General features: G+C 39.0%; 4 protein-coding genes, 1 long non-coding RNA gene and 1 other non-coding gene across 20 annotated transcripts; 2 read left to right on the top strand and 4 right to left on the bottom strand.

The window, feature by feature from the left end:
* Window positions 1–36,428: 36,428 nt before the first annotated feature.
* Window positions 36,429–40,153, bottom strand: LOC123576824. 2 transcript variants are annotated; one of them, XM_045438213.1, is made up of 3 exons: window positions 38,956–40,153; window positions 38,050–38,727; window positions 36,429–37,592 (listed from the first exon to the last, which is right to left on the bottom strand). In XM_045438213.1, the coding sequence occupies exons 1-2, from the start codon at window positions 39,832–39,834 to the stop codon at window positions 38,341–38,343; spliced, it is 1,266 nt and encodes a 421-aa protein (XP_045294169.1). In that variant the 5' UTR covers window positions 39,835–40,153; the 3' UTR covers window positions 36,429–37,592; window positions 38,050–38,340. The 2 variants fall into 2 exon arrangements, with proteins under 2 accessions (XP_045294169.1, XP_045294170.1); XM_045438214.1 differs by having other exon boundaries at window positions 38,050–38,743; window positions 38,974–40,153.
* Window positions 40,154–41,734: 1,581 nt separating this feature from the next.
* LOC123576826 lies at window positions 41,735–86,590 on the top strand. Its single transcript, XR_006701601.1, has 2 exons — window positions 41,735–41,932; window positions 86,495–86,590. It is a non-coding gene; the product is annotated as an uncharacterized LOC123576826 (long non-coding RNA).
* On the bottom strand, window positions 76,236–133,331 carry MARCHF5 (membrane associated ring-CH-type finger 5). The gene is made up of 6 exons (XM_045438216.1): window positions 133,196–133,331; window positions 113,589–113,791; window positions 89,313–89,443; window positions 80,448–80,631; window positions 80,150–80,316; window positions 76,236–79,166 (listed from the first exon to the last, which is right to left on the bottom strand). The coding sequence occupies exons 1-6, from the start codon at window positions 133,228–133,230 to the stop codon at window positions 79,050–79,052; spliced, it is 837 nt and encodes a 278-aa protein (XP_045294172.1). The 5' UTR covers window positions 133,231–133,331; the 3' UTR covers window positions 76,236–79,049.
* A 119-nt stretch (window positions 133,332–133,450) lies between these two features.
* CPEB3 (cytoplasmic polyadenylation element binding protein 3) lies at window positions 133,451–329,609 on the top strand. 13 transcript variants are annotated; one of them, XM_045438207.1, is made up of 13 exons: window positions 133,534–133,798; window positions 134,437–134,522; window positions 167,089–167,202; window positions 167,428–168,440; window positions 204,029–204,188; window positions 213,958–214,014; window positions 231,850–231,873; window positions 245,234–245,401; window positions 247,524–247,613; window positions 274,448–274,566; window positions 289,222–289,336; window positions 299,078–299,259; window positions 323,788–327,675. In XM_045438207.1, exons 4-13 carry the CDS (start codon window positions 167,439–167,441, stop codon window positions 324,013–324,015), a joined length of 2,145 nt encoding a protein of 714 aa, XP_045294163.1. In that variant the 5' UTR covers window positions 133,534–133,798; window positions 134,437–134,522; window positions 167,089–167,202; window positions 167,428–167,438; the 3' UTR covers window positions 324,016–327,675. The 13 variants fall into 13 exon arrangements, with proteins under 13 accessions (XP_045294165.1, XP_045294163.1, XP_045294164.1 ...); XM_045438208.1 differs by lacking the exon at window positions 167,089–167,202; XM_045438204.1 differs by lacking the exon at window positions 134,437–134,522 and having other exon boundaries at window positions 133,586–133,798.
* On the bottom strand, window positions 149,874–149,980 carry LOC123577632. The gene has a single exon (XR_006701975.1). It is a non-coding gene; the product is annotated as a U6 spliceosomal RNA (small nuclear RNA).
* Window positions 329,610–353,094: 23,485 nt separating the features above from the next.
* BTAF1 (B-TFIID TATA-box binding protein associated factor 1) lies at window positions 353,095–473,418 on the bottom strand. 2 transcript variants are annotated; one of them, XM_045438197.1, is made up of 38 exons: window positions 473,092–473,418; window positions 459,631–459,754; window positions 453,446–453,560; window positions 450,372–450,518; window positions 442,274–442,437; window positions 439,654–439,790; window positions 436,132–436,261; window positions 435,807–435,875; window positions 434,616–434,705; window positions 433,873–433,968; window positions 433,600–433,776; window positions 432,391–432,531; window positions 431,256–431,380; window positions 428,642–428,762; window positions 409,419–409,523; window positions 407,881–408,030; window positions 407,428–407,570; window positions 406,983–407,157; window positions 405,320–405,523; window positions 395,082–395,508; window positions 393,717–393,907; window positions 392,285–392,438; window positions 392,097–392,206; window positions 389,900–390,101; window positions 388,755–388,903; window positions 381,118–381,270; window positions 380,768–380,889; window positions 380,493–380,660; window positions 370,683–370,760; window positions 370,425–370,554; window positions 368,172–368,313; window positions 367,953–368,083; window positions 365,907–366,032; window positions 364,170–364,322; window positions 358,629–358,840; window positions 357,017–357,176; window positions 356,468–356,638; window positions 353,095–354,654 (listed from the first exon to the last, which is right to left on the bottom strand). In XM_045438197.1, the coding sequence occupies exons 1-38, from the start codon at window positions 473,103–473,105 to the stop codon at window positions 354,511–354,513; spliced, it is 5,550 nt and encodes a 1,849-aa protein (XP_045294153.1). In that variant the 5' UTR covers window positions 473,106–473,418; the 3' UTR covers window positions 353,095–354,510. The 2 variants fall into 2 exon arrangements, with proteins under 2 accessions (XP_045294153.1, XP_045294154.1); XM_045438198.1 differs by lacking the exon at window positions 459,631–459,754 and having other exon boundaries at window positions 473,092–473,407.
* Between the last annotated feature and the right edge of the window lie 506 nt (window positions 473,419–473,924).

The following is a 473,924-nucleotide window of genomic DNA, read 5'->3' as shown; positions in this document are numbered from 1 at the left end:
GACTATGAGTGACCATTCACAACACTAAAAATCATTCTTGAGATACCATATGCACATGGATTATTTGTTTTAAAAAGTTACAACTCATCTTTGAAATTTTAATAGGAAATAGAGATTTTAAAATCTAGTCTAAGATAAAATATGTGGGAGTTTCAAGACATACATACCATTGATTGAGGAAGATTCAGTAGACCAGAGGTTGGAAACTGGCCTGTCACCTGTTTTGTCAATGAAGTTTTGTGAACCACAGTCATGCCCGTGATTTACACTGATATTTATTTGCATTACATTATGCCCATTTATTTATGATGACTTTCAGGTTATGATGGCAGAGCCTAGCAGTTGTGACAGAAACCCTATGGTCTGCAAAGCCTAGATACCACGTGGCTTTTTACAGAAAAAGTTAGCCAGCCCCTGCGATAGACCAGCCATCATAGAGATGCCAGTTGCTAAGTGCCGTGTATACACGAGGTGCCAAATGTGTGTGTTCATCATCAGGTGGTCTTTCCTGCCACTTCCTGGTGTATTCTTCTGGATTAAATGAGGTAGCACCACAGCGTCAGGCACACAGGTATGTTTATTGAGCTTTATTGTTTATTGAGTTTACTATTCTCAGGTGTGGCACACTTATTTTTAAAGGCAAATTATGACAAAGTGAGAGGAATGACCTAAAAGTATAATATTTTAAAAGGAAATTTCGATTAAATGTTAGCAGTGCTAACAACATCTGTTAATTCAAAACATCACTATCTGTGGAAAATGTTTTGGGAAGCACTGCCCTAGGTCCTTGCTACTCAAAGTATGGGCATCACCTGGGAATGTGCTAAAAATGTAAGGATCTTAGGCCCTACCCCAGAATACTTTTATTAACAATAATTAATAACTATTAGTCTGCATTTTAAAAAGAAGCCCAGGGGATGGGGTGCCTGGGTGGCTCAGTCTGCTGAGCGTCCGACTTTCAGCTCAGGTCATGATCTCACCATTTGTGGGTTCGGGCCCCGCGTCAGGCTCTGTGCTGACAGCTCAGAGCCTGAAGCGTGTTTCGGATTCTGTGTCTCCCTCACTCTCTGCCCCTCCCCCGCTTGCACTCTGTGACTCTCTCTCTTGAAAATAAATAAAAACATTAAAAAAAAATTTTTAAAACGAACAAGAAACCCAGGTGAGTCATCTGTACAATGAAGTTGGAGGAGAACTACCAGGTTTGTGTCATCCATGAAAACTCTCCTACTGAGGCGAAAAACACAAGGAAGACTTAATTTTCATAAAACTATTTTTTTAATATCCTATTTTGTTTTTTTTAGCTTTTTTATTGAATTGCGTAAAAATGGTATATAGCTCAATGAATTATCACAAAGTGAACACACCTAGGTAATGACAACGCAGGGCAAGAAATATATCATCCTTTCTTTCCCCTTTGCAGTCACTCTCTCTCTCTATTACTAGAGTAGCAACCATTTTTGTCTTCTTATGGCCTAGATTAGTTTTGCCTGATTTGGGCTTAATATAAACAAAAAAAATTTTAAACACGCGTCTGATTTTGTACAATATTGCATTGGTCACATTTACACATCTATTGTGTGTAGCCATAGTTTTTCCACTTTTATTGTTATATAGTATTCCATCGTATGACTATATCATAATTTACTTACCCATTCTACTGAAGGACATTTAGGTTTCCAGTTTAGGGTTACTTATAAATAACAGTGCTATAAACATTTTTTTTGAGAGAGAGAGAGAGAAATTGCACGCACATGCGAGCAAGCCAGCAGGGGAGGGGCAGAGAGAGAGGGGGAGAAAGAGAATCCCAAGCAGTCCATGCCCATCGTGGAGGCTGACCAGGGCTCATCCTGTGAGATCATGATCGGAGCTGAAATCACGAGTCGGACACTTAACAGACTGAGCCACCCAGGAGCCCCTGCTATAAACACTCTTCAACATGTCTTTGGGTACACGGGGGTGCATTTCTGTGGGTGTCTCTAGGAGTGAAATTGCTACGTTGTGTACGCATATTCGACTTTAAGAGACGCTGCCAAACCATTTTCCAAAGTGGTTGCACCAATTTACACTCTTACCAGCCGGGTGGGAGAGTTGCAGCTCTTTGCCATCGCTTGGTATCGTCAGTCTTTCCAATTTGGGCCATTGTGTTGGGTGTGGAAGGTGTGCCCACTGCAGCTTGAGTTTTTATTTCTTTGAATATTAATGAGGTTGAGTCTTTTCATATGTTTACTATTTCAAGAATCCCTTTTGTGAAGTCTCTTGCCAATTTATTATCACGTTGTCAGTCTTTTTCTTAGTGAGTTACAGGAGTTGTATATATTCTGGTTATGAGCTCTTTTGTCTGTTAGATGCCTTGCAAGTATTATTTCTTACCTGTGGCTTCCCTTTCACTCTTTTCATAGTATTTCTATTTCTAATTGTTTTCAGTCAGAGTCAGAACCACCAGTCAACCACTGCCAGGAGCAAACTTGATCTTTTTTTGTTTTTAGGTTTATTTATTTATTTTTAGTAATCTCTACACCCAATGTAGGGCTTGAACTCATGACCCCGAGATCAAGAGTCGCATGCTCTTCCAAATCAGCCAGCCAGATGGCCCAGAACTTGATCTTTTTAATAACTGAATTTTTTATCAGTAATGCATGTAGCATGATGAAGGCTGAGCTGCTATCCATGGGAATTAGTTTGAGAAGCTTTTTAAAAAGATAGCAAGCTGAAAAGGAAGATGATTCTGGTAATGTAAGATTTAAGCAAAAAGATGAAAGGAGGGGCGCCTGGGTGGCTTGATTTCAGCTTGGGTCATGATCTTGTAGTTTGTGAGTTCAAGCCCCAAGTCGGGCTCCACACTAACAGTGTGGATGGAGCTTGCTTGCGATTCTCTCTTTCTCTCCTTCTCTCTCTGCCCCTCCGTCATCCCAATCTCTCTCTCTCTCTGTCTCAAAAATAAGTAAACATTAAAAAAAAAAATGAAAGGAAAAGCAGGGTCTGAGGGGGCAACTACGATATTCTAGGACCTTGTGTTCTTAGGGGAGTATTATCACTCACGGGAAGAAAAAAATGCTCATTTAAATTTTTATTTTATTTTATTTTATTTTAGAGAGAGAGGGAGAGAAAGCCAGCAAGTGTGAATGGGGGAGAGGGGCAAAGGGAGAGAGAAGAGAGAATCTCCACACTGAGTTTGGAGCCTGACATGGGGGCTTGATCCCACAACCCTGGGATCATGACCTGAGCTGAAATCAAGAGTCGGACCTCAACCAACTGAGCCACCCAGGTGCCCAAGAAAAAAAAAATACTCATTTTAACAAGTTCTTGAGAGAATTAAATGAGAAAATATGTAATAAAGTTTTCAGCAAATACCTAACATCAAAATCAGATTGAAACTACCAGGGACCAATCTGATTTTGTGTGTGTGCACGTGTGTCTTTTCTCAGCACATTCAGCCTCTTACACAGAGTAACACAGGAAGTAATTTAGACTTCTTATATTCTTGGCAACACTTGCCACTTTCCCCTCTGGAAGGTGGGAAAAGGTCTCTGGAAGAGTACAGAATAGATTACCTGAATAGATTACTCTTTTTCCTTTATGGAAATTTTATAGGAGGAATGTCCAGTATTTACCAATTTACAGCTTCTCTTCCTCCGTGGTTCTTAACTTCAGTTGCACATTAAAAGTACCTACATATCTTTTTTTTTTTTTTTTTTTTTTTTAGATTTTTTAGGCAATCTTTATACTCAACATGGGGCTTGAACTCATGACCCCAAGATCAAGAGTCACATGCTCTACCAACTGAGCCAACCAGACACCCCACCTACCTATCTTTAAGAAATACTGAAGGGGCACCTGGGTCCGACTCTTGATTTCAGCTCAGGTCATGATCCCAGGGTCATGGGCTCAAGCCCCATGACAGGCTCTGCGCTGAGCATGGAGCCTGCTTGAGATTTTCTCTTTCTTTCTCTCTTTCTCCCTCTCCTTCTGCCCTTCTCCCCCACTCACACTACTTAGCTCTCTCTCTCTAAAATTTAAAAAAAAAAAAAAAAATTCTGAAGCCTGGTCCTTTCCCAGACTGGACTGAATTGGTCTGGGGAGGAGCCTGGTATCCTGATTGTTTATAAGCCCCACTGGTGATCCTGAAGTGCAGCAGGCTTGAGAACCATGGCTGACGTTGCAAAGATGGGTTTGTCCGCCAGATGGAGACAAAGCACTTTTCTGTGCAAAAGGCTCCACACATATAAAACCCATTCTCTGACTTTACATCTGTACCAGCTCCAATTTATGTAATGTACCAAGCAGGGCAAACATGTGGGAAGATAGGTAAAATTATCCATGGTACCGTTGCTTGCCAACCAAAGATATTCTTGCCACCACTGGGGAAAATTCCAGGAACCAATTTAAAAAATAACATGTGGCTAAAAATATATTCTATTCCCCCAATTACCTGAGCTAGCATCTAGAAATATTTTCTATCCTTTCTGAGTTCATTTTAATAAAATAGACCATATGAGCCGACACCAAGACTGAAAATAAAAAAGGATAGGAATACAATAATAGAGTGGAAATTTTTGAAATATGACCACCCCCAAAATTACACGAATAGAAATTGACATCCGTATGAGTAAATTAGCTTAAGGTATGCTCACAGGATTTTAAGAAATATGTAGATATAATAATGTAACTTACATTTATTCCTAAGTCTGAAATACTTGATTGGCAAGTCTTGGCTTTCATTTCTCCCATTTCTAAGCTCTATCATAGAAGCTTGAAAAGCTACAGGCTGGATTGCTGTCCTCTTGTAGCTGCAGATGGTCAGTGAGATGTAGGTAAAAACCAATGAGGAGGGCTTCCCTTCCAGAATAAAACGACAAAGACATAATCCAAGAAATTTCTTTTCTCCCTTATTCCTCCTTGTTCCTGCCCCCATCTTCTTGGGGATACAAAACTTGTAGGTGAAACAATTATCACTGTCCGTGAGATGACAAGTATGAAGACAAAGCCAAGATAACTACAGAAGACAGGCAGGAGGAGCCTGGATCCTTCCTTGATGAACATTATCTGAGCCAAAATGCATAATTGAATGTATTACCTGACTATAGAGTAAATGTTTTCAACAGAGTGATGCTAGGAAGTCTAGGAAATCCCCCCACCCCACTTGGCATAGCCTGAGATTTCTTCAGGGTACCACAAGGTCAAAGCACACAGAACCCTGCTGTGACTGAACACACAATCAACAGAATAGAAGAAATAAACCAAAGAGTAATAGGCAACAGGTGTTTATATCAACATAGGCCTAAGTTGGTCTTAAGGATAGATGACTAACAACAGTATCTAGTTGGGAAAAGAACTGGGAAGGAGTAAGATTTCTACATTTGATTGAGCAGAATGACATTTTGCTATTTGATGGCCAGGATATTCAGGACAATTATTCTTCGGCCCAGAACGGGAGGATTTCATGGAGGAGAATTTCACAGAATTCAGGGGCTGTTTAGAGAACCCTCAGGCAAAATAGGGGGAAAGACATTATAGGCATATAATGTTGCCTTGGGAAGGTCATTAAGGCACAGGTGGGCCCTCCCTGGGGCACAACCTTGAAATGTGTCCCTGAGCTGTGTCATATGCCAGCTCTGTGAGCAGCCCAGGGGGCAGTGACAGTGTACGTCTAGAAGACAAAGGTATTGACTAGGAAGGAGGAGGAAGTAAATCCCTTTAAATGTGTAACAGTCATGAGGGTTGGTCCCTGAGGCTCTTCTCACTTTCATACTTTATTACTTGCTAGAAACTCACATCTTTATATCCAAACCTATTCTGACCCCAAGATTCAAACTCATTTCCTGCTGCCTCTGATTATCCACACCAGGATCATTTCAGACTGGCCGTGTCCAGAAGGGAACTCATTCAATTGGTGTCTTTTTTCCTGTGTGCTCCCATTCTCATTATATATATATATAGATAGATACTATCTATCTCTATTTACCACTATTTAATTACTACTTACTGTGTGCTGACTCTGTGCCACCCCCAGAGCCAGTGCTGGTGATGCCAGGGCCTGCAGACCTCACGTGGTTCTGCCCCTACATTTTCAGTCCAAGAGGTAGGCTGCTACTGAACAAGTAATCACACAATATCGACATATTTCAATCTGTGATGACAAAGGAAGGCACACAGGATGCAGTCTGAGATTAGGGGAACTTTATGTCTCTTTCGGCAAAAATTTCACTCACCTGGTCACCCAAGCTAGAAAACCAGGCTTCATTCTTACCCTTCCCTCTTACCATTCATACACAACCAACCACATCTCTCCTATTTGATCTTGTAAATATTTCTCAAACCCCAAACCTCTTTCCCTTCCTGATTACCCTCGGCAAGACTGTCTCTGTCTTCTGTATGGACCATGCACTGCTGATGCCAGACTTTGTACACTTTTCCCCTTGCCCTGCACTCTACCCCCATTCCTTCCCAGACTGCTCCAGACAGCGTTATCCAAAACCTACATCTGACCGTGCTGCGTTTCTGCCTAAAGCTTTTCTAGAGGTTTCCCATTTTATGTCAAAAATCAACCTACTTTTTAAAAATTAACAGATTTTATTTTGGGGGGAGTAGTTTTAGGTTCATAGAAAAATTGGGCAGGAAGTACAGATTCCAGAATATTCCATTCTCCCCCATCCCACCCCCAACGTGATTTAGTTTATTATTAACTTCTCACATTAGTGTGGATATTTGTTATAACTGATGAATCAGTATTGATTCATTATTATTAATTAAAGTCCAGAGTTAACATTAAGGCTCACTCGTTTGTGTTGGATATCCTTTGTACAAAGAGTTTTTGTACAAACACGTGTCCATCATTACAGAACCAAACAGAATAGTTTCACTACCCTAAAAATCCCGTGTTCTACCTATTCATCTACCCTCCCCCAGAACCTCTCTCAACCACTGATCATTTTCTATCTCTAAAGTTGTGCCTTTTCCAGAGTGTCATAGCTAGGATAATACAGTATGTAGTCTTCAGAATGGCTTCTTTCACCTAACAATATACATTTACGTTTCTTCCGAGTCTTTTTTTGGCTCAATTTCTTTTTGGTTCATTTCTTTTTATTGCTGAATAATACTCCATTATTGGATGTACCACAGTTTATCCATTCACCTGTTAAAGGACATCTTGGCTGCTTCTAACTTTGGGAAATTATGAGTAAGACTGCTGTAAACATGCATGTGCAGCTCTTTGTGTGGAATGAGTTTTCATCTGGGGAACTACCAAAGAGCATGACTGTAGAATCATACAGTAAAACTATGTTTAGCTTTGTAAGCAACTATCGATCTAGCTTCCAAAGTGGCCATCCTCTTTCACTCTTCCCACCAGCAATAATAGAGCTCTTGTGGCTCTATTTTCAGGCCAGCATTTGGTGTTCTCAGTGTTTGGATTTTAGCCATCCTAATAGATGTATAGCAGTATCTCATTGTTTTAGTTTGCAGTTTTCTGATGACATTTGATGTTGAGCATATTTTGATCTGCTATTTGCCTTTTTTGGTAAGGTATCTGCTCAAATGTTTTGTCCACTTTCTTTTCTATTTTTAATGTTTATTTTTGAGAGAGGGGACAGAGTGCAAGCCGGGGAGAAGCAGAGAGAGAGGGGGACACAGAATCTGAAGCAGGCTCCAGGCTCTGAGCTGTCAGCACAGAGCCCGATGCAGGGCTAGAACCCATGAACTGTGAGATCATGACCTGAGCCGAAGTCTGACGCTCAACCGACTGAGCCACCCAAGTGCCCCGAGGATTGCTTGTTTTCTTATTACTGAGTTTCAAGAGTAGTTTGTACATTTTGGTTATAAATCCTTTACCAGATATGTGTTTGGCCAGATATTATTACCGGATATTTTCTCCCTGCCTGTAGGTTGTCATTTCATTCTCTTAAGGGTGTCTTTCACAGAACAGACAGTTTTCATTTTAATGCAGTCCAACTTATCAATTTTTTCTTTCATGAATCTTGTTTTGGGTTTTGTATGTAAAAAACTTATTGGGGTGTCTGTGAGTTCAAACCCCGCATTGGGCTCTGTGCTGACAGCTCAGAGCCTGGAGCCTGCTTCAGATTCTGTGTCTCCCTCTCTCTCTGACCCTCCCCCACTCATGCTCTGTCTCTCTGTCAAAAATAAATAAAACATTCAAAAAAAATTAAAAATGAAATAAAATAAAATAAAATATAAAAAACTTATTGCCAGCCAAGGTCACCTCAATTTTCTCTTATACTATCATCCAGAAATTTCTACATTTTACAGTATGATGTATGGTTCATTTTTTTTTTTTTAATTTTTTTTTTCAACGTTTATTTTTGGGACAGAGAGAGACAGAGCATGAACGGGGGAGGGACAGAGAGAGAGGGAGACACAGAATCGGAAACAGGCTCCAGGCTCTGAGCCATCAGCCCAGAGCCCGACGCGGGGCTCAAACTCACGGACCGCGAGATCGTGACCTGGCTGAAGTCGGACGCTTAACCGACTGCGCCACCCAGGCGCCCCAGTATGGTTCATTTTCAAATTTACTTATTTTTTAGTAATCTCACCAACATTGGGCTCAAACTCATTACTCTGAGATTAAGAGCCGCATGCTTTTTCGGCTGAGCCAGCCAGGTACCCAGTATGGTTCATTTTTAGCTAAATTTTGTCAAAAGTGTAAGGTTTGTGTTTAGATTCAGATTTTTTGGCATGTGAATGTTCAGTTGTTCCAGCACCATTTGTTGAAAAGACTATCCTTCTCCATAGTATTGCCTTTGCCCCTCTGTCAAATACAAGTTGACTGTATTGATGTGGCTCTGTTTCTGGGCTCTGTATTCTGCTGCATTAATCTATTTGTCTATTCTTTCACCAATACCACACTGTCTTGATTAATGTAGCTTTGTAACCTCTTGAAATCAGTAGTATCAATCTTCCAACTTTATTCTTTAATATTGTTGGGGGACACCTTAGTGGCTCAGTTGGTTAAGCGCCTGACTTTGGCTCAGGTCATGATCTCAGAGTTCGTGGGTTTGAGCCTCATGTCAGGCTCTGTGTTGACAGCTCAGGGCCTGGAGCCTGCTTCAGATTCTGTGTCTTTCTCTCTGCTCCTTCTCTGCTCTCTCTCTCTCGCTCAAAAATAAATAAAATGTTAAAAAAAATTAAAAAAAATTTTTTTTGGTTATTCTGGATCTTTTACCTTTTTGTATAATCTTTAGAATCAGTTTGTTGTTATTCACAAAGTAACTTGCTAGGATTTTGGGTTTTGTTTTGTTTTTTTAAATTTTTTATAATGTTTTTATTTATTTTTGCGACAGAGAGAGACGGAGCATGAGCAGGGGAGGGGCAGAGAGAGAGGGAGACACAGAATCTGAAGCAGGCTCCAGGCTCTGAGCTGTCAGCACAGAGCCCGATGCGGGGCTCGAACCCACAGACTGTGAGATCATGACCTGAGCCTAAGTCGGACGCTTAACCGACTGAGCCACCCAGGCGCCCCAACTTGGTAGGATTTTGATTGGGATTGTGATGGATCTATAGATGAAATTGAGAAGAAGTGATATCTTAACAATATAAGTCTTCTTACATGAATATGGACTATCTTTCTGCTTATTTAGAACTTCTTTGATTTCTTTCATCAAAATGTACAGAACACTTCACCCAACAATAGCAGAATATACATTCATCTTAAGTACTAATAGAATGTTCTTCAGAATAGATCATATGTTAGTTCACAGATCAAATACCAATAGATTTTAAAAGACTGACATCATACAGAGTATCTTTTCTGATCACAAGGGAATGAAACTGAAAATCACTAACAGAAGAAGAAAGTGGAAAACTCTCAAAGGTTGAGGAAGAAATCACACTGGGAAATTAGGAAATATTATGAGACAAATGAAAATACAATATACCAAAAATTATGGGATACAGCACAACAATGCTAAGGGAGAAAATGATAGCTATAAATACATATATTAACAAAGAAGAAAGACTCAAATCAATCACCTAACTATACACCTTAAACAATTAGAAAAAGAAGAGCAAATTAAGCCCAAAGATAACAGAAGGAAGGAAATAATAAAGATAAGAGAGGAGATAAATAAAATGAGAATAGAAAAACCATGGGGCAGGGGGGAAGAGAAAGAAATGGAGAAAATTAACAAATCCAAAATTTGGTCCTTTAAAAAGATCAACAAAATTTGTGGGCATAGAGTTGTTCATAACATTCCTCTGTTATCCTTTTAATGTCTGTGGGGTCAGTAGCAATAGCCTCTTTTTCCTTTCTATTAGTAATTTGTGTCCTCTCTCTCTTTTTCTTGGAAAGGAGCCAGTAGCTTGGCTAGGTTTATTGATTTTACTGATCTTTTCAAAGAACCAGCTTTTGGTTTTCTTAATTTTCTCTATTAATTTCCTGTCTTCAATTTCATTGATTTCTGCTCCAATTTTTTTTTTTCTGCTTCAATTTTTAAAAATTTATTTTCTTCCATTTACTTTGGATTTAATTTGCACTTCTTTTCTAGTTTATTAAGGTGGGACTTAGATGATAGATTTTAGATCTTTCTTCCTTTCTAATATATGCATTCAGTGCTATAAATGTCCCTCTAAGCACTGCTTTTGCTGCATCCCACAGATGTTAGTAAGTTGTATTTTAATTTTCATTGAGTTCAAAAAATTTTTTAAATTTCTTTTAAGACTTCTTTGACCCATGTGTTATTTAGAAGTGTGTTGTTTAACCTTCTACTATTTAGGGATTTTCCAACTATCTTTCTGTTATTAGTTTCCAGTTTAATTCCATTGTGTTCTGAGAGCATGCTTTGTTTGATTTCTATTCTTTCAAATTTGTTAACATGTGTTTTATGCTCAAGAATATGGTCTATGTTGGTGACTGTTCCACATGAGCTTGAGAAAAATGTTATTCTTGCCCTGGGTGAAGTAGTCTATAAATGTCAATAGACCCCATTGACTGATGGTGTTGTTCAGTTCCTTCAACTATAGGCTTACTGCTTTTCTGCTTGCTGGATCTGTCCATTTCTGATAGAGGGGTGATGGAGTCTCCAAATTTAACAGTGGATTGGTTTATTTCTCCTTGCATCCCTACCAAATCTTGGCTCAGCTATTTTGATGCTCTATTGTTAGGTTTAACCACAGTAAAGGTTGTTATGTCTTCGTGGTGAATTGACTCCCTTTTCATTATGCAATGCCTCTCTTTATCCCTGGTAATTTTCCTTGCACGGTCTCGGTCCCGGAAGCCCTGCACTTGGCCACTGCAGAGTCTGGCCTCGGAAGGTTCTTCATCCCTTTTCAAAGGAATGGATTGTCCTTCTTTGAGGTTGTTTCAGATGACCTGCTGTCATCCACAGAGGAACAGCCAGGAACCAGTCATGAAATGTCAAGAATCAGTGTCAGAATTCCAGGCCTTAATCGCATCCACATCCATTCCCAGAGGGGTCTTTCCCCTTGGCTTACACTCTCCACGTTCTGCAACCACCGCTTGCAGTTCGGCCCAGAGTCTTTTTACCTTCAGTGGGCAACTTGCAAATGAATTTTTCGTTGTGCAAGGTGTCTCCTGGCGCTTCGACGCCTTCTGCAACTCCGCCAAACTCCGCGGCCCCGAGTTCCCAGTCCGAGAGCTGAAGCTGCCGCCAAGAGGACATCTTCATCTGGGCGTGAGGCGGGCGGGCAGGCAGGAGGGCGGCGGGACCGGGCCTCGCGCCCCTAGCGGCGGTTAAGGATATTGATACGTTATGAAACCGCCATTGAGAAAGACAGTCACCCTGTGGATGTCCACCAGAAACCATTCAATTATCGCAGATGGACTGGATCTTATTTTGGGTACCTACCTGGCAATCTGTTTAACATTGGAGAAAGAGGTTGAATTTTTTTAATATACTCTTTACCAAAAAAATGAGAATAACTAATTTCTAGCAATGAGGCTGCAAGTCCAGATTTGTGGGTGGCATTTTGACGTGATTTACTGAGGCACTGAGGTTTTAAGGTGCTGGGACGTGGGCTTAGACTTTGGAGCCAGACAGATTGGTTCGAATTCTGGTCAGACATTTATTATTTGTGCTACCTTAATGCCAATTTCTTTATCTTTAAAGGATGGCTCAATTATGTCTATGCAAAGGGCAGATCGATCTTGGTGAATAGTGGACTATTATCAAATTAATCAAATGGCCACCCCAATTTAGCTGCTGCTTCAGATGTCTTTTCACTGTTGAAGCAAACTGACACGTTATTTGGTGCCTGGTAATATCTAAGTTGGAAATAATTTACCTCCTGAATGTTTGCTTATATATAAAAATAATACATGTCATTGTAAAGAATTCAAAACATATAAATATAATCAGAAAGAAGAAAGTAAAGGTAGCCTGAAAACTACATCCTAAATTACTCACCAGTATTCGGGGAGCCTAGTGGACAAGAGGGCCAGGGGGGTCTCACTGTCTGGTGTGCAGATGCTCACTTGTTGCTGTTTTCAGCTCAGCTTGCTGACTGCATGGAAAGCCTTGGGCCCTGAAGTCCAGAGTTTCATTTGTTTGATGAACATCTCCAGAGAGTAAACCTCCAATCTTCTGCCAGTGGGAAGTGAATATAGGCCTCTAACCACTCTGTATTCATACTTCCAGGGACTCCCCTGATTTTTTACCCACCTGTTCTCTCCCACCACCTCCACCCTACCCCCACCCCATCCAGGGTCCCTGGTGCCTCCAGTTCCGAGCTTGAGAGGGGCCGGCCGCTGCTGTCTTGGGCTTTGGTTTCCTCATGTTTGCTAAAAAGTCACTACTCCTACCTCTTGCTTCCAAAATGTTATTGCTGTTGTCTCCTTGCCACTTCTATTTACCCTTGTGGTTTGACCTTTTAATCTAAGTTATAGGCGGGAGTAGAGGTAAATGTTCATGTCCATTTTTTGATGATTAGAGAGAAGTGTTTCAAAATTCGTACGTTTTACTTCATTATTTAAGTGTAATCCAGTGCCCTAGATCCCTTAGAGCAGAGTAACCATTTTACTGTGTGTGTGTATTGAGGATAAGAAGGCATCAGTGCTAGGCTTGGATGCTTAGCGGAATCTTAATTTTATACTATTACTTAATGGCAGCTTTAATCTTCCTTACTCCTTTCCCCTCATATTTTATACATAGTTAAGTTTTGAAATCTATTCTTTCACATATTGACATAAAATCTATGTCAAAGTTTTTTTTCTTTCCAGAAACAAATAGAACCTGCTTTGCCTCGAATGTAAAATTTTTTCAACATACAGTAAGACCTCTTTGTTAAACATGTTTTTGTCCTACTTACATTAAGAAAAACTAAACCTTAGGGCTCAGTCAGTTAAGTGTCAGACTAACCAGCTCTTGGTTTTGGCTCAGGTCATGATCTCATGGTTCGTGAGTTCAAGCCCCACATCAGGCTCCATATTGGTGGCACAGGGCCTGCTTGGGATTCCCTCTCTCTCCTTTTCTCTGCCCCTCCCCTGCTTGCTCTTTGATCTCTCTCAAAAGAAAAAAAGAAAAACTAAACCTTAAAAGCTAAGAAAAAAATTGTAAAGAAAATAAAATTTATCAAAGCTCTCACAGATGGAGAGTTATAAAAATAAATCTATAATCATTTCCATTTTTATTCCCCATTTCCTTCTGATAGAATGTAAAAGTGCTTATGTCCATTTATGTCTGTAATCCAAACAAATAGAACCAACCAATGTTAAGTGCCAATTTAATTCAAATATAGTTGTTTGTTTATTCCAGATTCTCTTAGGTACAAATAATAGAAATGTCCCTCAAACTAACTGGTATTAAAAAGTAATTTGTGGGGAGCCTGGGTGGCTCAGTTGGTTGAGCTTCCAATTTTGGCTCAGGTCATGATCTTACCACGGCTTGTGAGTTCAAGCCTCGCGTCAGGATCTGTGCTGACAGCTCAGAGCCTGGAGCCTCTTCAGATTCTGTGTCTTTCTCTCTCTCTCTCTCTCTCTCTCTCTCTCTCTCAGCCCACCCCCACTCACACTCTGTCTCTCTCTGTCTCTCAAAAATAAATAAACATTAAATTTTTTTTTTTTTTAAAAAGGTAATTTGCTGGAATACCTGGGAATTCCAAGGGTTTACTCAGCTCTAGTAAGAGCTGGGTCAAGGGGGATGTCAAATGATATTGTCAGGATTTGAGTGTTTATTCTATCACAAATATTGTTTTATAAAATTTTTATATGCTGTTGACAATATTCAAACAAATATCTAAACAAGTGTTTTCATTTAAGGTGGTTCCCTCAGGAGAGTAATTTTTCTCTTGGATTTTCCTTCTGGTAGTGTGCATTAGAGCCACAGAAGGAAATCAGTCTGGTAATCTCCTAATCATAGGACATTTGCTGGGCCCCATCTGATACACTTTTTCTTATGGACAATTGTGTGTATATTGTTTTAAGGCTGCTTAGCATCCGCGGGCCCTTGTATGTTTGGTATTTCCCCAACCTTATTAGCAATAGTGGGATGCAGAGGGTGCCTCCCCCGATGGGAGAGGAAAATGACAGACGCTTTCTTCCCTAGGTTCCCTTGCAGCTACAGCATGGTCAGGTGACTTGCACTGACTTGGAAGCAGGAGCCAGGGACTCAAAGAGGTAGGGACCAGGAGCCTCCACTTGGACTGGGTTCCTAGGGCAGTCGTGGCCGCGGGGCCGGGGTGGGATGCAGGGTACAGTGCGGGAGGGGTGGGTGGTGCGAGCTGTAGAGTCTTTGCCTCGCTGGTGGTGGTAGGGATGTCCACACCTGATGAGTTGTGCCATGCGGTAGTGGGCATTGATCCGGTGTTTCGTAGAATCTGACTCTCCATGCACACGGGCGATTTGGTGATCCGCTCAGTATCATGGTCATAAACCCCTTTCCTGCCGAAATCAATCTGAGTTGGTTTCTGTTGCTTACAGCTGAGACCATGAACCGACGGGCCTCCTCTTCCTCTGTGATGTGTCTCCTTTAGCTCTATACTTCACAGTCTGCATCTTAGATGACTTCTTTTGGCCTCTGCTACTTGGCCCGTCTGACATTAGCTGGAAGAGGGGGTCTGGGAGAAGAGATAGGAGAGGATGGAAGGCCATACTGGGCCTGGGAGGCAGACAGCCCTGCAGGAGGCCCCTGGGAAATCAAGCCCCGAGGGCTAATTCAGCAGGTACAAGCTGCCAGTCACAGGGCCATGTTCCTCTTCACCTTTGCTTCCATGACCCTGGTCCAGTCCACCATCTCCACTCACCTGCATCATGGCAATATTTCCTGGTACTTCCCCACTTCTGCCCTGGTCCCCTAAACACTTTAGCAGACACAGGGATCCCACTGAAACATCAGTCAGCTTGTGTCAATTCTCTGTGAAAACTCTAGTGTCTCCCGATTCCTCTCAGATTAAAAGTCTTACAGAGTCCCTTCCCCCACCCAAATATTCTTTTACTTTCTGTTCGATCCTCAGGAGAAACTAAGTGCGGGAGGGATGCTGGGTGGGGTGGGCCCTGGCTGGGGTGCCCCAGGAGCCTGGCCATGCCCTCCTGGACCTGTTGGAGCATCGGGAAGTTCCACAGCGCAGGAGTAGGCAGGGCGGGGAAGGGGAGCCCTAGATCTGAGCCTTATTTCTCAAGGACAGAAACAGCCGAGAAATAACTTGAGGGATGCAGCAGCCACCAGCCGGCGGCCATAACCATCCATTCCGACACCAGGAGCGAGGCTAGCAGACCGGGGGCCTCGGTGGCCGCTGGCCAATGGCCTCCGAGCGCACAGTGGAGCCTTCCCTTTGCACTGGGAGGCCCCCCACTGTCCCGGCTGCTGGAGTCGCCGCCACACGCAGGGAGGGTGGCGACGGGGCCGCCCAGCTGGGCTCCCGCAGCCTCGTGAGCTCTCACTGGCGCCGTGTCTGTCCCCCGGAAGGGTCGGCTGCCCTGCGCACAAGGCGGCGGAGACGACGCGGCGGAAGAGCAGTGCCCCCAGGCTGCGGTGTGGCCGTCCCCTCCCGTCCCGGCAGCCGCCTCCCGAAGCGGCTCGGGAGCCCCGCGGAGCTGTCACTTCAGTCACCTCCATCCTGCACCTGCAGCGCTGGGAGCGCCGCGCGGTCGCCGGCGGGTCTTTCCCTCGGTGTCACCGGCTCCGCGGCCGCGCTGGGAGCGAGGTGTCTTCCCTCTGTCTTTGCTTTCAGGTTCTTTTAGGTTCCAACCGGCCACCCTTGGACAAAGGTTCCTCCTAGAGATTTGAACTGAAACTTCCCGAAGACGCCCCCGTGGCCCCCTGCGGGCAGCAGCCCTCACGGGGAGAGGCCAGGGTCTCACTTAGGGCAGAGGCTCTGGGTCTAGCACCTGCCGGACTGCCCAGCATGGGGCCTTCCCTATGGACACCGGGTCTCCACCATCCCTGCGACAGTGTGGGTAGAGGGGAGGCCACTGGGACCTGCTGGGGGGCCGTGCTGGACGGTGGTTCCTCGCGGGGGACTCGGCAAGGGCGCAGCCCAGAGGCCTGCCTGGGCCTTGGGTTCCTGCAGGGGCCCTGCGGGACGGCGGCGGTGGCGGAAGCGGAAAGCCTCCGCCCGGGACCCTGGCTGGCTTAGGTTGTCTTGGACGTCCTGCATGGAGGCCTGGCCCAGGCCGCTCTCTCCCAAAGTGAGGAATTCCTGCCCTGATTCCTGCTGGTGGAGAGGTTGGTGACAGGGCAGGGGGGACAGGGTGGTCTTCCCCTCAGGCGGGTTGGCAGAGACCCCTGTGCGTCCCTCGGAGGTAGGGACAGGAGCCGCTGTTGGTTAGATCAGCTGAAGGCTCAGGCTTCAGGGCGGGAGGTCGCCCTCGGGTCTCTCACCCCCCGGGAGCAGGTAGGTGGCCATGGCCTCATTGCACTTCTGGCCTGTGAGTGAGTCCCGGGTCTCTCCTTCCGGGGGGTAACCCAAGGGCACCCCGAATTCAACTGGCCCAGGTCCTTGTAGTCACAGAGGGGCTCCACCTGGGCCTTCAGGCCCTCAGATTCATGACCCACAGTAACCCACGGAGTCTTCCTAGTATCCCCCACCTGCCCCTCTTACCGGGTGGGAAAGAGCAACTTCTCCAGCAGATTTCCACCTTCCACGGGCTAGAATGGAAGGTTCTCTGTTCTGCTCAGCACCGGCTGGCATAGCTCCTTGGAGCTCTGTCCCTCAAGAGGCAGGAATGTGTTGACTCGTGTGTGTTGAAGGACTCCCTGGACGAGCGGGGGGCGGCACACGGGGGGCTGCCACAGAAGGCATCCGGCTTGTTGGAAAAGGTGAGCTTGTTGCTGAAGCCGGAGTTGGCAGTCGCCATACTCATACCAGCATCTAAGGGCAGGTTTTCTGCCTTTAAGTCTCTATGGACAGCGCCTGTCATACTTAGTGACAGGCACGGACCCCTGGTGACAGTCTGCGCAGAGGACGCTATGTGATGGAATCTGCCTTCAGCCTCTTCTCTCTCCTACTGCCGCGGGCCACCCGGTGCTCGAACACCTCTCCTCCACCAGTGCCCCTCCTCACAAGGCCGGCAGTTTCCGCAGCCCAGGTCACTTTAAGTGTTTCGCCGTGTGGAGGTGATCTGCCCTTCACGAGTCCTGCTTTGCGGGGTAGTCTCTGGAGGCTGGCGGAGTTCTGTGGGGTCTCAGCAGTGATCTTCAGGGCCATCATTTTCCCGGTCAGGACGTGCTGGGCCAGCCTCACCACAGCCCCGTCACCCTGGCCAATGGCTTGAGGACACTGTTGTCTGAGTCTCTCCTCGGCAGAGGTGACTGAGAGGCCCCGCAGCATGTTGGGCTTAAGGCTGCACTTGGAGTCAAGGTGTCGTAAGGTCGGCTCACATTTGGGAAAAGCTGGTGAGAAGGTTGGTCCAGATCACCTCAAAAGAAAACCAGTTCAAAGTTCTCCTGAGGAACTGATCTTGGTAATGGAGTCAACATACGATGACAGGCAAAAATAAAGAAAAGAAAATATCAACAAACTAAAAAAAAAGATGAGTAAAAAGAATTTGAAAATGATAACAGTAAAAAGAAAAGGAAAAAAAGAATGGGGCAGGGGGGAGGAGCCCCCAACAACCAAAATAGACCAAAATGCCAAGGAGAAAAGAAGCTAACTTTGGTCAAAGTCCTTGACGTCACTGAAAAAACAGCTTCCTGAGCTGGTAGCAATAACCGAGGCCCAATTAGGGATTTATTTCGTTATTGGAATTCCAAAAACAATAGCTCCATATGAGATCATAGGAAGAAACAGACCTGTCAACAAGGTTGGGTGGGGATCATCCACGGTGACCTCACTTTTTGGTCCCAAGTGAGACCTTTGACTCATTTATTTATTTATTTATTTATTTATTTATTTTAACATTTATTTTTGAGACAGAGAGAGACAGAGCATGAATGGGGGAGGGTCAGAGAGAGAGGGAGACACAGAATCTGAAAGAGGCTCCAGGCTCTGAGCGGTCAGCACAGAGCCAGACATGGGGCTCGAACTCATGGACCACGAGATCATGACCTGAGCCGAAGTTGGACGCTTAACCGACTGAGCCACCCAGGCGCCCCGACCTTTGACTCTTTTAAAATTATTGAGGACCCCAAAGAGCTTTGTTTATACGGGTTATGGCTATTGATATTTATTTATTTATTTATTTATTATTATTTTTTAATGTTTATTTATTTTTGAGACAGAGAGAGACAGAGCATGAATGGGGGAGGGGCAGAGAGAGAGGGAGACACAGAATCGGAAGCAGGCTCCAGGCTCTGAGCCATCAGCCCAGAGCCTGATGCAGGGCTCGAACTCACGAACCGTGAGATCGTGACCTGAGCTGAAGTCCGACGCTCAACCACTGAGCCACCCAGGCGCCCCAACCTTTGACTCTTTTAAAATTATTGAGGACCCCAAAGAGTTTTGTTTATAGGGGTTATGGCTATTGATATTTATCTTACTAGAAATTAAAACCTGTAGGATGTTCTGTGCCTTTTTATTTCTAGATTGAAAAGCTACTAATTTTGGCTTTTAAAGAGCTTACAGTGTCTACATTTAAAATATTCAATCCCTTTTTCTTTAAATGATTTCAAAATGGTACCACAACTTAACTGGTGTCATGATCCTGTATAAAAATGTTCTGTTGGATAAGATACAATAAGGTATCTGTAATGCTGAGGGGAAGATAGCTGTCATCATGTATTTCTTTTATAGTTTTGCCCCATTTCTTGGGAGTAGATTCTCACCCAGGAGCTGGAAAACTCACCATGTCAGTTTCAGTCTTTAACCTTAGAGGTTGCAGCTGTGAGCTGAGAAAGCACATCTTCTACTCTTTCTTTTCCAGGCAACAATACCCATACTCTGTATTGCTTTTACTCAGCATGGGATGGGGGATACGAGCATCTGCATGGTGAACATGTCATTGCTTGCCTTTGAGAAGGGAACTAAGATGCGTGATTTTTTAAAAAAATGTTTTATTGTAGCGTAAGATACAGAAAAGTGCACACATCATCAGTGTGACACTTGGTAGGTGTTCACAAATTGAACACATGTACTTAACTAGCATCCAGATCAGGAAATAGGACATTATCAGCTCTTCTGCAATCTTCCATCCTCCTTTCCAATGACTTTCACAGTGGTAACCAACAATCTGTCCTCTACTGGCACAGATTAGTTTTGTTTTTGAACTTTACATAAATGGAGTCACAGGATTTTTTGTGTCTGCTTCCTTTGCTCACTATTTTTGTGAGATTCATCTGTATGGATTACTTTGTTATTTTAAATGCTGTATAGTATACTACCCATTGTTTTTGCTCTTACTGAGCCTTTGGGTAGTTCTCAGTTTGGGGATGTTAAGAATAGTGCTGTTCTGAACATTCTTGTTCCAGTCTTTGGTGAACATTTACATGGTTTTCTGTTGGATATATACCTAGAAATGGAATTGATTGCTTAAAAGGTATGCATGTTTTGAGTTTTAGTAGACACTGTGCCAACTTACTCAACCACCAGCAATATATGAGAGTTCTTACCTCTCTAATAACTAGTATTGTTTGTCTTCTAATTTTAACCTTTCTATGGGTGTGTGATAGCGTAGCATTGTGGTTTTAATTTGCATTTCCCCGATGATTAAGGAAGTAGAAATCCTTTCATATGCTTATTGACCATTTCCTTTTCTGCAAAGTGCTTGTTCAAGGCTTCTGCCCATTTTTCTATTGGGTTGCCTGCATTTTTCTTATTGGTTTATAAGTATTCTTATATAGTTTAGGCATAGATTCTTTGTTGGATATGGCCTTGTAAGTAGTTCCCTTCCTCCCCATTCATCCCTGTTACTCTCTGATGCCATCTCCTGCTATATTACCCATTGATCATCCTTTTCCAGCCATTGGCTTCTCATTCCTTGGGAACTTGCCCTGCCCCAGGCACACTCCCACCTCAGCTTTACACTAGTTCCCATCTCTGCCTGGAATATTCTTTCCCAGAGATTCACATAGGTCTCTTCCCCATCTTCTTCAAGTCTTTGCTCCACTGTCCCTTTCTTGTTGAAGCCTTCCCTGATCTACCTATTAGGTCTCACAATACTCTTCATACATCTATCTGCCACCCTTATCCATCACTTAAAAAAAAAAACAAAAAAACTTTGTACCAACAAAATTTTCAAACATATATAAAATTAGAATAGTATAAAGACCTTTCCTCATGTATCTATTATCCAGATCAACAATTAGCATCATTTTGCAATCTTATTTCATCCATAACTATTTCAGTCTATATCTTTAACAGATAAGTACTTTTTTGAGGGAACACAATCATCACACCATTATCAAATCTAACAAAATTAATAGTATCATATAATGTTAAGCTACATTCAAATTTCCCAGTTGTCTCAGAAAGGTTATGATTGATATGTTTGAATAAATGTCTGCTCAGTCGGTTAAGCGGCTGACTTCGGCTCAGGTCATGATCTTGTGGTCTGTGAGTTCGAGCCCTGCGTCAGGCTCTGTGCTGACAGCTCAGAGCCTGGAGCCTGTTTCAGATTCTGTGTCTCCCTGTCTCTGACCCTCCCCCATTCATGTTCTCTCTCTGTCTCAAAAATAAATAAACGTTAAAAAAATTTTTTGAATAAAGGTCCAAAGTACACACATGGCTTTAAATTGCTTCCATGGCAATATCACCATCCAAAATGCCATATATTTTACATATTTTTTGCTTATTGCCTATCTCTCCCAAATGAACACCAACTCCAAGTGAGGAGGATTCGGGTTTTGTTCTTTGCTAATTCTTCAGCACCTAGTGGTCTTGAATAAATGTTTGTAGAATGAATGAACACAGTTGGCAACATGGACCTAACAGCCTAAAGAGTATGCGTGTTAATCTGTTGCTTTCCAGCTCTAAAACTTTGGACAACTTCGTGAGCTTCAATTTTCTTATCTGTAAAATGGGCCTAATGCTGACTCTGCAGAACTATTATGGCAATTAGACAAAGTATGTGTACAGTGCCTGGCATCCAGTATACTCTGTTATGTTCATTGTAACTGCCTTTTTAAGGCATAAGCAGATGAAAGTTGTGTATAAAGAGTTCAAGGAATTAGGCCTTGCCCAAAGAGGTCTGGCTTTTGTCCCTGGTTCCTGGGAGGTAACCTTTAAACCCTTAGAATTTCCCAAGTGTCTGTTATTCATGGTAGGCCCCTTAGCTCATCCCTGATAGTTTATGCTAAGGTGACTCATGGTAGGCTGCTTAGGCCATATGATATGAACTTGACCTCCAGGGAGTGGAGCAGGGCTAGAGACTGAGCTCGAATCTCATGGGCAATTAGTCACTCATATAAGGCCCCAATAAAACCTATAGACACTGAAGCTTGGGTGAGCTTCTCTGGTTGAACACAGTATCAATGTTAACACCAGGAGGGTAATGCATTCTGAGGACAATGGAAGCTTCAGACTCTATGTGTCTCTTCTTTTGGATAATTTTGATCTGTTTCCTTTCCCTGAAATAAACTAACTACGAGTATAATAGCTTTCAATGAGTTCTGTGATTTCTTCTAGCAAATTGTTCAACCTGAGGGTGTTTTTGGAAACCTGAACTTGTAGTTGGTGTCAAGGCAAGCAGGACACCTAGGTTCTAGTCCAGGCCCACTAACTGGCTGTGTGAACTAGGACAAACCATTTGGCCCCAATGGCCTCAATTTGCTCAAATGTTAAATGAGGAGGATAAACCAAATGATCTCTTGGTTCCTTGTTAAATGAGGTTCTTTTCTTCTCAGTGAGTATATGTCTCCATCTCTCACATGCAAACACACACACACACACACACACACACACACACACACCCACACACACCCCTGTGTGCAGAAGCTAGTCACTGTTGGGTGAAGGCAATAAAAGTCCCTCTTCCTGGAGCAGTTGAGTTGAGCTGACCTGATGAATTAATGAATTGACTCTTTCCTGTTCCTGGAGAGAGTCAGCTGTGTTTGCTTCCTGGGTTGACAAATGTATGCAGATGCTGGGACCACAGGGCCATTGTGACTAATGAAGTGCACTCTGCTTTCTTCACATGCCTCCTGAGGCCCTGCACAGAGATTTGCATCACACCAACCCTCCTGACCCCACCTCCTCATCTATCTCATCTTTTCCCTCCTAGTCTCCCGCTCATCTTCCACATCTCACTTAATGCCTTGAGGGAAGAGGGGCACCTAGGGTTTCCCTGGGAACCCCAGCTACTCCAGAGCCAGGCTTTAAGTCTTGCATATTATAACACCTGCTACCAATCCTTGAGTACTTGCTATTAGCCAGGCAGAGCCTTTTCATAATTCACGCATTTCATCTTCTTAGCCCTGAGGGAGAGAGATTATTATCCTCATTTTACAGATGAGGAACCTGAGGCCAAAGTGGTTCAACAAGTAGCCCAAACACACTCAAAGAAGTAAATGTGAATTCAAATCTGGTGGATCCCAAAGTCTTATTCATTCTGTTGTTCTTTGGGCCTCTTTGACAGTGGGGTGGCAGACTTGAAATTGGGGCTGGTATGGTATGGGAGGTTGATTCCCGTCCCAATTTTTTCACCTCTCTGTATCCACATCTTTGGTAGTATCCTTCCATAATGGCTTCACAAGTTGCTTCAGCCAACAGATGGTGGCAGAAATGCCAGGTATAAGCCTAGGTCTCCAGAGCCCTTACATAATTATGTTCTCTCTTTCTTGGGTCTCTCTTACCACCTACCAGAGAATAATGGAGCACATGAGGGGCAGCCCAGTCATCTCAGGCTTGTGGGCCATCTAAACCAGCCTGCAGACCTGCCTAAACGCAGGAGAAAACTCAACCACAATCAGCAGATCTCACAGCTGATAACAGTCGCAGAAATGATCCCAGTCAAGACCATAAGTACCACCCAATGACCTGTAGACTTACTTGTGGGCAATCATAAATTCTTATTGTTTAAAGCCATTGGGTTTGGGGTGATTGGTTATGTTGCAATAACTAACTGAAATATGAAGAAAGCCTAGTTACAAAATTCAATTTTTTTAGAGCAGATAGAACTTCTAAAGTTCTTAGTTCCTCTGATTTCTTCTCTGGGCCCTTAACATTCCCCTTCCCTGTGTTTCTTTATACCATGTCTCCTCCAACTCAAAAGTAACCCAGCCCCCAGCTGGCCATTGAGATGAATGTTCCAGTCTTTCTGTACCCTACTTGTTAGCCTGCATGTCCTTCCTGCTCCACAGTAGGTCACCCTCCTTTCAGAAGCCCATGGTATTTCCTTCTTTTTAAGGCTGAATAATAGTCCGCTGTATGTATATGCCACATTTTCTTTATTCATCTACCGATGGCCTCTATAACTTGGCTATTGTGAACAGTGCTGCAGTGAATGTGGGAGCACAGATACCTCTCTGAGACTTTACACACAGATGAACCTGTGGACATTATGCTACCTGAAATAAGCCAGTCACAGGACAAATCCTGAATGATTCCACTTACATGAGGTACCTAAAACAGTCAAAATGATGGAAACAGAGAGTACAATGGTGGTTACCAGAGGCTGGGGGGAGGGGAGAATGAGAAGTTGTCATGCAACTGGTATAAAATTTCACTTATGCTGGGGCACCTGGGTGGCTCAGTAGGTTAAGCATCCAACTTCAGCTCAGGTCACGATCTCGCTGTCCATGAGTTCAAGCCCCGCATCTGGCTCTGGGCTGATGGCTCAGAGCCTGGAGCCTGCTTCCGATTCTGTGTCTCCCTCTCTCTCTGCCCCTCCCCCGTTCATGCTCTGTCTCTCTCTGTCTCAAAAATAAATAAACGTTAAAAAAAATTTTTTTAATTTCACTTATGCAAGATGAATTAGTTCTAGAGATATACCATACAGCATAGTGCCTGTAGTCACCAATACTGTGTTATCGACTTAAGAACGTGTTAAGAGGGGCGTCTGGGTGGCTCAGTCGGTTGGGTGTCTGACTTAGGCTTGGGTCATGATCTCGCAGTTCATGAGTTCTAGCCCTGCGTCCAGCTCTGTGCTGATAGGTCAGAGCCTGGAGCCTGCTTTGAATTCTGTCTCTCTCTCTCAAAATAAACATTAAAACAGTTTTTTAATTAAAAAAAAATGTGCTAAGAAGGTAGATCTCCTCTTAATTGTCCTCGTCACAAAAACAAAACAGAATAAAACAAAAGGACACGAAGTGATTGTGTGTCTTATTACTTTGATTATGGTGATGGTTTTGTGGATGTGTGCCTATGCCCAAACTCATCAAACTGTATACATTAAATATGTGCAGTTTTTTATATGCCAAATATGCCTCAAGGGAGCTATTTATTTAAAAAAAATTTTTTTTTCAGCGTTTATTTATTTTTGGGACAGAGAGAGACAGAGCATGAATGGGGGAGGGGCAGAGAGAGAGGGAGACACAGAATCGGAAACAGGCTCCAGGCTCTGAGCCATTAGCCCAGAGCCTGACGCGGGGCTCGAACTCACGGACCGCGAGATCGTGACCTGGCTGAAGTCGGACACTTAACCGACTGCGCCACCCAGGCGCCCCTCAAGGGAGCTATTTTTAAAAAAAGAGAGAGATTGGGGTGCCTGGTGGCTCAGTCGGTTAAGCATCTGACTTCAGGTCATGATCTCACGGTTTGTGGGTTCGAGGCCCGCATCAGTATCTGTGCTGACAGCTCGGAACCTGGAGCCTGCTTCAGATTCTATGTCTCCCTCGCTCTCTGCCCCTTCCTGGCTTGCACTCTCTCTCTCTCAAAAATAAACATTAAAGGGGCGCCTGGGTGGCGCAGTCGGTTAAGCGTCCGACTTCAGCCAGGTCACGATCTCGCAGTCCGTGAGTTCGAGCCCCGCGTCAGGCTCTGGGCTGATGGCTCAGAGCCTGGAGCCTGTTTCTGATTCTGTGTCTCCCTCTCTCTCTGCCCCTCCCCCGTTCATGCTCTGTCTCTCTCTGTCCCAAAAATAAATAAACGTTGAAAAAAAAATAAATAAATAAACATTAAAAAAAAAAAAAGGAAGCAACAGCCCAAGAAACAGGTGAAGCCAGTTCTGTCAGCACGACCCTATGCTGTGGGCTTTCAATAAATTGGCCTATTGGTTCATAGGAAACTGGTGAAGCTGTTTCTCTTCCTCTCATCTTTAGCGTTGGGGAGGCAAGGGTGGCTGCTGGAGAGGATACCAGAGTTCGAGGAGCAGAAGCCTAGGAAACAAGGGAAGCACCGTCTCCTTCTCGGCCTTCAAGCCTGGGCTTCGGTTCCGCATCCTGCCTCTGGAGGCCCTGCTGGAAGTAAGTGCTGCTCTCAGGGCCCTGAAAGTAGCTGGTGGCCTAGGCCTCTGGATCAAATCCCACTTCCTCCCTGTACTTGTAATCCCTCTCATTCTTTCTGGGTCAAGGAACTCCCATTGCCTCAGATGTACCCTGACCACAGGTTCCAGAACTGCCAAACTGTCTTCTTCAGAGACCTTTGAGCTGAAGCAGGAAGTGACATCACATTTCAATAGGAGCCCTCTGTTTGTTGGTCTGCAAGGGAGGGAGGGCAAAGCAGGGAGGAGACCACTTAGGAGGTGGAAGATAATGGCGCCTTAGATTTGCCTTGGGCCAGGAAGGGGCCAGCAGTGCAGGGAGGTGTGGCTGGATGGTGGATATGTTTTGGGAGTAGAGCCAGCAGGATTTGCTGATGGATTAGCCCTGGGGAGTAACAGAAGGCTTCAAGATCTGGGGACTGAGCTGACTGGAAAGGTGGAGGTTAACAGAGGTGGAGGAACGGGAAGAGCAGGTTGGGAAGGGTTGGTGGGGAGATAAGGAGCTCCCACAGTTGGCCTGGGAATCCAGAAACCAAAGCCCTGATACCAGTTCTGCCAGGCACGTGTCACAGCGCTTACTAATCACTTCTATGGACTAGGCCCTCTTATGGGCACTGGAAACACATCCTTCTGTTCTTGTTGCTGCGGCCCCAGAGGGCAGATTCAGTCCTTGCTTTTCAGATGAGAGGAAGTGGGCTCAAAGAGGTTAAGTGATCTGCTCCCTGGGGGGCACACAGCAGAAGAGCCAGGGCTCACACCCAGTGCTTCTGACTCCAAAGCCCCTGCTCCTGAGCAGGTGCAAAACCGCCTCCTGAGTCCTACGTTCATGTGACTTGCTGGATCTAATTAAGGGGTCAGTGGGGTAGATCGCCATGTCCTGACTCTGTAAATGTGCCTGGTGTGGACCTACGCCTCCCCGTCTGAATGAGGACATTTAGTGCTGACACTCAGTGCTCCGGCTTTGGGAAATAGCTGTGGTGAAAAGCAGGACAAGGAAAATGCCAAGATGACCCACATTCTCGGCTTGAGAATATTGTGATGTATTATGAATGGGTCCTTCTGAAGTCTGGTTTGAACACCTAGTTAAATAATTCATTCTCTGATATGAGGCATTTTGAATGATAGGCTCTAATGGAATAACATTATTTCTTATGAATTGGAACATTCCATTAAATATGATATTACATTCTTTTCTGCCATCTCTAGCTTTCTCCTTGGGTGGGGCTGGGGGGGCGGGGAGAAACAATCCTAGGTTTCTCTGGAAAGCAGAGGTTCCCAAGCCCCTCACAGGGGTTTTTTGGTCATTAATTAGCCAATCTTACTGGGAACAGGAGGAGAAACAGAATCTTGTTGCAGGATTTTCACTCCTATATTGAGACCCGACCGTCCGTAGGGAACATGTGTTCAAGATTCTGGTCTCTGGGCTGGGACAGACCTCTGTGTGAATCCTGGATCAATGGCTTACTAGCTAGGGAACCTGTTACAGGGACCTTGAGAAAACAGTTCCCTTGTGAATTATTTAAAAGTGCATTGTTTACTTTCCAAATCTTTGTGGAATGCCTACATTTTCTGCTGCTTTTGCTTTATAACTCCATTCCATTGTGGCCGACAAACATACTTCCTGTGATTTCAATTCTTCCGTATTTACTGCGACTTGCCTTCTTTATCCTGTTGCTGTTATCCTGCAGGATGCTCTCACTGTGCTTGAGAAGAGTGTATATTCGGCTGTCACTGGGGATTCTGTAATTGTCCGATCAGGTTGGAATGTGTTGTATGCGTATCCTCACTGATGTCCTTTCCGGTTGTTCTCTCTCTCATTTCAATTGTCAGCTTTTGTTTCCCCACATGTTGTGAGTCTTTATTATTAGCTGTGTATACAATTATAATCATTTTATCTTCTTGATGTAGTGACCCTTTTATTAGGATGACACGTCCCTCTCTGTTTCTAGTATTATTTCTTAAAGTTCATTTTGTTTGGTATTAATATCGCCATTCCAGCTCTCTTTTGGATGCTGTTTGCCTGGTGTATCTTTTCCCATCCTTTTTACTTTTAAATTATTTTTTAATTTATTTTTTTATTTTGAGAGAGAGAGAGCACACACACGTGTGAGCAGGGGAGAGACAAAGAGAGAGGGAGAGATAGAATCCCAAGCAGGGTCTGCATCAGTGCAGAACCTGACAGGAAGTTTGATCTCACAAACTGTGAGGTCATGACCTGAGCCAAAATTGACCTGATGCTTAATTGACTGAGCCACCCAGGCACCCCTCAAATTATTTATGTCTTTAAAACAACAGTGTGTTTCTTCTATGGAGCATGTGGTTGATTTTGCTTTTTTTTTTTTTTTTTTTTAACGTTTATTTATTTTTGAGAGAGAGAGAGCGTGTGAGTGGCATGGGGTGGGGGGCGGGAGTGGTGTGCAGCAGCAGCAGAGAGAGGGAAACACAGAATCTGAAGCAGGCTCCAGGCTCTGAGCTGTCAGCTCAGAGTCCGATGTGGGGCTCGAAATCCATGGACCCTGAGATCATGACCTGGGCCAAAGTTGGATGCTTAACCGACTGAGCCACCCAGGTGCCCCAGATCTTGCTTTTTTAATCCAATCTGAGAATTCGTGTCTTTTTTTTTTCTTCAGTTTATTTATTTATTATTTGAGAGAGAGAGAGAGAGCATGTGCAAGTGGAGGAGGGGCAGAGAGAGACAGGGAGAGAGAGAATCCCAAGCAGGCTCCACACTGGGAGCCTGATGTGGAACTCAGTCTCATGAACCATGAGATCATAACCCAAGCCAAAATCAAGAGTCAGATACTCCACCAACCAACTGAGCCACCCAGACACCCAGAGAATTCCTGTCTTTTGATTGGGGTATTTAGTCTATTCATATTTAATGTAATTATTAATACAGTTGAATTTTTATTTATTTTTTTAAATTTTTTTTTTTTAACGTTTATTTACTTTTGAGACAGAGCATGAACGGGGGAGGGTCAGAGAGAGAGGGAGACACAGAATCTGAAACAGGCTCCAGGCTCTGAGCGGTCAGCACAGAGCCCGATGCGGGGCTCGAACTCACGGACCGTGAGATCGTGACCTGAGCAGAAGTCGGCCGCCTAACCGACTGAGCCACCCAGGTGCCCCAATACAGTTGAATTTTTAATCAGCCACTTTACTATTTGGTTTTTTTTTTGTATGTATGTATATGACTCAGAACATGCGGGGAAACAAAAGCTGACAATTGAAATGAGATATTTTATGTATTATGTATTTATTTTGTATATATTGCTCATTTTCTGACTTTTGTATTAAACGAATATTTTTAGTGTATCGTTTTAATTCTTTTGTTGGCTCTTTCTGTTGATTTTTATTTTTACTTTTTTAAATGATTATTTATTTTTGGCAGGGGTGGGGAACACAAGTAGGGGAGGGGCAGAGAGAGAGGGAGAGACAGAATCTGAAGCAGGCTCCAGTCTCTGTGCTGACAGCTCAGAGCCTGATGCGGGGCTCCAACTCACAAACCATGAGAACATGACCTGAGCCAAAGTCGGATACTTAACCAACTGAGCCACACAGGCTCCCTTAAAATATATTTCTTTGGGTTATTTTCTCAGTGGTTGCTCTAGCACAGTTGTTCCCAACTAGGGGCGGTTTTCTCTTCCAACCTGGACATCTGGAAATATCTAGAGACATTTTTTTTTTTTTTTTGCTACAGCTGGGGGATAGGGGTATGCCGCTAGCAGGAAGAGGTAAGGAATGCTGCTAAATATCCTGCAATACAAAGGACAGCCTATCACCACAAAGAATTATCTGGGCCAAAATGTCAATAATGCCAACAGTTACAATACACATCTTAATGTATCACATCTGCTTACAATTAATACTGACTTAATTCTGGTAAAATAGAAATTTTATTCCTGTAAAGCTCCATTTCCTCCCCCTGCTTTGTGTTATTATTGTCATTAAAAAAAATTTTTTTTTAACATTTATTTTTGAGAGACAGAGAGAGGCAGGGGAGGGGCAGAGAGAGAGAGGGAGACACAGAATTTGAAGCAGGCTCTAGGCTCCGAGCTGTCAGCACAGAGCCTGAAGCGGGGCCCAAATTCACAAACCACGAGATCATGACCTGAGCCGAAGTCGGACGCTCAACTGATTGAGCCACCCAGGCGCCCCTTGTTACTGTCATTTTTAATACATCTATATATGTTATGAATCCAACAATACAGTATTTTTGTTTTTATTTTATTTATGCATTTTCAAAAATATTTATTTTTGAGAGAGAGAGTGAAAGGGAGCGAGAGAGAGAGCATGGGGGAGGGACAGAGAAGGAAGGGGGACAGAGGACGACGTGAAGCAGGCTCTGTGCTGACAGCTCAGAGCCTGATATAGGGCTTCAACTCACGAACTGTGAGATCATGACCTTGAGCCAAAGTTGGATACTTAATCAGCTGAGCCCCTAGGCACCCCTATTTATGTATTTTTAATACAGCTTGTATTTCTTGAATAATTTTGAGGTATAACTTAGGTCCCACAAAGTTTACATGCTTAAAGTGTATAAGTCAATGGTTTTATTACATAATTATATTTTATAAGAAATTAAGAGGAGAACAGAGAAGGATTTATATTGATATACTCTTTTAAATTTGTCCATATATTTAACATTTAGGGAGCTCTTCATTTCTTCCTGTGGATTCTACTTACTTACCCTGTGTGAATTCCTGTAAGCCTGAAGGATTTTTTTAGTATTTCTTTCTACTAGCAACCAATTCTCTCAGATTTTGTCTTTCTTTTGTCTTCATTTTTACAGACTAATTTTGCTGAATCCCTAATTATTTGTTGACTTCTTTTTTGTACTTTATGCCATTTCACTGCCTTTTGGCCTTGCTTCTGATGATGTCAGTCATTAATTGTATTCTGGTTCCTCTGTACATAATGAGTCTTTTTTCTCTTGTTGCTTTCAATATTTTCTCTTTGTTTTGGCTTTGAGCAATTTGCCTATGATGTTTCTAGCTATGGATTTTTTTGTGTTTATTTTGGGGCTTATTGAGATTTTCATAAAATTTGGAACGTTTTTGGCCATTATTTCTTTAAGTTTTTAAAAAAAATGTTTTTAATGTTTATTTTTGAGAGAGAAAGAGAGAGCACAAGTAAGGGAGGGGCAGAGAGAGAAGGAGACACAGAATCTGAAGCAGGCTCCAGGCTCTGAGCTGTCAGCACAGAGCCCAACGTGGGGCTCAAACCCACGACCGTGTGATCATGACCTGAGCCAAAGTCAGACGCTTAACCAACTGAGCCACCCAGAAGCCCCTCTTCAAGTAGTTTTTATGTATCTCTTTTCTCTCTCCCTGGGACTCTCATCACATATAAGCTGGTTTGTTTGATGTTTCCACAGGACTTTGAGGCTCCATTCACATTTCTTCATTCTTCCCTGCCTCCCCCCATCTTTGTTCATCAGATTGGATATTTTTATTGATCTGGTTTTGTTCAGTGATTCTTCCTCCTGCCCTCTCAAATCTGCTATTGAACCTATCTGGTGAACCAAAAGTTTCATTTTGGCTATTTTACTTCTCAACTCTAAAATTTCCATTTGTGGCTGCCTTGGTGGCTCAGTCAGTTGAGCTTCTTTCTGACTTTGACTCAGGTCATGCTCTCACAGTCTGTGAGTTCAAGCCCTGCATCAGGCTCTGTGCTGACAGCTCAGAGCCTGGAGCCTGCTTTAGATTCTGTGTTTCCCTCTCTCTCTGACCCTCCCCCATTCATGCTTTGTCTCTCTCTGTCTCAAAAATAAATAAACATTAAAAAAATAAAATTAAAATAAAATAAAATTTCCATTTGTTGGGACACCTGGTTGGTTCAGTCGGTTCAGTGTCTGACTTCAGCTCAGGTCATGATTTTGCAGTTTGTGAGTTCGAGCTCCATGTCAGGATGTGTGCTGACAGCTTAATGCCTGGAGCATGCTACAGATTTGGTGACTCCCCCTCTCTCTGCCCCTCCCTGGCTCATGCTCTGTCTCTGTCTCTCTCTTTTGTTTGTTTTTTTTTTTCAATATATGAAGTTTATTGTCAAATTGGTTTCCATACAACACCCACTGCTCATCCCAAAAGGTGCCCTCTTCAATACCCATCACCCACCCTCCCCTCCCTCCCACCCCCCCCCCCCCATCAACCCTCTGTTTGTTCTCAGTTTTTAAGAGTCTCTTATGCTTTGGCTCTCTCCCACTCTAACCTCCTTTTTTTTTTTTTTTTTCCTTCCCCTCCCCCATGGGTTTCTGTTAAGTTTCTCAGGATCCACCTAAGAGTGAGAACATATGGTATCTGTCTTTCTCTGTAGGACTTATTTCAGTTAGCATCACACTCTCCAGCTCCATCCACGTTGCTACAAAGGGCCATATTTCATTCTTTCTCATTGCCACGTAGTCTCCATTGTGTATATAAACCACAATTTCTTTATCCATTCATCCGTTGATGGACATTTAGGCTCTTTCCATAATTTGGCTATTGTTGAGAGTGCTGCTATAAACATTGGGGTACAAGTGCCCCTATGCATCAGTACTCCTGTATCCCTTGGGTAAATTCCTAGCAGTGCTATTGCTGGGTCATAGGGTAGGTCTATTTTTAATTTTTTGAGGGACCTCCACACTGTTTTCCAGAGTGGCTGCACCAATTTGCATTCCCACCAATAGTGCAAGAGGGTTCCCGTTTCTCCACATCCTCTCCAGCATCTATAGTCTCCTGATTTGTTCATTTTGGCCACTCTGACTGGCGTGAGGTGATATCTGAGTGTGGTTTTGATGTGTATTTCCCTGATGAGGAGCGACGTTGAGCATCTTTTCATGTGCCTGTTGGCCATCCAGATGTCTTCTTTAGAGAAGTGTCTATTCATGTTTTCTGCCCATTTCTTCACTGGGTTATTTGTTTTTCGGGTGTGGAATTTGGTGAGCTCTTTATAGATTATGGATACTAGCCCTTTGTCCGATATGTCATTTGCAAATATCTTTTCCCATTCTGTTGGTTGCCTTTTAGTTTGTTGGTTGTTTCCTTTGCTGTGCAGAAGCTTTTTATCTTCATAAGGTCCCAGTAGTTCATTTTTGCTTTTAATTCCCTTGCCTTTGGGGATGTGTCAAGTAAGAGATTGCTACGGCTGAGGTCAGAGAGGTCTTTTCCTGCTTTCTCCTCTAGGGTTTTGATGGTTTCCTGTCTCATATTCAGGTCCTTTATCCATTGTGAGTTTATTTTTGTGAATGGTGTGGGAAAGTGGTCTAGTTTCAACCTTCTGCATGTTGCTGTCCAGTTCTCCCAGCACCATTTGTTAAAGAGACTGTCTTTTTTCCATTGGATGTTCTTTCCTGCTTTGTCAAAGATGAGTTGGCCATACGTTTGTGGGTCTAGTTCTGGGGTTTCTATTCTATTCTATTGGTCTATGTGTCTGTTTTTGTGCCACTCTGTCTCTCAAAAGATAAATAAATGTTAAAAAAAAATTTTTTTTAATTTCCATTAGTTTTGCTTTAATCTAGTTGATATTTTTGATTGATATTCATTATTCACTGAATTATTGTCATTATATTTTCTTTTAATTCTTTAAATGGTTTCCTTTAATACTTTGAGTATATTCAAAATTGTTGCTTTGAACTCTTTATCTGCTAATATCAACATTTGGGCTTATTGAGAGTCAGTTTCTTTTTTTAATATTTATTTTTGAGAGAGACAGAGACTGCATGAGTGGGGGAGGGGCTTAGAGAGACATAGAATACCAAGCAGGCTCCATGCTGCCAGCACAGATCCTGATATGGGACTCAAACTCACAAAACTTTGAGATCATGACCTGAGCTGAAACTGAGAGTCAAATGATTAACTGACTGAGCCATCCAGATGCTCCTCTTTTTTTTTTTTTTTTTAAATGTTTATTTATTGTTGAGAGAGACAGAGAGACAGAGCATGAGCAGGGGAGGGATAGAGAGACAAGGATACACAGAATCCAAAGCAGGCTCCAGGCTCCAAGCTGTCAGCCCAGTCTGTTGCAGGGCTCAAAGTCATGAACTGCAAGATTATGACTTGAGCTGAAGTTGGACAGTTAACTGACTGAGCCACCCAGGCACCCCCAGAGTCAGTTTCTAGTGAGAGCTTTATTTGCTTTATGTGGAGCACATTTTCCTGTTTCTTTGTATGTTTTGTAAAATTTTTTTTGTTTAAAGCTAAAGAACATTTAACATAGCACCTAAAAATTCTGATTTTTTTTTCCCCGAGTTCTTCTTTTTTTCTGAGTGCATCTTTTAGTTTGTTTCTTTGTTTTATTTTGTTTTGGTTTGGCTTTAGTAACTTGCCTGGAATTAATCTGCAGAATCTGTTTTCCTTACAAACAACTGGACGTCTCTGCTCAGTTTTTAATTCTTAGTTTTAGCCTGACTTCCTAAGGAAACTCCTGTGTCTACATAGCTTAGTACTTAGCCATTGATTCAGGCAGACATTGTGTTTAAACACCTTGAACTCGGGGCGCCTGGGTGGCTCACTCAGTTGGGCGTCCGACTTCGGCCCAGGTCATGATCTCGCAGTCCGTGAGTTCGAGCCCCGCGTCGGGCTCTGTGCTGACAGTTCGGAGCCTGGAGCCTGCTTTGGATTCTGTGTCTCCCTTTCTCTCTGCCCCTCCCCTGTTCATGCTCTGTCTCTGTCTCAAAAATAAATAAAAATGTTAAAAAAAAAAAAATAAACACCTTGAACTCATAACACATTCACCCTCGAGCACTGTTGGGTCAGCATATGGGGGTGGAGAGGGCACTCAAAGTTCTGGCAGTTCTCAAATCTGCCTTGGTTTTTACATTTCCGCTCATGATTTCCTGAACATGTGTGTAGTTTCCCAGTCAACCAGAGAGATGTAAGATCTTATTTAGGCCTCTTAATGCTCTATCATTTCCAGAGTCTTCCTATGAAATTTCTGGCTGATGCAGCACTCACCACAACTGAGACGACAGCCATAGGTTAGTAAAGCTACAGATTTTCTATGCTCATTTTCTACTGAGCTTGCTACTTTCACTGTCAGTGTTACCAGGCATGGACTCCTCTCTCCCTACCAACTCCGGTTTGTCCCTGCTGGCACCCAATCTGGTTTTCAATCCCTGTCCTGCCCTGGTAAAACAACTGCACCTGCCTGGCTGGGTGGTGGGCTGAAAGTAGTCCTAGGCAAGAAGGCTGCAGCTTCCTGTTATTCTTACACAAAGTTTCAGCAGTTCTTTATGAATAAATATCTCTCAATTTGTTGTTTGCATGTGGATGGTTTCCAGAGCCTTGACACGATTTGATAATTTGATTTTGATAATTTTGTCAGTTGTTTTAAATTTATTTATTTATTTATTTTGAGAGAGAGAGAGAGAGGGAGAGAGAGAGGAGGGACAGAGAGAGAGGGAGAGAGAGAATCCCAAGTAGGTTCTGTGTGGCTTGAACTCACGAACCGTGAGGTCTTGAGCAGAAATCAAGAGTTTAACCTACTGAACCAACCAGGTGCCCCTATGTCCAGTTTTATTCTTGTGTTTTGGGAGGGAAGATTTGCCTAGTTTTTCATATTGTCATAGCTGGAAGTCTTATTTCTGTACATTTTAAAGTTTAATACCTGTGGTTAAACTGATCTTAAACAGGCTTTACTTCTGTAATGCCCCCGATTTCGAATCCGAGAGACCACCAAGGAGCCGATACCGATGCAAACACATGAGGGTTTATTTGCAAGCTCGAGCTTGGGCCCAAGTATACCCGACACAGGGGAGCAGGGACTTGGACCCCTAGGTTAAGAGGCATAGCAGTTTCATAGGGGCCAGTGGCCAATGAGATTGTAACACCCACAGAAAGTTGCATAGTCCTGTCAGTCCACACGCAGGTGGCCAATTGAATTACAATTTACCCTATAGTAACTGTTTGAAGTAGCCTATCACTCTGGTCAGAATTAGCGCGCGAGTTTGGCGGGCAAAAGGCGGGGTTTACATTCTTTGGCGGTTAGGGGTTCCGTATTGACTAGGGTGGGGGAGTGTCTTAAGCAATAAGTAGGTCATGTGGGGGTTATACATGAGATGGTGGGTGTAGTACAAAATGGAGTTAGTCTTGCTCTGCTTGTCCAGGGGCAGGGGATTTTTGTTAAATTCCTTGGGTCCCACATTCCCCCCCCTTTTCCAGAGGATCCTATGCAGGACCCAATCATGGGTTCTGGGTTTCTGTCGAGAGAGTCAGTGGTTGGTATTGTTGCCTGAGCACCACGAGTTGAACTGTATTGACTCGGTCCCTGACAAAAGCCACTAGTCTATTGATGAGGCAGGGTCCAAAGGTCAGAAGGAGGAGAAGGATGATTAGGGGGCCGGCTGTAGTGGGAGGCCTGGGTGGCTAGTGAGGCAATACCCGTCCCTGCGCCAGCCAATCCAATTCCCAGTAGGGAGGCGATGATGATAGCGGAGATGGGCTCCCTTTTATTTCGCCCATGGGTATCTGCGCCCTTCTACTGAAGTACCTGCTCATCTGAATGGTAGATGATTCTAGGGAGTAGCTGAGCCAGCACACAGAAGCCCCCAGTTCTGTTTATAACCTGACCATGAGCGCAGGGAGTTAAACCCTCGGAATAAGCCCACCAACTGTCTTGGGACGGTAGATAATACCCTGTATTATTTATGGGCTGTGTAACGTTGCACAGCGCCTTGTGGTGGCATGAAGGAGTGCCTATACAGGGTCCCTGACCTAACACGGACTGCAAGGTAAGGCCTTTACCAGGTTTTCGGCTCCACCTGCAAGCATTAGGGTCCATGGTCATGTTATATTGACCCATTATTGCTATACCCTCATAGAAGGGGGGGCGGACGTCATTGCACAGCCAGCAGGATCAGGTAAGATTGGGCTTAGTTGCGTTGAGGAATTTGTAAGCCTTGGACATCAGGGCACAAAGAGGGTGCTGAGAAGGGTTGAGGGGGAGGAGAGGGGAGAGGAGAGTCGGAACTGGGGTGCCCCCACTGGACATGTTGTGGGCAAGATTCAGAGGGGGTACTGCAGGTGTTGCCTGAGGTTGAGGAGGCATTAGCACAGTGTTGGGACCTATCCCTTGGGTCTGACCTTTTGGTTTCTCTAGCTGTCTGATCATGAATAGGACTCCATTATCATACCCGCTTTGGTGAAGCCGGAGTCTCCACAGAAGTCCTACCCCCCAATTTGTTTCTTGTTTCCCGGTCTCCGTGAAGGAAATGGTGACTGGATTACAGTAAAGGCGTTCCGAGCATGAGGGGTGCGTAGTATTCAGTTAGATTTTTATGAGGCCAGATGGGTTTTGTGACAGCCAATTGCATATCCCAGTTTGTTCGCAACCCCATGTTTTGCAGAAGCAGTCCGTCCAGCCACTGCATTTGGAGGCCTTATTATGGTCAGACTGAGAGAGGGCCGGACACACGTAAAAACAGGTATCTCGGAGGGCTGTCTCGGCCCTCTCGGTGCCACATCCCGGTATTCCTATTCTGCCTTGGTGCCAGGGGTCCTGACTGAATAGTTCACACAAGTCATAGTCAGATTAGGCCACCAGGTCCCTCTAGGGTGTAGCTCTGACAGCTGGGTTACTACCTGATTAGAGCTTGGGGTGATGATTTGCCAGGTTAGATTAAGTGGTTAGTGGGGGTGTGTACACGAGGGGGTATAGCGCAAGTAATATTAGTGGGGTAAGTGGGAATGACGCAGCCTTAGCTTTAAGGGATTGTCCTTGTTGGGCTGACTCTTCCATTCTGGAACAAAGTCCTTGAGGACGGCGTGTGGATCAGCTGGCCGGACATGGGTGTAGTGGACCCAAGGAGTTATTCTGTCGACCTTGAGAGCGGTGGGCGTAGTCAGGATCACAATGTAGGGTCCTTTCCAGCGAGGTTGGAGTGTCTGCTGTTGGTGCCTCCGCATGTACACCCAATCGCCTGGTCGATACCGATGGGGGTCAGGAGGCGGCCCGGTCTCATAGAGGGGCCTTCAGCTTAGGCCACACCTGCTCATGGGCTCTTTGTAATATTTGGAGGGAGAAAAGAAGCTGTTGGTCATTGAACTCAGCAAGCACTTCGGGTTCAAGGCAGGAATGATAGGTGGGGTATATCAAACATGATTTCTTAGGGAGTCAGTCCCATCTTATATGGTGAGTTTCTCACCCTATATAGGGCAAAGGGGAGGAGAGTGACCCAGTCCCCGCCAGTCTCCAAGGCTAATTTAGTTAAGGTCTCTTTTAATGTCCTATTCATCCTCTCTACCTGACCTGAGCTCTGGGGTCTGTAAGCACAATGTAATTTCCAACCCGCCCCCAGTATTTGTGCTACTCCCTGTGTTACCTTAGAAATGAACCCCGGTCCATTGTCGCATCTGATCCTGGCAGGAAATCCATACCTTGGCAGAATGTCCTCCAGCAGCTTTTTGGTCACAATTTGTGCTGTTTCGTGCTTGGTGGGGAATGCCTCTGTCCACCCTGAAAAGGTATCTATGAAAACTAGCAGGTACTTTTACCCATACTTTCCAAGCCTTACCTCAGTGAAATCTACTTCCCAGTATGTTCCTGGGCGGTCTCCCCTGAGTCGGGTTCCGGGGTTAGACCCATGGGTGGTGGCGTTGGTTAGCTGGCATGCGTGATAGCTTGCCACGATCTGCTCGATCTTTGCTCAAGAGTCCTTAATAATGATCTTAGCATGTCGTACGAGGTCTTCCATCTTTCTTGTTCCCATGAGTACTCCGATGCATTTTGGATAGGACTCCTCGTCCTAGTTCCTCTGGCAGGATGATGCTGGAGTCTGCGGCCCTCCACTGGCCACGCAAGCATTGGGTCATAGGCGAGCGTTTAATCGGTTGTAAGTCAGTGCCAGTATAGTTGGGGGTGTCCGGCAGGGTCGGTGCCCCCGGATCGGGTAGTGTGGTTGTTAAAACCTGGGTCACCGAAAGGGCCGCCTCCTTTGCTTTTGAGTTGGCTAGCCGGTTTCCCCTGGCTACTGGTGTGTCTGCTTTTTGGTGTCCTGGACAATGGATGATAGCTAGCGCCTTGGGCAGCCAGAGGGCCCTTAGGAGCTCAAGAATCTCTGTTTTGTTTTTATTTTTTTTTTCAACGTTTATTTATTTTTGGGACAGAGAGAGACAGAGCATGAACGGGGGAGGGGCAGAGAGAGAGGGAGACACAGAATCGGAAACAGGCTCCAGGCTCTGAGCCATTAGCCCAGAGCCTGACGCGGGGCTCGAACTCACGGACCACGAGATCGTGACCTGGCTGAAGTCGGATGCTTAACCGACTACACCACCCAGGCGCCCCTCTGTTTTGTTTTTAATAGTCTTTCCCTCTGCTGTCAGAAGCCCTCTCTCTCTGTAAAGGGCTCCGTGGATATGAGCGGTGGCAAAGGCGTACCTGCTGTCGGTGTAAATGTTTATTCGTTTATCTTCTCCCATGGTTAGTGCCTCGGCCAGGGCGATCAGTTCTGCCCGTTGAGCCGATGTTCCGGCTGCCAATGGCTCTGCCCAGATGATCTCCGTCTTTGTGGTTACGGCTGCCCCCGCGTATCTGATTCCTTCTCGGACAAAACTGCTGCCGTCCGTATACCAGGTGGCGTCCGCGTTCGGCAGTGGCCCTGATTCCATGCACCTGTGCCAAAATCTCTTAATAGTTATGCAGAGGGGGGGGTCCCAGTCTGGGTTAGGGAGTAGCGTTGCCAGATTCAGGGTTGTAGGTGGCTTGAATAAAATTCTGGTGGGGTTTAGCAGTAGGCTCTGATAATGGGTCAGATGTGCATTGCTGATCCAGCGGTCTGGGGGCTGTTTGAATACCCATTCAATAGCATGTGGGGTGGTAACATATAGCTCTTGCCCCATGGCTAGCTTGTCTGTGTCCTTGACCATAGTGGCCACCGTGGCAATAATTTTTAAGCATGGGGGCCATCCAGTGGCCACTGTGTCCAGCTTTTTAGAGAGATAAGCTATGGGTCTTTTCCAGGGACCTATGTACTGGACAAGGACCCCTTTTGCCACCCCATCTTTCTCGTCTACATACAGGTAGAAGGGCTTGGTTAGGTCAGGCGACCTGAGAGCCAAGGCAGACAGCAAGGCCTGTTTAAGGTCATTAAAGGCCTTGTTCATGGCCTCTGTCCATTCAGTATTTTGTTGGTGCCTGGTGGCCTCATAGGGGGGTCTGGCCATCTCAGCAAAACCTGGAATCCATAATCAACAGAACCCTGCCGACCCCAGGAATTCACGTACCTGACGGACGGTTTGCGGCTGTGGGATCCTTAGGACGGTTTCCTTCCGCACATCCGTCAACCATCTGTGTCCATCCTTTAATTTGTACCCTAGGTAGCTCACCTCTGCTCTGCAGATTTGGGCCTTTTTGGCTGAGGCCCGGTATCCTAGAGCTGCTATAGTCTGGAGTAAGTCCTTGGTGCCTCGCAGGCAAGTGTCCTGGTCCTCCGCCGCCAGCAGGATATCATCTACATATTGCAATAAGGTCAAATGACGGTGCTCAGAATGGAACTCACCCAAGTCTTTGTGTAAGGCCTCATCGAAGATGGTTGGTGAGTTTTTGAATCCTTTTGGTAGTCGAGTCCAGGTGAGTTGGCCATTGATGCCTTTCTTGGGGTCCGTCCATTCAAAGGCAAAAAGGTCTTGGCTCGGGTGCTAAAGGCAGGCTGAAGAAGGCATCTTTTAAATCTAATACCGTATACCAATTTTTGTCTGGAGGCAAGGTGGAGAGGAGGGTGTATGGGCTTGGGACTGTGGGGTGCACATCCATGACTCGCCGGTTGACTTCCCTTAATTCCTGGACTGGCCTGTAATCGTTAGAGTGCGGTTTTTGCACCGGCAGCAAGGGAGTGTTCCATGCCGATTGGCAGAGCCTTAATATGCCTGAGTCTAGTAGTCGCTGTATGTGGGGCGTGATTCCCGTTCACACTGCGAGAGGCATGGGTTATTGGTGGACCCTGACAGGGTCTGCCCCTGGTTTTAGTTCTATATATATAGCCGGTCGGTGTCGGGCCAGCCCAATTCCCCCAGTTTCTGCCCATGCCTGGGGAAATTCCTGTAGCCAATGGTCAAAGTCAGTCATTGGAGCTGGGGGCTTCTTGTGGAGACGATATTCGTCTTCCAAACTCAGGACAAGCACCTGAATCAGTTGCCCTTCTTTGTCTAGGATTTTTGCCCCTCCGGGGTGGAAGCAAATTTGTGCCCCCATCTTGGTGAGCAAGTCCCGACCTAACAACCAGTAGGGACATTCAGGGATGACCATGAAGGAGTGGGATACCTGGCCCATGACGAGGTCCACAGTTCTTCGGGTAGTCCATGAGTACTGTTTGGTCCCCATGGCCCCTTGCACCCATGAGGACTTGCTTGCCAATTTCCCTGGGGTTGTAATAAGACCAAATGTTGTGCCCCAGTGTCCACTAGAAATTCAACTTGTTGCCCCTCCACTCTGAGAGTTTCCCTGGGCTCGGGGAGGGGTACTGAACCCCGACTCCCCTAGTCGTCCAGGTCTTCCATCTCCAATATCTTGGCAGGGGCCTTAGATCTTTTGTTAGGGCAGTCTTTCACCCAGTGGCCCTCTTCCTTGCAATAAGCACATTGGTTTTTGTTTAGCTTAGGGCGCTCCTGTTGGGGACCAGGGCCATCTTCCTTACCTGTCCCTGAAGTCAGCTTCTTGAGGTGCCTCCGTTTTTCCTGTGGGTCATCCATTGTTGTAGCCAACAGGATCTTAGCCAGATTTCGGGTCTGCCGGTCGCTTAGTTTAGTCTGTTGCTCCTCCGGGCTTTCTCTATTATTGTAAACTCTTTCTGCTACTATTATTAAGTCCTGCAGGCTCTTCTCTCCTAGCCTCTCCACTCTTTGTAATTTCCTTTTGATGTCTGGAGCGGCCTGATTAACAAAAGCCATAATTGCAGCTTTTGTTTCTGGGGCTTCTGGGTTCATAGGGGTGTACTGCCTAAAAGCCTCTGTGATTCTAAGAAGGCTGCTGGACTCTCATCCTTACCTTGTCTTACATCATATACCTTGGCCAGATTAGCAGGCTTGCCTTGAGACCTGCCATTAGAGTCTGGCGGTAGACCCAGAGTCTCTCCTTACCTTCAGCTGAGTTGTAGTTCCAGGTAGGGTGGGATAAGGGGAAGGCAGCGTTTATGAGGTATGGGTTTTGAGTCGGCTGTCTGTCCTTTCCCAAGACAGACTTCCGAGCTTCCACCTGTATTCGTTCTCTCTCTTCGGTGGTGAAGAGAACCTGCAAGAGCTGCTGACAGTCATCCCAAGTAGGCTGGTGGGTAAAGAGAACAGTATCTAAAAGCCCAATTAAATCTTTAGGGTTATCGGAGAATTTTGCATTTTGAGTTCTCCAATTATATAAATCACTGGTGGAGAACGGCCAATATAACATTGGTTGTTCTCCAGACTCGTCGGGAGGCCCCATGGCGCGGAGGGGAAGGGCAGTGGAGTTGGCTGGCCCCATATTTGAGAGTGGGGCCGCCCGGTGGGTCCGTCCACGTGTCCCTGCTGCTGGCCCACGCACAGGAGATCCTTCATCAGGGAGGGGTGGTGCCCCTCCTGCAGCCCCTGGTGTTTCCAATGGAGGGGCGGAAGGAGGAGGGGGAGCCTGGTAGGGCAGCGGATGAATCAGGTCCGGATAAAGGGGCGTTTTGGCCTTTGTGTCAGTCTCCTTCTCGGCTTTCCGCAGGGCTAGAATCTTGGTAGGTCCTGCTTTGGGGGCTAAGAATTGTGTTAGCCAAGAAGGGGGGTTTTCAATCATGTCCTGCCAGACCACGATGTAGGGCACCTGGTCAGGGTGGCCATCCGGTTTGTCCTTGAAGATTACAGCCTTGACCTGCAAAATAATAGGTAGGTGGAAAGTTCCTTCTCGGGGCCATCCCACGTCAAAGGTTGGCCATTCTGACATGCAGTAAGTTCTGAAATTTCCCTTTTCTTATGTCTGTGCTCAAATTATGAGCCCTTTCCTTAACGTCCGAGAACTGGGAGAGCATAAGAGACAGGGGGGTGGTTTGTGTCTGCCCCATTTCAATCCACACCAAGACACAAACAGACATTAAAACAAAGGACTGGCTGTCTGTAATGGCAGCCGGCCCTCCTCACAGATGAGGACTTCGTCCTCCTGGTGGGGGCAAGGGATGTCTCCCAAGACCCCTGGTCGACGGCTCGCCAGCGCGTCCGCTTAAGCCAATGCCGACCCAAAGACAGTTTGGAATTCCTCCAGGTAGAGATACAGTATAGAGCTCTCAGAAAATATGTGCGCGAAAGGTAGAAGAAGTTGAGTGCACTCACCAGACGTGGGACCCTCCGGATGGGGCCCTGGGGGGGGTCTCTCGAATCCCGGACGAGCCCCCAAATGTAATGCCCCCAATATCGATTCCGAGAGACCACCAAGGAGCCGATACCGATGCAAACGCATGAGGGTTTATTTGCAAGCTCGAGCTTGGGCCCAAGTATACCCGACACAGCGGAGCAGGGACTTGGACCCCTAGGTTAAGAGGCATAGCAGTTTCATAGGGGCCAGTGGCCAATGAGATTGTAACACCCACAGAAAGTTGCATAGTCCTGTCAGTCCACACGCAGGTGGCCAATTGAATTACAATTTACCCTATAGTAACTGTTTGAAGTAGCCTATCACTCTGGTCAGAATTAGCGCGCGAGTTTGGCGGGCAAAAGGCAGGGTTTACATTCTTTGGTGGTTAGGGTTCCGTATTGACTAGGGTGGGGGAGTGTCTTAAGCAATAAGTAGGTCATGTGGGGGTTATACATGAGATGGTGGGTGTAGTACAAAATGGAGTTAGTCTTGCTCTGCTTGTCCAGAGGCAGGGGATTTTTGTTAAATTCCTTGAGTCCCACACTTCTGTCTCCAAGATTTTAAAGCACAAAAAGATAGACTTTTACATTTTATATTGGTCTTAGTTATCCAGATGTTGCCTAATACTAAAGGTGACATTTCACTTGGTTTTAGTGGTAAGTCATTTCCTTTAATGCAGAATTGTTATACATTTAGCAGTTTTTAAAGACTTCGTGTAGCATGAACAGAAAATAGAGAGCGACCTAAAAAGTTTCAAATAGTCATAAATAAATAAACTTTGCTTCTTGCTTTTTCCGCCCCCACCTTGGTCTGTATCTCTTCAGTTTCCATGGGAATAATTACATTGGCTTAAGTTCTTTCGAGAGATTGGGACAATGAGTAAGAAGTGAGTGTCTTTAAAAGGGCATATCTGGCTCTACTAAGCTTTGGTGAAATGAATCCAGATTTTACAAGACAAATTGGTTTTGGTAGTGTAATGATATGTAATTTTTTAAAAGTTTTTTAATGTTTATTCATTTTTTGAGAGAGAGACAGAGACAGAGAGACAGAGACAGAGTGTGAGTGGGGGAGGGGCAGAGAGAGAGGGAGACACAGAATTCGAAGCAGGCTGCAGGCTCCAAGCTGTCAGCACACAGCCGGTGGTGGGACTGGAACTAGAGAACTGTGAGATTATGACCTAAGATGAAATCAGACACCTAACTAACTGAGCCACCCAGGCGCCCCAGTTTAATGATATTTTAAAGATAATGCGTACATAATAATTTTTTAAATCTCAAACAATACCAAAAAAGAAAGAAAGAAAGAAAAGAAAAGAAAGAAAAAGGATGTTGTAAAGAGTCTTTCTTTCAACCTTGACCCTCGACTATTTTGTTCCCAGTTCCCAACCTCAGGGGCAACAAAGATTACCAATTGTTTGCATTTTCCTTAGGAAGTATACCAGGTAGATTCAAGAATGTCAGTGAGTATATTCCTTTTTTACACAAAAGGTAATATTTTTTTGAATTTTGAACATTTTTAAATTTTGAAATAATTTCAAGCTCAAAAATAAAATTGTAGGGGTGACTGGTTGGCTTAGTTGATTGAGCGTCCAACTCTTGATTTCGGCACAGGTCATGATCCCAAGGTTGTGGGTTGGGTTCTCCCTCTCTCCCTCTCTCCCTCTCTCCCTCTCTCCCTCTCTCCCTCTCTCCCTCTCTCCCTCTCTCCCTCTCTCCCTCTCTCCCCCTCTCCCCCTCTCCCCCTCTCCCCCTTCCCCCCTCTCCCCCTCTCCCCCTCCCCCCCCTCTCCCCCTCCCCCCCCCCCGATCTCTCTCTCTCTCTCTCTCTCTCTCAAATAAAAATAAATAAATAAAATTGTAGGGGTGCCTGGCTGGCTTAGTTGGTGAAGTGTAAGACTCTTGATTTCCACGTTGTGAGTTGGATCCCTACGTTGGATTTAGAGATATTTTAAAAAATAAAATAATAGATAAAAACAAAAAAATTATATAAGTAGTACAAGAATTCTTGCACATCCTTTCTACAACTTACTCATAGGTTCACATCATCTGTAACCACAAAGCAATGATCAAAACCAGGAAATTAGAATTGATACAACACTATTAGTAATCTGACTTTATTCAAGTGTTTCTGATGATCTCTTGAATTATATTATTCTGGCCCAGGATCAAATTCAGGATTATACGTTGCATTTAGTTTTCATGTGTCCTAATTTTCTCCAGTCTTGGAGAGTTTCTCAGACTTTTTTTGTCTTTCGTGACCTTGACACTTTGAAAAGCACTGTCCAGTGATTCGTAAGGTATCTTTCAATTTAAGTTTACATGTTTCCTCATGGTTGAGTTCAGGTTATACATTTTTTTAATTATTATTATTATTATTATTATTATTATTATTTTACATTTATTTATTTATTTATTTTTGAGACAGCATAAGCGGGGGATGGGCAGAGAGAGAAGGAGACACAGAATCCGAAGCAGGCTCCAGGCTCTGAGCTGTCAGCACAAAGCCCAACGTGGGGCTTGAACCCACAAACCATGAGATCATGACCTGAGCCAAAGTTGGATGCCCAACCGACTGACCTACCCAGGTGCCCCAGGTTATACATTTTTTTTAAAAGGATACCACAGAAGTTAATTTGTATCTTTCTCATTGTATCAAATCAGAATGCCAAAACATAATATTACTAATGATGTTAACTTTGAACTGTTAGATAAGTGGTATCTGCCATATTTCTCCACTGTAAAGTTACTACTTTCCCCTTTGCAAGTAGTAAGTATCTTATGGAGAAATACTTTGAGATTATGTAAATATCATACATTTACCTACAAATTTTAGCATCCATTGATAATCCTTGTTTGCAACAATTATTACTATGGTATTTGCCAAGTGGTGATTTTCTATTTCAATCATCCCTTGAACTTTTTAAAAAAAAATGTTTTATGTATTTTTGAGACAGCATGAGCAGGGGAGGGGAGAGAGGAGGACCGAGGATCTGAAGCAGACTGCACTGACAGCAGCGAGCCTGATGTGGGGCTTGAACTCAAAAACCCCAAGATCATAATGTGAGCTGAAGGTGGACGCTCGACTGACTGAGCCACCCAGGCATCCCATCCCTTGTACATTTTTAAATTGGCATTCTATTATAAGGAAAAATTTTCCCTTTTCCTGCATTTTAAAGTTTATCCAACTACTTTTTTTAAAAGTGTATTTATTTATTTTGAGAGAAAGTGAGAAAGCACACAAGCAGGGGAGGGGCAGAGAAAGGGAGAGAGAATCCCAAGCAGGCTCTGCACTAATAGCGTGGTGCCTGACATGGGATTCAAATTCACCAATCATGAGATCATGACCTGAACAGAAATAAAAAGTCTGGGGGCGCCTGGGTGGCGCAGTCGGTTAAGCGTCCGACTTCAGCCAGGTCACGATCTCACGGTCCGTGAGTTCGAGCCCCGCGTCGGGCTCTGGGCTGATGGCTCAGAGCCTGGAGCCTGTTTCCGATTCTGTGTCTCCCTCTCTCTCTCTGCCCCTCCCCCGTTCGTGCTCTGTCTCTCTCTGTCCCAAAAATAAATAAACGTTGAAAAAAAAATTTTTTTTTTAAATTAAAAAAAAAAAAAAAAAAAAAAAAAAAAAAGTCTGATGCTTAACCGACTGAGCCACCCAGGCGCCCCTATCCAACTACTTGTGTCACCAAGGACTTGTACTTATTTTACTGTGAGCAATAATCCATCACCATTATTACTCATTTCATTGCTCAAACTGTACCCAGACTTGGCCATTGGGAGCTCCTTCAAGTCATCTCCTGACTCTCATTCTTTGTTCTCTTTTAAGTCCCGATAATTTTGAATAATAATTAGGATATTGTAAATTTACACTTGACAATCTCTAAAGCAATTTCACAATTCTGTCCTCTGATCCTTGTCCGATGAGGTTTATATTACTTCGCCACAAGATAGAATTAACTGCTTGTGCCATCCAAGCCTCATCAAGGACAGGTCTGCACCCAGCTACCCGCAACCATAGTCCACTGGACCAGGGATGGGTACTTGACTTAAACAGCCGTTTCAAAGACCAGCTAATATTTTATAACTTATTACATCCTTGCCCTGATGGGCACAAAATGATCAATCAAATATCCTCTTCTAAAGTTGATTTAAGAGACTGGAAGTGTTATGGTTAGTTGTCGGGCACTCAAACTGGAAGGTGAGGGGCTCAGAGATTAAAGAATGGAGGAACACAGGGAGAAGCAGAAACCAGCCAAGAGACACACTCACACTGCCCCCAAGAGAGGCAAACAGAAAGAAAATGTTCCCATGAAGCCCTGCTTGACCTCACTTCCTGTGCTTAGCTTCTATGTGATCTTTCCATCTTCCCACTCAGTATCTGCACATACACATTTTACCTGATGTGGCTTGGGTAAACTTTGATTTCGTGTATCCAAAGATTGTGGACTAGAACAAACCCATTCTAAAGTGGAAAGCCAGGCCTTGAGGTATGAAGTACCTTGTTCTGAATTCCACAGCTGGTTGGCTACAGAACTAGAACCTGAGTCCCAGACTACTGCTCTGTTCTCAGCAAATCTCTAAAACAACTTTCAAGGGCGGTATTTTAGAACACTTCCAAAGTTCTGATTGTATTTCTCTAACCTACAAAAGAATGAAGAAACATGAAAGGCATTTGGGCCCATGTTCTGGGAATTTTCCTCTGCCAAATCTCATCATAAATGTTCTTTACCCAAAAGATAACCATGGATCATATTAATTATCAAGGTTCAGAAAGAAAAAGTTGTTTTTAAAGATTTTATAAGTTCAAAATATTTCTATGCTAGTGATTGGCAGGAGAAATGTTTTGATTTCTAGTATTGCCAAAGCTTGTCTCCCTAAGTAGGATCAAAGTCGATGGAATTTGCCCCCTGCCAACCAGCCCTGATGCTTGTGTGACAGAAATCTGGGTAGACAGGCTGCAGTGAGGTACATCTTAGAGTCCCAGGGCATGGCATGAGCCCCAATTCACCCTTCCCAACTTCCCCCACAGGATCAAGCAATATCACTAAAAAACAAAACAAAACAAAAAATAGATGCAAGCAGCAAGTCATGGTCCCAAACGGGCTCTGAACCCTTCACAATCCTCTCATTCTTACTCCATAAGAAGTAAGAAAAAAAATTCAGATTATGAAAATCTCCTCAAAGTTGGGCTGGAGTAGGCGTAATAAATCAGACCTCCTTAAACCATGGTGGCAGGATAGGGAGATTTTAAGTAGACTGTCTGTTTTGCTCAGAACCCATTTCACCAACAGCATTATTATAATAACTCCAGAGAGATTAAGCAGTTTGTCCAAGGGACCCAACTAATAAATGGGACTTCTAAAGCCTTAAACATGCTCTTAACAATTACACTGTATTTATTGTACCAGCACTAGCCAAAGCCCTACCAAAACAACCTTCCTTCATTTTAGGAAATAGGGATAAGTGATGTGATGATAGCACATTTGTTTCCAATCCTTTTCCTGTACGTACACATATTTTGTATTTTTATAGATATTATGGTACCTACGTATATGTAGCCTCCTTACTCAACACCATATCTGTGTTTTCTCATAGAAAAGCGTTTCAGACACTATTTCTTTCTTTTTTAAATTTTTAAATGTTTATTTTTGAGAGAGACAGAGTGTGAGCAGGGGAGGGGCAGGGAGAGAGGGAGACACAGAATCCAAAGCAGGCTCCAGGCTCCGAGCTGTCAGCACAAAGCCTGATGTGGGGCTTGAACTCAAAGCTGTGAGATCATGACCTCAGCTGAAGTCAGATGCCCAACCGACTGAGCCACCCAGGTGCCTTATTTGTTTGTTTTTTTTTTAAAGTTTTTTTTTAATGTTTATTTATTTATTTTGAGAGAGAGAGAGAGAGCTGCCAGCAGAGGAGGGGCAGAGAGATAGAGAGAGAGAATTCCAAACAGGTTCTGTGCTGCCAATGTAGAGCCCAACATGGGGCTCTATCCCACAAACCTCAAGATCATGACCTGAGCTGAAGTCAAGAGTCAGTCGCTCAACTGACTGAACCACCCAGGTGCCCCCAGACACTATTTCTAATGGCTGTATAATAACATCCCCCTAGAGGATGGTCCCTCTTTCTTGATTGTCAGTCTCTTTTGATGACTTAGAATATTTCTCTCTTAGCACTTGAATACTTTTTTTTACTGTTTTATTTTGAAATATATGGAAAAGTCCAATAACGCCATTGTATAGTCTAACAAACAATCAAAGGTGAGCTCACTTATAACAATTTCCCAGGCCAAGAATCAGATAATAAAGCAGCCCCCAGAATCCACTGTGTCTCCCTCTCTACTCCAAACTTTCAGCTACAACATCTTAAAAGATGGGCATAATAATGATGTTCATGATCTAATTACTTTGCACCACATTAGAGGAGCAACCTTTGTCCAAAAAGGGACAAATTGTTTTCCTGGGCTTTGCATATAGCTCAGGGGCATCTGATCCCCCAGAATTTGTTAAAAATTGCACATCCCTTGACAGTCATTCAAACACCATAGCTTTTGCCTTAACACTTTCCGCTTAGACTCACTGGCTTTCAAGTCATTTCTAATGACCATCCTCAGATGCCTAGATCCACTTGTCCTGCAGTCTGATCTTGCGTGCCTAAAAATAGCTTTTTTTTTATGTTTTACCCTGACTTTTCACATCTCTCTAGAGGTCTCTCATCTGGGCCCTTACTCCTTGTTTAATTACCTCTGTCCCAGAACCTCTGCCGGGCAATTCTACCTTCTCCCATAATACAAACATTAACCCACTTCAACATCCACTAATTGGAACTTTTTTTCCTACCCTAGCCAGGCAGGGTACTCTCAAAACCACATGGAAAAGGCACACACACTTTTGTCATGCTTCTCCACTCCTGTATGTACGTTCTACTTAGAGAAATGATGCTCTGGAATTATACCACTGGGGGTTATTGCATCCAGTCCTGAAGACCTTTTGATCTTTTAGTATTTTTTGTTATGGATCTAATACTCCTGGGAGTGTGACTATCATACACAGTCACCACCCTGCAGTACCATAGGAGGAAGCAAATTGAGCTCAGTGTGCTGCTGGAGGGGTCACACTGCCCAAGCTCCTCAGAGAGCACAAACATTGTAAATGTCAGACAAAAAGCTGCAGTGAAACCAACCATGGAAATAAAAATATCAGGGACAGAGTAAAAGTAACTATGTTTTTCAGATAGAAAATAAAAACAAAGAACATCTGTTAATACTTCGGTGACATTCAACATAGGAACTTAGGACATTTCTCCTGGTATATTGATATTGGTCCTGCCTGGTCCCCTGGGCCCACCCATGCTTTTGAGTCTTCTTTGGTCAAGTGATCTTTAGGCCATGGTTGGATGAGGTTTCATCCTTGTTTACTCATTATTTGAAAACAGTGTCCAAATTAGAGTCATTCCTCCCTGGCAACCTCTTAGCTTCTTTCCATTGTTCTCACTCTGGCCCCAGATCTTTTCCTCCATATTGCCTCTTCTCTTGCTTGGTTCAAAATTTGGAGAAGAGATTCTCAGGAGAGGATACATAAGAGTCACCAGAGTCCCAAGAAAGGTAGTCAGATTTGGTTGCAAGTGACATTAATCCGACCCAAACAGGTTTAAGCAACAAAGGTATTGTATTGGCTCTCCTATCTGAAAAGTCCAGGGGAATTTCTGACTTCAAACCCACTTGGCTCAGGGGCTCAAACAAGGTCATTTGTGCCTGGCCTCTCTCTATCTCTCAGGTCTGCCAGCCTCTGGGCTGGCTCCATTAAAATGAAGGGCCTTACCTCACACCTCCCAACTCTATCTGTGGCTCACACTGAGGCACCTCACAGTCAGTAACTGAGGTTGGGAAGTTGATATAATTTAGATGTTCTAGACCTGGGCCAGCCTTGCCCAAGCCTGAGAATGGAGAGGAATGACTCTTCTTTTCGTACATTTTACAAAGATCGGGGAATGGAAGCTAACACAAAAAAATCCAACAGATGCCTACTGCATAGGCTTAGCAATAAGCATACCCTAGGAAAGTGATTTCCAAGCTGTAATCCATGGGCCAACTATCAGATTCATCTGGGTTCTTGTTTTGGGTGTGTTTGTTGTTCCTTTGTTTTTAAGGCAGAAGCTGAGTCAGAATATCTGGGGATGGGGCAGTACCTTTATCAAGCTTCCCCCATTGACTTAGATTTGTAGCTAGGTGGTGAATTACTGCTGCAATTCATAAAGTTGCTTCAGGACCAAGGATAGCGGTCTACTTGCCCTACTCTGAACAGACCACCGTGAGTCTGTTATGCTCACCCAGGAGAGGCCTGAGGGGAAAAGGGGATAGGGTTCCAGGATAGGGGGAGAGTCTCCAAAGAAGGCCTCCTCTGTAAAAGCCACTTGCTAAGGCAATGCCAGATGAAGGGATGTAAAGCTGCTCATTCCGGAGGTCAAATCTTACTTTTACTGTTCAGAGCCTTTGTGCTACAAAGCCTGGTTCTTGCTATGTCCCTTGGCAACTGGATTCAAAGTCTTACAAAACTTTAATCTTCATCATCCCCCAATACAGCAATAAATCTATAGCTGCTCCTTTTGAAAGAGGCACCACTGAGAAAAGGAGAATGCAGCTGCTTGCTTAACAGTCTATCTTTATCCAAAAAGTTGTGTAAGAGTGGGGGAAAGGTTTTAACATTCATTAGTTTAAAAAGATCAAGGGTGGGGCACCTGGGTGGCTCAGTCGGTTGAGCATCTGACTTCAGCTCAGGTCATGATCTCGCGGTTTGTGGATTTGAGCCCTGCATCGGGTTCTGTGCCGACAGTTCAGAGCCTGGAACCTGTTTCAGATTCTGTATCTCCCTCTCTCTCTGCCCCTCCCCTGCTCACGCTCTGTCTCTCTGTCTCCAAAATAAGTAAACATTAAAAAAAATTTTTTTTAATAAAAAAAATAAAAAGATCCAGGGTGTTCTAGCAGAGGCCTCTCTCAGATCTCTCAGATGTCAGAAGCCCCTAAGAAAGCAAAGCTAGAGTAAAAAACCCTGACCTACTGCCGCCAGGAACTGTCTGTTCATAGGTCCTGAGGATGGATAGGAGGTGGCACTTTGGTGGAGACCAGCTTGTGCTGGAATTCCAGGGATGCCTTTTGTGGATCTCCTAGAGTCCATTCCTCACTCATCCTGCTCACTGTTAGAAGCACCCCAAGTTTCCTGTTGAGAAATTGCGTCTTCCCCAGGAGGAAGTTGATCAGAGATTGGATGTTTTTTACGGGCTCTGCCCAGTGCTTCCCAAATTGTGGCATGCACAGATCTGGGCAATCTGTTGAAATGTAGATCCTGATGTAGAAGTCCAGGGTGGGGACTGAGATTCTGCATTTCTAACAAGCTCTCAAGTGATGCTGAAGCTGCTGGCTTATGTATACATTCTAAAGTGCTTGGCAGTCGGGTGATTCCAGATTCTGGAAATCAAATCTGAGTTGAGTGTTGAAAAGCTTGGCAGAGCTGAGGCCAGACCTTCCTGCTCTTAGACTTGGTTCCTGCCTCTGCCCCTTGTCACCCGCAGGATCCTGCCTGCTTCTGGTCCAGGCTGTCCAGCCACCCCTCCCACCCTGCTCCCAACATCCCTGCCTAAAAATTCCCTTCCCTTCAGTCAGCCAGCTTTGGTTTCTGAAGGATGCGAAACAGAAATCGCATATGATGTGGTTTCTGAGCCTCGGTTTCCAAGCTATAAAAGTTTCCCAAGTTATAAGCTTCCCAAGCTTCCTTATAGTTTTCCACACTGTAAAAGAGGTAGAGAATCCCCAGTGAGAAGATATTCATAATACTTAAGTGACTAAGACGCAGGCTTAATCTCTATGAGGTCCTAAGTGAAGCCCCCCCCCCCCCACTCCCACCCTGCAAGGAACCCTCACAGCTCTGCCTCCTCTTCAGGCTCTGCTTAGGGCCAAGAAACACATTAGGATAAAAGAACAAAGGAAGCTATTAAAACTTTCAGTTAAGAGATTGATTTTTCTAATTGCCAGTTAATCTCTTTCCCGGTGGGCCTCAGAAGGCCTATTCACTCTTATTTAAAGCACAAATTGTTTGGATTTTCTCATGAAAATAGTTTAATTTAAAATTCTTCACCTGTGAGGGGTGCCTGGGTGGCTCAGTCGGTGGGGTGTCCGACCTTGGGTCATAATCTCCTGGGTTTGTGGGTTTGAGCCCCACGTTGGGCTCTGTGGTGACAGCTCAGAACCTGGAGCCTGCTTCAGATTCTGTGTCTCCTCCTCTCTCTGCCCCTCCCCTGCTCATGCTCAGTTTCTATCTCTCAATAATGAATAAACGTTACAAAATTTTTTTTAAAAATAAAATTCTTCACATGTGAAAAAGCACTTCCATTAACTGACATGTCAGGGAGAGGAAGTGCCTTTTTAAGTGGTAATGATATAAATTTTCTTAAATAATCACTATTTCTCAATTTACCCTGTTTTTGCTTTCTTGAAAAGTGATGATAATTACAATAGGATTATTTATTAATCTTATTGATAATAAAAATTAGGAGCCAATACTTAATGAGTACTTAGGTGTGCCAAGTAATGAGCTAGCTGTGTCATCTGTGTATCCCAGTCTCTCAGCATAGAGCCTGGCCTGGAGTTGGTCCTTAGCCAAGGATGAAAGGTGAATGAGTGCCGTATAAAATCTAGCCACAATGTAGACTCTTAGACTTGTGTTCTAATCTTGATGCAACTGTTTACTAGTTTGTTGGCCTTGGCTGAGTTACTACACCTCACTCAGCCCCGTTTCCTCACCTATAAAATGGGCATAATCATAATTATATTTAGTTCTCAGGATTTTATAAAGATTTACTAAGGTGACATAGGTGAAATGCTTACTGAAGTGCCTTGCACATGGCAATAAATGATAGGTATACAAATTGTATTTCTCCTTCAAATTTCCAGTTTTAAGATGAAGAATAAAAGACATTTCTTTCCCAACCCTTGTAAATCAATCCAGAACAAAACAAAACAAAACCAATGAGGAACAAAACCACAAAATGCATCTTTGATGAAATTGTAAATCCAACTACTCTGTATGAGTTCTGAGAACAGAAAGCAGATAATGGAGTGGTAACTAATTTAGCAGGGTAGAGGAAAGGTAAAAATACAAGAACTTGAAGAAGGGAAAACTAATGAGGGAGATTGAGAGACAACACCTCAGAAGACAGGGATGAAATAAGGTCAATTTGAGACTTTACAAAAACCATTTAGACTAACACCACCTGTAGCAACCAGGCAAATCTCCCTCCTTCACTTTCACAGGCTATTAGAGGTGTATTCTTTGGAGGAAATTAACCTGAGAAATTCAGGACTAAAGAACATTAAGCACATGGAAAGCAGCAATGAGTACAGTAGTAAGGGCTAGATGACAAATGGGAAGAGTAAAGGACAGACTGCTGTCACTGGTGAAGGAGAGCCCTAATCTTCTCCCCTACCTGCTCCTGAGAACACCAGTAGCCTGGTGTGTTCAGGCCTGACTAGACTGGAGGACTGTTTTGGAGAAACACCAAATGGCCTGAGATAAAAGATGTAGAATATTAGATTGGATTGTTGGTCCCAGTTCTTGACTCCTGTGTAAGAAAGTTCATCTCCTCGTTCATGTGGTCTCATGGAAAGTAGAGTGTACTGTCTCACTCTTCACTTTGAGTTTGGCTGTGTGAATTGCTTGGCACTGTTAGCAGACATGAAATGACCAGAGACTCGAGAGAGGCTCGCATGGTTGGTTTGCTCTCTTGGTCCCCTGCTTTACCATGAGACAAATGCATACCATGGTCTGAGGAGGATGAGAGACATGGAGAGTAGAACTGACTACAACCCGAGGCTTGGAATCAAGCCCAGCACAACCCAGCCTGCAGTTGGAAGACACAAGAAATAAATGCTTGTGTTATATGCCATTGCAATTTTGTGGTTGTTTATAAGGGAAAGAAGCTGACCAATACAGACACTGACTTATGGAAGTCCTCCCCAAAAGCTGGCTTCCTACCTTTTCACTACACAGGAAGGGGCACCAATTGACAAGCACCTCCCATCCCCACACTTCCAGTCAGCTTTTCAATGCACTAATTTTACACTTTATTTATTTATTTATTTATTTTAAAGTAAGCTCTATATCCAGTGTGGGGCTTGAACTCATGACCCCAAAATCAATAGTTGCATGCTGTATCTACGGAGCCAGAGAGTTGCCCCTAATGCATTAATTTTAAATATGAAAAGACAGCTAAGGATCACCACCCATTCAAGGAAGATAACTCAGAGGAAACAAAGCAATGCAGAGAGCAGAAAAAATCATATTTTAATAGCTATAATTAATATACTTGGGGAGATAAATAAGATATTATATCCACAAGCCAAGGGCAAAGACAGGATGTTATTGCTATACGGAAAAAAAGATAGAAATTCCAGGGAATAATAATGAAAGTTCTTAGAAACTCAAAATAGGATAATCAAAATGAAAATTGCAGTAAAAATGTTGGAAGTCAAAGCCAAGTAACCCTTTGTTTTTAATTTTTTAGAAAATGTTTATTTATTTTGAGAAGGGAGAGAGGGGCAGAGAGAGAAGGAGCAAGAATCCTGAGCAGGCTCTGCACTGTCAGTGTAGAGCCCAATGTGGGCTCAAACCCACAAAGTGTGAGATTATGACTTCAGCTGACATCAAGAATCAGATGCTTAACCAACTGACCCACCCAGGCACCCCAAAGCCAAGTAACTCTTGATAAATAGTTAGATCGGGAGAAGATAAGAAAATGAGAAGATTGATTCAGGAAATTCAATGTCTGACTAATAGGAATTGCAGAAAAAGTGATCAAACAAAGAGGAGAACATTATCAAGAAATGATTCAAGGGGTGCGGGAGGCTCAGTCAGTTAAATGACCAACTCTTGATTTCAGTTCAGGTCATGATCTTGCAGTCATGAGATCAGCCTCATGTGGGGCTCTGTGCTGGGCATGGAGCCTGCTTAAGATTCTCTCTCTCCCTCTCTCCCTCTGTCCCTCCCCTGCACAGGCTCTTGGAAGGAAGGGAGGGAGGGACAGAGGGAGGGAGGATGAGAGGGAGGGAGGGAGGAAGAATGGAAGGAAGGGAGGGAGGGAGGAAAAAGAATGGAAGGAAGGATTCAAGATTGAAAAGGCCACCAGGTGTCGATCATATGGTCACAAAACTTCAGAATACCGCAGATAAAAAGACACTTTTCTAAAAGCATCTAGAGAAAACACAGGTCATGGTCAAAGGATCAGGATTTGATGGTATTGGCCTTTTCAACATCAGCATTAGAAGCAAAACACAATGAAGTAATACCTTAAATTTCTGCAGAAAAATGATTTCTGAGCCAGAATTCATTCAATCAAGTGTAAGAGCAAAAACATTTAAAAACATACAAAGTTTAAAAAATTTTCCTTTTACTAGATGTACTCTGCTTTAAAAAAAAAAAAAAAATACAAGACATAAAGAAATGAAGATATCACCAGATCAAGGAAATAGGAATCTAGTGCCAGGGCTGCCTAAATGGAGCTTTTGTGTGAACCATAAACAACTCTCCCTTCTGTAAGGATGAGTTAGAAAAAGGGTCCCCTGTAGCCAGTTGCAACTGCTAGGATGCACAGGTTGGTAAGCTAAGGATGAACTAAATTTCTACCTCATTGCCTCCTCAGCTAGGCACAAACTGAGGTAAATTTACCAACATGGAGAGTGAAATCCCAGGATTTCAGTTGTGGCAAGCTAAGATAACAGACCTTCTAGTTTGGAGCAGGAAGACAAAAGACTCAAGGAGAAAAGTATCTAGGAAAAGAATGGAAATAATATATTTGGAAGAATGGAAAACATTACTGATAGGCATGTGGCAGGTAGTATAGAATTTGAGTAAAACTTTTAATAACTATATACAGGGTCAGGCAAAAAATAAAGTTTTTGCTTACCTCTCAAATAAAAGAGGCAATTATAAACTATAGGAAAAAATAAAGGGATAACAGAAAAACCAAGGTATGATTCAGTAAATACATTTATGTAGTCATAATAATGTGATATAACTATATATTGGGGGGATGAAGAGAAGGGGAAAAGAAAGTGTTGGCTTTTTTGAGAGAGCTAATTCCTATACACCAGAGTGAGAAGTCAATAGATATGGTTAAAAAAAAAAAAAGATAAAACAAGAAATGGCTGTAGATTATTTAGAAATATGGGGGTACCTGGGTGACTCAGTTGGTTAAGTGTCTGACTTCAGCTCAGGTCATGATCTCACAGTTCATGAGTTTGAGCCCAGCATCGGGCTCTGTGCTGACATGAAACCTGAAGCCTGCTTTGGAGTGTCTCTCTTTCTCTGCCCCTCCCCAGCTCTCGCTCTCTCTCTCTCTCTCTCTCTCTCTCAAAAATAAACATTTTTTTAAAAATTAAAGAAGAAATATGAGGGATATCTGGGTGGCTCAGTCAGTTAAGCATCTGACTCTTGATCTCTCAGCTCAGGTCATGATCTCATGGTTCATGAGATCAAGCCGGCTTGGGATTCTCTCTCCCTCTCTCTCTCCCCCTCCCCCTCTCTCCCTCTCTTTTTCTCTCTCAAGTAAATAAATAGATAAACATTAAAAAAAAAAAAGAAATATAGAGGTTGATGCCAGGAGAAGTAGCTGAAAATGTTGAGGATCTATCTTGGGGGAATGAGACTTGGAGATTTGTTTTTTTTACAGATATAACCATGTGTTACTTTGATAAAAATAAAAACTAATTTTAAAATTGATTTTCAGGAGAAAAATTGATTTCCAGGTCCAGATGTGAAATAACTGCATGTGGTAAGCTATACCTGGAAATATTTTTTATCAAAGTGAGGACCTACAGTTGTCAGGCCAAACTCTGTGCACTTGCTCTCACCAGGACTTTAGGCAAACAACATATTTTTTAAAATTATTTTTAATGTTTATTTATTTTTGAAGGACAGAGGCAGAACCTGAGCAGGGGAGGGGCAGAGAGAGAGGGAGACACAGAATCTGAAGAAAGCTCCAGGCTCTGGACTGTCAGCCTGGAGCCCGATGCGGGGCTCGAACTCACAAGCTGTGAGATCATGACCTGAGCCGAAGTCGGATGCCCAACCGACTGAGCCACCCAGGCGCCCCGGGAAAAAAACATGGCACCCCATGCTTTATGCCTTCTACTTTTTGATAGCTCAGCACTTCCTGGGACTCTAGATGACTCCTGTGGGTCACTGGGTGTCTAAATGTCCCTATTAGCAATTCCACATGTATACAATATACAATATACATGTATCACTGTTCAGAGCCTAGTCCTACTTCTTTAATTAGTTTCTGGGCCTCGAGGAAGCCCATGAAATTCACTTTGACTCATAATCTAGTTGACTACTGGATTAAAAATCACCCTACAGAGTCCTCAGAAGAATCACAAAATGTTTGTATTAGGTAAAAATGATAAATGTAGTATTATTGAGTAATGTATGAAGGAAGGAAAACTTTTTAAAAGATAAGTCAGTTTGTTAAGAACTCATTTTGAGGTTAAGATGGTAGATGTTTTTTAAAATTACAGTTAAAACCATTTGGGGGACCTAGAGGGAGTAGTTTGGAGTCGCTTTGAAAAGAAATGATCAAAGAGGGGTGATGAACTGATTAAACAGGGTTTGATCAGAAAGTTTATATTTTTGATTAATTACTATACAAAGGAGAGAGAGGACCATTAATTCACAAATAATTACACACTGGTGTGAACAACCAACCAAATTAGGGCCAGGAGCTACTGGTGAAAGAAGAGGGTATAGCAAAGTCTTCAAAGCCTCTTAGAAGTCTTTCAAATAGATAAATTAAATTAATGGCTATATTAACTAGAAGTTAGAGGTTCCTTGTAAATAGACCACAAGCTCCATGAGAGCAAAGGTCATGTCTTGTCTCATTCATTGCTGTAGCATACAGGAAAGCCACATAATTATTTGTGGAATGAACGAAATACATTATTTGCTCTAAATGCTATTTTTTTCTGGGTTAGTAATACAACTACAGGATTTTAATTGTATGTATATCAATGGATTCCTTTTTATATAGAAGTGAAGAAATAGGGTTATAATTTAACTGTCTAAATAATAAAAAAATTGGGGTTTCTTGATTATTCAGCCAAAGCAATCAAATCCTTGCCACTTACTAACCCTCTTTTGTAGCAGTCTGAGGACTGAGGTAGCACATTAGTTGTAACCTTAACAACCTTTGTTAAACATTATATCACTGTAATGATATACTACCATATACCCACCAGCATGGCTAAAATTAAAGACTGTTGATTGAGGTCAGGATAGGGTTGCCTCTGAGTGGGGGATGTATTAACTGGGAAGAGAGCTTTTTTTCTAGGGTGATAGAAATGTTCTGTATGGAGTGGATATTGGTCACACAGAGGTTATACATGTATAAAAATCCACTGAGTTGTTACCTTTAAAAGTTTGCATAATTTATTGTACATACTTATAACTCAAAAAATGGCCTCAAATTCAAAATCATAGATATGTGGTAGATTTCCCAAGGAATGATAGAACAGGCAGAGGAAGGTGAGTAGAGCATTTAATGTATTTAATTTCCATGTTCTCTGTTGCTAAATTGAGAGAATAAAAAGTGTAGAAACTAACAGAAGACAAGTACATCTGGAATTGGTTCATAAATGAGCCATCTAAGCAAAAAACAGTTGAAACTGTACTCTTCATCTCTGAAGACTTAAATACTTGTTCTCCTCTGTCCTGGAAGACCAACTAACTGAAAAAATTCCGTAAGAAGGAGGCGGTTTTCAGAATGCCCATTTATTGAGCTGCAGTGAGAATTGAAGTTCCCACATGGACAGACCTGTATACTTGTGGCCTTATAATCAGCACATTCTGGCCTAGGGATCAAGCTACAGGGAAAGACAAACAGATGATTTTATTAATTCACCATGGGTATCATCAAGGCCAGGCTGGGACATCCAAGATGTAGGTAGCATCTTCTTTAGGCTGGTCTCTGCAGGCCTCAGAGAGCTGTATGGTGCACATGTCATCAGAACAAGAAATGCTGGACAGCTCCAAGTGTATTAGCCTCAGGCTGAGGGGCCCTTCTTCACCACAGGGATGCCCTTAACAATGGAACCAGAAATACTTGAAGTCCACCCCCTAAGACACCCCACATCAATGACTAATGGCTGTCACTCTGTGTCTCAGTTATTTATTGCTGGGGGGAAAAAGTCCTCTTTTATTTTGTCAGGAATTTTGTGTGTCAGGAATTGAGGGAAGGGCCCAGCCACATGTGTTGTCTCTGATCCACATGGCATTAGCTGGGACAGGTTGGGGCAGGCAGGGCTGGAAGATTGATTTCCAGAATGGCTTCGTAACTCACATGTCTGCCACCTGTGTGCTTCTTGTTCTCTCCCATCCCGCATAGCATCTCTCCATTTAGCATCTCACCCTCTACAGATTCTCTACACAGGTTGGGATGAATTTGAGGTGTGTGTGTGTGTGTGTGTGTGTGTAATAGGAAATATTTAAGTTGGAAATTCAGTGAAGCAATTTGCAGTATGGGCTGGAGATATAAACTTGGGAATTATTATCATATTATAGGTGGCCAATCTTCTAATAGATGGTCAGGAGTTTGGATGTGTTTACTTAAATAGAGAAGCCCTAGGACTCTGCCCTGAGGCTCTTCAACACTTAGAGGCTGGAGAGATAAAGAAGATCCAACAAAGGAGACTGGAAATGAGCAGCCAATGAGGTGGGAGGAGAATCGGGAGTGTGGTACTCCAAAAGGCAAATGAAAAAAGTCTTTCAGGATGAAGCTATAACATTGTCAAATATTTCATGTAAATTAAGTAAGGTGAGGACTAGGAATTGAGCATTGGATTTAGCAATGAGGTAACTAATGACCTTGATTAGGATAGTTTTGGTGAAGTATGGGATGTGGGGTTTAGGTAAAATTGTGATTGAAGTGGGTTCAAGAAAGAAAGGGGCAAATGTCTATCAATGGATGAATGGATAAACAAAATGCAGTATATTCATACAATGGGATATTATTCAGCCATGAAAAGAAAGGAGTACTGAAACATACTATGACATGGATGAACCATGAAAACAGGCTAAGTGACAGAAGCCAGACACAAAAGGTCACATATTATAAAATTCCATTTAAATGAAATCTCAAAAATAGGCAATTCCAGATAGAAGTTAGATTAATGGTTTCCAGGGACCAGAGGAGGAGGAATTTAGAACTATTAGGTATAGGTTTTTGGGGGGTGGATAATAGAAATGTTCTGGAATTAGTGGTAGTGTTTGCAGAACTTCATGAAAATACTATATGCTTCAGTATAAACCACTGGGCTGTACACATTTAAGTGGCAAATTTTGTGTTATATAAATTGAATCTCAATTAAAAAATTCTAAGGGGCGCCTGGGTGGCTCAGTCGGTTGAGTGACCAACTTCGGCTCAGGTCATGATCTCACGGTTTGTGAGTTCGAGCCCTGCTTCGGGCTCTGTGCTGACAACTCAGAGCCTGGAGCCTGCTTCTGATTCTGTGTGTCCTTCTCTCTCTGTCCCTCCCCCCCCCCCCCTTATGCTCATGCTCTGTCTCTCTGTCTCAGAAATAAACATTAAAAAAAATTTTTTTTAGCTTTAAGTACATACTTTTTATTTTTTTTCAATATATGAAATTTATTGTCAAGTTGGTTTCCATACAACATCCAGTGCTCATTCCAAAAGGTGCCCTCCTCAAAACCCATCACCCACCCTGCCCTCCCTCCCACCCCCCATCAACCCTCAGTTTGTTCTCAGTTTTTAAGAGTCTCTTATGCTTTGGCTCTCTCCCACTCTAACCTCTTTTTTTTTTTTCCTTCCCCTCCCCCATGGGTTTCTGTTAAGTTTCTCAGGACCCACCTAAGAGTGAGAACATATGGTATTTGTCTTTCTCTGTATGACTTATTTCACTTAGCATCACACTCTCCAGTTCCATCCACGTTGCTACAAAGGGCCATATTTCATTCTTTCTCATTGCCACGTAGTACTCCATTGTGTATATAAACCACAATTTCTTTATCCATTCATCCGTTGATGGACATTTAGGCTCTTTCCATAATTTGGCTATTGTTGAGAGTCCTGCTATAAACATTGGGGTACAAGTGCCCCTATGCATCAGTACTCCTGTATCCCTTGGGTAAATTCCTAGCAGCGCTATTGCTGGGTCATAAGGTAGGTCTATTTTTAATTTTCTGAGGAACCTCCACACTGTTTTCCAGAGTGGCTGCACCAATTTGCATTCCCACCAACAGTGCAAGAGGGTTCCCGTTTCTCCACATCCTCTCCAGCATCTATAGTCTCCTGATTTGTTCATTTTGGCCACTCTGACTGGCGTGAGGTGATTTCTGAGTATGGTTTTGATTTGTATTTCCCTGATGAGGAGCGACGTTGATCTTCTCATGTGCCTGTTGATCTTCTCATGTGCCTCATCTTTTCATGTGCCTGTTGGCCATCCGGATGTCTTCTTTAGAGAAGTGTCTATTCATGTTTTCTGCCCATTTCTTCACTGGGTTATTTGTTTTTCGGGTGTGGAATTTGGTGAGCTCTTTATAGATTATGGATACTAGCCCTTTGTCCGATATGTCATTTGCAAATATGTTTTCCCATTCCGTTGGTTGCCTTTTAGTTTTGTTGGTTGTTTCCTTTGCTGTGCAGAAGCTTTTTATCTTCCTAAGGTCCCAGTAGTTCATTTTTGCTTTTAATTCCCTTGCTTTTGGGGATGTGTTGAGTAAGAGATTGCTATGGCTGAGGTCAGAGAGGTCTTTTCCTGCTTTCTCCTCTAGGGTTTTGATGGTTTCCTGTCTCACATTTAGGTCCTTTGTCCATTGTGAGTTTATTTTTGTGAATGGTGTGAGAAAGTGGTCTAGTTTCAACCTTCTGCATGTTGCTGTCCAGTTCTCCCAGCACCATTTGTTAAAGAGACTGTCTTTTTTCCATTGGATGTTCTTTCCTGCTTTGTCAAAGATTAGTTGACCATACATTTGTGGGTCTAGTTCTGGGGTTTCTATTCTATTCCCTTGGTCTATGTGTCTGTTTTTGTGCCAATACCATGCTGTCTTGATGATCACAGCTTTGTAGTAGAGGCTAAAGTCTGGGATTGTGAGGCCTCCTGCTTTGGTCTTCTTCAAAATTACTTTGGGTATTCGGGGCCTTTTGTGGTTCCATATGAATTTTAGGATTGCTTGTTCTAGTTTTGAGAAGAATGCTGGTGCGATTTTGATTGGGATTGCATTGAATGTGTAGGTAGCTTTGGGTAGTATTGACATTTTGACAATATTTATTCTTCCAATCCATGAGCGGGGAATGTCTTTCCATTTCTCTATATCTTCTTCAATTACCTTCATAAGCTTTCTATAGTTTTCAGCATACAGATCCTTTACATCTTTGGTTAGATTTATTCCTCTTATTAATTTTAAGAGAATTGGGGACACCTGGGTGGCTCAGTCGGTTAGCGTCTGACTTTGGCTCAGGTCATGATCTCACAGTTCATGGGTTTGAGCCCCGTGTTGGACTCTGTGCTGACAGCTCAGAGCCTGGAGCCTGCTTCTGATTCTGTCTCCCTCTCTCTCTGCCCCTCTCCTGCTCGTGCGCTCTCTCTCTCTCAAAAATAAACATTTAAAAAAATTAAGAAAAAAAGAATTGGAGGGTAGAATCAGGGCAAAGTTTGAGTAGCTTTGCTGTAAGAAGAGTAGAAAAATGACAGTGTCTAGAAGGGGAGTGGGTCATTTTTTTTTAAAGATGGAAATGTGTGTGTGTGTGTGTGTGTGTACAAATGTGTCCGTATGTGTTAATATTTCATTAAAAAGGGAAAATTTTCTTAGATGGCCTTGGATAGGAACACTGTTCAATATAAGAAGAGGAAAGGTAGATTAAACTATATATGGGTGAGTGTAGGTATAGTATAGAGTTATGTGTAGACATGTACTATATATGGATGAGTGTAGATGAATGTAGATATAGACGTCTGCAGTTGTGAAAGATTTGGAGGAGTTAATGGGTTTTCTTCTGACTGCTTCTAATTTCTCAGTGAAGCAGGAGGCAAGAAGAAAGATCATTAGTTGAGAATGAAGATGGTCAAGGAGGTGTTAGAGATTTTAAAGAAAGAGAAGAAAGTGTGAGGAGGTCATCTACTGGATGTGAGATGCTGAATAGACAGGCAATTATAAGATAGTCTGTTTCCTTACATCTTAACCCATACTTTTAGATAGCAAGAGTTTTGAATTGACTCACATTGTGAATTTAAATGGGCTAATACGCATAAAGGATTTTGAATACCACTTGGCACTGAGCAGGTGTTCAATAATTCTTACTATTTGTTAATATGATAGGTGAAACAGTATCTCATTATAATTTTAATTTGAATATTTACTTTTTATAAGTTTATTTACTTATTTTGAGAGAGACAGACTGTGAGTGGGGGAAGGGCAGAGAGAGAGAGGGAGAGAGGGAGAATCCCAAGCAGCCTCCACAAGATCAGTGCATAGAGCCCAATGCAGGGCTTGCACCCATGAAACCTCAGATCATGATCTGAGCCGAAATCAAGAGTTGGCCACTTAACCAACTGAGCCACCCAGATGCCCTTTAATTCGGATATTTCTTATGATTTAGTCTAAATGTATTTTTATATATTTCAATGCCATATTTTTTGTAAACTAATTACATCCTCTGACTATTTTTAAATATTGGGTTATTAGCTTTTGCTTATGGATTTAAAGAGACTTTTATATGTAAAGGAAATTAATTTTGTGGGGCGCCTGGGTGGCGCAGTCGGTTAAGCGTCCGACTTCAGCCAGGTCACGATCTCGCGGTCCGTGAGTTCGAGCCCCGCGTCGGGCTCTGGGCTGATGGCTCAGAGCCTGGAGCCTGTTTCCAATTCTGTGTCTCCCTCTCTCTCTGCCCCTCCCCCATTCATGCTTTCTCTCTCTCTGTCCCCCCCCCAAAAAAAAAATAAATAAATTTTGTATGAGTGATTTTTTTCCCTTTTTGCATTTAACTTAATGTTACTTTATGCAGTTTTTAATGTAGCTTAGAATTTTTAATCTTTTAATTTTTATTTATTTTATTTATTATTGTTTTTTTTTTTTTTTTTCATTTTAGAGACAGGGAAAGAGAGAGCAGAGGAGGGGCAGAGAGAGAGGGAGACAGAGAATCCGAAGCAGGCTCTGCACTGTCAGCACAAAGCCCCACGTGGGGCTTGAACTCACAAACCATGAGATCATGACTTGAGCCAAGATCAAGAGTCTGATACTTAACCAACTGAGACACCCAGCTGCCCCATTAATCTTTTATTTTTTAATTTATTTTTTTATTAAGTTTTAATTTTAATTCCAGTAGAGGTAACATATAATCTTTTTTTGTTTGTTTTTTGATGTTTTGTTTTGTTTTATTGAAGAATAAGTTACATACAATACTTTATTAGTTGCAGGTATACAACATAGTGATTCAATATTTATGTATATTATGAAACGGTCACCACGATAATTCTAGTTACCATTCCCTATGCTGTACATTACATCCCCATGTCTTATTTATTCTATAACTGTTCCTCTTAATCCCCTCACCTATTTCATCCATTCCTCTACCCGTCTGGCACCCATCAGTTTGATTTCTGTATCTATGACTCTGTTTCTGTTTGGTTCATTCATTTGCTCCATTTTTTGGATTCCACATAAAAGTGAAGTCATATGGTATCTGTCTTTCTCTGTCTGACTTGGTTTTGTTTGTTTGTTTTTATGTTTATTTTTGAGAGAGAGAGCACAAGTGGGGGAGGGACAGAGAGAGAGGGAGACACAGAATCTGAAACAAGCTGAGCCACTCAGGTGCCCCTGACTTATTTCACTAAGCATAAGCACTAAGTATACAGACCCTCTAGGTCTATACACGTTGTTGCAAATGGCAAGATTTCATTCGTTCTTATGCCTGAGTAATATTCCAGTGTGTGTATATGTGTGTGTGTACAACATTTTCTTTGTCTATTTATTTACGGACACTTAGGTTGCTTCCATATCTTAGCTATTGTAAATAATGCTGCAATCAAATAGGGTTGCATGTGTCTTTTCTAATTAGTGTTTTCATTTTCTTAGGATAAATACCTAAAGTGGAATTGCTAGATTATATGGTAGTTCTATTTTTAATTAAAAAAAATTTTTTTTAATGTATGAAATTTATTGTCAAATTGGTTTCCCTATTTTTAATTTTTGAGGAACCTCCATACTGTTTTCCATAGTTGCTTCACCAATATACATTCCCAACAACAGTGCCTGAGGGCTCTCTGTTATTTACATCCTCATCAACACTTGTTATTCCTTGTCTTTTTAACAATCTCCTGGTAAGAATGCAATCATTCTCACCAAATCTGGTTTTGCTGAATTGTCTGTGAATATAGCTTATTTCTAAATTTATTTTAATTTCAGTATAGTTAACATACAGTGTCATATCAGTTTCAGGTGTACAGGACAGTGATTCAACAATTCCATACATTACTCAGTGTCAAGTGTACTCTTAATCCCCTTCACCTATTTCACCCATCCCTCCACCAACCTTCTCTTTGGTAACCATCAGTTTGTTCTCCATAGCTAAGAGTCTGTTTCTTTGTTTGTCTCTTTTTTTCTTGGTTTGCTTGTTTTGTTTCTTAAATTTCACATATGAATGAAATCATATGGTATTTTTCTTTCTCTGATTGGCTTATTTCACTTAGCATTATACTCTCTAGCTCCATTCATATTGTTGAGTATGACAAGTTTTCATTCCTTTTTACAGCCGAATAATATTCTATTGTCTATATATACCACTTTATCCATTCGTCTAGCAGTGGATACGTAGGCTGCTTCCATAATTCAGCTATTGTAAATAATGCTGGTATAAACATAGGGGTGTGTTTGTCTTTTTAAATTAGCGTTTTCATATTCCTTGGGTAAATATTCAATAGTGGAATTACTGGATCATATGGTAATTCTGTTTTTAAATTTTTTGAGGAATCTCCATACTGTTTTTCACAGTGACTGTAGCACTTTGTATTCCCATCAACAGTGCATGAGTGTTCCTTTTTTCCCATGTCCTTGCCAAGACTTGTTGTCTTTTGTTTTTTATTTTATTATTTTTTAAAGTTTTTATTTAAATTCTAGTTAGCATACAGTATAATATTGGTTTCAGGTGTAGTGTTTTTTATTTTAGCCATTCTGATAGGTGTGATATCTCATTGTGGTTTTGACTTGCATTTCCCTGCTGATGAGTGATGTTGGCACTTTTTCATGTACCTGTTAGTCATCTATCTGTATGTCATCTTTGGAGTAATGTGCTCATGTCTTCTGCTGATTTTTAAACTGGGTTATTTGTTTTTTGGGGTTGAGTTGTGTAAGTTCTTCATATATTTTGGATACCAACCCTTTATCAGATATATCATTTGCAAATATCTTCTCCCATTCAGTAAGTTGTCTTTTAGTTTTGTTGATTGTTTCCTTTGCTGTGCAAAGCTTTTTACTTTGATGTAGTTCCAATATTTTATTTTTGCTTTTGTTTCCCTTGCCTCAGAATACATATCTAGAAAAAACTTGCAAAAGTAGATGTCAGAGAATTACTGCCTATGTTCTCTTCTAGGATTTGTATGGTTTTGGGTCTTATATTTAGGTCTTTAATCCATTTTGAGTTTATTTTTGGGTACGGTGTAAGAAAGTGGTCCAGTTTCATTCTTTTGAATGTAGTGTCCTATTTTCCCAACACCATTTGTTGAAGAGACTGTCTTTTTCTCATTGCATATTCTTGTCTCCTTTGTCGAAGATTAACTGACCATATAATTGTGGGTTTATTTCTGGGGTCTCTATTCTGTTCTATTGATCTATGTGTCTATTTGTGTGCCAGTATCATACTGTTTTGAACAGCTTTGTAGTATATCTTGAAATTTGGGATTGTGTATATCTAGTTTTGTCTTTTTCGAGATTGCATTGGCTATTTGGGGTCTTTTGTGGTTCCATTCAAATTTTAGGATTATTTGTTCTAGTTCTGTGAAAAATGCTGTTAGTATTTTGATAGGGATTGCATTAAATATGTAGATTGCTTTGGGTTGTATAGACATTTTAATAATATTTGTTCTTCAATTCCATGAGCATGGAATATCTTTCCATTTGTTTGTGTCATCTTCAATTTCTTATATCAGTGTATTATAGTTTTCAGATTACAGGTCTTTAACCTCCTTGGATGAGATTATTACTAGGTATTTTATTATTTTTGGTACAATTGTAAATGGAACTGTTTTCTTAATTTCTCTTTCCATGACTTAATTATTAGTGTATAGAAATGTAATGGATTTCTGAGGCACCTGGGTGGCTCAGTCGATTAAGTGTCTGACCGTTGATCTCAGCTCAGGGTCGTGATCAAGCCCCTCAGTTCAAGCCCCATGTCAGGCTCTGTGCTGGGCACGAAGCCTACTTAAAAAAAATACAATGGATTTCTGTATATTGGTTTTTTTTATCCTGTGACCTTCCTGAATCCATTTGTCAGTTCTAGTAGTTTTTTGGTGGAGTTTTTAGAGTTTTCTATCTATAGTATCATGTCATCTGCAAATTGTGAAAGTTTTACTTCTTCCTTAGCAATTTGGATGTTTATTTCTTTTTCTTGTCTGATTGTTGTGGTTAGGACTTCCAGTATTGTGTTGAATAAAAGTGTTGAGAAGACATCCTTGTCTTGTTCCTTATCTTAGGGGAAACTCTCAATTTTTCACCAGTGTGAGTATGATGTTAACTGTGGGTTTTCATATATGGCCTTTATTATGTTGAGGTATGTTCTCTCTAAACCTACTTTGTTGAGGGTTTTAATCATGAATGGTATTTCTTGTCTTTTTGATAATAGCCAGTCTCATGGGTGTGAAGTGATATTTCATTGTGATTTTGATTTCCATTTCCCTGAAGGTTGGTGATATTGAGCATCTTTCCATGTGCCTTCTGATTTCCTAAAAAAATTTTATGCTGTGATATTATTAAAAATACAACTTTGGGGATAGCTGGCAGGCTCAGTTGGTGAAGTGTACAATTCTTGATCTCAGAGTTGTGGGCTTGAGTCCCATGTTGGGTATAGAGATTACTTAAAAATCTTTTTGGGGCACCGGGGTGGCCCAGTCGGTTGAGTGTCCAACTTCAGCTCAGGTTACCATGTAGCGTTTGTGGGTTTGAGCCCCACATCAGGCTCTTTCCTTGCTGACAGCTCAGAGTCTGGAGCCTGCTGTAGATTCTGTGTCTCTCTCTCTGACCTTTCCTGCTTGCGCTTTGTCTCTCAAAAAATAAAACGTTAAAGGGGCGCCTGGGTGGCGCAGTCGGTTAAGCGTCCGACTTCAGCCAGGTCACGATCTCGCGGTCCGGGAGTTCCAGCCCCGCGTCGGGCTCTGGGCTGATGGCTCAGAGCCTGGAGCCTGTTTCCGATTCTGTGTCTCCCTCTCTCTCTGCCCCTCCCCCGTTCATGCTCTGTCTCTCTCTGTCCCAAAAATAAATAAACGTTGAAAAAAAATTTTTAAAAAAATAAAAAAATAAAAAAAAAATAAAACGTTAAAAAAATGAAATCTTAAAAAACAATTCTTGTATGTTTTCATGTAGTATGAAAAATTTTTACATTAGTATATTTTATTTAAGAACAGTTTTAGATTTACAGAAAAATTGAGCATATGGTACAAAACAGTTCTACCCCACCCACCTAGTTTCCCTTATTATTAACAGCTTGCATTAGTTTGTTACATTTGTTACAGTGAATTAAGCAATAGTGATACATTATTGTTAACTAAATCTGTAATTTACATTAAGGTTCATTCTTTGTGTTATGCAATTCTACAGATTTGGAGTAATGTATAATATCATGTAGTTACTATTAACAGTGCATATAGAATATTTTCACTGCCTTAAAATACTTGTACTTCACCTGTTTGTTATCCTTACCTGCTACCTCCTGCTACAGCCCCTGGAAACAACTGATTTTTAAATTTTGTCTCCATAGTTTTGTCTTTTCCAGAATGCTGTGTAGTTGAAATCACACAGCTTTTCCAGACTAGTTTTTTACTTCGCAATGTGCATTTAGGGTTCCTCCATGTCTTTTTTGTGGCTTTATAGCTCATTTCCCTCTCCTTGCTGGATAATAATCCACTGTATGCAGGTACCACAGATTATCCCTTCAACTCGAAGGATATCTTGGCTGTTTCCAGTGTTTGACAAATATGGATAAGCTGCTATAAACACTTGTACGCAGGTTTTTGTGTGGACATGTTTTCAATTCATGTGAGTAAATAGCCATGAGTGTGACTGTTGGATGACGTGGGAAAACGGTTGAGCTTTGTCACAAACTACCTAACCTCCAAAGTAACTATACCATTTTGCATTTCTACCAGAATAAGTGAGAGTTCCTCTTGTTTCACGTTTTTACCAGCATTTGATAACTGTCAGTGTTTTGGATTTTAACCATCCTGAAGGTGTGTAGTGATATCTCATTGTTATTTTAATTTGTAATTCCCTGATATATATATGCCATCTGTATGTTTTCTTTAGTGAGGGGTATGTTCAGATCTTTTGCCCAATTTTAATTGAGTTGTTCTCTTATCATTGAGTTATAAGAGTTATTTGTGTTTTTTTGATACAAGTCCTTTATCAGATATGAGAAAAAATATTTTCTCCCATTCGTTGTATTTTAATGGTTAAATTTTTCATGTTTAAATTTTTGTTCCATCTGGAGTTTATTTTGGTAAAGGGAATTTCCAGATGGCTACCAGTTGTTCCAAGACCATATCCTGATTAATCCGTCTTCATTTTTACTGATTTACATGCTACCTTTTTCATATACAAAATACCCATTTATATTTGGGTCATCTGTTTTAGGACTTCCGGTCTTTCCAATGTTTTATTCATTTATATGACAGAACCTAAGGTTTAAAGGTTCCCTTTTTCATGTATTTGAGCTTATGATGCTGGAATGTCAATACTACTCTCCTTTTTCAGAATTTTTCTCAAGACACTGTGTCTATGTCCCTTTCTTCCCATCTGTCAAGCTCATATTTATATTCCAGGATCCACCTTTAAGAAGCTCCACTTCCTTGCTATCTCTGTAACTCTTGTCATTACACTTTTTACTCTGTATTGGGATTTATGTTTTCCTTTCTGTCCTCTCTACTAGACTGTGAGTTCTATGAGGGTAGAGGAAATGTAACCCGGGGTAATTAACTTAAAAAACAATATCCAAAACAGGGTTACCTCAGTTGCCTCATTTGTAGTATAAGTTATGATATAAAAACAGTATATTTGGGTTGTTATGAAGATTAAATGAGTTAATACTCATATCTAGATCAGTGCCTGGCATATAGTAAGCAATAAATGTTGGATACTACAATAGTCATCAGTATTGTTAATTCTTTATTTTTAAAAATTTATATCCAAGTTAGCATATAGTGCAACAATGATTTCAGGAGTGGATTCCTTAATGCATCTTACCCATTTAGCCCATCCCCCTCCCACAACCCCTCCAGTAATCCTCTGTTCTCCATATTTGAGAGTCTCTTATGTTTTGTCCACCTCCCTGTTTTTATATTATTTTTGCTTCCCTTCCCTTGTGTTCATTTGTTCTGTGTCTTAGTGTCCTCATCTGAATGAAGTCATATGATATTTGTCTTTCTCTGATTGGCTAATTTCGCTTAACATAATACACTCTAGTTCCATCCACATACTTGCAAATGGCAAGATTTCATTCATTTTGGTTGCTGAGTAATACTTCATTGTATATATACCGCATCTTTTTATTTTATTTTATTTTTTTTAACATGTATTTGTTTTTGAGACAGAGAGAGACAGAGCATGAACGGGGGAGGGTCAGAGAGAGGGAGACACAGAATCTGAAACAGGCTCCAGGCTCTGAGCTGTCAGCACAGACCCCGACGCGGGGCTCGAACTCATGGACCGCGAGATCATGACCCGAGCCGAAGTCGGCAGCTCAACCGACTGAGCCACCCAGGCGCCCCTATACCGCATCTTTATCCCTTCATCCATCAATGGACATTTGGGCTCTTTCCATACTTTGTTTACTGTTGATAGTGCTGCTATAAACATAGGGGTGCATGTGCCCGTTTGAAACAGCATACCTGTATCTTTTGGATAGATACCTAGTAGTGCAATTGCTGGGTCATAGGGTAGTTCTATTTTTAGTTATTTGAGGAAACTCCATACTGTTTTCCAGAGTGGCTGCACCAGTTTGCATTCCCACCAACAATGCAAAAGAGATCCTCTTTCTCTGCATCCTCACCAACATCTGTCATTGCCTGAGTTGTTAATGTTAGCCATTCTGACAGGTGTAAGGTGGTATCTCATTGTGGTTTTGATCTGTATTTCCCTGATGATGAGTGATGTTGAGCATTTTTTCATGTGTCTGTGAGCCATCTGGATGTCTTCTTTGGAGAAGTATCTATTCATGTCTTTTGCCCATTTCTTCACTGGATTATCTGTTTTTTGGGTGTTGAGTTTGATAAGCTCTTTATAGATTTTGGATACCAACCAAAACATATCTGATATGTTGTTTGCAAATATCTTCTCCCATTCCATTGGTTGCCTTTTAGTTTTGCTGATTGTTTCCTTTGCTGTGCAGAAACTTTTTATTTTGATTAAGTCCCAATTGTTCATTTTTGCTTTTGTTTCCCTTGCCTCCAGAGACGTGTTGAGTAAGAAGTTGCTGCGGCCAAGGTCAAAGAGGTTTTTGCCTGTTTTCTCCTCGAGGATTTTGATGGCTTCCTGTCTTACATTTAGGTCTTTCATCCATTTTGAGTTTGTTTTTGGTGTATCGTATAAGAAAGTGATCCAGGTTCATTTTTCTGCATGTCACTCTCCAGTTTTCCCAGCACCACTTGCTGAAGAGACTCTCTTTATTCTACTGGGTATTCTTTCCTGCCTTGTCAAAGATTAGTTCGCCATACATTTGTGGGTCCATTTCTGGGTTCTCTATTCTGTTCCATTGATCTGAGTGTCTGTTTTTGTGCCATAGTATTATTAATTCTGAATTTCCTGTGCCTAGATACTAAGTTTTCAAGAAATATTGACTCAACGAATGAATGAATACATAAATACAAGAAATGAGTAGTTAAGCCTTTAGGATATGTTAATTCCCTGCTTTAATAAGTTCTATCCATTTTTATGGGCTGATAACTTTGAGTCAAAACACACTCATTGTGTACACTGCTGGACAAAACTAGTTGCAAAATGTTCTATCAAGAATTAATCTTATGGGATGCAAAATCAGTCCAATAAGCATTTATTGAATACCCAAGGAAGATCCACTTGAGGGAGACGTAAAATTACTTCTCAAAAAACAATCACATCAATCTTTAGAAAGAAGAAACTATTGTCATACAGCTCAAATATTATCTTCAAAGAGAAACAAAGTCCTATTTGATTTTCAGTACTGTCCTCAATGGCAAAATTTAATTCTTAATTACTTCAAACATAATGTAACGACAGGGGTGCCTGGGTAGCTCAGTCAGTTAAGTGCCCGACTTTGGCTCAGGTCATGATCTCACCGTTTGTGACTTTGAGCCCTGCATTGGACTCCATGTTGACAGTGCAGAGCCTGTTTGAGATTCTCTCCCTCCCTCCCTGCCCCTTCCCCTTATGTGCTTGCTCTCTCTCAAAATACATAAACTAAAAACAAAACAAAAAAACCCAATGTAGCTACATAGTTAGGAAAAAAAGTATAAAAGGTAACAGTAAAGACTCTCTCTCCACCTCAGCCTGAATCCTCTCAGTTCTCAAATCTTCTATAGACTCGTTTTCTAATGTGTCCTTCCGAAGATTTTTTTAAAGGAATAAACAAATGTTTATATAATTTTCCCATCCCATTTCCTCCTAGTGGTAATATATTATAAGCACTGTTCTACATCTTTTAAAAAAATATATACATTAGAACTATCTTCCTATCAGTAGGTAAACAGCTTTCATTCTTTTTTATAGCTCTGTAGTATTCCATTATGGATGTTCCCTAATTTATTCAACCGATTCCATACTTAAAGACATTTGATTCCATTCTCGTTATTAAATATACCATAAACAACAAATAACTTCATAGACATATTGCTGTACTTAAGTGCAAATATATCTTAAGATAAACTCCTGGAATTGGAACCACTGAGTCAATGAATACATATATTTGTAATCTTAACAGATACTAATTGCCTTCCATAACAATTTTTATACCCTAGCCAGAATATATGAAAATGGCTCATTTATCATCCTGGATGTTATGCTGTTAAATCACTTATGGACCTTTCTGTGAATCAAATATATCAGGATTGTTTCCTTGTGGTAGGGGTGGGGCAGAGTGTCAGAGATTGACTAGGAGGGGCACAAAGAGGGGCGTTGGGTACATTGCCAACTTACTGTCTCAGTTGCAAATCCACCCTTCTTTGCCCAACTTTGTGACTCTGAAACTGGATCCTGTAAACATTTTTCCTTTGGAACATTAGGCTTTTTCAACAGAAGGCACAGGAGTGACAGCACAAGGCTATTGTGTCAGGAAGACTCCTTCCTTCTAGATTCCAGCCTCCATTATGACCTTTTAAGCATTGGAGCTCAGCAGCCTGTACATGTCTAGTTGCGTCCTCCAGCCTCTCTATCCCCACCAACTCAGCTTCTCCACACCAGTTCCCACCTGCCCTCTGGCAAGTTCCTCTGTCACCCCTTGAAACAACTGTGGTAGCCGCACCCTTTTCAAAGTGTCTGAATCTCAGCCTTTTAGGAAAAGAGACATTCTCTAATTTCTGGTTCCCTTATTTTCTACCCTCCTTCAGCTTAGAAGCAGTAGCTGTTTTGCCCCTGCTACTTTTCTTTAAAGGTGTCTTCATTTACTTCGTATCAGCTAACAATTTCTTATATTACATTTTTCTTGTTCAAATAGCTGATGTGATTTCTGTCTGACTGCACCCTGGCTGATGTGTTACATGTGATCATCTTGCAAAAATTCGACTTCTACTTAAAAATTGTGCACTTTTGCAGGTCTTATTTTTGGTATACAATTATCTGAATTGGTAAATACACAGATACATACAAATACACTGATAAATGTGTATTACTGAAGGATCATGAACATATTACCTCTTAGTTCCTGTTATAGATCGTTTCTTGCTAATTTTAAGCTAGAGACAGTCCATATTTAAGCAGGGCACATTTTCTAAGGGTTCAAAGTATTCCACAGTTGTCTTAGATTATACTCTTAAAAATTAAGTATCTCAAAGTAGGCTTATTCTCCATTTTACCCCAGGACCTGAGAATGTTTGGAGCATAGAGGAATTCAACAAACACCTGGTTAAGTGTAGTATATATTGCAGACATACGGTAACCTTAACAGGCTGTTACCAGGAAGAGGCTTAAATCCACATGGGGTTGACCAGAATGACAGCCTAACCTCTGCTGCCTGTCCAAAGCTTCTACAGACATTCAGTTGCAAACCCTTTCTCTTCCCTTTGCTCAGAATCTTTGTTCCAGGAAGGCAGTTAAACAAGACATTTTATCACTCTGCCATTTCTAATGGGTGTATGGGGTGGCAGGTCAGAGGAGAGGCAACGCTGAGATCCCAGGAGACCAAAGGAAGGTTATGGGCAAACCAACCTCTACTTAAATTGGCACAGATTGTTTCTCTGTATATCAAACTGTTGTAGAATGTTACCTCACTTAATTCTAATAACCAGGGATAGGTTTTATGATCTTAAAGTAACTTGCCACACAAATATCAGAATATGTATCTGGGACTGTCTGTCGTTTCTCTTTTGCTAGTCTCTCAGATGGGGGCAATGAAATAACCTAGGAAAAAAAATCTCCATGGATGGGAAGGGCCTTTATTTGATGTACTCATTCTAGAAGATTCTAACCTTCAGAAACTTAAATTCTTAGTATCTCAGAGGAAGCAACTTTTTTAACGTATCCCCAGCCCACTTGAATACACTTTAAGATACCCTGCAGCATGAGACCACCCACAGTTCTTGTGTGGTTGCTTGTCTAATCATAGTGCAAGTGGCTGAGGGGGTATATATTTTAAAAATCAGAATGTAGTTGGAATTTGGGCTAGCTTACTTGCAAAATTAAGACAATACCTCTTCAGTTTTTAAAAATTCAGATTATTTTTACTAAAAGTCTCACTAACATCTTGGTAACTAGGATAAAAAAACCCAACTATATAGGTGCAGAATTAACATTTTTGGAGTTGTGCAACAGACAAAGTACACCTAGGGAACATAAAAATTCTTTATTTAACCTAATCCAGCCAGTATTGAGATAGTCTGCTATATTAAAAACAAGACGTTTAAAAAAATTACAGCACAGTTAGCAAGGCAGTGACTAATTAAGTCACTAAGTTTAATTTTATATTCTTCACAGTCATTTGATAATCATGTAATGAGGAACAATATTTTCGGCCACTTTGGAGATAAGTTAACTTCTGCAAAGAAGAGAATTCTACTAGTTGTCACTGAATTTTATAAAAGAGGTTTAAAACATTAAAGTTTATAGAAATAACACAGTAAAGCAATGTGAAATTAAACAGGAAAACACAAAATATATCCACCCATCCCAAAAGTCTGTAACATCCCGTTAATCTGTCCCCTAACACCATTCTTACCTCTCCTTTCCCTTTTCATAGAGCACGAACAGACTAACAATTAAGAAACAGCTACTGCTCTGTAGGGGCTATTTCGAGCCTAAAGTGCCTCTATTCCTTTAATTTCTCAGTTAATCCTAGAAATGGTCTTCTGAGATAGATTACTTGCATTTCAGAGATGAAGAAAACTGTAGCTGAGAGAAAGCCACTTGGCCAAGGTATACATCCAGTTATTAAAAGCAGAATCAGAATTGGAACCCAGGTCCATCTAACTTTAGTCAGCCCATGCTCTTCTATTGTTCATGGTGGTGCAAGCCACCTTTCTGAAGACTGGTACACAGAACTTTCTGAGCGAAGGTTTTTGGGATTTAAAAGTCTTCAATTCCAGGGCTAGAGGCCACTCTGGTCCCCAGGCACTTGCAATTCCCTCCCCATAGCTCTAGAAAACCCTCCCTGCTGCCCCCAAAGGATTAGAGTTGTTTCCTCGGCCCTCAAGAACCCTGATGCCAATAAACGCAAAAGCAGCTACTCCCCCCCCCCCCCCCCTCCATCTTCGGCATGAAAGTAGTAACTGGGGAACAGTGTGCTTGTATAATTTTATTAAAGGTTGCCTAAAAGCTGTTCTATATAACAAAATTATGCAGGAAATACCTACTATGTCTTCTTATATTGAAAATTAAAGAAAAGCCAATATATTTTATAATTACAGCAATATAATCTAAGTTATTTTTATATATACTCATAGATTTTATATTTCCCCTTTACAACTGCAGCAGTGTTCTTAATAAGGCTCACTGTCAGTCAAATATTCCCTTCCTCCCAAAATAATTACAACTCTGAATGTTCAACAGCCATTCACATAAACTTTATAAGACAGGATTAAGACATTCATACTATAGAAAGGTACCAGTCTTAAATTACTAAAGTTAACATACATTATTGCAATCTAACATAGCTCAATCTATATTTGCTACACTCCTAAAGAGAAGTGGCCATGTATCAGTAAGGGAAACGTTTATTACTGTCATGCATTATATACTGTGAACAAGAAAATAAATAGGGTTTTTGGAACTATCTTTTAAAAATTTTAGTTAATGAAAATAACTGCAAGACCATTCAGATTGAACAACATTAAAAGGGCCACTATTAAAAATGGCTTAAAATAAATAATTGCTTTTTTAAAAATGAACATAAAAACTAGTTAAACAGTAATTAAGGTGCTAGCCTCATCAACACGACAAGCAATTAAAATCTAAAAACATTAGTATTGGATTTAATAAATGGACTTAAGCCAAAAAACAATAACCTCAATATTTACTCAAGACTTCTTGTTTTCATAATGATCTTCTTGCTGACTGATATAAAAACAAAGAGCTCAAGTAAACCTCACCTTGGTTTACTCACTGCTGGTTTTCTATCTGTTGAAACTAGATGGTAAACTGCATAAAAGCAGAAACCAAATCTGTCTTGCTCACCACTGTATCCCACAGCACTTTGTACAATGCCTGGGCAAATAGGAGGTGATCAACAAATACCTGAATAACTGAATCAATGAAAGAGAAGAGTAAAATAACTTTATTGATTTTTTTTTTGCAAACCGTTCTCTGTGCTCAAACTACTATAAACTGGCAGCTCTAATTTCTAGAAATATGGATTTAAAAACTGTACTCCAGTGATTGAAGGACCTGACGACTCTCTCCCTTTCTCTCTCTTACATGCATGCACGCGCACACACACACACACACACACACACGACTACATGAGTCAAAATTACATTATGAGCTATGAGATGTCGACATTATATAAATAAAATTTAATAGTGAAAAAGTGATTTGGAAGCCCTGTGAATTTTTACCCTACACATTTTGGAGGACGTCACATGGGTTAAGAAAAACACAACAAAATTGCATTTGTTCAGATAATCATTTGAATGTTTACATACATTTTTGGTTTGTTATTTTTTATAACTAATTTACATTTCCTCATATTAACATATATTCCTGTTTAGCATGTAATCAAATTATGCCAGTGAGAAAAATCCTCATAGTACCTTCATTGAGTTGCTGATTCTAAGAAAACACTGAACATGAACATGTACAAAAGAGGCATTTGAATAAAACAGCATGTGCATTTTTAAATATTTGCACAGTTTGATCTTTACATTTCTGTCTGGAGAAAATATGAACAAAACCCAGGTCTACCATGCTAAGATAATGGTTCAGATGACTGCCATAAAAGAAGTACATACAAAACAATGAAAACAAATCACAACCTTAGGTTCCGTGATTACTGAGAGGATTTCCCCTGCCCTAAGTGCTTTATTCTATTTCTTAAAAATATGAGCAGCAGCTTATCATAAGTCTCCACTACTGTGCATTAATGATGGAATCAACAACACAACAGACTCATAAGGATGATAGGACTGCAGAACAACTAGAAGTCACAGTTTTATGCTTCTTCTTGCTCTGGATAATTTAGAATTTTGCGGTGTGCCTGACGTAAATATTGCTGTTGTTTGAAGTAAACCTTGAATGCTCCTTTTATGGCAACAAAAGCAATTCCACCCTAAAATAAAAATAAAAAGCTTTTTATAATGCAGATTTAGAGAAACATAATAACATAATTTTACTTAGATCAGAAAAGACATAGCCATTGCTGCTAATTCAGATGAACGCAAATGAGACAGTTCTCTTTTCTACTTAGGGGGTAAGACAGGCAGGATCACTATACCCAACAGAGATACCTTCCCTGTTTTTTTTTTTTTTTTTTTTTTAATATTTATTTATTTTGAGAGCAAGAGAGAAAATCAAGCAGGCTCTGTGCTGCCAGTGCAGAGCCTGATGTGGGCTTGATCCTACGAACTGTGAGATCATGACCTGAGCCGAAATCAAGAGTCGGAGACGCTCAAATGACTGACCCACTCAGGTGCCCCCTTCCCTGTTCTCCTATTGAGGTAATCTTCTCTCCACTTAGCTTGATGTCCATTCTGATATAGCAGGGAGAAGGCTTGGGCACATGTGCAGGCTGCTATCAGAGAAGGGAAGTGGGAGGAATAACAATGATAGCAAACAACACAAGGGCATATTATGTGCTAGCACTTCAAATGAACTATTTAATCCACCACATAACCTTGATGTAGCTACCAATATGATCTTCATTTTACAGGCACAGAGAAGTGAAGAAATTTGATTTAGGTTTCTCAGCAAGGCAGTATCTGTGATAGGATATGAACCAGGCAGTCTGATCCTAGAGCTGAAGCTATTCACCAAAATCTTGTTGGCAAGGATGGGTGTGATAATTCATGCCTATTCTAGGAGAGACATCACCTGCAGCATAGTTCCGGAAGGCCAGAAGTAATGCAAAGGATCTTCCCCTCTTTCTTGCTATTGGATAACAGTGGGGATCAAATAGAACCTCAAGGCACAGAAGCCACAGAATGAGTAGTTATGAAGTCCCACTGTTTTGTTTTTTTTTTTAAACACAGTTCCTTCTCTTTTGTATAGTCACTTGGAAAAAAAAAAAAAAAGGTAGTATTAAAACCATCTTACCAAGATCGTCCTTTGTAAATTAGAGTTAACACTACTGAACATCAGTTTACCAACTATTGTTGCAATAGTAGGAAAGACAAGGGCTCCACACAAAATTCGGGTAGCAGAGACGTGATCTGCTAAAGGATTAGCCTCAGCTGGAATTCGAGGAACAGGACAACCAATCCCTGTTGGGGGGAAAAAAGAAATGGAGGTATTAGTGCTAATAAATCACAATAGCTAAAATATCTTCACATGTTAAGATTCTTCCACAAGGTTAATCTGGTGTGCTCATTATAACCACAATTCAGGGCCTTACCTGGAAATATACTGTTCAAAATTTGTAGTTTGTTTGAGTATTTGCGCCATAGTCTAAGCACGTAGTCTTCCCAGCGAATCATCTTGCCTAATATCAGCATGACAGGAATAGTAGGAAGTCCAATTAAAAGGAATAAAGGATCAGCTCTTTCCATAACATCCAGACCTTCTTTATGGCCTACAACCTGTGAAACAAACAGCATTCACTAGAATCATTTCCTTATCTAATGAAAGGCTGCATGCTTGAGCTGAATTCATTTTAGAGGAAATGGTAAATTTTGAAATAAAAATATAAAAAGTTTTAAAAATAAGTCAGAAAGTTATCAGTCCTGATTTATTTATGTGTCTCTCATTCAAAGGAAAAAAAGCTCCTTCATATTATATTGGAATAAAAGCTTTAAAAAACAGTGGGGTGCCTGGGTGGCTCAGTCGGTTAAGCATCCAACATCAGCTCAAGTCATGATCTTGTGGTTTGAGGGTTTGAGCCCCATGTTGGGCTTCTTGCTGTCAATGTGGAGCCTGTTTTGGATGCTCTGCCTCCTCCCCTGCTCATACTCTCTCTCAAAAATAAATATTGAAAAAAAAAAAATGGTTGAGGGCACATGCACCCCAATGTTCATAGCAGCACTATCAACAATAGCCAAAGTATGGAAAGAGCCCAATGTCCATTGATGGATGAAGGGATAAATATGTGGTATATATATATATATATATATACTAATGGAGTATTACTCGGCAATCATAAAGAATGAAATCTTGCCATTTGCAACTATGTGGATGGAACTAAAGGGTATTGAAAGACAAGTATCATATGACTTCACTCATGAGGACTTTAAGATACAGATGAACACAAGGGAGGGAGGGAGACAAAACATAAGAGACTCTTAAATATGGAGAACAAACAGAAGGTTACTGGAGGGGCTGTGGGAGGCAGGATGGGCTAAATGGGTAAGGGGCGTTAAGGAATCTACTCCTGAAATCATTGTTGCCCTACTAATTTGGATGTAAATTAAAAAAAAAGGTTGACCCACACTGATTACATTTCAATAGAGGGAAGGGGATTTCTGGTTATTTTATTCCTCTTATTTGATATGGTTAGACTGGGCTATAATTCTAGGTCCTGTTTGTCCTCCAGCAGAGCATCTGTTTTTCTGCTCTTCCTACTAGGGTAAGCATAACCAAGGGGCAGAACCAGCCTTTAGGAGATGGCCCAAAAGCTCACTTCTCTTTGGTTCTTTCTCCATACTCAGTGATCTCTGGTATGGAGTGATTTTTCTGGCTGGCTAAATGCTTGTTCTACAGACCAAACTCTGCTAAAATTCAATTCTAAGATCTACATTTGAGTGACTGCAGTTTTTGCTACAGGTTCCAGTCATTTTTCTAATCTAGGAACCCTAGGGTATCCTAACTCTAGGGTAATGAAGCTAAAACAATCCTTTCCCTCTCATCTGGGTCTTAGGGTTATTTCTCCACTGGTTTAGATCCCAGAGGGCAAGAAGGATATGATTATTTTTTAAAAATGTTTATTTATTTTTGAGAGAGCGAGTGAGCACAAGGGAGGGACAGAGAGAGAGAGAGAGAGGGAGAGAGAGAATCCCAAGCAAGCTCTGTGCTATTAGCTCAGAGCCCAGCTCAGGGTTTGAACCTATGAACCGTGAGATCATGACCTGAGCTGAAACCAAGAGTTGGTCACTCAATTAAATGAGCCACCCAGGCACCCCAGGATATGATTCTTACTTGTGAATCTCCATATATTCCCCTCCCAGGAAAATTCTTTTTACTCCATCTTGGCCTTATACTTCTCTCATCTCCATTTTATTGGTGAGCTTCTTAGTTGTAACTGGAGAACTTCCCTGAAAATTCTCTTTCAAACGTCTCAAATGATCTTCCCTTTAGCCAAAGTCCCAATCGCTTCCAAATTAAACCTATTTCTCTGAAGGATTATTTTTGGCAGTTATGACAGAAGAGGACAATTTCAGAATCTTGGGCTTTTAGCCCACCCAGGTATCAGTGAGGACAGCTTGCTAGGAAGACACTACTATAAAAACTCCAAATAGTTTTTCTGATCACACTTGAGGAGTAAGCCATGAAGAGAGGACTGGGAAGAAACTGTCTCTTTGAAAGCGAGGAGGTAAAAGGAAGGAAGGATAGGCAAGGAGGGAAGGAAAGAAAGAAGGCAGGGAAAACTAAAAGTGCCAGGTACACTCAGGAAACAAGCTCATGAAAAAGTAAATGGGATTTTTTTTTTCAAAAACGAGATGCTCTTCATGTCAACTATCATAGCAAATTTTTTTACTACTACATAGCAAATTTTTCACTACTACAAGGACGTGTGAAATAAGGTCAAGCTGAGAATGGTAAGAACAAATTGAAATTCTAGACAACACATTCAATCCAGGTAAAAATATTTTATACGTACATGGAGAGCACCAAAATGGATGCTTTAAAATCTGAGCTAGGGATGTAGTCCAGGTTTGTACTTCATTATCTAACCACAGTGTAATATTAAAGGGCAGGAGGCCAGCCTCTTCTCAGTGGCCAAAAACCAGGTATAGGTATCTAATATTCTTCTGTGTCTCCTTGTAGAAACTTGACACCTTGTATGTGAAGGATGACTGTTCTGAGTTGCCCTAAAGTGAAAGAGTCACAATACAGTTCATCCTTGAACAACATGAGTTTTGTATATAACTGGTCCACTTATATATAACTTTTCTTGATTTGTCAGTGCCCCTAATCCCCATGTTGTTCAAGGGTACACCGTATTTCGTAAACCCTAATCCCATACTGGGGACAAATGTGGATTAGCCCAGAGACTGTGTATTTACCTATGCTTTTTGAGGAATATTTCATTTTTATGTCATTTTTTTTCTTTTTTAATATTTATCTTGGAGAGAGAGCACAAGTGGGGGAGGTTCAGAAAGAGAGGCAGACACAGAATCTGAAGCAGGCTCCAGACTCTGAGCTGTCAGCACAGAGTCGGACAAGGGGCTTGAACCCACCAGCTGTGAGACCATGACCTGAGCCGAAGTCGGAGGCTAAACCAACTGAGCCACCCAGGTGCCCCTCATTCTATTATTTTCAGTTTAATGATCACATATAAAGTTACAACTAAATGTGATTTAAATATTCTCAAAGTGCTAGCAAATAAATTCAGAAATCTGAAAAATCCCTTTTGTGGGTTATGCTATTCTTTTTAAAATTTGGGGTTTAGAAATATAAAGCAGAGTGAATATTCAGGTAGAGACTATAGTAAGGCACAGTTTATTTCTCATGGGTAGCGGTAAAAACCTTACAACCAGGTATCTCAGAGTGAGGAAACAAAAAAGGAAATAGGGCAAACTGAGCAAAAGGCCCACTGCCCAATTTCTTATACCTAAAGTCGACAGAGATGCTTTATACTCAAGCTGGGCTCACCATGCACGCATACCTGCATGCATTCATTCAACTGAATACTGACTGTGTGCCAGAAATAGGCCTAGGTGTTGCGGATAAAATGGTGAGCTAAACAGATGTCTTTTGGAGAGGAGAGAGACAAATTAAACAAGCATGCAAATATAAATGCTAAAATGGAAACAATAGTATAACTATAGTATACCCCCTGCTACTATAATCAGACTCAAGGGCAGTAAATGAGGACTGAGTAAAGCAATGGGGCTGATTTAACTTTGGTCAAAACAAACCCAGCATACCTTGTGTATCATCAGGAACATTCTGGTTTTATGCTCCAAGATTTTAAAACAGGTTATTTTTAACACTTCAATTTGGGGGTGAGATTCAGGAACTATAGAATGTCTTCTCTAAGAATTTGTTATCTGTGTATAAAATAAAGACCTAGGAATTGTAGGTTTAAAGAAAGGTTTGTTTCTCTGCTTGAGGCCTAAAAGCTAGTTCTTCATATCCAGGAGTTCACCAATGTTGAAAGGCTAAGAGTTTTAACCTGATTTTTTTTTTTTTTAATTTTAGAGAGAAAGAAGAGTGCAAGTGGGGGGAAAGGGCAGAGGAAGAGAGAGACTCTAAAAAAATTTATTTAATTAATTAATTAATTAATTTATTTATTTACAGAGAGAAAGAGACATGGGAAGGGCAGAGAGAGAGGGGGGCAGAAAGAAAGGGAGACAGAATCCCAAGCAGGCTCTGCACAGCTCAAACTCACAAACCATAAGTTCATGACCTGAGCTGAAACCAAGAGTCAGCTGCTTAACTGACTGAGCCACCCAGGTGTCTGAGAGAGAGACTCTTAAGCAGGTTCCATACTCAGTGCAGAGCCTAACAAGGGGCTCAATTCCATGGGATCATGACCTGAGCCAAAATCAAGAGTCGGATGCTCAACCGACTGAGCCACCCAGGCACCCCCTAATCTGATCTTTTAAATCACTTCCTTTTAGGACCCTACTTTTATTTTTTAAATTATTATTATTATTATTTTAAAATCTACCTTTTTTCCTAAGTTCATTCACTTATTTTGAGAGAGAGACAACAAGCATGGGGGAAGGGGCAGAGAGAGAAGGGAGAGAGAAAATTCTAAGCAGGCTCCTGCACTGTCAGTGCAGAGCCCGATGTGGGGCTCGATCCCACAAATTATGAGATCATGACCCAAGTAGAAACCAAGAGTCGGACGCTTAACTGACTGAAACACCCAAGTGCTCCTATGGCCCTACTTTTAAATGGGAGAATGAACAGTGATGAATTAAGAGGTTTTCTTAGTCAGACTTAAGGATAGTGAAGTGTAGTATATGAGTTAAGAACTGACAATGCTTATGGGGGTTATTTTTACACCAGAGGGAAAAATGGAACGAAAATGGACATGAAGGTGGTTGTTCCAGAGTAAAATGTTCCCACTGCCTGTGGAACAAAGTTTCACTTAAGGAGCCCTAGATTAGAGACAGGGGTCCTAATGCTTCTTCCTTACTGTGTGGTATTGGACACGTAAACTTGCCAAATTTGTAAGCTAGGAATAATTAATAGTATCTAGATCACACGATTGATGCAAGGTTTAAAAACATCAGTGCTGGGGTGCCTGGGTGGCGCAGTCGGTTAAGCGTCCGACTTCAGCTCAGGTCACGATCTCGCGGTCCGTGAGTTCGAGCCCCGCGTCGGGCTCTGGGCTGATGGCTCAGAGCCTGGAGCCTGTTTCCGATTCTGTGTCTCCCTCTCTCTCTGCCCCTCCCCCGTTCATGCTCTGTCTCTGTCTCAAAAAATAAATAAACGTTAAAAAAAAAAAAAAAAATTTTAAAAACATCAGTGCTGGGGCACCTGGGTGGCGCAGTCGGTTAAGCGTCCGACTTCAGCCAGGTCACGATCTCGCGGTCCGTGAGTTCGAGCCCCGCGTCAGGCTCTGGGCTGATGGCTCAGAGCCTGGAGCCTGTTTCCGATTCTGTGTCTCCCTCTCTCTGCCCCTCCCCCGTTCATGCTCTGTCTCTCTCTGTCCCAAAAATAAATAAACGTTGAAAAAAATTAAAAAAAAACAAACAAAAACAAAAACAAACAAACAAAAAAAACATCAGTGCTGGAAGGTGTTTAGCCCAGTGCTGGGGGAAAAAAGTTACCTATCACGTTGTCTTTTCAATAAAAAGATAAGCAGAAGGTCTCAAGTTCCTCACAACTAACTGGGATTGAATTTAAGACTGGCTCGTGGAGAAATAAATGGGAAAAGAATAGTGGTCTGATTCCTTAACCTAATATACTTGTACTTTAGAGTAGTCGGAGAACAAAAGGAAAAGAAAACCGTCAAGGGTTAAAAAGAAAACCCTAAATACTGCTGATGGTATAAGTGGGGCACATTCCCTAACAAATATGCTCAGAAAGGTAAAAGTCTTCCCAATACAATTAAATCATATGATACCTACCTACCTACCTACCGTCTGTAATCTACTGTAATCTCTCTCATTCAGGGCTTAAAAAATCTTTCCAAGTGCCACAGGGTATATGAAGATTATTTCTAAGTGGTAACACAAAATATATGTATCATCATAATTTTAGTCTTTTTCTTTACCATCACCATTAACCAACATGTTCATTTTTGTCTCCTTGCTTGTATCTCCTCTACAGATCCAAATTATTGCCTTCAAGAGTCAGCTCCAGACTTACTTTCTATGAAACTTCAAACGATCTTTCATTGTACTGAATTAAAATACTGTTTATGTAGTCTTCTGTACTCTTCATATTTGTTTACATAATGTTATAACTGTTCTCCAGTTGTTCACTTACGTACACCTTGTCTTAGAACTATATTCCTTGGGCCTGGGAATCATTAACAAATTTCTTTTAAGATTGAGCGACGCTTGGAGTCCCTGGGTAGCTCAGTTGGTTAAGCGTCTGACTATTGGTTTCGGCTCAGGTCATGATTGTACAGTTAGTGACTTTAAGCCCCACATTGGGCTCCATGCTGGCAGTGTGGAGCCTGCTTTGGATTCTCTCCCTCTCTCTCAAATTAAAAAAAAAAGATTGAGTGAGCCTAAAATCTTTCCTCAAAAAGAGCCATTCTATTCCTTGTAGTCAATTAGGTATTAAGAGAAATCACTCAATCTCATGGGGCCTTAGTTTCCTCACCTGCAAAAAATATACATATACATCCGTATTGTACATTCAATAATGTATATATCTGCTCTAAGTTTTTGTGTCTTCGTCAGTACTAGTGAATTACCTAAACCTCCCTGAACTAATGATGTACTCATTAATCAAAACTGGAGTTTTAATTTATTTTATTTAATTATTGCAGAGAATATAATCAAATAAACCTGCTACTACCTGACAGAACTAGTCATATAAAAAAAAACCCACGATATTTATGAAAGCCCTTTAAGTATTAGTCTCTGTGTATATGCTATAACAGGAATACCTAAGTGTAAGACAGTCTCTACTTTCAAGGAAATTACTTTTTAAAAAATATTTGAGAGAGAGAGAGCAAGACAGAGTGTGAGTGGGTGCAAGCAGGGGAGGGAAGGAGAGCAGAGAGAGAGAATCCAGTGCAGAGCCCCACGTGGGGCTTGATCCCACAAACTGTGAGATCAAGACCTGAGCCAAAATCAAGAGTCGGACACTTAACCAACTGAGCCACCCAGCACCCCTCAAGGAAATTACCTTCTAATAGGAAAAGCAAAGGGCTGAATATAGGAAAAATTAAATAACTTCAGTAATCTATATCAATATCACTTGGTCAGCACAAGATTTGCTGCCATTTAAAGAATGACAGTGGCAGGAGTTGTCTGGTTAGTTTCAGGAGGGAAAAGCAGCTGAACTAAGCCTGAAAAGAGTTCAGATTTGGAGAAGTAGAGAAGGGAATGGAGAGACAGGTATGAGGCAGGGAGGGTGGCAAAAGTCAAAGGACAGAGGTAAAAAACTAAACAGGAGCAAAAGAATAGGATACAGGGGACAGCCCAATAGGCCTCAAAGTAGAATGAAGTAAGACTATGAAGGATTTGGCATAACAAATCAGGTCAAGGAAATAGAATCTTTTTTAAGTCAGTGGTTCTTAATCTTTATCCATTACACTCATGACAAATGATGGTTTACTATTTGTAATTCATTCTAGTGACTACATCCAGATTTTGGGGGTATCCTCAACGCTTCATGAAGAAACCTTGCAATACTCTGTTTCACCATGACTAAACAACCAGAAAGACTACTTACTATGGACCTGGCATAGGCAAGTTATGTGCAATTTCTAGAATATTACATAGTGTGTAAACTATTACTGAGTTACTTATGAAACACTTACCCAATCTAACTGCTGCATTGGAAAAGTCCTACTTAAGACAGAGAAGACAGCTTGGAGTAGATGTTGAAGGGATTATTTTAGGAAGATTAATTTGGAAGGATGGACTGAGAAGAGAATGAAATTAGAGAAACCAATCAAAAGGCTCCTTTAGCCATATGGTATGATAGGGGAGTGACAACAAAGTCAGGTGTTATAAAGACTGTGGAAAGGAAGCTACGGATATAAGATATCAAAATGGAAACTGCTTGGATTTGGTCAGTGGACTGGAGATAGGGCTACGAAGCAGAAAGTTAAAGGTAATCCTAAGAATGTAGGATATAAACCGAGTAGATGGGAAAATGATAGTAGCAATCAGAGGTATAGAGAAATTATAATATTATAAAATATAAATAAATTTAGGTTTCAAATTGAGGAAAAGACTAGTTTGATTTCAGAAATCCTGAGTGTGAAATCACAAGTGGTCACATAAGGAGAAGGGTCAACTGCAACGGCAGGACTGCTTTTGAGGATAGAATAGGGCAAAAGATGTAGATCTAACTATAAAAGGCACACAGCTGATAGCTGGAAATCATTAGGGAAAAAGTATAAAGAGAGGAATCAAGGGCCTGGGACTAAATCTTGAAATTTAAGTCTAATAATCTTCACCAACAGTTATTGATTGTAGCAAAAAACAGGAAGTAACTAATTTCCAATCAACAGACTGGTTAGTAAATTGTTCTAATTCCATATGTAGAATGGTATGCAGATTTCTGCATACTTATAAAAAGATCTCCAAGATTCACTGTTTGTAAAAAAAAAAAAAAAAAAAAAAAAGGCGGGTGTAGTTCTAATATGCTTCCTTTTAGGGGGAAAAAAATGTATGTGTGTGGGAGAACAAATTTATTTTTTCTTGCACATGCACAAAGAAAGTCTAGAATATATTACATAACTAATATAAATGGCTACCTGGGGAAGTGAGGGGGAACCTGGGCAAATGGACAGGAGTAAGAAGATGACTTTTCACTATATAGTTTTTTTTTAATAAATTTTCTTATTTTTAAGGCTTGAGACTGTTATTACTTGTTCAAAATAATTTTTAAAACTCCTAACAGAAATCTAATAGATCTTCACATTAAAAGTATTATCACTGAATAGAGTAAAATACTGAACCTGCATCACTGTCACTGCTCCATAAGTCACAGCTGTCCAATAGATAGAGCCAACCATTATTCCCGCTGCAGCAAATGGACAAGCTTTTGAGATCAGTCTATCTGCAAGATCCAAGACGTAAACAACTGGACCTATAATAAAAGAAAGTAATATTTCAACACAAGACAGATATTTAAAAAATGACTTGTTCAATATTTTCCAATGATCTAAAATGTTATGAAGTTGGATGTTCTGATGCTTTAGAGGTAACTGTTATAAACGTGTGGGAACCTAGATTTGAATAAACTTAGAATTTCTCAATTGTCTTGATGAATAGCTAAGTTCTGCTTCCTAAATTCTAGGAAATAGCTTCTTCAAATTTTTATCTTTATCAGTAAATCAAATAAAGCCTCAAACGCAGCTGCTTCTTATGAAAAAAATAGTTCTCTTACTTATTTTATTCACACTGGCTACTGCAGAATGAAATGGCCATTTCAGAACAGTTCCTGCCCATAATTATATTCTCTAGTACTTGGTAAAAATATCACTTCTTTGACTTCACTCATTACTTCCTTGGTGCAGTATGTGAAGGTAACCAATGCTATTTTCTTGTAGTTATAAGAAGTCAATCTATCTTACGTTGATGTTTCAATATGCACATTTAGTTGAGTATTATTCTCTACAAACTTTTCCCCCCCAAGTTTTTATTTAAATTCTATTTAGTTAACATATAGTGTACTATTAGTTTCAGGAGAATTTAGTAATTCATCACTTACATGTAACGCCCATCTAACAAACTTCTTTTAATGATCACCATGCCAGTTTTTATGACATTCCAACAGCTGTATATGCCAATTATACTTCTATTATTAAATGCTTACTGTGAAATTTGGCTACTACCTTTCTCTGTAAGTTATTTAGAATAGCTATATTTGGAGGTATTCTAGACTGCTTTTAAGCCCAATACAATTTAGCTCCAGAATTTTTCAGAATAGCGAAAGGGTCTCAGGACTGAATTAGAACAAGGCCTAAAGAACTGAGTATCTAAGTTTAATCAAAGAAATATAAAACCTGATTTAGTAATCATATTTGTTGAATACCCTCCACATACAAACTATCACTTGAGACATTTTCTTAGAAATGTATAAGAATTATTACCTACCTTCTGAGGGCTTACAATCTATGAGGACGCTGTAGAATGTAAAAAATTATTTTTATTGTAGAAAGAAATTAACATAGCAATATGAGATAAATTAAACACGTATGAACAAGCATCGATCTATAGAGCCTTGATCAATACTTCCCCTGATCACTAGAGCCAGTAACATTACTAGTCACTGTAAGAGAGACCCCATTGTGAAGTAGAAAGAACATTGGGAGCCACATTAAAGGACCTATGATTTCAATTTAGTGTATTTACTATCTCCTCCAACAATAGTTTGCACTTAAGTCTACATGATACCAGCTGCTGTGCCCCAGGCATTACATGCATCATTATTCAATCTTATAATGTATAGTTTTATCCTTAAAATATACAAATTTGCTGGGTTAAGTTTAAAACTCCCTCAGAAGGCACAATAGAAGTCATTTTAGTGAGTCACCAAAGATCTGTCAAATGCTGGTACTAAAAGTTAAAGACCATAAAGTATATATAAAACCTCCACACTTCAACTTTCATATTCTCTACTGATAATCCTTTAATCAAAAATTGAAGCCACAAAAGAACAAGTCCAGACTCTCCACAGCACATGCAGCCACTACCAACATCACACCTATCTGATGTCAATCCCTCCACTGACATACCAGATCCCATCTCTTGCCAACTCAAAGCCACAGCTCCAGCAACTGTTTCCTACATCATTTCCTCTCTACTCTTTATTGGAATGTTTCCAATCAGACATATTGTTGTTTCTTCTATCTTAAAAAAACCCAAATAATTGTCTTGATCTTTCTTCCCCCCACTGCTTGATCTTTGCTCCCTTTACAAAATTCCTCAAAAGACTCATCTGTTTTCACTCTCCTTCAATTCTCCTCTTGAATCCACTCCACCAAAATTGCTCATAATGGTCACTAACAACCTATGAACAGCTGAATGCAAAAGGGAGGACTATTTGGCCTAACAGAAGTATCTGACATGGATATTCCCTTCTTCTTCCTCATATATGGTTCTTCATTGTACTTCTGGGACATCATCATCTTTTGGTGTTCTTTCCATCACCAGTCATTAACTTTTCAGTCTTCTTTCTTGGTTCCTCCTCCTCTTCTTGACCTCAGTGAAACCCACCCTGCCAATTTCTACCTCATGATACTATTTACTCTGCATTATTTTTCTTTTTCCCAAAGCACTTACCACCTAACATACTCTAATTTACTCATTCTGTTTCCACCTGTGAGAACAGGGGCTGGGAAACTATGGGCTAGGCCAAACCCAGCTGGCTGCTTTTGTAAATAAGGTTTTATATGGAACATGCCACATGCAAAAGCCTAAAATATTTACTGTCTGGTTTATAACAGAAAAAGTCTGCTGACTTTTGAACTAGAATATATGCTCCAAAGGGAAAAATAACACTTTTGTTTTGCTCATTGATGAATCCCAATTCCTAGGATTCTAAATATTTGAATTCTCTACTAAGGTACTTATGTAAAACTACACCATGAAAATCTTTCTGTACCAAGCCCAAGTTAACTATAGGGGTATTTTCTACTGAGTCAGAATCAAAATTGGTAAGGAAAGAAGGTATTTTGCATGCTTCCAATGTAACTCCTTCCTCCCTCTTCAACAGGGTACATCCATCAGTAGATAGGATGAAGCAATATAATTCCTAACATGGTAGTCAATCACTATCACTTTTATCTATCATGAGCATGGACAATTTAGAGACGTTTGAATTGTCTTCCTTTAAAGATTTCAGAAGGTTCAATTTTCTTCCTGAATCCACAGGTGTGAATTCTTTTTGTACAAGCAAAAACAAACAAAAAATCCACTTACTTCTGGAAATTTTCTACTCATTCCTTGGGTCACATATAAAAGATGTGCCAGATTACATGAAGACACTGGCTGTGTTTCATAGTCCTTATTTCCAGTTTTTCTGAAATAATCTTGTCTAATCTTTTGTCTTTATTTTTCCTAAAACTCTCCATGCTCTTCCAGATAGACTAGTCCAAGAATAGTTTAATAAAGATAAATGCCTAATAGTAAACATACCAACAGAACAGTAAATTGCCATGCAGGGGAGGTATTTCTTAAAGATTATCTAGGCAAGCTATTTAGTGAATAAGAACAATTACTGAATTTCTCTGGATGACAGTCCCTGAGTCACTCTTCTTACTAGGAAGCTTACCATATGCTACTATCTCATAACTTGGGATTGAAAGAGAAGTTACTAGATTCTTCTTACTGTCAGATTATAGCACAGAGAGTAGTGGGAAGTGAGGAAAGGCAAGACTAGCCATTTACAACCTCAATTCTATTGAAGAGGAAGAAGAGTAAATGCACATCACATAAGTTAAATACCTAAGGGCATAAAAAGACTTCAATATTTTAAAAGGCATTTTGAATTTTTAATGTCTCAGTGGGCTTCACCACTTACTTTTCAATGTACTGTATTTACACAATGGATGGCAATTGAAGAAGCTCTGTATAAATGTAAGTTTTGAAAACCCAATAATTTAAAGGGCACTAGGGAAGCTCGCAATTAAGAGAGAATATTGCGAATTCTTTTGTACAATAAAGAAGCTTTTGTAAAGAAAATAACTACACCCTAGTATTCTGGATAAATTCAAATTTTCACATTTCAGATATGAATGACATCAAACAGAGCTGAGACCTAATGGAGAAACTCTTAAGTCCATGTCTACTGAAAAATAAGTAATCAGTTTTATCTGGAAGACACTGCAAAAGGAGATTTGTTGCACTGGTGATTTAAATTCAAATTCATGTATGCATGGTGTTAAAGGTACATCTTGGAAGATAAGAAATTAATGACTGAAGGGCAGAAAATATTTAGGGCTCAACATCTATGGGCACTGCTCACTGTAATACCCAGAATTCCCATGGCCTTTCTCTGGGACAGAAAAGTATCCTTAAAAAAAAAAAAAAAAAAACAACCTCTGACCAATTCTTGAGAAATAATTTCTACATGTTGCCAGAATGCTATAAAGTTTCTAACACAGAACACAATTTAATGAGCAAAAATAGATGTTTCACAAGATAGCCTTGTATAAATTCCTGAGAAGATAACAGCTTTACTGAACTCCAAAGTTTCTGTTAAGTGGCCAATAGTTCATAAAAGAGATTTAATAAGACAGACTGTTTGCAAAAGGTATTCAAGTTTCCAGTTTTTTTTTGTTTGTTTTTGTTGTTTTGCTCTGCATTGAACTAGTTTTGATCTAGACCCAACTTAAATGCCAACTTGCTAAGCCAAAACAACCTCACCTTCAGCTTCAGAACCATCCAGAACTGCAGATTTTGGAGGCCACCAAGAGTCCAACAATATAGTCCTAAACTTCTCTCCTTGCTCCAAGTCTTCTTTTTGTTGTGTTCTATTTCTGGAATGTCCTGTCCCTACTTTAAGTCTATACGAAACCCAACTTCCCAATGAAAACTAATCTAACCTGACAGAGGTTGACTAATTGCTCTACCCCACCCTGTTCATGTCCCATGAGGCTTCCTTTAATACTATCCCATAAAATGCACTTACCCCTTTGCTTGTACATAATGTTAGTACTTTATGTTCTTGTTCAATGTTTGTTCAGTTGTCTCAATATCCTTATTTCTGTCCATGTCAGCATCATCATAGATTGAAAACTCCCAGGGGGCAGGGGCCAAGTCTGTTTAACTCGTTTTGTACAGTGCCTAGGATAGAACCATGTACAGATAGGTGCTTAAAAAAAATGCTTTTGATGATGATTGGCATCACTCTCAGGGACTCTGTAGGCCACAGCTATCTCAGCACATGGTACTTGGCAGTACATTAGGGCACTTTGGCCTGTTGCATAGGATATTAAAATATAATGGCATAGGACCTAGCTGCAGCACTCTGTGGCAAGTATTTGACTCAATCCATTGTTAAAAAAGGTCCTTTAATAGGGGTGCCTGGCTGGCTCAGTGAGTGGAGCGTGCAACTCTTGATCTTGGGGTTGTGGGTTCAAGTCCCACGTTGGGTGTAAAGATTACTTAAAAACAAAATCTTAAAAAAAAAAGTATATGGTCTCAAGTCAACAAATGTGGATTTTATTGAAGACAGAAGTAATACCACAACAACCATCTCAGAAGTTAAAAGTATATGGAACTCCTGATGGGACAGTAAAGAATTTTAACTCTTTCTCTAGCATTCATCACTGTTTTAAACACTAGACTTCAGAGGCCAGGTTGAAGAGCCTCAGAAAGCTTATGTAAATGTCATCTTTGATTGCTCTGCTGGTAGGGTGAGGTTTTACCAATTTTATGCAGGAATAAATATCCTACAAACTCAGGCTATCAATTATTTTGCTTAGTAACAAGAAGTTAGACATTAAATTGTAAACAGGTAAGAATATGTTGTTGGGCAATTTTTTAGACAACCAAACTAGTAATAATTGGCCCCAAATCCTCAAAACAAAACAAAACAAAACAAAACAAAACAATGCTGAGGAATAAAAGATCCAGAGTCAAAGCAGATGAGTACCATTCCTGTGTGTGTGTGTGTATACATATATACATATAGCATAATACTATATATATATATATATATATGTAGCATAATACCATGAATAGTAACTAAAGATCATAGTAATTCTTAATTACATAGTCTATGCCAAAAGAAAGCTTAAATTTATCCTCATAAGAGAATAGCCCATAGAATTCATTCGTGGGCTATAAAGTCAACTACTAAGTACCTATTAAGCACCTACTGTACACATAGCATTCTACTTTGCATTAAAATAAATGTAAATGAAATTTAAACACCAGCCTCTGCCTCCAAGGAGCCTCCAATCTAGTTAAGGACAACCAATAAATACACATTAAACAACTGAAGAATTTTAAGGAAAATTTAGTATATGTACATTAGTATGCACAGACTTTACAGATATGTGAATGAAATTTCAAGTAAACATTATAGGGGGATGAGGATTCAGAGTTTTTCAATTGATATATACATGTGTATTTTACTAATTAACAGAAGTGAATCTTAGAAGTCTATGATCTGAAAAGGGGCATTCTAAAAGACCTTCTAACTGGGGCAAAAGACTTTCTTCAACAGGTTTATATAGTTTTAAAAAGCTAGTATACCAGTAATATCAGGGTTAATTGACAGAAACCCTGACTAGGGTTCAAAGATGCTGACACCCTCATAGGAAGGAAGTTCCTGATGACAGACATGCTAAATGAAAATGAAATTTCAGGAAAATTAATCTTATAATAGATTATTTAAAGTCAATAAACTAGAACAGAATCCGCCAAGATTTTGTATCTAAACCAAATACAAAGAAAAAGTAACAATCCAGAGAAACTTAATAATATAAAGAGACAGCTGAATTAGGAAAAGATCAAGAAACATCAGAGAAAATGCAATGTGGTTTTTTTTTTTTTTTGAGAGAGAACAATGACTAAGGTATTAAATTCTTTGAATTTCAAAATAAAATGTTGAAAAAGTTCTTTAAGGTGTGATAAAAGAAGCACCACCATCAATTATCATTAGTTAATACATAAAAACGGGACTCGAACCCACGAGCTGTGAGATCATGACCTGAGCTGAAGTTGGACGCTTAACCGACCGAGCCACCCGGGCACACTGAGTAATTACTTTAAAAAAAAAAAAAAAGATTCTATAATTATGTTTTGGACCTATAATTCAGCTATCTGTATTTATATGCAGTGTGCACCCAGAAAGTCTCACTCTGTTCAAGATGCTTCTTAAAAAAAAAAAAAAAAAAAAAGAAAAAAAAGATGCTTCTTAAAACTAATCTACTTTTAAATCTTTGGTAACAAGACGGAAAGTGATTTGCATCCAGTAAATGCAAAGAAATCCTATTTTGAAGGTATCCTAGTCATTTGCCTCATAAAAGGGTATATAAATGAGAGCCAAAGAAGACCTAATGAGTACAAAGTATAACTACAAACTTTGAGAACAGGAAGTATTCAAAGACTGAATCACTATGGAATGGAATTTTTGTTTTTAAATTCATTTTGATACAAAAGCAAAGTAAAAATAAACACTTCTCTAATGGCTAAGTGTAAACATTACTAAGAAACTTATTAATATGAAGTACCTGAATTCTTAAGTCTATAGACTGGTTTTCAAGTAGTGAAATAAGCCAACTATATATTTTATGAGAGCATCTGGAAAAGTAACAGGTTGAATTCATGTGAATAATACAGGGCCACATGTGGTTATAGGAAAACCATGTCCCTATTAGAGAGTAACTGATAGCTTAGGAAATATTAGAAATTGAAATTACCATAAAATTGAAGCCTTGAAAAAATTTAAAAACACTAATGCTTATTTTATAGCACCGTTTTGCAATCTATAGCATTCTTACTTGCTTTACAATGGTTCAGCCATCTTATAAAGACATATAAATTAAAACTATGAGATTATCTTTCCTTACCTAACAGACTGGCTAAAATTTTAGTTTGTCAACACATTCTATTGGCAAAGCAGTGAGCAAACAGTACACTACGGGTGAATATATAAGTGGTATTAATACCTACAGAGAGGAATTTGGCAATATCTAGCAAAAGTATACATCCAATTCACCCTTTGACTCAGCATTCCTTTCTCAGTTCATCTTTCCATAAATATTCCAAACTAATACATGAATAAAGAATTGCAGTATCATTCTTCTGTATCACCTAAAAAAATAATAGATCTAGAGGCAATGAATGAAAAAATTACCAATCTTTGCTAAAACCAGTAGGTAGAAGCTGATAGGGAACCTAATCAGATGCATCAGGTTGATAATACCTGTATGCACCGATTATAGTTTTACCATAAAAAGGACTACACGTTTTTTTTCAGATTTATTGAGATATTTTTGGCATACAACAAACTCAAGGCATACAATGTGATGATTTGATATACATATATATTAAAAAAAAATTTAATGTTTATTTTTTGAGAGATAGTCAGAGTGTGAGTGGGGAGGGGCAGAAAGAGACACAGAGAATCCAAAGCAGACCCCAGGTTCTGAGCTGTCAGCATGGTGCCCAATGCGAGGCTCAAACCCATGGACTGTGAGATCATGGCCTGAGCCGAAGTCAGACACTTAACTGACTGAGCCACCCAGGTGCCCCTGATATACATATATATTACCAAAATAAGGTTAATACCTCAATACTTTTTTTTTATTTATTTTTGAGAGAAAGAGAGACAGAGTGAGGGGGAGGAGCAGAGAGAGAGTGAGGGAGACAAAGAATCCGAAGCAGGCTCCAGGCTCTAAGTTGTCAGCACAGAGCCCAATGGGGGGCTTGAACCCACCAACCATGAGATCATGACCTGAGCCGAAGTCAGATGCTCAACCGACTGAGCCACCCGGGCGCCACTCAGTCCTCTTAATTACCATTTTTGTGTTGGTAACATTAAGATCCACTCTCCTAACTGTAGTTAATCATAGTCACCGTACTGTGTATTAGATCCCTGGAACCTACCCATCTACTAGATGAAATTTTGTACCCTTTGGCCAACATCTCCAAATATCCCTTATCCTTAGGCAATCACCATTCTACTATTTCTATGAATTTGGCTATTTTAAATTCTACAGGTAAGTGACAACATACAGTACTTGTCTTTGTAACTTATTTCATTTAGCATAATGCCTTAAAGATTTATCCATGCTGCTGCAAAAGGCAGGATCTCCTTTTTTAAACAGCTGAATATTTCACTGTATGTATGTGTGTGTATATATCTGACTTTAAAAAAATTCTTTCATCTCGTGATAGACACTTAGGTTGTTTCCAAGTCTTGGCTACTATGAACAAAGTTGTGGTGAACATGGGGGTGCAGGTATCTCTTTGAGACCCTGATTTCATTTCCTTCAGATATCTGCTTAGAAGTAGGGTTGTTGGATCAATGGTAGTTCCATTTTTGATTTTTTGAGGAGTCCACATTGTTTTCCACAGTGGCCACACCAATTTACATTCCCACCAACAGTGCAATGCATAGGAGTTCTCTTTTCTCCATAGCATTTTTTTTTTTTTTATAATAGCCATTTTAACAGGTGTGAGCTAACATTTCATTGTGGTTCTGATTTACATTTCCCTGATGATCAGAGATGCTGAACATCTTTTCATGCATTGGTTGTATGTCATCTTTGGAAAAGTCTGTTCAAGTCTTTTGCGCATTTTAAAATCAGATTGTTATTTTGCTATTGAATTGTATGGGTTCCTTATATACTTTGGATATTAACCCCATATCAGATAGATGATTTATAAATATTTTCTCCTATTCCATAGGCAATTGCCTTTTCATTTTGCTGACTGTTTCTTTTGGAGTGCAGAATCTTTTCAGTTTGATACAGTCCCACTTGTTTATTTTTGCTTTTGTTACTTGCACTTTTGGGATCATATCCAAAAATCATTACCAAGACCAATGTCAAGGAAGCTTCCCCCTATGTTTTCTTCTAGAAGTTTTATAGTTTCACACTAAAGCCTTTACTTAAATACATTTTAATTAATTTTTATGGTGGTATTAGTAAGATGGAGTCTAATTTCATTCTTTTGCATGTGAATATCAAGTTTTCCCAACACCATTTATTAAAGAGACTATTCTTTCCCCATTGAGTATTCTTGGCTCCTTTGTCAAATATTAGTTGAACATCGTTTACTTCTGGGGTCTCAATTCTGTTCCAAGAGGCCTATGTGTCTCTCTCTATGACAGTACCATATTGTTTTGATTACCACAGCTTCATAATAAAGTTTGAAATCAGGAAATGTGGCTCTTCCTTCTTTGTTCTACTCAGGATTGCTTTGGGCATTTGGGGTCTTTTGTGGTTCCATACAAATTTTAAGATTATATTTTCTACTTCTGCAAAAAAGGTGACTGGGATTTCGGCAGGGATCTCTACTGAGATAATCATAATCATGATTTTTATCTTTCATTCTATTAATGTGGTGATTCGCACTGATTTACAGATGCCGAACCATCTCAAGGATAAATCCCATTGGGCCATGGTGTTTGATCCTTTTAATGTGCTGTTGAATTTGGTTTGCTAGCATTTTGTTGAGAATTTCTGCATCTATATTCAGCAGAATACTGGCTTGTGGTTTTCCTTTCTTGTAAGCCTTATATGGCTTTGATATCAGGGCTCATAAAATGAATTTGGGAATTTCTCTCCTTTTCAATTTTTGGAACAGTTCAAGAAGGACTGGCATTGATTCTTCCTTACATGTTTGGTAGAATTCACCAGTGAAGCGATTTGGCCCTGGGTTTTTTTGTTGGGAGGTTTATAATCTCCTTGCTGTTGACCTGTTCACATTTTCTATTTCTTCATGATTTGGTCTTGTTAGATGGTATGTTTCTAGGAATTTAACCTTTACTTCTAGGTTATCCAATTTGTTGGCTACAATTGTTCATAGAAGTCTGTCAGGATTCTTTGTATTCCCGACATGTCAGTTGTAATATGTCCTCTTTGAAAGACAACTACACATTATATGCCTCAGGTTGTGATGTAGTAAGAAGTACACAGGACTATGAAATATTCTTGCAAAAAAAAAATCGTATTTAACTTCACTGATGAGATCTAACCACCATTATAAGAAATGTAAGGGATACAGCAACATATTACCCAAGTATTCTTGGGCCATAATAACAAAATCCATAAAATGGGAAATTCTATGATGATAAATTATTTTTTTATTTAATGAAAAAATTACAAGGGAAAAGCTAAAATACTGGGGTTTACAAGTCACACTAGGCCTTAGGTCCATACAAAGCTGGAGAGCTGACTCTAAGGGTTATATGAACCATGAGTGAAAGGGTAAGCCAGAAAAATCCACATGACAACAAAGTGAGCCAACAAAGAAAACTATCTTATCTTCAAGAAGAAAAGTAGGGGTGCCCAGGTGGCTCGGTCAGTTGAGCGTCTGACTCTTGGTTTCAGCTCAGGTCATGATCTCCTGGTTCGTGGGTTTGAGTCCCGCATCAGGCTCTGTGCTGACTGTATGGAGCCTGCTTGGGACTCTGTCTCTCTCTCTGCCCTTCTCCAGCTTGCTCACTCTCTCAAAAATAAATACATTAAAAATTTTTTTTGAAAAAAGAAAAGTATGATGAGGACAGTTTCTTCTAAAAATCTGTAACCATAGTCAACTGGCATGCAGATTTCAGGTTAGAAATCTGTCTGTGCTAAGGGAGAAATCCCAAATGCAAATCCTTTCTGGAGTTCTTTCACCTTCAGGATATCCAGTCCACAAATATGAACACAAATGTGCACCTAATTCCCACACTCAAGTGAAATGAAGCATCATGAACAAGAGCCAGAAGAAAACAACAGTTTAGGTTACCAAAGACTTTAGATAATGGAATTATCAACCCAAACATAAAAAACTGTAAAATAAAATACAAAGTAACTTATAAATGAACAAAAAACATGAGACTATAAACAATCACCAGGTGCATTTAAAAAAAAAACTAGAACTTACAGAAAACAAAACCCCTTGCAGATTATGAAGAGAGAATTTAAGAACTGGGTAACAGTTAAGAAGAAATTATAATGTTGCAGCACAGAGACCAAAAGATGAAAATCCATAAAAGAAAATAGAAATGTCTAACATAACTCTAATCAGAGTTCTAGAAGAATGGGCGGAAAAAAAGCACAGGGGTGCCTGGATGGCTTCGTCAATTAAACTTCCAACTTTGGCTCAGTCATGAGCTCATGGTTCGTGGGTTCTAACCCCACACTGGGCTCTGTGCTAACAGCTCAAAGCCTGGAGCCTGCTTCAGATTCTGTGTCTCCCTCCCTCTCTCTCTCTGCCCCTCCCCTGTTCATACTGTCTCTCAAAAATAAATAAAACATTAAAAAAAAAAATTAAAAAAAAGAGGGGCACCTGGGTGGCTCAGTCCATTAAGCATCTGACTTCTGCTCAGGTCATGATCTTGCGGTTTGAGTTTGAGCCATGTGTTGGGCTCTGTGCTGACAGCTCAAAGCCTGGAGCCTGCTTCAGATTCTGGGTCTCCTCTTCTCTCTGTCCCTCCTCTGCTCATACTCTGTCTCTCTCTCAAAAAATGAATAAACATTTAAAAAAATTAAAAAAAAAAAAAAGAAAAAAGCATAAAACCTAAAATTTAGTATGGGGGGGGCACCTGGGTGGCTCAGTCAGTTAAGGGTCAAACTCTTGGTTTTGGTTCAGGTCATGATCTCATGGTCTGTGAGTTCAAATGCTGCATCAGGCTCTGTGCTGTCAGCAAGGAGGCTGCTTGGCATTCTTGTTCTTTCCCTCTCTCTCTGCCCCTCCCCTGCTTGCTCTCTCAAAATAGATAAACTTAAAAATAATTGCTACAGGGGAAAATACAGTATCAGAGGGAAAAACACTTCAATCCGGAAGATGGCCAAGAAAAGGGAGAAGGGAAAAGTAGAACAAATGGAACACACAAAATGTAACAGTAAAAACCCAACTCTATCAGTATCACAAGAAGTGTAAAAACACAGAACTGAAAATAAAAGGATAAGGAAAGATAAACAGGCAAATACAACATCATCAAAAAAAAAAGCTGATATATAGGAGGAAAAGAGTAACTTTACAGTGGAAAAACCTGACAAACACCATCTTAGCCAGATGACCAAGGTCAGTATCACCAGTGATAAGTAACGTTGACAGTATTTGTCTTTGCTATGATATGATGAAAATGGCACTTCCCCTCTGTGGTCTTGTTCCCTATAACGCATAACCTCAACAGACAATGGGAAAAACATCAAACAGATCTGAATTGGGGGACATTCTACAAAACATCTGACCATTACTTCTCAAATGTGTCAAGGTCATCAAAAACAAGGAAAAGTCTGAGAAACTGTTACAACCAAGAGAAGCCTACGGAGACATGACTAAATGTAATGTGGTATCCTGGAACAGAATGAAGATATTAGGTAAAATTAAGGAAATCTGAATAAAATATGGACTTTAAATTAATAACTATGTAGCAATATTGGCTAATTATAACGAATGTACCACAATAAGACGTTAATAATAGAGGAAACTGGATGTGGGATGTATGGGAACTCTGCTATTTTTATAATTTTTCTATAAATCAGAAACTGTCCTAAAAGTTGATTTAAAAAAAAGATGGTGTAGCTAGGTCTATTCTATATTATCATGTCTATATTATACACAAGTGTAAGACAAAAAAAAGCATTATTGTAGATAAAATAGTCATTACTTAATGATAAAGTGTTGAACTCACAAGGAAATTTTATTTCTAAACCTGAGGAGTAGGTGAACAAGTGATGGTTTATTAGTCTTTATTTCTCATATGTAGTTATGATATAATCTTTTTCAACAAAATATTTTATAATAAAAGAGAAAAAAATACCTGAGTGAACAGTCTGCTGAGCTTTGATCAATGTTAAGGCAGCAGATATAATTAGTTCTGTACATTGATAGCAGCATGCTGGCAAAGGCAATGGAAAAGCAGGCACACCAATACACTGTTGGGAAGATTAAATAGGTATAATCTCTACAAAAGCCAATTTGGTGATATCTATTAATGTTATAAATGCATGTACTCTTTGACCCAGCAATTCTACTCTAGTCATTTATTTTAGATATATTTGCATGTGTGCATAAAATTATTTCACAGTTGTTTATGACAGCACTGTTTGTAGTAGTAAAAGATTAGAAACAGCCTTTATGCCCATCAACAGGAGACTGTTTATTTACACATCTGCAATGGAATATTATATAACTGTAAAGAAAGAAAAAGCTCTTTATACACTAATATAAAGTGGCATCTTCCATATATTGCTAAGAAAAAAAATACAGAACATAATATGTAGCGTATTTGTCTAGAATATTTTGACATATAATCTAATTGTGCTCAATATCGTGTTTGCCTCTTCATATTTACTCATCTTTCTCCACCCTGCTTTGCGCACAATTCGCCAAACTGCATCTTCCAGGCAAACTTGCCCTCTAGCTTCTGATGTGTCTGAACAGTAAGTGGAATGGCGAGAAAATCAGAGGGTGGTAAAAGTGCTTCCCTCACTCTAGGCAGTTTGTATTTCTTTCTCTAAGACCATAGATCCTGTTAAACAGCTCCTGCTAAAGCTCTTGTCAAGTTCTGTTAATAGCTTCCCTTCCCTGCACTTTCAGGCCTAGGAGTGGAAATAGTTTCACACAGTTGCTGATCCTTGGGTATTTTCCTATCTCTTGTTTATTCTTTTAACTCTATCCTAATATTTATAGCTTTTCAAGGGTGGGGTGAGGTGAGGGAGAGAGAAGAAGGAAAAAAAGAGAAACACTGAGACTTCTAACAATGGTTGCCTCTGAGTAAGAAACTTACCAGCATTTTGGCTGGTGAACGTGGTAAAAAGACTTTCATTGCACACCCTACTCTTTTGAATTTGGTCCATGAGAATGTATTATCTAGAGGGAAAATATATAAAGTAAACTGAAACATTTAAAAGAGACAAAAGAAAATATTAAGAGATACTCTCGTTGGGGCATCTTTTCTTTCACACATTTGCTATCTTTTGCCGTGTCCAGCAGGGTAAATGTGGACACAAAGAAAAAAGAGAATAGATTTTTTGGTGCAAGCATCTAGCCATCATTTTGCTTCTTGGTCATGTTTCTCCTTCAATTCTAATAGCATCAAATCACTGAAAATAATAAAAATAATTTATTAGCAGTATCTCAAGTAAATTCAAATTCACACCATCCCTATTCCTTCTTACAGTACCTGAAACTACTTCTTATTCATATATGACCTGGTAGCTGACTCACACTGAGTGACAGTAACAAGAAATTCAGTAGTTTAAAATCTTGGCTCCTTCACTTACTCGCTAGAAGCCCACGGGATTCTATTAAATAAATTTGCTGAATTTGTTCTTACCTAACTGTGCAGAGCTTTTGAGAAGTTTAAATAAAAGAGCATAGGCAAAGTGACAACAAAGTGTCTGGCAAATAGTAGGAGCCTGTTAGCAAATGACAGCTATTGATATCACTATTATTATTATTATTAATAAAGTAACATTACAAAATAAATTTTATTTGGTGGGTTCTCTAGGAAAGGTTTCTCCCAGGAGTCATCCTTCATCATCTGTAGTGAATATCTTTCCCTAAGTTTTACACTTCACTTAATATTTGCTAACTACTTTTTGAGGGTGACTGTTATCTTCAACTCTATACAGAAGTTTGAATTAATGTTTACTTGAGAGTAACAATAAAGAAGAACAAAACTAGTAATAATTTAACTTGAGGAATCTAAGGGGGTGCCTGTCTGGCTCAGTTGGTAGAACATAAATAATCTCAGGGTCCTGACTTCAAGCCCCATGTTGGGCATGGAGCCTTAGGGAAAAAAAAAAAAAAAGTAATCTAAGTATATACCAATAATATATTAAGACATAAAATAGCAAAGGTGGCAACACTAACATCAGTTAAAATCAACTTTAAGACAAAAATTATTAGAAACAAAAAAGGAAATTTTATAATGGTAAAAGGGACAATCCATCAGTAAGACAGCACAATTTGGAACATATATACATCTAACAATAAAGCCTAAAATAAATAAAGCAAAACGGACAGAACTGGAGAAACAGACAATTCAACAATAGTCGGAGACTTCAATATCCCACTTTCTTTTAAAAGAAAAAAAAATTTTTTTTAATCTTCATTTTTGAGAGACAGAGTGTGAGTGGGGGAGGGGCACAGAGAGAGGGAGACACAGAATCAGAAGCAGGTTCCAGGCTCTGAACTGTCAGCACAGAGCCCGACGCGGGGCTCGAACTTATGAACTGTGAGATCATGACCTGAGCTGAAGTCAGATGCCCAACCGACTGAGCCACCCAGGAGCCCCAATATCCCACTTTCAATGAAGGATAGGTAAAAGATCAACAAGGAAATAGAGACTATTTGAAAATACTATGAACCAAACGAGATATTTACAGAACGCTATATCTAATAACAGAATACTCATTCTTTTCAAGTGTACATGGAACATTTGCCAGAATAAATCATGTCAGGGCATAAAACAAACCTTAATGTATTTAAAAGGACAGAAATCAAAGTATGGTTTTGTATCAAAATAGAATAAAATTGGAAGTCAATAGCAGAAGGACACTGGCAAGTTTATAGGTATGTGAAACTTAAAACAACACACTCCTAAATAATCAGTGAGTCAAAGAAGAAAGCTAAGCAGTCCTTAGACGGAAATTTATAGCTGTAAATGACCACATTAAAAAAGAAGAAAGATCAAGAGAACAGGAAGACTAGCTACAGACGGAGAAAAAATATTTGAAGACATAACTTGATAAAGGACTTTTGTCCACAATATACAAACACTTAAAAATCAATAGAACAGGGGCGCCTGGGTGGCGCAGTCGGTTAAGCGTCCGACTTCAGCCAGGTCACGATCTCGCGGTCCGGGAGTTCGAGCCCCGCGTCAGGCTCTGGGCTGATGGCTCAGAGCCTGGAGCCTGTTTCCAATTCTGTGTCTCCCTCTCTCTCTGCCCCTCCCCTGTTCATGCTCTGTCTCTCTCTGTCCCAAAAATAAATAAACGTTGAAAAAAAATTAAAAAAAAAATCAATAGAACAAAAGAATCTGATTTTAAAAAGATCAAAATATTTAACAGACACTTCACCAAAGATATAAGATTGTAAATAAGTACATGAATAGATGTTCTATGTATCATTAGGGAATTGCAAATTGAAACAATGAGATACCACTAAACATCTATTAGTATGGCTAACATCCTAAACATTGACAACACCAAATGCTGACAAGGATACAGAGCAACAGGAACTCATTGCTGGTAAAAATGCAAAATTTCAGTCACTGTGAAAGGCAGTTTGGGTTTCTTACAAAACTAAGCATATTCCTACCACATGATCCAGCAAACATGCTCCTTGGTATTTACCTAAATCAACTGAAAACCTGTGTCCACACAAAAACCTGTACATAGATGTCTACTGTTATTTATTTTATTTTATTTATTTATTTTTTTAAAGTTTTCTTTTTTTTTTTTTTTAATTTATTTTTATTTTTTTTATTTTTGGGACAGAGAGAGACAGAGCATGAACGGGGGAGGGGCAGAGAGAGAGGGAGACACAGAATCGGAAACAGGCTCTAGGCTCTGAGCCATCAGCCCAGAGCCTGACGCGGGGCTCGAACTCACGGACCGCGAGATCGTGACCTGGCTGAAGTCGGACACTTAACCGACTGCGCCACCCAGGCGCCCCTACTGTTATTTATTTTTGAGAGACAGAGCACAGGTGGGAAGGGCAGAGAGAGGAAGACAGAGAATCCAAAGCAGGCTCTGGGCTGTCAGCACAAAGCCTGATACAGGGCTTGAACCCACAACCATGAGATCATAACCTCAGCCGAAGTCAGACGCTTAACCGACTGAGCCACCCACGTGCCCCTACTGTAGCTTTATTTTTAAATGCAAAACCTGGAAGAAAGCAAGATGTCCTTCAGTAGATGAATGGATAAATAAACTGTGTACATTCAGACAATGGAATATAATTCAGTGCTAAAAAGAAATGAACTATCATGCCATGAAAGACACGGAGACATTTTATATATATTACTAAGTGAAAGAAGCCAATCTAAAAACGCTAATCTAAATGCATCCCGTATGATTACATTTATATGGCATTCTGAAAAAGGTAAAAATATGGAGGTAGTACAAAGATCTGTGGTTCCCAGCGGATAGGAAGGAGGGAGAGATGAATATGTGGAGCACAGAGGATTTTCAGGGGAATAAATATATTATGTATTATACTATGATGTTGGATATATGTCATCATACATTTGGAAGAATATACAACCGTCAAGCAAATCCTAATGTAAACTATGGACTTTGGGTGATAATAAAGTGTCAATAATATAATGAAGTATCACCAACTGTGACAGATGTATCACTTTGGTGAAGGATGCTGATAATGCAGAAGGCTATGCATACGAAGAGGCAAGGAATATAAGGCTATCTCTGTACCTTCCTCTCAATTTTGCTGTGAACTTAAAACTGCTCTAAAAAATTAAGTCTACTAAAAAACCAAAAACTTAAACCAATAACCTAACTTACTTTAAGAAACTAGAAGAGAGGAGCACCTGGGTGGCTCAGTTGGTTAAGCATTCGACTTTGGCTCAGGTCATGATCTCATGGTTCCTAAGTTGGAGCCCTATGTCAGGCTCTGTGCTGAAAACTCAGAGCGTGGAGCCTGCTTCAGATTCTGTGTCTCCCTCTCTCTCTCTCTGCCTCTCCCCAGCTCACACTTTGTCTCTCAAAAATAAACAAACACTGGAAAAAAAATTTAAGAAACTAGGAAAGAAAAGCTAACTAAACCCAAACCAAACAGAAATAATAAAGACTAGTGTGGAAACACATGAAATAGAAAATGGAAAAATGGAGAAAAATCAATGAAGCCAAAATTTGGGTCTTTAAAAAGATCAACAAAACTGACAAGCCTTTCACTAGACTGACCAAGAAAGAAGAAAAAGATTCAAATTACTAAAATTATGAACGAAAGTGGGGACATTGATATTAACCTTACAGAAATAAAAAGGATTATAAAAGAATACTACAATCATATGCCAACAGATGAGATAATCTAGATGAAATAAATTCCCAGAAAGACACAAACTACCGAAACCGACTCGATAAAAAAATAGAAAATCTGAACAACACTTTGTAACAAGTGAAAAGATTGAACTAGTAATCCAAAAACTTCTTATAAAGAAAAGCCCAGGACTATATATGGCTTCACTGCCACCAAACATTTGAATTAATGACCAATCATTCACAAACTCTTCCCAAAAAATGTAAGAGGAGGGATCACATCCCAACTCATTCTATGAGACCTGGATTATCCCAAAACCAAAACCAGTGAAAGCAATCACAAGAAAACCACAAACAAATATCCATTACGACTACAGACAGAAAAATCCTTAACAAAATACTAGCAAACAAAATTCAGCAATATCTAAAGTGTATTAGGGGTGCCTGGGTAGCTCAAGCAGTTAAGCATCCAACTCTTGATTTTTGCTCAGGTCATGATCTCACAGTTTGTGAGACTGAGTCTCATGTCAGAGTCTGCTTGGGATTTTCTCTTTCCCTCTCTGTCTGCCCCTCCTCCACTTGCTTTCTCTTTCTCTCAAAATAAACTAAAAATAAATAAGGAAATAAAATGTATTAAACACCACGATCAAGAGGAATTTGGGAATTTGTCCACGAAAGGAAAGTGGTTTAACATATGAAAATCAATCACTGTATTATACCATAATAATAAAGGAAAAAGAACACACAATCATCTCAACAGACTCAGAAAAAGTATTTACCCTTGCATGGTAAAACCATTCCACAAATAAGGAAAAGAAGAAACATTCTCAATTTGATGAAAGCCAGATGAAAAGCTCAGAGATAACATACGTAAGAGCAAAAGACTGTTTTTCTCCTAAGATCAAAAACAAGACAAGGATGTCTGTCCTAAACGAAGTACTGGAGGTTGCAGCCAGAGCAATTAGGCAAGAGAATAAAATAAAAGCAAACAGACTGTAAAAGAAGAAGTACAACTCTTTCTATTCACAGATGACATGATCCTGTATAAAGAAAATGCAAAGCAATCCACTTAAAAATGATCAGAACCATTAAATGAGTTCAGCATAGTTTTACGACATGAGATTAAAATACAAAAATCTATTTTGATACATCTGAATAACCAATCTGAAAATAAAATAATTCAATATATATAATATAGCATCAGAAAGAGTGAAATACTTAGGAATAAACTTTATAAAACAAAAGACCTGCACACTGAAAACTATAAAAATGTTGTTGAAAGAAAGAAAAAGAATCTAATGTGAAAGTCTCTGGTACTCTCCTGGGAATCAAGAACTGCCCTTTGAACTCTTCTGTTTGGCTAAACAAGAATACTACCTGGTCTTAAACTTCATGGATATGCTTTAATAAAAGACAAACCTTTTTTCAGCTGGTATTCCCTTCATGTTTTAAAGTAATGTTTCTTAAATTTAACATGTACATAACTTATCTGATGATGTCATAAAAATGCAGATTTTGATTCAAACTGGGGATGGGTGGGAGGAGGGGCCGACGTTCTTCATTCCTAACAGCTCTCAGATGATTCCAATATTGCTGGTTCTCAGACCACACTTCTAGCAGTTTTTAAGTAATTGCATACATGTAACCAGCCTAACTCACTAGGAGAAAGAAACCATAAGATGGGTGGCAAATCGTGAGAGGAATGAGTCTGATGGATCTTTTAAGGTTTTCATAACCAAACACAATATATTCCCTATCAGTAATTAACACACACTTGCCACCACCCCTCCATTGTGGCCACCACTGATGCAGCTAGCCAGCTAGACTGAGGCTAAATCCATGTAAAACTTATAAAACCTGTTATACAAAGATCATCTCACAGAACTTTAACGGTCACCTCTTCCTCTGCATTTTTTCTCTAGTATTCCTTTGTCTAGTCAGTGTCTCTCACGTGTTATTTGGAGACCAGTGGTATAGTCCCAGGCGATTACTCTATCAACTGGTCTACAGACAATTTGATGAAAAAGTAAAAATTTTGATCACCAAACATTTCCCAAATTTGAAAAGATAAGGACTTTAAAGAAAATTCTTTTAAGTCTTTAACTGTTATGTTTCCAGGGTCACACATACTCTACAAGGATACTTAAGAGGAGACTGTTTTGGCTAACAAAGCTTCACATCATGAGAACTGTTCACATTGGTTAAACATGTATTTTGTTATTATTATGTGTTAAATCTCAAATTTAAGAAAAAGAATCAATGCCTCAAAGGTTCACTGAAGAGCAAAGTGATAAAAATACATTTAACTCAGAATGTCATAAATGATAAATGATATACTATCAGAGTTTAAATAATGTGATCTTGGAATGGACTGTGGCCAGTGAATTAGAATTAGTTTGCACAGAAGACCTCCTTGTTCCCATTGTACTGTAACACATTATTAAACAGGGACTGAAACATTATAAAACAGGGACGAGAAGCCACTGAAGCATTCACAGAATTTTCAACCACTCCAGCCTGCGATCAAAGCCTGCATTATGAATTTTGTCACTGAAAACAAAGATAAAAACTGTAGTCAAAGGAACTTCCAACTTACTTTAACAAAAACAGGCATAAATGGTTAGTGAAACATTAATCACGAATATGCTAAAAGAAAACAATCTGCTGGCAAAATTCTATCATCAGATGACACTACTGGACATTTGTTTGGTACACAGTAAGGAAGAACAATTACTATTACAGATGTATATTCTTAAATATTTTGTTTTATGGCTGGAAGAAACCACTAGTGTTCAGAATATGAATCAACTCATGGCATATACACCATGTAAATCAAGAAATATATGCAACTTTTAACTGATTATCAGTGAAAACATGAAACAGAAGGGATTTTCTTTTAACCAAAAATTATTTTTGAACCTTGACTTGAAAAGGTATACTGGGATCAGTATGGCCAAGCAAGAGGACTAGCCATGTGTGTAACAAGAGTATGGCACCTGAAAGCCAATTCACACATGGCTTCATTTATCGACAACAGCTGGCATTTGCTAGTAAGCCGCCTATTCTTGAGTTAGTGTTAAAAACTGCATGGCTAAATGGGTAAGGGGCACTAAGGAATCTACTCCTGAAATCATTGATGCACTATATGCTAACTAATTTGGATGTAAATTAAAAAAAAATGTTACAAAAAAAATTGCATGGCAAACTATGAACATAATTCAAACTGCAGCCCTTGAGCAGGTATCTTCAGCATGTTATCTCGTCAAGAGAAAAGAATGCTAATAAAAACTATTCAAATGAAGTATACAAACTTTTTTTCACGAAAATGATAGTCAGTAAATAATTTCTATGATTATCTATGGTTTACTCAAGTGGCAGATCTCCATGGCCAACAGCAGAGTGAATAGCGTGAACTTGTCATTTGAGGGCAAAATTCTTAAGGTATATAAAGAGCAAATCATGATACAAATGCCTCAACCAAAAGAAGTCTGACCTTTCCAACATCTAGCCATTTTCTCTCCTTGTGGCAGAAAAAAATCAATGTCTTAGTATTAGGTATACCTAACAGTCATATTCAATCATCACACTAGACCTAAAAACTTTTTAGAAATGAATACAACCAAAAGGAGAAATTTACCAGTGCCACCTTCCAAATATTCAGTGTCACTGCTGAGTGCCACTCATTTGTCAACTCAGTGCCTCACCTAACACTGTATGTAGTTTTCGATGAGAATTCCTGTAATTTTTGTATCCATCCAAATATAAATATCTAAAACACCTAACAGAATCATCCTATACTTCCTATTCCCAAAAACCTATAGTTGAAAAGTGAGATTAGAATTAAAGAGTTGGAAAAAAAAGTTAAATATGAAAGCTTAACTTTGATTTTAGTGAGCTAGGTATCAGTATGGTGAAAGAATACAGCAGTAATTAATTGCTTTTCCTGATGTTTCAATTACTTTAGAATACTGCTTTAATATTATTAGTTGACTCTTAACACAGGTTTGACCTGCATGGCTCCACTTATAAGTGGATTTTTGGGGATAAATTCAGTGTACAGTACTATAAATGTATTTTCTATCATAATTTTCTTAACATTTGCTTTTCTCCAGCTTACTTTATTGTAAGAATACAGTATATAATACATATAACATATAAAACATAAGTGAATTGGCTGTTTATGCTAGCAGCAAGGCTATGAGTAGATAAGTTTTAGGGGAATCAAAAGCTGTAGGTGAATTTTTGACTGCACAGTGTTAGTACCCCTAATGACTGTGTTCAAGAGTCAACTGTATAATGGAGATGTGTGACTTACTCTTTTGTCTTTATTTAAAATCCATGGTATATTTGAAGACCCATCGTGTGGTCCACAAATTCCAAATGTTTGAGAAACACTACTTTCTCTACTACTTTCCATTTATAAGAAGCTATTATTTCTTCCTATGAATTATGCTAGGGAAATTTTGTTTACCCTTATTATTAAACTTCTCACATTAGAAAAGCACTTCATTATCTGCATTTACATTGCCTATTTTTATTTTTTTTTAAAAGAGGGTCTTGGGGCGCCTGGGTGGCTCAGTCGGTTAAGCGTCCGACTTGGGCTCAGGTCATGATTTCACGGTCCGTGAGTTCGAGCCGCGTGTCGGGCTCTGTGCTGACAGCTCAGAGCCTGGAGCCTGTTTCAGATTCTGTCTCCCTCTCTCTCTGACCCTCCCCCGTTCATGCTCTGTCTCTGTCTCAAAAATAAATAAACATTAAAAAAAATAAAATAAAAGAGGGTCTTACTTCAGTATGTATAGCCTCTAGGAAAAACAAATCTAATAATTATTTCAATTTCTCCTTGAACCCTACTCCCCTTGAAAGTCATTCTTTCCATGACCTTCCCAGAACCTGAACTGCCTTCATATACCTATTATAGCCAAGGTGATATTAAAAATGTTTAATAACTGGTATAACCTAAACACCAGAGACACCATAATCACGTGGCTGTAATGGAACGTGGTAACTAAATATCAGCCTTACTTACAGCTCCTTTAAATCATCTGCTCTACTTTTTTCAATGCTAGCCCCATTCTAAAAGATGTCTGGTTATTACTTCCCTGCCCAAGTTGCAGAAAGAAGAAAGTTGTTTTCATGAAGGATAACCACATAAATTGGAATCCAAAAATGAGATTAACACTGTCTATTAAGTCTTTAACTTCCCTTTTATTCCTTAATAGAAGAATTAAGGATAAGTATTAGAAAGAACACATTGTTGTTTTCTTTCTCATACATCAATGGTCTCCAAAGAATAAGGCTCTTCTGGTCAGCTCTTTATTATAGTTTTGTTATTTGATTTTATCCACAGAGTCAGATGTCCCAGTTTTTTACCCACTCAACCAAAATAAAAACATTTAATACACAGACAAATGGGTGGATTTGAGGATATATTAAGGATAATGTAAACTATTAGCAAAACAAAAAAATAACATTTAGAGAGGAGATAACAGAAAGGGAATAGAGAAATTTACAAAAAAGCAAAGAGATGGGTCACTTTTAAATAAACCTGAGATCATACAGTTAAAAAACAACATCACATATATCTTTGTTGTTTTTTCATGATCTGCTTACCCAACTTTGGAAAAACTATTAAGTATTCAGCATTGCATTGAGGACATGCCACTCTGGCTGTACTGTTTCCTCTTTGTTTTTCATCTACCCAACGCTGTAGACAAGCCTGGTGAACCCATTTTGTAGATCCTCTGCACCTGCATGGTCTCACCCATTCAGCTGTTCTATCATCTTCATCAGTGGCAAAACACACCCAGCAACTTCTGTAAATTAAAGAGAAATAATGACGTTATCTTTATGACCCCAGCCTCCCTTCCACCGCAGCACTCACTTAATGAGATAAGCCTACTATGTTATAATATAGAACCTCTACTTTACATTCAAATACCAAGGTGACAAAACAATCAATAGATTTCCAGTTGGAGTTTCTTCTTTTTGGTTTTTCCTTATATTCTTCTGCAGAATCTTGTTTTCTGAATTTTCCTTTTATGTAATTCCCTCCATCTTTCCAATAATTCTTCACCTTCTCTTATGAATCAGAGTGCAAAAAGACAACCCTCAAGCTGCTTTTGTTTTAGAAGACCCTAATAATTCTTTGGGTAAGCAGAGAAATATGTGAAATTCAGTGTTTTCCCCACTTCAACAACACTAAACCTCTTCAACTTGGAAAACTAAAGGATTATACAAATAATTTCACTATGGTCTCATTCAATTTTCAACGGAGGGGATTATTAAGTCTTAAAAAAATAAAGGGGGAAGAGATAAAGACATCAGGATAAACTGTTTTAGGATAGTAATATAGTAAATTTGGCCCTACGTGTTTCAAGTATGAATGACTTTCTTTTTTCTGTGGAGTTATATTTATTATATTTGAAATCTAGAAGTCTCAACTCTGAGATGTTTATATTAAAAATTCAATTGAGACGGTTAATTTTAAAACATATTCCAGGGGTGCCTGGGTGGCTTAGTAAGTTAAGCATCCAACTCTTGATTTCAGGTCAGGTCATGATCTTACAGGTCCCTGAGATTGAGCCCCACATCAGGCTCTATGCTGACAGCTTAGAGCCTCCTGGAAATTCTCTCCCCCTCTCTGCCCCTCCCCCACTCACAAGTGCTCTTTCTCTCAAAAATAAATGAAACTTTAAAAAAGTTAGAAAAAAATGTTTCCCATTTTGCTTTTCTTAGAGAGAGTGTGTGCGCATGTGTGCAAGTGGGGGTGAGGTGCAGAGGGAGAGAATCCCAAGCAGGCTCCTTGCTCAGCAGGGAGCCTGATGTAGGGTTCTATGCCACAACTCTGGAATCATGACCTGAGCCAAAAATCAAGAGAAGGCTCAACTGACTGAGCCACCCAGGTGCCACCCACCCCCCATTTTGCTTTTAAGAATACCTGAAGTCTAGGGGCACCTGGGTAGCTCAGTCACTTGGGCATCCGACTCTTGATTTCGGCTTAGGTCAAGATCTCAAGGTTTGTGAGTTCAAGCCCTGAGATGGAGCGTGCTTGGGATTCTCTCTCAAACTTAAAAAAAGAGAGAGAAAGTACCTCATGAAGTCTAATTTTTTCTTGTGGAATTAGATTGCAATTCATTATTTTTTCTCCCAATTGACACAAGTTGGCACTGATTTTCATTACGGCAAATACAGTTTAACTCCATGAGACCATTCACTTCTCCCTGCCCCCATTGAAGTGTGTACAATTAGAAACTGCTAACTGAAGCTTGTTATCTACTGTGCACTTAAAAAAACTTTTTTTTTAACATTTATTCATTTTTTTGAGAGAGAGACAGAGCGTGAATGGGGGAGGGGCAGAGAGAGAGGGAGACACAGAATCTGAAGCAGGCTCCAGGCTCCGAGCTGTCAGCACAGAGCCTGATGCGGGGCTAGAACTCACAAACCGCGAGATCATGACCTGAGCTAAAGTCGGCCGCCCAACTGACTGACCCACCCGGGAGCCCCTCTACTGTGCACTTTAAAAAATGTTTTAATGTTTATTTTTGAAAGAGAATGAGAGAGTGCATGGGCACGTGTGCACGCACAAGCAGGGGAGGGGCAGAGAGAGGAGACAGAGAATCCGAAGCAGGCTCCAGGCTCCAGAGCTGCCAGCACAGAGCCTGACATGGGGGCTCAAACCTACCAACAGTTGAGATCATGAACTGAGCTGAAGTTGGACACTTAACCAACTGAGCCACCCAGGTGTCCATCTACTTTGCATTAATTAAATAAATTGCTTCTGTCAGAACTAGCTTAACTATGCTCAATGGGAAAGACTAGTCAGGTACTGTAGATTCATGAGGTCTCCAGTCCTTGTAGAACAACATATATTTTAACTGGGTGCTCCAATTAAAAACTTCCAATTAGAACAGGTAAGAAAACTTCCTATTTTTTTTTTTTTTTTAAGTAGGCTCCATGCCCACTGTGGGGCTTGAACTCATGACCCTTAGAACAAGAGTTGCATGTTTCACTGACTGAGCCAGCCAAGCACCCCAGAACAGGGGAAAAATACTTAATTCATAGCAACATCCAAAACTGTGACTTTATTCAGCTTTCAAATTCAATCAGGTTTCATACGACCTAGGTAAAAATGGGAGGTAGGGAGTGTTTGTTTAGCACCATGACCCACCTCAGTCAAGCTGTCTCAGCTCTCATACTACCTTATGGTTATCTAAAAGTGCCCCTTCCTCCTCTCCATCTTTTAAATTTTATTGTGGGAAAATATACATAAAATTTACAACTTTTAAGAGTATAGTTCAGTAGCATGACGTACATTCTTACTGTTGTACAACCATCATCACTATCCACAGTTTGACTGGGTATAACTATATAATTTACAAAGTTTTGCATACATTTCAAATGACAAGTATAAGCAAACAGACTTGGTTAACTGAGGTGTTAGAATATATGTGCCCCACAACTGAGGAAATTTTATATTTGTTTACCTCTGGGAAATGAGATATACAGTTGTGATAACAAAACAGGCATAATACCTAGAAACGTTCTAGGTTCTTCTAAGATTTTCATTTCAACAATGAGCAGCATATGTAGCTAAGTACATCTAGACCAGCATAATTAATCAGCATTAAGGTGAATCGAATAAACCCAATTTCAGTCACCAGGAAAAAAATAAAACGTAAAAATATATCTCCTCAGAACCTTAGTACCAGGCTGAACCAAACGAAATTGCCTATGTTCATCTGTTTTAGACCTACATAAATGGCAATCTCATATTTCAATTTAATGCAATTACTTGTATAACTATATTCCCCACAAATTCTCGTCAGTGTAAGTTTATTTTTCTTAAACATTTTTTAAAGTTTATTTATTAAAAAAAATTTTTTTTAATGTTTATTTATTTTTGAGTGAGAAAGTGAGACAGAACGTGAGGGGGGAGGGCCAGAGAGGGAGACACAGAATTGGAAGCAGGCTCCACTCTGAGCTGTCAGCACAGAGCCCCACGTGGGGCTCGAACCACGAACCATGACCTGAGCTGGAGTCGGTGGACACCCAACCGATTGAGCCACCAGGTGCCCCTTATTTATTTATTTTGAGAGAGAGAGAGAGGGAGAGCGCGCGCGTGAGAGTGAGCAAGCGCACAAGCAGGGGAGGGGCAGAGAGACAGAATCCCAAGCAGGCTCCGTGCTGTCAACGCAGAGTCTGACAGGGGGCTCGGCTCGATCTTGACAACTGTCAAATCATGACCTGAGCTAAGATCAAGAGTGGGACATTTAACTGACTGAGCCACCCAGGTGCCCCTTTCCTAAAATTTTATTATGTTTTTTATTATGTTCAGTGACTACCCTTTTTCTCAATATCTACATTCTATAATTCTTGTAATTTTGCTTTATATGTCCTTTACTCCATATTCATTTATCACTCTTACTTTTGATGTACTTCAATGTTGAGGCATCAGTATATTTCACTCCTAAACACTTTTACAGTTTTACTTTTTAGAAGGTACTCAACTGACATTTAAAGCAAGCACTTTCGGATGTTTTCTAATTTCACAACTACGGTAGATAAGGTAGTTGAACGGTGATTTACAGTGGAAACTCATTAGGAGTTAAACCTAATAAGAACTGTTAACACAAATAACCTTGTTTTGTTTGATTCATAGTGATAGCATACAGTTTACAAATTTGGGTTTTGAAGCTAAGCCTCATACAGATTGAAATTATCTTACAGATGAGATATTAAAAGAAACCTTATTGATACCAATACTCTCAAAAAAGTGTGCCTGATTTTCAACATCTACCAACTTACCACATCCATTTTCTCTTTATTTCAACTGTTAGTGTTAATCTGATGATGGTCATTTGAGATCAAATAGGAAACTTCTGATAACACTAAATCACTTCATCTAAAAATTATAGTTTAGATACAGATAAATATGAAATGGAAATTTCTAACAATACTAGAGACATTGCCAGCAACATTTACTGAGTATTCACTGGGTCCATGTGGCTGCACAAATAAAATAAATGGAAGATTGTATCTATTTGGAAAATCCTATAAATTAACTGGGGTCACATCCAACAAACAGAAGATTTAATAAGGTTCCAGAAATTACCATAGGTATACCTTAAGAAGAAATTGAAGATCAATTTGGATAGATCAGAGAAGGCTTCAGGGAGGAGTGATAGTAGAAATTAGCAAAAGCAGGGACAAATGATTACAGAGATTCTTGAAACAAAGTTTCCTGGACCAGCAGTTTCAAGATCACTTGGGAACTTGCAAATTCTCTGGTTCTACCCCAGATCTACTTAATCTGAAACTCTGAAGAAGCGCCTTGAATTCTCTGAAGGTGATCCTGAGGTAAAGTTTGAGAACTGATGGTATAGAAAAATGGCAGGTAGGAAAAAAAAAAAAAAGGCAAAGAGATTGGTGAAAGCAAACCGTTATGAAGGAGACATTTACTAGATTTGCTTAAGTCAGAAATATGTGCTTTTTTCATATAAATAACAGTATAGAACTATGTATGCTGACAGTGCTCTTGCAACCCTGGTGAATTCCTAAAAACCTGCCGGACTTTCTGCAAGAAGTGTTGCAAGCACCAACTCTATGAAGTGACACAGTACAAGGAAGGCAAAGATTCTCTTTATCCAAGAAAAGCGGCGTTTATGACAGGAAGCAGAATGGCTATGGTGGGTAGCCTAAGCCGTTTTTCCGGAAAAAGGCTAAAACTACAAAGAAGACTGTGCTGAGGCTTTAATGTGTTGAGCCCAACTGCAGATCTAAGAGAATGCCGGCTATTGAGAGGCAAGCATTTTGAACTGGGAGGAGATAAAAGGGCCACATGTCACATGGTCCAGTTCTAAGCTTCATATTTTATTTTATTTAAAAAAAAATTTTTTTTTCAACGTTTATTTTTTTTTGGGACAGAGAGAGACAGAGCATAAACGGGGGAGGGGCAGAGAGAGAGGGAGACACAGAATCGGAAACAGGCTCCAGGCTCTGAGCCATCAGCCCAGAGCCTGACGCGGGGCTCGAACTCACGGACCGCGAGATCGTGACCTGGCTGAAGTCAGACGCTTAACCGGCTGCGCCACCCAGGCGCCCCTAAGCTTCATATTTTAAAATCTTGAGGTTATGTTCACTTCAAAAAAAAAAAAAAGTAACACTACAGAAAATGTTAATTTCTAAAGAATTTATTGATTTACAACCTTACTACATATAGGAGTTTATTCTATTTAATTTGGAAAGAACATCAGTCTGTGATATAAGGGCCAGATAGATGGGAATATATAACCATATAAAAATAAAAATGGTTACATGAATGTTTTTAGGCAAACAGCCTATATTATATAAGACAGAGTTACTAGTCTTCAGGGTTGGAAAAAAGGAGGGGAAGGAACAAAATATGAATGTGTATGAATCCTTTTTTTCCTCATTAAAAAAAATTTTTTTTAATATTTATTTATTTTTGAGAGACACAGAGTGTGAGCGGGGGAGGGGCAGAGAGAAAGGGAGACAGAATCCGGAACAGGTTCCAGGCTCTGAGCTATCAGCATAGAGCCGGATGCGGGGCTCGAACTCACAAACCAAGAGATCATGACCTAAGCCGAAGTCGGACGCTTAACCAACTGAGCCACCCAGGCGCCTCTTTCCTCATTTTTTAAAAACTTCTGATAGACTGACCAGGAACAACAGCTGAGAAGGTCTTATAATTATGCTTTCCTGATTCCCCTTATCCTACTCCCTTTTTGGTGAAATCTATTTCAGCTATTTATTCTCTAATTCTCTGCCTTCTTATAGTGAGAAAAAGAGGGGACTGAAAATGACAGGTTTATTCTCAAGATCTTAGAATGAGAGAGAAGAATGTACAGCACGATTTCTCCTCTTTTTAAGGAACAAACAATGTCCCACCCTTCCCTCTACCATCAGTCCTGTATGTGGTTTAGGCAGTTAGTCCTCCCCTATCCCCAGCTCCAGGAAAAGTAATCCTTAGACTGGTTTAAGGGTGTATCCTAACTCCAAATTATAGTGATTGGAGCTGGGCCCATGAAGCTGGTATTATCAGAGTGAATCTTAGAATTTTTGCTGGGAAAGCTGGTACACAGGTTTTCTCTTTTCTACAGAGCTTTAAGGCAGGAAGGTGTGAGGCTAAATGAAGGTGTAATGGTATTACTGCCAAGAGAACCACCATGTGCAGCCTAAAGAAACCAGAGGAAGCTGAAAGATGGAAACTGATGGCTTTGAGACATGGATCAAGCTGTGCTTAAAGCTAAATATACTCTTACACTGTTCACTTACATAAACCTATAGCTGTGTGTGTGGTTTTAAGTTTAACCAGTCTGGGGCAGATTTCCCAACAGGTGCAACTCAAACAATCTTGATGGTGTGAAAAATTAGATAGAAGAGATGGCCCCAGAACAATCATATGATATAAACTCCAAACAGCTTTTATACATACACACAGTATTTTTTGTCAACAGCTTTGTTCCCTACTGTTCAGAACTTGAACAGATAAGTCTTAAATACACCTAATTTCTACTGCAAGTGCTTTGAATCTTGCAAGATTTTCTATTTTTTACACTGGGCAAAATACGTTCTTGATTTTGCTACTGGATCAGGTCATTTTTTCTTTTTTTAAATTTTTTTTTTTTTAATGTTTTATTCATTTTTGAGACAGAGAGAGACAGAGCATGAACGGGGGAGGGGCAGAGAGAGAGGGAGACACAGAATTGGAAGCAGGCTCCAGGCTCTGAGCCATCAACCCAGAGCCCGACGCGGGGCTCGAACTCACGGACCGCGAGATCGTGACCTGGCTGAAGTCGGACGCTTAATCGACTGCGCCACCCAGGCGCCCCTGGATCAGGTCATTTTTTAGATAAACACAGATAAAAAAGATAAAACCCAACATTTTCAAATTAAAAATTTTTACTGATAACACCATAATATTTACATTCAGGGTCAATATAACAATTCTACTTGAATTCAAGTTATTACAATTTTAATGTTATGATTTATGGGATACATTTTGAATATCCTAAAAGGTGAGAATAACTGGCTCTTTCCCATTTCAAAGGACAAAGCCAAAAACTTTTCAAAGTCCACACCCTAGAAAGGTTGTAATTTCAGACCAAACTTTGTTTCTTTTTCTTTTTTTACTGTTATTATTTTTTTTAATTTTTGAGAGAGATAGAGCATGAACAGGGGAGGGGCAGAGAGAGAGGGAGACACAGCATCTGAATCAGGCTCCAGACTCTGAGCTGTCAGCACAGAGCCTGACGTGGGGCTCGAACCCACAAATTGTGAGATCATGACATGAACCAAAGTCGGACGCTTAACCGACTGAGCCACCCAGGCGCCCCTCTAAGTCTCTCTTTAAGTCATTCCCCACCCACCTTCAATCCTCCAATCTCTTAGAAAGTGGTATTCAATGTGATGCACAAACATCTTTTGAGAATTTACTAGAAATACAAATTCTCAGGCCACCCAAGACCAACAGAATCAGAAACTCTCGGGGAGGGACCTGATACTACATTTAAAAAAAATCATTCAAAAACATTTTAGGGGAGCCTAGGTGGCTCAGATGGTTAAGTGTCCAACTCTTGATTTCAGCTCAGGTCATGATCTCATGGTTTGTGAGTTCACCCCTCCCCCACGCTCTGTGCTGGCAGTGTGGAGTCTGCTTGGGATTTTCTTTCCACCCCCCCCAGCCCCTCCCCCACTAGAGCACTCATCCTCTATCTCCAAATAAACTTAAAAAATTTTTTTTAATTTAAAATTTTTATTGTGGTAAAATACATATAAAATGTATCATCTTAACTATTAAAAAAATTTTTTTAATGTTTATTTTTGAGAGAGACAGAAAGCAAATGGGGGAGGGGCAGAGAGCAGGAGACACAGAATCAGAAACAGGCTCTTAGGCTCTGAGCTGTCAGCACAGAGGTTGACATGGGGCTTGAGCTCAAAGGACACAAGATCATGACCTGAGCCGACGTTGGACGTTTAAGCCACCCAGGCACCCCACTATTCTTTTTTTTTTTTTTTTTTTGAGAGAGAGAGAGAGGTGGGGGGGAGATGGATAGAGGGAGAGAGGGAATCTTAAGCAGGCTCCACGCTCAGCGCAGAGCCTGACACATGGGGCTCAATTCCGTGACCGGGAGATCATGACCTGGGCCGAAATTAAGAGTTGGACACTTGACTGCCTGAGCTACCCAGGCACCCCCCACCCTCATCTTAACCATTTTCAAGTGTGCAATTTAGTGGTATTAAATACATTCTCTTGTAGCTCTTTTACCTTGTAAAACTGAAACTCTGTACCTATTAAACAACTCCCCAATCCTCCTTTCCCTAGTCCCTGACAACCACCATTATAGTGTCTTCATGGTTTTGACTATTCTAAGTACCTCAAATAAGTGGAATCATCTAGTATTTGTCTTTGGCTTATTTCACTTAGCATAATGTCCTCCAAGTTCATCCATGTTGGAACACACTGCAAAATATCCTTCCTTTTTAAGGCTGAATAATACTCCATTGTATGTATATACCACATTTTGCTTATCTGTTCATTGTTCAATAGATACTTGGGTTGCTTCCATATTTAGCTACTGTGAATAACACCGCTATGAACATGGGTGTACAAATATTTGAGACCCTGCTTTCAATTCTCTGAGGTATATGCCCAGAAGTGGCACTGTTGGATCACACAGTATTCCATTTTTAATTTTTTGAGGAACTGCTGACATTGTAACAAGCCCTACAGGTGATCACAATACCTAAAGTTTGAGAATCTCTGCTATAGTCATTCCTCTTTATTCTTTTAAACCTCAAATACTGTATTCACCATAACACAGAAATGAAATTTCATTTTACACCCAACATAAAAATTTTAAAATTATTTGGTTTTTAATTTAAACCACTTCTCAACCTTTTGGCTAAGATCAAGTGTGGTTTTTAATTTAAACAAGAAGTAAAATGCTCAAGATTTTTTTTTTTCTCCTAAGGTAAAGAGCTAGCTTTAGCTAGCTCTTGTGGGGAAAAGACATGCAACTTCAAGGTGTTCTATAACGGAGCAAAGAACTTGGGGTGTGGAGCCAGACTGTTCAAGTTCAAACCCCTGTTTACCACTTATTATAGGTGTAACAACAGAATCTCTTGTATTGTAAGGCAGGGGTTCTTAATCTGGGGTCCATGAAAATTTATCCCAGAAAATTTGGATGGGGAAAGAAATTACATCTTCATTTTTGCTAACCTCTAAATAAAATTTAATTTTCCTCCAATGATGAATGTAAGCAAACCATAATAATATTAACAGTACAGCAATTAGAAATTACAGTATATTGACCAGAAATTTTCATATTATTTTACAGCTACCTGTGCAGATCCCAAAATAACATTTACTCATTGCAAATTTGAATGTAGTTATCAGACCAACCAATACAGCTTGTATTTTAAGGTATTAAATAAAGCTCATATTACTGTATCAGATTTTTAACAGGTTGATTGGTTTCATTTATTTTCCTTGTTTGTTTGTTTATTTTTGAAAGAGAGAGAGGGCAAGTGAGGGAGGGGCAGAGAGAGAGTTGCAAGCAGGCTCCACACTGCCAGTGCAGAGCCTGACACAGGGCTTGGACTCACCAATGATAAGATCACGACCTGAGCTGAAATTAAAAGTTGGGTACTTAATGGACTGAACCACCCAGACGCCTCTCATTTCTGATACTATGTATTTTGTGTTCTTTTGTGTTCTTTCAAAACATTCTGAGCAGGAACCCAAAGGCTTAACCAGTCTGCCAAAGGAATGGTCAGCATTAAAAAGGTTTAATGTTAAGATCTCCTATTGTAAAAGATTAAACAAATGATCATGAAACTACATAAGCATTGCCTGCCATATATAAAACCACTAAATGAACACTAGTAATAATGGTACTCATAAAGACGGGAATGGTGTCTGGGGTGCTTGAGTGGCTCAGTTAGTTAAGTGTCTGACTCTTGGTTTTGGCTCAGGTCATGATCTCACCGTTCGTGTGATTGAACCCCACAGTGGGCTCTGCATTGACAGCACGGAGCCTGCTTAGAACTAACTCTCTCTCTCTCTCTCTCTCTCTCTCTCTCCCTCTCTCTCTCTCTCTCTCCCCCCACCTCTCTCTGCCCCTACCCTGCTCCAGCTTGCTCTCTCTCAAAATAAATAAACTTAAAAAAGATGACAAAGACGGTGTCAACTTTACATCTATGGCTAGATGTTATGGATGCAATTTGTTACCTAAATTAGCACATAAGGAAATTCTGCTTGGCACCCTGGTATTCAGTGGAAAAAGTCCTGGATTCCTAATCACCACCCCTCCCCCCCGCCGCCCCCACCACACACACGTTTTCAATAGGCCAATACCACTGCATAAGATATTCATTCAAATCCTCTCAATTCATTTTCTTCCACCCTTCTTTTCCTTCTACTATCTCTTTAAATGCCTCCTGCTTGCTCAGGTACACACTATTTACTTCTACACCTTCCCACCTGGCAAGTTGGGGCACATTACTTTACAAAGTAAAGGAAAATCTGGGAATTATCACAATTGGCTCAAAGGTTAAAGAACAAATCACTATTATCACAATATGAAGAAAAAAATGATGAATCTAAAGATTGTTATTCTTCAAAATAAATGTGTAGACTCAACAGTATTGGTAATATCACTAAATCTGTACCCTTTACATGCCACCCTTTACAAAAGATTATTTTATACTACATGATTTTAAAACTGTAACTTTTTTCCAGGTACAGATCCTAACAGTAAGCTTTATACACTGTTCAAGGAATACATGGCTAGTTTGTCTAAAACCTAAGATTATTCAAGATCTCCTCCTGAATCAGTTTCTGAGTACCTACTAAGTACATTCATTATTTGATGCCACAAGGACTACATTAAGTGCCAAGAAAAGATATTACAATGTGAGTAATAAGTTATATAGAAATGTGAGGATGACAGTATGACGCAGCTGAGATGGTTTCATGAAAAGGACATAACTACGGATGAGAATTTAAGCTGGATTGGGAAATGAAAAGAGTAAGGGTATTCAAACTAAGAAAAATTGCATAAACAAGACAGAAATGAGCATATGATCATGGACAATAAGAACACCAACATAGTTGGAGCGGATTTTAAGGTAAACCTAGATATCATAAACCAGTTAGGAAAGGATGGATGACAAAGATAACCTCACATCATAGGGCTCATTTGTGACTCATCCACTGTTTATATGGTTATTTTTTAAAAGTACATGGAAAAAAGGGGAGGAAACTTTACCAATAAAAGTTTCTCAATAGCATATTTATTTACTAAATAAGTAAGTATGGTTATCTAATAAAACTGTCAGTAAAGTTTATCTTTACAGACTCAAATTGCAGGTGTCTATCTTGGATTATTAGAAAGATCTGGGAAATCATAGGCTCCTGCCTTAGAGATCACTTTGATTAAAACTGGAGTGTAGCAGAATGGAATTCCAGGAGGTAGGAGAGAGAACGATGAAACAAGCTTTAAATTACTGCTGTTGTATTATATATGGTGCCTCAACAATGTATTTGCAGGACTATTTTAAGTAAAGAGAACAAGCAGTCCTTAATTCAGAACATGCTTTAGAGACCCATACTCTGGTTAATGCAAGGAAGGCCTCATTTAACAATGGAAAAAACTGCACACTGTTTTGTCTCACGATTAAAAGTTTCACACCCCATGTATTCTGGTACAGGAACTGTACCATCAAGAAGAATAAAAATCCCTTTATGTCTGTTCACATAAGTGGAATGGAAGTTAAAGTATCTGAATTCATCAAAAGATAAAACCACAATCACAACACATTACCAAAGGGTAAAAATGAAGGGAAATACACTTCAATCAAGCATATACATGCCATCCCCTTTGTCTCTGATATTCAGAAACTCTGCAAGAGTAATTATTTCCATCTTAAATAAACAAGGAAACAAAAGCCTAGAAAGGTTAAGTAATCTGCTCAATGCCTTACAGAGAGGCACGGATGCAACCTAGGCCTCAACTCCAAAACATTGGCTTTCTTCACTGTATCATGCTGCCATATGTATAGTGAATTCTGAGAAATGTTTCCACTTCTTATTTCATAGAAAATTATAGCCAGTACAAGAAATTGTTTCATTTTTTCTAAGGTACTTTTAAACAGCCATAGGAGCTTTCACCAGAGATCTAAACTCCTTCCAGTCTATTTCACTGTGCCATATAAATATTATGTCTCATCAACTGATGTTGATACAACTGATACAACAGTTGTATCATGTAAAGGACTGCTGTATGTATGTATGTATGGCATGTAAAGGACTGCTACAGAGTCTAGAGAAGAGGGGAAAAATATTTCTGAGATGGTTAGAAAAGCTTTATAAATGAGGCAGAACCTAAAATGGGTGTTGAATGATGGGTAGAACTTTGAAAGACAAGATGCTAAAAAGAACATCTTGTGTTCAGAGGACAGTGAGCAAATCAGTTTGGCCTGGGCAACAAACATGTATGTACTATTATTAGTTTTTTCTTCCTTTTTAAGTAGGCTTCATGCCCAGTGATGTCCCAATGCAGGGCTTCAATTCACGACCCTGAGATCGAGACCTAAGCTGAGATCCAGTTGGATGCTTAACCGACTGAGCCACCCAGGTGTCTGTACATACTCATTCTTAAAGAGAAGCAAAGGTTTAAAAAGGTAGTTGGTGCCAGCCATAAACTCAGTGTCTTAAACATAATAGGGAGCACAATACATATGATTATGAAGGGTCTTGAAGGCCAGGCCAAATAATTTGAACTTAAGCTTAATAAGCAATAAAATACAGGTGGTTGAGCAAATGAGTTGGTTCTTTAAATTGTGCTTCTGCTAAGATTATTCTAAGCACTGATACGTCATAAAGGATGAAAAGAAAGGCACAGATTCAATAATGTACCCAAGGTACCAGGCCTTTGTGGGTAAAGGGATAGGGAATAGTTTCCATTCTCAACGAACTTCCAGTTAAACATGCATGGTGGTGGTGGTATCAGGTGTGTGTGGAAGGCTCTAAGACATGGGACAGATGCGTTAACAAAATTACAATACAATGTGATTTTCTATAATAAATGCACAAAAGTTCTATGGAAACACAGGAAGGAGTAACTCACTCTGTCTGAAGGAGCTGTGCAATGCTTCAAGGTGATATTTGAGCTGAATTCTAAAGAAGGGTAAGAGTTAGCCAGGTGTTAAAAGGGAGGAAGTCATCTAAAACAAAAATAAGGAAATGACATATTCAGACAACAATGTAGTGGAATGCAGAACAGTATGATTAAGGTAGGTTGAGGCTGAATTACATTAGTAGATCTAAACCCCTTCACTAGATCTTGAAAGTTTACATTTTATCCCATAGGTGATGTAGACTGGCAGGTTTTGAAGCATGGAAATGATGTGATTATAATTATGCTTTGGCCAATTCTGGTATCACACTAAGTCAAACTAGAAGAGAAAAAGTAGAGCCAGAGAAAGAAGAATCTACAATATCTGATGAGTGAATCTGGAGAAAAAGAAGCAAAAAGAAAAAAAGTGGTGGACTAGAAGGATGGGGTCTAATCAAAGAACAAAAATTGGGAAGAAAAGTAAAAGCCAGGGAAATATCAGTTTAGACACATTAAGGCGCTAGTAATAACATGTATATACAAATGGGAATGTCTATTGGCCAGCTAGGAAAGAGACACTAAAATGTGGGAAAGTGGTCAGGAATAAAGATGCTCATCTGGGAGTCATTCAAACAGAGGTGAAAGTGAGATAATAAGTGGGCACACATCAGAGAAGAATGGTAAGTGTGGAGGCTTAAACCATACTTATGTGATTGAAGGGAGAAAAGGTAATATATGAGGGGAAAATAAGCAAAAGATAGAAAAATAGTACAGTATAACAGAATATAATTTCAAGAAGTTAGAGGGTGGTGGTAATCAGTTTCAACTTTATTACATATATACCGAGGGTACGAAGACCAAGTAAAAAAGGTATTAGATTTACTGATTAAGAAATTATTAGTGATCTTTAGTATACTTTTAGTAGAGCTAAGAAAGGGGAATGAAAGTCAAATTATAAGGAGAGCTAAAGAAGAGAAAATAAGGACCTAAATATCATAAACAGGGGAATAGATTAAGAAAAAAAGAATGTCAATCCAATGAATATTATATATATATTCTCTTTAATTACTGAGTATCATAGAACTCAAAACTATATTTAAAAAAGCAAATTGTAGGCTGATACATTCAAATTTTAGAAACAAAATCACGAATTATATATGGTATACCTGAAAACATTAAACAGGGGCATCTGGGTGGCTCATAGGTTAAGTGTCTGACTCTTGATTTCAGCTCAGGTCGTGATCTCATGGTTCGTGAGTTGGAGCCCCATATCAGGCTCTGCTGACAGTGTGGAGTCTGCTTGGGATTCTTGCTCTCCTCTCTCTTTGCCCCTCCCCTGCTCTCTCTCTCAAAAAATAAAATAAACTAAAAAAATTTTTTTTAAATAAAAGCATTAAACAAAGGAGCCTGGAAAAATATAAACCCATTTATGAGAGTGAAACGGGGATGGGGAGAAGATATGGGACTGATGAGAGTAGTCAAAGGAGATGTTTTCTGTAATCCTTCCACTTTTTTTTTTATGTATTTTTTTTTTTTTTAATTTTTTTTTTCAACGTTTATTTATTTTTGGGACAGAGAGAGACAGAGCATGAACGGGGGAGGGGCAGAGAGAGAGGGAGACACAGAATCGGAAACAGGCTCCAGGCTCCGAGCCATCAGCCCAGAGCCTGACGCGGGGCTCGAACTCACGGACCGCGAGATCGTGACCTGGCTGAAGTCGGACGCCCAACCGACTGCGCCACCCAGGCGCCCCTGTAATCCTTCCACTTTTAACATACAGATGAAAGCAAACGTAACTAATTGCTATGGTTTTTAATTCCAGGTATTGGGTCTGTTAATTGTCAAAATGGGATAGAGATGTGACTGAAGAGATACCAACTGACACAGAATATGAGAAATTGCTTTAATGCAAACTAAGAGATAATTATACAAATCTGAAAATAATATGGCATGTTCCTATCAGAATAGTCTACATCTTCTAAAGGGAGGTACACTTCTGGTTGATAACGCTTTTAGAGTGAGGATTCTAATTCACTTTGTAACTGCAGGAGAGGGACAGGGAACAGATTATTCTCCCCGCTTTCCCTCCCATCTGACTGTTTTGGGACACCGGCTAAGTGCCTTGCCTACTCACCAGGTGCAAGTAAGTGATGTAATACAACATCAACAAACTCCTGAGTATTACTGTGAGATGGGGTAAACATAAGTCAAGTTTTCAGAAGGATCACTCAGCAGGCCCAGGCTTCAAATACAAGATCCATTCCTGCAGTTTGTTACAATATTCTTTGTACTCTGTATACATTTAATCCTAATTTTGAGAAACATAAGAGAAATCAAGAAAACAGATGGTGACAGAGTAATGATATAAAGGGTGTGAGTTTATAAACTTTTCTATTTTTTAATGTTTATTTTTGAGAGAGAGAGAGAGAGAGAGAGACAGACAGACAGACAGACAGACAGTATCTGAAGCAGGCTCCAGGCTCTGAGCCATTAGCACAGAGCCCAATGTGGAACTCGAACTCATGAACCGCGAGATCATGACCTGAGCCGAAGTCGGATGCTTAACTGAGTCACCCCAAAGGCTCCCCAAAGGGTTTGAGTTTATAAATGCTTATAATTTCAAGGCAATGATTTGTGATCCTAAATCATTCATGATACTAGAAAACCACCCCCTTTCCACTACTCTCAAAAATTGTTTGCCCACAACAATTTATTTTTTTTAACGTTCTTTAAAATTTATTTTTGAGACAGAGAGAGAGTGGGCAGAGAATACCAAGAGGGCTCTGTGTGGACAGCAGAACCTGATGTGGGCTCCATCTCACCAGTCGTGAGATCATGATGTGAGAAGTCCGATGCTTAACCGAATGAGCCACCCAGGCACCCCTACCCACAGCAATTTAAAAGATTCAATAATAAATTTACACAGGACATGTGCTTATTGTTACCAAAATGAAAGGCAATCAAAATGTCTATATATGCTCTTTCCACCTACAAATACTGCAATAAAATTTATCAAGATAAATTGCTAAATTAAATTTATTCACAAAGGACAAAGCAGTTCAACTTCAGCTATTAATAAGTTGCCATTGGACAGCCTGGCTGATTCAGTTGGTTAAGCGTCCGACTTTGGCTCAGGTCATGATCTCACGGTTTGTGAGTTCAAGCCACGCATCAGGCTCTAGGCTGACAGCTCGGAGCCTAGAGCCTGCTTCCGATTCTGTGTCTCCTTCTCTCTCTGCCCCTCCTCTACTTGTGCTCGGTCTTTATCAAAAATAAATAAATGTAAAAAAAAAAAAGTTGCCATTAGTTAAAAAACCCTGAAAGACTAAGTAGTATAAACTGAATACACAATCCATGTTACAATGAAGCACAATCTTCATTTAATTTCACAGTTTATTGGAACAAACCTCACTAGAATTTAAGCTCCATATGAGCATTTTCGGTTATGTTCACTACCAAGGATCTAGAATGGTACCGGGTATATGTAGGCACTCAATATTTACTACATAAATTCAATAAATACAAATAATAATTCACTATCAAATACCTAACTTTTAACCTAGAGGCAAAAAAACCAACTTATGCGTTGCACCCATTTCCTTAGTCTTCTCAAGGATAAAATCTGCATCAGAAAAACATAGAGGCAGGTTTCAGAGCTAAATTCTGTCCCTCAAAAACTGCCACCCAAAAACCAATTATAAGCCCTAATAGGTTGACATATTTTAATCTGTGGGGCCTGTCAGTATTCCTCAAATGAATCAATCATCTTTGTATTCAACTTGTATGCAGGGCCAGCCCACATGAACATGACAAATATAAAGGAAAGGGGGGGGGGGATTGCCACAACTGTTGGTTATATGAGAATCTTAAGCACCTTCTGTGTGCCTAATACATAAAATAGCATTTTACTGTTTTATAAAGTGCTTACACGTGTTCTCATTTGATAAAATCCTGTGAGGTAGGATATTATTTTATAAATGAGGATGGATAGCCTCAGATTTAAGTGCAAAAATTCACATAGCTGGTAAATGGCAAAATGAAAATTTCAAGATCACTGTCTCTAAAGCCCAAACTTTTCTTCAGGAATCTCTACTCTTACCATGAAACAATCCCTTAGGGTTTACAGCAGTGGTTTTCAACCACATCAGAAACACCTGGAAAGCTTTTAAAACTACAGATGCTCAGGCCCCATCTTTCAGAAATTTGTGATCTGATTGGTCTTGAACAGAGCTAGGCATCCATCCATAGTTTAAAATGCTCTCCAGGTGATTCTAACGTGAAGCCTGGTTGCAAACTACTGAGATAATAAAAGTCTTCGTCATCTTAATCTACCTTGAGGTATGTCAAAAAGGTACAAAAGATGAAGATAAGCCAATATTATAGTCATCAGCTTCAATAAACGGAGTCAGAATTTCCAAGTTTCCGTTGAGAAGTTCTGAATGCCTTATGAGCACTCCTTGGCTTTTTACTTCTATGGAAATCTCTAAAGAGTGTATGAAAGCCAGGTCACTTTTGCACACAAAAATCTTTCTAAAAGTCACCTATGTAAGAGTGAAAGCACCAGACACTCAAAGGAAAAAAAAAACAAAACTAAGTACAACATATCCCGCACCAGAATAGGGTCTCATTTGATTGGAACTGGCAGTGGACACAGGTGGTCTTCTCTGGGCATATGTTACGCAATTTGCCAGTATGCTGAATTATAATGAAGGAAAAACCTGCTAACTTATCACACCCTGAGGCAACTGGGGAAAACGACACAAAAGTTCATGCATTTGTTCATGAAACAAATATTTACTGATGACCTACTGAGTACCAGGCTCTGTTCTAGAATTTAAAATAAATAATGAGAAAGTTTCTGCTTTCTAGGAGCTTATAAAACTACTTATATTAAAAAAGGGGTTAGTCAATACAACCTGACAACCTGACCTGAATGCTGACCTTAAACAAAGCTGAATTAATCACTGGGTCACCCCTAACTGAATAAAGTCCACAATATGATTTTTATCAATTCTGGTGTCTCAAATTCTAAGCTCCAAAGGAAATGTCTGTTCTGTCACTCTGGGAGGAGATGTACTCTTGGGTGATTTTCGTTCTGGGTGTGGCTGATCCAAACAGCGTTTAACTGGGTATAATCTCAGTTAAGGGAGGCCTTTCATTTAACGTCTTATTGGTGGAACTTTTACTCTGTACAAAGAACTGTACCACCTGCTTAACAAGGTGGCAAGTGGTCTGACAATTGTAAGCAACTGCAAATATTATGTATTAACCTGTAATATTCCCAGGAATTTAAGACCTGGCGAGGGAGAAAGGTGGATTGAGTCTCCAAAAACTCATGGAAGAACCCATGAACTAGAATTTGAACAGCAGAGGGCGGTGCAACCGACTTCGCAAAAAAGAGTTTTACTGCCTGGAGCCCCCCAGGAATGGGCCACTGGCCCCAGTAAAAGACGAAACTTTCTTAGTGAACTCAAAATGTGCTAACTGTTCAGTGTTGTACTCATGTGGCTGTTTTCCACAACCTCTATTCTGGCCGTTAAAGCTCCCTTGCGGATACTCTTGCCCTTCCAGTTTGGGGGTGGGGATGGGATGGGGGAAAGGAGGAATAAAATCAGACTATCAGCCTTCTCAAAAGAATGCTTACTTACCCTTGGTTTTTGCAAAGAGTCTTAAAATCGTAGGGGATCATTCCCCTGAAAGATAGTCTGGTTGTTGTTGCCAGTGACATCGCTGGCAAACACGTTACAACATAGTTTTGGGGGGAGGGGAGGAGAGTAAGAAACAGAAAAAGAAACTAACGCCGTGGGTTAACCCAAACCCCTCTCACTTGAAAAGGGCGTTCCAACAAAACTCGACGCCACTCCCTAAGTTTCGCTTTAAGTCTACGCATCCGAGCCGCCCGCCCTGTCCTCCCCGAGCACGGACTCCAAACTTTCTGCCCCTCACACGGCCCCCCGGCCGTGGAACTCCTCCCGGCACGCCGGGCTCCGCTGACGGAGAGCCTCGAGGCCGGGCGCGGGCAGGACCAGAGCCAGACGAGGGTCTGCGGCTCGCTTTCTCCCCCAAAGCTGCCCGTACCTGTCTAGCATCTGCTGTAGGGCTTGGTCCGGCATCTTCGGCGGAGCCGGCGCACTCGGCCCTCCCCAGTGGACCTGGTCAGGGCCGGGCCCAGGGACAATAGCACTGAGAGGCGGCGGAGTAGGCCTCAGTCCGGCGGCAGCCGCGAACCCGCTGCCCAACCTCCCGGGGTGGCTCCGCGAGCCCGGAGGCGGCGGTGCGCGTCCTGCGGGCGTCCGGAGGAGGCGGTGGAGAGCGAGGAGGAGGAGCCTGGGGCGGGGAGGCGGCAATCGCGGCCCGGGTTCCTGCCCGTCGGCCCGGGGTTCCGGTCCATGGACCGCGGGCGCCGAGTTGCTGCTGGCGGAGGAGCTACCTCTGTGAGGTAAGAGTCACCGCCTCCGTGCGCGCCGGGGTCACGACGCAAGGCGGCCCAGAGCAGCCTGGGAGATGTAGTCCTCGGACCGTCCCCGCTGGAGGCTGCACAGCCCGCCCCGACCACCGCCGCCGCGCCCGCAGCCGCCCGGCCGGCGCCCTCCCGTTTCCTTCCTCCAGGGGGAAAAATGTCCTTCGGGCCGCTTTCCAGGAAGCAGCAGGATGTGCCTCTCCACTGTCAGTAGCAACAAGGTCAGCCCTCCCTGCCTGTTCTTTTCTCAGCTCTTGCCCTCAGGTGGGACCGAGCCAGGTGAGGGGAGGGGGCTGAAGGGCCATTTCTCTTCAGGGTCCCCAGCCCTGTTCGCGGCGTCGGGGCGGGCCGTGGAGGGGGTGGGGGTGGCAGAAGTGCCTTCGGAAGCCCTCGGCGCTGGGGCCAGGCTCTGCCGCGTCTGAGCTCGTTTTGGGGAGTTACACAACCCCCGCAAGGGGACGGATGCACTGGTGCGGGAGATTATTCCCAAGGGGGCGTGGGGGCCGCCTTAACCAGATGGTTCCCACCCGAGTTTCTCACTGTGTGTTTTGGGGGAGTGGTGGGGGAGAAAAGATTATTCTCTCCGTCTCTAAGAGCCTTCTATAATGTGCTTGGTCTTTCAAGGGCTCGCCGACAGTCTCCAAATGGAACATGTTCGTGAATAAACAGCTCTTGCTTACTCAGCTGTGGGTTGTCAGGGGTGTTTGTTTCTCTCTGTGCTGCTGGTCACTGTTAACCATTTAGAGTCGCTTTGACACCTCCAAGCAGGTGGATGTGTGTGTGTGGGGGGGGGGGAGGGGGTGGGAATCGAAAGGGAAAAATCATCAGTCACTCGATGGGTTATTCTCTGACGCTCTAGGGACAGCTTTGGCGGGAGGAAAGAGCTGTTGGCTAAAACGAATGCGTCTTTTGGACGACCTGTGGCGTTCTCCAGTGCTGTGATTGGTAGGACGTCTGGTAGTTTTCCCTTGATTATGCCTAATTTCTGCCGCAAGATGTTTGATTTGTCTTGCAAGATGTTTGATTTTTCTTTAAAGTTAAAGTGTGTTTTTTACGCTCTTTTTAAATGTGGAATTTTACAATCAGCTCTTAATTCTGTTTCAAGTTTGCTTCCTGAATATATTTGAACTAGAGTGTACACTGCCAGAAAAAACAACAACAACAACAACAACAACATGTGAACAGAAGTTTATTTGGCCTCCAATTTCTGAAAGATGCTTTTATGAGAGGCTTTGGCAATTTACATGACTATTTATAATTAACGATTCACCTTTTTCTCACGAAATGTAAAACAGGCCCCCGCTAGTGGAGGGAAATAAGAATTTAACTTACTCAGGGTTTTTGGTATTTTAAATTCCTATTTATTGCTCCTCCTACTGGGTAAGCCTTCCCTTACTGTGTATTTATCTCTTAAGTAGTTATGCACCGCAAGGAGATGGATATATATATCCTGCTCAAAAAATAGAATTTAATCCTAGCATATTGATTAAGTAGGCTAGCGCAAACTCCCATCTAGTTTTATGATTTACTTTTAAAAGGAGTTCTCACCTCATTTTGGAATTTATATTTGAACCCCCACTTACAAAGTAATATGATACAGTCTGTTCATAACAAAGCTGTGTGCAGATTAACATTATCTTTTAAAAGGGTTTTATATTAGAATTTTCATGAAAAGTCTGTTTCCTGGCTGTGTCAAAAATCCTTCAAAATAGAAAAAAATATAGATGTTACTCATCTTCAAAGTGATGAGCATGTGACCTAGTAATTCCACTCTTTGTTATTTATCCAAGAGAAATAAAAACACATGTCTAGACAAAACTTGTATGCAAATTTTCATAGCAGCATTTTTCCTAATAGCCAAAAAAGTGGAAACAACCTAAATATCCATCAACTGATGAGAGGATAAATCAGATGTGGTGTATCTATGCAATAGAATGTTATTAGATGATAACAAGGAATGAAGTTCTGATTCTTGCAACATGGATGAACCTTGAAAACATAGGCTAAGTGACAGGAGCCAGTCACAAAAACCACATATTGTATGATTCCATTTATATTAAATTTTAAAAATAAAAAAATTCATAGACAAATAAAGTAGATTAGTGATTACCTAGGGCTGGCGCGGTGAGAGAGAAAAGGGGAGAGACTGCTAATGAGTACAAGGTTTCTTTTTGGGGTGAAGAAAATGTTCCAGAATTTGAATGGTGATAGTTACACAACATTGTGAATTATATCCCAGTTTAAAAAATAATATAAAACAAAATTAGATTCTAGTGATGATGGTAAGCTCTTTATACTAAAAAAATTGAATTGTACACAATATGGGTGAATTTTATGGTATGTAAGTTATATCTCAATAAAGCTGTTAAAAACGTAATTAGCTCCATATAAAATTTTCATAAGGACAACTCATGATTCTTTATTATAGAATTTTAATTTTTAAATATATTTTATTAGTATGGGTGAAAATCATGATTGATAAAACTCATGAAATAAATTAATTCCTTGTATTTGAAATGGGTGACACGTATAGCCTAAATTTCAATTTGTCAACTTTGTTTTCCTCAGCTCTTGGATTTAAAAATAAGACTCAGAATAATTGGAATTAGAATTTAGTCTCTGATCTTGAAGGAAAAAAGTCTTAATTACTTAGATCTGAGTCTCACCAGAGGGGGGAAAAAGTTGAAATATACTGCATTTTATATAGGGTTAGAGGCTTGTGGTAAATGATATTCAGGCAAGAGAGTTATGGAATCCTAGAGAATATGGAATATATTAATAATTTTGTAATGGGTTTAGAATAAGCTGAGTACAGAAGTGCTCTAAATATGTCCGGAAATTTAAAATAGTATATTACTTTAATGTTCTTCCATCACCCTTGTTTTGAACTGTCTGCCAAAAGGGGCTCTGGAGATATTACATGGAGAAATAGTATAAAATAAACAAGTGCCCTCCAAGGAGAGTTGTCATTTGCTAAATTTGGTAATAAACTGCAGGCTGAGTCCACATTGCAGGCCAAAGAGAGTTCTTCATTAATTCACTCTGCAGATGTTTACAGAGGACTTATGATGTGCCTAGGTACTCCAGTAGCCAATTAAACTACTGTTTTAAGAACATACAAACTCCCTAATGATGCTTATACTAAAAAAATAAAACAAGGTAATTACATATGAAATATTACATAATGATATGTGGCATCATATAATGAAGTACCAAATGAATAGCGTGGAAATACGAAGTGATTTAGAGGTTTAGAGGCATCTGTTAGGGGCTGGTGTATTAAAGAGAACTTTACGAAATAAGGGAAATTTAGGCTCTACCTTGTAGCAGTAGGAAGAATTGTAGGTGAATAAGTGAATTGTAGGTGTATGTAGATGAGGGGGTGGAGAAGGGTCTTGGGTCTGGATAAGGATGAAAAGATGTAGAGAGAGGAGTTAACCTCTGTTATTGTAGGTCTCTGTTGAGTGAGAGTGAAAAATACACTGTTGGCTAAGTAGGGAATAGATAAAAAGGCCTTGAATCTATTCTTTCAACAAATATTTATTGAACGTGCACTATTTATGTGACAGGCACGAATAAGATAGGCACTGGGGATACAATAATGAGCAAAAGCAAGCATATTGCTTACCTTTGTAGAGTTTATAGTGAGAGAGAGAGAATCACATAATTTTTTTAAATTTGCAAATGTACATAGTGTTATGAGAGATTATAGCTAGGGAATTGACCTAGATAGGGAGGTCAGGAAAGTGTCTCTCAGGAAGTGTCCATTATGCTGAAACCTGAGGAAGAGCAAGAGTTAACTAGAGAAGAGGAGGAGGAATGAGCAATCCAGGCCAAAGAACAGCATGTGCAAATACCCAGGGAAGGAAAGGCCTGTGATGAATGGGGGGCCCTGAAACAAAAAGGGAACTTGGGGCAGGATGAGATCAAAAAGGTGAATCAAGTGATAGAAAATGAAGAACTTTGTAGACTAATTTGAGGAATTTTGCCCTTATCCTAGAATCCTGCTGGGAGGAGTAGTTTAGACATAGGAAATCAACTCTATTCTTTAGGAATAGAGAATGGGAAGTTAACTTATGGTTCTTAAGCCTGCTGTGAGTCAGAGACTCACCCTGGAAATTCTGATGTGCCTTGTCATTGTGCCCAATTAGCTGTTTTGTTTTGTTTTGTTTTTTAACAAGTTCTGTAAGTGATTATTAGACCACTGGTATCTGAGGAAATACTGCAGTGGGTGGAGAGCCTACGTTTAAGTCTTAGCATTGCCACTCAGAAACTCAGCAACTGTGGGCAGGTTATTGAATCTCTTTAAGTCAAGTTTCCTCATCTCCAAGGGAAAGAGCTATAGCATTTACTTCATTGGATTGCTGGGAGGATTAAATGAGAAAATTCATTTAAATTGTTCAGTACGGTGCTGGGCACATGGTAAGAGCTCTATTGGTGTTAGCTCTTAATTATTACTAAAAGTTCTTGAATAAAGGTGAGAATGATTTAGGGGGATTAATTTTGAAGTAGTATGCAGGATGAATTAGAAACAAAGACAAGTTAGATCTCAGTAACTTGGCCATGGTCTGGAACTATTTTCAAAAGTTTACTTTAACACAGCTATTAGTTCTTGAAGATCCTTGGATAGGCTAAGTAGTTCTTAAGTAGATAATGTCTCTAAAGGACTTTTATGGGGGGACTTTGGTCCCCAGAGTACATCTTACTGGCTTAGAATCTATAGGATTACTTTGAATTGGCTTAATTCTGGACAGAGGCTTCACTGGCCCTTGTAGTGGACAGCCTAAGACCTATTTATCTTTATTTGCTGCTTAGAGAATAGAATCCTAACAGCTTATATCCACTCTAATGCAGTAGATATTAACAAAGAGTAACTTTACATACTATCATCATGCACTAACTTGCCTTCTTCACTTCTTCATAAATATGGTGGAAGACCCATTACTTTTCATTATCTTTGCTTAAATTCCTCTTTGGGTTATGTGTCCCTGGGATATGCAATGGTGTGTCAAAGGTAGACAAAAATCACAGATAACTTGTCACATATTCCCTCTTGTATCCCTCTTGTGTCCCTGAAGTATCAGTTTTATGAGCAAATGTACATATAATGAATTTTCTTCCTTTTCAAACAAACATGATTGTCATAGAGCAGCAGTTCTCAAAATGTGGTCCAGCAGATCCCTAGGGCTACTTGAGGTCAAGATTATTTTCATAATAATACTTAAATATTATTTGCCCTTTCACTGCATTGGCATTTACTCTGATGGCACAAGCAATGATGGATGAAACCGCTTGTGCCTTAACACCATTAAAGGCATTGGTACTAACCTGTACTAATGGTTATATATTTTTCACCACCATGCACATGCAGTAAACACAAACTAAAAGTTCACTTAAGAATGCTGTTGATTAAGCAGTAAAAAATATTTGATTAAATCGTGACCCTTACATACACACATCTTTAATATTCTGTGTGATGAAATGGGAAATGTGCACACATCTGCATCCAAATATGATAGTTGTCTCAGAGAAATACAAATGATTGAGATGCAAACTGAACTGACTGCTTATGACAGACTATTTTTACCTGAAAGACTGACAATAAAGAATTTAAACTTTTGTGCTATAAAGAATGCTGTTAAGAAAATGAAAAAAAAAAAAAAAAGAAAATGAAAAGACATCCCACAGAGTGGGGAAAAATTTTGGAAATCATGTGTCTGAAAAGGGACTTGTATCTAGAGTACATGAGATTTATTACAATTTAATAGTAGAAAGGCAAATAGCCCAATTAAAAAATGAACAAAAGATCTGGATAGACATTTCTCCAAAGATATACAAATGGCCAGTAAACACATACAGAGATATTCACCAACCATTAGAGAGATACATTACCATTAACCAACATTAACCATTAGGGAGATACAGTTCAAAAAAAGGACAAATGTTGGTGAGAATGTGAAGAAATTGGAGTTCTAGTACACTGCGGTTGAGAAGGTAAAATGGTCCAGCCACTTTGGAAAACACTCTGGCAATTCCTCAAAAGGTAAAACCTAGTTTCCATATGACCCAGCAGTTCCACCCCCAGGTATATAACCAAGAGAAGTGAAAACATGCCTACTACATAAAATCTTGTACGTGAACGTTCATGACAGCATTATTCATAATAGACAAAAAGTGGAGCAGCCCAATGCCCATCAATCGAGGAATGGATAGATGAAATGTGGTGTATCCATGCAATGGAATATTGTTCAACAATAAGAAGGAATAAAGTACTGATACATGCTACAACATGGATGAACCTTGAAAACATTACACTAAGTGAAATAGTTCCAAATAGCACATGTTCTAGGATTCCATTTCATGAAATGTTAAGAGATAGAAAATAGATTATTGGTTACCTAGGACTATGGCAGATGGGGTCTTGGGCATGGTAACATCTAAGGTGTGCAGGAGGTTCTTTCTGAGGTGATGAAGGTGTTCTAAAATTGTAGTGAGGATTGCAACTCTGAATACACGAAAAGCCACTGAATTGTGTACTTTAATTGGATGAATTACATGTGTGTGAATTATATTTCCATAAAGCTGCTATTTAAAGTAACACCAGATCAGGCCACCTGCTTGGCTCAGTTGGTAGAACATGCAACGCTTGATCTTGGGGTTGTGAATTCGAGTCCCATGTTGAGTGTAGAGATTACTTAAAAATAAAATCTTAAAAAAACATCAACAATGGCACTGGATACTAAATGTACTCTTGATCTTGGGGTTGTGAGTTCAAGTCCCATGTTGAGTGTAGAGATTGCTTAAAAATAAAATCTTAAGAAAAAAAAAAATAATGGCACTGGGTGTTATATGTAAGATGAATCACTAAATTCTACTCCTGAAATCAATATTACACAGTGTGTGAACTTACTAGAATTTAAATAAAAACTTAAAAAAGCAAAAACAAAAACAGAGTTTACTCATTTCTTACTGTTTTTTTTTAATGCTGTTTTTTAAAATGATTATTTTTGAGGGCTAGAGAGCACAAATGTGCACATAGGGGAGGGGCAGAGAGAGAGGGAGAGAGAGAATCTCAAGCAGGCTCCATGCTTTCAGGGCAGAGCCCTATGCAGAACTCGATCCTACAAACTGAGACCATGACCTAAGCTGAAATCAAGAGTTGGACCCTTAAGCAACTGAGCCACCCAGACACCCCTCCTTATTATTGGTTTTAAGAGCTCTTTATACATTCTGGACACAAGTCCTCTATGAGAGATGTGTTTTTATAAAGTTTATTCTTCCAACTCACATCTTTTTCACAGGAATATTTTTTGAAGGATAGGAATTTTTAATTTTGATGAAGAAAATTTATCATTTTTTTCTGAAATAGATCATGCTTGTAGCATCAGGATTAAGTATTTTTTAATTCAAATGTGAATATATTCTATAAAAGGGGAGTGTTCTTAGAACATTGAATTTGGTATCAAACAGATCTACTTAAATAGGAAGTAAGTAAATAGATACTCTGACCTTGAGTAAATTGTGAATGTCTGAGCTTGTTTCCTTGATATAAATCTTTGGTGTAATATCATGACTCCTCTATGGAGTTTCTGGCAGGATTATAGTAGAAAATAAATGAAAAGGAGGAAAGAGTGTTGAACAAAACTAACTAACTAAATAAATAATTAAAAAAATTATGAAATGACACCAGATAAAACCTTAAAATCCATTATTAGTTGGCTGATTTAATAACATATGACACACCCATATAACATAATAATATATAGCTGAGCTATTGGAACAAGTGAGGTATTTCTATACAGGCCATAAGGAAAAGTTGCCAAAGATTTAGTAACCATCAGTTAGGATTTTTTTGTTGTTGTTCCACAGAAATCAACTACATAATTCAGCCTTTTAGGGGACGTTTGCTAATGTGTAGAGACATTTTTGATTGTTACATAAGGGGATTTTGCTAACATCTGATGGGACCAAGGATGCTGCTAAATGTACTCTAATGCACAGAACAGCCCCTCACAACAAAGAATTGTGTAGCTCAAACTGTCAGTAGTGCTGGGGCGCCTGGCTGACTCAAGTCAGTGGAGCCTGCAACTCTTGATCTTGGTTTGTAAGTTCAAGCCCCGTGTGGGGTGTAGGGTTTACTTAAAAAATAAAATCTTAAAAAAAAAAAAAAAAAAAGTGGTGCTGAGGCTGAGATATTCTGAACTAACTTAACTGAAGGGAAATTCGTTGAAAAGATATGAGTTACTTAAGGCAAGACCAGGCTAGGAACAGTGAAGTAGGAGCTACACCAGAGAATATTGGTAGTAAAACATTCCATGTTTAAATGGGTACAGCACTGGAATGAATAAACTACAACTGTTTTTATTCTGCTCACGGTTCAGAATCTAAGGAGGGAGGATCTAATCAATGTTCCTTGCCACTTGGCTAAGGGCAGGCAGTATACCGTAAGTGAATGAAGGCAATTCCTCAAAAGGAAGTACATTCATTAGCAAATACTTATTGACCATATGTTTATGTTTCAGGTTTTATTTAGGTGCTGTGGATAGAGTAGAGCAAAAGAAATGAAAAGATCCTTGTGGAGTTTATATTATTAAGAGGCTAAATCAGGGCAAATCTTTAAGTAATAAAGAAGGTAGAATAGTTGCCAAACATCAAAACCAATAAATACTACCTGTATATTAAGTGAAAAAAGCAGGTATTATCCCACTTATTATTATTTTTTTTTATTTAGGATGTATATGTAAGATTTCTAAAAGGATATATAGGAAATTGTTTTTTGTTTTTTTAATTTTTTAATTTTTATTTTTTTCAACGTTTATTTATTTTTGGGACAGAGGGAGACAGAGCATGAATGGGGGAGGGGCAGGGAGAGAGGGAGACACAGAATCGGAAACAGGCTCCAGGCTCTGAGCCATCAGCCCAGAGCCCGACGCGGGGCTGGAACTCACGGACCGCGAGATCGTGACCTGGCTGAAGTCGGACGCTTAACCGACTGCGCCACCCAGGCGCCCCTGTTTTTTTTTAAATATTACCTCTGGATAGTGAGACTGAACATGGGGAGAAGAGTCTACTTTTCATTTTATTACCTCATAATATTTTCCTTTTCACCATGAACATGTATTTTATAGTTAAGGTTTTATTTAATTAGATTAAAAAACAACAGAAGAAATCATTGCAGGTGAAGGATGATTAAAAGCTTTTAAAAAATCACAATATTGTGGTGCTCTGCTTATTATGGAAAAGCAGAAAGGAAGAAAGAACATCTGACTGGAAAGTGTGGCCCATAATCATTTAACAAATATTTATTGAACACCTAGCTGCCTTAAATCTTTTTTGGAAAAGGTGGAGTATAAATATCAAACATCAGACATGTGTGAGGCACACTGTGAGGTGCCGTATCTGGAACAGGATTGAAATTTGAAAAAGATCTGACAACTGGCCTCACTGGTGCTTGTTGGCATCTACTTATTGACCACCAAATATGTGGCATGTGCTGGACCCTTTTTATACACATCATTTCAAATCCTAACAACAATCTTACCAGATAGGTATCTAGGTCTCCCATTTCACAGATGAGAACACTGAAAATTGGGAAGATGAAGTCATAGCAAATAATGGCATAGCTGACATTTGAATCCCAGTATATCTGACTTTACTGGAGAACAGTGTGTGAGTATGTGAATAGTTAAATAACAAGTAAAAAGGAAAGTAAAAAAGCAATCACAGGACTACCCTTGGTTAATTTTTGAAGAATTTTACAGATAAGTATTCCAGGAGCTGAGAGAAGGAAAAAGAGGTTGCTCATATTTGGAGCAGTCTGGGCAGGTTTCCTAGTTGGAGGAGTGGTTTGAATTGGGTCTTGAAGGAGTATATAAATATGTGAAGAGAAAGGCAGCGTGTCAACTTTTACTGAATGCCTGCTCGAGGCTAGAAACATCTCATCTCAGCCCCATATCCCCATTTGAGAGATGAGGAAACAGAGGCCTCACCTTACCTCCACCCCCTGCCAGGGACAGGCAATTAATAGGCATTAATTTTTGGCAATCGGATAGGTGAAAAGAGAAATTTGTTGTTACAGCCAAACACCTCTATTTTATAGCTTCTGGCTTTTAGTCTTGGGTAAGATGAGTTAATGGTAGAAGAGAAAGTATACATAATAGACTAATAGACCAGGATATACCCTTTTGGGAGAATAGATATTCAGCATAAGTAGTTTTCCTCTACTTAGGGAGTTTTAGGCCTTTATAAAGGTGTTCTATCTAATTTGAGCTTCTACAGCTGAAATCTCAACTTGGTAAGTCTTAGTAGGGTCATCCATTCAATCATTTATTCAACATTTCTTGAGCTCCAACTATGTACCAGACACTGTAGGAGATATTGGGGATACAAAGATATGAATAATACATGGTTACACTGTTTTTATTTTATTTATTTTTATTTTTATTTTTGAAAAAGAAAACAATGGGGGTGGGAGAGGTACAGAGAATAGAGGGAGGCAGAGAATCCCAAGCAGGCTCTGCGCTGGCAGTGCAGAGCTCAAGGCAGGGCTTGAACCCATGAACCTAACCATGGTTGAGCTGAAATCAAGAGGCGGATGCTCAACCAATTGAGCCACCCAGGTGCCCGTATTATACTATTCTTGTCATCAGGCTGCTTACAATTTAATGGAAGAGACATGTAGTCATATATACAATATATGGAAATGTGAATCCAGTATTTTTGAACATACTCTGAAAAACCTAGGAGTCCTCCTTGAGTCATTTTTCTCCTTTACCTCATCCTCCTACCCCTCAGTCAGTTACAAAATATGGTCCATTTATCTCCTAAATATTTCTCAAATACATTTATTTCCATTCTTTCCACTTTCATCTCAGTCCTATTGACTGTGTTCTCTTACCTTGCACTATTTAACAGCCTCAAATTGCCTCCCTGCATTCACTTTAACCCCTCTCCCCCTTCAACTGATTTGACAATTGGCCTTCTAGTCTGCTCTTTCTTCCTTTGACTCTCCAGTAGAGTGACTTTTTAAGAAATGTAGAACTGAAAAAAAAAAAAAAAAAAAAAAAAAGGACTGATCATGTTATCTGCTTAAAATCTTTCTGTGGGTTGTTTAAATCCTGGTGAGAAGGAGCCAATGGAAAGCATAAATTTAAATTTAGCAATTTTGGAGAAAAGGGGAATAATCTATCAATTGTACCTTATAGAATCTAAGCTTCATGAGGGCAGGGACAGGGACCCTATCTGTTTTGTTCAATGTATTTTCAAAATTTTTGTAAATGTTTATTTATGTTTGAAGGAGAGAGACAGAGTGTGTGTGGGGGAGGGGCAGAGAGGGAGACAGAATGTGAAGCAGGCTGCAGGCTCCAGGCTCCGAGCTGTCAGCACAGAGCCTGAAGCAGGGCTGGAACTCACAAGCCATGAGATCATGACCTGAGCCTAAGTGGGAAGCTTAACTGACTGAGCCACCCAGGCGCCCCTGTTTTGTTCAATATTATATCCCCAATGTCTGGCACAGAGCCTGGCCCATGGCATGTGTTCAGCAAATATTTATTCAAAAAAAGCAAGACACTTCTAAGGCTAGAATGAACCCTGTAATGTTTGGTTGGAATGGAGGTATCAATACAAACTTATGATTTTATAGATATAAATAGATCTACACAGAGGTATGCATACATACACTTTCTAGCTCTATCTGCTGAGAGAACCTGAAGTAATGACACCCCAGAACCAGTGAATATATCTAGTGGTATCTCCAATAAAGGGAACCCAAGCTCTTTAGAGAAATTAGCTCTTTGCTAATTCTAAACTGGCTCAGGAAAAGTACATGAGCCTGGAAAATCTGCGGTGACAGAAAGTAGGGATGTGCTCAAAAAAAGATGGGAGCATGTCAAAAAGACCTAGGAATCAACTTGAAGGGATTCTAGTGGAATAGGGGACATTTTGAGTAACAAAATACTAATACTAATGAATCATAACTCATGGAATAAAATATGAATCCATGAGTCATTACTGATAAAAATAAATGACTAAATCAGGGGAGAAGGAAAAACTCTTCCTTAGAGTAGCATTCCAGATAATGCAGAAGAGTTGATAAAGAGCACAGATTACCATTTGCAAACACCACAGAAATAATTGATACAGGCAGGAATCATTAATGGATGCTAAAATTACTGGGTGAAATTATGTTGGGAAACAGAATATTCACATAGAAAGTGTCTTCCCAAAGATATTTAAGTAAAAAGTGAATAATAGCTTTACAGTGGAGAAATCCGGCAGACCCTACTTTAACCAAGTGATCAAAGTTAACACATGGGACAAATCCACATCCTGTTCCTTCTGAAATGATGCACTGAGCAGGACACAGTATCCCTTTTGTGGCATTATTGCCAAAAATGTATAGCCTGAATTTGATCATGAGGAAACATTAGATAAATAATGATTGAGGTACATTCTACCTAATAACTGGCCGGTGCCATTCAACAGTGTCAGGGTCATGAAAGATAAAGGCTGAGGAACTATCCCATATTAAAGGAAACTAAGGAGATGTGACAAGTGAAAGCACTGTGTGATCCTGGATTGGATTCGTAGAAGGGACATTAGTGGGGTGATTGGTAAAATAAGGTATGCAAATTATGTAATGAATCAATGTTGTATCCTGATTTTGATAATTATACTGTAGCTATTTAAATTGTTAACATTTGGGGAATGTGGTTGAAAAGTATAGGGAAATTATTTTTTATAATATTTTTGCAATTCTGAAATTATCTCAAAATTAAAAGATGAAAAAGACCAAAATAAAATCCTACTTGTAATGGCTTTATATTGCCCTTGCTTACTTACCAGTTTCCCTTACTTACCTAAGCTCTAGAATGCTGGCTGGCTACTGGCTTTCTTCCCTAGTTCCTTGAGTACAATGTGCTGCCTCCTCTTCAGAGCCTAAAGGTAGGAGGAACCTTGGTATTCTTTTTGAATGGAACACACTTCTTTTGAACTCTTTAAGGCTCAGCTTGTTTACTTACACAATATATTTTTTTTAATTTTGGAGAGGGAGAGAGAGGGCATGAGCTGGGGAGAGGGGCAGAGGGAGAGAGAGAGAGAATCTTATTCAGACTCCACACTTAGCGAGGAGCCCAAGGTGGGGCTTGATGTAGTGCTCAATCCCACAACCCTGGGATCATGACCTGAGCCGAAGTCAAGAGTTGGATGATCAACCGACTAAGCTACCCCTCAGCTTGCTTACTTTAGAAAACATTTTGACCCCCTAATCCATGTCCTGACATCATATGGCTTCATAACATCTGGTACTTTTTCATGGCATTTTTATCACAGCTTCTATGAAATTATTTATCATGATATTGACGAAAGCCTACTCACTGGTAATTAATGTTTATAAGAGACGGAGGGATTGTGTCTTCTTGCCCAAAGTTATTTACCTAAAGCCTTACAGTGACTATTTGAGGAATTAATACAAGTTATGAAGTGGAACATTCCCATATCCCCTGTAACAACTTGGATGAAATTGGACACAGGAGACATTTTAGGTTTGAGGAGATGAACATGGGGACCAGAATTGGTGGCAGTGACAGGAAAGGATAGAGGAGTCTTATCACAGAAGGAGCCATATGACTTGTTAGAAGGAAGAGTAAAAACTGATGCAAATTTAATCACCAACTGCATAAAGGTACACAGTTGAAATGGCACTTGAGTCACTTTTCCAGCAGTATTTTTTAAAAGTACGTTCCTAAATACTTGAACATGAAGTCTGTTTATTTAAATTTTTTTTCTATGTTTATTGAGAGAGAGAGAGAGGGAGGGGCAGAGAGAAAGAGGGAGACACAGGCTCTGAAGCAGGCTCTGAGCTGTCAGCACAGTGCCTGAGATGGGGCTCAAGCTCACAGACCCTGAGATCCTGACCTAACCTGAAGTCAGACGCTCAACTGCTCAACCGACTGAGCCACCCAGTTGCCCCAAATTCTGTTTATTTTTAATAAAAATGTTGTGTGCCCATGGTAAAATACTATGTTACATAATAAAAGTATTTTAGTGAAAATACTAATTAGCATGCTAATTAGTATATTTGACATACTAAATTTTACTAGAGTATTTTAATTAAAATACGGTATACCCATGTTAAATTAATACTATGCACCACGACAAACATTAAACAGTACACCGACTACATGAGAATACCTGAATGTCCCTCTGTAGTGGATGTTGTGATGCTACAACCGAGATCCTCTCTTCATAGGGAAGGTGCTTATCACATAGCTGATGGGAATATTGGCTCCTGGTGATGTGAAGCTTTGCTTTGTTTTGTTCTTACTGGGCATTGCTTTAGGATGCAGGGAACTGCCTCACTCTAGGTTATGCTCCTGGGAGCCCACAGCCAGTGATAAGATGCAAAGACTTAGCTTCCTTGCCTCATTTGAGGACAAGTCTGAGGGCTGTCTCAGCTCCAGAGCTCATCACAAGATGGACTGAGTACTCAGTTGTAACCACTTTGGGGGTCAGTGTATCTCTGACTCTTCCTGCCTTCCTTATTTCATTGCACGTATATTTGTCAGTTGTGTCCTATCCTCAATAAATCATTTGCATGCAAAACTTGGTCTCAGAATCTGTCTCCAAGGAACTCAACCATTGACACTGTCTCATCTGGCTACCCCTTAAAGGTTGCCATCATTGGAACCTCTTTACGTATGTGTCTGGATCATTCCCCACCCCCGGTTTCTAAAAAAAAGTCTCGAGAAATATACAAAAAGAGTACCCAAAGTATAGGTACAGCTTGATGAATTTTCAAAATTTAGCAATATTTTTATTAGAGAAAGAACAAGGAAATGATTTTGGATAGTGTGAGAACCACTTACATTTACAACTTCCTCATGATGGGAATTTTGAGAGAGAGGGGCGTGTTGCCAAGGGAAGTTGGAAGTTTCTCAGATTTTTAAAAGAGCAGTTATCTTTTGGTTGACTGCAGTGCACTCTGAAATGAGAGGAACATTCTAAGTCTACTTTATAATACATTTAGGTGAAAAGGGGAAAATAATGAATATGAGGAATCAGAGGAGAAACTGTGAATCATTTTACTAGGAAGAGAGTGGAAAAGATGATCTTCCTGAAAGTCAAATATCTATAAATCAAAAATGTCAAAATATTGCTAAAAATTTGAGTAACTAAGATTTTCCTATGAATCAAACTTAATACTATTTATAGCTCAACCTAAGCTCTTTATACAGCTCTTTTGATTTTAAAGTAAAATTTCAAGAATCCATCCATGATTTTGTTCATCAGTGATAAACACAGCTTTCACTGAGGGTGTTAAGTTCACTTTCTATCTTTACCACCACCACCCTCTTTGCTTGCCTGGATGGTACAATAGCTGGCCTCCTAATCAACTATTTCTTGGTTTCCACTTTTTTTTTTTAACTTTAAAAAAAATTTTTGATTTATTTTTGAGATAGAGACAGACAAAGCATGAACAGGGGAGGGTCAGAGAGAGAGGGAGACAGAATCGGAAGCAGGCTCCAGGCTCTGAGCTGTCAGCACAGAGCCTGACGCAGGGCTCGAACTCACGGACCATGGGATCATGACCTGAGCCGAAGTCGGACGCTTAACCAACTGAGCCACCCAGGTGCCCCTTGGTTTCCACTCTTATCCCAAATGCAATCTGTTCTCTGCAGAGAACCACAGTGGTCTTTTTAAAAGCTTAAAGCAGATCATGTTACTGCCTTACTTAAAACTGTCCAGGGATTTCCCATCACACTTAGAAAAAAATCCAAAGTCTTAACTTAGCCTAAAAGACCCTACATGATCTGGCTCCTGCCTACCTTTCAGATCCCATCTTGTACCACTTTCCTCGTTGTTTACTTGCCCTCTAGCTACAGTAGATAGCTGTTCCTCTAAAACAGGTCAGAAAACTAAGGCTGGGGCCAAATTTTGCCAGAGGCCTATTTTTATACTGCCAGAGGACTAAGCATGATTTTTACATTTCTAAAGGATTGTAAAACAACTGTAACAACTGGAACAAAACCAGTTATATTCAGGAGAACTTCTGTGATTTACAAAGCCTAAAATATTGACCATGTGGCTCTTTGACAGAAAAAGTTTGGCAATCTCTGCTCTAGTCTTATTCCTCCTCCATCAGGATCTGTTCATTAGCTGTTCCCTTTCCATCCTATGCCACCAGTCTTTGCCTGGATGGGTCCTTTTAAATTCAGGAGCAAGTTCAACTCATGGAGACCTTTAATGAGAGAATCAGATTCTCTCAATCACATCACCTTTTTCTTTTTTTTTTTTTTTTTTAATATGGAACGCTTCGCGAATTTGTGTGTCATCCTTGCGCAGGGGCTATGCTAATCTTCTCTGTATCGTTCCATTTTTAGTATATGTGCTGCCAAAGTGAGCACACGTCACCTTTTTTCTTTATAGCACTTACATTCTGTTACTTTCTTATTTATTTTTATTTTCCAACAACCATTCTTTCCTTCCCCTATACAGGAAGATCTTTTCTTGTATACAACTTTTGAGCCTTCTTGATCTTGTATTTAGATGGAAGAGAGCAATTGTGAATGCTGGGAGCTTACTACATAATAGGTGCTCAATAAATGTGTTGAATGGATGAATTTGCAAATTATTTCTGTAAGTGAAATTTAGGGCTTTTTTTTTTTCCTTCGTCCTCTCTTTTGTAGGGAGTACCTACAGTGCAAACAGCAACTAAGAGCCACTTTATTTTATTTATTTTTAATTTTTTTAAATTAATTTATTTTTTTAATGTTTTATTTATTTTTGAGACAGGAAGAGACAGAGCATGAGCCGGGGAGAGTCAGAGAGAGGGAGACACAGAATCTGAAACAAGAGCCACTTTAAAATGGAGAGGCAGGGGCACCTGGCTGGCTAAGTGGGAAGAACATGCAACTCTTTGATCTTGGGTCATGAGTTTGAGCCCCACACCCCATGTTGGGTGTAGAGATTACTTAAATAAATAAATAAACTTAATAAAAGGAGAGACAAAACAATGTCTTTCCCTTAAGAGATTAACTCTTTTCCTCCTCTGCTCTCCCTAGGAGAGGCCATTGCTGGAAGGGTGTGGGATGTTTCAAAGGGATGTCTCAAGGACTTATTTAAAAAAGAAAAAGGGTGCCTAGGTGTCTCAGTCGGTTAAGCATCCAACTCTTGATTTCAGCTTAGGTCATGATCTCATGGTTTGTGGGATTGAACCCCACATTGGGTTTTGTGCTGACAGCACGGAGCCTGCTTGGGATTCTCCCTCTCTCTCGGTCCCTCCCCTGCTCTCACTCTTTGGGTCCCTCCCCCACTCTCACTCTTTCTATAAATAAATAAATAAATAAATAAATAAATAAATAAAGTAGAACTTTTCTTCCTTTCATCTGTTTCTTTTAAGAGAGGAATTTTTCAGAATAACAAGACTAATTGAGGTCTCATTCTCTAAGATACTCTCAGGCTTTTGGGTGAAGATGGGTTTAACATTAAAGGAGATGGTTTAACAGTAAGCTGAGCCAGGCCTGGGCTCAAAAGAAAAGCCAAGAATGCTCTAATAGGGCTTGTTCTAGGTGATCATATGGAGGAGAAGGATAACTCCAGGTGCTGGATTCTTCAGGAGTTTCTTTAAGATTGTCTGATCACATGTTTTCAGTTTTGGTTTGGAAAATACACAGTCACTAAAGGAAGAAGCAATGGGAGGCAGAAGCCTGATTGTAAAGAAGAAAAGGTGGGCACTATAAGTGCTCTGGGTGTGGCAAGAGGTAAGGGATAAGAGTTAAACCTTAGAGTTTGAGTTTTAGAATCAAAATAGACCTGGGCTTATTCACTGACTGGATATGTCACCTTGGGAAAATTATTTAGCATTTCTAAGCCCTGGTTTCCTTATCTGAAAAATGAGTATAATGATAGCTTCTGTCTTTTTAGAGTTATTATGAGGATTAACTGATAAGGCATATAAAATGCTTAGCTAGATGCCTACATAGACTAAGTGATCAGTTAGTATGAACATCGTCATCATTGTCATCACCAAATGATGAAGAAATTCTCTCAATCCACTAATTTTGAAACTAATAAAGAATAAAATCTGTATCCTGTAGCAATTTAAGGATATGTCTCACTGTACTCAGCTTCCATGGTAGAGAACACAGGATATAGAAAGAGGTGGGCTATGAAATGTCTGGATAACAAGATCAGTGTTGCTACAAGAAGCATGGGCTTAACATAGGTCATTTGACTTTCCATATTAAGTGGAAAGGAGACAAATCTGTACTTGAATGTAGATATTCCAGATAAACCTGTCTGCCTGTCAGTATTAGCTTTGGATTTCATACATTGACCTTTACTACTTTACAGTTTATTAAAAATGCCCTCATACACACTAATATAATTCTGACTTAGGTAGGGCAGCCATTGTTATTATCCCTATTTAATTCTAGAGGAAACAAAGACTAAGAAATTGAGAACATAAGTTTTAGAATCAGATTGTGCGGTTTGAATCCTGGCTTCTTCATTTCCCAATGGTATAACCTAGGGTAAGTTACTTGGACTTCTCAGAGTCTCAGTATCTTCGCCTGTGAAATGGGGATAATGAAGGTACATAACCTCTTAGGGTTGTGTGCAGTTTCTCATCATGTAAACAAAGTACATGGCAAGGCAAATAGATGTGCCTAATATTTGTTTTTGTTATCTCCCAGGGCCAGGCACCTAACAAGTGGTAATTCTGGTATCTAAATTTAGATAATTGGATTTCATATCCAATGTCCTTTCCATACACGACCTCCCATAATATTAATAATGTTGATTCCCTGCCACTGTGATGATGTACAATCCATTAACATTAGGGCAGATGGTCCAATTTGTTTTTTCAGAAGTGATGGGAGATCCATCTATTGTATCCCTCTTGGTACAGTTGGCATACTTATCTGATTCTCAGTTTCCTCAGTGAGAGAACAGTTATGGCCTTAGGACAGAGCTACACCAAAAAGCTCTAGATTTTGGTTCAGCTGTTTGCAGCAAAGTGCTGAAGATACTAGTCTGACCACATGAGAAGTCAGAGAGCCTGTATTAACTGAACCAAAGGGAGACTTGTAGTGTAGTTGAAAAAGCATGCACCTAGTGAGTTGGAAGACTTGAATTCTAATCTTAGATCCACTACTTATTAACTATATCTTGAAACGTCTTTGAGCCTGAGTTTCCACATCTCGGTTTTGTATTTTTTCTAGCTTTATTTAGGTGTAACGGACATCTACATGTTTAAAGTGGGGATTCCAACAGTCATCCTTGGGGCTGTCACCTGGTCATACAGTCCCTTTATGGAAATTAGGAAAAGGTGCCTCTTCTTCCAAGCAGATGCAGCTTTACATTAAGGTTCATGAGCTGAGTGAGCAGAACATATACTAGATTTCATTCTCCACTAGCCTTCTGGTGCATTGCACAATGAGGGACCTCTGCTGTCTCTCCACTGCACAGAGCCGTTAACATCAAGTGAGATAATAAAGGTGAGGAAGCTTGGTAAAGTGTAATCCCGTCTGTCAATGTAAGGCAAATACTACTTGGTTTCAAATATTAGGACCCAAGGGTTACCTGGGTAGATATACTGAGCATTGCCCTTCCCTTTGTTTCGATGATCCCTCTGATCACTAACTTGTACAGCACCTATAAATTACTGGCTTTTAAAGCAGAGATTATGGCAAAGAAAGGCTTTCTACATCATTTTCAGGCCTAGACCAGTCTTGCTCTCGAGATCCCTGAAGACTAAAATCAGGTTTTTTTGATGATTCATTCTCTTGAAGACAGGCTGTTTTTAGAACACCCTAGAGTGGGACTGGGTCTTGCCCATGGGTGGAATTTGGAATCCTTTGGTTAGAGCTTATCTCTGGTTTTCAGGCAAAGGTCATTGTATAAAAGGCTTGTATCAATGGGAGAAAGAAAAGTTGCTGAGCCACAATTTGCCCTCTTTTCACAGCTTTGAAGCCCAAGCTGTGTTCTGGGCTCTGTGGATCAAATAGGACAAGAGGATCTGCTTTTATGAGTCACTAACAAAGAGACAGCTTTAGAGTCAGACAAACCTGAAATTAGGTACTAGATCTGACATTTACTAGTTTTACAACCTTGGGCAGGTAAATCACCCTACTAAGTTTCCATTTGTCATCTGGAATTAGGGATAGTAACAGTATTTATCTCATGGGTTTTTTATGTGGATTAAATGAACTAATACGTGGAATGCACTTAGCATTTTGTCTAACACACAGTATGTGTTCCATAAATGTTAGCTTTTATTACCGAGCTCCCTGCAAAATACCAGACTTTGCCATGCCTTCCCCCAAGAAGCCTAGGGTTCAAGTTGGGGATTAATATAATTATACCAGAGAAGATAAATAGAAATACAAAGCAACAAATGTGTGATACGGATAGGAACTGATGTTAGGAACTGGTGTTTGAACGAGGCTGTGAAAAAAGGTGAGATTAAGATAAGTAGAAAGGATGAGGAGGGCATTCCATATGGGATCGGTAACGACAGCAAGCTTCAGGACCCTGAGTAGACCAACTTGCCTGGAGAAGTGGGGATAATGCTATCTGGGAACATAGGTTGGGATTAGAAGAAGAGAATCCTAAATATAGGGTAAGTGTTTGACTCTTGTTCTATAGATAATGATGAGTGACATGACGAACCTTGTGCATGAAAATGTCTAGCAGGTGTTTGGAAAGCTCTTGGGAAAGTGCTCAGAGCCAAAGCTAAAACTTTGGGGATAGAAGCTGAAACTATGGAAGCCAGCTCCTTGAGAGGTGCCTGTTGATTACAATTTAATGAGGGTGGCTTTTGAAAAGCACTTAAAGTGAAATGGTGAACCTGTCAGATTTGAAGACAACTAAAACATTAATGGGGGTAGGGTTTGCTTCTCTGAAGTCTTCTGAAAGAACATGTGGCCTGTCAGAATAATTTTTTTAAATGGAAATTTAAAATATAAAATATAGTTATTATAGGGAGAGAAAAATGACCTGTATAAAACTTAACCATATTTCCTGAAATATTTTCAGAGGGTTCTTATGACTGAGTAACCATGACAAGAGTAGGAAAATGAATAAGCTCTAGTTGACTAGAGGGAGGGGTGCTGTATCAAATCAGTTTATAAAGGGAGATGACATTGTGGTGAGGGACTCAATTTGCAGTTCAGTAAAATCTAAAAATAGTGTGGGATACTTTTTTTTCTTTTAATATAGTTGACACACAATGCTACATTAGTTTCAGGTGTACAACATAGTGATTGGACAAGTTTATACATGGCGCTGTGCTCACCACAAGTGTAGCCACCATCTGTCACCATGCAGGCTACTACGGTACTATTAACCATATTCTTTATGCTGTGCCTTTTATTCTTTATTCCTGTGACTTTTACTTTATGCCTTTATTCATTCCATAACTGGAAGCTTGTACCTCCTACTCCTCTTCACCCATTTTGTGGGGCACATCTCTTAAGAGTACAAATTTATTATTCCATAAGTTCACAAATTTTTTTTTAAGATTTTATTTTTAAGTAATCTCTACACCCAACACAGGGCTTGAGCTTACAACCCCAAGATCAAGAGTCATATGCTTTACTGACTGAGACAGTCAGGTGCCCCAAGTTCACAAATTTTTGATGCATAAAACTTTTTATATAAAAATACGTAGGCCACTGTGCATTATTTAGACCTAAGATGAATACAGATACATAATATATATATGAATATTAAAATTTTTTTAATGTTTATTCATTTTTGGGAGAGTGACAGAGCGCAACTGGGGAAGGGGCAGAGAGGGGGAGACACAGAATCTGAAGCAGGCTCCAGGCTCTGAGCTGTCAGCACAGAGCCCAACGCAGGGTTCGAACCCATGAACCATGAAATCATGATCTGAGCCAAAGTCAGATGCTCAACCAACTGAGCCACCCAGGCACTCCTTTAAATTGAGGTATAACTGACATAGAACATTATATTAGTTTCAGGTGTACAGAATAATCAGTATTTGTACATGTTGCAAAATGATCATGATAATAAGTTAACATCCATTACCACACATCATTATAATTTTTTTTCTTATGATGGAAACTTAAAAAGATTTTTTTAATGTTTATTTATTATTGAGAGACAGAGCATGAGCATGGGAGGGACAGAGAGAAGGGGAGACAGAATATAAAGCAGGCTCCAGGCTCTGAGCTGTCAGCACAGAGCCTGATGTGGGGCTTGAACTCACAAACTGCAAGATCACGACCTGAGCCAAAGTCGGACGCTCAACCGACTGAGCCACTCAGGTGCCCCCATCTTATGATGAAAACTTTTAAGGTCTACTCTCTTAGCAACTTTCAAATATGCAATGTAGTAGTATTAACTATAGTCACCATGTTGTACATTACATCCTTAGGACTCATTTTATAACTGGAAATTTGTACTTTTTTGTCCACCTTCATGAATATTCAGTTTTAAAATAAAATTAATTACAATTGAAGTCTAGAAACGTAGGAAATATAGATGAAGGCTGTTGATGTTTCTTTTTCTTTAATGGAATACATGTGCATACACATTGGCATGACATTTGAAATGGAATCTCCAGCTAATAATCATAGGCTCTAAGTATACAGACTTATATGTAATATTTCCTTATCACATGAAGGTATGATGACGAATGACAAAATATTGAATATACTGGGATGCTGAAAGAGACTTAATTTTATTTGTCATATCAAAAGAATAGAAACTTCCACATTAGGTTATTATCAGAACAGTAACTATATTCTTTGTTATATACACTAATCATGCACTGTTTTCATATTAGAACTTAACTTCTGTAGGAACCATAAACTTCAACCTTTTAAAAATAATTTGTTAATATATATCAAAAGCCTTAATGTTCTGCCTTTCAAACAAGTAATTTTTTCTTTAGAAATATGGCTTAATGTAACGATTTGAAAAATAGTGAAAATGTGTAAGCAAACTAAATGTCCTGTAATAGGAGAAAGAGTAAATTAATTCCACCAAATTTTAGTATGGAGTATCTTCATTAAATGTTATAATGTCATCAAACCTAGTGTTTTTGAAATACTTTTAATGGCAAGAGAATTTCTCTTCACCTAATGTTAAATAAGTGCTTTCAGCCTCTGTAAATTGAGCTAAAAGAACTTTGTTCTTTGATTTGGTTAACAAACTTTTATCTAATAAACTTTTATTTTATCTCTAAGTTTTAGGCCCAGTGCCTGGCTTACAAAGATGAATAGAGTCCTGATCTTGAATTTTTTCTAGGAAGGATAGATGTACAAATAAATAATTATACTAAAGCATGAAGAATATTTTAATAGAGGTATGTTTGTATTATGGAGGGATATAAAGGAGAGAATGGGCAATTCTCACATGGCAAGGGAAAGCCTCAAAGAGGTTTGAACTGGGTTCTTTTGGGTGAGTAAGAGTTGATTATCAAGAGGTAGAAAGGTATTTCAGGCAGAAGGACTATGTGCAGAGGCATTATGGTAGAAGAGCTTGGTCCGTGCAGGGACCTGTAGTAGTTAGGTATGGCTGGGAAGAAGAGTAGAAGAGTTACGTTTGTATTTTATCCTCTTGGCAGGGGGGAAGTAAAGAATTTTAAGAAGGGGCATACCATAATAAAATTGTATTTGAGTGATTACTTGGGCTTTAGTGTGGAGGCCACATTTGAAAGGGTACTAGATGAGAGACATCAGGGTAATACTGCCATAGTTCAGATGTAGTGTTAAACTGGCTGTGAATGAAGAGGAGGGGATGTCAGGCAGAAATTTAGGAGGCCAAAGTAATAGGTTTTAGTGACCAGTTGGACTTGTCCCTCAGTGAGTGAGAAGAGAAAAGACAAAACCATGTCCAAATTACTACCTTCAGTGACTAGATGGTTCGTGGTCCCATTAAGTAGGAGAAAGATAAGTAAACCAGGAATAAAGGCAAAGGCGCGTGTGAGAAGAGGTGCTGCAGGATCCTGAGATAGAGAAGTTGTTAAATAGTTGTTTGGAGCTTAGCAAAAAGATTTGATCTGAAAACCTGGATAGCAGTGAACTCCTGTTTCCCAGTTCATGAATATAACATTGTCAGGGAGAGTGTAGAATTAGGAGAACCCTGAGGGAAGATCTATCTAGTATCCAAGAGACAGAAGAAACTTAAGAACCGAAGAACCAGGAAAGCAGTGTCTTCAAAGAAAACAGAACAGTCTGGAGTTAGTTTGCTACTGCTGTGTAACAAATTACCTCAAGCTTAATGTCTTAACACAAACTTATTTATGACTTACGGTTCTAGGGATCAGAAATCTGATGCAGCATGACTGGGTCCTCTGTTTAGGTTGTCAAATCTGCTTTCAAGCTCATTCTTGTTGGCAGAATTACAGTTACAGGACTAAGGTTCCTGTTGTCCTTCTGGCCTGGAATCTTGAAAGGCCATCTTAGAATTCGGCTTATAAGTGTTTTATGAAGGGTAAATGCCAAATAAAATAAGAATTGAGCAGTGTCAATTGGTCATTGGTAAGTTTAGTAAGATCAGTAGCACGAGCACTTTTTAGCAGGATGGTAGGGGCAGAAGCCACATGCAGTTAAGTTTGGGAATCAACTGGAAATGAAAGCATAGCTGGGATATAGGGGCTTCTTTCAAACACCCTGTCGTGAATGGGATGGAGAATGTTGGGAATAATAAACTAATGAACTTGGTCTCAAGGAAACTAGAAGGAATAACCTCTAGACTACAGGTGGAGTGATTAATTGTGGACCTGTAGGGGAACTCAGCTTCCTCTGAAATAGAAGGAAAGGAAGTATGGAGGGGACTACAGATAAGTTTGTGAAGGCGGTGGGGGGAGGGTCTTGGTGCTAAACAGCTGAGAAATTGAGGGCATGACTGTCTAATGGCCTCAGTTTTCTCTTACAAGATAAATAAAAAAAAGCAGGTGAAGTTCTGGAATTGCTACTTTGTAGCTAGGAGGCCTTTCATAAAATTGTTGATGAATGCATGAACCAAAAGCTAATGGAGAGGCAAGAAACAAAGAGCTCCAGGTGCTCTCCAGATTGCCCACCAAACCACATCTGGCTCACCAGGCTCCCTTTTTGCTCCCTTTTCTCTTGTTATGTTCTCAAACTTAGTCTGAGCTAGAATTGCTTAATAGATCCTCACTCAGAGGATGTGGATTTCCTGCTTATAAATTGCCTTGGGCTTTAACAATCTTAAAATCTTTCTAGGTTACCTAGAGGATATCTAATTTACCATAGTTGACCAAAATTACTTTTCCCTCCTTAGGTTGCGAGGTATTTGAAGTCAAGGGACTTTGGATTTTTTCATCTTTGCATGTAGCACCTGTAGGGACAGTCCTGGCATGTAGGGAGTCCCCCATTTATTTCTCTAGCTCCATGACCTAGACTTAAGGCTCCCCTTTTTATTTGGCCATATTGTGCTATTTTTTTCTCTTTAACTTAGAGAAGATAGTCAAACTTTACAAGTATATATGTAAATTTTAGAAATTTAATGGAAATATAACAAAAATACAGAAAAGTGCATATATTATAAATGTCCGGTTTTCTGAATTTTCAAAATAAATATACCTGTGTAACAGCATCCAGTTCAAGAAAACAGTATATCACCAGCATCTCTGCAGTCCTTTTTATGTCTTCTACCAATCATTATTTCTCTGCAGAGGTAACTACTATGGTGACTTCTAATCCATAAATTAGTTTTTAAAATTCTTTTTATTTATTTATTAAAAAAATTTTTTTAACGTTTATTTATTTTTGAGAGAGAGTGCTGGTGCAAGTTGGGGAGGGGCAGAGAGAGACTGAGACTCAGAATCTGAAGCAGGCTCCAGGCTCTGAGGTGTCAGCACAGAGCCTGATGTGATGTGGGGCTGGAACTCATATGAGTCATGACATCATGACCTGAACCAAAGTCAGACACTCAACCAACTGAGCCACCCAGGTGCCCCCATAAATTAGTTTTTTTTTTGAACTTTATATAAATCAAATCATATGGTATGTACTTTGCCCTGTTAGGCTTCTTTCACTCAGCATTGTATGCATGCAGTTCATCTGTGTTCTATGGAATTAGAGTCTATTCATTATCTTTGCCTTATGATATTCCATTATATGAGTCTATCACAAATTCACTTATCCATTTGATTGTGGATGGATATTTGGGTTGTCTCCAGGTATGGATTATTTCTGATTGATGCTGCTTTGAACATGTCTTTTGGTGAACATATGTTTGCATTTCTGATGGCTATATATCCAGAGGCAGAATTGCTAGGTTTTAAGGTATGTGAATGTTTGCTTTAGTAGATCCTGCTAAATAGTTTTGCAATGTGGTTGTATAGCTATACTAAATTATACTTCTGCCAGCAGTGTTTGAGTTGCTCCCACATCTGTGCTAAGGTATGGCATTATCTGCCTTTTCCAATTTTAGCATTTCTGGTTTTATTTTGTATTTCTTTGATGATTAGTGAGGTAATCATGTACTTTTTTCATATACTTTCTTTGAACATTTGAATGTCTTTTGTTGAAGTCGCTTGTCTTTTTCTTTGAGATGTTTACTATTAATTTGTAAGGGTCCTTTATATATTCTAAGTCTTTTGTTGAAAAATATACATATTGCATATATTTCTCTCCTTCCAAGAGTTTTCACTCTAATTCTGTCCTTGGTAAACAGATGTTCTTAATTTAATTTGTTTAGTTTATTAAATTTTTCCTTTATGGTTATTGGTTTTGTGACCTGTTAAAATTGTTGCCTACTCCAACCTCATGAAAATATTCTCCTATGTTCTTTTAAAGGCTTTATTGTTTACCTTTTACGTTTAGGCCTACAATCCATCTGGAAATGATTTTTGTGTATGGTGTGGCAAGGGTGAAGGTCTTTTTTTTTTTTTTTTTCCATATGGATATTCAGTTGACTCCAATATCCTTTATTGAAAAAAAACATCCTTTCAAACTGCAGTGTTACTGTTTTCATAAATCTGGTGACCATACATATGTGGATCTGTTTCTGGACTTTTTATTTTATTCTGTGTGTCTTTTGCTTATCCTTGTGCCAATAACCGTAGCCTAATTACTATAGCTTTATAATAAGTCTTGATATCTAGTAGTGTAAGTCCTCTAGGTATATTATTTTTGCCATCTAGATTGTTTTGGCATTCTTGGCCCTTTGCACATAAATGTAGCTTTAATCCAACAAATATTTTTTAAAAATTTTAATGTTTTTATTTATTTTTGAGAGAGAGACCGAGAGTGAGCAGGGGAGGGGCAGACACACACACACACACACACACACACACACACACACACACACAGAATCCGAAGCAGGCTCCAGACTTTGAGCTGTCAGCGGGGCTGACAGAGCCTGATGTGGGGCTTGAATTCATGAACTGCAAGATCATGACTTGAGCCAAAGTTGGAATCTTAACGGAATGAACCACCCAGTCATCCCAATCTAACAAATATTTACTGAATATCTATTTACTATGTGCTAGGCACAGTGATAGATGTTGGGAATATAGCTGTTAATAGGATAAGCCTGGTTCTTTTGTTATAGTTGGGAAAGCCACTCACAGAGTGAGATGAAAAAATGGCCTAGGGGGGTGCCTGGCTGGCTCAGTTGGTTGAGTGTCCGACTTCGGCTCAGGTCATGATCTCGCAGTTCCTGAGTTTGAGCCCCGCATCGGGCTCTGTGCTGACAGCTCAGAGCCTGGAGCCTGCTTCAGATTCTGTGTCTCCCTCTCTCTCTGCCCCTCCCCTGCTCGCACTCTGTCTCTCTCAAAAATAAATAAAAAATTTTAAATATTAAAAAAAAAGCTGGCCTAGGGTAGGGGCGCCTGGGTGACTCCATTGGTTAAGCTTCCTACTTTGGCTCAGGTCATCATTACACGGTTCATGGGTTCGAGCCCTGGGTTGAGCTCAGTGCTGACAGCTCAGAGCCTGGAGCCTGTTTCATATTCTGTGTCTCCCTCTCTCTCTCTCTCTCTCTCTCTCTCTCTCTCTCTGCCCCTCACCAACTGGCACTCTGTCTCTAAACATTAAAATAATTTAAAAAGAAAAAAAATGGCCTAGACCCTGAGAAACTCAGTATTTAAAGTCAGTTAGCAAAGAAGATTGAGAGCTAGTGAGAGAGAGCACCGATATGCTAGAGGGCACATAACCGTACATGTGAGAAAACCAAGGACGGCATGAAGGAAGCAAAGGGAAGGTATATCCAGTAATTATGGTCAGTTATGTCAGTGTTACTGCAAGATCAAGCAAGATAAAGACTGACAAAACATCCACTGGATTTAGCTCTGAGTACTATTGAGAACTTAATGAAGCAGTTTCTGTGGAGAGGTGAGGTGTGTGTCTTTATTAGACTGTAAACTTTTAGATGGGAACAAAGTTTCCTGTTCAATTAGAGCTGAATGAATGTTATTTCATGATGATAATCAAATGATCTGCATACTCCTCATGATGAAAAAGTAATTGCTGTTCTAAATGGAGAATAATACTTACTCAAATCTTGGTTGTTTTAGATAAGCAAAAACTATATTTCATCCATCCATCCATCCATCCATCCATCCATCCGTTCATTTATTTATTCATCCATTCATTCTGCAAACGTCTTTGGAGCAACCACCAATTACCCAGGACTCACATGTACTACATTGAGTACAGATGTGAGTAGTGTAGGAATGGAAGAAAGCTTAGAAAGATGTATTTGATCCATGTATATCTCAATGAGTTAACTCTGCAATCTCTATTTTGACAGCCTTCCATGACCATTCAAAGCGATAAATGGTTAAGCACTGTGATCTGAAGACAAAATTTTAGACAGTGCTTTCTTTCTGGTTAAATAAAACACAGGATTTCAGTAGGGAAGGTCTTTTTTCTTGTTGGGGCTCCTTCTATAATTTATTATTTGTTTAGTATTTATTTACACCTTGGCATTTTTGTTTGAGTCATTTTCTTTTTAGATTTGAATGCTTATTTTAGGAAAGGAAGAGCAGGAATTACTTCATTTTCAAATATAATACAATTACATTAAGTGTGGGCAGTGCTAATTACTGATTGCCATTTATCGAGGGTCAGGGGCCAAAGTTTATTTTTCTTTATTGTGTGAATTATTATTAGACCTTCACTTGTGGTCAGGTGGATTAATAAATGCCCAAGTAAACCACTTTCAAGCACACCTGAATAACTTAAGAATTTCTACCAATAGGGGCGCCTGAGTGGCTCAGTTGGTTAAGCATCCAACTTCGGCTCAGGTCATAATCTCATGGTTTGTGGGTTTGAGTCCACCATCGGGCTCTGCTCTGGCAGTGTGGAGCCTGCTTGGAATTCTCTTTGTCTCTCTCTCTCTCTCTCTCTCTCTCTCTCTCTCTCTGCCCCTCCCCCACTTGCACTCTCTCTAAATAAATAAACTTGAAAAAAATAATTACTACCTATAAAATCTTGACATTAATAATTTTAAAGTCTATTTTTTTTTTTAAATAAGTCTTCATAACGATTTTATGAGAGAACTTTCTTTTACTTAATTGAAGTACTTGAAAACATAGAAGTTTGGTAGGTTAGGGAAGTCTTCAGGAATAAGATTAACCTTGAGTGATCCTGACAGACTCTGGAATGCAAATGATAAGTACAGCATGTTGGCAGAAGTAAGGCTTTCTTTAGGAGAGTAGAGGAATAGAAAAAATGGGGAATATAAAATAAGTTCACGGTAGGAATAAGAAGGCCATTTAGTTCTTTTAAAAAGACTTTTCACAGGTTGATTCACAATAATTTTTTTCCTCTTAAATTGTTTTGTTTTTTTCCTTAGAAATAACTAGAAACAAAGACCACTAATGCTACAAATTGGTAGTCTCTGGTAATACTATAATTCTAATTGGTGAAGAAAGGAAATAGAGAATTAAGACAGTTTGAAATGATGCTTAATATTTTTAGTTCCAAGTTCAATCAGTATAGTCATCAACTGACATTTACTCTGAACCCCTTGGGTGAATGGCATTGAACCAAATCCCAAAGAAATAATATCTTCTGCCTACGTGAGCAAACTGGTAGTTGAACTATTGCTCTCAGAAGCTATGGATAATAGGAGTTGATGTTAATATGCTGTGAGATTCCAGCCTTGGAGTCATAAGGCTAAGATAGAAAAAATATACCCCCCCCCAAAAAATCTTGATTTGAAAAACAGAAACTGTATTTACTTTTTGTTTTGAATAAAGAAGTCACTGCCCTATGCAATGAAACACTAAATTTCAAATTATTTTTTAAAATTTCACCAAATATTGTTTTAGCTTAAAAGAGTTGAATTTTATTTGATTGATCATTGTATGAATAATGCAAAGTAAACTTTCATTTTGACAAGTAAAATAACGAGGTGAGTTGATTCAGAGCATGTCAAGTAGAACCGTAAGTGATTTATGCCTTCATTGAAAACTCAAATACAAAGAAATCTTGGTGGATGTCAAAAATTTGTGACTGAAACCTATTTTTACCTGATCTCCATGGTTAATATCACATTGATAAAGGTATTTTTCATTCTATAATATTAAAATGTTTCTTTTTAAGGATGGTCAGATTTTAAGCATTTATCTTTTCCTAGTAGTCTCCCCTTCCCTTGCCCCCTCCATCCCAATCTCTTTTCTTCGGATAGGGTTCCTATTGCTGGCTACCCAGTCATCACCATGCTAATACCATTTAAGGTAGCTCTGATGGGTTCATTTATTTTGAGTCCTTCAATTCAGTTTCTCTTTTAACCTGGCTTCCTAAATCAAGTTGACAAACCAATTTATTTTTCTCCCTTTTCATTTCAACAATTTGTGATTCAGGTTGGTAGGAAAATATAACGTAATCCGAGCACAACCTCTTCCCCTTGGAATCAGTATTTTCGAGGCTTCCTCCTTTCCTTGGCGGAACGTGCTTAAGTCAGGCAGAGTACCTAGTGAAGGACTTCAGCCCCCACAGTTCCCTGTGCGCGCATGCCCTCTCCTCTTACAGTTGTCAAAGTGCTTTTGCCAGAGCGGTCACATAATCAACCTGAAAGAAGAAAATAAATACTGTACACTTTTTAATTTTATCGATCCTTAAAAACTGGACACTCAAAGGTAACTGCTACTAAGAATTTGTTACTTGAGATTGGGTGATTGCATGTGAAGGAAGATCTATTGTGTGTGTGGTGGGGGGAGGGGAAGGAGGTATCTATTTCTCGGACTTTGCTGTAAATAAGAAAAAAGAAAAAAAGAAACACACCCAAACAAACTATACGAGCAGTTGCCGAGAAACACTGTATGTTAACTTTGTAAATGTTATCTTAATCTATTGCTTTCCTTTTGTTTAAAAGCGTCTTATTTATTAAAGATGGGTCTTGACCTTGACAGAATGAATTTATGCAGAAAGTGAAATTTATATCTTTAAGGAGTGCTGCGACGAGAAATGGGTGTTCCTGGTATGTGGTATGATAAAAAAATTTTTAATTCAATAAATATATTAATTGTATATTATAAAATATTCTGAGTCCAGCTTACTTTTTTAGCTTTTTTGCTATATAGTACAGCATTAATTTTTCTATCAAGAGCATGTAGTTTAAACTGAAGGCATTACAGAAAGCATCAATACAAGCATCAGAAAAGCTGAATATTAAAATTGTAATCAAATGCATATTTCAGCCATGATGATATGGCTATTGTAAAGACGATTCTAGCCCACTGGAAGCAACTCAGACCCCAGATTATAATGGTTTACTGCAGCACTGCTTAAACCAAGTCTGAAAATGTCTTTCTATGTCCATTTTCTTTGCTAGCGGTAGAACTTTGTGCTGTTGTGAATCCAAGCTTTGCTTGCCTCTTTGTGTGATATTTTACAATACAGATCAAAGCCATTGTTTTAGACCAAGGGACCTGAGAAACATAAAATCAATCTTAGGTAGGTTTTATTGGTAGTAGCTGACAATTTGTGAGGTATATTGGGCTGGGTTTTTATGGGGGGGGGGGGGGTTGAAGGGGAGGAAAGAGTAGAGAGTAAGGTGGCTATGAAGCATTTCGTTCAGCCCACTATTTTTTGTCTGTGTATGAAACTTTAAAATGAATGAGTAACCATTTTAAAGATAGTTTTTTAATAAAATAGAACTTTTAATTCCATTTCTTGATGTGAATATTTTGCTTAATGGCTAACAGTGGTGGCATCTCCATTTTCCAATACATTTATTTTATAACATTTATCATGAGGATGTCCAAAGGCAGAGCTTCTGTGTATATCTGAATGTCCTTTCACAAGTGTTCTGAGAAAGATGCTTCCCAAGTATCTGAGTTAATTAAGTAACTGCATTATATATATATATATACATATATATATATTAATAACTTTGTTGCAATTATACTGAATCATCATCTAAAAATAATTGTATGTTTGGTCATTTGCTTCTTTAACATCTCAAAATATTTGTTTTCAGAGTCTCAGCACTTAATATTCATATATTTAAAACACTTAATATGTTCTAAAGGACAAACTCAGTGATAACTATGTGTATGGAAATCTCCTGATTTTGAGTGATTACTATTTTCATCCTTGAATGGGAAAACAGGCTGTATGGCAGAGGTGAATATAGCCCTTCTATGAGAGATGGAAAATACCATACACTCCTTATATGGCTAAATGAAGCAGTGATGGCAATGCACTATAATTACAACGTATGAGAATTTGGGACTTTGTACTATGCTATTTTTAACGCTTTTGCTAGCATAATTCAGGGTCTTCAAACCATAATCTTTCATTGCTAATACCAGTGATAAGAGAATGGATTCTAAATTTGCCAAAGTCTTGTGACCAAGGCAGCATCAGGAGGATTCAAAAATGAAAATCTGGCAACCTCATAAGTATCTTGACTTTCTACTTAAATCTCAGGGGGATTTTTTTTAAAGCTCCGCCCCTACCCCAGCTCACTGTCAGTCTGTCTCTATCTCTCTCTCTCTGACCTCAAACCCAACCAGAACATTTCTCCACTCTGCACAGAAATTCTCAGGCTCCTGTTGAGACCTGAACCACTGAGAAGCCAAGAAATTTCTTGTGTGACAGAATTGGAGACAAGAAGATTGGAGAATAAGCAGAAAAACTCCAATCTTTGGAGTAACACGAAGCAAACACGAACGTTTCAGTAGATTTTTTTTTTTTTTTACCTCTTTTAAAACGGTGGTTTTTTATGTCTCCTAACAAAATGGAGTAGCTGCAGCTACTGGGAGGCCAGAGAATGATTGTGCAGCTGAATCCTCCTCCTAACAAATGCCAAGGATTTCCTCCCTCGCGGTTCGCTGCTGCTAAATCAAACAATTATCAACGCAAGAAGGCAGTTTGCTAATCAAGAGGGATAAGACTGCTGTTTCTTTAAAGTGCGAGCAGGGAAGGGGGAAGAAAGGGTCGTGTGCGGTGTCTTTTTAACCTTGCTGAAGGACGCAGCAGTATTTATTGACGTATGCAAATAACTGGGGGAGGGTGGTGCTTGGGAAAAAACAGGAACCAGAATCAGTTTCTCATTGCAGGGTGAACGCTCTGAGTTCCGGTGAAGGGAAAAGAGACGTGGCGAAATTGCTGTCTTTCTGTCTTATAAGCACATCTCTCACTAATACAGAAAAGGAACCAAGACATCAGAAAGGGTGAAGACGCTCTCACAGTATTTTTAGAGACCTTGCACGAGCCCCCCCCCCCCCGCCCCCATTCCCAGCCCGACCTGTTCTTCTAAATGGGAGATTATGGATTTGCATTGCAATTGGCTAGTAGCGGTGGCACTGGATTTTCGCAAGTAAAACACCCGCCCGCTTTAGCGAGGGGCATTAACGATCACATTAACAATAACGCGTCTCTCTTTTTTCCCGTTTCAGCTGCGCAAACCATGCAGGATGATTTACTGATGGACAAAAGCAAAACCCAGCCCCAGCCCCAGCAGCAGCGGCAGCAGCAGCAGCAGCAGCCCCAGCCCGAACCCAGCGCAGCCGAAGCCCCGTCCACGCCCCTCTCCTCAGAGACCCCCAAGCCGGAGGACAGTAGCGCAGTGCCGGCCCTCAGTCCCGCCGCGGCCCCGCCGGCCCCCAACGGTCCTGACAAGATGCAGATGGAATCGCCGCTCCTGCCGGGCTTGAGTTTCCACCAGCCCCCTCAGCAGCCGCCGCCGCCGCAGGAGCCCGCGGCGCCGGGCGCGTCGCTGTCGCCGTCCTTCGGCAGCACCTGGTCCACGGGCACCACGAACGCGGTGGAGGACAGCTTCTTCCAGGGGATCACCCCAGTCAACGGGACCATGCTCTTCCAGAACTTCCCGCACCACGTCAACCCAGTCTTCGGAGGCACTTTCTCTCCGCAGATCGGCCTGGCGCAGACCCAGCACCACCAGCAGCCGCCGCCGCCGGCGCCGCAGCCCGCGCAACCCGCGCAGCCCCCGCAGGCACAACCCCCGCAGCAGCGCCGCTCGCCCGCCAGCCCCAGCCAGGCGCCCTACACGCAGAGGAGTGCTGCCGCGGCATACGGCCACCAGCCCATCATGACCAGCAAGCCGTCCTCGTCCTCGGCTGCAGTAGCCGCCGCGGCCGCAGCCGCCGCTTCGTCCGCCTCGTCCAGCTGGAACACGCACCAGAGTGTGAACGCCGCCTGGAGCGCGCCATCCAACCCGTGGGGCGGCCTGCCGGCTGGCCGGGACCCTCGCCGGGCGGTCGGCGTGGGCGTGGGCGTGGGTGTCGGGGTGCCCTCACCGCTCAACCCCATCTCGCCGCTCAAAAAGCCCTTCTCCAGCAATGTGATCGCGCCGCCCAAGTTCCCCCGCGCGGCCCCGCTCACCTCCAAGTCCTGGATGGAGGATAACGCTTTCCGGACGGATAATGGTAACAATCTGTTGCCATTTCAGGTAATGCTCCATTGCACCTGCACACACCTTCTACCCCGCTTCTTTGCCCCTTCTTCCCTGCCATTTAATCGTCCACTGATTTTTGTTCTTTAAAAAAAGGCATCGATGTCCAGCTCCCTTCTCCCCTTCCAAAGCCTCCATTTCACCGGGGCTGTTCTAGTTCCGGGGACAAGGGTGGGGGAACATTGTGACTGCTTGAGGAATCCTATTTAAGCGCCCTGTTAAGATAGAAAAGGGCCTTTTTCTTTTGGTTTATTTTTTCCTTCACCGTGCGTGTGCCTCTTATTTTGACCTTATTTTACAAGTAAAGGTGCAAGGTGCTGGCATGGTCCCAGGATGAGTAGACTGAGATTCCTGTCATTTTAAGTAGCTACACATTTCAGGTTATGCAACCTGGGTTCAGAGTGCCGCCTGAAAGCCATCCACTCCTAAACTACCCTGGGCCTACTCTTAAAGAGGTTAACAGCCCTTGAGTGGTGCTATTTCAGACAGTTGCATATGCTCAATTAAACTAATGTGAACACATGTGTTTATGTCTCGCTAAGGTGCTGGCATCATTAATAGCAATCAGCATATTGCCCCTGCCGGGAAAATTATGAGTGTGAGATTCCAACAAACTCGTGAACTCCTCCAGGGACCCAGTTGGGGAGAATGGAAATTCTAGGGGTAACTCTTCCGATGTTACCTAGAAGAAAGACTTAGACATTGTTTTTCTAGAGCGAAGAGACAATAGGACGCGACCTTCAGAGCCATATTGCAATGGAGTCTATTTGCTAGCTAGCACTGAAATATTTAAAGCTGCAGTGTCCTTCAGTTGGGTTATTTAAGAAGACAATGCAGATCAATTACACCATTTGAAACTGGGCAGAGTGAAAGTCTTGCAACTTTAATGAAAAATGAGCCTTGTGTCTTGGTGTTAAATACCAGTGAAAAACCCAGGAAATGCCCCAGACAAAAAGGTTGAATGGAGTGTCCTTATTCTGTTCTTGTTTTCTAACCCAGCCCACGACCACATCAGTTAGTTGGCAGTGTCCTGAACATCTTGAGTTGGAAAAGGGGTGGTGAGGGTGAGTGTTCACTGGGAGCTTTTGTTCTCAGGCAAACATTTATCCTTCACTTACAAATTGATTTGGCTATAAGCTTCTAGGCTCAGTTAAAGAAAAGAAGAAAGGAAGGAGAGAGGAGGGCTTTGGACAAGACCCAATTTAGGTGGTCAAGGAAATGAAACAAATCCTTTGAGCATTGCTGAAAAATGGCAGAACCGACATTTGACAGAGGTAGAAAGCATCAGGTGCAATTGGAGCCTTCATTTTGTTCTTTACGTTTCAGATGTGATGTTTGGGGTGGCTCCCATCCATGAAGGAGGAGATAGGGTTATTGAGAAGCACATGATTCTCTAGGCCAGAGCAAGGATTTTTAACCTTGACAGTTTAAGGGGGTTCATGAAAGTTGTGTGTATGAGAGTTTTTCATGAGAGAGGATCTTGACAAATTTTCACCGGGGTCCTTTAGGCATGGAGGATTTTGATATTAAGGTGTATTTCTTTCCATTGTTCTAAAGTTTGTTTTAATAAAATGAAGAGACACTGCGAGATGGGATTAGTTTGGTAAAGAAAAGGAGGAATCTGCTTTCTGGAATTTCTCTATGTGCTTATTTTTGCGGTGAGGGGATAGAACAGGGAGGCTGCATTTGGTAGGAGAGCCCTTTTTCTAACAGTTCCTCTGTCACTCCCTATCCAAGTCCAGTCTTAGAAGTTAACCTGAAATATGATAGGAACGTTTAGGGGTGAGAGCTGATGGTGTAGACATCATTTATCTTTTTCTAAGAGTTGAGTATGAATACAACTAGCTTTTGATAATTGTCTCTGGAAATGAGGACTGGGGAGAGATTAAATCCATAAAATTTCCCTCAAACTCATGACACTACTCATGACAAGTAGTGTATGGATTGCCAGTCGTTTACAGGCTATGCTAATGAGAGCCAGACAGACTGGTTTGACTTTGGTTTGTCTTTTCATCCGTAGTGGTGCTGTTGAGTAGGCAAAGACGGCCAAAAGATTTGACTTTATGTCTCACTTCTTTGTCTTACTTAAAATGGAGCTTCAGTATTTTGAAGCAATAGTAGAACCAAATTAGGAGTAACCTGGTTGTTCTTTGGTTTTGGGTTGGAATATTACAAGACTTGAGTTAAGTATATCACATATGTTTAAAAAACTAAAAACACCTTGAGTTTTGTGTTTAGAATTTTATATGTCTGTGCATTTATTTAAATCATTTTCCTGTGAAAGGGAGAAAATATCTTTTTTTTTTTTAAATTTTTTTTCAGTGTTTATTTTTGAGAGACAGAGAGTGAGTAGGGAAGGGGCAGAGAGAGAGGGAGACACATAATTCAAAGCAGGCTCCAGGCTCTGAGCTGTCAGCACAGAACCTGATGGGGCTTGAACCCATGAACCGTGAGATCATGACCTGGGCCAAAGTCGAATGCCCAGCCGACTGAGCCACCCAGGCGCCCCAAGGGAGAAAATATCTTAAGTAGTCCTAGAGACTTTATTTTACAGACTCTCAGCTAAAAGGGGCTTGCAACAGTGATCTACTGTAATGTATCTTAATATGTATTTTTGAAATCCATATCCCCTCAGTGCTGCTTCACCCTCTTTTGCCAACCAACACAATCGATTTTTTTTTTTTTTTTTTCCCGGAGCTTTCTTCTGTGGTTTATATTATAAAAGCAATAACTGTATTTGAATGTGGTTTTCCAAACTAGATGTTCCTTACCCCCTTCCCTCAATTCTAACAAAGTCGATTGGTTTCCCTGAGTTGGGGTGGCTTCTTCCTTTGGGTTTACTTGTATCTAAAAGCCATTTCATTTCTGTAAATAAGGAAACTGAGGTCCTGAGCGGTATAGTGACATAGCTCTAGTCTAAAGGTTTGGCTAATTTTGTTGATGTGTGTCCTTAACTTCCCTGTAGCATTAGTGCTGTCAGGTAGAATTAATTTTAAGTCAGGTTCGCTTTGGGCTCCATTTAAAGGGACTTAGTTATGGAACTATCTAGTGAGGCTCTCTGTCTGGCTGATGCCTCTTGGCATCATGTACTTTCCACTAACTGGCTTAGAAACAGTGAGGCACTCCACTGGGGAAATTCTAAATATGCATCATTCTGTATTTATATGAGACAGAGAAGCTTGGGTCTGTAAAAGGACTAAAGCAGAGATGTTTTCTATATGTAGTGAATGTGGATTTTTGTCCAGAGAAGTTTAGAAGGGACTTTTAAGAATACCTATTCTACCATTCTGTTTATTTTCCAGAGGAGGAAATTGAAATCCCAGTATGTGAAATTCCTTGCCCAAGTTTGGGTGGGTAGTTTGTGTCAGAAGTAGGCTTTGGAGGCAGATTGCCTAGGTTTCAAAATCTTAACCCTGCCAGTCACTTGCCTTGTAATCTTGAGCAAATTATGCAGACATTTTGACCCTCAATACCTTTATCTATAAAATGGGAATAATAATTCCTTGCTTCATATGAGTTCAAAAGAGCAACTGCATTAGCACAGTGCTTGGCTCATAGTAAAGTATCACGTAAATGTTGGGCTACAGCTACTGTTATTGTAACAGTGACCAGGAGTTCTGCATGATCTTTTCATAGTATGGATTACTGATTTCTCATACAGAGCAATCTGAATAACTGTAAACTTCTATACAACATCGTTTGGTCTTTTTTTCTGTCTGAAGGTACCCTCTGGTTACTGTAACAATATGGTGACCCACCATTTACTTACAGGCCAGGCCCTGTGCTAAACAGTTTCTCATTAGAACTCCTTAGAGGTTCAGGACTGTTATAATCCTCATTATACTTGACAGAGAAATTGAGAGTTAGTACATTTACTTCATTTGCTCACAGTCACACAGCCAATAACTCTCAGAGGTGGGATTTGAACCCAGGCAGTCTGCCTCCAGAGCCAGTCTCCACTCTTAATATCTTGGGTATGATAGCTCCAGGACATCAGTTAACAGTGCAGTGTAGAGGCAGGAGACTGGGCTGAATCTGTACTTGACCTTATGATATACCCTAGAAATAGTGCTTTTAAAAAATTTGTATTGATGGAAATGGAGGAAGAAAAATATGGTGTCATATATTTACTACCACTTTTTTGCAACAGTAGTCAGTATTTCCCTCTATTATTTATTTACTTAATTTATGTATTTTTGAATATTGTATTTTTTGGGGGAAAATTTCAAATCATATTTTGTTTTCTTTCTGCATCTCTGTTTTTATTCCTCTCCTCTTCCCTCCAAATTGAAAGACTTTTTGTTTTTTGACGTAAGTCTAACTAAATATAGTGTTAATTTTGCTAGTGGGTTATCTATAACAGAAGAAAAATTCCTTATGTGAATTAATGGGAATATAGATTATTTTTAAAAATAAATATGCTTATTTATAATTCTTAGGAAACATTAATATTTTTCAAGTCTATGCTCCTTTTTATTTCACAAGCCATCTTTTTAGGAAGTAATATAAATTGTCTAGTTTATGCTTGCTTTTGACTAAGGTTAGTATGACCTAGATTTAAAACTGGAGACTCTTCGGTTGATGGTTTCTTAAATACTGCTTTAATGCAAAACCACTTAAGGTCCACCCAACCCCACAAACTGTTTCAGAGCCTATTATGGCATGGTTACTGTGAATGCCAACAAAGCTACATTATCTGTATTCTATTTAAAAGACAGGTTGGTTAGGAAATATTAGGTTTTCTATGCTACTGAAAACATTAATCTGATAATATAAACAGTATACTTCAAAATTGCTTTTCAGTGTTGAAAAGTAGTTAGCTTTAAACTTTTTATGACCTTGCAGTGAGTTGATACAAAAGTATGCCTTCAGAAATGTAATGTTTTTAGATACTCTATAAGATACAATTTTCTGCTTAAATAGCTTTCTCCATTGGTTGGCCTATTTTGCTTTTTTCAAGGGCTATATAAGGTGTAATGCTTGTCCATTTGGAACTTGTCATTGCTCAGGTGGGTTTTGTAGTGTTTTGATCTGCAAGTGTCAGAAGATTATGGCTTTGTTTTTTACAATATGAAAAGTTTGATTAAGTCGTGTGGATTTTATTGAGGAGAGAAATGGAGAGGAGCATAGAGTAGTGGACAACCCATGAAGCTTGGAATGAGAAAGACACTGGTTGAAGCCACAGCTCTGTCATTGGTGACTGGGTCACATTATTTAGCCAATGATTCTTTTTACCAGTCAGCAAAAATGGAGAGAGAGCACCCATCTTCTGGGTTTGCTTTCAGAGAATGTGTACAAAGTTTTCAGAAAATTAGATACTGGTATGGCTCTTAGATGTCTGCCTAACTACCTCTAATTATAGTCAGTTAGAGTTTAATAGAGGAAATATTGTTGATAATCAGTAGTCCAGAGTTAAACAGTAGTTGATGGCATCTGGAAATGGAGAAGGGCTGGAAAGATGTGTCTGGCAGGGATGGAAGAGCAGTGAAAAGCTCTTTGTATATTATGGTGACTGCCTGACCTAGAAAGGCAGTAACTACCTGCTTTTTGTAACTACCTGCTTTTTGTAACTACCTGCTTCTGCTTATGGCTGACTCACCAATGCAAGCATAAGACTTTTTCTCACTCTGTGAACATTTTAATTGGGGTTGGGAGAAATGCCTATACTTGTAATTTCCCAACTGCCAGCAATGTTGATTTTGGTAGTTTTGGAGCAATAAAGGCTCCAATTTGAAGCTCCTTATTACCGCTTTCCCGAAGACCTTGCCTGGCTCTCTGTAGGAGTCCATGTGATTGTCAGAGATAGAATTCAGTATACAGCCCCAAGTTTGGATCTTGGGAGTTGGGGAATATAACCACCACTGCAAAGGGGCTTTCCTGGAGAGATCATCATGCTTGCTGTAGTAGCCAGCCTAACAAGGGATTTCCTACAGCTGGTCCGTATTCCTTGTAAATGGCTTGTTCTGTGGGGGTTCTGTTATGTTTTGGTTCTATTACATTTAGTTTTCATATCCTTTAGTGTTCTTTACAGATGCTGAGCATGTAAATTTCTTAATATGAAACCATTTTACTTTTGCATTTTGACTTAATGTGAAATAGAAAGGTACTACTGAATGAAAATAATACAATAAATTAGTATCTTGGAATCCAGCCTACTTTTCTTTCCCCAGAAGCTTTCCCCAGAAGCTTTAGTATATAATTCTCAGAAATAATAAATACATAAAATGAATCCTTATTGGGATACTTCAGAGGAGAAAAACAGAAATGGGCACCAAACAGCCTTTATATCATTTTTAGGTGATCATAGAATTAATACACATGGAGGGAAGGAAACATTGTGTACTGATTTTGTATGCATAAAACTGTTATACAGCCAAATATCTTCATTTGTTAGGCATTCAAACTTATTTCAAAGTCAAGATCAAGTACAAGAGGAAAAAAAAAAATTCCCTTTCTTTAGTAACTCAGTGCAACTAACTAAATGGTCAGTGCCATCAAAGGACCAGTGTCTGGAAGTTCACAAGCACCTGACAGTAGCTACTGATTAAATGAATGAATAAACATTTATTGTTATTACTTTCTAATTTTTAAAAAATGTTTATTTTTGAGAGAGAGAGCGTGAGCAGGGGGGAGGAACAAAGAGAGGGAGACACGGAATCAGAAGCAGGCTCCAGGCTCTGAGCTGTCAGCACAGAACCTGATGCAGGGCTTGAACCCACAAATCTTGAGATCATGACCTGAGCTGAAGATGGACACTTAACCGACTGAGCCACCCAGGTGCCCCTGTTACTATTATTTTTAATGTTTATTTTTGAGAGAGAGAGAGAGACAGAGTGCAAGCACGGGAGGGGCAGAGAGAGACAGAGACAGAATCTGAAGCAGACTCCAAGCTCTGAGCTGTCAGCACAGAACCCAACATGGGGCTCGAACTCACAAGCCATAAGATCATACCTAAGCTGAAGTCAGACTCTTAAACGACGGAGCCACCCAGGCCCCCCAAATGAATGAATAAACATTTAAACACGAGGTGCTATAGTTTTGTTTTTCTACAATATAGTATACTTAACATTTTTGAGACAGATTTGCCCTTATACCATTTCTCTACAAGGTGGTAGGATATGTCCATAGGATATGGAAATAGGTTAATGTATACAATGTCACAAAGGACATTTTCAATTTATAAAAATAGAAAATATCATTTGTGTTCCCAGGTTTAAGGACATCCAATAGTTTCTGGGATATGACTCTCTTTGTAGGTTTGGTATGTCAAAAAGCAAGCAGAGTTCTTGTTTTGACATAAAAGGTTTTGGGAGCCAATGCATGGGAACACTAGCTTGCATCTTACAAGTTAAATTTTTCTTTACCTCCTCACTGTTAATCAACTCATTCTTCTAGAGTTAATTTATCCTGTCATGGTCATCTGTTTTTTTCCTTCTCAAATTGTTATTAATACTACAACTGACCAGAATGAGGGTCAGAATAATTTTGACAATAGCACTTAGACATATTAAGAAGAGAATTCTTTGGTCTAAGAGGTTGACACAGTAGGTTGCAGCAGGCCCATTCAGTCATTCATTCATTTGAGGAATGTGAGATTGGAAAGCAGAGAGGTAAAGGGCCAAAGACTATCTTTTTTTTTTTTTTTAATTTTTTAAACGTTTATTTATTTTTGAGAGAGAGAAAGAGAGAGATGGGGGAGGGGCAAAGAGAGAGGGAGACACAGAATCTGAAGCAGGCTGCAGGCTCTGAGCTGTCAGCACAGACCCTGACGCGGGGCTCAGACACATGAACTGTGAGACTGTGACCTGAGCCGAAGTCAGATGCTTAACCCACTAAGCCACCCAGGCGCCCCAAAAGACTGTCTATCTTAAATACATGGTAGCGTTTGGTAACTGATTAGGGCTTAAAATACTTCAGAGGAAACATTTTCATGATCTGACAGTTTAACCCCCTACTCAAAGTCCAGGAGACCTAGTTCTTAGGTTTCAGATACACAGCAATTAAAAAGGACAAGAAGTAAATGTGCCCAGCACCTCTCTTTTGCAATCTGCTGTGGAAAATTTCCCGTCCTCTTTTGGACTAGAGAAATATAACTGAGATATGCAGTGGATTAAAAATAGTGAAGACCAGTAATGTTTATGAGATTGGGGGAAAGGCTGAGATACAGTTTTTGGATATGAATCTGTTTTTATGTGTTTGCATTTGGTTTTGTGGATAGACTAGTCACCTCTTGGCCACATTGTTATTGAAAGCAATTGTGATCAATAGAATCCTGAGTTCAGATAAGTAGTTAAGAAGGATAGCATAGGTCGTATTTTTGTTAACTACAAATCTATTACAGAACTCTTAGATCAAAGGGATGAGATTTACCTTGTTGAGTTTCTTTTGGGATCTTCACTCACAGTCATAATCCATGTACTCCAGCTTTTTGGTATTGTATTATATATATTATATATATACATGTATATATTATATACATGTTTAGGGTTTTTTTGAGAGAGAGAGAAAGAGAGAGCTTGCACACGTGTACAGGAAGGGGTAGAGAGAGAGGGAGAAAGAGAATAATCTTAAACTGGCTCCATGCCCAGCTCTGAGCATGAGTTCATGACCTGAACTGAAATTAGGAGTTAGATGCTTAACCTGCTGAGCCACCCAGGTGCCCCTTGGGTGTCGTATTGTTTTTGGTGTCTCCTTCTCCAAGTAGATACAGCTTAAAAATACAGGGGACCCTGAATGCCAAGTACTGGCCTCACCCTTTTCATGGAAATTATCTTATTTAATCCTTTACTTAATCCTTACACATTTTTGTGAATTAGAAATTATCATCCCACTTGAAACTCAGAGATTACCTGACTAGTAAGGTGATGGAGCAGGAGTGGAAACTTAGGTCTTTTGACTCCATCCATGTCCAGTTCTTCCATTCTATCCCTGCTTGCCTCTTATCTTGTCACTTACCATCTTTCAATATGCCTTTGATGTTGCACTCTTTCCCCAGCTCTTCCCTGATACTCCTCATCCCACGTTGCCTTTATAACACTTGTCACTCTCCAAAATGAGCTGGTTTATTTTGTTTTGTCTCTCCATACTAGAGTGTATCCTCCCACAAGGGCAAGGACCTTTCCACTGCAGTGTCCACAGGGGTTGTGACAGCCTGGGATATTTTAGGCACATGGTAAATATTTGTTGAATGTGTTAATGATTTACATTTTGAAATGATTGATTAGGCATTTATTGGTCATTTGCATGTAGCTGCATGTAGCTAGCAATGTAAAAGTAATTTTACTTTATAAACATTAAACTAGCCTCTATCAGAGATAAGGCACTAGGGATTAAAGCTGAACCAAATCCTGTCAGACAGCTCCCGGACAAACATGAATTAAAATATAGAAGGTAGGGATGCCTGGGTGGCTTAGTTGGTTGAGTGTCTTACTCTTGATTTTGGCTCGGGTCATGATCCTGAGGTTGTGAGATTGAGCCCTCAATCAGGCTCTGCCGAGTGTGGAGCCTGCTTAAGATTCTCTCACTCTAGCCCTCTGCCCACCCACCCTGCTCGCTCACTCTCTCTTTCTCTAAAATGAAATGTGTGTGTGTATGTGTGTGTGTGTGTATATATATATGTGTGTGTGTGTGTGTGTGTGTATATACACAATATACATACGTATGCAGGTGTATATGTATATATATATATATATGTATATATATATATATACACGTACAGGTGTGTATATATATATATATATACACACACACATATGTATATTTGCATGGATGAGTTTATAACTGTGTGATATACACAACAAAGAGAGTCTATACTTGAATCAGAGGAGGGAATGATTAAACTTTTGTGTCTGTGTGTGTTTGTGTGTTGAGAAGGCTCCAGGAAAGTCTTCACAGTTTAAAATATTTTCAGTTTTTCTGATTTTGAAAGTAATCCATGTTCACTATTAAAACTGGAGGGAAAAAAATTGCTCATAATCCTATTATGATAAGTAATAGATAAGTACTTCTGTTTTAGTATATTTCTGCCAGTTATCTCTTTTATGTATATGTAAAATGTATTTATGTGGTTGAGATGATTCTGTGTTAACAATTTATAGCCATATTTTTTAGCTTTTCATATCATTAAATTTATAAACATTTTTTATTACTGCATAATATTCTAACACAGCAACACAGCAATCCATTAAAATTTAACAAGTCACTTTTTAAAAATGTTAATTTATTTATTTTGAAAGAGAGAGAGTGTGCATGTGCACACATGTGAGCAAGGGAGGGGCAGAGAGAGAGGGAGAGAGAGAGAAACCCAAGTAGGCTCTGTGCTGTCAGCGCAGAGCCCAACTTGGGGCTCAGTCTCACAAATGTAAGATCAAGACCTGAGCCAAAATCTATGGTTGGACGTTTAACCAGCTGAGGCACCCAGGCACCCCAGTAAATCATTTTTATTTTTGGAGGATTTAGGTTGTTTTCAGTTTTTAACTATTAAACATAATGCCGTTATGAACATTTGGGGGCATTTTAAAGCTTTATTTAGAGCTGAATGGTCAGGGTTCCATAGGCACACCTAGGGGATAGAGTAGGGGTTGCAGCAAAGAAGATTTGCTTTAAGCAGAGGGAACAGCAGGTATACAGGAAAGAACAACACAGTATGCTGTGAGAGCAGATGGTGCAGGGCAGGGATGAGGCGAGTGAGAAACGAGGTTAGAGAAGCAGGTAGGGGCCAGATCACAAGGACATTCCAGCATTCATTACCTTCAACTTTGTCCGGTAGGGGGACATTCAAGGATTTTTAAACTGAGAAAGATAGCCATTTTAAGGCTGTTAGGTTGGTGAGTGAAGTGATCACATTTTTGTTTCAGAAAGATTATTCTGGGCTATAGATTGTCAGGGACCAAACACAGGGTAGCCAGTTAAAATGTAAGGATCTAAAGTGATTGAGAGGAAAAGACAGACTTGAGAAATAAAATTAGGAGGCCAACTGGAAGCACTGGTGATTGCTTGGATATGAGGAAGAGAGAAGGAGGAGTTTAGAATGACTCCCAGGTTTTAGTTCAGGCAGCTGGAGAAAATGATCTAGAGGTGAAAATGCTCAATAGTGGCAGATTAGAATTTTCATGACTCATAAGCCAGGTGGGTTTAGAGTGGAGGAACTTCAGAAGGGAAAGCTATGTGTTGGGAATATTTGAGCAAGTGATTTGACATCTCTTATCCACCCATGCTTTTGTGTGACTCTCAATGTGTGGGAAGGAAAACCTTATTAAGATAGATTACTTCATGGACTGCTTATTAGAACACTAAATCTGAGAGAAGAAATAACTACCATTCTAAGTCAAGTGCTTTTACTGATTCTAGCCTGATTTTTTGTTGTTGTTGTACCCTGAGAATTAGAGTATATGTTAGCTGATTAGTCGTCATGTTTATGCGTTACAGCCTGACATTGCAAAGAACTACAAGGAATTGCTAACCAGTCAATCAAAGGGGAGGATCACAGGCAATAAGAGAAATGAAACCTGGAATCTGTTATTTTTATGTTGAATAAACTCTCTTGAGATGTAGTGGATATTATTAGACAGTCTGAAATATAATTAATAAGGTCTTAACAAAGTTGATATTAGACCATTTGGTATTTAGTTGGCTGTACTAATATGGGTGTAAACATGATAAAATATTTAGAAGCTTAGGATGCATAGAGCCACAAGGAGATGTCCCTTTGTGGGAGGGTAGAGGGTGGAGGGGAAAGGAAATGGGGCCAGGGTATAGGAACCACCAGAACTGTAACTTGTTTATTTCTTTGTATTTCTAGGGAGAAAAGTGGGCTGTACCATTCATTAAATTTCCAAAGGGACCCATAACTCAAAAATAGTTAAGAATCATAGATTTAGAGTAAAAGCACTGCTACGTGGAACCCAATAAACCTTTATAAAGTTTGAAGCCTTTGATGTCTCATAAAATTTTTCTCCCTTTTCATATATTCACAGAGAAATTCTGCCTAACTTTAAGAACTTTCTAAATAAAAGGGTCCCAAATCCTCTTTTATCTAGCTTTCTCTAGAGCATTCAAAATACTTTTCATCATAAAAATAGTTTTTGGGGGGCACCCGGGTGGCTCACTTGGTTGGGCGTGGGCATCTGGCTCTTGGTTGCAGCTCAGGTCATGATCTCAGGGTTGTGAGATGGAGCTCCACATAGGGCTCTGCACTGAGTGTGGAGCCTGCTGAGGATTTTGTCTCTCTTGGGACGCCTGGATGGCTTTGTTGGACGTTAAGCGTCCAACTTCCGCTCAGGTCATGATCTCACGGTTTGTGAGTCTGAGCCCCGCATCGGGCTCTCCACTCTCAGCACAGAGCCTGTTTGGGATCCTCTGTCTATCTTTCTCTCTACTCCTCCCCTGCTCACATCTTCTGTCTCTCTCTCTCAAAAAATACTAAAAAAAAACAAAAAGATTTTCTTTCTCTCCCTCTGTCCCTTTTCTCCACTTGCTTGTGCTCATGTGCACACACACTCTCAAAAAAAAAAAATAATAATTTTTTGGCATTCATTTCATTGGTTTACATAAATTAAATCACAGAATTACAGTAATACAAACATTAAAAATGGAGACTCTCTCCCTCTCTCTCTGCCCCTCCCTCTCTCTCTCTCTCAAAATAAGTAAATAAACTTAAAAAAAAAAAAAAAAGGCTTAGGGACAAACCCACCACCTCTAGGTAAGCTTGCAGCTCATCTGATAGGACAGAAATTTCTGGGCTAATCTGTGACAGGTATTGAGTATACTGTGGATATTTTTTATAGGGAAGATGTAACTCATGGGTTAATCTGGAAAATCATTTAAACAAAGCTTCCACTATAGTAGATGCGTGTGTATTTTAATAAATGGCTAGCAAGTTTTAATTCAAGAGAGGGACGTTGTTTCATTTTGGTATAGGAGGTACAATTTAGAAATACTGGCTTTCAGAAATTGCTTGTATACAGATGACCTCCTCTCCTCAGAGGAATATTTGCACTCTCCCATTCACTTCTTTGTCATTGCTATGACCTCAGAAGGCCCATTCCTATTACTGTAACTTAATGAAGAAAGTAGAGCTAGGGGAGGGGATAGAAGTTGAGGGCTTGTGTGGTAGAGGGACCATTGGCCTTGGTCTCAATGATAGACCTGCAGCTCATTGAAGAGAAGTGTATCAGACCTTGAGGTTTCACATAGAAATAGGGTGGCTGCTGATCCAGGGTTTGTTGTTTAGCTTTGTAACCAATTAACTGCTTATAAGCTAGTGTGGAAACCTATCCATCATCTATTTCCTGGTTCCTATTGGTACAGAGCATTTTCCTTTTTTTTTTTTTTTTTTAAATTTTTTTTTTTTCAACGTTTATTTATTTTTGGGACAGAGAGAGACAGAGCATGAACGGGGGAGGGGCAGAGAGAGAGGGAGACACAGAATCGGAAACAGGCTCCAGGCTCTGAGCCATCAGCCCAGAGCCCGACGCGGGGCTCGAACTCACTGGACCGCGAGATCGTGACCTGGCTGAAGTCGGACGCTTAACCGACTGCGCCACCCAGGCATTTTTAACAGAGCATTTTGGAATACAATTTAAGATGTGTGATATCAAGTCCTGGTAAGCGCAATTGACCAAACTTTTGCCAGTTCTCAACTTTTTCCAGCATCGTGTTCTGCATATACCTAAACTAAAAGACCCTGTTCTGTTTGTTTGGGGGAGGTAATTGCTGTTTTTTGATTGGTATCTTAAGTTAAAGCTTTGCCAGGCTCCTCATTGTCATCGTGCTCATTCAAAGGGTAAAAATTATCTGGAGAAAGAAAAAGACTTTATTACTTAAATCTACGTAATGGCAGTATCAAAATACTGAAACTGGTTAAAAAATAGTTGCTCCTTAAGCTACAAAAACACAATCTAAATACTTTGAACCATTTTACAATGCTGATGAAACATTATTTTGCAATGTTTGTGAGATTAAACTTTGTATTGATTTTAAGCAGAATGAAGACAGATGAATTGTGTTAATGCTTCAGGCTACTGCAAAGTAAAACTTTGATGAATGGAAATTTTTAAATTCCACTTCAAAGGCATTATGAATTTAGCATTTTAGAAGATTTGAGCCTGGGTGGGGAGATAGATTTTATCATAATTTGCCCTTGAATTCCTTAACATTCCAAAGACATGAGCTCATCTGAAGGTAGCAAAATTATTTAGTTAACATTTTAGGGCTTACTGTGTACTTTCTACTTATTTGCCAATGTAGATGATCCTATTTGACCCACCAACTTTGGTATGATCTAGCATATGAAATGTTATTCCATCGTAGCTATTTTAAAGTTGGTGAATCATGCAAGTATAGCACAAGATTTTCATTTTAAAATACAATGGGGTATTTGATATTCTAATTTAGGCCTAGATTCTGTTAAATGTGGAACACAGAGACTTAAGGAAAATTATAGCTTAATATCAAAAATGCAAGGCCTGAGTGAGTAGGAAAGAAAGAAAAATCTTTTGATAGTGAATATATTGCTTCACGCTGAGGGACATAATGGAGGGTTGAAGCAGACAGGGGAGTTGGAATGACACATTCTGTTAGAGGGACATAAATAATAGAGAATGTATTGAATACTGAGACGTCAAAGGACATTGAAAGACATGTAGAAGATTTCAAGGAAGAGGACAAAGCTAGGTAAAAGGATGCTTCAGCTTTTGTTACAACAATTAAATATTCAAAAAGGCAGCCATTTTATACTGTCCAGGAAGTTAAGCAATTGCTCATTTGATATTCTGGTTTGATGCAAGCAGGCCATAGGCAAGTAAGCTGACATCAGGGATTTATATTAAGAAGTTTCTTCTAGGAAATGTCATAAGCAAGTTCAAAACACAATCTTTTAATCTCCTGTGGCATGATCATAATATTTATGATGCCTGTAAGACACTTCATGTTTGTTCTAAACCATCAAAGAAAGACCGTGTGTTCAGCATAATTTGCATTGTGTATATTATTAATGATCCAGTCTGATGACTTCTTATGGTACTCAGTTACTGTAAAAAGTCAACCTATGTAGAAAAGAAATGTGTAGATTTATGTTCCATAGAGACAGCTCTATAAACCATCATGCTGTGTAAAATTCTTATATATTCTTTTGTATATTTTTTATCTCTATTATAAATCCAAAGAAATTCACATGCATCATACGTGGCAATGTTGTTAACTGGAGTTTGAATTCAGTATTTAAAAGGTACATACTGTGTTCTTGGACTAGTGTTAAGTTTAATGGATGACACAAATTATCTGAATCCTGTCCTGAGGAACTAACATACATGCAACAGAACATTATATGAAAGCAAGTAACAGATTGTGTGATGTGTCAGTTGCAGTGAACAGCCAAGGAGGGGCAAGAATTTGGCCTAGAATGGTTTAAAAAAAAAAAGTGATAAAATTAATAGAGAGGGTCCTTGTAGCTCCCATTTTGTAACATATAAAGGATTTAGCTAGAGAGAATGAGAATCCAGAGTAAGAAAAGAAAAATGAGTAAGAAGTGGGGTTATTGAGCAGAACTTCCTGACTTGAGTAGGAGACCTTTAGATCTTACTGGGAGATAAGAATGATTTGGGTTTTTTTAGGATTAAAAAAAAATACATTTTTATTTACTAGATTCTACTTGATTTTAATCGAGCGCCTTACACCGCTTGGCCACGCTACCGCTGACTTTCTATTTGATTTTAAAAAGCACTTAAGATGTCTTTGTACAGGGGTGCCTGGCTGGCTCAGTTGTTAAGTGACCGACTCTTGATTTCGGCTCAAGTCATGATCTCACAGTTTCGTGGCTTCGAGCCCCACATCGGGCTCTGCGCTGGCAAGCATGGAACCTGCTTGGAATTCTCTCTCCCCCCCGCCCCCCTGCCCTCCCCCATTTGTGCTGTCTCTGTCTCTCTCAAAATAAATAAATAAACTTAAAAAAAAAAAAAAGAGATGTCTTTGTACCTACTAGATTGCAAGAGAACATAGATTAGAAGTAGCTGAGAAAGATGACATAAAGGTAAAGTAAGAGTAAGGATTCAAAGTGGAGTCCAGAATGAGACTAGTACTGATGATGCTTATCATGACAGTGCCAGTCTTGAATGTCTGGTTGAGGAATGTGGATTCTTCTGTTGACTGTGGGAACCCTGAAGAACTAAGATCAGGGCAGTGGGACAATAAAAATAGATATTTAGAAAGACCAGGCACATTGATAGGAGGAATGTGTGTGCCTGCCACAGTACAACCTGGGGTCAGGGAGGGTGGTGAGAAGGCATGATAGTTATCTTGGATTTAGCACAAATCTAGGAGGGTATAACTATGAGAAAACTTACAAAGGAAAATATGTCACGAGTGCTGACTGACGGGTTAGAGGATGTGAAGGAGAACAAAATCATTTTGAGCTGTTATGTGTAAAACAGTATCTACTTTTAGGCTTTTTTTTTTTTTTTTTTTTTTAATCTTTCTCTTTCCTTACCTGGCTTTGCTCCAGCTAAAACTAGGTGACACTGTATTGCCCACAACGTTCCCCGTAGAGGTCTCTATCCATTAAGAGGATTGAGGAAGAAGAGAAGAAAATAGTTTTCCCCCTTCTCTCTTTTTGGGACTTCCAGAGCATCAAACTGCAGCCTTCTCTCTGAATTTTATCATTTGAATTTCAAGAAGGCAAAACTACGATTGCTTATTCTCATTCTTAAACTACTGATAAGAATATTTCCACTTCTTGACTCTCTGTCCCCACAGTAAATTGAGTGTTATGGCACTGAGGGGCTATTCAAATGAGAATGAGCAACAGGCATGCAATTAAAATTGGGGAAGTAGAACCAATAAAAGGTCAGGCTCTGGGAGTGAATGACAGCATCTTTTTATGCTGCAGTATTCCCTATAACAACTTCGGCTCCACCTCTGTAGAATTCATAAAAGGGTCATCTTATCTTTTCAGCAATTTATGTTGACTTAACTGTGGATAGAACCCTTGCAGGTAGGCTGGAGAACGGTTTGTGCTTGTAATTTTTTATTACATTAAAACATATACCCACATCTCTCTTTAATATGTGTGTATGTATACACACACATATACATGCACCCTTGCAGAGACTTGAGTTGGAGACATCTTGAATAGACTATGTAATCATGAATTAATGATGTAAAAGTCCAAATTTCTCTTTGATTTTGGAGTACTGTTTGTCATTGGTCATTCATTTTGTTTTACTTTAGAGAAAGAGAGCACGCAGGAGCCAGGGAGAGGGGCAAAGGGAGAGAGAGAGAGAGAGAGAGATGAGAGAGGAGAGAGAGAATTTTAAGGAGGTTCCATGCTCAATGTGGGGCCCAATCTCATGACCCTGGGATCATGACCTGGGCCGAAATCAAGAGTAGTATGCTCAACTGACTGAGCCACCCAGGTGCCCCTATCATTGGTTGTTCTTAATCATGTTCTGTTAAAATGAACTTAATTTGATTTAAGCATTCATTGGTGGTAGAGAGGCTTAAGAATACTGAAAAATCAAAGTAAAGCAGCCAAAGTTGCAAAATTGATTGTGGATCATCGTATTGATAAATCAAGCAAATGTGGTACTATTTAGATTCTGCCATGATGGTCTTTTTCATTAATATATGGTTCACAAGTTGGGAAAGATTTTTATTCTGATGTTGTATATTAGGTCGCCGTAGGTTTTGGAGTGTATCTAATGTCTTTATTAAAAAAAAAAATCTTTGAATTTACTGATGTGGAGAGCACTGAGAAAGTTGAAAAAGTAAATGGTGAAAATAAGTTTAGGTGGGATGGATGACTATTTGGGGGTAAGCAAAATATGTGTTACTTTACATTAACATGTGTTCAATGGTGAAAAGTTGAAAATTAAGTCATATATATGATTTTCTGTTTAGTGATTTGGGGATAAATTCAGTTTTTCATAAATAAGGCCTACTTAAGTAGTTGTAATTCTGGAGTTTAAATGTGACCACTGATAGGAATCAAAATGGCAGGGTGTAATTCACTCAACTGGGAAGAGTTGGTGGATTTCAGCTAATTGGCCACATTATAATCTGCTCTAGACTAGGGAGTTTACCTTGGCTATTGGATTTAAAATGGTGTTCCACTAAGTCCTGAGACTAAAAAGTAGTAGAGATGACCACATTTGCTTTGTGTCTCCTCTAAAACCCCACCCCTTTTACTCTACAGAGCCAGTCAGGAGTTGGGTACCAAATCATGAAAATAATAAGAGTTCTACAGCATCTGAAAATTTAGATCATGGTCCTAGCCCATTTATAAGACTCAGAAACAGCAGTGAAACTGATATACCTGTTTCTAACTTAAATGTTATGATCTTCTACTCTGGCATAGCAGGAACCATAGGGCCCATGTGATTTGCTTTTTCATTCTTCTGAAATAAGGTAGATTGTTACAAGTGTGTATTTTAATTTAGGTAATTTAAATCATTTAGAACAACTTACATACACTGTTGACCCTTGAACAATATGAGGGTTAAAGGCCCTGACCCCCTGCACAATCAAAAACCTACATACAACTTTTTTTTTTTTAATGTTTTTATTTATTTTTGGGACAGAGAGAGACGGAGCATGAGCAGAGAAGGGGCAGAGAGAGAGGGAGACACAGAATCTGAAGCAGGCTCCAGGCTCTGAGCTGTCAGCACAGAGCCCAACGCGGGGCTCAAACTCACACACTGCGAGAACATGACCTGAGCCGAAGTCGGACGCTCAACTGACTGAGCCACCCAGGCGCCCCTACATACAACTTTTTTAAAAAATTTATTTTTAACTAGTTTCTACACTCAACATGGGGCTAAAACTCACAACCCCAAGATCAAGAGTCGGCATGCTCTATCAACTGAGCCAGCCAGGTGCCCCACCCACATAAAACTTTTGACTCCCTTAAAGCTTAACTAATAGCCTACTGTTGACCAAAAGCCTTACTGATGACAAACAATTGGTTTAACACATATTTTCCATGTTATATGTTTTCTTATTTTTATTTTTCCTGTTATATGTTTTATATAACTGTATTCTTACAATAAAGCAAGCTATAGAAAAACAAATGTTATTAAGAAAATCATAAGGAAAGAAAATACATTTACAGTACTATACTATATTTATTGAAAAAAATATAAGTGGACCCATGCAGTTCAAGCCTGTGCTGTTCAAGGGTCAGTCATAATTACTTTTTTCTGACGGTTCCTGTTCATTACGCATCCTCAATATAACTTACTTCATTTTACAAGGCTTGTTTATTAACTTTGCCAAAGCCCTATGCAAAGACCACCAGGAAACCTGTTGATCATACAAAGCTGGCATTCCTAAACTTGCTGAATATTCAGGCTCTACGTTGACAGAAGCTCAGGAAGGTCTTAGAAGGGGGGAAGGGGAATTAGGGTACTTAAATAGAGGCTAAGGTTAGTAATTGGGTGCTTTGAGGGCAGAAATTACTAAACAAAGTTTGGGCAGGGATTATTGGTTACATAGTAAACTGGATTAGTTGCTGGGCTAGTCAGTGGTCTTAACTTTGGAATATAAGAATTCAAAGCTGAGTTTCTGTTAAATATGTAGCCCAATAAAAATAGACCACAAGGCACATATGATAATTTTAAAGTTTCTAGTAGCACAGTTAAGAAGTAAAAAGAAATAGGTGAAATTAATTTTAATAATATATTGTATTTAACCCACTTTATCCAGAATATCATTTCAACATGTGATCAATATAAAAATTATTAGTAAGATATTTTGCTTTATTTTTTCCATACTAAGTCTTCAAAATCCAGTGTGTATTTGATACCTACAACATATCTCAATTTGTTCTAGCAATATTTTAGTTGCTTAATAGCCACATGTAGGTAGTAGCTGCTATATTGGACACTGAAGATATATAGACCTGTTTTAGAACAAATGGGTCTGAATGAGCTGGTACTTAAAGCCATTTGATCTTAGATAATGTTCTGTGTCATGATTTGGCACAGTTTATCTGTACAGGAAGTCATAGTATAGTTTTATAATTTGTAGTTTCTGTTTCATTTTGCACTTTTATGCATAAATCTGAGGTCTTCCATTAGCATGCCATTATTAATAAAACATGTTACACAAAGAGATACAATATGAATTTACAAGGAACATGTAAGAGTTTTCTTGTACACTCGATAGATTGTCTATTAGATTAAGTATTTGCTTCCAGTAGGCAGAATATTTCAACACATTTTTTAAAGCTATTGAGGTTTTCGAGCAACAAATATTGTTCAGAAATGGGTAGATATATATATTGTACTGCTGCTGTTTCTGTTGATTTTATGTGGTGCTTTCTTTACAGTTGAGAAAAACATTTTAAATATGTTCTCATTTTTATCACTAAAGATATTCCTAATTATTATCTTTGAGTTTTATGTTTACATGCTATTTTCTTTTTTAATTGTATTTTAGAGAGAGAGAGTGTGAGTGGAGGAGAGGGGGTGGGGCAGAGAGAGAGAGAGAGAGAGAGAGAGAGAGAGAGAGAATCGCAAGCAGGATCCATGCTCAGTGTGGAGCCTGATGCAAGGCTCAATCCCAAAAGCCCGGGGATCATGACCTGAGCCGAAATCAAGAGTCAGACACTCAACTGACTGAGCCTATGTTTACATTTTAAATAAGATTGTTTTTATTTTTATTTATTTATTTATTTTTAATGTTTATAAATGAGATTGTTTTTATTTTTTTTTAATTTTTTTTTTTAACTTTATTTATTTTTGAGACAGAGAGAGACAGAGCATGAACGGGGGAGGGGCAGAGAGGGAGGGAGACACAGAATCGGAAGCAGGCTCCAGGCTCTGAGCCATCAGCCCAGAGCCCGATGCAGGGCTCAAACTCACGGACCTCGAGATCGTGACCTGAGCTGAAGTCGGACGCTTAACCGACTGAGCCACTCAGGCACCCCAATGAGATTGTTTTTAAATAGGATAGATGAGTTGTCAACAAAATCATGAAATTTTTCAAGTGAAAAGCATTTTAAAAAGTACTGTATATCTACTGAAGCTTTGTTCATACCTTCAGTTTTTCAAGTGACTACAGATTGTTCAGTAATTTAAGTATTATTCCTTAAAGATGTGCGTGTGTGTGTGTGTGTGTGTGTGTGTGTGTCTATGTCTGTGTCTGTGTGTGATATTTTCCTTCCTTTCTTTTGGTCTTCAACAACTTTCCTATCTTATATTATTTCAAAATAATCAATGCGGATTTTTCATATGCCTTCTGTCTATTCAGTTCCACTTAGTTGGATGTAATTTATTTGCCGCTTGCTTTCCATAGTTTTCAGCCTTTAAATTATGCCTGACTTTTACCTCAGTTCATCATTATTTCATGAAGACAGAATTGAAGTTCATTGTGGACTTGCATACCGTGGTATATGACCATCTTCACTTTCCTATATGATGATGGAGAAAAATGGTATTCATTTGCTTATTTTATTTATTTCACACTTATTTGGTGCTTGCTGTATGCTATGTAGTGTACTAAATGCTTCACAGATATTGTAGTAACATCCATGTGAGGTAGGTATTACTGTTATCCGCGGTTTTATTGTTATTATTACTCACTTATGAGGATACTGATCCACAGGGAGGTTGAATAACTTGTCCAATTCTACTGAAATTTAAGTGCCTATGATGTGCTGTGATTTACTATTTACCTAACTGCTGAGCACCAGAGCATTAGAATTCTGGCTGTCACTGGTCATCCCAGTGAAGAGACTATCTTGTATATACGGTTGTGCAAATAGTGAGTTCTGTCTGTGCTTTGCTTTTTATATTTTCATAGCTTTTCTCTCCTTTTTCCTTCCTCAAATCATGCCTTGAAATTCCTCTTCATTTTTGCTTTTAGAATATTGTATATACTCTATAGTTTCGTTGAGTGAGGGTAATCATAACACTCCCTGTCAGCTTGCTTATTTTTTCCTCTGCTTCTAGAAGGCACAATATATTCCAGGGATGATAGAGTTCATGGAAAGAGTACTGTCTGTGTATTTATACTATAAAGTATTTATGTTTACATATAAAATTTTCTACATTGGTATCTCACTTCTTAGGTAGTAAATATTTCCACAACATTTTGGGAATAAAAAAATTTTGTAAATTGAATCAGTTTCAGAACTTCCAAATAGCTATACCTTAAAAGGAGATCCTAGTTTAATTGCTTTTCAAAGGCAAATTATTTCTTTATGTTTTTCACTGAACTATTTCCCCAAAATAAGGTTTGACACACAAGTTTAAGTAAAACATTAGGGTTTTTTTAAGTTCTTTAGTAGGTCTGGAATTCAGCTTAATGAATAAGAAGCCATAATATAAGAAGGTACGTTTCTTTTTCACTCTTTCTCCTGCCACACGCATCAGGATGAATAGAAAAATAATGGTTAGATAATAACAGAAATGAGAATTATTAATTAGGAATGATTCTCAACCTAGAAGCAGAAGAACACAATGATTTTAAGGCTTTGAATTGCCTGGGTTTAACTCCTGTCTCAGATACTTTCTATATGATATCTTTGTGCCTTAGTTTTCTCGTTTGTAAAATGGAATGACAATATTATTTACCTCCATAGGCTTTTGAGGAGGAAATGAGATAAAACATGTAAAGTGCTTGAAACAGTACCATATAGCCAATATTGATCAGTTCTGCTATTATTTAATTCCAAGAGTCTTTGACAGCCCTGTTGTTGGTTTAATAGAGGAAGGTTCTGGGATATGTTGGAGTGGTATAGGTCATGCTAAATAAGGCTCAAAAGAACACCTTAATGAGGTTCATATGAGCAAGAATGTGTGTGAAAATTCTTTATGAGATGTAAAGTAGTCTATAAATAAAAGGTAATAGGAAGAAATTAGATTATTTATAACCTTAGTATGCTGGAGAGTGAATGTTTGCAGATCTAGCTCAATAATGATAATATTCCCCTCTAGACCCCCAGAGTTGAATACCAGGAAAAAGGTTTAAGGCCACACACACCCAAAAGTCTTTAAAATAAAGTTGGGGGGCACCTGGGTCTCTTAGTGGGTTAAGCATCTGACTTTGGCTCGGATCATGATCTTGCACTTCGTGTGTTTGAGCCCCGCATTGTCTGTGCTGACAGCTCGGAGTCTGGAGCCAGCTTCAGATTCTGTGTCTTCCTCTCTCTTTGCCCTTCTCTCACTCACACTCTGTCTCTCTCTTTCTTAAAAATAAATAAATGTTAAAAACTTAAAAAAAGATAAAGTTGGACTCTGTGGTGGTGGAATATTATTCTGAAATTGTGCTTATTCACATGTAAGTTAACCTGATACTGTCCTGTAGAAAGGTTTTATTTAGTAAACGACATCCTTAATGTCCATGTATTTACAAACAAATGTTACCTATTTGTAGCCTGTATATAACCTGTATATCTTCTGGAGAATTTCTTCTTGGGTCCTTCCAAATTCCTTGAGAAGTTGGGCTCAGATGTCTGTGCAAGTCACTGTGCCTCTCCTTTTCAATCTCTCCATCATTTGTGCTCCCATAATTCCAAGCACATAGCTCTGTCATTGCATTTACCTCATTATATGGTAATTATTTGTAAACTAGACAGCTGGCTTCTTGTGGACAGAGACTATGCCTCTCTTAATTTTTTAATCTTTAATGCTTGGCACATTAAAGTTCCCAATAAATCTATGTGGAATAAGTGAAGAAAGTGTAAAAACAGCCCTCAACACCCACAGCAAAATTTTGTTAGCATTAACATTTGAAAGTAATAAAGAAAGCTGTTCTTCTAAAAAACATTCTGTGTTGTGGACATTTTGGAAATTCTGACTGAACTTCCCTTAATCTAAATTGTTGCATTTTATGTTAAGATCTCTAAAGTACCTTAAAGTAGCATTACTAGAATTATACAGACTTTATTTTAAAGTGAATTTTTTTAATCTTCTAAATACCAAACATTTTAATAAATGTAGATGCTTTTCATTTAGATGCTTTAGTATGTTCATCTTAAATGTGATAACATTTAAATTGAAGATTAGGTTAAGGATTTATAAATGTTCTTTTCTTCCTGGAATGCTTACATAACAAATAATTCGTGTGTAGTCTTCTTCAAGGGCACCTGATTTGTATGAAGGACTGAATTTAATAATTAGTTTCCTCATCTGTAAAATAGAGATTGTAATATCTACCTTTTAGCACAGTTGTAAAGATTAATTTTTAAAATAATTTTTTAAACTTTATTTATTTTGAGAGAGATAGGGAGACAGAATACCAAGCAGGCTCCATGCACTGTCAGCACAGAGCCCAATGTGGGGCTCGAACCCATGAATCTTGAGATCATGACCTGAGCCGAAACCAAGAGTTGGACACTTAACCGACTGAGCCACCCAGGTGCCCCAAATAGAGTAATCTAAGTAAAGTACTCAGCACAGGTTTTGGCACATATTAATCATCCATTATATGGTAGCTATGACAAATTATACGAGGCCTGTTATGAAAAGCAGTATACACATCCGTTTCTCCCTCCCTAGAGGCACATTGGTGGAGGCAGATTGATATTTTTAGAAACCAGCATTATCTTCTATCAGAGACGGGTTGGGCATAAAGGAGGCTAAGGGCGTAAGCCTGCTCAAATTCAGAAATAATGAAGCTTTAAAAATGGTTAAGGCAGTTTGGGCTTTTGACCATACTATCCTATTATATTTGGTTACTTAATCTGTTTTTATTACTGTTCCTATCTGGAATCAGAATTGTACAGTAAACTTGAGATGTAGGCTTTTGTTTGTTTTCCCTTCTTCCATTAGAAGAAAAGGGTTCGAAAATGAGAAAAACTAATGTGCTTCTCCCCTTCTGGTCCCAGTTCATCAACTTGGAGTGAATTTTTTTGGTATTTACCAAGTTCCCTGCTTAAAAATAAACACACATGTACATTGGTGATCTCTCCAGTTGTGGAAGGGGAGTGACAGTGAAGAAGTCCATCACTCTTAATCTGTGTGTGCACTGGGCATGGCATCACCTTGGTTTCTGAAAGGGGGAAGAACCTTAGCTGCTAGATCAAATTGGCACAGTTGTTCCTTTATTGCTTTCATTGCCATAGGACTGTTTGCATAAAAGCAGCTGTGTTTTGCTGCTCAGGTTTTAAATACAGGGACCATAGAAGATAACAGGGACCACAGCAGAAGTTTCACATCGTGGCCCCTGTCAGATGCCAGTGAATCTGTAAATTTCTGCTGTGTAACTCCCCATTTATCCACTCAAGTCAAACAGCAATTGAAATGAACAGCAGCAGGGTGGGCAGACTTTGGTATTTGTGGATTCAAATCAAAGGACCTTTGAAATGAATGGGAGCAGGGCCTCCTTTGGTGTTTATAAATGTAGGTATCTTTTATGGCCTAATAATAGTTCTAGGTAGATACTGGAGCATATCCTTCTTAAAATGTGCCCTGGTTACAAATGGGATGAGCTGGGTCTCTGAAGACACAGCACATCATTCTAAGACTGGAATCTCTGAAATATAAAAAATTCAGAAACAGTGGGAGACATGAGAAGATGCTGTTTGTGGGTAATGTCATTAACTGCTTGTAGGTCTCTGCAGGAGCTTTAAAGACATCCTTAGAAGTGTAAATGACACACATTGTAACAATGGACGGCATTAGTTATTTGGCAATAGTTGCCTTTTGAGCTTTACTACTGTCTGGTTTAGGTTTTATTGCCTGAGTCCTGTTGTGGCTCCTGAATGGAACAGCTACAGTCAAAACTTTGCCTTCCTCCATTCATAGCTGAGGAAGGTTGTTATATCTTATGACCTATACCTAAAATAGATGATTTTCAGGTGGTATCATCATTCTTATTAAAGCATAGAAAAACTTTAAAAAAAAAAAGGTATTAAGATATAATTAACATACTATAAAGTTCATTGACCTTTTAAATTTTTATTTAAATAACATGGTTTTTAGTATATTTACAAAAATTATAAGTCACTAATCACTCTCTAATTCTAAAATGTTTTCATTGCCCCCAAAAGGGAAACCCCATAACCAATAGCAGTCAATTCCCTCGACTACCCCAGCCCTAGTCAATGACCACTCCACTTTCTGTCTCTATGGCTAATGTGCTTATTGTGGATATTTCATATAATTGGAAATTATTCAACATGTGATCCTTTGTGACTGGCTTCTTTCCCTTATAGTGTTTTCAAGTCTTATCCTTGTTACAGCACATATCAATACTTTGTTTCTTTTTATTGCTGAATAATATTTCATTATGTGGATGTAGCAAAATTTGTTTATCAGTTTACCAGTTGATGGGCATTTGGGTAGTTTCCAGTTTAGGGACATTATGAATAAAGTTACTTTATAAAGTTGTTATATGGAATGCTACTTGGCAATGAGAAAGAATGAAATATGGCCTTTTGTAGCAATGTGGATGGAACTGGAGAGTGTTATGCTAAGTGAAATAAGTCATACAGAGAAAGACAGATACCATATGTTTTCATCCGGAGAAACTTAACAGAAGACCATGGGGGAGGAGAAGGGAGAAAAACAAGTTAGGGAGAGAGCCAAACCATAAGAGACTCTTAAAAACTGAGAATAAACTGAGGGTTGATGGGGGGTGGGAAGGAGGGAAAAGTGGGTTATGGGCATTGAGGAGAGCACCTGTTGGGATGAGCACTGGGTGTTGTATGAAAACCAGTTTGACAATAAATTTCATATTAAAAAAAATAAAGTTGTTATAAACATTTATATACAGTTTTTGTATGGACATGTGTTTTTATTTATCTTGGGTACATACTTAGGAGTAGGGTTGCTAGGTTGTATGATTTAGGGTAAGTAACTACTAAATTATTTTTCTCAAGTGGCTGTACCATTTTGCATTCCCACCAGTAATTTATGAGGGTTCTGGTGTTATGTGTCCTAGTCAACATTTGGAATTGTCAGGGGTGTTCTTGGCTTTTTAGCCATTCTAATAGGTGTGCAGTTCTTTGTTAGTTTTAAGTGAAAAAAAATCATGTAATTTGAAACCTTCAGAAGGATGATTTAAGTGCAAAACAAGCATTTACTGTATGCCTGTGATGTGCCCTCTGCAAGGTGATGGGAATGTAAGATATGTCTCTGCTCCCATAGAATTTACAATTTGTTGATAGGCATGTAAAGAAGTAATAACAATACAGAGTTAGTGCTAATTACCTGGAGTTAAAGTATTGGGGCAGAGAAGGAGAATCTCAACTATACCGTGGAAAGGTTTTGACATTTATGATTAGTAAAAAGAAAACAATATGAGGAGCTACATGCACTTAAAAAAATTTTTTTTTTCATGTTTATTTATTCTGAGAGAGAGACAGAGCACGATCAGGGGAGGGGCAGAGAGAGAGGGAGACAGGAAGTCCCAAGCAGGGATCTGCCCTACCAGCTCAGAGCCTGATGTGGGGCTTGCACTCACCAACTGTGAGATCATGACCTGAGCTGAAACCAAGAGTCTGATTCTTAACTGACTGAGTCACCCAAGTGCCCCAAGGAGCTACGTGTACTTTTGCCTAATGTTCTAAGGTAGGTTTTGGTTGCAAAAGTCAAACTCCCCCTACATTATCATGCCTTATAAACTAATGCCTAATAAACTGCTTGGGATGATATTCTGCTGACTCACAACCTAGTGATTTGGGGTAATACCAGCTAGTCATATATACACAATAATCAAGGAAAGGGGCAACTTTAACTTTTGTAGTTCCTTGAAGCCTGCTCTTTTGACCATTATATTTATTTCTCTCCCTTTCTGTATCCTCCCTAGGTCTGCCTTTCTGCCTTTTACCCAACACACTGCTAACCTGTACATCTGCTCCTATTTTTTTTAAGTGCGTATATACATAGCTCTGAACTGTTTACCATAGTCAGAGGTCATAGCAGTAGGCATTTGTACTTTTTGTCCAGTTTACCTCTTCACCATTTGTCCAGCTAGATCTGGCCTTCATATGTAAGTTATTTCAAGCGAATAAGGTGATCCCAAAGTCATGTTTTCCAGTGTCTGATAAACTGGGCTGCTTATCTGAATGTATGTGGCACACCAGTGAGAAGAGCTTTGAAGGAAGATTGGGAATGGCAGGGAGCTGGAAGAGGCTAGGTGAAAATTGCTGATTGTGCTTCAGGTTGTCATGCTCCTCTGGTTGTTGAGTGGAACTATCCTCTTGCTTTTTTTAACTTGCCCCCCCCCCCTTTTTTTTTTTTAAAGAACCTTGGTTAGTTCTTGGTTAGTTTGCTGTTAACAACAAGGAAAAATATAACCTAATGGAAAAAGGTTAAACTGGAGTTAGTCAACCTCAAGAAGAAAAAGATGAGGAAGTCATAATTTCTTTGTATACCCTAATTGTATCCCAGGCTATATTGAGGGGTCTGGAGAATTCTTATGTGGAAGACTGGATTTAACAATAATCTTAAAGAATATTAAAATTCATAGCAGGCGCTGATCAGTTATTTCTCTTCTGAGGATAAAGAAGGAGAAGGCTCAGCTTTGTAAGGACTTTAGGTTAGATACAAGGAGCATTGTTTACTTGCTATTGAGTGACAAGAAGAATCTATAGTCATGCTTTCCAGAGGGCTATTATTTTGTCTGTGGGGACTGAAAGACTTGGTACTCACTGAGTATGGGATAAAAATCTGCATTTGAAAAGTTACTGTTTTTCCCTTTCCCTCATATGAGTGACAGGTTTTCCTTTATTTGGGAAAGGTTTTAATCTTAGAGCAAATGTATGTCAAGCTGCTCAATAGTAAAAGTTCAATTTGATATAGGAACCTCATGTTTTTGATAGGTTCTGACAAATAATGGCAGTAATTAGTTTAGAAATACAAATTTCTAGACTTCTATTTTGTGAAACATAGAAGTTTTATATTACTGTTCATCTAATTGTTTGCTGCCCCTATCTAGTATTCATTATTAAATATCCTGTCTATTCTTTATGATACTCTTAAGCAGATTCTATGCTTGAAATAACTGCATGTTGAACTTTTGGACGTATTGGCTCTTTGGTTTTTACTCAGGATTTATAAGTTCCATAGATTCTTATGTTTCATTGTTAGTATCTTTCCTAGAAACTGGAGGTCAGAAGACCATTTTGCCAAAGTAGACCAAGCATGGAAGGGATGCGCTTAAAGGACCAGAACAGAAAATTTGAGAAAACTGAGCATTTACTTTGTAGGAAGGATGTGTATATGGTTGGGTTGGTGAGAGACAGAGACAAGAATATATATATCCCGTATATATATAAAAGAGGCCTACCTCAGAAGCACAATACTGGTCCAAGAAAGCAATTGTAGAACAGTAGGCATACTTCTATGTTTAGGGGAAGAAATAACATAAAACATTTTTCTATGGATGTGTGTGTGTGTGTGTGTGTGTGTGTGTGAATATATTTTTAAACATCTCAAAGAATACATGCCAAATGTACATAGTCATCTGAAGAGTGCAAGAAGGCAGGATTGGAGACTAGCTTTTAATGTAATGGTCTTTTGTTTCTGTGTGTTCAGGAAGAATGTGTTTATGTGTTAGTTATGTGATTAAATACTCATTTAAAATAGGTAAAACATATTAATTACCATTAAACAGTGTTTATAGTGTAGATAGGGACCTGAGGTAGTTTCAAATAATATAAATTCATTAGAAAATAAGAGCAGTAGGATGGAAATTCAGAAATAGCTAATTTTGTGGGTTAATTCCTTATGTGTTGAATGTATTTAACTTTGAAATGTTTTATCCATACATATATTGAAACCATATGATAAATGTAAAAGCCTTCCTTCAGGAATGCCTCCTCTTGTTTTTCTATATTATTGCATGACCCCATTTATTCTTTCCTAGCCCATTCAAACATCTAACCACCTTTTGCTTTTTGATCCTGTCTGTGTCCCTTTTTTTGCTAGCCAAGTCCCCATTGTTCATGGAACACAAAGCAACTGATCAGTGGAGAAACATTGGAATATTACTGGCCTGGACTTGAAAGTCATAGACCTGGGTTCATCTCCTGATTTCTGTCCAGCTTTGTGACTTTGAGCAGTTATATAACCTTTGTGAACTTAGCTCTCTCCTCTGTGAGACGGAGATAATGCTGGCCCTATAGGGTTGTGCTGAAGATTAAGATCATGGCTCTAAAGCAGTTGGCCCAGTTCCTGGCACATAGTAGGCATAATGATTAATTTTGTCATTTGGTTCCCAGAGCTGCTTTTTTTCTCAGATGTTCTTGGGTCCTTGCAGCCTTCTACCTTGTATCTCTAGGAGAGGATATGTCTGGGGGATAAGCGAGAAAGGGTAGAAAAGGGTCCTAGATTTTTCTCTCAAGAAAAAGGCAGGTGAGTGGGATAGGACTGATAGAGGTGGGCCTGTGGCTCTGCTGGAGTGTAGATCAAGCTACTTCTTGAATTTAACTGTCCTTTGAACAAGAGTTAATTGACTAAGGGCAGATGAGGATTATATTAGGTTGCCTATGTAGCAGGGTGGTAGTCAAAGAGGCCTCTCTCTGATTGTGTTAGGATTAGGTTGAGGGGGGTATTTGTGAAAAGGATTAAAGGTTGAGGGAGTAGGAGGAAGTCAGGGAGGCAGTAGAGTGAGAGTCCTTAAGAGCACAGTCTAGATTTGAGTGGATTGGAACCTTGGCTCTGTTGCTTACTGCTCTGGGCCAGTTACTTAATCTCACCAAGATTTAATTGCTTAATTTACAAAAGGGAGGTAAAAGTTACCTACCTCATAGAGTTATGAGAGATTGCATGTAGCATGCTTAGGATAGTGGCAGGCACATATTAAGTACTTGATAGATTTACTAATATTAAGTCAAGTTGAGGGAAGAATAAAAGCAGGGCTAGTGAACTGTACAATGGGAGTGTGCTACCTCCGTGTACAACTAACTGATAACATTTGCCATTGGTTATCTTCAAAGAAAAGGAGTCAATAATGGGATGCGTCATTTATAAATGTAATGTTCTAATACTTCACGGTGTGTTTGCTTATTAAAAACAAATGAAAAAAAGATATTTTCCTTATTTTCCCTCTATAGGGAAACAAAGCTTATTAAAAATATTTTAAAGGTTAGTTGTCACTTGTAACTCTTGTTGAATGATAAATTATGGTCTAGTTTTCTCTATGTATGATTTCTGTTTGAATTTTGCTGCAAATGTTATAGCTTTTCTATCCTTTTTGTTCTGTTTCTTGTAGGCTTCCTGGTTAATCAGTTGTTTTTAGTAATGTTTACTTATAAAACAAAGAGGATGAATAGAATGCTGCAAATATAAATCAATGAGGCATAGATAAATAAATTTTAATGAGAAAATAAGTCTCAGCACTGAAGTTTGTTCACTTCAGTGAACAAAGCCTGTGCAAATTCTGTCCTGCATTTTGCATATCATGTTTTCATGTGTTGAGCACTAGAGAGCCTCTTGGTTTTTAAATATATGTCCCAGTACTCTAAGGTGGCATCCTAGAAGTCTCTTTGTGTTCTCCCTAATATTCCAGTAGCCACCACTATACAGATGCCTTGTTGTACATTGTCATTAGGTACTAAAAAAAAAAAAAAAAAAAACCCAAAGGGAAAAATCATCATTATTTTATAGATGAAGATAACCAAGGCTTAGAAACTTGTTCAGAATGACATGGCAGCCCATGGCAGAGCCAGAATTAGAAAATCTGATGTCTGATTTCAGACCACCAATTGCTGTCCTAACCCACAATCCATTGGAAGACTGCAAAGTGGACAGGCTTGTTTATTTCCTGCTGCTATCCTTCCAGTCCCTCCCTCACTTTACTGTCCCATTTTACCGATCAGATGCAGGTGAAAGGGTGTACCTTAAAGAATCATCCAGTCCAGTGGCTCTCAAATATAGCCAGTGAAAAGAGTCTCCTAGGACATTTATTTCTTTTCAAATTGTGATTAAGTTGGTTTTAGCCGGAGCCCAGGAACCTGCATTTTAACCCTTCTACATGTGATTTTTGACAATCTGACAAGTTTGAGAACCATTTCAGAGTCATAAGTCCCCACCAAAACACCCCCCTCCAATTTTCCTGACAGATAGTCATCTAATATCCGATATTGTCTTCTGATGGGAATTCACTACCATCTTGCCAAGAAGGTCATTTCATTGGTAGTTAATGGCAATGCAGTGCTTCTATAGAGTTTTCATTTACTGTCCTGTATGGATTAGATCAAGTTCTTCGGACAGATGTAGGTATTGGCTTTGAGGTCAGATCTAGGCTGGAATCTTCTCTGAAGCTCACCTTCCTCATGTGTAAAATGTGTATGTTGTTATCTATCTTGACGGGTTATATCAAGAGTTAAATGAAGAAAATAAACTGTCCTGGCTGGAAAAATTCTTGAATGCCTTCAAACAGTCATTTTTTGTAGTACCTCCATGTTATCAGCCTTTAAAAAAAAATTTTTTTTAATGTTTATTTTATTTTTAATGTTCATTTATTTTTGAGACAGAGAGAAAGCATGAGCAGGGAAGGGACAGAGAGAGAGGGAGACACAGAATCCGAAGCAGGCTCCAGGCTCTGAGCTGTCAGCACAGAGCCTGACACGGGGCTCGAACTCACAAACTGTGAGATCATGACCTGAGCCGAAGTTGGATGCTTAACTGACTGAGCCACCCAGGCGCCCCTTTAATGTTTATTTTTGAGAGAGAGAGAGAGAGAGAGAGAGAGAGCGAGCGAGCGAGAGTGGGGGAAGGGCAGAGAGAGAGACACACACAGAATCTGAAGCAGGTTCCAGGCTGTCAGCACAGAGCCCGATGTGGGGCTCGAACTCACGAACTGTGAGATCATGACCTGAGCCAAAGTCGACCGTTTAACGGACTGAGCCACCCAGGTACCCCGCTTATCAGCTTTTTTTGAAACAGCCCCATGTCTGCAGGACTCTAGTTAGAAGTTTCAGGACCCTGAAAATATGTTAGAAGGCTCCTGGACCTCCATTCCAAGATTGTCAGTGCCAGAAATAGGTTGTCATTTTGGCTTCTCATCAGCACACTTCTTTTTTTCACCTGTGGCTTTTTCTCTGGACAAAGAATATGATACCTCTTATGGAGACAGATAAGCCTGCATTTCTGGAAATTCAGCTTTACTCCCTAAGTAATTGGAGTTTCCACTGATAACTTGAACCCAGAGGAAAACAAATGATCTGCAGGAAGACCTTAAAGGTAAAAGACAAGACCTTCTTGAATTATATAAAGAGCAAAATGGAGAGCCAAAGAAAATATTCCACGTCTCTTTCTTATCCAACAGTAGACAGTTGATGAGTGTTAAAAAGAAAAAAATGAGGTGAAGGTAGCAAGTGGGGGGGGGGGGCAGTAGCAGTAAACTAAGAAAAGTTGAGTGCTTGCCTTTCAGCAAACACAGTGTGAGAAAAATAAATATGTAAATTCAACCTAATCCTCACAGGTAAGATCCCATTTTACCAATGAGAATACTGAAGACCGTTAAGGATAACTAAGACAAGCCTCATACCTGATCAGATGGCAGGTCTAGATTCAGAACACCTAGGACTTTACAGAATGTGATTTAAAAAAAAAAAAAATTACAATACACACATGTTCTTTAAGAAATAGATTTGATTTAGTGTCTGTTGTACTGTACACATTCTCCTGTCAAAACACCTGTAATTCTCTAATTTTAATGGGTTGTGTCTCTCTTTTTCTACTAGTTACTTGCACATAGGGACTAGGTTGCAGCATTCACCTCTGAGTCACCAGGGCCTAGTACAGGACTTGGCCCTTGACTTGTGCATTAAAGGATTGTAAAAATGGGGCGCCTGGGTGGCTCAGTTGGTTGAGTGTCCGACTCTTGATTTCAGTTCAGGTCATGATCCCAGGGTCGTGGAATGGGGCCCTGTGTTGGGCTCTGCACTGAGCATGGGATATTCTCTCTCTCTCTCTCTCTCTCTCTCTCTCTCTCTCTCTCTGCCTCTCTCTCCTGCTTATGCATTCTCTCTCTAAAATACAATGAGCAAGGTGGTTCCATTTGGGGGGAAAAAAGGTTTGTAAAAATGGAATTTCTGTCTCTGGCATTTGAAAACATCTGTACCCTCCACCCCTACTCCTCATCTCTGAGTTAAAAAAAATATATATATAGTGTTATAAGAGATATTAGACATACTCTAAGTTCAGTCTTCACATTTGTATAAAGGAAGGAATTTCAGGCACAGACTGGAGAGGTAGATCATGATGTACCCCAAAGTCCCCAGTTGATAGTAGTTATTCTAGTACTCTTGCCTCCTAGTTCTCAGTTCAGGGCTTTTCTTAGCACCTGCATATATACATACCGCATTCATTTAATACCCCTCTGATTTTTCCTTTATGCTCAGTGCTGAGGAAATGCCACTTTACTTTCTGCCTCCCTAAATAGATAGATACACTGCTATGCTTTCCAGAAGCCAGAAGAAAAACAGCTTCTCAAGAGTTAACACTTAAGCTAGAAAATGGTCACTGAAGTTGAGGTTTTTACCTGACAGTCATTTATTCTGTTCATTGGAGACGATAAATGATCATGTGCATGCTGGATCAGCTGTTCAGAACCCTGAAAATAATCTGTCATTGCAATAGTTTGATTTGGTGTGGTTGTTGAAGTATGTGTTTGTTTTGCTTTTCTTAAAAGCCAGTTAAATCTATAATGTTAAGTTAGGCTATGAGTTGCACTCCCTTTTAGCTCAGACTACTAAAAAATAATTTGTACATGATGGTCTCCCATGGGCTTGATTGAAATGTGGTGGAACAATGATTTTTTCTTCAGTTAGTGTTAACTCTCTGTTTTCAAAATGTTTTTGACTCTAGTATCATGAAAACACTACCTAGAGTTAAAGTTTTTTTCAGGTGAGTGCATTTTAAAAGGTAATTTTAGTAGTACTTTGGACACATTTTAAATTTTAGAGAGTGTATCCAATGTATAGAACTTATCAGTAGTAATTATTAAAGATACCCAATAAAATTACATCAAAACTACAGCCACCTTTTGAATTTTCAGAAAAGCGATTCTGTTTGTAGACTAAAAGTTTTTAATTATGGACTTACTCTAGATAAAAAATTCTGTATTCATTTGAATAGAATGTCTATTTGACAGTGGAGGCTGAAGTGAAGGGCTGAGGGCAAAGCCAATTCACTGGGCTCTTTGTTTGGAATTTACCCTTTTAGTTCATTTGAGAGAAAGTCTGAAGTAGCGGGACATATACATTAAAGAATATGGGGAAGAAAGAATGCAATTACAGAAACTTGTGTTAAACTTACACAGTGCTGAGGAATGCCAATTCATCATTCTTAATGAAAAGAATGTGTGTTATTAGATCTGGAACTTTTATTCATGTTATTTTTTTTTTTTCAACGTTTATTTATTTTTGGGACAGAGAGAGACAGAGCATGAACGGGGGAGGGGCAGAGAGAGAGGGAGACACAGAATTGGAAGCAGGCTCCAGGCTCTGAGCCATCAGCCCAGAGCCTGACGCGGGGCTCGAACTCACGGAGCGCGAGATCGTGACCTGGCTGAAGTCGGACGCTTAACCGACTGTGCCACCCAGGCGCCCCAATTCATGTTATTAATCCATGGCAAGAAGCAAATGATGTAGTATTAATTTTATTTATTGTCTTGTTCTGTGTTTTTATTTTTAGGACCGGAGTAGGCCCTATGACACTTTTAACTTGCACTCGTTGGAGAACTCCTTAATGGATATGATAAGGACTGATCATGAGCCTCTGAAAGGTAAACACTACCCTCCCAGTGGCCCACCAATGAGTTTCGCTGATATAATGTGGAGGAATCATTTTGCAGGTTAGGAATATTCATATGTCCATTCCTTGCTTGGTGTTTTAAACAAAAATCAGCTTTTTAATAATTGTGATTTTTTTTTCCCGTTTGTTTTTGTTTGCTTCTGTAAAGCACTGTGGAATGTGTTTAAAGTTTTTTTGTTTTTTGTTTTGTTTGTTTTTTTAAGCTGGGTTCAGCTACCTACAATAATCAAGGTTGACTGCTTTAATCATAATGTCTGGCAGAAGCATGTGTTGGGTAGCATGAGACCAGAAGGCAAGTTTTCTGGACTTTGTGCATTTGGAAACCTTTAGCTGAACCTGGATAATTCATTTAAGTCAAAGTATACTGCAAGGCAATATGAAACTTAGTAAATCAGTCTCCAAAGACTACTTCAGAAAACTTCATAGGAAAGAGTTCCATTTTGTTAAAATATAATCACTTTCCTAGTGTAGCAAGTATCATGACACAGAATTAAGAGCCAGCCAGTGATTCTTTGCACAGTCTTAAGACTAAAACAGAAGGAAAATGACTTAAAGTGTGTAAATGTTTTGGGTTAAATATAAGGCAGAAAGTCCCAAGGTCAGCCATATTAGGACTTCCTATTTTTAGAGCCCCTGTAAATTCAGGTTAGCAGTTGATGTCACATTCATAATTACAGATAGTTCTTTTTATATGCTATAGGGGTTTTTAGGGGCCCTGTGATATTTTAAAATACTGTAATGGAAATTTCCTGTGGAAATATCCACTACACTTGGATTTAGAGCCAAAATATCTGAAAACTGGGAAGAGTTGGCTACAAGGATGCCCATCTTTTAAGAACCCTTATGTTCTCCGGAGCTGTGAAGAATTTGATCTCCTCTGGTTCTCTCCAGGCTTTTTTATATAGGGTGTGACTGACTATGGCCACCTGATCATCATTTCCTCAAGCCACCTCAGAAATCCATTTCATCATTTTGTTGTCATACTCATGATTTTCTGCTGCTTTCCTCAATTTCCAGTGAAAAGAAGGTAGTTAACAGGCTATGAAGAAAATAAAGCATTTTGAGAAAAGCTGTATTTTAAAAGCTATATTCTACTTCAGAAGTAGAAAAAAAAACCCTCTCATTTATTCATTGTTATATTTAGTCACTGTTACCACGTCTTTCCTCAGTTGAAAGATTAGGTATATGGTAATTTAAAGCCTGTTTCACTTAGAAGTGAGAATGGTGTTAAAAAAAACCCCTAATGATATTCACAGACTATTTTGTGTTTTTAGTGTCTTCTAAGGCTACATTTGTCTTCCTTCTCTACCATGAACGGCTATAAGCTTCTCCTAATTATTCTAAAATATTCAGCCCTTGTTCTTTATGCATACCTGTTTTATCTTGGTCTGAATTCTTCCAGCAATAAAAGATTATGAAAGGATCTTACAATATAGTCTGTAAAATAATTTTCCAGAATTTTGTGAATGTTGTTTACATCGGAGCTATCCTGCGCTGTTGAGAGCAGCACTGGCAAAGTGTAAGGAAGGTCCTTCGCTACAGGATAATGTATATTTATTCCAGTTTTGGTGGCCCCTTTAAAAAAAACTTTTTTTTTTTTTGACATTTGTTTATTTTGGAGAGAGACAGAGCATGAATGGGGGAGGAGCAGAGAGAGAGGGAGACACAGAATCCAAAGCAGGCTCCAGGCTCTGAGCTGTCAGCACAGAACCCGACGTGGGGCTCGAACTCACAAGCTGTGAGATCATGACCTGAGCTGAAGTCAGACGCCCAACCGACTGAGCCACCCAGGCGCCCCTTTTTTAATGCATATCCAGTTCCCTCTACATATATTTCTCTGCCACACTTGGATATAGGAGGTTTCATCTGTGAAAGTCTTCTGTATTGTACTTATAATATGTCCTAGTAAGTTGGAAGGCTCATAATATGTACTTTTTTATAGCTTCAATATGCTTGCAACTTTTCCGTTCATTATACCACCCACCTTGATTTCCTGTGAATGGACTGCTTCCCATGGTCAATTACTTCACCATGTCATTGTCCTCTGGTTAGCGTGTTGAGGCTTCCTGCTTCCCTTTTCCAGCTGGGAGACTTTTAGACCTAATTTATGGCACCATGTATTTGATTCTTATTACTTCTAATAACATAATTATGATGCTGGCATTTTAAAGGAAAGATTTTAAATAATTTTTGACTTTAAAAATGGAGAAAATTATAATAAAAATGTAACTGAAAAAAGTAAACATTGTGATAGTGTATCCTTATTTTTCTGCATCCATATTTTTGGATATTTTCTGTATCCATATTTTTATCTGGTCTTTATAATTTATTAATAGGCCTTCACTTTGAACACTTAGGTTGTTTCCAGCTTTTTCTCCGTAATAGGTAATGCTGCCATGAATGAGTTCTTGCACCTAGTTTTTCTTTAAGGTAAATTCATAGAGAAGATCTCTGGGTCAAAAGATGTAAACATGTAGGTGAATGGAACTTTAAGAGAAAGGTAGTAGGCTAGGGGACTTACCATATGGCTTCTCTATGAGTCTGTCCAGAAACACTTCCCTCTATTCCATCCTGTTTTTCCTCCTACCTTTAATATATTCTTCTCCCACTTGAACGTGGGAACACTTTTTTGAGGGTCTCAAAACTCAAGTTACAGAATCATATTTAGGTTTTTTTGTATGCTTGTTTTGGTTTATTTCCTGGAGCTCAGTTTTCTTCCAGGGGAAAAAAATACTTCCTTACTCATTATAGGAAATTCAGATAGTACATAAAAAGACAAAAAGGAAAGTGAAAAAATAATCTGAGACTTACTACCTAGAGATAGTAAACATTATTATTTTTATTAACATTCTTCGAGGCATTTTATATTCTCTTTGTAGGAGATTAAATTTCAACTCAGCCTTTCTGACTTTGTAGTCATTCAAACCTGGATTTGAATCCTGGCTCTGCCTCTAGTTGGCTATTGATTTAGATAAATTAGTTAGCCTCTTCAAAGCCTTAGTTTCCTCATCATTGAAATAAAGTACCTACTTCATGGAGCGGCTATGAAGGTCAGATAAAGTTCTTGACACTAGAAACTATGATTTTTTTTTGCTGGCAGTGGTAGTGGTGTGCCTACTGCCTAGCCTAGATAATGAATTAAACCTTATGTTCCTACAATATTTACTTCCTTCTAGCTAGACTGCAGCTCTATGTTAAAAGCTTTTAAATGCAAGTTGTCGAAATTTTGTATTTGTCATACACAGATAATTTGCCGTAGTAATTATTGAAGGATAAACATTCTGTCATTATCAAAAACCACCTAAAGGAGAAAGAAAAATAATTCTCTTAAGTTGTGTTGGCTTTCCAAAATTGTGTATCTAAATAATGTGAGGAAAATATAATAAAACAGGATATCACATTCATGAAAAATAAAGTACTTCATGATGTATTTAAAGTGAACCTGATGAGGAGCACCTGGGTGGCAACAGTCGGTTAAGCATCCAACTTTGGCTCAGGTCATGATCTCATGGTTCATGAGTTCCAGCCCTGCGTTGGGCTCTGTGCTGACAGCTCAGAGCCTGGAGCCTGTTTTGGATTCTGTGTCTCCCTCTCTGTCTGCCCTTCCCCACTTGTGCACTCTCTCTCTCTCTGTCTCAAAAATAAATAAACATTAAAAAAAAAAATAAAGTGAACCTGATGAACTATATTCACAGTGATATTTCATCTTAGAAATGTATGCAATAAGAAATCCCCTTATTCAACTGTTCTGTTGATTTCAGTGGGGGAAAAGGGTTAGTGGGAGAAATGATAGCATGGGAAGTTCAGGAAGTAATAAGACTTGTGTTTTAGTAAAGAGCTTTAACAGCTTTTCAGTCACATTTATACTTCTAGGTCAGCCTTGAAGATGTTTGTAGGAACATTTAAAAGGTCCCTACTTCTTCCCCCATGATAAGAATGTCAAGTAATGTAGAGGGAAAGTCAAATTGAGCTTTCTTCACAGCACCTGAGAAATATGTTTAGTAGTGTTGATCAGATCACAGCACTCTTGTTAAAATAAAAATTAGACAGTTTTTGTTTTTTTTTTTGGCTTCTGAAAGATCTCAAACAGTCCTTGGTTATAACAGAGTAACACTGTAATAATTACCTGTTGTCTCTTCCCATATTATATATGACTTTTCCTATTGTTCATTTTTTAAAAGTTTATTTTTATTTACTTGAGAGAGAGAGTGCAAGTGGGGAAGATGCAGAGAGAGAGGGAAAGAGAATCCCAAGTAGACTCCATGCTGCTGGCTCAGAGCCCAAAGCAGGGCTCAAACTCATGAAACTGTGAGATTGTGACCTGAGCTGACACCAGGAGTTGGACACTTAAGGAGGGGTGCCTGGGTGACTCAGTTGGACCTGAGCTGAAACCAGGGGTTGGGGGTAGTGCCTGATGAAACATTTCTAGTGCCTGATGAAACATTTCTATATATTTGAATTTTCTCTTTCCTCACTATTCATGGAACTGAAATTTGAAAAATGAAAAGAGCAGGTGTCAGTTGAGAAACTGATATTGAAGCGTTTGCTTTTCAAATGTATACTGAATCTGGGGGAAAAATAGCTATCTCCTGATAACAGTGCTTTAAAACATTTAAATTGACAGAAGCTTGGAAGAAAGAAATGCCACCCTTTTTGGTACTATGGAAGCATTTTTCTTTATTCATCACAATTTAAATTTAGTGTTGTACAGCCTTTCACAAAGTTGGCCCCTTTTGTGGAATGTTGAGGTTCCCTTGTTTCAGAAAAAGTGCACCTTCATTACATTTAGTTTGTTCCAGAAATATGCTGTCTCTTTACTTACTTGCATTGGTGCTCCAGTTCTATTTTTGTGCTACCTCTGGCCCATATCAGTTTGTCTTGTATAAAAGTTAGCAGCGTCCAGAAATTGTTTGGGACATAGATTCTGAGTTAGCAAGAAGTGATTGTTCTGGTTCTATTCAAGAGGAGGACAGTAAATACAAGCTGAGTGATTTTTTTTTTTTTTTTTTTTTTTTAGTACCTCCCATTAATTTACCCAGTGGTCCTTCTTATATAGCAGTGTAATCACCTGAGAGTTTTAAAAGAAAATTCTAGAAATTCTGATGTTAACTGTTTTATAGAGTAGAGCCTGAAATGAGGAAACATAGACACAAAGGAATGAATAACATGCCAAAAATTATCCACTACTGGTATGAAAAGAAACTAGGATTTGACCTCAGGTCTAAGCTCACGGCTTTTGTTTCTCAGTTCTTTGGAACATAGTTAGAATATTTTAGTGCCAAACTTTTATCATTTTTCCTTAAAAGGGCTTTAAAACACTATTTTATTGTATTCTTGCATAACATTATTGCATCTTGTGGATTCTTTTCCTGAAGGAATGTATCTTCAATTTTATAGAGTAAATCGGTGGAAAATACAACCCAGTGGAATATGCATTTTTCTTATAACCTTTTCTAGAACACAGCACTTACATTCTATTATGTAAAAGTCTCTGAAGGACTTGACTTTTTAGAGCAAATGGGGATGGTTAAAGGTACAGTAGTTGTTCCTTATCTCATAACATATTGCAGAAGTAAAGAGGTGGCTTTCATAATTAATTATGAAATTCATAAAAATTTCAATTTTTATTTGGGACATATAAAAGTATGGGTTGGTTGGACTCTGAAACTTTGAATAACAGTAGAGGTCATTTTTTATAACTAGCTTCTTAAATATGAATGTGACTTGAGCTTATGAGACTGTGGTTTTTACAGTCTAGATAAACCTGTGTAACCCTATTCTCCAGCCTCTCCCTCTATCCCCTCTTACCCCCATTTATCAGACCCTGTGCAGTGGGGAAAGTGGGACAGTCTCAGATTTCCACAGCATCATTTAACTCCGTAAAGCCAAGTATGCCTTTCAGTTTTCGAAACCTTATATTTTACACTATACTTAAAAGATAGCTGGCTGACAAGAACAATTTAAAAATAGCAGACCATGGACAGGTGACAAAATGTCACGCTGGCAGCACCAGACTGCATTAACAAAAATCACCAGATGTCACACACTTGATTCTATTTTCACAGCTGATTAAACAGCAGTATTTGTTGGATAAAAGGAAGAAAAAAATAATGGCCTCATCTGAATTTGGAATCAGTTTTTCTTTTGCTGCTATATATTTTCTCTCTTCTTCAAAATCTCATAATAACTGTAAAATTTAGGATGCAACATATATTAAGAAAAAAATAAAAAATAATTCTAATTTTAGAAAAGAACTTTTGCACATATATACCTCTTAAACTGGAAGACTAGAAGTCAAAATGTTGGCAGAGCTTGTCTTTAATTGGTGATCTTAGTTTTTGGATTTTTCTGTATTATCTAATTTTTCACTGATGAAAATATATTGGATTTTATAATCTAAACATTAATTTTTGAAGAGGTAAAAAAAGTAGCTTAAAGAAGCCATAAGTTGTTTTGCTACAAAGAATTTGCATTTAGTTGGGAAACAATTAGATTGTATTTAAATTTTTCAACGTTTATTTATTTTTGGGACAGAGAGAGACAGAGCATGAACGGGGGAGGGGCAGAGAGAGAGGGAGACACAGAATCGGAAACAGGCTCCAGGCTCTGAGCCATCAGCCCAGAGCCCGACGCAGGGCTCGAACTCAGGGACCGCGAGATCGTGACCTGGCTGAAGTCGGACGCTTAACCGACTGCGCCACCCAGGCGCCCCATAGATTGTATTTAAATAATTGGTTCTGATGGGTCTGACATGACAGAGTTTCTTATAAAATCTTTTGTGGATGATGTTGATCCAAAGATCCCCTGAAGTCAAGGAGGCCAACAGAATTAGGGAGGATGCCAGGAAAGGCAAAAAGTTTTCTGCTTTTCAGCAAATACTGATGCCTTCATGTATAAAACATCACCTACGCCTTTTTTCTTTTTCTTTTTCTTTTTCTTTTTCTTTTTCTTTCTTTCTTTCTTTCTTTCTTTCTTTCTTTCTTTCTTTCTTTCTTTCTTTCTTTCTTTCTTTCTTCTACATCTTTAGAAAGATTGAATTGGAAGTAATCAGTGTGGGCTAGAGGATAATAATTGGAAAACTACTGAGCTTCCTTTCGGTTTCATCTTTTCAAGCTGAAGAGTCCTAAGATCTCATGGAAAGGGTCCAAAAAGGACCCAACTTCTGGAGAACTACAGAAAGAAGCACCCCTCTAAGTGTGGGAACACCAGTAGTTCCAGAAACATATAAAAACTATTATTTGATGTAGTGATTATAAACCACATGCTTTTTTTTTTTTTTTTCTTTTACCATAGCATAGGAAATAAAAGAAGTTGAATGAGAATCAAGTAAATTTGGGCTTGCTTGGTTTTCTTGATAACGCTTCATTATTCTAGGGAACACCTTTAGCTTTTTAGGAACCACACCCATGTCTGAATATTCCTTGGTCAGAGATTGAACAGATTCTCTCTATATGCCATTTCCTTATGTTAGTCAGTGATTGTGAACTCTTGTTGGGTTTTCAGGCTTACTTTCCAGTGACTATTTACTGTTAAATTTGAGTATCATCTCAGAATACAATGAGTAAATCACATGTAGTTCTTATGGATATTAGTATTTGGGGGTAATGAATCCAAATCAGATTTGATTATCTAAAAATAATGGAGAGAATATTGATGCAGCTAACTGAAACCAGAATGTAAACTCTCCCTGTTGAGTCAGTCTTCTTCTCATGACGAATTTTTGTATTATAGGTTCTGATCAAGGTGGTGGTAGGAGATAGCACTTGTAGCCTCTGGGGTAGATTATAATTTTTAGACTCTAAAATGGCTTAGGAACTGGGAAAAAATAAGACACATAGAGTAGTTACATACATAGATACTATTAAATGTGTCTTTGAACAATGGGTAGTTTTTGAAACTACTAATACTTAGCTTCTAGTAAACGTGAAAAGATCTATGAAATCAATAAAAACATAAAGTAGGCAATTCTATTATTTAAAAAATGGTTGTGTACTAATAGGAAGATTTTTCTCTGGAAAACATTAAAATATATTCTAAAAACTAATTTTACTATAATATAAATGCTAACAAGAGTCTCCATAAAATTAGACATAGATGTAATATCTTCCTCCTAATAAAGTTTAAAATAATAAAAACTAAAAGTAATTTTTATTGAAAGTCCTGTAATGCTTCATAGTAAAATTAGAATAGTCCCATGTTGGATTTTTCTATTTTTAATTACTGTCTCTCTCTCATATACACATACACAGACACACACCCATCAGTAGTAGCAACGTTACGCTTACAAGAGTTTTGTTTTTTCCCTGCCTTTTAATATGAAATGACCTTTCACAAATTACTGTGACCTGAGGGCTTTTAAGAGATCAGGGTGGCCTTGTCTAGGCAAAACATTAATTTGACTGAGAATTAATGATTCTTTCTTTTTATTTGAAGCAAATGCTCTGTTTTGTCCACTGTGATTCTTCTCTTTTGGGCCAGAAGAGCTACTGATGTTTGCTTCCAGTACCCCATAACAGAGATCAACACCAAATGATGACTGACCTTTTGCAATTATATATAATAACAGTGTATTGGTTGAAAAATCAATCACCATATCATCATATCTCCATATCTCCACCTTTCTCTGACCACCCCCCCTACTGTTGACGTTTTTTTTGGATAGTAGTAATGACATAAAATGGACATTTTTCTGAGAACTTCATGACAACCCTTCACATAATTGGACATGAAGGCCTTGCAGAACCAAGTTCATGTATGTTAGCTTTACACAAAAGCATGGTTTTAGTAACGATTTTGTTAAATCGTTTAGTAACGATTTTGTATTTGGTCAAATAAACAAACTTTATACATTTTTTTTCTATATCAGACTCTCTGTTTCTTTATTCTTTTAATACATCCACCTCCTTTTCCCAAATAATTCATGAAAAACATACCAACTGTTTTACATCTTCCACTTTTAACCCTGGAGGCTATTGAGTTAAAACATCTGATTCAGACTTATCATCTTCTAGACCAGGGGTTGGCAGACTTTGTAAAGAGACAGAGAGTAAGTATTTTAGGTCTGTGGTTCAGATGGTCTCTGTTGCATATTCTTTGTTTTTTAATTTTTTTTTAATCCCTTTAAAATGTAAAAATGATTCTTAGCTCAGAGGTATAGAAAAACAGGCAGGTAGCCAGGGTGGGCAGAAGTTTGCAACCCTGTTACTGTAAGCATGAACGTCTGGAGATGAGCGTTCTACCCGAGGTCATATAACTAGTTAGTAGTAGGGGAAGCATAAGAACCCTAGATTTTTAGGCCAGTCGTTGTTCCCCACTATCCCTGTTATATAAATTTTACCATCTTTCTTCGGGTTGCCATTCTGATAATTATGTTGCATTTTTGAGCCACTGTGAAAACTTTATCTTTTTATTCCCACTAAGCTTCAAGTTTATATACTTCTTTGAATTTATTATTTTGCTGCTTGAATTTAAAGGGCAGTATGAATGGTTGTTTAAATAAAATGCTTAATCCAGTTGGCATGTTTAAATTGGAATGCAAGAAATGCTTTAAAATTTCACACTGTTATAATGGAAGCTTCTTTTTTGTTTTTATTTATTTGTTATTGAGATTTTGGCTTTAAGATTTTTTTTCATTTGTATGTTTTCTGATTTGATTTAAAAACCATTGTAACTGCTATGGCCTTTGATAGCATTGTTCTAGATTAATCTGTTATAGCTTTTTGTAATGTCCGTCTTTTACTATGTATTTGAAATGATTATATTAAGCATTCTTTTCTTTGTGCTTAAAATAAAATTATTTTATTTTTCAGGACGCATGGGAATAAATTTCCATCATCCAGGAACAGATAATATTATGGCACTTAACAGTAAGTCTTCATATGAAATGTTCTGTAAAATTAGCAGACAAGTTTACAGCATGTAATTTCCACTTTCCTAATTGTTCATTACATTTCAACCTTCCACTTAGTCCAGGATAGACTGTTATTCTATACCTGTGGTTCTCAAAGTGTGATGCCTAGACCAGCAGCATCAACATCATTTAGGAACTTAAGAAAAATGCAAAATCTCAGGCCCCACTACAGACTTGCTGCATCAGAAACTTTAAGGATGGGGCCAAGAAATCTGTGTATTCACAAATTCTATAGGTGATTCTGATTTAGGCTACAGGTTGAGAACTGCTACTCTATACCAGGGGTTGATGAACTACAGCCTTATGAGCCAACTGTGGCCCACTGCCTGGTTTTATAAATAGTTTTATTGAAACACAGCTACACTTATTCATTTATGGATTATCTATAGCTGCTTTTGTGCCATAATGACAGAGCCTAAAATGCCTGAACTATTTACTGTCTTGCTCTTTACAGAGAAGTTTGCTGGTCCCTGGTGCATACCATTGGGGTGGGGGAAGGAGGGAGGAGAGGAAGAAAGAAGGCAGGCAAAGGGAAAGAGGGAGTAGGGTAGAGAATGTGAAAGAATAGGTCAACTTATTTATACATAACTGAGAATTTTCTCATTTCGGTAGATAGCCAACAGGTGCTTCAAAACTGGAAATCAGGAGTCTCCCATTAGTGGAATTTGCATGGTATAGGTGGTCAGCTGCTTTTGCAGGTTAGAAATGGTTTGTCAGTGTAATTGTTGGGTTGAGTTCTGGAGCATCAAAATCTAACCAGAAAGTCATTGTATTAGTTAATCCTGGATGAAAGGTCTGGCTGATATTAGTTCTCCTTTCTAGTGTCTGTGGACCAAGTAGCTTTGCAAAACAGTCTCTAAATAGAAATTGTCAGTTGTCAGAAGGACCATAAAAGCCATTGAATCCCTCAAGACTTAGGTTTTTTCCCCCCTATTAAGTGAGTGACATCAGATTATTCCTTGTCATCCTCCCAGATATACAAGCTGACTGTGGATACACATAGGACACATACTGGGTAAATCTAGGGTTATATACAATATTACCCCTTTCCTTCCTAAGATTGGAGTTGCTTAGGGCAGATTTTAGGTTACCTCTAAAATATGCATTCCACATTTCTTTCAGTTCTGACACGTAGCCTCCTTCCAGGGGCCACTGCTAAGAACCACTGGCATTGCTTGATGATCAGGTCCCAATCCACTGCACGCATATTTTGTTTTAAATAGCTAGTATCCACTCTTCTGGAGGGTCTTGGGAATTGTAAAAATTCTAGAACTACCTCCCTTTCTTTTCTACTTTTTAAAAGAAAGGTCAATTTACCTTTAGATTATGGTACCTCTGTTTTTTTCCCTAGAAGTAGGTTCATTGGGGTGAGGATTAATAAACATGCTTAACTTGCTGAGCCTCAGCAATTTTGTGAAACTTTGTGAAAACACTTCAGTTAGGTGATGGGATCTAGAGTTGAATGTAAATGGAAAGAACAGCATGGTAGTGTGTCTGCCTGAAGGAATGAGTGTGTATTTTAGAAAAGACCTAATTTGCTATGGTGTGAGTCGTCTTCTGCAAGAGGAAGAGGATGTAATTTATGATTGTTCTGTGTACAAAATGAAGCTAAAAGACACTTTTCTTTTGAAAGATTTTAATTCTCTTTGATTTGATTTTCTTTAATTCACTGCTTTCAAATAAATTTTATGTTCTTTCCAGTATGTGCATGATGCTTAAATCCACCTTTTAGCCTCTTAATTTCCTCATCTGTAGGAGAAGGGGACTGAATTAGGTTCTCTCTCTTTTTTTTTTAATGTTTTTAAATTTATTTTTGACAAAGAGAGAGACCGAGCGTCAGCAGGGGAGGGGCAGAGAGAGAGACGGGAGACACAGAATCTGTGGCAGGGTCCAGGCTCTGAGCTGTCAGCACAGAGCCCGAGGCAGGGCTCGAACTCATGAACGCGCAAGATCATGACCTGAGCCAGAGTCGGCTGCTTAACCAATTGAGCCCTGAATTAGGTTCTCTTTAATGATTGTTTTCAGAATGAAGATTCAGTGAGTCTGTAATATTTTTTTGTATTTATTTTATTTATTTTTTAATTTTTTTAATGTTTATTTTTTGAGAGAAAGTGTGAGCAGGGGAGGAGGGGCAGAGAGAGAGGGAGACACAGAATCCGAAGCAGGCCCCAGGCTCTGGGCTGTCAGCGCAGAGCCAGACTCGGGGCTCGAACTCATGAACCGTGAGATCGTGACCTGAGCTGAAGTTGGATGCTTAACCAACGGAGCCACCCGGGTGCCCCTAAATTTTTTTTTTTTTAATTTTTTTTTCAACGTTTATTTTTTTGGGGACAGAGAGAGACAGAGCATGAACGGGGGAGGGGCAGAGAGAGAGGGAGACACAGAATCGGAAACAGGCTCCAGGCTCTGAGCCATCAGCCCAGAGCCTGACGCGGGGCTCGAACTCACGGACCGCGAGATCGTGACCTGGCTGAAGTCGGACGCTTAACCGACTGTGCCACCCAGGCGCCCCCTAAATTTTTTTTTTAATGTTTATTTTTTTGAGATAGAGACAGAGTATGAGCAGGGGAGGGGCAGAGAGAGAGGGAGATACAGAACTCAAAGCAGGCTCCAGGCTCTGCACTGTCAGCACAGAGCTCGATACAGTGCTTGAACTCACAAATTGTGAGATTATGACCTGAGCCGAAGTCGGATGCTTAACTGACAGAGTGACTCAGGCGCCCCATGTAATATTTTCTTAAAGTACCAAAAGGATCATTTTGCCAATACCTATATCAAATGTTGATGAGTTATGCATATTTGCAGCATTATGGCAGATATCAGAGTGCATCTGTCTTCAAACGACTCTGGGTGCTGCCCTGTAGGATCCTCAAAGTAAACCATAAAAGCAACCAGAACTCGACATCTGCATTACTGTCAGTCCTCTTTCAAAGTGGACTCCAGCTATTCGGAACAAATAAAATATCATCCTTGGTAGGTAGATACTTGTGGGACCTACAGATTTTGACAGATTTGCTGTGATAAGGCTTTTCTTCCCTTTTGTGTGGTTGAGCCTAGCTCATCTAGTGACATACATATATGACACATACACAAGCACAGCTCCATATTGTCTTTCCTTTTATGCCTACCATTTGTCAGCCCAACAGATACTGTCCTGGGACTTGTCTGTCTCCCTTCCCCTCAGCTTTCATATAGGAATAATTGAAATCGCTGAAACTTTATTGGTGCTTTTTGAAAGGGACTGGGTTGAACTGTATTTTCAGACAAAAAGGGACTGGCTAAGAAAATTAATGAGAATTGGATCAATGCTTAAATTAAAAAAAAAAAAAAAGAGATGTCAGTCAGTTGTGGTTCCTTCTTTCCTACCCTTTTTTGCTTTACAAAATCTGTGCTTCCTGATTCTGTACATAATGCTGCCATTCATTGTAAGTCAAAAAACTTCCATCCTTATTTTATTTCCTTGACTTTACCAGACACAAATTTCTTCTAAAGACATCATGTTCTAGGCTCTCCTGACTTGATGGGCATGAACAGGAGTCATGGTGAGCATTCTCACTTCTCAGTACCACTTCCCAGCTTTGAATGGGCCAGTTTCCCGTGTTGTGGTGTTCTTAGTGCATGCCTTCCAGTTATCCTTTCCTCTGAGAATTGCCACTGCTCGTGTCATCTAGAAGATAGAAAATCGGGGTGGAGGATAGGAAAGCAACTTTAGAAAACAGTGAACCTGTAGACATGTAGGGTCTGGAAGAATTAGCAAGATTTGTGTAAGCCAAAGAATCTACTGATTTTCCCTATTCAAGACCATGAATCTGGTAAGAATTAGCCGGCTAACCTTTGGGGAGGAAACTAAGGGACACATCTAAATTTTGGCTTTTCCCAAAAAATATTAGGTCCTCAAGTATTATAGATTATGGGAGGGAAGGGAAGATTGGGGGAAGAAATTCTGATCTGTCAGTAAGACCTGCCATTTGTCTGGTATTTCCAAAATAAAATTAGTTCTGAAACAACATGTCCCTTCCACTTAAACTGGTAATATATTTTTTTCTGTGTAGTAATTCTTTCATTCTCTTCACCCTAACACCAAAAACACTAGAAGTTTGCATAATGTATTTTTATTTTTCCTGCTGGAGAAGGAAGGAGGCTAGTGCAAGTGCTTCCAGCTATATATGTAGTAGTTCTATCAGCCAGATTTTTTTTTTAAACAGTAACAGTAGCTTTTGTTTTGTTTTGTTAAATTCTTAGGTATAGAGTTGAGCTTAGCAGTTGTGGGCTTGTATAGGGTTAATGTCTGACTTGATGATTTTTCTCTATTATGATGATCCTCCGAAAAGGATATTGGTGCTTTCATGATTAGTTAGGTGAGTCAAAAAGTTATGGTCAACTTAATGTTCAAAACCAGAATGCCTGGTTTTGTAATTTACTCTAAAAAATAATCATCGCCAAGAGTATCCACTTTCTTTTTTGACTGGTCAGCTCTTCTTTTTCAAAGTAGAGAATGGGCTTGGAAAACCAGTTTAGTATCAGGAGAGTTGCTTGATGAGTATGAACTTAGAAACAGGAAGAAGTGTTGCTAAAGGGTAGGATCATTCAGCTTCAAGAAGGCATCCTCTAAGCAGCTGGAAGGCGTGTAAAACCTGAGGATGGAGCAGTAAAAGAGCATAGCCAGGAAAAGTATCGTCTAGAACCAGGCAGATCTGGTTCCATTTCTTACAAGCCATTCTTCCAGCCACATTCTTAACTCCTAGGCCTCTGGTTTCTTCACCTGGAAAATGGAGGTAATGGTCACTGAAGTGGCCATTGATAACTCTTGTAAAGCTTAGCATCATGCCTGACTAGGTGATAATGCTTTGGTGAGCTGCTATTGTGATTGCTCACATCAGCTTTATTGTTGCCTTTTAAAGTTTTTTTTTTTTCTTGCATGTTCCAAAACATGAGTTTATATTATATTGGTTATATTTAGATACATGTTTTCCTGATTGGATTTAAGGCAGCAGACCTACAAGTCAAAGGACACAAAGTAAGAGCTTAGGTCTTGGAGGAGTCATGTGATAAGGATGGCAACTAGCCGAGCAGGTTTCTGAATCTAAGTCTCTCCTCGTTTAAAAACCTATTAAAGGACAGTTAGCATACTCTGACTACCTCATTGTTTTGTGAGATTTAGATGAGATTTGGTACATGTACAAATAAGGTGTTATTACTGCTGCACTTGGATAGTAGGAAGCAAAGTCTTATTCAGAGAAGATATGCCAGAGAATGATTTTGTTTTTAGACAATAGTTTTGTGATGTAACAGTGTTTCAATTTTATTTAAATTAAAAAAGCTTCCATGGCATTTGTATCTTTCAGCTTGTTAACTAGAGTCAAGCCGTGAAGATTTAAAATTTTTATATCTTAAAAAACCACAAAGACATTCACCTGCTTGAGAAACTCCGAGGTCACCAATTGTTCAACAACTTATATATAGCTGACACACCAGGAAACTTGCAGCTTTAGTTTATGCCGTCTTCCACTTTTTCCCTCTTATTAATGCCTTGAATCTGTTTTGGAAGATTTTGCTTATATTTCTGTTTGAACTCTGGGCTGCTAGAGCATTTGTTGAATTGAAAGAGGAAACGTGAAAGGGTTTCTCTATAAACTTTCAAGTTGGGCAGAGACTCCTGTGTGGTTGCAGGCTTCCTCTTCCTCCTCCCTTCTTTCTGTGCTGGGAGCCAGCTCCTTGGGGAAGGGCTCAGCTGAGAGGAAGTGGCAGAGGGCGAGCTGAACACATGACGCTTTTATGCCAAAATGGGAAGAGAGCCAGGTTTTCTAGAATTCCAAATGGAATTTTCCCAAGTTTGAAGAGCACATTGTATTCCTGTGTACCGTGAATGGATATAAGTAAATAATTTTTTAGCAGAGCAATAAAATGGTGCAGGAATTATTTTGAGATTCTCAGATTGAAAACATGGTCTCTGAGTATTTTGAACTTTCATTTTTTTTTTTTTTTTTTTTTTTTTAGTTTTTTTAATGCTTATATTTTAGAGAGAGACAGAGACAGAGAGAGCAGGGGAGGGCCAGAGAGAGAGAGAGGGAGACACAGAACGTGAAGCAGGCTCCAGGCTCTGAGCTGTCAGCATAGAGCCCGACATGGAGCTCGAACTCCTGAACCATGAGATCATGACCTAAGCCGAAGTCAGACGCTTAACCGACTGAGCCACCCAGGTGTCCCTGTATTTTGAACTTTTAGAAGACAAGATCTAATGCTGTTGGCTTCCATCTGAACAGATTCAGAAGTAAAATCATTGTACAATTGTGGCATGAATATATTATAAAAAATGGCTAATTTAAAAATGAAAAATAGTAATTATAGGGATATGCAATATTCTATAACTTTTAAGTTTATAACTTTTAAGTTATAACTTCAACTCAAGTTTCAAACTATTTTGAGTGGATGCTGTTTATGAATGTGGTAGGGGACCTAAAGGCATTGCTGTTTTGTTTTGTTTTGACCTTCTCATTTTACAGAGGGGGCAGCTGAGGTTCCAGAGACTATGTGAATTGCGTAGGGTGACGTGAGGGAGTCAGGAGCAGAACCTTTTGCCTCCAGGTTGAGGGTAATAACTTTTGCTTTAAATACTTAACTATTAAGAGTGATTGTGTTATTTTTATACTAGTTTAGCACAAATACATTCTTGTCTTTGGGAAAATTGTTTTTCTAGTATTACTTGTCACCCTAATTTTGCTCTGAATACTAAATAAAGCCTCTTTTCCTGACAAATAGAGTGATAAACCTGGTCTGCATGTCCTGACATTGAACATTGTAAGTAAGTGAAGCCTGAAATATTCTTGACTTATTAATTGGATTTTGAAAGAAGTTCCTTGTGTGTGTGAATATGTCTAAAGTGCTAGGAATTGGGTGCTTCCAACCCAGTAATAAAGATGTAGGAAACTGAAAAGTTACCTACTTTCCCCTGCAGACCTCCCTGTTTGCTTTCTCCACTTGTGTAAGGCAGTGGAACCTGGAGTTCCCATTTATAGGACTCATCACACTTATAATTGACTATTTAATGCTGGTCTTTCTCTTTAATATGTATGCTTCGAGAGAGCAGAGATTAGCTTTTATTCACAGCTGTTCACCAGCTTCAAGTACAATGCCTAACCTATTCAGTAGTTACTCAATATTGGAGACCAGCAGAGAGGGAAAGATAGCTCCAAGAAATTGTGAAAAGCATAGTGTAACAGCCTTAGAGAATATCCAGTCCACCATAGTTCCTTTATAAAAATTTGTTTTAGGGGCGCCTGGGTGGTGCAGTCGGTTAAGCGTCCGACTTCAGCCAGGTCACGATCTCGCGGTCCGTGAGTTCGAGCCCCGCGTCGGGCTCTGGGCTGATGGCTCAGAGCCTGGAGCCTGTTTCCGATTCTGTGTCTCCCTCTCTCTCTGCCCCTCCCCTGTTCATGCTCTGTCTCTCTCTGTCCCAAAAATAAATAAACGTTGGAAAAAAAAAAAATTAAAAAAAAAATTTGTTTTAATACTTCCTTTTGGAAGATGGTAATAACATATTTGGATCTAGCAATTAACAGTTTATTAAGTGCTTTCGTAGACCTCTGTGCCTTTGTAATGCATTTATGGGTTGGCAGGGCATGGTCAAAACCCACTTTCCTGAACACCAGTTTTATCCCCTGATTCTTCTCTTATCCAAACAAAACATGGGTATGTGATGGGGTAGCATATGAAATTGACATGCAGTTTTTTTTTTTTTTAACATTTATTTATTTTTGAGACAGAGAGAGAGAGAGCATGAACAGGGGAGGGTCAGAGAAAGAGGGAGACACAGAATCTGAAACAGACTCCAGGCTCTGAGCTGTCAGCACAGAGCCCGACGCGGGGCTCGAACCCACGGACCGCGAGATCATGATCTGAGCCGAAGTCGGACACTTAACCAACTGAGCCACCCAGGCGCCCCTGACATGCAGTTTTTAAGATAAACCTGGAGACTTTAAGGGGTATCCTAAGATTTCAACAAGTTTTAAGAATGCTTCATTATTTGTTTCCCTCTGCTTTGGGGGAAGTTTGGTAGAAAAGCTGAGAATCGTGTCATTCATTTCATCTTTAGCGCAGCCTTATTTAAAACATGGCAAGATCTTCCTTTTCTGAAGAAGGTAAAGGAACTTGCTGATGTCATACGGCCAACTAGTAGCCATCTATGGCTTGGACAGAGAGATTATTCCTTAATCTAATGTGACTTCTACTCTTGGATTTTTCCCAAAAAGATCACTCAGGTTTCATTTAGCTTCTTTAGTAAGAGTTAGCTAAATAATACTTTATTGATTGTGGAGAATGAATGTACTTGCAGAGGTGATCAGTTTTACTTTCAAAACATAGCCGGGGCGCCTGGGTGGCGCAGTTGGTTAAGCATCCGACTTCAGCCAGGTCACGATCTCGCAGTCCGTGGGTTCCAGCCCCGCGTCGGGCTCTGGGCTGATGGCTCAGAACCTGGAGCCTGTTTCCGATTCTGTGTCTCCCTCTCTCTCTGCCCCTCCCCCGTTCATGCTCTGTCTCTCTCTGTCCCAAAAATAAATAAATGTTGAAGAAAAAAAAAAAAAACATAGCCTCCCTTGTTAATGGAAGGAGTTTTAACTACTCTTTCACTCAGACCTTTAGTATGTGTAGGTGAGTCTCTTAAATTTGAACAACGACTTGGTATGCAGATGATCCCTAGGTAAAATTAAGGAGGTGAAACTTTGCCTTCTTTTCTTTGTTATCCTATGCACAGTATAGTGGGGATAATGCAGTGTTGGGAGGGCCAAACAGATCTGAATTTAAATCCTGGATCCATCACTTACTTGCTCTGTAACCTCGGACAAGTTACCTAATTTTTAAAATTAAAAATAATTTTTAAAAAATATTTATTCATTTTTGGGAGACAGGGAGACGGAGTGCAAGCAGGGGAGGGGCAGAGAGAGAGAGGGAGACATGAATCTGCAGCAGCTCCAGGCTTGGAGCTATCAGAACAGAGCCTGACACAGGACTCGAACCCACGAAGTGCAGGATCATGACCTGGGCCAAAGTTGGACGCCTAACCGACCGAGCCACCCACGTGCCCCTGTTTTTTTTAATTTTAAATGGAGTTTTTAATCCCTTCTTTACAAACAGTAGGGTCAAGTGTGCAATGCTCCTGTTACCAAACCTGGCAATAAATACACACTTAACAAATGCTAGCCTCTGCTTCTTCCCTCTTCTACCTCTAGTTTCTCCTTTCTTCCCCTTCGGGTTAGCAGTAATTCTTAATTCCAGTTATACAATCAAAATGGGAACAAAAATAGAAAATACCTGTGACCCAACATCAGAGACTGTAATTTAATTGATTTGGGATCAAGCTTGGCTGTGAGGTGTGGACAAGAGGTGGATGGAAAAGGCCACAATTAGAATTTACCTCTTGGGAGATCCAGTGCTATGCACTCCCTCCTATTCTTTCTTCCCTGTCAAAGCTTGGTCTGCCTTTATTGTTCTCTAAGATTTTCCCAAGTTCAGGTCAGAAGAAGAAGCTGTTTTGGGGAGGTCAGGGCAGGGGTGAGGGGAATGAGCAGCTCTCCATGTTGCGGGAGCTCTTCCCAAATTCTCAAGTCAGTTCCTTTCCATAACTTTCTTCCATGAAGGAACCCTCCTTCCCGCACGAGAAGAGCCTTATTGATAGGGAAGACACAAGGAACAGTGACCAAGGGGCTGGGCCTTTGGTTCTGCTTATGCTCCTGAGCACACTGGCACCCATTTTGTTTACTCTCTCTTCTCTCTGTATAGTTTCCTACTTTATTTGGAGTTCAAAAATGTAGAATTAGCAAGTGTTGGCTGTCCTGAACAGTGTAGAAATTGAGTATTTATATAATGTTTGAAGAGACCTCATGAGATTTTGACATAGTGGTTCAGAAAAGATGGTTTGTTGAGAATATATGCCAAATATTTGGGTGCATACCTCTATAATAGGCCTGACCTGATCTGGACACATTGATCTGTGTAAAATATACTATACTCTGGCATGTGATTAGAATTCTCAGGACTTTTCTTGATATCTTCCCCTTTTTTGGGGGGGAGGGGCAGTTATTCTATCATTTAGTATCGTTCTACTGAAATAAAAGTAAGGTGATAGTTACTCGCTGTGGAATGCTATTAGGCCACAGATGTGAAGGGCATAGACATCACCTGATGTGGGGAGATGTGCATGCACACTCTCTCCAAGTAGGGATAACAGAATAATGTAGAGATTCTTTAGGTTTGTTTCCAGAGAAATCTTGTCAGATACAACAGATTTAGATTGATTTTCTTCTGCTTTCATGAGGAGTTTAGGAAATGAATTTAGAAGTTCTGAAGTGATACTTTGATAACATACCATACACTGAGATTCCATAAGTAACCTATATGGTAAATGTACTTTGGAGACTAACCTAATACTGGGTGTGAATGGACACTGCAAGATGGTATAGAGAAGCCTTGAACTTACCTTTTGGGCAAGATGGAAAAAATAATAGTGGATGGAAATGGACAGAGGAGTTCAGGGGTTCTTACGGGGCGGAGAATAGATGTCAAGACATGGATATCTAGATTCTTACGCAGACTAGATAAGTACTTATATTATATTGATACTATGGGAAAAGTGGACTGAATTGGTGTGACTAAGATGAGGATTTGAAACGTGGTTGGGGTCAGAGGGTGAAGGGCCTTGTTTTCATGAGAAGCTTGGACAGACAAGTGTCTTCCTGGAAAATTACGTTTATTCAAGGGAGAATGTTCCAAATGATATGGATTATGAAAAACCATTTATTATGAAGAGTAATTAAATGTATTTTTGTTAGAGAAAAGGGAAAACCAAAAGATAGAGCAATGACCCTCAAATAAAACTGGGATTAGGCTGGGCTCTATTGTTAAGGAAAATAGACACACATATTAGAAGGAACTTTCTACCTTGTAAGAAGGGTCCTACCATAGAGTATAGATCTTTAGTTTTCTAATCTTGTTCTGTGGAACCCCAGCATCCAAGGAGGTACTTTAAAGGCCACTGTGGGGGAAGGATACATGACAGGTTGGGCTCTGGATCCCGGTGCTGCTCCGGGGAACAAAATATTTCATATCTGTTGGAGTTTGTTTTGGGGAGGAGAGAGAGTTCTGCTGGGAAAAAAAACAAGACTGGAAGAGGCTGAAGTGAGTCTCCTTAGTCTCATTTTAAGGTATTCTAGCTGAACTAGGTCGAACACCTTTGTTTTGGTTACAGAAGTAATTCCTGTTTTGTTTGGGAGATTGATTAAAAGTCTAGGGTTCCTATAAGATTTTTTAGGCAGTGAAGTAGAACATTGCAAAAACTCAAGTGTTGAGGATGCAGGATACAGTTACATATGTTATTAATGACCATTAGATTTTCTGACCAATCCATAAAAATGCCTATTAAAAATACTGATTTTAATTCATAAAGTAACAGCTTTAAATGTAATGACTACCAGAAAACAATAGTGCTGTGGTAGTAATAATGAAATAAAACAAAAAAATTGGGGTGGGGAGTTCCCTTTTTTATTAAACTTGGATTATGCTACTAACAGCAAATACTTTTAAAGGATGATGGGGGTGCCTGGGTGGCTCAGTTGGCTAAGCATCTGACTGTGGTCCAGGTCATGATCTCGCGGTTCGTGAGTTTGAGCCCAGCATCGAGCTCCGTGCTGACAGCTCAGAGCCTGGAGCGTGCTGCAGATTCTGTGTCTTCCTGTCTCTCTGCCCCTCACCTGCTCATGTCCTGTGTGTCTCTTTCTCTCTCAAAAATAAATATTTTTAAAAAAATTTTAAAAATAAATAAAGGATGATGAAGTTGTAGTAATTCTAAAGGGAATTGCCGAGTGCTTTCAAGGACTGAAATACTGGCTCTTCAGTCTTGATAGCTAAGATTACTTTACTAGGGCTGCATAGGCTGGATGGCTTGAACAGCAGAAATTTATTTCCTCACAGTATGGAGGCTGGAAGTCCAAGATCAAGATGTCAGCAGGGTTGGTTTCTTCTGAGGCCTGTCTCCTTGGCTGGCAGAGGGCTGGCTGCCTTCTTGCTGTGACCTTACATGGCCTTTTCTGTGTTTCTGGGCATGCCTGGTATCTCTTCTTCTTATAAGAACACCAGTCTTACTGGATTAGGGCCCTATCCTTATGACCTCATTTAACCTTAATTACCTCTTTAAAGATCCTGTCTTCAAATAAGTCACACTAGGGATTAGCACTTCAACCTATGTATTTTGAGGGTACACATTTCAGTCCATAACAACCGATGAATTGATAGATTGTGGTATTTCCATACTATGGAATGTTACTCAGCAATAAAGAGAAACAAAATATGAACACATGTAACAGCATGGATAAAGCTCAAAAACATTATTCCAAGTATAGGAAGTCAAACACATTGATTGTATTAATATGAAGTTGTAGAAAGGGCAAACAAAACAGTACACAAAGCAGATTAATGTTTGCCAAGGACCATGGTTTGGGGGATTGGGTCAACAGCAAAGGGGCACAAGGAAGTTTTTTAGGAAGATGAACTGTTCTGTAGGATAGAACTCAGTGGTGACACGACTATATATAATTATCAAAACTGGCCAAACTGTTGTTATCAAACTGTCCAAATTTACAGGGAATTAGTTTTACTGAATGTAAATAATACCTTAACTTAAACAAAGAATAAATGGTTTAGAACCAATGTGGACTGGATTCAGTCCCAACTTTGCATAGCTGAACAGCCTGGAGCCCGTCATCCTTTCTGAGCCTCCGGTTTACCCATCTGAAAACGTATATTATGATAGCTGCTCATGTTACTTTTTAGGATTGCAAATTGAATAGAAAGATTCATCTGAGAAAAATGGGTAAGAATCAAAATGAGAAGACTAGGAGGAAGAGATTTTAAAACATCCAAATACTTTATGTGAATATAATAGTTGAAAATGTATCCCATCCTTTCAAGCATCGTTTTTACATGTAAGTTCATATTGTTTATGGAAAAATTGATCTCTTTTCAATTATAATTTGCCATATCTGAGAATCATTGGGCTAAAACTGTCTTCCCTGTTGTTATAAAGACAAAGATAGAGAAGGAGCATTTATGGAAGAAACTCCATCACTCCTGCTCTTTGGGAATTAATCTAATTACAGAAGGGGGAGCATTTTTGTACTACATTTGAGATCTTAACCCATCTTAGGTGGAGTTTTTTGCATGACTAATACTTAGATGGAAGCTGAAAGGGACCATTAGATGTTTGAATAGAATTTAATTTTACATACTGAAATGGTATTCAAAACATAAGTTCATAAGGTGTTTTTAAGAAACTGATTTTATAACAAGGAAAGTAATTAACAATTTGTTCCTCAGTTGACTTTTAACAGTCTTGGCAAATATTTCCAAGCCAGTTTTTTAAATGTTGTACTAAGGTCTTTATCTTGTTCATTTGTTTTACATCAGTATAGCATCCTAGGGATTGCTTAAGTTCCTGAAATGGTGCATGCTACTTTGATACACAATAGAACAGAGATCCTTCTCTCTCTGGCCCTCTTCCCTTTGTCTCTCTATCTCATTTTTGAGCCTCTGTGGTGGAATCTGTATATGATGTTACTTTGCTTAGAGAAACTTTAAATTTGGGTGAATCTATGTAGCTGAAGAATTAGTTTAGGTTTTAAATCAGATCATAACATGCCTTTGAGGAATCACTTGTATGACTGCAGCCGTTTAAGACCCAAGTGTAGGTCAAGTCATAAGAGTAACAGGTAATTCATTTTACTTTATTGCCTCATATGCTTAATAAACCATAACATTAACATGAGAGTACCATTCGCAATGTACTAGTCATTGATCATGCAAACTTATTTTTAGAGTAACTCTGTTATATCTCATTGTAAAGTACACGTACCTTTTTATATTTATTCTGATATATTAAAATCTTTAATTTTTCAATTTTGAATTATTCAAATTTATGACTTTTTTTTTTTTTCCGTTTATTTATTTTTGGGACAGAGAGAGACAGAGCATGAACGGGGGAGGGGCAGAGAGAGAGGGAGACACAAAATCGGAAACAGGCTCCAGGCTCTGAGCCATCAGCCCAGAGCCTGACGTGGGGCTCGAACTCCCGGACCGCGAGATCGTGACCTGGCTGAAGTCGGACGCCCAACCGACTGCGCCACCCAGGCGCCCCTCAAATTTATGACTTTTTAAAAAGATATTTTTATTTTTAAGTAATCTCTACACGAAACATAGAGCCTGAACTCACAACCCTGAGATCAAGAGTTGCATGCTCTACTACAACTCTTATAGTCAGGCGCCCCCAGATTTATGACTTAAAGACTATAAAAATGTTAGCATTATGGACTTTCTGCATTAATCTTATAACCTTTTATCCCAGTGAATCAATTTAAAAATAAAATTTTTGTAATGTTTTCATTTTTATTAATAGAACTATAATATACATCCAAACAATGCACAAATCATAAATATATAACTTGATATACTATTACAAATTGAACGCACCCATATAACCAGTACCTGGATCAAGACCAAAACATTACCATCACCCCAGAACCCCCATCAGTCTGCCTTCTAGTTAATACCCTTAGCCAAGGGTAACAACTACCACAATTTCTAAAAATCAAATGTAATTTTTTGTGAGTTCTAAAAGTAATATATGTGAAACGGTGAAAAGAACTTTATCTGTAATGATGATGATGATGATTAAATAAGAATTAAAGTTCTTAGAGGCACTGCTTAGGATACATATCATGTCTTATATCTGGTATAAATCCATACTAGCATATAATGTACTATACAAATGGAATTAGTCATATTTACTCCCCCCCCCCTTTTTTTTCTATGTGGGATCATTTTGTGCAGACTCATGATAAGTTTATGTATTCAGTATTCTTGTTTAAAAATCATATTTGTTCTCAAGAGAAGGCATTACTTTTGTGTTCCCAGATTTCTCTCCTTGGTGTTCATTTCATTACATCTCCCTTAGGGAAGAGTTTGACTCTAATTAGTCTATTTGCAAGTGGCCCTCGTATGAGCAAATCTTTAATCACCCAACAGAGGTGGCATACATTCTAAAGGCCATCAAGGCATTTGTTACTCCTTCCCTTGATTACACACACAGCTAACAACATATATTTGTTGAATACCAACTTGGTATAGAGCATTCTACCAGATGCATTAGAGGATAGTAAAAGATATACAAGATAATGACCTTGGTCTCTAGGCATTTAACAGTATAGTGAGGTGGTTGCAAGTGTGGACTCTGGAGCCAGAGTGCTTAGATTCACCACTCACCACTTCCTAGCTGTAAGATTTTAGGCAAGATACTTAATTTTGTGTCCCATTTTCTTCATCTATAAGAAGAGGCTAATAAGAATTCTTATTTCATAAAGTTATGGGGTATATTAAATAACATTGATACGTGCAAAGCTTCTGAACTGTTCTGAAACATAGCAAGTACTAATTAAGTGTTAGCTGCTATAATAATAATCACCATAGGGATGATAGATAAAATTCTGAAATTAGGACCAGGGTTGTACATAATTAAATTACACAATGAATGATGAAAACAAATTGAAGCTTCTCACAAAACTGCTTTAAATTGGTTGCCTATCCCTTATGCTGTCTTGCCCCTGTATCAGTCACCAAGCTGACATGAACCAATTTACTGTCTTTTTGATAAGAAATGAAAAAAAAATCCATAAAAATCATGAAGTGTTTAAAGAAGCTTTGATTAAAACTCCCAAGTATGCTTTTGCAAGCCTTACCCATCTCCTCAGCTCAGAATGCTCCTCCTCACCCCTGAGACTGACTGGATCTATTCACTTCATGTTCTCTATTACCTGAAAATTTGGCAGTTGAAGACTTGAGTGAACAGCATTCTCCTTATCCTTTAGGGGTGTTAAGGTCTGATGAGTCATTTGTACCTTGGTATTGTAATCAGATTCTTTTTCATTTGAGCATCTGGCCAAAAATCAGATATAATGAAAGAATGGGAATTTGTTGTTTGGGAGAGAAATGAGTAATTTTGAAATACAGAATGTTTTATTTCCTCTCTAAATAGAGGTTTGTGGTGGGGGTTTTGGGCAGTATGACATCATTGGGGATGGGGGAAGGGACAAAGAAATAGGTGTACAACATCAAAGCATACTTAATCTCTTAAGCATACAAAGTCCTCTTAATCTAATAGTGCTGTCTATTAGTATTAACTCATCCCTATTATTATAAATGAAGTAGGCTTTTGGGGGGCCAAACTAGGAAACTACCACTTACTGCATGGTAGTTATGTAAGGAGATGAATTTTACATGGGGAGATATTTATGCAAATATATTTATGCGGGGAGATGAATTCCAGGTTCCCAACAATGAAAAGGATAAAAATTCCTTAATTTTTACTTTTTTTTGGAATGCGTTCCTTTTGTAAGTGATGTAAACAGTACTGCTGTGTAAATTCAGAAAAGGTTGTGTTTTTTTTAATTGAAGGTTATAGTGATGGGAGAAGTTAGGGAGAAAGTAGGGCTTGAACTGGAAAATTCTTTTTAATATTTATGTAATGGGAAAGTGAAGAGGCCAAATGTGTGTAGGCGAGGGTATGATATCTGAAGAAAAGTGGGAACTAGCGGGCCAACTGGTATTTCAACTTTCTAGCTGAAAAGTCTGAATTCTTTTTCTAGGAGAGAAATCGTTTTCTTCAGTGCTACCTTATACTGCAAATGTAACCGCAAATTATCACTGTTTCTTGTTTTGATTTGTTTTAAGCTAATATTATAACATGTTATTGACACTTTAAAAATGGATTAAATAGAGTTCTCATTTGTTTTATAGAACCTGAGTTTTCAAATTAGAAAAACTTTCTACTTTGAAAGTTATTTTAGATGACAGGATATCCTTGCAATATACATATACATATACATATACATATACATATACATATACATATACATATACATACATATATATATGAATGATACCATAGTCTAGCTCTAGTAAATGTTGTAATAATGCATTCTGTGGGCCTTGAGTTTTGAAAGGGAAGAAAATCTTCAAAGCACTTTATTTTTCAATATGCCCTGGGATGTACCCAGTACTGAATCCCTTTCTACTTTTTCAGTTCACTTCTTAGGTGAAAAAGATGTGGTTTTCCCCCCGTTTGTGATACTGTGTGGAAAGTAAATGGGGAGACCAAAGAGACTTCACTGAAATTTTCACACAGACACATCACATTCTGTAGAACCAGAGTTAATTGTGCATTAAATTTCTATATAGTTTTTAGGGGACTCTATTTATGGGGTTTATATGTAGGTGTGTCTGTGTGTGTGTGTGTGTATGCGCATGTGTGAAGAAATTCAGAGTGACCACCATACACTACAGTTTTTGATTTAGAATGAATGTTTTCCTTTAAAGTGATGTCTGATGATAATACAGCACAAATGAAGATTGATTAATCAGAAAAAAATTTAAAAGAACTCTGTCTATATCTGATACAGATAGTGGACCACAGCATAAATCCCTATAAGACTATGTAACTTAAGCACCCATTGTATCTTTGTCAGTGGCTGCCATATCCAGGTGAATTTCTCTTTAAGATTATGTTTTAACTTGTGCTTCATAAAGGTTTTTCTTTTTTTTTTTTTAATATATTATCTCTGCAGTCGAGTTGAACAGTATCTCCAGATTAATTCTGAAAATACTTAGAAAAGGTTTATGTGAATATTTTTTTATTTCTAAATTCACCATTTTGATAAAGATACCCATGGTTTTCTTCTGTGTTTACATGCAGCCAGGAGCTATGGGCGGAGACGAGGTAAATTTTTTAATGAGATCTTTTGCTTGCCAAATTGTGAGTAAATATGAGTGTGTGTGTGTTTATACCTGTGTGTGTGCAAAACAATAATTATTGTGTGGTATGATGTTCTAGCTTATTTTAGCAAAATAATTCTCATCACTTTCATTATAGTTGTTTTTTGTTGTTAGTTGGTAGTTTGTTCTTTTAATCCTAATATAGACATAGCAAAGACTATTTCTACCTGGAAATTTTTGTTATGTGATTTATTATGATCTTGAGAGAATAAAGGCCAAGCATAATTGTGTGTGTGTGTGTGTGTGTGTGTGTGTGTGTGTTTTATCCACTGTGTTCTTTTCATACTATTTAGAAAGCATAAGTTAGGTTTTAGAGGGCAATTCTTGATCTTAGTAGATTTACTGGTGAATTCTTTAGTGTTAATCCAGAAGCAGATTTACCTTGAAGGTAAAGAAGCTTAAGTTGTAGGGACCCTCACTTTCAAGGGGACTCCCTCTTTACCTTATTTTTGTGTTCTTTTTCTTGAAGCAGATCCCCAACTTGTATAGGCTCTAAGCCCCATAAACTTGCATTGTCTCCTGATCCCACCCAAACAAAATAATACTGCTTTTATTTGTATAATGCCATTACCTTTCTACAGCATTTTTCTATCTGTAATTCATTCAAATAATTTTATTACGTTGGTAGGGTAAGCCTAATGTAGTGTTTTGAAGGAGTATGAGATTTAGGGTCAAAGACCTAGTTTGTAATCACTGCTTTATTGCTTCTGTCTGGTATCTTCATCTGTAGATTATGAGGTAATAAAGCCAATCTTGTCCAACTTTAAGGGTGTTAGTGAAGTTATAGTGTAAAAAATGGGAGAGGAAAACCTATTTGTGTACACTAAAAGCATTCCACCAGTATAAGCTGCTTTGGGACTCACTTGCAGAAGCTGGGAGAGATGAAGTGATTTACTTGCTATGTGGTCTCAAGTTAAAGTCAGAGCCAGATCTGGAACCTTTGTCTTTTGGTAGCTTATTGAGTGCTGTTTACCTTTCATCAGGCTATCTCTGATGTTGTAATTGAGTTTTAAAGAGAAGTTAATAATATTACATTCATAGTATTTTATTATTGATTCCACAGTAAATATTCGTTGAGTAGATGGATATTGGCAGAACCTAATAAGTATTTGAACTACCATTGAAAACTTCTTTCATGATGGAATCGTATCATCAGTTTTGTTTTCAAATCGTGGTGAAGAAAAACATTTGTGTAGTTGATTATTTTTTAGCTGTAGAAATTACCATTTAATATTTTTAACCTTCTTGTTTATAAATTGAAAGCATAGATAATAATATTACTAGAAATCATTCTGTACTATACATATAGTTTTTCATGTTGGTAGAAAATTGATCACTCTTGAGAAGGAATAAGGAAAGGACACTTTTTAAAAAAAATTTTTTTTAACGTTTATTTATTATTGAGAGACAGAGAGACAAAGAGCGTGAGCAGGGGAGGTGTAGAGAGAGGGGGAGACACAGAATCTGAAGCAGGCTGCAGGCTCTGAGCTGTCAGCACAGAACCCGACGCGGGGCTCGAACTCACAAACTGCGAGATCATGACCTGAGCCGAAGTTGGTCGCTTAACCAACTGAGCCACCCAGGCACCCCAGGAATGGACACTTTTATACAGAAAACAGACACCATCTGGAGGGTAGACAGCAGGGACTAGCGTCTCCACTTCTTACGTACCGATCAGTTACCACATCTTGCCAGAGTTTTTCCTCTAGTGTCTCAGGCCTCATTTCTATTGTTTCTTTCTTTCTGAAACACCACTTTGTCCATGTCATGCTCCTCTTCCATTTAGGACCCCCATCATCTGGCTTCCCCCAGTTTCACCAGCCTCATTGTCTCCATTTTTTCCATCCCACCTTCCCCTGTCAGTCTCCGTACTTTCCCACAGCCTGGCCATCGTAAGTACTATCCACCCTTCCTCTCATTTCCTTATCTAAAGCCTATTCTTAGTTCATGCATTTATGCCGAATTTAAGCCTTCTCTCTCCCAGGAAGCCTTGCCCAGTGCCTTGTAGGCAGCCTTTTCCTCTGCTTCTGCTGTCTTACATTCTTCTTGTTTTTTCTGTACATTCTGATTCTTCCACTGGAGAGAAGTTCTTTGAGGACAATTGTGTCTTATGCCTAGTACTGTGACCTACATGTAATTAGCACTTATTAAATGTTTATGGATGAGGATTGTTTTTAAAGTAACACCCTACATCTATGCAGACCAGAGTAGAGCATCATATTTTTAAACAAATTATTTTACTTTTACAAATCATAGTATATTAAATACCAGACATCAAGAATATTAAGATCACTTGTAATTTCTAAGGTCCTGAAAAAATTACTCTTCTATTTTCTGGTTACCTTCCCCATATCTATTTGTAAAGTTTGACTTAATTGTTTTCACAAGCATGGTCGTATTTGCATCAAGTGTTACGCTAAACACTGCCTAGAATGACTTGGTCCCTGCTCGCCGTAAGTGTGTAGTTTGCTAGTTGTCAATGAAGAAGATAATAATGATGAGAGAGAGAGAGTGTGTGTGTGTGAAAGAGAGAGAGAATATTAAAAGACTGAATGTTGACTTTCTGTAATGAGAAAAGACCAGGTAGAGAATTTTTGTTCCATGCTTTTATCTAGTCTTTTATTTCCAAAGCTGAAAAAGAAGTCATCTTACTTAAATGTAGTGACATAGCCTTGTGAGATGGGGCAGGTGTACCACATATTTATTCTCATTTCCTAAAATATACTCATTTGGGCCACTGCTGCATAGTATAAATTTTAAAGTGGCAGATTTCCTCATACTCGTTTATTTGTGTGATCAGGGATTATATTAATTATTGATTTATTTCCTCTAAAGTTTAGACTTTCCCACAAAAGCATAAAAAGTGAACTTGCTGGAATTTAAATAAAGATTTAAGAAAACTCATTGATGTATGGCACTTTATCTATGATTAAGATTTAGCTATAACTCATTCTATGCATTACATATACATGTTGGTAAATGTTTTAGGAGTAGAAAGCAAAGGGAATTATTTGTGACAGTTTTGAGATCTCTCAGTAAGGATTAGGCCAGTGGAATCTTTCACCTCTCCTAATACACCTGGGAAAGTTTTCTGGAATAGGTAGAATTTCAGGAACTATTTGGATAATGGAAGAGGAGTGGGAAGCAAGCGTTTCCAGGTATGTGATTCAACTTAAAAAAAAAAAAAAAAAAGCTTCAAGGTGAGATTGGCATGGCCAGATCCTTGGAGCCTATGTCTCTGAGTGTATGCATTGGGGGCCAGCTGGAGAGGAAAATTTGCAGTGAAATGGTCTGTGATGCCCTAATGAATGGTTTTTGAAACAGAGGGTAAGACTCCTAGACACAGATATGTCCGGCTTTAGGAAGAGGGTTTCATGATCAAGTAACGAAAACAGGAGAGAACTTGGACATCAGCTGAAGTCTTAGATAGGAAAAAAGTCCTGGAGGGTAGACCTTGGCAAATCAAGCACTTCCAATAGTGTAGTTGAAACAGAAGTAGGGAGGCAGAATTAGATGTGTAAGAATAGGACTACTTGGCGATGAAAAAGAATGAAATCTTGCCATTTGCAACAGTGTGGATGGAACTGGAGTGTATTGTGTTAAGTGAAATAAGTCAGGCAGAGAAAGACAAATATCCTATGATTTCACTCATGTGAAATATATATATGTGGAATATAAGAAACACAACAGATGAGCATAGGGGAAGGAAAGGAAAAATAAGCTAAAAACACAGAGCGGGGCAAACCATAAGATAATCTTATACAGAGAACAAACAGGGTGGCTGGACGGGAGATGTGTGGGGTGATGGACTAAGTGGGTGATGGGCATTAAGGAAGGCACTTGTTGGAATGAGCACTAGGTGTTATATGTAAGAGATGAATCAGTGGGTTCTGCTCCTGAAACCAGTACTACACTGTATGTTAACTAACTTGAATTTAAATAAATAAGTTAAAAAAAATTTTTTTAATGTTTATTTATTTTTGAGAGAGAGACAGAGACAGAGCATGAGCAGGGGAGGGGCAGAGAGAGAGGGAGACACAGAATCTGAAGCAGGCTCCAGGCTCTGAGCTGTCAGCACAGAGCCCAACAAGGGCTTGAACTCACAAACTTTGAGATGATGACCTGATCATGACCTGATCATGACCAGTCGGACGCTTAACAGACTGAGCCACCCTGGTGCCCCTAAATAAATAAGTTTTTTTTTTTTTTAATTAATGATTGTATATAAAGTATTTAAATATCCAAGTGTATTTCCCATTATACCCATTTTTGTTTTAAAGATGTGTTTCATTAGACAGATGTTGATTTATCTTCCCATATTCCCCTATAGAATCAAAATGATTCCAAATAATTTTAATATTTTTTTCTGGAGTATTCTGGCATTCTATAAGCTTTGATATATCTCTTCCTATACACTGCAGACCCTGTTAGAAACTAGACCAACAGGTAGGGTCATACAAGATATTTGACTACACATTTCACACCTGTTTAAAATATATGTTACCTTTTTCATACGAGCTTTTAAGGTCTCTGGGAGACTTCTGTCCATAAGTAGACATGTTGACTCTGCCAGTACTCGTGATGTTTAACAGAATTTCTTGAAAAGCAACAAGGAGAATATAAAATATTCTTTTAAACAATGTAAATGATCAAATACAAAGAATCATCAGTTACTTTACTAGTAGAGTTACTATTATAAAATGTACTTCTGTGTATATTTAATCCATAAAAATCTATTGATATGATATGAAGTATTAATCTTAGGTAATAACAGAGGTTCTAAAAATCCAATGAAACAAACTTGGGTTTCCAGTTGAAGTTGGGTCTTTTTGCCAAAAGTTTGTTGAAGGGAGGAGAGATCATCTCTGTCAGTGAGACCATGATACAGACGTGGCATCCTGCTAATTCAAACATGGTTATGTGAGTTTTCTTGTCTAAAGGCATGGATGGTCCCTCAGTGAAACACGGACAGCTGAAGAAACTCCTGTTTATGGTTATAATATCTGAAACGTTACTGCTTATAGTAATAGGGAGATTTGAGCACAGGAAATGGTGAGGGGAATAAGATCACTGGTGTTTTGTTTTTGCAAGAAGTTGGTCTGGGAGGGTTTTAAACAATGACACAGGGGTTCTGAGCTGTCCACCCTAATTGCATTTGTGTGCTTGTGTGCTTACTTGGGGTTGGATGCAGTGCTAGACTCTCGATGTGTTCTGTCTCCCTACAGAATGTTCATTCTAGTAGGAGAGGGACAATAAATAAGTGAAAGAAACATTTCCATACTCGATAATTGTGAAGAGTGCTAGGCAAGAAAAATGGGAACTTCCCTCTAACCTAGGATAGTTTTCTCTGAAAAGATGTTATTTAAACTGAAACCCAAAGGATGGGAAGACAGGTATCTTTAAAGGAAAATTTCTATTGTGGAAATTTTCAAACATACACAAAAATAGAACAGTTTATTGAACTCTGTACCCATCAGTTAGCTTCAATGATTATCAACATTTTTGCTAATCTTGTTTCATATATCCTCTCTTTTTTCCCCTCTTTCTTTAGAATGTTTTAAAGGAAATTCCAGAAATTTTAAGACAGCTATTTTAAGAGGCTTGTGGCAAAGTACTGATAAATACTACAACATTGTTAAACTTTGAAAACATACTAAGTGAAAGAAGGCAATTACAAAAGATCAAATATTGTAAGATTCCACTTTTATGAAATATCCTTTCTATTAATATAGAAAGTATCAATAGTAGACTACAGTAGTCTATAGTAGTAGACTAGTATTGCCTAGGCCTGAGAGAGTTCAAGGAAAATGAGGAGTGGCTGCTAATGGGTTAATTGGATGAATTGTATGGTAGGTGAATTATATCTTAATAAAGCTTTTATTTAAAAAGTGTGTGTGGGGGTGGGGGGGGGGTGAGGCATGAAAGGGCTTTGTGTATTTGAGGAAGTAGAGACCAGAATGACTGAGCTTGGTAGGAGAGAGAGGAGGATGTATTAAGATGAAGTTGGAGGAAGGAAGGAAATATGATCTTTCTGGGCTTTAGCTCCTGGTAAGGATTTTGAACTTGGTCCAAGTACAAGAGGAAATCTATGAATGTTTTAAAGCAGGGTCAAATGATCATATTTATGTTTTTAAAAGAGCACTCTGGCTATTATTTAGAACAAAGTGAGAGAAGTGGGTTGTCTAGTTCAGAGTGAAGGTAGTAGTCTAGGCAAGAGGTGATGGCGTTTTCGGATACAGTGATGGCGGTAGAGTTGGAAAGACATGAACGAATGGAAGATATATTCTAGAGGATAGAATCAACCTCTTTTAATGGCATTAATTGAAGAATTGAATGTGGGTAGTAAATAAGAAGGAAGACTCAAAACTGATGTGCAGGTTCCAGCCTGAGCAACCAGATGAATGCAATGCCATGTATTGAAATGGGACCAGGAGAGAACAGGATCAAAGTGGATGTCAAGAGTTCATTTAAAAACATGTTAAGTTTGTGATGCCTAAGACATACCCACGTGGTAATGCCAAGTAAGATGCACTTTAATATCTGTATGTTAGGGTATTGTGGAAGATGTTTATGTAATGCAAGGAATTCTGCTCCCAGAGATTTGAAAACCATTCATCTAGTTCAAATCTCTCATTATGTAAATGAGACTCAGATGTGTGAAATGTTTTGTCCAAGATTACAAAGTAAAGCTGGAACCTGACTATCTTGACTTTAAGGCAATTTTTTTTTCCTTAGGGGAGTCGTTCTTCATAATTCTTTAAAAAAAAAAAAAAACAACTCCTGGGCACATGGGTGGCTTAGTCATTTAAGTGTCCAACTTCAGCTCAGGTCATGATCTCGTGGTTTGTGAGTTTGAGCCCCGCGTCAGGCTCTGTGCTGACAGCTCAGAGCCTGGGGCCTGCTTGGGATTCTGTGTCTCCTTCTCTCTCTGCGCCCCCCCACCCCCCCAACCTCGTGCATCACTCTCTCTCTCAAAAATAAACAAACATTAAAAAAAAAAAAACATACTCCTCAAGTGACTAATTTCTGAGCTCCTTGCAAAACTAAACAGGCTTACAATGGAAGTACTGGGCCACAAGTAGGGTGAAGCTGCTGGATTGACTACAGAGGCTTTGGTGGGAGCTGAGAGGTGAGGTTTGGGCAGCTTTGGGAACTGTCATGGTCAGTGGGCTCTTGTTTTCCCATCGTAAGTTGCAGGAAAGGGAGCCTCCTAAGTAAGCAAGAGTTCTTCTCTCAGATAAGCCTTCATGCTTAACTAGTGCTTTGTGGATTTCATATTTGGCACTTCTCTTCCAAAGCTCTTTTAGCTTTAAATTGTCTCTGTATTCAGAGATGATTTGTTCCGTTACTGAACAAAAAACTACATTCTGGTTATTAATTGAAAATAGATATCACAAAAGCAGAACCATTGGTGGAAGGAAAGCCAAATGGCCAAATTGCAGCTGTTGGGAAGTATTCTCCTGCTTCTCTTGAAATATCCAATATAAATGTTTTACATGGAAGTATCAGATTCTTTTTTTTTTTTTTTTTTAATGTTTATTCATTTTGAGAGAGAGAGACAGAGTGTGAACAGGGGAGGGGCAGAGAGAGAGGGAGAAACACAGAATCCAAAGCAGGCTCCGGGCTCCGAGCTGTCAGCGCAGAGCCCAATGCGGGGCTTGAACTCATGAACCATGAGATCATGACTTGAGCCAAAGTTGGACATTTAACCAGCTGAGCCACCCAAGTGCCCCTGGAAGTATCAGATTCTAAAGCAGATTTATATGCTAGGCACATAAAAGTATAATTTTGGGGAAGTAACATGGCTTACTTAAAATGTTTTGGTGGGGCGCCTGGGTGGCTCATTTGGTTAAGCCTCCGACTTCGGCTCAGTCATGATCTCACAGTTTGTGGGTTCAAGCCCCTCATCGTGCTCTGTGCTGACAGATCGAAGCCTGGAGCCTGCTTCGAGTTCTGTGTCTCCCTCCCTCTCTCTGCCCTTCCCCTGCTCACACTTGCCCTCTCTCTCGCTCCCTCCCCCTCTCTCTCTCTCTCTCAAAAATAAACATCAAAAATAAAAATGAAAGAAATGTTTTGGTCTTGGGCAGTGTTTTTCATTAAAGAAAAATAATGTCAGAGAGATGCTAGTTAGTGAAGTCGGGCTTCTCATAGGACATGATTTGGGTGTAGCCTCTTAAAGTTTCAGTTGCTAATAACACATATCTGGAAACTAAAATTTTATCAGTCTTCCCAGGGATGATTCGTCTTGGGGGGAATGGATTTATGCCAACCAAATGAATGCACAAATACTAATCGCATGAGGAACCCTGGACAAATCAGAATACCAATGTTTTAACTTAAGGAGATGAACGTAACAGAAATACAATTTTAGCGGCTGATTATTTGTCTACTAGCTTAAGAGTCACAGTGGTGCCTCTTCACGGTAGCAAAGTACTAAATTAATTAATAGAACAGTCCTTCAGGAACTTATAATTAGAGCATAGGGAAATAGATGGTTTTCAGGCTATGGAAACATCAAAGGAACAATTCTGTCCCACAGAGGAGTAATCCTACCAGTATGATAAAATCCTTTTAACTTCTTTTGGTCTACACTTGTGTCTTTTAAATGCTTCCTATGGACTGACGATTTGTTCCATCAGCACCGAGGCAGTAAGGTTGACTAGATACAGATTTTACATTCTGTTGCTGAGGATGTACTTTCTTTAACTTGACTGAATTTGGATGTTTCCCAAGGCTCCATATACTTGACACAATATCACTTTCAAGTGGATGCCTGCTACAGACAGTTAATCTCCATTTCACTCTTAAACTTAAGTGTAGGGATCACTGGGGAAATTTGTTAAAAGTGCAGATTTTCAAATTTGAACCCCATGCATTCAGATTAAGTAGATCTGGGGATTGGGCTCTGAGACCTATATTCTTAGTTCTTATCCACAGAGAAACATCACATACATGTGAATTCTTAGCAGTGTCATTTCCAAGGGCAACTTTATCACTAAAGTCTATGGTACTCTAAATACTACTAATAAGACAGAGGTTTGGTTTTAAAACCTTGGCAAGTTTCTTGCGTACCCATAATCAATTTTTAAAATAGTCCAAATTTTTACAATTAACTCTTGATTTTATTTTCTTTGCCAGAATATTTTGGGAAGCTGTGGTTATGTTGGCCATGCACAAAGAAAGGTGTCTTTTTTTCCAGAATGTCTTGAATATCTACTTTGTCTCCTTCTTCACTGCTCTTGTTCAAGATTTCCTCATCTCTCATCTGGACTGTCCCAGATTTCTTCAAACTCTTGTCCTATTCCCTCTTTTCTTTTCTTTTCTTTTTTTCCCATCCCCTCTTTTCTTAGGTGCAGATTACTGGTGAGGGTGATGGGGGCTATTGTAGGATGTGGGATAGAGGGAGTGACAGGGTCACAGGCATCTCAGAAAAGTCATTTTTGACAGGATGGAAGATGATTAGATGGCAGTATCAGTCTCCAGGAAGTGATTGAAGTTAAAAAAAAAAAAAAAGGTAGTATTAGAATGAAATATTAAATTTGGAAAATGGGGAAATTTCCTATTACTTTTGTAGTATAGAGTATAGAATATAACACTTGAACATATAGAAGCAATGGAAAGGGTCTTAATTTCCTAGGACATGGTTTCACCTCTTGCTATTGTCACACCTGTGTGTTGTATTCCAGCATACACTTGCAGTAGTGTGTGTTTGCACATACTGTCACCCTTTTCTGGATGCTGCCTCACTTTTAATATTTACTGAATCCCTTTTATGTGCCCTCATTAGGACAAGAAGATACAGTAAACGAGATTAAATTGGTCCCTGTCCTCATAGAGTTTACATTTTAATGGGATTGGGGAATGAGATACCAAATAAAAACCCACACGATAGTATAATAGTAATTAGGAAAAGTGTTAGGAGAAGTGCAATGAGTGGATAGAAAAGGGAACCTAACCTAATCTAAAAGGTCAGAAAGGTTCTGCCTTGAGGAAGTGACTTTTCACCTGAGATTAAGGATTAAGTGGGAATTAACTAGAAAACTGGGGAGTTGGGAAGAGAGTATTTATTTGGGCAACAGGGAAACACCTTGTCCTTAGTGCCAGAGGCAAGGAGGAATGACCAGGAAATTCAAAGGAAGTCTTATGTGATTGGACGTTGGTGAACCAGAGGGAGAGAGGCAGCAACTGTGATATAGGAGATGACAGAGGCCTAAAAATTGACACTGATGTTTTTGTACTTTATCCAACACCAGTGGAAGGTTTTAAGGATAAAGGTGAGTGCGGTTATGTGTTCAGACTAATATTTGAAAATGGTGACTTTGGCTGTTTTGTGGAGAAAGCATTGTGGGGTTCAAGATAGACATCAGTAGACTAAACAGGGTGCGTTATAGACTCATTAAACTATTAGTTCAGGGCAGAGATGATAGTGATCTGGACTCCCAGGGCATTAGGACTGAAGATGGGAGAAGTGAATGGATTGATGAATTATTTCATAGCTTGAATTGATAGGATTTAGTGAGTGAGAGATTAGGTTTGGAGTATGAAAGGGAGATGTCAAGGAGGACTCCTAGATTTCTGGATTGAATTGGATGTGGAAAATAGTCATTTCTGTTGAGATTGCAGGGAATGCTAGAGGACCTAGTTTGGAGGGAAATACCAAAGCTGTTTTGAAAGTTCTTTCTCTATGGATTCTTGTTCTTTACCTTAGAAATTCCAAAGCCCACAAGATTCTGCTCAAGGTTGTCTTCCTATGAAATCACTTTAAAGGTCTCTCCCCATCCCATCTCCTGTAGGGCAGTAAATTGTGCTCTTGGTAAATTCTTCTCTTAGTACTTAATTCTCTGTTTTATAATTATGCATTTGCCTGTCTCTCACCAGACTTCTTTGTCAAGAACTTTCAAATAACTATCTTATTTGGTGATTCTAGAATATGGATAAATATTTCTTTGGGTGTTTTCCACTGAACTATATATATTTGAATGTTTCCTTTATCTTAAGTCCATGTTGATTAAGTTATTTTACTGTGGTACTTTTCCCAACTGTTTGTATTCTAACATGGATTGTGAATGTCTGGGAAGGGCGTATGGTGTGCAGTATTTTCCAGTATTATTTATTTGTCTCCCCCCACCCCCACCCCCATCAGCCTTTGTTTTCTGAGCATTTAATGTTACTAGTGTTGAGGGTAAGAAGTAAGGATAGGAGTACTGTGTGGGAAATGCTGATTTGGGTATGTGCCTGTCACAGAGCAAGCATATAACTCTCTGAGTGTAGACTATGTGAAAAGCAAACCTAACAGTTGTGGGAGCACATCCCTGGATGTCTTTGAGAAGGTCATTTTGCCTGTAGTTCCTGCAAATCTATTTCTTTTACCCCCATTGATCAAAACAGACATCAAGGGATGAGAATTTACTGCCTATTGTTTGTTCCTGCCAGGCTAAGAAAGCTAGGTGACTGAGGTGACAAATTTTATTCTGTTTCTTTGTAGCTAATCCGGGAAGAGCTGAACAAAAAATTCTTAGGTCCTTTCATTTATTAACTCCCAACATCAAAATAGAGCCTTTCTTATACCACCTGGGTTGTTCATAAAATAAACAGAGTTATATTAGTAGCTATTTTTTTGTAAGAGAAATAAATGTCCAGTATTTCTGTAAGACTATTTATATTCTGTTTTAGAGAGTTGGCTGTAGTGACGCAGAATCTAGCTTTCAGGGAAATATAGACAGGATAGACTAAATGGGGAAGACACTGTTCTTTTTTTTGAAGAATGTATGAATTTATTTTAGAATTTTGAATTTATTCAAAAGTTCGAGAGCTCAAGAAGTTCATTTTTAGAGTGTAACCTAATGGAAAGTTTCACCAGGAACTCACTGACTCAAACAGGAAATATATTTGTTTTTAAACTTAGATTTTATTTTGTAATATTGGCTGGCATCATTGTGTTACATTTATTAACAGACTAACTGCTGGTATCTTTCTTATAGTCGTGTGAAATGGGTAGATGCCTTTTCTGTATAAACTCTACTTGGCCATAGAGTTAACAATGAAAATAATTTTTTTGAGTGATATAAAATATTGCTTAGGTTAGTAGAGTGGAGATGTCATAACCACATCTACATCTATTCCCACATCTTAATTTATGTGTTCTCATTTACGTGTTTCACCTGTTTTTTTTTTTTTTAAATATATGAAATTTATTGTCAGATTGGTTTCCATACAACACCCAGTGCTCATCCCAACAGGTGCCCTCCTCAATACCCATCACCCACCTCCCATCAGCTCTCAGTTTGTTCTCAGTTTTTAAGAGTCTCTTATGCTTTGGCTCTCTCCCACTCTAACTTCTTTTTTTTTTTTTTCCCCTCCCCTCCCCCATGAGTTCCTGTTAAGTTTCTCAGGATCCACGTAAGAGTGAACACATGTGGTATCTGTCTTTCTCTGTATGGCTTATTTCACTTAGCATCACACTCTCCAGTTCCATCCATGTTGCTACAAAGGGCCATATTTCATTCTTTCTCATTGCCACATAGTACTCCATTGTGTATATAAACCACAACTTCTTTATCCATTCATCAGTTGATGGACATTTAGGCTCTTTCCATAATTTGGCTCTTGTTGAGAGTGCTGCTATAAACATTGGGGTACAAGTGCCCCTATGCATCAGTACTCCTGTATCCCTTGGGTAAATTCTTAGCAGTGCTACTGCTGGGTCATAGGGTAGGTCTATTTTTAATTTTTTGAGGAACCTCCACACTGTTTTCCAGAGTGATTTCACCTATTGTTAATGCAAATGCTTATTCCCAAATTGGATTAGCTTGAAATGACAGGGAAAATTCGATCATGTTTAGTCCTGCACTCAGAGAAGTTATCAGCCTTTGTTGTCAGTTTAATATTCCCTCTGCTGTCAGGGCCAGTCTGAACCTTTGAACAAATAAAAATATGTGAATAAAGACTACTTTTCCATTTATTTTAAGAAATGTCTAGGGAAAAGAAAAATAACTGCTGAATATTCTTAGCAGCAGTAATATGGACTGTTTTAAAAGGTAGTGATTTTTAGCAGCAAAAACAGCTCTAATTTTTGATTCTTCTTGCTATCAATCCAATTATTTCCGTGCTATACATACCTTTACACAAAAATGGTGGTATTATCTAGACCCTGTAATCTGCAGTCGCTTATCCTATTGTAAAAGTCACAGTTCAGGATACTTCTTTTATTTTTTGTATGATTCACTCTACACTTTGGCTCCTAATAAAGCATCTGTTGTCCAAGAAAATAATTTTAACTGTGGAAACTTCCACGTTTGTTTCAGGTCGGTCTTCTCTCTTTCCCTTTGAAGATGCCTTCCTGGATGACAGTCATGGCGATCAATCCTTGTCATCTGGCTTAAGTTCTCCCACTCGCTGTCAAAATGGAGAACGAGTAGAACGTTACTCCAGAAAGGTGTTTGTTGGAGGCCTTCCTCCTGATATCGATGAAGGTATGACGCATTCATTAATGACTTTATAAAGGCCAGATTTGTTCTTCGTGTGATCTGACCTTGTCTCTCCTCTCCAAGCAGCTTTAGGACATTCATATTTTAGTGTTCAGAGGATGAAAATATATGATAGATGGGGAAGTAATAGATTGTGCACTTCAGGTCTGCTGTTCAAATGTGTGTATATATAGCAGTCTCCCAACAGTGTCTTGTTTCCTAGGCCTTCATTTGGGGATACGTTTTAAAATAATAATGAAAGTTAATATTTATGAAACTCTCCATAGGCCCATTATTGTGCTAAGCGCTTCACATTACATTATCTCATTTAATCCTTAGAGCTATCCTATAAGGCATATCCTACCAACTCCATTTTATAGATAAGGAAAGAGGCTCAGAGAGAGACAGTTTGTCCAAGGTTGTGTAGCTAATGGTGCACCTAGTGCTCAGAATTATTCTGATTCCAGTGCTTTTGCTCATATTTATCACACCATCCCATCTCATATTTTAATATATCGATTAGTAAAAAGCACCCTTTGCCTTTAAAAGAATGAAGACTAATTAGAGTTTTTCTTCATATTTTTGAGATACCGTCAATCCAAAAGTGAGTTTTCACTTATGCTTGAAGCCAGTCAGCACATAGTAGGTTGTCAGTAGATATTTGTTGAGTGGACAAATGAAATGTAATTGTGACAGAATTAGCCTAAGGGAAAAAACAACTCTAGTTCTGGTAGGTTTTGGATCTGCTATAAAAATATTATTAAAACAATTGCTTTGTCAGTATTGTTGTAGCTATGGCATTTCTCTAATTTATCATGATTTTCTTTTTCACGGTGATAAAGGAATAGTCTTTAAAAGTAATTTTATTTTAGGGGCACTCTGGGAGGCTCAGTTGGTTGGGCGTCTCAGGTCATGATCTTATGGTTTGTGGGATCCAGCCCCATGTGAGGCTCTACCACTTGTGTGCATGTGCACGTACTCTCTCTCCCTCTCTCAAAATAAATAAACTTTTAAAAAATATTTTTAAAAAGTAAAAATAATTTTATTTTAGACTTATTTCTTTAAGGTTGTACAGAGCTGGAGACTCATTTTCCTCCAAATTATTTTTATACTGGTGTTAATCTCATCTATCAATTGGATTTTTTTAAAGACAAAGTTTAGATCATGGCTGAGAGAGTGGCAACTTAAATCTGAGTGTGGGCTAAGTTATAACCTTCTGCTTTGAGTCAGAAGTCAGAAAGAAAAGGTAAATTTATTGAGCTATAACGTTGGAAACATTTTCTTCATAGGATGTGTCATAGGTAAGTATGAGAGAAATAGATCATTGGTTTTAACTTTTTATCATCAAAAAGAATTACCTACTTTTTGCCCCTATTCCTCACCAAAAGAATTGTATCTATTTCTTTTTTTTTTTTTTTTTTAAGTTTATTTATTTTGAGAGAGAGAGAGAGAGAGAATCAGTGGGAGAGAAGCTGAGAGAAGGGTACAGAACATCCGAAGCAGGCTCTGTGCTGACAGCAGAGAGCCTAATGCAGGGCTCTAACTCACGAACTGTGAGATCATGACCTGAGCTGGAGTCAGATGCTTAACCGACTAAGCCACCCAGGTGCCCCAAAGAATTGTATCTATTTCTAAAATAATCTCAGAGATTCATAACCTTAGATTACTAATAATCATAACCTAAGATTAATAATGTTAGATCTTTTAGAGTTTATTTTGCATAAGGGAAAGCACATTTTAAATATTTTGTAATCTTTTGCTTTTGCCTTTTTTCTAAATACAGAACATTCCTATTTTTAGAGTCTTTTTTTTTTTTTTTTTTTTTTTACTTGACTGAGAGGTCACCTTAGTTAATGACAGATTTTTTTTTCTTCCAAACTCTTTATATCAAATTTACTGGCAGTGAAGAGCAATGAATTATAGTTAGAAACACATTTTGCATGGTTGAAAGTGAATAACCAAATGTACCCAGCAGACAATTGTATTTCACTTAGTAGGTTTGACTTCTGTAAAAATGCTTTAGAAATAGCTCTCAAAACGTTTTTTAAATAAAAAGACATGCTTTATGCTATTCTGTTTGCAATATTTTTTTTTTCTCTTATGCTAAGATTCCTTTTTTGTTTTATAGATGAGATCACTGCCAGCTTTCGCAGGTTTGGACCTCTCGTTGTAGACTGGCCTCACAAAGCTGAAAGCAAGTCGTATTTTCCTCCTAAAGGTAATGCACTTAAAATGTCTCCACTGCCTGCCTGTTGGAGAGCTAGCATGACAGTTCAATAAAATTATGACAGCCTTTTAATTCTTGAAATAGCAGTTGGATTTTTTCCCCTAATTAAGAAAATATTTTATTGTTGATCATCTTTTTGTGTCTTACTGTTTCCACTTGGAGACTGTTCCCCCCAGGAGCACACTCATTGTTTTAGGGCATCTATTTATTATATCAACGGTGAGATTTTGTGAGTCTTGTGTGAGTGAACCTTGTGCTAAGTTTTCATTATTTGAGAGGAAAAAAATCTAGGATTTTGAGCAATGTCAGTGAGTGGAGAGGGAAAGATTATTTAGAGTCAAATATTATTTGTATCCCAGTGTCCTCTGGTTTTATAGGTCTTATAAAACCCAAACTTTGAAAACCTAGTGGCTGAAATATGACATTGTATGAAATTACCTTTATTCATGTCTGTCTTCAAAAAAAATTTTTTTTTAATGTTTATTAATTTTTGAGAGACAGAGACAGAGTGCAAGCAGGGGAGGGACAGAGAAAGAGGGAGACACAGAATCAGAAACACGCTTAAGGCTCCAGGCTATCAGCACAGAGCCTGGTGCGGGGCTCAAACTCCAAGCCCTAAGATCTTGACCTGAGCTGAAGTCAGACACTTAACCGACTGAGCCACCCAAGCACCCCTATTCATGTCTGTATTTTAAGTGACTTAGTGTGTTGAGGGGTGGAAGGTAAACTAGCAAAGAATTCTTCACGTGAACTCTTCCCTTATTTTTGGTAGGCTTTTTTGATAATTTACGAAGACCTGAAAATATATTACTTTGTTCATAGTCTGTAATTTCTGCAGAATTCAGGGAACTTTTCTAGTGATATTAGCTCTGGGTAAACTCCTAGAATTACATGGAAGAGTGTTTGGGGTTAAAAAGGAAGTTTTCTTCATCTGTAGCTATATTTCAAAGATGTGTTTCATCTCCAAAGAATTGTTTTTTTGATATGTATTATTGTGTAACATTATTCCTTCAAGAAGATGGAGTCAAAATACTTAGCTTTCCTGTGCTTTATACAGGAATGAAATTATAGCTTAACCTGGGAAAGGTCGGTGGCTTCTTCTTATGTCTGGTTTATTAGGTTTCTTTGCCACCTATATTTCTCCTTATTCTCTCAACAACCTGTGAAAATAATTACTCACTAAATATAAGGCTGTTTACTTTTAACATTTCCTTTTTAATTCTCTTCAAGAATTTTTAAAGTTAAAAAAATAAGTTTCATATTAAGCAGAAAAGATAAAAATCGCCAGCTGATTATTCTATTGAAGGAATGTATTCACCACCTTGTGGTACATGTATAGCACTGTGTATAAACACATGTTTAAAACATGTTTCTAGGGGCGCCTGGGTGGCGCAGTCGGTTAAGCGTCCGACTTCAGCCAGGTCACGATCTTGCGGTCCGTGAGTTCGAGCCCCGCGTCGGGCTCTGGGCTGATGGCTTGGAGCCTGGAGCCTGTTTCTGATTCTGTGTCTCCTTCTCTCTCTGCCCCTCCCCCGTTCATGCTCTGTCTCTCTCTGTCCCCAAAAAAATAAATAAACGTTGAAAAAAGAAAAAAAAAAACAAACATGTTTCTAAGAGTGCTAATAATTCCTTGAATCAGAGTAGTGTTATTTCAGTGAACGGATGAGTTCACCACACTGTGCCGCAGGTAATATGCTCTGTAAAGTCACATGTATTAAAAAATATTCCTAAGAGTACCAGTTGCATTTGAGCATTAAGGCAGTGTCATCTCACTGAAAGAATGTGTTCACTACACTGTGGTACATGTAGCACACTATCTAAAATTGCATGTGTGAAAGCTATTTCTAATAGTGCTAGTTGAAAAAAAATCATCATGCTGAGAAGGTATAAAAACACCTCTAGTATCAAAGGTGTCAGGTGATCTGATCATCATGAAAAATGAAGATAGGGGCGCCTGGGTGGCTCAGTCGGTTAAGCGTCCCACTTTGGCTCAGGTCGTGATCTCACAGTTCGTAAGTTCAAGCCCCACACGGGGCTCTCCACTCTTAGCATGGAACCCATTTCGGATTCTCTGTGTCCCTCTCTCTTTGCCCTTCCCCTGCTCTCTCTTTCTCTCTCCCTCAAATATAAACAAAAATGAAGATAAACCTGTATAGTCATGTCCAAAGAAAATTATCCAAATCTATATCTGACATAATCACTATATACATTTTATTAAATATCCTTCTGTTGTTTCTTTATGAACATAAACATTTATATGAAATTTTGCAATTACATAAATGGGATCACAGTGTGCATGCTGTTTAATAACCTGCATTTTCCCCTCAGCAATGTCAACATCTTTCTGTAAGAGACCTACATTATCTTACTGACTGTATTTGATTTAATCCATCCTGTTAATGGACACTTAAGTTGCTTCTAACTGTTTTGTCTCAGGGATCACACTTCAGTGAATATCCTTATGCCTTCATCTTTTTGTCCTTTATCATTACCTCTTAGGGTGAATTTCCAGAAGTGAGGTACATATTTTTTTATACAGATTGCAAAGCTGCCCTTAAGGAAAGTCATATATGGGGGTGCCTGGGTGGCTCATTTGGTTGTGTCCGAGTTTGGCTCAGGTCATGATCTCACAGCTTGTGAGTTTGAGCCCCATATTGGGCTGTGTGCTGACAGCTTAGAGCCTGGAGCCTGCTTTGGATTCTGTGTCTTCCTCTCTCTCTGCCCCTCCTCTGTTCTCACACACACACACACACACACACACACACACACACACTCTCTCTCTCTCTCTCTCTCTCTCTCTCTAAATAAGCGTTAAAAAGTTAAAAAAAAAAAAAAAGAAAAATCATATACGTTTATGTTCCCATCAATATTATCTGATTTGTAAAACTCAGTTTTATTCAATCTGAGGAAATGACTCTTTTTCAATCTTTGCCTATCTGATGGTTAAGATAACATTCCCCCCACCCCCCCCTTTTGGGCATTCTTTTCTCTTTACTGGTCTTTGAATTTGTTTTACTTTTTTTGATTGACTTCTCATTTCTGTCTGGACTTTATATTGGAGTAAGGCACAGGAAGCGATCCAGTTATATTTTTCCTGGTAGCATGCCAATCATCTCAGTAGTCATTTATTGACTAATACATTTCTTTTCTCATTGATTTGAAGCATTAGAAATAAGTGTTGATTGAAATATTATCTCTCTCTCTCTCTTTTTTTTTTTAAGTTTTTCATTTTGAGAGAGAGAGAAAGTATGAGCTGGGGAAGGGCAGAGAGAGAATCCCAAGCAGGCTCCATGCTGTCAGCTCAGAGCCCAACATGAAGCTTGAACTCCCCGACTGTGAGATCATGACCTGAGCTGAAATCAAGAGCCAGACACTTAACCAGCTGAGCTACCCAGATACTCCTTGGAAGGTTATCTCTTCTCTTTTTCAGTGGAATGCATTAAGTTTTTCTGGAATCACTCTGTCCAGTGTGATAGTCACTAGCCACATGTAGCTAATGAGGGCTTGAAATAGGACTAATTTGAATTGAGACATGCTATAAGTGTAAAATATACACTGGATTTTGAAGACTTAGTTTTATAAAAAAAAAAAAAAAGTAAAAGATCTCATTAGCAATTTTGTTTTCATGTTAGAATAAGTTTTTGATATATTGGATTAAATAAAAAATATTAAAGTGAACTTCTCCAGTTTCTTTTTACCTTTTAAATGTAGATATTAGAAATTTTTGTTTTCTATTTTAAAGTTTATTTTGAGAGAGAGAGAGAGTGTGTGTGTGTGTGAGAGAGAGAGAGAGAGAGAGAGAGAGAGTGGAGGAAGGGCTGAGAGAATGGAAGAGAGAGAATCCCAAGCAAGCTCTGTGCTAACAGCCCAACTCGGGGCTTGAACCCATGAACCGTGAGCTCATGACCTGAACTGAAATCAGGAGTCAGACGTTTAACTGATTGAGCCACCCAGGAGACCCTAGAAAAAAATTTTGTTTTTAATTAATTAATTTATTAATTACACCCAAGTTAGCATATAGTGCAACAATGATTTCATGAGTGGATTCCTTAATACCTCTTACCCATTTAGCCCATCTCCCCTCCAGCAACCCTCTGTTTGTTCTCTGTATTTAAGAGTCTCTTATGTTTTTTCTCTCTCCCTGTTTTTATGTTATTTTTGCTTCCCTTCCTTTATGTTCATCTGTTTTGTATCTTAAATTCCTTATGTGTGTGAAGTCATATGATACTATTTGTTTTTCTCTGGCTAATTTCGCTTAGCATAATACCCTCTAGTTCCATCCACGTAGTTGCAAATGGCAAGATTTCATTCTTTTTGAGTGCCAAGCAATACTCTATTGTATATATATACCACATCTTCTTTATCCATTCATCCATTGATGGACATTTGAGCTCTTTCCATACTTTAGCTTTTGTCGACAGCACTGCTACAAACATTGGGGTGCATGTGCCCCTTTGAAACAGCATCCCTGTATCCCTTGGATAAATACCTAGTAGTGCAATTACTGGGTCGTAGGGTAGTTCTATTTTTAACTTTTTGAGGAACCTCATACTATTTTCCAGAGTGGCTGCACCAGCTTGCATTCCCACCAGCAGTGCAAAAGCGATCCTCTTTCTCCGCATCCTCGGCAACATCTGTTGGTGCCTGAGTTTTTAATTTTAGTCATTCTGACTGGTGTGAGGTGATATCTCATTGTAGTTTCGATTTGTATTTCCCTGATGATGACTGATGTTGAGCATTTTTTCATGTGTCTGTGAGCCATCTGGATGTCTTCTTTGGAGAAGTGTCTATTCATGTCTTTTGTCCATTTCTTCACTGGATTGTTTGTTTTTTTGGGTGTTGAGTTTGATAAGTTCTTTATAGATTTTGGATACTAACCCTTTACCTGATATGTTGTTTGCAAATACCTTCTCCCATTCTGTTGGTTGCCTTTTAGTTTTGCTGATTGTTTCCTTTGCTGTGCAGAAGAAGCTTTTTATTTTGATGAGGTCCCAGTAGTTCATTTTTGCTTTTATTTCCCTTGCCTTTGGAGACATGTTGAGTAAGAAATTGCTGGGGCTGAGGTCAAAGAGGTTTTTGCTTGCTTTCTCCTCTAGCATTTTGATGTCTTCCTGTCTTACATTTAGGTCTTTAATCCATTTTGAGTTTCTTTTTGTGTATGGTGTAAGAAAGTGGTCCAGGTCCATTTTTCTGTATGTTGCTGTCCAGTTTTCCCAGCACCATTTGCTGAAGAGACCGTCTTTATTCCATTGGATATTCTTTCCTGCTTTGTCAAAGCCATGTGTTAGCCATATGTTTGTGGGTGCCCCTAGAAAATTTTAAATTACATATGCGACTCATATTTCTATTGGAAATCACCTCCCTAAAACAAGGATCAGTAAACTACCTGTTTTTATATGGCCTGTAAGCTAAGGATGGTTTTTATGTTTTTAAGGGTTATAAAAACACACATGCAAGAATATGTAGCAGAGACCATATGTGGCCCTCAGATCCCTTTGAAGAAAGTTTGTTGACTCCTGCTCTAAAATAGTCTAGGGAGCTACTCATTTCGCTTCTGAGACATCCAGTGACGAAGGAGGCAGCCTGTATATTTTAAAGGAAGTCTGTATAGATATTAAATTTTGCTTTTCAGTTGAGTCAAATGCTTCCCTGAAATCTTTACCTACTGGTTAATTGTGTGCCATAAAGTAAAATATAATAAGTCATTATTGTACCATTTGTCTCTTGGTACTTAAAGGACTATGAGTTTCTCTTTAAGTCTTCTCTTTTGAAAGATAAATATTTTCACTTCTCTCAGTAATACCTTAAGTCTAGTGGTTTCTGTATCACCATTTTTCTCATCTGCCTTTTTTGTATATGTGTCATGTTTACAATATCCTACTTAAATTTGTTACGGAGAATTGAAGAGAGAACATTTGGGTTGGTCTGGGCAGTACAAAGTTAAGTAGTTCTATTAATTCCATGGTTTTTGATGCTATTCCTGTATAATAGCATATTAATAAAGAACTATGGAACATTAGATCTGGTGCCTTTATTCTACACCAGAGGTTGAGTGTTGAGATAGGCTGGTGACATCTAGGGGTCTCCCAATTCCCATCTGCAAGCTTGCATCGCAGATTGCCTTTCATGTGATTAGGGGTTAGGAAGACAAATAATTATTATACTGTTGGCTCCTGTTGTATTTTGCTTTCAGCTAAAATCTGAAGGTTGACCTGTTTTGAGAGGACCTAAAGAAATTTGATGTTATTCCAAGATTGAAGTAACTTTGAGAATCCATGTCCGTTACTTTGAATGTTGGGAACATCTAGGGAGTTCACCCCTATTCTTTTTTTTTTTTTAATGTTTATTTATTTATTTTGAGAGACAGTACTAGTGGGGGTGGGACAGAGAGAATCTCAAGCAGGTTCTGCACTGTCAGAACAGAGCCTGATGTGGGGCTTGATCCCATGGACTGTGAGATCATGACCTGAGCTGAAATCAAGAGTCAGAAGTTTAACCGACTGAGCCACCCAGGTGCCCTTCACCCCAACTGTTCTGTGCCTTCTTAATAATGCCCCCTTGTGCTATTTCTCCTTTTCCTTAAATTCCTTAGGTTTTAATTCAGATCCATGCCTTTTTGTTAATGCCCTTCATGCTGAGTGTACTTTTGTTTAGGTTGCCCTAGGTTGGCCATTACATACAGTTTGTTTGGCTATACATTTTGGTTTATGTGTAAGTAGAAAGCAAAACATAAACCATCTATTGAACCCTTCAGCCTTTCTCTCAGAAAGTATATGCCTAATGAAATACATATTCATTCATCTGGCAGGTTTACCTGTAGAGATAAGGAGTAGGGTTTGTAAAACTAACCATTTCAGTGGACTGTGGAGAGCTTAAAATCCATGTAGAGAAACAGTGTCCAGGCACATCAGTTGTCGTCTTAAGTATTGTCTGGCCGACACAATAGGAGGTAATGGAGTCTGGGGCTCTCTCCAGCACACAGACCACCAAGGTATTTGATCAGCCATTTGAGGATATGCAAAGTCCTGTGGATCACTTTGTGTGTAGGCCACAGCAGATAATTCCTTGTTGTTCTCTAGAGCACCACTGAGAACATGAAAGGTGGAGGAAGGCATGGAAGTCAGAATATGTGTTTTCATATTTGGTCTCAGACCTTATAACTTGTAGTCCTGTGGGGAAAATAAGAAATTAGTCAACTAATTACAAAAATAAACACAATTATAAACTGTAATAGTTCTGTAAAGGAAAAATAAAGAGTACAGTGACTCTAAAAAGTGGGCCTCAATTTAGAGGAGGGATGTAGAGAAAGCTTCTCTGAGAAGATGACAGCTAAACAGATCTGAAAATTGAGTACTTAGTCACAAAGTTAGGGAAGCCGTTTCTCGAGTGGAAGAGTACCATATGGGAAAGACTGAGTATGAAAGGGCTTTAGTACCTTTGAATAAACGAAGTGTGGTTGGAGTGTTAAAAAAGAGAAAATGATGTAAAAGAAAGAGCCTCAAAACAGAAGGATTTATTTTTCTTCCCTAAATTGACTTCATCCCCACAGAGAGCGGACACGAAGGCATTTGTGTGGTGTTTGTCTTTGGGGCGGAGGAAGAATGGAATTGAAATATCAGTTTAAAGTACTTTCAAATAGCTATTGATAAAATGGAAGTAAAATCTTGCTTTGTGTTTTCTACATTTAGTTCTTGATGATGAAAAGAAATCCAACGCTAGTCAAATTATTGAGGAAAAGTTTTCTGGGATCATCTTTGCATACTTTTTAGGTCTGCATTAGCAAAGTTGAAATTGTGAAGTCTGGAAAGAGAGGTTCTTCCATAACTTAGGGCATGAACCAAATCCCACATTCATACAGAATTGTAATAAATGACATTTATGTTTATAATAGCTTGGCTACAGGTAATTTGAAGACACTTATTGAAAAAGAATGGCAAAAGAACAGAATAAATGCAAACAGAGGGCTTAGGTCCTGATGCACATGATTATGCAGCATTGGGAATATCAATCCATCAAATATTTGTTGCTTGTCAATCTGTGGAAGAGTCTATATTTGGCCTTATGGGGGATCTAGAGAAGATTGCAGTTTCCTGGAGGAAACATGGAAACAACGGATATGAAATATTAAGTCATGGTAAAGAGCATGGATTCTAGAACTAGATTTGTGGGACTCCTCTACATATTAGTTGTACGACCCATAGGCATGCTGTTTAACCTTTCTGTGCCTTAGTTTCGTCACTTGGTAAAAGAGGGATAATGATAGTACCTATTTCAGAAGGTCATGATGGGGATTAAAATGAGTACGTAAGTCCATGTGGAGTGACTAAAGCATTCTCTGCATACAGTAGATATTATGAATGATACTGTAATTTTTTTTAAATACAGATCAATGTATGGTTAATGACAAGTGAGCAAAAAATACTCTCTGCATGCAGAAGAGAAGCAGATTGCTGTGGGCTGTACAAGACCTTGATCTTCAAAACTAGGCAGGAAAAGAATAGGCAGGAATTGCAGGGGGCTGGAATTATGATAATTAGGATGGCAAACCTTTACTAAGGGCTTGCTATGAGCAAGGCATTGGGTTACAATTTTCTAAATTATATTTAATCTTCCCAACTGCACAAGGTAGGCACCTTAGTGTTCCCATTTTATATAGAAGAAGAAACAGATTTAGAAGAGGGCAGTTTGTCCATGGTCATGTGTTAAGTGACAACAGGTTAGCCTCAGAGCCCAGCGCTCTTAAATATTGCACTCTACTATTCTCATTTGGGAATAAGGACAGCCCAGAGGTAGGCAGCAGGCTTAATTAAGGCAGGATTATGTGGTAGCTTGACTGCCAAACCTAGGACTTAGACTGAGTAACCAGTGATGAAGAATACAGGCTCTGGAGCAAGCTGCCTGCGTTGGATTCCTGTTCGCCTACTTGCCATATATGTGTCTGGGCTGGTTATTTTCCTAATTCTCTATTTAAAAAAAAAAACCTACAAAATGGAAATAATAATAGTATCTAGTTCTGTTTTGAGGATTAAATAAGAAAATGCACGTAGAATACTTTCATATTACCCAGATATTGGAGTCTTTTTTTTTTTTTTTTTTTTTTAAGCAAGGGAGAGGTTGGGATATTTTTCTTCGGTTTTGGTGTTTAGCCAGGGTCAGAAAAACTATTTAGGAATTTCCTGTAATCTAGCTTATAAGAAGTAATAAGGACCACAAAGACCCAAGATATTAGCATGGAGGTATTACTGGATTGGTGGCAGTAAGAGACCGGTGGGAGTGATCAGGATGGTGGCAAACTTGATGTTAGGGTTGTGTTAAAATTTCTCCCACTGAATGGGGGCGTTATAGTTCTCTTGAATGTAGGGGAGTCAATTGAGAGAAAACTAGTTTGGTGTGGTGATGATTTGACTAAAGACACATAGAGTTTGGTATGTCCTCACATCTGATCTGAGAGGAAATTACTAGTGGGCAGTGAGATTGCAGTTACATAGTTTGGGGAAAGAGACTGGCACTGGGGGCACACATCTCTTGAGAGTCATCTTTTTGGAGAGGAGGGAGAAGATGAAAAACAGATACTACGTAAATGTTGTTAGGAACCAGAAGGAAGAAGAGAACACATCAGGAGAGACCTGGGTGAATGAAGTACTAGGAGTATGTCTGTGGCCATGGAGGCGAAGGAAAGAAGCTTCAAGAAAGAACATCAGCATCATTAGCTATTGCAGGGTTACTAAGAAGACCTCCATGGAATAGAAATAAGTGTGGGCCTCTTGTCAAGTACATGATCATAGGAATTTCTATTGTTATCTTAATTCTAGGTCTTAGTATACATTGTAATGAAGTAGGAAAACCAGAGCAAAGCAATCTAGTTTGTACTGAACAAGTGTTACCTTTATAAGTAAGAATAATCCTGCTTCCCCAGCAGAACCAACCGCCATTATTTTTTGTTTCCTTCCAGTCTCCCTCTATTCATACATATCCTTTTTTGTGGGCGGGGAGGGGGGGGTGTAATTTTAGCAAAGATACAGTTTTCTATCCTCCTTCTTCCCTGCCATGTTACTACATAATTTTCATATTTTTCAAGAGTCTGCCTTACCTATTGTTATACCATAATTTACTTGCTTATTGGTCATTTAGGCTATTATAAATAATGCTCCTGTTAATATGTCCTTGTATGTGGCTTTTTCTTTCATAGTGTTTTCTTTAGGATAGATTTGCCTAAGCTTAACTGGAGTTAAAGAAATGAAAATCTTAATGACTCCAGATTCCATATGCTTCCCAAAGCATATGGGATTCCATGGCTTCCCAAAGCAAATTTCCCTATGTAGTTTATACTAATTTGGACATCTGCAGCCCCACTTTTGCTTACTTCTAAGTTAGATAGATGGTACATTACAGTTGTGGACTTACCTTTTGCCTATATGTTTGGAATATAATGGACTCCTGCAGAAGCCAGAAACCACATTGGTATGAATCTTCTACTGGAAGCATTTAAACCTTTCCTCTCAGGTCTCATCTGTTGAATCTTGGTCATCATCTATGGTTCTCTCCCTTACCCACTCTGACTACACTGACTTCTTTGCTGTTCCTTGAGGCCCACTCAGGTCCCTCAGGGCTTTAGTACTTTCTTCTGTCTGAAACTGTCTTTTCCCAGATTTCTGAATGGGCTATTGACCTCTTCCCTTAGACAGACCTCTACTCAAATGTCACCTTAACAGAAGTATCTTTCCTGATTTCCTTATCTAAAATAGAAGTCTTTTTATATTCTATCTTCTATCTTCTTGCTCTCTTTCCCTCTTACCTTCATTTTATTTATTTTTGACTTCATTTTATTTTTCTTCAAAGTGCTTATCATGATCTGGAAAACTTATGTGTTTTTCTGTCTGTTTTCTGGATCAGAATGTAATTTTTATGAGAGTAAGGTGTTTTTATGTTTTGTTCACTGCTCTATGCCCAGTACCTTGCATACCTGCCTCAGTAGCTGGCCCTTAGATATTTGTTAAATGAATGAATTTTATCTTTGCAAATGATGAGTTCACTCCTAGAGTACTAGAGCAGAAGTCTATCACCTTTTAGAGCTGGGAAGTTCCCTAAAGATCATTTTAATACAATCTTCATTTTAAATGAGATTCGAAGAGGTGAGGTGTCTTTTCCTAAGAGCGCACAGCTTAGTTATCAGACAGACTTGGACCTAGCAGACCAATAATTCATGCTGTTTTATCTGGTGAATTATAAAGGAAATAGTTTTTATTTGTTTGACTAGTATGTATCATGTGTGGGAAAGGAACATTGGTTTAAACTTGGACTTTAGGGGCGCCTGGGTGGCGCAGTCGGTTAAGCGTCCGACTTCAGCCAGGTCACGATCTCGTGGTCCGTGAGTTCGAACCCCGCGTTGGGCTCTGGGCTGATGGCTCAGAGCCTGGAGCCTGTTTCCGATTCTGTGTCTCCCTCTCTCTCTGCCCCTCCCCCGTTCATGCTCTGTCTCTCTCTGTCCCAAAAATAAATAAACGTTGAAAAAAAAAATTTAAAAAAAAAATAAATAAATAAACTTGGACTTTATTAAATTCTAAGATTTAAACATAATTGATAAAGTATGCTGTTATTTACAAGACTGGATTTTATATAAAAATCAGCAACGTAAGTTGTATGACCCATGAAATAGTTTCACAGCTATTTAAAAATGAAAGTGCTGCTTGGCTTTTTCCTGAATTCTTCTGTTCTGTTGGTCACACTCACATAACGGTATTTCCAAGATCTGGTTTAGGCTGATGCTGTAGCTAGGAGCATGGGATTACATCCCGTATAGCTTAACCATGGGAGTCTGCCTCTTGGGTGATGCCACACCATTACTGCACATAGGTGCACTGCTTTGTAATTGAGTTCTTTGACTACAAAGGTCAGAGGTTCTCTTGTACTACGTCAAATTAGGGATGTGGTGAAAGCCGCAGAATAGAAGCTGTGCTAGAACCAGGTATCATGGAGGTGTCATGCTAGGGAGTCAAACAGTGGGAGCTATTATTTCTTCGTTGTTCATATTCTGCCATTATCATGACTCAGCTTTTCTCTGCATGTGTGCTCGTCTCAGGTTATACTTCCAGTGGGAAAACTGTTTTTATATTTCTAGTAGAATTCCAGAAAGAGGGAATCTGATTGGCCCAGTTCATTTTTTAACACCTAGGTGTGACATAGGCCATCCTAAAGACAGTGGCCATAGAGTCCTTGACTGCTTAATAAAGAAACAGCTTAGCTCTGCTTCTGTGAACGTGACTACTAGGAAGATAAGTTGGGCATGAAAAGATTTTATGATGATAAAGGGCTCTTCCTGGGAGAATAGCCCATGTCCAAAGATGCTGTCACTAGAGCTACAAAAAATTGTCTGCCCACCCTGAGCCTTCTCCCCTTCGTTTTATACTACTAAGCAGCTGCTCTTGATAACACTAGTAGTCTCACCTCTTGCAGTGGGACTGGGGCCAGGGAGAAGAGCTGGCATCTCCTGGGCAGTGAGTACAGCTGCAGTACCACTGTTTACAGAGACTTCTGGGACAAAGGTGAGGACAGCAGCCAGCTGCAGATGTTGGACAGGAGATTAGCCACGTGGCTCTAAAACTGTGTTCACAAGTTGGTGATGCTGGCAGTGGAGTGCAGGAGGCTGTCCCAGCCCAGCTGGGCAGCCAGTTTCAGTTCTGGCAGTCCAGGAACACAGGATTCAGGTGCACAGCAGGGTGAAGGGGAACAGTAATAGGCATCCAGATTTATGCAAGAATGACACATACCTTTCAATCTGCTGATTCCTGCCCACCTTGAATAAAGTGTGTACTTCTGAGTGGCTGTTTTTTCTGGTGATCATCATGTATTGCTTCTGCACTGGCCAGGCTGGCTTGACCTAGGGACCAGGTCATGCAGTAATGGAAGGGTATACAATACCAGCGTGGTTTGTGAACCTGGCACAAGCCAGGCCACATGGGTTTCAGATTAGCTTTTCTGCAGCCAGCTAAAGAGATACTGTTTGAAGAACAGGAAAGAAGACTCTGCTTTAAATGGACAAAAATAAATCATTGTGAAGCTGTATAGGCTGGATTCATGGCATCTATTTCTTTTTCCTTCAGTTTATCTGAATCTGGCTTTGGAAAGGAAAGTTTTCAAACTTCACATTTTTTTCCCTTGTAGTATAACTTGAATGGAAATAAGTCAGTGTTGTTTTAGGCCCGTATTCCAAGTTTTTCCACCTTCTGAGTTACATAAACTGATCCAAGTTAGGAAACGAAAGGGTTTTAGCCTGCACTTAACCTTTTGCAGTTTGTAAGCTTTTGAGTAATACTTTGCTTTTTTTCTTTTTTTAAGCAGATCCTAGCTTATAATACTCATACTCCTTAGTGAATTCCGTATTTTAATATTTAATTGATTGAATTTCATTCTCAGGAAGGATTTTCTTATAAAATGGAAATATATAAAGTGGAAACTGTACTGCAGGGCAGCAAGAGTGGGCTTTTTGTTTTGTTTTGTCCTGTTTAGACAAGGGGCAGTATCCTATTATTGCTTTTAAAATCTTAGCCCACCCTCAGTTTAAAGTGTTTTATTAAACACCTATCTCTTTTGCATTGTATTGAAGGTGAATAGTAAGAGTCTTTGATTTCAAAGCAGTTATAGTTTGAAGGACTGTATAGAAAGGAGTAGGCAGGGGAACCTGGGTGGCTCAGCCGGTAAAACATCGACTTCGGCTCAGGTCATGATCTCATGGCTCATGAGTTCGAGCCCTGCATCAGGCTCTGTGCTGACAACTCAGAGCCTAGAGCCTGCTTCAGATTCTGTATCTCCCTTTCTCTGCCCCTCCCCCGCTGTGTAAGGAGACAAAGCCTGAGCAGCCATATAAATAACAGAACCATCTTGTGCTCTGTCACAAACAGTATCTGTTGTGCCAAGTCCAGGCAGAGGTGCTATGAAAGGGGTGGGGTGCACGGGGAGATGCTTGTTGAGCTCAGAGAAGCCAAAAACATCCCTGATGAGAACTTTGTTTGGAAGAGAGTAGCTCTCAGGAACTGAAATGGAAGGCACGAAGTTGACAGGCTGAGGCTGAGTGAATGTTTTAGCAAAGGGTGTAGATTGGGACAGAACTTGTTGACAGGAATTGGATGAGCAAGTGAGACCAAGAGAGGATAGGTTAGTTGAAAAGGTTTGGAGGGGCGCCTGGGTGGCTCATTGGTTAAGCGTCAGACTTCGGCTCAGGTAATGATTTCATGGTTCCTGGGTTCAAGCTCCACGTCTGGCTCGAGATCTGTGCTGACAGCTCAGCCTGGAGCCTGCTTCAGATTCTTTGTCTCCCCTCTCTCTGCCCCTCCCCCACTCACACTCTGTCTCTCAAGAAAATGAATAAACATTAAAAAAATTAATTTAAAAAAAAAGAAGAAAAGGTTTGGAATGGGAAACTGAGAGGATCTGGTAAAAAAAATTTGAAAGCTGAGAACAAAGACTTGGGTTGTCTTTTAAAATAAAACGGAAGCTTTACTCAAGTCTTCCGTCTTGAGAAGGAGAAATGGTGGCAAAGAGAAAACCTATTGGCAGCAGCATCAGGAACTCACCAGAGGATTATTAAGGTACGCGGAGGAGGGGAAATTAGATTGTCAAAGTTCAAGCCCTCTACAAGCAGGGTTGGGCCAAAGCTTCATCTATAGGGAAGTGCCTAGACTAAAAGTTGTCTGATGCTGAATGGGGGAGAGTAACAAGCAGTGGGTCAAGAGCTGGGGGTTTGTGCACTCAGATGTGGGCCGCAGTTACTGGCTATATGACACTGAGCTAGTTATATAATCTCTGAGACTCAGTTTACTCATCTGAATGATACTCATTGGGTTATTAAATGGATTATGTGAAGTCTACATACACACCGACACAGTACTTAGGCTTAATAGGTGTTAAATAATATTAGTGTCCTTCCCCCAGATAAAAATGTAATGCTCAGTAATAATAAAACCACCTGACTAGTTTGACCAGTTTCCTCCCACATCCCCAGTCTGGTCTCTGTTTTCATGGTCAGGTGCTTGTTAGAACTGACTGTGACTAGAATTGACAGACCGGCAGACTTCACAAGGACCTCTTTATGTAGGAAATGTGAGGTTATGTAAACAGAGCAGGTTTTAAGCCCAAATGCCCCAGGTCACGGCCCTGGACTGCAGGACTTTGCTAAGAACATAGGAAGTAGATTGCCAATTTTCAACTCTCAGGTGGTTCTACCCATCAAACTTGTTTTCTTGTTCATTCCCACCTGCCCCTATCCCTGCCTGCCAAGCCAGAAATCCACGAAGAAACATTTACTAGTGCAATAGAAAACACAAAACAGGCTAGAACCAAAATGTTTGAGCTTCAGCCTTGTATAGTAAATATAGTCAAAGAAATATGTTTAGTTCTGAATCCACGGGAAATGTTCAGGAATTCAAGGACTTGGGCAGTATCTGCAGAGTCATCTCTACATCTTTTTTTTTTTTTTTTAATGTCTTTTTTTTTTTTATTGATTTCTGAGAGAGAGAGAGAGAGAGAGAGAACACGAACTAGTGGGGGAGGGGCAGAGAGAGAGGGAGACACAGAACCTGAAGCAGACTCCAGGCTCTGAGCTGTCAGCACAGAGCCTGAGTCCAACTCAGGGCTTGAACCCAGAAACTGTGAGATCATGACCTGAGCCAAAGTCGGACACTCAACAGACTGAGCCACCCAGGCGCCCTTCTACATCTTAACTTAGGCTAATTCCTTCCCTTGGAATGTCCTCCATTTTTTCAACTATGTCATACCATCGAGATCTGCTACAGAAAGACTTCCCTGATTTCTCTATCCAGGTCTTCACTGAAAGATATGTCTTCTTTCTATGAAGTCCAACTTCTACAAATACTTAAAAAAATACTTCTTAGAATCCTTAATGCATTGTTCCTAGAATAGAGTTCTCTATGTATTTATTCTTCATGACTTTCTTGTACTAGCTTATAAATTCCTTGAGAACAAAGTCTTGCTTATGTCTGCATTCCTCTGAAGTGCCTAGAGCACATAGTAAGTGTTCAGTAAATTTTGGAAATCAGATGTTTTCATCCAAGAGGGAAAATGAATAGGGAATCCAGTTCAGAGACCTACAGTGTTCTCCAGGCAGCAGGCCGGGAGTTGGTGAGGTGCTTCAGCTCTTCCCACCCAGTGCCCTCAATCCTGTACTCTAATTAATGACCTCTAGTCTCTGTTTTCCAAATGAGCCAACCCTTTGACCTTGTGTGCCTTGGCCTGCACTATCCTGAACTTGGAATGCTCTTATTTCCAGGAAGACTAATTATCCTCCAGTTCATACGTGGCCTTTGTTCTATGGCTTTCCCTGATGTTTTGACACCTCTGCTCCATTTGTCTTTCATCAGTGTTCTGTAGGACAGACACACCCCCAACATAATACATTTCATGGTGTTCCTTAGTCATTTATTTATAGGTTGGAATTTTCTAGGACAGGGTTCTTCCTTGGCTTCTTTGTCTTTGTAGCTTCCTTGCCTAGCTTCATGCCTTATACCTCATAAATACTTTTGGTTCTATTGCATTGAATCCAAAGACAAAGACGCCTGAGGCAAACCAGGTAAGTCTTCTGACCTGATTGCCAAGGTTAGTAAGAATGTTTAGAACAGACTCTGTGGCAAAAAGTGTCTGAACTCAGGCAGCTGTGGCTGGAGAGGTGCCCTTCAGGCCTGTCTAGGAAGGTCACAAGAAATCAGGGAGCCTGGATTCTGTGCAAGGAGAGATCTCTTTCTCATTCTGTGTGTGTGTGTGTGTGTGTGTGTGTGTGTGTGTGTGTGTGTGTGTGTCTGTTCAGACCATGGATCTTTCCTTCTGGGACTGATCTCACTTAATCAGAAACTGACTGTCCCTTGGTCAGCTGTTTTATGAATGTAGCAGTGGTTTGGGGCACTGCCCTACAACCTGAAATTGTTTTTCCATTGCAGTTGATACTTGAAACATATAAATCACTAAGAGCGTTAGTTGATTTTAAGAACTGTTGGGTCTTTAAAAACACCCAAACAGCTTTTTAGAGAATGGGAGACTATATTACTGTCTTCCCCAGAAAGACCTGGTGATTTTTAATTTTTTTCCTACAAATTTTTATTTTAAAAAATTTCAAGCCTACAAAAAAGCTGTAAACCGTAGGAATAATGCAACAAACACCTATATAGGCTTCCTCTAGATTCACCAGTTGTCCGCATTTTGCCACATTTGCTTTCTCTTTTTTTCTCTTTCTGTGTGTATAGTTTTCGGTTATAGACATCAAGACCTCTCACTCCTAAGTGCTTCTGCATGTGTCTCCTGTAACAAGAAATATCCAGATTGTTCTAGTAATGTCCTTTAGAGCTGTTTTTTTTATCTAATATTCAAACATTTAGTCTTAACATCCAAATACAGTCTTACATTTAGTTGTCATATCTTCCTACTGTCCTTTAATTTAGATAGTTCCCTAAGCTTTTTATCTTCTGTATCATTTGATGGGTCAGTGTCAGATGTTTTATAGAATGTCACTTAATTTGGAATTAATCTGGTTGTTTCCTCATAATGAGATTCAAGTAAAGCACTGTCAGCAGGAAGAGTATGTAGATGATGTGCTGCACTAAGAAGGACATAGTACAGGAGTACATGTTAAGTCAGTTAACATAGTGCATGTTAAATCAGTTTGCCCTGTTGTTGGTGATGTTAAGTTTGATCATTTGGTTAAGATGTTGTCTGCCAGATTCCTTCTTTTCTTTTCTTTTCTTTTCTTTTCTTTTCTTTTCTTTTCTTTTCTTTTCTTTTCTTTTCTTTTCTCTTTGAGAGAGAGAGAATGAATCTCAAGCAGGCTCTACACTCCATGCAATGCAAGCCCCAGCACAGGGCTCGATCCCATGTCCCTGGGATCATGACTTGAGCCAACATCAAGAGTTGGACACTCAACTCTCAGCCACCCAGACACTCCAGGATTCCTCCATTTTAAAAGTGCCTTTCCCTCCCTTTGCAAATACTGAATAATCTGTAAAATGATACTTTAAGAGTATGTTGAATATCTTGTATCCCTTCCCAAATTCACCCAGTGGTTTTAGAATCCACTGATGATTCTTGCTTAACTCAATTATTACTGGGACGATGATATTCATTTTGTTAAAATCTTATTTAATTTAGTGAGATCTGCTCTTTAACTCCCTCAAGTACCTTCATTCTAAATACACAACCTAAAAATACATTGAAAGCCAATAAGCATCTTTATTAAATATGACAATTTGACCTAAATAAAACTAAATCTAAACTTCTGATGATTTTGAAGTTCATCATTTCAGTTCTTCTTAATATAGTTTTGTGGGCTTTATTTAGAGCAAATATATATGCATAGACCTTATATTTTAGGACTGAAGCACAGGTGACCACTTTCTGCTACTTTCTACCATTTCTGTGAAATGATCACTGTAACAAAGGTAACAATAAATATATAATAACTAGGCCAGTCCCTATTTGCTAATAATATTGAAATTTTTGCCTCATCATTTTTAGGTGAGACAGTATAATAGATATATAATAAGAATGAGGACTCCAAAAGCTGATGTAGGTTTTAATTCCAAATTTAATCTCTAGGTTTTAATCTCTGAGGTATCCCTTAACCTCTTGGAGCTTCAGTTTCCTTGTCTGTAAAATGATAATAATAACACCTGTATTTACCTCATAGAAGAACTGTGAGGATGAAAAGAGCTGACAGATGTAAAGTGTTTATTATTAGCAAAGTGCCTGGCGCACTGTAAGCACTTAGTAACTGGTGTTTGTGGTGGTGAAGTTGGTGGTGATTGTTATGGGGATCAAGTATAAAAAATTATAACATGAAAAATTATGTATTTAAGAGCTCAGAAAGCATTGTTTTTGACAGGTAGCCAAGAACATTTTGGAGGTTGTCATACTTAGTGTGTTCTCAGGTATTAAAAGAAAAATAATCTTTTAATTAAATTTACCCTGCAAAAACCTGGCCAAATAAAATGGAATAATCCCAATTGAGTCCCCCCTCCCCCCACAACCCCATACCTGCCTGTTCCTCTTTACCCTGGAGTAGTGTGGTCAGTCCAGGCTTGTCCAAAAATCTCTCACTGTTGTACCCTTCCTCCCCCAACCTATTTGGCACCAATGGGAAAGGGAAAGCAAGCAATTTCCTGCCACCCATTCTGCCCAACCCAGAGTCATGATGCTGATAGTGCTAAGAATTCCTATTGCTTCCCTTGGAGCCCATAATTCCATCCACAGACTGGCTCTGAGTTGAGGACCTCCCATAGCTCACAACATCTCTGAAGCCCCGCCACACTCCTCAGGTATGTGGCAAACAAGACCGCCATTTCTGAAACTTGAGTTTTATGATCCTGTTATCTCTTACTGGCTCAGAGGGTAAGGGAGAACAGGAGAGCTAATACTTTTTTTGCCAAGCTTTTATATATATATATACCTTTCATACTAATAGAAGAACTTGCCAACAGTGACAGTTTGAGGAGCTTGATTTGTAGGCATAATAGGCTTTTATTTAAATTTTTTTTAATGTTTATTATGAGAGAGAAAGAGACAGAGTGTGAGTGGAGGAGGGGCAGAGCAAGAAGGAGATGCAGAACCTGAAGCAGGCTCCAGGCTCTGAGCTGTCAGTACAGAGCCTGACATGGGGCTCAAACCCACCGACCGTGAGATCATGACCTGAGCCAAAGTCAGATACTTAACCAACTGAGCCACCCGGGTGCCCCAGATAGTCTTTTATTTAAAGAATGTATTAGAATCAGCAAATAATATCACATCTGATAATTCTGTCTCCTGGTGGAGATGGCTAGTGATATATGAAAGCAAAATATTCAGTCACTTTTATCATTTGTTTATGGTAATGTTCAGCCTGTTATTCAAATAGCTTTAAAGTTTTTCTTTAGTATCTAGATTACTGCACTTTATTCACCAAACACTTGGAAATGCCCAGTGGAAACTGCATATCATTAATTTGAACTCTAATTTTTATAACGAGATTGTATGCAAAACTCAGTTTTACATATCACACAAGTAACTGAAAATGCAGAAAAAGAAAAATTGACACTTGCACAATACCTGGTTTACAAAGTACCTTTATGTGTGTTATTTCATAACCTACAACATCTCTGTAAGATAATGAGGACAAAGACTTATTTTTTTTTTCACTTTACAGAGAAAAGAGCCAAGACTCAGAAAGTTTAAGTTGATTTTCAAGTTCATGGTTCCATCATTTGCTAGGTTACTTTGAACAACTTGCTTAATCACTCTGTGCAATTTCTTTAACTGTAAAACAACTAAAAGTAATGCCTACCTTATAGGATGTGTGTGATGATGAAAGAATGCACTCAGAATAGTGCCTGGTGCATAATAGATGCTCAATAAATGCTAGCTATTATTACACACAGCTAGTAAATGTTAGGACTTAGATCTAAATCCAGACCTTCTGACTCCTAGTCCAGAACTCTTTTCATAGTACCATGTGGAATTCGACTTTTCGCAAATAATTGATTTAATTTTCATCTCACATTGACCTTGTTATTCTAGAAGGAATCTTTTTCTACTTTGTTTGCTTTGACCTTAAACTTCTGAAGATCAAAAGGGAAATATGTTTGAAGGATTCTTCATTCCTGATTTGTTTTTAATACTCTTGATTTCTGTTGTCATCTGGGTTTGGTTGACCTTGAGGTATCAGAAGGTGTTTTTAGTAGGTGAAGGTACTGTTCATGAGTGATTTGGGATGTCTCTGGTGAATTTTGTTTTGGTTAGAAAGCCCAACGTAGGAAGTAGGGTTGAAGGAAATTGTTGAACTTGAGTCACACCGCTTTGTAATGCTAAGAGAGTATTGTCATTACTGCGAGTGGCAGCTTGCTGGTGAGGGAGTAGAGATGATTTATTATAAAAGCTGACTTGCTATAAAAGTTATCCTGAAGAAGTTGGTTAAATGTTATGGGCCACTGTTTGGGAAAGGAAAAGAAGCTGTTTGTAGATATTTTTCTCAGTAATAATATTTGTGGTAGGCTTTTACTTGCAACTCCTCATTGTTTATACTCTAATGCTAATGGTGACATTTATGGCTGTGAGAGAGGCATGACTGAAGATCTGCCCACTTTTGTGGTAGCTACTCAGCTGCTATGGGGAGACACTCCCTCTCCTCTGATGCCCAAGTTGAGATCTGTGCAGGATTTGATGTGGAAGATTTCAGAGGGTGTACAGTGATGTGCCAGAAAAATGCGGTCAGCCTGGTGGCCTTCTGGTGGCAAGGAGCTGGAGAAAGCCTCAGCTCAGTGAGCATGCCCCATCCCCAGGCCTTTTTGATATGCCTGTGCATAATGTACACAGATGGGGCCCTCTCCAAGAACAAGATAGCCTGTGTGCCTCTTAGGACCTTTGTGGACCATCTGTACCAGGATTTCACATGGTGAGCCAGGAGGTTTGAGAGGACATGCTGAGACCTCCTCTTTATGATTTGCATTTTTTAACCCACTCATCTCTAATATTCACTTTGGCAAGTGGAATTAATGTTCTCACATTAAATGAAAACACTGAATTTTTAATAGATTCCTTGGGGCTTGGTGATAGTTTGATACTGTTTCCAACAGAGAAAAGATACGAAGAAATGATATTTTTTTCTAGTTTGCAGTTAGGTTTTATTTTTCTTGCCTAGCCACCTGCTGAATCCTCTGACCCATCTAGCCTGGGAGCAGAGCCCAGAAAACAGCTCTGGGTCCTATCACTTAGGCAGCCTCCCTGTTGTATCTACATACCCACTCCCATGGGCTTGGTGCTGTCCCCTGTGCGCTGGCTTCAGCCGGTTGCATTGGCCACTCTTGGTGTGCCAGGTAGTGGTTGATCTGTTTCCTTCTGTGTTTGCTTAGATGGTAGTGATTGACATTTTTGTGCTGTATTCGCTTGGATACTTTGTATAGTTTCCCAAAGAATTGGGAAAAAAGATTTTTTAAAAAGTACCCATTATTCATTATCTATTGCTACTGTCATTATGTGCTGCCCGGGACTCCCAAGAGCTTTGCTTCTAGGCCAGTTGATTAATATCTTTGTTTGATGTGTGAGAATCTTCTGAATTTGGAAGTTCTTATCCTTCTCTGCCATTTACACCTTTCTGGCACCAGAGTAGAACCATATTGGTGATGGTTTTTTTGTTTTGTTTTGTTTTGTTCTGTTTTTGTTTTTGTTTTTGTTTTTTTTGTTTGTTTTTTTTTTTTTTTTTGAGATCAGCAGCAGGGCTGGGAGTGGAGGTGACAGCTGAGAGACTTAGCAAAGCTAGAGGGGTTGCAGAGAGGCCAAATAGTTGGATACTCAAGCTTAGACTAGCTCATGATGGGCCTTTGCTCAGCTGCCATTCATGAATGCCAGCATGGCAGCAGATGCTAGAATTGGTCCCTTGAACGTCTGTTGATCTCTTTGAAGTCTTGGCTGATTCTCTCAAGTCAGAGTCCTTGCTCCTCTGGGCTACCATGGCACTTTTTGTTCCCACGTATCTCCTTCAGCTTTGTAGCAAATAGTTAATTGTCTAAATGTCTGTTTCTTCTACCACATAAGTCTCTTGACAGTAGGAACCTACTCTCTTCCATCTCACTTTTCTCATAAGCCATAGATTGTATCCTACTTGTAATAGTTGCTCAGTAAATCTTACTGAATCAAAGTGAACAAACTGGCTGTCTCTGTGGAAGTTCTGCAGCTAGTATCCATGTTTATTAGTTGTATACTCTGTCATGAGATAAGAGTGTATCCTTAGAGAAAGAAAGCATCATCATCAGAAATAACATGTAAATATACATGTAAATATAACACGTAAATAACCCTACGTTATTATTGGGCCTTTTGGGGAGGCAGCTTTTGTTGGGCTATAATTCACACACCATACAGTTCCCCCCATTGAACTTGTAAAATTCAGTGGTTTTCCTTATGTTCACAGAGTTATGCCACCATCACCACAATCAATCTTAGAAAATATTTATCATCCCCAAAAGAAACCCTGTACCTATTCCCTCTAGTCCTTTAGCCCTAGACAACCATTAATCTATTTTTTGTCTCCATAGATTTGCCTATTCTGGACATTTTATATAAATGGAATCATACGATATTTGTGCCTACCTTTTCACTTGGCATAATATTTTCAAGGTACCTCCATGTTGTAGTATGTTTCAAACCTAAAGCTTGGTGGAAGTTAGAGGGCAGGTGATGCTTGTTTTTTGACTAGTGGTTGTGGCTCAGGCCAGTGATGAGTCTGCCTGCTCTCAGGAGGACCAGATCTATAGGTATACTATGCAGATATTGTGGGTTCAGTTTCAGACCACCACAATGAAGCAAATATTTCAATAAAGTGAATGAAATGAATTTTTTAGTATCTCAGTGCATATAAAAGTTATGTTTATACTGTAGTCTGTTAAGTGTGCAATAGCATTGTGTCTAAAAATCTGCATACCTTAATTAAAAATGACTATTGCTAAAAAAAAAAAATGCTAGCCATCATCTGAGCTTTCTGTGAATTGTAATTTTTTTTTGGTGGAGAATCTTGACTCAGTGTTCATGGCTTCTGACAGACCAGGGTGGTGGTTGCTAAAGGTTGGTATGGCTTTGGAAATTTCTTAAAATAAGACAACTTTGTCACACCAAAACAAATTATTTCTCTGTGGCACACAATATTGTTTGATAGCATTTACCCACAGTAAAGCTTCTTTCAAAATTGGGGTCAGTGCTCTCAAACTCTGCCTCTGCTTTTATCAGCTGTTTATGTAATATTCTAAATCTTTTGTTATCATTTCCACAGTCTTCACAGCATTTTTGCCAGAAATAGATTCCATCTCAAGAAACCATTTTTTTTTTTGTTGTTGTTGTTGTTCACCCATGAGAAACAACTCCTCATCTGTTAAGGTTGTATCATGAGATTACAGCCATTTAGTTACATCTTCTGGCTTTACTTCTAGTTCTCTTGCTGGTTCTACCACGTCTGCAGTTACTTCCTCCACTGAAGTCCTCAGCCTCTCAAAGTCATCCACAAGGGTTGGGCTCAACTTCTTCCAAACTTCTGTCATGGTGATATTTTGACCTCTTCCCATGGATCACGAATATTCTTTTTTTTTTTTTTTTTTTTTTTTTAATTTTTTTTTTTTTTTTTCAACGTTTATTTATTTTTGGGACAGAGAGAGACAGAGCATGAACGGGGGAGGGGCAGAGAGAGAGGGAGACACAGAATCGGAAACAGGCTCCAGGCTCCGAGCCATCAGCCCAGAGCCCGACGCGGGGCTCGAACTCACGGACCGCAAGATCGTGACCTGGCTGAAGTCGGACGCTTAACCGACTGCGCCACCCAGGCGCCCCGACGAATATTCTTAATCACATCTAGAATGGTGGATCCTTTCCAGAAGGTTTTCAGTTTGCTTTGCCCAGATCCATCAGAGGAATCGCTGGTGGCTACAGCCTTATGAAATGTATTTCTTAAATAATAAGACTTGGAGCACACCTGGCTGACTCATTTGGGGACGCATGTAACTCTTGATCTTGGGGTTGAGTTTGAGCTCCACATTGGGTGTAGAGATTACTAAAAAAAAACAAAAACAAAAACAAAAATAAAAAACAAACAAAAACAAACAAAAAAGGAACAAACTTAAAAAAAAATAATAAGACTTGAAAGTTGGGGGTGCCTGGATGGCTCAGTTGGTTGAATGTCCCACTTCGGCTCAGGTCATGATCTCGAGGTTCACGAATTCGAGCCCCACATCGGGCTCTGGGCTGACTGCTCAGAGCCTGGAGCCTGCTTTGGATGTTGTGTCTCTCCCTCTCTCTGCCCCTCCCCTTTTCACACTCTGTCTCTCTCTCAAAAATAAACAAACATTAAAAAAAAAAAAAAAGACTTGTAAGTTGAAATGGCTTCTTGATCCATGGGCTGCAGAATGGACATTCTGTTAGCAGGCATGAAAACAATATTCATTTCATTTTACATCTCCATCAGCGCTCTTAGGTGACCAAGTGCATTGTCAATAGGCAGTAACATTTTGAAGGGAATCTGTTTTCCTGAGCAGTAGGTCAACAGTGGGCCTAACATTTCAATAAGCTATATTGTAAACAGATGTGCTGTGAACTAGGCTTTATTGTTCCTGTATTATAGAGCACAGGCAGAGTAGATCTAGCATGATTCTTTTTTTTTTTTTTTTTTTAATTTTTTTTTTCAACGTTTATTTATTTTGGGGGCAGAGAGAGACAGAGCATGAACGGGGGAGGGGCAGAGAGAGAGGGAGACACAGAATCGGAAACAGGCTCCAGGCTCTGAGCCAACAACCCAGAGCCTGACGCGGGGCTTGAACTCACGGACCGTGAGATCGTGACCTGGCTGAAGTCGGACGCTTAACTGACTGCGCCACCCAGGTGCCCCAGATCTAGCATGATTCTTAAGGCCTGTAGGATTTTCAGAATGGTCAGTGAGCATTGATTTCAACTTAAAGTCACCAACTGCATTAACCCCTAACAAGAGAGTGAGTCTGTCCTTTGAAGCTTTGAAGCTTGGCATTGAAGCTTTGCTATGAAAGTCCTAGATTGCATCTTCTTCCAATAGAAGACTGTTTCATCTACATTGAAAAACCTGTTTTTTAGTGTAGCCCCCTTCGTGAATTAACCTTAGCTAGGTCTTCTGGATAACTTCTGCAGCTTCTACATCAGCACTTGCTGTTTTATGTTGCACTTTTATGTTATGGAGACAGCTTCTTTCTTTAAACCTCATGAACCAACCTCTGCTAGCTTCCACCTTTTCTCCTGCAGCTTCCTCACCTCTCTCAGTCTTCATGGAATTGTAGAGAGTTAGGGCCTTGTTCTGGATGGGGCTTTGGTTGAAGGGAAAGTTGTGGCTGCTCTGATCTTCCATCCAAACCACTAGAACTTTCTTCATATCAACCATAAAGCTGTTTTGCTTTCTTATCATTCATGTGTTCACTGGAGTAGCACTTCTAATTTCCTTCAAGAACTTTTCCTTTGCACTGCAACTTGGCTAACTGGCTCAAGAGCCTAACCTGTGGCCCTCTCATCTTTCAACATGTCTTCTGCACTGTGCTGAATCATTTCTAGTTGCTGATTTAAAGAGACGTGCAACCCTTCCTTTCACTTCGAGGCAACTATAGGTTTATTAGTTGGCCTGATTTCAGGGGATTGAAACTGTGTTTGTGTCTCAGGGAACAGGGAAGCCCAAGGAAAGGGAGAGATACAGTGGAATGGCTGGTCAGTGGAGCAGTCAGAATACACACAGTATTTAAGTTCTCTGTCTTCTATGGTCCCAGTTGATGGCACCCCAAAACAATCATGATAATAAATCAAAGATCCCTGATCACAGATCACCATGACCAATATAATAATAATGATGAAAAAGTTTGAAATATTGTGAGAATTACCAAAATGTGACACAGTGACACAAAGCACATGCTTTTGGGAGAATGGCTTCCATAGACTTAATTCACTTAGGGTTGCCACAGGCCTTTAATTTGTAAAACAAACAAACAAAAAACTCAGTATCTGCAGAGCACAATAAAGTAAAGCTCAATAAAATTAGGTATGCTTGTATTTCATGGAAATTTCATAGAGGAGTTCTGAACTTGCTTCTCTGAGCAATTATAAGAATTGAGACCGCGTCAGTGAGTACCTAATCCAATGCCCGGCATATGAGGGTCTCAATGACTGTTACTTCCCTGTGTCCCATTTCAGGTTCTTGGATTCTAGTAAGAATCTGCCCAAGTGAAACAACAGATAAATTTTTATTTGGTACTTTGAGTTTAATTTACTGATTTTTCCCTCTATCCTTTTGTTTTTGTCCTCCCAAGGCTATGCCTTTCTGCTGTTCCAGGAGGAGAGCTCAGTGCAAGCGTTGATAGATGCCTGCCTGGAAGAAGACGGGAAACTGTACCTGTGTGTGTCAAGCCCCACCATCAAGGATAAGCCAGTAAGTAATAGTAGCCAGCTGTTGCTTTTCCAGAGCACATATGCATTTGGAATAGCTGAGCGCCTCCTTTTTGTAATGGGAATGCTGGTAACTAGGATTCTCTTACCCGGGGTGACCTTGCTATGCAATAGAGCTGGACTATTGTTGATGAGAAGCTAATAACAAATTACTCAGTATTTCATTTTATACCTCTGGGACTGCGTGTAAACAAATGTGTCCTTGTCTTTCCCTTTACAGCTCTTTTAAGCTAATTCCTATTCAGTAACTCTGAATTGAAGTAAACAATGCTCTAAGCGGTTTTGGCAACTGGTTTCTGTCATTTTTCAGATCAAGGACAGGAGTAATTTATTATTATTTTTTTTAAAAAAGATCATAATTGGCAATGTTTATGCCCCTCTGAATGCAAGGCATTGTGAGTGGTACCTACAACTGGCTTACCTAGAGCTTACACTCTAAAATGGATAGCTTCAAACGGGGTGGGAGAGGGAGAGGGCAAGGACAGAGAACATGAACCTCAGACCATAAACAAATGTACACTTATACAGAGTTCATGGTTAAGAGGTTGTGGTTTCTGAGCCAAAGCATGTGAGTAAGTCATTGGGTAAGAGATGAAGACTGCTTACTTTCTCCTGACAGGGGTTATCAGTGAAGAAGGGGCAAGGCTGTATTCAGAACAACAAAAAAAGAAATTGGTTGGCATGGCAGATAGAGGATTGAGGGAATTCGGAAGGGGATGAGTGTGTGTCAAGAGCTGGTGCTAGGAGTGGGAAATAGAGTAAAAATTGTGATGTGGACCAAGGGACCGAGGCAGGAATCTCTCCCGGGGCTTGCAGCGTCCCCTGTTAGACTTACACCAAATGTGGGGCTTGCTTGACAGTTAAGTTTATTCTCAGAAATGTGCATGGGGAAAGAGTTGGGGTCAGAAGTAGAAGTCTTCTAAAATTTTTTTTTTTATGTTTTATGTTTTATATTTGAGAGAGAGACAGAGAGACAGCAAGCAGGGGAGGGGCAGAGACAGATAGAATCTGAAGCAGGCTCCAGGCTCTAAGCTGTTAGCACAGAGCCCGCCCGACGCCGGGCTCAAACTCACAAACTGTGAGATCATGACCTGAGCCAAAGTCGGACGCTTAACCAACTGAGCCACCCAGGTGCCCCCAGAAGTAGAAGTCTTGACTCTAGCATTTAAATTATCTGCTTGTTCAGAATAAGTCACCTAATCCTTGCAGGATCTTAGTTTCCTCATCTATAAAATGGCAGGAATAATGGTTTCTCTCTGCGATGTTGAGCAGCTCAGATAAGAGGAAAACGAATGTGAAAGCACTTGGTACTTGTGCAGATGTAACTGGATGATGCTGTTAGAGCCGTATGGTGCTATAGTCAGGAGAGCAAGATTAGAGCTTATTACATGGTAACATCTACTGAAAAGAATGGTGGCATCTAGAGCAGGGTTTATAGTTGGCTGCAGAAGAATGGCGCTGGGACTTGTCCACCTATAAGGGGGAGACTGCAGCATGGAAAGCAGAGGAGTTACAAAGAATGGAGATATTGGGTTATAGAATAATCGATGCAGAAGAAGAAGCAAGGATTTTAGCAAGTGTGACAGTGCCACCATGTATTTCACATTCTGGGGCCATTACCAAATTTTTATAGCAGTTAGCAGACTTGGATAGAGTAGCTATGCAGTTGGGGAAAAAGAGTAGGGAACCTTTGCTAACTTTGGTCTTAATTTAAGCTGTGGAAAGGCTGTGTACACTGTGGCTGGAATAGGAGGGTGTAGTGTTTCCTCTGAACACATAATGAGAAAGCTGGAGTAACATTTCTAAATCTCTTTGGAATAGTGTGAGATTAGAAAGACCGATCCCAACTTGGCAGAGTCAGATGTCTGAAAGGTAAATGGTTAACCTCCAGAGAGCCTCTGCCACCATAAGAGAGGATTAGAAATAGATTTATGCATTAAAAAAAAAAAAAAAAAAGCAGAGTGATAGAGATCCACATGAAGATAGTTACGCCCAAAGTAGACTAAGAAGCTGTTGAATTGAGGGGAGGAGACCAGAGACGAGCAGATGAGCTTGTGTACCTTGGAAGTATCATGTCACTTGCTCTGTGGGAAAAGGAGGCTAATACGCCTTCTCAGGACATGCCTTCACCAGGACTGGACATCTCTTGAGAAGGGGATGAGCAGTGGTGGTTGCAGATGGAGGTGGTATGTTGATTGTTTTCCCTCCAAATACATTTATTACCCTGAGCATGAAGGACTTTTGAAAAATAATTAGTGTAACTATCTGTTTTGGAAATGTTTATGGGGAAACTAACTTTCACTGTTTGTGTTTCTGCAAATTTCTGCCTTATTGCAGTTTTCATTTTCTGAACTCAAGTGAAACAGTTTTTTATTGGAGCTTGGTGAATTCTGAATGGTGGCTGCTGATTACGTATTTCTTTAACCCAGGCATACTCAGAATTTCCAGCATAAACAATTTGAATAAAACTCAGGATGGGAAACAGAAAAGTCCCCAAATACCTATAATTCTAATGAACTGGATCCCATTTTGGGTTCCAGCTCTTTTGGCTCCATTTTTGAAACCTTCTCTTTGTTGGCTTTAGCTCCACATCTATCACTCCCAGCCTCATTTGGCCACACTTCCCCACCCAGGTTTCAGTACATTCCACCTCGTTTTGGATGCTCCCACAGAAAGTGAGAGCTGGGTTGAACTATTGGGAGTAAATGAGGACCCTGGCAATAACTCAAGGTAAAGTCAACCTTTGGAACTCATTCACCAAACCTTCTGAGCTATGGCTTTTTCTACTTCTTGGCTTGGCTACTTTTCAGGATCCTAGTGCCCTCATTCTGTTATTTAGTTCTCTCTGATCCTCTCTGGAGTTCTCCTTAGAAATACACAATGTTCCAGAATGACCTCACAGATTTTTCTATCCATTGACGTTCTCCCTTATTCTGTTCCCCCAGATCAAACCCCCTTTCCCTTTGTGTGGATTAGGTTAATCAGATTGTTTTCCTAATACAGAGCCTGATAGCAAGGTTCCCTCTCACCTTTCTAAGATTGTGTTTGTTTTTTAACTCAACAAATCCCAAATCAGTGGATTCCAGATAGTATTAGGAGGTATTTTTGGTCAGTGATTACCTTTCATTAAATAACTCTACTTAGACTACCCTATGTATGTATAGGTCTGATCCTTAAAGATGACAGAAGACACTATTTATAGCTTGATTAATTGACTTCTCAGTTCCAAAGAGTGGGTAGACAAATGGGCAACAGCAGGAACTATTGCAAAGCTCCTAGATGTGTGATTTTGACCTCTCCTCCAGCAAAAGGAATTCCGTAGCTCAGATGTTCCAGGCATCCCAGAGGATAGCTGTGTTCTTGTCCAGGCTTCCAGTGAAGTGGACAGACATTGTGACAGTGGTCCCTTTTGTCAAGGTGACTCCACTTTTTGAATGTATAAATAGACTGAACCTGAAGGTACAAAACAGCAAACTGATAGAGCAGGAAACCTGTTAGAGTCTAACAGAGATAGGGACTAAAAATCAGTAACCTTGAAGAAGAGGTGTGGAAGGAGATTTTTATGACTCTTACCTTCTAAAACACTTTGGCCAGAGATGTAGGATAGTAAACACCTTGAAAGGAGTATTATAGAAGTTTCCTGCTTCTTCCTCCTTACAATTTATAACATAATCACAATTTATAAATATCCTGAAATATGACAGATTGATTTTCTATACAGTTGGCCCTTGAGCAGTGGGGTAGGGGTGTTAGGGGTGCTGACACCCCACGTAGCTGAAAAATCCACATATAACCTTTGGCTCCCCATAAATATTATTAACTACCAAAATCCTATTAACCAGAAACCTTAACAATAACATATACAGCTGATTAAACCTATTGTATTATATTATAAACCATATTCTTAGAATAAAGTAAGCTAGAGAAAAGATAATGTTATTAAGAAAATCATGAGAAAAATGTAGTATACTGTATTAATCAAAAAAGTCTACATATAAGTGGACTTGCATGCTTCACACCTGTATTGTTCAAGGGTCAACTGTATATTTAAAACTGTCTTAGCAAACCGAAGTGTGCTTGTGTAAGGTCACTTGTGGAGCCTGTTGCTCAGGTAGCATGGTCATCCACTCAAAATTTGAAAAACAAAAATTGGGAAAAAAAATGTTGGGAGCAAAGAAGCTGGAAACCAGTTGGATGCTGGCTCAGTGTTTTAATTTTTATTCTGTCCAATCTGTCTATAATTCTGTCTTTCCTATTCCCCTTTATGTATCAATAGGATCTCCAGCACTTTGAATCACTCCTCTTTAGTACAAAGACAGTCCAGATCCCTTTGCCTGGGACTTAAGACTTTCCCAGTCTGATTTCAAGTTTTTTTTCCAACCTTTCTTTTTTCTGCTTTCCTTCTGAACCCCTTTTCCAGTCAACTGAAATATTTCTGCTCCCATTTCAGTTTCTGATTGCTACACTTATTTTTTTTAATTTTTTATTTTTGCTACACTGATTTTAAGACCCTTTCAAATGCCGTCTCTTTCCCGAAGCCTTCTCTGATCACTATACCACCTATAGTGACTCACACCTACTATTATAGCTATCTTCAGCCCACATTCAGCCATATTTTTAAAAAATAATGTGCTGGCCTGCCTTTATACCATGTTTGAGGGACTCCTATGGGCAAGGCATTAGAGCTGGTTACTATGAATCAGACATAAAATCCTGTGTTCAGAAAGTTAATAGTATAATGGGTAGATAAAACAAGTATATAAATAAATACACAAACCTATAGAGCCTGGCACGTAACAGGTTTTCAAATATTTCTCAAATTTAGGAAAAATATCAAATACAATGAAGATAAGATTAAGTGCTTTGGAGAGTTTATATATACCTGGAGTGATAAAAGAAAGCTTCTTGGATGAAGTGTCATTTAAACTGGGCCTTGAAAGATGAAAAGGGTTTGGAGATTGGCCAGGGGAGAGGTGGAGGTGTGGAAGTGTGGGAAATAGACATTTCAGAGAAAGGCAACAGCATAAACACAGAAAAGAGAAACTGCAGATTGAGTGGAGAACATATAGGTTGGTTAGATGGAGCACAAATGTGTGAAAGGGAGTAGAGGGGAATTAAATTGGGAAAATTAAGTAGGGGCTAAGTTACAGGGTACCTTGATTGATGGCCTCAGCCTTTGGATTTGTGGTATATTTACTTAAACTCTTCCATTCTCCACCTACCACCTCCTAAGACAATAACTATAATTTTATCTTGGCTCAGTCAAATCAGATTCACTATATCCCTCCTCAGAAACCTTCAGCATTTCTGATCTTTATTTTATTTTATATTTTGTTCCTTTTGGTCTAAATTTGTGGTTTGGGCACCTTCTATCATGGTAATTTCTCCAAAGGAGGAATTTCTTCTCTAAAATGAGAGAAATGCCTCCTATTCATAATAAATCCTTCCCCTTCTCCCCAGTCTCTGAATTTGCAATTGAGTCCAGAGTTTCTTAGTGCTTGAGTCTTTGGAAGCTATAATCCCTTTCTAGAGAGGTCTAAAAGATGCTGTAGTTCTGATCTACTGAAATGGTTTCTAGTGTGTAAAATAGCCAGTACCATCCTCCAAGGGACCATATTTAGTGTTTTCCAAAGTGTGTTATGAATTACACTTGTCCCATCAGACACTGGTCTCTTGAGAAGATCATTGACAAAAGGTTTGCTCGTAGCAATGAGAAGTGTCATTTGTTGATAACTTACTTTGTGCACTTTATATCCATTTGTTCCTTTAATTAAAGGTCCCATAGCCGAAAACATTTGGGTAAAATTGATATATTAAGGTTCTGAGAAGTCTTGCAGTAAATAAATTTGTATAATATTTTTTAAGCCACCATTTGATATACCTGTTTTGGGATTATACCTGTGAAGATTTTGGTAGAGTTAGTATTCCATGAAGTTCATTCAAAGAATAGGCTTCTTCCCAGGAAAAACTTAGGTAAGTGGAACTTTTATGTGAACGTTACTGTCAAGAGTTTTAGTGATCAGCATGCCAGTAACAACATCCTTGTCCTTGTACCATGGAGCTGCAAACACACATTTATGTAGACATTGGACGAAATTGTCTGGCTGCAGAGCACAATTGCTTGAGACTATGAACCTGGAAGTTAAAATAGCTGAAAATATGGTGCCAATTTCATTACTAAATCATTTTCTTCAGCTTTTCTAAATGCTAGTTTTATTTGCAGGTTTAAGAAGAATCTATCAGTCATTTCTTAACGCATTGAAAATGAGTAGAATGAATTTAGAAAACAGAAGTTAACCATTCACAAATCAAAATGCATTTTGACTTGTTCAGGAGACTCTCAGGAAGCATGACTGGTGGCCAGTAACCTGGAGGACAAGGAGTCTTGCAGGCAACAGGACATCATTGCATTGGAAAGAGTGTGTGTGTGTGTGTGTGTGTGTGTGTGTGTGTGTGTGCGCGCGCGTGCGCATACGTTGGGTCAGATACTTTGGGTCAGATAAACCTGGTTTTCAGTTCTGAGTTCACTCTTTTAGTCTTAGTTTCCTTATCTCTAAAGTAGGTATATACTTTATATACCTTTGGGTACACATACATACTTTGGGTCAGATAAACCTGGTTTTCAGTGCTGAGTTCACTCTTTTAGTCTTAGTTTCCTTATCTCTAAAGTAGGTATAATGTTTGTAGCATAATAGTTATAGTGAGTTCAAGTGTGACAGTGTGTTAAAATGCCTAGCATAGTTGGGAATGCAAGCTGGTACAGCCACTCTGGAAAACAGTATGGAGGTTGCTCAAAAAACTAAAAATAGAACTACCCTATGACCCGCAATTGCACTACTAGGCATTTATCCACAGGATACAGGTGTGCTGTTTCAAAGGGACACACGCACCCCAATGTTTATAGCAGCACTATCAACAATAGCCAAAGTATGGAAAGAGCCCAGATGTCCATCGATGGATGAATGGATAAACAAGATGTGGTATATATATACAATGGAGTATTACTCGGCAATCAAAAAGAATGAAATCTTGCCATTTGCATCTGCATGGATGGAACTGAAGGGTATTATGCTAAGTGAAATTAGTCAGAGAAAGACAAATATCATACGACTTCACTCATATGAGGACTTTAAGAGACAAAACAAATGAACATAAGGGAAGGGAAACAAAAATAATATAAAAACAGAGAGAGGGACAAAACATAAATACGGAGATTCATAAATACGGAGAACAAACTGAGGGTTACTGGAGGGGTTGTGGGAGGGGGATGGGCTAAATGGGTAAGGGGCAGTAAGGAATCTACTCCTGAAATCATTGGTGCACTATATGCTAACTAATTTGGATGTAAATTAAAAAAAAAAAAAAATGCCTAGCATAGTGGTGTAGTGTATGTGCTCAAAAGTGCTAGTTTCTTCTTTCCTTCAAAAGGAAATCCTCTATTATGCCTGTGTTTTCTAAGTGATGTAGGAACAGCAGCAGCAACAATGAGCACTAGGTAATTCTGATCAATGAGTAGGTCCCAGTGGGGGTGGGGTGGGGGGGACATCAGAAATTGTGCTGATTAGGCCAAGCCCTGAGGCACTCACTGATGACCAGATACACTCCATTTCCATTATCCCTGGAAGGAGGCTTTCAGTAATCTGAGAGCTATAGAAGGGCAGATTCTGGACATCTTGTGGCATCAGCATCTGCCCCTCAGGAAAACCTTTGTTAATTCACCAGAACACTGATGAGCACAGAGCACTCACTAAGGGTTGGGCACTTTGCCAGGCAATTGGGACCCACACAGAGATATGGTCTCAGCCTTTGAGGACCCTAGCTCTCCACCCTAGAGCCCAGTGGAAGGAAATAGACATGTAAATACCAAGTGAAATAAGGAGGCAAAGTATGATAAAAGTATTATGAGGAGTAGCTGTGGGGTGGGGCTCAAAGGCAAAGTGGTCAGATGTTCCTGAGGGAGTCAGGAAGGCCTTTAGAGAGAAGATATTCCCTTAAATCTTCTGGTTATAAGTATGGTTATTAATCATTGCATTTAATTGATAATGGCTTTATAAGTCCAGCATAGAGCAAAGCTGTACATCACCATTTTCAGGGCACAGTTTATGCATGGTCTGCTTTTTCTACTGGATGCTCTTATGAAACAGTATGCAGAGTGTTATATGAATTGTTCAAAAATAGCTGAAGGGCTGTAAGCCTGTGTGCATCAGGTAGGTTCTGCAGCTTACTGAAGATGGCAAGGGTTTCCTTTCAGTACCTGTACTGTTTCCTCACCCTGACGGTAGAACAGGAGCATTCTGGGAGGGCATGAGAAAATTTCCTAGGGTTACTTTTGGCACCCACTGTAGGAAGAATCCTGCCTATTTTGATGAAGCTCTCTGGGGCCTGCGATCTATTTGTATCTCAGGAATGGGAGGAATAATCTGAGTGTGAGAGTTATAGTTTTTTTGTTTGGAGGCCCAGTGGAGTTCTGACTGTAGGCCCAAGAGCAGCCCAGGGTTCAGAAGTCTTATCAAGAGCAATGAAACCATTAGCTATTAGGTTCCTTTCTGGCCACTTCCCCCAGAGGATACAAGGAGGGTATCTCCCTGTCTCCATCGGGTGGAGAGCAGCACTTGAGAATAATAGGTAGCATCTAAACTCCTGGAAATTGGCTGACCTGTTTGTTAGGGAGCTGTATGGTAAAAATTAGGTTGAAATGAGATGCCAAATATGAATGTTTTTTGAAGGATCCAAACCACAATTATTGCTGTTGTGGCTATTAGTTTTGGTAGTTAATAATAATAAAAACAACCCCTTATAACATGAAAGAGATAAAGATGCCTCACAAACCACAAACTAGTTTATTTGTGATACTGTGGGGCACTCCAGTCATTCTGTGAGGTCTGTGATGCTTAAAATAGAATTGCTGACAACTGGGGTGGGCCTGAGTTCATTACCAGCCGAGCTGTTGCAGCTGTATGTCAGCGGCCTGGAGTTCAGCTGACTCATCCTGGCTGTCAGAAGAGCGGTGATACTGCTGCTTGCTGGGGAGAGTGGTCCTGATGGTTCTGCAGTATTGCTTTTGTGGTTCATGTAGGTTGAAAGGATTGTAGGACTAGGGAGAGAAAAATGGAGGCCTTCTCCTGAAGAACTTGAGTAGAAGTTTAAAGGGTATTGAAATGAGAAAGAGGAGAGGAGGGTGAGGAGGCTAGGCCATGTGCTTTATGGGAAATTTATGGGAAAGAAAACAGCAGGAAGGGGTTGATCAGGTAGTTTCTGGAGCTGGCCAGCAGATTGCACTGTTGACTCTGAACAGTTTGGTTGCTTTGCAGAGCTGCCTTGAGATGAATAGATGAAAAGGAAGGCACTGTGCAGTAGGATGATCATGTGTTGGATGTTTGTAACCAGGAGATGACCAAACAAGACAAAATATAGAGTGAGATGTTCAAAATGAGCCCAACATACTATTATTTATTGGTAGGTAAATGTGTAAATTCTAAATACTGGTATAAACTGAGAGAATTCTAGAGCCATAGGGTGGCTTGGTCATGTCTGGAAACTTAAAGCCCTAAGGTTTATGTTAAAAACTGTTTTATTAAAGCTAAGTGTTTTCTCTTACCCTGTTATTAAAGATATAATAAAAATGCATTTTATATTGAATGTTAACTTAGGGGCTTTTGCAAATTTTCAATGGATTTGCTTTTTACACTTGATCTTAGCCAAAAGGCCGAGAAGCGATTGAATTTGCTTTTTAGAAAATGTTATAGCTCCTTGTCAGAAATGAATGACCCATACTTGACCCATACTTTATTTCTTATTTTTTTTTCCTAGCACTTGGCCTGATCTTATCCCTATTAATGACTTTTAGTTTTAAGTAGGATGAAACTTCAGTTTTTACATAGAACTATAATTATTTTATTCCTCATTGATATCAAAGTAGAGAAACATCTCTTTTGTGCAGTTCAGTCTGAAAACTTTCAGTTCTTTGAATAGCTATTCATTATTTATATTTACTGTATTCTTAACCATTTAAAGTTAACTTCTACAAGAGCAACCCTTTTAGAGCAATAGCAGGAAATAAGTGAGAAAAGGCCTTGATGAGAGTGAAGTTTCTACAGTATTTTGTTCAGTTGGTTCAACCTTGTTATGCCATATTTTGATACATACTAAAAGTAAGATATTATTGGGCAGTATTATCCAAAGTGTGTTTATTAATAGGTGTTGTGAAAAAATTGGTTCCATGAAAATAATTTAGGAAATGCTGGGTTAAAACAACATTTGATCAGATTTCTTTCCTGTAGAACCTCTTAGAGCTTTTGGTTAATGTACACCAATGGGTGCCCTGAAACTCCAAGAAGGAAGAGATAGTATATAACTTTTCCTAAGCAAGGCTTGTCTGGCAGAGCCACCTTACAGACTGACAGTTCACAGAACATACACTGGGAAACCTTGAAACGGAAAATGAGTGCGTTCAGTACTATTTTACATTTCTTGAAGAGTTACTATATGGCATAAATTGATATATTTATAGCATCACCTTTATCTTTGGTTTTTGCCTTTTCCTTAAAAAGATTTGCCTTTGGAGATAAGCAATTACACAATAAGATTATTAATTCTTAAGAAATAAAAAACGAATAATTCAGCCAAAGAGTAGTTTCACAGTCCTCACTGAGCTTCTGTAGGAATACACGCTTAAAAAAGAAACTAAGGAAAGACCAACCATTTTAGTATTTTCTCCCACTTTGAGAGCTCTGTGGTAAGTAAACCTTTCTAGTCTGAGATCACAGTCTGGGGCCCACAGGATAGATCTGGGCTGCAGTTAGTTTTTTTGTTTTGTTTTCTTTTTAAAAATTTTTTAATGTTTTATTTATTTTTGAGACAGAGAGAGACAGAGCATGAGCAGGGGATGGGCAGAGAGACAGTGAGACACAGAATCCGAAGCAGGCTCCAAAGCAGGCTCTGAGCTGTCAGCACAGAGCCCGACGCAGGGCTCAAACCCACGTACCGTGAAATCATGACCTGAGCTGAAGTCAGATGCTTAACCGACTGAGCCACCCAGGTGCCCCTGCAGTTAGTTTTGTTTAGCCTGTCCCAGTGATTTTAACATTTGAATTCATTCTCAACATTTTAAAATCTTGAAGTTTCATGTAAAAATCTGAATTTCTAGCTAAACTTGAAAAATGGAAAAGTCTTACAACACATTCACAAATGATAACTGCTTGTCTGCTTCCTTTAAAAGGAATGGTTTACTCTAGTGTGTCATTGCCTGCTTACCAACTGCTGTCCTGGGGACTGGCAAATTTATGCTTCACGTCCATCCCTACAGACATTTGGTTTTGTGTAACTCCTGCTATAAGGACATGGCATGGCTGAAGGGCTAATGGGTGGTGCCTCTTTCTAGAGTGATCTTTATAAGCAAATGTGGTCTCCAGGAAAGAGTGTTGGAATCAATGTCGGGCTCATTTAAGGGAATTTTCACCATGTCTGATAAAGCCCCTGTACTTGTCCTCAGGACATTGAGGCTCTTACTGCCCAGAGTATAGCCTATTTGACAACATACTAAAAGAGTTGTTACACACACACACACACACACACACACACACACACACAGTGATCCCTATATATGTAATGGTTGTTTTACTGAGAGAAATTTATGATGAATTAAAACAGAATTGTAATTTCATCCATTCTCAAAAATAATTATTAAAGAAACAAAGATAATCAAAAAGAAGTTCTCTTATTTATATTTCACCCCTTTGTATAAAATATTTGAGTCACCTTAAAAAGTATGGTATTCAAAAAGTAGAGAAATATCTCTAAATATAAATCAGGACCAGAAAATGTATTCGAAGGGTAAGTCAGAAAGATAAAATATGAATATCAGGCCCTGAGGGCTTAGAATTAACTTAGAAGCTGGAGAACATGCCTTGTGTGAGAGTGGGCTTATATTTCAGAGATAATCCAGGGTGAATGGAACTTCCCAGTGCAAAACAGTACCTCAGTATTACTTTTTGCTTAGTGTGTAGAATGTGCTGATGTTGAGCACTCTCAACAATAGCCAAATTATGGAAAGAGCCTAAATGTCCATCAATGGATGAATGGATAAAGAAATTGTGGTTTATATACACAATGGAGTACTACATGGCAATGAGAAAGAATGAAATATGGCCCTTTGTAGCAACGTGGATAGAACTGGAGAGTGTGATGCTAAGTGAAATAAGCCATACAGAGAAAGACAGATACCATATGTTTTCACTCTTATGTGGATCCTGAGAAACTTTACAGAAACCCATGGGAGAGGGGAAGGAAAAAAAAAAAAAAAGAAGTTAGAGTGGGAGAGAGCCAAAGCATAAGAGACTTTTAAAAACTGAGAACAAACTGAGGGTTGATGGGGGGTGGGAGGGAGGGGTGGGTGGGTGATGGGTATTGAGGAAGGCACCTTTTGGGATGAGCACTGGGTGTTGTATGGAAACCAATTTGACAATAAACTTCATATATTGGAAAAAAAAAAAAAAAGAATGTGCTGATGTTGGCCTATGTTGACATTTCTCTGATTCTGTATGGGTGGGAGCTCTGAGGAGCTGTTTTCTGGTGGCAGCTGGGAAACGCAGGTTTTGTGAATACGATTTAATCATTACTGTCCTTGAGTCTTCTTCCTGTACTTTTACCTAATTTATAATGCAAGAATAGGCTAAGGGAATGGGTTATGTGTGATGTACTGAGATGAGGGTGCGGCGGGAGAGGAGGCAGTAATGACGGCTCTCAGCAGGAAGGTTTGAGATCTTCTGCAGAGTTCTTTTCAGCAGCAGTAACGTACAGCTATTAGAGAAGGCTGCATTTTCTGTACTTCTGATTAAATGAAACCAGAACACCATGGATTCTACAAGGGAATTGTTTTCATTTGTGAAACAAAGTGACCCACAATTAAATTCAGTTATCGTAGAGTGATTGGAGTTGCCTTACCAGGTCCTGAAGCTGCCTTCAATTTATCAGTGATGAAACTGGAAGAAGAGAAGACAGTGCAGAAAAAGATATGTCTTACTTTTTTGTTATTGGTGATATTAGGATCTTTGTTTTTATAATGTAAATAAATTATGTTTTTAATTAAAAATTAATAGGTCCTCATGAAGGGATTTAAAAGGGGTGCTTTACGGTATTTGTGAATCTCCCTTTGTGGTAAATGTCAAGGGAACGGTAATTTAGTCACACAGACCAGCAAATGTTATGCGGAAAAACTAGATTTTTCTTTTTCACATGATAAAGGTGGAACAAATGCTTCAATGTTAACAGAATTGCAAACAGGTCCCTGTTTTCAGGGTCTAGGGAAGAAATGGAGATTTTACTGCTTCTGGATAACTGATGAAGGCATCAAGGTCGTAAAAAGCAAAAAGTTAGGTGGGGGTGAATTTTGTAGCTGTCATAAGGAATGTATGGACTGTTTCTAACTGAGCAGTGCCAGTTTTGGAGTTGACTCAAGGTGTTTTGAAAGCGTAATTGACAGGTTTACTACCTTTCAAATGAAAGTACTTCTAGATATATAAGTCAGGCCACATAAGAAATCATCTTATGCGTTTTTTTGCATTAAGTGTTGACAGTTAAGCAATGGGGAAGATGAAGAATTGTGTTGATACTAAGGAAATGAAAATTCAGCTGTTTAGTTTCCTATCCTAATCTTTGAGGGTAAAGAAGAGGTGTGTTCCATAAAGACAGACCCGGTTCTCTGCTTCTACAGACCTAGACCATTTCCCAGAGCACCTGGCTGGCTGAGTGGCTCCTTGATTCTCAGTCAGTGCCGACGCTCACCTTTTGGTGTGGGAGGGTTTTTTTGTTTTTTGTTTGTTTGTTTGTTTGTTTGTTTTAAGCTCTTCTTCGGTGATTGAGTTAGGGATTGAAACAAATACGTTTTAAGGTTAAGATTCTGATGAAATACTTTATTTTTTGTAGGCAGGAAGTCAGAGTACCAGTGAAGAGATATTACCAAATAGAAAGAAGTATGTTCATAAAGATTTCTTTTTCTACTCTTTGAAAAGTTACTTCAGTTTCTAAAGGCTCACCTTTATTTACCCAAACTTGTTTAAGAAAATCAGATAAATCAAAAATAGGTAACACTGTGTGCTTCAGTATTTGATACTGCCGTTAATTCCCTGCTAACTTGATGGGTTAAACCACATTTCTTCTGTTTGGGTTAAACCACATTTCTGAAGGATAAATGTTTCAAGCTTAGGGGTTGATAAGAATTTAAAAGCCAGACATATAGATAATTTTTAGAAAATATTCCTAATGTTCCTGTTCCCTTTCTTTAGGTGAGCTCTTAAAAAGCTAAGTGCTAAACCGTGACAGGTTGTAAACAGTCTATCATGTGTTAACATGGATCTGATTTAGAATGCAGAGTCTGTCTCTAAAAGACTGCCTTTTCTCAAAACCGCAGGTCCTTTCTGAAGGTTTATGTCTAGAGTGTTGAGTATAGTATCTGTAAGTAGATTCCCCAAGAGTTCTGTTGAAAGGCACTTAATGCAGATTACATAAATTAATAACTGGATTTTGTTTGGGTTATGTATGTTGTAAAATGCACAAATCAGTGGGTTTGTCTTTAGTCACCTTATTCTCATTTGGGGTTGATGGAAATGAAGTAAGGACCAAGTAAACGACTTTTTTTCAGGTGCAAATTCGACCATGGAACCTAAGTGACAGTGACTTTGTAATGGATGGTTCTCAGCCTTTGGACCCCAGAAAAACTATCTTTGTTGGGGGAGTTCCACGACCCCTTCGAGCTGGTGAGTGGAAATAGTAACACCACAACAACAAAACCACCAACAACAAAATCCCCAATATGTATGTAGTCTTCAATATTTTCTAGGTTTCCGATCGCCTATACACAGTCTCCAAAAGAAGTTTCACTGAGCTGACTGACTCTTTCAGGATTAAACATTTTCTCCCCAGATGGTTTATTTTCTTATGGTACAAGAGTGAATTTCATTAAACTGTTATTTTGACAGGATGAATTCTATTTAGTGCTGTCATATTCAACCACATATTTTTAAAATAATAACAATACATTTGTCAGTATGCGTTCTTATGCGAGTCAGCATTGTTATGTGTGACAGAAAAAGCAGTGACCCCATCAGAAATCTGTCCACCACAGCTGTGTACCCCTCAGTGACAAGCCAAACTGCTGCTCTGCTAGAAATTGTGTCCCTGGGAATCGAACTGGGAATCTTCCTAAGTGAAACAGGTTCCTATTTTTTCTTATGCACTTTGAAAAATGACTTATGTATTTGAGCGTTTTTATTATGACTTTTTAAAAGCTTCCCTGTTTTTTTCTTTTTTAAGTTCTTTTCCAATGATGAAATAATTGTGCCTGCTGAAATCAGATCATAATTGACTGGGGCATTTGAAGTGATGCTGAGCTAATGAGTTCAATATTTAAATCCAAAGACAGATCTAATCAGTTGGGGATCAGTGTTCTACCAGTAAAATATAATAAAATTATTTGTTAGAACGGAGTTTTTAAAGTGCTTAAAATAATTGAGTTTGCTTTTCAAAAAGAAGATGACAAGATAACGTTACCATTGCCATAGCAGTTGCAAAAGTGCAATGTGATCTCTGTTATTTGGAAGCAAGCAGACATAGTTCTACCTAAAAAAAAAAAGAAGACAAGAAAAAAAGAAAAAGCAGTGAGCATTAAAATCAAGTTGTGAAAAAAGAATTATAAAATGTACCTACAGCTATTTGTCTCTGACTTTGATAACTTCTTAATTCTAAATGTCAACATTTCTAACACATTTATTCAAATCTCAACTTCAGTCTGCTCCTCAAAGCTTTCTGTAGACCCATATAAAGACATATCCATAATTCCATTTTGAAAGACATTAAAACACATTAATTATGACTGTGAAGGTTGTAACTTTACAGTTTTTCAGAAAGCCAAATATCTTTAGGTCTTGTTCTCACTCTAGTGGAAAAGTGTGCCGAGGGTAAGAAAGCAAAGCGGCAGAGATGTCTCGCCTTGATCCACTGTTAGAGAATAAAGCCCAGGAAGCGCTAACTGGGATGTGAACAGCATTATGAGATGAGGGCAAATGCAGCTCTTTGTTTCTAAACTTCTTGTGCTTAAAAGAAAAAAAAAAAAAAATGTGGGTGGGGGCATGGAATATTCCTGTCTTTCTCTAACTGGTGTTATGTTTGGGAGTGGAAAGGGAGAAGAATCCCCTTTGACAGTCTTTTACTTGTATAGGTGTTCTTAAAGAATAGATATTCATTGCTAGCATTCTAGTTAATTCTTTTTTTGCAGCTAACTACAAGCACAAATTAGTTTTAATATTCTAGCCCCTCTCCTTTTGTAGATGGGGATCTGAAAAAATAAATCCTGAAAGAAAAAGTCCCACGTTTATAAAAAGAACAGAACTGGCTTTAACCTTTTATGTCTGTTTTTAAGTCACAGACACAGTAGTGTATAAGCTAAATTCCTTTTTTTATTATTCACCATTTTCATTATTATTCACAAGATGCCGCAAGTCCTAGGACTAGATAAGAATTATATTTAGTTGTTTAGTCAGAAATGGGATTTTATGTTCCCTGCCTACCTGCTGTAAGTCTTGAGGTATTCTTTCTTTTTTGAGCTAAGCTAAATTTTTTGTTGTAAAATTGGTTTTTTTGCAGGTTTGTGGATAATGTCTGCATTCACTTGATCTAATGAAAACGTTCCCCTATGTCAACACCTCCCATAAGAGTAGCTAGTTTCTAGATGGCTAAGCAATCTGTATTAGCATCTTAGAATTTTACTGTCTATCTAAGACTTTGAGATTGGAATCTATGTAATCTAAACAAAAAGAGTTAACATCTGCAGCTTTTATCCACGTGCATAGAATTGGGTTTCTTTGGAACACACTGAGCTTTGTGGACTGGTGTGTGCCTTGGAATAGAGGACTATTTTTAAAGGAATTCATTTTGACTTTGCTAGGCAGTCTTGAGTTGAATACAATGCAGTTCACTTGAACAATAAACATTTATTGAGCATCCACGTGTTACTGGCACAGAGCAAGTATGCGTCATGCCAAACTGAATGAACATCCCACTGTCGTGTTAAATAGGTCATCGTCTACAGAGAGTCAAAGATTTCAGAAAAGAAGAAAGCAAGAAATGTATTAATAGAAGTATCCAGAAGTAATTGGATACTAAATTGTGCTTTTTAACACACTGGATCTCAAATTTGGTTTTTAAGTATTTTAGGACATTTATTATTACTTCTAAGGGAGTATTGTGGTCATAGAATTCTGAAAAGTCTTAAAGCTATCTCAGGCACTATATACAAGGTGATCCTGGACTAGACATAGTTGATAGTATTCAACACGTGAGATTTTTAGGTATCCAGATTGATTTTCACCTTACCTGGGGCCAAAAATTGTCCTTTAACATGTTATAATGAATAAAATGTAATAACTACAGTTATTCCTTTGAATTTTGTGAGGCTTTTTCTCTTTGATATCTTACCATTGTAAGACAGGGACTATTATTCCTAATAAGTTATTCTAAATAAAGTCCTTATCCTACCAAACAGAAACACACAAACCCTCCTAAAGAATTAAGGCAACCTGTTTTAAGCAGTATTGCCCTGGCTGAGTATCAGTAGATCCTTCCAGTCTTTTTGATAAGCCTTCCTTTTTAAATTTCATGTTGGGAGGGGAAAAAAATCATAGGTCTAGAAAATTTAACCCTGAAAATGGGAAAATATCCATGGAAAATCTAGATGAGTTTACCCAGTTAGATTGCTTGATTGGTGGTTGCTCTAGGTTAAGTAATACACATTCCTACTCTCTTTGTCCCTCCCTTCCATCCGTCTTGTCAGTGACAGTGGCAAGCCAAGGACGGTTTGCCTTAAGTCTCTTGGTGTTTCTGAGGTCTTGTTCTCCTTCCACTCCCCACCACTTCCCACCCCCATCCTTGGAAAGGCTATAGGTAGACTCGCCATGCCGTCATGTGGCTACGGTCTGCATTTTCTTCAGAGTCAGTGCCAGGAAAGGGGTGGTCTGTCTGGTTCTCTACCTGCTTCCACCTGAAAGTACAAGAGCATGTTACCAGTCTTCATTCAAGTAATGTGAACAGCCCATCTTCCTGAATCTCAACACAGAAATAGCCCTGTTGTATATCCCTGTGGCATTAGGACCTATGAGGAAATAAGTGCCAGGCTTGGGGATTATGAATAGGCCATCAGGAAAAGGTGGAGAATGAAGCTTCTGGTCCCTGTACACACCCCCAGTGTAGAAACATGAGTTTATGACCCCAGATTCTTGGCTTAGATATCTAATATGAAGATTGCCTCGGTGATCAAGCTTTGGGACCCATCCACTTCTAACTTTAATAAGGCTTGGAACACCCTCAGACTTCCTCTCTCATTAGGGACATGTGAGCTGATCTTCCACATCATGACTTCCTTCTGGCAGTTTATCTGATCAGGTCCTGCAGAACAGATCAATCTTGAGAGATTGCTCACGTGAGTCCCTGGAGCCTGCCAATTACTCATCATCTTTGGGTCTCCTGTCTTTCCTATTGTTCTGATAATTCTTTCCTGTCTTTTTCTCCTCTACTAATATTCTGTAATGGACCCTGAATTTCCCTTCTCCATCTCCCCCCACCCCGCTCCCACCCCCACCCCACCACCTGTACTGTGAGGATGACTTTTCTGGGAGGAAAACAAAACAATACAAAAAATTTAAGGTAAATACTCAGTGACATATGACATACATTTAGCGAGCATCCTGAATTTTTCTAAGAGCACTTATTTTAGACATTCTGTACAAACATTCTGGTAGTTCACATGTATTAGGAATCACATCCTGATTTGTGATTTAGGAAATAGTATTGGAACCGTATCCTTTTTTGTTGTTATTGTTCTGTGAAGTGGTCAAGCCAGGTTTCTCAGTGGGAACAAGTCCCAAGTTCAGTATGAGTTGTCCCAGATAAACTCCAGATTTGGCACACTGACTTGATTAATTGGATTGCCTTTAGGGTTAAGGATTTTCTAATGCTAGTCGTTCTCCCCCTCAAACCCTTACCCACAGCTGGTGTCAAACATTGCCATATCATTGGCAGGTTGAATAACATTAGCGTACAGCCAAAGTAAGACTGGGAGGAACTGGTGCTTCTGGAGCAGAAACCAGGCCAAGTTAATATTAAGCAAAGATTTATGAGTAGAGAGAAAAACACCCCCTGGGCAAAACTAAACATTAGAGCACCACTCTGTGCTCAGCAGTGTGTTCAGAGCTCTCATGTATGTTTAACCGTCACGATAATGTTGTAAGTGGTGGACTTTTCATTTTAGAGATAAGGAAGCAGAGTTCAAAGGGGGGTGATTGGCCAAGGCCACAATGAGTAGAAATGCCACGATTTAAACTCAGGTCTCCAGACTTCCAAGTTTGGAGCTCTTTATACAGAAGGAAGCTGCTTTATCAAGCTGAGATCTGAGATGTTGTCTCAGTAACAGTACTAACAGTCAACTGGATACCAGTCTGATTTAATCAAGTTTGGTGCTCATTCCCTCCGACTTAGTTGGTTGTTCATACAGTTATTTGAAAATACTCTTAGTGGAAGTTTATGAGCATATTTTCACCATTTAAAATGTGTGGACTGCCTTGCTAACCAATTCGGCTATGGTAGAAAACCTAGACAGTCCAGCTTCTAGTTGAATCTTGCTTTCTTTCAGAAGTCCAGATCTCTTTGTCATCCCGAGGTGCCTTATGCCTCTTTCCTGTTTGCTTTGTACTTATTTCCACAAAGAAGAAATGTGGCTTCTAGATTCACAGTTTAGAATCTGGAAAGATGAATGTGTTGATATTTCCCTTGGGGATTCTCATTCCTGCTCTACCCCATTTGGTTCTCATAGTATCTCAGACTCAGACATTGCCTATGGCTGGCTTTGAAATCTAGTTAAATGATAGGAACAGGACCCTGGTGTGGGGTAGGATGAGGGAGTCATCATGATTTTCTCTCTGGTGAGCTAAAGTCCCTTTCAGATCTCTGTGAAGATTCAGAAGCAAATCCAAGGAACAGGGGTGCCTGGGTGGCTCAGTCAGTTAAGCGTCTTACTTCGGCTCAGGTCATGATCTCACGGTTTGTGAGTTCGAGCCCCGCATCAGGTTCTGTGCTGACAGCTCAGAGCCTGGAGCCTGCTTTGGATTCTGTCTGTCTGTCTCTCTCTCTCTCTCTGCCCCTCCCCCGCTCACACTCTGTCTGTCTCTCTCTCACAAATAAATAAACATTAAAAAAAAAAAAATCCAAGGAACCATAAGTGGGGTTTAGATTCAATTTCAGAGGCATAGTCTCCACAACCCAGAGGAATTCTTAGATTTCTGTATGCTACACACAACTGCAATATTCTTGTTTCCCTCTCCGGCTGTGACATAGTGAAGTTCATCTCAAGAGCCAATCTATAGATCAGAGTTATAGTAGTTTTGTTGTTACCATTCCTGAGATGACTTGAATTGTCAGGAGCACAAAGTGTCTCATCGAAAGTACAAAATGCCATTGGATATGGCTACCAGACCTGCTGATTCCCCACCCCTGTGGTGACCAGACAGATCCTGTGAATACTGTTTGGATAGGAAGGGAAAAATAAAAAGTCATCTGAAGATTCCTGACTTCCTCATGGACTCTGGATGCCTGCTGTCACTTCCATCTGTCTGAATTCCAACCTCCACCTCTATTCCCTGCTCTGGTAGCCTCATCTTCCTCAGGTCAAATGTTAGGAATGTGCCTGGGAGCTGCACTGTCTGCCTTCTACAGAGGATGGTTTAGAATGAGGATTCGTTGTCATGGGCTTAGTAGAGTTGGCTGCATTTTTCCAATAAGACACATCCTTGATCAAAACTACATTTCATGAGCAGGGTTGAGATCACAAGATATAGATAACCCCATGAAGGTTTTAGTTGACTTCTGCCAGATCCTGCTTTTCTTCTGTTTTTCTCTCTTCTTCCTAAGTAGTCAGAGTGGTAGTCCTCCTCATGGCTCAGCTTCACCCACATCAGAAGAAGGGAATTTATATTAACTTTCCTGTATTAACTGGTGATACTCATTTTAAAGAATCCTTTAATACCTAGTCTCTTGGGGTGTCTGGGTGGCTCAGTCAGTTAAGCCTTTGACTCTTGATTTCGGCTCAGGTCATGATCTTGCAGTCATGGGATTGAGCCCCATGCCATGCTTTGCACTAACAGTGCAGAGCCTGCTTAAGATTCTCTCTCTCCCTGTCTCTCTGTCCCTCCCTTTTCCTTGCTTGCTTGTGCACATGTGCATGTGCTTCCTCTCTCTCTCTCTCTCTCTCTCTCTCTCTCTCTCTTTCTCTCAAAATAAACATTTATAAACAAACAAATAAATAAAAGCTAGTCTCTAAACATAGTTTTAAATTTTGACGTCTGTAGGTGAATTTTATGTTCTATATAAAAAAATGTTTTAGATTAGAAATTCATAGGACTTAAGAAAGTCTTGTTCTGTGTTTCTGTTAGTCACCTGTGTAGTGGATGAATTAAATTGGTCTCTCTCTTTTTTATAATGCTGTTTTTACCAAGCATGGCTACTTTTCTCAATAATTAGAAACTCTGTTTAGTACTTAAATGACACCAATCTGGTGTTGGAACCCAGCATGAGTTTAGCCTGCAGCAAGTGTGCTTGTAGTGAAGAGTAGCTGACTGAGTAAAGGATTAAATATAAACAGCAGTTGTTTGACTGTTATTTACTTTTCTTCAAGGGTGATCACAGTATTAGACCTCCTGTAGTTAAAACAGAGATTAGGGTAGAAAGAGGGATGGGAAATCTTCAAACTCTTTCCCAAAACAACTCTTTAGTCACCTTGATTTCTTGTAGCTTCTCAACAAGTTGTCCTTCACTTGAGTGAGATTTCATTGCCTTAAACGTCTGCCAATTTTGGTGGCCAAGAAAATGACTGTATAAAAGTGTACAAGTAGAAAGGATTTATTTATAATTAGCTTTCATAAAAGAATGAGTGAGGGTTTTTGCTTTATATCAAAAGTACTTAACTGTCAGCAGTATCAGTCACGACCTAATCTTTGGCATGTGAAGATGATTTTCCAGCAGCTAGATTCACCAAGTAATAGAATGTTCGTGCTGTGGAAGCACCTTCTCTGATGTCCGAGGATCCCTAAAATTCCTTTGGAGACCACTGCGCTGTAAAAGAGCCTATGGTTATAGTAACTCTTCTCCTTAGCTGGGGCTTCAAGCTTTCAGGCAGTATACCTTCTCTCTAAATGAGTTGCTTTCATGAGTCCTTTCTAAGGGTGGAAGACAAGTGGCATTCACTTCCTTGCGGACATTCTTCTCCTGGCTGTTCACCAGCCTGAGGGAGTGCTTGCTCTCTTATTCCATTCCAGGGGAAGCTAGGTCTTTGGAAAATTAGCGTTTAATTTCCACTTCCTGAGGTTGCTTATTTTATTAAGCCCCTTGACCAATAAGGGAAATTGATTCATGACTGCAATTAATTATTTCTACCTCAGTGTCTTAGTCTCTGTTCCTGAAGTCACATTAGCCATGTGAGGAGGTCCTCAAGCCATCAGAGGTTTTTGGGCTGAAGTGTGAGGACTTACTGAACTCTGATATTCAGGGTATGTGCATGATTCTTCTTGCATTGCTTGAATGAATGTGATTCCTGGATCCTGCCCCACGACTGCAATCACAGTCTACTTGGGCTCTAATCAGCATGTTCTTTGGTTGATATGACTCAGTAATTCTGATCATAATGGGATAATTGGGATAGCTTTTGATTCTATCTTTAATAGCACTTATTCTTGGGCTTAGTGATTGTCTGCTTATTTTCTCACCTTCTGAAAATTCCAAAATCTGTTGGTTGCAGATCATTCTTCTTAAGAACAGTACTTAGAAAACAATCACCAGCATTATGGAGAGAAATCTTGAAAAAGTTCAGTAGAAAGACATCCTTTCTGTCATGGCAACATACCTTTTCTTACCAGTTCAGCGGTCTCATACTTCAGGAACCAGTAGTGCCTGGCTTTCCCTCTGTTCATAGAAGTCTGGTGGGGTTCTTAGGCTATTTGACTCTCCAGCCCTTGTAGCTGCTGCAGAGTTCCTCCTGTACCTCGGGGGTTGTGTTGCTTTCCTTCCCCCCAAACACTGATTCCTGTGGAAGTCTGTTATGTGATGTGATGGTCTTTGCGCACTGGCTATGACCCAGGCCATCATCCACCTACCCTGTCTTCTCCTTTCTAAATACTGTATGTAGGTGTTTGAGGAAAGTGGGTTCTTGGGTCGTTCCCCAGGGGTAGGGATAAGTCTTTTGGACTTAAGTCATATGAGTAGCCTGAAAGGAATGTTCATACATGGAGGAAGTGCCATCCAGTATCAAGTAAACAGTTACCTTCAGGAAATTTGGATCCAGGTAAGTAACTGCTACATGTCTCTCCTTGACATGATGAGGATAATTTTAGAATATCAGACCTTTGGAATGGTCCAATTTTCAAATGCCTTCTGTATAGGTATTTTGTAAATATACCAATATAAAGGTATATTTAGAAGAAATGTGGCAAGGAGTGCAGACCAGACCTCTGGATTCATAGCAGAGTACAGGAAGGGTATGTTTTTACTGCCTTTAAGGCAGCTTAGTGTTTCCTGATACATTGTAAGTGCTCAATAAATGTTCATTGTTGCTATTATAATTATTACTATTATTATTATTTACAATTCAGTGTGAGAGGCTAGTGTGGAGATTTCTCAATTGGGATAGAATATACTAAAAAAAATATTTTTTTAATTGTAGAGATTTACCTTAAGGTTATAAATACATTGCCTTTAATTAAAGAGAGGAGTTAATTCTTTCTATAGCTTAATCTTTTTTTTTTTTTTTTTTAACGTTTATTTATTTTTGAGACAGAGAGAGACAGAGCATAAACGGGGGAGGGGCAGAGAGAGAGGGAGACACAGAATCGGAAACAGGCTCCAGGCTCTGAGCCATCAGCCCAGAGCCCGATGCGGGGCTCGAGTCCACGGACTGTGAGATCGTGACCTGAGCTGAAGTCGGACGCCCAACTGACTGAGCCACCCAGGCGCCCCTCTATAGCTTAATCTTAATATAGCAGTGTGACTTTAGTAATTGCTTTTAGTCTTAGAGGTCAGTAAATAGGGCTGTTTAGAATTAACTTGGTAGGGCATCATTTGAAATGCTTTGCCTACCCAGGGCCCACTCCAGTGGACTAAACAGAAGGTGGAACAGGAGGATTGCTGATAGATGATTCCTTTCATACTTTTGCTGAAGTTCCGATTATGTAAATTTGTGTGTGTGTGTTGTGTGAATTCGTAATTTTTTTTTCCATTTTATTTGTAAATATGAGGATCTCCCCTGCCTGAGTTTGTTAAGACTGATGTGGACACTCTTCATGATACTTAACATGGGTTTTCCTTTTATTAATTATACTGCATGACCCTTAAACAGTTCCTCCTTCTCCTGGGCAAAAGTGCCTTCTAAACATTCATACCAAATTGTGTTTATTTTCTTGCAGTTGAATTGGCAATGATCATGGACCGTTTGTATGGTGGTGTCTGCTATGCTGGCATCGATACGGACCCAGAGCTGAAGTACCCCAAAGGTGCTGGCCGCGTGGCGTTCTCCAATCAGCAGAGTTACATTGCAGCCATCAGCGCTCGCTTTGTGCAGCTCCAACACAATGACATTGACAAACGGGTAAGCAACTGCTTAGGCTATAATTGCTAGGGGGAAGAAATGCAGTTTGTTTTCTGGGCCCCTGGGGAGAAAAGCACCTTGTGATCAAAAGTGAGCAACTCTGCCCTCCGTGGTATGAGTCCACGAGTCCCTCCCTCTAGACTGCCTGAAAAAGAGAGTACCCATGAAATTTAAGGCGTTAATGAACCTTCTGCCTCACCCATCCCCAGGGTGATGTTACGCTTATGAAAATAACCCTGCAGAATTTAGCATACCAAACTGGTACTGTTCAAAAGATGATGCCAACGGTGCGTTAACAAAGGTTGCGAGCTGGTGCTCTCAAATAAGTTTGGACTAACGTTTAATGTTAATGTTCAGGAGTGTACATAAAATTTTGAAATTCTGGTTTCTCTTAAAATTGCAAGATCACACATGATAGCAATCATTGGAACAAAATAGCTGCTACCCCTTCCAGTCCCCTCTCCAACTCCCTGTAGTCCTGCTCGTATGGTATATGCATATGCATTACCTGCCCTTTTGCACCATGGTGTTACCTGCCTGGCCATTAGGCAGGTACCTCTGATGTAACCTCTGATTTGCTACCTCTGATGTAAAGAGGGGACATACAATAGAGTTGTAGGGGGTTGGTGTGCTCAGTTGGTTTTGTGGACAGACGTAGGTTTAAATCCCTTAGATCCCAGCTCTGCCACTCTTTGGAAGTTTGGGGGAATAGAAGGTAGCAGGAGATCATCTGACACCTGTATTAATGAAGGAATAGAGCAAGTAGACTAGTTCAAGTCTTGAACACCTCCCTGTGCAATTGTACTGTGGCTGTCAACAGCTTCCAGCAAAGGATGTTCTTGGGGCATAGGTTGGACTGGAATAAATTATAGTATAAATATATCCTACTATGAAGTTCCACCTGTACTCTCTATGGTCAACTTTTGACTAATTTTGTGTAGCAAACTTAAATTTCTTGGAAGGTGGAAGTTTCAGTTGGTGATGGATTTTTAAATATTCAGCAAGTTATATTTTTATTAAGACGTTTACCTGATCAAATTAGAAAAGCCAGTGCCTAAAACAATTAGTTGCTACATTACTGGGCTCCTGAAAAGTAAGTAGTGGTGGTTTGTTTGTTTTTGTAATTAAACTAAATAAAAGAACTCTCTTTTCAGAATTTTGAAATTCTTTGAATTAATGGAGACTCCGAGGTGTGATAAAGATCCAACTCCATTCCTAGCTTTCAGGCACCCACAGCATTCTGAGCTTCCCCTTTTATAGCAGTAATCCCCCTCAGACTGTCAGCTCCACGAAGATAGGCTGTCGGTGTCTGTCTCTCTCTCTCTGCTCCATTTCCGGTGCTTACCCATTGCTTGATGTACAGCTGCGGTAGTAGGTGCTCGATAAACCTTTGTTAAATTGACAAATGGCTATACTTGGAGGATTTTCTTAAGTACTGCTGCTGGTGCCAGTGAACCTGCTTGTGCCTGTACTTTTGTGAGTCTGAAAACACCAGATTCTATTACATTTAGACTGCTATTGCACCTGTCACTGGCGACCCCAGGCAATAAACTTAACCTGAAGAGCCTTAGATTCTCATCTGTATGCTTTTCCCCCTGTGAAGCCAGAACTAGTGACTAGACAGGAGGTAGGTACTAGAAAAGATAAAGAAGCCTCCATTTCCCAGGGTGCCTGGGTGGCTCAGTTGGTTAAGTATCTGACTTCGGCTCAGGTCATGATCTTACAACTCGTGAGTCTGAGCCTTGCGTCGGCCTCTGTGCTGACAGCTCAGAGCCTGGAGCCTGCTTCGGGTTCTGTGTCTCTTCTCTCTCTCTCTCTCTCTCTCTCCCTCTCTCCCCCTCCCCCGCTCATGCCCTGTCTCTCTCTCTCTCAAAAATAATAAATATTAAAATAAAAATTAAAAGAGAAAAGAAGCCTCCATTCCCAATGCTTCTATCTTCCCTTTGCCCACAGGCTAACCTCTAACCTACTCCTTACCAGAGGGAAGTACACTTGCCCCCGGAAACATGGCAATCTCCGAGCCTCTTTTAAAATCACAGTAAATTCAAATACTGTTTGTTCTATTGACAGCCCCTTCCCCTTCTTCTGCTATACTCAGCCCTTTAGCACGTCTTCCCACAAGACATAGAACCAGGCTAAAAGAGAAGTGGCTTTGCTTTTGTGAGCATGATGATGGGCTGTGCTTATGAGAATATATCAAACTCCCGAGGACTTGAGAAAGCCATTGACTATTTTCTTCCCACTGCATTTGAGTTATCCGTACCTTCCATATCGTAAAGTAGTCCTTGATAACCATTTAGAGTAGCAGTTAATTGTAGTGGGAAGAGTGTGGAGTTTGGAGCTAGAATAGATTTCAATACTTTTAAATTTCTGCTGCACTAGTCACTGATGACCCCAAGTAAGTTACTTAGTGCCAGGAGCCTTGGGCCCTCATCTGTAACTCCCTCCTGGGGATGGTCTGAAGACTAAATGGGATTTGAGGATTGAACATCAGCCAGAGCTGTATGACATTTGGATAGATATTTAGTAACTAGCACTTGATGGTTAACAGTATTCATCTTGCTACAAATGCACTCAATACTGATGTTGTTAAAATCATGTAGCTTGAATTTTATCAGTTGCTCTTCTGAAGATGTAACGAAAAGACCACTGGTTAGTGTAAAGAGCATTGGCTGGGTTTATGTCTGGTCTCGTTCCCAGGGGGCTATGTGATTGTGGGCACATTACTTAAATGCTGAACTTTGGTGTATAAGGCAGTAGTAACAGCCCTGTGAGAAGCCCAGAAGACAGAGTGGACAGAAAGCAATATATACAATGTAACACATCATACATATGTACGGTGGGACTGCTGCTGTGGTCACAAGAATGCCACCTCCATCCACATCCTGTCAGTTCCTTCAGTGCCCCGGGATGAGAGTCATCTAAGTGAGAAAATTGCAAGTCATTCAAAGTGGCCCAGTCCCTCTTCTCTGGCTCCTGGCTCCCTCTTCACGCCCTTTGTTTGCTTTGACCAATATGGAGACCATTTTCTTTATCTTAGAGACTTAAGCCAGCTTCCGTGCTGAAATAGGTTCCTTTTTCACTGTTCTGTGAACATTCCACTCCCTTCCCCCAAATTGTTACTCTGTCCTCTTGTTTCCTTCTTACTTTGAACGTAGCCAACAATACCTTATTTTTTTTGACTCTGGCATTTTGAGCCTCTGTTAACTGCACCCTTCTTAGATGCTTTTTAAAGTTCATCCCTAGTTTTATTTTTCTTTATCTTTCTCTTAAAGCTTAAGTTTGAGCTTTTCAGAGATCTCCCATTATATATAACTACATCAGTATTTCCTTAGGTAATGCTCTTTTCATTTCTCAGTGGCTCTGTTCTTCATTGTCTGCAGAAAATTTATTAGGCACAACCTTCTTTCCTGAATAACCCCTGTAGGTTTTTGGCAATAGCTAAGGTTTTGAAATTTGCTGTCCTAAAAGTCAGGAGAATGTATCTTTCTGTGCCCATAATCCCTTTTCCTTGATATTGCAAATTCCAAAATGCTATAGCCTTATTCTCCTTCTTTCTTATATTAGCCTAGAGTTGCCTTTAAACCAAGACTTGACTATCTTAAATAGCATCAACCTTTATTACCTTTCTGGTCACAGGAACTTCATTTGCTGTCAGTATCATTATGAATGCAGTATAATGCCATCAGTGAATTAAAAAAAAAAAAACATCAACCTATAGATAACATTTTTTTAATGTTTATTTACTTATTTATTTTTTTATTTTTTAAACGTTTATTTATTTTTGAGACAGAGAGAGACAGAGCATGAACGGGGGAGGGGCAGAGAGAGAGGGAGACACAGAATCGGAAGCAGGCCCCAGGCTCTGAGCCATCAGCCCAGAGCCCAACACGGGGCTCGAACTCACGGACCGCGAGATCGTGACCTGAGCTGAAGTCGGACGCTCAACCAACTGAGCCACCCAGGCACCCCAATGTTTATTTATTTTGAGAGAGGGGGAGAACAAGCAGGGGAGGGGCAGAGAGAGGAGAGGAGAGAGAATCCCAAGCAGGCTCCATGCTGTCAGCGCAGAGCCCGACATGGGGCTCAATCTCATGAATCGTGAGATCACAACCTGAGCTGAAATCAAGAATCAGACGCTTAACCATCTGAGCCACCAAAGTGCCCCTATAGATAGCATTTTAAGGACCGCTTGCTTGCTGTTTGCAGGCTCTAACCCCTTCATTTTTGGGCCCGTGTGGAGAGTGGGAGAGGGCCGCCTGCAGAGCAGCAGTGCCAGCAACTTGGGAAGTTCTGGGACTGAGGTGTGGTCGCAGGTTGCACCTTCCCTAGGTAAACTGTGGGAGGCACACGAAGAAGAATTTGGTGTATTTCCTTTACCTCTTTTGTATCCAGCCAACTTTTCTCAAAAAAGACCTCTCTTTTGAGAATTTAACCATTTATGTATCTATTGTTGTTGTTGTTATTGCTGCACTTTGGCTAAGTTTTTGGATGGAGTGGCTCATGGGGAAAATACAACCTTTATAGATTTGATTTCTTCTCACAGTCTTAGTGACCTTTTGGCTTGCTTATCGTAAAATAAAATATGTCAGTATGCAACATCTGTGGGATCTGTCAGTCCTGTACTTTGGCACTTTTCTGCCTCTCCCGTCGTTTCACTCACCCAGAATGCCCTCACTTTTTAAGGAAGAGGTGGCGGTTTGGGGTTTTGTTTTGGTAGCAGCTTTACGTAGATATAATTCACATGCCATACAAATCACCAATTTAAATTGTACAGTTAGGTGCACCTGGGTGGCTTAGTCAGTTGAGCCTCTGACTTCAGCTCTGGTCGCACCCTTGCGGTTTGTGGGTTGGAGCCCCACTTCAGGCTCTGCGCTGGTGATGCGGAGCCTGCTTGGGATTTTCTCTCTCTCCCACTCTCTCTCTCTGCCTTTTCCCTGCTTGCGTGCTCTCTCTCTCTCTCTCTCTCTCTCTCAAAACTGAAAAAAAAGACTTTTTAAAATAAAATGTATAGTTAAATAATTTGTAGCATGTTTACATAGTTGTGCAGCCATCACCACAGTAAGATTTAGAACACAGGAAGATGTATTGAACCGAACAGCCTTCAAGCCTGCAGTACGAGGATCAATTGCACAGTAACCCCCAGTGGGGAAGGGGGCGGAGACACTGCATGTATCCTATTTATTTATTATATGGAGGGGATCCTCCTTATTTAGCCTGTACTCTGTGAAGTCACAGGAACGAGATAGCCCCGGCTGTTGAGGCAAACTTGTGACCCAGGCTGCAGCTATAATCAGAGTCCTCCAAGAATATGTGACTTACTGAGTTGGCTGGTAAATCTGCGTTTCAACAAACTTCTTGCCGTGGTATGGCTGGCAGTGGGAGGACTCAGAGAGGTGGAAGGGTCTGCTAATGGTGCTCCCTTACAGAGCTGCCAGGATCTTGACTGCAGCCTGTGCCCAGAGGTCTGAATGGGAATGCTTGGCACACGGGTGGCACTCAGTGAGTGTGTAGGATAAATCGGGATGATGTATGGGAGAACGAGGACTGGAAGCGACCGTGGAAGGCTGTCAAGGGTACTGGATGAGTCACTCTCATCTCTCACCTGGACATCTAGGGGAGCTTCCCCACTGTCTCCCCACTTTGCGTAGCCAATCTTCAGTTAATTCTTTACATCAAAACCAGAGTGATTATTTATTTGTTTACTTACTGTATTTTTTTTTTTTTTAAATAAGCTCCACATCCAACGTGGGGCTCGAACTCATGACCCTGAGATCAAGAGTCTCATGTTCTACTGACTGAGCCAACAGCCTCTTTTAAACTCGTAATGTGAATCATGTCTTCCCTTCCTTTAAACCACTTGGTTATGTTCTATTGCCATTGGGATAAAGGTCAAAATCCTTAATTCCTATTGCCTACATGACCCTTCATGCACTACATACTTCTTTTGCCTTAGCGCTCTCTTCCTTGTCTTGAGCCAGTCAAGGCCTTTTTCTCTCTTTTTTAAGGTCATTTATACATACTTTTTTTTTCTCCTTACCTAATACCCATTTTTCCTTCGGGTCTCAGCTGAATTGTAATATTTTTAGGAATCTTTTCTTCAGTGGAGCTTACATCTCTTTGTAAGCTCATTGTTTGATCATTGTCATGACACCGTCTACCATTCCTTTGTGGCCTTAAATACCTCTGTGATGAAATATTGTTTCGTTTAATGTCCTTCTATCCTATTAAACTGTACAACTCATGAGGGCAATGACTGTGTGTCTTTCATGTTAGCTACTTAATACTTGACACATAGTGGACACACATTAATTAATTGTTTTTAGATGAATGAATAAGTTGTTGAATGAATGTCACCTGAGAGGTAGCCCAGGTAGGAAGCCCTTAGACAGCAACCTTTGGCATATCCAGCTACCCACAAAAGGGCACTTTTGCATGGCTTTCTTTTCCTACTTCATTAAGAACACTCGCTTGTATAATAAATTTATATTTTGACATTAAAGCTGGACTTAACCTTAGACATGATGTGGTCCAACCCCTTTACTTTGCAACAAAGGAGAATCTGAGAGAGGTTTGGAGACTCTCAACATACCTGTCCGTTAAGGGCAGAGGTGCCTCTGCTCATGGGGGTCCCTCCCTGAACCTTGCTGCCCACCCAGGGTCTAATGTCTCTTCATGCCCATTTCTTCCATGAAGTCCTTTTTCCACAGACCTTAGACTCGGAACCCCTGAGTTAGATCACAGGTCCTTTTGTGGGTTTTATATATGTTTCAGTAGTTCATGTAACTTCCCAGGTGAACATATTTTACACAGAACAGGGCGCATCTGGAGTTCATTATCAAGATTTTCTAATATATCTGTAAGCCATTTTTAAAACATTTTTAGATGTTTATTTTACTTTTGAGACAGAGAAAGAGGGAAAGCGCACACGCGTGAGCAGGGAAGGGGCAGAGAGAGAAGGAGACACAGAATCTGAAGCAGGCTCCAGGCTCTGAGCTGTCAGCACAGAGCCTGATGCGGGGCTTGAACTCGTGGACTGTGAGATCATGACCTGAGTTGAAGTTGGACGCTTTTTAATTTAGCAAAATGAGCTGGAAAATGTTCTGTGTCTTTTTGCAGTTCTTTTGCTTTTGCTTTTCACTTTTGTGTTGTCTTCATATGATACCTTTTTCAAGTGAGCAGGAACCAGGGCAACTGCACTGGATTATAGCATTTGGTGGAGATGTTTGGCATTTTAAATGTCATCATGACCCTTACTATGGGAACATTATTATTATAAATGACACAAGGGGTGAGGAAAATCTAAATGGGCATTAAGGAGGGCACTTTTCAGAATGAGCACTGGGTGCCATATGTAGGAGATGAATTGCTGGGTTCTACTCCTACAGCCAAGATAACGCTGTATATTAACTAACTTGAATTTAAATTTTTAAAAAGGAAAAAAATAAAATACACAAATAGATACAAAAAATAAAAATAATAATTTTAAATGACACAAATATAATTTTATGCCTTAGTTTTTACTTCTAATGAAACATTGTTAGTATCTTGAAATAAATCCTTTAAAGATTAGGGGTCCCTGGGTGGCTCAGTCAGTTAAGCGTCCAACTCTTAATTTCGGCTCAGGTCGTGTTCTCACAGTTCGTGGGTTCAGGCCCCATGTCGGGCTCTTCGCTGACAGTATGGAACCTGCTTGGGATTGTCTCTTTCTCCCTCTCTCTCTGCCCCTCCCCCACTTGTGCACCTGCTCTCTCTCTTTCCTCTCTCTCTCTCAAATAAATAAACATTAAAAAAATTTAAAATTTTAAATGTAAACCTTTAAAGGTTACATTATGCATATGCTATGGATAATATTCACCAGTTATCAGCCAGTTGGTAATTTGTCCCTGTGTTGACAATATTAAAGTTACGTGATGCCCAGCACAGCAGTTCTTGATGTCTCTGCCTTGGCACACACAGGCATGTGACGCCCTCTCCCGGGTAACAGGTCCCCTGGAGCACTAATAGAGTGGGGCATTTATGGTGTACGACCATCAGCACCTTAGAGGGGTAAACCCCATGCCCAGCCCTGTCCTTGCCACTCAGAGAACCATGGCGATAGTAAAAAAGTGTTGTGGCGTGGCAATTGTAAGGTCAGAGTCTATACTCCTAGCTCCTCTCCCAGTCACCACGTGACTTTGGGCAATTTACCACCTTGTAGAAGCTTGATTTTATTGATTTTATTTTCCAGTGGTAGTAAGAACACCAGCCTGTCTTACAGTTTATCATGCAGTTAAACAGTGTCAGGTGAAAGAAGCACTTTGGAAAGTTATTTGGTGGCACTGATGTCGATTTGTATCATTACTGAGCCTGGCCTATTCAAATTGTGCGGCTGCCTAATCATACGTCCAAGGCTAATTCTTGACTCTCTCTCTCTTTTTTTATTTTTTTAGTTTTAAAGCACCTACTTAGTTCCACTAAGAATCTTTAACATAGAGACAGTGAAATAGTTGAAGTTGACACTAAAAAAAAAAAAAAAAAAATTAGCTGCCAATCTGCCAGCATGTTGGCTGGATATTAGTCAAGACACACATAGAGTCTCTTAAGTCCCTTTTATAGATGTAAACATCTAAATGCATTTTCCATGTAAAGGATTTAAGGTTTTTTTTTTCTTCAGTCCAGAAAGAGGTGGGTTTTTTTTTTTTTTTAACCAGTATCTTTTCTCTGATAATGAAAAGATTTTGAACCTGAAGTTGAGTAGAAGGTTAGGATTAAATTTTGCTTATAATCCACGAACAGTGCTTCTGTGAAAAACTGGAACAGTTTAAAGTATTTAAGTACAATAAGGGCAGAAGAGGGCACCTGTACTCATTCTGTCTGTTTTAATGGTATTTTTAGAAGTCACGCCAGATGAACACTTAAGATATGAAAGCTCTGGTAAATCCAGTTTTCCTTATAACTCAAGGCTAGGTCACTCACATATGAAATGTTTTTGTAGTGTGAAAAAATGAGATCATTAAAAAATAGGTAATCCTTCTAATATGGCCGTTTCTCTATCCTTCTATCTACTCTGTGGGGTCCTGAGAAAGTTTATAAGGATAAAATCAGTTGAATCTCCTTTAGCCTAACAAAAGCATATTTGATCGATATGAACAATTTCTTTTTAAAAATCTGATGGTCTTGGGGCGCCTGGGTGGCCCAGTTGGTTAAGCATCCGACTCCAGCTCAGGTCATGATCTCGCAGTTTGTGAGTTCAAGCCCCCCATCAGGCTCTGTGCTGACAGCTCAGAGCCTGGAGCCTGCTTTGGATTCTGTGTCTTCCTCTCTTTCTGTCCCTCCCCAACTCGTGCTCTGTCTCTCTTTCTCTCTCTCTCAAAAATAAATAAACATTAAAGAAAATTGTTTTTAAAAATCTGGTGGTCTTTCCCCAACTATTATTTACCACAACTCAGTCATTTGTCTTCTAGAAACTTGCAAGTTAGATGTTTATAACTTGAAATGCATCATACAGTAGACATAGGTTAAAGTCTGCCAACTCAACCCACAGAGGCCTTCTTACTAATAGAAAGGATACTAGGTTAGAATCAGCCAATCTGGAATTTAGTCCTCACTATACCACTTACTATATAACTTGAAGGAAGGATAAGTGTGTGTGTGTGTGTGTGTGTGTGTGTGTGTGTGTGTGTGTGTTTTCATGAAAACAATTTTAAAAACTTAAAGCACCCTGTCAGTATTTAGTGGTACTGAGAACACACTGATATACACGAAACCATGAATAATATGTGAACTCTTCTGGAAGATACTCATTAGACAATCTAACTGAAATTTCACATGATAAAATGGGTTAAATATTTCAGGCAAGACAGGGGTAACACTGGTTGGTTATCTCAGTTTTCGAAACAGAAGGAGCTCTCTGTAGGCAGGTCTGGTCTGCCTAGGAATCTGTCCCTAAAATAAGTTCCCCTAAACCACCATTCCCTATATTCTCTGTGAAACATGAGTCCCTTTTGATTTTAATATCTATTTTACAAAAAATATATATATATATTTTCCTGAGTCAAATGTGTTTGGAAATGCTTTCTAGAAGAAAGTTAAATAGGCTGGTATATTCTAGGACTTCTTAGAATCTTGTATATACCAGTCGTTGTGAAGATTCCAGGAAACAATACGTAGTTTTTCACAAATTTTTCGATCATGGAACTCTTCTAAAATGTACCATCTCTTGGGAATAACGTTCTAGGGAACCCAGTTGAGAAAACACTGTGTTTTCAGCTTCTTTTCTTCTTTGTCCTCAAATTTAGAAGTTGAATAAGTAGGGATTGTTTTTCTCTTTCTTAATCCCTTTTTCCCAAGTGTGTCCTACCCACCATATATTTTCTTTCTTATTGTGGTGAAAAAGCATGTAAGATCTCCCCTCTTACCAGTTTTTAAGTGCACAATAACAGTATTGTTAACTATAAGCACAGTGTTGTACAGTCGATCTCTAGAATTTTTTCATCTTGCCTACTGAAAGCTGATACCCTTTGAACAACCCCCTACTTTCCACTGTTCCCAGCCCCTGGCAACCACCATTCTACTTCCCGCTTTCTAGGAGTTTGACTACTTTAGATCTGTCATATAAATTGACATGTCCAGTATTTTCTTGGTAAGCATCTTTGCCATAGGTAGTTTTGCCACAAGCGTTTTCACCACATAACCAATTGGCCTTAAGGCAATTTTTCCCTAAAAGGTGAAAAAAATAACTGGTTGGCAGTTTGGGTTGACAGTTTGGTTTATTTCTCCATTGATGCAGTACTCCTATTTTTTTTATTGTATAAATCTTAGCCCTCCGAAATGTCTACACAGTGACACAGTTTTGAACTCAGATTTCCCATTGACCTTTGGAATGTCTATCAGTAAACATGTGACAGTCTGCCCAGAACTAAGAACGGTGTAGAAGGCTTTCACAAAGCAATACAAAGTTCACTTATAAATATGCATCCCATTTTTTGGAAACTTACAGCCTCTCTTAATGAAGGAAAAAATTTCAGTGAAAAAAATGTGATGCCAAATGAGATGAATCAATAAGAAAAAAAAAAAAAGTTTAATACTCTGAACAAAAGACTTGAAGTCAAGTGCTTAGGTACAATCCACAAAATAAAATCAGTTATTTATGCAGTATTGCTGTGTATTTACACTATAGGTTTGATTGTATTCAGATATTTTGTATTTCATAATAGTCATTCTTTTTTTTTTTTTTTTTTTGAGACAGAGCATGAGCAGGGGAGGGGCAGAAAGAGAGGGAGACACAGAATCCAAAGCAGACTCCAGGCTCTGAGCTGTCAGCACAAAGCCTGACACGGGGCTTGAACTCATGGACTGTGAGATCATGACCTAAGTCGAAGTTGGACACTCAACCAACTGAGCCACCCAGGCGCCCCTCACAATAGTCATTTTAATTTTGTTACCATTTTCATGTTTCATGATGTCCTTTTTAGATGGATGCTCTTTTGTTTTTTCATGATTTTATTTTTTACAAGAAAATTGCCTTGTAGCCAATTAGTTACACAACAAAAATGTTTTAACAAAAATGCTTGGGGCAAAGATGCTTATGGTGGAACTACCTAGAAACATAAATAGATTCATGCAATATTCACCCTTCTGTGATTGACTTACTTCCCTCAGCATAATGGCCTTAGGGTTCATCCATGTTGTTGCATGTGTCAGGATTTCATTCTTTTTTAAGACAGAATAATATCCCATTGTATGTGTATAGCACAATTTCTTTATCCATGTCTGTGAAAATTTAGGTTGTTGCTTCCATATCTTGGAAAAGAAGAATAAGGCTTCAGTGAACGTGGGCCTGATTTCAGTTCTTTTCAATAAATACACAGAGGTAGGATTGCTGGGCATGTATTTTCCATCTCCAGAGAGTTGGGGTGGGGACAGGGAAGAACAACTGTGTATCCGTGGTGGTAAGTGGGACACTGGGTGTTTGATGATCGCCTTTTGTAGTTACAGTTCTTCGTCTTTTTGATGACTTGAGACTATCTATTGTATCTCTCTCACGTACCAGACTCTATATAAGAACGGTGATCAGTAGTTTTGAAATCAATCCACCATTGATAAATAATGTTCCCTTGATGATTTTGTTTTAGTTTAATGCTGAGGACCAGAGACTGACTTTTGGTTAGCTAATTGGAAGCTTTCTGATACTTTTATTTAAGGAACATTGTTTGGGGTTTTTTGGGGTTTTTTTAAGTTTATTTATTTTTAAGAGAGAGAGAGAGAGAGAGAGAGAGAGAGAGCGCGAGCGAGCATGAGCTGGGGAGGCACAGAGACAGAGGGAGAAACAGAATCTGAAGCAGGCTCCAGGCTCTGAGCTGTCAGCACAGAGCCCGACGTGGGGCTCAAACTCAGTGACCGTGAGATCATGACCTGGGCCGAGGTCGGACGCTTAACCCACTGAGCCACCCAGGCGCTCCTATTTAAGGAACATTGTGAGAGCTCAGCCATAGTGCATAATATTTGCTTGGAATAGCATCCTTTTAGAATAACTATTTTTGATTTAATGAGATGTTACCCATCGCACCTTTCTTTGCAAGCACTTCAAGTACTTCACGTATTTAATCTTTTTTTCTCTCTTCCCTAGAAACATGTTGGGCCTGAATTTTAGCCACAGACTATCAAAGGATTTATATTTTTAGCCTGCATGAAGATGAATATGACCCAGTAACCATACTAACAGAAATGCTGATGACACCACACTTTGTCCTCAGCCACAGCTGGAATAGATAACGATGACTCGATAGCAAAAGAAGTACAGGTTCTGATGACCTGTTCCCAGACTATTTATGCTCCAAGCCTTAGTCTGGGACTCCTACAGCCTGGCCTTTACTTTGCTGCTCCTATTGGCCCCTGCTGGAGCTGGCTTGAAAACTTCCCAGCTGTAGCTATAGCTGTGTTTCGTTTGACCCTTTGAGAGGAAGCAACGCCCAGAAGTGAGTTCAAATATCGTCTGAACTAATCCTTCCTGGGCTTATTTCGAAGCTCTGGGAATCGCAGAGCCTTTGACTAGAAATAGTTTTTTAATGGAGTTCGGGTCATCCAAAGAAAGATACTCTTCTCTGAACAGCATGGAACCTTTTTGTCTTGTCTCTCCTTCCTAGTCTTGACCCCTGATCTCTCCTGTCCTGATCTCTCTTTTTACATCCTTTCTCTTGGAATTGGGATAATTTTTTTATTTTTATTTTTTAACATTTATTCATTTTTGAGTGACAGAACAGAGGAGTGTGAGCAGGGGAGGGGCAGAGAGAGAGGGAGACAGAATCCAAAGCAGGCTCCAGGCTCTGAGCTATCAGCGCAGAGCCCGACGCGGGGCCCAAACTCACTGACCACAAGATCATGACCTGAACCGAAGTCACACACTCAACCGACTGAGCCACCCCGGCACCCCTGGGATAATTTTTAATATGAAAACTCTTTAGAGTGATTAAATGTTGTTCTTTCCTGCTCATATTTGAGCATAGAGGCTGTTTAGGAGCATACTCATGGGAAAAAGACCATCGCCATTTTTCTAAGAAGTTATCTCAGTAGGACATTCAAGTTCTTTAACCCCAGAAGTCAGAGAATATCAGTCAACTAGCAGTTTCTTAGGGGAAACTGAGGCCTGCAAGACTGTGAAATAGCCAATTAACAGATGGAGCCAGGGCACTCTGCACTTCCGCATTTGTTCTGGGGTGGTGGTGACACCGTGGCAGTTATGCGTTTCGCAGATCTTTAATGATTTTCTTACTCTTTGTTCCCCACATGATACACTCTTCCGCCATTAGAACATGGTTTGGGGCTGATTTATATCCTCACCTCCAGCCCCATTCCCAAACAGCATAGAAGAGAACCAGGCTCGGGGGTCAGTCTATGGATTGTGTGGGAGCCTGTCAGGTGGCCCTTCTTTGTTTCATGAAGACGTCACCTTAAGGCCAGACAGAGCCCTCTTAGATCTCTGTGCACTCTGTAAACATGGCAAAGGTGGCAACATAAGCATTCTCGGAACTATGGAAAAAGCACAAGGACGATTTAAAACCTTTCTTCTCCTCACACTTGAGAATATGAAAAGTAGTAAGTCCCATCCTCTGAAAGGTAAAAAGAAAGTTCAAACCGCTTCACGTATGTTTTTGTTTAATCTACCCCAGATTGCTTCTAAAATTAATAACTGTGAATATTTGCTATATCTGGAAGGTTGTGGATGACTTTGTTGCTAAGGAAAAGCCATTTTCACATTGCTGCTTTAATTTCCTAGGCATCTGTCATCTGCTTTCTAAACAGCAGGATTCCAGCTCATAGTCAGTTGGAAAACGAAAAATTTATGTCCAAACAATCTTAGTATTGCCTGCTGGTAGAGGACCTGCTTTAGCAGCTGTAAAGACACTATGTTTAGTGGGAATGTTAATGAGGTTACTATGGTTTTTAGGCATGGATAGATGTACTCTGTGACACATGCCAAGGACATTAGGAGCACATAGTATTTAAAAGTGTTAGTACACCGAATAAAATGGTTTTTCCAGGAAGCATGTTGCTCCAGATAAGAAATGGCCTACCTCACTTCTGAGCAAGCCTTTACGTATGTCCCTGTTAAGTTTCACCTCTTTCTCCAGTTTGTCCACTGTGACTCCATTATCTAAAATCTTGCTTCTACTCGACTTCCAGCCCTCTGTAAGCGTGTCTCACCTGCCTTGGGGTGGCTGCGTATCTGACAGACTTAATTTGATTGTCCCTGTCACCACTGGACAGACTATGGCAGGGCCTTTCTTTAGCTGTTCTTAATAGGACATTTAGCACATCATTCAAACCAAGCTTAACCTTGACTTCTGTCCCCCTTCTCATTACTACAACATTTCGGGTCCAAGGAGAGGGAATTTTGGATCTGTAAATCATTTCTTTTCTCCCTAGGTATGTCCTCTCTGCCACCAAGAGCTATTTCGTCATTGCTTTATTTATATCGGGAAGTCATTTTGTTGACTGATATCAAAAAAGCTGCAGACAGAAATATTTTCTCTAGCTTGTTAGATACAAAACAATGTCAACATTGAGAACAGTGTGTTCAAGTATGGCTTTCTCTTTGCCTATATCATTCTAAATATATTATTTCCCTTATCCATCTTATAGCCACTTATCCAGGTTCCACGTCAGTCCTTCTTATCCTTATTGGTTATCACAGTTCATGAATAATTGCACGCATTCATCAGAATCCGTGGGCATGGTCATCTCCATTAGATGCGTGGAATCCAGCTATCTCCTTGTAGGAAGTTTTCATCTCCTATACCTGTAAATCCCTTTGAAGCAGAGGGTCTATTTCATGATATGACTGGTTCTGCATAGAACTGTAGTATTTGGACTTTAATAATGGAGTGTAGGGGCGCCTGGGTGGCGCAGTCGGTTAAGCGTCCGACTTCAGCCAGGTCACGATCTCGCGGTCCGTGAGTTCGAGCCCCGCGTCAGGCTCTGGGCTGATGGCTCAGAGCCTGGAGCCTGTTTCCGATTCTGTGTCTCCCTCTCTCTCTGCCCCTCCCCCGTTCATGCTCTGTCTCTCTCTGTCCCAAAAAAATAAATAAAACGTTGAAAAAAAAAATTAAAAAAAAAAATAATAATGGAGTGTAGATCAGTAATATCCCAGTAGATTAGTGTCTCCATGTGTTACAGCTTATTGATACTCCGGATGATTTAGGCGATTAATAGAGAAACACATTTTCTTTTTTTTTTTTTTTTTTTTTTAATTTTTTTTTTTCAACGTTCATTTATTTTTGGGACAGAGAGAGACAGAGCATGAACGGGGGAGGGGCAGAGAGAGGGAGACACAGAATCGGAAACAGGCTCCAGGCTCTGAGCCATCAGCCCAGAGCCCAACGCGGGGCTCGAACTCACGGACCGCGAGATCGTGACCTGGCTGAAGTCGGACGCTTAACCGACTGCGCCACCCAGGCGCCCCGAGAAACACATTTTCAATTTAGTAGCTACATATCTGTTATTGGGAAGAATAGGATTAATGTGGATAGTCAAATAAAACATCGTGTAATAGTAAATAGCATTCAGGTAAGGCGAAAGTTACAAATGGTTTGGGAGTGCCTTTAAGAAACTCTCAGATCATAAATTATATTAGGGAAGAACTACATCTTATTCTCCATTGTATTTCAGTTTTTAATATGATGGCTTACAAAAACCAGGCATTCCGTATGAGTGAATCCACTTGAGACAAAAATCACTCTTTGGCATAGGAATACCTACCAATGTCCTTCACACATCTACTTCTCTCTGTTGATCTAAATTGTTAGAGATGCTGCTTGACTTTTGCCCTTTCAGATGGTGTGGTAGCCAACATGCACATCTGTGTTTGTGAATCGTTTTGAGTCATTGTGTATGTCTTATCTTCTGGGCAAGCCTCTACTCTTTGGATCAACACCTTCATGCAGGTGCTAAAACTGGCTTTACAGTGAGATCATGACGTGAGCTGAAGTCAGATGCTTAACTGATGGAGCCACTGAGGTGCCCTGTGTTGGGCTCTGCGCTGACTGACATTTCAGAGCCCATAGCCTGCTTTGGATTCTGTCTCCCATCTCCCTCTGCCCCTCCCCCTGCCTCAAATATAAATAAACATTTAAAAATTTTTTAAGTAAATAAACATTTAAAAATTTTAAAGCTTTGATTTAAAAAAAGTTGGAAGTTGCGAATTTATAAAGGGTCATCGAAAGCATTATTAGAAGTGATTGCAGACTGACAAGTTTTAAATTTTATTTTTTAATCTTAACTTTTGAGAGACAGAGCATGAGCGGGGGAGGGGCAGAGAGAGAGGGGAGACACAGAATCCGAAGCAGGCTCCAGGCTCCAAGCTGTCAGCACAGAGCCCGACACGGGGCTCGAACCCACGAACCATGAAATCATGACCTGAGCCGAAGTCGGCTGCTCAACCGACTGAGCCATCCAGGCGCCCCCAGACTGACAAGTTTTAAAGGGGACGACAGAAAAAAGTGAAAACTGCCCCCTGCATTGATTTACCTGGCACTACTCTAAAAGACATTCATAATGCCCCATGCTTCAGATGGGGCAGAATAAATAGTACATTTTAGGAAGACTTCCATGAAAAAAAACCCTCAAAATTCAAGATGTTTGAGCACTGAAAAGGAAAAATGCTCTCTGGAAAAGTAACCTATGAGGAATCCATTATTCTCTAAGGAAGCTGATTAAATAAGGCATACTGTGTACCTCTGGCCAGGAGCCATGACTGTGGAGTTTCAGGACTTATCTGCCTAGGTATTGTGTTGACTACATCCATCAGAACTCCTTAGTTGTTAAGGAACATTGTTGCCGAGCTCAGCTGGATGCCTGAATAGACGGAACGTGCAGTTTTATTCATATTACATTTTCAGATATCAGCACAAACCTATTACTTGACCTTACATTTGTTTGTTCAGTGTTTTTACACTTGCAGTGAGTGTTTGTATCCATCATTCCACTTGATCTTAACATCCCTATATTGTGGAAATCCTTTTAAATCAACAGGTAGAGCATTAATTCAGTCTTGTTCATGGCTGCATGATATTTTATGGGGTAGATGTACCACATTTTATTCATTCTTCTATAGGTGGACACTTACTTTTTTTTCTACTTTTTTTTTTTTTTTTTTTTTACCATCATGGACAGTTCTGCAATAAATATTCTTTATATGTATCCTCTCATCTGGGGTTATATTTCCAAGCATTGGGATAATAGCATTAACAACAACCAGCAATGGAATTATTGGGCCAAAGAGTGTATATAGTTTTAATTTTAACAATTTGCTAGTTTGCTTTTTAAAAACATTGTACCGCGGCACCTGGTTGGCTCAGTTAGGCGTCGGACTCTTGATCTCAGGGTCATGAGGTTGAGCCCCACATTGTGGGGAGCCTGTTTGAGATTCTCTCTCTCTCTTGCTTTCTCTCTCTCTCTCTCTCTCTCTCTCTCTTTCTCTTTCTCTCTCTCTCTCTAAAATTAAAATTAAAATTAAATTAAACAAAATTAAAATGTACCAATTCAGGGGCACCCGGCTGGCTCAGTCACTAGAGTGTGCAACTCTTTTTTTTTTTTTTTTTAATTTTTTTTCCACGTTTTTATTTATTTTTGGGACAGAGAGAGACAGAGCATGAACGGGGGAGGGGCAGAGAGAGAGGGAGACACAGAATCGGAAACAGGCTCCAGGCTCTGAGCTATCAGCCCAGAGCCCGACGCGGGGCTCGAACTCACGGACCGCGAGATCGTGACCTGGCTGAAGTCAGACGCTTAACCGACTGCGCCACCCAGGCGCCCCTAGAGTGTGCAACTCTTGATCTCAGGGTTTTGAGTTCGAGCCCCACACTGGAAGTACAGATTACTTAAAAATAAAATGTTAAAAAAAAATTTTTTAATAAAAAAAAAATGGGCACCTGGGTGTCTCAGTTGGTTGAGCGTCTGACTTCAGCTCAGGTCATGATCTCACAGTTTGTGAGTTCAGGCCCCAGGCTGGACTCTGCTGACAGCTCAGAGCCTGGAGCCTGCTTCAGATTCTGTGTCTCCCTCTCCCACTGCCCCTCCCCTCCTCACACTGTCTCTCTCTCAAAAATAAATAAACATTAAAAAAAATTTTTTAAAGGGAGCACCTGGGTGGCTCAGTTGGTTAAGCGCCCAGCTCTTGACTTCATCTCACACCATGATTTCACTGTTGTGACATTGAGCCCCACGTCAGGCTCCAAGGTGTGGAGTCTGCTTGGGATTCTCTTCCTCCCTCTCTCTCTGCCCCTCGCACATTCCCTCTCTCTCCCTCTCTCTCTCAAAATAAATAAACATTTTTTTTAAATGTTGTGCCAATTCACATTTCTATCCACAAGTGATAAGTAGTAATCACCTCTTTTAGGTGTTTGCTGATCTGATGAGAATAAAGCCATAATTAATTTTCTTTTTCCTGACTACTAATGTGAACATTTTTTAATGTGGATTGCTGCAAATTCTTATGTGAATTACTGTCTACCCATTTCCACTGTGTTGTAGGTCTTTTTCTTACCAGTTTTTAAGAGTTCTTTGTATGGTATGAATTATAGTCTGCAGTTTTTTTCCAAATCCATCATTTGCCTATTGACTTTTTTTACGGTATCATTTGCCACTTAAACATGTTTTATTTTTACATAAAAATAAAGCTTGAAACTTCTAGGTTTCTAGTTCTTATCTACAGGGTCTGACTTACCTATAATTTGTACATATAGACCTAGTTAGTTTGGGTGTTTTTTAAGACTATTTTCTTTTTTTTACATTTTATATAGGTCTTACGTCTTTATGGTTTGGTTCATTCTGAGTAATTGATCACTTTTGTTACACTTGTGAATAGAATATTTTCTCCATTTTTATTGCTAGAATGCATTAGGCTACTAATTTTCTTATAAGTCTTCTTGACACAGAAACAATACCTTGACTAGATACAGAATTTGAGGAACATGTCTTTTTCTCTCAGACTAATAAATAGTAATCCTTGGTGTTCTGACTTCCAGCGTTACCAGTGAGAAGTCTGATGCCAGCCTGTTTTCTTTCCATCCTTAGTAGCAGAAATAACTAGCTCTTTTCACTTCAAAGCATGTTAACATTTTTCTCTTTAACTGTGTTATTTTTTTAAAAATTTATTTTAAGTTTATTTATTTATTTTGAGAGAGAAAGAGCACAAGTAGGGCAGGGGCAGAGAGAGAGGGAGAGAGAGAGAATGAATGAATCCATCCATCCATCCCAAGCAGGCTCCTCACCACCAGTGCAGAGCCTGATGTGGGGCTCGAACTCCACAGGAACTGCAAGATCATGACCTGAGCCCAAGTTGGACGCTTAAGTGACTGAGCCACCCAGGCGCCCCCTCCGTTTACCTTTAGAATTCTAAAATTTTAGCTGCAAATTTTAGCAGGATCTGCCTGGTGGTATATATTTTTTTCTCATCAGTCCAGACGGAACCTGGTGGTATTTTTGATATGCAGTTTCAGGGCTCTTGTCAGCTTATTACTTTTCCCTTTATTATTCCTTCTTCTGGAACTTTTGTTATTCGTCTGTTAGGTTCTCCTGAATCTATTCTAAAATTTTACATCTTTGCTTTTACTACTTGAAATCATTTTTTTCTCAGAGCTTTGAAATATGCCTACCACTTGACCTTCTAGGCCACTAAACTGGACCTCAGCAGTGATTATCCTGTCTTCAGTTCAGCTGATAACTTAGTCAAAAAATTATGGTTTATTTTTTTTAATATGAAATTTATTGTCAAATTGGTTGGAGAGTGTTATGCTAAGTGAAATAAGTCATACAGAGAAGGACAGATACCATGTTTTCACTCCTGTGTGGATCCTGAAAAAATTATGGGTTAGATGTTTTAACTTCTTCATCGTAAAAAAGTTTGAATACGTACGAAAGTACAGAGAATGTTTTAATGAACCCCATCATCCAGTTACAGTTGTCAACATGCAGTGTTCCTATCATCCAGTTTCAAAAGTCATTAACTTTTGGCCAATCTTGTTTCATCTACATCTCTACCCACTTTCTCATCCTCACCCCAGGTTATTTTGAAGTAGATCCCAGGTCATATAATTTCATCCTGAAATAATTCAGTTAAATAATTCAGTATGTATATTTAGGAAAGGAGTTCTTTAAAACACAAAATTGGGAGTACAAGGTTTCCTTTTGGGGTGATGACAATGTTTTGGAACTAGATGGAGGCAGTAGTTACCTAACACTGTGACTAGATTAAATGCCCATGGATTGTTCACTTGAAAATGGTTAATTTTTGATGACTTTAACCTCAGTTTAAAAAAATTAAGCTCTTAAAAAAAGGGGGGGGGAGGGGAAAACCCATATAACTACAATACCATTTTTACACCTAGGGTGTCTCCTTTATGCTAGATTTTAATCTCCGTGTGTGCTCTTTTTATATTTGTATGTATTATAAATGGCTTTCGTCTTTCTCCTCCAGCAGCTCTCTTCTGCTGAGTGTGAATGCTATTTGTTGAGACCAGTTCTCTCCCTGACCGAGGCTTATTGGGGATCACATCTGGTTGCTGGAACACGCTGAGTATAGGTATCTCTAGGGTGGTAGAAGCAAAGTGGTCCCAAGCTCATGGACTGAAGGTGGAAAAGCAGGATGCTTCCAGTTCCCTGAATGCCCTGCCTTCACCAGTAGGCCTCGAGCTTCAGGGCAGAGGGGATTTATTCCACCGGTTTGACTCCCTCTTGGCATTCAGATGTAGGGAGATCAGGCCAGATTAGATATACTCTTACAAGCTAATAGCTCCATTCCCCCAGAGGTCCACAATCTTTGTAGACCACCTTCTTCCTTCCACCTCCTTCTAGGATAGTGGGCCTGCCAGTATCGTGTCTTGCTCCAGGACTCTGTCCTCAAATTGTTTGAAGCTCAGGAGAGATGCTGACCAAGGCAGGACTATAGATAGGAAATGCCAGAGGAGCAATATGGAGTGTTAAATTCAAAGGAGGAAGGAGCTGGGGCACCTGGGTGGCTCAGTTGGCTAAACGTCTGACTTTGGCTCATGTTATGATCTCCTGGTTTGTGAGTTCGAGCCCCATGTTGGGCTCTGTGCTGACAACTCAGAGCCTGGAGCCTGCTTCAGATTCTGTGTCCACTCTCTGTCCCTCCTGCATGCTCTTTCTCTCCCTCTCTCAAAAATACATATTAAAAAAAATTTTTTTTAAAGGAAGAAGGAGTAGCTCCCTGTGGGACTGAAATAGTTAAGGAAGGCTGGGCTTGTAATTGATATTTGACAAGGTTGCCAGTACCATTCACGGGTAAAGAAAAGTCTCTTCAACAAATGGTGCTGGGGCAACAAGATGTCCACATGCAAAAGAATGAAGTTGGACCCTGGCCTCACACTAAATACAGAATTTACTAAAAATCAACCTAAATACAGAAGCTGAAACCATAAAAAGGTAAATTGAACTTCATCAAAATTAAAAACTTTTGTGCATCAAAGGACCTTGTCAAGAAAGAAAAACAGGTTACAAAATAGAAAATATTAGCAAATCATATATCTGATAAAAGTCTCGTATCTAGTACATATAAAGAACTCTTATAACTCAACAACAAAAAGAGTACAATTTAAAAATAGGCAGAGGATTGTTCACTTCAAGAAAGACAGTAGCCTTTTATAATACATACAAATATGAAAAGAGCAATTAAGGAGATTCAAGTCTAGCACAAAGAGACTTTTTGATAACATTTTTTAATAAAAAAAATTTTTTTAAGTTTATTTATTTAAAGAGACAGAGCCAGGGACGGGCAGAGAGAGGGAGAGACAGCATCCCAAGCAGGCTCCACGCTGCCAGCGTCCAGCCCAGGGCGGGACTCCAACTCACAAACCGTGAGTCTGTGACCTGAGCCAAAATCCAGAGTCAGATGCTTAACCAACTGAGACACCCAGGCGCCCTGCGGTGGAGAATTCGAATGGCTTGGGACCAGGAGAGGAACATTGTGGAAGTAGATTCATTGAAATATCAGCAGGTTCATAGTAGAATTGAGCCAGGACAGGCCTGGAGCTCTGTGGCCAGTGTAGAGGCTGTCAGTATGAGGTGGGACGGCCAGGAATAGTGTGGAGGCAGCAGGACTGAGACTCAGGTGTCATGCTTGGGGTATGCCATGCCTGTTCTGTGTGCTTTGTGTTATTTAACTCATTTAATCTTCATAGGAACCCTATCAAGTGTGCATTCTTCTCCCCCAGTGTATAGATGAGGAAACGGGCTCAGAGTGGCCTCACGTAAGAGAAACTTGCACAGCTACTACTATGGCCTAGGTCCAAACCCAGGCAGGTGAACCCAGAGCTACCACAGTTTTAATTATGATGCAGAGATCAAGGCAAGAGATTTTCAGAAGCCCCTTCACTAACTTGTCAGGTTGAGGAGGGGGAAACTGGAGGGAGGGAACTAGAGTCAGAGTGAGGACATTTCCCCCTGAGTAACCGGGAGCCGATACAGGTCTTCTCAGGTGGATCTTCCAAGGAGTGGCTGGCTGGCTGGCCGACCGGCCTGTGCACTGGAGCCCAAGGCTAGAGGAGGCCAGCAGACGACTCTCCAAAGGGGAGGAGAGCCAGGAAAAGTAGAGTGTCCAATTCTAGGTCAGCCCTCTTTGCCACCTGCCCCACGCTGTCCACCCTGCTGCCCCTCTCCCGCACCTGCCTTGTGTCCTGCTAGAAACTCCTGGCTACACCCAGAAGCATCTTGAATCGCCAGGCAGTTAGCCCCCGTCACGAAGCCATAGGTCCTTGCCTCTGTAGCCACAGCAGTGGCTCTTCCCCACAGTGGCCCGGGGGGCTATGTGGGAAGGGGCTGATCACGGACTTGCCACCTTCATGCTGATTTCTAACATTTGAGATAAAAACCTGAATGATGTCCCTTGTCTGAGATCCTAGGAAGGGGACCTGGGGAAAACTCCAGTAACTCTGTTCTCCCTTGCTTCTGGTTTCCACATACCCAGCATTGCTTCGTTTAAATTATAAAACACGCCCTAAAGGGCTGTGATGAAAAGCTGTTCTCTATTGAAGCTTCCAGTTTTGGGGGGAAATTAAGGCAATAAAGTCCAAAAAAGTGTAAAGTCTAATTATTATTGTAGCTAATATTTCACTGGCCCCCTCCGCTTTCCCCTCCAGTCTGCTGTATACGGTATTGGGATGTTAGACTTTGGGAAGCCTTGTCAGTAAAACACTGAGGCCCAGAGCCTGACTGTAGTATCACAGCTCAGCCTGCTCTGGGAGCCAGTGTGACTCTTCCCCCCCAGCCTGGCTGCCACCAAACCAGTCCCCAACTCTGTGCCCTGCCTTCGAGGGCCTATGCGCTTTGTCCCAGCTGCTGCCTCTCCCTGACCTGCTCTCTCTCGTCCCACGTGGCCAGGTGCTGCCTGGCCTTCAGGACTCAGCTCGTGTGCTTTTACATACACTACCTCTCTTATTTTTTAAAATTTATTTTTATTCTTTTTTAAATGTTTATTTTTGAGAGAGACAGAGTACGAGCAGGGGAGGGGCAGAGAGAGAGGGAGACAGAATCTGAAGCAGGCTCCAGGCTCCGAGCTGTCAGCACAGAGCCCAACGCGGGGCTCAAACCCATGAGCTGTGAGATCATGAGCTGAGCTGAAGTTGGACACTTAACTGACTGAGCCACCCAGGCACCCCTATATACTACCTCTCTTAATCCTCACCAGTACCCTGGGAGGCAGACGCTGTACCCGTTTTGCAGACACACAAATGTGTGTGTGTGTGTGTGTGTGTGTGTGTGTGTGTGTGTGTGTGTGTGTCTGGGTATAAAGTGTGCCCGCTTCACAGATACATGGATAGAGCACACAAAAGCACAGAGACAGGTTAAGAATTCGCCTGTGATCACACAAGCTGTAAATCGAGCTACTGAGTTCGGAGTACTGATTTGCACTCTGGTTCACCCCTTTGTCTGACTGACACACGTCATTAAGCTGTATCGTAAAGTCTCAAAGAAAGAAACATGAGGAAGCTTTGCTAAACAGTTTTTCCTGTCTTTCCTCTTTGGGTCCAGGTGGAAGTGAAGCCATATGTGCTGGATGATCAGATGTGTGATGAGTGCCAGGGCACGCGCTGTGGTGGGAAGTTTGCCCCGTTCTTCTGTGCCAACGTCACCTGTCTGCAGTATTACTGCGAATACTGCTGGGCGAGCATACACTCCCGCGCCGGGCGGGAGTTCCACAAACCGCTGGTGAAGGAGGGAGGCGACCGCCCTCGGCACGTCCCGTTCCGCTGGAGCTGAGCCCAGGGCAGACCCAGCCACAAGTACTGGAGTAGATAACAAGGAGGGAAAAGAGAGGGCACTGCCTCAGGGCTTACAGTGTTCTGGAAATCTGTGCATTCGTTCTCGATTTTTAAAGAAGAAATGGGTCTTTTTATTATTACTATTATTTACAGTCATATTACTGAACTCAGTGTCCAGTATAATGCAGAATTGCAGAGTGTATAACGGTACTGATTTGCACTTTGATTCACACCTTTGTCTGCTTGGTACCTTAATTTCTCACCCCTGATTTGTCACTCGTAGACTGCCATTCTCATCAGCGGCCATCAGGTTGATGTCTGTGATTTTTTTTTTTTTTTTTTTTTTTTTGCTGTTGTACGTTGTTGTTGTTGTGTTGTTGTTGTTGTTGTTGTTGTTGTTGTTCCAATTGTTTTTGAACTGGAGCATGCACTTATTTTCAGAAACTTAGAGAGTCGCCCCTAGGAGAAGACTTACCAAAGGCAATACTCGTGAGTAGGTGGCAGATGTAGCAAAAACTTCACAACAATTCAGCAATCATTAGTTGGGGTCATTTAGAGTAAGGGTAACCCTTCATGAAAATAGGCCTTTAGTTTTCTATTTTGACATGTAAGGATACCTCATAAGCTGAATCTTTATTTTTCCTTCATGTTTGATTTTGTTTTGCTGAGGATTTTGGTTAGATCTTTTAGTGTTATGTAAATTTATGCTGCAATAGCTTTTGCTGCTATTAAGATGGTATTATTAATACCATAATACTCTCTTCAGGCTAAGGTATCAATTTAAAAAAAACCCAACAACACACTTCTGTGATTTAGGGATAGAATCAGCTGCCGAAAGGAGATCAGAATAGACTACAGAAAGCTTCAACGGAAGGTCACTATTTCTGAATGCATGTTTACTTAATCAGGTTGCTGCATGCAATAAATTTTATATCCAATGTCTAGTATAAAACCTTCCCACAATGCACAAATTAAGAATCTATATAAGCTATAAAATACTGATTTTTTTAAAAGTTTTTTTTCACTCAAAGAATTGGTAATTGACTGGAGGAAGGCATGCCTCAATAAATGGAATGCTTCTGAACTAGGAAGAGCCCATAACAGAATGACCTATATTACAACCAATATAAAACCTAGGTGTAGGATATCTTAAAGCAAATTTGTGGACGGTAGATGAAGTACTTTGCGGTGCTCTGTTATATATTGTGCAATTTATTTTATATAGTAAAGTGATTATGTCTAACTGTGATCAAACTTAACTGTTTAAAGCCTCTGTGTCAGACATTAACGAACTTGACAGTTCATAACTGGTATATTATTAACTAACACATGAGCTCTTAGTTACAACCTCCTAGTGCTTGCACCATTTTACATAGCTTCAGACCTTGTCCAGAAAACCAAAGAGCTCATCTTAGCTTACAAACACTAGGAATATATACAGTATATAGAGATAAGTTGTCAGATTGACAAGCTAGGCACATTTTAAGAAAGTTGCGTGATGGCGATGCTAAAGAAATGTCTATCCACAATAAGACGGCCTGGGCAGGGCTGGTTGTCTGGGTGAGAAAGTAACTACTTAATTCCCTGGATTTATCCTGTAAAGCTTGAATAGAACTAAGGCCTGCTAGTACTACCGTGGACATTTTTTTAGCCTTCACTCTTGGGCTGCAGATAGTAATATATAAACACACACAATGATTGTGAGACTATGTAAAATCTTTTTTCTTTTTTCTTTTTTCTTTTTTTTTTTTTTTATCTTCTTCCTATGTTTTAGAGTTCTGGGGACAATCTGACTGGATATGACACTGCAGAATAGATTTAAGTCGCTGTGTTTTTATGTGCTGTGATGTCCTTGTCCTGTCTCTTAAGTTAATATGGCTTGTTTTTGTTTTGTTGTGTTTCTCCAGTGTTTAGTTGCAATTACCAGCTTTCAAGCTATAGTTTGTTTTCAAAAAGGAAAAACAAAATAGTTTTTTACTGGATTAAAAATGCTTATTAGAATTCTCCCCTTTTGAAGTTACCTCTGGGCTTTTTGGTAATAATTGCTTTTTTCCAGCCCAGCTGTGGTTTTCTGTTTGTTTGTTTTGTTGTTGTTTTTTTTTCTATGTTGGTGGTTTTTTTTCATCTGTACAAGAAATTTTGTTATGCACTACTACTTTTTGTATTCTAGACAGTTTTCAAAAGTTGGCTGAAGATTTTTTTGTTTGTTTGTTTTTAAGGAAAAAGGCATGCTTTCTGACTGACATGATCTTTTGCAATACCTCAATTTTGAAATATAGGAAAGAAAATGATATTTTCTAAGTAAGTTTATTCAGAAAAATATATATTAATTTAATTCTGCAAGAAAAATGATTTAACAGATGGTAACTTTATTTTTTTCATGCTTATTTGTGTTTTTTGAAAATGAAGAAGTTAGAGCTTTATAACTATAATATTAAAGATCATATCTAACCTACAGAAATCTACCTAATTATGTGGAAGAAGCAAAACTTTTTGAAGAAGCACCCCTCTTTCATGTACTAAAACAACACTGAGATTTAAAAAAAAAAAAAAAAAAAAGCTGGAAGCTTGTACAGCGGGAAGCTGACGGGAAGGTGAGAACCATGGTCACCAAGAATAGGTTACAAAGAATAAACTCCCTTTGGTGCTGAAAGTTTGTGGATAGATGGTGGAAACTACTTTCCCTTCATTTGTATATTTATAATCAAGCGTTGATTGTGCACGACTGACCAGGATTGTGAAAGAGTTCTTCTGTTTGTATTTTTTTAAAGAGAACTTTTTTAGTTTATTAAATTATAACATGTTCCCTTTTGTTTTGTAAATAAATGTGCCCCCCAAGTTGTTAATGTTATATTAAAAGAGAGGGTCCTTCAAAAAAAATTATTTTTTAAAACACAGAGGTGTTCTGACCTGCAACTTGACTGGGAAGCCCCTGGGTATCACAGGTCCTGTTGTGGCCTTTCCTTGACGTGACACTTGAACTAGTCGATTTTTTGAAGGCTATAACCTAACCTCGACTATTTGTTGTTATGTGCAATACTGTTTGTACTGTTTGTATAAAAAATAGAAAAAAAAAGAAAAGAAAAAAGGCATAAATCTTTATTGCAGATTTATTTTCATTGCAAACTTTAGACATTGTGATTCACTGAAATCATTTTTCTACTGTCAAATATGTACCTTTTCTTCATGCTGGTATTTTTTCAATAGTAATGTAGCCTTTGTACTGAGACAAATTTTCATTGTTATTTTTAGAAAGATTTTTTGCTAAGAAAAAAATTAAACATATTTACATATTTTTCATTTTATTTCGTATTTTCTTTAAGGAGTGCTTTCTCAATCATTAATAGAGTTGTTTCTGGGAGGGACTTTCATATCTGGTCAATGTCATAATATTATTTTGTATTTTTACTTGGAATAAATTAATTTTATGATGCTAATTCTTTAAAAGTTTATTTTTTTCATTTTCAGTTATTTTTGAAGCTAAAACCTTTGTAATATTGTTACTAAAGTGTCTAGTTTTTTGAAATGCAAAGCTTTATGTATTAACTTGCTGATGTGGTTTACAATAGTGTGACAACGATGAACATGGTTGGTTATGTAAAGTGATTGGAAAATGTAATGGATAATTGGGTAATAAAATGACAGAATGAGCAGAACATGTGAGATTTTGACAAGCCTTTTCCTTTATTCCAGTGGTTTAGTGTAAGACTAGGGATGTCACAGTACAGTTCTCTAGGGATGTCACAGTGGATTTATACAACACCAGGTGCAGTCAGATCCGGGGCCCTGATAATGGAGTCACCCCCACCGAAACACCACCAGGTTGAAAACCCGGCTAGGTCAACAGAATGATTCATTGTTTTTCCCCTCTAACTCTTCATTGTGTCCTGTGTGCGTGCGTGCATGCGTGTGTGTGAGAGAGAGAGGGAGAGATCGGCCACCAACTGCTGTCCCTGTGTGAGACGGTGCCTTCTGCCCAGGCATTTACAGTGGTGACGACTGAAGGGGGAAGGAAGCCGCAGAGAGGGCGCCACCTTCTGTGTAGTTAGACTTGGGTGGCGGGGTCTTCCCTGACCTCCCTCCCTGGCCGGTGCCGGCAGCGTGCTGAGGAGGCACACTCGGACGTCACCACTGTCTATGGCCAGTCTCAGACTTCGTCTTCCTCCACCACCCCACCTGCCCCCTGTGATGGTGCCCCTTGTTTGTCCCTTACCATGGCAACATCCGGCCATTCCAAGCATGATCTCTCTGCCCTCCCGCTTCTTTTCCGCCACCCACCTCACCTTGAAGCTGTGCTGCTGAGGCAGCGTGTCATTGTCACGGCACCTAAAATTAAAACATGCTAAAAAAGTTCTACAACTGCAAAACTGGTGTTGCGTAAACAGAACATTCAATGACTTGCTCTAGACGGATGGTGTGTTTCTACTAGTCCTTGATGGCCTCTTCGGGCTCCGTTGCCACGGAGGCGAGGTTATCAAGAACTTGGAGAAACGTGTGTCCAGAGTTGGCTCTTGGGTATGCTCTATGTATTCAGTTTTGTAAATAATATATAGATTAGATCAAGTTGTGATGTTAAATTTTAACTCAAATTGGGTACTACTGGTCGGAATTTTACATTAACTACAAATAAGTGATTAGGAACAGAAGAAAATTGGAAAATTCTTGCTTAGTGGTATAAAGATTATGCTTAGATTTCTGCCTATTTCTTGTGTTTTATAGCTTGTTAGTGAGGCATGGGCTAATGCAGAGTGTACTGCATTTATGCAATTAGCAAATAACTGCTAGTTTTCATTTTATCTATTATATTAGCAACAAAATGGTATTTAACTGGGTAAAGCTCCTACCTAAATATTGAGTATTGTGACATCTCTACTTGCAAGGTTTGAATGAAAGATTAGTCACAGATTAGTGAAAAAAAAAAGTATCCTTTTGTTAAAACTGGCTTATTTGTATGGATTGTTGCCTTTTCACCACCGGTTTGTATGGTATGTCAGCTAACATTTTCTGTTGTTTTTTTTTTTTTTTTTTATAATAACCAAACTTCTCTATCTCAGCTGCAATAGTGTTCCATTTTACCACAGAGTATTTTATAATTAATGCTGTTGACTTTATACCCCAAAATGGGTCAAGAAGTGGATATGTGATTTGGGGACGTTTAAATTTGTATGATGGAATTAATGGCAACAAGTAGAAAACTCGGGTGCTAATACAGGATAACTTCTGCTCTTTTTTCTTTTCTGGATATAGTTCTGTTGGGGTATAAAGTATTAGGTATTTGTATTTTTGCTGTCAAAACAATGGACATAACTTTTAGAGTGTTCACAGCTAAGATCTCTGTATTTGTTTTTCAACTAACAACTAATTTTAAATGTATTGTATCTTTTATTACCTGTTCTCTTAGATTGTTTTTGCTAGTAACCCTTACTCAGCTTCCGCCTTTGGGGCTTGGACTAATATTGCTTGTATGGAACTGCAGTACTGTGACTACACACGGAGCTCAATGCAGCTATTGCTTACAACTGCTTAAACTTTGTAGTTTGGACTTCATTTTTTTCTGTAATAACAACTTATTAAATATAGTTGTATGAAGTACTGACGCTTGTCATCCTTTGCATTTGCTAAGGAATAGCCTGGAGTAAATGGATTGCATCTGGGAACATTTGCGCATTCGAATGTGCTTGATTGGCCTTGGCGGGGGGGGGGGGGGGGGGGGGGGGGGGGGGACGAATTACAGCAGATTAATGCAAAATTCGCCTTTTCTCTGACCCACTTTTTTTTAAAATTTTTTTTTTTTTTCAACGTTTATTTACTTTTGGGACAGAGAGACAGAGCATGAACGGGGGAGGGGCAGAGAGAGAGGGAGACACAGAATGGGAAACAGGCTCCAGGCTCTGAGCCATCAGCCCAGAGCCTGACGCGGGGCTCGAACTCACGGACCGCGAGATCGTGACCTGGCTGAAGTCGGACGCTTAACCGACTGCGCCACCCAGGCGCCCCTCTGACCCACTTTTTTTTAAGCACATTTGAAACAGGAAGGTATTTGTTAACACAATGCACGTGTATTTAAGGCAAGGTTTTTAGAGGGGCAGTTGGGTTTTTATGCCAGCACTTGAAATCAATTTTCCGCAAAATCAGAATCAAGAAAAGGCAATGAAAACGTAAGTACGCCCCTTTTGTCTTAATTTTTACACTAGACTCTCTCTGATCATTTCAGAAAAGTGGGTCTTTAAAATCCCGTATCTCCTTTGGACGCGCTAGAAGCTCTCTCGTAGGCACTAAATTTAATCTTGTTAGAAAATGGATCACAAGTGGCTGCACGAAAGAATCCCTTGGAGAGCTTTTAGAAACTGCGGGTGCAGGCGTCGTCCCACCCCCGAGATTGGTTTCACTGGTCTGGGGTGGGGTCTGGCGCGGTGTTTTTAAGCTCCCCGGGTGTCCGCCACGACCCAGGGCCGTACGGGGACGCCCGGAGGCGCCGGTGGGACTTACGGCGGCGCAGCGCTCGGACCCCTAGGGGATCCCAGCAGCGGCTCGGAGCCGGCACGCCGAGCCACCCCGACGGGAGCGCGCAGAGCCGCGCGGGGCGTTCGGCTCCCGGAAGGGGCGGGGGGCCGCTGAGGGCGTCCGCAGGCTACCTCCGTCCCCGCTGGGACCGCGGCCTCGGGGCGCCCGGTCGCGCACACGCGCTGCGGGTAAGCTAAACCGAGCCGGTGCGCGGTTGCCCCCGGCGCCCGGAGGGGCGGCTCGGGTCGCCGGGCCCCGCGTGCGCCGCCAACAGAGCGCCCCAGAGCCCGGCACCGGCGCGGGAGGCCGGAGTCGGAGCTTGGCCGTCAGGCCGCACTTGACCTTTGGACCTCAGGATCCCTCTTGCAGCCCCCTCCAAAACAGGCAGAAGAATATTAGGTTTCAGGTCCCTTTTATATTTGATTTCCTAAAAATATATCCTCCGACACTACCAAATGGAACACGACTTTCAGACTCCTGGGCTGACTCGGACCCCACCTTCGTCCCCTGGCAAAAAAGGTTCTGCTGCCCTGACTCTTGGGAGTGGAGGGGGGAGAAGGGAAGGTAATGGCGCCTTTGTGAGCGGGAGCCTATTACTTCTAGGGGTAGAAATCGGGAGCCCCCCACCCCCGCGCCTGTTTGACGGTCGCCGGAAGCAGCCTCCTGGCTCGATAGTAACCCCGCTGAGCACGTGTGCGGGACGGGCCCTGGCTGCCAAAAGCTGGGGGACTCCTCATCCGCAAACACAGATGAGCACTCAGCTTTAAAATTGGACTAGAGTGGCTTCGCACCTGACCCTTGGCACAGCCCTGGGTCACTTGGGCACTCTCAAATTGGAAGACTTAAAAATTCTATTTTAACTGGAACAGCTGTGCTAAAATAGGTTAATGATCCCGAAAGCGGGTGAGGGGAGTCCGGTTGATGGGTCCCACCTGCTATTCACCGGGCTGTTGAGAAGAAAACCGTTTCCTCTACCCGTTTAGGTTCAGTGATGAGGAGCCTTGGAATCCACTGACGACAGGCAGATTAACAGGAGAGAGGACAGCTTATTCGTATGATGTGGGTTACGGTATTCAATACATTTAGACTACTCCCAGGTGTATGAATTGGGGGCGGGGTTTCTAACCGAACTTAATGGAAGAAAGGGAGGGGGAGAAAAGCGCTTCAAATGGTGGCTTTAGGAAAGAGCGGGTTTGCAGGAGAAGAAATGAGGAAGTTTGTGATGAGGTGTGTTGATGCAGGTGTGAGCGCTTCCCGCCTTCTTTCCCACCAGCGAAACCTTCCTCGGAGAGGCCGGTGAGGGCAGCCTCGCTCTCCGGAGTTGGTGCCTTTAGTCAGGTAAGGGAAGCTCTGACAGAGCTGCGTTTTCTTCTTTTGAATCTCACATGCCTTCAGTTTGAAATCCTCTTCAGATCAACTCTGGGGGACCCAGGGGGTCCCCACAGATAGCTGGAATGAAGCCACTAGAACAGATAACTGGAAGTCACCCTGAGTCTGTCCGGTACCCGATGTTGCGGACCGTGGAATGAAATCCTGAGTTGGGCGTTGTTTGGATATAGGTAAAGAGGGCTTGGCCGGAACCGCGTGTGCGCTCTCCTCCGCGTTTCATTCTGGCCCCGCAAGGGGCAGCCCAGGTCTCCTTTTCTTCTTTGTTGTCACGGGTCAAATCTTTAAGGCGGTTCGAACTGTCATTTCGCTTCTACGTGGAATCTACAACACAAAGCAAAACAAAACCCAGACTCACAGATACGAGAACAGATTGGTGGTTGCCAGGGGAGAGGGGAACGAAATGGATGAAGGAGATCAAAAGTACAGACCTCCAGCTACAAAATAAGTTATAAGGGTGTCACACACACCATGGGGAATATAGTCAGCAATGTTGGATTGACCCCGTAAGGTGAGGAGGGTAACTAACTAATATGACCATTGCACGCCTGAAACTAATGCGCCGTGTCAATAGTATCCCTCAGTAATGAGGGGCACCTGGGTGGCTCAGTCGGTTGAGCGTCGGACTCTTGATTTTGGTTCAGATCTGATCCAAGGGTCATGGGATCAAGCCCAGAGTCCAGCTCCATGCTAACAGTGCAAAGCCTGCTTCAGACTCTCTCTCTCTCTCTCTCTTTCCTTCTCTGTCCTTCCTCCCACACATGCGCTCACACTCTCGCTCTCAAAAAAAAAAAAAAAGTTCCAGCTGAATTGTTAAGTATATTGGAAACATTCCAACTTCTCACCTTCAGTGCAGGCCTAAACCAATGAGACTCTTCCTAAATGGAAGAAAAACTCCCAAGGCAGTTTGGATCCCTAAGGCGAGGAGTCGTTTTGGGTGCTAGGCCTCCCCTTTCGAACACACGGCCCTTTTGCTCAGTTTCATCACTTATGAAAACCAAAACACAGGGGTGCCTGGGTGACTCAGTCACTTGGGTGTCTGACTTAAGCTCTGGTCATGATCTTGCAGTTCGTGGCTTCAAGCCCCATGTGCTAACAGCTGTGTAACAGCTCAGAGCCTGGAATCTGCTTCGGATTCTGTGTCTCCCTCTTTTTCTGCCCCTCCCCTGCTCACGCTCTCTGTCTCTCAAAAATAAATGAACATTGAAAATATTTTCAAAAAAAAAAAAAACCACCACAGTTTGGGGGACCTGGGTGGCTCAATTGAATGTCCAAGTTCGGCTCAGGTCATGATCTCACGATTAATGAGTTTGAGCCCCACTGTCAGCACAGAGCCCACTTGGGATCCTCTGTCCCCCCTCTCTCCCTGCCCCTCCCCTGCTCATGCTGTCTCAAAAATAATAAACATTAAAAAAAACACTACCGGGGGCGCCTGGGTGGCTCAGTCGGTTGAGCGTCAGACTTCGGCTCAGGTCATGATCTCACAGTTCGTGAGTTTGAGTCCTGCATCGGGCTCTGTGCTGACAGCTCAGAACAGCTGGATCCTGCTTTAGATTTGTGTCTCCCTCTCTCTCTGCCCCTTACCCACTCGCATTCTGTCTCTGTCTCTCTCAAAAGTAAATAAACATTAAAAAAAAAAAAAAACCCAAATAGTACCATTCCAATCAATACCCATACAAATAAATAAGAATGAAAATACTACATGTTAGGGAGGCTCTAGATAAGCCCTGGTAGGAATGTAAAGTGGTGCAGCCATTTGAGAAAACTGTTTTACAAGAGCTAAATGTGTGTATAACCTATGACTCAGGTTTTTCACTCCTATGCCCAACAGAAATATGTAGCATGTTTTCAAAAGACAGGTACAGGAATGATCCTAGCATTGCTCACATAGCCCCAAACTGGAAGCTGTCCACATGGCCTGCAACATTAGAATGGATGATTGCATCATATCCACAAATGGAATGCTCTAGAGCAATAGGAGGATGAAGATCTTTAAGTTTGTACAGCATCACAGAAGGATCTCACAAACTGAATGTTGATCAAAATAAGCCAGACACAAAAAGTATATAACAGAGGACTCCCATTTATATAAATGGGCACAGGAGTTACTGAAAGGGGGCACGAAGGCAGCTTTTGGGGTGCTGGTGACTTTTAGTTTGTGAGAACTCATTGACCTCTGCACTGCCAATCTGTGCATTTTTCTGTTCAACGGCGCGTTTTTTAAAAAACAGCTCTGCGAAAGGTAAAACTGATGCTTGGGCAACTTGGAATTCTTTACAGGCAACCTCCGTAGAATCCACTTTTCAGACTCCCGAATAATCAGATTAGATTTCCAGTGGTCTTTGCCAGCAGTTGCCCCTCTGGACTGGCCTGCTTTCCCAGTCCCCCAGACCTCAATTTCCCTGTTCCCAATCACCCTCTTCCCACCTCCAGGCTCCTTTCTGCCCTTCTTTAAGCCTACCAACATCTGGGAGGGGATTGACTTTTTTAAAAATTTTATTTAGTCAATTTGCAGGAAGAGGTAGAGAAATAAAGTTAAAAAAAACTCCACCCACTGATCTCTGCAGCTGACGGCTGAGCATCACACATTGAAAGCCAGTTACTGTCTCGGTGCCTGTGTTGCGTGACTTCTACAAAGTCTTGTTTGGGGCGCCTGGGTGGCTCAGTCAGTTAAGCTTCCGACTTGAGCTCAGGTCATGATCTCATGGCTGGTGACTTCTAGCGCCATGTCGGGCTCTGTGCTGACAGCTCAAAGCCAGAGTCTGCTTCTGATTCTGTGTCTCCCTCTCTCTCTGCCTCTCCCCACTCTCAAAAATAATAAATAAATGTTTAAAAATTAAAAAGAAAAAGGAGTAGTCAGAGGAGTGCACAGGCAGGGAGACAAAGCCTAAGCAGCCATATAAATAACAGAACCATCTTGTGCTCTGTCACAAACAGTATCTGTTGTGCCAAGTCCAGGCAGAGGTGCTATGAAAGGGGTGGGGTGCACGGGGAGATGCTTGTTGAGCTCAGAGAAGCCAAAAACACCCCTGATGAGAACTTTGTTTGGAAGAGAGTAGCTCTCAGGAACTGAAATGGAAGGCACGAAGTTGACAGGCTGAGGCTGAGTGAATGTTTTAGCAAAGGGTGTAGATTGGGACAGAACTTGTTGACAGGAATTGGATGAGCAAGTGAGACCAAGAGAGGATAGGTTAGTTGAAAAGGTTTGGAGGGGCGCCTGGGTGGCTCCATTGGTTAAGCATCGAACTTGGGCTCAGGTCATGATCTCACAGTTCCTGGGTTCAAACCCCACATTGGGCTCGGTGCTGACAGCTCAGAGCATGGATCCTGCTTCAGATTCTGTGTCTCCCTCTCTCTCTGCCCCTCCCTGCCCTCAAAAATAAATATTAAAAAAAAAAAAAGTCTTGGGGCACCTGGGTGACTCAGTTGGTTATGTGTCCCCAGTCTTGATTTTGGCTCAGGTCATGATCTCACGGTTCGTAAGTTCAAGCCCCAAATCAGGCTCTGGGCTTACAGTGCAGAGCCGGCTTGGGATTCTCTCTCTCCTGATCTCTCTGCCCCTTCCCTGCTCATGGCCTGCCTCTCTCTTTCTCTCTCGCTCTCAAAATGAAGAAATAAACTTAAAAAAAAAAAAAAGTTTAGCATTCAAGATCTGTTGGCCCTACTTCCAAATAGTCTAATTTTTTTAAGTTGGGTTGATATTTTTTTAACATTAAAACTTCATTTTGTTTTTTTTTAATATGATATTTATTGTCAAATTGGTTTCCATACAACACCCAGTGCTCATCCCAACAGGTGCCCTCCTCAGTGCCCATCACCCACTTTCCCCTCCCCGCCACCCCCCCATCAACCCTCAGTTTATTCTTAGTTTTTAAGAGTCTCTTATGGTTTGGCTCCCTCCCTCTCTAACTTTTTTTTTTCCTTCCCCTCCCCCATGGTCTTCTGTTAAGTTTCTCAGCATCCACATAAGACTGAAAACATATGGTATCTGTCTTTCTCTGTAGGACTTATTTCACTTAGCATAACACTCTCCAGTTCCATCCACGTTGCTACAAAAGGCCATATTTCATTCTTTGTCATTGCCATGTAGTATTCCATTGTGTATATAAACCACAATTTCTTTAAAAAAATTTTTTTTAATGTTTATTTATTTTTGAGACAGAGTGTGAACAGGGGAGGGGCAGAGAGAGAGGGAGACACAGAATCTGAAACAGGCTCCAGGCTCTGAGCTGTCAGCACAGAGCCTGACACGGAGCTCGAACCCACGAACTATGAGATCATGACCTGAGCTGAAGTCGGACGCTTAACCGACTGAGCCACCCAGGCACCCCTAAACCACAATTTCTTTATCCATTCATCAATTGATGGACATTTAGGCTCTTTCCATAATTTGGCTATTGTTGAAAGTGCTGCTATAAACATTGGGGTACAAGTGCCCCTATGCATCAGCACTTCTGTATCCCTTGGGTCAATTCCTAGGAGTGCTATTGCTGGGTCATAGGGTAGATCTATTTTTAATTTTTTGAGGAACCTCCACACTGTTTTCCAGAGTAGCTGCACCAGTTTGCATTCCCACCAACAGTTCAAGAGGGTTCCTGTTTCTTCACATCCTCTCCAGCATCTATAGTAAAACTTCATTTTGAAATACCTATAGATTCAGATACTGCTGTAAGAAATGACCGAGACCCCATGTATTCTTTACCCAGTTTTCTCTTAACATCTTGCAAAACTAGATTAAATATTACAACCAGAATATTGACATTGATGCAAAGAGCATTTCCATCACCACAAGGAATAACACTCATGTTGCACCCACTTTTCTCCCATTCCCACCTCCCCCCCCCCCTTAATCCAAGCAATGACTCACCTGTTCTCCAGTTCTAGGACTTTCTCATTTCAAGAATGGTATATAGATGGGAGCATACAATTTATAACCTGGTTGGCTTTTTTCAATCAGCATAATTCTCTAGAGATTCATCTTGGTTGTTGTATCAGTAGTTGTTTCCTTTTGATTGCCAGGTGCTATTCCATGGTATGGATGTACAGACATTGTTTCACCATTTGTTGAAGAACATCTGGATTGTCTCTAGCTCGGGGCCATTACAAATGAAGCTGCTATACGAACATTCATGTCCAGGTTTTTGTGTGAATATGTCTTCAGTTTCCCTGGGATAAACGCCCAAGTGTGCAATTGCAAGGTCATATGGTAGTATCATGTTTAGTTTTTAAAGAAACTACCAAATTGTCTTCTAGAGTGGGTGTACCTTTTTACATACCAACCGAAATGTGTAAGTGATCCAGTTTGTGTCTCCTCCAGCATTTGGTTTTGTCACTCCTTTCTAGGCTGGCCATTCTGTTGGGTGTGCAGTAATACCTCATTGTGCTTTTAATGTGCATTTCCCTGATGGCCAGGAATGTTGGACATCTCTTCATGTGCATTTGGATCTTTGCCATCTCTACATCCTCTTCAGTGAAATGTCTCTGTTTTTGCCCATTTTCTAATTGGATTTTTTTGGTGGTGTTTTTTTTTTTTTTTTTTTTTTGGTCATGTGCCTATTTTTTAAATTCATTTTATAGAGCCATTTTAAGTTCACAGAAAACTGAACAAATAAGACAGAGTTCCCATGGACCCCATTCAGACCCCCTCCCAAGTTTCCCCTATTATTTTTTTTTTAAATTTTTTTTTTCAACGTTTATTTATTTTTGGGACAGAGAGAGATAGAGCATGAACGGGGGAGGGTCAGAGAGAGGGAGACACAGAATCGGAAGCAGGCTCCAGGCTCTGAGCTGCCAGCACAGAGCCCGACGCGGGGCTCGAACTCACGGACCGCGAGATCGTGACCTGGCTGAAGTCGGACGCTTAACCGACTGCGCCAACCAGGCGCCCCAAGTTTCCCCTATTAAAATCTTGCATTAGTGTCATACGTGTGTTGTAAGTGATCAATTTTGACAAATTAACTGAAGTCCATAGTTTACATTAGGGTTCGTTCTTTGTATTGTACATTTCTGTGGGTTTTGATGAATGCATCTTGTCATGTATCCATCATTATAGCATCATCCAGAATAGTTTAACTGTCCTAAATATCCCTTATGTTCCAGCTATTCATCCCTGCCCCACCCCCACCCCCACCCCTGGCAACAACTGATCTTTACCATCTCTGTAGTGTGAGCCGTTTGCAAACTGTCATATAGTTGGAATCACATAGTATGTAGCCTTTTCAGACTGGCTGATTTCACTAAGTTGTATGCATTTAAGATTTTTCCCATGTCTTTTCACGGCTTTGAGCTCATTACTTTTTTAGTGCTGAATAATTATCCATTGTCTAGATGGACCACAGTTTACCCACTCACCAACTGAAGGACATCTTGATTGCTTCTTGTTTTTGGCAACTATGAATAATGCTGCTATAAACATCTATGTGCAGCTTTTTTGGTGAACATAAGTCTTCAACTCATCTGGGTAAACACCTATGAGCATGATTGCTGGATCATAGGATAAGACTATGTTTAGCTTTGTAAGAGGATGCCAAACTGTCTTTCAGAGTGGTGGTATCATTTTGCATTCCTACCAGCAATGAATGAGGCTTCCTGTTCCTTCACAATCTTGTCAGCATTTGGTGTCTTTGGTATTTGGGATTTGCTATTCTAATAGGTGTGTAGTGGCATCTGATTGTTTTAATTTGCAATCCCCTAATGATGTATGATGTTGAACATCTTTTAATATGCTTATTTGTTATCTGTATTATCTTTGGGAGAAGTATGCTCAGATCTTTGCCCATATCTTACATTGGGTTGATTGTTTTCTTATTGTTGAGTTTTAAGAGTTCTTTGTATATTTTGGATACAGGTCTTCTGTGCATTTTGCAGATATCTTCTCCCAGTCTGTGGCTTGTCTTCTCCTTCTTTTAACAGTGTCTTTTGTCTTGGTGCCTGGCTGGTTCAGTCGGTTAAGTGTCTGACACAATCTTGGGTCAGGACCTGATCTCACAGTTTATGAGATGGAGCCCCACGTTGTGTTCTGTGCTGACAGCCAGATCCTGCTTGGGATTCTCTCTCTCTGCTCCTCAAAATAAACATTAAAAAAAAACAAACAAAACCAGTGTCTTTTGCAGGGCAGAAGTTTTTAAGTTTAATGAAGTTCAACTTAATCATTTTCTTCTCTCATGGACCATGCTATTCATGTTGTATCTAAAAACTCACCACCAAACCCAAGGTCATCTAGATTTTCTTCTTTGTTATCTCAGAAGTATTATAGGCTGGCATTTAACATTTAGGTCTAAGATGTATTTTGAGTTAATTTTTGTAAAAGGTGTAAAGTATCTGTCTAGATTCACTTCTTTTGCATGTGGATGTCCAATTGCAGCATTATTTTTTGAGAAAACTGTCTTCTCTCCATGGTATGGTCTTTGTTCCTTTGTTGAAGATCAGTTGACTGTATTTGTGAGAGTCTCTTTCTGAGCTTTATATTTTGCTGTGTTGATTTGTCTGTTCTTTTGCCAGTACCACCCCATCTTGTTTTTTTTTTTAATGTTTCTTTACTTTGAGAAAGAGTGCATGTGTGAGAGAGTGCACACAAGCAGGGGAGGGGCAGAGAGAGAAGGAGAGAGAATCCCAAGCAGGTTCCACACTAACGGCACAGAGCTTGATGTTGGGTTCGAACTCACGAATGGTGAGATATGACCTGAGCCAAAACCAAGAGTTGGACACTGAACCGACTGAGCCACCCAGGTGTCCCAAGTACCACCCTGTCTTGATTACTGTAGCTTTTTATTGTCATAAAGTCAGGTAGTATCAATCCCACAATTTTGTTCTTTTTTAGTATTGTTAGCTATTTTAAGTTTTTCTTTCATATAGAAACTTTAGAATTGGTTTGTTAATATCTACAAAATAACTTGCTGGGATTGGGATTGCATTGACTCTATAGGTCAGATTGGGAAGAACTGACATCTTAACAATATTGAGTCTTTTTTCATGAATATATGACATATCTGTTTATTATTTCATTAGAATTTTATAGTTTTCCTCATGCAGATTTTGCACATATTTTTTAGATTTATAACTAAGCATTTCATTTTGGAGGTGCTAATACTGGTAGATACAAGAGCAATGAACTTTTTAGCCTTATATCCTGCAACCTTGCTATAATCACTTCCAAGAGGGTTTGTCGATTCCTTGTCTACAAACAACCCTATATCATCCACAAATGAAGAGTTTGTCTTCCTTCCGATCTGTATATCTTCTATGTCCTTTTCTTAGTGTATTAGCTAGACCTCCAGTATAATACTGAATAGGAGTGAATGGTGAGAGGAAAGACATCCTTGCCTTATTTTTTTTAATTTTATTTATTTATTATTAAATATAATTTATTGCCAAACTGGTTTCCATACAGCCCCCAGTGCTCATCCCAACAGGTGCCCTCCCCAATGCCCATCACCCACTTTCCCCCCTCCCCCACCCTCCTTATTTCTAAGCTTAGAAAACATCTAGATCATTGGCATTAAGTATGATATTAGCTGTAGGTTTTTGGTAGTTGTTCTTTATCAGGTTGAAGTTCCTGTCTAGTCCTGGTTTGCTAGTTTTTATAATGAATGGGGGTTTTATCTAATGCTTTCCTACATCTGTTGGTCATATGATTTTTCTTCTTTGGCCTGTTGATGTAATGGATTCTATTAATTGATTTTTAAAAATTTATTTATTTAAATTCAAGCTAGTTAACATACAGTGTAGTATTGGTTTCAGGAGCAGAACCCAGTGATTCATCACTTACATATAACACCCAGTGCTCATCCCAACAAGTGCCCTCCTTAATGCCCATCACCCATTTAGCCCATCCACCTACTCACCTCCCTCCAGCAGCCCTCAGTTCTCTTTATTTGAGAGTCTCTTATGGTTGGCCTCCCCCTCTGTTTTTATCTTATTTTTCCTTCCCTTCCTCTATGTTCAATTGTTTTGTTTCTTAAATTCCACATATGAATGAAATCATGTATTTGTGTTTCTCTGACTTACTTCACTTAGCATAATACACTCTAGTTCCATCCACATTGTTGCAAATGGCAAGATTTTATTCTTTTTGATTGCCAAGTAATATTCCATTGTATTTATATATTCCACACCTTCTTTATCCATTCATCATATCCGTTGATGGACATTTGGGCTCTTTCCATAATTTAGCTATTGTTGATAGTGCTGCTATAAACATTGGGGTGAATCAGCATTTTTGTGTATTAATTGATTTTTGAACGTTTTCTCAGCATCTATTGAGAGGATCATATGGTTCTTGTCCTTTCTTTTACTGATGTGATGAATCACACTGATTGTTTTGCAGATATTGAACCAGCCCTGCATCCCAGGTATAAATCCCGCTTGGTCGTAGTGAATAATTTTTTTAATGTATTGTTGGATCCAGTTGGCTAATATCTTGTTGAGGATTTTTGGACCCATGTTCATCAGGGAGATTGGTCTATAGTTCTCTTTTTTAGTGGGGTCTCTGGTTTTGGAATCAAGGTAATGGTGGCTTCATAGAAAGAGTTTGGAAGTTTTCCTTCCATTTCTATTCTTTGGAACAGCTTCAAGAGAATAGGTGTTAACTCTTCCTTAAATGTTTGGTAGAATTCTCCTGGAAAGCCATCTGGCCCCGCACTCTTGTTTTTTGGGAGATTTTTGATTACCAATTTGATTTCTTTACTGGTTATGGGTTGAGTTTTGAATGTTGAATCAGCCCTTTATGCCTGCAATAAAGCCCACCCACTTGGTCATAGTGTATAATTCTATATATACATTGTTAGATTTGATTTGCTAATATTTTGAGGATTTTTGCATCTGCATTTTGCATCTGTGAGAGATATTGGTCTGTAGTTTTGTTTTTTTATAATATCTTTATCTGATTTGTCATGAGCATAATGCTCTCCTCACAGAATGAGTTGGAATGTGTTCACTCTACTTTTATTTTCATTGTAGAAAATTGGTATCTTTTTTTCTTTCAATGTTTGGTAGAATTCATCAGTGAAACCATCTGAGTCTGGTGCTTGCTGTTTTGGAAAGTTATTGATTGATTCCATTTCTTTAATATATTTGAATCTATTTAGAGTATCTTTCTCTTTGAGTTTTGGTGGATTATACCTTTCAAAGAATTTATCTGTTTCATGTAAATTATCAAATCTGTGGGGATAGAACTGTTTATAATCCTTTATTATCGTTTTGATGTCCATGGGCTCAGTAGTGGTAGCCTCTACTGCCTCTCAGTATTTTTTTTTTCTTTCGTTTCTTTCTTTTTTTCTAGCTAGACAGAGGTTTATCAATTTTATTGATCTTTTCAAAGAACCAACATTTTTGGCTTCATTGACTTTTTTCTCATTTTCCTGTTTTCAGTGTCACTGATTTTTGCTCGAATTTTTATTTTTCTGCTTGTGCTAGTCTTATATTACTCTTCTGTCTATAGTTTACTGAAGGGGAAGCTTAGGTTTTGATTTTAAATCTTTCTTCATTTATAATGTACACATTCAATGCTATTAAGTTCCCTCTGTGTGCTGCTTTCATTGCATCCAACAAATTGATGTCATATTTTCATTTAATTCAAAATATGATTTTAATTTTTCTTGAGATTTTTTCTTTGACCCCTGTTATTTAAAAATGTGTTGTTCAGGAGTGCCTGGCTGGCTCAGTCAAGTGGAGCATGTCAGCACAGAGCCTGACACGGGGTTTGGTCTCATGAACTGTCAGATTATGAACTGAGCCAAAATCAAGAAAGAGTTGGTTGGATGCTTAGCCAACTGAGCCACCTGGGCAACTCTGAATTTCCTTCCTTTTTAAAGGTAATATTTCATTGTTGGTCTGTACCACATTTTGTTATCCATTCATCCATTGATGTACTTTGGTTGCTTCTGTCTCTTGGGTTTTGTGAATTATGCTGCTATGAAAATGGGTTTGGCAAATATCTCTTCAAGATCCTGCTTTCAATTCTGTTGGATACTCAGAAATAGAACTCCCAGATCATATTGTAATTATATGTCTAATTTTTTTGAGGAACCACCATACTGTTTTCCATGGTGGCGATACCATTTTATATTCCCACCAGCAGTGCACAAGGGTTCCAATTTCTTCACATTCTTCCCAACACTTGTTATTTTCTGTTTGTTTTGATAGTAGCCATCCTAGTTGGTATGAAGTGATTCCATGCCTTTACTTTTAATCTGTATCTTTATATTTAAAGTGGGTTGTGAAAACAAAGAAACAAACAATAAAGTGGATTTCTTGTAGATAACATGTAGTTGGGTCTTATTTTTTAAATCTATTCTCTCAGTCTCTGCCTTGGTGTATTTAGATAATTTATACTTAAAGTGATTATTGGTACAGTTGGATTAATATCTACCACATTTTAGCTGTTTTTTATTCATTGTTTTAATTTTTTGTTTCTTTAAAAATTTCCCAAACTCCTTTTCTACCTTCTCTGGATTCTTTTGAGCAAATTATAAATTCCATTTTCTTTCAGTCTGACTTATTTTACAAAATTTTTACTGGTGGCCCTAAGGTATGCAGTTTACATTCATACTACTCTAAGTCCACTTTGAAATAACACTGTACTGTGCTTCCCGAGTAGTGCCATATACCTTATAAGAGAGTATTTCCAATTCCTTCCTCTTGTCCCTTATTACCTGGCTGTCACTCATGTTACTTATGTTCTCTATAGTTAAAAGTCTGTTTCTTGGTTTGCCTCTCTTTTTTTTTTTCCTCCTTTCGTTGTTTCTTTTATTCCACATATGAGTGATATCATATGGTATTTGTCTTTCTCTGACTGACTTATTTCACTTAACATTATAGTCTCTAGGTCCATCCATGTCATTGCAGATGGCAATATTTCATTTTTTTATGGCTGAATATTTCATTGTGTGTATACACATCACATCTTCTTTATCCATTCATCTATTGATGGACACTTGGGTTCCTTCCATACTTAGGCTATTGTAAATAATGCTGCAATAAGCATAGGGGTGCATGTGTCCCTTTGACTTAGCTTTTGTATTGTTACTATTATTTTGAAAAGTTTCCTATTAGATCAATTAAGCACACAAAAAGTTAAAGGTGTTATTTTACCTTTATTTATTCCTTCTCGTGTTCTTCCTTTCTTTACAGAGATTTAAATTTTTGTCTGAGAACTAGTTTTTATCTTTATTTCTCCTTCACTTTTTATTTTAATGTTTATTTTTGAGAGAGAGAGAGAGAGAGAAAGAGCACAAGCTGGGGAGGGGCAGAGAGAGGGAGAAAGAAGATCCGAAGCAGGCTCTGTCAGCACAGAGCCCGATGCAGAGCTCAGACACATCAACAGTGAGATGATGACCTGAGCTGGTCAGACACTAAATCAACTGAGCCACCTAGGTGTCCCTATTTCTCCTTCACTTAAAAAAAATTTTTTTTAATGTTCATTCAATTTTTGAGAGACAGAGACAGAGCACAAGTGGGGGAGGAGCACAGAGAGAGAGACAGACAGACAGAGAATCTGAAGCAGTCTCCAGGCTCTGAGCTGTCAGCACAGAGCCTGACACAGGGCTCGAACCCACGAACTGCAAGATCATGACCTGAGCAAGTCGGCCATTTAACCGACTGAGCCACCCCAGTGCCCCTCTCCTTCACTTTTAAAGGTTAATTTTGCTTGTTACAGAATTGTAGGTTGGTGGGGTTTATTTACTTTCACCACTTTACATATTTCACTCCACACGTTTCTTGCTTGCATGGTTTGTGAAGAAAAGTCTGATGAATTTTTATCATTTTCCTGTATAAGGAGTTTTCCCACTTGGACTTGTTTCAAAAATTTTTGCCTTTGGCTTTCTGCAGTTTAAATATGATAGGCTTAGGTATAAATTTTTTTGGTATTTGTTCTGCCTGCTGTTCTCTGAGCTTCCTGGATCTGTTGTTTGCTTCCTGGCATCAATTTTAAAACATTCTCAGTCATTATTACTTAAAATATTTCTTTTGCTTTCTCTCTCTTCTCCTGACATGGCATTATGCATATGGTACACTGTTTGTAATTGTCCTTTGATTCTTGAGTGTTGCTTTTTTTTCTCTTTGCATTTCTGTTTGTGAAGTTTCTACGGACATATCTTCGTTTACTGACTCAGTGTTAAGTCTGTTGATGAGCCCATCAAAGGTATTTTCATTTCTGCTAGTGCTTTGAGTTTTAGCATTTCCTTTTAATTCTTGTTTTAGTTTCTTGGTTTTGTATTATTCATCTATTCTTGTATGTTTTTCACTTGTTCCATTAAAGCTGGTGGCACGTTAATCATAGTCATTTTAAATTTCTGATGATTCCAAAATCTTCATCATATGAGTTTGGTAGTGTTGTTTGCTTTGTCTCTTCCTGTTGTGTCTTTCTTGCCTTAGCATGTTTCGTAATTTTTTTTTTGTTAAAAGTTGGACATGATGTATTGTTGGTGGGCCTTTAGTGTAGATTTTATGTTTTAGGCTGAGTTAGGTTCTAATGTTTGCTGTAGTGTGGATGTTGGGGCCTTCAATTTCCTCTAGTGTCTTTTTGTCTTTCCTCTTTGGATTTCCCTAGAAACTCTTTTTTTGTTCAACAGATAATTATTGAGATATAATTCATATACCATACAGTTCACCCTTGTTTAAGTGTATAATTCACTATTTTTATTATATATTCAGATAAATGCAACCATCACTACAGCCAGTTTTAGAACATTTTCATCACCTCAAATTACCTATCACCCACCTATACCACCCTCCTAACCTTAAGTAATCATTAGTTTTCTATCTCTACAGATTTCATATGAATAGAATCATATAATATGTGGTCTTCTGTGATGTCTTTGATGCAGCATAATGTTTTCAAGGTTCATGCATGTTGTAGCATGAATCAGTACTCCATTAATTTTTGTGGCCAAATAGTCCATTATATGGATATACCACATTTTGTTTGTCAGTTAACGCATGTTTGGGTTGTTTGTATTGTTTGCCTATTATGAATAATGTTGCTATAAACATTTGTATACAGGTTTTTATGTGAACGTGTTTTTATTACACTTGTGTAAATTCTGGAGAATGGGATTGGTGGGTCATCTGATAAGTGTACACTTAACTTTATAAGAAACTGCCAAACTGTATTACAAAGTGGCTGTACCATTTTGCATGCCAAACAGCAGTTTACAAGAGTTCCAGCTGCTCTGCCTCTTTGTCAACAGTTTGAATTGTCAGTTTTAAAATTTTTGACCCATTCTCATAGGTGTGTAATGGTGGTGACATATACCACTACACTACTGGAAAAGGTGCCGCCTGTCTTTTCAGGTGCTTATTGCCTTCCATAGATCTTCTTTGGTGATGTTCTGTTCCAATCTTTGCTTGTTTTTAAATTGGATTGTTTAGGGGTGCCTGGCTGGCTTAGTTGTTAGAGCCTGTGACTCTTGATTTTGGGGTAATGAGTTCAAGCCCTAAGTTAGGTGCAGGGATTACTTAAAAAAAACAAAAACAGGGGCGCCTGGGTGGCTCAGTCGGTTAAGCGTTTGACTCTTGGTTTCAGCTCAGGTCATGATCTCCTAGTTTCGTGAGTTCGAGCCCTCCACGATGGGCTCTGTGCTGGCAGCATGGAGCCTGCTTGAAATTCTCTCCCTCTCTCTCTCTGCCCCACCGCCACTCATGCTCAAGACAAACAAAAAAAATAAAAACAGCAAAAACTTGGGTTGCTTACTGAGTTTGGGGAGCTCATTATATATTCTTGATACATTCAAGATATAAGCCTTTTATAGGGTGTGATTTGGAAATATTTTCTCTTTGCCTCTTCTTTCTAAAGTGTTTGTCAAATAGTGGAAGTTCTTGATTTTTTTAAAAAGTGTAATTTACAATTTTTTCTTCAATGAGTCATGTTTTTGGTATCATATCTATAAAATCTGTTGCCCAATGCAACATCAGAGAAATTTTCTGATGTTTCCTCTTAAGAATTATAGTTTTTGGTTTATCCATGTACATGATTAATTTTGAATTAAATTTTTCATAAGATATAAGGTATGTATGGGGTTGTTGGGTCTTCTTTTTTTAAGCATAGGGATATCCACTTTTTGAAAAGATGGATCTTTCTCCATTGAATTGCCTTGGCACATTTGTAGAAAATCAATTGACTGTATAAAGTGTGAGTATATTTCTAGGCAATCAATTCTGTTCCATTGATCTATCTTTAATGCCAATACTACACTCTCTTGATTACTACACATTTATAATAAGCTTTAAAATCTGGCAATGTAAGTGTTCAACTGTTCTTTTTATAGTTTTTTATTACTCTGGTTCTTTTGCCTTTCCATAGAATTTTAAAATCTGTTTATTGATTTCTACAAAATATCCTGCAAATATCTACAAAATATCCTCAACAATATTGAGTTTTCAATCCATGTAAATGGTGTATCTCTCCAATTTTCAAGGTCTTTTTGTTTTTTTTATCAGCATTTTGTAGTTTTCAGCACACAGATTATTTTTTTTACAAATTTTTTAAGACAGATCTATTTTATGGGTTTTGGTGCTATTATATAAAATCTGTTTACAATTTTTAATTTTATATGGCTAGCATATAAATTTTTGTATATTGACCTTGTATCCTGTGAACTTGGTAAAGTCTTTTACTTCTAGTAGTTTTTGTTTGTTTTTTTAGATTCTCTGGAATTTTATTAATAGATGATGATTGTAAATAGTTTTAGTTTCTAATCTGTATGCTTTCCTTTTATGGCCTCATTGCACTAGTATATCTTTGATCTACCTTTATGCCACTCTCGTGGAGGAAGTAGATACAATGTGTGATTTCTTGAAACTGGCCAGGACTTGCATTATGGTTCAGCATATGGTCAGTTTGGTAAATGTTCCTCATAAGCTTCCAAACAATGTATTCTGCCATTGTTGGGTAGATACCTTTCTGTATGTGTCAATCAAGTCACGTTTGTTAATTGTATTAAATCTGCTTGCTCTACTGAAGGAGGGTGTTAAAATCCTACTGTGACCTTGGAGTTGTCCATATTTTTTTTAGTTTTGTCTGTTTTTGCATTATGGATTTTGAGGTTATCAGTTTGGAGTTGTTCTAACAGGTTAGCTGAATCTCATCATTATGAGCTACTCCTTTATTGCAAATAATATCATTTGCTTTGAAGGCTACCTTTTTTTTAACAAAAAAATTTTTTATTTATTTTGAGTGAGACAGCACAAGCAAGGGGGTGGGAGAGAGGGAAAGAGAGAGAATCTGAAGCAGACTCTTTGCCATCAGTGCAGGGCCTGATGTGGGGCTCAAACTCATTAACTGTGAGATCATGACCTGAGCCAAAATCAGTTGGTGGATTAACTGACTGAGCCACCCTGGTGCCCCCCAAAGGCTATGTTTTCTGAAATTAATGTAGCTATACTGGCTGCTGACTTTGGTATCCTCCCTCCTCAATGGTCTTTGAGCTTCTCCCATTGTGTATGGTACAGAGTAGAAAATAACAAATGATGTGCAGATGACTGCCATTTAATTTTCTATTTTAAAATAAAGTTTATTTTGAGAGCAAAAGAGAATCCCAAGCAGGCTCCATGCCATCAACCCAGAGACTGACGCAGGCCTCGAACTCATGAACAGTGAGATCATGACCCGACTGAGCCACACAGGCACCTCAAATTTTCTGTTTTTCAAATGTGAGATAACCATATAGGGGATTTGTATTTCCCCAGTGTTTAATTTTTGCCTGTTTTGAGTCTTTATATAAATGGATTCAAACTACACATTTTATCACTCTCTTGGAGACTTATCCATGTTTTCTTACATTGATTTTTCAGTGCTGTATAGTATTTCATTATATAAATAACCTCCTCATACCTTCAAATATTATCTTCCAAATTTGTTTCTAGTCTTGACCTTTCTTTTGAGCTCTAGACTCCTATAATTACCTGCTTACTCAACATCTCTACTTTGATACATAATAAATCTCAAATTTAATGATCAAAAGACAATTCTTGATTTCCTACTCTTGTTCTCTCCCAAATTTCCTCCCTTTTTAGTCTTCTAGATCTTCCCATTACATCACTGCTGTGCAAGAACCAAATCGAGATGGAAACAAATTGGGTTTTATGTTGAGGTACAGGCAGAAGGACAGATTTACTGGACTGGGGTAAAAGATGGTGGGATACAACTAGAGAAAGAGATGGGTAGGGGCCAGAACCTGTAAGGCTGGTAGACTGTGATAAGGAGTTCATAGTCTGAGTGGTCAAGAAGCTGCTGGAGAATTTGGCAAGCTGGGAAGACTAATTAAAATACAGTCATTCAAGAGTCAAAATGATGGGAACCACAGGAGTAGTAGTAGAGAAAGGTGAACAGATTTGGAATATATCTTAGAGCTAGAAATGGTAAAACTTGCTAATGGATTAGATGCATCAATCCATTAGTGCAAGAAACAGACATAGGTCAAAGGTGACTTGTTTCTCATAATGTCCCTTTCCTTCTAGACCTATTGTGTATGAGATGCTTTTATTCCATCTCCCAGGATGCTTTTTCATATTTTCTATTCATTTCAGTATCGCATTGTATGTGATTTTGTAAGATCAATCTCCCAGTTCAGTCTCTCTCCAGTTGTGTCATATCTGCTTTGAAAACTATCAAAAAATTTTTTAAAGATTTGATTTTGGGGTGCCTGGGTGGCTCAGTCAGTTAAGTGTTCGACTTCAGCTCAGGTCATGATCTTACAGTTCATGAGTCTGAGCCCTGCATCAGGCTCTGTGCTGACACCTTGGAGCCTGAACCCTGCTTTGGATTCTGTGTCTCCCTCTCTGCCCTGCTCATGCTCTTTCTCAAAAATAAACACTAAAAACAAAATATTAAGTAATCTCTACACCCAACGTGGGGTTCGAACTCTCAACCTTAAAGTCAAGAGTTATATGTGCTTCCGACTGAGCCATCCAGGTGCCGCAATAACTATTTTTCATTTATTGGATCTTTTTCAAATTTGCCCTTTTTATATTAATCATATTACTTTATGGTTGTTAAGATTAGTCTTTTTTTTTTTTTTTTTTTTTTTTTGGAGAGCCAGAGCATGAGCTGGGAAGGGTCAGAGAGAGGGAGACACAGAACATGAAGCAAGCTCTAGGCTCCAAGCTGTCAGCACAGAGCCCGACATGGGGCTTGAACCCACGGACCACGAGATCATGACCTGAGCTGAAGTCAGACACCTAACCAACTGAGCCACCCAGGTGCCCCAAGATTAGTCTCAAAAAAAAAAAATTGGGGGTGGGGGAGCACCTGAGTGGCCATTTAAGCATTCGACTTCGGCTCAGGTCATGGTCTCATGGTTCCTGAGTTTGAGCCCCATGTTGGGCTCTATACTATCAGCACAGAGGCCGCTCTGGATCCTGTGTCCCCTCTCTGCTCCTCTCTCGTGCATGGAATGATTAAAATTTTTTTTCAGGCTTATTTTTTTGAAAGCATGAGTGGGGAAGGGGCAGACAGACGGAGAGACAGAGAATCCAAAGCAGGCTCCACACTGCCAGCACAGAGCCCATCATGGAGCTCGAACCCACAAACCATGAGATTATGAGCCAAAGTTGGATGCTCAACAAAGTGAGCCACTTAGGTGCCCATATATTTTAATTGGCCTTAATTGAAATTGTTTCCAGAATTTTACATTTCTTAACTTTAGATATGCCACATAGCAGTAATTCTCAAACTTTTCAGTCTGAGGATCTCATTACATATTTTTTTAAATATTTTAAAAAATCTGCATTTTTGAGAGACAGTATGAGTGGGGGGAGGGAGAGAGAGGGAGGGAGGGAGGGAGGCACAGAATCTGAAGCAGGCTCTAGGCTCTGAGCTGTCACCAGCAACCCTCAGTTTATTCTCTGTATTTAAGAGTCTCTTCTGTTTGTCCCCCTCCTTGTTTTTATTATTTTTGCTTCCCTTCCCTTATGTTCATCTGTTTTGTATCTTAAATTCCTCATATGTGTGAAGTCATATGACATTTGTCTTTCTCTGGCTAATTTCACTTAGCATAATACCCTCTAGTTCCATCCACGGAGTTGCGAATGGCAATGTGTATATATACACATACACACACACACACACCACATCTTCTTTATCCATTCATCCATCAGAGGACATTTGGGCTCTTTCCATACTCTGGCTATTGTTGATAGTGCTGCTATAAACATGGGGGTGCATGTGCCCCTTCGAAACAGCATACCTGTATCCCTTGGATTAAATACCCAGTAGTACAATTGCAGGGTTGTAGGGTAGTTGTATTTTTAGTTTTTTGAGGAACCTGCATACTGTTTTCCAGATTGGCTGCACCAGCTTGCATTCCCACCAACAATGCAAAAGAGATCCTCTTTCTCCGCATCCTCTCCAGCATCTATTGTTGCCGGAGTTGTTAATGTTAGTCATTCTGACTGGTGTGAGGTGGTATCTTATTGTGGTTTTAATTTCTATAGGAAGTCTTTCTTGAAGTAGGAGGCAATTTTTGTCATCTTAGAGATGAGGACTAACACTGATTTGTGTGAATAGCAAACATTTTGTATTAACTGGCAGAACTCAACTTTTTGCTTTATAGATTGACATGGAGTGCTTGGGCACTTGATAATAGATGTTCCTGCAATCAGTTTCACTTTAGATTACACCAATGCCAGTGTGTATTCTAGGAAATTGAGGCCTATCCTTAATTAGGACATATACAATTAGGATTAAATATCTGTAACCGATATGTAATGGAACAGTAGCTGCTTTTCTATAATTTCTATTACACTCTTATAGTTACACCACTTTTGCGTCTAAGTGGTTGTGTTCTCAAACAGCTTCACTTTTTAGAATATTTTATAAAACTTTATATATATATATGTGGTGTTATTAGAAGTGTTTACTTTTGAATAAGCTTATATGACAATCCAGAAGGAATAAGGCTAAACTTTACTGGTTCATTCAGTCTCAACATCAGAGACTTTCACTCTTGTTACATTATAGGCTCTTGTTGAAAGACTAGAATAATTTTTGGAGAAATTTTTGTGGATACATAAACAAAAATTATATCCAGAACCCCAAATTTTAATGTTTCTTTAGTGCTAAAAATGTAAGCTTTTCATAAAGGAAAAACTGATGACTGATAATTATCGAAAATTTCAAGTTAAAAATAGACACACAAAAAGGGAACTAGTACAATGGCTATCCATGAACCCATTACTCAGCTTAAAATATTATCAACATTCTTTTATGCTTTTGTTCCCACATGCACACTTTTTAAAAAATGTTAACTACCACATCCTTATAACTCCACAAAATTAACAGCTGTAAAAATCTTTAATCGCTCACTACTCAGTTCAGTTTTCCCTATGTATCCATTACTCTTCAGCTATACTACTGTGACTGTAAATGGATCACTTGATTGAAAACACTTCTTACCTGTTTGTGTTTTTATTTGGAAAACTGGAATGTATGATTTAATTTTAATCCAAATGGTTATTTTTTTAATGTTATAGTCACACTAAGTCTTACTCTGACCTCCGACCCTTCTTTTTCCACTAAGAGACAATCATTTATCATTTTCCTGCCTGGGCTTCTAGAAACATTTTACTCTTGGGGTACCTGGGTGGCTTAGTCGGTTAATCATCTGACTCTTGATCTTGGCTTGGGTCATGATCTCACGGTTCCTGAGATGGAGCCCTGCATTGGGCTCTGCACTGACAGTGTGGAGCCTCTTTGGGATCCTCTCTCTCTCTGCCCCTCTTCCACTCACACCTTGCTCTCTCAAATAAACTTAAAAAAACTCTGAGAAGAAAATGACCAAAACAAAACAAAATATAATTCTAACTTCCAGCCTATCTGACCTTTCAAACTGGAAAAAGACCTTTAACTTTTATGGTGTGCCCCTTCCTGTCTATATATTGCTGCCTATGTAGTCTTAGAAAACATCAGTTACTATGAGCTATGTTAAATAGCTGGCTTATGGAAACGGCAAATAATAATAAAAATTAAACTCAGGTAGACTTGTTCAAGCTACCCAGTGCTAGGTACAATGGATGTTCTAGATAAGAGTTTCCTCTTGCTCTTCTACAATCTGAATTTAAATCCTAAACAATGGAGAAATAACCATTTAGTAAGGGAAGTGTTGAGCTTTTTAAAACTTTTATATGTGAACTAGTAATTTCTTTTTCTTCTTCTAGTGATATTTCCTACAAATAACACACAGTGCATATATTTTACAGTTTCAATCTTATTTTTTATTCTCCATGGAATGCTAGATTTAATGTTATAGTATGGTTGTCAAAGCTACTGAAATGTGACAAATGTCCATGTCTAAATGCTGCAGAACAGTATAACTTTAATGATTTTAAACAAAAAAGTTGTTATTTTACAGCTGAGGTCTGATGGTTTATAAACCGGTGCCTATGTGTATGGCCAGCCACAAACCTTGGGGATGTTTATTACCTGTACATGTATATACAAATATATCCCATACATATATATGCACACAGGCATGTATTAATTTATGTGTGAAATTTATAAAATTATATACATACACATACATGCATATCTATACACATATACCCACCCTCACCATTGAGGCTCACTTTTCTAACACTAATCAGCTTCATGCCCAATTATTACTGCTGCCCATTATATCTACATGATTTTAGTGCCAATACCAAGCACCTTGTAGGATGCAGGATAGGTACATCTGTGCATATAGATATGTGTATTTATGTATGTTTGTGTATATAAAGGATTTATTTCTCCCTTTTATGCTTCAGTCATGCATTACTACAATAAACAGTCTTTTCACCATAGGTTTGGAATTCTAAACAGTGTAAAATCTACTTCTGGAAAACTGTATATGTTCATAGTTACAAAAAATATATTATATATATATATATGATTGAAACCTATTGAGTACATATGTTCTCTGAATCGGGCTATATCCTAGCCATTAGATAAATTAAAAAACACCCTCTTAATAGGATGTTATGATAGCCTTAAATAGACCATTACCTGTATTTAGAATAGTTGATATATTTTAAAAGTTGACAAAATGATGTTAAAGATTTGAAAAACACTATGCATCTGCATTAAATATATAAAGGTTTCCACCAAGGGCCAGGTTCTAATTCATTGTCTAAGATTTTCATTTTCCAAGAGTGACCAATATTGTAGTCATTATTCTTAAAATTATGGCTCATTAAGGCTTTTATACAAAAAAAAAGCCCTATTTTTAATCATTTATAAAAACAAGTTCTATTTAAAAGAAAAAATGTACATGAACACTAAAGTACTCATGGATATTATCCTGCACAAAGGGACTATGTAAAGACAGGAGGCTCGTTCCCAGTAAGAACACCTCATGGTAGCACATGTAAACCTGGTTTGGTTCCTCTGCTCTGCAGCTATTCAGCACATAAGATTTAAACCATTTCACATTAACATTTAAATTTAATACAGTGCAAATATTTGAGAATAACTTGTTCCCCCCAGTGAAACAAGAACCAGCGTTATGCTGAATATTCTTCAGATCTATTTACACATTGAGCTAAAAGTTCACCATAAACTTTGAAATTTGCTGAATATCAGCAGAAATGTAACTGAACTAGCAGCAATTGCATTTACAATATTTGATAGTTACTTGAGAGAATGCATAAAATTTTCCAGGCTGTACTCTGAATCATATTGCTCTTGATCCCAAAGATCACTCAGGTTTTCAAGGACTGATTTCATACTTGCTTTTCCAGAAGTAGAGGTGTCGGCCTTTTCTGCTTTGCCATCCTTAAAAAAAGTTGGCAGAAAGATAAAGTGAAAGATTATTAACTTCAGAAATTATAGTTCCTAACATTGCACTCATTCATTAGAATTAAACACTTCAATCAATGTGCAAGTTCATGATCTCCTAACAATTTTATTTTAAGCTTTTTATTTAGGAAGAATTTCAAGATTATAGAAGAATTATAAGAACATTCCAAAGACCTCATTAATTGTATATGTATATATTAAATATATAAATTATCAGCATTTAAGTTGTGGATATTATGCCTTTTTATCCCTAGATAGGATTTTGCCTGTATTCTTTTTTTTTTTTTTTTTTTTAATGTTTATTTATTTTTGAGAGAGAGAGGGAGACACAGAATCTGAAGCTGGCTCCAGACTCTGAGCTGTCAGCACAGAGCCTGACGTGGCGCTCAAACTCAAGAACTGCAAGATCATGACCTGAGCCAAAGTCAGATACTTAACCAACTGAGCCACCCAGGTGCCCCAAAATCAACCTGTATTTTTAAGAATAAGGATGTTCTCTGACATAACCAAAGTATAATGATCAAATTAAGGGAACTTAACACCTATGTGATATAGTCCATGTTCAAATTTTGCCAAATGTCACAATAGGATCCTTTATGGTAATAGCTTTTGCTTCCCTAGAACATCCGCTAAGCACAGTTCTGCTCGCTGAAAGTCACCCATAAGAATATTCTTTCAAACAGAATAAAAACTATTTGAAAACAGCAATCCAGGGGCACCCGGGGGACTCAGTCTGTTAACTGTCTGACTTGGGCTCAGGTCATAATCTCACTGTTGGTGAGTTCGAGCCCTGCATTGATAGCACAGAGACTGCTTTGGATCCTCTGTCTCCCTTTCTCTCTGACCCTCTCCAACTCTCTCAAAAATAAGCAAACGTTAAAAAAAAATAGCAATCTAGGTTTCTTTGAGCCTTCTCTTTTCTAGGTTATACATATCTTGTTCAACCTTACTTATATGACATGACTGAAGAACCTGCCTCCATCTGGCTATCTCTTGAGGACTTAATTAATTATTGTTTAAAATGTAGCACCCAGCACCAGACATAATATTCTAAATGTGAGCTGTAATGGAACTACTTTCTTTCATATTTGAACATTACAATTCTGTTATTAAAGCTAGTTTGATTATATAAGGCCACTTCTCACCATAATTTATACTGTGTGTACATTTGACTTCCTGAACCTATGCAGGACTTTAAATCCAATCCTATTAAGTTCTACATTATTAGACTGAATAATACTTCTGGCTGCTGCATCCTTTGATTATGGATTGTTATCCAATGTATTAGTTCCATCATCCACAGTAACAATAATGGCTATCTATGATTTTTGAGAATCTCTACTAGGTACCCTAAGTGCTTACATATACCATTTCATTTTCCCTTCACAACCATGCAATGATACAGACGTTTTTATCCTCCCAAGAGCAAAGATGTCTCTGAGGGAAGAAGTTAATTTGCCTAAGGTCACTAGTTAATCGGAGGCAGGGCAAAAAACACAGACCCAGGTCTAGCTGACTCCAGTGATAGTTGTCTTTTAGCAGGAAAGGGCTAAAAAAAACCTTAAGGCAAAACACTAAAGATGGCCATCAGGAAGTCCAAACTTCAAACATCCCTTAGTATCCTGAAGAATTTTATCTGGACATCAAAAATCCCCTCAAAGGGTTGCCTACTTAATACTAAAGTGAATGCCTTTTGCCACTCACTCTAATACATTCACCAGGCAGTCCCAGAAGTTTGTGAACACCTTAAAGATAAAGCAAATTGTGTAAGTTTGTATAAGTTCTTTACCTTATCAAGAGTAAACAGATCAAGAAGTTGATCTGTCCCCATACTCTGCAAACTAGAATTCTCCTGGCTAATCACAGTATTCGCGATGTTCATCTTAAATTTTTGCAAACCCATTATCTTCTCTTCCAACGTTCCTCTGGTTATCAATCGGTATACGTTAACCACACGTTTCTGAATGAAAAAAGAAGTTAAGCAGCTGCAGCACAAATAAACTGATAAACTTTGAGGTTCACCAAGTCAGGGGGCTTGCATACCTTAACTAAGTGCTTGTATCTAATCAGGGTTGGGTTTTCTTTCTTTACCTGGCTTAATGAGCTTCAAATCTTATCATTTTGCAGAGAATATCAGGAATGGACAGTATGCAAGGTTTCCTCAGCACAAGTACCTTATTTAATGCATGAGGAAGTGGTGGCACAGTATTAGGTGACTTGCCTAAGGTCACAACACTCAGCATCAGAGAAGGAACTTAAACCAAGGCTCCCTGTCTTTTTTGGGATGGGTTATTTTTCCCAGTGCAGAAATGAACCCTGGTCAGTGATGACTTTTTACCTGCCCAATGCGATGGGCCCGGTCCATGGCTTGTAGATCACGCATAGGATTCCAGTCGTGCTCCACAAATACTACCGTGTCAGCGCCAGTTAAGTTAAGCCCTAGGCCACCAACATGAGTTGTAAGTAAAAGAACATCTATGGATGGATCATTGTTAAACCTAAAAGTATAGATATTAAAAAATAAAATTAATACATTTCCAAGGTTTCTATAACAAACTGGACTGTTAAATAACAATTAAATAGCACAAATGAGAACACTGCTTTAAAAATCTATGATAAAGGTGCACCTGCCTGGCTCAGTTGGCAGAGCATGCAACTCTTGATCTCAGGGTTTTGAGTTCAAACCCCACACTGGGCATAAAGCTTACTTAAAAATATATGATGTGGACATTTTTTAAAAATATACATAACACCTTCAACAGTAGAAAGAATATATTCTAGAACATTTCAGATATTTCACAAACAGAAATAAGTCTGGGTTGTGTTTTAGGATGCCAGATAAAGAGTAAATTGCAAAAATGTAAACACTAATGAAGACAAAACCCAACTATGAACCTTTAACATGTGGAGACAGAAGAGAAGAATTGGGGAAAAGGCTAGATCAGTCAGGAAAATTAGAGAATGAGGTGCTTGCTACAATTGTGTTTTGACATCTAATAGCTTCTAGAAACATTATTACCTAACATTATTGCCAAGCTACCACTTATTACCTTCTCACTATGAATCAAAAGGTGGGGCTTTAGACTTTATATACATTATGGTATTTGTTTAAAAAGCTGTATAAAGATATTATTACTGTCCTTATTTTTGATAAATAGGACCAACAGAACATGTCTAGAGTCAGGAGTCAAAGCTGAGTCTGCCTACCTCCAAAGCCCCTTTGTAGGTTTCTAATACTACTGTGCCTAACAATCTCTCAAGGATGCTTATGAAAAAATGCTCACTCTTAGAAGTCAGCAGGTCTGGGACAGAACCTAGGAATCTGCATTTAAAAACCCAACCCCTGAGGTTTCTAAAGCACAGAATGCAAACCACACTTAAACACCACACTGGAGGTGACTGAGTGTCTCAGGTGGCTAAGTGTCTGACTCCTGATCTCAGCTCAGGTCTTGATCTCAGGGTTGTTGAGCTTGAAACCCGTGTTGGGCTCCACGCTGGATGTGGAGCCTACTTAAAAAAATAAAAGAAATACCACACTCACCAATTCGGCTTCCTACCTGGGCCAGCTTCCAACTTGTTCTCAGCAGAGACACACACAGGGATCAGTCAGAGATCTTAGCTAAGCCATCTGTTTGCTTCTTCCTACCCTAACTCCCGAAAAAAGGTGAGGGGGGAAAGTAGTTGTCTCTACTTTTTGTTGATGCCTTAAATTTCTTCCAAGCCCTTCATAGTGCCTCCCTAACACTGTCACACTTTTTTTTTTTAAAAACTAAAACTATTCAATTATATTTTTGGAGTTCTAAATTTTAAAAATGATTTAGTTGGGCTGAATTCTACAGTAACAAAACACATGTGCAGATATTTAGCCAAACAATATTTCATGAGGCAAACTTCTCTATCAGTGATAACTGACTACAGCTTGATTTCTAAGAGTTTTAGAAGCCACTTACCGTGAAACAATGGAATGCCTCTGACCAGGAGGTATGCTGCCATCTAATCTCAGATAAGTGACAGAGGGTAAGTGAGGTTTGAGAAGATCATGTTCTACTATATCAAGCATGCTTTTAAGCTGACAGAAGATCAGTATCCTGTGCTGGGCCACAACAGACTCTGTGCCACTCTCTGAAGTGCTGCCATTTCCCAAACCACAGTCCAACAGCAACTTGAAAAAAAGAATCAGTTGTTATATAGGTGTTTAATAAAGTATAATCAATCTCACTGTGACAAATACTTCCCCTTATGCTAAGAAAAGGTTAAACTTATCTGTCACCTGGAAAGCACATTAGCACTCTGAGCTGTAATCTGTCATCCTGAAGCCTCTGGAACTAGTTTTGAGGTGCTCAGGCCTAGAATCTCCTGGTTACCTCTTCAGGAGATTCTCTAACAGGTCCTTCTCCCCCTTCCTGAGTTACTTGAGGCTCACTAGAGTCTCAATAAATGTTTACTGAAAAAGATGATCCTTAAGCAAAACAGTTCATGAAAAGTTATAAAAGAACAGAGTATAAAGAAAACAATGCAGCTAAATCAGGCCGAAATCAAAATTACAAAAAAGAAAGAATTATCAACCAAGATCTTTAACAGCAAGAACCATGCTGCTATAGATCTTTTGTACTTCCTGCCTACTTAAATTGTTCAGTGCCTGGCACACAGCAGCTACAATAAATAAATGTGCCTGGGTGGCTCAGCCGGTTAAGCATCTGACCCGGGAATATGGCTCAGGTCTTGATCTCACTGTTTGTGAGTCTGAGCCCTGCATTGGGCTCTGTGCTGGCAGCTTTGGATTCTCTCTCCTTGCCCCTCCCCCACTCATGTGCACTCTCTCAAAAATAAACTTAAAAAAAAAAAAAAAAAAGAACTAAATGAACAAAATCCAAGAGAACAATGTTTGTATCTGTTTGTGAAACTAAAATGCCTAGTATTAATCTTCATCCCTAAGGACCTTAAGATAGTGAATTCTGCCCAAAATGTAAGACCTCAACGCAGGATGCTTTCTCCTTTCTACTAATGAAGGTTACTTAGAAAACCAAAAGCTCAAACGGGAAAGATAACCAAAATCCAAGCAAACTCCCAAGTTCCAGGTAAAACTCTCAGAATATTATGCAGAAAAAAAGTTATAACAGACTGGAAAGCTTTTCTTAGAAAGCCCGGCTTGCAAGGCCTGTCCTTGGCTGAAAGAAGTCTTGAAACTTGGGTTTTGAGAGTCTGCCCATTGTTTTCTACCTGATAAGGGTGGCTACTGTGCTTAAACTGTTATGCAAACAATAGGATTATGCTGAGACCTGCTTTCTTTCTGGGAGTCTAGAATTTTGGTACATACTAGGCAGAGGGAGTCTACAGGATCAGACCCAATAAAAGCTTTGGGCGTTGAGTTTCTAATGAGCTTAACTGGTACGCAACACTTCCTATGTACCGTCATCATTGTTTTAAGTGTTGTCATAATTTGATCCTAGGGGAAGAACAAATGTTCTTTCTCTTCTACCTTTGCAGCCCTTAAATTGTAAATTTTAATTAGACTGCCCTAAGCTTTTCCTCCCTCCTTGATAGAGAGTATACATATGGTATACTACCAAGGAATTCCTCTAGATGGAATAAAGAAATCTGATAAATGTAATTACCTCTATCTCTTGCCCCTAAGTCTGTAATCAGATTACTATTTAAGCTAAGTTGATTTTTAAAAATCTGAGGTGTTTTAGGAGAGTATACTAGGTGGTGCCCAGTATAAAGAAATGTGATATCATCAGTGGAACATTCTATATAGTTTCTATAAAAGAGGAGTTCTGAAGAGAATTTATCAGAATGTCTGTGTCACACACATTCAATTATCTTTAGTCCCTTAGGCAGCAACATCAAACCTCACAACCAGTCACTTGTAAGAACGTCCACCTAAGACTTTGTCTCCAAGTCCACACTTACCATACAATCTTCCTAGTATCTTCTTCCAGGTAGCTATCCTACTGGATGTATGGATATATCATTTGGCATATATATTTTTGTCTGGCAGCAGAAATGGCATTCTGGCTTTCCCAATAATTTCTTATAACCTGAGTTTGCCCTGAGAAGACTGATGAACTCCAAGTATTCTGACAAAATCTAGTTTGCAGCCTTGAAGAGTTGATTACTATTCTCTAGAAAATGGTTACCAGAGCCACTTGATATGGGTATCTGAGAGGCCAGCTGCCTCCCTAGAGAGCAATTTAATTTTATCTTGCCCTAACTTCAGCACAGGCTAAATTATGTGAGGAATAGCTTGAAAACCCTGGGGTAAAACAGTTTCTGGATTCTTTTTTGATCTTCCACTTATAGTGCCCAGAACTCTAAATGATACTCAAAATTTGGTGTGACTGGTATAAAAGACAGTGAATCTATGATGCCCTCATTTTGGCCATTATTCCACTGTTATTAATCCAACCCAAGACCATACAAGATTTATTTACCGGCAACTAATTCATACAGTAGGTTTACAGTGAACCTACCATCAAACTCAACTTTATTCTGTGAAATGTTCGCCAATTAATGTTTTTATTTATTATTTTTGCATGTGCATGTGCAGCAGGGAAGGGGCAGAGAGAGAGGGAGACAGAGGATCCCAAGCGGGCTCTGCTGCTGGGGCTTGAACTCACAAACCGTGAGACCATGTCCTGAGCCACAGTCAGATGCTGAACTGACTGAGCCACCCAGGCGCCCCTGTATCTAAGTCTTTTAAAATTGACTTTGCTTATCTCCGTTAAATTTCACCTACAGTTTGAGTTCATCATTTCAGTATCCTGAAATTTAAAAATTCTGGCATTATTAGATAATTCTGGGTACTTGCTGATATACAGGTTTCTATATTTCTAGTGCCAGATTTTTAAAAAGCAAATAAGACTTCTCCCCTAATTCAGAGAACAGACATATTTTAGATGAAAGCAAGCTTGTTTTCTCTCCCCTAAGATAGAACTTTTGTTCCGAATGGCTGAAAAGAACTGAGAAAATGGAAAAGATGGATTCTACAAAAGTCTTAGAAGTATGGCCAGAAACAATCTGGGCCTAAGTTGTACAGTTCCTAAGCATCTTAATTCCAGACACTTCAGCTTCAGAGTGACAATAAGCTTCTAAAATGAGAGATCAGTTTAAGTAATAACTGCAGAGAAAAATGTGCAAAAAGATAAACTAAAAATAATTTAAAGCCTATAATATAACTAAAGTGTGGATGAAATGCAAATGATTTTGGAAATCTAATTAGCTGATTCCTTGACTAAGTATATCTTATAACTTTATCAGCTATGTTAAGAAAATCATGAACATTTTATGTACAAAATTAGTTTGGCCAAATAAGAAAACGATTCCATTTACAGACAAGCTAAAAGCAATACTCATTCTATCATTTTATGATAAAAATCCAGTGTTTTACATTTAGTGATATAAAGATACATACCTGGATGTCATATATGTCATTATATAACATTTTCTATACTAACCCATGTGAAACCTAAAATCTTCATTTATTAGTTATTCTTCATGAAATTTAGGCCAGAATAACTACAGAAAGCAAAAACAATGACTAAAGTCCACATTTTACAGTAAGCTCTTAATTTTTTTTTTTTTTTTTTTAGTAAGCTCTTAATTTTTAAGACTAGTTAGAACTAGTTTAACATTTGGTGCTTGCAATTGGTTCTTTTAAAAACCAATTATTTCTGATATATTTATTTCTGAAATCTTAGAATTTTCAAAAATTCTGTTTTTGAAAGCTACACTAAGACAGCGACATGAAGAAAATGGCAGAGTAGGCAGCTCCCAAAAAAACTCAGAGATACACATTGACAAATATTATAATCAAACTATTGAAAGAGAATCTGAAAAGCAGCAAGAAAAAAAGTGAATTCATCATGTAAAGGGGATCCTCTATAAGATCAACATTGGATTTCTCATCAGAAACCATGGAACACATTACTAAAGAAAGTCAAATAACAATCTACAGAATGGGGGAAAAAATTTGCAAAATTATGTATCTGATAAGGGCTTAATACCTAGAATATAAAAGAACTCTTAGGGGCACCTGGGTGGCTCAGTCAGTTGAGTGTCCAACTCTTGATTTTGGCCCAGGTCATGACCTCATGGTTCATGAGATTGAGCCCCACGTGGGGCTTCATGCTGACAGCATGGAGCCTGCTTATTAGGGTTCTCTCCCTTTCTCTCTGTCCCTACCCTGCTCATGCACCCTCTCTCAAAATAATTAAATAAACTTAAAAAAAAAAAGAAAAAAAGTCGTCTTAAAATTCAACCAAAAGACAATTTAAAAATGATCCAAAGTTGAACGGCATTTTCAACAATGAGCTAGCATTTCATACCTACTGGGATGGCTGCAATAAAAAAAATAGTAAAGTACGCATTGGCTAGGATGTGGAGAAATTGGAATCATGGCACATTGCTGATGGAAATGTAAATGGAACAGCCATTGTGGAAAACATTCTGGCAGTTCCTGAAAAAGTTAAACACTGAATTGGTAGATGATCCAGCAATTCCACTCCTAGGTTTAGTTCATCCAAAAGACCTAAAAAGAGGGGCTTAAACTGACACTTACAAGCCAAAGTTCGCTGCAGTATTATTCACAATAGCCAAAAAGGTGGAAACAACCATTGTGTCCATCAACACATGACAAGATTTGGGACGCCTGGGTGGCTCAGTTGGTTAAGTGTCCAACTCTTGATCTGGGTTCAGGTCATGATTTCACAGTTCATGATTTGAAGCCCCGCACTGGACTCTGCCACTTGGGATTGTTTCTCTTTCTCTCCATCCCTCCCCCACTTGTGTTCTCTCTCTCAAAACAAACTAAAAAAAAAAAAAAAAAAAAAAAAGACTAAACAAATGTGGTATATACATAATAATAATAATAATAATAATAATAATAATGGAATGTTATTCAACTATAAAAATGAAGTACTAATACATGGTACAACACAAATGAACCTTGAAAACCAATTGAGGGGTGCCTGGGTGGCTCAGTTAGCTAAGCGTCTAACTCTTGATTTCTGCTCAGGTCATGATCTCATGGTTTATGAGAATGAGCCCTGCATCAGGCTCTACGCTGATAGTGTGGATCTTGTTTGGGATTCTCTACTTCTCTCTCTGCCCCTCCCCTGTTCATGCATGTACAGGCACGCACTCTCAAAAAAAAAAAAAAAAATAAACTAAAAAAAGAAAACCAAGTGAAATAAGCCAGTCACAAAAGTACAAATATTGTATGATTCCACTTACATTAAATATTTAGAACAGGTAAATTCATACAGATATAAAGTGGACTAGAGGTTACCAGGGGTTAGAAGAAAGTAATGGTATATATTATACTATACATATTTACCACAGTTTCTAAAAAAGCTGTACCAAAAATTAAACCAAATTAAAAAATAAAAGAAATGGCATACACATCAGTACTATTTTGGAAAAGTATATTTATACAGTGTTACAGATCAAGAATGTGTAACACACATCGAACATTCATGAAACCTACTTACTTGTTTCAAAGCTGAGAGTTTAGGGGCATGTTGAATATCATGAAGAGAAGAATTCTGAATTGCCAGTTTTTCAGTAGTACTCTTGAACTCTGGATGTTGAGGTGTCAAGACTAATGCTGGATGGTTGCACAGTTTACGTAAGTACTGTAATGCCTTTAAGGGGGGAAAAAGTATATGCAAGTCCATACATACCACAAATGTCTACATCTTAGTAACTTTTCCTATTTCTACTCTAACCATAGAAAATGCCCTTTGTCCTCTTCTTGCTCCTCCTACTCATTCTTCATGAATCAGTTCAATGTCTCATCTGTGACGCCTTCATCTGTGCTTCTTGTGTGAAGTGTATGAGAGCATTTATTGCATCAATTGTACAGTTTGTGTCTCTCTCCCTCACTAGACAATGACTTCTCATGGCAGAAAGACCTCTTTCCTGCCCAAAGTGGGATAATGCTTACAGATGCTTCTGGAATAAGGCAACATTTCCTAAAGATTTCCTAAGGGTTTCTCAAACTTCAGTGGGTATAAAAATTTCTTGAGGACCTTATAAATCTGCATATCTCTCCCCTACACAGTATTCTAATTCAGCAAGTCAAGGAAACGAGAAGGCAGAGCAAGGTGGTTATTTCAAGTGGTTGTGTTTAAGAATCAGAACCCTATAGGGTCCTTCTTTCTTTTCTCTAATTTTGCCACATTCTTTCTCTCTTGCCTTTTACTTGGCTTATGATTTGGGTTTTGAATTTTGTATTGGAAAGCTCTAGGGGCACTGGGTGGCTCAGTCACTTGAGTGCCCGACTTCAGCTCAGGTCATGATCTTACAGTTCGTGAGTTCGAGCCCTGCATTGGGCTCTGTGCTGACAGCTCAGAGCCTGGAGCCTGCTTTGGATTCTGTGTCTCCCTCTCTCTGCCCCTCCCCTGCTTGCTCGCTCTTGCTCTCTCTCTCTCTCTCAAAAATAAATAAACATTAAAAAAAATGAAAAACAAAAAGCTCCACTGACAAGGCTCAAGAAACGGCTGGACACGATAATAGAAACTGGGAGAGGTATAAGCCCTTTACCCCTCTTCTGTCTTAAAAATGTTACAGTATTTAATTTATTGGTGGCAAGGGAAGTGGGGGGGGGGTTCTATTGTGGAATATTTCAAAAGGGACAGAAAGTCTAAGCTGACACTTTATCTTTTTGATTTGCAATTCCCTTGAGCACATGAGGCAGCACCTGTCTCATGACTTCTGTACTTTTGGTATCCTCTGTCTGGAATCGCTTCCCCTCCACATATCTGCATGCCTCAATCCTCCTTCAGATCTCTGCTTAGGTGTCACCTTCTCAGTGAGGCTGCCCCTGATCTCTCTACTAGAAACCAATCTACCCAACTCTTATACTGCATAACCCCATACTCTAGGGAAGGAGTCTGTTTTTTCCATTGCTTTAGTTAACCCCTGAGCTTACAAAAGTTATTGCCCTATAGCAGGCATTCCAATATTTTTTTTTAATGTAAAGCAAAATATTCTCTAAAACTCTTTACTGGCAATATACAAAAAATACTGCATTTTGTATATTTTAGTATTAAATTACTTATTAATTATAACTATGGAAATAAATTAGTACTCTTCTTTATTTTCAAGAATGTATACACAATACTGAAAAAAATTTAAATAAACCCACATTTCAGTATTCCATGTAAAAATTGCTGCACTGAAGAACATGATTCTTGAAGAATTAAAAAAGAGATTATAATCTATACCTGGAATACATGGCCTGTGGCTTTAAGCTTTGGTTTTTCAGTTTCTTCAGAGAGTGCAGCTGAAGAAACTGTTTCATCAACGTCACACTTAGCACGAGACTTAGCAAAATCCTCATAGAGCTGAACCTGTAAAATTGCCCCCGCAAAAGAAGTATATTTATTTTCAATTGTTCAAAAACATAGCTAGCAAATGACAGTAAGAGCAATAATTTAAACCAGCCCTCATTAAAGAAATTATAATACCTATGCTTCACTAATGATTACAAATTATCCACTGCATCTTGGTAAATTCCTTTAAAATTACATTTAGAAAACAAGTGTAGCACATTAAGCTTAGATGCTAAAATATTAAAAACTAGTCAAATAGTCCTAGACTCAATTTTTCCACTCTGTTGAGGAAGATAAATACATTACCAATAAAAGAGAACCTGAATCCTTACAAGTAAATGAGAAAATCTTCTCTAAGTGAAGTTTTGTGGTACCCTATAGGTACATTCCAAGAGACCAAGTTTTAAAAAATACTTCTGCTGAGGTGCCTGGTGGGCTCAGTCAGTAGAGCATGCAACTCTTGATCTCAGGGTCATGAGTTCAAGCCCCAAATTGGGTATATAGATTACTTATGTAAATAAAACTAAAAAAAAAAAAAAAAAAAAAAGTACAGAGAAGTAAAAGAATACTACTGCTACCTAAAAGGAGAACTCATAAAAGTTAAAACATTACCTAAGGGTCCTGGTTCCTGCCTTGTACATGCTAAAATGTACAATATGAAAGAAAAGAAAATCTAGAGTGCTAAAGAACAGAAGTCAGAATATAAAAACCTGTGGATGCTAAGTAAAGCCAAATGTCACTTCCCTCCCAGCTCCTCCTCCAGGCCACTTAAATGTTTTATACCACTGGCATATACCATGGATTTTCTTTTTTAAAGATTTCATTTTAATCTGTATACCCAACATGGGGTGTGAACTCACAACCCTGAGATCAAGAGTTGCATGCTCTACTGATTGAGCCAACCACGCACCCCTACCATGGATTTTTTTTCATATGGCACCTTTTCTTTATTGTATTTACTTCAAAAAGTCTTCAGCTTATTGCTCCTAAAATATTCCTTTCAAAAATACTAGTCCAATTTTTATACATGAGAAATGGAGGCCCAGATATATGACATAGATAATATAAGTGATCACATAGCTCTCAGCATCTAGATTAGTGTGCTGCTAAGCTCTAAACTCAAGTTATAGAGGGAGGAGAAGAAAGAAGTTTCTGGGTGTACCTGTTTATCTTTTATTCATTTTACCATACTAAATCAAAATACTGAAATGGACTGGTGCATACTAACCCAGAACGTAAGGTTTAAAGAAAATTCTGATTATATAGGCCATGTCTCCCTAATATAAGGGATGGTTTCCCCTTACAAAATACTATATAAGGAAAGGCATACAATAAATTCCTTTGATAATAGTCTCTGTACAAAATTAGATCTGTGCAAAAGCTCAGTCTTATTTCAAAAATTTACTGGCAATGCAGTTAATACTTTTAGAGGGGTGAGGTCCCACTTCCCAGGTTTGAAACTCAGTCCTGATATATATTAGCTATATAATCTTGAGCAACTTACTTAATTTTTCTGAACTTTCCTTTCTTTGTTTGCAAAAATGGGGACTGACAATACCTATAATGCTGTTGTGAAGATATGACATTACAGGCAGATTTCTGGCCCTTATAAACACTGGCTCATTTCATCATCAGATTAACCTTGCAACTTTTCCGATTAATTTGACATATAAGAAAGCAACTATGATACTTGCTTTTGTTTTAATGCCATATTCAAATGCATTTATCCAAATGTATATCCACATGTCCAAAGAGATTCATTCAGGTCCTAGCTCTCTCTCTTTGGAACAGAATAATCCTAAAGTCTATCAAAGTAGAAGCTAGATTGGAGTGATAAAAGCCAAAGTCTAATCCCCTTTATTCAATATTTTTGTGGCTTATTCAAAGCACTCTCCTAATAAACATACCACCAACAACCACAATCACTGGATTTCTAACCTGGAGAGGACTAAGAGTACAATAGTAGTCTTGAATAATTTTGGGTGGAAGATCCTGCAAAACATCTTCTTTCATTCTTCTCAAAAGAAACGGCAGGACTTGGCGGTGGAGTGCATCCATTGCAAGAACACCTGTTAAAGAGTAAGAGAAAACAGCTTCAAAAAAGATAGGAATAAGTTATATTCACTTGTATAGTATATAATTATATAGTTTTCATACCTGCTTCTTGTTCTCGACTAGAGCTTCGAGCATCCCTACTTGCTAATATAGGTTTACCATATCGAGCAGCAAACTGGCGTTCAGTCCCCAAAAATCCTGGCATGAGGAAATCAAATAATGACCACAGCTCCAAAACGTTATTCTGAATATAAAAAAGGAACACTAGTTAATCTTTTGTACTGGGATATTTCCTTACACTTGGAATATTAATGAAAGCCCATTATGAGGACATACATGAGGGGTAATCAACTACATTTTTATACATATGGTCTGTGTTTTAATTTGATAACATTCTTATCAGTATCCCTGAAGGAAATATTCTATCCTATCTGGAGAGAATTTTGAAGTCTCCTCCACCAGAATAAGCCTTGGTCCATAGTGTGTAAATCCTATTGGTGGCATCTATCAAGCAATAAATAGAAAAGCAGAAAGATGAATATGCTTCTGATTCTTTTACCTTTGACACTAAACGTAACATCAAGATTTAAAGAATTTGTCCAACATCACCATTTCTTTTTTTATTTAAAAAAATTATTTTTTTAATGCTTATTTATTTTTGAGAGAGAGACAGAGTGAGAGTGGGGGAGGGGCAAAGAGAGAGGGAGACACAGAATCCAAAGCAGGCTCCAGGCTCCGAGCTGTCAGCACAGAGCCCGACGCGGGGCTCGAACTCACAAATCATGAGATCATGACCTAAGCCGAAGTCGGAGGCTTAACCAACTGAGCCACCCAGGTGCCCCCAACATCACCGTTTCTTAAGGAAACCTAGAAGAGTTTGGTTATAGGTCAAATCTATCCAGTATTCAAAGTAATAAGGAACAGGCAAAGGTTCTTTCCAATTCTACTATTGAAGTTTCATTTGTAAAAAAAAGAAATCAGCACTTTTTCATTTTGGATGCATTCTCAATATGTTTGGATCCTAAGGTACCAACCCACCACCTTACCCACTTCCAGAAGCCCTCTTCACCCTGCTCAGGCTATGATTCATTATGGTGGGCTGCCCTGCCATATGGATACCCTTCTAATCCCACTTAGGCTCTGCCTCCTAACTCCAGGCTACCATGGGTCTTCAGTGCAGAAACCCTTATAGCTTCAGAGCTAAAATGTTCAGGATGGGAGGGCAGAAAGAAAGAGGGCCTTTAAGGAAACAAAAAAACCAAATTTGGTGTGAAAGTAATATTGTGAACAATTAAGTGTTCACTTAATGATCAAAACCCTAATACTTATATCAGTCCATTAACAAAAATAAATTTAAAAGAAAAGTAACAAAGATGTAAGCTAAGAACTGTTGATTTTTTTTAGCGTCAGAAGGAATCTTAGAGGTCACTTGGTGTTCACCATTCCACTAACTGGAGAATGATGAAGGGTATTTTCCCACCAGAGTTGGCTATCCAAGTTAGGTGTGAACATTTGCAGCCAGTTCCCCTGGAAGATAACAGAATCTCTCAAAAGTATCAGAAGACTTCTATAAATTTACCCATCTCTTTCCTTTTCCAATACAACCTTCTACAATCTTTTCCAATTTTCTCTTAACTCCAGGTATTCACACCTCTACTATATGATGATTCCCCTATGAATCAGCTCTAAGTTTTCAACATTAAATCAGACTGTGGTGTAATACCACAGAAGTAGAATGGCCAGTGTGGAATAAAGTCTGACTAGTTTCCCATATTTTGGACACAAGACTTCTATTTACATACTATTTTAATTCTAGTATAGTTAACTATTTTACTATTTTAATTCTAGTATAGTTAACATGCGGTGTTGTATAAGTTGTACAATATAGTGATTCAGAAATTCCATACACCATCCAGTGCTCTTCATATTGCTTTTAAAACCTGGTTTGCTCAGATGCTATTACATACCAAATGAACCATTATGAACCAAATGAACTACTGGAATTTATTCCTATAAATGGAAGGAAGGAAAGACGGAAGGAAGGAAGGAAGGAAGGAAGGAAGGAAGGAAGGAAGGGAGGGAGGAAGGAGGGAGGGAGGAAGGAAGGGAGGGAGGGAGGGAGGGAGGAAGGAAGGAAGGGGGGGAGGAAGGAAGGAAATAAGGAAGAGAGGAAGGAAGAGAAGGAGGGAGGAAGGAAGGAAGGTGGGGAGGAAGGAAGGAAATAAGGAAGAGAGGAAGGAAGGGAAGGAGGGAGGGAGGGAGCAGGCAGGCGGAAAAACGTGTCTTTAATTCACTGCCAAATGTCAAACCTTCTTTCCACATGGCAAACAGTGGGCGAGAACAGTAAATAATTACCTGGATTGGTGTTCCAGAAAGAATAATCCTATAATTAGCAGTCAGTTGTTTTACAGCTTTTGACAATTTTGTTTTTCCATTTTTGATGACATGGCCTTCATCAAGAATACAGTAGTTAAATTTAATATTTCTAAGGGAGAATAAACAAAAAAATTTAGCACCTTTTAATATATTGCAGGAACTATATAAAGTCTTTCAGACAGGAAAATATTAACACTCTTCGTAAGTTTTTCTAAAGAAAAAAATTTTAATTCTTACCTAAAGAAATCTATGTCATTCCTCACAACATCATATGAAGCCACTATCAGATTGTGCCTTTTTACTTGATGCTGTAACCTGCATTTAAAAATAAGTAAGATTGAGGGGCGCCTGGGTGGCGCAGTCGGTTAAGTGTCCGACTTCAGCCAGGTCACGATCTCGCGGTCCGGGAGTTCGAGCCCCGCGTCAGGCTCTGGGCTGATGGCTCAGAGCCTGGAGCCTGTTTCCGATTCTGTGTCTCCCTCTCTCTCTGCCCCTCCCCCGTTCATGCTCTGTCTCTCTCTGTCCCAAAAATAAATAAACGTTGAAAAAAAAAAATTTAAAATAAAAATAAGTAAGACTGGGAAATGAGGAACCTGCAAAGTCTGTAATAGAGTTTCAAAGAGGGAAACTACAGCTGCCGTCTTACAAGGTGTTTTCAATGTGCCTACTAAGCCCAGCATTCTTTTCTGCTTATTCTACATCCATGACCCTGATACCTGAAGACCGTTCTTCTTTTGATTTGGCCTTGTTAGCCTAACTCAGTCTGATTAGAAAAGAGATGGGTACCTGATTCAAAATGTAGTGGACATTGTAACTTTATGTGCTCACACCTCTTCTTTGAAGGCACTATTTTGTGCTGGGGGTTGAGGGGAAGCCATCAATCACATGTCCCCATAATCACCAAAGAGATGAAACACTGAATCAGGTTGGGCCATTCACAATATTTTACCCCCTGACCATAAAGACTGGTTTGGGAGCATGACCCAAAGCAGTTAGTCATTTCTAGTATTGATATATTCGTGATGGGAGAGGGAAGATCTCTGTTCACGACAGTTGCCAAGTTAGGTGAATGTGGGCCTCAGACTGTTTATCGTCATCTTATTTACTGAATGCACAGACCAATGAAACAAGTTATGTATCAAGAGGAAGAGCAAATGAGAGCAATTTAGATGTACCTGAAGCAAGAATTCACCCCTGAAATTCTCAAAGTTAGTGAATAAATGGACTTCCTGTTTGCTTAAGTTTGTAAATGAATAAATTCTAACGAAAGACACTATAGTAAATTCTTTATAAGAGTGTAAGCTGTTGCCTATTTAATTAGCTGAGTGACCTTAGACCCAGGCCCCATGTTTTATTAGACTTCTATCTGCCAACAGAGAACAAAATTAATAACCATACCTCATGTGGTGACTGTGAGAATACACAATACACAATTTTACATAAATGTAAAACTACTAAGAATAATGCCTGGCTAATAAATGCTGAATATGTGTTAGCTATTATAAATACAGAGGGGTGGCAAATTTATGGACTAATCAGCAACCTATGACTATCCATGCTTTAAAAGATGAACTGAAGGACTAGAGTTAAGATGGTGGAAAAGTAGGGGGCCCTAAGCTTGCCTTGTCCCTCAAAGACAGCTAGATAAATATCAAATCATTCTGAACACCCAAGAAATTGATCCTAGGGCAGAGAGAACAAATTGCACATCTACAGGTAGAAAAATGGCCATATCGTGGAAGGTAGGAGCTACAGAGAATTGATCTGGGGGAGAAAAGAGCAGCAGGTGCTGCAGAGGGGAGGGAGCCCTGAACACTGGAAAAGGAGAGAAAGAGAGGATGCAATAGTGCAGAGAGGATTGCACAAAAAAATTCTTTCCCCACATCACTGACTGGGAAAAGGAGAGGGGCTGACCACTTTTAGAAGTCCCCACCATCGCTGGGGTCGTGGCCTTAGCAGTGCTCTGGTGGGGAGGGAGGGTGGAGGCCTGGGAGTGGGCAGTGTAGTCTGAGGATGCCCTGGGTCACACAGGGAGAAACAGTTGCCCTTCCTGAAGTGCATTTGAGAATGATGGCACAGCCTCTTAGGGTACAAGAACTGGCTGTGCCAATGTGCTGCCCTAGCATAGCTGTTCACTAGCATAGAAATAGAGACACCTGCTGAAGGCAGCAAACCTTGGTGCCAGCTTTTTGCTGTGCTTTATCATACACCACAAACCACTGTGCAGTCATGCAACTGCTTTACTGAGACAAACCACTGGCCACAGCATGGTGAGACCCTCCCCCAGAGGATTGGTGCAGGTCTCTAAAATTTGGAGTTTTGAAACTCAGCCACACATCTGAGATAAATAAAACACAGGAGTACTGTGCCACTGACAGGCAGACAGCATGGACACAGAGTGAAGGCAGGGATCTGACAGAAGTTGGGGACATAAGAGGGGTGATTGTTTGCTCTTTTGTGAGGGCTTCCTGAAGAATGGCAGGCACGAACTCCCTGCTGTGAAGACGAGAGAGCAGGATGACGCCACTTCACCCCTGTCCATCAGCATGACCCACTTCAGTGAGCTATACAGCACTCCCCAACAGAGACTGCTTACACCAAGTACTGCCCCCCTGCACCCTGCAGGTGCATCTCCATTTGGGCAAGGTGCCTCAGAATCAGTGCAGCAGGTCCCTCACCCAGAAGACCAGCACAAACCTCTCACACACACCAACTCTACTGATCACAGAATGCTGCAAAGCCTCAGCTCTAGGGGAAAGAGGTACAGTTCTTTTAACAGGGAGACCAAAACACACCTAGTTAAAACTTGCCACACAGTGGACAAGGTCCAAACATCCCTCCACTGCAGGCAAGGAGAAACTCTGTAAAGAAGTGACTTGAGGAAAGGAGGAGCCAAAATACAACAGTAGACTGCACACTCTGAAACACCTCCTGAAGCACCAGGCCCAAAACACTATAGGATCTTTTCTGAACATTCCCATTACTCTCAGGAGGAGGCTATAGCAGGCTTTCCTAACAATCACACACACACACACACACACACACACACACACACACACACACACAAAAACAGTAACCGAGACAAGATGACAAGACTGAGGAATTAACACCAAAAGAAAGAAGAGAAAGAACAGGGAATTAATCAAAAGAGATATAGGTAAAATGCCTGAACCAGAATTTAAAATAATAACATTAAGGATACTAGTTGGGCTTGAGAAAATCATAGAAGATACTAGATAATTCCTTAACGCAGAGATAAAAGAACAAAAAGCTAGTCAGGCTGAAAATAAAAATGCTATAACTGAGGGACACCTGGGTGGCTCAGTCGGTTGAGCGTCCGACTTCGGTTCAGGTCATAATCTCATGGTTCGTGAGTTCGAACCCCATGTTGGGCTCTGTACTCACAGCTCAGAGCCTGGAGCCTACTTTGCATTCTGTGTTTCCCTCCCTGTGACCCTCCCCTGCTCGTGCTCTGTCTCCCTCTCTCTCAAGAATAAACAAACATTATATTTATTTATTTTTTAACATTTATTTATTTTTGAGACAGAGACAGAGCATGAACGGGGGAGAGGCAGAGAGAGAGGGAGACACAGAATTGGAAGCAGGCTCCAGGCTCTGAGCCCTCAGCCCAGAGCCCGACGCGGGGCTCGAACTCACGGACCGTGAGATTGTGACCTGAGCTGAAGTCAGAGGCTTAACCGACTGAGCCACCCAGGCGCCCCTAAACAAACATTTTAAAAAAATAAGGAAGAAAGAAAAAAAAAAAGCTAGAACTAAGATGCAAAACAGACTGGCTGCAATGACAACAAGGACAGATGAAGCAAGGGAATGAATCAGTAATATAAAAGAAAACATTATGGAAAATAATGAAGCTGAAAAGAAGAGGAAAAGAAAAATATTGGATCATGGATGTAGAATTCAGGCAATGCCTTAAGGCAAAATAATATTCCTATCATAGGAGTCCCAGAAGAAGAGAGGGGAAAAGAGAGAAGGTTTATCTGAACAAATTATAACTGAAAACTTCCCTTATCTGGGGAAGGACACAGACATCACAATTCAAGAGGTACAACAATTCAACAAAAGCAGGACCATAATAAAAAATATCATAGTCAAATTCACAAAATACACAGAAAAGGAAAGAATCCTGAAAGCAACAAGGGGAAAAAAGCCATTAACCTACAAGTGAAGACAGATTAGGTTCACAGCAGATCTCTTCTGTCAGGCCAGAAGGAATGTGGCTTGATATACTCAACATGCTAAATAGGAAAAATATGCAGCTAGGAACACTATCCAGCAAGGCTGTCATTCATAAAAGAGAGAGCTTCAAACACAAAAATTAGAGTTCATGACCACTAAACTAGCCCTGCAAGAAGTATCAAACGGGACTCTTTGAGTGGGAGACCGAAAGCAACAAAGATTAGAAAGGAACAGAGAACATCACCAGAAACACCAACTTTATAGGTAACACAATGGCACTAAATTCTTATCTACCAATAATCACTCTGAATGTAAATGGACTAAATGTTCCAATCAAAAGGCACAGGGTATCAAAATGTATATATAAAAAAAAACCCATAATCCATCTATATGCTCTCTGCAAGACACTCATTTTAGACCTAAAGACACGTGCAGACTGAAAGTGAGGGGATGGAGGATCATCTATCATGCTAATGGAAGTCAAAAGAAAGCCAGAGTAGCCACACTTATATCAGACAAATAGATTTTAAAACAAAGATTGTAACAAGAGATAAAGAAAGGCACTATATCAGAATTAAGGAGTCTATGCATCAAGAATATCTAACAATTATGAATATTTATGCTCCCAACTTGGAGGTACCCAATCAATTGTAACAAACATAAACTCACTGATAATACAATTATAGTAGGGAATTTTAACACCCCACTTACAGCAATGGACAGATCATCCAAGCAGAAAATCAACAAGGAAATAATGGCTTTGAATGACTCACTGGACCAGATGGACTTAACAAATATATTCAGAACATTTCATCCTAAAGCAAAATACACATTCTTCTTGAATGAACATGGAACATTCTCCAGAACAGATCACATACTGCATCACAAATCAATCCTCAACAAGTACAAAAAAATCGAGATCACAGCATGCATATTTTCAGACCACAGCATTATGGAACTTGAAATCAACCACAAGAAAAAATTTGCAAAGCCCTCAAATACAGGGAGGTTAACGGACATCCTACTAAAGAATGAATGGGTTATATAAGAAATTAGAGAAAAAATTAAAAAATACATGGAAGCAAATGAAAATGAAAACATGACGGTCCAAAACCTTTGGGATGCAGCAAAGGCAATTCGAACAGGGAAGTATACTATAATACAAGCTCACCTCAAGAAATAAGAAATGTCACAAATATACAACCTAACCTTACACCTAAAGGAGCTAGAAAAGGAATAGCAAATAAAGCCTAAAGCCACCAGAATGAACAACAGAGAAACAAACAAAATCTGGGGTGCCTGGGTGGCTCAATCAGTTGAGCATCCAACTTCAGTCAGGTCATGATCTCACAGTTTGTGGAATTGAGCCCACGTCTGGTTCTGTGCTGACAGCTTGGAGCCTGGAGCCTGCTTCAGATTCTATGTCTCCCTCTCTCTGTCCTTCCCCTGTTCCTGCTCTTTCTTTCAAAAGTAAATAAACATTAAAAAAAAAAAAAAAAAAAAAGACCAAGAGAACAGATCAGTGAAACTAAGAGCTGGTTCTTTGAAAAAATTAATAAAATTGATAACCCCCTAGCCAGACTTATCAGAAAGAAAAAAGAAAGGACTCAAAATCACAAATGAAACAAGAGAGATCACTACCACCACCACAGAAATACAAATAATTATAAGAGAATATTATGAAAAATTACATGCCAACAAACTGGGCAATCTGGAAAATAGACAAATTCCTAGAAATTCACACACACTACCAAAACCAAAACAGGAAGAAACAGAAAATTAGACCAGACCCATAACCAGCAAAGAAACTGAATCAGCCATCAAAAATCTCCCAACAAGAGAGCCCAACAAGAGAGCCTGGGTGGCTTGATCGTTAAGCATCCAACTTTTCATCTCATCTCAGGTTGTGTTCTCATGGCTTATGAGATCACTTGCATCAGCCTCTGAACTGAGTGTGGAACCTGCTTGGGATTCTCTTTCTCCTTCTCTCCCTGTCCCTCCCTAGCTGGCACTGCCTTTCTCTCTCTCTCTCTCAAAAAATAAAGAAGCTTAAAAAAAAAAATCTCCCAACAAACAAGAGTTCTGGGCCAGACAGCTTCCCAGGGGAATTCTAGCAGACATTTAAAGAAGAGTTGGGGCGCCTGGGTGGCTCAGTTGGTTAAATGTCCAACTTCGGCTTTCACGGTTCATGGGTTCAAGCTCACGTCAGCCTCTGTACTGACAGCTCAGAGCCTGGAGCCTGCTTTGGATTCTGTATCTCCCTCTTTCTCTGTGACCCTCCCCTGCTCACACCCTAACTCCCTCTCTCACAAAAATAAACATAAAATAAATTAAAAATAAATAAATAAATAAATAAGAATTAATACCTATTCTTCTCAAACTATTCAAAAGAATAGAAATGGAAGGCAAACTTGCAAACTCATTCTACAAGGCCAGCATTACCTTGATTCCAAAACCAGACAAAGACTCCACTAAGAGAAGAATTACAGGCCAATACTGCTGATGAGCATGGATGCAAAAATTCTCAAGATACTAGCATATCAAATCCAACAGCACATTAAAAGAATTATTTACCATGATCAAGTGAGATTTATTCCTGGGCTGCAGGGCTAGTTCAATATTTGCAAATCAATCAGCGTGATACACAATAATAAAAGAAAGGATAAGAACCATGTGATCCTGTCAAAAGATGCAGAAAAGGCATCTGACAAAATACTGCATCCATTCTTGATAAAGCCCTCAACAAAGCAGGGATAGAGAGAACATGTCTCAACATCATAAAGGCCATACACGAAAGACCCACAGCTAATACGACCCTCAGTGATACGGTCAGGAACAAGTCAGGGATTTCCACTCTCATTACTATTTAACGTAGTACCGGAAGTCTTAGCCTCAGCAATCAGAGACAAAAAGAAAAGGCATCCATCCAAATCAGCAAAGAAAAAGTCAAACTTTCACTATTTGCAGACGACATCATGATACTTTACATATAAAACCCAAAAGACTTCACCAAAAAATTGCTAGAATACATGAATTCAGCAGTCGCATGATGTAAAATCAATACATAGAAATCTGTTGCATTTCTATACACCAATAATGAAGGAGCAGAAAAAGAAACCAAGGAACCAACCCCATTTACAATTGCACCAAAAACTGTAACATACCTAATAATAATAAACCAAATAAAGAGGTAAAAGATCTGTACTCTGAAAACTATAGAACACTTGAAATTGAAGAGGACACAAAGAAATGGAAAAGCATTCCATGCTCATGGATTGGAAGAACAAACATTGTTAAAATGTCTATACTATCCAAAGCAATCTACACATTTAATGCAATCCCTATCAAAATACCAACAGCATTCTTTGCAGAACTATCATCACAAACAATCATAAAATTGGTTATGGAACCACAGAAGACCCCAAACAGCCAAAGCAATCTTAAAAAAGAAAAGCAAAGCTGGAGGCAACACAATTCCGGAATTTGAGGCTACATTACAAAGCTGTAGTCATCAAGACAGTATGGTACTGCATAAACATAAGCATACAGATCAATGGAATAGAACAGGAAACCCAGAAATGGGCCCACAACTATATGGTCAACTAATCTTTAGCTAAAGAGGAAAGAATATCCAACGGAAAAAGTCTCTTCGACAAATGGTGTTGGGAAAACTGGACAGCAACATGCAGAAGAATGAAACTGGACCACTTGCTTATACCACACACAAAAATAAATTCAAAATGAATGCCAGACCTAAATGTGAGTCAGGAAACCACCAAAATCCTACAGGAATAAAACACGCAGCAACCTCTTTGACCTCGCCAGAGCAGCTTCTTACTAGACCCATCACCAAAGGCAAGGGAGACAAAAGCAAACATGAACTACTAGGGCTTCATCAAGATAAGAAGCTTCTGCACAGCAAAAGAAATTATCAACAAAACTAAAAGGCAGCCTACAGAATAGAAGAAGATATTTGCGAATGACATATCTGCTAAAGGGTTAGTATCCAAGATCTGTACATAACTTATCAAACTCAATACCCAAAAAACAATCCAGTTAAGAAATGGGCAGAAGATATGAATATACATTTTTTCAAAGAAGATACGGATGGCTAACAGACATATGAAAACTGCTCAACATCACTCATCATGAGGGAAATACAAAGCAGAACTAGGATGAGACACCACCTCACACCTGTCAGAACAACTAAAACTAACAACACAGGAAACAACAGATGTTGGCAAGGATGCGGAGAAAGGGCAACTCTCTTACACTGCTGGTGAGAATGCAAACTGGTGCAGCCACTCTGGAAAAGAGTACACACACAGGTTGTTCAAAAAGCTAAAAATAGAACTTCCCTATGACCTGGCAATTGCACTATTAGGTATTTACCCAAAGAATACAAAAATACATATTCGAAAGGGTACATGGACCCCAGTGTTTACAGCAGCATTATCAACAACAGCCAAATGATGGGGAGAGCCCAAGTATCCATCAATTGATGAATGGATAAAGAAGATGTGGTGTATACATACAATGGAATATTACTGAGCCATCAAAAAGAATGAAATCTTGCCGTTTTCAATGACATGGATGTAGCTAGAATGTATTATGCTAAGCAAAATAAGTCATAGAAAAATACATGATTTCATTCACATGTGGAATTTAAGAAACAAACAGATGAACACATGGGAAGGGGGAACAAAAAAAAAGAGAGGGAAGCAAACCATAAGAGACTCTTAAAGATTGAAAACAGAGCTGCTGGAGGGATGTGGGTGGGGGATGTGCTAAATGGGTGATGGATATTAAGGAAGGCACTTGTTATGACAGCACTGGGTGTTATATGTAACTGATAAATCACTAAATTCTGCTCCTGAAGCCAATATTACACTGTTAACTAACTAGAATGTAAATAAAAATTTGCACACACACAAAAAGGTAAACTGAGATCAATGGAAATTCTGCTCTTCAAAATTTGTATTAGGGGGGCGCCTGGGTGGCTCAGTCAGTTAAGCGTCCAACTTTGGCTCAGGTCAGATCTCATGGTTCATGAGTTTGAGACCCACGTCAGGCTCTGTGCTGACAGCTCATGGCTGGAGCCTGCTTCAGATTCTGTGTCTCCCTCTCTCTCTCTGCCCCTCCTCCAATTGTGCTCTCTCTCTAAAAAATAAACATTTTTTTAAAAATTGTATTTAGGGGGCGCCTGGGTGGCGCAGTCGGTTAAGCGCCCGACTTCAGCCAGGTCACGATCTCGCGGTCCGTGAGTTCGAGCCCCGCGTCAGGCTCTGGGCTGATGGCTCAGAGCCTGGAGCCTGCTTCCGATTCTGTGTCTCCCTCTCTCTCTGCCCCTCCCCCGTTCATGCTCTGTCTCTCTCTGTCCCAAAAATAAATAAACGTTGAAAAAAAAAATTAAAAAAAAAAAAATTGTATTTAGGAACATAAGGGATGTACCAGTTTAAGAGAGAAAGGGTAAAGCTAATTGAACTCTAACACTGCTATGGTCTCAGGACAGTCAGAGCAGCCCTTATGGAGCAAAAGCATTTTGGGGATGAGGGAGCTCTTAGAGAAAGAGATGCTGTGATTACAAGGCTCCCAAGAAGGGCATAGAGAATGGCTTTGGTTCCTAGGTCCAATACTTAGAAAATCCAATTGACTGTTAACAATGGCTAAAGTCTCTAAACTCTGAAGTATCTCACTGATTTTATCTTTATAACATACACTCATCTTTCTTAAATAAGTTGAGGTTCTGACAACCAAAAAGACTAACTAGAAGTCATTTTTAATAAATTGTATTCTTCTAAAGTGATTCTCAAAACAGAAGATTAAATATTTTTGTTGTAGAGTTCTTACCTTATTCTTTCAGTAGGAGGTCCAGTATAGTGTAATGGATTGAGATATTCTTTGGAGCAAAATTTACCTACTTCATCCACCCAGTGACCTGTTAATGTTGGCGGACAAACCACCAAGGAAGGAAGTGGCATACATTCTGCCAATTTTGATCTTGCATATTCTTGGGCCCTTTACAACAATAAAACACAATAAATTAACCAGTGTTTGTTTGTTTGGTTTTTACATTTCTCAGCATCTAAAACCCCTTTTCCAAAAAAAATAACATTTTAAATTACCGGTGACAGTGATCTCCCGCTAGAATGCAGATGGACTGTAAAGTTTTTCCTAAACCCATGTCATCACACAGAATTCCATGAAGTTTATACTTATTAAGAAATGCTAACCAGTTCACACCATCCTGAAAGGTTAGGAGAAAGAGGAAAATTATAAATGTGAACAGATCATAAAAATTTTTTTCTTATAAAACACATTTGCACAGACCAAAAATCAGTGTTTTTATAGGCAAAGGAGTAATAAACGGGTAAAAGACACTAAACACAAGAGTTTACTAAATAAAATTTTAAAAACTCTTCAGGGTACATTGAAAGGAATAGTCACTATTCATTATATAAGTATAAAACTTTACCTGCTGATATTTTCTGAGTTCAGCATTAATTGGTACTGGTATTTTGTAATTTTCTAATTTTTTCCCATCTAATAACTGCTCCAAAAAGTGTCGTTCCTTGGCTTTCAATTGGATTAGTTCTTCTGACATATTTGGAGGGTCTGGAATGCCTGCCTGAAGTGATTTTTTAAAGTGTATTAAAACTATTTACCACAGTTAATTTGTTCATACTCAGATTATGAAATAACTGCAAGTCTTATCAAAATGTAAATACAGAGAAAAATAATTCAGAAATAGTAATAGTTAAAATAATAGTAATAAGTAATAATAAATAATTTTAAAGACTGGACAACAAATAGAGTTTAAATTTGACAGGTATTAAAAGTGTTATCAGACTACTAAATAAGCACATGAGGTATTTTAAAGAATACACCTACAACTTATGTTCCCCACACCAGGCATTACTTGATAAAGAGGCAAACAAGATTGTATAACTTATTTTAAATAAAAGGCTGTTACAGGAGCTTCTCAATTTCAATGTTATGATGCCTTAGGGTATCAGTTCTCAAAATGTAGTCTGCAGACCCGTCAGGATACCCAAGATTTTTTCAAAGGATCACTGAGGTCAAAACCATTTCATAATAAAGGAAAGACATTGTTTGCTTTTTTCACTTGGCTGACATTTGCACTGAGGCTCCAAAAGTAATGGTGGGCAAAACTGCTTATGCCTCAAAAAGAATCAAGGCAACATCACTAAATGTACCAGTAGTCACTGTGTTACAGCCATGTATCAGCATTTTTTTAAAAGCCAATTTCAGTTAAGAATGTCCTTATTAAAGCAGTAGGGGCACCTGGGTAGTGCGTCAGGTGAATGTCCAACTTTGGCTCAAGGTCATGATCTCATAGTTTGTGAGTTCAAGCCCCCATCAGCCTCACGGCTGTCAGTGCAGAGACCACTTCGGATCCTCTGTCCTCCTCATTCTGCCCCTCCCGCTTGAGTTTTTCCTCTCTCCCAAAATTAAACATTAAAAAAACAATGTCCTTAAAGTAGTAAAAATAACTTTATTAGACCTTAACCCTTGAATGCACATCTTTTTAACATTCTGTGCAAAAAACAAATGTGAACTACACATAAAGCACTTTTGTTGCATATCAAAATATAATTATGTTGAGAACAAAGCACTTATGAGATTGTTTACATTGTGACCTGAGTGAGCCATTTTTCACAGAACAACATTTTACTTGAATGGACTGACAAACTGTTATTCTGACTTGGCTGTCTGGCCGACATTTTCTTAAATATAAATTTGTCACTTCAAAGAAAACAACTGACATAAAATTGTTGCCAATGATAAAATTCAATCTTCCAAGAGAAATAGCACTGTGAGCTTGAGCTTAAGTATAAGCTTTCCAATACTTAAGAAGAATTTTCTGTTAGTGATCTAACGAATCTGATTTTTTTGCTAATTTATGACAAAATATTATCAACCTTTAAAAGATTTACATAACTCATTGAATCAGTATTTTCCAAGTGACCAATGCTGATGTTAAAAAACATGTATGGGTGTAAGTTCTATTCATAAGTGTAAGATAAACCAATAAATCTGAATGTAGAGAGATTTTATATTCAGTGATAGGATTTTTAGATTCCACACTGCACATAAATGTAATAACCTTTCTCTTTTTGAGTTTTGGTATGTTATCAGATAAAAGAATGTCCACAATTATTTAAAAAGCTGTCAAAAGGGGCGCCTGGGTGGCGCAGTCGGTTAAGCGTCCGACTTCAGCCAGGTCACGATCTCGCGGTCCGTGAGTTCGAGCCCTGCGTCGGGCTCTGGGCTGAGGGCTCAGAGCCTGGAGCCTGTTTCCGATTCTGTGTCTCCCTCTCTCTCTCTGCCCCTCCCCCGTTCATGCTCTGTCTCTCTCTGTCCCAAAAATAAATAAACGTTGAAAAAATAAATAAATAAAAAATAAAAAAATTAAAAGCTGTCAAAATACTGCTCACTTTTCCAACTACCTATCTCTATGAGGCTTGACTTTCTTCATATACCTCAGCCCAAGAAACATATTGCAAGAGCCTGAATGCCTAAGTAAATATAACAATCCAGCTATCTACTATTAGACCAGGCATAAAAGAGATGTGCAAACATGCCAAACAATGTCACTTTTCTCACTAGCTTGTTTTTTAGAAAAAAAGTTATTTTTCATTTAAAGATGTTATTTATGGCAACATCTAATGGGTTTATTAAATGAAATAATAAATCTTTTTTACATTTCTTAGTTTTAATTTCTATTACAGAAAATATGATAGAAGCTCTAGGGTTTTCAAGTTTTAAGAATATAATGAGGAGCACCTGGGTAGCTCAGTCAGTTAAGCATCTGACTTCAGCTCAGGTCATGATCTTGCGGTTTGTGAATTCAAGCCCCACATCAGGCTCTGTGCTGACAGCTGAGCGCCTGGAGCCTGCTTTGGATTTTGTGTCTCCCTCTGTCTCTGTTCCTCCCCCACTAGCACTCACTCTCTCTCTCCCCCCTCTCAAAAATAAATAAAGATTATAAAAATATATTTTAAAAATTTCATATTAAAAAATTAAAAAAGCTAAAAATATATAAAGAATAAAAAAATAAAAAATATATATTAAAAAAAAAAAGAATGTAATGAGACACTCAGACCAAAAAGCTTGAGAACTACTGCCATATGGCATATCTTAAGTTAGGAAATGTAAAATTCTGGAAACAGAGTATCAATTAAGGTCAATTAAAATATAGGGGTGCCTAGGTGGCTCAACTGAGCAGCTGACTTTGGCTTAGGTCACGATCTCATAATTCATGAGTTCAATCCCTATGTTGGGCTTGCTGCTATCAGTGTGGAGCTTGCTTTGGATCCTCTGTCCCTTTCTCTCTCTGCCCCTCCCCCGCTCATGCTCTCTTTGTCTCAAAAATAAACATTTAAAAAAAGGTCATTTAAAATATATATTCCACATCACATGAGAAATATATCGGAGGAATAAGGTATGCACACTGAGTCTTAAAAATGACTACCTGTTATATTTTCAGAAAGTTTAGGAATTAACAACTGTATCTAATAAAATAGAATCTAACACTTTAGAACATCTAATAGTATAATGATGGTCATCAAAATGAGGCCTCTCATTTTGTAAGCACAAATGCTTTACAAAATTGTCAAACATCTATCTTCATGGAATTTTTAATGACAACCAGCCATAAGGCCATATAAGTAGATACATTTCCTAACAATGAAACTCTAAGCTGGGAAGTCATAAATATTATTCAGTGCCAGGAACTCTTCCTATGTATATATTCCTCATTCCAATTCCTATTAAATCACCAACAGTTACTAACAGTGCAAGGAATTAGAGCTTCTGTCAAAATTACTTGAATCCTTCTCAGTATATATTTCAGAAAAGTACATGTTCTTCCTGTGAAGATGTAATAGAGGAAATCAAGACAGTGCAGAACAGGAATATACTTGCATGATATTCTTGTTTCTATTGCTACATCTTCAAACTCAGTAATCTTTTCTTTTGTAGCATCCATTCTCCCATTAATCCCAACCAGTGTGTTTTTATTTGTAATTGTATTTTTCATCTCAAGAAGTTCAATTTGGTTTGTTCTTCCTTCTTCCACTTTACTCACTATATTTATGCTTTCCTCTACCTTCTTGAACATATAGAATGTATTTTAATATCCTTATCTACTAATTCTATTATCTGGGCCATTTCAGGGTCTGTTTCTACTGACTGACTTTTCTGCTGGTTATTGGATATATTTTCATACCTGGCCATTTTTTGGTGGGTGTTAAACATCATTTATGTTGTTGGGTGCTGGATTTCTTGGTGTTTTGGGTTTTTTTTTTTTTAATATTTTTATTTATTTTTGAGAGAGCATGCACACACAAGTGGGGGAGGGACAGAGGATTCAAAACAGACTCTGTGCATGATGCAGGGTTCGAACTCACAAACCGTGAGATCATGACCTGAGCTGAAGTCCAAAACTCAATCAACTGAGCCACCCAGGTACCCCTTCTTTGGTTTTAATATTTTAGAGTTATTTTCTGGGATGTGGTTTAAAGTTACTTGAAATCAATTTGATCCTCCTTTTAGGGCTTATTTTTAAGCTTTGTGAAGGTAGATCCAAATCAGCCTTCTGTCAAGGGCTAGTTTGATCTCACTACTTGGGCAATATACTTCTAAGAATTGTGCTTAATGCTCTAAATGGGAGGAAGTCTTCTGATTCAGTTTTGTGGAAACACAAATTATTCCTGACCATGTGTGAGCTCTGGGAATTGTTCCACCTACTCCTTTCAATCATTTTTTCTCCCAGTCTCAAACATACATTCTCACACATATGCCCAGATGAATACTCAGCCCTGGTGTGGACATCTGGAGCTTCTTCTCTGCAACTACTTCTTGGGTCCTTGCAAATTCTAGCAATCTTGTCCTACCTACACTCTGAACTCTTGACTATTCAAATTGGTGAAACTGTGAGGTTCTGTTTAGGTTTCACTTCCCTGTCCGATGGCCTGGAAACTTACTTTAGGCAGTAAGCTAGGGCACTTCATTTGTTTCTTTTCTCTCATGATTTCTATCCTGTGTTGCCTGCTCTTCAGTATCGAAAACCACTGTTTGATTCATTTTGTCTAGTTTTCTACTTATGGTGGGAGGATATATCTGGTCCTGTTTTATTTTTTAAAGGCTTTACTTTTAAGTAATCTCTACATTCAAGATGGGGCTTGAATTTACAACCCTGAGATCAAGAGTCATATGCTGTACCAACTGAGCCAGCCAGGCACCCCTGATACCTGTTTTTCTATCATCGTGAGAGTATAATACAGATCACATCAAAGAGAGTTTGACTAATCTTTTCTCAACCTCTAATGGTCAGAGTCTCTTTTCTTTGCCAATCTGATTATCTAATATTATTAGTATCCCCTTAAAAACAATTGAATATCTCCTCACAGTGGACTGGGCTGTGTTTTGGGTCACTTCCATTCTAATCCATAAACAGCTATTAAACTGATTTCCTAACAGCTATTAAATTGCTTTCAGCTGTTAGATTAATGTTCCTAAAACATTTGTTCATCATCTACTCCTTTGCTCAAAGAACACATGGTGGTTTCCTATCACTCACTGATTCCAAAGTGGAAAAGGGCCAAAGGGACTAACAATTTAGTTTACAAATAAGATGATGCAAGGTCCAAGAATTAAAAAATATGAGTAAGACCTAGGAAGCAAAAATGGAAACTATTCTGGAAATGACTTGTGTCTTTCAATATAGTAGTGTAGTATTTCATTTTTTTGGTCATGGTACTTATTTTAATACTTTTTATTGTGGGATAAACTATTCATATAGACAAATATATAAATAAATGTACAGTTTTATAAATAAACAACTTTATAACCATTACCAGATCAATAAAAATAGCCCTGCCATAATCCTAGAAGACCCCATATGTTCCCTCCCAGTGATAACCAACTCTCCTTTCCCCAAGAGATAATCACTTTACTGACTTTCATGGCAACCTCTTTCTTTTCTTCATACCTTTACCACCTAAGTATGCATCCCATGTACTTTTACTTATTTTTGAACTTCATAAAAATGGAATCTTATGTTAAAGATTAGTACTGTTGTGCCTTTACTTTGTTCATTCTTTTGCAGTATCATCGTCACCATCACCATCCAGTTAACATATCTACTCCACTGATGATGAACATTTGAGTGGTCTTAGACTACTATAAATAATACTATGATAAATATTCTTAAAGCTATGTCTTGGTACATGTGTATGAATTTCTCTAGGCTATATATCTGGGATGAATTTGCTGGTTATTGGATGGGAATCTTCAACTTTAGCAGATATAGCCAAACTTTTTTCACAGAGGTTACCCAACTTATGCTCATACTTCGCTGGTAGGAACACAAAATGGTACAGTTACTCTGGAAAAACAGTCTGGCAATTTCTTAAGAATTTCAATATCATATGACCCTAGTAATCCCATTTTTAGATATCTGCTCAAAAAAACTAAAACATATAGGTGCACCTGGGTGGCTCGGTCAGTTAAGCATCTGAATCTTGATTTTGGCTCAGGTCATGATCTCATGGTTAGTGAGACGGAGCCCAGGGCCTGCTTCGGATTCTCTCTCTCCCTCTCTCTCTACCCCTCCTCCACTTACATGTGCGCATGCTCTCTCTCACTCTGTCAAAATAAATAAATAAACATTTAAAATGGGCGCCTGGGTGTCTGAGCTGGTTAAGCACCCAACTCTTGACCTCAGCTCAGGTCATGATCTCATATGAGATCAAGCCCCGCGTCAAGCTTTGCACTGACAGTACAGAGCCTGCTTGGAATTCTCTTTCTCCCTGTCCCGCCCCCAACTTAAGTACTTTGTCTCTCTCTCTCAAAATAAATAACAAAACATTTAAAATAATTTATAAAAATAAACAAAAGTATATACCCACACAACGACTTGCAAGTGCATGTTCAGTTAACTTTACTTGTAATAGTCAAAAGATGGAGGCGCCTGGGTGGCTCAGTCGGTTAAGTGTCCGACTTTGGCTCAGATCATGATCTCGTGGTTCGTGGGTTTGAGCCCTGCATGGGACTCTGTGCTAACGGCTCAGAGCCTGGAACTTGCTTCGGATTCTGTGTCTCCCTCTCTCTCTGCCCCTCCCTGTTCTCTCTCTCTCTCTCTCTCAAAATAAACATTAAAAAATTAAAAAAAAAAAAAGTCAGAAGATGGTTAATAATCCAAAAGTCCATCAACTGCCATCAACTGGTGAACAGATAAACAAAGCATGGTATATCCATACAACAGAATACTATTTGACCATAAAACAGAAGTAGTGATACATATTACAACATGGATGAACTATGTATCTACTTATTCCCTCAATTATAAAAATCCCATCAAAATGTTTTTTTTTTTTTTTTTAAAGTTTATTTATCTTTGGGACAGAGAGAGACAGAGCATGAACGGGGGAGGTGCAGAGAGAGAGGGAGACACAGAATCGGAAACAGGCTCCAGGCTCTGAGCCATCAGCCCAGAGCCCGACGCGGGGCTCGAACTCACGGACCGCGAGATCGTGACCTGGCTGAAGTCGGACGCTTAACCAACTGCGCCACCCAGGCGCCCCCCATCAAAATGTTTTAAGCAGCTTGGCAACAAGGTCTTGCCCCTTCCCTTCTTTCAAGTCACTTCTTTTTCCTGCCTTGGCTATATATATTATTTCCAGCCTAGGAGTATACTCCAAAATTCTCCAACCGACCTTCTAATCTGCTTTCTCCACACCCCCACAGAGACTTCACTTGCTTTTTAAGCTTTCAGTTATCATCTCTCAATTTACCTTTCATGTAAACTTCAGCACAGAATCTTTACCTAGCTGTTACCAGGGATACTTAGGAACAATTCTATTTCTAGAATTGCATCAATGAGTAAACATTCTTTTAGAAACCACAGTTTTACTTAAAACCCTGTGTTAAAAAAATACCCATTAAGGTAAAAAATTTTTAATGCTTGTAATGTGAACATACTCCAGAGGTCTGTTTTTAACCTGACATTGTTTTAAGAGAGTTACAATTATTACAAATGAAAATATAGAAAACACGAAGTCCATAAACTGAGTATCTTCAACTTACCTCAAGTGGCATGAGTCTAATTAGTGTTGCAAAGCACTGTGTAGCCATGAATCTTACACTGTCTGTCTGATCACTCATTCTTCCCAACACAGGCACAACTAAAAGGACAATATACGGAACAATACCAACATCCAGCTGTTCCATTACACCTGAATAAGTTATTAAGGAAATTTTCAAGCTGTTCTGAGGTAATTATTTTCAAGTTGATACACCAAGATTGTAACTTGTAACATGCTTCCTCACTTTCTCATCTATATCATGAGGGAATAGACTCCCTCAAGATCCTTGATTCAATTATAACAGCATTTGTACACTGTTGCTCTTTTGTAAACATCATTTAACTTTCTCTTAGGACTATAAAATTGTTTATCATCTGAGAAATGCTAGAGGTTTCAATCAGGTTTTTCTCATAGAAAAATTCTTTCAAGTTTCTAAAATTCCAACACCAAAATAAAGTGAGTTACACTGCCAGCAAGGGAGCACAATTCAATGTCACTCAAAGATTAATTCCAAATTTCCCACCAGGATCTTGACAATCATAACTGGACATAGCAGGGCCCAGTAAGTTCAGTCCTCCTGCAATCTTCAGCATTTCTGAACCAGAGTTTCTATTGATTTGATCTCCATCCATCTTTCTTGCTCTTAGAAATATCTTTCAGATACTTCGAGTTAAAGAACATCAATGGATGCTGTACCAATAGCAAAAAGCTTGCTTATATATTTCTAGTTATTTAGTAGTCATTTTCCACCCACATAATGAACTTTGAAAACATATTTATAATATACAGACTACATACACAGTACCTAATTAGTATTAATAAGACACTAATTATAAACCAATAGATCGGTTACTAGAAATATGTTTCATAAGTATATACAATTATTTTTGCCTATTAAAAAGATCTCTTAAAATAGTAACTCTTCAAACATTCTGTGTGAAAATTTTCATAATAAAATGTAAATGTATTTGTAATGTATTTATAATATAATATAAAGATACTTTCATATGAAATGTAACAAAGCAGTTTTCTTTTGGGAACAACACAGGTTATTTATGAACATACTTTAATAAGTCAATTTTATTTCAGTCATCCTTAAATAAAATGAATATAATTTCTAACATTTGTCAAATTAAAAAAGGATACATGCAAGTGCTTCAATTGCACCCTCTTGTTTGATATTGTCATCAATTGCCCCCAGCCATGGAAGAACCTTCTCCAAAAAAATATTCATGGTTTCCATGGTAGCTATTTTGCTCATAACGCCTACACAACGAGCAGCCATGTGCCTCACTGCAGTGCTGGGGTATTGAAGGCACATATAAAGATGAGGCAAATGCTGTACCAACTAAAAACAAAAAGTTTAAGACAATCAGAATATTCATTAGGGGGTGTTTAAAATATACCTATAATAGCCCATACTCAGAGGTTCTCAATATTCTAAATGGCTCTAAATCCAAGAGTATCTCCAATTACCTCAAACATTATTGTCAAAACATCTTCCATAAAAAATTAATCTAAATCTAAATTAATATATTAAAACTCTTCTTAAAAGACAGGTGCAGGGGGCGTCTGGGTGGCTCAGTCAGTTGAGCGTCTGACTCCACCTCAGGTCATGATCTCACGGTTCATGAGTTCGAACCCCACATGGGGCTCTCTGCTGTCGGCATGGAGCCTGCTTCAGATCCTATCTCCCTCTCTCCCTCTGTCCCTCTCCCACTCACACTCTCTCTCTTTCTCAAAAATAAACATTAAAAAAAAAAAAGATTCTCTTTCTCTCTCCCTCTGCCTCTCTCCCCCGCTCGCACTTGCTCTCCCTCTCTCTAAAAAAAGAAAAGGTGCAGAACTTCACTCTTCATTTTCTTCCCTTAAGGCAGGAGGGTTCACATCAAAAGGCACTAAGATTCTCCCCTTGGGAGGGGAAATGATACCACACATCACCAGTCCCCTCCCAATTTGGTAGCTCTGGCTTAGGTTTAAGTACTTACTTTTTTGTTTGTTTGTTTTAAGTAAGCTTCATGCCCAATATTGGGCTTGAACTCATGACCCTGAGATCAAGAGTCACATGCTCTACCAACTGAGCTAGCCTGGCACCCCTAAATACGTACTTCCTATTCACTGGGTTGAGTGATCCTGAACTCGTTCTAGGCACCATCCTTTGGTAAGTACTTTCCACTTTAACTTCCTGGCTTACCACAGGCATTATGATCACAGTAGCATGACATATCTCATTAATGAAAGCTTACTGCATGGAACACCAGGATTTATGTTGATTAAGAGCCAGGTACAGGCTCAACAGACTAGCCTTACAGCTCTGATGACTGTTAAGCTGATCATAGAAGGGTGAGAGCATACAGATTCTGCCCTTCTCTACTAATGATAAATCAACAAAATTTAACATGAAAAAGACAGAAGTTCATTACTATACAAATAGAAAAGATTCGTTCTCTCTCTCTCCTAGATTCTCCCTTTTCTGTTAACATGAATAAAGAACAGGAGCTAGCGCACTTAACAATGCTGTATACTGCAGAGCTTCCCACTGCAGTTACGTGGAAAGAATACGGTTTTCTTCTATGGAAAAAAGATATTTAATTCTCTATTCTATTTTTCTCCTGCCACAATTTTTTTTTGTAAGAAATATTCATTTTAATATACAATAGTCTACAAACCAGTGTTCTTTCTTTGTCACTGACTAGCTTTATCTCAGGCAGGTAACTTCCTTCTACCCTTATACTTAGAAAGAATTTTTATCACCTGTTAATTAGAGTTATATTATTAACATGGCATAAATTAATAGGGCCATGACTTCCTTTCTGTTTACACCTGGCTTCTGTGTCATCAGAGCCCTATTCCCACTGCTCTGTATTCAAAGCTCCCAAAGTGGGTTTTCTTTAACGTCTGTGCACCCAGATCTGAATCGAAGCCCTTAAGAAATGTGCTGTCCTCTTATGTGGATCCTGAGAAACTTAACAGAAACCCATGGGGGAGGAGAAGGAAAAAAAAGAGGTTAGAGTGGGAGAGAGAGCCAAAGCGTAAGAGACTCTTAAAAACTGAGAACTGAGGGTTGAGGGGGGGTGGGAGGGAGGGAAGGGTGGGTGATGGGCATTGAAGAGGGAATCTTTTGGGATGAGCACTGGGTGTTGTATGGAAACTAATTTGACAATAAATTTCATATAAAAAAAAAAGAAATGTGCTGTCAATAAAGAAGGAATCAAGTTATAACACATAAAAGAAAATGCAATCACTAGGGATGACATCAAAGTTACATTTTTTAAGCCTTAAGACTTTTTAATAAAACCATCTGTTTTATTAGAAAAAAACTACACTTGCAGTAGTTAGTTACCAAGGGATGAAGCTCAGAATCCATTGATGCTGCTGCGGTTTCAAAAACTTGCAGAGAATTCACCAATTCTTGGGCAGGACCATCTCCCTTTTCCAAGAGGGACTTTCCATCTATTAAAATATATTGATTTAAGTGTGTATCACCTTGCAAATAATTTTACAAAGTCCAACTCAGAAAAACGTACACACCAAAATTATTTATGTTGATTGTATTCCTCAATGGTCCAACCATAGCATCCCAGAGATGTGGCAACTTCACTGCCATTTGACCACCAAAATGCTTCACTATAGTTGTCAAGGCAAATTCAGCTCCTCTCCGCTGAACCAGGTAAGGCTTCTGGGCCTAATATGAAATGTTAGTTGAAAAGAGAATTTTGGAAAAAACTATAATGCATTTGAAATTCTATTAAGAGAATTTAACCAATTAAGCAACTAAACATATTTATCATTATAAACATATTTATCACTATAAACACCTTTCAACAATTAAATTTACATGAACATAAAACCCCAAACTAGAGTTTTATATCCAAAGTAAAATAATTCTTTGGAGCTGGAAATAAAGAATATGTGCTGTTTCTAGAGATAGTCCTAAGTGACATGTTCTTTAGTTCTTCTCCCTTCCCAAAGAAACTTAGCAGTTAGAAGATAAGGAGAGAAGATGATCTGTCCTTATATTTATATTCACTTAAGGGATCCTATAAGAGCATCTGTTTTATCTAATCACAAGATTAGTTGCCTCTTACTCAGCAATAATTTCAATATAATACAAAAAAAAAAAAAAAAAAAAACCCTGCCTCCCCAAAAGAGGCATATATTTTTACAATTATTTTTAACTAAAGGAAGAACTATGCAAGCCATAGAGATATAAATATCAAAGTCACAGTAAATTTTTTATTAAAATTATGTAATGAATAGAATAGGTGAAAAATCACTGATAGAAGATTTTAAAACAAATACAGGTAATAAGATTTTAATTTAAAAAGGAAACTTAAAATAGGTCTATATGTTACAGAAATATATTAAACACATGTCTTTTAGCTTTGATAATTTATTGCTGAACTCAGGTAAGTTTCTAGGTCATGCAACCTAAAGAGCTACCTAGAACATTCATTTCACTGTTAATAATGGAACTGCAAAAATTTCAAAAACCAAACACTTTTTAAGTTATCTTTAAAGAAGATAATACTGTAGAACAAGTAGACCAAACAGAAAAGAAAGCCAAATAGATATTCACATATATGAAGCATGAGCTACAACAAAGGTGCCATTATAAATCAGGGAGGGAAGGATTCAATAATGTGATAACTGGCTGTTCATGTGGAAAAATAAATTTAGATCCCTACCTCACATCACACACTGTAAATTCCAGGCTGACTAAAAGTCAAGCAGGCAATAATTATTTGACACTTATAAATTAAGTATCAACAGAAATTTGTAAAGAAGCTTGCCGTTTTTCTGGATCATGTTGTGAAACTACTATGAAAGATTATTAATTCCAGTTCTTTCACTTTAAAAAATATAAAAATACAATACTGGAGGCTCATATGACAATTTAGCTCTCAATCTGTAAGATATCTGTTTAAAAATCAGAGTAGTCAAAAACAAAACACCTATTTACCTCATCAAGTTCAACAAGGATGTTTCCACTACTTCCTGCAGGAAGATCAGCTATTTGAGCTTTTACTGCTTTGGGGGTAGGACCTCGCCTACTTGTGATAGCAAAAGCAGCTTTCTGATGCCTGTAGAGTGTAATTATACCTCGGTGCTTGGTGACCGTATGGTGCATCCCATCTTTTTCAGAGTTGGATCCTAAAAGGAAAAAAGTTAAATAACTTTTTAAGGATAATATAGGTGACCAAATGCTTCCTGCTCCAAAAGAGATACAACATATTTTTAAAACTATGTCTTTTAAGCCTCAATTTCTAAAAGCCAATGACATTTTCTTTAGACAATGAAATGGTAGAACAGTCAATAATTTGTAACATTAATTGTTTTGATATTTGCATAAGACTATACTTAATACAAAGTTGTAGAATCATGTTAACAAGAAATAGAACACACAAGAATGATTTGGGGCCTTCAGTTAAAGTATATTAATTTTTAAAAAATCAACGACTGCTTCTAGGCATAAAAAGAAAATTAAAAACATTGCAAGAAATGTCTGTTCTCTCCAAAAGAAATGTCCATAGTCACCATAAATTCAGAGACATCGACCACTGCAAAATATTACTGGCTCAAATAGCATAAGGGGTGACAGGAGTGGGGCTGGGGAAAGACTGTCACCCTATTATAGTTTTAAGATGTTAATATTCAAAATGCAACTTTCCTCTTCCAGTTTGTTCACATATTTTTCAATACATATACCATACTAAAGTTGTAAATTTATTACATTTTGAATAACTTGCTTTTCCAAAATCCTACTAACAAAAATAAATAAGTAAATCATATTGGACTAAGGCATGGAAAGAAACATTGGTCCTTGATACTAGCCTATAGAAAGCAATTCTTATTTTCCAGATGAAATCAGAATGGCTACACATTATTTACTAAAGGTAACAGAGTTCACTTATCTTACAAAGCATGCACTAAAATAGAGAAACAAGAGTTTTATAGAAGAATTTGTATTCAACATTTGATACAATTAAGTTTCTAGCCTCATTAATAGTAAAATCCTATAATGATGTTCTTGAAAGAGAGGTTAAGGGTTAACACCTGTCTCACAGATTTCAGTCATCTTATATGAAATATCAGGGGTTTTTTCAGGTCTTTTATGAATACCTTATTTGAGTTTAGAGGAATATATATATATATATTTATTTTTTTTTTTATATATATTATATATTTATATTTATTACCAATATATACAAAATGGGAAAAAGCTCTCACATAAACTGGATTTGTGCTTAAATGATACCTACAAGTCAATGAAAACAGATGTAAATGGTTAATTCTCTATCCCAAATGAAGGTTCAGACATATATACCTTTAGAATTGTCTTGGCCACTCTGTGTTGGTACTGGACATGTGACACAAGGAGTTAGATATGGGTCCACACAAAGTGAGCTACAGAGGTTTTTAATAATTTTTGAATTGGGGCAGGGTGTCCTTGTTGTGCACTGCTGAAGGAGTTTTGCTATGCACTGAGCTGCATAGTTTTGCACTAGTGTATTCTCTTCTTTTTTAATTGTTTCCATTAATGGTTTTATGATAGGATTTAACTTCTCCGGAAGCTGCTGCAAACTCACAACTGCACACGCAGCAAAAGTATGCACTCTCAATTGCAACACTTGCCACTCCTGGTTGGTCTCTGTAACTGTCATTTGGACCTGCTGTCGTTTACTATCTAACTGCTGTAACACTTGAGGATTTAAATCGAAAGATGATGTGACTTCATTAAAAACAGTAGTGACCTATTAGAAAAAGAGAAATTAAAAATCATTAATGACATCAACCCCAAATACTCTGTAAACCAAAGGGCAACAGCAAGCTGTTTCAATTTTAAGTTTCACAAAATTTAGTATTGCTGGTATTCAGTAAACTAAAAAAAATGTCCAAACCTCCCAACTTTAAACTTGATTAATTTAACATTAGCACTGTATTCTCTAGGACAGTCTCCATGTAACACTATTACAATACCATTGACTATACTGCTTATGCTACACTATAAACCTGAAACTAACGGATCATTGTGTGTCAGCTATGGACACACAAAGTCTACTGAGATCAACAAAATTACCTATCCTTTACACATATCTGATAAATCTAGGAGAACATTACACAGAAGGCCAACACAGTAGTTTGGTGAAATGAGAAAACTATCAACAAATACAAACTAACCTAATTAACAAATATCAAAACTCACAAATGTCCTTTCAGGGAAAAACTCTTCTTCTCAACTTAAAAACTTTGGGGGCAGCTACTGATAATTGGCTAAGTATTGCTAACTGGATTATTTTCATTCTTTCTTTGACCTCCCTTCCAGTAAAAATGCCCAAGTAGGAGGGGGCAAAAAAGGGAAAGAAATTGGTACAATATTCACGAATATTTTACTTACCAGGAGCTGCCTAAAGCTATAACCCTGTGACATCAGACTACTTTACAAGCCACATTAAAAGACTGCTCAATACATCTTTAACAACTCTGAGATATAACTCACATACAAAAGACCCAACTGAAAAGAAATAAAGTGTACAATTAAAATGATTTTTATTTTGTTAGAGTTGTACAACCATCACAATTTTAGAACATTTTCATCATACCCAAAATAAAATTCATACCTGTTAACAATCATTCTTCATTGCCTTCCAGCCCTATGCAACCATTTATCTATTTTCTATCTTTGTATGTGTGCCTATTCTAGATATTTCATATGAATGGACTAATCCAGTACATAATCTTTTGTGACTGGTTTCTTTCATTTAGCACAATGCTTTCAAGATTCATCAGTACTGTAGTAATGAATGTAGTATTCTTTCCCGTTTCTTGCCAATTAATATCCTGCACTATATGGAAATATACCACATTGTATTTATCCATTCATTAGTTGATGGATATCTGGGTTGTTTCTACCCATTAGCTATTATGAAGTTATTTCATGAAGGTTAATGTACAAATTTTTGTGGGGACATGTTTTCTTTTTTTTAAATGTTTATTTGAGAGAGAGAGAGAGAGAGAGCGAGAGCGTGAACGCACGAGCAGGGAAGGGGTGGGGGCAGGGGAACAGAGGATCCGAAGCGGGCTACACTGACAACAGAGAGCCCTACACACAGGGAGCCCTACATGGGGTTCGAACTCATGAACTGTGAGATCATGACTTGAGCTGAAGTCAGACGCTCAACCGACTGAGCCATAGAGGAGCCCCATGTGGGGCCATGTTTTTTAAATTACCATCTAAAGACTGTGTGAGGGCTTGCATAACAAAAATAGTCTTCTTGTTTGACAGGTAACTGTAATCACAGAGAGGCCCTATAAATAGGTCCAGTCTAAAGACTATTGGTCAGAGAAGCCTCCTCCATCAGGAGAACCTAATTTTTCAGACTTAGAAATGATCAATTCTGGGACTCCTAGGTGGCTCAGTCAGTTAAGTGTCTGACTCTTGATTTCAGCTCAAGTCATGATCTCATGGTTTGTGAGTTCAAACCCCACGTTGGGCTCTATGCTGACAGTGCAGAGCCTGCTTGGGATTCTCACTCTCCCTCTCTCTCTCTCTCTCTGCCCCTCCCCTGCTCGCTCACTCTCTCTCTCAAAATAAATAAATAAACTTTAAAAGAGAAAGAAATTATCAATTCTAGTATGGGCAAGACTGATAACGCTGGCCTCTTATAAAAAACAAAACAGGCACACAAGTAAGATTTTATCATTATAAAATATGGAATTTTTTAAATTGAGCTCTATCTGCTTGACCTTGTCAGTTTCCTCACTACACAGAAACACAATCACATACCACTTCTAGCTTATACTTTCCACTTTGTATTATCTGTTTTATTTATTCAACTTCTGCATAAGATTTACTGGAAATAGGACCTCACTGCTAAAAGTTTGAAAACACTGTCCTAAATGTAATATGCTTTTGTCAATTTTTAGTGATTCTAAGCAGCTAAGGAAAAGCTTTCCAATCAGACCAAGTTCATTGATTCATTCACTCAGTACTCAAGTGTTTATTGAGAAATACTGAAAGATGAGTAAGACCTAATGTCTTCATAACCTCAAAACAATGTAGAGACTAATATGGGAGACAGACATATAAGTAAATAAGAAAACATAACATATAACTGAGGTAAGTGCAGGCTGCCGTGAGACACACTGGATGCTTAACTCTTCTCAGGTGATAAGATAAGTGGAGGCTTGTCCCACCGAAGTTAACACTTGTGATGGGTTTTTAAAGAATGGGGTAAGTCAGGAGTTGTAGGGTCATATTGGCAAACAGACTGAGGTGAGGATGGTAAGTGAGGCATTGTCCAGGGACCTAAAAACAGCTAATCATGGCCTGAGTACAAGGTATAAATGGAAGAATGTCAAGAGATGAATTCTGGATAAGCATAGGGTGGAGGGTAGGGAATTCCTGACGAAAGAAACGGGAGCTCAGACTCAGAAGGGAGAATGAGTGAGGCACAGAAAGTGAGTGAGCATATAGTATACGTCTGCAAGAAAGCTAACTACACTTAAGTGGAGGAAGTTTGAGAAATAGTAAGAGATGAGGAATTTATCTTTAATTATTTTTTTTATGAAATGTATTGTCAAATTGGTTTCCATACAACACCCAGTGCTAAGAGATGAGGAATTTAAAGGTGTGAAAAGAAAAACAAAAAATAAAATAAAGGAAAATAAAGGAAAACAAAAATAATGTTTTTAAGCAGGGGAGGGATGCCTTCAGAGTGGCACTAAAGGACTTTACAAGTCTAGCACAACATGCAGGATGAAATGGACCAGAGACCACCTAGAGCCTTAAAGATGAGTCAGGACCTAGTCATGAAGTACTATGGCCCTTGACTGGGTTGTCGCAATGAAAACAGGGAAAGGATGAACATATGAGGCTTTTTGGAAGAAAATGGTAACAAGATTTGCAACTGTGGATTTAAAAAGGAATTTTGCTGTTAAAAAAATTCCAGTTTTTGGGGCGCCTGGGTGGCTCAGTCAGTTGAGCTCTGACTTCGGCTCAGGTCATGATCTCACGGTTTGTGAGTTCAAGCCCCGCGTTGGGCTCTGTGCTAACAGCTCAGAGCCTGGAGCCTGCTTCTGATTCTGTGTCTCCCTCTCTCTCTGTCCCTCCCCCGCTCATGCTCTGTCTCTCTCTGTCTCAGAAATAAACATTACAAAAAAATTTTTTTTTTAATTCCAGTTTTGGTTATGTTAAGCTGAAGTGACAGTGAGATATCCAACTAAAAATGCCTAAAAGAACAACATCAAGAGATCAAGAGAAGATAGCAAAGCACATGGGTAAGAACTAACTTGTGAGAATGATAAGAGATAAAATCTTAGGGAAACGCTCATAATCGGAAGGTAAGAGAAAAAACAGGATTCAGTGAAAAATTTAAAAACAGTGGCTCTTAGCCAAGGCTAAGACTAACCTTTTAAAATTGCCCTTCTCCCAAAAAATATAAATAAAAAAATAAAATTGCCCTTCCTGGGTGGGGAGATGGATGAAATAGGTGATGGGGATTTTGAGAAAAACACCTGTCATGATGAGCACTGGGTGTTGTATGGAATTGTTGAACCACTATATTTTACAACTGAAATTAATGTAACACTGTATGTTAACTAACTGGAATTAAAATAAAAACTTAAGCAATCCCTATCAAAATAACACCAGCACTCTTCACAGCTAGAACAAACAATCCTAAAATTTGTATGAAACCAGAAAAGACCCCAAGTAGCCACAGCAATCTTGAAAAAGAAAACCAAAGCTGGAGGCATCACAATCCCGGACTTCAAGCTGAATTACAAAGCTGTAATCATTAAGATAATACAGTGGCTTAAGACATCAAGACAATACAGTGCCAGTAGGCACAAAAACAGACACTCCGATCAATGGAACAGAATAGAGAACCCAGAAATGGACCCACAAACGTATGGCCAAGTAACCTTTGACAAAGCAGGAAAGAATATCCAAGGGAATAAAGACAGTCTCTTCAGCAAATGGTGCTGGGAAAACTGGACAGCAACACACAGAAAAATGAACCTGGACCACTCTCTTACACCATACACAAAAAGAAACTCAAAATGGATGAAAGACCTAAACACAAGACAGGAAGCCATCAAAATCCTAGAGGAGATGGGGCGCCTGGGTGGCGCAGTCGGTTAAGCGTCCGATTTCAGCCAGGTCACGATCTTGCGGTCCGGGAGTTCGAGCCCCCGTCAGGCTCTGGGCTGATGGCTCAGAGCCTGGAGCCTGTTTCCGATTCTGTGTCTCCCTCTCTCTCTGCCCCTCCCCCATTCATGCTCTGTCTCTCTCTGTCCCAAAAATAAATAAACGTTGAAAAAAAATCCTAGAGGAGAAAGCAGGCTAAATCCTCTATGATGTCAGCCGTACCAACTTCTTACTCAACATGTCTCCGGAGGCAAGGGAAACAAAAGCAAAAATGAACTTCTGGGACCTCATCAAGATAAAAAGCTTCTGCACAGCAAAGGAAACAATCAGCAAAACTAAAAGACAACCGACAGAATGGGAGAAGATATTTGCAAATGACCTTATCAGATAAAGGGTTAGTATCCAAAATTTGTAAGAACTTATCAAACTCAACACCCAAAAGACAAAGAATCCAGTGAAGAAATGGGCAAAAGACATAAATAGACACTTCTCCAAAGAAGACATCCAGATGGCAAACCAACACATGAAAAAATGCTCAATATTACTCATCATCAGGGAAATACAAATCAAAACCACAATGAGATACTACCTCACACCAGCCAGAATGGCTAACATTAACAACTCAGGCAACAAAAGATGTTGGGGAGGATGCAGAGAAAGAGGATCTCTTTTGCACTGCTGATGGGAATGCAAACTGGTACAGCCACTCTGGAAAACAGTATGGAGGTTCCTCAAAAAATTAAAAATAGAACTACCCTATGACCCAGCAATTGCATTACTAGGTACTCATCCAAGGGATACAGGTGTGCTGTTTCGAAGGGGCACATGCACCCCAATGTTTATAGCAGCGCTATCAACAGCCAAAGTATGAAAAGAGCCCAAATGTCCATCAGTGGATGAATGGATAAAGAAGATGCGGTGTGTATGTGTGTGTGTGTATGTATATACACACACACACATACACACACAGTGGAGTATTACTTGGTAATCAAAAAGCATGACATCTTGCCATTTGCAACTATGTGGATGGAACTACAGGGTATTATGCTAAGCAAAATTAGTAAGAGAAAGATATCATATGACTTCACTCATATGAAGAATTTAAGATACGAGACAGATGAACATAAGAGAAGGGAAGCAAAAATATAAAAACAGGGAGGGGGACAAAACATAAGAGACTCTTAAATACAGAGAACAAACAGAGGGTTGATGGCGAAGGGATGGGCTAAATGGGTAAGGGGCATTAGGGAATCTACTCCTGAAATCATTGTTGCACTACATGCTAACTTGGATGTAAATTAAATCACTTCATTAATTAAAACATTTAAAAAATAATAAATAAAATAATTTTTTAAAAAATGGGCAGAGGTTCTGAACAATATTTTTTCAGAAGGCATACAGATAGCCAATAGTACACGAAAAGATGCTCATTATCACGAGGGAAATGCAAATAAAACCACAATGAGATATCATTTCATGCCTACCAAATGACAATTATCAAAGAGACAAGAAATAACAAGTGTTGGCAAGGATGTGGAAAAAGGGAACCCTTGTGCACTGTTAGTGGGGATGTAAATTGGTGCAACCACTATGGAAAACAGTATGAAGTTCCTCAAAAAATGAAAAATAGAACTACCAGATTATCCAGCACTTCCACTTCTGGATATTTATCTGAAGAAAATGAAACAGTAATTTGAAAAGACACATGCACGCTTATGTTCACTATAGCATCATTCACAATAGCCAAGATACACAAACAACCTAAGTGTCCATGGATGGATGAATGGATAAAGATGCAGTATGTATCTACAATGGGACACTACTTTGCCATAAAAGAGAATGAAATTTCCCAACTACAACAACATGGATGGACCTTTAGGGCATTATGCTAAGTGAAATACATCAGAGAAAGACAAATACTTTATGATTTCACCTACTGTGGAATCTGAAAAACAAAGGAACAAACAAAACTAATAGAGAGCAGACTGGTAGTTGCCAGAGGGGAAAGGGATAAGGAGGAGGTGGAATGGGTAAAGGAGGTCAAGAAGTACAAACTCCCAGTTCTATAATAAATAAGTTATGGGAATGTAATGTACAGCAGGATGACTACAGTCAGTAATATTGAACTGCATATTTGGAAGTTGCTAAGATAGTAAACCTTAAAAGTTTTCATCATAATGGGGCGCCTGCGTAGCTCAGTAGGTTGAGCACCTGACTTCGGCTCAGGTTATGATCTCACAGTCCGTGAGCTCAAGCCCCGCATAGGGCACTGTGCTGACAGCTCAGAGCCTGGAGCCTGCTTCGGATTCTGTGTCTCCCTCTCTATCTACCCTTCCAATCCCTCCCTCCCTCCCTCCCTCCCCCCCCCACCGTCTCTCAAAAATAAATAAACATTAAAAAATTTTTTTTTAAGTTTTCAGCATAAGAAAAAAAAGTTGTCAGAAATAGTAGGGAGGGAAGAAGGGAAGCAGAGGCAAAATGGATAAAGAACTACAACAATCAGAAAAACAACTTTATAAAATAACAATTCAGGAAAAAAATAGCAATTTTAGCCTTCTCTCACAGGTGAAAACAAATTCCAGTATATAATTTTTTCTAATTAGAAAAGAGGATAAGAAATGAAGACTGCTGTTTCACAGGAATCAACACAAGTGCCTCAGGTCCTGATCCTATAACTCAAAAAGGAAGAACTCATTTACACCACCTAACTTTAAGAACTTAGTAAGTACAAAGTTAGAAAAATCAAGACACTGGTGATGGCATGAGAGACAAAACGACTGAACAGAATACAGATATAGATCTACACCTATACTTGAACAAATTTTTGACACAGGTGCCAGAGAATTCCAATTGGGACTGGGAACAGAAAATCTTTTCAATAAAAGATGCTTGAAAAACTGGTTATCTTTGGGGCACCTGGGTGGCTGTTGGTTAAGTAGTGCTGGCAGTGCAGAGCCTGCTTGGGATTCTCTCTCTCCATCTCTCTGCCCCTCCCCCACTCAGGCTGTCTCTCAAAATAAATTTTTAAAAATGTTTCAAATGGTTCTTTTTGAAAAACAAACAGAATTCAATTTGTACTTCATAGTAAACATAAACATTAATTCAATATGGATAAATCTAAATACAAAAGCTAAAACTGCAAAACTTTAGAAGAAAATATACGTAACTATCTTCACAAATTAGAGATAAGAAAAGGTACTTTAGGTCACAGAACACAATAACCATAAAAGAAAACAACTATTAAACTAGACTTCATCAAAATTAAAAATATCTGCTCATCTAAAGACAATTAAGAAAAAGAAAAGGCAAGCCACACACTGGGAGAAAATATGCAGGAAGCATCTATCTAACAAAGGATTGGTATTTCAGGATATATATAAAAACTTCTACAACTCAGTAATAAAAAGACAACCTAATTAAAAACAGGCAAATGATTTCTACAGACATTTCAGACAGGAAGGTCTTCAAATGGCCACTAAGACATAAAAAAGTGTTGAACATATTAGCCATCAAGGAAACACAAAGTAAAAACCACAATGACACTATCATACAATGACCAGAATGGCTTCAGTGAAAAGGAGCAACCACACCAAATGTTGATGGTGATGTGGAACAACCAGAACTCACACATATTGCTGGTAAGAAGATAAAATGATATAGCCGCTTTGGGAAAAGGTCTGCAGTTTTTTATAAAAGTAAATAAACAACCACCCTAAAATCCAGCAATTCTACTCACACATATTTACCTACGAGAAATGAAAATATATGTCTACAAAGACACTTGTACAAGAATGTTTATAACAGCTATTTCATAATAGCCAAAACCTTGGAATAGCCCAAGTGTTCATTAACAGGAGAAGGGCTTAACTGTGGTGTATTTATACAGTGGAATAAAACTAAATAATAAAAAATGAATTATTGATATATATAACAATATGGATGAATTTTAAAAAAATCATGCTGGAAAAAAAACCTTAAAACCAAACAGCACAGAGTTTATGATTCCAATTATACAAATTTCTAGAATTGGCAAAAGTAACCTATGATGGAGGAAAAATCAGAACGATGGTTACTTGAGGGCAGGGACAGGCAGGGATTGACTACAAAGTGGTGACAGTACTGTCTGTATCTTGATAGGGATTTGGTTTTCATAGGTATCGTCATCTGTTAAAATTCATCAAATAGTTTAAGATTTGTGGACTTCATAGTATTTTACCTCACAAAAGAGCAAAAACCATAAATACTGAATTTTATTGATACAGGTACATATATAGATATATCAGTTTACTGATATCTGTAACTAATTTATAAATGCATTAAAAAAGACAGACTGATGAGTTGACAGTGCAAATATATGCGATAAAGCAAATTTAGTAAAATGTTAACTCTGCAATCTAGTTGGGGAGTATATGAATGTTCATTGTGTAATTCTCTTACCTTCTCTCTCTTTCTTGTTTTAAGTTTTCGTTATTTAAGTTATCTGTCCACCGAACATGAGGGCTGAACTCATGACTCAGGAGTCACATGCTGCTCCAACTGACCCAGCCCGGTGTCCCTCCCTTACTTTTATGTTTAAATATTTGCATTATAAGTTGAGAGAGGGCTTGAGAAATACTCAGGAACTTATACAGAAGCAGTTTATTCTATACTCTGCCAGTATTAAGCAAAACTGAGAAATGACCAAAAAAAATGGAACAGGTTTTTCTAATAAAGGTACATTGGTTTGTTAGAACCTGAGATTTTTTTTTTTTTAAATTTTTTTTTCAACGTTTATTTATTTTTTTGGGACAGAGAGAGACAGAGCATAAACGGGGGAGGGGCAGAGAGAGAGGGAGACACAGAATCGGAAACAGGCTCCAGGCTCTGAGCCATCAGCCCAGAGCCCGACGCGGGGCTCGAACTCACGGACCGCGAGATCGTGACCTGGCTGAAGTCGGACGCTTAACCGACTGCGCCACCCAGGCGCCCCAGAACCTGAGATTTAAAGAAAATTCCTTCCCCCTCCTCTAATTTCAAAAAAAAAAAAAAAAAAAAAATGAAGGGGCGCCTGGGTGGCTCAGTCGGTTGAGTGTCCGACTTCGGATCAGGTCATGATCTCATGGTTTGTGAGTTCGAGCCCCGTGTTGGGCTCTGTGCTGACAGCTTAGAGCCTGGAGCCTGCTTCGGATTCTGTATCTCCTTCTCCCACCCCCACTTGTGCTCTGTCTCTGTCTCTCAAAAATAAATAAATGTAAAAAAAATTAAAAAAAAAAAAGTCAATGCAATGAAAACTTTTCTGAAGGGCAGGAGTGACAGGCTATCAAGCCATGGATAGATTCAACAAATAAGTGTTTTTGTGGTAAATATCACATGACAAATTTCTAATCTTTATTTCATGCTCTATCTAAAATTAAGAAAGTTACTTCTTTACTCACCAAGTCATTAGCTTGATCTATTGTAAAAACATTGTTGTTTACTCTACTACCAACTTCAATATGTGCATCAGTTAATGATGAAATAAGCTGTTTACATTCATTCTGCATTCGTGTGAATGGAACGGCAATTTCATCATAATATAAATGTTCTGAAAGGATATCAAGTAAACGTGGCTGCACAGCTAGGGTAACAGCTTTACACTCCTAAAATATAACAGACAAGAAATATTCAGGACAAATATATAAACATAATTCCAGAGATGCATACATTTTCACTTGCAAACTACAAAGTTCTAAATTCCTATTCATCTTGAATCTATGTTCTGTTACCTCCCAGAACATCGTTAGTTGCAGAGAAAAGGTATCACACCCAAACTACTATAATTTTAATATGAATCACTATAGAACATGCACATGGAACTATTATAATTCCATTAAATTTTGCACCTAATTACTCCTACTTTACTCTGAATTTATACCAAGTTTTTATATATATAGCACGGACTTAAAAATATAACTGTAAAAAGAAATCAGTCAGAAAAGAACACTTAGCATGCACTAAAAATGTTATTTAAAAACGCATTATTAGATTTCTTAACAGTTGAACCCATAGCTTCACATGCCATACTGTAGAAATGGATATATATAATTTAAAAGCTACTTACCTGCCCCCAAATTTAACTAACCCTTCCCACTCTCTCTGGTTGTTGCCTGCCCCAACCAGAGGGGGAATGGCCTCAGTGGTGAGCCATGAGGGGTTCTGTGGGATCTGGGTGGTCAGCCTGGGCTTCACAGAGTAAGTCCAGAGAAGCTCTGTGAGGGTCCAGAAACCGAACTGTCAACACTTGCTGCTGAGTCTGAGAGGCACAAAAACACAGCATCACTGCCTCTCCAGCACACCGAGTCCTGCCTAAAAACAGATGAGCCTTGCTTCTTTCCAGAGGCAAAGCTGGGGTCTCAGATGCAACAGAGCATGGCTCAATTACTTTTAGACATAGCTTTGACAAACTGCTAAGAGGCAGTAACAAGAAACTCTCACAGCAAGTGCAGACAGTTAAATTTCCAGAATTCCAGTTAATGGAATAAACAAAGCCAGCAGGAAGTTTCTTTGATTTACAGACGTAAGTCTTACACAAAATCACATATCTTATTAGAAGTTAAAGGTTAAAAGGGCTGCAAGAGAATAGCTTACTTGGAAACATGAAGACTTAGCTTAAAGATGGAGGTTTTATTCTTCCTGTGACCAAAAATTCTGCCCTTGCTACTACTCATACAAATCAATCTCAAAGCCTCTTATCTTTTGTAGTGTTCAGATATTAAGGAATGAATGACCAACAGTTTCTGGACTGCTTCCACACATACACATGACTGTTTTGGAGGGACATTTCTTAACAGATTGTAGTATCAAGAGCAAACATTAAGTATGGTCATAGCTAGTAGTCTCAGGTACGAAACTGGGGGTTCTAAGAAAAAAGTCTAAGGTTAAAAGCAACTGGAAGAGAAATAATGTTTCACTACAATTTAGAATACTTTTCTAGAACTGTCGGATTTCTATACAGAGAAAATTTTGTTCTGTTTATAAAATATAATGAAAATAATCTTAACAGCTAATGGAAATTGGTTTACTTAACTTGTCTTCATTACTTTTGGGGAAAAATCTTACCTTTTGTAAAGCAGCCCATTCACAGATTACCAATGCAACACTAATTCTCTGCAAGGCAGATTTGGAGTTCAAATAGAAGAGTAGTAACTGGCCAAGGGATTCAGCTGGCTTAATTTCTTGGGTTACCACATTTACACCTGGATCACAAATACAGCAACAAAGTGCTCCTAACAACCTAGGAGGGAGAAAAAAGAAGTTACTATAGAACTTACTTGAAGTAAAGTTTCCCCTATTGAAGCTATAACTTTTCACAACAAAGATATAACTCCTCTTTCATCTTCATAAAAAGATATAAATCTTATTTAAAACTTCAAAAAAAAAAAAGAAAAACATTTAATTACACTTTTTCTTACTCTGTAACTAGTGTGATGGAGGAAGTATTGACAAACACATCAGAAGAATATTTTGGTTCTTTTAAAAGCCTTCTCAATTTTTGTATACTCACTTGGCTGCCATCATTCTGGCCCGCATAACCACAAAATCCCTAGTAGAGGGATCTTCCATGATGGTCTCTGCACCTGCAATGTACTCCTGAAGGACTTCTTTAGTTTGGCTTTGGCCTTGGCGTACCTTACCACATGTTTTTTCCTAGAAAGAAAGGTGGGGGGAGGAGGGAAACTATAATTAAAGATTAATCATTAAAATTTAATAGGCAACTCTCCTCTATACGCAAAAATACTCTCACTTGTTATCCCAGTAAAATACATTTCTTTTCCCAAAATTTTAATGGATAAAAATTACTATGCATTTTGTCAAGGTCCTCATAAAACAGTAATTTGTCCTTACATTAAATTAATTAAATTACACTTAAGATAAAGCAATACAAATTTCTTACATAGTTTACTATATTAATATTTAGACCTAAATATACAAATACATTATGTCCCTTTACACTCACCTTGGCTCTGGCTTTTACTTCTAGCAACATATTTAAGTCAATAGGTAAATGAGAAGGCTGCATCATCAAGCAAAGCCAAGCACCCATCCAGGGACAAGCAGCTGCTACCACATAATGAACTGAAGCTTTGCTCAACAGTTCCATCCAAACCTACAAAGTGAAAGAGAAACATGAAAAGTGAAATTTTTCTAGTATGGGGTAATAAAATCTAATACTTATTTTTAGGGATACTGAGTTAAAAAAAAAAAAAAAAGGTTGGAAATAGCACAGAGATCAATTTTAAAAGTCAATAGAAAAGCTTATTTTTAAATGCTTTTTGGGGCGCCTGGGTGGCGCAGTCGGTTAAGCGTCCGACTTCAGCCAGGTCACGATCTCGCGGTCCGTGAGTTCGAGCCCCGCATCGGGCTCTGGGCTGATGGCTCAGAGCCTGTTTCTGATTCTGTGTCTCCCTCTCTCTCTGCCCCTCCCCCGTTCATGCTCTGTCTCTCTCTGTCCCAAAAATAAATAAACGTTGGAAAAAAAAAAAAAATTTAAATGCTGCTTTTTGATAGTTTGGTATACTAAAAAACACAAAAGAAAGTTTTAAGGAGAGGAACACAATCATTTAAAATGTAAGATACCCATAACAATAAGAGTTGTCAAAATCTCAGCTGTTGAAATCCTTTGCATGTATCATAAAGCTCAATACTAATGCAGTCCTATATTCAACATACACTCTTCAACATCTAACAGTTCCTGATAGATGTCCTCTGCTAAAGTTAGAGGTGGTAATGTCCTAGCATAAATTAAGAACAATGTAAGTCTTGATTCATGATCTTACTTAATAAGGTACCTTTCTTGATGCGTAACATTAAATGTAATTAAAAGCCTGTAGAAATAACACCACTGTTAATCCAAGGCTGTTAACAATGAGCCACCTCAGAGGCAATAATTCGAGACTCAAATAACAGATTTGAAAGGTCAAACAGTACCATTTCCCTTTATAAACAGTTAAATATATCAAATGGCTCATCTTAAAAGATCCCAATACACCTTGCAAATAAGGGGGAAAAGTACAAATCTAAACTAAAACGATCAGACTCTGTGTATTACCAATGAATTCCAAAAGATACTTCACAGGATCAATAAGCATACTTATAAACAGCAAAATAAGTGATAAAGAAAAGTCTTTCCTTCATTTTACTTTCTGTACTGAGGCTATCAGAAAGTGCTTAAAACACTTGCCTAGTAGATTTAACTATTATATTCCATAAGAAGACTATTTTCTTGTCATATCTTGCCTGGCCTGAGGATACCCATGTCAGACTTCTGAGCTATAGAACTGTGAAGTAATACATTTATGTTGTTTTAAGCCACTAATTTGTGGTCATTTGATATGGCAGTAATAGAAAACTAACAGTAAGCAATCTCTGACTTTTCAAATATTTTGATTTCTAATTTCTTAAAATTCCTGACCAACAAGAGTATAGCGATTGTGAAAAATTTTTTAAATCTACCAAATCACTGGGGAAAAGAGTACAGATATATTCACTGTGTACCTTGTGAATGAGGTCCAGAATTTCCTGGCTGCTTTCTAATACACAAAACTGAAAAATGTGTCGCAGCATATCAGGCAGAATAGGTATAAGCCAAGATGAAGAGTTCTGAAAACAAAAACAGCAAATCTATAGTATACAATTCTCAGGTGTTAGCTTATTTAAAGAGTTATAAGTCAAGTAATACAACTGTTATATGGCTTTATCAAAAAGGTTCAACTGGGTGATAAATTTTTACAAGATTTTGGAGCAAGAGAATCCTATTTCTTATTCCAAAGATTTAGAGAAATTAAATATCATCAGAGGAACTAGTATTTTAAAAATGCAGATTCTGTAGTAGCACAGCATAAAGTCTGCTTAGTAGAAAATATAAGATAAAGCTGGGAAAATATTTGGAGACCGAATTCACTTCACCTGACAAGTGTGCAATCATCTCCTTTTCAATATGGTTGCAAAATGTAATATGGTTTTAGCTCACTATTAGTATGATCTTAAAAAAATCACAAGGGGCGCCTGGGTGGCGCAGTCGGTTAAGCGTCCGACTTCAGCCAGGTCACGATCTCGCGGTCCATGAGTTCGAGCCCCGAACTCTGGGCTGATGGCTCAGAGCCTGGAGCCTGTTTCCGATTCTGTGTCTCCCTCTCTCTCTGCCCCTACCCCATTCATGCTCTGTCTCTCTCTGTCCCAAAAATAAACGTTGAAAAAAAAAAATTTTTTTTTTTTTAAAGACCACAAGGTATGACTTAGCCCATCCAGGGCCAATCTGTCTATTGCAGATCTGAAACCTGGCTGACCTATTTTCATTAATTTTTCACCTGTCTTCTAGCAGGCAATGATTTAGGCAGGAAATCTAATGCTGTTACTTTGTATTTACAGGTCTCTTTAATTAGATTGGTGGGGGAACGGGGTGCAATGAGGAGCTCATTATTATTTTCACTCCTTTAGAGATTATCCTCCTCGGAATTCCTCTCCCGCAACTTTTTTTTTTAAGTAGTTAATGGACCTGTAGTATGCTACTAACTAGGACTCTACTAATCAAAAATTTCCCCCCTAATCTTAGGGAAAGTCTGCAAAGTTTGATGACCATTTAGCATTAATCCAGTACAGTGTAAACTAATATACAGAAAAATTCTTGCCACAGTCTGTTTACTTCACCAAGTTTAAATTAACTATAACCTGGAACACTATTACGAAAGTTATATGTGAATTCAAGCTTAAGAATGGCTTTTGAAAAAAATGTTTTGGTCTGTGTTAAATAATTAACATAACAATTATCACTTTATGTTAGTGTTACATGTAGTCCCCAACATTTTTGTAGTGAGCATCAGACAGAGGGGAGTGCATCTGTGGGCATTACTGAGAAAAATAAATGGTGGTTATTTAGTGTGACACAGATGGGGTAGTTTCTTCCCAGTTGCTTTATTCAGATTGATGTTCCCTGCTATGTACTCCTTCCTAGAACTCAGAATAAAGAGAATTGATGACATACAGAAATCAGATTATAATACAGTCCACTGTACCTGAAAATCAAGGTGAGACTTCTAGCCATCTATACTCCCTCACACTCTATCCTCCAGCCAATTTCCTTTCACCTCCTCTTTACTGCCATCATGTTCTCTCCAGCTTCCAGAGTTTCACCTGCTGCTCCTTCCTTTTACCCTGCTCTTCACTGGTTAAATTCTACTCATCCTTCAGATCTCAGCTTAGACTTCACTTTTAGCAGGACCTTCCCTGACCTTCAGTCACCTCACTAGCTAGGATCCAGCAGCATCATCTACTTCCTCTACCAGACACTCACCTCATTATGTTATTAGAGCTTGTCTAGTTGTCTGGGAGTTTCTCCTGTCTTGTTTAGTTTCCTATTTTAAGCTCTATAAAAGGGTAGAGACCTGTCTCTTTCTGGTCAGTATCTAAAGAATTGTAAACACATATTAGGCACTAAAATATTTGTTGAATAAATCCATATTGCTTAGAGGAAATGGTCCAACGTCACAGACAGTAATGTGTGAAATTTCCCACAATTAATAGTTGGTAACAAATCCCTAACTGGCAAAACTGACAGAGTAAGATCTTGCCTTTTTTCTTTTGCTACACCCCTTCTGTCTTCCCACAAGCATGCCCACAAAATGAGTAGATGTGGAAAAAAAGCAACAATCTGATCACCACCACCAGGAACACCTGATTTGATTTCCTGCCTGGAGGCAAATTCATCATCATTTATATCCATATCAAATGATTTGGGGTTGCAGGGAAGGAGATTTGAAAAGAAGTTACAACAAAGTGATGAATCACACTGAGTTCTTCCACAAATTTGGTCTGAAATCCTATTTTGGCTCACCACAAGAGAAACACACACACAAACGCGCGCATGCGCGCCGAACTCTTACACAATTTATAATGCTCTATTCTATTCATTTGTCCAATCAATATTTATTGAAAGTCAGCTAAATATTTAACCTCTGCTCTTGCTTTTTAACATCTTTGTAATATCTGGCCCATGCCTAATTATGCAAATATTCTCTAATGTCAATCTTATTTAAGTGTATTCTTTTGGTCTTCTACATATGACTATGTGAAATTTCTTATATCTTGAATCCCCACATTCCAACTCAATTTCATATATACCTTCATGCTAAATATAAGCTTCTTGCTAAAGTTTGCCTTTCAAACAAGTCAATGCTGTATGTAACTGAGATTTTGGAATGACTCATAAAGTGGCTGTGATGCAAGTGGAATGGAAAAGTTGACCCAGTCAGCAGAACAAAAGATTAATGTCTGGCATATTTTTCTAGATTGATGAGTCAAGTTCCAGCTATAACTCTTAGTGGTTACAACACTAGTTACTCTAGATATTCCAGTAAAGTAGTTCACTGAGAGACATAGAGATCCATAGACAGCACTCTTGTATGTACACACGCAGTCATAAGCTAATGAGACAAAACATAAAGGAAAATGACATGGTAAATTCCTTCACTTTCATTGCCAAACTACTAGTTTAACAAAAAAAGTTACACTTTGATGTTAAGTCCTTACCAAATGAAACTAGTTTGGTATGCTTAAAAGTTATTCTTTCATGCTCCCTAAGAAGCCAGGCTTGCCAATACTTCCAAATGTTAACATCACAAACGGTATGGTATGTCACAGAGAAGTCTAATGGTAATAAGATTTCATAAATAACTGTATTAACTGTCGTTTTATTTAAGGGTATTTTAGAGACGTGTATGCCTGCATACACAGTCATAATGGGATAAACCTTAAGATTAAGGGCATCTTTGTCATAAAGTCTTCTGGTTTCATAAAGTAAAACATAACAAAAAATTACTAAAGATAATCAGAATCCTTTCAAGGAAATAGAGGCATCAGTCTTTAAGAGGTACAGTGCAGATTTAGCCTCAACACTGCAGTTATTGAGAGGAATGGATTGAGAAGTTAGAAAATGAAACCAGTTTCAGCAATAGAGTTACCAGCAATTTAAAGAAGAGTTCATGTTTTCACTTTGTACTTAAGATGACTTAATATACAAAAGTGAGAAAGCAATTCAATAGGCACTTAAATCCATTTTGTCTCCATGTAAAATTTATAAATTTTTTTTTTACATTTTTATTTATTTTTGAGAGAGAGAGACAGAGCACAAGTTGGGGAGGGGCAGAGAGAGAGGGAGACACAGAATCTGAAGCAGGCTCCAGCCTCCAAGCTGTCAGCACAGAGCCTGACATGGGGCTGGAACTCACAGACCATGAGATCATGACCTGAGCTGAAGGCAGACACTTAACCAACCGAGCCACCCAGGCGCCCCTCCATGTAAAATTTAAAACTGAAAGTCAGCCAGAATTGGACCAGATTCTGAGCCTGAAATCAGTAACTGTGAGTGGTGCAGCTACAAGAGCTTGGGAAAGTTTAATTTTTGGTCATCAGTTCCTTCATCGGCAACACAGAATGGCAGTAGCCACCCATGTTACATGCTTACCAGCATTCACAGCATAAAGGCCTCAATAATAACTTGGATTATTACTATAATCAAATATCATTCTTTTTTTTTTTTTTTTTTTAAACATTTATTTATTTTTGAGAGACAGAGCAGGAGCAGGGGAGGGGCAGAGAGAGAGAGGGAGACACAGAATCTGAAGAAGGCTCCAGGCTCTGAGCTGTCAGCACAGAGCCCGATGCGGGGCTTGAACTCACGAACCGTGGGATCATGACCTGAGCCGAAGTCAGATGCTTAACCAAGTGAGCCACCCAGGTGCCCCTAATCAAATATCATTCTTACACCTCAGTATACAAATAAGATTGCAAATTATTAGAAAAGAATTCCCAGAACTTGAAGTATTATCGTTCTTACTATCTGTACTATTAATTATTTGTACAGCATTAACATTTTAATAAAGCACTTTCATTTACATTATCTTACTTAGCCCATATAAGTCTAAGGAACACTGGGTGAAGATTATCACCAGAATAGTTAAATCAACTTGACCAAGATCATAAATTTAACAAACAGTAGAGCCAAGGTTAGAATCCAGATTTTTTATTTAGTTAAGGCATCTTTTCATTAAGCCACTGAAGTAATAATAGTCATAGAAAGCAGCTCAGAAAAAGGGAAGTTCAAGTGAGAACAGATTTTTTTTTTTAATGTTTATCGATGTCACAAATAGTGAGATTATGACCTGAGCCAAAATCAGCAGTCAGGCACCTAACCAAATGAGCCACCAGGTACCCCAATGAGAATAGATCTTTATCATCACCATATGTCTATCATCTCTCACCCAAATTCCTGGAGCCAAATATATTTTGAAATTCATAATTTTTCAAATTTTATAACAATACTGAGGTTGTATATACTGCATGCTATGTAATATCCTCAACAGGGCCTGTGGTGGCACCCAAATATGTTATTATTTCTGAAGCAAAATTTGTGAATGGGCGTATTTACTAGGATAAAGACTTAAAGTTTCTCTTCAAGATGAGCAGGCTTTTCACCAAATGAGTAGTTTGAGAAGTTGGTTCACTTTACAAAAAAAAAAACTTCGGATTTCAAAACTGCAAATAAGAGATCATGAACTTGTATTATAAGACAGTTCGCAGGTAGCTATGAAGCAGTCAATAGCAACCATCAGGTAATGCTGTAGAGAAGAATAACAGATACAACCATCGGACATAGTTTACTCTGATATTTTCTCAGCAAATAATGTTGCTGAGATCATAAAAGTAATAATAACCATTAAGTTTTCACTGCATCGTGACGTTAGGTAATAACAACAAAAAAATCACAGTGAGTTGTAGAAGCTGGAATTGTTTTGTGGCACTAGAGAACTGCCCTATTCCCTGAAGGAAAGATACAGAAAGAAAGGGAGATAATATTTTGGAAGGACAGTGTATATGTGGGGGGGAGGGGACAAGTGATGAGCCATGTGCCAAAATACTCTCATGAAAGGAATCAAAGGCATCCAAATTGGTGAGCAAGAAGTAAAACTGTCACTATTTGCAGATGACACGATACTATATATAGAGAACCCTAAAGACTTCACCAAAATCCTACTAGAAATGACAGATGAATTCACTAAGCTTGCAGGGTATAAAATTAATATACAGAAATCTGCTGCATTTCTCTGCACCAATAATGAAGCAACAGAAAGAGAAGAAAATAATCCCATTTACAACTGTACCAAAAATAATAACTAGGAATACAGTTAACCAAGGAAGTGAGAGACCTGTACCCTGAAAAATAAAACTGATGAAAAAACTGAAGATAACACAAATGGAAAGATATTCCATGCTTAACAAATATTGCTAAAATGCCCATAACACCCACACCAATCTACAGATTTAATACAATCCCTAAAAAAATACCAACAGGGATAGGGGATGGGGGAGAGGGGAAAGTAGGTGATGGGCAATGAGGAGGGCACTTGTTGGGATGAGGACTGGGTGTTGTATGGAAGCCAATTTGACAATAAATTATATTAAAAAAAGAAAGAAAACTGAAATTAAAAAAGAAAAAAAAATACCAACAGGGAGTGCCTGGGTGGCTCAGTCAGTTAAGCACCTGACTCGATTTTGGCTCCGGTCATGATCTCACAGTTCATGAGATCAAGTCCTATGCCGAGTCTGCACTGTCAGCACTGTCAGAATAAATAAATGTCAACATAAATATTTTTAAAAAATATACCAACAGCACTTTTCACAGAACTAGAACAAACATTCCAGAACTAGAACATTCCTAAAATTTGTATGGAGCCACAAAAGACCCTGAATGGCCAAAGTAATTTTGAAAACAGAACAAAACTGGAGGTATCACATTCCTAGATTTCAAGTTATACTACAAAGCTGTAGTAATCAAAACAGTATGGTGCTGGAACACAGACACATAGATCAATGAAACAGAATAGAGAGCCAGAAATAAACCCATGATTATATATTATATGGTCAATTGATCATTGATAAAGGAGGCAAAAATATGCAATGAGAAAAAGTCTCTTCAACAAATGCTGTTGGGAAAACTGGACAGCTACATGCAAAAGAATGAAACTGGACTACCACCTTCTTACACCATACACAAAAATAAAACTCAAAATGGATTAAGGACCTAAATGTGAACCTAAAACCATAAAAATCTTAGAAGAGAGCACAGGCAGTAATTTCTCTGACACTGGCCATAGGAACATTTTTTTTTTTTAGATAGGTCTCCTCAGGCAAGGGAAACAAAAGCAAAAAATAAACTAAAAGCTTTTGCACAGCAAAGGAAACAATCAACAAAACCAGAAGGCAACCTTCAGAATGGGAGCAGATATTTACAAATGACATACCTGATAAAGGGTTAGTATCCAAAATATATAAAGAACTTCTAAAACTCAACACCAAAAAAAAAAAAAAAAAAAAAAAAATACAATTGAAAAATGGGCAGAAGACATGAATGGACATTTCTCCAAAGAAGACATACACATGGCCAACACACACATGAAAAGATGCTGAATATCACTCATCATCAGGGAAATGTAAATCAAAGCTACAGTGAAATATCACACTTGGCAGAATGGGGGGAGGGGGGGTCACAGAAGGAATGACTGGTCGTGTGTCTGTGAGGGTGCAAACTTCCTGTTCTGTAGACCAGAGACACCATTTTCATCATTAGGCCACCAACACTGATCAACCCCAGTGAGCCAAACAGTGCCACCAAGTGGAGAATGAAGCCATTACACCAAGCTCCACCTCCCTGAGCCCTCCAGGCACCTCTACTCTAAGGCATGTGGGCCAGAGAATCAGAGTAGCAGGTCCTTATCCCAGAAGATCAGCACAAATCCCTTCCGCTATCTTAGTCAATTGACCATAGACTGCTGCAAAGTTCCAACTGCAGGGCAAAGGAGATCTAGCTTCATTTGGGTTTTTTGTTTGTTCATTTTTGTTGTTGTTGTTGTTGTTGTTGTTGTTGCTTCTGTTTTGGTTTTGCTACTTTTGTTTTCTTGGATACAGAAGGAGCAAAGCTTATTTTATTTTACTACTTAAAAAATGTTCTCTCTCTTCTTTTTTTCTATCAAGCTTCTCTTAATAAGCAGACCAAAACACACCTAGGATCTAACTTCCTTTATTTGATTTTTTTAATTCTTTAATTTTTATTTCATTCTAATATTACTTTTTTCTTCCTCCAAAATGACAAGACAGAGAAATTCACCTCAAAAGAAAGAACAGGAAGAAATGATGGCCAGGGATTTAACTAATGCAGATATGAATAAGATGTCTGAACTAGAATTTAAAGCAACAATTATAAAGATACTAGCTGGGCTTGAAAAAAGCATAGAAGACACCAGAGAATCCCTTTCTACAAAGATAAAAGAACTAAAATCTAGTAAGGTCAAAATTTAAAATGCTATACATGAGAGGCAATCCCAAATGTAGGCCATAAAAACGAAGATGGACAAGCCAGAAGAGCAAATTACCAGTACAGAAGATAAACAATGAAGCTGAAAGAAGAGGGAAACAAAGGTCAGGGATCATGAAGGCAGAATTAGGGAACTCAGTGATTTATTAAAACATAACAACATTCAGGGGCGACTGAGGGGCTCAGCTGGTTAAGTGTCAGGCTCTTGATTTCAGCTCAGGTCATGATCTCACAGTTCATGGGATCGAGCCCCACGTCAGGCTCTGTGCTAACAAGGAGCCTGCTTGGGATTCTCTCTCACCTTCTCTCTCTGGCCTTCCCCGGCTTGTGTGCTCTCTCTCTCTCAAAACAAATAGACATTTAAAAAAGTAATAACATTCATATTATATGAATCCCAGAAGACGAAGGGAGAGAAAAAGGGGCAGAAGGTTTATGTGAGCAAATTATAGCTGAAAACTTCCCTAATCTGGGGAAGGGAACAGACATCAAAATCCAAGTAGCACAGAGAGCTCCATTAAATTCAACAAAAGCCAGGCATCACCAATATACCATAGTGAAATTCACAAAATACACAAAGAAAGAATCCTGAAAGCAGCAAGGGGAAAAAAGTCATTAACCTAACACTGAGAGACAAATCAGGTTTGCAGGAGACCTGTCCACAGAAGCTTGGCAGGACAGAAAGAAGAGGCAAGATAAATTCAACGTGCTGAATGGGAAAAATATGGAACCAAGAATACTCTATGCAGCAGGGCTGTCATTCAAAATAGAGTAAGAGAGGGGCGCCTGGGTGGCCAACTTCAGCTCAGGTCATGATCTCACCGTCCATGAGTTCAAGCCCCATGTCGGGCTCCGTGCTGACAGCTCGGAGCCTGGAGCCCGCTTCAGATTCTGTTTCCCTCTCTCTCTGCCCCCCTCGCCCCCGCTCATGCTCTGTCTCTGTCTCAAAAATAAATAAAAATACTAAAAAAAAAAAAAAAAAAATAGAGTAAGAGATAGAGTTTCTCAGACAAAAACTAAAGGAGTTTGTGACCACTAAACCAGCCCTGCAAGAAATTTCAAGGGGAATTCTTTGAGTTGGGAGAGGAGGGGAGGGAAACTAAAAGCAACAAAGACTTAAAAGTACCAGAGCATCACCAGAAACACCAACTCTACAGGTAACACGATGGCCCTATTTCATATCTTTTAATAATCACTCTGAATGTAAATGGATGAAATACTCTAGTACAGGGTATTAGAACAGATTTAAAAACAAGGTCCATCTATATGCTGCCTACAAGAGACTCATTTTAGACCTAAAGACAACTGCAGACTGAAGGTGAGGGGATGGAGGACCATCTATCATGCTAATGGACATCAATGAAAGCTGAAGTAGCCATACTAATACAAGACAATCTAGATTTTAAAACAAAAGCTATAACAAGAGATAAAGAACAGTATTATATCATAATTAAGGGGTCTATCCATCAAAAATATCTAATAATTGTAAATATTCATGCCAACTTGGAAGCACCCAAATATATAAATCAATTAATAACATAAAGAAACTCATTGATAATAATACAATTATGGTAGGGGGCTTTAACACCCCACTTACAGCAATGGACAGATCATCTAAGCAGAAAATCGACAAGGAAACAATGGCTTTGAACACACTGGACCAGATGGAATTTATTTCACCCTAACACAGAATACACATTCTTCTCGAGTACACACGGAACATTCTCCAGAAGAGATCACATACTGGATCACAAATCAACCCTCAACAAGTACACAAAGATCGGGATCATAGCATGCATATTTTCAAATCACAGTGTTATGAAACTTAAAGTGTACCACAAGAAAAAAATTTGGAAAGCCCTTAAATACATGAAGGTTACAGAACATCCTACTAAAGAATGAACAGATTAACCAGGAAATCAAAGAAGAAATTTAAAAAATACATGGAAGCACATGAAAATGAAAACATGACAGTCCAAAATCTTTGGGATGCAGCAAAGCCAGTTATAACAAGGAAGTATATTACAATTCAGGCCTATCTTGAGAAGCAAGAAAGGTCCCTACACAACTTAATCTTACACCTAAAGGAGCTAGAAAAGAGCATATAAAGTCTAAACCAGCAGAAGAAGGGAAATAATAAAGATTAGAGCAGAAATAATTGATAAACAAAAATAGAACAGATCAACAAAACTAAGAGCTGGTTCTTCGAAAAAATTAACAAAATTGATAAATTCTTAGCGAAACTTACCAAAAAGAAAAGAGAAAGGATCCAAATAAAATCACTAATGAAAGAGGAGAGATCACAACCACCAACAGAGAAATATAAACAATTATAACAAAATATTATCAAAATTACATGCCAACAAACAGGGCAATGTGGAAGACATGGACAAATTCATAGAAACTGACAAACTACCAAAACTGAAACAGGAAGAAATAGAAAATTTGCACAGACCCATAACCAGCAAAGAAACTGAATAAAAATCTCCCAACTAATAAGAGTCCTGTGCCAGATGGCTTCCCAGGGGAATTCTACCAAATATTTATAGAAGAGTTAATAAATATTCTTCTCAAACTGTTCCAAAAAAAAATAGAAAGAAAACTCCCAAACTCATCCTATCGATAAGGGTTTAGTATCCAAAATCTATAAAGAACTTATCGGGGTGCCTGAGCGGCTGAGTCAGTTAAGCATCCAACTTCGACTCAGGTCACGATCTCACAGTTCCTGGGTTCGAGCCTGGCATCAGGCTCTGTGCTGACAGCTCAGAGCCTGAAGCCTGCTTCAGATTCTGTGTCTCCCTCTCTCTCTGCTCCTCCCCTGCTTGTACTCTCTCTCTCAAAAATAAACAAACATTAAAAAAAAAAAAAAAAAAAGACCTTATCAAACATCTAAAAAACAAATAACCCAGTTAAGAAACTGGCAGAAACATGAATAGACACTTTTACACAGAAGACATCCACATGCCTAACAGACACATGAAAAGATTTGCTCAACATCACTCATCATCCAGGAAATGCAAATCAGAACCACAATGAGGTACCACCTCACACTTTGTCAGACTGGATAAAATAAACAACACAAGAAACAACAGGTATTGAAGAGGATGCAGAGAAACCCTCTTGCACTGTTGATGGTTATGCAAAATGGTGCGGCAACTTTGGAGAACAGTATAGAGGTTCTTCAACAAACTAAAAATACACTACCCTACAATCCAGCAATTGCACTGTTAGGTATTTACCCAAAAAACACAAAAATACAGATTCAAAGGGGTACATTCACCCCAATGTTTATAGCAGCATTATCAACAAGGCCAAACTGTGGAGAGAGTCCAAATGTCCATCAACTAATAAATGGATAAAGAAGATGTGGTTGGGGTACCTGGATGGCTCAGTCAGTTCAGCATCCGACTCTTGGTTTTGGCTCAGGTCATGATCTCACAGTGGTTCGTGAGTTCAAGCCCCACATCGGGCTGTGTGTGGAGCCTGGTTGGGATTCTCTCCCGCTCTCTCTCTGCCCCCTGCCCCTGCTCTTGCATGCGCGTTCTCTCTCCCAAAATAAACTTAAAAAAAAAAATTTTATTTATGCACATGGAATGTCCTCCAGAATAGATCACATACTGGGACACAAATCAGTCCTCAAGTACAAAAAGATTGAGATCGGGGCGCCTGGGTGGCGCAGTCGGTTAAGCGTCCGACTTCAGCCAGGTCACGATCTCGCGGTCCGTGAGTTCGAGCCCCGCGTCAGGCTCTGGGCTGATGGCTCAGAGCCTGGAGCCTGTTTCCGATTCTGTGTCTCCCTCTCTCTCTGCCCCTCCCCCGTTCATGCTCTGTCTCTCTCTGTCCCAAAAATAAACGTTGAAAAAAAAAAAAAAATTTTAAAAAGATTGAGATCATACCATGCATATTTTTAGACCACAATATGGTGAAACTCTAAATCAATCACAAGAAAAAATTTGGAAAGGTAAACAAATACTTGGAGACTAAAGAACATCTTACTAAAGAATGAATGGGCCAACCAAGAAGTTAAAGAGGAAATTAAAAAGTACATGGAAGCCAATGAAAATGATCATACCACATCCCAAAACCTCAGGGACACAGCAAAGGCGGTTGTAAGAGGGAAGTATATAGCAATCCAGGCCTTCCGAAAGAAGGAAGAAAGGTCTCAGATACATAACCAAATTTACACCTTCAAGAGCTGGAAAAAGAGCAGTAAATAAAACCCAAAACCAGCAGAAGACAGGAAATAAAGATTAGAGCAGAAATCAATGCTACCAAAACCAAAAAAACAGTAGAACAAATCAATGAAACCAGAAGCTGGTTCTTTGAAAGAATTAATAAAATTGATAAACCACTAGCCAGTTTGATCAAAAAGAAAAAGGACCCAAATAAATAAAATCAAGAATGAAAGAGCAGAGTTCACAACCAAGACAGCAGAAATAAAAACAATAATAAGAGAATATTATGAGCAATTATACACCAATAAAATGGGCAATCTGGAAGAAACGGACAAATTCCTAGAAACATATAAACTACCACAACTGAAACAGGAAGAAATAGAAAATTTGAACAGACCCATAACCAGTAAAGAAATCGAATTACTAATAAAAAAACATCTCCCCAAAAACAAGAGCCCAGGGCCAAATGGCTTTCCAGGGGAATTTTACCAAACATTTAAGGAGAGTTAACACCTATTCTCTTGAAGCTGTTCCAAAAAATAGAAATGGAAGGAAAACTTCCAAACTCTATGAAGCCAGCATTACCTTGATTCCACAATCAGACAGAGACTCCACTAAAAAGCACTAGTGACCAATTTCCCTGATGAATATGGATGCAAAAACCCTCAACTAGGTATTAGCCAACTGGATCCAACAATACATTAAAAAAAATTATTCACCACGACCAAGTGGGATTTATACCTGGGATGCAGGGCTGGTTCAACATCTGCAAATCAATGTGATTCATCACATCAATAAAACAAAGGACAAGAACCACACGATCCTCTCACTAGATGCAGAGAAAGCATCTGACAAAATACAGCATCCTTTCTTCATAAAAACCCTCAAGAAAGTAGGGGTAGAAGGATCATCCCTCAAGATCATAAAAGCCATATACGAAAAACCCAATGCTAATATCCTCAGTGGGGAAAAACTGAGAGATTTCCCCCTAAGGTCAGGAACAAGACAAGGATGTCCACTCTTGCCACTGTTATTCAACACAGTACTGGAAGTCTCAGCCTCAGCAATCAGACAACACAAAGAAATAAAAGGCATCCAAATCAGCCAGGAGGAGGTCAAACTTTCACTCTTCACAGATGACATGATACTCTATGGAAAACCCAAAAGATTACACCAAAAAACTGCTAGAACTGATCCATGAATTCAGCAAAGTTGCAGGATGTAAAATCAATGCACAGAAATCAGTTGTATTCCTACACACTAATAATGAAGCAACAGAAAGAGAAACCAAGGAATCAATCCCATTTACAATTGCACCAAAACCCATAAAATACCTAGGAATAAATCTAACCAAAGAGGTGAAAAATCTATACACTGAAAACTATAGATAGCTTATGAAAGAAAATAGAGACAAAAAAATGGGAAAATATTTCATGGTCCTGGATAAGAAGAACAAATATCGTTAAAAATGTCAATACCACCCAAAGCAATATACATATTCATTGCAATACCTATCAAAATAACGCCAGCATTCTTCACAGAGCTAGAACAAACTATTCTAAAATTTGCATGAAACCAGAAAAGAACTCAAATAGCCAAAACAATCTTGAAAAAGAAAACCAAAGCTGGAGGCATCACAATCCCAGACTTCAAGCTGAATTACAAAGCTGTAATCATCAAGACAGTATGGTACTGACACAAGAACACTCAGATCAAAGGAACAGAATAGAGAACCCAGAAATGGACCCACAAACGTATGGCCAACTAAACTTTGACAAAGAAGGAAAGAATATCCAATGGAATAAAGGCAGTCTCTTCAGCAAGTGGTGCTGGGAAAACTGGACAGCGACATGCAGAAAAATGAACCTGGACCATTTACACCATACACAAAAATAAACTCAAAATGGATGAAAGACCTAAATGTAAGACAGGAAGCCATCAAAATCCTCAAAGAGAAAGCAGGCAAAATCCTCTTTGATGTCAGCGGTAGCAACTTCTTACTCAACATGTCTCCAGAGGCACAGGAAACAAAAGCAGAAGTGAACTATTGGGATCTCATCAAGATAAAAAGCTTCTGCACAGCAAAGGAAACAATCAGCAAAACTAAAAGGCAACTGACTGAATGGGAGAAGATATTTGCAAATGACATATCAGATGAAGGGTTGGTATCCAAAATCTATAAAGAACTTATCAAACTCAACATGCAAAAGACAAAGAACCCAGTGAAGAAATGGACAAAAGACATAGACACTTCTCCAAAGAAGACATCCAGATGGCAAACCAACACATGAAAAAATGCTCAATATTACTCATCATCAGGGAAATACAAATCAAAACCACAATGAGATACTACCTCACACCAGCCAGAATGGCTAACATTAACAACTCAGGCAACAAAAGATGTTGGGGAGGATGCAGAGAAAGAGGATCTCTTTTGCACTGCTGATGGGAATGCAAACTGGTACAGCCACTCTGGAAAACAGTATGGAGGTTCCTCAAAAAATTAAAAATAGAACTACCCTACAATCCAGCAACTGCACTACTAGGCATTTATCCAAGGGATACAGGTGTGCTGTTTCGAAGGGGCACATGCACCCCAATGTTTATAGCAGCGCTATCAACAACAGCCAAAGTATGGAAAGAGCCCAAATGTCCATCAGATGAATGGATAAAGAAGATGTGGTGTGTGTGTGTGTGTGTACATATATATATGTATGTGTGTGTGTGCGTGTGTGTGTGTGTGTGTGTGTGTGTATATATATATATATATATATATATATATATATATATCCTCGAGGAGAAAGGAGACACACACACACACGCACACACACACACACACACACACACACACACAGTGGAGTATTACTCTGCAATCAAGAATGAAATATTCCCATTTGCAACTACGTGGATGGAACTAGAGGGTATTATGCTAAGCAAAATTAGTCAGAGAAAGATATCGTATGACTTCACTCATATGAGGAATTTAAGATACAAAACAGATGAACATAAGAGAAGGAAAGCAAAAATACAAAAACAGGGAGGGGGACAAAACATAAGAGACTCTTAAATATAGAGAACAAACAGAGGGTTACTGGAGGGGTTGTGGGAGATGGGATGGGCTAAGTGGGTAAGGGGCATTAAGGAATCTACTCCTGAAATCACTGTTGCACTATATGCTAAGTAACTGGGATGTAAATTTAAAAAATAAATTAAAAAAATAAAAAAAATTTATTTAAAGATGTGTTATATACATATACTTTACAATAGAATATTACTCAGCCAACAAAAAGAATGAAATCTTGCCATTTGCAACAACGTGAATAGGCTAGAATATATTATGCTAAGTGAAATAAGTCAATCAGAGAAAGACAAATACCATATGATTTCACTCATATGTCAAATTTAAGAAACGTAACAGAGGAACAATGGGGGGCACAGAGAAGAGAGGAAAACAAACTACAAGGGACTCTTAATGACAGAGAACAAACCATGGTTTGACAGAGGGAGATGGTGGGAGATGGGCTAGATGCGTGACGGGTACTAAGGAAGACACTTATGATGAGCACTGGGTGTTGTATGTAAGTGATGAATCACTGAATTCTACTCCTGAAATCAAAATTGCAATGTATTTTAACTAAAATTTACATTTAAAAATGCAAAAATACATACACACATACATACATACGTAAATAAATAAGGGAGGATTAGGGGTCTTTTGTTTTTTGTGGGGTTTTTTTGGGAAGACTAGTTTTTAGTCCTATCACCCAAATCCTCCTGGTCCTTCAGCACCTAGTCTAACCTTCAATGTTGCTTCCTGACATCTCTCATTTTCTGCTCTTCCATTATTTAACTCTTTTATTAAACTTATCATGGAAGGGGCAGCTGGGTGGCTCAGTCAGTTAAGCTTCTGACTTTGGCTCAGGTCCTGATCTCATGGTTCATGGGTTCAAGCCCCACATCAGGATCTCTGCTGTCAGCATACAGCCCGCTTCAGATCCTCCGTCCCCCTTTCTCTACCCCTCCCCTGCTCACATTTTCTCTCTCAAAAATAAATAAATGTTTAAGAAAAAAATTTATCATGTAAGAGTCTTGTCACAATCACACTGTAAATTTTTACAAGGTAAAAATAAGAACCATGTTGGATTTTTAAAAAAATTTCTCTGAATAACCTGCATAGAATTTTATACAAATTTATTTAACAAATATTGGAGACCTCTGCATAAGTGGTGACTGACATACTACAAATCACAAATAAAGAACAGTAAGAGTTCTGGTATATGATCAAGAGTCATCATCATCAATTTTTTACATATGCTAGGGCCAAAGTTTCATTTACAAGCCAGTAAAGGCAAATTCAAAAGACAAAAATAGTTCAGTCCTAGATAAGAAAATCAACACCACAGAACACAGAGATGTTTTCACAACCATGTAATTTTAATAACCAGTATCAACAATCATTTAGGGGCTAAAAAATAGAGAAGAGGATTTAGAACAACCTTGGTATCTTACCTAAACTGTAAAAATTTTGAAATATAAGAGGAAACACCACATTTTAAGACTAACAAGAGAAGTCAGATTGAGATTGACAGATTAGAGAGAGAAAAAAAAATAGGAAAGAACAATTGAAAAAGAACAGTTCAGTCACTGACAGCAGCACCTCTCATGTATCACAATATTCCCACACTATACCATGGTAAGCACCATATAAAAACTAATAACCAATAAACAATATTGGTGGGCTGATTGATCAAAAAATACTACCTTATGTTTAATACAGTTGAAGATCATGATCAGGTGTGTCAATCATTTTAATGTTAACTATTTTTGGTTAAAAGTATGTTTCAGTTATTTAGAAAATCCATTTATATATAATACTATAAATAAATTACTAAAATACCTAACTTAAGTAAATATATTACCAAATAATTAAAAACCACTAAAGTTAAAAAGAGGCTGCAAGTAGTTTAATCACCTTAATAAAAAACAGAAAGACTTAAAAGAACAATGTTGGATGTGTATCCAAAATACACAAAAAAATCTTAAAATTCAAGAGTAAGAAAACTCAATCCAAAAAAAAAAAGGAAAAAACCTGAATAGACATTTCAGCAAAGAAGAGATACAGATGGCAAATAAGCACATGAAGCTATGCCCAACATCACATATCACTGGAAAATTGCAATTTTAAGTAAGATACCGCTATACATTTATTAGAAGGGCTAAAATCTGCAACACGGACAATATCCAGTATTGGTGAGGATGCGCAGCAACAAGAACTCTCATTCACTGCTGATGGAAATACAAAATGGTATAGCCGCTTTGAAAGACACTTTCTTATAAAATTAAACATCTCCTTATGCTCTTTGGTGTTTACCCTAAGCACACTGAAAATTTGTGCCCATACGAAAACCTGCACATGAATGTTTACAACTTTATTCATAATTGTCCAAAACAGGAAGCAATCAAGAATCCTCAATAAGTGAGTAAATCAACTGTGGTATGCCCATACAATGGAACATTATTCAGTGATAAAAAGGAATGATCTATCGAGTCACAAAAAGACATAAAGAAACCTAATTTCACATTGCTAAGTGAAAGAAGCCAATCTGAAAAGGCTACATATTGCATGACTCTCAACTATTTGACATTCTGGAAAAGGTAAAACTATGGAGACTTAAAAAAGGTAAGTGACTGTTAAGAATCCGGAAGGAGGAAAAGAGGGGTACTTAAGTGGAGCACAGGCATTTTTTTTTAAGGCAGTGAAACTAGTTTATTTGATACTGTAATGGTAGATACATACCACTGTGCATTTGCCAAAACCCATACAAAACAGTATGAAGAGTGAACCCTAATATAAACTATGGACTTTACTTAATAATGGATGAATATTGGTTACCAAGCATAAGAAATGTACTACACTAATGCAAGATGTTAACTATAGGGAAAAGTGTGGGTGGGGGAATATGGAGGCATATGCGAACTACATACTTTTCACTCAATATTTTGGTCAACCTAAAACTGCTCTTAAAAGTAAATCTGTTAGAAAAACAATAACATGAAATAAGGAAATCTGTTAACTTTAAGAGGATTAACCAAAGCAAATTTAACCTTACACCAAAAACATTTAGACAAAAACCACAAAACAAAAATGAAGTGAAAATTCAAAACAACCCATGCCAGTGTGTCTTATCAGCCCATGCCTCATCAAATGAGGATTATAAGACACCTGATAGATAGACCTCAGAAGATTCTGATTAGATCAAATAAAAAAATATAGCAAAACAAAATTTATAGACACTGATTCAAAGAAGTACAATACAATCCCATGCTGCAGATTAAAGCAAGTCTACATGGAATATTTCTAATTCACAAAGAAATGTGTGGTTAGTGAACATAAGAGAGACATTTACCCATCCTAGAATCTACTGTCTTAAAAAAACAAAACAAACAGAAAAACCCACTGCTTTTTAAAGATCCCTGGCTCAAACTGTAGTGCCAACAAATAACAGCATGTCCTAAGAATGGATTATGATACTTCCCTACGTTCTAGTATTTCGTTTGACCTATAGTTACTTTAAAAATAGAAATGTTAAGTCTTTTATAGGCAGGGCAAAGATTCCTTAGGTCAGCACAGACTCCATTCACATACTGATATTACCTGAATGATCTCTCTAGGCACTTCATGTTGTGACTTCTGATGTTTACTATCCTTGGAAATACCATGTGCTTAAGATTAATTCTTAAGCAAGGCAAGTGCCTAGTAATTTCATCATCACTCTTTAGAAGTCATACTGTAGAGCTCCAAATGTAGCCTCCTAACCTGGGATATGTTCTGCCAACCACCTATCTGACAACCACATGAAGCAAGCTAAGACAGAATAATAGACCTCTGAGACAAAGAGATTATTCGATTGATCCTTCACTCAACAAATATTTGCTGAAGGCCTCCTATGTGTTAAGCACTAGTCCAAGTGCTGGGAATATGACCTAGAACAAAATATTAAAATATTTCTGCTCTCATGGTGATTATAATTTTATATGTCTACATGGTCACCATTACCATTTCTACTAGGCCCAGCATCCTCCTGATCTTTGGATATGTAGCAAAGGTAACCAGATTGATTGAGTTTATAAAATTATTCTATGTAATTTCAGCATCACTACACATAGTTATTAGTTCTTACCTGGTCCTGTGTTGATAATAACGTAAATAGAGTTTCCAATGCTGCTCTTCGAACTGATGATATAGTGTGATGCAAAAAAGGCCAGACACGTGGAACTAGAACTGTGAGTGACTGCTGAATACTAATAAACAAGACACAAATTAGGCTTACTCATTTTCAGTTGAAATTCTATTGATTCATTTTCTAAATATGTCCTGTAGACCTCATACCTTTTTTGATGAATAAATTCTAAAAAGGTAGTATTTTCATATGAACGTTCATTTAACATCCTCATTCAAAACTGTTATAGCACCAGAATACCCAGAGCAAATGCAATCATAAATATCAACATTAAGTTCTATGGTACTAATGCCACGAATTACCTTTGTCAAAGTAGAACTTTCCAATATAGCTGCCCTTTTTTCAATCTGTTCTTAGGAAAATGGAACATGTGTCTTAACTGGTAGGCTACACAAAATCAAGATTAATTTTTTCTTCTTTCCCATGGCTAACCCCAATCAGTAACCATTAGATGCACATAACTTATATTCCCCATTGGGGTCATCTCTGCCACATTATCAAATGAGCAAGAGGTGGCATGGTAGTAGCTTCGAAATCTGTCATCCTGATTCAGCATTACTAAAGTTAGGAAAACTCAGATTATCTTCCTTCTCACAATTAGAATTTAAATGGAAAAGCAAGCAAAGCCACTTCTAGGCTAACAACTTGGACCATAGAATTCCTGTCATATCCATGAGTCATTTATAAAAACTACCTTGAATTAGGAAATGATTTAGAAATAGCATTTGAAATATATAACTCTAGAAAAAGGCATGAATAAAAAAGAATATGGCAGGTGTTAACTACACGTTCTTTTGTGTTACCCTCAGGTCTATATTTTAGCATTATTTTCATCACTTGCAGGTTTGTATGAACATCTCTTCTCACATTTATTTACATGTTTAGTAAATTTACTTACAAAATTATTAAACACATGAACAGAGACAAAAAACAGACTCAAACTATATAAAAGCATTATAACAAGGTCTTGTTAACAGAGTAACTTTTAACTGTTCATGCTCCAAATGACATGCTGCATTTCTTCTCACATAGCTGGAAAGTATCTGCCAAATATCATAACATGTGAAGCAAATTTCCTAACGGGGCAATTTTGAAAAATAAATACATAAAAGCTACATTATTTCACACATTATTGTATTTCATACATTATTTCTGAATTAACAGAATTTTTACTACTTCTTTCATTTCCTTACATTATCTAGCTTTCCTGACACTACTCAGAGTATTTTTTTTTTTTTTTTTTTTTTTAAGTCCTAAACCCTTTATTTAGGACAGTGGTTAACACAGGCTCACAATCCAAACCCACATCACCCTGTTTTTAAATAAAGGTTTACTGGAACACAGCCATATTCATTCCTTATGCGTTGTCTATGGCTACTATTGAGCTACAATGGCAAAGTTGAGTAGTTTTGACAATGACCATATAACCCACAAAACCAAAAATACCACTATCTGGGCTTTCACAGAAAAAGTTTACCAACTTCTGATTTAGGGTAATTAAAAACTCTTGCATTCTGCAGCTTGAGAAGGGCTTTCACACAGATGAACACATTTAATCCCTATAGCTTTCACTACTAATTGAAATACCTGAATATTAGGAAATCCCATAAATGCACTACCAATTTTTCTCTTCGTTTGCTTTTACAGGCATTTATTTTGCAATTCCAACTTGTAGGTTGTCCTACTGCCCTAAATTTACCCCTGAAGTACTCTCAGCAGGGCCAGTATTACTTGAAACGTTCTGAACATGTTTTTAATACACCTATGATTTTCATTAGAAAATAGACTTACAGAGCCAGAAATCATTTATAATCATGAGCATATGCACATTCACTAAACATCCTCTCTAGGCTAAGAACAGCAATTAATTTTCTCATCTGTGATTTTTAAAGTTGCATGTGAATTTTTTCTTCTGTATCTCCAAAGAAACTATTAATAGAAATAGTATTATTCAGGAGGCAATCTAAAAGGTAGGGAATACATTAATCAGCTAAACTTTATTTCAAGTATCAGGACAGGAAAATAGGTGACACTTTTTGATTTATGTTTTTGGCTTCACTCAACCTCTGTCTTTGGACATTATACTGCATTATTATGTATTATTCCCTTCCTGATAATTACTGAAATCAAGACCAAGAGTTGAAATGAACATTACAAAGAAAAAGTTCACTGAGGAGCAAATTTTGGAAAATGTAATGCTGATGTTCAATGATAATTTTATTAGCTAAATGTCTCTAAAGCTAATGTTCTGTATTCGGACTGGATATGAAAATAATATGCAATGATTAAATTCTTGAAGTTAACTATCACAGGATGAACAAAATGAAGAATTATATAACCAAAGTACCCCAAGGATAAACATGACCTTTTTAAGCTCCTGCCCCAACTATGCTGGTGGCTAGAGAGTAAAGAAAAGGCCAATTTGAAAACAGTAGTCTTTGGCATTGCCAACTCACTTTAAGTGCTGTACTTAAAGATGCCAAACTATTTTATTTTTAGGATTATCTGGAAATGTACGTAAACATTTTTTACTTTACTAACTACAAATAATTACCTGCATTGTTGGACCTGAGGATAAGTTAATAAGGATGAAAGAAGAGTCATAATACTATTTGTTGAAGCAGTAAGATCATCTAGTTCCAGAAGAGCATCCCATAGTGTATTTATAATGAATGGTACCTACAGGATCAGTTATTAAGAAAACAGTTATTTTACACAATATACTCACAAAGTCATGCAAAACTGTAGTCACTACTGATTCAAAAACATATACAATCCCCATGCCCTTGGATAGTGTCAGTTTTGAGCAAAATTAAAGAGGAGACATTATTTGCCTTTAGTAATTCTCTACCCCTCTTTAAATGCCACTCAACTCTACTTTGGCACTTCCCTTCATACCCAGGCTTATAACGGGAGGGAGAATTCAGGAAATAAGATAGCCAATACTCTTATTTTATGTAAAAAACTAAAATTGGAAAACAATATAGTGTACATACACCAGACATGACCTTCTCTGTAAACTAATATACTTAAAACGACACTAGTCATCATGAAAAGATAAATTTAGTTTTTGAGTTTTTAAATAAATACTGCTTGCTGCACTTCCAAATGCTGTATACATGTTATGGTTTTGATAATAAAAAAGAAAGACCTTAAAAGAGGCATTTCAAAAAATGAGACCAGATTAAAACAACTTAAAGCCAAAACCAAAATCAAAACAAACACAAATCCCGTATGTCTAAAAACCAGGAGTAAAATAAAGAAGAAATGGTTGCTTTCTTCTCAAGTAAGTTCCTTATATACTCTGTACACAAAGGGGAAGTAGATTAATAGACAAAATTCACTATTCCAAGGATAATATATAATTAAGATTGTATATGTCAGAGGACTATCTGTTATATGAAAAATGGAAGGACAGGATGTCTGGCTGGCTGAGCATGTGACTCTCAATCTTGAGGTTCTAAGTTCAAGCTCCACATTGAATGCAGAGATTACTTAAAAATAAAATCTTCAGTATGGAAACCAATTTGACAATAAATTTCATATTAAAAAAATAAATACATAAATAAATAAAATCTTTTAAAAAACTGGAGAATGAAGGAGAAAAAAATACTGAATGTTTTTCCTAATACTCTATACCCAAGTGTAAACAAGCTCTATAGAAGAAAATGCAAAAATATTTAATTTACCTTCTGTGTCTGAAGGTCTACAAGGCTTTCTACCACAGGTACTAGTGATGCTGCAGCAACAGCTCTGACATCATCATCAAAGTCCTGAAGTCCTTCAATTATTCTAGTTAAAACTTTAGGCAATAAAGTATTAATTACATCCTGTAAAACAGTACATCAAAACAGATTAATTTTCTGTAATGCAATTATTGTGCTTAAAATTTGTTTTATTAAATTTACCATATGAAAGCACAAGTCCCAATCTTTTTTTAAGTTTACGTATTTATTTAAGTAATCTCCATACCCAACGTGGGGCTCAAACTCATGACCCCAGGATCAAGAGTCACATGTTCTTCAACTGAACCAGCCCCGTGCCCCAAAAATCCCAACCTTTAGGGGCACCTGGGTGGTTCAGTCAGTTAAGCATCTGACTTCGGCTCAGGTCATGATCTCGCGGTTCTTGAGTTTGAGCCCCGCATCGGGCTCCATGCTGACAGCTCAGAAGTTGGAGCCTGCTTCAGATTCTGTGTCTCCCTTACTCTCTGCCTCTTCCCCGCTCACACTCACTCTCTCTCTCTCGCTCTCTTTCTCTCTCAAAAATAAATAAAACATTTTTTTAAAAAGTCCCAATCTTTATTAAAAAAGAATCACATAAACAAAAAAGAAAAATAACAACAGAAGTCTATTTGTAACTAATCCCATTTGAAAAACCACAACAGTATCAAGTATCTATTAAATGTGACTTAAAACATCAGATGTTTTCGAGGTAAAACTATGAACTCCCTGCGTGAACACATACAGATACATACCGCTATGCTGGACCCTCAATTTCTATTTCTTATTCAACACTAATGACAACCAAAAGGGGTGTGAGAGAAAAGGGCAGGAAAAGCTCTCCTTACTTCCTGCTCTCCATACTTCAATCTATTCTCCTTTCAACCTCCCTAAATAGAGCCAGCCCCAGAGTCTATTTCTGGGATCATACACAAGGAATCACCCTGAGAATCGGTCTTCCTATGAAACAGGAACAAGTATTCAAACCTAATGAACCATCTTTTGATTTGTACTTAAATTCTTACAGTACCACCTATCTCTAAGATACTACCTCAAGAAGGCAAATCTTGAAATGCTGGCTCATCTGTAACACTAAGAATCTAAGGTCATTTCATACAATAAAAATAAGAGGGAAAAAACCTCTCCCATACATGCTTCAAAACCTGAAGTGTTTACCTGACGAACTGCCAAAGCATACTTTATTCCTAGCAGACCACCATGTCTAACTTCCCATTGTTCTTGAGTAAGTAATTTAAGAAGCACATCCACAGTCTTATGAACTCCTGTTTCATTCATGTGTTTTAACACCACACCTAATGTCTGAGCACAAGTTTCACGAACTGGTGCCACAACCTATGAATAAGAAAGGAAGAAAACTCATTTACAAAAAAACGTATTTTGTTGAATTTGAAATTTGATCGGACAAAGCCTCCCTTAGGTGATACTTACTTCATCAGAAACAAAGTCTCCAAATCTGTCTAATGCAAAAACACAAAGGAGTCTAATAACTAAGTCTTCCAACCACTCTTGATGCTGCTGAATCATCTGTTAAAACAATCATTTTTAATTACCAAAATCATACTTCGTATTGGGGGTTGGGGACACATTAAGTCCAAAATCAAAACTAAAATATTGGGACAGACGGGTTTTGCTGTAGGAACAACAACCAAAATACAGAAAAGTTCCAATTACTACCTTTAATATTAACCACATCGTGTTTATTGATTAATTAGGTTCAAATATACTACACCAAGATCTTTAAGATTCATGAATTCTATTATGTTACTTGCACTCTAAGAGAAATTAAGAAACTACTAAAGGTTGCTCTAATTTCAATTATATCTGTCATGTATCTATTATCTATCCTATTACCTGTGTCTCATGCTACACCAGTCATATTGCTCAATGACCTCTAAACTATCTTCTTACACCTCCTACTCTACTTTCCAATCTTTTGTATCTTGCTCTTATATATTTTTCCAATGTTTCTGAACAAATCTTTCCCATGAACTCATTCTTTCTGTTAGTAAATAGACTTCCTCCTGACCTTTAAACATTTTTCCTCATATTTACCTTTCTATATTTATTTATTTCTCATTTCTATGTCATGGCACAACTCTGTAACTTCCCTGTCTTGAGAAAAGAAGCAAACTACTAAAATCTGTTGATAACTGATCCTTTACTACACTTACCTCTTCTAAAGTGCTATCTCCCATTTTACCACCACTTTTTCCATGAGCTTTAAGGATTTCCCGAAGTCCAGTGCCTGCACCATGCCGAACCTAAAAACAAACAAGACGCAAATGCCAAAGGTTAAATGCTTAAGAAACTGAGTTTAACTTTTCTTCAATATGAAAAAGGGATTCTAGATTTTTAAGAAATCAGAATAAACTAAAGTGGCACTTCAAAAAAACGTGTTCTTCTGCTATCCAAGAAAAATTACATGCATTAGTTTCACAATTTTGGTTATGTCGAATTTTTCTAACATCAAGCTAAGAAAATAACTACCCTAACATCCTTCTGAGATATTAATCTATTTGGCTATGATTTCCCTACCTTTTACCTGCAGTTAGCATTATCCCCAGCAAAAGTGAGGAAAGAATCATGTTGTTCCCTATAGCTCCAACATCAATATTTTAGAAATATATATATTAAAACTAAGTTCCAAAGATACCAGTATAAATGTGAAAGGAAGACAATTCAACTGTCTCATGACTAATGCTTCACTGTCACCCTATAGCATTCTGAAGCATCATCTGGAAGGGAGGAAACAGACCACTGGCACCTCACCCACCCACTTACTTATTCAAGACCCAATTTAAGTTAACACTTGAATAACTTTAAACAGATGTACATCAAGGAGCAGAAAGACCACTAAAAGGTATTCCACAGCAGTGGTTTTAAATTACCCAGCAGCCAACCGAAGTAGGACAGAATGCTTTGAGACCACCAACCCTCAACTTCAATCAGAGGAACCTCACTTTCATCTCTTTTAACATGCTGGGAGATGATCAAGATTTTCTCTGAAGAAATATTTCTGAGACTAAAAAGCTGGTTTGGAAACTATTACTCTTAATCAAATTGTCCTCTTAAAAAGGAAGTTTTTACTATTTGGTAGAGATACACAAGTCTTTATACCACAGCTAAAAAAATGAAAAGAAACTAATAGTTCTCTAAAGATATATGATCAAAAAGGGTATGAAAGGTGAAAATCAGTCTAAAGTTTTCCACTTAGAAGGTGAGTGATATGAAGTGCCCAGATCAGTGGGAAGAATAGGGACCCTAAAAAAAAAATGATGTTTCACATGGTTCCCTTCATTAGCAAAAAAAAAAGAAAAAAAAAAAAAATAGAGCTGAGAGAAGCTGTAATGAAGAAATCTTACCTCCCAGGAAGGATTAAAAAGGTCATTGCAAAGTTCTTCACAAAAGCTTTCTAAAGGCCATTCATTTGTCTGAATAAGAAAAACGGAATTACTACTAATTCAAAAGGTCTGTTTTATGCTAACAATTTAAGTAACTTAATAAAAGTGTATTTATTTGTAGGTCTAATAAAAATATGCTTTAAAAATTTTAATAATTAAAATTTTTACTAATGAAGTAAAGATACAATAAAATTTCTCTCAATGGATAGATTATTACCTACTGACACATCAGTATGAAAAAATTATAAACAATTTCAAAAGACACTTTAGGGTATTTCAATAGTACCTCTTCAAGTAAGGAAGAACTGTCTGGAATATTATCAATCAAAACTTTGGAATCATTTGTAGACTGATTAATAACAACATTTGCTATTTTTCGTCTCTTTTCTTCTGGTTCCCCATCAGTGCTATCATTGCTAAAAAATAAAAGTCACCATTTTAAAAAGTGAATAAAGAATAATGTGAACCACAGTGAATGTAAAAGAATACATTATATGAACACTTGTTTTGCCACATTCATGGTTTACTTAAAACTTCGTATATCAAATAAGTAAGATCAACCATGTAAAAAGTTTTGAGCAGAATATATTCCCCTACTCTCACTAATGAATGTAAAATAGGTTCATGAATTCTTGCTTTCAAACTCAATCACAAATTTAACAGTCTTTCTTTCTTCCTCTCTTCAACCAGCTCTTCTCCTTTTCATTTTAAACTCCCTTGGCCTAACGACCTAAATCTGGCCCAGCTTAACTTTTCTAGGCTTTTCTACCCTAGAGGAAACTAATACACTGAGTAACACACTATAGTCCTACTAGCTCTTTAAAAAAAAGAGATAAATGACCAATGAAAAATGTGTCCAGAAAATCTGAAGAAATGTTACTTTATGACTAGAAAAAAAATATTGAGGCTAGCGTAATAATAAAACATAACAAATGAGAAGACAAAACCACTTTATTCAGTATTAACAGAAAGGACAATCAGCACAGTTGAGGTACATACAGCACTATTTTCTAAAATATGCCCCGTATCTTAATAATGTGACTTATTTGGCCAACCATTTTTTCTAAAGGTGATGAAAGAGGGGCACGTAGGTGGCTCAGTTGGTTAAGTGTCCAATTCTTGGTTTCAGCTCAGGTCATGATCTTGTGGTTCATGAGTCTGAGCCCCACATCAGGCTCTTCGGCTTTTCGCTGATAGTGCGGAGCCTGCTTGGGATTCCCTCTCCCCCTCTCTCTGCCTCTCCTCCACTTGTGCTATCTCTTAAAACAGACTTATATAAACAAACAAACAAACAAAAAAATAAATGTGATGAAAGAAATCTAACCTTCCTCAGTCTCATTCTCTATTACTCTTCCCCTAATTCTCTCCAATCTAGAAACACTGGTTGGCCACCTTACTCTCCTTGAACTTGTTAAGCATTTTTCTCCTTCCAGACATTTGCCCTTATGTTCCCTCTATTTGGAATGTCTTTTCCAAATATTCACAGGACTCGTATCCTCAACTCCTTTCAGATCTTTAAAGAAAAGTCACTTCTGTGAATCCCTCCCTGACTATCCTTATCTAAAATTTCAAATTTTCTCCCCACAACACATTTCACATGTTCCTTCCTTGTTTTATCTTTTTCCTACTTAACTCTTATCATTAACATGATATATGCATATATACATATATGTGTGTGTGTATACATACATATATATATTTACTTATCTTTTAATTTTTTTTAATGTTTATTTATTTTTGCGAGAAAGAGACAGAGCACAAGATGGGGAGGGGTAGAGAAAGAGGGAGACACAGAATCTGAAGTAGGCTCCAGGCTCTGACCTGTCAGCACAGAGCCTGATGTGGGGCTTGAACTTACGAACCACGAGATCATGACCTGAGCCAAAGTGAAACTCTTAACCAACTAAGACACCCAGGTGCTCCTATCTTTTTTTTTTAAATGTTTATTTATTTTGAGAAAGAGGGAGAGAGAGAGAGAGACAGAGTGTGAGCAGGGGGTGAGGTAGAGAGAGAAGGAGATACAGAATCTGAAGCGGGCTCAGGCTCTGAGCTATCAGCACAGAGTCCAAGGTGGGGTTTGAACTCATGAACTGTGAAATCATGACCTGAGCTGAAGTCAGATGCTTAACCAACTGAGCCACCCAGGCACTCCTACTTATCCTCTTTAAAAAAAAAAAAAAAAGATTTTATGTTTAAGTAATCTCTACACCCAACATGGAGCTTGAATTTATAACCCTAAGATTAAGAGTTGCATGCTCTACCAACTGAGCCAGCCAGATGCCTCTACTTATTTATCTTCTCCCTTATTAATTTTTTCTCCAGAATGTAAGCTCCGTGAAGGCAGAATTATCTATTTTATTCACCAATGCATCGTAAGGGCTTAGAACAGTATCTAGCACTCAGAAGGTATTCAGTAAATATTTGTGTAATGAATGAATCATAAACTCTGAAAAATAAAGTCTACTATTTCTATATTCAAATATTTGGGTAAAAGTGCTTATACAAATAAAGCCAACAGAAACCTATTAGGTTACTATACACAATCCTAATAAGTTGTTTACTTAAAAAACCCTGTAGTTTAATGAAGTTCAATTAAAATTTCATACTGAACAAGTAAAAATTTATACCAAGTAAATGTTTATTATTTACTCCCTTTGCACCTAGTTTTTAAATAAATACTATAAAACACTTACATTTTAGCTTTATATTTATAAACGGAAAAAACAAAAGGTCCTGTCATCTGCAAAAAAAACTTTGTAAGTTTTCATGTGTTTAATTACTCAAACATTTCTAGAACACCATAAAAGATTCTGATTTAACAGAGCTGAATGGGGCATTTTAATGAATGCCCCATTCAGCTCTGTTAAATGAAAATGAAAATCTGCATTTTAACACACCCCTCAAAGTGCTTCTGAACAAGGTCGTTTTGAACCACTCTTTTAGAAATGCTGTTCCAGACCATACACAGATACCACTTTTATTAATTCATTAAAAAAATGTGGACAGTGATTTTATCCAGAGTTCTTTCCTACAAGATTAAGTAAATAAACTTGGATTACTACCTCCTATTTGGTCTAGCCACCAGGCTAGAAGACAGATGATGTAACACTGTGACAGTTCTATACTAATCAATATTCTTAACTTGTGGCCCTTAGGGGCGCCTGGGTGGCTCAGTTGGTTAAGCGTCCGACTTCGGCTCAAGTCATGATCTCGCAGTTCGTAGGTTCGAGTCCCATGTCAGGCTCTGTGCTGACAGGACAGAACTTGGAGCCTGCTTCGGATTCTGTGTCTTCCTCTCTCTGCCCCTTCTCCCCTTACACTGTCTGTCTGTCTCTCTCTCTCTCTCTCTCTCTCTCTCCCTCAAACATAAATATTAAAACAAAAACAAAAACAAACTTGTGGCCCTTAGACCACCTCTCTGACTTCACTCGGTCCTACCCTCACCTCCGTCTACTCATCCTAGATATACTGCCTTTCTTTCTGTTTCTTGAATAGTCTATGATTAAGGCATTTACATTTGTTCCCTCTGCCTGGAATTTACTTCCCTCGGAAGATCTTCAGCCCCCATTCAAAGGTCATAATTGGTAAGGAAAAATAAATCTGCATATGTGGATTATTCTGGGGAAGCTGTCCTAGTCCCTAGTAATAATAAATAATCTCTGACAATTGAGCAAAACAATCCAAATGGTACTCCACAGCTAAAGACAATGTCAGCAAATGTTTTTAAAAATCAGGCAGACACAAATTTAATCTATAAAGCATCACTGTTTTAAATGAATAAGCAAAAAAAAAAAAAAAAAATTACTACCTCTTTTCATTAGTTTCCACTGCATCTCTGGATCTCTGTTTTGCAAATAACTTGGCCATTCTTTTAGCTTTGTTCTTTTGTCTACTGCTCATTCCTGCTCGAAATTCTGAGTCAATCAATTCAGCTGCCTGGAGAGTCTAAAAGAATAAAAGAATGCTGAGTTTGAACTTTTGAAGTTAAAATAAATACCCACAGCCTCAGAACAGTACTAAGTCTATAAATTTCACTATATCCAAACTGACCACAGTTTGACAGCTTCATGCTATTCTGTTATATGGTTATTACCATAATTTCACTCTTTTATTCCTTATTTCCTATTCTTCCAATTCTCAGCAGATGTTTGTATGTTTCTTAACTTTTTTTGTCACCGATGTAGCACAAATGTATGATCATAACCCACAGATAGGGTTTTGAAAAGGTGATACTTCAAAATGACCACAGTAATAAAGATGTGGTGGTACACAGATACAATGGAATATTACTCAGCCATAAAAAAGAACAAAATCTTGCGATTTGCAACAACTGGATAGATCTAGAGTATAACACTACGCAAAATAAGTCAGAGAAAGACAATCACCATGATTTCACTCATATGTGGACTTTAAGAAACAAAACAAAAAAAAGAAAAAGAAAAACCAAAAAACAGACTCTTAATCATAGAGAACAAATTGATGGTACCAGAGGGGAGGTGGGTGGAGGAATGGGTGAAACAGGTGAAAAAGATTAAGAGTACACTTACCTTAACTCCAAGTAACATAGAATTGTTGAATCAATACATTGTACACCCAAAACTAATAACACTATATATTAATTATACTGGATTTAAAAAAAAAAACAAAACAAAAAAACTGTAATACCACCCTAAAGTTGTAGGAATAAAGAATATTAATTAATATTAATAAATAAATAATTAATATTAATTAATTTCAATATCACCTATTGAAAAAAAATTATAGGCATAAGTGATCCAGCATCCTATAGTCAACTTAACTCATATTGCTCCTTTTCTCTTAAGCCATCACTATCTACTGTCTCTGCTGTCTTTTCCATTCATGGGAGACATTATAAAGGCTGTGAGACAGAAATGCTTTCAGCTCAAGCCTAAAAATCCTTTCTGCCCTTAACTGATTTAAGATTCAACTAAAATTCACTTTGACCACTAATCTGGGTCACTGGTATGGATACCCCGCTATGGTCTTAGTCCAGAGACCAACGGCGCATATACAAGCAATGATAAACCTATGGCAACAAGTAACAAGCACCTCCTCCCAAAGGTCCATGACATATAAGGCCAACCCAACTTGGATCTCACAAACCTCAAAGTCTCTGCTGCCCATCCTACATACAACTATTCTGTCCATACCCTATCTTCTCTAATATACTTGGCTCATCTTTTTTCTTATACCATACACAATAACCACACTATAATCACATTACTACATTTTTGTTCTCCTTTATTCTATTTTTATTTTTTATTTACACCTCATGCTTCTCTTTGCACCTCATTTCTTTCTGTTTCTTTATAGTTGTCATATTTTCTGCCTCTTTATACTCTTCTTTTTTCCTCAGGAATGTTCTTTTGTTTTTTGTCTGCAAAAGTTATTCATCAACACATACTCTATTAACCCTAAAGAAAGGTTCGAAAATTCTGATGGTTTAGAGAACCAGTATAAAGGAAAAGGCCAAAAGAAAGACAAGATAAGGGTTTCATGACTGCAAAGCAGGAATTCTTAATAAGGACCAGGAAACTCTAAAAAGATACTGCAGTGGCAAGAGGAAAGAATACCAACCCCCTTGAATGTTAATATTTCAGTTGCATGTGAATTTTTCTTAGGAGAGAGCCACAGCTTTACTGGAGCTTAAGCAGTTTGGGACGTTAAAAAAGCAGCAGCAGCTTGCGAGCATCCAATGGGAATTTGAAGAATAGAGAAAAGGGAGAAATACAGAGCAAAATTATGGTACATCCATAGAACAAAAGAGAATGAAGCTATCAAAAAAATACATGATCAATCTGTATATACTGACATATTCAGCTACATGAAATGTGAAAAGATAAATATGGCTTAAAATACAAATACTTGTGTCTGCATGTACAAGTAATTCATGAAGGGTTCCTTTGGGGCATGGGGACATGCATGTCCATCAATTATTAAAAACTTTTTACTTCATATTGTATACCTTTTTCATTGTTTGAAAATTTTCTTATCATATCTGTTACTTTGCCAAATAGAATAATAAATCACTGCTCTAAAGATTTCTAATATCATACTAGCCCTTACTATCCTCTACTCTCTCAAACATTTACTTTTTTTTTTTTTTTTTTCCACTGAAGAACAAAGGAAAAAGCAATTGGTGCAACTGGGATCTCTCAATAGCAGTGGCTCCAAAAGGCCCACCACAGCGTTTATCTAACAGTCAATCCAGAGTTTATAAGGTAGGCTGAACTTCTATCTCTTTAGGATCTGTTACCAGAAATCCAATTTATGAAGACACTAAATACTAAATTATGGTGGAACAAGCCACAATGAGCAACAGCATTTTTTTTTCATTGCAATAACATGGCAAGATGAAGCAAAACGCTTGTATTACTTGCAGTCAAATAACCAAAGATTTTACCTACAGGTTGTTTGTTTACAAGGGCTGTTGAAGTTGGAGTATAATCCAGATCTTCATCATTGAAGAGTTCTTCAGTACTCATTCCAATGGCTTCTCCCATATTAAGACCAAGTTTCTTTTGTAATAGTTTCCGTTGGCGTGCTATCCTCTCTTTAGGATCCACTTCACCTTTAAACAGAAAAGAAATACGTTTCCTCCAAATCAGGTAAGAAGTTTTCTAATCAATGAAGATCAAACTTGATTAAAAGTAAAAAAATCTTAACTATTAAAACACCCCTCTCAGGAGGTGGCTCAGTCAGTTAAAGTCCAACTCTTAATTTCGGCTCAGGTAACGATCTCACGGTTCATGGGACCGAGCCCCACGTCAGGCTCTGTGCTGACAGTGCCGAGTCTGCTTGGGATGCTCTCCCTACCTCTCTCTGCCCCTCCCCTGCTAACACATGCACTTTCTCTCAAAATAAATAAACATTTAAAAACAAACAAAAACCATCCCTCCTGACAATAAAACAAATCATACTCACAATCTGAACATGTCATAAACTCTATTATCTAACTATGATTGAAAAATAGTGTTCTAGGGGCACCTGGGTGGCTCAATCGGTGAAGTATCCAACTTCGGCTCACGTCATAATCTCACAGCTCGTGAATTCGAGCCCTGCGTCAGGTCTGTGCTGACAGATGAGAGCCTCGAACCTGTTTCAGATTCTCTTTCTGTCTCTCTCTGCCCCTCCCCATTCACGTACTATCTCTCTCAAATATAAATAAACATTAAAAAGAAAAATAGTGTTCTCGCTAACAAAACATTGTAGGAATTTTCACTGAGATCCCACCATTGCCCCACTATCAATTATCAAGTATATATAAAAGGAGATTCATGCTTATGGAAATAAACCAATCTTATTTATTTATTCATTCATCCATTCTCCACACCCATCATGGAGCTTGAACTCACGACCTTGAGATCAAGAGTTGCATACTTGAGGGGCGCCTGGGTGGCGCAGTCGGTTAAGCGTCCGATTTCAGCCAGGTCACGGTCTTGCGGTCCGTGAGTTCGAGCCCCGCGTCAGGCTCTGGGCTGATGGCTCAGAGCCTGGAGCCTGTTTCCGATTCTGTGTCTCCCTCTCTCTCTGCCCCTCCCCCATTCATGCTCTGTCTCTCTCTGTCCCAAAAATAAATAAACGTTGGAAAAAAAAAAAAAAAGAGTTGCATACTTGGGGCACCTGGATGGCTCAGTTGGTTAAGTGTCTGACTCTTGATTTTAGCTTAGGTCATGATCTCATGGCTTGTGAGTTCCAGTCCTGCACTGGGCTCTGCGCTGGCAGTGCAGAACCTGCTTGGAATTCTGTCTCTCTCTCTCTCTCTCTCTCTCTCTATTTCTCTCTCTCTGCCACCTCTCCCCTGCTCATGTTCTTCCTCTAACATTAAAAAAAAAAAAAAAAAAAAGAGCCTCCAGTCTTTCTAGTTTGAGGAACTAGAGGAAAAAGAGTTAAAGTTCACTATAGCCACTGAAAGGTAAAGAAAACCCAAAAAAGAGAGAGCCAGAGAGAAGACCCAAATTCTGTAAAACCTCAGCCAAAACTCTAGCTTAATTATAAACTATGTGAGCACATGGCAGACTCCAAACAGTCCAGCTAAAGCTAAAAAGTGAATTGAGATTTGAGCTGTTGCCCATCTCAGAGGAATTGCAATTTGAGTTTCACATAATTAAATGCCTGCTAAAACAAGCAAAAAAAGAAAAAAATCAAACTAAAATCTTTTTTCGAAGAATATAACAGAATCCAGCCTAAACAATATATATAGCATTTATCACGTGAGGGGCAGAATTCAAAATTAAGCAACATACAAAGAACCAAAAAATGTATCCCACTCTCAAAAGAAAATTAAGGAAGACCAACTCTGAGATGACCCAGATGTTAGAATTAGAACACATGATTTTTAAACAGCGAGTTTAACAATGGTTAATAAGGAAGATACTGTCACAATGAGAATATAGAATACCTCAATAAAGAAACAAACCATAGGGACACCTGGGTGGCTCATTTGGTTAAGTGTCAGACTCTTTTAAGTTTTTTTTTTCTTAATGTTTCTTTTTAAGAGAGAGACAGACAGAGTGTGTGAGCAGGGGAGGGGCAGAGAGAGAGGGAGACACAGAATCCAGAGCAGGCTCCAGGCTCCAAACCGTCAGCACAGAGCCCAACGCGGGGCTCAAACTCACAGACCGCCAGAGTTGGACACCTTGAACGACTGAGTCACCCAGGTGCCCCAGCATCTGACTCTTGGCTTTGGCTCAGGTCATGATCTTGTGCTTTGTGGGTTTGAGTCCTACATACGACTCCAAACTGACCATAGGGAGCCTGCTTGGGATTCTCTCTCCCTCTCTCTCTGCCCCTCCCCTGCTCATGCTCGCTCTCAAAATAAAAAAAAAAAAAATAAATTAAAGTTAAAAAAAAAAGAAAGAAACAGAAACTATAAAAAAGAAGCTGAAAGAACTATATACTTGTAAAGGGTGAATTATATGATGTGCAAAATATGCCAATAAAGGCATTTAAAAAAAAAGAAAAGTAGATCTGGACTGAACTATAAGAATCTGAAATTTTAAAAATCAGAGTGGGCCTAACGTCTGAGTGGAAATATCAGACAAAGCACAAGTGAATTTAAAGATGAGAGGAATAAAAGTACCCAATCTGAAGAACAGGGAGGGGGAAAAAAAAGACCTAAAGAAATAAAACCTGAAAATGAGATTAAAAAAACAATTCTACTTACAATATCATTAAAAGCAAAACTTAAAACTTATACTCTGAAAACTACAAAAATCCTGGTGAAAGAAATTAAAGATCTAAGTAAATGAAAAAACATTCCATGTTCATGGATCATTACACAATTACTATCGTTAAGACTGTAATACTTCCCAAACTGATACAGAGTCACAATTCCTATCAAAATGCCAGCTGACTTTTCTGGAGACACCGAAAAACTGATCCCAAAATTCATATGGAACCAGAAACATCCATAACAATCCTGAAAAAGAAAACAAAACAAAACAAACTGGAGGTGGGGCGCCTGGGTGGCGCAGTTGGTTAAGCGTCCGACTTCAGCCAGGTCACGATCTCACGGTCTGTGAGTTCTAGCCCCATGTCGGGCTCTGGGCTGATGGCTCAGAGCCTGGAGCCTGTTTCCGATTCTGTGTCTCCCTCTCTCTCTGCCCCTCCCCCGTTCATGCTCTGTCTCTCTCTGTCCCAAAAATAAACAAACATTGGAAAAAAAAAAACAAAAAACAAACTGGAAGTTCAAGCTTCTTGATTTTAACACTTATCACAAAGCCAAAGTAACCAGGACAATGAGATACTGGCATAAAGATAGACATCAGTGGAACAGAACTGAGAGTCCAGAAATAAAACTATAGTTCTATGGCCAATTGGTTTTCAACAATGGTGCCAACATCATTAAGTTCTTTTCAAAAAAGGTGTTGACACAACAGGTTAACTACATGCAAAATAATGAAGTTAAACCCTTAACCTCACAACACCACAAAAATTAACTCAAAATGGGTCAAATACATGATAATATAAGAGCTAAAGCTCTAAAACTCTTAGAAAAAACACAGGAGTAAATAACCTTAGATTTGGCAATAGCTTCTTAGACATGACATCAAAAATTTGAAAAAGAAAAGAAAAAGATAAGATGCACTTCATCAAAATTATTAACTTTTGTGCTTCAAAGACTATCATCTAGAAAGTAAAAAGAGAACTCGGAATGGGAGGATATGTTTGTAAGTCACCAATAGGAGATTTGTACTTAGAATATATAAAGAACTCTTACAACTCAATAATAAAAGACAAGTATCTCATTTAAAAAATAGGCAAAGGATGTGAATAGACAGTTCAAAGAAGATACACAAACGGTCAATAAACACATGAAAAGATGTTCAATGTCATGAATCATCAGGAACATGCAAGTCAAAACTATAAGATATCACTTCACATTCACTAACTAGTATGGTTATAATCAGTCAGTTAAGAACAAGTGTTGGCAAGGACACGGAGAAATCAAAATCCTCATATACTGCTGATGGAATCTAAAGTGGTAGAGCAAGTTTAGAAAACAGTCTGGCATTTCCTCATATGGTAAAACATAGTTTCCACATGATCAAGCAATTTCACTCTTGGGTAGCCATACAGGAGAAAGGAAAACACGTCCATACAAAAACTTTTACAGTAAACCCCCGGATTGCGAGTAACTTGTTCTGTGAGTATTCTGCAAGACAAGCAAACATTTCTAATAAATTTTAACTTGATAAATGAGCAATGTCTTGCAATGCTAGTACTACATGACACTGAACATCACATGATCACAAATGAGCGAAAGGTGTTCTCTGTTCTCTCTCTCTCTGCAGGATTGTGGGTGATGGCCTCCCACGCTTGGATGCTCAGTCTCAGGCTGCGGTGTTTGGCAGAAATCAGCGGGTGCAAGCCCTATGTCAGGCTCTGTGCTGACAGTTCGGAGCCTGGAGCCTGCTTGGGATTCTGTATCTCCCTCTCTCTCTGCCCCTCCCCCACTCATGCTCTGTCTGTCTCTAAAAATAAACATTGAAAAAAAAATAAAAAAGAAATAAAGAAGAGAGTAGCTTAACACTACATCACAATGCCTATGTCATTCACCTTACTTCATCTCATCAAACAGGCATTTTATCATCTCATATCATCACAAGAAGGTGAAGTACAATACAGTAAGATATTCCAAGAGAGATTTCTATAACTTTTATTAAAGTATATTGTTATAATACTTCTATTATTAGATATTGTTGTCAACCTCTTACTATGCCTAATTCATAAACTAAACTTTATCATAGCTTTGTATGTAGAAGAAAAAATGGTATATATAGAGTTTGGTAATATCTACGTTTTCAGGCATCCACTGGAGTCTTGGAATGTATCCTTTATGGATAAGACTACTGTATAAAGTTTCAGTTTTGAAACACAGAGTTCTGAAGATCTGCACAACAGTGTAAATGTACTTAATATTATTGAATTATACATTTAAAAATAGTTAACATGTAAATTTTGTTATCTATAGTCTACCACAATTAAAAAACTGACACATCCTATAACAGGAATAAAAACTATAGAGAGAATCAAAATGAAGTACTTATACTACAAAATGGATAAGCCTTGGAAACATTTTGCTAAGAAGCCAGTTGCAAAAGACCATATTTTAGATGATTCCATTGATAAGAACTGTCCAGGATAGGCAAATCTAGAGAGACAGCAAGATGCTTAGGGCCCAGAAAGAGAGGGAGGAAAGAAGGGTGTAGGAGGTTGATAGCCAAAGGATACAGGGTTTCTTCTTGAGATAAGGAAAATACTCTAAAACTGACTGCACATATCTATGAATATACTAAATACCACTGAACTGTATGCTTTAAAAATGAGTGAATTGTATGGTATGTGAATTATATCTCTACAAAGCTATTTTTTTTTAAATTTAAGTCTGCTCTACCTGGAGAGAAAAACACTAGGCATCCAAAAGCGAAGACTGCTGGATCACAAGTCCATGATACACAGAAGTCCAAAATCAGTCTTCTCATTTCAGGCAAAGTCCTACTGCGGAAAGTAACCCACACAACCGCAAAGGAAAATCAGACTAGCGCCTATACAAATCATGTATGTGTCCTTCATATATGAGGAAACAAACAGATGAGATATTTAAAGAAAATCTAATTAGAGGATTTTAAATGAGCACTGTTGAGCATACTGTGACTTATCATCATTAAAATCCAAGTTCCCCCAAAACTGGGGTTTCCAATCCTGGTTACATATCAGAGTCACCTGTGTAGTTTTTTCTTTTAAATACAAAGACCTAGAACTCTCCACAGACCTATTAAATCAGAATTTCTAAGGTAAGACCAAACACGTATTTTTTTAAGTGACAGGGGGGACACTGACTTTTACTCCTGGATAAGGACCAATGATCTCTGATATGATGACAATAGTAAAATTAGTAAGCTTACTGTTGAGAGAGAACTTTTTTCAAATTGGAAAGTTTTTGAAATGACTTCTACCTCCCACATTAGAAAAACTATACTTTTCTGGAACTTAACCAAATTCTCCTTTTAATTCTCTCCAAAAATAATTAAACTACAATTGACCCTTGAATAACACACAAGGGTTAGGGACACCAATCCCCCAAGCAGTTAAAAATCTGTGTAACTTCTGAGTCCCCAAAAACTTAACTACTAATAGTCTCCTGTTGATCAGAAACCTCACCAATAACATAAACAATCGATGAACATGTATTTATATATTATACACTACATATTCTTACAATAAGCTAGAGAAAAGAAAAGTATTATTAAGAAAATCATAAGGAGGGGTGCATGGGTGGCTCAGTAGGTTGGGCCTCTGACTTTGGCTCAGGTCATGATCTAGCCATTCCACAGTTTGAGCCCTGCGTCAGGCTCCTGAGAGCTGGAAGCCTAGAATCTGTTTCAGATTCTGTGTCCCCCTCTCTCCCTCTGCCCCTCCCCAATTCATGCTCTCTCTCTCTCTCTCTCTCTCAAAAATAAAAATAATAAAACCTTAAAAAAAATTAAAAGTTATAAGGAAAACATAATTACAGTACTGTACTATATTTATCAAAGAAAAAAACAGATATAAGTGGACCCACACATTTCAAAAACCTATGTTGTTCTAAGGTCAACCAAAGATCTTTCAACAGAAACCATACTGGGGTGCCTTGGTGACTCAGTTGAGTGTCTGACTCTTGACTTTGGCTCAGGTCATGATCTCGCAGTCTGTGGGATTGAGCCCCCAGTCAAATCCCTGCTTGGGATTCTCTCTCTCCTCTCTGCCCCTTTCCTGCTCCTTCTCTCAAAATAAATAAACTTAAAAAAAAAAAAAAAAAAAAAGGAAGAAAGAAACCATATTAAGAGTTAATAGGTATTTGTCTTTTTTTTTTAATGTTTATTTATTTTTGAGAGACAGAGCAGGGGAGGAGCAGAGAGAGAGGTAGACACAGAATCTTAAGCAGGCTCCAGGCTCTGAGGTGTCAGCACAGAGCCTGATGTGGGGCTTAAACTCAAGGACCACGAGATCATGACCTGAGCTGAAGTTGGACGCTTAACCGACTGAGCCACCCAGGCGCCCTGTTTGCCTTTTTTTTTTTTAAGAGGAACAAGTGAAGATCACTTCATTAACTTAGCTAGACAGATATGCTTTGAGTAATAACTAATTTTATTAGCAACAAAAACTGTTCTCTTTTGGTCTTAGGCAAAAGAGCAACTTATTTACTTACAGAAATCCATCAAAAACATCAAGGTTTTTTCCACTCAAAGCATGAATCCTGAATGGCCAAAACATTATTTTATATCCAGATGGATTCTATAAGTTTAAAGATAATGGGACAAGTACCTACCCAACATTTATTTTTCATTTTTAGTGTTTGCTTTGGTCACCAGCATGAGTAGATCCAATTATTTAAAATTTAAAACACATGATAAAAAAGAAAACTGTCATACAGTCTCCCAAATGTCCCGAATTGTGAAAACAGTATCACAATCTGTACTAATCCAGGCTTTTAAAATCTACTCAACTGGGAGAACCTGGGTGGCTCAGTCGGTTTTAACCATCTTGAGTTCGGCTCTGGTCATGATCTCATGGTTCATGAATGTGAGCCCCATGTTGGGGTCTGCGCTGACAGCACGGGGCCTGCTAGAGACTCTCTCTCTCTTCTTCCCTCTCTCCTTCTCTCAAAATAAATAAACTTGAAAGAAAAAAATCTATTCAACTGAGGCTCTTGGGTCACACTTTATAATTTCGCTAATACATAATAAAATGCTTGTTCAAATACTAGTATGTATATATTAACAACGCACAGATATAGTACAAAGTCACTTAAAAGAAAATATTCATATGGTACATTAGATCCAAATATTTTTGGTTATCTTCTCCACCCACAGGGCCTCCACCTCCCCAACTGCAAACTTCAGTCAATTTACATTTTGTAACATCTATGTTGATTTTGCATGGCTGATATATAGCATGCCAAGTAATAAATTAGTCTGTACACACACATTTCAGATTTTCTTCTATCCGACTACTACATACCTGATTTTTCATCTTGTACTTCAAATTCTGCACCAGCAGATCCCAAAAGTGATGCCCCATGCTGTAACAATCTACATATATCAAATCTGTCAAAATTCAAGCGATCTGTAGCAGGTGAATCTTCCATAGCACTTTCTGAAGTAGATTCTAAATGAGGTTGAAAAATATTTAATTTGATTATAAAGTCAAAGTATAGAATGAAAGAAAACAGCATCGTGTGGGGTGGTTGGGTAACATTTTAAGACAAGTAAAAGGGAGAATTAAGTAGAAAAGCTACTGTGGATTTACTTATGATCAGCTCTTATTTACGAATAAACTATTTAGTTGGAGCCCCCCCACTTCTACAAACTATCATAATGCCAGTGGGTGTAGGTATAGCTGTTTTTGACTACAAAAGCACATTATATGAAGAAATGCATCCCATATTGAAAAACGTATGCTAAATGCCATACTGTCTCCATTTACTGTTTAACAGTTTGAAAATACCAACGTAATAGCCTGAGTTCAGTATAGTGCAAAATTGGAAGACAAACATATTCACATACTATATTCATATATAATAAGCTAATAAGCATCATTCCTCCCTATACCTGAGGAATATCTATGACACAAAGCAAACTATTCATTCAATAGGTCTCCTCATAATATGAGCAAATTATAATCTCCTGGTAAATTGCGAAAATCATACATCCATCTGAGGCCTAAAAGTATCCGTAAAATGTTTTGTATTCCTCCCAAAAAAGGTTATGCCATGATGAATTTGAAAATCTATTGTAACTGTTCACTGACTTAATAATTTACCTAGCAGGTATTTGCATATAATTCATCTATTAAACAAAGCATAATTGCTTTAAATTTTCCAGTGATGATAAGCAACCTTACCATAAATTTTAATGCTGGTGTAACTAATTTATTATTTTACAAAAAGAATCTGAGTTCTAATATCTCTATATACCAAAATAAGCATGGAAATAAGCTGAAAAAGAGGAAGCTCTTTTCTAGAACAAGTTATAACTTCTGGTCATGTATTTCATTTGATGAGGGAAGACAAATTAATATAATCATTCAAAATAACAGGTGCTAGATAATTAAAGCAAAAATTTTAGACAAGCTAAAATGTATAATAAAAGTGAAGTTATCAAAGTGACTTGAAAATTAAAACAGGTTGCACCATATTCTCAATTAAAATGTACACCTTTACAATTTTTTTTTTTTATGAAATTTATTGTCAAATTGGTTTCCATACCACCCAGTGCTCATCCTAACAGATGCCCTCGTCAATACCCATCACCCACCCTCCATTCCCTCCCACCCCCATCAACCCTCAGATTGTTCTGTTTTTTAAGAGTCTCTTATGGTTTGGCTCCCTCCCTCTCTAACCCTTTTTTTTTTCCTTCCCCACCGCCACGGTCTTCTGGTAAGTTTCTCAGGATCCACATAAGAGTGAAAACATATGGTATCTGTCTCTGTATGATTTATTTCACTTAGCATAACACTCTCCAGTTCCATCCATGTTGCTACAAAGGGCCATATTTCATTCTTCTCATTGCCAAGTAGTATTCCATTGTATATATAAACCACATCTTCTTTATCCATTTGTTAGTTGATGGACATTGAGGCTCTTTCCATAATTTGGCTATTGTTAAAAGTGGTGCTATAAACATTGGGGTACAAGTGCCCCTATGCATCAGTACTCCTGTATCCCTTGGGTAAATTCCTAGCAGTGCTATTGCTGGGTCATAGAGTAGATCTATTTTAATTTTTTGAGGAACCTCCACACTGTTTTCAGAGTGTCTGCACCAGTTTGTATTCCCACCAACAGTGCAAGAGGGTTCCCGTTTCTCCACATCCTCTCCAGCATCTATAGTCTCCTGATTTGTTCATTTTGGCCACTCTGACTGGCGTGAGGTGATATCTTAGTGTGGTTTTATTTTGTATTTTTCTGATGAGGAGCGATGTTGAGCATCTTTTCATGTGCCTATTGGCCATCCGGATGTCTTCTTTAGAGAAGTGTCTATTCATGTTTTCTGCCCATTTCTTCACTGGGTTATTTGTTTTTCGGGTGTGGAGTTTGGTGAGTTCTTTATAGATTTTGGATACTAGCCCTTTGTCCAACATGTCATTTGCAAATATCTTTTCCTATTCCGTTGGTTGCCTTTTAGTTTTGTTGATTGTTTCCTTTGAAGTGCAGAAGCTTTTTATCTTCATGAGGTCTCAACAGTTCATTTTTGCTTTTAATTCCCTTGCCTGTGGAGATGTGTCAAGTAACAAATTTCTGTGGCTGAGGTCAGAGAGGTCTTTTCCTGCTTTCTCCTCTAGGGTCTTGATGGTTTCCTGTCTCACATTCAGGTCCTTTATCCATTTTGAGTTTATTTTTGTGAATGGTGTAAGAAAGTGGTCTAGTTTCAATCTTCTGCATGTTGCTGTCCAGTTCTCCCAGCACCATTTGTTAAAGAGACGGTATTTTTTCCATTGGATGTTCTTTCCTGCTTTGTCAAAGATTAGTTGGCCATACTTTTGTGGGTCCAATTCTGGAGTTTCTATTCTATTCCATTGGTCTATGTGTCTATTTTTGTGCCATACAAATTTTTAAAAGCATACATTCATTTTTAACTATCATTGCAGGCAGTCAGAAAAATAATTTCCACTACAAGATATCTAAAGGACACATAAGAAATTAAAGACCCCTCCAAATATCCATATATAACTGTGCTTAAATTTAAAAAATAATTACACTAGTCTCCCAGTAACAAGAGAAAACACTTTCAAATATTTACACTGCACTAATTTAGTTTCCTTTTTTTTTTTAAGGACATAAATTCCTTGAGGGAAGCAATAATCTCCATAAATCAAGCATAGAATTAATAATTTAAAAAATATATATGAAAATATAATTTATCTAATATCTTAAAACATGGTGAAAATCACCTTATTCGATGTCATTTCCCGACAAAGCTGTACCTGAAAATTAAGGCTTTAAATTAAAACTGTAATTTTTAAAATATAAAATGTATAGTATAATTAATTCTACAGTTAGATTTTTATTGCAAACTACTTTTACCACTTAAAAGCACCTTGTCTGGTTCTTGGTATTGGATTCCACTCAGGTACATTTTTCACTATAGCTTCAACAGCCTGTCCTGCTGCAATGCGGGTATCCCAATTTGTACTCCTTAAATATATCAACACCTTAAAAAATTAAAAGATACAATAGTTACTCCAAAAAATATTGTTTGTTCAAGGTAGTCAGAACAGAGAAATACAAATTTATTTGTTGTTAATTTATAGTTTAGTACTTGGGCTTTATATATAAATTATAGATATATATGTGAATACATATAAATACATACACCTTGGAATTACTGTTTACAAGATTCTATCATTCACGGGAAATATCACTACACCTTAAAAAAGGGAAACAGGAAACTCTTATTTAAAAAATACTTAAGTGTTGGGGCGCCTGGGTGGCTCAGTCGGTTAAGCATCCGACTTCAGCTCAAGTCATGATCTTGCAGTTTGTGAGTGCAAGCCCCGCACTGGGCTCTGAGCTGGAAGCTCAGAGCCTGGAGCCGGCTTCGGATTCTGTGTCTCCCTCCCTCTCTGCCCCTCCCCCGCTCACAATCCGTGTCTCTCTCAAAAATAAATAAACATTAAAAAAAATACTTAAGTGCATTTAAAAAATAACCTAGCTTTTAACATACTAAAAAGTACAATGTGCATTTTCATGACGTCCCATTACTTATTGCAAAGAGTTAAAAAACTAGTATAAAGAATAAGGGCGCCTGGGTAGCTCAGTCAATTAAGCATCTGACTCGATTTCAGCTCAGGTCATGATCTCACTGTTTGTAGGATGGAGCCCCATGTCAGGCTCTGCTCTGACAGAGCCTCCTTGAGATTCTCTCCCTCTCTCTCTGACCCTCCCCTGCTCATGCTCTCTGCCTCTCTCTCACAATAAACATTTTTTAAAAACTAGCAGAAAGAATAAACGAGTTAAGCAAGATTGGAAGTTATAAAATCAATATACAAAAATTAATTGTGGGATGCCAGCGTAGCTCAGTCAGTTGAGCTTCCAACGTTTGATTTTGGCTCCTCAGGTCATGATCTCATACAGGTCACAATGTCACACTTCCTAGATCAAGCCCAGGGTCTGAGGTGTCTGGCTCTGGGGTGACAGCTCCAAGCCTGCTTGGGATTCTCTAGCTCCTTATCTTTCTGCCCCTCCCCCACTAGCGAGGGCATACACTCTGTCTCTCAAAGTAAATAAACATTAAAAAAATGAATTGCATTGCAATACACTTTCAAAAAACAACTTGAAAATAAAATTTTTTAAATCACATTGTGTTTTTTTTAATTTTTTTTTTAAAGTTTATTTATTTTTGAGACAGAGAGAGACAGAACATGAACGAGGGAGGGTCAGAGAGAGAGAGGGAGACACAGGGAGGGTCAGAGAGAGAGAATCCGAAACAGGCTCCAGGCTCTGAGCTGTCAGCACAGAGCCCAACGCGGGGCTTGAACTCACGAACTGCGAAATCATGACCTGAGCCGAAGTCGGACGCTTAACCGACTGAGCCACCCAGACGCCCGTTTTGTTTTTTTGTTTTTTTTTTTAAAAAGAGAGAGTCTACACGCATGAACTGGGGAGGGGCAGAGGAAGAGAGAAACTTAAGCAGGCTTCATACTGAGCACGGAGCCCTATTGGGGCTGTAGAGATCCCACAACCGTGAGATCATGCATGACCTGAGCCAAAATCAACAGTTGGACACTCAACTGACTGAGCCACCCAGGCCCCTAAAAATCTCATTAATAATAGCATCAAAAAGTATAAAATACTTAAAAATAAACTTAATCCTTAGATCAGTTTTCTAGGTGTACAGGATGGTTTAGTGTTGGTCTGGCTGTATTTCATGGACACGAGACACACAAAAAACTTCCATGCTGTTCCGCCATCTTGGCTCCCTCCTTAAAAATAAACTTAAAATGCAAGACTCATATACCGAACATTACCAAAAAATTCAAAATAGCATCAAAAGAAATCAAATAAAATCTAAATACAGTAAACAGAAAGACACCTCATGTTCATGGATATAAAGATTTAATACTGTTGGGGCGCATGGGTGGCTCAGCTGGTTAAGCATCTGGCTCTTGATTTCAGTTCAGGTCATGATCTCATGGTTCATGAGTTCGAGCCCCACATCAAGGTTGACAACGCAGAGCCTGCTTGGGATTCTCTTCCTCGTTCTCTGCCCCTACCTGGCTCATGAACACACATGCTCTCTCAAAATAAATAAACTTTAAAACAAAGAAAAAGATTTAATATTGTTAAGATAGTAACACTCCCTAAATTGATCTGCTTATTCAACAAAATTCCTATCAAAATCCCAGCTGATATTTTTGCAGAAATGGGCAAGTTGATCCTAAAATTTATATGGAAATGCAAGGGACCCAGAATCACCAAAACAATCTTGAAAAAGAATAATAAAGTTGGTATATTCACACTTCTTGATCTCAAAACTTGCTACAAAGTGGTAGTAATCAAGACAGTGTGGTACTGGCAAAAGAACAGGTATACAGATCAATGGAAAAGAACTGAGAGTCTAAAAATAAAATTGTGTCTATGGTCAACTGACTTTTAAGAAGAATGCCAAGACAATACAATGGAGAAAGAATAGTTTTTTCCACAAATGGTGCTGGGGCAATAAAATGATGACTGAACACCTACCTTATCCCATACACAAAAATTAACTCAAAATTAGCCATAAATCTAAAAATAACAGCTAAAACTATATAATTCTTAGAAGAAAATACAGAGGTAAACCTTTGGGACCTTGGATCAGGCAAGATTTCTTAGATTGATCCCCAAAGCACAGAGATATGGAAAAAAAAAAGGATAAATATGACTTCATCAATATTAATAACTTTTGTACTTCAAAGGATACATTTAAGAAAGTTAAAACACAACAAAAAAAAAAAAAAAGAAAAGAAAGTGAAAAGACAACCACAGACTGGAAGAACATATTTGCAAATCAAATACCTGGTAAGGAGCTTGTATCCAAAATATATAAGGAACTCTTACAACTCAATATTAAAAGAACAAATATCCCACTTAAAAATGGGCAAAGGATCTAGACAGTTCAGTCAGTTTATGGTCAATAAACACATAAAACAACATCACTGTCACCAGGAAAATGCAAGTCAAAACTATAATGACATATCATTTCACACTCACTAGTATGGAAATAATCAAAGTCAGTTAATAACAAGCACTGACCAGGATATAGAAAAATTATATCTCTCATAAACTGCTGTTAGGAATGTAAAACTATGGAGCCAGTTTGGAAAACAGTCTGGCAGGTCCCCAGAAAGTTAAACATAGTTACTGTATGATCCAGCAATTCTATTTGCAGGTATATACCCAAGAGAAACGAAAACATACACCCACACAAAAACTTGTATGTGAATTTTCACAGTAGCATTATTCATCAAAGGCCAAAAAATGGAAACAACCCAAATGTCCATCAACTGATGGACAGATAAATAAGATGTGATAGATATATCACATCCATACAATGGAATATTATTTGACAATAAAAATGGGGAAAAAAGGAATGAAGTAATGAGACACACTTCAATATGAAAGAATCTTAAAAATATTATCTTAAATGAAAGAAACCAGTCATGTTTATATAAAATATTCAGAATAGGCAAATCTATAGGCAGAAAGCATATTAGGTTGCCTAGGGATGGGTATGGGAGGAGTACTAGAGAATGACTGCTAATGGGCATGAGGTTTCTTTTGGGGGAAATAAAAATATTTTAAAATTAGATTGTGGTGATGATTGCACATATCTAAAATCATTGAGAGGGAACCTGGCTGGCTCAGTCAGTGGATCTTGTAGGTCTTGGAGTTGTAAGTTCAACCCCTACATTGAGTATAGAGATTGCTTAAAAATAAAATCTTTTTTTTTTTTAACGTTTATTTATTTTTGAGACAGAGAGAGACACAGTGTGAACGGGAGAGGGGCGGAGAGAGAGGGAGACACAGAATGGAAGCAGGCTCCAGGCTCCGAGCCATCAGCCCAGAGCCCAACGCGGGGCTCGAACTCGCAGACCTCGAGATCGTGACCTGAGCCGAAGTCGGACGCCTAACCGACCGAGCCACCCAGGCGCCCCAAAAATAAAATCTTAAAAAAAGGTGAAATAATTGAATTGTGCACTTTACATGGGCAAATTGTATGGTATGTACGTTATATCTCAATAAGTTTAAAAAACAAAACCAAAAGGCAACAGGAAAACAATGAAGGGAGAAAAAAGAGGATAGGAGGTGAGAAGGTACTAAAGACAAACTTTGCCTCTTTCGGAATTATTTGATGACAGCCAGCAAGCCGGGACCTAAGTTAAGAAGACCAGAACTCACCTGGAAGGCTGGAAACCTTTTCTCAGTTCAGCACAAATTAGTTTTGCTCACTGTTTCCAGTTTCAGCTCATTCAGTCCTCAATCTCTTCCCTTGGGATGAGAAGAAATGGGTATACCTCTCTATCCCCCTACCTTACACATGAGCATAATGCATCTAATATGCATTCTTCTCCAGGGACACCTGGATGGCTCAGTCAGTTAAGCGTCTGACTCCTGATTTCAGCCTAGATCATGATCTTGTGGTTTGTAAGATTGAGCCCTACATTGGGCTCTGTGATGATGGTGCAGAGCCTGCTTGGGATTCTCTCTTTCCCTCTATCTGCCCCTCCCCTGCTTGCATACACACTCTCTCGCAAAATAAACAAACATTTTAGAAATTAAAAAAACAAAACAAAACATGCATCCTTCTCCATTCTGAGAACATGGAGCCTGTGGATGTCAAACCACTGTCTCTTCGTCTACATATTGTTTAGAAAGTACTGATAATATCTAACTGGGAAATATACTGGAAAAGACAGTCACTGTCAGCCCTCATGATAGGAACTATATAGTACAGATTTGTACATTCACAACAGCTTAGAACTCCTACTCATATGAATCAAAGAGAGACAGATGAGAACGAAAGGAGGGGGTAATACCAGCAGGAAGAGAGTTATCTTGGGATTTCTAATGTCTGGGCTATTATATTGCTCTCCCACCCTCCTCCCTACCCAAGCTCCCCAACACACAAAGCGCTCCTGTTTTTATTCTGCATGCCAGAGAATTATTAAGCACGTGGAATGTATTGCTTACTATCATACAGGCACACTTCTACAAGTCAACAGAGTTCAATAAATACACAGCCATTGCTTAGGGAAAGAATATGGGCTAGGATTATGAAAACATTGATCCATCAAAGCAGAAAGCCTCCACTTTCAAAACAGGTGATAACGAAAAATGTAATGACAGAGGCTCCTGGATGGCTCAGTCGGTTAAACATCTGACTTCCGCTCAGGTCATGATCTCACAGTTTGCGAGTTCAAACCCCGCGTCGGGCTCTGTGCTATTGGTTCGGAGCCTGGAGCCTGCTTCAAATTGTGTCTCTTTCTCTCTCTGCCCCTCCCCTGCTCACACTCTGTCTCTGTCTTCCAAAAAATGAATAAACGTTAAAAAAAAATTTTTTTTAATGTAATGACAACTTGCTTCTCATATATTTCAATCATTTCCCATGAGTACTCAATCATCTGAAGACCAACAACTATAATTACTAGCTGTTAAAAACAGGTTAGACCACTAATGAACTAGATTAACAACTTAGCTCATTACCAAACTGGGTCAGATTAAAATTTGTGCCACAGGCAAAAGGTTCTATGTTGTCAAATCCCTTAGACAATTAAACCTGATACAAAAAAAAAAGCCAAAATATTTTAAATCTTGTGACAAAAAGATGAAATTTAAAAAAATATTTGGAGACACAGTAAGATATTTAATGGACTCTGAAGACCACAACTGTGACTAAAATAAAACAATTTCTGGGGCACCTGGATGGCTCAGTCGGTTAAGCATCCGACTTTGGCTCAGGTCATGATCTCACAGTTTGTGAGTTCGAGCCCTGCGATGGGCTCTGTGCTGACAGCTTGGAGCCTGGAGCTGCTTCGGATTCTGTGTCTCCCTCTCTCTCTGCTCCTCCCCTGTGCCTACTCTGGGTCTCTCTCTCTGTCTCTCAAAAATAAACATTAAAATTTTAAATAAATAAGTAAAGAAATAAAAATAAGACAATTTCTATCATTATATTCCTACCCACAGATAAACTTCTACAATAGCATTATACTAAATGGAAAAAAAAAAGGGGGGGGGGGTTCTTACTTTAGATAAAAGATTATTTAGTTCATGGGGATGAAGCTTTACCACTTCTCCAAGTTGCTGTGCAGCAGCTTTTCTTGTAACTGGAGTAGTGCCAGTATCCAGTAAGATAAAAAGACGGTCAAGCCTAAAATAACAAAAATATAATGATTATTCTGAAACATGTTTCCTTATAGGTGTAAGCTTGAGTCAACAAATGTATTGAGCATCTATGAAAGAAGACCTATTCTAGGGTTGCAGGAGAAATCTCTACACTCAAGGAACTTGCAATTGGGGGTAGGGTGAGAAGGAAGGCAAGTACACAAATAATTAGAATACAGTGTACACTAACACATATTCCAAAAAAGAAATGCAAAGTGCTCTGAGGAGTGGGAACAGAGGAAGTAAATACTATATATCCCCAACTGTGTAATATTGAAAAGGCTTCATAAAAGAAATAGTATATGGGATGGACTTTCATAGGTCAGCCATGAAGGTCTTGGTTCAAGAAAGAGATGGGACTAGAGCTCTATTTTAGGAAGATTAATCTGGCAGCAGTGTGAAGCATGAAATGTAATGGAAGAAAACTTTTAGAGAATTTTAGTCTAAAAGTGCAGACCTAAACTACCATCATGACTAGAAGCCTAGAAAGAAGTTGGGAGAGACACTGCAGAGGCAAAACACAGTGTAATAAGAAATGTCAAGGAAATGAAAGATTTCTCAGACTCTGGATCTTAGAAAATGAAGAGGTCACTTAAAAAAATGGGAACTAGTAGAGGAAATATTGTGGGAAATGATGACAAGCTTACTAGTGGCGGGGACAGGATAGCTACAAGAAACCAAAAAAGATAGTTGGAGTAGAGATGTGAAGTTCAGGAAAAATTGAGACTGCAGGTATATAGGTATATGAAGTCATGTGTGTAGAAGTGACAAATGTGGCAATAAATAAAATCTCTGAGGAAAGAGTTTCCAAAGGCATACAGCATACTGGCACAAATTCTAGAGTCACAACATCACAGTTCAAACTCCAGTTCTACCATTTAACCAATGACTAAAGCTTGGAATATCACAATGCCTTATACCTGGAACAGGTGAGGAGAAGTGGAACACTATGTTCTTGTGGTTTTGGGATACAGGAAAATCCTAAGGTTTTATTTAGAAAGGAGAAAGGCCAAGTCACAAGTAATTACCACCAGTTGTCCACCTATCATATCTAGGTCTAGCTTTCCTATCACACTACTCATCAGGCTCAGTAATGCAAAGTGAATGCCAGAAGTAATGAAAAGAGCCTCATAGTTCATATAGGGAATAAATGGGTACTTTAAAAAATACAGAGGATGGTAAAGTTATATCAACTGCCTAATCCTACACAAAGGGAAATTTAAAGAATACATTTTCAAATTTTATCTAATGAGAAAGAGAAAGCAAGTAAGGTCCCAAAGCTAACCATGAGCATTAAGCATCAATAAACTACAGTGAAGCTTGTATTTTACTTCTGGGATTACAGGTATTTTTCTTTCACAAAGAGCTAAAAAATTACACAACAAAGCTCTAAACGTCTTTTGTAAGATAAATCTATAAGGGGCAAATGAAATGGGCTGGATTGTTCTTTTCTTTTCTCTGGTAGTATTTATCAAACTAGCCAGTCACTAATAAGCACAGAATCATTATAACTAGTAAGAAATAGAACTAAAATCTTTTTCAGTCAAGAACAGTAAGGGTACTTTGAAAAGTTTTCAACTGCTTCAGAACAAAACACTAAGAGGTAAGGTTCAAATTTATAGTTAAGGGTATATAGAAAGGACAAATTTCAAGAAAAATATGTGAGGTAATAAAAAAGCCAGTGATAACAAAGAAAAACAGAAACACAACACAGTTTTTGCTTCCGATACAATGAATGGCACACAGAGTGATTATAAAGAAACTAATTTTTGTAAGACACACAAAAATTAACTTACTTTATATATACACCATGTATGGACACAGTCCACCTGCTGAAACAATTATTCTCCTTATTAATTCAACGCTGTCTAAATACTTGCCTTTATCCATTTATTCATCAGGTTTTGCTACAGATTTGGTGAACAGTGACCCAGAAATAGTGGGACAAAAGAATAGGAGAAAAAAAATTTTTGACAACTGGTGTTATTTAAAAAATTCTATGACTGTCAGACCCAAATCCCTTCTCCATAAAATGATCTTCCCCCCATCCCATACATAACGCTCAGAATGCCCCTTGAGTTATTTTCATTTTTAAATCAAGTTGTGATATTAATGTTCATGAGAATCATCTCTGAGCCTCCACAACAAATACTTGCACGTTGCCATTACCATATGATTTTGTCAATGAAATTTGCAAAAAGAGATTTCAAACATCTATGAACAACTTTCTGTAATTATCAAGACAAAAATTCATTTTAAATATTCTATATTAAGGAGTATCTGGCTAGCTTAGTTGGTAGCGCATGCGACTCTTGATCTCAGAGTTGTGAGTTCAAGCCTCACGTTAGGTATGGAACCTACTTAAAAAAAAAATCTTTTATATTATATGGTAGGCAAAATTATCAAAAATTAAATAAGTTTTATTACAAAGAATGATTAGTCTTAGGTCAAATTTATGCTACTCTAAGTGGACTTACATTTGTATATGCTGCATGTCTTTTTTGTAACAATACCGGGCTCTCTTATATGTATACAGTTCATGTAGATTCAAGACTTTCCTGTAGAAAACTGTGGTAAAATGGAAAACAAACTAGACTGAAAGTTAGGAGACCTTTAGAAGTCTTACTGCTGTCACACGATGGAGGATTCAGGGAAATTTACTTCATTTAACCTCTTATTTTGGAGGGTAAAACTAGATAATTTAGGCATATTTTAGTTTCACATCACTGTGGGGTTTTCTCCCCCTTTTTTCTTATGTAACGTAGTATTTGTCATATCTCTGACTTATTTGATGTGAAGTTCCTTAGACCTCACCTCTGGAAAGATTTCAACTACTTCATTAATTCTTTTTCCAGGATGGAGATTCTGCTTTTTATGACCAAAAGCAAAGCTGGCTGCAAAATGAACACTGTAAGGAAGTGACAATACTACCCTGTTTATAAAGTTAAAAGAAAATGGACAGATTGCAACATTTTCCCCCATCATTTCCACCTTCCCCAAGACGCCATTACCATTCCTCATTCCTCAAAAAAGGAATGCACTACTTCACTGAGTAGATCTCTAGGCTTTGTAACAGATCTCAAGTTCTCTCCTCACTACCTCTAAAGATTGCTCGTTACCCTCATCCTATTTCAAATGGAAAGACAGTCCTCACTTCTCTTTAAGGTTTAGATACTGTCCCACTGTTTGCTTGATATCATCCTCTTCTAGCTTCATCCAATCATCCTTTCTCTAATACCTTAAATCACTGCCTTATTAATCTATTCCCTTCTACCTTTAAATATGCGAAAGTGTGTCTCTAAAGAGAAAATAAACGGCTTGCTCCTCATCTCCTAGTTTACTTTTTCTTTTTTCCTGCCAAGCATCACAAACAAGTGTTTAAAATCACTTCTTTGGGGCGCCTGGGTGGCGCAGTCGGTTAAGCATCCGACTTCAGCCAGGTCACGATCTCGCGGTCTGTGAGTTCGAGCCCCGCGTCGGGCTCTGGGCTGATGGCTCAGAGCCTGGAGCCTGTTTCCGATTCTGTGTCTCCCTCTCTCTCTGCCCCTCCCCCGTTCATGCTCTGTCTCTCTCTGTCCCAAAAATAAATAAACGTTAAAATCACTTCTTTTAGGGACACCTGGGTGGCTCAGTCGGTTAAGCGTCCAGCTCTTGATTTTGGCTCAGGTCATGATCTCGCTTCAGGCTCTGCACTGACAGCATGGAACCTGCTTGGGATTCTCTCTCTGCCTCTCCCCTGCTTGCACGTGCTCTTTCTCACGCACTCGAAATAAGTAAATAAAACATTTTAAGAAATCATTTCTTTCCTCACTATACACAATTTCATCCTTATCAGTCAAGTTTCTGTTCTTCTCTTCTACTAAAATAGCACACCTGATGGGTCACCAATAAACTTGTAAGCTCTAAATCCAATTTTTTTAAGCCCAATTTTCTTGACCTTTCTATAACATCTGATATCAGTAAGTACCCCATTTTTAAGACATTTTTCTTCCTAACTTTTCACAACTTTATATTACCTTGTTTCCATCTGAATTCTCCATTTTTCCCCTGGTTTCCCTCTTATTGCTGTCCCATATTCAATCCTTGGCTCCTTACCCCACCAGTTTCTCCCTTAGGAAACTAGGTTATTTGTTTAAACTGTAACAAGGTACAAATAATCCCCAAAACTAGTCTATCTAGGAGCTCTAGTGCCACACTTCCAACTGCCTGGTAAGCATAACCCCCTCGTAACATGATCTTATTGCTAGATTTATAGTACTCTTAAAGTACTCTTTGATCAAATTACTACCTTACCCTAGAACTGTCAATGGCTCACCCTTACCTATCAGACAGTAATCAAAATCAAAAAAAGTATCTCCCAAACATGGGCCTTTTTGGTTTCCACAATTTCATCTATATCATTTCTTCCACTTGGAATGTCTTTTTTCGGTTCAGTTCTTGAGCTAGCTACAACCCATCAAGACTTAAAATCCTTTACCCTTTTGAAACGATCTCAGACTACTGTATTACAGAGGTGAACTCCTGTAATCTACACAAATTCTCATCTTGAGTAGCCATTTTGGTATTTATTATGTTTTGTTTTATGGCACCTCTTACATTAATTTGTCACATGATGTCTTATGCTCGTTAGGCTTCACCTCCTTCAGTGATTCTTTTTGTCTCCCACAATACTTTGCATAGTGTCTCTGCAAAGTTTTTGCTTAGTATTCAAGTATTTGCTTAGTTGGTATTTACTAAAATTAAAATTATAAAGAAAAGTACACATTTCTTAGGGCCAAGTTTAGGCACCATTTTTAAGCAAAAAAAAAATTTGTGTGCTAAAAAAAAAAGGGGGGGGGGTGGTGCTATATTAGAATTTTTTCTGCTTCCTTTGAGAAATACCCTTGATCTGTAATACCTATACTATATGAAAACAAGTTGTAAAAATAACAACTGATGCTAAGGTAATGCTTCAGTAAGTGGTAAGATCAGCACAGCAGTACTTCAGCATTCTGAACATCAGGGCAGTTATGCCTGCTCCAAATAGCAAGCTGAAAGAGACCATGAAATGGGTACTGTATTCCTTCAATAATCTCCATACTTTCTAAACTTTCCTTTAGTCCCCTTTACCCAGCTTCATTGGAACCACACTCCTGCCCAAAGACCTTCAACTCCTCTCTAACTAATGCTGATCCCCTCTCACATCCACATAGTTCCTCCTGCCTCTCCTCTCTGCAAAGCCTTTTATCCTAATGCCATGTCATGTAACCTCTGCTTTTCCATCAGCCAACTGTCCAGGGGGTAGTAGATCAGCTCACTCTCTCGTTTAATCCAGGCCTATTTATTCTCACATCTTCCACCTTGGTAGTAGCAAAGCTTGCCTCCCTGAATAGAGGAATGGGGATAAAAGAATGCTTCCTTGGGTTTTGTTTGTTTGTTTGTGGAGTTCTCCCTTCCCCTATCCAAAACAGCAGAATAAACACCACACAAAAGGAAGAACAAAGGGGTGAGCAGACCAGGATCTGACAAGAGGGCAGTATGATCTCTTACCCTGGGGTAGCCAGCTATGAGCAAGCAGGGTAAGCATCAGGGTCAGGACTCAATGGAAAAGGCTGGTATAGTGAACTGGTGGGGGAAGGAGAAGGGGCATGAGCCAGGGTCAGTACCATGTTGGAGGGCAGATAGGGCCCTTGGTGAGGGAGAGATGTGATGGAAGCTAAGTGGTCAGAAGAGAAAGGAAGTTAAAAGAAGGGCTAATTGAGGAAACACAGTACTTACACCAATACTTTTTGAGAGAGAGGGAGTGTGCAAGTGGGCAAGCAGGGGGCGGGGGGCAGGGAGAGGAGGAAGGAGAGAGAGAGAGAAGCAGGGCTTGTGTTCACCAGATTCGGGACTCAAACTCACAAACTGTGAGATCATGATCTAAGCAGAAGTGGATGCTTAACCGACTGAGCCACCCAGGAGCCCCACAATATTTCTTATGGCTAAACCTTCTCTTGCAGAATAGCTAGTAGGGGGGGGAAATGCCATTCTTCATTCTTTGAAGGACAGACAGATGGAGCAGAAAGAGGTAATAGATGTCAAGCTGTATGAAAGGTACCAAAGACTGAAAAAATAAATAAAACATAAGGCAATTATATTTGACAATACCTACTGGTTATGAATTTACTGATAAGAAATCTGGCCCATTTTCAATTTGGACTTTAATTCAGAGAGAATTATACAAGACATGATTCATGTTTTGTTTACCAACCTGTGACTACAGGCAAGTGCTCTAAAGGCTGCCTAGAAAAAAGAGTATATGGAAGTTTGTAAAGGTTATTCAGGCAGGTGCAACCTAACCCCTCTTCTCTTCAGCTGTTTGCATAATGAAGTAAAGATATAAAAAGATATGGAAGAATATCATAGACATTTTGAACTACATCCTAGGTTACTACTTCATCACTCGTTTATTAAATGAGTATATGTTGGGGCGCCTGGGTGGCTCAGTCGATTAAGCAGCCAACTTTAGCTCAGGTCATGATCTCACAGTCTGTGAGTTCAAACCCTGCATTGGGCTCTGTGCTGAAAGCTCAGAGCCTGGAGCCTGCTTGCGACTCTGTGTCTCCCTCTCTCTCTGTCCCTCCCCTGCTTGCTCTCTGTCTCTGTCTCTCTCTCAAAAATAATAAACATTTAAAAAAATTATTTTAACAAATAAAAAAATAAAGAAGTATATGTTGTGTTCCCAACTCCTTGGTCATTTGAAGATTAAAGGGGGGAAGAAAAGGTTTGGCGCCTGGCTGGCTCAGTCAGTTGAGCATGCAACTCTTTTTTTTCCCCCCAATTCCGGAGGCTTTATTAAATGATTATTTCTTCAGTATGTCAGTTTTTTTGTTTATTTAGGGGCATGACATTGAGCCCAACTCAATCTTTTTTAACACTGTTTTTTACTACTGTTGTTGTTTAATTTAAATCCAAGTTAGTTAACATATAGTGTAATAAATATTTCAGGATTTCAGGATTAGAATTTAGTGATTCATCACTTACATATAACACCCAGTAGAGCATGCAACTCTTGATCTCGGCATTGTGAGTTGGAGCCCCAAGTTGGGGGTAGAGACTACTTAAAAAAAAAAAAAAAAAAAGGCAGGGGGTATAAAAATAACTTCTTCAATCTACTTCCATCCTCAATATTCTCAGAATTTAAATTAAGCATCTTTGAAAAATAGTATAAGGTCAACTAGGAGAATACCTCACCTTAAATAAGAGAATGATCAGTCAAGTCTGTCCAGTTTGTTACACATTTTCACATTTAACAAAAGTCCAGTAAAATTTAAAACAAACTGTTCGAATTTTTTACTTTCCTGTGTGACTTAGGAAATAAGAAAGTAAATACCTGATATGAACACTGTATTATAAAGTCTCACATATTATTATTAAACAAGAAAGTTATGGTCAAAAGAAACAACTTCCAAGAAATTCTCTAGACTGCTGTTTTTAAATGTATACCTTCTACATTTCTACTTCTACTTATCATAACGTGGGTAATTTGAAACTATGTTAATGGCATATTCTTTAAACAAGAAAGATTAGTTAAGACCACAGACAAAACTGAGAATCAATACGAAGATATGAAACCAAACCAAAGCCAGGTGGAAGGCCAGGTGCATGCTAGAATAAATTGCATTCCCCCACTACCACAGTAGAACATGAATTTCTTAAAATGGGGATTCCATTTTTGTTCTGTTGTATTTCTAACACCTAGAACATAGAAAGCATTCCACAAATACTCATTAAATGAATGCTGAAAAAGTACAATCAAACTGAGTTATTTTCTCCAGGACATTTTTTTCTAACCTCCATTCTTGATCCATCCATCAAGCTACAGTCTTTTGCATTACTTTATCTTAAAGATAACATCTAGGTTCAATAAAACTATTCTAGACCCAGCAATGGCACTACTAGGTATTTATCCAAGGGAGACAGGTGTGCTGTTTCAAAGGGACACATGCACCCCAATGTTTATAGCAGCACTATCAACAATAGCCAAAGTATGGAATAAGCCCAAATGTCCATCAATGGATGAATGGATAAAGAAAATGTGGTATACACACACACACACACACACACACACACACACACACACACACACTGGAGTATTACTCAGCAATCAAAAAGAATGCAATCTTGACATTTGCAACTATGTGGATGGAACTGGAGGGTATTATGCTAAGTGAAATTAGTCAGAGAAAAACAAAAATCATATGAATTCACTCATATGAGGACATCAAGAGACAAAACAGATGAACATAAGGGAAGGGAAACAAAAATAATACAAAAAACAGGGAGGGGGACAAAACATAAGAGACTCATAAATATGGAAAACAAACTGAGGGTTACTGGAAGGGTTGTGGGAGGGGGGATGGGCTAAATGAGTAAGGGGCACTAAGGAATCTACTCCTGAAATCATTGTTGCACTATATGCTAATTTGGATGTAAATTTTAATAATAATTAAAAAAATAAATGTATTTGTACCAAAAAAAAAAACAAAAACAAAAATAAAAATTCCAAGATCCACAATTCCAATGGAGAAAAAAAAAAGATAACATCTAGGTTCTTCAGAAGGAATATGTTATTTTATAAGTTCATACAAAATTGTGCACTTTAATGGCTAAAACGGTGAATTTTATGTTACGTGTATTTTATCACAATTTAACAACAACAAAACCCTCTGAGGAATAAACCAAAGGAAACTATACAGATTGAAATGTAAAAGCTTCTATATACATCTCTTCTCCCTCTCCTGGCTTTTTTGTCCCTAACTTTTTTTAAGTATGAAATATTTGACATATTGCAATTTACAATAGTTCCTTCTGTCAACCCTATAATGAATTGAAATTAGCAGTAATGGAGGAAAAGGACTAGCAAACACAAGAAACCAGTGCTGTCCTAGAGATCATGAGTATCATTTTAGCATCTTCTCTGTCAGTAGGAAGGATCCACTGGAACTTCCCCCACATTAAGAAACTTCCTTTTATTTGGCAGAACAGGACTGTTGAAACAATGTTTCTCTGAAGTATCAGCAGTACAGAGAGAATTAACAAAACTGAGCAAAGTTCTGATCAAATGTAGTAATTTGTTTCTTCCATAAGAGGGTATGATCCCTTTTTTCCAGAAACTTCTCTGAACAGTGCATCATTTTCAAATGCAAAAATATGGCACAGACTTCAGATACAAATAATGCAGAGTCTAATAATGCAGGCAAATCATAATTACTGTCTAGACATTTTAGACATGACCTTTATAGTTTAGATCAATGAGGAAAAATTCTCTAAATTGTATTTTTTAATTTATATGATCAAGGGAAAAATATGTTCATATTAGCTAGTCAAAGTACAAGGGTCAGTTCAACCAACTGTGGCATAAACTGGCAAAGGTATGATAAACAACCTTAAAAAAAAAATCCTGTAGTAACTTGTGGAAGGTAACATTAACGCCCACGGGTTCACCACCTTCTGTAATGAACATAAATCTTAATTTCTCTAAGGTTGCCTTTACTGTTGATGGCCCAACCAAGTGATAAATGTTACTGGGAGAAAGGTTCACAAGGCAAAACAGCAGCATTCAAAGATTTAACAATTATTATTTCAGCTGTTGGCAAGCAACACTGAAAGCTGTAATGTATATTAATGTCTTTTTGCTGAGGTTGGTTTTGTGGGAGCAAGTAGCTCATGAATGAGCTTAGCTGACTTTCCAGCATTCACATCTTAAGGGCAACATTGTTCTCAACTCCTACATTAAGAGTCTAAAGGAAGGGATGCCTGACTGGCTCAGTCAGAAGAGCATGCAACTCTTGACCTTGGGGTGTCAGGGTCATGAGTTCAAGCCCCACAATGGTGTAGAGATTACTTAATAAAAACGTTTAAGAAAAGAGTCTAAAGGAGTCGTACATTTTTCAGTAATACTTCTCTGCATTTTACAGAGAACTTCAAATACTACAATTGCATTTTTAGAGTATCAAAGCTTGTTTGTAAGACTTAACTCTCCCACAAATTAATAGTTGGCCATGTATTTGATAATTTTGCCACATTCTTACAATTCAATGTACAGTAAAACAAGGCCTTTATAAAACTGTAAGTACGGTCTAAAAATTTTAATCACAAAGTACAAGGTTGTATTATATTGAATTTGCATTATACAAGACCACACTATCATAGAATTGCACTATATTATAAACTTTTCTGATAACATTATGTTTTTAAAATTATAATCCTGGCTGATATTCAAAGCTATGGTGAAAGTTTGTCCTCCTGGGGAAAAACTATAGCTAAACTACAAGGACTCACTGAAAAACACTGGAAATATTCTACTATATACATAAACTATGGTAAAAGCACGACAGCTATTAAAACAAGAAACAAAATCACTCATTCATTAAAAAAAAAAGTGTATAGGACACTAAGAGCCAGGCACTCTGCTGGGAACAGAAAGATCAGACATAGTTCCTTCTCTCCAGAGTGCATGTAAATCCAAGCAGGGAGAATAATTAAACAATTACAAAATATGATATTATGACTGACGGAAGTACATATTGGTGCAAGTAACTCAGATGAAGTAAAACTAGAAAAAGCTTCCCTAAGTACATATAAGCTTAGACCCAAAAACCAAGGTTAGACTTGGGGTGGGGGGTAGGAAAGAAATGTTCCAGAAAGAAAGAATGGGAGGTGAGAACACAGATTCAAAATGAAAGGGAAAGAAGAGGAGACAGAGCAAGAGAGGGAGAGAGAGAGAGATGCAAGAGATACAGAGAACCTGATATAAGGTGATGAAGCTAAAAAGGTGAAGCAGGAACCAGATCACAAAGAATCTATTTTGTACTCATGCTAAGGCAAAAGAAAACAACTAAAAGGTTTTAAGCAGAAAAATGACAGTAAAATTTGCATATTAGCAATAATATAGCTGAAGTGAAGAATAAATTAGAAGGGCGCCTGGGTGGCTCTGTCGGTTAAGCGTCAACTTCGGTTCAGGTCATGATCTCACGGTTCATGAAATCAAGCCCTATATCCGGCTCTGCGCTGACAGCCTGGAGGCTGCTTGGGATTCACTCTCTCTCCCTCTTTCAAAAATAAATTTAAAAACTTAAAAAAAAAAGTTACAAAAAAAAATTAGAGAGGTCGTGGGAGGCAGGAAGACAAGTGGCTGCTGTTGCAGGTGTCTTGGATTAGAGATGATGGTGGTACGGAGCAGGATTGTGGTAACTGGTATGGAAAGAAAGAAGACTGGCCAGAGAAAGATTGGAAAGATAGATTAACAGGATTGGATTTGGTGACTGGTTGGATGGGGGGAGGAAGAGAGAGGGAGAAATCGTTTATTATTCCCAGATTCCTGAACCTGGCAATTAGAGGGAATGATGGTACCAGCTAATCATTTCCCTTCTCCTGGAAATATTTACAAGGTCCTAAAAATATTACAGTGCAAAAAAGTGTTTTAGATATGATTCTGGCAAATATGACTTTTACCTCTTGAGCTATCTTCCACCTATTCCGCATAAAATATCAAAATAACTCTGTATTCTACAAGCACACACCAACAGGGGAAAAAGGAAATTTAATTAGTAAAGAAACATGCTTAGTGTACAAAGAAGGCCAGCTTGAAATTAAAGTTTGCTATTCAAAGTGAATCTGCAAATTAAAAAGGCAAGGACTGATGGTATCCCAAAACACAGACACAGTGTCTCAAAAGTTTCTTCCTTGAATGATCATATTACCAAAATATACACAGGAATAGCTTTTTCATACAACTAGGACAGGCTTTTTTCTCAAAAAATTTAAAAGTAGAATTTAACAGAATTTTGGCAAAGAATCTACATTAAAAGAGAGCACCACTCTTTGAAATCCAGTATCAAGAACAAAAGACAGCAGCTTTCAAAACCCATTCATTCAGAAATTTAGGTGCCCTAAACTTCTGTAAATAGATTAGCATAGGCCAAGCAGATTAGTCTCTTTTCAAATACTTTCGTTTTGTCTCTACAAAACTACATCCAATACTGTGAAAACGTGGTCTGCTCTAAGAGAAATTTCAAGAGCTACTCATTCTCTTAAACATTGTATCACCTGTTAAACAAATCTCTTATTAAGTTGATGTATCTATGTATTTATAATGTATATATTTACATGGGAGATAACAAATTAGAAGATACACCTTCCAGTACTTGCAAAAATTTTAAATGCCATTCTATTCTTTCAAGGCAATTTTATATATCCCAAAATAAGAATTTCCTCACAATGAATGGATTCAATTAACCTATGAAATAAAAATTAGATGCTCCATACTACAGGTACCTAGCAACCCCCTTGAAGCAACTCCCAGGGACTTCTCCCACACACGATCTCATCAGTTATCTAGGGAGTCTGTGAGGGGTGGGTTATTCTCTTCACTTGCAAAACAGAGCTTGAGTATCTATGGTGTCAAGGAAGGTGTCCAATTAACTGTACAAAAATGAATGAAAACTATTTGTTTTCTGAGCTATCCTTGCTTCCTTTAGCCTAAGTGGTAGAAAGACCCAGTTCTCACGAAAACTTACTTTATCAACTCTAGTGAACGTGGTGATTCCTGACTGCTACCACAGCGACTATCCCCCTACTTACACTTCCAAAATCAAACCTCTAACAAAGTTTTCCCACCATCCTATCAGACTTTCCTCCCATAGCCTTATGTCTTATTGGTTGGTCTGCAGGTTTCCTAGTCTTTCCTGTTGATAGGCAACATTATTTTAAAATAATTTAAGATCTGTGATAACTTTCACGCCTTAGTTAAGAAAGACGGTGCTAATAGAATAACTTGCCAAAGATTCCTGACGACTGAATGTTGAACAAAAGAATTATACCGTAAGAAAAAAGCCCTCATAAAGAACATATCCCTGAAGCCACAAGTAATTTCTAACATAATTAGAAGTTCATTTAGACAACAGTAATTCAACGCTCCCAGACCTCGACAGTTATTACCAAGTTTTCCCATGAAATGGAGGTTAGGGATCTGCCTTAGAACACTAAGAGAGATAACAGGCTCTAGAACTGAAAGAAGGAAGAGAAACCAGAGAAGAGAAGCATGGTGAGGAAAGAGAAACACTAGCTCTAACGTGGCACGGGGTCTATTCAACAAGAAAAAGACATTTTGAACCGATTTACGAGGCGTAACTCGAGCCCAAACCCTCGCAGACGTTGGGGCGAACTCCGAAGTCTGTGGAAGAAGGCGCCCGAGCCCAGTGACAATGGGAACCGACCCTATCTAGGAGTGGGGCACCGAGAGGGGACCGTGCCTCGCCTGGGCCACCTTCCCGTCCGCTCGTCAGGAGCGAGACCCACCTGGAGACCGCCATGGCCGGGCGCCGGCGGTTCGGAGCTCCCCGCGAGCTACGCGCCGCGCCGCCGAGGCGCTAGTTTCCAGAGAGCAGAGCGGCGCAGGCCCAGGCCGCGGTCAGAGGGGAGCGGCCGGTGCGGCGCGGGGTGTCCCGCCGCGGGCCCTGGAGCATCTGCCCCGCCGCCTGCCCGAACTCGTCCCCGCCGCGGCCGGGGAGCAAGGGTCTGAGGCGGCGGCGGAGGCGGCAGTCCTCCGACCCGCACGACTTCAAACCGGGGGCCCCCAGCCCCGCTCTTTGCTGACGCAGGCGTCGGCACGCCGGACTGAGCGTCAGCGCGCCGGAAGTGACGTCAGCTCACCGCCAGGGCCTTTGCTACGGAGGGTGAGGCCGAGGAGTGCGAGCAGTTTTTGCTTGGCGGCATGCGCCTGGGAGAAAACGTTTGTGGTCATCTGTTTGTCATTAGCGACGCAGGAAAGATAAATAAGGGTCCCCTTATTTCCTAGAAGGGAAAAAAGGCGATTTAGCCAAGGTTCTGGAAGTTCAAAAACTTGGTTTCTAATTCCTTTACTGCCTTCACCCTCATCCCACCAGATTGCTAGAGAACGCAGGATCCGAAAGAACTTGGGCATGATGCTCTGCTCCAGGTGGCGATGCCAGTGGGAGGGGTGAAAGCAATAAAGATCTGCAGTGGCACTTAGGACACGGCTCCGGTGTTTGCCATATTTGCCAGAAGTTCTGCGTAGCTATTGTAGGGAAGGTCTTCCGCCAACCATTTTGCCAAACCAAGTTTGACTTCTTACCTGTTTATGTTGTAGGTACCATAATTTTCTCAACCAG

The sequence above is a fragment of the Leopardus geoffroyi genome, chromosome D2 (genome assembly GCF_018350155.1).
Source record: "Leopardus geoffroyi isolate Oge1 chromosome D2, O.geoffroyi_Oge1_pat1.0, whole genome shotgun sequence".
Lineage (NCBI taxonomy): Eukaryota > Metazoa > Chordata > Mammalia > Carnivora > Felidae > Leopardus > Leopardus geoffroyi.
This window is presented reverse-complemented; position numbering and strand designations above follow the sequence as displayed.

What these genes read in the sequence shown, in the direction of transcription:
- LOC123576824 (XM_045438213.1), bottom strand. Translation starts at nt 39,834, where the DNA reads ATGGCCAGACCCCCCTATGAGGCCACCAGGCACCAACAAAATACTGAA. An exon ending in CTATTAAAAACAAAACAGAG is followed by an intron (nt 38,728 to 38,955) that starts GGGCGCCTGGGT and finishes AACAAAACAGAG; the next exon opens with ATTCTTGAGCTCCTAAGGGC.
- MARCHF5 (XM_045438216.1), bottom strand. Translation starts at nt 133,230, where the DNA reads ATGCCGGACCAAGCCCTACAGCAGATGCTAGACAG. An exon ending in GAGCAGTGACAGTGATGCAG is followed by an intron (nt 80,632 to 89,312) that starts GTTCAGTATTTT and finishes TTTGTTTCACAG; the next exon opens with GTTGTAGGCCATAAAGAAGG. An exon ending in ATTTACAAAGGACGATCTTG is followed by an intron (nt 79,167 to 80,149) that starts GTAAGATGGTTT and finishes TTTTTATTTTAG; the next exon opens with GGTGGAATTGCTTTTGTTGC.
- CPEB3 (XM_045438199.1), top strand. Translation starts at nt 133,769, where the DNA reads ATGTGCCTCTCCACTGTCAGTAGCAACAAGGTCAGCCCTCCCTGCCTG. An exon ending in CTCAGGTGGGACCGAGCCAG is followed by an intron (nt 133,857 to 167,427) that starts GTGAGGGGAGGG and finishes TTCCCGTTTCAG; the next exon opens with CTGCGCAAACCATGCAGGAT. An exon ending in TAATATTATGGCACTTAACA is followed by an intron (nt 214,015 to 231,849) that starts GTAAGTCTTCAT and finishes GTTTACATGCAG; the next exon opens with CCAGGAGCTATGGGCGGAGA.
- BTAF1 (XM_045438197.1), bottom strand. An exon ending in TGGCCAAGACAATTCTAAAG is followed by an intron (nt 393,908 to 395,081) that starts GTATATATGTCT and finishes TTTTCCTTTTAG; the next exon opens with GATCCAACTCTGAAAAAGAT. An exon ending in GTACTCTTAGTCCTCTCCAG is followed by an intron (nt 366,033 to 367,952) that starts GTTAGAAATCCA and finishes GCAATTTTACAG; the next exon opens with GTTCAGCTCTATGAGGATTT.